This window comes from Sceloporus occidentalis, unplaced genomic scaffold, assembly GCF_023333645.1.
Source record: "Sceloporus occidentalis isolate IW3139 unplaced genomic scaffold, rSceOcc1.0.p SCAF_7, whole genome shotgun sequence".
Classification (NCBI taxonomy): domain Eukaryota; kingdom Metazoa; phylum Chordata; class Lepidosauria; order Squamata; family Phrynosomatidae; genus Sceloporus; species Sceloporus occidentalis.
The window spans coordinates 89935126-90443695 of NW_028316987.1; the positions used below are offsets into that span (position 1 = coordinate 89935126).

Genomic DNA, 508570 nt, shown 5'->3' on the forward strand with positions numbered 1-508570 from the left:
ATACACTAACAGAATCCCTAGACTGTCCCTAGCCTTTAGGGTCAGGTAAATACACTCGATATAGGTGGTCTGTCGGAGGTGGTTCCTGGTGAGGGACACGGTGTTCCTATGTACCAAGGCGACTCCCCCCCCCCGCCCACCTAACCTGCGCTGGTCCTTCACCGAGTACCCGGCAGGCAGGGCCTGAGCCCACACAGCATCCCCTTCAGGCCCCAGCCAGGTCTCGGTAATGCAAGCCAGGTCGCACTTAGAGTCCTCCAGGAGGTCCTGGATGATGTGGGTCTTGTTGTTAATGGACCTGGCATTGCACAGGAGCAGCGACAGGGTTTGTGGCACGGTTGGAGAGACCCTCAGGTCCTTCAGGTTGGGAGGGGGACAGGAAGGCGAGATAGATAAGATGCATCTATCCCGCCTTCCCCTGGAACGGAAGTCCCTTCTCCCACCGCCATACCTCCCCCTGCCCCACACAACCTCTATAGGGGCTCCGCCCACCAAGATGTTATCCCCGGCCCAGGCATCCCCCGCATCTCTATCCTCCCCCCACCCCTCTATGGCTTTATGGGGCCGCTCACACCGGCCCTACCCCCACCGAAAGCACCGCAGCGGCAGCGAGAAAGGATCCTCGTAAGCCGCTGCCCAGATGTCAAGGGCGGGCGGGCGGCGACTTCGAGGGGGAGGGGTGGCCGGGAGCTGGCTTTAAGGGGCCGCTCTCTCCGGCCACGCCCTCGCTAAGAGCAGGACATGTACCCAGCCAACCCTAATAAAAAGGAGTAACTCAGCCCCTCTCTATCTCCCTCCCTCCAAACCGGTCCCCAACAGCGGAACCAGGGAGCAGTTCTTAATTCTCAGTCCTGGTGGTACAGGCTGTGAGCAAAGTCCCTTGGCCGCTCCTGCCCAGGTGGAAAGAGGCGGCGGCAGCGTCCTCTTCGGAGGGGAGCCGGCGAGCCGGCTTTGTAGGGGCCGCTCCCACCGGCCCCGCTCCCCAGAGAAACGCCGCGGCGGCGGCGGGGAAGTCCCTTGGGCCGCTCTTGCCCAGGTGAAGGAGGGCAAACGGCAGCGTCCTCTTCGGGGAGAGCCGGTGGGCCGGCTTTTGTAGGGGCCGCTCCCACCGGCCCCACCCCCTGGAGAAACGCCGCGGCGGCGGCGGCAAAGTCCCTTGGGCCGCTCCTGCCCAGGTGGAGGAGGGCAAAACGGCAGCGTCCTCCTGGCCGCAGTTAGCCCGGTGGTGCTGGGCAGGGCGACGCTCCTGGAGGGGAGGCCGGCAAGCCGGTGTTTTAAAGAGCCCGCTGCCACCAGGCTCCCCCCCCTCCTTAAAAGCGCCGCTTTCAAGCAGCCAGAGTCCTCCAAGCCGCTGGAAAAGGCCCGGTGGTGCTGGGCAGGCGGCGAGGGTCCTCCTGACGAGCCCAGTGGTGCTGGCAGGTGGCAAGTGTCCTCCTGGCCGCAGTTAGCCCGGTGGTGCTGGGCAGGGCGACGCTCCTGGAGGGGAGGCCGGCAAGCCGGTGTTTTAAAGAGCCCGCTGCCACCAGGCTCCCCCCCCCCTCCTTAAAAGCGCCGCTTTCAAGCAGCCAGAGTCCTCCAAGCCGCTGGAAAAGGCCCGGTGGTGCTGGGCAGGCGGCGAGGGTCCTCCTGACGAGCCCAGTGGTGCTGGCAGGTGGCAAGTGTCCTCCTGGCCGCAGTTAGCCCGGTGGTGCTGGGCAGGGCGACGCTCCTGGAGGGGAGGCCGGCAAGCCGGTGTTTTAAAGAGCCCGCTGCCACCAGGCTCCCCCCCCTCCTTAAAAGCGCCGCTTCCAAGCAGCCAGAGTCCTCCAAGCCGCTGGAAAAGGCCCGGTGGTGCTGGGCAGGCGGCGAGGGTCCTCCTGACGAGCCCAGTGGTGCTGGCAGGTGGCAAGTGTCCTCCTGGCCGCAGTTAGCCCGGTGGTGCTGGGCAGGGCGACGCTCCGATACTTTACCATCCTTTGAAAAGTAGGTCAGGAGTCTGGATCAGGTACACAATGTGGATGAGTTGGGCAAAAAGACATGCAATAAGATCCATTTTCACCCATTCAAGCCTGTGCCTAGCCTGTGCCTGGATTGGGTGAAAATAGATGTGGGATAATCTCCTTACTTTAGTCTAATTTAACTTATTTCGTTGTATTCCACTCACTCTGCTCTTTTGTATTTTACAATGTCTGATGCCAACTGCTTTTGTCAAATGTTTTTGAAGAGTCTGTGACTGCATATTATTATTATTATTATTATTATTATTATTGTCAAATGATTAATCAGTACATTTTAACTAACTAACTAACCAACCAACCAACCAATCAACTAACATTCCTCTTGCTGTATCACACTGGGACTTGGAGCTGACAGCACCAGTCTTTCCAGTGATGATGGAGTCTGGTTGGCTTCTGCTTCCATATTCTGAAAATATCCAATTGGCTCACGTTTTAAGAGCACATTTCCTTTCCCCTCTTCCCTTCCAATGCACCAAGTTTAGTTAGTTTTGCAATGCTGCCAAAGCTGGATGCACATTCAAACATCTTCATGGGAAAGAACACAGAAGGCCTATGACGTGGTAGTGTCAGAAGGAGCATTTTAATTAATGCACATTGCCGAGTCTTGCCTGAATCATCCCCACAATTTGGCGTAGGGCTCTTATCATGGAGAAAGAATTTCTACTTGTACTCAGAGCTGGTTCATTCAACCCATGCCTGCCAAGAGTTGTTCTTACTCTTTTGTGTGGAAGGTGGAAGTGTGTGAAAATCTGTGCATTATCTGCATTCATCTCAGACCTCAGAAAGGTTCCTTTTGTGAACTACAGCTCCCCCCATCCTTAATGTAAGATGACCACCGGCCATTCTGTTTAGGCTTTTTTGAAAGCTGGTGTTGTTGATGATGTTGTTATCATTTGTATGCCACCTTTCTCCCAGAAGGGACCCAAGGGAGCTCACAGGTAAAAAAACATTTCAAGAAACATTACAATAAAAACATAAAATATTTAAAACCGTCGAAAAACCTCATAAAACCACATAAAAATACACAAAAGCTAAAAGGCATGACCAAAACACACACCCCACACAAAAGCCACCCTAGCATGATTATATATTAAAATGCCTGCTTAAATCAGCAAGCACCAGGCAGATGGTGGCAAACCTCTTTCCTGGAGATGTGGCTGCTGCTCTTCTGATTGGCAGTCGTAAAAAGTATTATTTCTAAGCACATCATTATAAAACAGGGGTGGACAACTGTGGAAGGCTAGGGGGGCACATTAACCTCCCCAGCAGAACCTGTGCTGCTGCTATACTGCAGAATTAATGCAGTTTGAAAGTGTTTTAACAGTAATGGCTCCATCCTATGGAATCCTGGGGTTTGTAATTGGTTGTGGCACCAGAGCTCTCTGACAGAGAAGGCTAAATATGTCACAAAAATTACTAATCCCAGAATTCCATAGAATTGAGCCATGGCAGTCTCCAACTGCATTAATTCTGCAGTGTAGACGCAGCCTTAGAGGGGCTGCCCCCCAAAAATCCCCCACAATTTTTTGCCCCTAAATCCACTTCTGGGGGCAGGAGGGCATTTCTGGCATGTTTTAAGGTCACCCTCAGCCAGTATGGCTTAGTGGTTTGAGTGTTGGACTATGACTCTGGAGTCTAGGGTTCAATTCCCAGCATGGCCATGAAACCCACTGGGTGACCTTGGGCAAGTCACACACTCTCAGCCCCAGGGAAAGGCAATGTTAAACTTCCTCTGAAGAAATCTTGCCAAGAAAACCCTATGGTGGTTGTAGCTTTGCCATAAGTCAGAAACAACTTGAAGGTGCACAACAACAACAACAACAACAACAACAACAGCTATTCTAGGTCCAGAAGAAGCCCCTTTTGCACAGAGTTTAATTTCTGGTTCACTTCTTATTTCAAAAAAGGTGGTGACCAGTTACATTATTTCTGCAGTGCAAATGTAGCCTAACTGAGAGAAGTTGGTATCATAAGTGCTCATAGACTTCAGCAGATGCATGGAGTGAAGTGCCTAGGCAGACTAGGAGAATACAATTATAGGGTTCTACCATGATGGGTTCCATGTCACTGGGACAATAAATCCCCTCCAGAATTTTGTCTGCACATATTTTGGACATAGGGTTCACTCTCCTGGATAGCTCTTTTAACCTTCAAACTAAAAACCAGAGTGGATATGCCACTCTACTGGCATGGAAGATACCTCAGGTAGCAAAATTTCTTGGGCTGGCCCTTTTGGAGTTCAAAACAACATATGGCAGAGCTAACCAAGCATTGGCCTCAGAGGAAAGTACCCCCCCCCCCCCCAAACACAAAGAAATAACCTAAGTCGGTAAAACTCTTTCCCTGATCTCGATGAGCTGCGACTGTGACACTTGATTAAAGCTTACAGGCTCTGAAAAAACATTAAGTCACATTAAGTAGCCTTTGATGCTGCTACAGAAATCCATAAAGCGTCTGTAAACTGCTATGGGCTTACGGGATTCATACAAGAAATTAAGTTCAGGTAAGTATTGTTTAAAATAGATTAGAAAGAACTGTACTTTCTTGATGGGCAAAGTGTACTGTAGGGAAATGGCCACCCAGCAGGATCAATACATCGAAGGTAATAACCCAAGCAGAGTGCCTACTGACAACAACTGTCCTGATGAAAGGAAAAGCGAGACCGCCATCCCCACCCCCAGATCCACTTTATTCTGTGTCTAGATTTACAAAAATGCTTCCAACCAAGTTTTTGAAACTTGGATTGGTTTGTATACCCTTTCTGAACTATCTCCTGGAAGACATAGATGAGGGGACGCTAATCTCCTTGCCACTGGGTAGGGTTGCCAGACTGAAAACTAGAAATTGCTTCTGTACCTTTAATGCTTTTGTAAAAGAAGGAATTTCAGCATGTTTTGGTTGTCACACAAGCGGGTAAAAAGAGACACCTGCTGAAATTCCCTCTTCTATACAACCATTAAAGATACAGGAGCCATCTCCAGTTTTCATTCTGGCAACCCTATTTTGGGAATGAATCCAATCTAGAGATGGGAACAATATTTGGAAATATTTGAATCCCAGGCAAAACAGGAGATCCTGATGAACAGAATCCTGGTCTTTGCAATTCTGCACACACACAGAAAATGCATAGAAAATGGCATTTTATGCACAGAAATGGTGTGTTATTCTGCAAATAGAATATTTCTGGAACAAAAGCATGATTTACTGCATAAAAACCACTTCTGAACAGAAAATGTTTTCTGTGCAAAAAACCAACACAACACAAAACAAAACATGTGGATTGTAAATAGAATTGTAAACCCTGAATTGCAAATAGTCCTTGAAAACTATGCACTGGGGAGAAAAGTTGTTAGGTTATTCAATCTTGCCCATGAGTACGGAAATTTACAAAATCTAATCCTCTCCATCTTTTATTCCAAAATTTCCCATTTTAGGTATTTTTAAAGTTCACATTAAAACCCAACATGGATTCACTACTGACACTGACACTGAAGCCATTGGCTGCCACATGCCTGAGCTCTCTAAGAGACTCTAAACCTGGCGAAGCTCAATCCAGCCTGGCTTGAACTATTACTTTTACAAAGGCAAGACAATAACTCCATTTACATGATCAATTTGTGTCTGCTGAAAATGTAGAGGAGGGCATTTGCTGATGGCAACAAGCCCTTAGCCCCATACCTATGTGCTTTCAGTGGACTATCAGAATGGATTGTGAACATGTCCAATTTTGATGTAATGGCATCTAGACACAGCTTTAGTTTTGATACAATGGTAAATTTGAAACAGTAGGCTCTTATCACAATAGTTCTCATAGGATGTCACCTCAGGTTTTTACATTTTTTTTCTTTTAAAAACATCACAGCTTACCAAATTTTCGCTTTCGCTACATGAAAATATCCAAAAGTAAAAACATTTCTGCTCTGCTTATGATGCTGTAATTTAAAGATAGAACTTTACTTTTGCTAATTGTTTATGTCACGAGTAGGTCACTTCACATACACAGGAGGAAGACAGCTGGAGGAATGTCACACAGAGAAGTAGGCCAAGAAGGGATTGTTCGGGGAGCTTGCAGCTAGAGAATCGATTCGAAGCTCTTTCCCTTATCAAGGAGGATGAAGAAGAGCAGCATGGACAGACTTCAGGGACAGAGCAGGCAAGCCTGAGCGTCCCACCCAAGGGAACAGCTGCTGCTAAATCTCGTAGGAGGCGTGTGGTCGTAGTGGGGGGCTCCTTGCTGAGGGGTACAGAAGCAGTGATTTGTAGGCCTGACAAGATGTCTCGAGAGGTGTGTTGTCTCCCAGGGGCAAAGATCCGTGATGTGACAGAGAGGCTGACAAGACTGGTCAAGCCTACTGACCAATACCCCTTCCTCTTGGTCCACGTGGGAACCAATGATACTGCTAGACACAGCCTGCAGAACATCAAAAGGGATTACGAGGTGCTTGGTAGGAAGCTGAAAGGAATGGATGTACAGGTTGTCATCTCATCTCTTCTGCCAGTTGAAGGGCACGGTCCAGGAAGGGAGAGGAAAATAGCGGATGTGAACAACTGGCTTCGCAGATGGTGCCGCCGAGAAGGATTTGGATTCTTTGATCATGGGCTGCGGTTCCATGAGGAGGGACTTCTTGCAACAGACGGGTTGCATCTCATGCCAGTTGGAAGAAATGTTTTTGCCAACAGTCTCAAGAACTTGATCAGGAGGGTTTTAAACTGAGTTCCGTGGGGAAGGGAGACAATATTAAGGAAGGCGAAAGGGCTGGAGAAAATAGTCAAACTGACATAGAGGAAACAAGAAAAAAAGTGCAAGGATCCAACAGTGGGAGGCAAATAAACTTGCACAAGCAAAAAGTAAATGGGACTCGTGGTCTGCGATGCCTCTACACTAATGCACAGAGCATGGGAAATAAGCAAGATGAACTCGAACTCCTAGTACAGCAAAGCAAATATGATATAATAGGCATCACTGAAACCTGGTGGGATGAGTCTCATGATTGGAATGTGGAAATAGAGGGGTATAACCTTTTTAAGAGAAATAGGCCAAACAGGAAAGGAGGAGGAATAGCACTATATGTCAGAGATATTTACACCAGTGAAGAGATCCAGGACATCAATCATGGAAGCCAGGTGGAGAGCATCTGGATAAGAATCAAAGGGGAGGGAAACAACAAGGATGTTATGGTGGGAGTCTTCTACAGACCCCCAAGTCAGACGGAGGAATTGGATGATGCCTTTCTAGAACAGATGACCACACAGTCAGAAAAGAGAGATGTAGTAGTGATGGGCGACTTCAACTACCCTGATATTTGTTGGAAGTCAAACTCAGCCAGATCCTCAAGGTCTAGCAAATTCCTCACTTGCCTGGAAGACTATTTCATGGTCCAAAAGGTGGAAGAGGCAACAAGGGGGTCAGCTATTTTGGATCTGATCCTAACCAACAAGGATGACTTGGTTAATGGGGTGCAAGTGGTGGGATCATTGGGTGGAAGTGACCATGTTCTCCTGGAGTTTGTTATACAATGGAGAGGAGAAGCCAGGCAGAGTCAAACACACATTCTAGATTTTAGGAGAGCGGATTTCAGTAAACTTAGAGAAGTATTGAGGGTGATCCCATGGTCAGAAATACTAAAAGAGAAGGGAGTTCAGACTGGATGGGAGTTTCTCAAAAGAGAGATACTGAAGGCACAATTTCAAACAGTTCCAGTGAAAAAGAAAAATGGGAGGTGTCTCAAGAAACCAGGATGGATGACTAAGGAACTTTCAACCGAGCTAAGTTTGAAACGGAATATGTATAAGAAATGGAAAATGGGGGAAATCACGAAAAAGGAATTCAAAGAAATAGCAGGCATGTGTAGGGGTAAAGTCAGGAAAGCTAAAGCGCAGAATGAACTCAGACTTGCTAGAGAGGTTAAAGACAACAAAAAGGGCTTTTTTGGATATGTCCGCAGCAAGACGAAGAAGAAGGAAACAGTAGGGCCACTGCGTGGAGAAGATGGCAAAATGCTAACAGGAGACAGAGAAAAGGCAGAATTACTCAACACCTTCTTTGCCTCAGTCTTCTCAGAAAAGGCAAAGGGTGCTCAACCTGAAGATAATGGAGCAGAGGACAGAACAGGGGAATTTCAGCACAGAATAAGTAAAGAGATAGTAGAGGAACACCTTATTAATCTAAATGAATTTAAGTCTCCGGGACCAGATGAACTCCATCCAAGGGTATTAAAAGAACTGGTAAATGTAATATCGGAGCCATTGGCAATAATCTTTGAAAACTCCTGGAAAACAGGAGAGATCCCAGCAGACTGGAGGAGGGCAAACGTTGTTCCCATCTTCAAAAAGGGGAAAAAAGAGGATCCCAACAATTATCGTCCAGTCAGTCTGACATCAATACCAGGAAGGATTCTAGAGCAGATCATTAAATAGAGAGTCTGTGAACATCTAGAAAGCAATGCCATAATCACAAAAAGTCAACATGGGTTTCAGAGAAACAAGTCATGCCAGACAAATCTGATCTCTTTCTTTGATAAAATTACCAGCTTGGTAGATGAAGGGAATGCTGTGGATATAGTCTATCTTGATTTCAGCAAGGCCTTTGACAAGGTTTCCCATGGCATTCTTGCAAACAAGCTTGTAAAATGTGGACTAGACAAGGTAACTGTTACATGGATTTGTAACTGGTTGACCGGCCGAATCCAAAGGGTGCTCAACAATGGCTCCTTTTCATCCTGGAGAGAAGTGACCAGTGGGGTCCCACAGGGCTCTGTCCTGAGCCCAGTGTTGTTCAACATCTTTATCAATGACCTGGATGACAGAATTGGGAGCACACTTATCAAATTTGCAGATGACACCAAATTAGGAGGAATAGTTAATACTCCAGAAGACAGGACCAACATTCAAAATGATCTGAATAGACTAGAAAGCTCGGCCAAGCTAACAAAATGAAATTCAACACAGAGAAATGTAAGGGCAGAAAAATGAAATGCACAGATATAGGATGGGAGACACATTGCTGAATGAAAGTACATGTGAAAGAGATCTTGGAGTCCAAGTAGACCATAAGTTGAACATGAGTGAACAGTGTGATGCGGCAGCTAAAAAGGCCAATGCAATTCTAGGCTGCATCAATAAAAGTATAGTGTCTAGATCAAGAGAAGTAATAGTGCCACTGTATTCTGCATTGGTCAGGCCCCACCTGGAATATTGTGTCCAGTTCTGGGCACCACAGTTCAAAAAGGACATTGAGAAACTGGAGCGTGTCCAGAGGAGGGCGACTAAAATGGTGAAAGGTCTGGAAACCTTGCCCTATGAGGAACGACTCAGGGAGCTGGGGATGTTTAGCCTGGAGAAGAGAAGGTTAAGAGGTGATATGATAGCCCTGTTTAAATATTTGAAAGGATGTCACATTGAGGAGGGAGCAAGCTTGTTTTCTGCTGCTCCAGAGAACAGGACCCGGAACAATGGATGCAAGCTACAGGAGAAGAGATTCCACCTCAACATTAGGAAGAACCTCCTGACAGTAAGGGCTGTTCGACAGTGGAACACACTCCCTCGGAGTGTAGTGGAGTCTCCTTCCTTGGAGGTCTTTAAGCAGAGGCTGGATGGCCATCTGTTGGGGATGCTTTGATTTGGATTTCCTGCATGGCAGGGGGTTGGACTAGATGGCCCTTGTGCTCTCTTCCAACTCTATGATTCTATGAACTATTGCCATGACATTCAACGATATCTAGGAACTGCTATTCATAAGTAACATCAGTACAAAAAATATTACTAAGGATTCTGTGCGGTGTGGTATAGGAAGAGATCAATGGAGGGGTGTCACTGTGACACACACACACACACACACACACACACACACACACACACACCACAGTGACACCCCTCCATTGATCTCCTCCTATATTTGTTTATTTATTTCATTTATATCCCATCTTTCTCCCTGGAGTGACCCAAGGCAGCTCACAGATAAAACTTTTAAAATTGCAATAAAATTTAAAAGAATTAAAACATCTATATCCAATATAAAATCATATAAAATATACCGTATATACTCAACTATAAGTCAACCTCATGTATAAGTCAAGATCAGGTTTTGGGAGCAAAATTATGTATTTTCCCATCACCTGTGGATAGGTTGAGGGTAAAACTTCAAAGCTCCTTCAGTGTGTGTATGTGTGCATACGGCAAGAGAGACAGACTCTCACTAATACTTTTTGCTCCATTGTTTCAGCTTTCATTTCAGTCAGATACACAGGTGGAAGATGGACTCTTAAAGAAACAGCAATATCCATCAATCACCCAGGACTCTTTCTTCTTGGCTTCAGAGAGAAATAAACTCCTCTTAACAGCACATGGGGAAATCTGAAAGAGCTGCTATCACATTTCCATAGTGACCTGTAAATAAGTTGATTTTTGTCCTTGGATTTTGGGGACAATTTTTGGGCATAAATTTTTAGATGTATAGGCGAGTATATATGGTTAAAAAAGAAACTAAAAACCCACCTGCTTCATAAAGCCACCCTGCTATGCATTATATACAGAAAGCCTGCCAGCATAGAAATGTTTTTACTAGTTGGCAAAAGCCTAGCAGGGAGGGGGCCACCTTGTCTCCCGAAGAAAGGCATTCAAGAGGATGGGAGCAGCCACCAAGAAGGCTCTTTCTCATGTCCTCACCAGATGAGCCTGTGATCTTGGAGGGACCGAGAGAAAGCCTTCTCCTGCAGATCCTAGAGTTCTTGCGGGTCGTATGGGGAGATATCACACTGAGTGATGCTAATCCTAGTGATGCCACTGCTCATAGCCATCCCTTGACAGTCAAAACGTACAGTCCATTGTGCTGATCCATATCAATATGTATCGGTCTTTCCATAACATTCACACCAGTTGCAAGACTCTGCAGAATATTAATGGGTCTATCTGAGTTTTCCATCACACATCAGTTTGAGGTTGTTAAGCAGGATTGGAACTAAGTTTAGAGGGTGCAAGTCATTCTTCAAGTGAGTCACTCTTCCCACCAATGAAAGAGTCATGGTGCTTTAACCCTGTGAGGTTCACTACTACTACCACTACTACTACTGTAGGTTTTGCACAAGCAGTCACTCCATCTTTGTAGACCTATGGACACACACTTTGTATTTTTGTTGGATTTCTTTTGACAATCTATTGAACCTTTCCTAGGTTGCTGCTTCTACAATCCACACAGAGAGAAATCCTACTGATTTTATGTCTGCTCTAGTTGGGACTAAGAAATAGGAATTGGGCCAGTATTTTATTTTAATTTTGGACAGATTTGCTTTGGCTATTATTATCAAATGATCAAGAAAGCTCACCTAGTTCTGTTTCATTTTATTCTTTACCAGTAAACACATCATTAGAAATTACAGTCGGCCCTTCTTATACACGGATTTTTTTATACATGGATTTAAGCATACACGGTTTGAAAATGTTCCAAAAAAGTATAAATTTACCATGATGTTCCATTTTTTATTAGGGACACCATTTTGCTATGTCATTATACTTAATGGGACTTGAGCATACACGGATTTTGTTATACATGGGGGATCTTGGAACCAAACCCCAGCGTATAACAAGGATCCACTGTACTGCCAGTCAGTAGTATTCAATAGCAGTTGCATATTTACAAAGCAAGAAGAATCTGCTTGGATACACCACATAGTATGATTGCATGTTCCTGGGCTCTGCCAAAGAAAGAAGAAGAAGAAGACACATTTGCCTGCCTTTCCATACCATTCCCCCCAGCTCTGCAGAATATTAATGTGTCTATCTGAGTTTTCCATCACACACATCAGTTTTAGGTTGTTAACACCCTATCCAGTCTGTCTCACACATAACAAGGCATTCCAGGCACTCAGCATGTACACTCAGAATGTCAGCATTTTAATCTCGATCCTTCCTTCTTCATTCTTTGCTTGCTGAAAAAAAGAAGACTTACACAATTCAAGATCCAAAGACTGAAATAACGGAAGACAATCCAATGCAACAGAAAATACTAGACAAGTGTACTTTTCCACAACCGCTTCTGTTCCTTGCTGATACACAGGAAAACAACAAAATGGCTGTTGGGCAACCCAAGATGGGGGAATCATCCCTTTCAAAGTTACGACACAAGTATTTATATTAAGCATACTTTTTCTTTTCACCAAGAGTATTTTAGGTGTTCTGAGGACAAATGGAAGATGACAAGGAAGGATCTTCTCTGAGCTGCTTTATCATCTTAACAGTGGTACTGTAGCAAAAAGGTTCTGAGATTTAAGGACTTGACAAGAAGTAGACAGATGGAGCCGTTTTGCAAATGTCCCACGATGCTCAGAAGGTTTTTCCTTCACCCCTCCTCCAATAATATGCCTTGCAGCCACATCCCACAAATGAAGTGCATGCCCTCAATTAAACAGAATGGTACTTACCATAACTTGGAAAGTTACTATAGAAAAAAATAATTCATCCCTGTCATTTGCCATAATGCTTAAAAAGTAACCTCTTGTTTGTTATAATGTTTAAAAAGTAACACGGGCCTAGTACAGACCGCCAGTTTGCAGCGGCTTAGGGTCAATTCTAGGGTTCCAGAGTGTGCAGCATCCGCACTCTCCAGAACCCTAGCAAGTATGGGTGGTGCCATTGTTACACAGCACTGTCTACATGGCGTGCGTGTCAATGACATCGTGCATGTGCCACATCTAAATGGCACAGCATGTGTGTGACGTCATCACATTGCCCCAAGGCACTTAGGGTGGCTTGGCAGCATCACTGGAAGGAGTTCCTTTTCAGAGCTCCTTTTTGGGCCGGATCATTGTCGCAGCCATGCTGTTGCTACAGCAATGATCCAGAGAATCTGTACCGGGCCTTGGTCACCATAAGTCAGAAATGACTTGGCGGCATTCAGCAACACCAACAACACCAACACTGCTAGAGCACTTCACGCTTTGGCTGTAATTTCTGAATAATACTAAAGAAGACAGCAGAATTTGGCAAAAATCAATTTCTGAATCTAGATGTGTCTAGATATGTCTGAGTCTAGATGTGGCACATGCTCAGCTGGAAGGGGAGAAGGAAGAACACAAGGAGGATGAATGAGGGAAACCAAGGTATTTCAAGAAAGAGTTTGGATGCAAACCTGGGAATATGCAGGTAAAATCAAAACAAAAAGAAGTGGCAACTCTTGATACTTCCAGAGACTTTTGTCCTTCTGGATGAGGCCATAATTAAGTAATGAAATGAGAGACTTGCAACATCTCGATTGTTCCCACCCGTTCTTTCTCCACTGCCAACATTTTCCCATGATGTGTCAGGCATTGTTGCCATTTTAACACCTGATACAGTACAAGCTTCATTGCTCTCCTCTTTGACCGTTGGGCCAATGTAACAGTGTGTTTTGCATTCCTTAATTTTCCCTGTGGCTCTCGAGGATAGACTCCCTGACATCTGTGTTACCTGGCAGAAATGCTTGCAATGAGAAGACAACTATAATGCACAGCCTCTTACTCCACAGAGCCACCATCTGATATTTAGGAGTTCAATGAAGATTAAATCATCACCGGCAATTTTATTTTTTTAAAGGAACAAAAAGCCCACATGTATTGCTTACTTGTGGAGGTGGAAATGAAGGCAGCTGCTCTGGTATTTCATATGCTAAAAGGGTGGAAACACCAATGGTGAAGTGGGGAGACATCATTGTAGCCTCTTGTCTGCAGGACGAATTGGCCTCTGTTGCTGGCAATAAACAGATACAGAAGAGAGAACAAACAAACCATGCTACATATAGAACAAATTATCTTCACACTCCCACATGGTGTTGTGGTTTGGGTGGTGGACTATGACTTTTGAGACCAGGGTTGAAATCCTCATTCAGCCATGGAAACCCACTGGGTTACCTTGGGCATGATGTTGGCTTCCAAAGGGTATGCATATTAACTTCAAAGCAGTCATTGCTTTCCTATTCAGAACACACACTTTTTACATGTACACATCATCATGTTAGCACTTAAAAAAATAATAATTCACAGTGCCTCTCGTTCCCTAAATGCTGAAATATTTAGTTCTCTTATATATATAAAAAATTATTGAGAGACAAAACAAGTGAGTTTGCTATGAGCCAGTACCGTGAAGCCAGTATTGAATGTCAGTATTTTCCAAAACAGGAAAAACAGGAAAAAAGGACTGGCTTTTTGATACAATTGGATCAAATGAATGGTATTTAAAGCTGCACAGTAGAAAGATATGTTCTCCTCTCTCTCATTCTCTCTCTCAGACACCCATACACATTTATTGGTCAGAATCTGATTGGTGCAATATGCAAGTAATTGTTCTTTCTCTTGGCTTGTGTACCAGTGGTAAGCAAAGAGAGACGAAGGGCCCTTTCACACTACACAATTATAGTGCTATGATTCCACTTAAACTGCCATGGCAAGATCCTATGTAATCCTGGCATCTGTAGTTGGGTGGTGGGACATGGGAGGAACACTAGAGCTCAGTAGCAGCAAAGTTTAAGTACCTCTCTCCAAATCACAGGATTCCTTAGGACATTACCATGGCAGTCAAAGTGAAATGATACCACCATAACTGTGTAGTGTGAAAGGGCCCACAAATCTGCTGGTTTGGAGCAGCCTGTGCCTCCACCAGGGCCTTCCCTTCTTCGCAGCCAATGTGTCCCTGGACTTTCTTTTCCTGTTGCCTCCACCCATGCCAACATAATTATACCCACAAAACTCACTAGCACGTTCCGGGCTATCATTGTCATGGGAGATCCCTATCCTTTCTAAAACGAACAACTGTTATTAATCCTCAACTGTAAAATGAGACACTTCTAATTCATCTAAACGATTTTAAATGTCTTTCCCCCCTCCCTTTCTCTCTTAGTTTCTTGTGTCTATATTTGTTGTCTGTTGATTGCTCTTACTCTAAAGACATTGAGGCTTTGCTGGGACAGGAGTTGGAAAGCAGTACCCTGAAAGACCATCCATCTCACATAGAAGCTCCTGTCTGGGTTTTCTTCCACAGTGGCACCAACTTAAGGGAAATTTTGTGTTCCAGAATCCCATAATTTCCAAGAGATTGTGAAGTTTTATCAGGAAGAAGTGTAGCTATGGGATGAGGACCAAATGAAGGTTTGCTCCTTCCCAATAAGATTCTGTATCCTCCCAAATGAAATTTCCTTTCAGTCCCCAAATCTCTAACACTGCTATAATGTAAACCTTCACTTGAAAGTTTTAGACATACCATTTAGGTTTCATAAGGAAAAGGGCATGCAAAGTTACCAAGGGAATGCATGCACAGCGAATATATGTATCAACTCGGAGGGCTTTTTCTCTTTCAGCCCCACAGCTCTAGAACTCCCTCCCCAATGAGCTCCGTACTTCCTCCTCCCTTGATATTTTTAAGAAGGATCTAAAGACCTTCTTGTTCCGCCAGGCTTTTCCCCCATGAGCCTTGTCTGTCATTCTTTCCCCTTGGCAGTGTTATGTTGTATTCCATTCTACACAGCCATTTGTATGGGGAGCTGTTTGGTTGTCTATTGTTGTTATTGTTAATTGTTGTTATTTGCTGGGGGTACTGGGGTTTGTGATGTTTTTAACTGTTTTTTATCTCTTGCTGTGCACCGCTGTGATCCTTGGAATAGCGGTATATAAATAAAATTTTTATTATTATTATTATTATTATTATTAATATAAGAGTTCTAGATATAAATTATTTTTTATGTCTCTCTCTCTCTGGATTGCTCGACATTTGGGGAATGAAGGAAAATTTCATTGCGGGACAAAGTTCCTATGTGGGGAGGCAATGCCTTCATTTTGACTCCTGCTTGTAGCTATGCCCCAACTGCCCTCCCTTCTAGAGGCTTTTCTTTGCAGCTGGGTCGGTGCCAACTTAAGATAAGTGAGGAATCTGTTCCGTGCCTTTTGTTCCCAAAGAGGAGCCTTCTTCAGACTGGTTAAAAGATATGCTGCTATAAAATTACTGCATTTGACCCGGCTTCAATATGCCTGGCTATAAAGGGAAGGAGATGGGATGGGAGGGAAAGGTCTGCTAAACCTGAAAAATCCCATGCCCACCCTTCACCAGCTCAGCAAGTTAAATAATATCCCAACAACTGTCCCAGACTGCATGAAGATGGCCCCCTCCATAAATAGTACACTTTGGCCAAGAGTTTGGAGCCAGCTCTACCATTAGGCAGAATGGGGCAGCCATCTCAGACTTTGGGATGCCATGAAAAGTTGTCACATTTTAAGCGATTTCACACATCACTATTGCTATTGCTATTGCTATAGCTCATTGCTATTGCTTTAGTGGTGATTTTTTTTTAACTTTTTCATGCCTCCTGTGCTGACCTAGCATAGATAAATGTATGAGGCTCTCCCTCAGGCATCAAAATGTCTTGAGTTAGCTGTCTAGTGGGGGCACCATGGGGCAGAGTCTTGGGGGTTAGCCATGGTGGCCTTAAAGTTGCTTGGGGCACCACTCTGCATAAAGCTGAAGGATCTATTCTGTTGTTCCATGTTTTTGGGGAGAGACAGGCTTGGGACAAGATGGATCCCCCTTTCTGATGAAGGTTCTCACTTCTTCAGTGTTTTCCCTGTTGCTATTGCTCATTCACTCACCTTAGTTTACACCACTTTGCATTATCCCAGTGTCTGAGAAAAGACACTGGATGTCTAGTAATCAAAGCCAATAATCATCTTATCACTATTTAATTTCAAAAAGACAAATAAGGGTTTCCAATTCCATGTGGAATATTTTGCCTCAGAAAATTATGGAATCTCCTTCTTTGGAGGTTTTTATACAGAGACTGGGGTGCTTTAACTGTGTATTTCTGCATCACAGAGGGTTGGACTGGATGGTCCTTGGGATCTTTTCCAACGCTGTGATTCAATGATTCTATGAAAAAGAACATCATTGTCTTTCCCCTAATCAAAGTAGACAATTTATCCATCTCAGCAGAGAATTCTGACTTCCATGACAACCACAATAATGGTTGGAATCCTTGATCATGGCAACTTTACATTTACAATCAGCCCTCTGTGTCCACAGATTTTTAAATCTATGGATGCAAGCATTCACAGATAGAAAATATTTTAAAAATATATAAATCCCCCAAAGCAAACCTTGATTTTGCCATCTTACATAAGGGGAACCATGGGGGAACCTGGAACCAAACCCCAGCAGATAGTGAGGGCTCACTGAACTTAGCTATATAGCAGAGGCTCTTAAGAAATACAATTAATGAACTGCAAAGATGCATAACAGGACACCAGCAAGAGCGTCCTGATGCACATACTGTAGGGCCTTACCAATGTGCATTGGCACTCCCTATGGTCCACTGTGGGACCAATGCACAACAGGACTAATGCAAATTGGGACTGATGCACATTAGACCCATTGCGGATTGGTCACTTTGCTGGCTACCCTACATAGTACCATAGCAGTAGCCCTTTACTGGATATGGATCTTACAAAACTGCCCAATTCTAATTCCCGCAAACATAAACTCACTTATGAAGATGTAAGTCCCCAACAAGATTCTGGCCAATGATTTATGCAGGTCTAAGCTGGCGCATAAGTCAATGACAGGATGCCAGCCAGCATCTATATATCTATGCCAGCCTAGAAAGGACTAGCAGATGTTACCAGATATGTGTTGAAAACACATGTATGATACTTCTAATATTCTGAATGTACACACTTGTATGGGATCTTTTATTCTTGACAGCAATACAACTCAGGTTGCATCTGAACTGAAGAAATAGTGCAGTTTAACACAGCCTAAACTGCCATGGCTCAGTGTGATGGGAGTCTGGGATTTGTAGTTTTGTGAGACACATAGCCTTCTCTGTCAGAGCTCAGGTGCCACAACAAACTGCAGATCCAAGGATTCCATAGCATTGATGGCAATTAAAGCAATGTCAGATTGCCTGATTTCTGCAGTGCAGATGCAGCCCCAGACAGATCAGTATCAGGAATCCACAACCACACAAAGTTATCTAACAAGGGCAGGTTTATTGAACACTCGGGAAACAAATTGTACACAATAACTGTATTAGGCAGCAGCGAATCTATGGTAAACCTTCACAAATGGGGAACCATAAATAGATCCCACAGCTAACTAGCTAATGAAACCCGGTTGCTTCAAAATAGGGGAAATCTTAACCCAAAGAAGCAGACTCACAAAGCTGAGAGGGTTTTAAGACCCAGGTAGTTCTATTTTTGAAGAAGGACCTGACAAAACCACCACTGAGTATTTCTTGCATAAGAAAACCTCATGAAATTAATGGGGTTGCCAAAAGTCAATAAGCGACAACCTACATGCGCAGGTGGGAGGGGGGAGGGAATGGGATGACATAGTCTTTGGTCTTTGGGGTGTGGGTTGGGAGCAGGGAGTAAATTCTTAATAGATTTCACAGGAATATGCAACCTGGAAAAAAAATCAGCTCATCTCTCGATTATAAACCAGAAGTTGGAAGAAGAGGAGTCATTCACACCTTGTTATTTTTAGCACTCTGCAAATAATCTCACTCACGGAATCACCCGCATCTATGCATATTTCTGCGAGTTCAGTTGCTCATACATGTAAGTGCCCAAATAAAGATGGATTCAATGATGCAAATGTATTCATAGCACATTCAAGGAACACAGGGTTTTATCCTGGGTCTGTTTGTATCAGTTATTCACACAGCCAAGAATGCCAATCTTTTAGAAAAATTCAGAACCCCCCCCAATCCCGACATCGATTATCCCGGGTTAAGTGGTGTTTTGGCAGCCATCCCCAAACTTAATAGGATGCATTCAGGGAGCACTGGTGGCACAATATTTAAATGCCAGTACTGCAGCCACAAGGTTGTGAGTTTGATTCCAGAGGGTTCCAGGCTGACTCAGCCTTCCATCCTTTCATAGGTTGGTAACATGAGCAACTCTATGATTCTATTATTCTAATTGGCTTACAGATTGTAAACTGCTTATTGAGTGCTGAGTTCACTATGAAACGGTATAAAAATGTAAATGGTGTTGCTAATGCTATTGCATTTGGAATGCATGTGAATACCAAAGATTCGACCTAGATTCTACATGGATTATTTTCACCATCTGAATAATCCCAGAATATATCGATTTGGAGTATAATTCTCACAACCCACTGAACAAGATAGGCTGCCGGAGGTATTTTTGGTGTTGTGGTCCTTCCTTCAAAATGTTGTTATCATTCATTCATTCAATCAATCAATCAATCATTTCCTGCCTTCCTCCCAGTATAGGGATTCAGGCAGTATGAAATTCTGCTATAGACATTTGCTGGTTTGTCACGCCACTGATTTCCTCCGTCCCCACCCATGACAGGTTTGAAATGAATAATTTTTACCCAAAATCTTCACTTTCCTCAAGCTTGGAGGGCACACGGCTCAGCATCTGTCCATTGCAAAATCTGCATTCTGTGGCTGTCACAGTAGCTCTTGTTCACTGGAGCACTGAGAACCGTCCTGGTGATAACAAGGACTAATGAGTTTATAGCTGGTCTTTCCTCTGTGATAGCAGCTGCCGCTGTGGGCAGGTCTCCATGACACTCCTGAGCTTTGCTGTGAGTTGGCAGAAAGAAAGAAAGAAAGAAAGGGAAGGAAGGAAGGAAGGAAGGAAGGAAGGAAGGAAGGAAGGAAGGAAGAACAAAAATCGAAATCCTAATCCCCATGCTTTAGCCATTGGGAGTGGAAGCAGCCATAGAAGAGAAACATGCCTCTTTGAAGATCACACTCAGGAGGGAATCTCTTCTCTCTAAGACAGGGGTAGGCAACCCTTTTGAGCCGGGGGCCGGGTAGCTGTCCCTCAGACAACTGGGGGGCCGAAGCCAAAAAATCAACAATTAAATAATTTTTAAAAAATTAAATAAATAAATAAACCGGGACAAATGTAGGACAAAATTTTCAAATGGAGGGCACTTTTTAAATAAAAAATGGAGGACACGTGAAAAAATTTGCTGATTTTTAAAAAAATGTTAAGATAAATGCATGTTTCTGAGGCTTCTATAGACAATTGCCCCCCCAAAGGCCCCGGCGGCAATCGGCAGCAGGACTGGGCTGGGGCCGGTCCCAAGGCCTTGCCGGGCCGCATCCGGCCCGCGGGCCGCAGGTTGCCTACCCCTGCTCTAAGATAAAAGCACACCGATATACAATCCTTGGGATTCACTTACACACGAGGCTTTCTTGGTAGAATTCAGAAATGTAGCCATGTTAGTCTGGAATATCAGTATGCAAAGGGATTTTATAGCCTCTTTGATACTAACTACAAAAGAAGTTATAGCATAAGCTTTCATAGATAAGGGGTTTGCTTCCACACCTTTGCTGGCTCTAAAAGAAATGGCAAAATGCTGTTCCTTTTAGAGCTGGCAAAAAGGTGCTCGTGCCACAGTGGTGGTACTTTTCAGTGCTCCTTTTGGCATGCATCATGTAAACACCACGCCAAAGGAGCACTGTGAAGCTGCCCGCTGGGGCATGCATCATCCAAATGCCATGCCCCCATGCTGCCTCCACGCTGGTGCTTCAATCTTGTCTGTACAGCCCCTTGGTTGAAGGGAACCACTTTTTGTTTCTTGAAATGCCACTTTCCCTCCCACTTCCTTGTTTATTTAACAAGGCAAGCTTCTAGCCCTCATGGCTGTGAAGATAGACTGGACAACATATGTGCAATGCCTAGTAAATCACAGACACTGGTGTGTATGTGCAATGTGGTGGATTTCCAACTTATGGTGACCCTAGGGGAACCTATCATGGGATTTTCTTGGCAAGTTTTTTCAAAGAGGCTTTGCCATTGCCATCCTCTGAGGCCGAGAGAATATGACATGCCCAAGGTCATCCAGTTGGTTTCCATGGCTGAGCTGGGATTCAAACCCTGGTCTCCAGAGTCACAGACCAACACTCAAACAACTACACCATGCTGGCTTGAATGACATGGTAATATATACCTTTGTAGCCCAATAAACAAACCATATGATTCAGATCACTAACCCTAACCCTAATCCTCCTCCCACATCATCTTGGTGAGATTAAAGATTTCTTCTTTTACCTGATCTATTCATTAGTCAATGTTAGGATCTAGGCTTCGCTATGCATATGTAGATTCAAGCCATTAGTAAACCTTTTATTGATTGCAAGCTACTTGTGGTTTGTTGTTTTTGAGTCAGATTCAGTTCTCAGGGAAGCAGTAGCAGAGGAAGACATTTACTTTGCAGATTTAAAGCTAAACTCTAGTATGATTACCTTTGATATTTTTGCTATTTAAATGTTTTGTTTCCCAGACAAAGGCTGAAGACTTAAAACTTGATTTGCCCCACAAGATTAAGCATCAACCACTGTTGCTCAGAATAGATGATTTAAAAAACAAGCCTAAAAAGGAAGGCTACACACACTCACTTTTTTCAAGGCAGTGCTCTCACCCTGAGACTCCTCCCAAGGACCAGAAAAAAGGATCCAGGCCCTGAGATCTAGAAGATCAAAGTGTGATAGAGAGCCCTATCTTTAAATGTCAGTCCAGCTTCCTTTGGAACAGGGATTGGCAGAAGGTGCCATCTTGCCTGTTATCTGAAGCCAGCCCTGTGCAACAGAGCAATATGGCTTTAACTTTAATTCAAATAAACAATGTGCTACAGGTATTGGAAGGCTGAAAAACATGGATCGAGGTTTTATTTTAATCCAAGCCTGTCGATTTGAAGTCTCCTGTGCATTTCATGTCTCAGTGACAGCTCTGTTAATTAAAGCAAGCTTTACTGTGGTATGGTTGGTTTAATTCATACCTGAAGTGACCATTTAATGGAGACCAGCTTGCTACAAAGATCTCAGCCATGGGTTTCATCTAATTAAGTGCCTAATAGAGGTGTCACTTTGCCTTAGGTTGGCATTTCTAACAAGAAAAATGTCCCTTGCTGGAATGTAGGCCTTTCCCTCCCTTTCTATTGTGCAAATCCAGTTCCAGGAGGAAAGGAAATAGGTGCAGAAAAAGACTCCTCTATAGCATTCAAGGCTGTTTCAGAATCGGGTCCCAAGGGGTTAACAGAAGGTGGCGCATGCTGCAACTCATGGTGCTTGATAGCTTTTAATTAAAAAAATTTAAAGGATTTATACTGGGATTAAATGGGATAATTATTGACTGATCCCTGCCTTGCAAATTGAAGAGCATTTGAATTAATCACTTTTTAAGTAGGAAATCACTCTCTGCTCTCTGGACAAGGGATCTGCTCACTCAGACCTCTTGGCCATTTTGTTTTCATTTCAGCTCCTGCTCTGTTGAAAACGGCATCCCCGCAACAGCAGAGAACAAAGAAAGGTTCTGGAGACCAGTATTCTTTTGCAGTGGTCTTCCAGTATTTGCAAATAAATTACCCTATGCTCTAGCTTGGTACGTTTTTCCTGAGATAGATCCTGTTTGCTGGTGCCTGTCTGGTAAAGCACAATCTGCCTTTTGCCCACAGTTTGTCTTTTAGAATGATACACTGATGTTGCCCATTGATTAATTGTTTACTGCAACATCCCTTCCCTAAAACAACACTAAAATTCAATTTTGGTTCTTTCTGGCTTGTTTATTTGTTTCACATTTTTCCAATCTTTAAATTCTGTGTGTGCCAAGCACTGAGAATCTGTCCAGCCCAAAATTTGGTTCATTCTGAATTTTTAGACTTTTTAAAAAACAAAGTTGGAAACGTCTTGATGTCATACACTTTTTCAGTGCAACAGATGCATTCAGTTCATGGTTGCATGAGTGCAGTTCTGTATATATAATCATTGCACATGCAGCTGAGCATTCTTGGATGGAGCATCACTGTTTGTCAGGGCCTTCATTGTATGCCATTGCAGAGTGTAACAATAGGTAGATTCATTGGCAGATGTGCAGTTGGTTGCACAGTGTTAGTATTCTGTACCCAGATGACTGTAGATTTACATGAGACAAGCACAATGTAGGATCTTGGCTCAAATTTGCATGAAGATATGAGGCCTATTTTTATCTCTAGCTTGGAACATCTTCTGAACCATGAAGATTTTATCAGGACTGCAAAGGCTCTTCCCATTCAAGTTGGCCATTCAATTGCATGTTTGTCATAGGGCTGACTTTGCTGCATGCCAGGGATGGGCAACTGTGGAGGGGCCCAACATTTCCCTCCTGTGCCCAACTGGCAGGCCTACATTTTTAATATTTTTGAGCTGATGCCTGGTTACTTTGGGGGGCTTCAGGACTACACTTAGAAGTCCCTAGGACCACATTTTGACTTGCCTTGCCTTGCCTTATACTAACCAAACATTTTCTGACTCACTGCCTGTACCCTGCTTGGCTTCCTGTCTCCTTGGCTTATACTCCATGCCTATGACCACTGACTATATGTCTGATTCCTAATTCCTTCTTTATAGTGATGACTCAACATGGATACGCATCTTACGCAAAGCATGTGCGGAAGCTGAACTCAGCTGAACTTCAGGTTACAGTAATGTAACCTCATGTACAACTGGAAAGTTTTGGGGTGAAGGGAGGGTAGAATCAGGTCAGAGGTGGAGCCGAAAGAGAAACTGCCAGAGCTTGGCAGAATCGGGAGTTTTGAAATGGGCTGCTTGCCAAGGAACTCTGTTTTCCTGGTTGGACCAATAAAACAGAGGTTGGCCAGCATCCCAAAGAGAGAGAGAGGTGCAGTGACCAGCTCATTCTGCAAACATCCTCCTTGGCAGGTCTTCTTTGAAACCTCAGGCTAGGAATTAGAAGGCTGCGTCTGACTCAGCATAACTCATCATTGTGTGAGCATACACAGACACATGCTCGCATGCCATCCCTTGCAACATGACTGCCATCGATCTGTAAATAAGGTGCTGGGGCCTTCTCGCATGACTGCAGCTGTCCTTGCCTGCAAAGGCGAGAGGCATCCAAGAAATGTTTGCATCCCACTTGGCAAGGATTCTCAAATGACACCTTAGGCTAAAAGTGATCCCTCAGCTGGGGACAAGAGGTCCAGGGCCCAGCGACCTTTGTCCCAAAGTGTTACTCCATGAATATACAGTATTTCATTTGGAGGGCTCATAAGAAATGGCCAGTCTTATAGCCCTACACAGCTTGGGTCCAGGTTATTTTTTAGGACCATAGCCTACGAAGCACTGTGCTGTGCCACTGATATACTATGTTACACCAACTGTGAAACTCATACCATACTACTGTGTACTTTCATTGCACAATAGTTGTGCACATCACAGAGTTGGAACAATAACTAAAGAGGGTCAAAGATGAAAGTGCAAAGGTAGGCTTAATGCTGAACATAAAGAAAACAAAAAATAATGACCATGGAAGAAATACATAAATTCCACCTAGAGGATGAGAAAATTGAAATAGTAAAAGAATTCCCATAGAATGGATCAAATGTTGATCAGAATGGATCCTGCAGTCAGGAAGTCAGAAGAACAATAGGAATGAGAAGGGCAGCTATGAAAGAACTAGACAAGATCCTAAAGTGTAAAGATACACAACTGAGCACTAAAGCTAGAATTGTCTAAGCCATTGTATTTCTATCACCATGTACAGATGTGAGAGTTGGATAGTGAAGAAAGCAGATAGGAAGAGTATCAACTCATCTGAGATGTGGTGCTGGAAAGGAATGCCGAGGATATCATAGATAGCCAAAAGGACAAACAAGTGGGTCCTTGATCAAGCCTGAACTCCCCCTGGAAGCTAAAATGATCAAATTGAGGCAACAATGCTAGGAAAGGTACAGGGCAGTAGAAAGAGAGGAAGACCACACGCCAGATGGATAGATTCAACCAGGGAGGTCGCGGGCATGGACTTGCAGGAACCAAGCAGAGCAGTGGAGGATTCAAATCAAGAAAGGATATTCTGAGTAAATGTTAGGAAGAACTTCCAGATGTTAAGAGATGTTCCACAGTGGAACAGACAAAGAAGATGGTGGATTCTTCTTTTCAGAAGGCTTTAAACAGAAGTTGGATGGCTACACATCAGATGTTGTAGCTATGTATTCTAGCAGTGGTAGGGGGCAAACTAGATGGATCTTGACATCCCTTTCAACTATGATGCTATAATTTCTACTTCCTGCCCAAACCTGAAAACATTTCTTTCTAACCCTTCTAGCCTTCTGGGATTGCCTCTTGAAGAGGCAGAATAGGAGTGTCCTCATTTTTCGTATCCCATGTTGGAGAAGTGGCTTTCTCTACTCCTGTAGACTGAAGCCGCATTTTTCTAAATTAGGTGCAAGGCCTGGATGAGTGCAGCTCTCTCTTCAATCCAAGCAGTCTGCCCTCAAACCACCCAAGGTAGGTCAGGCTGATTCCATTTCTACCCAATTCTATGCAGCCAGTGCAACTGTACTGTTTCACTGAGGCTTTGATGGATTTCCATATTGCTCAGGCTTGTTTTAAACTATGTTTTATTCTTGTTTTTAATCCATTGCAATTTTATTTACTGGATCATTATTTTATTTTGTAAGATTTTCTGTCTGGAAGGGGCAGGGAGTCAGGAAGTCACTTTAATACCATTTTAAATAAATAAATAATGACTACTGAATGTGAATAGGGCTGAAGAAACATTCATCAAGGACAAGCTGGAGAAGGCTGCTTAGTCCAGAAGCCTAAGAAACTTCTAAGAAAGAGTTTTTGTGGGTTTTTCGGGCTATGTGGGCATGTTCTAGAAGAGTTTCTTCCTGACGTTTTGCCAGCATCTGTGGCTGGCATCTTCAGAGAATGTTTGCCTGGAAAGGACTTGGGCAAACATTCTCTGAAGATGCCAGCCACAGATGCTGGCAAAATGACAGGAAGAAACTCTTTTAGAACATGCCTACATTGCCCGAAAAACCCACAAAAAACTATGGATGCTGGCCATGAAAGCCTTCAACTTCACATTCTAAGAAAGAATTTGGATTTAGGGTTACTAAGTCAGGGCAGTAGCTGAAGTTTCAGGGAATTGCTATGCTTCTCTTGGTTTCCAGTTGGGGAGACAAATCTCAGGGCAAACAATGCTGGAGGAGGAGGAGAGAATTTTGTACGTTGTAGCTTTAAAGCCTAAGCATTCCCCTTCACCCACTTCCAGCTTGTGACAGGAATGGCTGACTCAGCTTGAAGGTGCTTATCGGTGTGTGTTGCGTTTGTACAATATAATGCATCCAATAGCCAGAAACAAGGGTAGGGAACTGGGTAGAGAGTGAGTGCATGCACTTGGGTCCTTCATGCCATTTGGAACTAGGCAGGTGGTAGAGGGCCAAGGTTGCAGAATGGCCTGGAAAAAACTTTGCATGGGTTGGCAATGACCTTCCCACAAACCAGTGGCATCATCAGGAAGGCGCAAGGAGTTTGAGCCACACTTGGTGACACCATCAGAAGGGTAATATTAAGCAGGCGCAAGTCATGCCAAAGCCCTTCCTAGAAAGAAAGGGGTACTCTCCTTGGTATGCTGTTCTCCTTTGGGGGGTATAGGTAGGGGGTGAGGCTGCCGATCTTTCTCTCCGCTCCCCTCCCTGCAGCCTCCCTCTCCTAATCTGTCTGACTCCTTTTTGCAGGATGGGCTATCTGCTGTGTCTTCCTCTTTCCCTGAGGATAGAGATTAAATAAAAAGCTGTTCTTGTTCAGAGGACCTAACCCTAACCCTAACCCTAACCCAACCCTAGTCCTAACCCTAACTCTAGCCCTAAACTTAACCTAACCCAAACTCCAAAGTCTTTGCTGTCTCAGGCGGGAGGAGGGATGGTGGTAGCAGGATGCTGTGTTCCCCAGGGTGAGACCCTCCTTTCCATCTGCACCCCAATCCCAGGAGGTCCATGGGGTGACACTATGGGTTACTACACTGGGTAATGCCAACCCTAGTGATGTTATTGCCACAAACTCCAACAGTAACCAAGGAAAGCCTTAAAAACTGCCCAAGTTTCATACGAGAAAGGTCATGCAGGATGCAGGGAATGATAAACATCCCCTTCAGTTTCTGGATGCCTTTGGCCACCTGCATGGCTGCCAAAAACACCTCTCCTCTGGCTCTGTATTGCCCTGTTACCTGATGTAGGGTTTGACCCAGGGCCATTGCCACAGTCATCTCACCCAGATGCAGTTCCCTCCCTTTCTCAAACCTTGCCCATGACATTGCTGTAACATCCCAAGGAAACCCGTCCAGGCCTCCACCCATCTCAGGTTTTGTTCTGAAATCTCAGGGAATGGGTTGCTGCTGACCTGGCAACTCTGGTTCACACAAAATTTAGAAGATGCATGCTCTATGCATTCTATAGTTTCCTTCCTGTCCATGGCCACAAGCCCATTGTCTTTGCTGGGGTAGATTATCAATATACAACACAGCCCTACAAACTTAGCCTGGATCACAGAATAGATCTGCCCTGAATATGACAGAGCTTTCAAACTCATCATCGCTTTTTCTATCATGCTTAATCATGATAGAGAGGCTCTGGTAGAGGGATGATTCATAGCTGAATGGGGCAGCAATGAAACTACAATGAAGACCATCCCTCTTTGCTGAAACATAATAGGTATAAATACCAAGTTGTCCAAATTATATCTCTGTCTCTCTCTCTATCATCTAAAAAGATGCCTGCATGATGATGGTTTGAGTCTTGGATGGCTCTGAAGTAAAGGATTAAAATCCCCATTCAGCCAAGGAAATGACCTTGGGGAAGTCACACTCTCTCAGCATCAGAGGAAAGCAAAGACAAACCCCCTCTGAATAAATCTTGTCAAGAAATCTTGTCATGTAATAGGTTCATGTTAGGACCACCATATGGAGGAAATCACATGAAAACAGAGAACTACAATGTGTGTGCGTGTGTTTCTGTGTATGTGTGCACAAATACATCAATAATTTCCAGGAACTGTCATTGGTATTAAAACAGGCTGGTTTCCATGTTGCATAATAATAATATAATAATATCCAGGAAAGGTGTCTCTTTTTCCTTTTGTCCTTTTTAACAGTTAACTATTTTTAACTGCACATTAAATGTTGGGACATTTTTTGTCCTTTGTATTCTGTGCCTTTTGTTTTAAATGTTAAATGTTTTATGCTTTTTGATAAGCTCATTTTGTCATGGCCTTCGGCGAGTACAGTAAATGTTAACTTGAACTTGAATAATAATAATAATAATAATAATAATTATTATTATTATTAATATCCTGCTCTTCATCCAAAAGGCTATCAGAGCAACTTACAAATTGTTAATTAGACATTTCCCTGTCCTCAGGTTTACAATCTAAAGAGACAAGACACAAAAGGAGAAGGGAATGGCAGTGGGGAAGGGGAAAAGTCCAGCAGATCTTCTCTCCCTCTGAGGCCTGAACCATGGCAGATGGCCCTTCTTCTTACTCTGATTAGGTCTGATGGAGCTGGCCTGTCCTTCTCTCCTTCTGGATGATAGTGGATGGAGGGAGGGCCTTCTTCTTTTCAGGCAAGGCCTGATGGAGCTGGCTTGCCTTTCTCTCCCTCTGGATGATGGTGGATGCAGGGGAGACCAAAGAGACATCTTCTGGAGCTGCAGATTTATATTCCTCAAAACATCAGGCCAAAGCATGGGAAATTACTTTTTTGAATTAAAATTCCCAGATGGCCACTGGATTTTTTGAGTTGTCCAGTTTGTCCCCCGCTCTCCCTCCTCATGTATCAGGTTCTCATCTGCATTAGAAACCATTTTTACAATATGAGAGAATTTGGTGGTAGGGGGAGAAAACTTCTCATCAAATGGCTACCCACTGGAATGCACTTTGAATCCTTTTAAAATCTTTATCCATGCAGCTGATAGCCACAAGATGAGATCATGAGCAGAAGAATCATGGGGTTCAATGGACGCTAGATCTCTCTAGTGGCCTGTGGCCTGAATTAGAGATTTAAAAAATGCTCCATCTCCCCATACCTGTTTCTCAGTCCACACCATCTCCTCAGCCTGACCATAAACATTATCCTCATATTCCTATAAGTAGCTTAACTATATCCAGTCAAACATAAAACCAGACAAAAGGGATTAAAATATTATCCTAAAGCAAGGGGAAAATTGAAGGCATTTACCTGAAATCCATACTGAGCTAGCATCTGTGTTGTGCTGATGGGGCAGCCTTTTTCTCTCTGGCACCCGCCTCTCTGCGGGGCCTTGCTCAAGTAGGTCCCACGGGTATTAAGAACAAAAATAACTGCCCTGCATTGTGGTACCTGCCATCCAGTAACAGCAAGGCCTCTGCTCCTTTGCTAATGCAACTCCAGGATCGTACCAGCTTATGTTCCTTTTCTTTCTGCACTGAGGTGGGTTTTATGTATTGCAACACCTGGCAGAGAAATGGATGCATTTCACATTTCATGGCACATTTTTCATCCCCAAGCAGGGAATTTATTTGTGTTTCCCTGTGGAGGTGGCATGAATGTTTCCTGCATATTCAATGTCCTTGGGGCCATGAATCTGATCTGTCCAAACTTTACTGTCCAAACTTTAAAAGAGGTATCCAGTGCATGGATAGGGGATAAGGTTCAGTATGGATAACTCCTTTGAGGCTATACCTGCACTGCCAAAATAATGCAGTTTGACACCACTTTAACTGACATGGCTCAATCCTATGGAAATCTGGGATTTGTCTAATTATGGGGCAAGAATAAATTATTCTATTTCTGGAGCAAGGATAAATTATTCTAAGGTACCTCTGTTAGTAACCCGCTTTAATTCCTTCCGGAAAGGGCAGGATATAAATAAATATTATTGTTATTATTATTAAAATGCAGTGTACTTTGGGTTGCCTTGCTCTTGAATGGCCACTTATGAGAAACGAGATCTACAAACAATCTGCAAAAATTGCATCACAGTGAGTAGGGAAGAGATTTAGCCTGGTCAAAGAGCTCTGGTGCCACAACAAACTACAAATCCCAGAATTCCATAGCACTGATTCAAGGCTGTTGAAGTGATGTCAAACGGCATTATTTACAGTGCTGATGCATCCTCAAATCTGCTTGGAAAAGTGGGATATAAATAAATTTTATTATTTTTATTATTGTTGTCCTGAAAGTCAGACACCAAGAGCAGATTCATTGCCATGGATGCCTTCTGTTGCTACTGTTATTTTTGAACAAGGTAATAGGATGAGTGTCTGCCAATCTACCGGTGGATTGTCACAGTGTGCAATGGGCAGCACAATGTGGCTGTTTCTGTGATCCCAGTGAAGAAAAGTGGTGGGTTGAAAGCACCAAGAAATAATTGTATACCATTGAAGAATGCATAACCCCATGGCTGGAATGCTATTGGTTACTCCTAGTTAGAGTAAACTCTTGAACCTGCTGCTCAGTGATGATAGGCAAATCCAATGGATTCAATGAGTCTCCTCTGATAGGAGCTAATAATAGGATTTAGGTCCATATGAAATGGTCACAGTTGTGGAACTCTGCTTACATGGCCATGAACTCAATTGCACAGTGGCCAAAAAAAGTACAACTATATAGGTAAGAGGACTGATGTATTATCCAGAGTATGATTCCAGCGAGGTTCTGGTCTTGCTTTGATTTGATAGACCAGTTTATTGTAATATTTTGTACATAAAGCCTTCCTCTAGGGAACATCAAAAAGAAGACAGTGGAAAGCTGGGGTAATGGCAAACAAATATTATTTGATAACTACCTTTCCTTTGCAGATGTTAGGGTAGTCTCCCATCTAGCATTTACCACATCTGGACCCTGTCTGGTTTGGCTTTGCTATAGGATATTTAATATCAATTGCTTCTTTAATGCACAAACAGACCAAGATATTTCACAGCTACACTGAATGTGAGCACTCCTATTTAGGTACGATCCATTGATCTGGGCCAACAGGGGGTGGCATTAGATTTGGTTGTTCCAGATACATGGTTTCAGTAACAGAGGATCTGCTGCATACAAATGGAGTGTGAACATTCCCTCCTGACACTTGTTCATTCTTAAGACACCTGCCTAGCTTTGCTCTGAAATGCACCACAAAACAACAGCTGATTCTATGACAGCTGCACAGGAAAAGGTCGTGTGGGGTGCTCCTGATCTGACACTCCCTAGATTTGAACTGGAATTGCCCAGCAAGAATAAATTGTTCTATGGTATCTGTGTTATTAAAATGCATTGTGTTTTGGGGTGACTTGGTCTTGAATGTCCATTTAAGAGAAACCAGATTTACGAACAATCTGTAAAAATTGCATCACAGTGGGCAGGGAAGAGGAATCCAGACAGGTTCCTGCATTTTTTGATTTTCCATGGTGGGCATGTGACTATGGGGACTGATATGATAAGGGCCCATTGTGTGCCTCAAAATGCACCACTGTACTACTGTGCCTGGCAGGATTGCATATATGAAGGCAGGAACCATGAAAGATTAGTTGGAAAACAGTGGGGTATGTATAAATAAATAAATAAATAAATAAATAAATAAATAAATATTACAAGGATCTGTAGGCAGGATGTGGGTCAAGATATGGCATATGACTGGCATGCAGAGCAACTGTATCTACAGGGTATATCTACATGGCAGAATTATAGCATTTTGATGTAGAGTGGACCCTTCACATTCGCTGGATGACAAAGCTGTCTGGCTCCAAAAGGCAGAAGGACACTTGATACAGCAGGCATGCCGCCGTCAGCAAAGGAAGAGCCCTTCAGAAATATTCAGTCTTCAGCAGCCACGCGACCACATCAGCCGTGCCCAGGGTGGCTGATGAGACATACCCGGACTGGACAACTGTGACAGTCGATCCGCTTTCCGATAAAATCCCACAGGACCCTCCCAGTCCCACCTGCTTATACATTCCAGTGAGTTGAGCTGGGAGAATTCTTGTTAAGCAGCCCAGTAGCCCATTATTCCATCTGTGGGCAAGGAATGAAGCAAAGAAGTAAGAGTCTGCACTGGAGGCTTGAAGAGAGACAGAGCTCTCTGGGGTTCAGTGCCAGAAATGGTCTTCAGTTCACAGTCTCAGCTGTGAAGTTGTAAGAAAGGGGTGTCTCTCTGTGCATGTGCAGATGGCATTTCCCAGTGTGGGTAACCAAAGCTGGATAAGCCATTCACTCCCACTTCTTCTGCATGCATCAGAGATTATTGATGTGAGGTTTCCAGACCAGATAATGTGGCTTCAAGGCAGATTTCATTCTCACTGCTGCATGCCTTTTCCTGTCTTGCATTTTTGGAAAAAGTGTCTGCCTAAGGAGGTTCAAGTATACATCTCAAGAGGTCAAGATGTACAGAATATTTGTACATTCATTCTTGATGAGAACAAGCATCTCAGCACACTGGTGCAACCCAATAATAATAATAATAATAATAATAGCCATCCATTGCAAGATTTTTCACCTCCTGCATGAGAGTAAAAAGGGGGATGATTTCATCCCTTCCTGATTTTGGTCTCTGCAATTTTCACAAGAAGCTTAGGCACAAAATTAATCTCTTTCCCTCTTGATAAGCAAAGTCCATGCACACAACAAGCACAGAAGGACAGGAGTGTTGATAAAAAAAAAAGACACAGACAACCTATCAAATACTTCTGCTCTTAAAAATGCCCTGCAATAAGGTGGTAGCCATAGCATTTTTGTACCCCCCCAAAAAAAAACCCCCCGACTGTAGCTTATGCAAAAATAAGTTGGTGCAACTTGCACAAAAGGTTTCATAAATGTGAAGATACCTCCCCAAATGTAAAAATCTCATTTCACCCAGTCATGAGAGCCATAACTGAGAGTTTTCATTTTCATGTATGAATGTGAAATAAGCAAAGATCTACATGCCTATAAAAATGCTGAGTCCCAGTGTGGTGCATAGGTCTGAGTGTTGGACTAGGACACTGGGAAACCAGGGTTCAAATCCCTGCTCAGCCATAGAAACCCGCTGGGTGAGCTTGGGCACATTGCACTCTCTCAGCCTCAGAGGAAAGCAAGGGCAAACCCACTCTGAATGAACTCTGCCAGGAAACCCCTATGATAGGGTCATCATGAGTCAAAAATTACTTAAAGGCACACAGCAACAATACAAATGCCAGGTGGGAATGGTATAAATGAGTTTGAATAAATATAAATGCATGTTCTTTTTAAAACCATGCTTTATTTTTGAGAGGCTGAGTATGGGTTTGAAGCACTAGAATGGACAAAACCAAACCAAGCCAAGATGACTAAACTCAGACTGTCATATTTTGGATGCACCATGAGAAGATGTGACTCACTGGGGAAAAAAGATAGCAGGCAAAGTGGAGGGCAATAGGAAAAGGATCAGACCACATGACAAGTGGATTCATTCAATCCAGGAAGCCACACACCTACATTTGCAAGATCTGAACAAGGCAGTTGATAACCAAGTCTCTCAGAGGTCTCTCATGCACAGGGTCACCACAAGTCAAAGTCGACTTGAGGGCAAAGAACAACAACATAAGCAAAATGGATTTGTCCTGTTCACTGCTCTCACCCAGTCTTTCAGCATACAAACCTTAGTGGAGCATCTAGCATCTCATCATGTTTCCATTTTTAAAATGAGACTTGGAACAAGGTTTGTTTTGTTTGTTTGTTTGACAAATGCTTGTAGATTAACTCGGAGACAATCATGTAAAGTACCAGCTTGCCAAACTCAATGATTTCTTCTAATGCCTCCTGCTGTGTTTTTATAAACAAATATCAGCTCCAAGAATGCGGTTTGAGGAAGTGTGTGTGTGTGTGTGTGTGCGCGCGCGCGTGTGCCCCCCCCTCTCTCTTGCCTCTGCAAATTATTTCAGAGATATTAATCCCTGCTCTTGGATGTTTTGATCTCATCAGATTGAAAACGTTTTAACACCAGTGTACAATATGACGGCAGTGTGTTTCTGTGGAAGAGCCATCGTTGCCATCTCTCTAAATGTCCAGAGACTGTCAAAAGCAGGCAATTCAGAGGTTATATTCTTCCTCCCTCCCTTGCATTCTCTCCCTCCCTCACCTTATATTTGTGTGTGTCTGCTTCCCCAGCTTTGGCAGGAGAGTTTGCATTTGTCCAGCAGCTTCCATTAGCTTTGCATTCCAGTTATAATCTCCCATCCCTAACATGGTAGCATCTGTTTTGGAGCCAGTATTATATAACCACAATTGGCTTGCACCAGGATGTGATAAAATCATGGGTGGGGGAAAGGATAGACAGGACACCTACCCCTACATGTGTACATACATATACACAAAATTGCCCAGAATAGAGATTCTCATATTGCTATCTAAGCTGGATTTTATCTTTGCCACTCATTTTTTTGTTCTTGTTCAGGATTGATTTTGGGGCACAGATATGTTCCTCCCCCAACTTTGCCTTGCTTGCATTACAAAGGCCCCTTCCAAGTAATCTCAGTCTTATTTGGGTGCTAGCCCTTAGCTAGACAGTTCGGAAGTGATCCTAAGAAAAGCACGTTATAAGAGAAGATGGAAATATATGACCATATTTTTATATATTTGAAGGCAAATAATTTTCCAGCAGTGAGACGATGGGATTATTTGTAAAATAAGTCCTATGTGTCAGATGGGTCAAGAGACTAAAAATATCTCTTGTTTTCCTTTTTTTCTCCCCCCACCTCCCCTTTTCAAAGTGACTGGCAAATAGCATTAAATTGAGACAGATGGAAGCAAATAGAAGGATTATGGAGCAGCTCATTTAGGACCGTGTTCATTCCAGGAGCTGTTTATCACAAGCGGCGAGGAAGGCTCTCAGATTTGGTGACAATTTAAGGTGGCCAGTTGGCCAGTTTTAAAAAAAATGGTATAGTCAGTTCTTGTGTTTTTCAACAGCAGACAGCATTTATTTATTTTTGATAACTTTGTTTTTATCCTGTTTTTCTTCCATTCAGCTCAATCTGTTGTGGATGGTTCTCACCTCTCCCAGTTTACCATCGCAAGAACCCTGTGAGGCAGGCTAGACTGAAAGAGATTTGGAGAGAGAGGTCACACAGTAGGTTTCATAATGCAATGGAGACTCAAATCACAACTAAACAAAGCTGTAAAGCAACACTAAACAGAAATATTTTAATTACAATTTGAGCTCCAGCTCAATTAATTCGAAATTTTCTATGTAAGTGTGTGATTTCCAAAGATCATGAAGTGAAAGATCAGAATGAAACATTATGCAAGAATGCATCCATGGTGTGGTTGTGCTCTACTGCCTCTATAATGGGTTGTACCATTGCTCAATGGCTGATCACTCCTGTGAAGATGAAAGATTTCATGGCGGACATCCATGCCAGCATTCTCTGAAGATGCCAACCACAGCTGCTGGTGAAATGTCAGGAATAAACTCTTCTAGACATTGCCACATTGCCCAAAAAAACCCACATAATAAACTTCTCACTCCTGTTTAAATTTGTTAGGGGAGACATATATGCAATACCTTCAAAAGGAAAATGTTCAGGCAATTGTTATCCTAGCAGAATTCCACTTTTGTTGTTGTTGTGTGCCTTCAAGTTGTTTCTGTCTTATGACGACATTAAGGCAACCATATCTTATGGGTTTTTTGGCAATAATTATTCAGAGTTTGCCATTGCCTTCCTCTGAGGCTGAGAATGTGTGACTTGCCCAAGGTCACCCAGTGGGTTTCAAAGCTGAGCTGGGAATCAAATGCTGGGCTCCAGAGCCATAGTCCAACACTCAAGCAGGTATAATCCTTGTGCAATATCATAAAAACTACAACCTCTTGTGTAAGAGTATTTATAATAGGAGTATGTCACCAACAGGATTCTAGCTTCAGAATATCTATGTAGAGGTCTTTGAGAGTTCAGGTTGTAAGAACACAACTGCAATACCCTTTTTTTCTTCCACCTTTTAAAATACAAAATAAGCTAGGTGCCTTGCAGGTGGACCTGTCTGGTCCTGTTAGCAGGTAAGAGAGGACACAAATGGTTTGGAACATAAAACCTTAGCCAAAGTAAATACCAGCTGGGGGAAACCAGGTTGTCTGTACAAATAATCTACAAGTAAGTCACAGCAGCTTGAGCTGAGTCAGATATGCTGACAAGGTGTCTGTGACATGTGGCTTCTAAACATAAAGAGAGACAGAATGGTGGCACAGGTAGAAGAGTGGCCCAGGGAAAAGGATTGTGGAGCTTCCAGAATGGAAAATAGCATTTAATTTGAGTGTTGCCTGTTTGCAGTCACCATTCAGTACTAAAGATCATGCTCTGGGGCATGTTGGAAGTGACAATTGCTGCCCTAGAAGATGGAAAATCTCCCTGTCTCCTACATTTCTACCTGACACCTCACCCCCAAAACCTACTGTTTCACCCTGATAGCACCCCAACCAAAGTATTTTTGAGGTGCTAGGGATTGAGACACTGGAAAATTATGTCTGCAGTGCTCTCCCATTCTCAACATGCCTTGAGAAGATAGTACTATCAGACCTTTGGTCTGATCCAGCAGAACACTTCTTACATCTTGGGTCTTCTTATATCTTGGAAGCTCTTACTCTAAAATCTTTTGGAATGGCATGTACTGCCCCAGTTACATTGAAGCCACCACCTGCCTGGAGTTGTTTTGTTGCCTTTCATTGCCAAATTCAGCTGATCAAGGAAAGAGCATCCCTGTAGCACCTCAAAACAACACCAATGCCTTGCTCCATGCTAGTACTGCAGCACCTTTTCCAGACCCAGCAAGTGGAGAGTCAGAAAATTCCTTCACGATCTCAGCTAAGCGTGACCTAAAATTAATGCAAGTCTTTCTATAGATCGTGCCACACACTTCAGAGCAAGCCTTGAAAAGTGTAGCAATTAACCTCCTGATAAAAGGGTTACCTGAGCTGGATTCATTGATTTTGTCTTCTCTTAAGATGTGAGCTCCAAAGGGGCCTTCTCTTCGTTGCAGAGGAAGCTAGAAAGAAATTACTGCAACTGTCAGACAATTTGTCTCGAAGAGAACTTCCTTCCCAAAAGGTATTTATTTAGTAAAAGAAGATAATAAAGTTGCCCTTTCCCGACTCCTGCAACATCAATTTTTAACTTAGGCCCAGCCAAAGTAGAAGATCCACAGCTTCATGTGAAGTAATGAGGCTCCTCTGAATCCTTGGAAGTGGATTGCCAAATGAGCTAGGTTCATCCATGGTCATGGCGGTAAGCGAAAAGGAAGACATCTGTTGCCTAGGTAATGACAAAGTGCTTACCTTTCTTTTTGCCCTGTGCTGTGAATTGTAAAAGTGCACCTACACTACACCATTATACCCCAGCTTCTTGGCAAAATGCAGGCCTGTAACTAACCTTGTCATTTCTAAACACCTTTGCCTGATGAAGAAACCAGTGGAGCTTCAAAAGCTTGCAAAATATATTTTATGCATTTTGGTTGATCAGATAAAGGTATCACTATTTTGTGGATTTTGGATGTTACTGTAACGTCTTCCCTCCACATTTGCGGATTTGACTTTGCGGATTTGATTATTCATGCATTGTATTAGTATGTTCTCTCTCAGAATATCTAGCTCCTCCAGTGCAATTCTGTGATCAACTTTAACCAAAAATTGTACTGAAGGACCTAGAGATTCCTAGAAAGAACAATCCACTAGGCATTTGTTAATGTCTAGCAAATGTTGACGACAGAATTGCACTGGAGGACCTAGAAAATCCTAGAGAGGTGTTTTCTCAGGTAAAAGCAGTGTTTTTGTTATTTGGGGTTTTTCTATTTTCACAGGGTTTCTGTGCCCCTAACCCTAGCAAACGTAGAGGGACCACTGTACTTTGCTATATAGCCGACACAGCTACCCCTGGATATGTATCCCACTATAGCACTTTGATACCACTGTGGCTTCATCCTATGGAATCCTGGGATTGGTAGTTTGTTGAGGGACTTAAAAATTTCTCTACTAGACAACTCTAGGGCTATAGTTTAAGAAAGCTCATTGGAACATTAGCAAAAATTCTTCACACCACACTAGTCCCAGCTTTCTATAGGATCCATGGCAATTAAAGTGATATCAAACTGTTATAACAGTATCATATTACATGTCCAGGGATAGCTGTGTTATAAAATTCTGCCTCCATAGATATCCATAGATACCTCTGTAGACACCATCTTAACTGGGAACAAATATAACATCTTGATACTGATATTGCAGACTAACATGGCTCTGTCTCTGAATAGTCATATGTTCAACACTCCTATGCTTATCTTTGGTAAACTGGAGAATGCATATGTTGGGATTTCAGAATTAAATTCCCTTGGCCTCAGCTCAGTGGCCACAAGAAAGAGCCGCCCTCTCTTTTTCTAATTACTTACTCAGCTGCTGGAAAACCCAGACTATGGCCAGAAGCAACATACCTCTTATCTTTTGATGGCACAGAAAGGACAGACAAGGTGTCCTCTGGTTCCAGGAATGAGCACCAGAGTGCAGAAAAGGGGATGATGCTTCCTCTGTCCTTTGTTGCTTGCTACTTCTGATTGAGCTATTTAATGAAGAGGTTGACAATGTGCCTCCAGGGACATCTGTCCTGATTCTTACTCCATCTTCCCCTTCTGCACAAACGGAGGAGAGTGGCAGGTGAATAGACCATTCCTGGAAGTGCTGTCTATGTGTTTCACTTTTTCTCTCATTTCATCTCCAGCACCATCTCCCAAACTCCTCTGTAAAAGAGGAGAGGAAGGAGAGGAAGAGAAGGGAGACAGAGTAACAGAACAGTATAGTGGTTGGATCCAGGTCCAATGAGGCAGTGTTGAAGGCATCAACTCATGTAGCACCCTAGGCTATTCCTGCTAGGCTTCCCCATCTATTCCAACTTTCCACCTTCTGGAACAAAGATTTGTGTATGCCCCACAGGTCATCCTGGATTTTGTACAATAGTTTGCTGGTTCAGGTATGATGGAGGACACCATCCCATCACTGACGATAAAGCAAATTCAGTAGCCATGGAGAGGGAAGCATGTCCTTGTCCTCTGCCTCAGGTAGCAAAATATCTTGGACTATCCCTGGTTGGACCCAGATTTATGTGAGGGAAGCTAAGTTGGCAGACATGGTATTTCCCATCTCATTCTCCACATGGCAGCCTTCTAAAATGGAACACAAAGGATTGTGGAGACCTCATGAATGGATTCAAGGAAGAGGGAGGGTCTGTGAGTATTGGGTAGCATACCTTATTTCCAGTTTGATATCTATTTCTAAAAGGGATTTTATTCTCTTTTTAAAAAATGCTAGAAGACCTGTCAGGCACATTTTCCATGTGTACAAAATGGAGCGGAGAATAATATCTGGAAATCTAGAAAGGCACTCCTACATGCAAATGTAAAATTCAACCAGCTGTTTGCCTACAAAAACCTGAAATATTTTAGCCCCTTTCTTGTGATCATGTCCCTTTCATTTTACTGCAGCAAGTGCAATTACAATATTCCAAAGTGTCTTTCTTGTCTCCAACAGCTTATCTCCATCTTATCCGAATTTAATTTTTTCCCATTTCTCCCAGGCAGTTAAGAGCAGAAAAGGAAATCTTCCTGATCTCTAAATAGGGCTCCTATCAGCTCTGTGGCTTGTCTATAGGGAGAATGCAAACCTTCCACCCTACAATGGAGAGGGGTGGGATTTCAAAAGTGGCCGAAAAATAATCTATTTAGCTTCAGAAGGAGGAAAGGGAAGCTGTGTGGGAAAGCTTGGCCAAACTTTCCAGGCCCCCAATGACTTCTGGATATGGCCTGGCCCAGTAATGTCATCTGGCTAACAGAACTGTGAATGGATCATTCAACTTCCCATTTTACATCCCCCCTCCCATGACTATTAGCTTCATTCTCTCTGTGAATGTGTCTGATCTTTTAAACAGGTGTCTAAACTACTAGCCACCACCACATTTTGCGACAGCAAACTCGAGAACTGTATACTGCAGTCAGGTGAACTTGGCTGGTCTTAGACTGCACCTGCACTGCAGAAATAATGCAGTTTGACACTGCTTTTCCTGTTATGGCTGAGTGCTACGGGATTCTGGGATTGGTAGTTTGATGGGGCATCAGAGCTCTCTGACAGAGATGGCTAAATAGCTCACACAATGACAAATCTCCAAATGCCACAGCATTGAGCCTTGATGGTTAAAGTGGAGTCAAACGATGGATGGGATATAAATAAAATTACACACACACACACACACACACACACACAGCAGTGCAGATTAATCCTTGGAGGCACACAATGGGACAGGAAATATAAGTCATTTGGGTGTCTTATTTGTATTGGCTTGAATTTTGTTAGTTATGATGACCTATGTTAGATGTAACACATCAAAACTGCTCTGTATTCCCATTTGCGATGGTGGCACTATTGCCATAACCACAAATGACACTGAAACACACAGCCAGTATGCTGTCCAGAAAGATGGAGGTCTGTGCTGCTGGTGAAGGGGACTCTGCAGGATGATGTGACTAGCCCTCTTCCACCAGCAAGCAATGCTGTGGAAAGCATAAGGAGGGATCACTGTGGGGATATGTTACAATGTTTCATTGCAATGTTGCTCACTGGTGAGAGGGGACTAGTCATATCATCTTGCAGCACCCCACTTGCCAGCAGCGCAGACCTCCCTCACTGGCTGGTTTTTAAGGTTGGTTTCAGGGGATGGAGCATAGCTATGATATTATGGCTACACATTTGATACAGGCCATCATATCTGTCAGGGATGTGGATCATGAAGCCCTCTGGATGTCCCAGGGCTCCAAGGTTGACTCAACCTTCCATCCTTTTGTAGGTCAGTAAAATGAGTACCCAGATTGTTGGGGGCAACTGGCTTACATGTTGTAAACTGCTTAGAGCAGTGGTTCTCAACCTGTGGCTTGGGACCCCTTTGGGGGTCGAATGACCCTTTCATGGGGGTCGCCTAAGACCATTGGAAAACACCTATTTACTTACAGTTGTAAAGTAGCAACAAAAATAATTTAATGGGTTTGGGTCACCACAACATGAGGAACTGTATTAAAGGGTTGTGGTATTAGGAAGGTTGGGAACCACTGGCTAAAGCCCTGCTCAGTTCAATATGAAGTGGTATAGAAATGTAAATGCTATTGCTATATTAATATTGTTGGGCTGCAACTCCTAACAGCCTAAGCCAGCATAGCCAATTGTGAAGCATGCTGGGAACTGTAGTCCTACAACACCTAGAAGGACTGCATGATTGCCACCTGATTTATCCACGCCCAGATTCAAAATAGTCTTCTGTTCAGATGATCCTATGGCCAAGGCACAGGTCTTGCAACCAGGTGTTTCCCACTCTGACTTTGCCTAATCTCATTTCAGTGTTGGTACTTTCTTTACTTGGGGGAAATTCTGTGCCTCATTGTCGAGGAGCACTTCTTTATAATCTCCTCAAGCAATTCTCCTTGCATGCTGTCAATAGCAGTTCTTCCACCTCAGTTAACCAGTCTGGCCTCATCAAAATAACACCACTTATGCTTAGGAAGATGAAGTCAAAAGCTTGCTTAGCTTGAAAGAAAATCATTGCCAAAACCAGATCCAGGTAGCAGCTCCCCATCACTTCAGTAGCATTTGAGGTCATGGCGTTTGGGGGAATTAGTGTTCAAAAGCCAGGAGCTAATTCTAAAAGAACCTGGAGAAAATCACCTGCTGTACAGAAGCGAAGCAGATCCTTGAAACATAGTAAAAAAATAGTGCTTTTATTGGCAGGTTTACAAGCAGAATCCATTCGTGTCTAATATCCTGCGGGTAGAGAACAAAAATCAAAATCAAAATAAAATGCAACCCATGTCATGTTTAGCTGACATCACTTCCTTCTTTTAGTTTTCCCTGGGTTAAACTGCTGGCAAGCAGTTCCATGTTCCAAGTGAGAATTGCTCTGCTGTAATACACAGTCAGCATGTTGCCAACCTAACTTTTTGCCGTCAACAAGCGGTCCTTTGCTCTTGCTCTTTGGGAAACCGCCTCCCATTCCTGGTTCATCGCGCAGCATCCCCCATCTCCATGGAAAAGGAGACAATTATAGCTTTGTTTTAAGTAAAAAAATATCAAATATAATAAATTTATGAAAGACCATTCACAACATATACATTAAGTGTTACATTGTTGCTACAGCAGCTATGTGATCCTTCCCTCTTTCTCTCCCTCCCTCCCTCTCTCATCATCATCATCATCATCTTCTTCATCATCTTCTTTTTCCTTTTCATGTTATAGAATGCAAGGTCATACATTGCCGTTAAGTAAACGCACTAATATAAGTAAGACCTTAAAAATGAAAGGACACGGTCAGTTTTTTAATCTGTGGATAGATATAAAGTATTTACTGTGTTACAGTCTAGGGTTTCCGCCATCACATCGCTGCTATAACTGCTGTGACCTTGTGCCGGATCCTCTATCCCCCCCTTCCCGCTGCCTCTGTGCATATATAAATATAAACATTAAGCAAAGTTTGAAAAGAGCAGGGTCAAAGGTTATACATATGGATATAACACAGTGACGCACCCCTCTGTAAAGGGCTAACCTCCCTTCTTATTTCCTTTGCAACTAATGTTTTGTTTTGTTTTTTAAAAAAGGCTGCTTCAACTGTTGTGTAGTTACAGCATTACATTCTGTAAACAATATTTTTAAAGTGTCTGAAACAAAACCAACCAAAAAAATAATCTAAACGATCGACTCTTTGTCTCTGTCGGGTGATAACTGATCATCTAGATGCTCGTCACTTTTGCTCGAGTCTGTCAACCTCAGCTGGAAGTTGTCACTGGTGCCTCTGGTGACACTGTCATAGGAAGGTGGGAAAGAGGTGGAGGAGAGAGTTTCTGATTTATTTATGGGCCTCCCATAGTTTTCGCTCATCATGGAGGCAATGAGGCCTTCCTTTTCTGGTGCATCATCCCCAAGGGGACAAGCTTGTTGACGGTACAAGAAGGAAGCCTGCTTAAGGGAACGCTGAAAAAGGTGGCTCCTGTAGGCCCTTTGGATCACAATGGCAGACACCTCTTCCTGTTTTCGCCTGAGTGTGGTTGTGATTGGTTCATAAGAAATCTTTGAGGGGTTAGCAGCCATGAATTTCTCCTCCATCTGTATTTTCAGGGCATCCATCTCTCCCGATTCCCCCAGCACTCTTTTGGTAAAAGCAAACAGAATATCTAAGCAATGGATCCTATCTCCACTCACCATGGGGAGGTCCATAGCAATGAGCTTAATCTTGTTTGGTTTTGCAATGCGTAATGGTTCTGACAGAGCGTCGGCGAAATTGGAAAGTGCAGAGTACTCAATAAACTGAGTGGCTTCGGGGTCAAACTTCTCCCAGATTTCGTAAAACATATCAAAGTCATCCTCGCTCAGAGGCTCTGTACTCTCTTCAGTGGCGACACTGAAGTTCTCTAAAATAATGGCTATGTACATGTTTACAACAATGAGAAAGGATATAATGATATAAGTAACAAAGAACAGAATCCCCACCGCAGGGCTGCCACAGTTTCCCTTGGAGCCATTAGTGTTCAGATGGCCCGGGTCACAATATGGCGGCCCGGTGTTCAAAATGGGATTGAGGAGACCGTCCCAGCCAGCCGACGTGGTGATTTGGAAGAGGCAGAGCATGCTGTTGGCAAATGTCTGGAAGTTGAACATGTCGTCAATCCCATATTCATGCTTAACGTAGGCAAAGTTGGCCATGCCGAAAATAGCATAAATGAACATAACCAGGAAAAGGAGGAGCCCGATATTGAACAGTGCAGGAAGGGACATCATTAAGGCAAAGAGAAGAGTTCGGATTCCTTTGGCCCCTCTTATAAGTCTCAGGATCCGGCCAATCCGAGCCAGGCGGATGACTCTGAACAAGGTAGGGGAGAAGAAATATTTCTGGATGATGTCGGACAGCACAGAGCCTTGGGAGAAGAAGTGGAGGAGCCAGGAGAGAGAAGAGATAATCCAGTTAGCGAACTGACACACACCCCGAAGTCAACACAAGAACTGAAAGTTCCATTACATGATAAATGAACATAGGTTGAGTTCAGAGGGTTTATTCTATACCAATGCCAGTTTAGGGTGTGTGTGTGTGGCCAGGAACCTTGCATATACACACAGAGACAGAATAAACACCATCTGGATTAGGCCCTGCATATGCTTACTGGTAAGTAAACAATAAACCCTCACGGATCTGGACAATATGTACTTAATATATCATTTCTCTTAACCCTTGGATTTTCAAATTAAGGGCATGAACAATTTCTGAGCATGTGGGAAGGAACTGACAGACAACTCAGTGGACCTCTGTCCCCCCCTTCTTTCCTTGGGCTGAATCTGCACTGCAGAAATAATGCATCTTGACACCGCTTTAACTGCCATGGACCCATCCTATGGGGTTCTGGGATTTGTAGTTGGAACACCAGAGCTCTTGGACAGAGAATACGAAATATCTCAGAAAACTACAAATTCCAGAATTCCATAGCATTGAGCCATGGCAGTTAAAGTGGTGTCAAACTACATTATTTCTGGAGTGCGGAATCAGCCTAGCACGGTTCTAGCCCTGCTATGATAGAATGACAGTCGTGGCTGATGGTTTCCATGTCAGCAGGGTGCTGTCATGAACTTTTGTCTGAATTTTAAAGAATCTACCTAAGAAGTTGAACTTCATGGCCCAAATATGGTCAGCATCTTGGTAGCTCCATTAAAATTCAGACTCAAACATGTAGGGGCTTCCCCACCCCATCCATGTGGGAGCCATCACCTCCCACTAAAGAAGGACCAACTACTGGTCTTTGCATTTAGGAGGTGTCACCATATTTTTGCCTAAAACAAAATCAGGGGCATGTTTGGCCATTCTTTAAACATCTTAAGAAAGTTGAGGGAAGCAAAAAGAGTTTTGATAAGAACAGTCAATTTCTGAAAAGTGTTTCACTTTTATTTTATTTTTTGTCACAACATCCCTGGAAAGAACATGGCAGAAAAGGCTGCTAATATATATGTATCTGTTATGCAAACAGGAAGTAAAGTCACCACTATGAGCTGCCATGTTTTGGCAGGCTGAACATTTTGTTATACTCCTGAGTATAACATTATACTCCTGAGATGTGGTTTTTCTCTTTACTACCTCCCAGAAAATCTCCAAATTGTAGGTTGACCCAGGAAACAATGAACTATTATCTAGATATCTTTGAATCATAGAATCATAAGAGTTGGAAGAGACTTCAAGGACTATCCAGTCCAACCCCATTCTGACATGCAGGAAGACACAATCCAACCTCTGCTTAAAAACCTCCAAAGAAGAAGACATCACCACACTTTGAGGAAGTGTATTCTACTGTTGAACAGTTCTTAAAGTAAAGTTCTTTCTAATGTTTAGCTGGAATCTCTTTTCTTATAATTTGAATCCATCAGTCCATGTTCTAGTCTCTGGAGCAATAGAAAACAAGCTTTCTCCAAGAGACATGTTGTTATAGATACATCAATAAGCATGACCAGCATCCGAAAATGTGGCATGTTAGATCAGTGCCTCAATGAAATGCGTTGATCTGAGCAATTTAAAGAACCTTTTACCTCCACTATGATGGAGCTGCTCTCAAGCCATTTGGGGTCATATCAATCTGGATCAGTGATTCCCAAACTTTGGTCCTCTAGATGTTTTGGACTTCAGCCCACAGAATTCCTGACAGTTGGCCAAGCTGGCTGGGGCTTCCGGGAGATGAAGTCCAAAACACATGGAGAACCAAAGTTTGGGAGCTACTTATCTAGAAACATAACACTGTTTTTAAGTCTGTACTTATTGGGTTTGACTTACCTACAATAGATAAAATCACAACTACAAAATCAAATATGTTCCAGCCATTGGTGAAATAGTAGTGCCTCAATGCCACCAGTTTGAATGTACACTCTGCAGTGAAGATGGCAACAAAGACCATGTTGATTTTATAAAGAATGTTCACTTTTTCTGGGCTCTGGTCATCAGTTTCCACCATCATGGTGACCATGTTTAGGCAGATGAGGAGCATGATGCACACGTCGAAAGCTTGATTCAGGACAACATCAAACAGGAAGCCTTGACACTTGTTCTGTCAACATTATGGAGACAAAATTATTAGTAGAACAAAGTAGGCAGTCTGACAATACCATATCACTAGATCTATCTGGGCTCTGAAATGAAGGGGAGGCATTTTTAAGTTGCACAGAATTATTGCATGAGTTGCTTGGTCAAGAACATACTTAACTAAGTTGGACAAATCTAACACATAGTCCTGAATGCCCTGGTTAATCACAACTAGTGTAGACCAACTGAATCAGCTGGATTTACCTATATGTCAACTTCTCTCAGCTTTCCAAGTTGATGGAATGGGTTTACTCTAGTGCTGGTGATCATCTATAAAGTCTGAGAAAGCTTAGGTTCAGATTATTAGAGAGACCGTTATCTCCCTTTATGAACTTCTCAGCAAGTTAAAATATTTTAAGGCATCAGACTTGTAGAAACTCATCAGAATGAGCTTTTAATTGTCTATGATGCTGTTTTTATCATTTACCGCTTTAGCTGTCACGAGTCCATCCTATGGAATCCTGGGATTTGTAGTTTGTTGCACCACCAGAGCGCTCTGACAGAGAAGGCTACATACCTCACAAAACTACAAATTCTAAGGCAGTTAAAGCGATGTCAGACGGCATTGATTCTGCAGCTTAAATGCAGCTAAAATCACCATAAATTGGCATTGTCTTGAAGACACATAACAGTAACAGGTTAATAGCCTCACCAGTGGCCGTGGGATGGGTTTTTGAGGTTTCTTAGATCCCAGTTTTTTCATGGCATTGTAGTATTTTTTCTGCTCCTCTGTCATAAAGATGTCTTGTCCACCTAAGTAAAGGGAGAAAAATACTAATATTATTTTGGATGAAAAAAGGAAGAAAAAAACCCTGAGTTTTTTGTGGGGTTTTTTGGGCTATGTGGCCATGTTCTAGAAGAGTTTATTCCTGACGTTTCACCAGCATCTGTGGCTGACATCTTCAGAGAGTGCTGGCATGGAAGAGAATGGGGTATATATATCTACTGCGTGATGTTAGATAGGGAGAAGTGATTTCCATGTTAATCTGGGTATTTTTTTGTTGTTGAATGGCAACACACAAATTAACATGGAAATCACTCTTCCCTACCTAGGGTCACACAGTATATATATACCCCACTCTCTTCCATGCCAGCATTCTCTGTTGATGCCAGCCACAGATTCTGGTGAAACATTCAGGGATAAACTCTTCTAGAACATAGATGGCAGCATAGCCAAAAAAACCCCACAAAACCCTATGGATGCCAGCCATTAAAGCCCCTGACTTCACAAACAAGCCTGAGTTGAAGAAGGTATTTAATATGAAGGGAATTTGGCCTCTGCCAAGACTTTTTTCTATTTGCCAACATGAATTGTTCTCCCAGGCTTTCTTCATATGTTTCATTAAATTGTACTTGTAAGATTTTGGGTACAATTGTTTTTTTTTTTAAATCATGTTGGCTTTGCAGTTCCCTTTGTATTTTTATTGTATTGCAGTTGTTTTGTGCTTTTAGATTTTCATGTGTTATTTCATAGTATCATTGTTTTGCTTTAAGATTGTATGACACCTGAAAAATGTTTCATAGCCGTATTTTAACAAGTAAGGAAGGAGTAAATTACAGCTGGCATTCAGTACTGCTGTTACAGATTTGTAACCTAGAATTAAAAATGAATAGCTGCCCTGCACTCAGTATGAAAAAGGATCTTGTAGCAGTTTTGAGACTAATTGTGTGGAAGAAGTTGCAGTTGATCTACTGGAGAACATGTAGCTTTCCAGAAGTTATTAGACCACAACTCCCAGCATCCCTCACCATTATCTCTGCTGGTTATGGCTGATAGGATTACATTCTCATAACCTCCAACGATTCCAGTCCGCCGTTGTCCCATTTTTTCAGCTGCTTTTAAAATGTCCCAGTTTCTTTCTCCTGCTTTCACTTTTCCCTTTTGTCCTCCCCTTAGTTCAGTTACTGCAAACTGAGTTCAAAGTGTAAAAGCTGTTTGCATTCAATCGTGATCACAGTATAATGTTGCTCAATTGCATATGTCTTGGTTTTCATCTGTGAAATGTGGGACTATATGCTGTCCAAAAATACCTCAAGGGTACATAGTCCTCATTGCCGACTCAGTAGTGAATGGTGGGTCCCATGTCATGGTGCAGCAAATCCACCATTGGTTTTACATAGCTTTAAAGGAACTACTCAAGGTATTCAGGCTCTTTTGAGGACTTGGTTCCAAACCCTGGATATCTCCTTTAAATTCTGAACTAAAACCTGAAATGGATTTACTGACAAATTGGCATGGAAACCATGGGCTCCCAGGGCTTCTACTACTCTGTCCTTTCCAATGGAGATGCCAGGGATGAACCCAAGACCTTTTTGCAAGCCTAGGAGATGTTTTTCCCACTGGACACCAGCTCTACCCTGGTTGTTGGGAGCTGCATAGTAAATTAGATGCAACTTATCTTTTTCTTTTGCTGATTGAAATTATCAATGATCACCCCAATGAAAAGATTCAGAGTGAAGAAAGAGCCAAAGATGATGAAGATCACAAAGTAGAGGTACATGTACAAATTGTATTCCCATACAGGTTGCTCCTCACGCTGCAAAGGCAAAAGGGAAAAAGCAAGAAAAGATGTTCAACTTCCATTGGCATCCTAAGGCAAAACTTGTGTTAAATATTGGTTTTTTCAAAACAAGAAGACATGCCCTGCATCTGGTCAGGGGAACTTTTTGACTTACAAGGTTACAGCATGCTATGGCTCAGTCACAGCATATCCCACCAGGGATGGACATTATTGTGCCTTCAGATGTTGAACTGCAACTCTCAATGACCCTGGGCGGGAGGTGCAGTCCAACAGCCCCCAGAGGGAACTCATGATTCTTATAGCTGCCACACAACATTTGAAAAATTGCATTTGTTCTTAATTTTTTTCTGAGTCAGGAGTTAGATTGGTAAGAAGGCAGGGCACTCCTTTGTTTATGTCTCCAAAAAGAGGGTGGGCCAAGGTTAGGGGGCTAAATGTCACCTGCATCCACACAAACATGTTGATTGCAAATACATTTATTGCCTGACCTGAAGTTGCATGAGTAGAGCTTTAGTTTAGACCAAGCTCTATGTAGACTTATCTGGGAGTATATTCCACTGAAGTCAATAACTGGCTTCCAAGTAGACAGACAGACAGACAGACAGACAGAGCCATCCTAAAGTGGTGCAGATGAAAGATTACATGACAAAGAAACATCTGTTTGCCCTCTTACCAGTTTAGTCTTTCAAAATTTCCTCCCTCTATTGCCGATGGAAGAAGAAATAAGTAGCCAAGCTTCATGGCTGGCATTTTTTATCCATCCTCTCTGGCAATGGCAGCTGAGCTCTCCAATGCTGGTGGGGTGGTAAGTCTGTTCAAAGTTTTAACCTGGACTTAAATGGATTTATCTAATGTGCCAAGTCCTATGCCTAGAACAAATTCTGTACATTGTGGACACCCCTTTAAAATTCAGGCTACAACCCAGTGCAGACTCACCACCCCACTGGACTATTATCCAGGTTACGATAGTTTAATTCTATTTCAACCTTCACTTTTTGTCTTTTTAATTTTCTCATTCTTTTAAATGGTAAACTCTTCACATCCCAATTTTGAGAAAAAAGTGGGATACCACTGCTACTATTACTAACACCAGCACCAACAACAACAATGGTTGGGGGGCAGATCAGACTAGTCCTCTTCCTCCACACCTGCTGCCAAAATGGTAAAAAGAACAAGACACTAAACAACTGCATCTGATGTGAGCAGCCTACCTCTCGTGAATCCACTGCTGCATACATAATTTCCATCCAGCCTTTAAAAGTTGCCTGGGAAAAAAAGGAGAGAGAAAAAGCAATGCCTGTAATTAGGATAATTATAATAAGCATTTGTGTTAACAGTGACTTTATTGGGTTGTGCTTTATTTGCAATATGATGTGTGCAGGGGGAAAAATAATTTCTCACAGCTGTTAATCACCCCGTGAATTTGGGCTTTCATAAAAGTGCGGAGGGAGCTGTTGAGCTGGTTGCTTATTCCTGCTGGAAGTTCTTATTCCTGCTTTAAAACAAGATGATCTTAATTCAAGGAAATTTGCAGAAGAACATTTCCCACATTCTCTTCCCCTTGCTTCTGTGAACTTAAGCATCTTGGGATAGCGATCCAATTTTGGGAGATCCCCTCCTTTACCAACAGCTATGCGCTGTGTTCCCATCACACATTGTTAAGCCTTTCCTGGAGTTGCAAGGAGTCTCAGGAAGAGTAATGGAGATGTCATGAAGGCTGTTGCTATGCTGCAGAAATAATGCAATCTGATGCTGTCTCCATCCTATGGAATCCAGGGATTTGTAATTTGTGAGAGACCAGAGCTGCTTTGATAGAGAAGGCTAAACAGCTCAAAAAAGTACAAATCATGTACAAACCATATCATGAAGTCACAGCAGTTAAAGCAGCATCAAACTGCATTAATTCTGAAGTGTAGATGCAGCCTAAATTCACTTATTTATAGTAACCCAAGGATGGGATCCTTTTAGGTAATCCCAACTAGAGTAGACCTATTGAATCAACAGTGGAATGGTGAGTCAACACATTGGCAAATCCAGTTGATTCAATTACTCCCTTTCAGTTGGGCCTAACAATAGGAATTCAGACCATCCCTTTATTTTGAAAACTTGGAAGGAGTTGCACAAAGCAACATTTCAGCACAGAAAACACTGTATTTTTTGTACTGTACAATGTTCAGGGGAAAAAAATGCAATGTTTGTTACACAAAAAAGGTCCTGGAATGTGAAAAATCATCAAACATGTACAAGCCAAACCCGCTCTGTAAATAGCACTTCTGATCTGAGATGGGGCAATATTTCCTACATGCATGGCTTCTTATATGACTGTTCTTTTGGAAACTGATCCTTGGTAGAGGTGGACACCATAAAGAAGGTGTGGCAGAGGGATCCAAGGATAACCCACTGCTTCATGGAAAGAAATGACTATATTATCTTGTCTATTGATTATTTTGCAGATGGTTTCATAGCTGCTACTTAGAGTTTCTCTTATCCCAAGGATGGCCAACCCTGCCTGCAGTCCCTTTCTTCTTAACAGCTGATTCTCTTGCTGAAGAAGATTAGGAAGGGAAGAAAGAAGTTAAGAAGATAGGGAAAGAAGAAGAACGAAGTCTCAGTGTGTGGCATGCCCCCCCCCCCCAATTGCTGCAGTCTTCATATCTTCCTCCCATTGGTGGAGCAACCCTGCATCTTGCATAGCTTCTGACGATCCTGATTTGATGGGGACAATCCCAATTAATCCTCTGTCATCCCACTTTTCCAGCTGCTTCTAAAATGTCCCAATTTCTCTCTCCACCCTCCTTTCCCCTCCTACCCCAATTGCTGCAAACTGAGTTCAAAGTGCAGGAACTAGATCGCACTCTACTAACTCACCAGAAGGAAGAGGAGAGGAAGGAGCAGAATCTTGCCTTTCCCAAAGGGATCAGGCAAAAGCAGACTGCTGCAGCCTCTCCCAGTTTGTGTGTTTTCCCTCATTAATAGCTTTTGCCATCATGACCACACTCTGATGTGGCCACATACAGCTCATTTTTCATTTGTGAAATGTTGGAGGGTATGAGGTTGCCATGCCATTTTTATCCTGGGTAAAATTGTTGCTGTGCTAGATTCCAAGATGGAGTAAGAATGAAACATTTTGCGTAAAACACACAGTAATTTGAGGAATTCACAACTGTAGTTCATGAACTGATAGAAGAGGGATTATTTTGGAAGGCGTAGCTGTCTGTGCAAAGGCTTCTCCCACCCTGCCTGCCTATCCGTTCAATCCCTAAAGGGTCCCAGCACTGAGATAATCCAAAGCCCTGTTGTGCTTCTGGAATCCTTCGCTACACACTCAACAAAGAAGCAGCGATATCAGCAAGGGCAGGAAAGTGAGGCTGCAGGGGAAATTATCAGGAAATTAGTAGCCACTTACAGACCAGATCTGGAGGTGGCAAGATCTTCACACGAGTGTTGTATGATATTATCCTGGCTGTAAGAAAGTCAGCTAAAATACTGTCTACTGCTGAAGCCAATATATGTGAGTGACTGTGTTCTCTGTGTGTGCGTGTGGTATGGGTAGGGCGAATGAGATTAAAACTGATAAATCCATCTCAAGGCAAGTTTATGGCTGATGATGAAGCCTTTCCTTGCAAGGGTAGTGTGGCATATGCGCTTCAGGCTTTGAACAAGCAGACTGTGGCTAACTATGAGTCAAAAGAAAAGAAAAGGAAACCCAGTGAAGCAACAGAAGGAAGAAAGAACGATGCTGAGTTTGGGCTTGAAAGTGGAAAAGTGATGCTTTTGTGGAGAAGTGCCATGGGCCAGAAGAAATGGGAACAGGCAGATGCTGACTAAATCAGTACCGCAGGCAGTGAAGAACCTTCAACTGTCTGTAACTGGGGCAGAGAGTGAGATAGGATGTTTGGAACAATGAGAACTGGATGGGCATCTTACAAGCATATCTCCAATTTCGTCTATGAAATTTTGGATGGTATGCTAAGGTACTATACCCTCCCACTAAATAAACTGGGGTCTGGACTCAGAGAAGTTACCTTTTGGGCTACCCTTCCCAGATTCTTCTAACCAGCATGGCAGCAGGTCATACTGGCTGGGAGATTTTGGGAGCCGCAGTCCAAAAAGCAGTTTTCCCTTATCCTGATTGAGGCTTGGTTTCTTGACCCTATGCATTGACTTCTGGCCCTTCCTCTTGGGAAGGGAATGTTGCTCAGTGGCTTTGTGTGCTCAACCTCTTGAATTCATTCCCCAAATCTTCAGCAGAAGGATCCAGGGACACTCCTGGGTGAACAGCTGCCATGTTCCACAAAATGGAGCAAAATACCTCCCTCAACTTTCACCCCATTTTGCCTGTTGCAAACAGGACAAGCAAGGAGTGTGAACTTACACTCCAAGCAATTCTGCTCTGGAATCTTTTGATTCTACTTTAAATGTGATGGCTCCATGCTATGAAATCTGAGGCTTTCCAGTTCATGGAGGCATTAGAGTTCTTTGTTTCAGAATTCTGAGTACCCCATCTTAAAATGAAAATCCTAGGATCATATAGGATGGAATCACAACTATTCAAGGACTCATTCCCATTACCTTTTAAACTGGATCGCAAATCAATTTGAAATGGTTTAAATGACCATGGTTCGCACTTGAACCGAATTGCTGGAGCAATTCAGAGGGGGGGGGGGGGCATGCACTAGACCCATTTAACCCACATCTTTTTGACATTGATTTTTTTCTGTGTCTTTTTGGATAAATTAATTCCGCACAAGTGTGAACCAGAGTGTGCACATTGGAATTGATTTAAATTTGCCCTTTGACTGGCTGGAGTGGGTCCATTTTAATCAATTTATTCATCAATGTAAACCACAAGTGGGTTACTTTATTTTATTTTGCAGCAAGAAAATGCAATCGGGGCAAATGTCATGTGAACCATGCTCCACTGCTGAACCGATCCTTTGATTCAGATCACAAAGCGATTTATTAGTAAGTGGGAATGTGGCCCAAATAAAATCACAGCACTATAACTATCATCTGAAAGAGCCCCAAGTGGCTGGCAGAAGACGCCCTCCCATCTAGACCAGCTCCAGTAGACTCCAGAAGAAGGGCAGGAAGCATTGCTTTCACTCAGATTTGGCTTCATGAAAATACTACATGGTGTATTTTTTACACAGAAAATACAGTGGTGCTATTACTTCCCTTGATTTGGAAACTATGGTTCTGCTAATTCAGGCTAAACTATTATTTCCCTTTATTTACCTGATTCACTAGGATGGTGGAGACAGGCATGGCAGATTCCTCATTGCAGTAACCAATCACATTGGCAGGCACATGGTGCAATGAGTTGCACAACATCCGTAGATGTTCAACTGAAGGGTGAAGTAACCCAACCACTGCTTAAATATGTGTATACCAATTTACACTGTGCAAATGAAATGCAGGAACTAATGAGATTTGCTTCCTAATCAGACAACAAGAAGTTGGACTTGATGGCCTATGAGGTGCTTTCCAGCTTTATGATTCTCTGCGGCGCAGTACTGTCAACACTGACTGGCAGCAGCTCTCCAGCTCTCATCACAACTCTTGGACAATCTGGGGATGTATGCATGCCTTTGGTATGTATGCATGTAGGGGGCCATTCAGACTACCTTTTAATCTGAATCCCAGACCAGATTAAAAGTGGGAAGTTCCCACTGGCACCAGTTTTTACACACCAGGATTGGAGTTTTGCACACCAGATCTGGGGCAAATCCCCCTCAAAGTGGTTTTTCTGAAAGTGGTTCCCCCCCCCCCCCCGTTTCTTTTGAGAAAACCTGCTTCTTCCAGGGTGCCTGCAAATGTGAACTTGGCCCCAGTCATGATCGGGTGAGTTCAAGGGGAGGGATAAAGGTCAGAGGGTGGGCAGTGGGCAGAACATGCCTCCCCTCTTGCACTGGTTGCTTTGCAAGCGGCATATATTATTATTGTTGTTGTGACAGATTATGCGAATGCTTTGGGCTGTAAGGGAAGGGAAGAGGCTTGTATTCAGAGGGAAGGCAAGGGCTTTGGGGGTGGCATCGGGCTGGAAGGGAAGAGGCTGGCATTCAGGGGGAAGGCAAGGGCTTTGGGGGTGGCATTGGGCTGGAAGGGAAGGGACGGGAAGGGAAGAGATTCCAAAGAGGAGGGAATGCTGGGCTGGAAGCGAAGGGGAAGTTAGAGGCTGGCATTCAGAGGGAAGGCTGTTGAAATCCATGAGGTGTCCTTGGGAGAGTCATGCTCTCTCGGCTTCAGGGGAAAGGTAATTGCAAATCTCCTTGGAACCAATCTTGCCTAGAAAACCCTCAGGATGGGGTCATTTTAGGGTTGCCATAATCTGTAATGACCCAAATGTACACAACACACACACACCTGGAGGTTTTTAAATTAGACAAGTTAACAGAATATGCGAACGCTGTCGCCACTTTTTTTTTTAAAGGAGGGGGGAAGCACCCATTCCATTGGCCAATGGTTGTAGGATGTGTCACCTTTGACGAGCGGAAGTGAATTTGACTGACAACAAGGAGGATCCATTTTAAAGTGCTACTCTGCAAATGTGAACTTCAGCAGGGCAAATTGCATCAGGGAGCTACGATCAAGGTAGAGGTTAGTGGGAACTTCTTTCCGGGGAGATTTGGTACTGGCTCAACAAATCCAGATCGGATCTACCCAGGGCAAATGAGCTAGTGGGAATGGGGCCTAGGTCAAGCATATAGGTCCAGTATTCTGTGTTCTGTAGCAAAAAGGTACTATGGCCCCTACCTTTACACTCACTTCTAAGGAAGACATGAGCTGGTGATCCATCATGAGCTCTCCCCAGCAGGCTTGTGTGTTGAATTTTGCATTCTATTTCATTTTCAAGCTCTCCTTTCTATTTTAGCCCCCCCCTGTCTCAATATTACTAATTGCAAGTTGGAAAAACAAAGAGATAAAAACATAGGCTCTCAAATTGTGCAGTGTCTAGGGGAAAAAAACTCTGGTGCGTCATGACATCGATCTATGTAATGGCCTAGTAAATTTACAAGAAAGTTGGATTCTGCAATCTAGCAGAAAATGGTTCTTCTCTTCAAAAGAGACTGCTTTGTATCAAAAGAAAAGATATTTTCCAGCTTAGGTTTTAGGGTGGAAATGGGAAGTACTGGAGTATATTTCTAATATAATTCTTCTAATTTTAATTCTACTGAATTCCACTCCACTTACAAGAGTTTGCTTGCTGGGATTAGAAAGGGGTGATCCTTCCACATGTCAAGCCCAGAGCTTGGAAAGCTATTTTTAAAAAGTAACATGTTCCCATTACAGTATTTTAAAAGCTACTGCCCTTGTATTACAATATTTAAAAGTAATTTGTTGTGTGGTTTGTTACTTTTTACAAATTACAAATGTGCAAAACCCCAAATAAAATTCTTTTAAAAAAAGCTCTTTTAAAGTAACTAGAAAATGCTACTCGTTGCATTGGTAGGCTGGCTTTGTCCCTTTTTATTATGTTACTTTTTGCACTTGGCTGTTACCAGCTTCTATGCCAGGGAGGCAGTGGATCTGCACCAGGTTTTGTTTCAATGTTAGCAAAACTCATCCAAGTAAATTCAGGACTTTGGATAGTTCTTTTAAAGTTCAAACTAAATCACAGAATCATAGAGTTGGAAGAGACCTCAAGGGCCATCCAGTCTAACCCCCTGCCATGCAGGAACTCCCAATCAAAGCATCCCTGACAGATGGCCATCTCAAAAGAAGGAGACTCCACCACCCTCCAAGGCAGTGTCTTCCACTGTCCAACATCTCTTATTGTCAGGAAGTTCCTCCTAATGTTTAGGTGGCATCTTTTTTCCTGTACCTTCCTGTCATCTTTTAAAATTCTCTTCTCCAGGCTAAACATACCCAGCTACCTAAGCTGCTATTAATAGGGTTTGATGGTTTCCAGACCTTTCAGCATTTTGGTTGCCCTCCTATGACATGGTCCAGCTTGTCAGCATGTATGATCCAAGAGTGGATTCACCGCTCTAGTGACATGGGGGCCAAACCAGACAGGCACTGCTTTTGAAATGTAAATTCACAGGATCTTTGTTACCATAACCAAACATTGTAACAACAACAACAGGCAATGTGATACAGGTAACAGTGGCGGGTTATAAACCGCCGCTTTGCGGCGATCTGCCACCACCGCTGTTTGCTCCGTAAGGGAGCCACTGCAGCCAAACCGCGCAGCTCCGTTACGGAGCAAAAAAGAAGCTCCAAAATGGAGCTCCTTTAAGCGGCGCCTCTATGACGTCGCGAGGCGCCAGGGGCGGACTTGTGACGTCATAGATGCCGCAACATGTGCGGACGCACAGTGTCCGATACCTAAATATGGCGGCGGCCGTGTGGAATGGCCGCCGCCATATTGTACGTACAGAATACGTACTAGGGTTAGGGGGGTGCGGAAGCACCGCCCCTTCCTAACCCTAGTACGTATTCATTACGTACTAAATGGTGGTCTGTAACCCGCCTATGATACTTATACTGGGTTGCTTCAAAGTTCTGATCAGCTTCCCACACTGAAAGGAATGGTGTACCCACATATGTGTCAATTAGGGCAAAAGCATTCAGCAAGAGACCACCTCAACGTTCTTTAATGTTTTCTTTGCTAGCCATCTTAGAACAAAGTAACAAATCATATAATTAACTGACAGAGGATCTCTTTGATCAGGGGATAATCCTCAAAAGCACCTGAAGGAGTCTTCAACTTACCACTTGCAGCAAAGCCAGGTAGCCCGCACCAACGTTATCAAAGTTGACTCTGACTTTTGTCCAGTACAACTCTCCCGTTTCGTTCAAGCTTTGGCAATCACTCATGTTGTTGACAATTGTGTGGTTCAAAGGCTCATCACCTTCTGTCTTGTTAATGCACTTCCCAAACTTTCCAGCAAACAAGTTGACTCCCATGATGCTGAAGATGAGCCAAAAAATGAGGCAGACAAGCAGAACGTTCATGATAGAAGGTATGGCGCCTACCAAGGCATTGACCACCACCTTTGATGAATGAGAAGAAAGCAGGCAGTTATCACTAGGGGTTTACTGTAAGCCACAACTCCAAAGTGGCTACTCTACGCACTGTGCTAAGTCAGGGCCAGAGTCCTGAAAAAAAGTGGGCCAGCATTCTGCAGTGAGACTGAAAAACTAGTGGACAGTCCTTCCATTTTGTGTGATACCATGGGTATTAAACTGTGTGCATGGGCTGCTCTTCATGACTGACTGGAGATCAAGTTGCTAGCTCCTGCTGAAGACAGTAGCTAATCTGTTGCCTTTCAGTTGTTTTGGTCTCAGATTCCCAGCAACCAATGGCCAGTTCCGGAATTGTGGGAATAATGATCCAAAACATCTGGATAGCATCAGGCTGTTTTAACAGCTCCATGTCTATAATAAATTATTTGGACCTGAAGCTGGAGTGGTGGTGAAGTATGGAGGTATAATGACCATATTACACAGGTGAGATAAAAGCCACTTCACCCACTCTGTTCTTTGCTGAGCTGGAGATGTTAAAGTAGTTATTCTCAACATCTAGTCCTCCAGAAGTTTTCATCACCAATTTCCAGAATCCCTTACCAATGGTCATGCTGCCTGCAGCTTCTGGAAGGTGACCTCCAAAACATCTGGAGGACCAAAGAAGACCAGGAAAAACAAAGTTTAAGCAATAGTGCAGTCTCTGGATCAAGGGCTGATGTAGAACTTGATGACCTGATTCCTCATTTATTGATGTCATCAAAAGCGTGAACATTTTATATGTGGTTAAAATCTTCCAAGTATCCAGTTCAAAATTCTTTGGATGCACTTAGCTAAAAGTGTAATATTTATAGTGACCTATCTCCTGGTTAGTCGCATGTATACCATTGTTCCTCTGATGTCAAAGGTGTATTCTCAGAATAGCTATAGCTCCAAGGAACATGATGGACAGAACGAGAACGAGAAGCTTTTTTTTTCTGATTAACAAAATTATATTGTGAAACTCAGATTCAGTTTCCACACACAAAAATAAACCATTGTAGACAGAAGTGACCCCAACCCTGTTTGAACATACCCTCCTTTTTGGATCTATACAATGTGTGAAATGCATAGTCAAGGTATTGTAGCCAGTAGTTCCTGTTACTATAAGGGAGCTCAAGAAATCAAAAATCAGTGACATAATGGATGTTTTATAGGAATCTCCATAGGATATCTTTACCTAGTTTTGACAGTTATCCAGTCAATGATACAACTCATTTGGCAGAGGAAAAGGCAAGTGCCCCTCTCTACACCTGAACTTGGCAGAGCTACTTTTGGGGGGAGAAATCTCCCAGAATCCCCCAGCAGCATGTCTTTAATATTCCAGGAGCTGCATCTAAAAAGTAACTTTTTCAAAGTCTGAATTCTACTATTCATCTAGTAGTAAAATGTGAGATGGGTGGTCTGCATGGAGAAGCAACTGGCAGATGGTAAAGGACAGAGCTCTGTGTGCCATGCGACCACTTAGCCAGCCCACTGCTCTCAGATGGTGTGGAGGATGTTGTCTCCTTGCCATAGTTGAAATGACATTGCACGATGTATCAAGTGAGTTATTGTACAGGGAACACAGGGGATGACATCTTGTCCTTTATTTCTGGCTGTAAGATGTCCTGGGTCATCCCTGCACATGACAGCCTACTTTGTACAACTGTTCCTTCCTTTTGTGAGGTGGAAGAAATGGTTGCCATGCATATCATCTTCCACTTCACACATTACATGATATATGTGGAGGAGGTGATATTCTAGGTGATATTCTTCTATTCTTTCAGCTCTAGGTTTAGAGTTGGCTTAGATCACCTTAAAACTAGTGTGTAAATTCGAGCCTACCATTGATCCATGGATGGGGAACTTGAGGCCTTTCAGATGTTGCTTGCCCACAATTCCCATCAACTGTAGTAGCATATCAAATGGTGCAGGATCATGGGAACTGTAGTCTCACCATCTGGAGGGCCATATGTTCTTGTACCTGATCCTAATCCTAAAACACAGTCTTCTCACTTTGTATATATTCATCTGCAGAATTCTGCTTTCCCATGGATCCCAAGCTGGATCCAGTGAATGCTATAGCTAATTTAATTGGGCATGCAAAATAATACTGTACAACTTAGGATATGGTCATGTAAGATCTATTCAAGATTTGAATGATGCCAGTGTGAATGACTGACTTTAGAAAAGTTTAAGACCAAATAAAAAGAATATCAGTCACTATCATGGTAAGGACTCACATTTATGATATGGCTCTGAGGCAATGAAAATGGATTGTGTAGCAGGGCACACATCAACATCACTGGCATGAAATACTCACTAATATTAACATGCATTCCAGAGGAGAACATGACAACCAAATCACAGACACATCACATTTTAAACCACCAGATACAGTATGAAAGGTATGCATGCAGCACTTCACATTAAAACACACAAGCCACAACCCAGCAAATGATAGTCAGGATTAAGCAACGGGATGGTGCTTAGGTGCAATGAACTTGAATTGTATTGACTTTGGTTGTATTTAGTTCAGTTATGGCAACCTTTATCTGGATCGCTGTTTAAACATATTGAAGGCTTGGAAACTCTTCTATAAATCAAGCATTTTTACAGACTTTGACAACCCTGCCAACTGAATTGTTATTCTACTCTTTGTGGCTTTGGTCATCTGTGAAACTGAAATGGAGACAAAATGGTATTGATATTGGTGGACAAAATTATATTTTGATTCAAGTGAGAATGGGTTACAAAAAATGCCACTCGTCTAACAGGCCAATGTCCAACTTTCTGAAAAACCAATAAAATAACATTCATTTCACCATTATATTTTTGGTTTCTGTAAGGGAGAAGTGTGTGAGGGAGGCAAATCTCCAGATTTTATATAAAAAAGAGGTGATTTACTCTGGTACTTTAAAAACAACAACCACTTTTATGAGATTTACAAACACGGGCCATTCATTTGTAATTATTTGTTGAGTTTCTACAACTATCATTCTTTTATTGATTTAGAACAGCCTTCCTTCTATTGGATGCCCTCAAGATTTGTTGGACTACAACTCCCATCATTGCCATCTGTTGCTTTGCTATAAACCAATGCTCATGTTCCCAGTTTGAGGAAAGAGTTACATTCATGATCATCTGGAGAACATGCATAATAGGACAGTTTTGAAAACGAAGAACAACTTATCATAAGAAAAGGTTATGATAAACATGAGTGAAGAAATCTCTCATTCTGTTTGTGAATATGTGTGTACACATTTTCATGAAAAGCAGACTTTAGCTTATGCATCTAAGAGTCCAGTAAACCTTTCTGAGGACCCTGACTTCAATTATTTTGTATATGACATTTTTATTGACACAACAAACAGATGTATGGCATTTTTATTAACAGAATCCACAATCTTTATCCAGACTAAAACTGCAAAACAATCACCTTTCTAAAAAGTGGTCAAAATGAAACCTTTTTTGGGTGTGTTTGTGTGGGAAAGAGGCACCTACAATGCTTTGGCTCAACGTCCATCTGTGCCAGCCCAGAAGTACTGCAAATATGAGCGATTTAAAAATGAAAAGAGTGGATTTCTAAAAGCGAAGCACTGCGAAACAACAAGCATGCAGAGGATCAGGCCGAAACCATGCAAGTAAAAGGCAACGCACAGGAGGAACTAGGCCATGCGTGATCTCACTAACCCTCTCCTATTCCACACTGAGTTTAGAAAAACTCAAAACAGATAAATAGACAAGAGACAAATATATCAAGCTGTGCCTTTCCAGGTGAATCAAAAGAGGTCTAATGTTCCCCACATTTGTTGTGACCTGAATCCTGAATCCTATTAAGTCCTTTTGGTGCAAATCGATCTAAGTCTCACTGAAGGCAGGAGATGAAATTTAGAAAAATGCTAAGACTCTTCTTGTGAATCGTCAGTTGTGATTGGTCATAAAGATGTCTTACCAATTTAACAAAGCTAATTTCTTTAGAGTCCTGGAAGATTGTACACTGGGAGCTTGTTATCTGCTGGGGTTTGGTTCCAGGATCCCCCATGGATACCAAAATCTGTGGATGCTCAAGTCCCATTAAATATAATGGCAGAGCAAAATGGCGTCCCTTATGTAAAATGGCAAAATCAAGGTTGGCTGTTTGGAATTTATATTTTTTTTTGGAATATTTTCAAGTTGTGGATGCTTGAATCTGTGGATAAAAAAATCCATGGATAAGGAGGGCCGACTGTAAAGGGGATTTCCTTTCCTTTCTTTTGGTTTAGTCTGAAAGAATGTAAATTTTGAAATGCCCTGTCACCTTCAACCATACCTATGTCAAGGAAGGATGATCTGTTCTCTCAGGTTATGTTTTAGGTTTGGCCTATATATGATAAAGGATATTGAGTTCAGCTCTGAGGGACAAACCGGACATGGCTAACAGATATATATATATATATATATATATATATATATATATATATATATATATATATTTGAAGTAAATATTAGATTGGACTATGGCAGAAACAGGCTGCAAATCATTTTTCTGCCTAAGATAAAGGACAAGATGGAACTTTCATCTATGGACAAAATCCAACCAGACAGACTGTTGATTCTTACTTCAACAGTGGGGATCTGATGGTACTCTTGACTTCACCAGAACTATAGGGTGCTAAGGATAGGTCACAAATCAGGTTCAGTTTTGACTCTTTCCCAGTTTTCAACATCTGCTGTCTCATCTCACTTAATGGCAAGACCAACCCCTAGGGAACATGATTTAACATTTTGCACCTGTTTTAATTTTGATACCAAAGGGGCCTTCCTCTATCTGCTATATGCATCAAGAGGAGCTACCACCTCCCATGGCTGATCTCAGTCTAGATCAGGGATCTCCTGAGTTTCCTCTTTACCTTTTCTTAAAACAAACAAAGAAAGCAAAGCCACCCACAACAAAACACATTAAATGTCTTGGGTCCAAGATATCCGAAGGACCATATCTCCCTGTATGAGCCCATTAGGGTTTTAAGATCAGCTGGAGAGGCCCTGCTGTCTTTCCCACCACCTTGTCAGCTCATTTAGTAGGAACAAGGGAGGGCCTTCTTAGTAGCTGCTCCCACACTTTGGACTCCTTCCCCAGAGAGGCCAGGCTGGCCCTGTCCTTGCTGCCCTCCTGGTAACAGGTTAAAAATGCTCTCAGTCTTTACTGTTGAGGTTGGGCTCTTTATGTTATGTTGTGCTGGATTTGAAATATTTTAAGGGTCTGTATATATTTTTTAGTTTTTCCTTTTTATTTTTTAATGCATTTTAATATTTTAAATTATTCTAATATACGATTGCTTAATTGTCTATTTTATACTTTCATATAATTTTGTAAAGATTTCAACCTATATTGTTTAAAATGTTGCTAGCCACTTTGAGTCCCATTATTAGGAGAAAGGTGAGATATAAATGAAAATAATAATAATAATAATAATAATAATAATAACAACATGATTGCTAAAGCAATGATGACTGGTGGCTTTTGCTTCAGCAAGCTGAGAAATCTGCTCTGAGTTTTAGCTTGAACTGCAAAGGAACTATCTAAGATGCTGGATGACTTTTGACTATAGAGTTCAGTCCTTGAAAATTTTAGACAAAATTCCAGAGCACATTCACTGCAGTCCAGCAACTGCAACCATGCTAAAGTTTGACTGAAGTCACATCTTTCCCTAGTGTGACTCTTGCCTCAGGCTGCCTATCCTTCACGTTTGCTTCTGATGCTCAGTCAAGTCACTATCACAGGTCCACTGACTTCAAAGATGTTTAATGAGATCCATGAATTTGAAAAAGAGGCTATTGGTCTCATCTTGTGTCCCCTTCTCCCCCCCCCCCCCGATACACCCACTAGCTATTTTCATCCTTCCTAAAACCATATTCTCCAACATTTTACAGATGAAAACAGGAACACATATGTCCACGCATCACTGGAGTGTGGTCAAGATGGCAAAAGTTACTAATGCAGAATAATGCACAAGCTAGGAGAGGCTGCAGCAGTTTGCTTTTGCTTGAGCCTAATGGGAAGGGCACAATTCTGCCCTCTCCCCTTCCCCTCTCCTCTCCACTTTGCTGAGCTAACTGACTGCAAACTACTTTTGTGCAGTTTGCAATAACTGAAATAAACTAAGAGGAAAATGGGGAAAAGAGAAGAAAAATGGGATTGCACTCAAGAAACCAGAAGAAGACTAGGATTGGGAAGGAAAGCTATGAAAAAACTAGACAAGATCTTAAAATGCAAAAATATTAAACTGAATACCAAAGTTAAGATCATCCAAGCCCTCATATTTCCCATCACCGTATATAGCTGTCATAGCTGGGCAATGAAAAAAGCGGATAAAAAACCCCACCCCTGAGTTTGCAGGACCTGAGCAGAGCAGAGCAGCGCAGCTCAGGACAGAGGGGTTCGGAGGTGTCTCATTCACAGGGTCACCATTAGTTGAGGGCAGTTAACAACCACAATTTTGGGGAATTTGAGGAGGTGTTGCTTGTCACAGATCCATGTAACACGTGATATTTTGGTGAAATTCTTGTCTACATAACCATTAAAGGCACTAGAGCCCTTTCCAGACTTCCGGTGTGTGTGGGAGAGGCGTCAAGCTGCGTTTCAAGGGAGCTCCAAGAAATGCTGCTCTGCTGCAAAAGGGAATCCGTTTCCCTTGCCAGACAAAATCGACACCAAGGTATATATTCCTTTGGGAATGCAATTTTGCAAGCAAATGCACACACACACTTTACTGGGAAGTAAGCCCTCTCAGGTTAATGTGTTTTGACCACACTCTGATTTTGCTCTGTCAGTGTCCTGGTTTTCATTTGCAGAAAGTTGGAAGATATGTAAGCTATCTTTTATTTTCCGCATGAGAAAACTGCCATAATAATGGATTGGACTCAGATTTAAGTTAGTTTCAGAGCAGACTTAATGAAATCCATGGGACCTAAATCATTAATGACTGCAGTAGGTCTACTCAAAGTACAGCTACTTCTGGGTCTAATCCAATGGACTTGTGCTACCATGCCATTTTGTCTCCTGAGTGTTACTGAAATGAAGACAAGTAGGACACACTCTTGTAAATTGGGATATGCCTTCAGAGTCACAAGTGCATGGCTTCCCTTCCCCATGTGCAGTTCTTCATGCACAGACTGGAAAAGACTATGACCAGTTTTAAAATATTTAATAGCATTGAAATACGGTCATTGAAATGCACAATGGCTTACAAACAATAATAATGACTGTGAAATAATTTGGCTTTGCTAAATTACAGCATGTGCTTCTACAGTTATGAACAGATAACAATGTATGAGTGTACCTGTTTGCTATTAAAATACAGCCCATTTATTATTAGTCCACATCTTTTTTTTAAGATGGAAAGAGTATGGTTTTAACAGGAAAAATTATGAAGATATCATATACTTGAACCACCAAGTGATAATCCTATTTAAGGACTTACAGCCTGCTTTTCAATTCAAATGAGTTCTTGAAGTGGGCAACTTTTTAAAAATATTAAAGTGGGGGGGGGGGGAAACCCCTCCAAATGAATGAAATCACAGCAGCAGGGGAAGAATACTACAAATTAGGTCCATCACATTTGGAAGCTAATATCCTTCCTTAAAAGGGGAGGAAAGCCTTTATAGCCTCTGAACAGGCTGAATCCCCAAATCTGATGAATGTTAGTAATGATCCAGGGCAGCTGGTGACTCTCAGCTGAGTGAAGGGGAAGGTCAGAGGGTGACCATAAGGCCAATGTAAGATAGTGGCTTACTGAAAGAAATGTATCCTCAAACAAGGAACATTTAGCTGCCAAAGTATTAAGCGCTTAGAAATCTCAAGGAAAAGAAAATGGATCATTTATAGGGCACTCTGACGCTACCATTGATTAAGTGGGACTTCGTACTAATAAGAGGAACAATAAAAATTGTTGTTGTTGTGTGTCTTTAAGTCAGTTTGGATTCTGGCAACCCTATGATAGGATTTTCTTAGAAAGTATTGTTCGGGGAAGTGCCATTGCCTTCTTTGAAGGCTTAGAGAGTGCTCTTTGCCCAAGGCACCCAGTGGGTTTCCATGGCTGAGTGGGGATTTAAGCCCTGGTTTCCCAGAGTCCTGGGCCAATGCCTCAAGCACTGCAGCATGCTGGGCCTCAACTATAACAGCACTAATAACAATAACTGGAAATGTAAGTTAAAGAGTCACCATGAATAATTTTCACTTGGTGCCCACTTAGCAATTTGTCATTATGGTGTCATCACTGCTGTTGAACGATTGACTAATGTATATCCAGTATACTCCTATGATTTGCTATATGTTGTCAGATGCTATTGCTGGATAACCTTTCAAAAACTGGTATACATGTAGGCTTGTCTGTGCTTGCTTCAGAGCCAGATTGCACAGCTTAAATGCTGATGAGTTGCCAGGAATGTTCTTAAATAAACTGCTGTCTTCAATTCACTAATGCTTCAGTTTGTGAACCTTAAACAAGGCAGGTTTCCCCTATATGTTGTGCAGCCTGACTACAGTGAGTAGGAGGCTCCCTTCTGCTGCTCCATCTTTTTTTACTACAACTCCAAGTAAGCCTCTGCCTCTGGATCAGCATGGTCACTGGCCGGGGTGGCTCAGAAATTTGTGGAGTTGTGGTACAAAATGACATTTTCAAAGCTTTGAGGAAATGATATAGAGGGTCCCTAGAAGAGTCAGGAGAACCAGGAGAGAAAATGGACAAATTTGCAAAAGGTTGCAGAGGAGAGAAATACTCATGATCACTCCTCATTTTCAAAGAGACAGACACATCCTTGGCTGCAGACCTCCTGTTCTTAATGACAAGAGAGTTTTGAATTCTATATCTCCAGATTAGATCTAAACTGTTGTGTCTGAGGTATATAACACTCAAATTTGGGTACCCACTTTTAAGTAGTTCACACATAAATCTTGGCGTGTGTGTTTCTGCTTTCAAGTTGTTTGCCGCCTTATGGCGACCCCATGAATTTCATAGAGTTTTCTCAGGCAAGGAATACTCAGAGGTAGCTTTGCCTGTTCCTTCCTCTGAAATATAGCCTACAGTGCTGGTATTCATTGGTGGTTTCCTGTCCAGGGGGAAAGGGATGATGGCTCCTACCAAAGCACTCCTCAAGAAAGCCAACTCTTGATTTTGGTTTTACCATTACTCATACTGCAGCTGCTGAGTTGTTCTGGAGCTCTCTCAACCTCTGTTCGGATGGGAGAGTTCCAGTACAACTTGTAGGAGGAGTGGATGCAAAACCAAAAGTGGATTTGCCACTCCAACATGAAGGGATTCACTGTCTACCCCTATATTCTGGACATGCACAGTCTCACCTCTGCTCTTTACCATATCACATATAGACCTCATTCACACTATATAATAAACCAATTTTCAAACTGGTGTAAAGCGGTTTAAAGGGCCCTTGTTTGCATGTGCACCAAATTTCTGGTGTGGTTTGCCGGGGGTGGTGGTGTAGCACTAAACCTAGTTAAACCGGTTTTTCCAAATCCGCAGCATTTCCCACATCTTTTTAAATGTATCAAATTGGCGCAAGTGTGAATGCACTGTCAATTGGATTTAGTTCCCTGTAGCACAGTCACTCCTGTGATGCAACACCATTTTGTTTGATCCTATCCATGAATGTAAACGCAAAGTGGAGTAAATTGATATGGGCAGATTTGATCATGGTTTGAATAGTGTGAACATCTATTCGGCGCTAAATTGCATCATTGCTTTGACTCAAATTATTATGCAGTGTGAATGAGGCCTTACTATCTTTTTAGGTGATCTAAGGAAACCCTCTTGAAAGTATCTAAAAGTCAGGAGAAATAAGCCATGGACCTCTTTCTTGTATTAGTCTCTTTATTATGAGATTTTCTCCTCATACAGATATAGGGATCCTTCCATCCTCCAGATGGTTTGGTAGATAAATTTCATCACCCCCATGTACAGATATGTGGGATGCGTAATCTAAATCTCTGGAGGGCCAAAGGCTCTTCATTCCATGAAAGCCTACCAGACAACCTATTAGGAAATAATGGGGGGGAAGAATATGTCCTTTTAGAAGATTAACTAATTAGGCAGGCCTTGACCCAGCTAAAAGATACCTGTACTGAAGCATCACTAAAATAATTGGCATTTATGCAAAGTCTCAACTAGGTTGTACTCTGTTAGCCACCTCAGTTCCATCTGGAAAGACGACAACTCTATTTTAAAAAACCAGTCAGTGGGTTGTTCAGCTGTGTTCTGCCCCTAACAACAAATCCTGCTATTTTGATTTTTGTCCTGACAAGTAGGATTACATTTTTTTTACAAGCAAGGCTGGACCAAATGTACTACAACTAGACAGAAAAAAATTATGTGCAAATATGGCACAATCATGCATGAGGAAGGGAACACAAAATGCAGACTGAAATGCTCCAGCACAGGCAGATGCAAATGAATGTCATGTTCACAAACAAGGGAGTTTTGTAAATCAGTGTATTAATGAAAACATCTCCATTTGCAAAGCTAGCTCAGAGAAAAGCATGTTGTGGCTGCAAAATGCAAACTCCTCTAAACACTTGTGTGATTGTAATGAAACAGGAATGATCAAAGAAAATCTGCCACGACTCTGAGCATAATTTCAGGAAAGAATGTGTTGTGTATTTTCTTATTGGATTTTTTAAAAATCACCCCCTCCCACCTTAACAATGCATTTATTTACTGGAAATCTGCACTTTTGTTCTGAAAACATGAATTTCATGGAAATGTTTGCATCATCTCGATTTACATACATCTAGTCCCAAACTCTTGAAAACGTGGAACACTGAAAATACAGACACATAAGATGGGAAAGGCAAAAGCTTTGAAAAGTTGTTTGGGAGGAGCTATAACTATTCTGGGAGTTATAGTCCAAAAGGTTTCTTTCTCAAGTTCTGGGGAAGGGGGGGGGGGGGCAACAAGCCAGCAATTCAACTTCCCTAGCTACCTGCCAGCATTTTAGCACACTGGGAATTATCACAAGCATCTCCCTCACACGCATAACATGCCATAAGCAAGAAATAGGAATGAACAAGGTGCTAGTCATCAAGGGAACAGTAAAGGTAGTGCCGAATCTTTGTGAACTGCCTATGTGCAAAACACTCACAAGCTATGTATACAACAAGAAGCCACATGTGCAGTGAAATGTAAAATGGAGGAAAAGGAAAGCATTTGGAAATGATACAGCAGAGAGTTGGAAGGGTAGATATTTATGCAGTGATGGCTTCCATGTCAGAGGAGCTCTGAATCCATTCCATGTGTGTACATGCTTTCAAGTTACATGTTGACTTATGCCTATCCCATGAATTTCATAGGGTTTTTATAGGCAAAGAATACTCAGAGGTGGCGTTGTCAGTTCCTTCCTCTAAAATATAGCCTATAGTAGCTGGTCTTTATTGGTAGTCTCCCATCCAAGTACTAACCTGGGCTGAGCCTGCTTAACTTCCAAGATTACAATATTTGGGTATCATAACTCTTGGATTAAGACTGGAGATCTGCTGCTGATTCAGTCCATTTCAGCTCAGAATACTAGACCTCAGTAAATTATATCATGACTCTTGGACTAGGATAAAATGTATTGAGGTGTAATAGTCTGAGCATGGAACAGTAGTTTGAGTGTTGGACTACAACACTGGAGACTAAGGTTCAAATCTCAGTTTAGCCATGCAAATCCACTGGGAGACCTTGGGCAAGCCATACTCTTGCAACCTCAGAGGATGGCAATGACAAACCCTCACTTAAGAAACTTCCCAAGAAAACCCCATGATAGGCTGGGCTTTAGGGCCACCACAAGTTAGAAAAAACTTGAAGGCACACCACCACCACCACAACAAGTATTCTGAGCTGAATGGGACAGAATCATCAGCAGATCTCTAGGATTTTTGTAAGCAGAGAAAGCACTTGTGTTACCCTGGGTTGGAATCATCGGGATGCAAAAGAAACCAAAATATGAGGAGACAGAAATCTTAAGCTATCTGTGAACGTGTCTCCAATATATGTCATGTGTTGTCCAAGTATGGTTGCTTTTATGTCCTTCCCTGGTGGCTTTAGCACTGGCACAAAAATTGGCTCCAACCTAGCCTGGTTTATTTTTATGTTTATATATTGATAGGATAGCAAATGCTTGATGCAGCAGGGGTCAACAATAGTTGCTCCCATCTTCTTCCTAAATGTTCATAACTGTTGTAACCCAGAGCTGTATATGCCTCGTGTCTTGGCCTGGATCTCCCAAGCCAGTCTATTTTTTCCAGGTGTGGCAGAGAATAATATGTAGCTACCATAAAGTGAAAGGGTACTATTTTGTTAATCTCAGTCCAGTTGGATTCTGTGGGTGAAATGGAGAGAAGGTGCCATCTTGTTCTTTGCCTTAGGCAGCAAAATGACTTTGCCCCTTATCTTTCTGGATTAGCCCCTAAAGCAGGTAACAGTAAAGTGTAGAACAACACTTTCAGTTGAATCTTTGGTTGCAGCAGGCCAAAATAAACAAATTATCTCCCACTCTTATAAAATCTTTCAGAAGTCTTCCACAGACCTTCCAGAAATTTGTACAGTTTTGATTCTAAGTGGATATGTCTAGACCAGGGGTTCCCAACCTGTGTTCCAAGGAGCCCTTAGGGCTCCCCATGCACTTCCCTATAAAAAAAATTGAATGAAATTCAAAATAAAAATTGAATGAAATTAAAGAATAAGAATATATTCTTATATATACTCCTAAACACCATTAACTTGTAAGGCATAGGGTAGGCCTCTTAGGGGTTCGGACATAAAAATGAAAAAGGTTGGGAACCCCTGGTCTAGATTATAAGCAAAATATGATCATGATTTTTTTGTAATATAGCATTACATATTTATGTGTTTTTGTGGTTTTATATAGTGCCCTGAAGAAGGCCTTAAGAATATTCATAGGCCAAAATGTACCAGGTTTTCTAGGTAATAAATTATCATTTGAGATATGTCATCTTTTCATATGGATTATATTGCATGCAGCAGACCCTCCAAATGTCTTGATTTGGTAGGGAGTGTCCTGATTGATTCTCTCTCATCCCATTTTTTTCAACTGCTTTTAAAATGTCCCAGTTTCTCTCTCTTTCTCCTACTTCCCCCATTGTCTTCAACTTACTTCAGCTGCTGAAAACTGAAACAAGTGTAAAAGTAGTTTGAATTCAATTAATTTAGCAGGGGGCAGAGGAGACTTGAGGACAGAATCTTGCCCTTCCCTGTAGACTCCAATAAAAGCAAACTGCTGCTGCATCTCCTAGCTTCTACATTCTTCCTCATTTATAGCTTTTGCCCATTTTAAATAACCTGATGTTGCTTAGGCTGCTTCTGCACTGCAGAAATAATCCAGGTTGACACCACTTTAACTTGCTATGCAATTTTGGGAATTGTAGTTTTGTGAGTCATTTAGTGTTCTCTGTCAGAGCACTCTAGTGCTACAACAAATTATAGTACCCAGAATTCCATAGCATTGAGCCATGGCAGTTAAACTGGTGTCAAACTGGATTATTTCTGCAGTGTGGATGCAGCCTTGACCACACATGTCCTGGTTTTCATCTGTGAAATGTTGAAGGTTATAATACAGCCAGATATTATCTCAGCCTGAAATGGGCTTGTAAATAGATGCAAGAGAAGGCATGCAGCAGGATTAGCTCACAATGAACTCCTCCAAAGAAGGAATTGGTCAAAACTGAAGCTATGCCTACAAGCAAACAGAATGATTTTGTGGCAGAAAGAGGGAGCATTTTGCAACATATGCCATTCCTGATTGTTTCATTTACAGCATTGGATGAAAAAAACAAAAACACAAAGTCAAACAGAATGAATGAATGATGGTGGCCTGAAGACATGCAGCTGGATGTTGATGGACACATGGGCTTCAATGATGGATCTTGTTGGGGAGGGGTTAAATTGAATCTTACCCTCATCCCTTCAAATCGTGACAGTGCCCTTAAAGGTCTCAGAGCTCTGAGGGTCCTAAGGGATTTAATGGGACCCATTTCGGAGTATCCAAGTGTACTAGCTATGAGGCTTACTAAAGAGACCTGAATGGAGACACAAAACGGGGGAGGAAAGAAGTCCAAACGATTAGCACAAATCCTACCATTTAGCTTTCATTCTCTGGATGTTCACCTGAAAAGATAAAGCTGGTTAATCAACGGATGAAGAAAGCGCCTAAAGGGAGGAAAATACAACATTAACCCAGCAGAAGTAGAAAAATAAGAAGAGCCACAGATATCATAATCTTTTCCATGACTCATGATATAGAACCAATGCAAAATGGAACCATAAGACTTAGGAATTGTTGGAGGTTTTGTGTTGCCCTTGTTCTGGTTGGAATCCCATTCATAAATGTTGTCTGCTTTCACTAAAGTGGCCACATGGAGCTCTGACTGATGTCAAATTTTGTTTTAAAATTGTCCAGAAAAGGGACAAGAGAGTCTAATGTGGACAGTGGGGTTTTTGAAACATAAACTTTTAAAAATGGTTTTATAAGGTAACTAAACAGAAACAATAGTGATGTAGGTGCATCTCTCATGGTAAAATTATGTGCTGTCAAGAAAATGTGCTCATATGCTTTATAAGGCCTAAACATCAATTATTACTCCTTTTAAAAATGAATGTTGACAATGCCAATTAAATTGTCACTCAAATATTTGTTCATATATCTGCACAATATCAGATTTGAAAACAAAACCCAATGCTACTAGATCTCTGTTCACAGTGTTATGCCTTTTTAAAAAAGAATTATACACATTAAGGTGTATCTGCACTATGTAGCTATATCAGTTTCATACCACTTAAACAGCTGTGGCTCCATCCTTTAAAAAAACACTGAGATTTGTAGCTTGGTGAGCTACTCATAAGATACAAAGGTATCCTGAGAACAGCAGGATTGGGGATTAAATCAGCTTAGTCCTATAGTGCAGACGTGTATTCCAGTTATTTTGGGAACTGTAGTTCTGGGGAGTGGACTAAAGCTGCCAGAATTTCAAATCCTTCACCCAAATGACCCAGAGAATGGAATCACAACAACGGATATAACTGGGTAACATGCACACGTCTTGATTTTGCTCTTCATAAGTAGTAGACAAAACTACCATGTGCCACCTTAAAGAAAGAATTGACAGTGCATTACCTGTAAAAAGAGAAGAGAAGGCTTTAGTTATTTCAGACACTCCATAGACACTGAAAATGGGCATCCCTTACCCTTATGCTTTCAAATCGGGATAAGGCTCGGAGAGGCCTCAAGGCCCTCAGCGTCCTGAGAGATTTCATAGCAGCCAGGTGGTCATAACCGAGAATTGTTGCTATCTGGCAAACAACTGAAATCTGTGCAGATCGAATGGAATTTGGAAATTATTGGTCAAAATGAGAAACGAAAGGGAAGAAGGGGAAAACACACAAACACATACCCAGAGAGAGAGAAAACAGCACATTCAGGAGAGATTCCAACAACCAGGATAGATTCACTTGATTATTATTATTATTATTTTGAGGCAGTGTGGATGCAAAATGTGAATGAATGTTGGTTATGTTTCCATTGCTCCATCAGGTTGCAACATGCTGCACAGCCCACATCAGGGCTTGGAAATGTTTAGAGAAAGACTAAAGTTCCCAGAATCCCTTGGGCATCACAGTTAATGCTGGCTGGGTGATTCTGGGAGCTCCAGTCACAAGAAAAATCCTTTCAAAGCTCTGCTCCACATTTAGAAAGCTGCTAAAGCCGAACTGTGCCATAGAATTAAGGTGGAGCTGAACTTGGGACTTTTTTATTTGAAAACTGGGGTGAATGGCAGGAAACGCACTACAGTCAATACTCCAAATCTGCAGCACTGACTTTTGCAGATTTGCTTATTGAAGGATTTGAGTAATATGTTCTCTTTAGGAATCTCCAGGTCTCCCAGCATAACTCTGCTGGAGGTTAACCAGAGAGTTGTGACTGAAGACCTAGAGATTCATAGAGAAAAGATTTCTCTAGGCATTTGTAGATCCTCCAACATGGTTCTATGGTCAACTTCCAGTGGACGTTGACCACAGAGTTGCACTGAAGGACCAAGAGATTCTTAGGGAGGTGTTTTCTCAGATATAAAAATTATTTTTAAAAAAATTTGCCGGTTTTCTATTTTCATGGGGTTCCTGCACCCCTAACCCCAACAAATGTTCATGGCCCACTGTACTTTCCCCATTTTCTAATCTATCCAATCCAAAAGATCTATTTATCAGAGAAATACAAATTGCTTGTGGAGTGCATAGCTTGGTCCCATGTCACTGGGGTGGTGAATCCACTATGAGTTTTTGAACTAACTATAAAGGAACTTTCCATGGTGCTGAACCTATTTCAAGGGTATGGCTAGGAACCTTGGAAAGCTCCTTGATAGTTAGTTCTAAAATCCATGGTGGAGCTATCATCTCACTGACCTAGACGTCACTAGTGGTTCTTTGAGTCTTATCCCCAACTCTATCTCTGCAGAATATTTTCTTAAATTGTTAAACGTATGCCATAGGACCCGTCTTTTTTGCAAAAGATTCTCAGGCACATTATACAGTATGTTGCTCTTGGGCAATAGAGAATTTTTTAGGCCTCACTGCAAAATGGCCCCCTCTTCTACAATGAACAGAGTGCATGCTGTGAAACATACTGAAGAGTGCAGAGGAAAATAGATCATGGAAAGATGATCAAGCTGCCTGTCCAGGAAATTGTCTCCAAATTTTTGGCCTCATTGATAAACCTGAATTAATTTCACAAATTAGCAAGCCACTCAGAATGGACCCTGGGTTCAGTCCTTCTTTGAGACTAACAAGTCAGCCCTTCTCGGAACTGACTCAAAATTCACTGCAAATATGCAGCAGTACTCCTGATATAGATCTACATGACATTAGGTGTTACTTCTTAGGATTCAGCAGTGAAACCTGCAAAGGCTGAAAACTCTTTTTCCAGAAGAAGGAGAGCTCATAGGTGTGGACAAGATGTCTAAATACCTTGCTGTTGATTTTGGGAGTATTTTGTTTCTCCCTGTCAAATGTTATTTCTAAGAGGAGATGCAACAGTATAGGCTTGGTGTTGTGGACTTAATTAAATGTGACCTGGGAAGATATTTTTAAATAATCAAACAGCTTTCAAAATCTCTGCTGACTGCCCCACATTGCCCAGGCAAATAGGGAAGTCAGCACTTTTCCAAGAGAGAGCTTTACCGCCTCTTCCTTCAACCTCTGCCACTTCCCCGGTGCAAACTTGTTAAGACCTGATTCTTTCCAACACATCTGCTTGATCCTCTCTCTTTCTATGAATGTCACACCCATAATCCCATCTCGCAGGAATGTCACACAGCAGAGGTCTACATTTTAAAAACATTATGTGCTTTAAAATAATGTTTATGTTCTGTTCATATCTGAGAGATGCAAGTCTGCTGTCATTACTGAGTTGGCTTTATGCCTCTGCAAGTTCTTTCGGAGGGTAATTGTAGGAAGAGCACTGGCACAGGAGAAAATCAAAGTAAGATTTGAAAGATTACATAGCTTGGGTTGTCATCAAAACTCAGGCCTCTCTCCCACTGTAGCAGTTTTATATGTGTGAAATAGACAGACAGATAGATAGACAGACAGAAAGACATGCACACAATCATAGCAGCCTGTGTATCTACACTGCAGAAATAATGCATATTGACACCACTTTAAGAGCTGTAGCTCCGTCCTAGGGGTTTCTAGTTTTACATGGTCATTAATCTTCTCTGTCAAAGACTACTGGTGCTATACGAAACTACAAATCCCATGATTCATAGCCATTAAAGTGGTGCCAAATTGCATTATGTCTACAGCGTAGATTCATCCTGATACCACTTTAGCTACCAAGGCTGAATCCTATGGAATACTGGGATTTGTAGTTTGGTGAGGGACTAGAGCTCTGTGGTAGAGAATTTTAAACACCTCACAGAACTACAGGTCTCAGGAATACCTGAGGATGGAACCATGGTCGTTAAAGAGGTATCAAAGTGCTGTAATTATGTATAAGAAAGGAGACCTGAATTAAGTAAAGCAATCCAGAACACTGTTCCAGAATCCCACAAACCAACGTATCTCAGTCTTTCAGACCCAGAGTTCTTTGCCAACATAGAGCCCAGAGCTAGGAAAATTTACTTTCTGGGGCTGCAGTTCAGAGAATCTTCCAGGGAGCAAGTTCAATGAATGAGGGACTCTTCAAGCTGTGGCCCAAAAAACTAAATTTTTGAAGCTCTGTGACAGAGATGTTGTCAGAAAGCATTGGCCGCTTGGCATGCGAATAGTTCTAAGGAGCGGGTGGAGATTAGTGTTGTGGCTGATGATGATGTTGTGGCCTTTTGTTCATCACAGATGGGTCATTTGGGTGACACTGTTCCAAGTGATTCCAGTTGAACCAAAATAATTGCTACTTCTAGGAAATGCATAGGGGAGTATTAGCACTGCTTTAGGAAGCCATAATCTTCTATGTAACATTATGTAAATTGCCACCCACCTCTCAAAACTATTTAAACGTCTTGCAATAAATGGTCAGAGAACACCATTCTTAAGAGTCATGGAAACAGAGGTTCAAGAATGAGTTTGGACATACAGAATGGAGCAACAAGAAGAACTATCCACTCACCTGACCTCAACCCATTTTTATGGCTTCATTTCCATAGATATTTGGTGGGCATTTGTCTCATATACAGATATACTTCAAGTGATCATCCAGTGCAGGGCCAAAATGTAAGCTCTATCTAATGTTGGTATCACATCAAACTAGAGAAGTGACAAATATATGAGCAAGGGTTTTCATATAAGAGTGTAAATTTAGTTGCTGCTCCTAACAAGAGACCCATTCAACTAAACGCTGAATGGTAAGTCAACACGGGTCCAAAACACACTCCAGAAATAATCCAGTTTGAGAAGGCTTTAACTGCTCTGACTCAATGCTAGGGAGTTCGGGGATTTGTAGTTCTGTGAGACATTTAACCTTCTCTAGTGTCACAATAAACTGCAATCCCCAGGATTCCCTAGCACTGAGCCAGGGCAGTTAAAGTGATCTCAAACTGAATTATTTCTGCAGTGTGTTTTGGATCACAGACATAAATCTCATAAATTCAGTGGGCTACTCTAATTGGGAACTGGCAACTGGATTTAGGCCAAGAAATAGTGATTGTAGCCTGGCATGCTATGAAATATTTCCATTATGCCATACCCTCAAAAGTATCCATGCTGCAGTTTTGTTTTCTACTACTAAACATTTATGCAATATTTTGTAAATGCATAATATGTTCCAATGAATCAAACACTCCCATTTCAATTGTATATAGGTTGAGTATCCCTATGCAGAATTCTAAAATACTCCAAAATCCAAAATTCTTCACATGGGTGGTTGAGATAGTGACACCTTTTGCTTTGTGATGGTTCAGTATATACAAGCTTTGTTTCATGCACCAAATTATTTTTAAAATGTTATGTATGAATTATCTTTTGGCTATGAATGTAAAGGGTATATGAAACATAAGTGAATTTTATAAGTAGAGTTGTGTCTCATCTCCAAGATATCTCATTATGTATATGGAAATACAAATCTGAAAAAAACAACAACCCCAAACTCCAAAACACTTCTAATCCCAAGCTTTTTGGATAAAGGGAACTCAGCCTGTACATGGAACAAGTGAGTCTGAGTGCATGACTTGAAAAATCCATGCCATGAGTGGGTGGGACCTATGAGATTTGAATATACTTGTCCCAAAGCAAAGCTTATCTCACAGTTCACTAATACTAACAATTATTTTGTAGTTATTTACATCCAGCAACAACATGGCAAAAATAATATTTGGTTTTTTAAAAAGGGATGCAGCTTCACACCTAATTCCAACCATTACAGTGGGAAATCTCATCCCAAAATGATGGGGAGGCGCATTCCCTTGCTTGATCCATGAGATGGCTCTGAAGCATTACACCAGCTGGGTATCCCTTTAGCAATCTCTTCTCTACCATTGCAGGACCAGTTGTGAGAATAATTAGTGGAGGCAATACTTGTATAATTTTGAACAGCCGTGCAGATCAGATAAGGAATCAGTAAGCCCTATCCGCATTGTAGCTTCCAAGAGTTCGTTTAAGTACAGACCCATGGGAAAGTGCAACTCAGTCACCATTAAAGACTTCTTAGTATTTGTCCCACAGACACAACTGTAGAATGTGGCACATGTGTGGCAGGAAAGAGGGCATGCAAGGTGCCAAGGCTTCCTGAGAGGATCCAGCTCCCCTAAATATGCAGAATGTCTTTAGTCCCCTGGCTGTGCTTCTTTATACCACATTTGTCCATAATCCTTGGTGTTTGGATCATTTGGTCACACGTGTTTGACATTCTCCTTGTCTTGTAGATCTCTGAAAGCTTGTCACAGCTGGTGACTTAATTTTAAGCTATGGAGGGAGGGCCATCCACGGAAACAAAAACATAATACCTTTCGGCATTCAGAGAACCAGAGCACTTCCACTAGTCTGCTATCCAACAGCAGTGACTGGTCATCTCCTGCTCCTTCAGGTCTGTGTCTAAGAGAAGATGCAGCGGTTGGAGTGTTGTGCTTGGCTGTGTCATCCAACATGACAGCTCTGCTCCTAGGCCAGGAAAAACTTCTAATGGAACATATGAGAAGATAACCACTTCTCTGCCACCAGGCTCCTTTATCATCTTCTGCCTTTGTTTGGTAGAATTGTGGAAAATATCAAGGTCACTCTTCTTCTGTTTCTCAGAATCCCAACAGCTTTCTTATGCCATCTGGGCCCATACCGGACTGGGACATCATTTCTCCACTCTTTCTATTTGTACCTTTTTATGTAATTCTGGTTACAGGGAACACTGTACCTTTCTTATTGCAGCAACATCACTGCTTACCAGTGTGTTTCTGGGCAAAATTCAAAGTAAAACCCTACTTGGCTTAGATCTAGACCAGTGATTCCCAACCTCTTTTATGCCCCATACCCCTCAGAAATGTTTGGTTAATGTTCACACCCCTTACAAAACAAATATTGAATTTGAAGATGGAGGAGTCTAATTTCTAATTTAGAAACCACAATTTGAACCACATACAATACCGTGGGTGAACAAATTGAACTTTTAAAAAAGAAGCTTTTAGTGAGTGCATAAAATGCCACTCTAAGGCAGGATACAGACTGCCCAAAAAGGACGGTCTCCTGCCGCCCTGGTTTGCTCCACGGAGAAGCCATAGCCTCCAGACCGTGGGGCTTCCCCGCAGAGCAAAAAGAACCCTTAAAAAGTGGGTTCTTCTTGCGGCGCGTTTGTGACGCTGCAATGCACCAATGGCGCACTTACGGCATCAGAAACACGCCAGGATATGCAGATGCGAAGCATCCGTCATGTCAAAATGGCGGCGCCCATGTGTACAGGGCGGCACCATTTTGATGCCCCTGTCACGTGCTAGGGGTGAGGCCAGTATGGGCGGTGCGCCCTTGGCCAACCCCTAGCACGTGATGGGGGCACACTTTAGGCCCGTCTGTATTGGGCCTAAGGTGAGCAATTAGAGTCTAATTCAGAAAAAGTTGTAAACTATTATAAATGGCAAAATTATCTCCTTTTGAATAAATAGACAATGAGATTATTGTCTATGCAACACAACCACCTACTACCACTTCTCAAGGCATACAGGGAGCTGGCTAAGTGATGACTTGTGACTTGTCACTCAAGGACATAAACCGTTCATTGTCGCACCTCCTGAAAATACATCTTTCAACCCTGGGTTGAACGGGCACCCCGGTTTGGGAACCTCTAATCTAGACTGCAAGAAAAATCCTATCTCTCTATGTCTGGCTATGTTTTAAGTTTTAAGAGGAATTTCTTTCTGTTCTACCATATTAGGAAAAGGGTGGAATATACAGTAAATGAATAAAATGAAATATTTTCACATGGCACATTTTTCGAAAGCTACACCTTACTGCAGGGGTAGGCAACCTTTTTGAGCTGGGGGCCGGGTTGCTGTCCCTCAGACAACTGGGGGGCCGAAGCCGGGGGGTGTGTGTGTGGAGCTTCCACCCTCCGGGGGCGGAGCCGCACATGGGGGGTGGAGCTTCCACCCTCTGGGGCGGAGCCACATGCCAGGGCGGAGCTTCCACTATCTGGGGACGGAGCCACATGTCAGGGGCGGAGTTTCCACCCTCCGGGGGCAGAGCCGCATAATAATAATAATATTTGCAAGAAGCTACTAGGCAATGCCATAACACAGGAAAAATGCATGCACACTGTCTCAACCCAGAAAAGAGCAAGCAAGTCCATTTTGCAAAGATAATACCAAAGGATAACAACAACAATAATAGCAATATTTGCAAGAATGGAAGCGACTAGGCAAGGCCACAAAACAGCAAAAAATGCATTCCACTGTCTCAACCCAGAAAAGAGCAAGCAAGTTCATGTGGGGGGATTTTGCAAAGAGAATACCAAAGAATAACAACAACAATAATAATAGCAATATTTGCAAGAATGGAAGCGACTAGGCAAGGCCACAAAACAGCAAAAAACGCATGCCACTGTCTCAAACCACTTTCTTTCTCTCCCTTCCTCCCTCCCTCTCACTCCCACCCTCCCACCCTCTCTCTCTCTCTCTCTCTCTCTCTCTCTCTTTCTCTTCTCCCCTCCCTCCCTCCCTCTCTCTTCTCTCCCTCCCACCCTTTCTCTCTCTCTCTCTCTCCTCTCCCTCCCTCCCTCCATCCCTCCCTCTCCTCTCCCTCCCACCCTCCCACCCTCTCTCTCTCTCTCCTCCCCTCCCTCCCTCTTTCCTCTCCCTCCCACCCTTTCTCTCTCTCTCTCCTCCCCTCCCTCCCTCTCTTTCCTCTCCCTCCCACCCTTTCTCTCTCTCTCTCCTTCCCTCCCTCCCTTCCTCTCTCTCCTCTCCCTCCCACCCTTTCTCTCTCTCTCTCTCTCTCTCTCTACTCCTCTCCCTCCCTCTCTTTCCTCTCCCTCCCACCCTTTCTCTCTCTCTCCCCTCCCCTCCCTCCCTCTCTCTCTCTCTGCCTCCTCCTCCTCCCCCCCGCCCCTCCATTTATAGGAGGGAGGAGGGAGGGCAGAGCCAGGAGTGAGGTGGGCGGTGCCCATTGGAAGGCCCGGTGCGGCTGCTGGAGCCCCGATTCAGGGCTCCAGAGGTCACATCGGGCCTCCCAGAGGCCCGGTGCGGCTGCTGGAGCCCCAGTTCAGGCCTCCGGAGGCCGCATCGGGCCTCCTAATGGGCGCCGCCATTTTGAAGGGCAAAATGGCGGCCGGAGCAGCCGAAATCTGCGGCGATTTCGGCAGCAGGAGGAACCAGGAGCCGGCAGAAAGGCGCCCGCGGGCTGCATCCGGCCCACGGGCCGGAGGTTGCCGACCCCTGCCTTACTGTATGTATTTCAGTACACTTCTCTTGACAGACTAAAGGGTATTCATGCAAAATTTTCAGTTGTATACCATGATGAGTTTGTGTGCATTTCTAAAAACTTATGCACAGTTCTGTGTACACCTTTTCCCCTTGGAAATACGTTGTAAGCCTTGCAAATGTGTGGATTTGCAAGACAAGACACATTCCATTGCAGTTGAAGGATTTCTATTTTCTTTGGACATGAGACCTTCTCTTGTAGTCAGTAACTGGACTCAAATTATACCACAAATCTTCATCTGATGTATTGTTAAAATACTCCCACTTGTAGTCCTGAGCCAAAATGTTTTTCCTCTTCACTGTTTTGCCATTCCACATATAGCATTTTGGCTAAAAGCAAAATTTGGATTGATGCGACAGCCAGGAGTGCCTGTTATCAGCTTTGGCTGATACGCCAGTTGCTCTCCTACCTGGAGCAGCAGGACCTAGAAACGGTTGTACATCCTCTAGTAACCTCTCGCCTTGATTTCTGCAATGCGCTCTACATGGGGCAACCTTTGTGCCACGTCCGCAAGCTCCAATTCATACAAAACATGACAGCCAGACTGTTCGCCGGAAAATCCAAGTTCGACTATATTACACCTATTTTAAAATCACTACATTGGCTGCCTGTTAGCTTCCGGGCACAGTACAAGGTGTTGGTTATCACCTATAAAGCCCTACATGGCCTGGGTCCAGTCTACTTGAAGGAACGACTCCTACCATACAATCCTTCCTGTACACTCTGATCCTCCGGGAAAAACTCTTACAATCTAGAAAGACCAGACTGGCGGTGAAATTCTCTGTCACCCCTCCAAAAACTTGGAATGATCTGCCGGAAGAGATTCGCCAATTATCCTCACTCAAGGCTTTTAAAAAGCCTCTCTTCTGGCAGGCCTTCCCTGATCGATAATGTCCAGAACCACTTGAATCCCCCTCTTTTTATTATTTTTATTATTTGCGGTTTGTTTGTTTTTAATTTTGCTGTATTGTTATGTACTTTTTAACCATCTTTTACTGTTTAATTTTATAGTTGGGAGGGAGGGTTGGGCCGGGATCTTGTGTGGTTTGTTGTATATTGTATTAACTCTGCTGTTACTCGCCTCAATCCTCAAAGCGGAAGAGGCGGGATATAAATAATAATAATAATAATAATAATAATAATTGTTGTAGGTAGAGTAAATTGAATGACTACTCTTGAACTTCTTCCAAGGCTACCATTTTTTTTTCCTACCCAAATTTTAGGTCAATGCTATATGATGAAGTAGGAACTCTAACAGCAGTTGCTGGTGGGTGTGGATGGATGGGTGTGTACAATGGCAGCTAAGCCATTTGGCAGCTAAGCATTTGGGCATCTAAGTCATTGTACTAAGCACCACATCTATACTTAGAAACCACAGTCATAGTGATATTATATCATAATGAAGCATCCATTCAGGGGAGGGAGGGCAGTGAGAAGGTCCAGCCAAAAGCGGTGACTTTTAGAAGCCTGCTCTTAATTTCCCCCTCCCTTCTCATTGTTCCCAACCCAAGCAACAAGAACTGTAGTCAAAGGATGTACTAAAAGATCTGCATAATCTTTACCACCAATCTTTCCTTCCTCCAAACTGCTGAGAAAATGAAAAAAAAAAGGCCATGAAGAAGTCATCTGAGAAACCAGATCCACTGCGCTTTACTTCTCCTGCAACTATCATCCAACACCAGCAGCACTTGCACTAGGCTGAAGAACCTCATAACCTAAGGGCCCATGCCCAAGGTTTCATTTTGCTTGTTTTCCTTTTCTCTTCTCAACTCCTTATTATTATTTTGTGTGTGTTGCATGTCTTTTTAAAATTGTAATCCTGTGGGCTGAGACTGCTTTGTTGTTGTTTTTAATTAACATTTAAGCTGCTGTGACAGCCTGTCTAGATTTGGCACAGTGTGTAAATGTGATCCATCCATCCATCCACCCATCCATCCTTAGCTTATAGAGGCTCTGTCTCCAATAAAAGCTTATTACTAGCTATCAGATCATGCTTTGGGATCTCTGGTTCTTGTTCAGTGTTAATGTCCATACCAGCTTTGACAGCTCCACAGGTAAGGGGCATAAAAAGGGGCAAGTTTAGGATGCTGCTGGTACAAAGGGAAAAGACACAAACAGGAAAAGACCTCAGCTGGATGCATAGCTTTCCTTTCGCCTTCTCAATGATGTTGAAAAAGGTAGTAGTGGTAGTCAATCACTTTCCAATCACGATACAGACAGCAAATGAGCCACAGGCAATTGCATTCGGGGAAACCCTGTGATCGGTTATTCTAACCCTCACCAAAATGTTTCTCAGTTTGCTGAAAATGTGCCAAACAAGACTCATCAGCACATTAAAGCAAACAACAGCATTGCTAACCAGCTGTGACAAGCAACAGAGCTCAATATGTAAATGTTGAAACTTACTATTAAGCAACTTTCTCGAGTAACATCAGGTTTTGTTAAATCACCTGGTATTAATAAGTTCTTGGCAGGAAACACAATATTTCACGGAGGTTAATTAGTCAGTGATTCTTTAGTGTCACTGATTGTGAAGTTTGTTCTCTCTTTTTTTTTGGCGACACAGCCCTGCTGTTCTGAAGACTGATTCAGTGTCAGCATTTGCATTTCCACTCTTTTTACACTAAAGCCTAGGCAGCAACTATGAGCTCCCAAACTTAACAGGAGGTTTCAGCACACCTGGTAGGCCTTGACACATATTCTCTCTCACACAAAGACACCTCCTTGTGACTATGATCTATTTATACTTCGTGTGGACTTCTACTTATTCCATCACTGTAGGCTGACCATATTTCCCTGAGCTAAAACGGAACGGGGTTATGCAATATTCTGTATTCGTGAAAAAGTAAGACGATAACAAAAGTTTTATTACATGAACATATTGAGCGAACAATTATTCTTCAGTGGCAGAACTCGTACAAAAATTTAGGTAGACCTAGACGGGGACTGTATTTCACCATGATCATACCATAAATATTTCTCTGATGGAGTAATTGTATGAAGCAAATTTTGGTCTTTCAATACCTCCTATAAAACTTCTCACACTCCATGACACAATTTTTTTTTGACATCCATAATTTCAAATGGGGATCTTCAAACCATTTTAACAATATAACAAGCGATTTTTCTTGAAAATGGGACAAAATTGACATTTATATTAAAATAATGGGACGGTCTGGAAATATGAAAAAAAATGGTACCGTCCCATTTAAAATGGTATGTATGGTCAGCCTACCGCAATGCCACCAAATGTGAGGGTCTCCACTTGTCCCCATTGCTATGGCACTGTATCTAGTGACCGTCTATGGTCCAAAACACACTTCCGAAATAATCCGGTTTGAGATTGCTTTAACTGCTCTGACTCAGTGCTAGGGAATTCTGGGAACTGTAGTTTTGTGAGACATTTAGCCTTCTCTGTCAGGGAGCTCTGGTACCACAACAAACTACATTTCCCAGGATTTCCTAGCATGAGTCAGTGCAGTTAAAGCGGTCTCAAACTGGATTATTTCTGTTATGTGGTTTGGACCTATGTCTGCTTTCTCCACAGAAAGCTGCACACACTTTGTGAATATTTGTAGTTTTTAAAGACATCCTTGCATTTGACAACATCCCTGTAGTTAGTTAAAGTGGGTATGTAATGGACACAATTCACTGAATGTTAGTAGTCCTGTTATTTAACTTTCTGTTGAATCAAAGGGAATTTAATTGTTTGTTGACCCAACATTCAACAGTTGATTCAATAGTCTACTCTAGTTGACTATGGCCCTATATATTTAATCACATTCTCATGTTTTAAAGGCATTTAGGGGCAAAACAGATGGTCAGGAAAAAGCAGCCTGAAGCTGCCTTTTCCAAAGTCACACTGAAACCCCACCAACAACAAGGCAGCTGGAGTGCACATGTCATGACCACAGGGCACAGGTTCAAGCCACGCCACTGGGTACATTTTTTTCACTGTTCCCCCCACCATCCATGCACACCTTTGCAGAAGTGAACTGCCAGTGACTGCCATCTCATTGAATGGCCAACCCTGTAAACCTGCACATATTCGCATGTGCAGCGCTTCACCAAGAAAGAGCATTGGAGCAGACGTGTGCCCATGCAGATGCAGGCAAGGTACAGTCATGCCCCCCTTCATGCCCCCTTCACCCCATGCCCCCTCTTTGTCTGTTTTGTGTATTTTGTACTCGTCTCCATGAGAGGTATCACAGTTTCTCTTTTGGGCATTACACCCTCATCACTTGGGTATGGCAGCTCTGTCCCTTTTAAATGTGCTCCTGCGACAGGGTGTTTACCAGCACAATCAGGGTTAAGGTTTGGAAAGAGTTCCCCTTCAGAGCCTCCTTGGCATCGGTGCATTTATATGTACGTGCAAAGATGTGCACTTTCTGGGAAGAAGAGGAAAAATCCAGCTCCGTTTTAGTCCAGATTTTCTCCCTGTAGCATGGCTCGGGTGCACTTTCCAGCCAGCTTCAAGGCATGCATCATCTAAATGCCCCACCTCGAGACTAGCCGGAAACTTGCTTATTTTGACTGTCTGTTTGGCCCCTTAAATTGTTTTATATTAGCATGGGATTTAATGGGATAGTTTGTTTAATGTTTTTAAAACCTTTACAAAGGTGCGTTAAGACCGCCAAAAATGGGCAGTCTGCTGGCGCCATTTGCAGCATGGAGGAGCCCCAGCGTACAAACCATGTGGCTTCTCTGCGCTGCAAAAAGAAGCCCCAAAATGGCGCTTCTCTTTGCGGCATGGTTATGATGCCGTGAGGCGCCAATGGCGCACTCGCAGCGTCATTTGCGCCGCATGACGTGTGGACGCAATGCATCCACTACATCAAGATGGTGGCCCCGGTGTGGATGGGCACCGCCAGTTTGTACGGACTCGGTCTGTACTAGGGTTGAGGGGCGTCCGGAAGTGACGCCCCTTCTCAACCCTAATACGCCCCTTCCTAACCCTAATACGCCCCTTCGGTGCATCTGTAATGCGCCTAAGACTGGTCTTTTGGATTTTAAAGGCAGTTGTGAGCTGCCTTGGTTAGAATATTGGAGGAAAGTTGGGGTATTAAATAAATAAATAAATAAATAAGAATTTTAATTCATTGCTGGAAAAAAGTTCAGGTTAGAGTAACAAAGGGGCTTGTCAGACTGCTGAAAGTGGGTTCTTTTCATCTGCGCACCAGGCAACATTGTTGCGCCATTGGTGCACTCACACGCACCGATGATGTACACACGTTTGGATGCTGTGCCATGCCTGCGTCATCATGGAGGCCGACATGTGGACGGGGCCATGCCATGATGGCACCAGCAGTGCGCAGTAGGGCTCGGGAGCATGTGAACACTTTGCACTCCCGAGCTCTAATATCGGCCTCAGACTGATGCTTTCCAGCAGCCTGTACCAGGCCAAAATATTTGTTAATGTAATATTTCCTAGCTTTGGGCCCATGGATGGAAATGTTTTTTGTCAGAGATGAAATTCCAAGGTTAATATTCCATTTTACCCTTCCTAAATTTGAGATGCATCTACATCATAGAAATAATGCAGTTTAACATTGCTTTAAGTGCTGTAGCTCCATCCTATGGAATCCTGAGATCTGTAGTTTTAAAGGGCTTTAGTGCTGGTGCCTCACAAAACTACAAATCCTAAGATTCTGTAGGATGGAGCTAAAGCACTCAAAGTGGTATCGAACTGCATTATTTCTCGAATGAAGATACACCCTTGGTTCAAGACAAAGCTCACTCTGTCTTGGAAACTTGAACATTTTGAGGGGTTGTAGTTTGTTTCACAGAAGTAAAATTTTCAGAAAATCATGCATCGTGTAGGAATGGCTAAAAGGCATCCAGTGGAAGAAGAAGCACAAACATCCTTCAGTCAGCAGGGAAATATGCACAAAATTGCTTCCTTATGAAAAATGTGCATAGATTTTCATACGAGAAAAAAAAAAGTCTTGCAATTAGGGATGTGAATTTCAATAAATTCCATTCTCACAGGCAAGAATGAATAATTATACAATTTTTCTTCTCACTATGAAAAGTAATCAAAACCTGCATAGTTTTGGAAGAGTATTTGCAGTTCAGGAAATAGTCCCAAAGTGCATGTAGTTAATTTTTGAATGCAATACAACATTTTCTGCAGAGGAAACAAGTTTGAATCCTCAGTATCCTCTAGCGATGCCAGGCAGCGTTGGAATAAGTTTTCTGCAGAGAAAACGTTGCAGTTTGCTGTGCAGAAAATGTTGTTTTCTGCACACACAAAAATCACACACACATTTTTTAATTTTATTTTATTTTTGCACAGAATAAATGCTGAACTACAAAGAATCTCACCTGCCGAGGACTCTCTTCATCAGGGCTTCTTCACACTTTCAACCAATTTTTCAGTATTTTTGAATATACTTTCCATCCCTACTTGCAACTTTGGCCCTTTCACATTTTTAGAAAAATGCTGAGTTCCAGTTTTGGGGGAAAGGTGGGATATAAATGGAAACAACAACAACAACAATAATAATTTTACACAACACAAGTATAATGCCATGATCCCACTCTAACTGCCATGGCAATGTGCCATGGAATCCAGAGAGACAGAGCACTCCAGCGTCTCATTAAACTACAAGTCCCAGGTTTCCAACAACACAGCCATGGCAATTACAGCAGAATCATAGTGCTACAACTGTGTAATACTAAAGGGCCAGCATGGTGTGGTGATTTGAGCATTGGTCTATGACTCTGGAGACTAGGGTTCAAATCCTGGCTCAGCCATGTGACCCCATTGGGTGACCTTGGGCAAGTCACACTCTCTCAGCCTCAGGAGAACGCAATGGCAAACCCCCCTCTGCTGCAGCCTTTCCTAGCTTTGTCTGTTCTTCTTTGTGGATGGAAAATATTTGTCATATTAACTTTTGCCCTGTTTACCACACTCTGGTGGTGCTTGGTCCAAAAATCCACCTATGAAATGTGGGAAACTGAAAGTTTACAAGTGCAACTCTGCCAAAGCAGACACATTATTAATACTATTATTAACGCACTGCCATAGTTATCTTAGAACAATCTGCTTCTTTCCCACTTGCAACAACAATGTGCTGGCAGTTCAATACTTCTACGTAGGCATTAACAACAACAACAACAGCAACAAAAGCAATAGCTACAACAACATATGATCTGTGTCTGGTAGTAGCAACTGTTTGGGAACTAGTGATTACAGCAGATTGTACAATCATTTGCCAAAGCAATACAAGACTCCCTCTTGCTGGGAAAATAAAATCCAGAAAATAATTAAAGTCATTACAAGCCATCAATACATTTCCTCCATACAGCAACTTCTTTTTCCAGATGAATTGGCAGAAGGCTTCTTCTTCTGTCTGAGTCCTGAATAAGAGGCTGTTAGCCTGCCAGCCACCCAAGCACCGTATAAAAGATGCTTCTTCTTGGCTTCAACATGTGTGTGTTTTGTTACATTTGTGTAGCAGCCAAGCTTTCTGAATTTAATGCAGAGATCCTAGAATAGACAGAGCTTTCCAGTAAACAATTTGCAAGGTTGCTGAACATTCACCATCTCACAAGAAAAGAAGGTAAAAGCAGCTTTGCAGCTGTCTGAGAAATAAATACTTTGAGGACAGTCCCATTGAATCCCATCATTCCACTTTTTCAGCTGCTTTTACTTTCTCTCTCTTTCTGCTACTTAGTCCTCAGCTTACTTGAAATGACCTTGGAGGTCTTTAAACAGAGGCTGGATGGACATCTATCAGGGATGCTTTGATTTGGATTTCTTGCATGGCAGGGGGTTGGACTGGATGGCCCTTGCAGTCTCTTCCAACTCTAGTATTCTATGATTGTATGATTCTTTAAGTGCAAAAGTTGTTTGTACCCAGTTAGAAAGAGGAAGAGAAGAGATGAACAGGTGGAATCTCACCCTTCCCAGTAGGCTCAGGCAAAAGCAAATTGCTGCAGGCTCTCCTAGTTTGTGTGTTCTTCCTCATTAATAACTTTGGGCCCATACAGATGGCCATGAAGGGGCGGCTCTATGCTTTGAGTGCTCTATGATTTGAATACAACCACACACTCAACTTCACACCCTAATCTGACCGCACGCTGGCTCCTTTTTGAGCTGGCAAAAGGGCACTCTTTCTGCTGCTGCTGCTGCCAGTTTGAGCACTCCTGTGACGTGCGGCATAGAAATGCTGTACTTCCGGAGTGCCGCAATGCTGCTTGCGGTCTGGTCAGGGGGCAGTGTGACGCCAGCTTGGGGGTGGCTTCAGGGCATCCATCATCTAAATGCCACGCCCCCACGTTGCATTGGGGGCACCTGAAGGCTGATAGGATAGAAGGAACATTGCAGAATGCAAAAAAAGATATGAGAAGAATCAAATGAAGACAGTGATGCTATCACATTAGAGAGAAGAGAAGGAATAGAAAAAAACTTCATACATTTGGGAAATGGTGTATTTTGGGGCAAAGCTTTTTGTGAGGGTCTATTAGGATAATGGAGCTAATGGTCAGAATCCTGTTGGTGCACTACACCAGCAGTTGCCAAAGAATCAGGGCTAAAGTGCAGGAAAGAGGCAGCCCAAATTACTGGGGTCCAGTGGTCCAGAAGGAGGCCTAAATATACTGCTTATGTTGATAGAATCACACAGTTGGAAGAGACCCAAAGGGCCATCCAGTCCAACCCCATTCTGCCATGCAGGAAGACACAATCAAAGCACTCCTGATAGATGACCATCCGGCTTTTCTCGAAAGAAAAGACTCCATCACAATCCGAGGCACCATGTTCCACTGTCAAACAGCTCTTACTGTCAGGAAGTTCTTCCTAATGTTGAGCTGGAATCTCTTTTCCTGTAGTTGGAATCCATTGTCCCATGTCCTTATCTCTGGAGCAGCAGAAAACAAGCTTGCTCCATCCTCTATATGACACCGCTTCAAATATTTAAACATGGCTATCTCTCCTCATAAAGCATGGCTTCCAGATCTTTCACCATTTTGCTTATCCTTTTCTGGACATGCTCCAGCTTGTCAACATCCTTTTTAAATGGTGGTGTCCAAAACTGGACACAGTAATCCAAGTGAGGTCTCACCAAAGTGGAACAGAATGGCACCAGTTCTTCCCTCAACCTAGACACTATACTCCTAGTGATGTAGCCTAGAATCATGTCCCCCCCCCTACACATGTCCCCCACCTTCTGAGAAATCCAGGAGCAACTGAAGAGCCCCTATTAGCCCCTTCTGCACATGTACAGTATGTTTGTTTTTGGGGTGCTTCAGGAGTTGGTATTCCCTTTCTCTCTCCCCACAACACCCAAAGCCCATTTCCATGATTTACTGAATAGCTTCAGAAGCCCCCTTCATGGCAAGATTACAGAAGAGTCTCCACACAGCCAGATGCAAAATGATGACATCAGGGCTGAGATACACCCAGCCCTCCAGAGGTCTCAACACCACAGTTATCATTTTGTGCCTGGCATTGGAAACATTGCTGGATCCATCTATAATCCTTCCTCCTCCCCATAAAGAAAGGAATGGCCATGCATGGGGGCCTCATAGGAGGGGGGGGTATATGGCTCACATAGTGTTGGGCCACATACTGACTTACTACATTGCATGGAACCATACAGGATTGCAGCCAATATCTGCCAGTTACAGGAAGCCTACTTCTCCAGTGTCATATTTCCTTCATGACTGTTGCACCCATGCCTTTTTTCCTCTTGCCACTATGCTAGCATGGTGATATTGCCACAATGCAACAAAACCAATTGCAGCTACGGTCTAAAGTCACCTCCTGAAAAGCTACCACAAGGTAAGGGGACATTTTCTAATGCTGTAGCCCATCTGATTCTGATGGAAAATGCTGCTTGACAAAGCATTCTTTCTATACTCTTTCTCCTCTTTGCTATTAGAGCAATAATGGCATTAGCCAATATAGTAGACCCTTGGTATCCACTGACATTTGGTTCAAGTCCCATTATATACAAAGGCATAGCAATATGGTGTCCCTTATATAAAATGGCAAAATCAAGGTTTGCTTTTTTGGAATTTATATATTTTTGGGATATTTTCATGCTGTGGATAGTTGAACCTGTGAATAAAGAGCCTGTGGACATGGAGGGCCAACTATATAAGGGTTTCCTGCATGCCCCTATCCTTTATATACAACCCCTAGCAAACTCAGCAGAAGACTGACTCTTAATTGAACCTGTCTTCATCTATCCCTGAAAAGGGGCTAACACTTCAGGAATCCACCCCTCATCCAAGATTTAAGGAATATGAAATAAAAGTTGTTGGCAAAGACATGGCTTCAGGCAAATCAGCCAGTAGGAACCAAGGAAGTGTTGCTGTCAGACATTGCTCTGTTTCATTCTACATCATTTTTTTTGCTGGTTGCCCATTTTTCTGCTTTAGAGTGTCTGCTGCTTAGCAGATGATTTGTCATTACCACATTTTTTTTTGCAATCCTCCCCCCTTCTCTTCTTTGCTCCCCTCCCCTGCAAACCAGGCACATTTCTTTCAAATATATTGGAGCCCATTATCAGAGATCATCCTTCAAGGATTCTCTACTGGACAAAAATAGCCTTTAGTCAATGGATTATTGTAGAGACTCTGATGGCTGGCTTTGCAAGACAGATCTGCTTTGGTAATCCACAATTATGAAATGGTCTTTGCTGCACCATATAGACAAATCACTGTGTTAAAGCTGGGGTAAAGTAAGTAGCTGGGTAGGAAAAGGGCATGGACATTGACTTGAAAAATGAAGGGCCTTTTCTTTCCTTTTTACATTCTGGATTCTCCTCTCCTCTAGATTTTAGGATTAAAATACATGTGACAAGGGGACATTCATGAGAGCAGCAACTTATATATTTTTTTCTATTACAAAAACAGTTGTAGTGTGGCTGTAACAAAGCCAGGGGAGTAGGAATTATCCTTTGGACTACTCCTAGAATCCTCCAACAACCATGACCATTGGCCATGGCAAATGGAAATGGAGGATTCTGGCAATTGTAGTCCCTCAAAGCTTTACCTTCAATATACCTATTTCTTGGAGAAACAGCCTAGCTCTTCTCATACACTGATAGAAACACAGAATCTCAGAGTTGGAAGAAATCACAAAGACCTTATACTGTACTCGAATGCAAGAATTGTTGTTTTAGTTGTTGTTTCCCCTTAAGTCATTTCTAACTTATGGCTACCCTAAGGTGACCCTATCATGGGTTTTTCTTGGCAATTTTCTTCAAAGGGGGTATGACATTGTCATCCTCTGAGGCTGAGAGAGTGTGACTTGCCCAGGATCACCCAGTGAGTTTCATGGCAAGTGAGGATTTGAACCCTGTTTTCCAGAGTCATAGTCCAACATCAAACCACTACACCATGCCGAATACACAACTACAATACGCCTGAAAGATGAACAACTAACCTCTGCTGAAAGACTTCAAAAAATGGAGAGTCCACCATCTTTTGATTCTATTCCACTGTTGAACAGCTCTTACAGTAAAGACATTTAGCCTACTATTTAGATGGAATCTGTTTTCTTGTAATTTGAATCCATTAATAGTCTCCAGAGTATCAGAAAACAAATTTGCCCTGTCTTCTACATTACATCCCTTCAGATATTTAAAGATGGCTTTTTAAAATCACCTTTTAGTTTCCCCAAAACACACCCAACTCTCTAAATCATTCCTCACAAGACCTGGTTCCCAGACCTGTGATCATCTTGGTTGCTCTTCTCTGGACATGTTCCAACTTGTCAATATTTTTTTTGAACTGTGCTGCCCAGGACAGGATACAATATTCCCGGTGCTGTCTAAGTAAAGCAGAATTATGTCAATCTGTTGGGGGCAAAAACCCTACATACAGCTTGGGAAGTGAAAAGATCTAATAGAAGAGAACTAACCAAGAGTGGAAGACAAGAGCTCTTGCTAGAAGGAAAGGATATTTGTACAGACTACCTGCCCTCTGCATTTTCTTGAATTATGGCCCTCAGTGTGATTCACACACCTTCTACTTCCAAAACCTTTTGCCCTGATCATAGTCACTACAGTTTCAAAACTGGACACTGTGGAGAGGGAGGGCACAAAGCAGACATTGTCAAGGGAGATCTGTCGCTGGTGTATTATCTACACATCAAGCAACCATTCACATTACTATTGCATCTGAAGCAATCTCAGAGATCCCTTGTTCCAAAAGTCTGAAATAGGAGGAGGTGTCATTCTTCACCCCATTTCAATGCAGGTTCATCCAGTCTCTGTCCTTATCAGTGTCCCCCGTGGCCCTCATCTTCTCTGCTGAGATGATGCTCTTGGATGTTCCATTACAGCCTTGTGATTAGGACTGAAGCATTTCTCAATAGCCAACCTAACTTTTCATTCTCACATTCAAATCCATTGCTCTTTTTCTTCCTCCCATAGCTCTCTAGTATAGCACTGCACTCTTACCCTCTATATCCTCTGAATGGAAGGCTTTTATGCAGTGAAAAGTTCTTAGAGCCTTGGCCATGAAGAGAAGAGTGATTCATGATCCTTGCCATTTGATTTTGCCACAGACATTGAATGATTTCACAGGAGATTAATTTATGCAGTGAAGGGAATTATTATCACAAACCATCTCAGTCCCGCTTCCCATTTTCCAGCAGAGAGCTGAACTAAAGGGTCTCAACTCTGATGCAAAAGGCACATTGAAAGTTAACGTTTTGTTTGATCTGCCGTCTTAATTCTACAGTGAAAAGAATGGAAAACTCTATAGACTGCATTTTACAGTGGGTAAAAAACTCAAATGTCTTGAGAACATGTTAAAGCTGTCTCAAATGGAACCACACATCATTTAATCCATATTCAAATTATGAACATCATCCACATGGTTCAAAATTGCATTTAACCCAGTACAATCTGCTGTATAATCCAGCCTGAAGCAAAACATGATACTTACAGCTACAATGAGGAAATCAAGCCAACACCAGGCATTCGTGAAGTACTTCTTAAAGCCATAAGCCACCCATTTCAGGAGCATCTCCAGGACAAAGATGTAAGTGAAGATCTTGTCAGCATATTCCAACATGGTTTTAATGTTCTTTCGCTCTTCAAGATAAATGTCTTCAAATGCCTGAAAGCACAAAACATCCTATTAAGAGTGCTACCTACTACAGTCAAGACAAATTTCTGCTTTTATTTTAAATAGCTCTGAGGTTGTTCCTTTTTTAAAAAGAAAAACAGTTTAAAATGTTGAATAAATGAAACAGAATAAAGCAGAGATATACCCGTGTTAGCCTGTAATATCAATATGCAAAAGGATGTTGTAGAACCCTTGAGGCTAACTTGAGTGAAAGATGTTATAGCATAAGCTTTGGAAGACTTGGTCTACTTCCTCAAGACCAAATCTACTTCCTCAAGACCAAGTTTACAAAAGCTTATACTACATTGTAATAGTCACAACACTGTTTGCCCAGTTAGTCTCAAAGATTAGAATGACAAGATCCCTTTGCATAATAAAATGAAGTAGTCTGAATAAGTGACTTCCATGCAAGCAAACACTGCATGATAATTCTTGTCACATTGTAATACCAGATTTGACTAATAGAGCTACAAGATGTTAAAAAAAACATTTAAATGATTTCACAATTGAGACTTCTTGGATCCATTGCAAATGTACACGAGAGATGATGCTTTACAGTTCAGGCTTGAAGACAATGGCCAAGACCTTACTGGACAATGCAACTATGCCAGCATAGAAGCATAGGAGCTGGTGGGGTAGGAAAGGTTAATTGGCCATGGGCAGTGTGACAATAGAGGAATGAAAGAGAAAGCCATGTCTGATATGAAAGAAAAGCACTCTGCCAGCTCTCAAGTGGCACGGGAGCTAGCAGTTTTCTCTCCTGGCGACCGAGGTGGCTTTTGTTGCTGCCCCCCTGTCATTTCTACACACTGCTTGAAAAAGCCCCATACGCTAGCATTATGGACTGTTACCGTCAGTGTAATTTACCAACAGGATTCTGGCCCCGATTACGCTTGAATTGTCAAAATTGAAAGAATTTGTGGTTAGATCTACAGGCCACAAAAGGCCCTATTAGAATGTGAGGTCTGAACCTTGATGAATCAGAGCAAGGTCTGTCTAGCTATTTGCTCCTAGCAGCAGCTTTTCAGATGCTTAGGCAGAGAGAAAAGAGAGCTGATGGTTTTTCTCTGGTTTTATTATTATTATTATTATTATTATTATTCTGCCTAGCATCTGGTATTCAAAAGGTATTCAGAGCCTATGAACGTCCAAGGTTTCATTTTGCTATTATGGCTAATAGTTCTGAATGGAGCTCTTCCTCATAAATTCACTTACTCCTTCCTATGAGCATTTTTCTTATGTAGTAGCTGACACCAACTTATGTTAGTCATGCGTTGTGTGAAGAAACATATGAGGTCAATTGGTATGGCTGTAATGTGTTTTACAATTGTACTCCGCACCTCCTCCCTACTTTCTCCCTATACCCCCCTGGATTGTCCATTGTTCCATATTGCCCTCTCCAAAGAAGGCTAGGCTGAGCGATAATGACTCAATTGTGTAGAAGGATGTAATTCTTCACCAATTTTCTTGTTAAAGGAACCAGTGGGTAATTCTAGCAATTTTTTTTCCTGGAGTAAGAAAGTTTTTAAAAACTACACAGATTTTGAAGGCTGGTTGCAGTTCAGGACTTATTCTATGCAAATTTTGTGCACGGTTATTTTGCACAGAAAACAGCATTTTCTGCACAAAAATAATGCTCCCTGCACATGAAACAATTTATTTGGAGGCTAGAAGAGTTTGGTGAACCACTGGAAGAAGATCCAACAGGGGGAAAAAAACCAAGTACAGGTTCAATAATAACTACACTCTAAAATCAGTAATAATAACAGGCTCAATAATAAATAAGGACTAAAACCAGTTTGAGCGAGACAGTTAGCATGAGACTAGTACTTTGGTGAAGTGCTTAGAACTCTCTATTAGGGAGGGTTCAGGGGAGTGGACTAGAGTTCTCCAGCAGAGAATTCAAAGTACACCACCAAACTACAGATTCCAGCATTTTGCGGGATGGAATCATGACAGTTAAAGTGGAGTGAAACTGCTGTAATGGAGTTGTGTGGATATATTGCTAGGTCCATATTAATTCTGAATTTCTTTTCAAAATAATTATGAGCCCTTAAAACTTGTATACAATTTTGTAAATGGCAAACTTCTCTTCCTTCCATTCTCTGATTACAACCACACCTTTGTGTATTTGAGTGTGTGTGGGTGTGGGGGAGGGGGGGCAAAGACATACAGGAACAGACAGACACACATATATGTATATGAGAGGTGGGGAAACATAAGTTTAACTTTACCAGTGCTCCGCTGCTGAGGAGAATCATAAATATGATGAACGTTTCAAACCAGTTGTGCTCAACAATTTGGTAGCAGGTTTTCCTCAGCCTCCACCAAATCTTGCCAGGAAGTTTTGTGGTATCAACAGAGCAACAAGGAAAAATATGGACACAAGCTGAAACAACAAAGGAAGACCAGAAAGAAATGTTTAAAGCCAGAAACGACACCTTTCTGCAGCCTCCTTTACTTCTCATTCCTCTTCAAAAACTGCTCTCAACAACATTTATTCCCTTAAAAAGTTATCTGAGCTATGGATCATCTTTGTTTTTCTTTCACCCCATCTCTGGAAAAAATAATAATGAAGGGACATAATATGGGGAAAAAGTCTATCTCATAAGCAGTCTGATAGATTTCAAATACAGATCCCCTGGTCATTTCATTTTAAGTCAGGACAGGTGTGAGAATCAGGGTTCAACCCCCAGAGGGGAACTTTTTCCATATAGAAATTTTAGGTGGCAAGGGATTTCCTCCCTAAAAGTGGTAGGATAATCCAACTAGAGAGCATGATAAGCCGTTTTACATCCCAAGAAAAGATGGAATATATATAAACATAATAATAAGCACAATAGTCATAAAAGAACCAGCATGGTGCAGGGGTTGGAGTGTCGGACTAAGACTCCAGGAGATCAGGGTTCAAATCTCTGCTTAGCCATTTAAACCTACTGGGTGACTTTGGATAAGTCACACACTCTCAGCCTAAGTGGAAGGCAGTGTCAAATCTCAGAATAAATTTTCCCAAGGTAGACCTAGGAGACAGTAACCTTAACAGTCACTTTGAAGGCACATAACAACAAAGATTTCTTACAGTCATAGTTCAAAAAGGTAACTTTTCCAAGCTAGGGAAGGAAAAGGAAAGCATTGTTATTCAAAGGTAACTCTCTGACACATCCTGCTCAGTATAGTTACACCATCTTAACCCGCAATCTGATTTTCCCCAGATGCACTGTGGATGCTGGGAGTTACAATACAATTCCTCTCAGAGGGGCGACCTCTGTTGTTTTCAATGGGGCATGCACCCACGGTGTGCGCCCTGTGCACGCTTGCAGGCATGCACCCCATTCAAGCCTATGGGGCCTGGATATGCATGAGCCTCCGTTTTTGCAGGGAGGGACATCCAGAATGGATACCTGCAAAAACAGAGGGCCAACTGTATTAGCTGACTCTGGTTCTCAGGAGCTTCCATGTCTATAGAAATGATGCAGGAAGAATGGGGACCTTGTCTTCTATGAACTTCTCCTTGGATCTGAATCATTGTTTACTTTAGTTTTCAATTAATAGGTTTTTAGGGACAGAAATAGAAATATGTTTATCTACTTTCCTTCACACACAGATCTGTGATCAAATCAAATGCCAGAGAAGAAAGGACTTTAAAAACTTGACAAGACATCATGACAGACAAAATTAAAAGAGATGTATAATTAACAGACTCTGATTTTACAAAAAGCAGATAATCCATTCATTGAAGTACACTCTGACTATTTTTAATTAGGGCAGAAATTTACAGAGTTTGGAAACGTTACTGTGTCCAGGGAGATTCAGGGAGCTGCAGTTCAAACAACTAATTTTCCCATGCTTTTTTTAAAAATGGGTGCAGTCGCACTCCAAATAGACAGAACTGTACAAATATGAGTAGGTATGTATTCATGTATAAATTAATAAATGTATGATTATGAATTGGTGGTTGCGGTGGTGGTCATCATCATCTTCCTGCCTTTATCCCAGTCTGGGACTCAAGGCAGATTGCAAAAGTTGAAACTCGGCATATACCAAATGCAACAGCTAAAAATGTCATCCAACTATTGATAAAATTAAAACCAGTTTAAAAACATAGCTGTTAACAATTTTAAAAACAGAGAGACTATACAGCTTAGTTCTACAAAGCCTGCCCCCCTTAAGCAGTCCATCTTCCAAGTCTTACCAAAATACCCTATTTTGAGCTGTCTGTAGAAAGTTAATAAAGAGGGCGCTAGTTTAACCTTCCCAGGAAAAAAGTTTCAGTGCCCTGGGACAGCCATTGAGAAGGCTTTTCCTGTGTTCCTACCAGATGTAGCTGTGAGGATAGTGGGACAGAGAGAGGTCTGTCTCTTTCATGATTGCTGTTGTTATATGCCTTCAATTTCTTTCAAACTTATGGTGACCCTATTGTGTGGTTTTCTTGGTAAGATTTGTTCAGAGGGGATTTGCCTCCTGCTGAGGCCGAGACGGAGAGATTTGCCCAAGGTCACCCAGAAGGTTTCCATGGCTGAGCAGGGATTTGAACCTTGGTCTTCAAAGTTGTAGTCCAACACTCAGACTATCACACCATGTTCCTTTCATGATTATACTCAGAAAAGCAGTAATTTATAAGAGATGTTGGGAGAAGGCCGTAAATGGCTACACCAACAGCTTGTCTTTTTCATGTATTGGTTGCCAGCTGTGAGTAATGTCTTACTGGTTCCTGTTCTTCCTAGCAGAAATCTGCCTACATTTGGTGTGGTTCATTGACAAACAGGTATAACTTTGCCAAAGGTCATGTAGCTCTGCTGGGCGATCTCTGCTAGGAACAATGGTGCTGCTGTTAATGTCACTGAAAATGATGCACGCCATTCCCACTGAGTGTCTAACAACTCATTCCACCCCTCCCCACTTTCACTGCCACCTCACTAAAGGAAGCAGTGTGGTCTTTTCCCTGAAGCACAAGTCATTTTCTTTTCATAGTGGGCATATTTTTCCTCACTCAAGCTTTTCACGGCAAAATCCTAAATTACATCATGATAAAATCTGCAGCATGACAATGGCTTATTGTGCGTCTGCCTGTGTGTGAGAGAGTTGAGAATAAAACAGCAGGCTTTTACTACTAGGACAAGTGGGAGATAATGCTGGGTTGTCACAGCTCAGGCGTGCTCAATCTGAGAGAAATGTTTGGCAATGAACTGCAGAATGGAAATGGACAACTGACTGTACATTTTATACAAATATTCTAAAGCCTGGCATCCTCAAAATGTTCAGGAAGGCATCGCCACACAAACAATCCATAATCCCCTCTAGCCAATCTCCATCCTCTAGCCAGTGGATCTGGGCATTAAGATCATGCCCTTCAAATACATGTAACCCTGTGTATCTGGGAAGGTACATTTGATCACTGTTGTTCTTGTTAATTGCCCTTGAGTCAACCTCAACTCATGCTAACTCTGTGGATGAAACACCTCTGAGAGCCCCTGTCCTCCACCTGCAAACTCAGACTCATGAGCTCCCCAATGGAGTCTATCCATCTAGCATGGAGTCTTCCTCTTTCTTCAGCTCTCCACATTTCCTAGCATTATTGTTTTTTCCAATGAGTTGTGCCTTCTCTTGATGTGTCCGAAGTATGTAAGCCTCAGTTTTGTCATCTTGGCTTCCAAGGGAGATTTTAGGCTTTATCTGATCTTTGTTAACATGTCCAAAAGAACCCCAAATTCAAACATATATTTCCAAGGAAAGCGGTCCCCAGCCATCACTGAGTACAACTCCTTCATTCAGCTTATTGAGAAGCAACAACTCTATCTGCTGCTGGACAGTCCTCTTAACTATGTCATAGGAAATGGCTGAGGCCTTCCAAAGGCTCTCTTGAAGCAGACAGAAAAGAAGAGAGATGAGTCTTATTCATATATTGATGACTTCTAATCTCAAATGAGGGATGTATCTCTTCATCAAGTTTCTTCATGAAGGAGGGAAGGAGTAATTTTAGAAATTTTCTGCCTGCTGCAAGAAAGTCTTTGAAAACTACACAGTTTTTGGAACCTATGTGCAATTCAGGCATTATTCTGCGTGAAATTTGCATGTGGCTGTTATTCAGCATATTCACAGGAAACAGCATTTGATGGGCAGAAAATAATGGCCAGAATTCTGCAGTTGCACATTCAAAAATGAAGAATCTATTAAAAAAGAATGGGAACCTTTTTACAAATTTATAGAAAGAAAATGGAAAAATATTGTGGTCTTGAGATAACTATGTAATATGATACTCAGTAAGCGGCGAGATATAGTAACTTGATAGTTTCAGAAATCAGATTCCAACTTGAATTTAGGTGTCCAATTTATAAACGAATATAGAACAATGAAATTAAGTGTATGCTCTTTATAACTAAGTTGAAGTTCGCCTATACAGTTCTCCTTGTTTGAAGCAGTTTTATAAGGTAAAAATGGTTTAAAAATAATAAGACAGAAAATCCACTCTGGAAAAAAAAATGGATCAAATAATTTGTGTACCTTGTGAAGAAAACAATTAAGTACCAAATCGAGTGTATGCTCTTCACAGTTACTTGTAATATGTTCATATAGATTTACTCGCTTAAGGTAAATTACAGGGTAAAAGACTGTTCAAAAATAACATGATAAGAAACTCATGGTTGAAAATTGGATTGAACTAATTGTGCACTTTGTGAAGGAAACATTTGAGCTACAGGTAAGATAAAGACAATGAAAAATGGATACACTGTATAGAAATTCAGACAGTTGGAAGGTATAGTATATGTTAAGTGTGTTTTAATTAACGTTAAATGTCTAATGAGGAGGAAGAGTGAGGTATATATTGTCTAGGTAATGTATATTTTATGTGTTATTATTGTAAAATGTATTTGGTTTTTTGTTTTTGTTTCTTTTGTGTTTGTTAAAAACTTTGAAAATATCAATAAAAAAAATACTATGTGCTAACAAGCCTGACGCAGTTCCTGGTTTAGGGGCTGAGCAGGGACCTTGAAAGTCTCCCAAACCCCATTTACCAGTAAGCAGCCACTGGAATCAGTGGGAGTCTGTTCCCCTCTCGGTTGAGAAACAGCTGCCTGACATGAGCAATCTACAGCATGAGGGGGATCTGCAAAACAGGTGTCTTTTTGTGCCTGTCATGCCTGAGATCACTCATAAAAGAGGGAACACCAGGCTGCCACTTTTCAATTAATAGGGCTCCTATCAATCCCAGAGGCTGCTTAGTAAGAAGTGGGGCTTTGGGGCTGTCTGGCCAGAATCCACTTTACTTTTTATAACAGTGTCATGACCAACAACAAAAAAATATTTTTACCCAGAATAACAGAAACAAGTTAGTTTTTAAAAGTAACTTTCCAAGGCCTTTTCCAATGCTAGCAAAAAAGGGACATGCGGGAACCTAACCGGTGGAGTGGGGGACACCCCAGGAGACCCTGGGAAACAAGCGTTCAAACAACTGCATGCAGTGAAACGTTTCCGATGAAATCCCATGCCTTTTTGTGTCAACTGCATTTACGTTGGGTGACTGTCTTTAAGCAGAGCTGCCAAGGAAATGCCTGAGACTGAAGGAGATCTCCTTGCCCTGTGGGGCTCCCATTACCTCATTCAATCATCTTTCGCATGCTGTCATGCTGTTTTGCTGACTGTAGGGTTCCTTGCATTCCCTGGAGCCTATCCCCATCTGATCCGTTCTGAGCAGGCTTGCTTATGAGACTGTTTAGCTCACCTGACTTCCTCTTCTTCTTCCACTCCACCTCCTGTCCCACTAATATTCTGCCAAACAATCCTATCTTAATTCTACAGAACTGAAAATCAGTAATTTTACACAGTCGGGTGTGTTAGACAAAGGATTAAAGGATTTAATATTTTAAATTCATAGAATCATAGTGTTGGAAGGAGCCCCATAGGCCATTGAGTGCACTTCCCGTCTCATTGCAAGAATTTGGGTTGTAAAGGTTAAGGGGAGGCAGTCAAGAGTCTACTAAACTTGCACTGAGTGGGAAGTGTTTTAAGTCTAAAAAGTGGAAAGGTTCAAATCAGCCCAAGATTAAAAGGCCTCTGAGTTATCTGGAAGCAAACCAGATGAGAACCAGCGGTATTTAGCGGCACCCATCTCATTGAAGCAGTGAAATCTGTTCTGGGTGTTAATTTGATCTTCAAAGGAGCATTTTAGGGTCAGAGAAGCTGATCCATTATCTCCTTTGATGGAACCTTTAAAGTCTGGACCCAAACCTGAAATGGTTTCACACCCCACTGGCATGAGAAGTTTTACTCACTACTGGTGAGAATCAAGGGCAGAACTGAAACTGTTACAAAAGGCAGACTGGCAGAGGCAGAAATAACATGGAAATAGTGTGTGTGTGTGTGTGTGTGTGTGTGTGTGTGTGTGTGTGTGTAGGGGGGGCTATATATAAAGAGAACAGTTCAACATCTGCAAAATTTTTATCCAAAATTAATATGGAATTGTTTTGGAAAAGGCCTTCAAGTGGTCTCTAGAAGATTCAACTAAATGTTTTTGTTTACTTCTGCAAGACTTACCTGACCTGGTTATTTCATCTCACTTGTGAATATTGTGATTTTTGGATAAAAAGTTTGCTACATGTTGAATTGCTTTCCTTTGTGTGTGTGTATGGTGCAGGATCCTACCCCTTTTCTTTTCATGTTTCATGTCTCTGGTACCACATTTTCTGTTAAATAAGTAACATCCAGGAGCTCACCTATTTCACATTAACTGAAGTCTCCCCGTATATAATCTAGCCAACATGCTTCTAGCCAAAAAGTAAAAACAGAGGAGAGCAGAGTGTGAACCCCGGTGCCATAACAGGTGGGAGAAAAGGAGGGAGCAAAATAAGTACATACATAACCTCATGGAGACCTTTTAAAAGTTGCTGCAACCATCAATTAAACCTTGCAGATATTGTAGGAAGCTGCTTCTCTACTAGGTGAGCTAGAGCTTTGCACCCAGCCATTTCCTTTTGCCTGGAGAGGAGCCCCACAAAACTAGAGAATTTGCCCCCTTGACTCCTACCTGGAGATGACCTATGAAAACTAGAAACTCAGGGTCAAGCCCTGAGATCTGACAACCTCCACAGTGAAATGGCTAAGGAATAATATTAGGAACAAAGAGATGTCGGTGCCAAAGCCCTTAACCTTGAACCATGAAGCTAACAGCACAATAATAATATATAATAATATTTATTTACTTATACCCCGCACTTCAGCCAAGGCTATCAGAGCATGACCTTGAGGCAGTCCCTCTCTGTCTTGTGAAAACAACGCAGCTGCTGAATGCGCAGGCAGAATACAACTGGCCAACCATGTTTTATCTTGACTGTAGCTTTAGCTTGTTCCTGCCCCTGGCACTACCTGGTCCAGTGTGGTGATGGTTGGGCATTCTTTCACCCACTTGCCACTGTGCCATGAAGACACCAGCTCTCTCTGTGAAGGCCTCTGCCACAGCCCATTAGGAAGAAAATGGGACACATGGCCTCACCCATGTGGCAAGGAGCCCCCTTCCAACATCACAGGCCATGGCTGGGGCCTTCATGGAGAATAGCGATGGCAGCAGCAGGTAAGAAGCATGTGCCATGTGCACTGCCAACTGTTGCTGTGGAGTTTCTCGGAAACTCTTCAACAAATAGCTGGATTTTTTTTAGAGCTAGCTAAGTCCCAGTTGGGCTAGGGTTGGGGTTGGATCCTCCAGAATGGCATCTGGTCTTGGTCTGGGGCTGTTGGCCTGCATCATCTAAACAGGATGATGACAGGCTGGGAGATGGGGGGAATGGGCCTTTTTGGACTGTGTGTTCAGTCCTACAATTTTGAGCTCCTTGTTTATCAAGTAGGAAAAACAAGGGATCCATAATTTAAAAAAATCTCTATGGATTGGCAGTTGGGAGAATATAATTGTCTAGATAACCTGAGCCCAAGTCAATTAGAGCTTCATAGGTCAGAGGGATGCATCTCATGTTCTTGCAAGATTACACTTTGCTTTTCATTGCCTTTGCCCCTGGCAGCTACTGAGTGAGACTGTAAACTGCTGAGTGCTGTGAAACCTCGCTTAAGGCAAGATGAAACAACAACAACAACAAGAAAACCAAAAATACAGAAAAGGAAATGGGTGCACAACAAGGGGTTTTCCCTTTAGTGGCTACCTTGTTTTTTATTTTATTTTTATTTTTTGTAATCTGTAGTTCTGTCCTATTAATGGTATTGATCAAGGTTTGGAAACAACAAGACCCAGGGAGAGAGACACCAGTAAAGAAGGACGTTGAAAGCTCTGTTCTGTTTGAGATTTGCAGATCTGAGAGCCTCTCAGTTTCAGGAAAAGACAAAGTAGGATGTTGTAAGTAGGAGTGCACATCCCTTGTATGGAAGGGAGTTGGTCTGGATGGCCCTTGTGGTCTCTTCCAGATCTATGATTCTACAATTTTATGAACCAGTGGAAGAAAATAAAATGCCCATCAAAAGTGGATTATCTTTTTAATGTTTATTTTCCCTCGACTTTATATAAAATGTAAATATTTACCTGAAAAATAAGACTGTGAATTTAGAAATGTAGACACATAATCCTGCTCTCTATGAGAACAACTGTATTATTGATCTAGTAGTTTGGTAATACATATATTCAATCTATATTTCTTAAAATCTGTGTTTCCTAAGGGCACACTGGGTGAATCTATCAGAGATGATCTATCCATTTATTTGAAAGCCTTTTAGTGCTAGAGGTTAGAAGGTGAGGCATAATTAAAATTAATTTGCAATGTTCTAATGCGCTGTTCTAATTTTGTTTTACTGCTTTAATCTGTTATACGTTTTATAAAAGCAGGTTATGCACATGTCTAGGGATTAGTAACTGTCTAGGAAGGCAATCAACAGAATTATGAAGGGTAAGCATTCTATTTTTAATCACTAGCAGTAAAAATTATACAATCAGGCAAATTCCTTGCTATAGTGAATCACTTTGTCAAATGGATGGACAATAGCTGTTTCGCCTTCTATAATGGTTGTATCTACACTGCAGAAATAATGCAGTTTGACACCACTTTAACTGCCATGGCTCAATGCTATAGAAGCCTGGGATTTGTAGTTTGTTGTAGCACCAGCACTTTCTGATAGAGAAGGCTAAATATCTCACAAAACTACAAATCCCAGAATGCCATAGCATTGAGCCATGGCATTTAATGCAATGTCAAAATGCATTACTTCTGCAGTGCAGATGCAGTCAATGTTCACTTTCGGTTTTTCAAGCCCAGATTTCTTCCGTCCTGTTTCCAAGGACTGAAGAAAGTACTCAAGGACCTATTGAACAAAAGTTTAAAGGTCTTTTTTCTCATTCTCTCCCACTTTTACAGAACCCATTGTGACTGTTTGTGGTTCTCACATTCCATGTCAATTCAAAATCTGCAGTATTTTCAAAATTTGAACTTGAAATTCCCATTGTGGATTTTGAAATGTATGGGTCCATGAACTATTCTGAACACGAAAGTAAACATGGTGAGCAAATCTTAAATGAAGCTGACTTGTTTGAGTCAGTGATCCCTTCTCCACCCAGTAGAGATGTTAATCCTGGTTTGCCTCAATCTCAGACCATGTTTTCTCCATGTCTGTCAGATGGCAAGATATCTGCTGCCCTTTTGACTATCAGTACTCATGTTTACTCAAACTGTGCAAAAATATGAGTTGTGACAGTTAACAGTACAGAGAATGCACAACTTATCCATCAATCTTTTCCAGGCCTTATAGATCACACGTCTCGGTTCTCTGGAGCATGTCCAGAGGAGGGTGACCAAAATAGTAAAAGGTCTGGAAACTATGCCCTATGAGGAGCAACTTATGTAGTGGGATATGTTTAGCCTGGGGAAGAGAAGGTTAAGGGGGTGACATGATAGCCATGGTAAAATATTTGAAAGGGTGTCATTGAGCCAGTGTGGCATAATGTTGAATGCTGGACTGCAACTTTGGAGACCAATGTTCGATTCCCAGCTCTAACATGAAACCTACTGGGTGACTTTCTCAGCTTGGTGCTATAAGACTGGTAAAATATCAGTCTATCTACTACATGACTCAGCGTGGCCTAGTGGTTTGAGTGTTGGACCATGACTCTGGAGACCAGGGTTCGATTCCCAGCTTGACTATGAAAACCACTGGGTGACCTTGGACAAGTCATATGCTCTCAGCCTCAGGGGAAAGCAATGGCAAACCTCCTCTGAACAACCCTTGCCAAGAAAACCCCATGACTGGTCCCCCTTAGGGTTGCCATAAATCAGGAAAGACTTGAAAGTGCACAACAACAACAACAACAACGTATTGAGGATAGAGAAAGCTTGTTTCCTGCTGCTCCAAAGAATAGCACCTGGAGCAATGGATTCAAACTATAGGAAAAGAGATTCCACCCAAACATTAAGAAACATTTCCTGATAGTATGAACTGCTTGACAGTGAAATACACTCCCTCAGAATATGGTGGAATCTCCTTCTTTGGTTGGAAGTCCATCTGTTGCAGGACTTTCATTGTGTCTTCCTGCAGGGACTGGACTGGATGTCCCTTGATGTCTCTTCCAACTCTATGATTCTGTCAGTCATCCATTTGTCTGTACATGCATGCTCTCCCCCCCCCCCCTGTGTACTTTGTTGCACAGATACTTTTTTTTCTGAGCAAATCATGGAAAGCTCATTGACTAACAAATGGCTCCTTGTATTGTTTTCAGGCCATAAAGAAAGGCAGCCACTTTGCATTTTGTAATCAAGTAAGAACACTCATGGAGACTGGTAATTTCGCATCAAGAATTGGGGGGGGGGGGGGAATCACATTCCTGATATCCTGTTTCTACAAGGGCACTTAGCAAACCTACAGGCCTGCCTATTCAGAAGTTTTGAATTCTGAACTTCATCACAGTTTAGAAAAACCAGCATATAGTACTATAAATTCATTTTGTATTGTATTTATTGTGTATAACAATATATTTTTAAAAATATATCTTTTATGTACATATAGTACTCCTGTGTAAATTAAATTGCTATTCTTTTTCTTAAAAAAGGCTTAAGTTCTACTGAGTTTAATGGAGGTCACTTCCTGGGAAAAGGTATGACTGGATGGTACACAACCACAAAATAAAGCAAGGGTAGTATTGCAAACTTATCCTATTCATCCATCATTCAGTTCCAATTGTAATATGATTTAGTCATGCCTTGGTTACTGGATAAAGAGATTAATTACAAGAAACTAGAATTATACAGAGAGGGCCAGCATGTGGTTTGAGCATTTGGGAGACCAGGGTTCAAATCCTCACTTGGCCCACTGGATAACCTTGGGCAAGTCACACTCTCTCAGCCTCAGAGGAAGGCTAAGAAAAGAAGCTGGGCAAACCTATCCTGAACAAATCTTGCTAAGAAAACCCCACAATAGGGTCACCATAACTTGGAAATGACTTGAAGGCACTACAAGAATCAAAGAATTGAAAGTTACTTTGAGGACTATCTAGTCCCATCTTCTACCACTCATGAATCCCCTGAGATTCCCCCAAACCACACCTTCCAACTGTCCAGTTTGGCAGGGATATTCCCATGTTAATTCTCTCCTGTCCCACTTTCTCAGCTGCTTTCACAATGTCCTGGTTTCTCTCTTCTCCTGCCACTTTCCTCTTTCAACCTCAACCTACTTCAGTTGTTGCAAACTGAGCTGAAGATACACAAGTAGTTTGGAGTCAGTTAACTCAATGGGAGGGAGAGGAAAGGAGTGGGCCTGAGTCTTGCCCTTCCCAGTAGGCTCCTTTGGGTATTTTGTTCAAGGTTTCCTAAACTTGATATATAAGTCCCAAGTTTTTTTCTACTTAATGTAGTAGCTTTTCATGTTTTCTCCATTAATAATTTTGCTCTTTTCTTGCCTAGCCACACCTTTTTGATCACATTCTGATGTTTCCTCATTTTCATCTGTGAAACATTGGTAGGTATGCCATCCAAGAGAGCCAACATGGTGTAGTATTTTGAACACTGGAATATGACCCTGGAAAACAGGTTTGATTCCCTGCTCAGCCATGGAAACCTACTGGGTGACCTTTGGCAAGTCACACTCTCTCAGTCTCAGAAGAAGGTGAAGGTAAAAACCTCTCTGACTTGGCATACCACCACCACCACAACAACAACAACTGACTTCTGCTTAAAAATTTCAAATGAAGGAGAGTCCACCACCACCTCATACTGTCAAGTAATTTTTACTATGAGGATGTTCTCTCCTATGGTTAGTCAGAAGATCTTTTCTTGTAGTTTCAGTCCATTGTCTACCTATTTCCTAGCTCTGGGAACGTGACAGCCCAGTAAAGGCTGAGTCTGATCATGACTGGTCTGATCCTTGGCTGTGGGACACATGGCAGAGGTTCCTGAACTGTTTCAGTTAAGAAAAGAAACTGGACAAGCTCATCCTTACGTTCCGGGAAACAGTCTTCAGGTTCCATCATCTCTTCTGTCAGTTCAGGCATCTGTTCCAGAAGATCCGAGGGGATTGCCAAATCCACTGTGCTTCCTTCCGACAAACTGATTTCGTCAAATTTCTATGGGAGAGAGACAGTGGCAAAGATGAGAAGAAAATTACTCAGGCTCCTCTGAACGGAAGTCTTGCTGTCCTCTTGAAAAAATAAAATTTAAAAATAAAGCCAGAAATGAATGATTCAGCCAGATGGGAAGTGGATGACAAGGATAGGAAATTTTTGTCATGCTTTTCACTTGACATCCAGAGATCGTTACAAAAGGACAGAGCATACTACAAATGATTTTTTTTAAAAAAAAAACCTTCAAATTATACAGAAAGGCATCATTTTGTACTTGTTTGCTTATGGATGGACAATGTACCAACACTTCACAATGGAAATATTTGGGGCAGGGGGAAGAGTATGGGTTGTAATCACTTCTTAGCCCCACTACATTAGACCCATTGAACCAACAGGTACCTAAAAACGTACGTAAATCCAGTTGAGCCGATAGGTCTATGACTGTCCAAAGGTCATCCAGAAACAGGTGGGATACCACAGGTTGGTTGGCGGTATCATGCCCATGTGATAACTCAAGGATTTTGTTTGCTTAGCATTTTTTTGGGTGAACCTTTTCTGATTTTCTGGATTCAATTATAGACCAAAAGTACATTAACCTTCATTTTTTGCTACGCATGTTGGCCAACCATGGGGAAAAGGTGGATTAACCCAATAAATAAATATGTTATCTTCAAAGCAGCTCTATGGGCAGCTGAGCAGAACAAAGACAAAAAAAACTGTCAAGATCTCCTGCCCAACATCAGCTTTAACTCAAGGCTCCTGCACACAGTTTTGGGAAAGCAGAAGCGGACTCTCCAACGGGAAAAGAAAACAGATTAGATTGATTCGGCAGGTAAACAGAGAATTACACAGGCTGCGGTGGGTGGAACAACCCACCCGGAGAACCAAACAGTGACAAAAGGAAAGATTATAATATTTGCAGAGATCAGCACAGGAGGAAAGCTGCAGGGAAGAATGTTAGAAAAAGCGAAGAATGAAGCTATTCCAATTAGAAACACACTGCAAGGGACAGGTTCCATGTAAAACCCGCCTGTATAAAAAGGTGTGTGTGTGTTGTGCACTAGCTGGGGAGTGAAAGGGGATGAAATTACCAGAAAATAGAACAGGGCAGTGATTCATCACGACTCAAAGCCATGGAGGAAGGTGGTAGGAACCTGAGGCCCTTTCCTTGGACTGCCAGCTGTCCTTAAAAACAAAATTAAGTCTCTAGCCGTTTTTGTTTTGGGATGATAAGGAGAAACATGAGTGCATATAATGTTTGAATCCAATGGCTGAGCAAGAAGCAACTTGCTTACAGATTTGAGTGTCCTTGGCTGATGAGGTTATAGATGACCAACAATACTTTTATATAACTGTATTTAATAAGAATGATAGCTTAAACTGGATCAGATATGGATCAGGTATAGGCTATATGAATTGTTTGTATTGTCCATTATGAGCCTTCCCATGTTCTGAGAACTTTTGGAGGGGGGGGCTCTTCTCTCTGTCCCACCAACCAACCTCACAGGTAAATCTACAAGGACATGAGACAGCGCTGTCTTGGGGGCTGTTCCTAGGCTCCGGAGAAAATAGACTGGTTCTAGGGGTTGAAAGAATATTCAAAAATATTTGGGAAATTGTGAAAAACATGTTTTTCAAGTTCTGAGAAACCCTAATGAGCATAATCCTGGGCCGACAAGAATCTTCACAGTTCGGAGTTTCCTCTGCATAAAATTTTCACCTGGTTTTGTGGAGAAACAAAACAAAGCACTTTCAATGTGGAAATATTAATTCCGGTGACAAAAATGCTGTTTTATGAGCAGAAAATGCTATAACTGGGATTTTTTTCCTGCATAAAATTTGCACATGGCTGATTTGCCTAGAAAACAGCATTTTCCATGCAGAAAACACTATTTCAAGCCAGAGAATGCTGTAACCGAGGATTTATTCCGTATAATAATTTGCATAGGAAACACCATTTTATGTACATGAATCGATATTTCTGCACTGAAATGTTACTTTCCATGCAGAAAAATGCTGTTTTCTGCACAAAACAACCACAAGCACAGTTTGCACAGAACAAGTCCCAAATTGCAAATAGCTTTCAAAACCTACACAGCTTTCAAATACATTTTTTGCAGTGAGAAGAAAATTACTGAAATTACTTATCACTACCTTTGAGAAAAAACTTAATGAAGATTGACTTCCTTAATTGGCGCCTCCCTACTATGCTTTCATAGGCAAGTGAAGACGTTTGGTTTGTTTCCACAGGCATCTGAGTGCCAACTGTCCGGGAGGGCTGGAAGGAGGGACATTTTGGAATATGCAGTATTCCTTACCCGTTGCTTTCTTTTTAATGGTCATGTTTTACCTGCTTTTAATTCTATTGTTAGTTTGATTATATTTTTAACTTCTGTATGATATGAATTTTAAAGCGGTTATCCGCATTAATCATTGTAAGCTGCCTTGAGTCCAGGAAGGGAAAGAAGGCAGGTTATAAATAAATGTAACAACAACAACAACAACAACAACAACAGCTAATATAAGCATTTGTTGTTTTGCACTGGCATAGAGTCCCTCCATCCTCAGCATATCATTATCTGAGCCTTAAATAAACTGAGTTTGGATTTTCTTGCTCACGACTGGACTGGCGGCAACAGAATAAAAACATTTCTTGTCTTGGAAGTCTTGAGTTAAGGTGAAGAACATGTGCTCAGACCATTTGAAAAAGAAACATGGCTAAAAACAAGAATGCTTGACAAGAAGTCCTTGGGTGGGCAACTAAGGTAGGTCTGGAAGCAATTTTCTGCCCATGGCACCATTCAAAAGCCAAACAGATTGCCAAAATTGATTTTAAAAAAATGGAGGGGAGGAAATAAAACCAGAAGCAGATAGAAATATACTTCTGGTTTTGAAAACTGTGTATTTTTTAATGTCAAACACTGATGTATTTACGTCAGTCCTATTTTAAATGTAACCTGCCATTCCTAGGGGTTGTTAGGAAAGACAACTAATTCTCTGGGAGGAGCACAAAAAGGTGTCAAGGGCCCCAAAATAGCTTTTGGAGCCATATGTGGCCCTAGGTTCACATTTGGCTCATCCTCGCTGTCAATGGTGAAAAAGTCTATAAACATTTATATGAATTTCTTTGTGAAGAAAGAAAAACTAGCCCTGAGATGACATACATCCACCAACTCTGACAGACTGCTAGTAGGTGACAAAAATGGGAGAAGCTAGAACTGGCTTGGACTGCTGGGTGAGGCTTAGCTTCAAAAATTAGATAGGATCTGGTGCCAGGTGGGCATTTAGGCAGGCAATATATGAAATAGTTCAGTAAAAAAATGTTTAATGCTGTGTAGCTGCATCTTCTTGAGATGATCACCAGGTAGACCAGGCAATTCTAGCATGTGTGTGTGTGTGTGCATGCATGTTTGCCGCACAGAGCCTGGTCATGACACAGTGGTATCCACTGCCCCACAGAGAGCAGAGTCTTCAAAAATAGCATCCTTTGGGCCTTGCTCTTTCATGTTGGCATTCATCACCTCATGTGAACTTCTGCCACATTTCCAGTGTTCCATGGAATGGTGCCATGGTCTTTGATCTCCTTTTGAACAGTCACAAATAGAATCTAATTGTCTTTTGGTCTCAGCTAAGATGGAATTTGTCTTCTGGGATGGATTCCTTTAGAGGTGGGGGAAGGCAAAGCATTTACTGTTGTTGCTGTTGCTGCTGCTGCTTCCTACCATCATGCCATTTTAATAATCATTGGAAAGTTAAGTTAATAGTAGCACTCTCTATGTCACAGCCATGGGTGCAAACCTGCTGTGTAGCCCAGTAGTAACTTGGAGAGCATCCAAATATTGCAAGAGGTGACAGCACTGGCCAGCTTTGACAAGCCAGCAAGAGATGTGGTGTATGGTCACCCAGATGGTGGTTATGCACTATCACAACTGAAATATTTTTTTAGACTAAAAGAGCTATTGTGAGCTTAGTCAACCAGATGCTATTCTGGGGGTTGGATGACCATGAGGGGACTGGAACAAGGAGCTAGATGGTCCCACTCCCCTGATTGTCCTCTCTCTATTCCTCATTCACTATGAACCTCATGGATAGCTACACTGTCCCAAGCCTCCATACTCATTTCACAGCCACTGTGACCTGGACTCATGGCCTTCATGACAATCTACAAGCAATGTGCAGCCTTTTGCCAAAAATTTGATTTAAAAGGAACTAACATTTAATCCATTTTTGTCTGGAAAATCAGGATATTTGCATGTGTGACCAATGCTCTGAGGCCATGTGACCAAATACTGCAAAGTATAGGACACATGATCATCATATACCTGTCCCTTTACATGGATGTGAGTTTGCCTAACCCAAATGTGTGCTGGGTTTCTCCAATCTTGCCACAGTGAGTATGGCATTAATGTGATTTCTGCAGATTAGGAAAATGTGCTGCGGTTATGAGGTGGGTGGAAATGTTCCCATCAGTGTAGACATGTCCCTTAATAACTGGTCCTTCATTGGCTGATGTTGCTGACACTCATTAGGGAGGATTTGTTTCCCATTAAAATGGTACAAGGCTGGAAAGCCAGAGCCTCTCAGTGGGGTGATCAACCATAGCAGAAACTCCAAACTCATGCAAGTTGCTTTTTCTAGGCTGGCTGTCATTGTGAATGTTTTCTATGTTCAACTGAACTGAAGACAGTTTCTCCAACAGGTTCCTTATTGGATTACAATTCTCAGAATCTCACAACTAGCATGACCACTAGCCATTCTGGGAGTTGCATCCAGCAACCTAAATTTTCTAAGATCTGGCTTACACTTAGATACCTAGGCCCAGGACAGACCGCCCTAAAAGGGTGGCCTGGTAGCATTCTGTTTCCCTCCAGAGAAATGCCACAGCCGCCAAACCATGCAGCGTCCCTCTGCAATAAAAAGAACCTGGAAAAAATGGGTTCTTTTTCCGTCGCAGGGTGGATGCCAAGAATGTGCCAATGGCACACTTGTGAAGTAAGCATCACACAGCTACGTGTCTATGCTGCATGTCGCTTACATCAAAATGGCGGTGCCTGTATGGACGGGACGCTGCCATTAGTCTGCCGCTGTGCCGTGCTAGGGTTAGGGACTGTGTGGTTGGTGTGCAGTTCCTAACCCTAGTATCGGCGGCAGCACAGCGCTTCAGGGCCTTCTGTCCCGCACCTTAGATGCAAACAGCTATGTCACCACATATTTGCATGAAGTTGAAAACAGGAGTTTCTCCTCTTCCAGTGTTGGTGAAATGTTCCATTCTTCATTTTTCCAAAGCCTCCAGGGCCCTGTCTGCATGGGCCAAATAAATGGTCCTCCCCTCGCCCTCCCACCAGGGAGAATGGATGATGCGCAGCCCAAACCTTGGTTCTGGAGCAAACAGTCTAGATGACATCTGGCCTGTTCAGCACAAGTATATAATCCTCTTAAATGCATTTTTAAAAAACCCCTTACCTTTTGGTCTGGATCACCCTGGAAGATCTGGAGCCCTCCATTCCAATGCCAGGCTGCAGTTCAAAACATGTCACATTGAACCATCTGGCATGTCCCCCAGTGCCCTAGTCGCTTGCTCTGAAGTCAGAATGAGGTGCCCGGCTATGTGATTGTCACTGGGCACCTTATTCTGACCTCACAGCAAAGAGACCAGAGGCAGTGGCAAACACATTGGATGGCTCAGCAGGACACACATACAAATAGCCACCCTGTATCAGAATGGAGGGCCAAGGTAACGGTGGAGGGTTGAATCAATTCTGAGGCCATAATACTCTTGGCTGCCTTTGAAGTATTTTGGTCATTCCCCAGGTCTTACACATAAGCTTGACATTCAGTAATATAAATGTTTTCCACAAAATGTTAAATCTTAGAATTCTATTCTTGAATGTTGTACAAATTCCCTGTAATTTTCTCAACATTTTTTCTTAATTTCAGTACATCTTACAGTTACAGCAACTAGACCTCACTGTTAATTTTCAGCACTGGCAAGATTCATTGTAAATAAAATGATACACATGCAGCACCCCATGCAGCACCCCATTTCTACTGCATGCACTACTGAGCTCAGGCAACAGACAGCATGCAAAATGCAGGCAGCTGACACTATGAGCTGCGCTGTTACCTCTTGCTGCCCTATGGATGGGAGTGGAGGGTCAGATTTCGACTGTTTGTCTGTGTTCAACTCACTTAACTCTTCGCAAATCTCAGAGGCCTGGCTCCGAACGGCTGGGCTTTTGTAGCGCTGCCCCTTCAGTGGCTGCTGTTTGTCCTGGTGGAAATAATCCCATATGTATATCTCTTTTTCTTTTATAGTTCATTCATTTTGTAAGAATACTACATGAATACACACATACAAGTTGGTGAGAAAAATCTGGCTCTGATACACTCATCAGAAGTCATACCTTTTAGGGCAGGGCAATAAAAGATGGTGAACAAGATTGCAGGTGCTTATTGTTGGAGCATTTTTATAATAATCCTCATGGCATTTTTTCAGGATCTTTATATTCTGTCAGATTCAAATTTTACCTCTATGAGCAATTCTTTAGAAAACTTCTGGTTTCCTTCAGACCAAGCTATTTACTATGTCTTCAGGGGCACATGCACTGCAAAAATAATACAGTTTGACACTGCTTTAACTGTCATGGCTCCATTCTATGGAATTCTAGGAGTTATAGTTTGTTGAGGAACCAGAGCTCTCTTACATAGAAGCCTAAATACTGTATCTCACAAAATTACAAATTCCAGAATTCTATAGCTGAGCCATGGCAATTAAAGTGATATCAAACTGCGTTATTTCTGCAGTGCTGGGACACTGCTTTGGAAAATTACTCTTCTGGAGTACAACTCATGCAACCCTCCAACAAGGATCCTGCCTCCCAGCATTTGTAGCAGAAAAGTTCATTTTTTGGATCACAGCTCCCACAACCTACCCTTAGCCAGCCTAGCCCAGTCACACTAGGTCAGCCATTCTCAACCTTTTTACCCTGGAGGAACCCTGGGAATAATTTTCAGATCTCAGGGAACCTTTGCGTAAAAATTATTGTATCTACAGCTTAAAAAAAAGTTTATTGTTTTGTTCCATTCATTATCTCTTAAGGGACTCCAAGCAACCTCTTGTGGAAACCTAGGGCACCAAGGAACCGAGGCTGAGAAGCCCTGCTCTAAGTAGAAAAGATGCTTTATTTCACATTTTCCCCCTTTCCACTCCATGCCTTTCCAACTAACCTTACTCACCCCATTTGTTCTGCTCCCCTCTATTTCATCCTTTCTTCCTACAGTTTTTACCCTCATTTTCTTCTGCAACAGTCCTGATCTGCCACCCCTATAACCTGTTCCAGCTGCCATGGATGTGTCTGCATCTGGTGATAGTGGCTGCACTGTGAAGAACCTGCTTCCCAACATCTGTCCTCTCTTCTCCCACATAAAGAGGAGCAAATCTGACCCACTAGTCATCCTTTGCAAGGGACCTCAGAACCTGTTTATGGTCTCTGCTTGCGCAGGTCTTGGTGTGCTTCCCTCTGGGAACTACTAAGCCATAAAGCTGTCTTAACTTCCCCTTGGTACTAAAACATTAATAAAGCTTTGTCTGGTTTTTAAAGATTTGCTAAGGCGAAGACTTTCCTGCTGTTTAAAAAGCAATTACAAGCAAAATGGGCTTTTAAAACAATTATTATTTTCATCTCTTTATATTTCCCCCTCCTTATATTTTATTACAGAGACATAATATTATTGATGTTTTTAAAAATATGGACACCCCCCGTATGCCTTCCACATCACAGTTTATTAGCCCACCTGCCTTGACTGTGCAGTTATCTCACCGCAGGAAACAGCAAAAGGAAAACAGAGAAATATGTCTCATTTCAAACTGAACTAACACCAAAGACAAAGGAAAACTCCCCACCTTGCCTAAATAACTGGGTGTGTGTGGTATAAATGGTCTCAGTTTGTCAGGTTCCCATTAACCACCACCTTTCAAATGCCGCCTTGATTTCACAGTAAATTAATTTGAAATTAAATTACTGATTTCCTGCTGCAGAGGGCACGGGACCCGATGTATATTTTAACATCTAATAAATTGAATTTTTCATACCCAAGACTGTACCCTGTGCTTAAGAAAGTGTGCCACGTAATTGCTGGGCATGATTGTGCATCTGTTTTCTGCAGGCCAAAAGATCACGTTATAATCAGGGGTTTTTAGAATTTTGTCTCCAGCAGCAACATATATAATATGGAAGGAAGACTGGTAATTCAATGTTAATTTTTAAAAAATCAGCTAGACAAATGTCTTTTCTTTTAAAATTAATATTCCTGCTCCACAAAGGGACTGTAATCATGATACAAACAATTTTATCCATACAGTTCTTTTGTACTAATTGGGGGTTTAGATGAAATAAAACAGAATGCTCACTTGAGGTGCTTTTATATAATATAATGAAATGTAACATGACACAAAATCTATTTGTAAAAGGGAGTGGGTGGGAATAGATTCGTTATGTCTCAGGATTTGTTCTTGTGTCTCAGAATCTGTGAATTTTTAGACACTGTCTCAGAAACATCAAGAGAAAGAGTTATATACTTGAGTATAGAAGGAAGAAGGTAACTCCCTCTATACTCATAGGGGATTGCCCTGGACCTCACTGTTGGCACTTAGACACAGCAAGAAGAGAAGAAATGCATCTCTCTCTTGCACACACAATAGAGAACAAAAGGCCATACAAAACCCCTTGTGCAGATATATATATATATATATATATATATATATGCAGAACCAGTGGGGTCCCACGGGATTCTGTCCTGGGCCCAGTGCTATTCAACATCTTTATCAATGATTTGGATGACAGAATTGGGGGCATACTTATCAAATTTGCAGATGACACCAAATTAGGAGGAGTAGCAAATACCCCAGAGGACAGGATCAACATTCAAAATGACCTGAATAGATTAGAAAGCTGGGCCAAAGCTAACAAAATGAAATTCAACACGGAGAAATGTAAAGTACTGCACTTAGGGCGGAAAAATGAAATGCAGAGATATAGGATGGGGGACACCTGACTGAATAAAATTACACGTGAAAGGGATCTGGAAGTCCAAGTAGACCACAAATTGAACATGAGTCAGTGCAATGCGGCAGTTAAAAAGGCCAATGCAATTTTAGGCTACATCAATAGAAGTATAGTGTCTAGATCAAGAGAAGTAATAGTGCCACTCTATTTTGCTTTGGTCAGGCCCCACCTGGAATATTGTGTCCAGTTCTGGGCACCACAGTTCCAAAAGGACATTGAGAAACTGGAGCGTGTCCAAAGGAGGGCAACTAAAATGGTGAAGGGTCTGGAAACCATGTCCTATGAGGAACGACTTAGGGAGCTGGGGATGTTAAGCCTGGAGAAAAGAAGGTTAAGAGGTGATATGATAGTCCTATTTCAATATTTGAAGGGGTGTCATATAGAGGAGGGAGCAAGCTTGTTTTCTGCTGCTCCAGAGACTAGGACCCGGATCAGTGGATGCAAGCTCCAGGAAAAGAGATTCCACCTCAACATTAGGAGGAACTTCCTGACAATAAGGGCTGTTCGACAGTGGAACAAACTCCCACGGAGTCTCCTTTCTTAGAGGTCCTTAAACAGAGGCTGGATGGCCATCTGTCAGGGATGCTTTGATTGAGATTTCCTGCATGGCAGAATGGGGTTGGACTGGATGGCCCTTGGGATCTCTTCCAACTCTATAATTCTATGATTCTACGATTCTAGTTCATCTGAACACAGTGGGGGAGACTGAGACCAGGGGATCTATGTGCATGCTTAGTCTCCTATACAGCTCCTAATAGAGGATGGTCAATGACCAGGTCTCTGCTCTCCCTTCATTTGGTTTCTGAATCTTTATCCTGACAGTCTTCCATACAGAGAACTCCTTCACAAGGTGAACTGCCTCCTGTAAAGTATGATGTAAAGCAGGGGTCGGCAACCTACAGCCCGCCGAGGCCTAGGGACCGGCCCCAGCCCGGCCCTGCCACAGATTGTCGCTGGGGCCTTTGGCCTCCAGCGCAAGCGCACAGGGCCTTTGCGCACGGGCAAGGGGGGCAAGGAGGAGCAAGTGGGGGCAAGTGGCGGGCAAGGGGGGCAAGGAGGAACAAGTGGGGGCAAGCGGCGGGCAAAGGGGAGCAAGGGGGGCAATTGTTTATAGAAGCCTCAGAAACATGCATTTATATTAACGTTTTTTTAAAAATCAGCTTTTTTTTTGCGTGTCCTCCATTTTTTTAATTTAAAAGTGTCCTCCATTTGAAATTTTTGTCCTCCATTTGTCCCGGTTTATTTATTTAATTAAATTTTTTAAAAAAATATTTAATTTTTTTTTTTTTGCTTCGGCCCCCCGAGTTGTCTGAGGGACAGCAACCCGGCCCCCGGGTCAAAAAGGTTGCCTACCCCTGATGTAAAGCCACCTCACATGGACCTCATCCCAGACCTTCCCTTTGGACAACTGTGATTTTCCATTTGTTTTTGGGCTGCAGCTCTCATAATTTGTCACCATTAGCTTTGGTGCTAGAGTTGATAGGAATCATAGACAAACAACAACAACGACAACAACAAAACCCCTCACAATCACATCTGGAAGGTCCTACTTTGCCTACCACTGTTCTATCCTGTTCAGGAGGGGGAGCCTCTCCCCTCTAGTTAAGAAAGGGTTAATGAGGTGTTGGATTTAAAGTTATATTCATTGGGGATTAGTATCACAAGGAGTTACCAGTCATGAGAAGCATTTGCCTAGTGAGATGACCTGTTGAACTGGAATGGGAGAAGCTTCAAGAGCCTCAGGTGACCATGAAGTTTGGTATCCAACAAAGTGGTCCTCAAATGTAGACACTTGTGTATGTTAATTGTATTGGTATTTTTCTATGTGCATTCCAATCAAATGCAACACATTTTTAGGTGCATCTTTGTTAGAACAAAATACAGCATACACTCTTACCCTAGAAAAGCACACTGGGTGTACAATTGTGTAAAAGTCTTTTTTGTGATTAGCTGATTTTAGTGCCTTATTTTGTGTCCATACATCATCATTTGGAAGACATTATTATGGCTGAGGGCCTTAAAAGCTAAAAGAGTCCCAAGGATCAATGGACCTCTGAGAGAGGGGCTGAATTCCTTTTATGGTTAATGCTACCATAATAGCATTAGAAATATAGAAAATGAAATTCCAACATATTCTATCTTCTTTTTCAAATCATACTGTTCTTCTCCTTCTGTTGAAGACTAAGGATGAGAGGCATAATACAGTCACCCTTTCGTATCTGTGGGGATCCGTTCCAGACAACCCTGCAGATACAAAAAAGTGTTGCCTCATGTCCCATTGCCCCTAATAGTGGTATGATATACATGTGGCTTCTAGTGTGGCCACATACACATGCCTCCATTGGGGATGACAGGGCTTGCTATCCACAGATGCTCAAATCCACAGATGGCAAGCCAGCGGATGGCGAGACATCAATGTGCAAAGATTCTGAAAACATATGGGGAAAATGGGGAAAATTCTGCACTGGAAAACAGTAAGAAGAAAAAGATTGTGGAGAAGGTGATCTGGCAGTTCATATGGCTTGGGCTTGGCAAATCTATTGTGTGCAGTTTTGGGCATTTCTAGCCTTGCTCCTGTATTGTGTGTCTCTTTAGCCATACCCTGGCCTCAACATCCATGCACTGAGACTGACTACTGAAAAGGAGCACCTACATGCACTCAACAAACATCGATGCTCCATGTGGTTTGGATTCTGTGGTTAAACAGCCATCCTGAAACACATAACACATATAGGCAGAAGAGTTGTGGTAAATTTTGAAATGCAATTACTGGTCTTGGTTGTTATTGGTGAGGAATTCAACTTCTATCTGTAATTGAAGTTGGAGTTGAAGAACCAAAGAACATGTGCTTGTGGGCAAGGGATATGTGTGTCTGCAGAGGTGTATGTAATGTGTATGTGTTTCTCTATTACTTTTCTTGGAACTCTAAACAATTTATGTTTGCTGCAACAATAGTTGTTTTACTGATAACAAAGATTCCTGCTGTGGGAGGCTTATGTAATCAGTCAGTAATTGTTTTATGTCAAGCGCAGTGTAGCTAAGGCAGTATTCATTATAGTAATATTTATTGAATCAGTGGGTTTCCTAATTCATAAAGTAGAAAACATGAAGCGAGGCAATCATTTTATGCATATACACACAGAGGATGGCTCTGCTATCAGTGTGGTTTGCCATCAGGCATTTTCCCGAGACAGAAGCTTAACAGTCCAATCCTAAGGGTGAGACTTTCATTTGATTTGTTTTTGATAAGGACTTGGTAGAATTCACAAATTTGTGTTTAAATGGGTGGTTGGAACTTTCTTTAATTTTTTAATAGAATGAAAACAAGACTAACAGTTTTGTCCACTCATGCAGAGGGTTTTGAATACACAGATGGTCTGAAATCCCCGTCTATTCAAGCTTTTCTGCAATTCTGAGAATTACCACCTTTCTGCCCCACACCTTGGTGGCTCCTCATCTTTAGCAGATGCATAACAAATAGGTAGAACATGGGACTCTCCATAATGGGAACAGCTTTATCAGTTGAAGTTGGCCAATGAAGATGGAGGAAATTTCATTTGGTTCATAATTGTCTGTGGGTTTTTCGGGCTATGTGGCCATGATCTGGAAGAATTTATTCCTGACGTTTCACCTGTATCTGTGGCTGGCATCTTCAGCGAACGGTGGCATGGAGGTGTGTGGGGTATATATACTGTGTGAACCTTGGTTGAGAGGAAGTGATTTACATATTACTCTGTGTGTTGGTAAATGGCAAGGCCTCAGGGTGGGAGGATATATGAGGAGGATTTGTGTCTATTTAATTGGTGATCCCTTGTCTGCTGGGAAACCCTCGGACCCTGGGTGATGTTCATCTGCATGTGCCGAGTCTTGATTTTGGTGTTTTTCAGGACTGGTAGCCAAACTTACTTTACTTTTAGGGCTTCTTCTTTTCTGTTGTCCAGAGGAAAGAAGAAACCCCGAAAGTATACAAAGCTTGGCTACCAATCCTGAAAAACACCAAAATCAAGACTCAGCACATAGAACTAGAGCTTGGGGAAAATGGCTTTTTGGACTGCAACTCCTATCCATTATGCCCTTTGACCATTCCTCTGGGAATTGCAGTTTAAAAATAAAGCAATGTTTCCATGTCATGTTCTTCATTGTGTCTTTCAAGATGAAAATGATGTTTTATTTGTCCATTCCATGGATCATTCAATCTTCTTACAAACTGGTGTCTCTTGTAGAAGATGCTTATTTGCAAGAAGGCAGGTGCAGTTTTCTAACACAAATCCAAATTAATGTTGCATGCCACACTTGCTGTTTGCCACTCTTATTCTTGAAAGTGCACATTCTTCATTAGGATAGCTATCATACTAAGGAACATAATACTGAGCTAGATTATTGGTGTGGATTGCCATGTGTTTCATCACACAACAGACTGTACTCTTGCGTGTCACTTTTTTCTGCAGTTCCAATGGTAATGTCCTCAAAGCTTCTTATTTGGGACATTCATCTGCCACAGTGAAGCTTTACAGCAGGGGTGAGAAACTGGATATTTATGGCATCCTAGTAAAGCTGAGTTTGTGCCCTTCCTGAAAAGGCCTTCCTTCTCATCATATGGGGTAAGGTAGAGTAGCAACCAGATTTACCACGTTAACGCTGAAAGAAAACACATTCTTTGCTATCCTGATACTCCCTTGTCTAGCTATCCTATGTTCCAAGGTCTATCTGCTATGCTATGGAATGGAAAAACAGTAAGTGCCTTCTGGTTGTTGCTGTTAACTGCCCTCAAATCAACTTTGACTTCTGGTGACCTTGCGAATGAGGTATCTTCAATACTCCCTATCTTCAATGACCCTGTTCAGATCCTGCAGACCTAGGGCCATGTCCTCTTTGGTTGAGTCTATCCATCTGGTGTGTGGTCTTTTTCTCTTTCTTCTGCTTTTTATCCTTCCGAGCATTATTGTTTTTACTGGTGATCCATGTCTTCTTATGATCTGACCAAAGTATAATAGCCTCAATATAGTCATTTTGGCTTCTAGGAAAAGTTCAGATCTGATTTGCTCTTATACTCAGGATATAAGATTGTGTTTGTTCTCCCCCAATTTTCACACATTGCCATGCTCCAAATATGGTTGGTTACACAGGTCTGTAATGGTCTGTGATGTAATTGTGTTTGCCATATGTTTCTTGATCGGTTGGGCCAGAATTTAGACTGCATCTTCTAGAATGCCCCAGCCCACATGGCCAGTGACTGAGAAATTCTGGGGGGTATGATGGGCCCTTGGTACCGCTGGGATTTGGTTCCAGAACTTCCCATGGATACCAAAATTTGTGGATGCTCAAGTCCCATTATATACAATGGCACATAAAATGATGTCCCATATATCAAATGGAAAAACAAGATTTCCTTTTTGTAATATTTTAAAAATATTTTCAAGCCATGGATAGTTGAATCCATGGATAAGGAAGGCTGACCAAATAATCCCCCAAAAAACTTCCAAACTATAAATGGGAAAAATGTGGGAAACAATCAGGGATGGGAAACAAGACTTGCAACAAATCAACAACCAATAAGAAAACAAGATCCTGTTAAAGAATACCAAAACCAGTGTTTTTGGGGATGTGCAATCCATCCCAGAAGCACTTTCATTTCAAAACATGGTTAAAGTTTGGTGCACCTCCAAATCCTATACTCACACCCATGTCTTGCCAAATATGATTTCCCCTGCAGAGTAATAAAATATACACAGCTTCATTTCCCCAAGGGCTCTGTTTTTAAAATTAGTCTCAAGTGGGAGAGCTTGGCAGAGGACAGGCTTGGCAATGCTAATTTCTCCGGTTATCAGTTCAAAAGGCATAAAAGTGTTTCATAAGTGTTCATTGTGCTGAATCCAAGCCACTACCTTTTGCTAAAATTGTTCATCAATGACATTTTAATCAGCGCATACTTTATTTTCCTCTTGGTAATTGGACTCTCTTCACAATGTAGTAGAAAGAATCAATGAATTCAGTTGACAAACACAGTCTCTGTTTCCGTTTGAATGTTTGCTACAGAACACCATATGCCAACTAGAATAATCACAGAAGATGTTTTTCAGTCAATTAAGACTTTCACATTTTTGCCATGATTGTAACATCACATTTATGTCCCACAAAACCATCAGAAATGACCTTACACTAAAGCTGAGCCTGTTTTCCAAATCCCTATTTTATTTGGAGCAGTTACTTGAAGGGATCTGCCTGATGACCTTTTCATCTCCATCTTCCCTCTCTCAAAATCTCTCCAAACTGCAGCTTGTAACAGAGCTCAGCAGGAAAGAAATGCCAAAATGGGAAAATACTAAAGTATTGCATCATCCAAAATCCACAAAACTATGGGCCTGAACCGACAGGCCAAAATAAAGCTGCTTTGGGTCACTTTGGAGGTATACTGTTTAAATGATGCATGCATTATAAGAGGATGCTCCAGTCCTGATGACTGTTTTATTGAACCCTTTCCAGTATTGTTATGTATTATTTATATGTATTATGCTATTATTTCTTAGATTGTACACCATGGGCAAGTTTACTCTTATCTATTTTATTGTTTGTATGGACAGCGCTGTGCAAATCTACATCGCTATATAAATAAAGCATAATAATAATAATAATAATAATAATAATAATAATAATAGAGCACAACTTTGGCACAGCTTCTGGCCTCTTAAGATGCATGTGTCATTTAAACAGCATACCTTCAAAGTGACTTGAAGCAGCTTTATTTTGGCCTGTCTGTTTGGGCCCTTTGGCGCGTTACAAACGCGTGCATAGTACGCGCTCCGCGTGTACTAGGGTTAGGAAGAGCCGTCTCTTCCTCACGGCCCCCAATCCCAGTACGCGCAGAGCGCGTAAGAGATGGTGCCGCCCATCCACATGGGGGCTGCCATCTTTACGTAGCAGACGCTCTGCATCCGCACGTCGCGCCCCAGATATGATGCAGTGAGTGTGTGACTAGCGCCTCGCGGAGTCACATCCGGGACCCAGGAAGGAGCGCGATTTTCATGCTCCTTCTTTGCTGTGTCCAGGAACCGCGCTGTTTGGCTGCTGCGGTTCCCGGACACAGCAACTGCTGGCGGCAGCAGACCGCCGCAATCCAGCTGTCTGTAACGCGCCTTTGATACCTTTTTATTGGGCCAACTAAAATGCACATTATACATGGTGCAAGCTGTCAAAGTTCCACTGGCTTCTTTATCCGACAAGGTGTTAAAAACGATACAGAAGAAGAAAAAGGTGTCAGTCATAGTCCTGCATTTTGTTGTTCACTTTCCTTCTGGCCATGTGGGTGCTCTGAGATTCAGTCCAGGAAATAATTTTTAAATTCCATTTGCAAGATAAAAGGCTACTGCCTTTGAGATCCAGTTTGTCTCATAACCTTTGCAATGCCACAAAGGATTTGAGGCAAACTGGATCTGAAAGGTAGTAGCTTTTTACCTTGCAATTTTTAATTCCCCCCCCCCCCCCATATGTTTTTTAACATCTTGCCTGATGAAGAAGCCACTGGAGCTTCAAAAGTTTACAACATGCATAATGTGCAATTTGCTATATGGCCCACACAGCTACCTCTATTGGCTACCATTTTGTTTTCCATATTTGTTGGCATATACTAGTTAGCACTAGAGTTGATTCTCTCTTGTGCATTGTAGTAGTTCAGTTGGAGTATCTTCTATTCCTGGTGATTTATTTTCCCCAGTTTCTCTAACTGTAGCTTCCACCTCACTTTTTAGAATTTGGGGTTCATCTTTGTATGGTTCTTTGCCCCATGTGTCATTCATTTTTTCTTCTCTTTTATATAACTCTTCTGTGTATTGCATCCAACGTATTTTTATTTCTTCTTGATCTTGTAGTATGTTCTTTCTTGATGTAGAGCATTAATAGCAATGTTGTTTCATAGTGTTTTTCTTAACTTGTGTAATATAACATTTATCTAACTTCTATTTCATATTATTCTATGCCACCTTGGGTCCCATGGTGGGATAGGGATGGGGTATAAATTGAAAAAAACAAAACAAGATAAGATAAAATCGCTCCATGTTTCTAGATGATGATTATTAACATGGCAAGAGTTAACATATGACCAGTTTATTAATTCTGTGTTTGCTGTTTTATTATCATCTCCCTCAACACACTCTCTCACACACATACCACTTTCCAAGTAGCAGTGCGCCTTTCCCAAAGGCCAAAAATGTGTGAAACATTCATGTCTAAGCAGAGTTTTGCTTTGGGAGGAAATGAGGATCCTGGCAATCCAACCCAGCAGACCGTGACTGACATATAGACTGTGGTCTGGGCATTTGTCCAAATGCATGTTGTCAGTGTGATGTCTGGGATCACTCCTTGAAGTGCCATGCCTTTTTATGACCATTAGTTTTGTTACTTTTTGCCTTCTGGTGTTTCGCAGACCTCAGGCACTTGTACTATGGCATTTTGTCCCAAATAAGCCTCCAGAAATCTTTGTGGGTCCTATGTACAGCTTTCCTCCCACTGGTGGAAACATGTGAGAGCACGGAAAAGGGGGAAGAATAACACTTACATTAAAGAATGGCATTCAAAGAATTACATGGTGAAAGGATATGATTAAGTTGCAATGCTTACACATTCGGTGTGTTGCACATTTTTAATGCAAGTAAAGCACTGGATACTTCTAACAGATTATGGTACAGTGAACAGCCCACTGCCAATTTTCAAAAATGTTTCTAGTCCCTAGGATGTTGAATATGGAATTGTGTGTTAGGTGAAGAATTCAGAGACAACTTAAGAGGGGGAACATCCAATTTATTCCCCTGAGCTGCAGCAGAGAGAATTCCAAGCTTCACCCCAAACTACAGATTCCAGGATTCCCTGGGATGGAGCCATGACAGTTAAAGTGGAATCAAACTGATATAACTGCATAGTGTGGATACACAATTAAACATTTTTTTATGGACTACCACTGCCAGAATCCCTTAGCCAACATAGAACATAGCAACACTGGATGCAGGATTCTGAGATCTGTAATCCAGACAGAGGGATTTTTCCCCCCTGTCTGTCTTGGCTCTGCAAAATGACAGCAACCTGAAGCAGACACAGAACAGAACGAGGCTTTTCAAAAAGCAACAAACAAACAAAAATAGGAAAATAGAAAAGTCACACACACACCAAGGGTTAAGTCTATGTGAGTGCATGCATGCATGTCCAAATTAGAAATTATATTTGTCTGCTTTAGAAAAGTGCCAGGGCTTCCCTCACAGCAGTCAACAACTCACTCGTGTCCATATGACCCAATTAATCAGCCCATCATAACAAATTTAGAAAGGCAACTTCCAAAGATGAGTGAGCAAATGCTGCTGCTTTAGCAAAGCCTCTCAATATTGTGTTCCAAAGAATGCCACGCAAAGGCTGCCTTGTTATTCAAAGCTGGCAACAAGAGGAAAAAATAACTATAACAGTAAAGACACCACGTGTACAGAAATCTCTGCCCTTCTGGACATTTTTTGAGTGATATCGTCTATGTTTCCGAACCGCCTTTAACGGCAGCAACACCAACAGAATATCTAATGGCACTTTCATGAGTTTTATTTGGGATACGTTGTTGTAGTCTGCAGCCTGCAAATACTTACATATACCAAACATTGGTCAAAAACACATTGCAGGAATAATCCAGTTTGACACTGCTTCAACTGCCATGGTTCGGTCCTAGGCAATCCTGGGAATTGTAGTTTGTTGTGACACCAGAGCTCTCTGACATAGAAGGCTAAAACTACAGCTTCCAATATCCCCAACACTGAGGCAGGACAATTCAAGCTTCAACAGGATTCTCTGTTGTTTTGATGTTCATGACTGCAATTTAATAAAATTTTAACAACAAAAAAGTTCACACAATTGTCTGCAATACTTTAAATCTACAGATAAAAATAATCCCTACTAAACAGGAAGAAAACCCAATTAATACAAATGTTTCATCTGATTTACAAATGGTGAGAATTGTCAAGTAATGTAAAAAGAATACAAGCTTTTTCATCTACCCAGGAAATGTGTTGTGGGAAGAACACAGAAATGGGGAAACCTCTCAACTAAGGGTCACAGAGTATATATACCCCACTCACTTCCATGCCAGCATTCTCTGAAGATGTCAGAAACAAACTCTTCCAGAAACGGCCACATAGCCCGAAAAACCCACAAAAAAACAATTATAACAAAAATAAAATACAGTCGCCCCTCCTTTCTCGCATACTTGAGATCCATGTTCTTGATTATACACAGAGGGGTGACCTCTGTTATCCTCAATAGGGCGCCCCCCCATGGCATGCGCTCTTCATGCGCTCATAGGAGCGCACCCCATTCAAGCCTATTTTTGTGTGTGAGGGATGTTCCTCAATGGATCCCCTGTGAAAACGGAGGGCTGACTATAATGGTATTTTCAGTGAGGAGGCCAAAACATAAGTGGCAAATCAACAACACAATTGAACAGGAGGTGGGATCTCTTTTCCTGTAGCTTGCATCCACTGTTCTGGGTTCTATTCTCTGCAGCAGCAGAAAACATTAATAATAAGAGCCCTGCTGTTACTGACTGAGCCAGTGGGAGGAATGGGGATCCCTTGCTTGCTTGCTCACTCATTCTCCTCCTCTTCCCTCTCTCTTTCACTCTCCACCTTTTAGTGTGGGGTTGAGCTAGACGGGCCTTGAAGGGGCAAAAGAAGGAGAGTTGGCCCTTAGGGACCTGCTGTAAGGACACTGAGGGGTTATGTGGGCTACAAGTTAAGAACCACTGGTCTAAGTCACCTTTTGGGGGCAGTCTCTGGTCCAAAACACATTGCAGAAATAATTCCATTTGAGGCCGCTTGAACTGCCCTGGCTCAGTGCTAGGGAATCCTGAGAACTATAGTTTATTGTGGCCCAAGAGCTCTGTGACAGAGAAGGCTAAATGTCTCACACAACTACAGTTTCCAGAATTCCCCGGCATTAAGCCAGGACAGTTCAAATGGTTTCAAATGGGATTATTTCTGCAGTGTGTTGGGGAGCTCTGTTTATGGGCAACAAGATTGAGGGAGTGGTCCACTATGGAGCCTGCTTCTGAATTACAATAATACTACAAATGTTTTAATTAAAAAAGGCCAACCACTTCATTGCTACTCCCAATTAGAGCATACCTACTGCCTCAATGAAAGTTAAATTAAGTGTCGGCTTAGCATGGAGCAGTTGATTCAATAGGCATGCTCTAGACAGAACTAGCAATTGGATTTAGACCTCTTTTTAAGTGTTGTACTCAGCCAGGAAGTCAAAGGACACAGAGAAAGCTGGGTTCAAATCAATGTTTCATACCCTCCAACTGCCCAGTTTGGTAGGGACAGTCCTGATTAGTCTTCTGTCATCCCGCTCTCACATCCAATTTTCAAATGTCCCAATTTCTCTTCTCCTAGTTACATTTTCCCTCTTTGTCTCCAGCGTGCTTCAGCTGCAAACTAGGTTGAAAATGCAAAAATAGTTTGCATTCTGTTATCTCAGTGAGAGGGCAGGAGAAAGTGGGGTGAAAGCTTGCCCTTTACCAGAAGACTGCTGCAACTTCTCCTAGCTTGTTGCTACTCCTCATTAACAGCTTTTGCCATCTTAATCAAACTCTGATGTTGCTTTGCCATATGTGCCCCAGTTTTCACCTGTGAAATGGTGGTGGCTATGTTGTTGTACAACATAAATAACTAAAGACTTAATTAGATATTATATAAAGAAGTTGCCTTATATTGTGTCACACATTTGTCCCATATAGCTCAGTATTGTTGATATAAATTCTTGAGATAAATAAAAATAAATAAAATATAGATTGGCAACAATTCTCCTGAGTTTCTTTCTTGGACTTCTTTGCAAATGTTGGAAGTCAACCCAGGGCTACTGGCTTACATGTCAGGTTCCCTACCACTAAGCTAAGTTCTCAAAGAGAAAAACAACAAGAGCAATAAAACCATCACTGTTTTGCTCTGGCCTGGCAATTTTTGCAATGAGTATTCAAAAATCCAGAGCTTGGAAACATTACTTTTTTTGGGGGGGGGGGGGACTACTACAATTCCCAGTGGCCCTGAAAGTAACTTTTCTCAAGTGCTAAGAAAATTGCCCCAAATGCTTTTATGATTCTTTGTTTGCATTGTCTGAAAACATTCAATGAAAAGATATGAATACTTTTTGCTAGCCCTAGGAAATGTGTCTCTTTCCATTTTCTTTACACATGGGATCTTCATAGAGGTGTGCTGCATTAGGACAAAGCTCAGACTGGCACTTGTTTGGAAAAGGGTGGCGGGTGCCACACCATTTGACAGGATAATAGAAATGTCTGTGGAAATTAAAATTCTTCTCAGTTAAACTCCACACCTGTCAGGAGCAGCAGCAATGTTATCTCTCCATCTGAACTTTCAGATTGCTGTGCTCAACAGCATTATGAGCATAGCTTTCTGGAAAGTCCTAAGGGTTTCTTTCAAACTCAATGCCTAGCCTTTTGGTTAAGAGTGTTATCTGATGCTCTTCACTGGAGTGGGAGCTCAGCTGGACTAGTAGTACATGAGGGAAAAGGAAAAATGACTGCGGTTCCTAATCTTGCAGCAACACAGAACTGTGGAAGAACACAGCATGATGAGAAGCCATTGAATGCAACCTTCTTCAACTCTGCAGGGGTGCTGAAGATGGTGCACCACTGATCCACCAAACTGGCAAAAAGATGAAGAATAAGAAATAGAAACACATGATGGAGTATCAGGTGTAAGATGCAGCTGACGCGAAAGCTCAGCTCTATTTGCACAGTAGCCACAGTTGTGGAATAAGGCAAGATTATCTGGACAAATGTGCCCAGTTCACATAATATATACAGACAACAGAATTTCATTTATTGGTAAGAAGCTCGGATTATTTCAGCATTGGGTTCACCCAGGCATTGCATGTCAAAACATTACTAAATAACTAGAGTAGAACTCTGCTTTGATCCAGGGATCAGTTTAACCAGGGCTGTGCATATTCTGGACTGTAGAAAAACTTCAAGGGCTAGGATGGGTTGCGGCAAAGGCTAAAATGTTCCCTGAACAAAACCCCCACATTATATCTGTTTTCACTATTATTTCTATACAGCTGCTTTAGTGTTATCTCCCCCCTCCCTGCAGTCATCCTTCCCAACCTATCAGGGATCAGTCATATAGAGATAGGAAAATTAGTAGGAAAAGGTTAATGTATTTAATCATTAATGAGTTAAAAAATCTAATTGTATTGATTTTACATTAGAAAGAGAAAAACTTCATTACATTTTTATATTAAATTTCTTTTAAAGTTAAATAGCCAGCACCAAAATAATTAAGAGTCAGCATGGTATAGTGGTTTGAGTGTTGGACTAGGACCCAGGAGACCAGGGTTTGATTCCCATCTTGGACATGAAACCCACTGGGTGGACTTGTAAACCCCAGACCAGAAGGCAACCCCTTTCCACCAAGACACTGGGTGAGATCCCCCTTGAGGGGTCACCCAGTGTGGCCCACACCCCTTTGCCTCCCAGTAATGCCCCTGCCTGACAACACACTATTTACAACAATTTCTAGATCTTAGAATTGTTTGTCTGTCTGCCAAAAGTATTATGAATCTCAACCACAGGTTGAGATTCATAATACTTTTGGCAGCTATGTTGGGCCACCCGCACAAAGACCCATTGACTAAAAAGGACCAGGCATATATCTCCCAGACATGACACTCCTCTAGCTGATCCTTCAAGTAGGTTGGATGAGGGCTGCTAAGAATCTATTGTATCACATGTCCTTCTTGCATATGGAATGAACCAGATGTTCAGACCTTGCCCTTCTGGTTTTCCAAAGAACAGTATATCACAAATCAAAGAAATACAGCTCATGTGGACTGTACACATTAAATTTCTGTCCCACAAATCCTTTCTGCAGTTATGTGATTGGTGTTTGTCTTGCATATAGTGTAATTTTCTTGATGGAAACCAAGCAACAATCCATAAGACATTTCCTGCACTTACACTGTGGTAAATGTAAAGTAGGACTGTTCAGAACAAGAAAGGTGAACTTGGATAAATAAGCATATCTAAAGCTTGCTTGCAAAACCCTGCAAACTTGCTGACTGCAGCCCATTAGTGTCAGAGTGGGCAGGAAACTTGAAAACTGTCAATAGTTATACCTGGAGACATGGAAGTGTAGTAGCCTTGTCTTAGAGAAAGTCTGACAAGAAGAAAGAGAGAAATAAAATGTGATGAATTTAAAAAAAGAGAGAAAAGAATCTATTGCATAATTTGTTGTTGCTGTTGTTGTGTGCCTTCAAATCATTTCTGACTTATAGGCTTGGTACAGACAGGCAGAAAGCGCTGTCCTCGGGCCAAAATTAGGGTTTGGGAGCATGCAGCAACCGCATGCTCCTGAACCCTAATATGGAACGGCGGCACCATCATGGCAGGCTCCTGTCCACACAGGGGCCGCCATGATGATGCACGCACCGTGCAGCGTCCAGATGTCACTGGCAGGAAATGGCAGCATGGTGGCGCCTTTTCCTGTTTGCGGCACCACAAAAAAGAATCGCCTCTAGGCAGCTTCTTTTTGGCAGTGCGTTGGTGCTGCAGTGTGCGGCTGCTGCAGCACCAACTCGGGGCAAAGATGGGTGGCGTGGAGCTGCGTGTCTGTCAAGCCCCATAGAGACCCTAAGGCGAATCTGTTATGGGGTTTTTCTTGGGAAGTTTCTCCAGATGGAGTTTGCCATTGCCATTATCTGAGGATGAGATTGTGTGATTTGCCAAAGGTCACCCAGCGGGTTTACATGCCCAAACTGGGATTTGACGCCTGGTCTCTAGAGTCCTAGTCCAATACTCAAACCACTATGTCATGCTGCCCCCCCCCCCCCCCCGACAAAGCTAAATTATGCTTTCACAGAGTGCTCCCCTCTTAACTTTGGTATTGGATCCATTATGTTAACCATGCTTTGGGGAAATGCAGAAACAAGTGTGTCAACATTCTAAGCTCCTCCGGTATAATAGGTTAATCACATTGGCAAGCAGTCTTGTTATAAGATGGATTCCTTTGTGTGTTGAGGGAATAGCTCCTACGCTCTGGACTCTCCATCACAAGGTACCTGAATTTCTTTTCCCTGCTCTGATTTATATCAGCAGTGACTCTCAAGAGAAATCTATTTTGTTACAGGAGTCTCCCTGGAATGAATAGGGAGGGGAGGAAATGCTGGGTTTCCCTCTGATAGATGAGACAGGAATATTAATTAAAGAACAGTGATCCAGCTACTGCCTTTGTCCCCCCCCCCCCCCCTTAGGTGAATGACAGCAAATTCTATCTGTGGAAGGATGAAGTACAGAGATCTAGAGCTCTCTTACTGCAAAAACTTTGGCAGCTACAGCACTGCAGAATTAATGCCATTTCGCTTAATGCCATTTTAACTGTCATGGCTTCATCCATTGGATTCGTAGTTTGTTGTAGTACCAGAATTCTCTGGCCGAGAGGGGTTTGGGTTCAAACTGCTATCTCACACTGGCCCTCTCATATAGGATCTTAAGCGACTATGATGATAATGGTTGTGGTGAAGATTTACAGCCGTACTCCAGGATTAGTGGTTCATTTTTTAAATAGCTCACGTCTCCTCAACCCTCTGTTCAGGTTTTTGGATTTTTTGAAAAAATGTTTTCAAAATCAGTTTTGGACTCCCAAACACTTCTTCTCTCCCAGTTTGGGAAGTCTGGGTTGGAAAGAATATTTTAAAAATTCCAAAAAAATTGGTCAAAAACATATTTGACACTGGGCAGAAGAATTCTGGACTGATTAGAATATTTGCAGTTTCAAGAATCCCATTGTGGGGAAAAGGCAGATTATAAATCCTTGAAAATAAATAAAAATACATTTGGGCAGCTCTCCAGAGGGTCATAGGCCCCCAAACTGCTCACAGTTGCCCACTCTCTTCTGGATCATTGAAAGATAAGTGAGATCTTTGAGCCGCTCCAAGGATTCTGCTCAGTCAGTATTATCTGCTACAAAGAAGAAGAATACCATCATGGCAAAACCACTACATTCCTCTTAACAATGGCTCTCTTGCAGAGGATGTAGCTATTCAAGGGGGAGTGGGTGGAAAGACAATGACTAATATTTCAAAGAGAACAATCCCTCATAACTAGGAGGGATTCTTTCATGGCCCAACATTTAGGGTTGCTTTAGGTATGTTTACTGAGTTAGCTTCTTCCCCACCACCGCCACCAAAGCAAGGGAGGCTGCAGAGAGAAGTCGTGTGAGGTGAAGCAACACACCTGCTGCTTTGAGAAATTATTGCAAAGTGCACAATGGGGAAAACCATGTATTTTTCACACCATCTTTTAGATTCCCATTTCCAGGCTTCTTTCTGGAAAGAAACAGATTTTCACACCCATCTGTGTATCTATCAATAATATTAATACTGATCTAGTATGTGGTTATGATGTAGATAACCTATGATATGTACCAGTAATCTATAATATCTGCAAATGTAAATATAGATATCTAGATATGAAAACCAGCAGCAGGCAGGTAGCTCACCACGTATCAGATGATCTATCTATCTATCTATCTATCTATCTATCTATCTATCTATCATCTAGTATGTTTGTATATGTATACATACAGTTGGACCTTGGTATCTGAAGGGGATCTGTTCTGGACCACCACCACCCCGTGTGCAGAAACCAAAAAACACAGGACCTCCAGTCCCATTCTCCCTAATGGTGGTGCAACATGCATGCCCACTAGTGCAACCACATGCATGTACCACCTATTCGGGACAATGGGTGCTTGCCATCCATGGATACTTAAATCTATGGATGGCAAGTCTGCAGATAAGGAGCCCCATTGTAAATGTATATGTATGGTGTAGTGGTTTGAGCATTGGACTAGGACTCCAGAAGATCAAGGTTCAAATCCTTGGTCACCCATTAGGTGACTTTCGGCAAGTCATACTCTCACAGCCTCATGGCAAACCCTCTTTGAATAAATCGTACCAATAAAACTCCATGATAGTTTTGCCTTAGAGTTGTGTTATACAACTCTAAGCGAAAAGGCAGCATCAGAGGCAAAATGCAAGTGATAACATTCAGCTGCATCCTGGAGGAGGATTCAAACTGGGAAAGGTAAGTCGGATTTTTTAACTGTGTGAAAGACTCCTATGTCTCTAAGCAGCAGAAAACAGCTTTCTGCATCCTCAAAGTGACATCCCTTCAAATATTTAAACAGCTCCCTGCCCTGAGTGCCATTCTATTTTACAGAAATCTGGCATACAATTTTTTTTAAAAAAAATAATGAATAACTACACCAGAACCATAACACTTTGTGGAATACTATTAGTGATAAAAGCCTGGCACCAGAGGGCGAGAATGCTGAGCATTTTCCAGGATCCTCAAACTAGCAGAGGATCTAGTATTCTAACAAGACTACCATTTCTGCTTTGCGCAGAATACTTGGAAAGAGAATCCTCCATTTATATGTCATGTTTTTCATGATGGACACAGAAAATGGTGTACCCAAACAGCCCTGAAATTCAAGAGCCAGCATTGTGAATCCACCTTTTTTCTCCTGCTCCTTCATATGCTGATATCTAGCTGTTTCTCAGACACTCAGTTACAAATGCCCACATAAACACCAACACAGCCTTTTCCAATATAAGAAATAGGAATCCTGTAAACACCCATTTCACTGTACAAGATAAGCCTCTAGCCAGCTTTTCCAAAGATGCTGAAAGCACATGAAGATGTCAAAAATGAAGGTGAGATTAGAAACTCATTTGCCGCTTTCTTTCTTAGGAAAAAAAAAGCTTTCCTGAGCCTACCCTTTGTTGTGCATCATCCTCAAATAACATGATTTCTAGTCCTTGTACATGGAGGTTTTCCTGCATCTATGACTTACATACATATAGACATTTTTCACAGCAATTGCTCTCTAACAAGAGGCATTCCCAAGATATACTAACACTCAATAAGACAGCACATGCCCAGCCATAAAAGATTCCCAAACAGTGAAGAAAGTTCAATTTCTCCTTTTCCAAAGCCTTCATGGCAACCAGAGTAATGATGCTGAATATAATATAGTTCTACTGTGATTTTCTGACTGTAAATTACTCCCGTTTGTCTGTCACAGTTTCACAAAAGGAAGTCCTAGGAATTGTTTTATGGAGCAGGGATTGAGAATTCTCTGCTTAGGGACCCTGGTTTCTCTACAGAGGCTGAATCTGCACTGCAGAAATACTGCACTGGGCTTGACACCACTTCAACTACCATGGCTCCATCCTATGGAATCTTGGGATTTGTAGTTTGTTTGAAACCAGAGCTCTCTGGCAGAGAAAGCTAAATTTCTCACAAAACTACAAATCCCAGAATTTCATAGCACTGAGCCATGGCAGTTAAAGTGGTGTCAAACTCCATTATTTCTGCAGTGCGGATTCAACCAGAACTACAATTCCCAAGGTTCGTTGTGCAGAGGAAATGACCCATCAATCAAGGCAGTAGTATAGACAGATCCTTACATGCCACAATGACGAGAAACCAAAACAAATAAAACCACTCCTTAAGGAAAAGTTTGGTAGTATACACAGACAGGTTGATCTTGAAATGATATTCAAATTCAAAAGCAAAGTCTTCAAATATAGTAAGATATTGAGCAGTGAGCAATGCTATTAGTTAAGTTAGATGGCCAGCAGTGTTGCCAATTTCCAGGGAATTCCCCAGTTTCCAGGTAATAAAAAGCCTTTCCGGGTAATTTCTGAGTATAAAAAATTATGGGGAATTTCCAGGGAATTAAACCTTCCCATTGGGTAATTAAAAGCCTTTCCGTTTATGGGGAATTATTTCACTTCCTTCCCAAAAAATGGCTGAAAATGCCTTTCCCACCCCCCAAAATGGCCGACCCGGAAGTCCCCACCGTTCCCCCCCCCCCCAAATAGCTGACCCGGAATTCCCTGCCCCTGCTCCTGACCCAGATGCCCTGGAAAATTTTGGGGCATTTCAGGGATTTTCGGGGGGATTTCCTTCGAGGGTGATTGGCAACACTGACGGCCACACCTTCACCACTAGTTGGGAGTGTTTATCCTGAAGTGTAGCAAACTTTTATAGCATGGGAAGTATGAGTCTGTGATTGTCCTGAACTTACAAGTAGCTAATTCATGGTCCCATTTCTACACTACAGACTCTTCCACCAGTAATGTACTTTTGCCTATTCCATGGCTCAATAGTCTAGAGAACTTCATAGCACTTGGAATGGTATATGCACTATAGCATATAGTGGAGCCATAGATTTGGCCTTTGGGGTGCCAAGTGGAGCATGCCAAGTGGAACCATAGATGTAGGCCTTTGAGGTAGAAGGCCAGAGCTATACTCAGCCAAAGAAGCAGGCAGGCCTTCAAATGTGGGCTTGCTAACATACCATACTTTGGACTAAGTGATAAAACACATTACTTTCTAAAGAAGGTCAACTGTAAGATCATGAAATCTAGAGTCTAAAATTACCTAACTGCACCACTGCTTCTACCTTGGACCTGATTTGTAATCTTGCCCCAAAAGTCAGCCACCCCATCTTTGAGAAGGAGCCTACCTGGTCAGTTTCTGTAAAGGTGCTCTGCTCATCATCTTCAATATCAGACTCGCCCACAGCAATGGGGACACAGATGGAAAGATTGGGGTTGGTCATAAAGTCATCATCGTGGTCGTTGGTCACCTGCTGCTTCTTCACCCTGTTCCTTTCAACCCCATCATCCCCAATGTGGTTCTCCTGGTGGGTATCCTCTTCTTTGCCAAACTCCATAGCAGTGTGGTTATTGATGCAGTTGTGGACAACGGCTGGGTTCTGGGCTGCGAGCTTCATCATGGCTTTCTTCTCAGCAGTTGCTTTGGGCTGCCTAAGGACGTTGCAACAGAAATCCCACATTGCACGCTTGGCATAGTTCAGCCCCCTGTTGATGCGGGCAAAGGCAAGCTGCAGGTTGTTCATCTCCCCATCCTCGTCTGGTGCAGAAAGGTTATCAGCACTAAATGAGCTCAATAGTAAGGCAAGAAACAGGTTCAGCACCTGAAATGTAATGCAACTGTGTTAATCACCCTGGGAGTTCATATTAGGAATTCATATATTCTGAATAGTTTCATTCCAAAGTAAGGCAGCCCAAGTTAATAATGATCTGGTGTGAACCCCTCAAAAAGTACTTATTCACACAGTTTAACTGACTAGGGAAATGCTATCTAAAAGCATAAGTAATACCCTGCAATGAAAGGTTGTAGTCTAATAGAGTGCTTCTATTCAGGGCCCCAGCCACTATGTGGTCTCCCATCCCCTCCACGTTTCAATCAGTCCATGTTCTATGGCACTGAACATGTTCTGTCCTCACTGGCATCTTCCCCCATCCATGCCTTCATGTGTGTGGACACAGTTTTGCCCAATCCAGTTCTATGTATTTGTTTTCTTTATTGATATTTATAGGCAGCTTCAATGCTTGGAAATTTTACTTTGTGGACTACAACTTCCAGAGTCCCCCAGCCAGCAGGTCTGCCAGGCCACCCCTATTCTAGTATATCTCAAAGTCACAGCAGCTCTCTCTTCTAGTTCTTGGAGCATTTTGAAATTCTTTCTAAGAGTGAAGCAGAACACGATCTGTCCAGATAACAAGATTGTCCTTTCTGCTCTTTCACTGACATCTGTGTGATTTCTTCTCCCTCTTCCCTTTCCAGACATTGCATTATATCCCCTACCTGCATGCAGAGATGTTTTGCAGCAGCTTTGAGACTAACTGTAAGAAAGAAGTTGGTAGCATGAGCTTTCATAGATATGAGCCTACTTCCTCAGATGCATGAGGAAGTACACTCAAGTCTATGAAAGCTCATGCTACCAGCTTATTTTTTTCAATTAATTTCAAAAGTCTTACAAGATCCCTTTGCATGCTGATTTTCCAGACTAACAAGCTATGCCTTTGAATTCCCTAGCTGTTTATTGGTTGGTTGGTTGGTTTTTGTCTCTCATTCACTCAACAGTCCACTACATGTTATTATTACCTGTTTTACCGCCCCCTCCTACCTCCATCTCCAGGGTATATGTGTATGTTTAAATACTTGTTTACCTTAGGGTAACCCCCAAGTCTCCTGGTACCTTGATCTTGGTGAATGGTGCCATTTTGCCACCAACTGCAGAAATCAGGAAGACCTCAGCCATAAAGAGAAAAGATTGAGTGGTTTGACTTTCCAGATGTTTTGGACTCATGGAGATCCTGGGAGCTGAAGCCCTAAATATCTAGAGATCCAAAGACCTACAGCTCTCAGTTATGACAGCTAAATACATGCAGAGGACTGACAAATGCTGAAGGCAGATATTCAAATTTTGGTGACCTCCTTATGAATGACCTGGGGAGTTAGGAGGAAGAGCTGAATGCCCAGCTGCAAACAGAAAGATGGACTAAATGGACCTCAGTGTGATTCAGCCATGTAGTTCTTATGTTTCATAAAGTGACCAAGTTTTCCAGATCCCAGTGACACCTTGTTGTCATAGTTCATTTATACCAAAAGTCTTGCTTTAAAAATATTCAAAGGGACAAAGCTTCTTCAGCTCACTCTCCAGACTGTCTTGTTTTTATTGAGCTGTAAACTCCTTTAGCATGAAAAGCATGGTATAAATGCTTTAAATAAATAAGTAAATACCCATAAGATGAATTTCTTTTGTCATGGTGCCTGGAAGACAGTATGACCCCCCATATCCACAGGACTGGAACTCACATTTTCACTCACCCACATCTGAAAAAATGTGTTCTCTCTAGATTCACATATCTCCCACAGATATGGGGGTTGTACTCTATAATGTTATCCAAGGCATTCTACTCAGTAGCATATCCCAAGCATGATGTAGACTCTTGACTTAGGATATTATAACATTTTGCCATCTCTATATGAACCTAACATATACAGTATACACACAATTTGCAACACACACACTATTTTCTCACTCAGTGTTCTTTTATTGGAGAGAAGGAGACAAACAATTTCTTGTGATTTACACAATCCCCTGCACATTCATTCCTTCACTGCCCTCCTTTTTCCACTACTTGGGAAACAGACAACCTACCTCAGGGCAACCATGGCACATGGCAAGGGAACGCCTTTAACCATTGCAATCATAGTCCTGCTTTTAAATGGAGACACATGCATTCTTGCAAAGCAGAGAAAATGAAAAGGTTTCCAAGATTAGATGCTTTTAAAAAGAGTGAGAAAGAAAGAAAGAATGTTTACTCTACTGCTATATTTGTATTTCATAACATATCCAAGGATAAGTGTGGATGCTTATTTTGAAGTGACAAAAATATATCAGCTCTAATGCAAAGGTTATAGTCAAAGTGAATTCATCATGGAAGGAACTCTTGCCTTCCCCCAGAATGCTCTTGGACTCAGGTCAGAAGAAAAACATCTTAGGGCATCCAACCTTTCTATGGTAGGTTGCAGCTGGGAAGAGCTTTTTATGTCAGCAGGCATTTAGCAACTAATTGTTTTAATAAAATAATAATAAATAGTTTATTTATATTTTCTGCCTCTCCCTGCGGATCAAGGTGGGATTACATCAGTAAAAATATAGTACAATACATATATACAATCAATAAAATACTAAAATTACTATTAATTCAATAAAATAACAAATCATCTATAAAATAACAAAATAACAATTCTGTCATCAATGACCTGGATGACAGAATTGGGAGAATACTTATCAAATTTGCAGATGGCACCAAATCAGGAGGAGTAGCTAATACTCCAGAGGACAGGATCAACATTCAAAATGATCTGAATAGACTAGAAAGCTGGGCCAAAGCTAACAAAATGAAATTCAACACAAAGAAATGTAAGGTACTGCACTTAGGGCAGAAAAATGAAATGCACAGATATAGGATGGGAGACACATTGCTGAATGAAAGTACATGTGAAAGGGATCTAGGAGTCCAAGTAGACCATAAGTTGAACATGAGTCAACAGTGTGATGCGGCAGCTAAAAAGGCCAATGCAATTCTAGGCTGCATCAATAAAAGTATAGTGTCTAGATCAAGAGAAGTAATAGCGCCACTGTATTCTGCTCTGGTCAGGCCCCACCTGGAATATTGTGTCCAGTTCTGGGCACCACAATTCAAAAAGGACATTGAGAAACTGGAGCGTGTCCAGAGGAGGGTGACTAAAATGGTGAAAGGTCTGGAAACCTTGCCCTATGAGGAACGACTGAGGGAGCTGGGGATGTTTAGCCTGGAGAAAAGAAGGTTAAGAGGTGATATGATAGCCCTGTTTAAATATTTGAAAGGATGTCATATTGAGGAGGGAGCAAGCTTGTTTTCTGCTGCTCCAAGGCAGGCATCCAGAGGAGAGATGCCATCCTTAGTCACTGTAGCAGTCAGAGACATAGAGAAGTAAATTTGGGTGTCATCGGCATACTGATAACACTGTGCCCCATGTCTCCAGATGATCTCACCCAGCGGCTTCATGGGGGACAGAATGGCGCCTTGAGAGATGCCAGATGTCAGCTCTCTTTTAGAAGAGCAGCTGTCCCCCAACAGCACCATCTGGAATCTACCTGAGAGGTAAGAACAGAGCCACCGCAAAGCAAAGCTTGCAATTCCCAACTCCCTCAGGCATTCCAGAAGGATACCATGGTCAATGGTATCGAAGGCTGCTGAGATGTCCAAGAGCAGCAACAGGGTCACACTTTCCCTGTTGATTCCCAGATGGAGATCATTGACTAAGGTGAACATGGCTGTCTCAACTCCGTATCCCACTCTGAAGACAGTTTGAAATGGGTCCAGATAATCGGCTTCATCCAAGACTACCTGGAGCTTTGAAAGAAAAGAGTTGCATTGTTTTAAAGTGCTGTCCAACCTGTATCCTTTGCTTTTAAATTAATGCTTTAAATGGTTTTAATTTATTGACAGTTTAATACTTTGTTGTTGTCGTGTACCTTCAAGTCATTTCTGATTTATGGTGATCCTAAGGCAAAACTATCATGGGATTTTCTTGGCAAGATTGGTTCAAAGGAGATTTGCCATTGCCTTCCCCTGAGGCTGAGAGCATATCACTTGCCCAAGGTCACCCAATGGGTTTCATGGGCAAGTGGGGAATTGAACCCTGGTCTTCAGAGGTGTAGTCCAAACACTCAAACCAATACATCATGCTGGCTCTTTATTTTAATCATAACTTTTTGTATATTTGAGCTACCCATGTTTTATTTATAATTATCTCTATTTGCTGCCTTGAGACCCAGCTTTGATGAAAAGTTGAGGCATAAACAAAATAATGGATCGATGGATGAACATCTTCATGCCATAACACTATCAGTTCCAGAGGAAACTTTTGTCCATTTGTAACTGTATTCAAAAGCCCACTCTGCTTCCTTCTATTTAAACCAATGGTTCTCAAACTCTGGTGCTCCAACACATCTGGAAGAACAGAATTTGGGAACTACTGATTTAAATGAATGCCTCCCATGGGCTGAAGTAGGGCATGGTGGAAGCAAGCTGATTGACTTTGCTCTGCCCACCTTCCAAAGTCTTCAGCCTTTGTTATGACTCTTTCCACTTTCTAAACTTCTGAACATGCACCCCTCATTGGCTTGAAGAAAGGAGGATATCCCCTTAGACCTAAAGACTTGCCACAGACTCAGTTCAGCCTTCCAGCTAACCAGCAGAAGCATAATCAGACGTTCAAACACATGTTAGTCTGGAAAGTCAGTCTGCAAAGGAATCTTGTAGCACCTTTGAGACTCACTGAAAGACGGAAGTTGGTAGCATGAGCTTTTGTAAATTTCAGCCTATTTCCTCAGATGTTGTATACCACCTTGACAGCCCTGTTGGGCCAAGAGGTTCTAGAAAGTGCTTTAAATCAATAAAATGGGCAAGAGTGATAGATTCATAATTGCTAGCCAGTTGCCAGCAGCCTTCCTCAATATGGCACCCTCCAGATGTTAAGACTGCAATGTTTATAACCCCCTGCCATATCTTTCCAGATTGGCCGTCCAACACTTCTCTGTCTATGAACGCAGAGATCTCAAGGTGTCCAAATACTGGATTCTAGATGGTACTGTATATGATGTATGCAGAACAGAACATTGCTGTTTCCCATGATTTCTTGGTCTTGTTCAGCTTAATTACTAAAATCTGCACTGAAGAACTCCTGCAAGCCAGCATGACCTTAATTACACTGCTGCCACTTGATCTGAAGTATCCTATCATTATTAATCCATCAGGCACTCACTGTAATCACTGTGATTAGCATGAATGCATTTGGCCATCAATGTCACATCTCTCCATTGTCTAGTGAGGATAACTTCATTTTCAGAGTGGAAGAGATAGTTACTTGAATCCATTAGATGAGTCCAACATATGTGCGAACAAGTGAATGGCACAATAGTAAAAAGACCTTTTCAATCTCTTTGGATCAAGGGTGGGGAACTTTGGCAGACCCAGGGGATAGTTTTCTTGCAGGGGCCATAGAGTTTGTCCAAAATTATACAAAAGAACATCACCCGGAAGCAGCCTGGAACTCTACATCTGATTTTGAAAAACAGATTAGTAGTGTTAACCAGTACATGTTGTTTCCCCTAGAAGCAACACAGAGCTGTGTGTAAAATAAGCCAACAGACAACTTGCTAGAGTATTTTCAGCTACAACTGGGAGAGGAGGGTTGAACATTGTGAACTGACTTTATGTTGTTGCTCATATCCACTGAAACTGACTGCTATTTGGCCTCAAACATTTGATTAGTTATGTCCTGTGCTAAGTGGAAGATGAAATGACACACCAATGGCAATACTGAGATCCAGCGAAGTGTAGTGGTTAGAGGAGGATGTACATCCCATAGGCCTTTTTTTAAATTTCCAAGTCCCCAAATGTCTACAGAGCTTAATTATCACTGTTTTCCAAAGCCCCTGTGAACTCACCAGGGATTGCCATCTGTGACACTACAAGGAGCTATCCCTAGGTCTCATTTTTTTGCTCTGAAATTTAAGAGTCTGGGATCATACTAACCTGGCAAACCTACCAGTGAGCCATGAAATTTGTTATGGGACATTGCACCAATCTTGCACTCAAACCCTCTGAGTGACTTTGGGCAAACCACACTCTTTCAGCCTCACAGAGAGGCAATGGCAAAATCCCCTCTGAACAAATTCTGTCAAGAAGACCCTGTGACAGGGTCACCTTAAAGTCACCATAAGTCGGAAACAGCTTGAAGGTAAACAACAAATTCTGTATTGACTACTTAATACTTAACTAAGTAACTTCACCTGGTCTGACACCCCATACCAAATCTGATGGAAACATCACCTGTACTACAGCAGATTGGACCTGCTTCTCCCCATGTAGCTGAGGCCCAGTAAAGTAGGGCCGGGGGGAGTTATGTTTGTGACAATAGTGTCACAACTGTGACCAAGGAGCAATCATGGATGAGTAAATCTGGATAAGGGATACTCATCCTGTATTACACAGCTACTAGATTTGACAAAGCCCAAATGACAGCCACCCTGGTCTACAGATGCCACACCCTCCTGTGCCTCTTTAAAGGAGTAAAGCTGTCAGGCACATGGAACAGAAATCATTATGTGGGCAGACATCCTTTTTTCCAGCAAGGTACAATGGTTCAGGATTCCCACCGATTTAAAGCAGATGAACCCTTCAATTATGTACCCATTTAAGTTAATGTCCCATTTTGAATAATTTCCTTCTTTCAATTTTTGAAGTGCTCCCCTTTTCCCAGCTGTGTAACTTTATCTCAGCACACCTGTTCTTTTATACATAGCAGTTTTTCATTTTAGCTTATCAGTTATCATAAGCTATTTGTTCTCTGTTTTTGCAACATACATGCACACAATTCTACATGCACACACATACACAACACACACACTGCTCACTTAGGAGTCCATGCTGCTGACCAAAATAAGCTCAACCTCAGGCATCATTGCTTCCTATTATTGTTGAGCAGACTGCTTTGGAGACATACAGTCTAGGGAGGAGACAGATCAAACCATTTTCTGCACAAAGCCCATTTGCTTGCTATCACTTCACTTAAATCATTCCATCTGTTGCTCTTGCTGTGAATGATTTCTAACAATACTCAGAGTGCATTTGTGTATGCATTTCCAATGCAAAAATGAAGCTATGATGAATTAGTGACTGTAGCCCAGGTTCTGCACTAACTTTGCCACTGTTCACATTATTCTTCTTATCAGAGCTTGGAAATACGAGGTAGAATTAGGCACACTTTATCACCTTTGGTGGTCCTGCAAATGGGCTAAGAAATGTTGAAAACAGATCCATAACAGAACTCCAAAAAGTTTGAAATCTAAAGAGAGTTTGGACCCAAAATGTATCTGCTAGGTATGATTACAAATGAAAATTTAGAAAGTAAATATGGCAAATTCACATTTTACATGGTGACAAGTGCTTTGGGAGGAACTCATGTCACTTGCTCAATAGAGGAAAAGCATTGCAATTGGGAGGCATTGATGGGCTTTGTCCATCAATGAAAAAGAGTCTTCCAGAAACAGATGGACTACAGATCAGCTACTGGATAGAAACAGTGTCCTGTGAGGAATGCGGCTGCCCGACTCAGTGGGCCGGCCGTGTTGCTGCTGGGGACAGGCGCTGCTCCCCCTGCTCTCATGGGGCCGTCCCGTGGCCCAGCATGCATTGCTGGGGCAGGCGGGCCCACAATTGGCTGGCTTGGAGGAGGAGGAGGGACTTCACCTCCTGCTGGGACTGCAACTCCCAGCATGCCACTGGAGGCAGAGGTCCTTTACTATTGGCTGGCCGGGTTGCCCGGACAGCCCTTGGCCAACTGGGCTTTGTAGGCGGGGTGCCCCCCCTTCCAGGCCTCTCATTGGTAGAGGGGCTTTTATAAGGATGTTTTAATTATACTGTTGGAATCTGCTTTGATTCCTTTGGGAAAAAGCAGAATACAAATAATAATAATAATAATAATAATAATAATAATAATTATTATTATTATTAATTATTTTCAAACCTTGTGTGATAAACTCCTTAGAAGCTGTGTAATACTATTCTGGGACCTGGCTTGCACCCCAAAATCATCCCTTTTACTGGCGGTTGTCACTGTGTGTTAAAAGTAACAATATTACTTCCAATAATAATAATAATAAACACAATCTCTTCTGGATTTAATACATTAATTTCACTGATATTTGCTGGAGATACAAAATTATCCAGCTCCAAATGAAGTTGTAATGCTGTCTTGGGCTGCTGGGAATTGCAATGTAGTACTTGATATAGGATGATAGATCTCAGTGTATGATCTGGAGGCACATTATGCAGCCACCCTGAGGTACGGAATTGATCAGCATTTGAGTAACAGGGTACTTCGGGTCCCTTAAGACTTGTAGTACAGGAAAAAATGTGCAAAAGAATTGTAAAAAAAAATAAATAGGGGAAAATAACTAGCATCTAAACCAAGTGCCAGGATCTTCATTAGATGAGTCCAACATATGTGCGAACAAGTGAATGGCACAATAGTAAAAAGACCTTTTCAATCTCTTTGGATCAAGGGCAGGGAACTTTGGCAGACCCAGGGGATAGTTTTCTTGCAGGGGCCATAGAGTCTCAAGTCAGATGATGCTGATAATATGCACTAATGTACACAGGGCAGTCCTCCATTTGAAGTTCTCATGAATTTCAAGAGTGGGAATCATGCATCCTTGCAACTCCAAACATCCCTAGCCAACAATAACCAATGGTGAGGAATTCTGAGTATTGCAATCCAAAAATATACAAAGAGCCACACAGTTCCTACTGGTGCTTTATTTGAAGGATAGTCTGTGCAGGCCAAGTCAAGTTAAAGACACAGACCTATAGAAGAACGTGCATCAGCTGAAATTGTCCATCAAGATTTAACATTTAGGTAGTAGGGAGAGCAGACTCACAGATCATTTAGCCATTGTCACACTTTTCCCCACTAAAATGAAATTTGTTGTTGTCCTCCCATTCTCCTCTTCCTCTTCAGCTTTATTTAGACCCAATTTGCACCTCTCTATATATTGTAATAAGTAAATTCCATGCAATTCTTTTTCTGCTGTGCTTATCTTTGATTTCATTCTTCTGTTATGTTTTTGTGAATTGTTTTAAAATTATGTAAGCTACCCCAGGCATAGCTTCCATCATGGAAGGGTGCAATATAAATATTTGTATAAATAAATCAAATAAATAGCAACCTGTCAAGATGAGCAGAGACTCGCACAAAAACTAAAGCTGGCACAAAGTCAACAGAATGCAGGTTTGAATGCTGACAATGTTTAAAATGTAGGATGCCAGGTTATAAGATCCTTGGAGAGTGAGCACTATTGCTTATGTTACATCCCCCTTTTCTTATCTCTGTTTGTGATCTGTATGATCCTCTTCCATGTATGACTTTTTCTTGATATACAGAAAAGAAAACCTGTCACTTTCTTTGTGTACCTTTCTGTGGACATTTTTCCTACACCACATGCATTGTTTACATCCATCCATCACTGCACAAAGTGAGTTTGTGCTGTTCATAATATGCACACTTTTCAAATATGCACACTGCAAAGGGTTGCATGCAGTGTTGCCAGATTTCAGGGCCTCCTGATCCTGTATCTCCAATTTTCATGGGTCATCCCCAGGTGAGTGATGAGGGTGCAGGCTCTCCAGTTTTGGTGGGTTCAACTCTGGGTCAGAGGAAAGGGCTCTGTTCACATCTCCAGCTCAGCTAGTAGAGCAGCAGCCTGCTATAATTTAAAAGGCTTGATTGATTGGTTGCTGCAGCTTGCAAAGATTTTCCAGAGGATGGATGTATTTACTTAATTAGCTTCCCCGTTTGCTTCCAGGGCTCATCCCCCACTTTGCTCTACATCCAGTTTCTGGTTAGAAGCAGCTATGCTTAATGTTCCTCATCCTGCAAGAGCCTTGGTGGTGCAGTGGTTAAATGCGGGTTCTGCAGCCACAGCATTGTGAGTTTGATCCCAGAGGGCTCTAGGTTGAGTCAGCCTTCCATCCTTTTGTAGGCTGGTAAAATGAGTACCCAGCTTGTTGGGGACAATTAGCTTACACCAGGAGCCCTGGTGGCGCAGTGGTTAAATGCCTGTACTGCAGTCATTCACTCGAAACCACAAGGTTGCGAGTTCAAGACCAGCAAAAGGGCCCAAGCTCGACTCAGGCTTGCATCCTTCCGAGGTCGCTAAAATGAGTACCCAGACTATTGGGGGCAAATTAGCTTACTTGCTAATTAGCTTACTTGCTGTTCACCGCTATGATCTTTGGAATAGCAGTATATAAATAAAAGAAATTATTATTATTACAGATTGTAAACTGCTTAGAGAGTGCTGAGTTCACTATGAAGCAGTATAGAAATGTAAACGCTATTGCTATTGCTGTCTCTCTAACAGCAACAATCACCTTATTTCACCTTGATCTTGGATCAGCCCATTTAGCTGAGATTTTTTCCTTACTTTCAAATTAGGAAAATATGTTCTCTTTCTCTCTCTTTGTATCTGTTTGAGTATTTGAATTTATTTGTATTTATTTATTTATTGGATTTATATCCTGCCATCCTCCCAAGATGGGATTCAAGGTGGCTTACAATAATTTTAAGAGACCAAGCTTAAATATTAATTTACAAAGGTTTTAAAAGAATTAAACAACCAGGAATGACAAGGTGAGAATCATCAGGGACTATCCCTAGGTCTCACGTTTTTGGAACAATTATCTGTGATATTAGATCTGTGCCAGCTAGTCAGCCAATACCATTTTAACCAGTCCAAAGAGCCTTTGCTTTCATAAAATAAAGAGCAGTAAATTTTACAGTTGAGCGGCCATTTCTTAGAAGAAATATTTCTAACTACATTTCTGAAAATCTGCCTTCCCTCCCCAAAATAGCAAAGTCTCTAAATTTTGCAGCAGAATCTCTAGATCTTCTTTACTCTTTCTTTGTGTTGGCCTCCACTTTCCACCTTGAGTAAGAGTATCTCTAGCACTGTGCAAGGTTCAAAATGGCTGCCAGGGTACTCATGTAGTGCCAGTTTAGGAAAAGAAACAAAGACATCATGTTCAGTAGTTATAAAAGAACAGAAAACAGGTATTAAATGAGCTACTGCAGTCTGCTCCACTTGTTTTTTAAAAAAATCCATTGGAGAGTTTCTGCCCTCCCAAGAGTATGCTTAAAAGAAGAGCTTCTCTCCAAATTTCCACAAGTAGTGTGGAAAATATTAGGAGACCACTCTTGCCTTGCCCTGTTCAAATCCTGTCCTTGTTTCCCTTCCTATTCCTTTGATTCTTCAGTATCTCCAAGGTAGAAATCCATAAATAAGAAGCATCCACCATTGTTACCTATTCCTAGCTATCAATATCTGCTCAGAGAACAATACATTGTTTCCTTCCACTTACGATCAGAACCCAACATGGTTCACAACCTGAGTTTGCAATAGAGGCGAGGGAGACTCTTTTGCGCAAATTACACCACAGAATTGGAGCAGATGTAGCCTCTCTGTTGCTGTGGTTACTGTCCTCCTCTGACCTACCATATATTTCAGATACCAAGCTACTCACCTTTCCATTGTCATTAATGGATCCATTTTTTGCTTTCTTTACCCTTATTATAACTTGACAACCACATGAAAAATATAAATCTACATTTAACCAAAAATGTGCTTTTTTCCATTTCAAAATTAAACAAGAAACCCATTCCCAGATCATGTACCCATATTGCACAGAGGCTGCCATTCCTCCAAAATCATAAAGGTTGTCCTGAGTGCCAACAGTATTCACTTAACACCTCGCTTGAGGTCATGGAGAGCAGAAAATTGTCTCGCAGGTTTGAATGGCATGGTGTTGCCCAACAAGATAGATTTTCCTGGGACAGTAAGGACATACTCCTATATGGAGGTTTTGGTGCCTGATGCAGAAAAGCAAAGAACATATCACACCCACCATGTCAAAGTGCACAATGCTAGCCAAGTTATATGGCACATCCCACAGAAAAATCCCACAAGTGCCTCTGTCCCTCCACAACAATTTGAGGTTGTTGTTGTTATTGCTGTTATTGTGTGCTTTCAAGTCGGTTCTGACTTATGGAGACCTTCATGGGCTTTTGTTGGCAAACTTTGTTCAGAGGAGGTTTGTCATTGCTTTCCGCTGAGGCCGAGAGTGTGTCACTCAAGGTCACCCAGTGGGTTTCATGAAGCAAACCATGGTGTTGAGATTCATATTCCAACAATCAAACCACTACACCACACCGGCTCTTAGATTAGTGTAAAAAATGGTGAATAGCTATTTTTTCATGGCACATAAGAACTGGTGACTTATGCTGAAGAAACCAGGGGTTAAGGCTGTGTAAATACCCTTTCAGTCATCTAATACCTCCTTGTGCACCATGCTGCAGATCAGGAAGGATGAAGGAGTCTCCTTTTTCTCCTGGGTGAACAATAGCAGCCAGCTGCCTCACAGTCAGGTCTGGGCAAAGTATGGGGATTTACGTAGATAGTCTCTAAGGTACTTTTCATGGCCCTCAACCCATCCATAATCCCTGGACCACTGCTTTTTTGTCCCACCCAAACTCCAGAGGGTGAATTACCACTCCTGGGACAATTTCGGGGTAGGAAACTGGCCATTAGACCTGTCACCATGGCCGGCCTCTCCTTTAAACTCTGTTTGAATTCCAGCACTTGACTACTAAAAACCATACAAGAATATTTATGGAAGTCTTGTATTCTGTGCAAACTTGGGTGGGGGGTTGCACAGAAATGCCATTTTACATGAAATAAAATATCCAGAAGTTTCCCCCTCATAAACTAAGCCCTGAACTGCAAACAGTTTTTCTCAAAATGAGGAGAAAAATGGTAAAATTACTCATTCTTACCTGTGAGACTGAACATTTTCAGGATTTACGTCCCTATCTCCTAAGAACCTTAGTTGGAAGGGACCACAAGAGCCACCTAGTCCAACTATGCAAGAATAGACAATTACACTACTGAAAGATGCTGATCCAGCCTCTGTTTAAAGACCTCCCAAGATGGAGAGACCACCACTTTTGGAGGCAGACTATTACACTACTGAACAGCTCTTACAGTAAAATAAATAAATAAATCTAAATATATAGGTGGAAATTCTTTTCTTGTAATTTGAACCCATTAGTTTGTGTTCTAGTGTCTGGAGCATCACATGCACACACAAAAGCTTGCTCCTTCTTCTACATGACATCCCATCAATCAGATATTTAAAGATAGCCATCATGTTACTTCTCAGTCTTCTCTTCTCCAAGCTAAACATACCCATCCCTCATAAAGCTTGGAATCAAAATGGAGAATAGATTTGCTTAAGGATTTAATTTGATCACAACAGTGGCTGGCTTCAAGTCTACCCAAGGACTGGATGGAGAGGCAGGGAAAGTGTAGGTATTAAAATACACAGCACAATGATAGCAAAAAATATTCACAATGGCATTATGGCTATTAATCACAGAATCACCCTCCCGCAGAACTTGATTGCATTCTGATGTAAGAATTCACACCATTCCTGCAAAATATACAATGTAAAATACTTGGGAGAAAACTATCTTGCCATTGTGGTTTCTAGAAACTGAAAACACTGAATCAATTCATTCCAAAAAGACTGGGACCAAAGAGCCTGCAAACAGAGATAGGACACAAAAGCAATTTCACTGAATCGGCAATGTGAGAGCTCTGAGAGAAAAGTCAGACACCCCACTATCTGATCCATCTCCTCCTTGCCAACAGAGAATGGTTCCCCATACATTTTCTAGCCCTTTTGTATATCACCAAACCAGAGTAAAGTTTATAAAAGCAGGCACTCCTTCCAAAAGCAATTTACATGACCAGTTATCTGCTATATTGTTCCCTTTTGGGTTATTTCAGCTATTTGCGCTGGGCTAAGAGGCTTATTCCTTCTCTCCCAGCCCACTTTCTCCTTTATCCGGCATTGAAGTCATAATCCTGTGCTTTTGACATCCTATGCTGTTGAATTTGGAATGGCTGCGAGTTCACAGATTCAGCAGCCGGTGATGGATCTCCCACCCAGGTAGAAAGAAAAACGAAGACACAGAAGGAAAAGAGATTTGTGGGTAGGGCATGTGATAATGCTAATGCTAACAGTAATAATAGTAAGAGGAGAAAGAGGTAGAACAGTCCCTTGGTTTATGTAGCTTCAAGTACATAATATGAAGTGAAGGATTCAAGGTGCCTGGTGATGGGCACCACCTTATATAAAATCATAGAATTGGAAGCAATCCTAAACATTATTTAGTCCACCGACTCCTATCAGTGCTTGGATCTACTGATAAAGCACCCCTGAACAGTGACTGTATAACCCCTGCTGAAAAATTTCCAGTGAAGGAGAATCCACAACCTTCTTAGGTTGTGTATTCTACTCTTGAATAGCAATTAACATCACAAAGTTCACTCTAATGTTTCGACAGAATCTCCTTTGTTATAAATCTGAATCCATTGGTTCAGGTCCTAGCAGCAGCAGAAAACAAGTATGCTCCATCTTCTGCATGAAAGATATTTTAAGACTGTTGTCAGGTCATCCCTCAATTTTCTTTTCCCCTCCAGCTGAATATCCTCAGCTTCTTCAACCAGTCTCCATAGAATTTCATTTCCTGCTGTTTTCCACATCTTAGTTGCCTTCATCTGGAGATGTTCAAGCTTGCTAATGTCCTTCCTAAACCCTTCTGATGGCCAGAACTGAACTTAAACTGTGGGCCCCAGAACATTGCGGAGATCCACCAACACAGGCCGTATATTGTTGTTGTGTGGTTTCAAGTCATTTCTGACTTATGGTGACCATCATTTGGTTTTTTGGAACAGCAAGTGTGTGACTTCCCAAGGTCACTCACTGGGTTTCCATGGCTGAGTGGGGAATCAAACCCTGATCTCCAGAGTCTTAGTCCAAAAGTCAAACCACACCACCACACTGGCTCTCTGGCTTGACATACTAGCCCATCACTATGCAGTTGCCACCAGATGCTTCCCTCCCACAGTCCACCATTATGCACAGACTGGAAATCACTTCTCTTGTGGGGAAAAAGCTCTATTTCAGCCAAATACAGATCAGCAGGGGACGAACATGGAGAATTTGTTTCACGGCCCTTAGTGAGCATGGGGACATTCCCCCAGATTTAGTGGGTGTGAGGAGGATCCACTGAGCCCCAGGGAGGAAGCCTGGGCATCCATGGCTGAGTGGGGATTCAGACCCTGATCTCCAGAGTTGAGTCCTGGCAAGTTGATTTTGGTGCACCTGGCTACCCACCTACATTGGGTTTGTGTGAGCCATGTTTTATGTAAGCCTGGATAACATGTACTGAATGCCCATTTGCTTTGAGGGTTATATGACTGTTTAGAAAATAGATGGAGAAACTGTGATACTTCAGATGCTGATGGGTTCCACTTTCTATCAGCCTCAGCTAGCATGGCTAATGGTCAGTGATTATGGGGCCAATAGTCCCCACCCCATAAAAAGGATCAACTGGTCTGGAATACCAAATGATTTAAGCTGTGTAACCCAAGATCTCTACCATGAACATGGCTTGACATATTAGCCCATTATTACACAGTTGCCACCAACTGCCCTCCCTTAGTCCTTCATGTTGATATCTCTATAGCAGATTCTTGAGTGGACAACCTGCAAAGCAGAAAATATTCTCACTAAAGTCAGAACCACTCCTGAATCTGCAATGACACACTCATCCCTCCTCAATGTGTCTATATAATCCACGGCAGTTCTCATCTGGCACATGCACTTTGTAGACCCAATAAGCCCCTTCCAGTCCATATATAACCTAAATTAGAAGGGTCAAAATATAACTGAAAAGAAAGGATAACTGGCGACCTTTTTCTCTCACCCAAAATGAAAAGAGTACTTGAATTATCAGGACAAAAAAGCGCAAAGAATGAAATGTGCAAGTAGGCCTATTGTGCTGTCAGTTTTAAAGATGTACTGTGTCTACTACTTATCAGCATGTGTTCCTAGCTATTTCCTTAGTTAACAACTCAAGGCCTTAACTGTGCAGGCACCCACCTCTTTCTAGCCTGTTTTTCTGCATACATACACTTGGGTTCTACAATGAGTGTTTGTGTGTGCAAACCCCCAAGCGCAAATGTTCCAGATCGACACTTCCTATCAGAACATGGTCGTTTCTTTTGGACACAACCCTTTATGGGATTTTCCCTGTTTTATCTGGGGGTTAGTATACCATAACTACTTTTTCTGATATTGCACAAGGTGGCATCCAATACCTTCATATACAGTGGATTGGCCAGGATCTGCAATGGTATCAAATGGTGCCTTGAAAGCAGCTTCCAGCTCAACCTAAACCGCAACTTCTTGGCTTCAGGGCATTGCTGGTGACTTCCTAATACCACTGTCAAGCCAGCTGCTTTTGTCCTCCCTCTCTGGCACCTTCCATATATGTGTGCTAGCAGAACTGTATGCTGGGCCAGCTTCAAATAAGAACTTGGACAAAGATGGCTGGAGACAGAGGATAGCTGTGTGTCCCATCTTAGCCATATTTACCTTATTCATTACAAAGCTGCTTTCATTGACCTTTAAGAATTTGCAAAAGGCTTACTTGTAATAGCCAGGAAGCTTCCTGTGTGCATACCAGGAGTCAGGCGGAGAGCATCTTAGCCTTAAAAACTATTCCTTGGCTTTAGTTTGACTTCTAAAGAGCTGTTTTCTGTTTCTCCCTCTGTCACCCCTCCCTCCCTCCCTCTCTCTCTCACATGCATACACCTGCCTCCAAAATACATGCAACTTCATGTTTTGCTATGGACACAACAAAACCTACAGATGGAACTGCATTGTTTTTTGTCTTGTCTTCCTCATCCTTTGAGGCAAAAGTTCAAATGGAACAGCTTTGAGACAAACTGTGCAAAAGAAGCTGTAGCATAAGCTTTTGTAGACTTGATCTATATAGACCAAGTCTATGAAAGCTTATGCTATAACTTCTTTTGGACAGTTAGTCTCAAAGGTACTACAGAATCCCTTTGCATACTAAATTCTTCTAGATTAGGGGCACAGCCTCTTGCATTACACATAATCCTTTCTAGTGTCTTGAATTTCATTGAATTTCTGACCTCCAGAGTTGTACTCTATCAACCCGGGGCTATTAGCACAAACCAGACTGAACGGTGAATGCCAATCTAATTCACCAAGACAGTGTTTCTGCTTCATGAATTTTGTGCACGCACTGAATTGGACATGGTCATGATCATTCCCTGGCAGACTGTAGACTAGAGCATTGTTATACCAATGTCTTAATTGTTTTACATAAATAGATATATTTTTCCAAACAGCACATATGCTACTGTCACTTGAAGATGGTGCTCAGCTAGGGATGCACAGTAGGGTAGCCACTCTTGAAAGAGGAAACTGGTTTATTTCTCATTGTTAAATATATCTAAACTTTGCTTTAGGGGATGTGTAACATTAAGCCCTATCAAGTCACGGTTCTTTAGTTCATGCTATGTTACCTCTGGAACACAGTGTCTCCTTTCTTATTATACTATTTGAACATCAATAACAAATTCCTTCTCTGTGTAAACATTTTACAAGTGTAGAAAAGTGTGGCCCAGAGCCATCTTCTGTCCCAATAAGGAGACGGTTCTCTGTGCCACCCAATTCACAGGACTTCTGGATGCCAGAGCAAGGGTTTTTATGCCTATTTTGGGCATTATGGACATGAGATTAGGATACGAAACTTGATGGAAGAAAGAAAAGGAATTTAAATTAGCATAATGGAAATGCAACTTTTAAGAGTTCAATCCAAAAATATGGGATACAGATATGAGCTCATTCATCAGGAAGTGTGATCAAACAGGGTAATGTTCAATATGAACCCGAGTGAGATTTTGAAGTACACGAGCAAGTCAACATAAATATATAAATCTCTAAATAAAATACATGAGCATATAAGAAAGAAGATCCATATCTGGCCCAGATCTTATTCTAATGAAGCTGAAGGATGATTTATATGTGTTTAGTAACAGAATAAAGTTTTTCCTAGATTGCACCATTTCAGGTTGGAAGAAGAGGGTCATATGTTTTTAAAAAGCAACCACAATTGCCTGCACACAGAAACTCCAGGGAGCCTAGTCTTCTGACTGCGGGCTCACCCAAACTTGCCAAAATCCTTGGGATCTGTTGAGCTACTTGCATTTCTGGGTAGTGTACTTTGAAGGTGATTTTCCTACCCCCACATGCAGATACCCTAAATGTACCAAGGCTTCAACCTTTGTTTTTTGTCTCACATGAAGTGCGGTCAGATGGGGTTTCCTTTTCTCCCTGGACATGTACTGCGGGAATAAAAAGTCAGAGGAGAACCTTCATAGGAAAAAACACAATGCTGTTCCTTGCATCATGAAAGGGACAGCCCAGATGTCTAAAGATGAACTGAGACAATGGAAATGGATGTGGAAATTAAATGCTGCTTATTTTAGCATTTCCTAGTAGTCAGGGGAAAAAAACCCATCTCCTGCTGTTGGTTTTAAAAGTTATAGCTAGTTGCAGGAATTTGCCCACAATAGAAACCAAGGCCTCATTCCCACTTACAAAAAAAGTGGTTTGCGATCTGAATCAATGGACCGATTTGACAGTGGAGCGTGGTTCCCGCTACATTTGCCCTGATCACATTCCCCCCCTGTAAAATAACCCACATGTGGTTCACATGCACAAATGAATTGATTCAAAATGGACCTGCTCCAGCCGGCCGAAGGACAAATTTAAATCAATTCTGATCCACATCTGGTTCACACTTGCGCAGAATCGACTTATCCAAAAAGACGCAGAAAACATCAGCATCAAAAAGACACAGGTTAAATAGGTCTAGCACATGGCTCCCCTCTCAATTGCTTCAGTGAATTGATTCAAGTGGGAACCAGGGTCATTTGAACCGGTTCAAACTGATTTGCGATCCGGTTTAAAAGGTAGTGTGAATCAGGCCCAAAAAACTTCAATCAATATAAGTACAATTCCTGCCAAATCCCAAGACTTTTGGCTTGCCCCGATTTGCTATCAGGGATCACACCTCCTGAATGACAAGCTAATTTTATAGGTACACAGAGATTTAAGGAATGATCTTCCTGCACTGCAGAATACCTGCTGTATAAATGTTTCCTGGTGTTTTAAATAACAGAACAACGGTAGCAACTGTGTTATTGGCAGATGGGATCATTAACTCCTTGTACCCAAAATACTGCTCCTTAGTAGTTGAGGTACAGGACTAAGAGTGAGGACATCGAGCTTCAAACTGACTGCTTGGTCATGTAATCAATTAATCAGTTCATTAATCAGTCAGTCTATTCTCATAAGTATCTGCTCACTGCTTTTTTCTATTTCTTTACTTCATTGTTTTGGAAGAAAAGTACAAGTCAGGTTTTACATTATGCCCCGAGGTCCAATTTTCAATAGTAAGCATGAAAACAAACAGTTAAAGGGATGATGGAAACTCTAAAATCCTTGGGGCAGGCAATAAGAGATTACAGATCTGTATTTTAGCAAATGAATTGGTTTTAGCAGAAGTCAGCACTGGTGGAGTGGATAATGAAATCATCTTTCCATTAGAAGATGCCTTTCCTGAATTTTGTGATAGACAATTGGCCTTATTCATTCACACAGTGAAAGAAGGAGAGCCATGTTTCTCAAAATGCATCCACGTGTTCCTTGTTCTGTTTTGGACACAAAGGTCAATCACTGGTTTGATGTGTAGGTGTGACTAGGTGCATTCCCACATATTTTAGAAGAACACGTAATTCATAGTCCTTTCCACATAATTCCACCTAAACATTAGATTCCACTTCAACATTAGGAAGAACCTCCTGACAGTAACTAAAGAACCCTGGTGTCACAGTGGTTAAATACCAGTACTGCAGCCACAAGGTTGTGAGTTTGATCCCAGGGCTCCAAAGTTGACTCAACTTTCCATCCTTTCGCAGAATGGTAAAATGAACACCCAGCTTGTTGGGGGCAATTAGCTTATGGATTGTAAACTGCTTAGGCCAGGAGTGCTCAGTGCACTGATAACTGATATACAAATGTAAATGTTATTGCTATTGCTAAGAGCTGTTCAACACTGGAATATACTACTTTGGAGTAACCAGAGGGTAGACGACCATCTGTCAGGATTGTGCATTCCTACATGGCAGGGAATTGGATGGCCCTTGGGGTCTCTTCCAACTCTATGATTTTTCATTCTTTCACTCCCCTTTGATATTTTCAGGCTGCAAACTGATATAGGCTAACTTGGGAGTAAGTCCCCATGCATTCATTGGGGTTTCTTTCTGGATAGACACAAATAGAATAACAATGGGCCCAAATAGACAGGTCAAAATAAAGCTACTTCGGGTCACTTTGGAGGTATGCTGTTTAAATGATGCATGTGTCCTAAGAGTTTAGAACTGGAGCATGGCTTTGGCGTGGCTTCCAGACTCTTATGGGGCCACTGTTAGTGTTTTAATGGAGTTATTCTGTCTCTTCTTATAGTATCATAAAACTTGAAGAGATGCCTGGAGGCATTAAGTCCGCCTTCTGTCAGTGTGAGAATCTACAGCTAAAGCACCGCACGATGCTAAAAGCCTTGGATGAGAGAGAGTCCACCCTTTCTGAGGTATTCTATTCAATGGTCAAGCACTTGTTGAACAGCTACTCTATTCCACTGTCAGACAGCTCTTATCATCAGTACTACTTTTTATCTAGCAGTGCTTAATTTCTCAGCTTTTCCAGCTTTTGTTGTATACATACTATGTTTTTGTACTTTCAACTTTCCAAACAAATAAAGAAAAAATAATAATACTGAAAATAGAGACTTCCATTCCAAGAGAAGAAAGAGCATATTGCTGTTGAAAGTGAGAAGATCAATTCCCAGCAAGTGAGATGAATGCAATGCAAGGTGTTACGAGTGTCAATGTTCAGACACCTATTAAGGACCAATTCAAAACATCTCCAAAGTGAGAGAATGCAGTGTGTCATGCATTGTAAGCTTAAAGCAAAACAAGAATAGAGAAATGCTTGCTTCATCTAGATCCACCCATCTATCCATCCATCTAGCTATCTATCTATGGCCTAAATCCAATTGATAGACCCAAGCAAGATAAACCTGTTGGATCAATGCAATTTGCCTATGTGTTGATTCAGTGGCTCTAATCTAGTTTGGAGTGTTGTTTGTTGTGTGATTTCAAGTCATTTCTGACTTATAGCAACTCTAGGGTGAACCTATCATAGGGTTTTCTTGGCAAGATTTGAGCAGAGTGAGTTTGCCTTTCCCTTCCTCTGAAGCTGAGAGCATATGACTTCTCCAAAGTCACTCAGTGGATTTCCATGTCTGAATGGGGATTTGAACCCTGGTCCCAAGAGTTGTAGTCCAATGCTCAAACCACTCTGTTGGGGCTAGCAACTGGATTGGGCTGGGAATCACATTGTTCTTCCAGATATTGTTGAACTGCAACTCCCAGCATTGTTCACCATACGTCATGCTAGCTACAGCTGTTGCAGTTCCACAGCAGCTGGAGGGCCGTAGATATTTCATCTTTTATTTCAGCCCAGGAGCACAGGATGTGTTCCTCTATCTTTCATTATGCTTTGGTTCTGGCTTGCTCCTTAAACCTTCAACCTACTTCCAACTTATCATTTGACTCTACCTGTTGGCCTACACTGAGGCAGGAGGGAAGGCTGGGAGGGCATTTTAAAGGCTCTTCAACCCACAGGTGCCCTGGGAGCTGCCTTTGCTGCTGGGCTGCTGTTGTTGCTGCGGGGTCTCCGCCACTGCCGCCAAGGTCCACCTACACTGTGATTCCTCATTTCTGGCTCCTGGATCCTTGTGCTTTAGCTGAGCCTTGACTGTCAGGCAATGCAATCTTAATCAGGTTATCCCCAGCCTTAAAATCTCAGACAAGATTTTAGTTTTAATGTCTAAACCAAGAGTGGAGCACATCTTATCATATTTTAGGTTCAAAGTCCTACATAGAGTAATGAAGACTTGGGAGAAGCTTTTCAATGTTTTAGAAGGGGAGGCAACCTGCACTGAAACTGGGAAACCACAAAACAGTGCTCCAGAAGGCAGTGAGATGCCAAGAAAACCAGATTTAGCCCAGAGCCTGAGATTCCCCAGCATTTTTCTACACAGTAACTGAGCTCCCTTGTTTACAATGTGGCAGAAGTGCACTATGTACAGAAAGAAAAGAAACCCATTCAAAAGTTTCAACTGATGCCCACATTGGTTGTACTGCAAATAGCCAGGGCTTCTGGGATAGGAAGGAAGCTAAACAGCCTCTCAAAATGTGTGTGTGTTTATGTGTATGTGCCTTGAAGTCACCTGCTAACATATAGTGATCTCATAAATTTCATAGGGTTTTCTTAGGAAAGGAATAGTCAGAGGTGGTTTTGCCAATCCCTTCCTCTGAAATATAGCCTACAGCACCTGGTTTTCATTGGCAGCCTCCCATCCACGTACTAACTAGGGCTGACCCTGCTTAGTTTCTATGATCAGACAGAATCTGGTGCCTTTAGGGTATTTAGGCCAACCTGCAAAATCATCATGACTCCACATATCTTCCACATGAGGAACCCTGCAAAGAATATCTCCCTTTCCGTAGCTGCCCTCACCTTTCTCAGAGAAAGTGCAGCCTAGCAGTTAGATGTGAGTGTGAAGGTTTTTAGTTCAGTCCCTCCTAAAAGAAAAAAAATAACTGCGGTCTTCCAGATGTTGCTGGACTCTAGCTCAGATTAGTCATAGCCAGCACAACCAGTGATAGAAGTTGTAGCCCAAAATTATTTGAAAAGGCACAGCATCCCATCATTGTTGTTTACTGAGGCAAACCATTTTCCCCACATTCACACACACATAACTACTTGAGACTTTAAGAATGAGAAGGGAGGAAGATTCAAAACATCTCATATTTATTTGGTATTTGTCTAATTTTTGAAAATTTCCCCAGCACTTTCTATCACTTGGGGTTTACAGATGTTCTAATTTTCTACCATTTCTACTGTCTAGTAAGAGATCAGGTTTATGCAGTATCTCATGCCTTGATTCTGTGGAAAGAAAGGTAGACGTATAAGGCCTTGGCTGACAATTTTCTTTGCTAAGATATAGGAGGTATGTGATACAGTTCTCTGGCAGGTCTGAGGTGCCTTCAAATATATGCTGGGAGTCACTTGATGAAAAGATACCCCATATTATAGATCTTGCATGCAGAAACAAGGTGTGCAAAATTACAGAGTGGATATTTTAAAATAAGAAATCCTTGCATGCACTCTGAGACAACCATATATCTGTATAAGTTTTAATGAATTTTCTAATACAAGAGCAAGCCACTATCTCTCAGCTTCAAGTCCTCATATAATACCAGCTGATAATACAGGCAACCATACTATAAGGCCATTTATGACTTCTTTTACACCACTGACAACCAGCATGGCGTAGAGGTTTGAGTGTTGAACTACAACTCTGAACACCAGGGTTTGATTCCCTGCTTGGCCATGAACAAATCTTGCCAAGAAAACCCCATGATAGGTTCTTAGGGTCACCATAAGTTGGAAACTACCTGAAAGCACACAGTAACAATGCCAAAAGTATGAGCTAAGGAATGTTTTTAGACCAGTGTCTGCAATTTCAAAAGGGCTAGAGCAGCCTTTTCTAATAGTAATGCATCCCTTCCTGCTCCTGAATTACTTAACTAAATCCATGGGCTGTACAGATTGGCAAGAAATGCCGGCATAGGGATGGAGTGGGGGTGTGGTGACCACATGCCACCCACCCCGACTCTGCCCTGTTGCCAGCATCACAGTGACCACACAGTGGATGGCATCACCCCCCCTTCTTCGGTGCAACATTTAGAGGTACTGCGCCAAAGAATCAGCAAAAAGCAGCCACCTCTGCAGCAAGGGTGGCTTTTCACTGATATAAGAAACAGCAGCATTTTGCCAGCACTTTTGGGGGCAGCAAAGTGCAGGATTGGGCCTGTGGTATGAGGCTGCTGCAGACCTGATCCAGTGCTCCCAGCAACAGCATGGAACTGCTTTATCAGGGCAGTCTGTACAGCCCCTCAGTCAAGGAAGGTACCATCAGAAAACTAAGGGCAGCAGTTTGGGAACTTGCCTTCCTTCACTGTGGGCAAGGACTCACTCCCTCTTGTTGAAATGGCAGCCAGAAATTTGTTCTTTCAACAGAGAGTTAAAGGGAAGTGTGACATTAATAGCCAATGGGCCACTCTAGTTGTAGCTTTTTAAAGATTCAAAATGTAGAGGGATGTACAGGACAGGGCAGTGGGGGGAAGGAAGGGCAAGACAGGTACCATTGCCATGAACATAACGTATGGACACAACATCATGGTCACATCTCTGAAGCAGAGTATCAGCCACATATTTCAACCAATTTTGAAATATTTTCAAATCATCTTTCTATCCCTAGCACCAGAAGAGACTTGGGGTGCATTATCGAAATAATGCAGTTTGACACCACTTTAAATGCCATGGCTGCGTTCTACAGAATCCTGAAATTTGTAGTTTTCTGAAGCACCAGCACACTTTGGCAAAGAAGGTTAAAGGCCTTGTAAAATTATAAATTCCAGGATTCCACAGGATGGAGATATAGCACTTAAAGTGGCATTAAATTCCATTATTTCTACAGTGTAGATGCACCCTTGGTACCTTTCCCCTTTCCATCCTTCTCAGCCCACGGTGTAGTGGAGCCAGTGCTCACAGTGTTAAACACCAGGACTTCCTGACTGGCAGAAATAGTGTAATGAGTTGCTTGCCTCCTCCTCACTGCCTTCTGAATTTAGCTGCAATCTTCACAGTCACTTGTCTATGGAGAGGAGAGATGAATTATCCCAGCAGCAATGAAATGTGTTTGAATTATCCCTGTGGTAATCCAATGTGTTTTGGGGTGGCTTGGGCTTGAATGGTCAATTAGGTAAAATCCATTAGCTTCACAACAGACCGGCTCCTCACAAAGGGGAAACCTGCTAGAACCAATTCATTGAGATGGCTTTAGCAACAGAGCTGCCTCACTTTTTGGACTCCTTGGAAAATTTCATATCAGAATTGAACCTCCATTCCATTGCTTTCAATCCATTAAAAGCAGAGGTGGCCAACTTGGGGGAGTCAGTCTAATTTTGTAATAGTGACAGGGAGAGGGAAAGGGGTTGGCAGAAATAGGGAGCAGGACTGGTGGAAAAGGAAAGACAGAAAGGGAAAGCTTGACAGAGAGATGAAGAAAGTAGAAAGCACACTACCTATATTTTTTGCTCTTGACCTGATCATGGACTGCCTGCAACTCTGACCAACTTCTGCAGGAGGAATGCAGCCTTTGAGGAGGGATGTTCAGAGATGAGTAGTTAGTTTCTGCAGAATTATTTGTATGACTGTTTTATCACCTCTCATATTTCCACTCACAGGGCAGGGCACAGAATCCACTTTCTGCTTCATAAGACTCTTGCAAGGTAGATAATAGTGAGAGACAACAAATAGCTTAAAGTCATCCAATAAAGTTTTAAAACAGGGTGGGGATTTGGACATAAATTTAATCCAAGTCTGGCATGCTTGTGAACTATGGCAGCATATAGACTTCTTCTATGCAACCTTTTTTAAGAAGCTAGAAGGAACCAAAAGGAAAAAAAATATTAGAGAGTTTTAAGGGCAGATTTTAACATAGCACCAAACTAGTATCCTCCCAAGCAGAACGGAAGCAAATAGGATTATAAATGTGATGACAATTGTCTCTTGCTTGTGTCCCCAAATGTGCTTATTCATCTGCTAGAGCTTCCTCTCCTTGGCTAAGCAGGATGTGTCTGGAGATGAATTCACTCTGCTTAATGAGGTGTCCAAGGTGATGTAATAGACTCCGACTCTTCTCTCCTTATCTCAGACACTGCCTCGGGCTTTCTGGATGCTTCCCAGCTCTTTTTCTAAACTGCATTTCTACAACCACACCAGGACATGGAAACATTGGGATTGGTTACAGAATTCAGCATGAGGAGAATCCGTGCCTGTCCTTCCAGTTTTTTAAACAAACAGAAAAACCATGCAAGACTTTAGTCCTTACGGCCATGTTTGATGATAAGTTTGTAGTTTAGAACACTTGGCCTGAGAACCAGCATGGTGCTTACATAGTGATTGTGCTACATTACCCTTCTGCTGAATACTCACACTATGCAACCAATTGTGTGCCCATGGGCCTGCATCTTGTCCAATTGTGCAGCACAGAATACACACTGGTTGTTCCTGTAATCCCAGTTTAAAAAACAACAACAGTGCACTGAAGGCACTGAGAAACAGTTACATACAATCCAAGAATGTGCTAGTTTATCATATCTCTTTTCCAGTTCCCAGCCAGCACACACCATATCCCCCCAAAAAAACACATTCATGTGGTCATTGGCCCATGCTGGCCTTAGGCAACATCTTTCCTTCTGCTTTTGTCTCTCAACAACCACAGTTAAAACTGAACTTGCCTCCTCCTCATCCCACCCACAAGTTTTGCATTTATTGCTATTCATACAGTCGGATTATAAAGGTCCTTCCTGGGCACCAGATCACTCCATGCATCTAAGGAAGCAGACCAAGTCTACAAAATTTTATGGTACACCTTATTTCACTCAGTTACTCTCAAATGTGCTACATGCTTCTTTTGTATATTAATATTGCAGACTAACATGACTATGTGTCTAAATTCTGCTTGCATGTCTCTTATACAGCCATGAACCAAATGTACCCATTGCACAGTGGCCAAAATCATACAGCTGCAACTGTAAAGGAGCGTCCACTTGCCAACAACACAATTCTGGCCTTGGTATTCCACTTGGTGAAAGAATGTACACATAGAGCTGATGAGACTAGAACTTCAGCTCCAAACAGATCCGGCATGTGTTTAGAGTGGAGAATAGACTCTGGGAACAAACAGATAGGCAAGGCTACCTCTGAGCATCCAGACCATCAGCCTGTCCCCTGTTGGAAACAGTGTACTGGGCTGGATGAATACTTGGCCAAGTCAGCCAAGGAAATCATCTTCTTTTTCTGCAGGTATGCAGTACATCAGACACTCTCAACCTAGTATACCCTGGGTTTTTAGGCTATAGCTTCTGTTTGGTGGGGTTGATAGATATTGTAGTTTAAGATGCCTTAACAGAGCCAGGTTGGAGAAGGTTAAATTGTGTGTTAAGATGAATCCATGCTTTCTTGTTAGCCTTCTGATTGTGAAACAGGTCCTCTGCTGCTATGAACCTCCTTCCACCCCAAGAATGATCAGGAATTTTGGGGGCTAACATTCCCAGTCTTCTTTGTTTGGCTGCCCCTTCTTATGGGAGAATATGTTTGGAAAAGAAGGGTAATCCTTCATTTGCCAAGTCCACCATATTTCTAATTGTCCAATATGGGATTTCACTCAGGGGTGGAGTGAGGATGAGCTTCAGATCATTGGTGAAAAGTGATCATTTCTGCACAAGTCAAATCTGGGCAAAGCTTCTTTCCTAGGAAATGGTTAATGTTTTTTTTTTAAAGAAAGCAAGTGAGCAATCACACTCTTCTGAAAGTAAAATGGGAAGTAGGCAGGGTGCTTTCTGCTCTTCATTATAATGTGGGTCAGAATGACCCAGGTAGCAACCTAATACATCCAAAAGGAAAGGGAGGAGGGCTAGATATAGTGCCTAAATAATCTATTCCTTTGTGCTTCTCAATTACAGACAGAAATGCACATGCTCAGCTTCAGAAAGCAAAAGAATATTTCTTGGAGTTAAGATAGTAACTAGTGAGAGCTGGTGACTCCCATATCAGAGGAGTGGGAAATACTTTACTTTGAACATTGAAGGAGATATCTGCTCAGCCCTGTCCCCAAATGCATTCAGCTCTTTGGGGAGTTTATTTAACATTTGCATTAAAACCCAGAATGGATTCACTGTCCCTTCAACATGGGACCCACCAGCTGGCACGACTAGCAACATTTAAATGAGAAGTGAAGACATAGACATTTGCAAGCCCTTTGGGGAGCTCCTGGCATTTTCATGGGATGTGTAGAGCATGCTTAGGACCAGTAAAGCCTAGACCTTCCAGAAACCCAGGTCCTTCAACTGCTGAACCTTCTGAGAATTCAGCATCTCTCATTTTACACCTCATAGAATCATGGGCGGGATACAAACCGCCATATAGTACGTATAGGATACGTACTAGGGTTAGGAAGGGGCGGTGCTTCCGCACCCCCCTAACCCTAGTACGTATCCTATACGTACAAGATGGCGGCGCCCCTTCCACATGGGCGCCGCCATCTTTACGTACTGGACGCATAGCGTCCAGACGTGTCGCGTCCTTTGTGACGTAGTGAGTGCGCCCCTGGCGCCTCGCTACGTCGCAAACGCGACTCCAAAAGAAGCTCCATTTTGGAGCTTCTTTTTTGCTCCGCGCGGGAGCCGTGCGGTTTGGCTGCTGCAGCTCCCGCGCGGAGCAAATGGCGGCGGCGGCGGGGAAGCGCCGCAAAGCGGCGGTTTGTATCCCGCCATAGAATCATAGAGTTGGAAGAGACCACTAGGGCCATCCAGTCCAACCCCCTGCCATGCAGGAAATCCAAATCAAAGCATCCCTGACAGATGGCCATCCAGTCTCTGTTTAAAGACCTCCAAGAAAGGAGACTCTATCACCCTCTGAGGGAGTGCATTCCACTGTCGAACAGCCCTTACTGTCAGGAAGTTCCTCCTAATGTTCAGGTGGAATCTCTTTTCCTGTAGCTTGCATCCATTGTTCTGGGTCCTGTTCTCTGGAGCAGCAGAAAACAAGCTTGCTCCCTCTTCAACATGACATCCTTTCAAATATTTAAACAGGGCTATCATATCACCTCTTAACCTTCTTTTCTCCAGGCTAAACATCCCCAGCTCCCTAAGTCGTTCCTCATAGGGCATGGTTTCCAGACCCTTCACCATTTTTGTCGCCCTCCTTTGGACATGCTCAATGTCCAGTTTCTCAATGTCCTTTCTGAATTGTGGTGCCCAGAACTGGACACAATATTCCAGGTGGGGCCTGACCAAAGCAGAATACAGTGGCACTATTACTTCTCTTGATTTAGACACTATACTTCTATTGATGCAGCCTAAAATTGCATTGTCCTTTTTAGCTGCCACATCACACTGTTCACTCATGTTCAACTTATGGTCTACTTGGACTCCTAGATCCCTTTCACACGTAGTTTCATTCAGCCAGGTGTCACCTACCCTATATCTGTGCATTTTATTTTTCCTCCCTAAGTGCAATACCTTACATTTCTCCGTGTTGAATTTCATTTTGTTAGCTTTGGCCCAGCTTTCTAGTCTATTCAGGTCATTTTGAATCTTGATCCTGTCCTCTGGGGTATTAGCTATTCCTCCTAATTTGGTGTCATCTGCAAATTTGATAAGTATGCTCCCAATTCTGTCATCCAGGTCATTGATAAAGATGTTGAATAGCACTGGGCCCAGGACAGAGCCCTGTGGGACCCCACTGGTCACTTCTCTCCAGGATAAAAAGGAGCCATTGTTGAGCACCCTTTGGCTTCGGCCGGTCAACCAATTACAGATCCATTTAACAGTTACTTTGTCTAGTCCACATTTTACAAGCTTGTTTGCAAGAATGCCATGGGAAACCTTGTCAAAGGCCTTAGTGAAATCAAGATATACTATATCCACAGCATTCCCTTCATCTACCAAGCTGGTAATTTTATCAAAGAAAGAGATTAGATTTGTCTGGCATGACTTGTTTCTCTGAAACCCATGTTGACTTTTTATGATTATGGAATTGCCATCTAGATGTTCACAGACTCTTTGTTTAATGATCTTCTCTAGAATCTTTCCTTGTATTGATGTCAGACTAACTGGATGGTAATTGTTGGGATCCTCTTTTTTCCCCTTTTTGAAGATGGGGACAACGTTTGCCCTCCTCCATTCTGCTGGGATCTCTCCTGTTTTCCAGGAGTTTTCAAAGATTATTGCCAATGGCTCCGATATTACATTTGCCAGTTCTTTTAATACCCTTGGATGGAGTTCATCTGGTCCTGGAGACTTAAATTCATTTAGATTAATAAGGTGTTCCTCTACTATCTCTTTACTTATTCTGTGCTGAAATTCCCCTATTCTGTCCTCTGCTCCATTATCTTCAGGTTGAGCACCCTTTTCTGAGAAGACTGAGGCAAAGAAGGTGTTGAGTAATTCTGCCTTTTCTCTGTCCCCTGTTAACATTTTGCCATCCTCTCGACGCAGTGGCCCTACCATTTCCTTCTTCTTACTTTTGCTGCGGACATATCCAAAAAAGCCCTTTTTGTTGTCTTTAACCTCTCTAGCAAGTCTGAGTTCATTCTGCGCTTTAGCTTTTCTGACTTTACCCCTACACATGCCTGCTATTTCTTTGAATTCCTTTTTCGTGATTTCCCCCATTTTCCATTTCTTATACATATTCCGTTTCAAACTTAGCTCAGTTGAAAGTTCCTTAGTCATCCATCCTGGTTTCATGAGACACCTCCCATTTTTCTTTTTCACTGGAACTGTTTGAAATTGTGCCTTCAGTATCTCCCTTTTGAGAAAGTCCCATCCGTCCTGAACTCCTTTATCTTTTAGTATTTCTGACCATGGAATCGCCCTCAATACTTCTCTAAGTTTACTGAAATCCGCTCTCCTAAAATCTAGAATGTGTGTCTGACTCTGCCTGGCTTCTCCTTTCCACTGTATTACAAACTCCAGGAGAACATGGTCACTTCCACCTAATGATCCCACCACTTGCACCCCATTAACCAAGTCATCCTTGTTGGTTAGGATCAGATCCAAAATAGCTGACCCTCTTGTTGCCTCTTCCACCTTTTGGACCATGAAATAGTCTTTCAGGCAAGTGAGGAATTTGCTAGACCTTGTGGATTTCGTTGAGTTTGACTTCCAGCAAATATCAGGGTAGTTGAAGTCGCCCATCACTACTACATCTCTCTTTTCTGACTGTGTGGTCATCTGTTCTAGAAAGGCATCATCCAACTCCTCCGTCTGACTTGGGGGTCTGTAGTAGACTCCCACCATAACATCCTTGTTGTTTCCCTCCCCTTTGATTCTTATCCAGGTGCTCTCCACCTGGCTTCCATGATTGATGTCCAGGACCTCTTCACTGGTGTAAATATCTCTGACATATAGTGCTATTCCTCCTCCTTTCCTGTTTGGCCTATTTCTCTTAAAAAGGTTATACCCCTCTATTTCCACATTCCAATCATGAGACTCATCCCACCAGGTTTCAGTGATGCCTATTATATCATATTTGCTTTGTTGTACTAGGAGTTCGAGTTCATCTTGCTTATTTCCCATGCTCTGTGCATTAGTGTAGAGACATCGCAGACCACGGGTCCCATTTACTTTTTGCTTGTGCAAGTTTTTTTGCCTCCCACTGTTGGGTCCTTGCACTTTTTTCTTGTTTCCTCTATGTCAGTTTGACTATTTTCGCCATCCCTTTCGCCTTCCTTAATATTGTCTCCCTTCCCCACGGAACTCAGTTTAAAGCCCTCCTGATCAAGCTCTTGAGACTGTTGGCAAAAACATTTCTTCCAACTGGCGTGAGATGCAACCCATCCATTGCAAGAAGTCCCTCCTCATGGAACCGCAGCCCATGATCGAAGAATCCAAATCCTTCTCAGCGGCACCATCTGCAGAGCCAGTTGTTCACATCTGCTATTTTCCTCTCCCTTCCTGGACCATGCCCTTCAACTGGCAGAAGAGACGAGATGACAACCTGTACATCCATTCCTTTCAGCTTCCTACCAAGTGCCTCGTAATCCCTTTTGATGTCCTGAAGGCTGTGTCTTGCAGTATCATTAGTTCCCACATGGACCAAAAGGAAGGGGTATTTGTCAGTAGGCTTGACCAGTCTTGTCAGTCTCTCTGTCACATCACGGATCTTTGCACCTGGAAGACAACACACCTCTCGAGACATCTTGTCAGGCCTACAAATCACTGCTTCTGTACCCCTCAGCAAGGAGTCCCCCACTACGACCACACGCCTCCTCCTAGCAGCGACTGTTCCCTCGGGTGGGACTCTCAGGCTCCCCTGCTGTGTCCCTGAAGTCTGTCCATGCTGCTCTTCTTCATCCTCCTTGATAAGGGAAAGAGCTTCGAATCGATTCTCTAGCTGCAAGCTCCCAGAACAATCCCTTCTTGGCTTACTTCTCTTTTGTGACATTCTTCCAGCTGTCTGCCTCCTGTGTATGGCAAGTGACCTCTTCCACCCTAGCATCTTCCTCTGCGTGTTACTCATCCAAGATCGTTAGTTCTGTTGTGTCCAGGAAATCCTCTTGTTCCTTAATATGCTGAAGTGTAGCTACTCTGGACTCCAGCTGCTGCACTTTCTCCTCCAAGAGTGCTACCAACTTGCACTTGGTGCATGTGAAGTTCTCCACCTCTGTAGGCAAGACGAGAAACATCCCACAAGAGTTGCAGGTGACTGCAGCAGATCCCTCATTGTCCATACTGCAAAGTCTTTAGTAATGACTATAACAGTCAATCTACTGGGAATACTACTTTAAAGGAATGTCCTGGCTGCTATCTTACACTTAAAGGCAAGGTTCTGTTTCAATATCTGATTCTAGCCCGATGCCACTTAAGTAGAATTGTTGAGTTAAAGAAAATTAAAATTCAGCAACAAGCACACGGTCTCAATATGGCTGCCCAGCTGCTCCTCTCCTTCTCCTCTCTCTGGCCGGACTGTTCTGGAAGGCTCTAGAAGGTGGTATATAAAGCTAGTCTGCAACTCCGCCCCCTTGTGACTCACAGATGTGACCCACAGAAGCTCCGCCCCTTCAGCAACAAGCACACGGTCTCAATATGGCTGCCCAGCTGCTCCTCTCCTTCTCCTCTCTCTGGCCGGACTCATGGATCTTTCAAGGATCTAGCCAAATTAGAAGCTGCTGCTTTGCACCACAACTCAGTTAATCTTGGTTCAAGCAACTTTTCCCTTCATGCAGGGCTGGATTAACCATGAAGTAAAATAAGCACATGCTTAAGTCATCAAGAGAAGGGAGACACCACAGAAGTTTTCCACTGCTGGAGTTATCATGGATTTTATTTACCATGGACTGTATGGTGCAAAAGTGCAAATGATGCAAATCCCAAAATAAAACTATGCAAGGCAGGTTTACCTCTAATACATCTAGAAGCAAATGCAGTGTCTAAGATTAGCTTTAGGGATCTAGTCAAAGACTTTGCAGTTAGAAAACGTAGGAGAAAATTTTTCAAATATGAATAAAGTGGAAGTATACCAAAATAAACATTATTTTCCATCTTACTAACGGTTACTAAAGGTTTTGTACTGTTTATTATTGTTTGTATTTTGAATTAGGTAATATACAGGCACTAAAATCTTCTAAGTACTTAGGGCCTGTAAAGGTCTTAATCTCATGACATCCATATAACTGAGTGCTGGACCATCTTTGTGCATCACATTATGTTCTACTGAACAAGAGCTACTTCAACCCATCTAGCCTGAGCTTGGGAAAGTTACATTTTTGGACTTGAACTGACAGTACCCCTGTCCTACCTGGTGTGACCACTGGCCATCATTTCCATCACTATCTACATATGGAGTATGACTTTCTGAAGGGGGGAGCATCTCCTGTGCATGGAGACTCTCTACTGCAATTCTCAGGAGTGATTTTCTGGCATTCTGAGTTGCATAGAGAGACTCCATAAATAATGAGGGGGTTCTCTTCCTGAGAAAATCATTCTCCATGTGAGAATGAGAGAAATACACAAGGAGGGATACTGAGCCCACATGCTGCACCTCCTTGTGTGAGTGTATGTGTTGGCCTAAATTCCAGAACATCTCAGTGCAACTAATGTCTAGCATATATTTGCCATCATAGGGACTAGAAACATCCATTTTTAAATAAATTAAAGTTGTGATTCCCTCCAGCTCTCCCTCTCTCTCTCTCTCTCTCTCTCTTTCTTTTCCTACACTCATCTGCAATCTTGCTAGACTGCAAAGCCCTGCTCACATTCTCATACTTGGCATCATTTCCTGCATTTTAACATTTCCTGCATTTTAACACTGTTCAGGAGCTGTATTTATCCAAGAGCTGAAGAAATGCCTGCCTTCGGCAGCTAATCCTGCTCATAGTTAACTATGCTAGATTTTTTTCCCCAGAAAAGGCTCTTGATCTCTTGAATAAATACACTCAAACTACTTTGTATCTGTTAAATATTTAGAAGTCAGGGGATATTGTTGATAAAAAGAGTACCATCCACTTTGAGGCATCAGGCATCAGAAATAAAAGTGCACATAAAAATTGCAGTCTTTGCCTCACCCCCTGCCTCCAAATTAAGAAGACACTATTATTTCAAAAATGTTATCTTTGTTCTTGTGAGTGGAGACATTTGCTTCCTGGAGGGGGAAATATATATTTGAATGTAAACATTGTCTCAGATGATAACTGCATTGCCAGATACAGGAAACCTGACCTACATACTTAGAAGAGATATAAAACAGACATATAGTATCAAAATTCAATCGAAGCATTTCAACTTTTCCCAAATCTTATTGCCAGCCATAATGTCTCCTCTTCTCCCCATCACCTCTGCCATAACCCCCTAACATTTTTACTTCAATGCAGAAAATAATGTATCATCTTTCAACATTTAATATACAGTAGGGTGCATGACTGAGATTCATTTCCAAAATCAGAACAAGTCAGAATTCTTTCTGAAGGGTAACCTGGGCCTCACTCTGGTTCCTTGGATATGAATTCACAGACTGCGGATCAGTCCAATGCTCCCTGTAGGGATAACTGGCTTTCCTTCACTGGGCTCATTTACTGGCAGGTCCAGATCTATTATGCGAGCTTGTTCCTTCATTTCTTGTGCCCAGCTCCATCAAATTCAAGAGCTGAAAACCAATTTTGGTCAGAGTCACAGAAGCTTAGAGTTGCGCTTCTGTGATTGTGAACAAGAATGGCATGCATTTGTCCCAGACTAAGAGCATGATGCTTCTGTTTGAAACCTGGGGATGCTGGGTGAGGTGAGGCAAAAAGTTGTCTATCTGGAAGGTTACAGAGGGTATCTAAAACCTCTAGCCTGAGTGCCTGGCTCTTTGCTTGAATGAGATATTACTTAGACCAGTGGTTCTCAACCTGTGCGTCGCAATCCCTTTGGGAGTTGAACGATCCTTTCACAGGGATCATCTAAGATCATTGGAAAACACACATTTATGAACACTTATTTATAACTTTGTGTCAGTTATGAAGTAGCAACAAAAATAATTTTCTGGTTGGGGGTAACTGCAACATGAGGAACTGTATTAAAGGACCACAGCATTAGGAAGGTTGAGAACCACTGGCTTAGACCAAAGAACCAGGTCAAAACCAGCCTCATTATATGGGCAACTCTGGCCCTTCAGATGTTTTTGGCCTACAACACCCATCAGTCCTAGCCAGGATAGCCAACTATGAGGAATTGTGGGAGCTGCAGGGCAAAAACCTCTAGAAGCCTGCCCTTTGTCCAGCTCTGGTTCACTGGGTCCACACAAACAACCCTTGTTGAGGTGGTAGCAGCAATTACATCCTCTGGTTATCAACGGTGATGATACTGAAACACAGTGTATAACAGTTGGCTACTGTCCTGCTAAGCTATAATAGCAGTGCAATATTTTGCTGAGTGGTGCCACTGAAAATCTCAGGTTCTCCATTATGCTAAAGGAATTCAGTGTCTGCTACCTTGCTCAGAAATAAAATAAGCAGAATGCAGTCACACAGATTGGATCTCGGGATTAACAACTTCAGCACTGAGGCTTAGAGGTCACCATTCCAAAGGTCCCCTCTTTGTCTTCCAGTAGCTAGGCTTGTTCTGCTGAGCAAGGCTGCTAAACATTTTCAAAATCACACCACAAAACTCTCCTTGGAGAGACAGGTGGTATGGCACAACTCCTTGGTGTCAGTATATATGATGCAGAGTGGGGTACAATTACATTTTGTTGGCAACCATCAGGATGGCTGATAAAGTGCTGTTAACGAGGCTCTCCATCGTTTCTTAATAACTTGCCAGCCCGTGGTTTGCTGTATTAACCCTCGTGACCTTGATTTCCATCTGAAACCTGCTGAGCCATTTTGCAAAATCTTACTGTAAACATCATTATACAGCCTGGATAGTCCTGAAGTCATTTTGCTGTAATGCGTGGGAGATGCATTCCATCCATTCCCTGATTTCATCAGACCCTTGACAGCATGCATCGATGATACTCAGACTGCACTGTGATTACGGCGGTGCATTATAATGGTGCTAAAGAGAGCTACGCAGACCCTAATTTGGTGGCTGTGGTCAAGATATTCAAGACTACTGGAATGATTAACATCATCTGACTGGAAATTGGCAGCCTTGCCTTAATGCTGTGATGTGCCAGCACGCATTTCAGGAAGCATGAGTTTACGCCAAAGGCTTAGGAATTGCTGACATGCTTTCCCAGCCACAAATGTTAACACCTAGATGATCACACATATCATAAATTCAGGCTCAGATAAGTTACCCTATACTGAACATACCGCACTGATATCAGGAAAGCTTTGCAGAAGCTTAATCAGCTGATTGGTGTCAACAGATCCTGAAGGCTTGATCAGATCCAGGACTCTTGAGACACTCATGATGCTGCTGAACAATGATAACTGTTATCCCTGACCACTGGACATGCTGGATAGGGATGACGAGAGTGTGGCAATGTCTGGAGTGCTACATGTTTCCACTTCTAGACTAGATTAATATAGTGGATTGTGAGAACGTCACATGCAGCCATATGGCAGACACTTCAGATTGAAGCTGCCACACATGGCCATGGTGTGTGTGCATGTTTATGAATTTTGCAACATTGTGGATGGGTCCAACTGAGTACCAAAGAGCTATGTTGACCTTCTCCAGTGTAGTGCCCTCAGGACACGTTAATAATAATAATAATAATAATAATAATAATAATAATAGTAGTAGGTTGGATTAAAGATCCATCATCCTCATGAAATGAATGGTCATATTGGCTGGAAATAATGCGCCTAACACATCTGGAGGACACCAAGGTGGGGAAGGCTGTTTTATGCAATCAACCCAGCTTACATGATTATACAACAAACAAGGAACCCACACAAGGTAACACTATGTGGATAAACCTATCTTGTGCAGATCTAAAACCCATCTAATGTGCTCTAGGTGTGAAAAATGGCACAAGAAATCTAGAATCTCAGAGTAGGATATACATTACATGTGCACAAAAGAAAATAACCTACTTTGGATATTCAACAATGACATATTCAAGAGCAGAAGCTCAGAACCATGATCTCTGGAAGGAAACCCAAGAAACCCAACTCCTTGCTATGCCATCAAGTGAAAGGCAAGGAAACTGAGACATCACAACATTCTGAATCCGGAATATAACTGCCAGCTTTGTTGAGCTAAATATAGTCTCTGTGATTATCCATGTTGCTTTCAACAGTATGACTTTTGCTTTCCCCTGTTTAAGATTAGTTCCCTGGATGAAAGGTGATTTGAAAACCCAACCAAACAGATTACTGACTCATCTGTTCAGAGCACTCAACACTTATCCTGATCCTACTCTCTCCATTGATTTCTTCTTATGGCCCTAAAGCCCTTCATACTGCTTCCCAGCTTCAAGACCACTGATGCATAGCTAAGACAAGCACCTGAGCTCACTCTGCTAGATCCCAGCCTCAATGCCAGGACGTTCTTGGTTCAAGCTATAGAGCCAATGAAATCTGGCACCCACAGTAAGAAAGCAGAAGAAGAATGCTTTTTTAAAAATATGTACGTTTTATAGTACTTACCACCAAATTCCCGATCACCATGACCAGCAGGAAGACCAGGAGACACAAAGGTTGTCCATCCACTCTCATACAGTCCCACATAGTTTCAATCCATTCTCCACAGAGAATGCGGAAGATGATGAGGAAGGAATGGAAGAAGTCCTTCATATGCCAGCGTGGCAGCTGTCCTGTGGTGCTGATCTTGTTGACGTTCCTATAATACACTTCTCCAAACAGCTGCATTCCAACCACAGCAAAAATGAAGACAATGATGGCTAGAACGACGGTGAGGTTTCCCAGAGCACCCACAGAGTTCCCAATGATCTTGATGAGAGTATTTAATGTGGGCCAAGACTTGGCAAGCTTGAAGACCCTTAGCTGTAAGACAAGCCACAGGAACACAATTAAACATCTACAAAATCCTGGCACTGGGCAAAATCAAACTGAAAAGGTTTATTCAGAGAGAATGATGTACCTAGTTTCTTAATACAGCCCAACTGAGGATGCTGTTAACTCCAGTTTCAGGCAATAAAGACCCTACCTATTGTAGACAGGCACACCCAGCTATAGGAGGATAGGCTAGAGCAGAATCCCATTCTTTCCTAGCACAAACTTTATTTTATTGTTTATTGCAGACATGCTGCTGCATTTCTCCAGACCAAGGTGACCAGATGTCATAAACTCAAAGGAGGACAAGGCACAGCAAAATGTAGGACATTTCAAGAAAAATTGAGGACATTGCAAAATAAAAACTAAAACCATTCATATAAATATAAATTCATGCTTCTTAGTCATGCTCAAAATGGAGAACATTATGGAATTATTCCTGGACAGAAGTCTAAAATGTAGGATATGTCCTGGAAATGGAGGACACCTGGTCACCATGCTCCAGCCTTCTTTCACCAACCTCTCAATGCTGATGCTGCTAAAAAGTCTTCCAATTTGACAGAGGATGGGGAAAAGTCATAACAGACTTTTTAAAAAGAAGTTTATTTGCTTTGGCAACTGAGGTATGCCTACATAAATTAAACAAAGAAACAAACCTCTAGCACTTTATTAATCTTTAAGATTTTTGCTGAATTGTGTTGCTCCCTGAAAAACTATGTAAGTACACTAAGACCAAATATAATTTTTAAGGCTGCTTATATTATTATTGCTATTTCTTTATGGAAAGAAACTTTATTTGATCTTTCATGACCTGTATTTTTGATTTCTACTTGTCTTCATCTTTTTCCTGTTTAGTTTGAAGTTGGTAGCCTAGGTCAGGTTTATTTATATTTTATGCAAGGGTGTATTGCTTGATATTTTCTTAGCCATTTATTTATTGACACTATGGTTATCTGTTAATTGCCATTGTTCTTTTCATATGAAATGACTGAACAAACAGAAACGCAAGATATATATTTTTTTATGAAAGGTAATATTTTATGAAACATGGTATGAATCACTTTGCATACAAGCTTGTGGGAAAACTGCATAAAAATAAATAGACGAAGGTGATGTGATGATAGGAACCAAAAGAAATTTCATCAAGGATCTTCCATATTTCTTTTTTAAAGCTTAAGTGTCATGATAGATATGGTCAAATCTTCAATGGCACAATTTATGTGACTAGATCGTAGCACTTTGGCCCTGAAGTAAGGGCTCACAAGGCTTGATGTAAAATAATAGCATTTGGGGGGAAATAGTTCTGGCCCAGGCTTTTATCTGTCATATGCTTTTTCCTTGCAGAGGGGCATATTAATTATTAAAAGCCCCCAAGTTACAATTTAAAATATTAAGATACAATGACTCTAGCTCCATGGTAATATTATGTTCCCTGTCTGCGGATGGTCTCAAGTTCAATCCTTGTAATCTCCAATTTGGGGTGCATCTACACTGTAGAAATAATGCAGTTTGACACCATTTTAAGTATGGTAACTCCATCCTATGGGATTCTGGGATTTACAAGGTCTTGAGCATTCTCTGCCAAAGAGTGCTGGTGACCCCAGAGTGACGCCATGTGACATGGCAACAAATGCACCATGTGGCACAGTGGGACATGCATGTGAATAGCTGCCCAGTGTCAGAACAGAGGGCTCTAAGGTAACAACAGAAAGGCAGAGCAGCTCCAGTGCCAGGATACTCCAGGCTGACCCTTAGACAAAAGCAAACTGCTTCAGCTTCTTCTAGCTAGTGAAGTCTCCCTCATTTTGTCATCTTAACCACACTCTGATGTTGATGGGTCATATGTGCCCTGGTTTAGTTGGAGGGTATCTTGTGTGTGTGTTGTGTGTCTTCAAGTCGTTTCTGACTTATGACAACTCTAAAGTGAACCTATCATGGGGTTTTCTTGGAAAGATTTGTTCAGAGGAGATTTGCCATTGCCCCCCCTCCTGAGGCTGAGAGAGTGTGATGTGCCTAAGGTCACACATTGGATTTCATGGCCAAGCAGGAATTGAACTCTGGTCTCCAGAGGTATAGTCCAACACTCAAACCACTATGTCTGATTAATTTTGATGCACTGGTGGTTTGATTTTGTTCCCTAAAGAAAGTGTTTAGAAGTGGTGTGGACAAATTGTGGTTTGTCAGATGATGCTGGGCAACAGCTCCCATCAGCCCTAGCCAACCTGGCCAATGGTGAAGTATGCTGGCTGTTACAATCTAACAATATCCAGAGAGCTACATGTTGCTCAGCCTTGACTTAGAAGATGGAAGAAAATGTGAGAAATTTCACACAAATACCAGGTAGCCCCAAATTGTCCTCTATATATCAGACACAGAGAAGGAGAGACCAAGCGGCACAAACTAACAAGGCCCCATAATCTTAATTAGATAGTTAACTCTCTACATTTTTCACCATACTCTGTCACTGATGACTCTAGAATATTTAAAACATGCAATCAATCAAATCAATATATCAATGCATATTTTTGGTGCTTTAAGGATAACATATTGGATATAGCCAAGCAAATTTTTCTGTGTGCATTTGTGTACACCTGCACATACACTCTCTCACACACACTTTTCCAAAGGTTCACATTTGTTGGATGCTTTTGCTCCATGGCAGCTTCTGCATTCCAGCACCATTTTCCCTCTTCTTCAATGTAGGGTGGGATTTTTAGGGCTTAGAAATCCAAAATATCTAAAGGGTCAAAGGTACCTCAGTCCTTGTTTATGAGCATCTATGAGAGACGTGAGAATCATATGGCCCTGTGGGGAGACCATGTAGGCTTTGATGGACCCCAGCAACTTTTAAAAAATGGGAGGGGGGGAAGAACCTCTGCTGGGCATGGTTTTAGCCCTAAACACTGTTTGGGTTCCATCTTCACTGTAAAAGGGAGGGACAGTCGGGAAAAAACAGTTCAAAAATGACGAGAAATAACTTTCAATTGCCTAGACTTCTGGTCACATCAGGAGAGAAGCTTCTGCCCATCAAATGATCAGTGAGGCCAAAATTGACCAATTGACCATCAGTGCCTATTCATGATATCATCATCATCATCACCACCACCATCATTATCATCATGATGTCACCAACAAACGTCCTCACAGCTGATTCAATGAAATATCGAATGAGGTCAGGGGAACAATAAATGTACGAAAAGTGGAAGAGATATTGCCAAAAAGAACAGCATCAAAACAATATTAATGTGGTTATAAAAAATGTCAAAAATAGCCTAAACTTGGAAGGAGCAGCAGGATATGTGCAAAAAGAAACACCATAATACAATATTTCAGCTTCACCCTAGCTGGTAACCTTTTCATTTTCAAATATGTGAGCTGCATGTTCTTCATATATGGAAGAGAAATGTATAATGAAGCAGTGAGTTTGCAATGCAGATGATGTTGATGAAATTCATGGAACAGAAGGCTATTGATATTTACTAGTCATAATAATTATATATTCCCTCCAGGACCAGAGGTCCTATGCTTTTATATATGAGCTGCTGGGGAGCATAGATAGGAGGTTCCTACTGCACTCATGTGTTGTCAACACTGGGAACAGAATGCTTAACTGCACCTTAGAAATAATGCAGGATGGCACCGCTTTAAATGCTGTAGCTCCATCTTATGGGATCCTGAAATGTGTAGGTTTATAAGGTCTTTAGCCTTCTCTGCCAAAGTGTGATGGTGCTTCACAAAAGTACAAATTCCAGGATTCTGTAGGATGGAGCTATGGCAGTTAGGGTAGTGCCAAACTGTAGTATTTCTACAGTGTAGATGCACCCTTAGGTGTGCCTTTGGTCTGGTCTAGCAATCCTTAATTTCTTATGATGGAAATGTAAGTAACATGAGAATGACATCTGAAAGTGTCTAAGTCATCTCTTGGGATTGAAAAACTGGTGGTGTTTTTTTGGTAAGGCCCTTTCACATATGTGCAAGATCTCCTTATCTTGTCATCTTCAACAGGTTAACACACACATGCTAACCAGCTGAAGACAGCAGCGCTGACTGATGCTACACATGTGTTAAAGGCCCTCACCAATCACACTCTAACATGGTGCAAAGGTGTGATGGTTTCTATGTCTCAGACAGACCGACCAAAATAATAAATAGGTTACCAGTCTGAAGGAGCGTAACACGGATACATTCCCCATACTTGAAAGGCTTAGTTCCATCAGGCTTAGAGTAACAATTATACTGTCAAAAATATTCCATCCTTGCTGGAAATAGTAATAGGGATCCAGAGCGATGAGTTTGAAGACCATTTCAGTTGTAAAAATCCCAGTGAAGATCTGTAAAAGGGCACAGGGTGGTAAACTGTTAGTGGGATCATGGGTGGTTTCCTGCAGTTATAAGAACACCATTTGTACCATTCTCTGCAAAGTCAGGGCTGGCTGCACATTCTTGGTGACACTGCACACTCAGGCATGAAGCTGTTGCATCATGTGTGACCCTAGAGAACAGAAGTGAGCACATCCCTTTTGGCTTCATCTTGGTTGGGCTCAGGAGACAGTTGAACTATTCCCCTCCCACCAAAAGAAGTTTAACAGCTCATCTTATTTTGAATTCAGATTTAATCTACCTTTACACATGGGAGCAATAGGTTCCTTGCCATCAATGCAGCCTCCTCCCATAACATACCTCCTCAGCTCCCCCTTATCTTTTAAGTCCTATTTCTCAGACCTAGGAGAGGTTATCCTTTCATACTACAGAATGCCCTGGCCAGCACAGAATCATAAAGACAAGGGGATTCTGGGAGTTGTACTCCAAAAATCACTTGCCATACTCTGGTCCCTCCCTGTTCCATAAGGGAGCATTCAAAAAGCCCTATAGTTTGAAGTGGTACAGCCTGCTCTGCCATCAGAAGATTGTACTTCTTTTCTGCTGCAAAGTAAACCAAATCCAAAAACATCCGACTTCCATCAAGTGAATTATTTTTCTCTCCTGCTTAAATGCACTCCATGTCACAAAGAGTTCCCTTACCAGATTACCAATATTCAGCACATCCTCAAATTCTTTCGTCATCTTGTAATGGTCCATGGCCATGAAGAGAGTATTCATCACGATGCAAAGGGTGATTGTCAGGTCGCTGAATGGATCCATGATGATATACTTGACTTTTTCCTTGATCAATAGCCACATCGGGCAGCAGTCCCAAATGAGGAACCTCACAGCAAAATGATTCCAGCAGGGAGGACACTTCTGTTGGGATTCCTCAAGCTCTAAGAAATAATAATAATATAATAATAATAATAATAATAGTTTATTTTTACCCCGCTTTTCCAATGTGATCAAAGCAGCATACAGAATATCAATAAAATACATTACAATCCATAAAACCAATACACAGGATTAAAAAGAACAATACTCAGCCAGCTGAGTGGGGGAATCCAGAAACATTACAGAGTCGTGCCAGGTGGAGGGCAAAAACCATATGATCAACAGTCATGGAGGGAAAGCCTGGAAAAAGAAGAAGGTCTTAAGATTCTTCTTAAAAAGATCCAAAGAAGTGGTGGAGCGGAGCTCATCAGGGAGATTGTTCCATATTCTTGGGGCCAAGATGGAGAAGGTCCGTTGTGAGGTCCTCACATAACGTGCATTTGGGACCTCCGGCAAATTTTTCCCTGCCGACCTGTGTGCGGGGCGGATTATATGGGGAGAGGTGGTCCTCCAAGTACCCTGGGCCCAAGCCATTTAGGGCTTTATAGGTAATAACCAACACCTTGTATTGAGCCCGGAAGCAAACAGGCAGCCAATGAAGATCTTTCAAGATAGGTGTTATATGGTCTGACCTGGAACCTCCAGCGACCAATCTAGCTGCCATATTTTGCACTAATTGAAACGTCCAGGTTTGGTACAAGGGTTGCCCCATGTAGAGCACATTGCAGAAGTCCAATCGAGAGGTTACCAGAGCATGTACTACAGTTTCAAGGTCCCTCCGGTCCAGATAGGGGCGCAGTTGGCGTATCAGCCGAAGCTGATAACAAGCGCTCCTGACCGTCGCATCCACCTGAGATGACAGGTGGAGCGACGAGTCCAGGAGCACACCCAAACTGCGAACTGAGTCCTTCAAGGGGAGCGTGACCCCATTCAGGACAGGGTGGCAAATCTCACTACCCGGACCCAGGGAACCTATCACCAGTACTTCCGTTTTCTCTGGATTCAGACTGAGTTCGTTTTCCCTCATCCAGCCCATTACCGACTCCAAGCAGGCATTTAGAGGAGAGATGCCATCCCTAGTCACTGCATCAGTCGGAGACACAGAGAAGCAGATCTGTGTGTCATCAGCGTACTGATAACACCACGCCCCGTGTCTCCGGAGCAAAGCATACATGACATGCAGGTCAGTAGCTGCCAAAGGCAAATAAAAATGAAATCATCAATTCATTGCACCTTTAGTTATTTTTCATCAGAAGGAAGAATGTGTCTTCAGATGTGTTTCTGCCCTTTGATCAGCTACTGCTGTTGTAGCAACTGTGGAATTACACAGTGGTGACCGATTGCTGGCTGATAATAATAACAACAACAACAATACATAGTTTCATATAAAAATAACCACCCTGTGCTTCTAGAAACACCTGGGAAGAAAAAAACATTATATGAAAAATCAATTTATTCCCCATGGAAAACACCATTTTCCCAAAAAAAGCCCCTCATGCATCCTCTTATTTCATGTTTTGTTGTTTTGTGCTCAAAACCAATGATTTTGAATATATACTGGTATCTATATCTATCTATATCTATATGTATCTAGATAGATATAAATATATAGATATTTATTTTTAAAAACCTGGTACCTGAAAACAGTGGAGTTTGGTGTAAAAGGATGGAGTTTTGTACCAAAAACTATTATTCTCACATATGCATTTTTGTGCTGTTTCCCTGAAACTATCTGGTGTGGGCAAAAAATGTATATTTTATTCTGTTTTATTGTTTTTATATTGTATATTGTATATGTTATTATGATGTGCACCGCCCTGATTGGAAGAAGGGCGGTATACAAATAAAGCATTTTTTATTATTATTATTATTATTATTATTATTATTATTATTATTATTATAGCAGACAAGAAATGCACCAAAATATTTGTTTACCTGCTAGCAGGGAGAAAGCTAGGTAAATTATTTGTCTTCTCATGTGAAAGCAAAATACTCAGATATATGTCTTTATATATAAATGCCTTCACATTGCCTGTTGACTTATTGTAACCCCATGGAATATTCAGAAGTGGTTTTGCCAGCTCTTTCCTGTGAAATATAGCCTATAGCACCTGATATTCATAGGCAGCCCTCCATCCAAGTACTAACTCGATCTGATCCTACTTAAGTTTCCAAGAGCAAGTGGGATCTGGTGCTTTTAAAGTATTAGGCACCATGGTCAAATATTTACATTCCTAAAAATGGTAATGGGAATAAGCAAGAAAATCCCGATATAAGGGCATATGCTCTGGCCATTAGATCTGTTAGCCAAATCGGAAGGCAAAAAACAAGCTAGCCTTGGTCTAAATCAGGGGTTGGAATCATGTGGCCATCCAGATGTTGTTGAACTACATCTCCCAGCATTCCTCACTACTAGTATGTTGGCTTAGACTACCTAGGGTTGTGGAACAACCTCTGAGGGCATCACAATTTCCAGTCCTAGCCCAAACCCAATACCCTCCAACTGTCCCAATTTTGTAGGAACAGTTGCAATTAAGCCTCTGCCATCCCTCTTTTTTTCAGCTACTTTTAAAATGGCCCAGTTTCTCTCTCCTCCGCTTCCCACTTTCTCCCTTTGTCCTCATATTACTTCCATGGCTGCAAGCTGAATTCAAAATGTGAAAATAGTTTACACCCCATTAACTTAGCAGAAGAGTAAGGAAAAGAGCGGGCAGAATGTTGCCCTTCACTATAGCATATGGCAAAAGTAAACTGCAGTGGCCTCATCTAGTTTGTGTGTTCATCCTTGCTCCTCACCTTTTTGTCATCTGAACCACAATCTGATGTTGCTTGGCCACACCTGACCCAGTTTTCATTTATGAAATCTTGGAGGGTATGAAATCCTATTCAATAGTTACAATTAGAGTATGTATGTACACACACACACCAATATAGGCTCAGTACAGATGGGCCTTTTAGCATATAAGGAATACGTGCTAGGGTTGCCTCGGGGCATCGCTTACAGATGCTCCACAACCCTAGCACATATTCCGTACATCAAAATGGCAGCATCCTGTACAGATGGGCACCGCCATTTTGACACGATGGACGCTTAGCATCCGCACATTGCAGCACACTTGTGACATTGCGAGTGCGCCATTGGCGCACTCGGGTGTCACAAGTCTGCCAGGAAAAGAACCCACTTTTGTGGGGGGGGGGGTTCTGTGTGAGGAAGCCGCACGGTTTGTCCGCTGCAGCTTTCTCACACAGCAAAACATGGCGCAGGCAGACCGCCCTTTTCAGGGGGTCTGTATCCCACCATATATAAAAATAATAATAACTTTATTACAGCCATTTGGCCAGCACAATATATACCAATATATATATCCAAGTCCTTTCGAGGCAAGAATTCTCTGAAGATGCCAGCCACAGATGGTGGCGAAATGTCAGGAAGAAACTCTTCTAGAACATGGCCACATAGCCTGAAAAACCCACAAAAAGCTATGTTCAGAGAATGTTTGCCACTGCCTTCCTCTGAGGTTGAGAGGATATGACTCACCCAGGGTCATCTAGTGGGCTTCATGGCTAAGCAGGGAATTGAACCCTGGCCTCCAGAGTCATAGTCCAGTGATCAAACACTATGCTGGCTCTCACTAGACTAACTGAAACAATTGCTAATTGGTTAGCCAGCACATGTGTAAATCCCACTCATTCCATGGGTCTATTTTAGGTCTGCCTAACAATAGGATTCAAGACTTTATTCCTGTGATGGGTTCTTTCAAGTAAAAGTAGAATCCAGATTTATCCAAATGACCTTGTTTCCTGCCGCTTGGCCAACTCTAACACCAGTGTAACATGGCAAATAACTGCATCAGCTATATGTCTCTTTCTTGCAAGCTTCCCTTTCTGAAACCCATGGCAATCATGACAGTCACGGTTAAAGGTGACCCATGCAGAAACATTTGGGCCACTGCCATCTTTTGCTTCTTCATGAAGCAACACAGAATTAAACATGGGCTGTCTTTTCTCTCCCCCCGACCCCCCATCTAAGTCTTTGAGCAGAGCAAGGTCAGCTTTGTTTACAGCGGATCATTTCAGAGTTTGAAAAAGTAACATTTCTGAATTACAGCTTCCAGAATCTTCCAGCCAACATGATCAGTGACAGGAGGATTATGAGAGTTGTAGAGCAAAATAATAATAATAATAATAATAATAATAATAATAATAATAAAATTTATTTGTATCCCGTCCCTCTGAGAACAATCGGGGCGGCTAACAAAGTTAAAAATACAAAACATAATAATAATAATAATAATAATAGTTATTTTTATTTTTACAAGCTCTCAATCATTTATATATAATCTTGCAATGCAAAACCATTGGTATAAAACAGGAGCAGGATTTGTCATGCCCTTCAGATATTGAAGGCATACCTAGGATCTGTCAAGGAAAGATCTGATTAATCCTCTGCCATCCCACTTTTTCAGCTGCTTTTAAAATATCCCATTTTCTCCCTCCTCCTCCCATTTCCTCCCTTAGTCCTTGGCTTGTTTCAATTGCTGCAAACTGAGCTGAAAAGGCAAAAGTAGTTTGCACTGTTTTAACTACAGCGGAGGGGAGGAGGTAGCAGAGATATGCTCTTTCCAACATGGTGTGTGTATGTGCCTTCAAGTCACCTATGGATTTATAGTGACTCCACGAATTTCATAGGATTTTCGTAGGCAAGGAATGCTCAGGGGTGGTTCTGCAGTTTCTTCCTCTGCGTGTGTGTATATCTGTGCCTTCAAGTCACCTGTCAACTTGTGGCGACCCATGAATTTAATAGGATTTACTTAGGAAAGGAATACTGAGAAGTAGACATTTTTTTGTTCTTCCTCATTAATAACGTTTGCCATCTTAACCACTTTCTGATGTTGCTTGGCCACACATGTCCCAGTTTTCTTCTGTGAAATGATGGACAGTATCCAAAGATATTTTTGAAATCATTTCTAGATTTTATGAAGAAAAAAAACCCCAATGTCTTCATTTTCTCCCCAGTGTCCTCACTTTCCATTTGCACTTTGTTTTTATGTGGGGTAAAATTCAGACACGTTATTCTCCCACTTGTCCTTTGAAATGGTACACTCCATTCTAACCACCTCAACCTCCTGCACACATATATGCAACCTCAAATGTGAACTGTCAAGTTAAAGAAGAAATTTCAGCGCTTTTACCAGACTCCATTCTGTAGATATTTTATTGTTGCGAAGCTGCTTCTATTTATAAATATCCTGAATACTTAGAAACATTTGAATTGAAAGCATTATTCATCTATCAGATCACTTTAAACAAAAGAAACCTTGAGGAAGAATTCCATAGGCAAATCTTGTGCTGGAAAGAATGGAAGACAGAAACATAAACAGAAATAGGTTTTTTTTTGGGGGGGGGATCTATGAGGCCATGTCCTAGAAGAGTTTATTCCTGATGTTTCGCAAGCAGCTGTGGCATCTTCAGAGAATGCTGGCATGGAAGAGAGTGGGGTATATATGGCAAGGCCTAGAGGGACTTCGTTTACTTAATGATTCATTGTCTGCTGGGAATCCCCCTCACCCTGGGTGGTTTTCATTTGAATTTACTGGGTCTTGATTTTGGTGTTATTCAGGACCAATAGCCAAACTTTGTTTACTTTAAGGGTTTCTTCTTTCCTGTTGAAATTGTCTGGGTGTTTATGGACTTCAATGGCTTCCCTGTGCATTCTGACCTGATAGTTGCTGGCATGGTCCAGACTTTCAGGGTTTTCAAATAACATTTTATGCTCAGGATGGTTTAAAACATGTTCTGCTACTGCTGATTTTTCTGGCTGACCCAGTCTGCAGTGTCTCTTGTGTTCCTTGATTCATGTTTGACCACTGCATTTGATAATCCCTACATAGACTTGTCTGCAGCTGCACTGCATGCTGTAAACTCCTGCGGCTGTGAGAGCGAGCCTCCTGTCTTTGGCTACCAGTCTTGAAAAACAGAAATATCAATATCCAACAAATGCAAATGAAAACCACCCGGGGTGAGCAGGATTCCTAGCATACAATCGATCATTAAGTAAATGGAGTCCCTCTAAGCCTTGCCATTCAGCAACAGAACAATACACAGATTAACATGCAAATCACCTCCTCTCAACCAAGAGTATATATACCCCACTCTCTTCCATGCCAGCATTCTCTGAAGATGCCAGTCACAGCTGCTGGTGAAATGTCAGTAATAACTAGGACATGGCCTCATAGCCTGAAAACCCCACAAAACTACGGATGCTGGCCATGAAAGCCTTCAACTTGGGGGTTGGACTGGACGGCCCTTGTGGTCACTTCCAAATCTATGATTCTATGACCTCACATAAACAGAAATAAAATCAATATTTAAATAGGGAAGAACTAAAGGAGAATATTCTGGCACATCTCTTCAAGCTGGCAACATGTGGAAGGCTGCAAATTTCCCACCTTTGATTCCTCCACATTGTGTCTTTCAGCAGACAGGTGCGGTGGGTGGCTGAGAACATGGCAACATGCCTTTTAGATTACAACTCCCAGAGGCCCCTCGTGAAAAAGGGCAGCATGGGGAATTCTGGGATCTGTTGTTTGAAAGTAAGTGTTACCATGGCCTACCATCTTGCTACAGCTCTTTGGCTATACTTTGAGAATGTCCTTCACCTTTCAACTTACCAAGACATGTCTTACCTTCCATGGCACTGGTGATGATACTGACAGCACTCACAGCTCGCTGCCTTTGAAAATGTTCCTCAGGCTGATCTACTGAAAGGCGCTGGGGTGACAAAAACTGTTTCTTGATGAGGTCTTCAGATGGAGATGTCTGCTTGAACAAACACATCCAATGAATAACACACACACACACACCTGATGACCTTAAATCAACCCTCCCTCAACCCAGCATCCTCCCTTTTGAATGCCTCTCCTGTTATCTGCAGCCAAGATGGCCACACATCTGGAAGGGAGGAGATTGGGAAAATATACCCTGAATCTCTGTTTTGCATAAGGAACTTGGTGTAAAACAAGATTTCAGGACTGTAGGTGTCACCAGTTATTTTTGTTGGTTGGTTTCATTAAAATCAAAAGCAAAAGCATCAATTTCAACCCAGACAAATGGTGGGTAATATTCCTAGCAGTCTATTAATCAGACCTAGAGGTCCCAAGGGACAGTTCTATCACCCCTCCGTATAACAACGTGTTCAAGGAAACAGCAACAGGGCCAATCAAGGGCATTTTTCTGCTTTAGGCAAAGGACAACGTATTGGCCTCCTCCTCTTCTCAATTAGATGTACAGAAACAGATTGGAGAAGTAAATGAAACTTATCCAATGCTGGCAATAGGAGGGAGTCCTTCACTAGACCTGAAGGCAGCAGTTTAGTTTGGGCAGTGACTAGAAAGATACAGCCCTTGAGATGTAGTCCAATTACACTTCCTGCACACCTTGCCTGTGCTAGCTTTGAGCTGCTAAGAGTTGCACTTCAACAGCATTAGGAAAGCTGAATGATTCCCACCTGGGTTTCAGGCAAAGATGGGAAACCTTTTCGGTCCAAGGGCTAATTGCAGCTCTGTACTTGAGGGCCAGTTTCATATACATGTCAATTTCTGATAAGTTTGTTTCAGATGTATGCCTGCCCAAGAATTGAAATCAATTGGAGGGGCCCTAATCTGTATCCCACCAGCAGGGGAAATACATTGTGGGGGGATGTGGAAGAAGGACGACCTTCTCAACAGTGGCATCCTAGCTGTGGAATTCCCTCCCATTGGAGGCCTGGTTGGTGCCAACTTTGGGATCATTTTGGTGCCATGTCAAAACTTGGCTTTTTATCAAAGCTTTCAGGCCCAACCGATTTTCTCCAAGCTGAGCGTGTCTCATGGTTGCATTATTCAAAATTGTTTAAACCAGTTTTAAATTGTCTGTTTTTTAAATGATGGACTAATTAGTGCATTTTAATCTTTTAAATTATTGCTATTATTTACTCTTCGGAACTCATTTTATTGTAAGTTACCTTTCGGATATAAGGTGAGATATAAAGTCTCAAATAAATAACTATCTTTGGCGCGTTACAGACTGCTGAAAAGCGGCGGCCTGCACCCGCCCCTTTCCCCGCCAGATTGGGGCCTCAGCGGCCAGAGCAGCAGCCGCTGAGGCCCCGATCCGCCACTTTCCAGGCCACGGCAAAAGGCCACTTCCCCGAGGCCTGGAAAGGGGTGTCCTTGGGGCTTCAAGCCCCAAGGACACCCCACAGCGGCGGGGAGGAGGAGGAGGAGAAAGGGGCCGCTTGGCCCCTTTCTCCCTTGCGTCGCTGGGCGCAGCCATCTAAAGGCTGCACCCAGTGACGCAAGACCAGGAAGGAGCTCCGTTTCGGAGCTCCTTCCTGCTCCAACGAAAGGGTGCACTAAGCGCCCTCGCATGGCGCGACGGCGTCACGTCCGCGCCGCCTCGTTTGGAGGCGGCGCGTTCGTGACGCCATCATGTCGGCCCCCATGTAGATGGGGCACCACCATCTTGTACATCCTCAGGACGTATTAGGCTTGGGGGCGTCAAGAAGTGACACCTCTTTTTAAACCTAGGACATCCTGAGGACGTCCCTTATGGCGGTTTGTAATGCGCCTTTGTTTCTGTTAAGACAATTCCTGGTATGTTCTTTGGAAGCAGGGATGAAAGAAAAAGGCTGGAACCACAGATACCAAAATATTTTAGGTTAACCGCCCTGGCTGGGGGGCATAGGCTGCCACTGCTGTCCCTCAGTATTTTCCACCTGAAGCAGCAGCCTTACTCTGCCTAGTGGTAGGTTGGCATTCTCTACCAAATCTAGACAGGTAAGAAAGATGCTAAGAAACTGGGAAGGAAGAAGAAGAATACACCCAAGAGTGGTGTTGGTGGATCACATCTATTTCTTCCTCAGTCTGGGCTGATTGCAAATGTTTCCCACTCGAATTGGCCCAATTCCATGGCGACAAATATATTGTGCTACAATTTACATGTAAATGAAGATCTATAGAGCTATCAAATACATCTGTCTTTTGAGAGTTGTGGTTTTAAAACTACTGCTATGGGAAGGTATGCTGCATTTTAAAAGCTTATTTGGCAAAATTTGCAACTTAGAGATGGTAGAACATTTCAGAGGTGGGAGTCACTTCAGGCCCAGCTCATAATGGCAATCAGCCAGGTAGTCTTCTCCCTAAGCCAAAGTACTCTTGAAGGGTAGAGGAGAGATTTTGTCATCATTTGCTATTGGGGTGCTTGGCCAGTTCAAATCATTGGAAGAAGCAGGCAACTACAACTCACATACACTCTAGCAGGAAAAAGGACACTCCTGAGCATGCAGGGTAGCATCAAATGATGAGGATGAGGACAACACATGGCTCTAGTAGGGCCCTTTCCTTGGAGCAGTGACTGCTGGAGGCTTCCATGTGATCCACTCTGAGATATAGGGGCTCAACAGACCACCCCTAAGGGGCGGCTCTGTGCCACCCCTTTCCTTGCTGGATCAGGGCTGCAGCAACTGCATGCCATGGCCGCGATCTGACCTTTCCACAGTGCAAAAAGAAGCCACAAAAAGCAGCATCTTTTTGCACCATGGAAAGGGTGCCCTAGCCACTGCCACCACTGTCGCAGCTTTTCAGTGTTCCTTTGGCACAGCGCATTTAAACACCGCACCAATGGAGCATGTGATGCCCCACCATGTGGTTGAGTGTATGATGTGATGCCAGCATGAGGGTGGCATGAGGGTGGGTGGCATGTGTACGCCACATCTCTACGCTGGCGTATAATGCCAGTCTGTACAGGCTCTATGTACAAATGATAGGAAACTATCCAAGGTGCTGAATGCTACCCCAAAATAGCTTTAGCACCTTGGATTACACCTTTAAATTTCAGTCTGAAAGCCAGAGTGGGTTCAGTACTCCGCTAACATTGGAGCCCTCAGATACTAGTGCCCTCTCCTCAGTGCTACCCCTCATCCATTGGCGTTGGGGTTGCCAGCAGACATAAGAGATGGGACCCCTGACTCTTTAATGGTTATGTGGCCAGAGGGACTTCCAGCAAGGTTTGCCCCTTTTCTACACAACCATTAAAGGAGGTGTAGGCAAATATGGAGCACCCTTTAAGGGGCATGGGGAGCATTTTTGCTATAATACCCTTCTGGGCCATTTTATGCACTAGACAGGGCTTTGCTAACAGGAAATGAATAGAAGGCACATACTGTTTTTTAAGAAGGTCCGTCCTGGGTCTAAATTGGCCCAGAGGGGACAAAATGTGGCAGATTGCTCCTCATATCCCTTAGAGTGCATCGGGGAGCTTTTTTTTTTTTTTAACTCCAGGAGGGTCACTGAAATGGCCCTGAGGGACTAAGGCACCATTTGCCCTCCCCTAAATTAAAGGGACATGGTCAAGTCCCTTCTTTTACCTGGCAACCTCAATGGGGGCAGAGAGTGCTGAGGCCAAGCCTCCGTTCATTTGCTTTTGGGATATGGAATTTACCATTAATGTATTAATAGTTGCTAGTGACTTTGGGTAAGTCACATGCTCTCAGCCTCAGAGGATGACAATAGAAAACCTCTTCTAAACAAATCTCACCAAGAAAACCCTGTGATAGGATCTCTGTAAGTCAAGAATGACTTGAAGGCACACAATACAGAGTTTTTAAAGAGTTGTTTTGGGAAAAGTATGGTTTTTTCTTCATTATCTGACTGGTTGCTTAACATATGGGTTATTGCAATCATTTAAAAAATGGACATATTATATAAGATCAAGGAAGAATTTGAGATTTGAAAATCAATTCATGAAGGCATGGGGAACTCGTGTTACTTTTTAACACAACAAAGCAATAGAAAACATCTGCCTCCTCCATTACCTTCACTAATTTAAATCTGCCTCTTTTAATGTACCACTGAATTTCATACAAAGAACATTGGCCCGTCTACATTTTTATGTACGCTGTGTACTTCTCAATACAAATATGCTGGTAATCAAATAAAGTTGAATGAAAAAGCTCAGAAAAGACCCATACTTTTTCTGAGAATTCTCTGAGAAAGTTCAAAAAAACCAAACTCATTATTAGCCGAGCCAGGTACTAAAGTCAAAGCTTCATCAACAATGATGCTTTAATTTGCCATGTAAATTGAGAAGCTTTTAAGGCATTAATAGTGGCTTAAGCAGACCACAATGTAAATGACAGACTGCATTAACACAAGCTCTTCTTTATGTATGATGAACTACTGGCTTCAGGTGGACAGAATTACACTGCAGTAAAATGAAATGAGTTAAAGATTTCCTATACTGTGGATCAAACACTGATCAGAATGGAGACTGTGGTCAAAACATCAGAAAAAGACTATGAATGAAAAGGGTAGACAAGAACTAGACAAATTCCTAAAGAGTAAAGATATACAACTAAGCACAAAAATTAGAATAATCGAATCCATTGTATTCCCCATCACCTTGTATGCATGTGAGATTTGGACAGTGAAGGAAGCAGATAAGAAGAAAATAAACTCATTTAAGATGTGCTGGAGGAGAGTGCTGAGAATACAGTGGATGGCCAAAAAGACAAAGAAATGGTTGTGAGTTCAGGCTTGACTCAGGCTTGTATTCTTTCGAGGGTACAAAAATGAGTACCCAGCTTGTTGGAGGCAATTAGCTTACAGTTGTAAACCACTTAAGGATTGCTTAGTGAGGTATGAAGCAGAATAGATATGAAGCTGCTATTGCTATTGTATGGTTGCAGTCGTGGATCCTCTCCCACAGTGCATGTTGAACATCTTCATCTGCCAGTTTTGGCAAGCCTGAGATCTTTGCTTTCCACTCTTGGTCTCTGTTAATGTTTTTTTTTTAAAAAATTATTATTATTATTATTAACCTTTATTTATGAAGCGCTGTAAATTTACACAGCGCTATACATGCAATCTTTTTAGTCAGACGGATCCCTGCCCTCGGGCTTACAATCTAAAAAGACATGACACAGAAGGAGAAGGGAGTGGTGGAGGGAAAGGGTAAGAGGTCCAGCAGTTTCTCTCTACCTCCGAGGCCTGGACCAAGGGAGAGGGACTGGAGGGAGGGCTTGGTTTCATAATGGATGGTTAATCTTCCAGGGAAAATACATACTCTCAAGTAGAATAATGCATATACAGTACATAGCAATACAGGAAATGGTTTGATAAACAGGCACCAAAAGAACATCAAATAGTAAGCGACAATTATGCAATGCCTGGGAGGGCTTCTCTGAACAGGATGGTTTTCAACTCCGTTTTGAAGCTGGTTAAAAAAGTGATGGCTCTTGCTTGTGGGGGAAGAAGGTTCCAGGAGTGAGGGGCAGCAAGTGAAAAGGGGCGAATCCGGGATGGGGTAGAGGAAATCCTGGGCTGGGACAGCAGACCTTGACTACCAGAACGGAGGGCCTGAGTGGGAAGGTGAGGGGAAATAAGGTCTGATAAGTAAAGAGGGGCCAGGCCATGGAGGGCTTTAAATGTCGACAGCAGGAGCTTATATTGAATGTGGAAAGGGAGGGGGAGCCAGTGAAGGGATGCCAACACAGGAGAGATGTGGTCAGAGTGGTGGGCGGATGTGATAATGAGTGCAGCTGAATGCTGGACAGAATTAAAGGACGGAGGTGAGAAAGAGGAAGCCCAGCCAGGAGGACGTTACAGTAATCAAGTCGTGAGATCACTAGGGCATGGACCAGGATCTTGGCAGTAGAGGCAGAGAGATATGGTCGGATTTTGGCAATATTGTACAAAAAGAATCTACAAGCCTTGGCTGTGGTCTGGATCTGAGGGATACACGACAGAGAAGAATCAAAGATAAAACCAAGACTGTGGGCTTGCTGGACTGGTTGAATAGAAATGTTGTCCACAGAGACAGAAAAGGAGAGTTGAAGGGTGGGCTTAGGAGGAAAGACAAGAAGCTCCGTCTTGGACATGTTGAGCTTCAAACGCCGATGGCGCATCCACTGCGAGACAGCTGTGAGGCAAGACGAAACTTGCTGTTCAAGCCTTGGAGAAATGTCAGGGGCGGAAAGATACAGCTGGGTGTCATCAGTATACAGATGGTAGGAAAAGCCAAAAGAGCTAATGAGTTTTCCTAAGGAAAGTGTGTAGAGAGAAAACAGAAGGGGACCCAGAACAGAGCCCTGGGGAACTCCAACAGATAAGGGAACAGGAGAAGAAGTCTGACCACCTGTGGCCACTGCAAAAGATCTGCCAGACAAGTAAGCTCTAAACCAGTCAAGAACAGAGTCTGAGAACCCAAGGTCAGAAAGTATATTAACTAGAAGAGAGTGATCAACGGTGTCAAAGGCTGCAGACAGATCAAGAAGGATGAGAACAGAGTAAAGGCCATTTGCCTTGGCCTGTGAAAGGTCATTCGAAATCTTAGTGAGAGCTGTCTCAGTAGAATGCCTTGGGCGGAAACCAGACTGAAAGGGATCGAGGATGGAGTTGGCTTCAAGAAACTCAAGACAGCAAGAATAAACAACCCGTTCCAAAAACGTAGAAAGAAAAGGAAGAAGAGAAATCAGATGATAGCTAGACAAAGAGGAGGGGTCGAGAGAAGTTTTTTTCAGAATTGGGGAAATGAGAGCATGTTTGAAGTCTGAAGGGAAGGATCCTGTAGAGAGAGCGAGATTGAAGATATGAAGAAGCGAGGGCAGAAAGGAGGGAGCTATAGAGATTAGAAGACGAGTAGGAATTGGATCAAGAGAACAGGTTGCAGGTTTGGAAGAGTTCAGAAGTGTAGAGAGTTCATCCAAAGAGGCAGGAGGAAACACAGAAAATTTGTTAGGCGAGGGCGATAAAAGATTAAGAGCAGAAGAAGAATCGGGGGGGGACTATCTCAGAGCGAATAGTGGAAATCTTAGAGATGAAATAATTAGCAAAGTCATTAAGAGAGAATGATGAAGAGACAGGAGGAGAGGGAGGTTTAAGCAAAGTGTTGAAGGTGGAGAACAAACGCTGTGGGCACCTCTCATTGGTGGAGATCAATGATTTGTAATAATTCTGTTTTGCCATAGAGAGGGCGCGTGAAAAGGAAGAAAGAACAAATTTGAAATGGATAAAATCAGCCCACTCTTTGGACTTTCTCCAAAGACGTTCGGCCGCTCTAGAGCGACCCGGAGCTGTAGACCCGGAGCTGTAGAGGAAAAAAGAGTCTAATAGGATGAAACTCAAAAGAAGAGAAATGATAGCTGGGGGGAAAAGATAGAACTTGAAACTGGCAGGAGTTAGATAGCAAGATACCAACCCCTCCTCCTCGACCCTCAGGGCGGCTTGTGTGGGTGAAGGAGAGACCACCAAAAGAAAGGGCAGCGGAGGTTGTAATATCATGGGCTGGGAGCCAGGTTTCGGTGAGAGCGAGGAGGTTAAAGGATTTAGAGAGAAAAAGGTCGTGGACGCCAAAATACCAACAGGTGTGACAAAGACAGGAACACATAAGGAATGGACAAATGTTGATTTCCTATAGAGGAGGAGGTTCCTGGCACATTAGGCATTCTTCCCAATGTTAACTAAGAACGGCTGACCTTCGTTCTAACTTGGTCATGGCTTAAAAGGAAGTGATTTCCACAATAAACAGGCTGAACAGCTTGGGTGTAGGCACAGTGCCACCCAAACATATGTATATGTAGACAGGAAATATGAAGATCTACCACACTAGCTCTATCAGCAGGCAAGGAACAAAAGAAAAAGGACACAGAACAAGTCTACCATGACTTGTTCCAGGATTTTGTCAAAAAATGGTTCCCTGGTCTTTTATTTTTTTATATTTTTTTTTCATTTTTTTAAAAATCAGTCCATGTTGGTTCATCTTAACAAATTTCACATAACCAGAAAAATCATGTCTCTCTTAACAGAACCAACAAATGCTCTGAATTTAGAACACGTTTACAAGGGATGGTTCAAAGACGCTGGACACATGGGCAGGATACCATGGGCCAACTCCATGATATCCTACCTGCAGACCTGCTCTGTTCCCATTCCTGGCACCTAACTGGGCCAGTGTGGCTATGAGGGGGCACCACAGTCCATAAGGGCAAAACAAGGTGCCAGGCTTCACCATGTGGCCAAGTTCCCCCTTCTATCATAACAACCTGTGACTGGGGTCTTCACAGGTAAGTGGATGCGTAATAGTAATAATAATAACAATAATAATAAACGACTTTGTTTTGACCCCGCCACTCTGTCAAAAAGACAATCATAGTGGTCTGCTCTACTGAATTTCTGGGAAACTCAGCTGCAAATATCTTTATTTTTTAGACCAGGAATAGGGAACAGTCTTTCAAAACTTTACAGTATTCAAAAATTTCTCAGGCTGGGAAGAAAATTGCAGAAATTACCCCTTGCTTCCCTCAAGAATGAAATTAACAAAACTAACCAAAAACAATTAACAATAACATCCCTATTGTAGAATGGAAGAAGTCACACATCCTTTGCAAGGAGGGAAAATATCCCTGGAAACTTTTGTCTGGCCTGACTTCTCTTTCTTTCAAGGCCTGTGATGCTCCTCTTCACCTAGAGATGGAAAATGGCTCTCACTAGAGCATGTACTGAAACAAAATACCTCTTCACTTCCATTGCTGGTAAAGCACAGAAGATTATGCAGTGGCGCTGGTAGCATTGTTTTGCTTGAGGCAACAACAGTGTTAAGGCCGGCCCTGTGGAAATAGGCACCAACTGGAAAATGTCTTTTTCTTACATTCTTGTGCAATTGCCCAATAGTTTGCTCTTTCCATTTGTATCTGAAGCAGATCTTGTTCTGACAATTTAACAGACTCACAGAACATACCCTCCAAAGCTTCCCTTACCAAAATGTTGTTTTCCATTACAAAATAAAAAACCAAACCCAAAAAAAAAAAAAAAAATCTAAGTCCTTAGTGTACCAATGCCCCATGAACTACTACAACAGATATAGCCCTGCCCCAGGACTCCCTAGCAGCTTTATTTTGGGAGATGTTGGGGGAATGCAAAATTCTTAACTCACAACCAGAGATTTCAAATGTTAATTTTGGGGACTACAACATGTAAGCTTGCCTCATGACACACTGGCTAGGCAAATCTTAGACTTGTAGCCCTACAAAGTAAGCTTTCAAACTCTGCTTCCACTACACTACTGTTTCCTGGGAATCTTCAAAACGAGCCAAGATGTTTTCGTGGCATATAAATGATGTGTGAACTAAACAGCATAGACACATCCTTTAAAAATAAATCAGCACTAAACACCATTCATGGGTGAATATAACACAACCGTTTAGCATGATTACTTGCATCTTTGTTCTAAAAGGGGATTTGCATCTATCAGGCCTCCAGGCTTGCAGCCAATTAGTTTTAGCTCATTTTGCATGGGCTTCCATTGATGAAATTCCAAACCTAGTCTGCAGAAGTGAGAGCATCCTTCCCTCTGCATCACCAAAGTGAGCATCTGTTGCTTAGCACCTTGGTGAGATTTCCTAGACAACCACAGAGGTGCCAAGAGTGCTTCCCACCGGCTGCCCATTGCAGTTAATTTTCAAGAGACATTTGAAGATTTTAACAAAAAAAAGGCTGGAAGGTAGCATCAGAGGAGAAGTCCGTGTGATGGTTTCAGGACCCAAAATGGACAGTCTAGTAGTAGTAGGAAGATCCCTGTTAGCTACCATGGGATTCAGACCAATTTACCTCTTTGTTAAAGCTGAGTGTTCTCATCTCCTGCTGACTGAAGTGGGAGATGAATGAACAACTCGCGAGGCAGAGGAACAACAGGAGTAAATGAGCAAAATGAAGAACTCTTGTTGCCATCGCTAGGTGTTTTTTGGATATAGGGCACAGACCACACTAATGAATAAGGAAATTAAAGGCAGCTCATAAGAAACACATGAGCGAGAGTGGCATAGTGGTTTGAGTGTTGGACTGTGACGCAAGAGTCCAGGGTTTGATTCCTAGCTCATCAACAAAATCCACTGGGTGACCTTGGGGGAGCCACATGCTCTCAGCCTCAGGGGAGGGCAATGGCAAACTGTCTCTGAAAAACTCTTGCCAAGAAAACCTCATGATAGGGTCACCATAAAGCAGAAATGACTTGAAGACACACAACAACACAACAACAAGAAACGAACTTCACAAGAAAATATGTATGGTTCTAGAACAGGGTCATAGAGCATGTGGTTTTCCAGATGGTGTTGATTCGCAGCTGCCATCAACACTAAACAGCACAGGTTGTGGTGATAAATTGTGAGAGATGCAGTCCAATAATTCGGGAGGGGGACATATATGTGGTAGGCATAGGGGGAACCTGTGATAGGGGACAGCCATATTGGCTGGGAGATCCTGGACATGTAATCCTAAAAAAGTAATCTTTTAAAAGCTCTGCTCCTACCTGTAACCCATTTAAGCATAACCTGTAGTATGTTGCAATATCTATGCCGAAATCCAACTGCTAGTCCCAACAATGGTAAATATATTGACTCAATAGGAACTGACCAATTCAGCATTTAAGTATGTTCCATTGATTCAGTAGGTCTACTCTAATTGTCTTTCACAATTATATTTAACATCCCAAGGGATCTTGTAGCATCTCTGAGACAAACCGAGAGCGAAAAAAGCTTGTATTTAGGAAAAAAAAGTTTAGATTTAGGTTTCACACTCCGGGCAGATGCAGTGTTTTAATCTTTAAATCAGCAGTGATGTTGGACGGAGGCAGAGTTCGAACACTTCTATTTTGCTGCACCTCAAAATAAGTTTAAGTACATTTACAAAGGGTTTATTTTAGTTTCAATCTTGGGGGAAATGATTCACAGTCTACTTCTTTCATAACACAGCAATAGGTTCCCTTCTCGTGTGAACGTTACTAAATCATAATGAAGCCAACGTTGAGATTTTTTTTTTTTTAAAAAAAGAACATTTTTCTGCACATCATTTGATTATTTCCATGGGATTAAAATACAGCAATTTTGGGGAAACATATACATACATATGTAGCTTATGAGAATACTAGTATCCATGTGTGCACAGTAGCTTCATGTCTACTTTTATCTTGCGTACTCTCTAAGGGCTTTTCTTTCACAATAACATAACAACCATTTTCCCACTGTCACCTCCACCTTTTCAAAAATCACAATGAACAAAGGAACTGTGAAATTGTGCTAGACCAGGGAATTTCCTCTGAACACCTAACTGGCAGGAGCTGAAGTACAAACAGGAGCTTAGAACTGGACCCAGAGAAACCAGTCTCGGCAGGGGAAGGAATGACACCAGGTGTTGGCCAGCAGGTAAGAGAGATAGCAGTGAAGCATAGCTACTTTCTGTGCATTGCTCTATATCTCTCCTGCCCCCAGGAAAGTGTCCTACAGCCATTAAAAGGCCAGAGAGAGAGAGAGAATATACAGAGATAGGGAAGTGACTTTGCAGTGGGCCCTGCCTCTCGTACCCACCACAGTTTGCTATACAGAGAGGGAACAGAATGACAACCTTGTCTCTGTAACAATTTGCAATGGGAATGAGAGCTGAGTCCTCTCTGCTTGCTCACCTGCCTCTTACCCTCCTGATCTGGCAGGGACAGTTCCAATTTATCCTCTCTTTTCCCACTTTTTCAGCTGTTTTTAAAATGCTCCACTTTTGCTCTCCTACTGCCACTTCCCACCTCTGTCCTCAACTTACTTCAATTGCTGCAAATTAAGTGCAAAGTGGAAAGGTAGTCCTCACTCCATTAATTCAGAAGAAGGAGAAGAAAAACAGAATCTTGCCCTTCCCTATAAGCTCAGGCAAAAGCAAACTGCTGCAGCCTCTCCTAGCTTGTGTGTTTCTCCTCATTAATAACTTTTGCTGTCTTGACCACACTCTGATATTGCTTGATGTTGTGTCCTGGTTTTTATCTGTGGAATATTGGAGGTTACGTTGTCTTCTGTTTCCATTACCATATTAGCAGACCCATCATTTCTCTCTCAGTTGGTCTCAAAAGAAGACCCCTTTGGATGTTAAATCTAATGTTAGACACAATTAAAATAGACTTATTGAATCCATGGAACTTACTTAAATGTTGAATTGCTCAGTTCCCATTCATTCAATGTAATTACCACAGTTGGGACTAGCAGTTGGATTTTGGAATAGATATTGCAACACACTGCAGTGACTGTAGTGGTCAAATAAGCTACAGGCAACAGCAGAGCTTTTTAAAAAGTTACTTTTTAGGATTACATGTCCAGGATCTCCCAGCCAATATTGCTGAATAACCCAGTGGGTTTCACAGCCAAGCTGGGAATCGAACCCTGATCTCTAGAGTCAGAGTCATAGTCCAACACTCAAATCACTACCCCACACTGGCTCTTGTGTTTCTCGTGGGCCATCTTTAATTTTTTTATTCATTATTGTGGTCTCTGTACCACATCCAAAAATACTTAGCCCCATTATAGTTTCAGGCAGGGGGCAAGATGCTGGAGAATTGCCCCTTGAGCCCTGTTCACAACAGGACATTTGCTGCTGTTGCTGTGTGCCTTCAAGTCACTTATGACTTTTGGCAATCCTAAGTTGAACCTATCACAGGGTTATCTTGGCACATTTCTTCAGAGGGGGCTTGCCATTGCCATCCTCTGAGGCTGAGAGAGTGTGACTTGTCCAAGATCACCCAGTGGGTTTATATGGCTGAGCCGGAATTCAAATCCTGGTCTCCAGAGTCATAGTCCAGTGCTCAAACCACTACACCACATTGGCTCATAAAAGAGGACACGCACATGCATAAAACACACCTGTCTATTATTTATGTCACTAACAGCTTCCCAATAATAATAATAATAATAATAATAAATTTTATTTATATACCACTTTTCCAAAAGATCAAAACACAGAATTAAAACCAGTTACAAACACATCATAAAAATAGATAAAAACCAGTAACACAATATGCACTATACAAATTATGTTATAGAACTCTGTAGGTCATTCTGTACAGAACTAGACAGGGCTTTCCTAGTACATATAAGATGAGAGATAGGGAATTGGACCTTGGCTACAGCAGCTAAAGCATGGAAGACGACTCAACAGCAGGAGCAAAGCACAGGCTGGAATGCCAGGCAAGACAAGCAGAAAATATACCTGGAGCAAATAATGCCGACATACTGGTGACTGAAACTTTGGGTAAAACATCACACCTGGGAGCATTTGAAAGTCTTACTCATAATTAATTCTCTACCTATTATTCTTGTCATGTTCATTGCTATTTTTAAGGGCCAGAGTTTTTCTTAAAGCAATAGGGATGTGTGGTGGGCATCTTTGAGGGTACTGGACCACCAGCCTCTGTAACTGTAGCAACACATTGTTTATGAATTCCTGTCAGTCATATACAACTTGTGAAACATCAAGCCTGACTCAACCTAGAAGCAAGAGATGATGTCCCACCAAAGGCACCAACTTCCTTTGTTAGCTGTTTGCCAGTCCATCACTGTTATTCCAACCAGAGTTTGGAAATCTTTTTTTTGTGTGTGTGTGTACTACAATTCCCAGAATCCCAGGATTTGGGCAAGAGCATTTTTCTAAACTCTAGTGTTGCATGAAGAGCTTGTGGAAGCCAAATACATGGCTTGATGGGGGCCTCTGTCTGATTTGGTGGATAATAAATCCTGTTGGTGAGCCTGAACTAGAGGAGACACAATGAAGTAACTGCTGACTTGTGAATCAGCAAATATCTAAATCCAATTGATTCAGTGGGTCTACACTGTTTGGGACTAATCATTCGATTCAAGCCACAGAGAATCTGAATGGATTGTAAAAATAAAAGCAAACCTACCGTGTCATCAGTTCCAGGTTTGTCTGTAACAACTGGTGGTAACAACACATCAGTTGGAGTCGTTGGGTCTGGGCTCCCTCCACCTCCAATCAGTGAAACCACACCATTGCAATCCACCGAGCTGTTTCTCTTGCCACTGAGTGTGTAGTTTGGAGAGCTATGGCTTGCTTGGCTTTGCACACTCAGCCGCCTTCCACTCCTTGGAACCAGCAAGGACCCATGTTGGCTCTCACTCTCCCCAACAGTGCTAATGTCATCATCAGCAAAATCTGCTTCTGAGCCAATGTCCCTGCTACGCAACCGGAAGCTGAAGACACTTCCATGGCTGGCCTTGCGCTTCATTGAATTCTCCACTGAGCCAGAAGTAAAACCCAGGACAGTCTTGAAAGATACAAAGAGGTTGAGGAAAGAAAGTTGGGGGTGAGGGAGAAAGGAAGTAGATTTTACAAATGACTTACTAACTTTTAGGATTTACTCTACCATCACATTTGGCTATTACAATAATTATGGTTATTCTCTTTTGAACCCAGCTTTTGCCTTGTGAGGTTACTGCCACACTAGGCAGTTTATCACCACTTAACTGTTATGACTCCATCCTATGGAATCCTGGGATTCGTAGTTTGTTGTGGCACTGGAGCTCTCTTATAGATAAGGGTAAATATCTCACAAAATTACAAATCCTGGCATACCATAGCGTTGAGCTACAGCAATTAAACCAGTGACAAACTGCATTAATTCTGTAGTGTAAATGCAGCCTCAACTTTAGACATATCATGAGAAGACATGACTCACAGAAAAGACAGCAACACTTGGGAGGGTAGAAGGCAGTAGGAAAATAGGAAGACTGCATTTCAGGTGGACAGATACAATCAAGAAAGTCATGGCCCTGAGTGTGCAAGACCTTAGCAGGGCTGGGGATAACATAGTGGCTTGTAGGTTTCTCATTCATAAATTTACCATAAGTCAGAGTTGACATGATGGTAGTTAATGGCAAGAAGAACAAGAAAAACATTGCCTTAATATTCAAAGATATAGCCATGTTAGTCTGTAGAATCAGTACGTAAAGAGATCTTGTAGCACCTTTGAGACTAACTGAAAAAAAGAAGTTAGCAGCATGAGCTTTTCTAGACTTCAGCCTACTTCCTCAAATGCATTTTAGACTGAAGTCTATGAAAACTCATGCTGCCAATTTCTTTGTTTCAGTTAGTCTCAAAGGTGCTACAAGATCTCTCTACATAACAATTGCCTTAATATGTTATTGATTCATCCTGCCTCAACTCATACCCCTAAGTGAGGTGTATCACAGCTTTACCAGTACTGTACTAGGTAGTAGAGATCTCCCACAAGATCGCTTAGGAGGAAAGAGTGGCACTGAGGAACCTCTGGCTATCCCTCTGAAATTGTTACAAAGACACTGTACACGGAGGTATAGTATACGTTCTTGCACAAACTCTTCAAATGTACTTAGGCTGGTGTAATGCCACTAAAAACTACCTAAAGCAGGGATTCCCAGCCTGGAGTGCCCACATCCCCAGGTGGTGTGAAATGTAATTTGGGGGGAGCAGGGGGGGGGGAAGATGCTTGTACTAATCTTTTTTTATGTTAATGAAAGCCAAACCCTAGGAATCTCCTGAATCCACATCCAGACCTGCAGAATGCAGTCAGCAAGGAAGTTTCACGTATTGACAAAATCTTGACTGAGAAGCAGAAGCAAGGAAGTCATTTAATTTTATGTTCACAATTGGGATTAATTTTACTATTTACAATTTTTCCCCCTGAATAAATTAAAATCTAATTGCTCAACTGAGATTTGCATTTTATGCACTGACTTAAAAGCTTATTATTTAAAGTTCAATTTGTTCACCCGCAGTATTGTACGTAATTCAATTTGTGGTTCAAATTAGACTTCTTCATCTCTAAATATGATATTATTTTTGTAGGGGTGCAAACATTAATCAAACGTTTCCCAGGGGCATGGGGCATAGTTGGAAACCACAGGCCTAGAGCACTCTGGCCAGAAATGACAAAGGACAAGAGGCAAATGTTTCTAATTATTAATGGGCAAACAATCTGTTTTCTGTGAACTAGTAATTGAAGTTGACTTCTCTTGTTAGTATAATTAGGGGAGCAGAGGGTTGGAATTTATCTGCACAAAGACAACATTCACTTCACTCCTTTCAAAAGGCACTGAGCACCCTTTTGCAAAGAAGATGTATGGTATGCCCAGCCCTTCCTGCCATGTTCTTTGTACATGACAAATGCATCAATGCAAGATGAAAAGGTAACTCACCCACTGAAGGAACAGATAAAGAAATGTGTTGCTTCACTCTGCATTCATCCCAACACTTTCTATTTAGCGTGCCAAAATCGATTCAGACCACAGCAGCTCACTCTGCTGTTTTGGCATGAACAATCTTGTAATTAGCAAGGCAACACACTCAATTAAACAAGAAGAGGGAACTCTCTCTCTCTCTCTCTCTCTCTCTCTCTCTCTCTCAAACACACACACACACACTGAAACCCAGAAAGAAACTACAAAACAGATCCATTCATTTGTCACCCCTACAGAAGAATCATTCTGAGCATATAGTTGTTTATGTGACTTTTGTCATTTATAGATCACATTTGTGCCTCTCCTTTACAGACTTTGATGTGCCAGCTCTGATTGGCACTAACAATTATGGGCACTGGGGTTCAACATAGATTGCCTTTGTTAAACTGACAGTTTTGGGAAGCTGTGGGTTAGCACTTCCAGGGAAAGGAGTGGGTAATGTGGAACAAGGGGATAACTGCAGCTCTTTGCTGTATTATTTTTCTGAAGCTGAATAAACATTCATGAATTTGTAGCAGTCTATCCTTCTCTTGTTTGTGTCACACCAGATTGCACAGGTTCATCCTGTGGGATTATGGACAGGCAGTCCTTATACTGAGTCAGACCTCTAACTGACAGGGGCACTCCAAGGCTGCAAGGTAAATGATTTTTTTTCCATTCTCAAAATGTGAGATCTACCTCTGGAGGCCAAGGTCTGAACTATGGAGCTTCCCCATGCAAAGCAGATACTACGCTACTAAGTAATAGATGGATGGGTGGTCCTCATAATGTACACATGATAGATTTGTTGACATTGCCTTTAGGAAGAGTGGATGCAAAGCTTTGAATAAGGTAAGGATCATCACTCGTTTTTCTGTACAGGAGGGAATGAAAGGGAGGAAATAAATGAAATGGCTGCAGAAAATGTACTACACAAAAGAAAGTCCATGCGTCTGTCTCATCAGAGGCAGCTGGTGTTATCTCATGTCAGTTGGGGCAGTGAATGTACTCCGCATTTTATTCTGGATTTTGAAAGGGATATTTGGGAGATTGGGCTCAGCACTTTGGAAATATAGTCTAAAGTATGACTAAATCCCAGGTACAGAAACCATCTGCTGTTTACTGTGCCTGTTGTAGATGGCTACAAACAGCTACAGTACAGTCAATGGCTTCCCTATAGAAACCATCAGCTGCTACTGCCTGTGAATGTATGTAGGGCTCCTCTTGTAGGGGGAGGTAACTCAACAAAAAGGAATGAAAATCATTAATAGAAGTATCCCTTTGTCTGCAGTCAGTTATCTGGATTAGACAATCGAATTTATATATTTAAGGAGTAACACAGAAATGTTCGTAGCACGAGTACACGCTAATAAATCCCTGATTTTTGTCACTGGAGACCGTCCGTTTGCTCACTTCTCATCAACAAAACCACAGAGTTGGAAAGTGACCAGTGACTAGTATGGTATGAATAAGAATTCAAAGATATAGCCATGTTAGTCTGCAGGATCAGTATGTAGAGAGATCTTATAGCACCTTTGAAACTAACTGAAAGAAAAAAGTTGGCAGCATGAGCTTTCATAGACTAAAGTCTACTTGCTCAGATGCATATGGGACAGAAGAGATGTATTTGAATTAGGTATGTGCAGACCAAAAGTTCCAGAGGATTCAGAAAATGTAGACATTGGAGTGATTAGTTTCTAAATTAACTTGACCCAATTCATCCAAGCTAGGCTAGAGACCGTTCTTCGTGCAGAAGGACAACTACTTTTGATGGAACTTGCAAATGAGTTTTTACTTCATTTTAGGCAAAGACTCACCATCCTTCGTTGGCCATCCTCTGATTCAGATTTTGGACCCTTTTGGTCTTCCCCGTCATCTTCTGCCCCAGAGGACTTTTTCTTCCTTCTTCTGCTCCTCCGTTCTTTGGAGTTTTTTGATGCCAAAGGTGACATTTCAAATGAGCTGAGTGACATTGAATCGATTCCTCGAGCTAATGCCTGGAAAAAAAGAAGGGAAATGAAGCAGAACTATGTTACTATTTTTAATGGTGTGCTTGATGGCCATGTATCTAGAACTTCAACTATGCCAACTACTCTTGCTTATTCTCGTTTCATCCAAAGTTCTAAACAAATGGGTGATTCCTCCCCAGGCCAAACATGTGTAGAATTTCAAGAATGCCAAATGAATTACAATCTGCCAGGAAATTTACAGGGTGAAGTGGGGCGGCTGTCTCTGCATCCTTACTCATTTACATCCATTCACATTCTTTGCATTAATTTGCATTCTTTGAAGCAGCATTCTTCAAATAGACAACCTAGTATAAGTGGGAGCTGAAATTTCCTGAAAGAAATTTTCCATTTCAAATTGGAAGGTGGAGATGGAGGTGCTTTATTTATTTATTTTTTACCACTATCATAAATTTTTAATTATGGCACCTTCCATTTCTGGTTGTGTTCCAGCGTGGTGTAGTGGTTTGAGCACTGCACTTCGAACCCGGAGTCTGACTTTGGAGACCAGGGTTCAAATTCCAGTTCGGCCATGAAAACTCACGACGTGATCTTGAGCTAGTCACATGCTCCCAGCCTCAGAGGATCTCAATGGTAGCCCCCCTCTGAAGAAACATCAGAGCCGGGATTCAAACTCCAGGTTCATAGTCCAATGCTCAAACCACTACACCATGCTGGAAACCACATTCTCTGACTAGCTTCTTCTAAATTCCAAAATATTTTGATTCCTCCCCTTTTCTCCAGCCCCTTCCTTTCCAACAATCTTGAGGGCCATGATAAGCTGATCTCTGGAGGGAGTGTGGACACAACTACTTTGTCCATCATACATGTGACTCTCCACATGTTAGTGGACTGCAAACTCATCTTAGCCTTAACCAGCAAGCTGGGGGTTGATGTGGTCTGCAGTCTAACAACATCTGAAGAGCCAATTGTTCACCATGCCTGTTCTAGCTACACAAGTTAAGAGCCCTTAACTTGTGGGGCTGTGTCCTACACAGTGACTTCTTGCTCAGAAATAACTTCATGCCAATGTGTGTGTATGGAGCTTGGAGGATACCCTTGTGTATGAAAACAGCACACACATTTGTTGGGGTTGCTTCACCATCCCATAGTGTATATGCATCAGTATTCATGCACTGCCCATGCCTTTTCTTTCACGACTTATGTGTAGAAAACTCATACAAGTCAAGCTACCCTCAACATCCCACTCTATTGTCATGTGTTAATTGGTGGTGAGCATGCAGACAGCTTGTTACACGTAGATAGTTGGCTTTTTATTATTATTATTATCATCATCTTCAAAGATAGCCCCATGCTTAGGAGGAGGAGGAGGAAATTAATGGCTTTTCATTCAATATTTGCAGCCCACACCATTAGTTCGAGTTAATTAGCATTCTTTTCAGATTTGCTTTATTGATCTTCCAACTTCAAACAGCTGTTAGCATCCCATTATTCAACAAGTGGAACAATAGTTGTGAGGGGCAGGGGGTCAGCTGTTTAAACACTGCCAGTGTTGCTCTTGTGCAAATAAAACAACTCATTGGCCATAAGCCAGGCACACCAGGGCAGAGATGTAATACAATAGCTCTGATTAGCATGAAAGAAGCTCCTTTCAAATGGAGTGGAATCTTTGGCCCATAATAACCATCACTGTCAATGGTTGGCTACCTCCAACCCCGGTATTAAAATCTCTTCACTGGCTGCCCATTAGCTTCCGGGCCCAATACAAAGTGTCGGTTATTACCTATAAAGCCCTACATGGCTTGGGCCCGAGCTACTTGAAGGAGCGCCTTCTCCCACATAATCCGCCCCGCACTCTCAGAACATCAGGGAAATTCTTATTAGCATGTCCGAGAGTGAGGTTGTCAACAACTCACAAGAAGTCATATACACCGACAGCACCTACTCTCTGGAATAATCTTCCTGATGAAATCCGAGCCTGCTCCACTTTGGATGCCTTTAAAAAGGCTCTGAAGACACATTTATTCCGACTGGCATATCCGTCTGACTCTTGATTATTAGTCATTACTCTTGATAGACTTGCACATCATTGACTGAAAAGACTCTTGGCTGTGTGTTTTTATGTATATTGAGATTTGTGGATTTTATATTTTTAATCTGTATGTACCTATATTCTTGTTGTACACCGCTTTGATAATTGGAAAAGCAGTATATAAATAAAGTTGTTGTTGTTGTTGTTGTTGTTATTATTATTATTATTATTATTATTATTATTATTATTATTGGACTGCATTCCCAGAATCCCCCAGTAAGCATGGCCATAACTATTTTGATTTGGGAATTATGGGATCTGCAATCCAAACAGTAACATTTCCAAGTGCTGGCTAGCTCTCTGGAAGAGGCAAGAGTTTGACTATAGTCCAGATCCTATCTTCTGAAGGTACAAATGTTCCAAGAACCAATGTACTCCCCTGTATTTGATTATATGCTGCAGCCCAGCTGGGATTATACCACTTCAGATTGCTGGTGGTCAATTGCCATCTCTTCCAGCTTGATTTGTCTCACAGTGTTGTTTCAAAGATTAACTGGGGGAAAGGGGGGGACCTTGTACCTCACACTGAGCTCCTAGGAGGAAGGAGGAAGGTTTGCAATTTAATCAAGAAATGAAAATATGATCTCTTTGGTAGCAAAGTGACATAGTCCAGAACTGCATGGCTTTAAGTCTGCTAGTTGGAGTATGACTCTGGAGAACCGGGTTCGAATCCCTGCTCAGCCATGGAAACCCATTTGGTGACCATGGGTAGCCACACTCTCTCAGCCTCAGAGGATGGCAATGCCAAACCTCCTTCTGAAGGAACTTGCGAAGAAAACCCTGTGATAGGACTGTCTTAGGGTCACGATAAGGCACACAGCAACAACAATAAAACTTGATTGTAGATGCTGTCCAGATTGATGTGAAAAATACCAATTAAAAGAAGTTTTCCTCTGCCCTAATAGGATCTTTTTTAAAAATCCATTTTAGCTAACAGGTTCTTTCTACATGTTCACCGCTGGGGGTTTTTCCTCCCATTTCCAGATTCTGCTTCAATATTATGATTATTTTCTTCTCTGCCCAATGCATGCCCTGAATTTGGCTTCAGATCCATTTCTAGCACCTCTTTGTGTTATCAGAGTTTTCCTGCAGTGATTCCTCCAGATAGCTGATGCAGAGAGCATGCGGTCCAGGCATGTGGAGGAGAAAAGTCCATCTTATCTGTGTATTATATATGTGGGCTGTTGTTGTTTAAGCCCACAATTTGTGTTTATCACTCTGGATCCCTGGTCACAGCAGGTTCTGTCACTTTGTGGGATAAGATTTTGCTTGTCAAAAAAAAATCTGTATCAGCAGAAATAGCACAGGCTGTTACTTCTGCTTTCCTGGGAAAGGCAGAGATTACACAGAAAGCACAACATGATGGTAGGGTACTTTGCCTCTGCCCCAATGTTTTGGGAAATTATTGGCATTGGTATGTGACCCTTGACCATGTAGATGATGGTTACCTAACATCTAAGAACCATGGAAACAGAGTGGGGTAGGGTAGACCAACAACAAGGTACTTTATATCCTCCAACTGTTCTGAACTAGCATGGACAGTCCTGATTTATCCTCGGTCATATGATTTTTTTCAGCTGCTTTGACAATGTCCCAGTTTCTCTGTCCTCCTTTCATTTAGAATCATAGAATTGTAGAATCGTAGAGTTGGAAGAGACCACAAGGGCCATCCAGTCCAACGCCCTGCCATGCAGGAAATCCCAGTCAAAGCATAACTGACAGATGGCCATCCAGCCTCTGTTTAAAGATCTCCAAAGAAGGAGACTCCACTACACTCCAAGGGCGTGTGTTCCACTGTTTTCCAGACCCTTCACCATTTTAGTCGCCCTCCTTTGGACACGCTCCAGTTTCTCAATGTCCTTTTTGAATTGTGGTGCCCAGAACGAGACACAATATTCCAGGTGGGGCCCGACCAAAGCAGAATAGAGTGGCACTATTACTTCTCTTGATCTAGACACTATACTTTTATTGATGCAGCCTAAAATTGCATTGGCCTTTTTAGCTGCCTCATCACACTGTTGACTCATGTTCAACTTGTGGTCTACTTGGACTCCCAGATCCCTTTCACATGTACTTTCATTCAGCCAGGTGTCACCCATCCTATATCTGTGCATTTCATTTTTCTGCCCTAAGTGCAGTACCTTACATTTCTCCGTGTTGAATTTCATTTTGTTAGCTTTGGCCCAGCTTTCTAGTCTATTCAGGTCATTTTGAATCTTGATCCTGTCCTCTGGAGTATTAGCTATTCCTCCTAATTTGGTGTCATCTGTAAATTTGATAAGTATGCCCCCAATTCTATCATCCAAGTCATTGATGCCGATGTTGAATAACACTGGGCCCAGGACAGAGCCCTGTGGGACCCCACTGGTCACTTCTCTCCAGGCTGAAAAATAGCCATTGTTGAGCACCCTTTGGCTTCGGCCGGTCAACCAATTACAAATCCATGTAACAGTTACCTTGTTTAGCCCTCATTTTACAAGTTTGTTTGCAAGAATGTCATGGGGAACTTTGTCAAAGGCCTTACTGAAATCAAGATATACTATATCCACAGCATTCCCTTCATCTACCAAGCTGGTAATTTTATCAAAGAAAGAGATAAGGTTTGTCTGGCATGACTTCTTTCTCTGAAACCTATGTTGACTTTTTGTGATTATGGCATGGCCTTCTAGATGTTCACAGACTCTCTGTTTAATGATCTGCTCCAGAATCTTTCCTGGTATTGAGGTAAGACTAACTGGATGATAATTGTTGGGATAATTTCCCCCCACTGTCCTCCACTTACTTCTACTTCTGCAAACTGAGTTAAAAATGCAAACGGTTTTGCATTCCATTATCTCAGGGGTTAGGAGTGTGGAGAAGAGGAAGGAAATCTTGCCCTTCCCAGTAAGTTCAGGCAAAATCAATGCTGTTTGGCCACCCGTGTCTCAGTTTTCTTATGCAAAATGTTGGAGGGTATTCACTTTCTGAGCGTGCTGGAATCCCAGAGAAAATACTCTGCACGGGAAAACATTTGGGGGAGGGTGTGTGTGTGCAAAAAAAACCCAACCATTTTTTGCACAGAATACCAGTTTCCTTTGGAAAATTCCTTGTATTCAATGCAAAAAGACTGGTTCCTGGATAAAAACCAGTTTTGGCTTAGAAAACTGGATTTTCCCACAAAAATCCACATTTTTCAACACAAAGTAATTTCTTCCTTCACATTTTGGGCCACTTGAATTTAGGGACATTATTGTGGAGGATTTTTTTTTTCTTGCAGTCAAGAGAAAACTACTTTAATTATTCATCCTCACATGAGAGGATTAAGAAGTTGAGGTTTTCAACCTTAACTTGGAATTCAGTCACCACCACTTCAACAAACATGCTGGCTGGATGATGGGCATTGTAGTCTAACACATCAGTAGTTGGAGACGTTTGCTGTTGTCACATCACTACGTTACCTGATTTAGAATGGGCTGATGTTCCAGTTTGCAATGGGTACCATGGTCCTCTCTTTTCTACTTTGCACATACGTTCAGGTATTCATAGCACCAGCTTGGTGTAATGATTTTTAGTGTTGGACTAGGAGCCTGGGACACTATCACACTAGGGCTAGGTTTATCACACTAGGACACAGTTTATCACACTAGGGCTAATTTCAGCATTAAAGAGAGATAAAGCACATTTAAAGCATCCTGCAAATAAACTAAAAATGGCGAGTAATTGAGCAATTGGTTATCACATGCAATTGCACAAATAAAGTGATATCGGAAATGCATTGTCACTGAAATCCCAAAAGTAAAAAGATGCATGTTAATGCTTCTTTGTGATCACTTTAATGGCAGGTTTTCTGTGACATTGTGTGAAATCATTTCATGTGATTACGTAATTTATCTGGGATATTCATGGGATAAATTCCCGATCTCCTAGGTTTCAAATCTCCATCCATCTGGGGAAAACCAATTGTGTGGCCCTAGGTAAGTCCTGCTCTTTGAGCCTCAGAGGAAGACAATGGCCCCCCTCCCCTGAATAAATCGTGCCAACGAAATCCTGTGTTAGGTTTGCTTTAGGTTGCCATAATTTGGAAATGACTTGAAGGCATGTGGCAACAATTCATTGGACACACCATATACCAGTGTGTGTGTTTCTATCGATTTGTAGAAACTCATTTCCCTTTTGGAGGAAAGGAGGAAAGAATGCTGCACTTCAGGCTACTCTGTATATGTATTTCAGCACAGAGAACCTGATTTCAATGTGCCATAATCTGCATGGTGACAACAGGGATGCACATTTCTGCCCCACAAAGCCAACTCAGTCACTGACACAATTCATATGTTTCCCTTCCCCATGAGTTTTAGGGGCTCATTGAGACCAGGATTTAAATCCTGGCTCAGCCATAGAATCCCACTCAGCCATAGAATCAAGTCATATTCTCTCAACCTCAGAGGATGACAATGGCAAACCCCTCTGAAGAATCGTGCTAAGAAAACTCTAAGACAGGTTCACCTTAGGATTGTCATAAGTCGGAAATGACTTGAAGGCACACAACAACAACAACAACAACAACAATCTTCTACTACCTGAAAACCTGCTATGCAGAAGATAGCACAGATGTGTTCTCTGTTGTTCCAGAGAGCAGGACCCAGGACCCATGGATGGAAATGGAAGAGAAGCAGATTTTGGCTCCACATTAGGATAACTGACTTGGCAGTACAACAGTCTGCCTTGAGAAGCAGAAGCCATTCCTTTACTGGAAGTATTTAAATCAAATCTTCAAGGCTATCTGTCAGGGGTGTTGGAGCTGTAAAGATTTCCGCACTGGGCAGAGCACTGGTGCCCTTCAGTTCTAAAATTCAGTCATACTGTGAAGGTAATTCAAGTCCTCTTGTGATCCCAGCCCTTATATATAGCAAGGGGCTGTGAGTGCACAATTGCTTATAAAGATTGGTCATGTTCACTTGCAGAACAAAGATACTGAACTGGATTGGCAGGAAAAAGGGAAGAAGATAACACAAAAAGGCTGAGAAGCACTGGGTTACTACAAAAAAAAAAAGAAGGCCAACAATACAGATGTTACAAAAGATATCTATCTCTGTTTTCCCTAGAGTGGGGAAAATCCTGCAGGCATCTAAGAAGACAAAGATCTGTCTGGATCAGCAAAAGATTTGCAACCGTTCCTTAAGACATCTTCAAAATACAGCCACAAAATAGAAATTTGTAGCACAGAAATGGGTTCTTTTAAGAGCTGATCCACATGATCAGAAAAATCACAATTCAGTGGTTGCTGAATGTACTCAGCTCCTCCTTAACTGTACCTATGATTTGGGCTCTTCTTGCACTAGGATTATAACCAGAACTTTTGCAATCCAGCGCTAAAGGGGTAAGGAAAATGGTTGCAAAACAGCCAGATCATAAATGTAGATAGCTGGAAATGCTTAGAATATAACTGTATTAAATATTAATAAAATACAATTGAATTTTATAGGGCTTTTCGATTATCCCATGGATTATGTATTCATTGGCAAGAATACTGAAAAATGGGAGCGAGTTTACTTTTTCAAGTCAAATATTGCTTGCAGGTTTTCTTTACATCCAAGTGAGGAACTGGGCTAGAAACTAAAACATACTTCATCAAATAAAAGCTGAACATTCCAGGTAAGAGCTGAGATTATCCTTAGGGAACAGGCTCCCTAAAGGTTTTGCACTCAGAGAACTTGAATATTGGGGCAAGGCTAGACTCCATTATCTGATATGCTTTTCTTTCTTTTCAATTAATTTTTAATATCATAATCAGGCACTGTTATCAATTACCCATGTATAATTACAAACTCAGTTCAAATAAGCTTAGCTGTAAGTAACAAGATATGGTTACAATGTGTTGGTCCAAAATGATATATATTTCAATGGAGTTCTATGGCCAAAGTTCATTTCTGAAGCAAACATGATAAAATAATACCATGTCATTTCAAAATTATCCTCTATAATCTCTCCTCTTGCCTTACGGGTTCTACGGGTTCTCTGTTTTTAATATCAAGGCCAGCTTCCAAACTCTATCTAGCCATCTGCTGCTTTGCTATATGCAAGGTTTTTTTTTTTAAAGTAGCCACAAGAAAGCATTCAAATTTTTGAATTCTCTGTTCTCCTCTGTAGTAGAGTTCATTGTAAAGTTAAGGGTGCCCTCTACAAGCTCACAATGGTGGTCTTCTATGGTCTGTGGGTAATAATCTGTGGCAGTTAGATTGTGGCCACAATCTTTGTTTCCAACAATCTTCAGGAAACTGAGTTAGTCCAGGACACTGTGAAGGTGTGTCACCACCTACTTTTGGGATAGCAGACAATTTCTCCCCTAAATGCCTGGGAATGAGTCATGTCTGAGCATATCTGGAACTGTTAGAAACAAAGGTGATGGCCATAAGTCAATTACCATTGCTAAGGGACATTCTTTAGGTTATGAAGCCTATTAGCTTCTGGGCCCGGTACAAGGTGTTGGTTATTACCTTTAAAGCCCTAAATGGCTTGGTCCAAGCTATCTCAGGGACCGCCTCCTCCCGTACAATCCTCCCCGCACTCTCCGGTCCTCTGGGAAGAACTTACTGCAGCCTCTAAAATCTAGGCTTGCAGCGACCTCCCAGAGGGCGTTCTCTGCTGTCGCCCCCAAACTCTGGAACGACCTGCCAGATGAGATCCGTCAGTTGATATCATTAGACGGCTTTAAAAAAGCTGTCAAGACGGATCTCTTCCGGCAGGCCTTTCCAGATTAACCATCCCGGCCCGGGCTCCCTGATCCCCTCTTTCCTCTCGTGGCCCCATCTTTAGTGATGGTTGAGGATCTCGAGAGGGACACCAGGGTTTTTAGTTTGTTTTAATTATGTTTTATGCTTTGACATTGTATTTTTAATCTGTCATATTTTTTAATACCTTCTTAAGGAGGGGAGGGATTATAATGTTTTTAATTTTATATCTTACTCTTGTTATATTTACTGTTGTCAACCGCCCGGATTGGTTCGCCACAGGGCGGTATACAAATAATAATAATAATAATAATAATAATAATAATAATTATTATTATGAAGTTTTTGCAAAGACCTAGGACAGCAATCTATAATGGATTTAGCTGGGACATTATTCTGTAACTGCCTGAGGATGCCACTCACTCATGCCATATCTGGTTTAACTGGCATAGTTTTGCAAGCTTGGAACCATGCGACTTTGTGATTATGCAGCTCAGGTCTCGGGGGGGGGGGGGAATCAAAGGAAGCACAACAAACACTGGTTACATGAAGACCATTGACTAGAAAGTCATACCTCTTGCTCTTTCTTCAGTGCCTCCATGGCTTCGCGAAACTTCCTCTCCTTTGCCTCCATTTCAGCAATGGTGGCTTGGTTCTGCTCTTCATATGCCATGGCCACCACAGCCAAGATCAAGTTGACCAGATAAAAGGAGCCCAAAAAGATGACCAGCATGAAAAACAACATGTAGATCTTGCCAGCAGATCTAAGGGTCTGGACAAACAAAATGAGAAAGAGATATGTTTCACATTAAAAAAAATACTAGATTTAACAGTGTTATCAGTGTGATGCATGGCAACCCTGGATCAATGCCTGCATCTTGTAGATACAGGCAACTAGTGGCTTCTATCTCACTGGGGGCAAACTTTAAAGGAGCTATCAAGGATGCTGAACTCATCTCCAAAATGAGTTCAGATCCTGGGTAGCTTAAAGTTCAGCCTCACTCAGAGTGGATCCATCACCCCACTGACATGGGATACTATCAGCTACCAATGGGTAAGCCCTATTAGCAGGATGGAGAAGATGCGGTCACTTAGCAACTTAAGGTATGCCATTTTTCCAGGGTTGTACAGTAGAGGTGGAAAGGCAGGCAAAAGTCTTTCAGTTCTATGTAGCTCATTTTTCTGTTGCCTTACCGTCCTCATTACCACTGCAGCCATGGCCTTTTTCCTCCATCTTCTGCTGCATGCCTACACTGGCATAGTTACACTGATACAATACACCAACAGATTCTAGCCAAAAGCAGACACATTTATTTCCTGCTCTTACAATAGAACAGTGGATCATGTTTGTATGAGGATTTCCTACTGGAATATCCCCACCCACCCCCCAAAAATGGGATAATATCTGAAAACTCTATATATAGAGAATAAATCCACAAGTTCACTTGATTTATGTATTTGGTTGTTTGTTGTTAACTTACGATAATGGGGATGACAACTGGAACCTGTGTAAAGGGCATTTGGATGATGCTCATTTTAGAGAGATTCCTTCCCCATGATGCAGCACCAAATGCAGAGGGTGAAATGTGAGGGGATTGATTGCAAAGACCTTCCCCAGCCAGTTGGCACCCATAATCCTCGACTTCTGCCAAAATGACTGGCTCTACTCATCTGATGTACCACAGTCCTGTTACTCCATGTGAAAGAAGTGAGGCTTGAAACATTGGCTAGCATCTTCTTATTGAATTACAGTGATGTACACTGGATTTGCGCCATTGCAGCCACTTTTATAATGGTTATACAGGTCAGAATTCTCTTCTGACCCCAATGACTGAAATCCTCCCAAAGCTCACCTTGTAAGAAATGCAGTCCCCACTCCTAGTCATTGCTGTGTTGTCTGAGAGTAGGGAGTGCTTCCAGCTATTTTCTTGTCGCTGGAAACACTGAAGGGGTGTCATCCGAAAAGAACTCACAAGGACCTCTGGAAGTCTCTGCAGATGCCTGTCATGGTGTGTCCAGCTACAAGAAAATAGCTGGATATGTCCCTCCTCATTCCCATGCTGTCTCACAAAAGGGAAATTATTGTGTTGGGAAGACAGATCTGTGCTTCTTACAAGGTGAGTTTTTGAGAGGTAGCATCAGGAAACATCGCTACAGAGACGTAGCTACGTGATATATGTACATCCCCAAAATGCAGGAAATTGGCCATTATTTTTGGATGACACTGCTCATAATCTCCTAGTCAATGTGGCCTTGTGCTTTGCTGCCTTGGGGATTTTGGGAACTAACTATTCTAAATGTTAGAGGGAAACTATAATGGCAACCAACTCAGGACTCTTAAGTACACTGTTTCACCATTTTCTTCCTATAAAGTATAAACAGATTGTAAAGAGTTTCAGTTGAGATTAAATGAGTCATCTACCTGTTGGTAAAGGCGCTCCCAGTAATCCTGTGTCATGAGGCGAAACAAGGAGAGAAAGGCCCAGCCAAAAGTATCAAAGCTTGTGTAGCCATGGTCAGGATTTTCACCTGCTCTGAGACACCGATACCCTTTTGGACAGGAACTGCAGAGAAACAAAACAAAACAAAACAAAACAAAATGAGGAAGAATAAAGGCTAGGACTGGCTACACTACTGGTCCTGAAATCACCAGCATCATTGGCAAATATTGAAAGAAGGCAGGCCTGACCCATAATGTCCTGCTGCCTAAAGCAAAGCATCAAAATGTGTGTTTAAAATGCTAGTGGCAAGCTTTTTTTAAAAAGTAATTTTTGTAGAGTACAGTTCCCAGAATGTCCCAGCCAGCAAAATCAACTGGAGATTCTGAGAATTATAAGCCAGAAAAGCAAAGTTGCCAAGCTCTGCAGCATTAATAATTCTTGCTGTATCATTCAAAACATCTGCCTCCATCTCTCCCCCAAATCTTGCTGCCTGAAGTTTTCTTTCCTTTGCGGCATGCCGCAAAACACACACACACACACACACACACACACACACACACCAGAGAAAAGTACCAGTCTGAACACACCCAATCTTGTTTGAGTTTGGAAGCTATGCAACCTGAGGCCTGGTTAATATTTGGAATTAACCATCAAGGAGTTCTAGAGATCCCCAGGTAAGAACCCTGGCTAAAACTCCGGGGAGCTGCTGTCAGTCAGATATGACAATACTAGGTTAGATGGTCCAATGGTTGCAGTCTGTATATATACATATACAGTAGTTTTGAATTGATTTGTAACATTGGCTATATCTTTGATGCTCTACTATACCAGGAGATGTAGTGTAAAGTTCAACCCAAGTAGAACTGCAATACATCTCCCGTACCTTCCTTCTTCAGCCCCCCTCCACAGCCATTGAGTGACCAGTGGAGAGTGTGGGGTGGTAGGGAAGAATTTGGCTTATCACCTATAACCAGCAACTTAACAATGTCATTGTCCAGAAGCTCTGGCAGTCTAGGAGGAGGTCTGCAAGGTTTGGGAAGAGGAGGTCTGGGGGATAACCGTCGTTCTGCATCTGGCTTTGGCAAGCATGGGTGAGTGTAGCCGTCAAAAGACAAACGACAAAAAATGTTTTTTAAAGCTTCCCACCCCATTCCCCCATCTAGGGCATTTACACCACTTTTGGAGAGGTATGCAGTCCACTGCAGGATTCATGGTACACTTCTATGGGACTCCATGATTCCTTGGACTACATCTGGAAAGACTTTGAAAGAAACCTACAGGCTTTGATTTAAGTCTTCATCATTCAAGTTTCTAGCAAGTTTCATTCTGGAAAGCATACAATTCTCAGGCGGAAGAATAAAGCTTGTCAAATGATCAATTTATCTATTTATCTACAAGATCTGGAAATGCCAGCATATTCCATTAGCATAAAACATCTTTCCAAAGGAACAGACACCACACAATTAAACACAACAAAAAACACAGTTTGATTGATAAAGGACAGTTAAGAGCATCAATCTACCCATCTATCCGGCTATTTGGCCCCTCCTCAATAACAGAGGCAAGCACATATATAGGACACTTAAAAGGTCTCTTTACCTAATCAAAAACAGAAATAGACATCCCTGATATTAACAGCTATGGGTAAACATGATGAGCTGAGAAAGCTTTGTATGGGAAGGAGTCAGGTAACTCAGGAGACCAGGGTTCAGTTCCTTGAATCCCACTGTGGGAGAAAGTCAGGATATAGATCGTGGAATAAAATAACATAAATTCCCTGCTTGGCCATGAAACCCACTGAGTGACCTTGGTCAAGTCACATACTCTCAGCCTCAGGGGAAGGCAATGGCAAACTTCCTCTGAGTAAATCTTGCCAAGAACACCCCATGATAGGTTTGTCTTAGGGTCACCATAAGGTGGAAATGACTTGAAGGCACACAGCAATGACAAACCCATAGGAAGAGCAACCAGATTTATCAATCATCATAAGTCATACAGAAGAGTATTGTGGAAACTTCCCAGTGTTCAGCAGTGCACCTCTGAACAGACCAACAATGGAGAAGATACATTGCCATGCTTGTGAACTTCTTAGAGGCACCTGGCAGAAACAAGATAATAAACTATAGAAGCTTAGGGAAGTTTACTTTTTGGGGACTACAGTTCCCAGAAGCTCATGGGGTTTCTACGCTGGCTGATGGTTTCTAGAATTCATAATCCAAAACAGTAACTCCCCCAAACTCTGTATTAGCTAGGTTCCTGATGGTTCTCAAAGGTGAGGAAAGTGTGGACTACAGGCTGCATGTGGCTCCTGAATTGCCCTCAGACCCCCCAAGTCCACACACACACACACACACACACACACACACACGTGATTATTCACTTAAAAACCATGCCCAAAGACACCCCTCAAACATGAAATGATATATGCAAAAGTATGTAAAAATGCATTTCCACACCTCCCTGAATCCGCCCCCCAGAATTCCCAACCAATACATATGCTCAATACTTTCCAGCCACACACCAGTCAAAATGGCAACCAGAAGTGTTGTTATGTCACTTCTGATAACCATTTTGGCTTTATACAGCCAAGCATGGAGGCATCTGAGAGCACCCAAGGAGGGACGGGGAAAACTGACCCCAATACCTGCATAGTTGTCCACTCCTGATCTAGTAGAATGCTAACTGCTTTCCTTGACACTGCAGAAATAATGCAGTTTGAAACCTCTCAAACTGCCACAGCTGAATAATGCTGTGCTAATGCAACCTTATATAATTAAAAGAAAATGTGAAGGCTAAAATGTTGAACCTGGGCCAGCCAACCAACCAACTCTGCCATGTGATCCACCCTTCAGTCCACTCCTCAATAGGGTTTGGCAGGGAGATTCTGGGAGTTGCCATTCTAAAATCTAACTTCCCAAGCTCTGTCCCTGGGCACCAGAACATTTACAGCGTTAAAGATGATTGCACTAATACAAAATTATCTCTTTGGGATCAAACACAGAATCCTATAATAAGCTTTAGCAATCAAATATGAAATATTTTGCATACAAAAATGTTTAAAAATAGTGTCTAACAGGTACCTGGTTTTTTAAAATGTGCTTACAGGGATTTTCTAATGAAACACTCCAGCAGCAACCACAAGAATAGTATCCGTAAAGAGGTTTTAAAAATAGCTGTGAGATTTACAGGAGAACTTTCTACGGCCTTGTTCTCTATCTAAATTACTGGTATTTAGAGAGCGTGGCAAAACAATACACTGGCAAACCCCGCAAAGTACGATGCATCACCCTACTATAGAACATTAAAAAAATCACTTTGGCCTCTGTCTATAAATGAAAATTTGGGTCTGAGTAATTAAGGTTTCTATAGCAACTATCACTAGGATGTATTTGACAAAGGTGCTTTCCTGTGATGTCTTCTACGTTGTCCCACTGCCTTAATTTCTTCCCTCGATGTTTGCCAAAGCAGCTTTGTTGATAATTTCAATACTTGCAAAAGGCCAATGTTTTTCAAACCTAGCAGAAAGGTAGTGTAAGATTGTCTTTTCAACCTCCTCCATCCACTGGTCCAGAGGCGAGGTTCCTAAACCTTTAACCAGTGGCAGGTTCTGGACCCTATATCAGCAGGGCAGTGAATCCACTCCAGGATTTAGACTGCATCTGCACTTCAGAAAGAATGCAGTTTGAATACCACTTTAACTGTCATGGCTCAGTGTTATGGAATTTTGGGAACTGTAGTTTTGCAAAATATTTAGCCTTCTCTGTCAGAGAGCTCTGCTGCCACAACAAACTACAACTCTCAGGATTCCACAACATTAGGCCAAGGCAGTTAAAGTTGTTTCAAACTGTATTATTGCTGCAGTGCGAATGCATCCCAAGAGAAGAGCAACAGCATTAGCAAGTACAGTTCTGTACTGCTTATCAGTGAACTAGCACTCTTTAAGCAGTTTACAATGTGTAAGCCAATTGTCCCCAACAAGCTGGATACTCATTTTACTGAACTATGAAAGGATGGAAGGCCGATTGGACCCTGTAGCCCTGCCTGGGATTAGACTCACAAGCTTGAGGCTGTGAATGCCAACAATACCGGTATTTTACTACTGCACCACCAGGATACCAACTGGACCCTCTGTCTGTTCTAAAAGTGGCCTCTTCTAACTTTATAAGACCTTATAATAATGAGAGCACAGTTTTACAAATTCAGTGACCAAGTCACATCTCAGAAGTTGTTTCTTCATCATTAAATCCCCCGGAAATAGGGAGACATACAGTGCCAAACAACCAAGCCATGTTATTCCCCATCACTGTGTATGGATGTGAGAGCAGGACCATGAAAAAAGAAGATTAAAAATAAAATCAACTAATTTGAGATGTGCTGCTGGAGAACAGTGTTAACTGCTGAAGATACTGTGGACAGCCAGAAAGACAAACAAATGGGTCCTTCAAGAGATCAAGCATGAATTCTCATTGAAAACATGATTAAACTTAGGCTGTTATACTATGGCCACATTAGAAAAGGCAATAATGCTAGGAAAGGTGGCAATCTAGATGGATAGACTCAATCAGAGAGGCCAGAGGCCTGGATTTACTGAATCTAAGTAAAGCAATGGAAGACTGTGGGTCTTGGAGATGTCTCATTGACAGGGTCACCATGAGTCAAGGCCAGTGTGAGGCCAGTTAACAACAACAACAACAACAACAACAACAACAACAACAACAACAACAGTGCCTTCTTCATGTTCTCCTGTCCACCTTTCAGGGATGCAAATCAGCATAAGGATTTGAAACGTTTTCACTTGGTTGGGCAAGATTACAAGCATTTTGTACACTTTTCAAAGTCCCTCCCCCCCCCCCCCCCTTTTTGGTAAGTTTAATGAAAACCTCATTTGCACAAAACATTTTCTTTCTGTCTTTCTTTCTTTGCACAACCAAAATTTTCATGAAAAAAGTCCCAGAAGCTGAAAAATTTCATGGTGGTTGGACAGTTTTCAATGAGATGTCTTGATGTGGCAGAACATTTCCCCTACAACCCTATGCTCATTCTGTCACATACTCCTTTTCATGTGTACTTGCAGCCCCATAAAGCTACAGTCATTAGGACTTATGTAAGTAATGACTAACAAGTCCCTGTCATTACAATGAATCTACTCTCTTTGGGCCCAATACTGGATTTATCCTATTTCCATAATCAGAAATTCTGTCTTTGCAGGCCTCCTGACACGTAGGCAGAAGAACTAAGTGTCTATGGCATGCCAAAGACCAAGCATGGCACAGTGATGGAGTGTGTCCCCACAATGCTTAACATGCACAGATACACGGAAAAATGCATAAGAACTGACAAACATCTGAAGATGGCAGCTGTCAGTCTACTTTGTAACAATCCTATTTGGATCTCAATAATTAGATGTCATTGAAGCATGTTCCAAAGGACTTTAAAAACATGGCGCTGTTATTCCATCTCCCAGGGCAGAATGCTAGAATTAATCATCATTCAAGTTCTCCCTTGTATTTCTGATGCCTCACTTGTATTTCCATCTTCTTTCCTTTGTTTTTTTAAAAAGCACTAATCCATAACACCAAACACATTATCAAGTTTCTAGTGGGAGAGAAAAAAAATTAATAGATTGAGAAAGAACTGGTAATAAGACTCCAAAAGAATGTGGCTTTGAACAAGCAGGACACATCATCCTGTCTCCCCCACTGTTTGGAAAATTGTATTATCGTGCCTGGAAAGTTTCATCATTGTCGCTGCTTCTATTATTACTGACCCTCAGAAGGGGAAATCCCCATCTTCCTGCAGCTAAGACAGAACTGAACTAATAATGATGCATTAACGTATATACTTGACTATAAGTCGACCTCATATATAAGTTGAGGGCAAGTTTTGGGGCCAGAATTATGGATTTTGATATGAACCGTGGATAAGTCAAGGGTAAAATTTAGGCGCGTGTAATGAGGGATGTAAAGGACGAAGTAAAGGAAAACAATGCCAAAGAACTTACAAAATTCCAGCAGGCATAACTATTTGTGCTCATACTAAAGGCTAGATGGCTCAGAGAGTAGAAAGGGGTCAGTGCTTCCAGGGCAGATTAAACTTTTGCCTTTCACCATATATGTGTGTTTGTCTTAAAATACAGTGTACCCGTGTCATACGGGGCTTCCAGCATACGCTGGAAGCCGTGCCGGAAAGACTTCTCCCGCGCCCTGGAAGAAGCAATGGGGTGTGTGCCATGGGAACGAGCCCCATTATTTCTAATGGGAGTTGAGTTTACGTATTTTTTCCCTTACACAGCGGGGTCCAGAACAGATCCCCCACGTAAGGGAAGGGCCAACTGTACAGTACTTATATTGACCCATGGATAAATTGACTCATGTTTTTTGGGTCAATTTTTAAATCTGAATTTCTAGACTTATACATGATCATATACAGTAGATCCAAACTAAATCAGCTGAACTATGGTTGAAATATTAGGAAATATTAGGAATTACTGAACTTGTAGAGGTTTACTTCTGAGTAAGCATGAATAAGATTCTGTAAGAGATACTGGAGAATTTTGTTTGGTCCACATTTTTAAATGGAGCTTGAGAAAGTTACTTTTTTAGACTACGGTTCCCAGAATCCCCTAGCCAGTATAACCACTGACTTTTCAAGCTTTGTTTTTGTTGTGTGTCTTCAAATCGTCTCCATCTTACAGATAGCCTAAGATGACCCTATCATGAGGTTTTCTTGGAAAGTTCCTTCACAGGGGGGTTTGCCATTGCTAACCTCTGAGGCTGTGAGATTGTGACTTGTTTCCATGGCTGAATGGCAATTCAAACCCTGGTTTCTAGCATTCTAGTCGAATGCTTCAACCACACCACCATGTTGGCTCACTGGTTTTAAAAGTAAATCAAGCGAATTCACATTTCCTCAATGAATATGCAGAATGCATTTGTCTTTCAGATTCTGTAGTTTTCTGAATTTTGTGATCCTGGCTCAAAAATTATGTACCAAAATGTGTAATAGGGAAAGGCATAAACTGGGAAAAGGTCCATGCAAAAATCTTGTTATTAGCTAAAGCTGCATTTAAATCATAAGTATGGGCATATTAAAATAAATGTGGGTCTTTGCATATTTTCAAAATGACAAAACAATTTGGAAATCAGACAGAACAGACATAGAAATGAATAAGTTCCAAAAAGACATAGACCAGATATTGACTGATTCATAGATCCCTAGGTTGTGTTGCCCATTTCTGCTGAAACCAATGTAACAATTTAGTTGCGACAACTCAGCTGGCGGCCCCTCACTTTCATGGGACCCTGTTTCAACTAACTGAGTCTGGATCTAACCCATCTGTGAAGGCAGGGTGATCGTTTTCACATGAACAGGAATATGTGACAGAATGGACATAGGGTTGTGGGGAAGATGTTCTACCATATCTCCCTTGCTCCACCATACTTCTTTTCCCCACCCATCCCCTCCTCAATAGAATAAGAAAAAAATTCAAAGATCCCTGAATTCTAGGTATCATGAAAGCAGTAGGAAAATATATCACATACATTAATTCATACAAAAAAGCTGTTCTACTGGTTCAAAAATGACATTAACATCAGCAGTGCTACCACTATCAATGTGTAACCTGTGAATTCTTATGAATACAAGATCTGTTATGACAGTTTTACTAATACTTCTTCTTTCAGCTACCACTAAGCAATACTTACCCAGCATCCGAGCTGTTCCCACACAATAGCGGATCTGTTGTGCCCTCTTTAATGTAGTGGTTCACTGTAATTTAAAAAACAACGACACTATTGTCAGTTTCCAAAATTTTAGCAAAAGCTCTGAAAAAACATGCCAAGAAAATCCTATGACAAGGTCACCTTAGGATCACCATGAGTCAGAAATGACTTGGACACACACAACAATAATACTATATATACTTAACTATAAATCCATCTCATGTATGTCAAGGGAAGGTTTTGGAGCCAAAACTATGGGTTTTGATATGACTCTCTAAATGCCTTTTTTTCTGGACAAAAATGGCATCCAGAAGTGACTTGATGTCATTTCCAGTGTGGGGGAAAACTAGCCCCCGACACCTAACACTTATGTCCACCTCTGGTGTAGCCCAACACATCTGGAGGGCACCAGTTCAGAGAAAGACAGACTATATTCAGATCTCTGAACTTTACTTGGGGAAATTGGTACATGTGTGTGCACCTTCAAGTCACCTGTCAACTTATGGCAACCTTGGGAATTTCATTGCGTTTTCTTATGGGATACTCAGAAGAGGTTTCCCTTTGACTTCCTCTAACTGTAGCCTCCAGCGCCTGGTATTCCTTGGTGATCCCCTTCCAAGCATTAACCACACCTGGACCTGCTTAGCTTCCAAGAGTAGATAGGATCTGGTGTCTTCAGAATATTTAGGCAGTCACTTTGAGGATCATAGTACACCTTCCAGAATCTACCGGCTGCCATCCTGGCTGGGGGATTCTGGAAGATCTGGTCCAAAAAGGACCATTCCCATCATGTGACACCAATTTAGAGACTAGCAGAATGAGAGAAATACTTCTTGCCCCTTTACTTCTCAGCCAGCTGGATTAAAGTGAGATGAGGAATTGAAGCCATAAGAAGCAAAATGCTGGGAAAACACTTTAGCCACTGGACATACAAAACCTGCAATTGTCTTGGTTTGGCAGGTACAGTCCCAGTTAATCCTCTATCCTCCCATTTTGTCAGCTGCTTTTGAAACATCCCAGTTTCTCATTCCTCTCTCCACTGTCCCTCTTTGTCCTCAGCTTACTTCAATTGCTGAAAACAAGCTCAAAGCGCAAAAATAGTTTGCACTCGCTTAACTCTGCAGGGAGAAGAAAAGAGGAGAATGAGGAATCTTGTCCTTCCCAGTAGGCTCAGACAGAAGCAAACTGCTGCACCCTTTCTATCTCTTGTGTTCTTCCTCACTAATAATTGTTGCTTTCTTGACTTCACTCGGTTGTTCTTGGCCACACGTGTCCACCTTTTCATGTGTGAAACGTTGCAGGGTACACTATTGCTAGAGCCATGAAAAGAGCTTGAGAGGAAATTTAGGACACTTTTGCAGCCCAAACTGCCTCCGCCTTCATTCCGAGCCACAATCCAGGCTCTTTAAAAAAAACCATCTAATCCTTAGTTAATACAAAAGGACCCAAAGAGAACCTTATTTCCAGAGGAGTTGCATTATTTTAGAATCGATAAAGAGCAGCTATTTGCTCAAGTATTCTTCTTGTTGGCTTTTTTCTCTCCTCACCACACTGGAGAGATGCTGGGTGTGATGGTGCTGAGTGGAACTTAGCTGTCTTGGGATGTGACAAGGCGCCTATAAAGCAAAACAGCATGACCGCAGCAGGAAGGAATGCACAGTGAACAGCCTCGTGCCAGTTACAGGACAGATAAAAGATAAAAGGGCCATGCATGCTTTCCTCCCTTCCAAACCTGGAGCAGTTCCATTCAAGGGGAAATTGCTCTGGGGTAACATAAATGCAGGGACTGTTATTTGGGGACATTTGGCTTATTTATATCTATCTGCCGAACACGGGACAAGGCGACATGCACAGTGGAACGAGGTTATGCAGCCCTGCGGTGGTAAAGGGGAACTGTAGCACTTCAGCTTGCAAAAGGTGATGCCAGCCCAAATTTCCATGTTCTTTTATATTGAAATACGAACAACAGCAATAACAACTCTCCCTGAAGGCAGAAAGCTAGCACAGAAGGGTACAGATTTCACTGTTATCTCCCTAAGATTCCAGTTCTCAACTCACAAAATTTTAACAGGGAGAGCATAAAAAGAGCAACTCCTCACCTGGCAACTGATTTTCCCCCTTAGGAAAAAGTTCCCAAATCACCTTTTAAAAGGCAAAAGAGAGGCCATGATTTACCAGGAACCAGGGTGGGAGAGAGAGGATCCATAAAGTGGAAATATGTTCTTGTTTGCCTTCAAGTCATTTCTGACATGGTGCCCCTAAAGCTACTCTATCATAGATTTTCTTGGGCAAGAATTTTCAGAGGGGGTTTGCCATTGCCCTCCCCTGAGACTGGGAGAGTGTGACTGGCCCAAGGTTTCATGGCTGAGTGGGGAATCAAATCCTAGTCTCCAGAGTCACAGTCCAACATTCAAACGACTACGCCATGCATACAAGTACATTATCCCATAGTTGCAGGTCACACTAGTCTCATTCTTAAGAAAATGCTCTTTGGCATCTGATTCTTAAGGAGATATTCTTTGGCTTTGGTTTGCTTCCCCATCTCCTTGGCCTTTGAAAAGCCGCCACCTTTCCTGACAGATTAGCAGAAACAGGTTTCCCAGAGATCTGAAAACATTCCTTCCCTCTGGCAGGTAACTCATCCTCCTCTCAAGCAGAGGTGCAGAATCTGCCAGTACAACTTTCCAGCCACATGAATAATTGGGTTCGAAAGCCAGCCTTTTGAATGACAAAGGAGCCTGAGTCACAGCAGCATGAGTGCCTCGTGCAATGCAGAGAAGAGACGATGCCAGAGAGGAAATCATGTAGGTGAGAGACCAGACGGCCTTTGAGCTGGCAAAGGAACACCCATTGCCAAGACGAGGAGGGTCGAAAATGTCAGTCAACTGGCAATGGAGTACATCCCATCATCAACTCTATGATTCTATGATTCACCAGGGTCACCCCTAACACCCTGTGAAAAGTCACCTCAGGCCGTGAAGTCCACAGAGAGGCAAAGGTACCATCCCCCCTCAATCCAGGAGGACTGGTTCTGCTTTAGAAAGCAGCCACTATAAGCAGCTCTTCAGAATCGACCCTTTGAATGCTTGACTTTTAGGGTCCTCAGAGACAAGGCATTATGGGAGGGATGAGCTGGGATATCTAGTGGTGTCACTAGCTTTGGTGTCACCTGGTGCAAGGGAGCTGCTGGTGGGGCATGGTCTGCCACATCCACTCCCACTGCCTCACTCGCCAGCCCCCCCCCCAGTTGCCTGACGGTCCATCACCTGCACAGTGGCAGCAGTGGTTTCCCCTACCTCTTCTCCCTTCCCGCTGCCTCACTCACTCTATCATTTGCCACCAAGGATGGCTGAAGAGGAAGTCAAGCAACAGAGGAAGAGGAAGGGTGAACACTCACCCCTGTCGCTGCTCCACTATCTGGCTTTCACCCTGTGAAGTTCACCCCTCCTACTCCTCTGTTGCTCATCTTCCTTCTCAGGGAGAGAGTCAAGCAGCAGAGAAGGGGCATGTTCCAGGCACAACAGCACTAACCCATACACACATCCCCCTGCAGCAGAAGGAAGGCCTGACCAGGTGTCACTCCTCATCTAAGAAATCATCCCTTGCACCAGGTGACACCAAAGCTACACTCCCCACACTCCCCACACTCCCCCAATGATGCCAGTGAGTATATCATCTCTACATAACTTTTCCAAGCATTCATCTGCACTCCCTGTTTTCTGCAGCTATACCAGGGACCTCCAGTGTAGATGTACTCCTTTTGAAAGGGATTCCATAAGCACAGTTGGCCCTCAGCTTCTATGGATTCTGCATCCACGGATTCAACAAACTATGATTCAAAAATATTCACACAATTTAAAAAAATCAAAAAAAGAAGGAAACGGGGAAAAAAATCAAAGCTTGAATTTGCCATTTTATATAAGCAATGCCATTTTAATATACAGTGCGTCCTCGCCTTACGCGGGGGATGCGTTCCGGATCCCTCCGCGTAAGGCGAATTCCGCCTATGCTCAAGCCCCATTGGAAACAATGGGGCTCGTGCGCGGCGGCGCGGGTGTGCGCGGGTTGCAACAGGCGCACACGCCCATTCAGTTGAATGGGACGCGCCACCCCTTCCGCCCCGCGCACATGCCGAGGCTTGAACGCGTACGCTCAAGTCCGCGTATGGTGCGCCTGCGTATGGCGTGGGCGCACTGTACTATTGTATATAACGAGACATGAGTAGCCATGAACTTTGGTATCCATGGAAGGTCCTGGTACCAAATCTCAGTGGATACTGCCATCTTGACCACATTTTGAAGTTCTTCATCACACATGTCCCAGTTTTCATCTGAGACATGTTGGATGGTATGCATTTGGTTAAATATGAAAGGGTCTTAACTCAGGAATAAAGCGTATACAGTGACACTTCCACATTTACTGGGGATAGGGCTGAAGGAACCCTATGAATGTGGAAAAAATACAAATAAAAAACAATATTGTTTTGTGAAGTCGAAGGCTTTCATGGCTGGCATCCATAGTTTTTTGTGGATTTTTGGGCTATGTGCCATGCTCTAGAAGAGTTTATTCCTGACATTTCACCAGCATCTATGGCTGGCATCTTCAGAGTACAAAGAATTTCTCTGAAGATGCCAACCACAGATGCTGGCGAAACATCAGGAAGAAGCTCTTCTAGAACATGGCCACATAGCCCGAAAAATCCACAAAAAACTATTCTTTTTACCTAAGAGAACATCTCTGTAGGAATCTCCAGGTCCTCCAGTGCAACTCTATGGTCAACATCTGCCAGACATTGATCACAGAATCATCCTAAAGGACCTACAAATGCCTAGAGAAGTGTTTCTAGGTTCTCCAGCACAACTCTATGGTTAAGAGTTGAGCTGGAGGACTTAGGGATTCCCAGAGAGAACATAGTCATCAAAACTGCAAATAATCAAATCCACAAAATTCAAAGTGGCAAATGTGGAAGGCCAACTGTACTTTGCCAGCAAAAGGTCACAGGTTCAATCCCTGGAGTGTCCAAGTAGAGTTAGGGAAGATCATTCCTGTATAGTACTCAGGAAATGTGAGCCACTGTCAAACAATTTAAACAATACTGGGCTATATGGGCTAATGATCTGAATTGGTTTAATGTTCCAAGACATAACCATGGGCTTCTTTCTTGAGGGAAGATGAAATCTGTCAATTCAGTTTGGTATCTCAATCAAAACAGAAACAATGACCATTTACATAGGAGGTTGAGAGGCTCACTGCACAGAAAATAAGGCTGCATTTGCACCGCAGAAATAATGCAGTTTGGCAATGATTTAGCTGCCATGACACAATGCTATGGAATTATGGGATTTGTAGTTTTGTGAGACATTTAGCCTTTACCTGTCAGAGAGCTCTGGTGCAACAACAAATTACAAATGCCAGGATTCCATAGCATTGAGCCATGGCAATTAAAGTGTTGTCAAACTGCATTATTTTTCCATGTATATGCAGCCTGTGCTATGTCTTATGGGTCATGCATCTAGTGTCAACCTCAAAAGAATTGTTCACTTTGAGGGACCCACATTTTTTTAAAAAAACCCAGCCACTGGGGGGGGGGGGGGATAGGTTGTATGTTCCTGATGTGTGCATCTATTGTCTTTGTCTTCCCTCCTAAGCAGACAGTGTATTTGCTTACCGCTATTTACATCTCATAAATCTAGGCTGAGTCATAACTCTTAAACTGCACTTTATTACTAAGTGTACCCTTAATATCTCCATCAAAACATATTTTTCAATGCCACATTGGCAGGCCTGAAATCTTAAGCTTCTTTCCTAGAAACTGTAATGTCCACCCACACATTAAAAATAACCATATATAGTAGTGGTTACTTTTTTTCTGATGAGCACAATGTTCTTCAAATATTATCTATTTTCTGAAAGGGCATGTACATGCGCAAGTGCATATTCTTCATCAGTCCCAAGGTGCCTCAGGGTGTATACAGAGGATTGGTTGACTGACCGAGACCGAACATACTGTTACACCCCCCCCCCCCCCCAAATTTGCTGCATGGGACGGCTCCCTCATCCCACCCAATGATAGGACCAGTCTGCTTGGGGAACCTACATTCTCTTACTCCTACATCACATCATTTCCCCTGTGTGTTTATCAATAACAAGCTGACACTTATTTCCTAAGATAGGATAACACTCCATCCGGGCATGTGCAATTGTCTGGCTGGAATCCTGTTGCTTAGTCCCAAATAAAGTAGAAATGGAAATAATATTTCAGAAAATTTGAAAATTAAGATATATATATTTTAAAAATGTGTTTGTTAAGTATGCAGGAAGCCCTGGTGAGAAGTTTGGGGCTTATTCTGATAATGCTGGTTTCTGTGCTTAAAAATAACTGCACGTGAATTTTGCACAAAATAAATCCTATAGTGCAAATTCTTCCAAAACTGTGCAGTTTTTGAAAACTTTGTCAGAGCGGAAAGAAAACTATTAAAACTGCTCATTGCTTCCTTTGAGAACTAATTTAGTGAATAATTACATCCTAAAATATAATACATTCATTGCATCAAGACATAGGTAAATGCAGCTGATTCAATGGCTTCACTAATTGGAACAAATAGGATTTAAGCCTGTGTGAAATTGTTCCTCTTGTGCAACTCTGCTTAAGCACTCATGAACTGAATACATCTGATACACAACAGCCAAACAAAGTACAATTGTATGTAGAAGGGAACTTTTACAGGTGCCAACAAGATTCCAACTCATATATTTGAGCACTCTCCAGACGCTGTTTCAGTATAAAAAGTAGGTAGGAGTCTTGTAACACTTTAATGACTAACTCATTTATTTTAGCACAACTGTTCATGGGTTGCAGCCCACATCCTTAGATGTGCTGAAGTAAATTTGTTAAACTTTAAATGCTGTAAGACTCTTTCTTCACGTATTTGTCTTCAAGTCATTTCTAACTTATGGCGATCCTAAGGAGGGTCTTTTTTTTTTTTTTTTGCAAGACTTGTTCAGAGGGGGTTTGTCATTCCCTTCCTCTGAGGCTAAGACAGTGCCCAAGATCACCTAGTAGTTTTCTCTGGTTGTCCTGGCCCAACATTCAAACCACTCCACCACACTGGCTCTGTTATATATTTGAGCACTCTTATTATAGGTTGATTGTCTCCATGCTTTTCCCCATGTAGGTCTCAGTTCCTGTTGTACCACATCATACTTTTTGGTTAAACTAAGTCATGCCAGTCAGAGTTACAGGTTTGTATTGACAAAGACACTCGGATGTGCTGACCACACTGATACGTCTGAATTGTGCAATATTGACTTCTCAAGGACAAAGCAGAATTCTAGCACTTGCAGTGGGAGAAACTGAACAAACCACAGATCTCTTGGATTTAGGCTCTATACATACCAGCACTTTGTGCCAGCCTGTGGGTGCATGCCTTGACCCCGCCCACAGGGCATCATGATGCTGCGTGCCCTTCCAGATGGCAGGCACCATCATGATGCCCCTCCAGTGCTGCATCCACATGATGCAGCACCGAAGGAGTGTCATGAAGCCACACTGCCACAACTATGGTGCCCTTTAGAGGGCACAAAAAGGAGTGCTTTTTGCAGCTCTTTTTTGCGCTCTCTGGAGGCCAGATCGAGGCTGCAGCATGAGGTTGCTGTGGCCCCGATCTGGCCATGAAAGGGGTGGCTGCATGTCGCCCGTTTGTACAGCTTGTTTATTGTGACGCTGAAACAAGCAAAGATTAATAATCCATGTTGGTTTATTTCTGTCTTATTTGGGCAGAGAGACAGGCCAGATTGTTACATTCAGACATCATGACATGCTAGCCACAGTCAAAATTCTGGCTTGCCATTTCAGACAAACCTGCTACAAACTTAAACTGACCCAAATGTTCATGTTTTATTAAAAAAATAATTTCAGTGACAGGCAAACTCCCCCTCCCCCTTTACAAAACAGTAAAGCAAACAATCGTTTCCAAACTGAAAAATTACACCCAGTTTTTCAAACCTGACTGCAATCCTATTATGGATGTTTTCTTGTCCTGGGGATATCCCTTGGGTGAGTGTGAAAAGTCTGTTCCCTTTTGTATATTGGCAGCTGGTGACTTCCATGTTAGTGGAGCAGCAAATCTGTTCTTAGTTTTACTTTGAAGCTTAAAGGACTTACTCGACTGCTGAGAACTACCACTCAAACAGGTTCAGCACCTTAGATAATGCATGAACATCCAGAGTCTTTCAGCTGCTCAGAGTGTCTGCCTACCTTTACCCAGTTCTGTTGAGCTTACCTTTGCAGCTGCACCAGCAATAGTGACAGGAGAAAAAAAGCAAAACATCTCTCCTAACTCTGATGTGTGGCACCCTGGAGTGTTCATGGGAATGGGATAGACCAGGCCACTTTCCAGAGGACCCCAGAACCCCTGGGGTCCCTTTAAGAGGGCTGTACCACATGAACATTTGGGAGGAAGTTAAGCCAGCATGACACAGTGGTTTGAGCATTCGACTATGACTCTGGAGACCTGGGCTCCATTCTCACTTGGCCATGAAACCTACTGGGTGACCGTGGGCAAGTCACATGCTCTCAGCTTCAAGGGAAGGCAATGGCAAACCTCTTCTGAACAAATCTTGCCAAGAAAACCCCATGTTAAGGTTGCCTTAGGATCACCATAAGTCAGAAATTACTTGAAGGCATGCAACATGCAGTTGGATTCTCTGAATAGCTTGCGATCTCCAAAGCAAACTGGCTGTCCTGGATTCTAGCTGAGGCACCACTTCCTAATGAACAATGACAGGCTTTTACTTAATCTAGTCCTTGTTTTATCGAATTCAGCATCCCTAATCCTCGCTTTGTCTGCACTTGCAACATCAATCTTCCAGCAATTGAAATGTGAAATCTTATTATATAGTGTGATCAATAGCCCTCAAATGATGTTAAGTCATTCATCGCCGCATAATACTTACAAAGTGATTGATTTACCAGCACTATTGTTCCTCTCTGGACTCAAAAGTTCTTTGGTTTTTTTTAAAAGCACAACATTACAAACACATGACAAGAAAAAAGTCATAAACATCTGGGAAATGAACTGAAGGCCTACAGCCCAAGATTTTTCCCTTTCTTTTATGGAACACCTCATAAATCTGGAAATATTTGGATTTCTGATTACAAATGACATCTATCAGGCCTAAATTCTTTTGTCAGACACATATTAAAGTAGAACCACTGAATCATTTGGATCTGCCTATGTGTTTACACCATACCCATCCACCCCCAAATCTCCCAATTTGGCAGGGACACTCCCAATTACTCCTTTGCAATCCCAGTTTTTCAGCTGCTTTTAACATGTCCCACCTTCTCTCTCTTCCCCTACCACTATTCCTCTTTGTCATCAAATCATTTCAACTGCTGCAAAATGAGTTCAAAATGCAAAAGGATGCAATATGCACTAAGTTAAGTCAGCTGGGGAAGGAGAGGAGGGAGAAGGGAGCAGAATCTTGCCCTTCCCAGTAGGTGCAAGCTCAAGCAAACTGCTGCAGCCTCTCCTAGCTTCTGTGTTCTTCCTCACAATGCTACTTGGACACCCTCCCTAGCTTTCATATGTGAATTGTTGGAGGGTATGTTACTCACTATTCATCAGTTGATTCAGTGGGTCCACTCTGGTTAGAACTAATTGACTGCCAGGGACTTTCTTTTAAGTGGCAACATTGCTAAACAGTGTGCCAAAGAGATAGAAATGAGGGACAAACTGGCAAAAACCACCACATTGTTGAAATCCAGTTCCCAATTTATTTATGCTGAGTTTCCTCTTCCCGTTGCTCTGCAGTTCCTCACTCCTTCCTGCCCAGGCTGGTTTGTGGCAGAGGTTTGTAAATTTTCATCTATTAATGTGATTTCTTTCCCCTTCCACAATATACCAGCCCAGACATGCACTTCTCCTTACATCCCCCCCCCCTCTCTTTTCCCAGTCTGTGCTTGTTTGCTTCACTGTTCTGATAAAATTGAGACCGATCCAGACATGCGTCTGGAATTGCGTATTGTGCTACAGGCCACAAATTTTCCATATAGAAAGGAAAATCCCATATGCACTGCAGATCAGGATGCTGGGAAATGATGTTCGCAGTGCTCTCCTGGTCATGGAGAGAACAAGCAGCTGGAAAGACTCCTCAGGTTCCTGTCCAAACTGCTTATCTCAAGGAGCCCCACAAAGGGGAGAATGGTGTAGATGTCACTTGCTAACATCTGATCAGAACCATCTTGGTAACTGTTCATCTGGGATACTGCCAGGCTGAAAATGCAGGTTTGGAAGGTCACATTTGGTTATTAACAACTGTAAGTGTAAATTCCCAGTAGTTATGAGATAATAAATTCAAGTTACAATCTCATAGCTATTGAACAGAATGCTTGCCAATAATACCATAATACACAGAATCCCCAGATCAATAAGGCATTCTGGGGGTTGTTGCCCAAAACTTTCCCAAGCTCTGCTCTAGAAGTACACGATCCTCAGAGCTGTGTCCTGCTAGGACTGTTGAGCCTTCATTCCAGGATATCTTTCCTTTTGTTTCTCTCGCAAATTTCCAAAAGATTTCAGGCATACTCATCCTGATATTTTAAAGCTTCTGTCCTACCAGCAAGCCTAGAAGCAGACTCTCATGACAACTAAAAGATACGATAATAGTCGCATAAAGTATCCAAAAGCCGACAAAACCAAGCAGTCGATACCACACAGCAGCTGACAATGGATTTATGACAAGGCTGCTGTGTGGTTGGAGGTGAACAGATACTCCACCACAGGAAGCAGGTCTTTCTAACCTTTGGCTGGGAAGCTGCCAAGCAGTCAAACAGAGAGATGGTGAAGGCAATCAACAAGTCAGTAGGGACAAACAGAAGCGTTCTGCAAAACTGCTCAGGCTGAAATGTCAAATCAGAATCCAAAGCTTTAAATGGTCTCTCCTAAACTGCACCGCCAAATGTGTGGAACTACACTCTCATCATTTCTGGACCCTGTTTGTGTGGGTGAGTGGGTGGCAGAACTTGTAGCCCTGTCAATAACAGCAGGCAGCTAGGCCGGGGGGAGTGACTTTATAAAATGAAGTTTGTAACATGATCCCTGCTAAGGTGGCATCCCTCTTAATGACCTCTTAATGCGGGCATGGACAACTTTGGCCAGTCAGGAGATCAATTTTTACTCTACGGGGGTCCACTCAGGGCTGCATCAGTTCCAGAAATGTACCTTTTCACACTTTTCCAAAGTGTAGAAGTACCAGATGTTCATTTCCAGGGGAAGGGAGACGATATCTCTCACACAGAGAGAAGTGCACACATACAAGCAAAACCCTGCAACTTGTTTTGCTGCAAAAGTGCTTCTCCTGGGGTGGCCAACTGTGGGAGGCTATGGGGGCATATTCACCCTTGGAGATACCTTGAAGAGTTTCAGCCTCCCCCACTGCACCCCACTGCAAAGAAATAAAAAAAATATTTTGTCCCCAAACACCTTTATGGAGAGCATTTTCACCATGTAAGGCATTTCAGTTCCAGAAGAATCCCTTTTTTAACAACGGAAAGTGAGGAGAAGTTACTTCTTGTTCACTATCTGTTTTTTTTAAAGACTCTAAAATGGCCCTGGGATGCCAAAAATGTGGCAAAAATGCCCCCATATCCCCAGAGGGCTTTTGGTGACACAAATGTGAACCCTGGTCATCAGCATGACACTGTTCACATTTTGCCAAACCCTGTTCTAGAGGTTTACAGGAGCAGCAAATCGTTTTTTTGAAGGACAGGGGACTGGAGGCCACTAAAATGCACCTGAGGGCCATATATGACCCATGGGAATAATAATTCTCACCACTGTCTGAAAACCTTGGGGCCCATAGATGAGGGATATTGCCACAATGGGCTCTTTAGCATTGTATAATTTTGCACAGAAAATTCTGAGTTTCTTCATGGTGTCAAATTTGAACATCAGATTGGGGCCCATAGAAGATGAGGAACCTCTGCAGGTATGACTGGTTATTTAAGTATACCAAGTTTCTTCATGGTGTCAGATCTGAACATCACATTAAATTTATTCACATATTCAGGCACAGCCTGGAAACAAGAAATCTATCACACTTAAGAAACAGCAGTAAAGAGGGTAGTTTACCTGGATCGTCTAGGAAGGCATCCAAAGTTGGCCATGTCTTCTGGTCTGAAGCGAAGGTGCCATTAGTTGAATTAAATTCCTCATAATTTCGGACACACTTGTGCCTTAGATTACCCATGAAGAGTTGGAGCCCTATGAGGGCAAAAACACTCAAGCAAAAAACAGTCAGGATCATCACGTCTGCGAGTTTCTTAACTGACTGGATAAGGGCACCTACGATGGTCTTCAGACCTAAGGAGACAACGGTGATGAAGTTTACAGACTGAAATATAACCACATATTCTCAACTGAGAATGTTTACTCAAGCTAGAAGTGTCAGTATTTACAATTCACCCATCCCAAATGTTTCCCAGTTACAAATGCATGGCAGAGGTAGAATTCCCAATGAATTTCACCTATGGCAAAATTCAAGGCAAATTGGGAAGGTCCAGCTCAGGCAAAACATTGCTTGGGATTCTGAGAGAAATGAAAAAAATTGCCAAGGAGTGACGTTTCCAGAGTTCCTACACTTTTCTAAGCAAAGTAAAAAGTATCTGACCTTTAAATTTAAATTTCTCAATTTCTTCCTATCTAAGATTCTTATCTCCCTTACTAATATGATTCAGCTCTACTGATTTCGATGAGATTTGCCATTGATTCTATGGAGTTTGTATTATTGTTATTATTATTATTATTATTATTATTATTACCCTCCTGTAATATAAGTGAGATGTAACAATGACTCATTTTATATTTATAACAGATATCTGATGTATAGTGATAGAATTTATTTGGTGTTCTACAGAACTTTTTAATACAGAAAAATAGCTGTGACCTTTTCTCCACCCCGTTAGATATGAAGAATATGTATATTGGATAAAAACAACCTTTTATTGATGGCAGCTACAAGAAATCATGCTTTGGTAAATATAGTCAGCTTATTTTAATGTATAAACCTAGTTCACATCCATGTCATATGTGTTTTGCTTTTCTTGTTCCGTCTTTTGCCCCTGGCCCCTTCTTTGCATTTATATATTTAAAATTCAATTTAAAAATATTTTTTCAAAATTTCAGTTGGTTAACTTTATGAGGCTCAGCATTTCAGAATTTGACATAGGGTGAATCTGGATAATTTCTCAAAATGTGGATGCTCATAAACTATTTGTTTTAATGCTAATGAGTCTGTGATTTGTCGGAAGAGACATCTGGATCTTAACATTTGGTGGGATCAAGTTTTACTTTGCATGAGCCAAGTGTTTATTGTGGAAGAGGTAAGCGGATTGCTAAAAAGAAGAAGAAGAAACTCATTCCCACAATGTGCAGTAGGCAGCAGTTCCTTAAAAGAAAGGAGGTATTCCATAGAGAACTGATTCGGCTGATTGTGTTAGTCATGGTTTTGTGGCCAAACAAATCCTCACAAAGGCAGTGCTGTTCAGAGGTATTCTTCTGCAGGGAACTACAATGGCCTTTTCGACATTTATTCCAGAGGAGGTGTTCCTAAATGGGAAGATCAGCTGAAATCGTGTACCAAGTACTTCGCTTATTTCATATTTCCATGCAAGAATGAAAATGTTCAAATGTTTTATCCTCACTGAACAATATTTTGAGATTTTTTTTTGCGGGTTTTTGATAAGGTCATTTTGCATTTCTTTTATTATAGAAACTCAGTATACTTAACTGCTTACTTAACTAGAATATTTAACCAAGATCCAAAACACACTGCAGAAATAACCCAGTTTGAGAGTGCTTTAACTACCCTGGCACAATGCTAAGAAAATCTGGGAATTGTAGTTTTGTGAGACATTTAGCCTTCTCTGTGCGAGAGCTCAGATGCCACAATAAACTACAATTCCCAGGGTTCTCCAGCACTGAACCAAGGCAGTTAATGCAGTGTCAAACTGGATTATTTCTGCAGTGTGTTTTGAACCAAAATATAAGGATACTTAACCAAGTAACCTTTTTTTAGCTTGACTGTCTCAAACCTGAAGGAAATGTCATTCATCCATACTTCAATTGATAGTAGAATGGACCTCCTTCTCCTCATGCAACTGATGCCTGATACAGTAGCATTATGATCATTGCAATAGTGTTAAAATAATCACTAAGTAGTGACTGTGAATACAAAACAATTACAGGTGAGTGAATCTAGGTAACTGTTTCATAGTCACGATCACTACTTAGTCATGATTGTGACATAGTGCCACAATCATAACTCTGCTCCAAACCTGCTTTAAATTAGATATGTTGTTTAATAACTTTTTAAGGGGGGAGGGAAATATATTGTTTTTATGCTGTATGTTATTTTAATGTTGTAAACCGCCCAGATCGGTTCGCCACAGGGCAGTATATAAATAAATAATAATAATAATAATAATAATAATAATAATAATAATTATTATTATTATTATTATTATTATTATTATTATATGCTTTACTAGGCATCAGCAGCATGAAAAGGAGATCCATTCTGTCAGTGATCACAGCATGATAGAATGACACTTCATCAGGTTTGGGAGGAGCTGGGCCAGAAGAGGTTACTTAGGGCCTGAACAGACAGGCCAAAATAAAGCTGCTTCTGGTCACTTTGGAGGTGTGCTGTTTAAATGACACATGCACGTTAAGAGGCCAGAAGCTGCACCAAAGCTGCACTCCAGTCCTTAGGACTGGAGCATGGCTTTGGTGCAGCTTCCAGCCTTTTAGGACACATACATCACTTAACTAGCATACCTCCAAAGTGATCTGAAGCAGCTTTATTTTGGCCTGTCTGTTCGGGAAAGTGTTTAGGAAAGTTTCTCTTTGGACTTCACCCCTTGAATCCCATGCCTAGTCAGTGATGGAGGGTATCTGGGGGTGTTAGTGCCTAAAATGTAACTTTTCCAAGTCCAAGCTCTGGTAATGACAAGCAAGCTTTGCTGAAAGAAATCTGGCCCGCCTGCCACCCAAGTGACCACAGAAAGTGGCGTCAAAGAATGTCTCCAGCTATCCTAGTATTGTCTGCTCTGACTGGCAGCACTCTCCTATCACTAGCAACCTCCATTCCCATTCAGCTGGAGACTAGGACTGTAAATCTTTGCTTATTTCACTTTTCTATGCAAGAATGAAAACATTCAAGTTTTATCCTTACTGACCAATACTGTGAGATTTCTTTTTTGCAGGTTTTTGATAGGGTTATTTTGCATTTCTTTTATTACAAAATATGTGAATGTTTTTTTTTTATTTTGTTGTTTTGTTTTTTGTTTGTTTTGCACCAAAAATGAGATTTGAAAAATGGAGCTTCTTTGGAGAGGGTTGGGATTGTTGTTGTTTTTGGCACAAAAAACATATTGCTAAGCTATTGCTGATAATGATGAGGAAAGTCCCTGTCCCTTTACTCTCTCACTTTGGTTAAAAATTCCCTCCAAAACTGGCAATTTTTAATGCAGTGTCTCTACTTGTTGAGACTCCCTTTTTTGCTGAGAATGAGAGAATCTGTGAATATTCTTTGCCCTCCTGGATGTAGAGGTATAAGAAAAACAGGTTCTTCTGCATGCAAAGAATGAGCCCTCTGAGCACCCTTTTCTGCTGAAGAGGCAGCTCAAGAGCCTTGACTTGAAATGAATCTGGTGCACACCTTAAAACTTTCCCCAGATTCCTCTACAACTGAAAAGCGTTCTGTGCCAAAAGCACACCGTTTTCTTCAAAACCTGGGAAACCAACTTTTTCAAGCTCTGAATTTCTCAGCAAGGAAATAACATGGGGAAAATGTGATGAAGGCTGAAGGTTTGAAAACCAGGATCTTTCGGGATTGTTCTCATGGACTGCATCTGCATCCAGTTCGACACCACTTTAACTGCCATGGCTCAAGGCCATGGAATTCTGGGAATTTCAATTTGTTGTGGCACCAGAACAGAGCCATTCCCAGAATTTCACAGCCTTGAGCCATGGCAGCTAAAGTGGGGTAAAACCAGATTATTTCTGCAGTGCAGATGCAGATTTAGAAGATCATAGCCACAAAGCCTGGGTAATTGACTGGCAGATGAAATGAATTCATTTTAGCAATGTAGGAACAGAACCATCTAATGAGGCAGGCAGGCAGTCCACCAGTTAGAAACCCACTTGGATATAGTTTCTAAAGGTGCATCCAGAGCAGGGATTTTCTTGCTGCAGTCTGTTAACTGTCAGCTTGATTGTGTCATTTATTGTTCCAGGATTAGGCTTTCTTTTTTCTCCTTTTAGCACTGTGGGCTCAGGATTACCCCAACCATAACAGCAAACAAGCACAAATGTAGCTGTGTCACCTTTTCCCACATCAGCAACTAATGCATTAAGTCTCTCCTATGCACTGTCAATTAGCTGAGGTTTTTTGTTGTTGTTCATTTGTTTATTGAATCCCAGGTGGCTCAGTTGGGGCAAGAACAAAAGAAAAATGTTTTTCTTCTTCATCATCAAATACACAATTGTGTGTATACAGTTTTTTTTTTTAAAAAAAAAAACCACTAAAATCACCTTTTCTATTGAAAACATATCTTCAAGGGCACCATCTCATTCTGAAGGGGCTTCAGACATGGAAAAGTAAGAAGACTTCCAATACAAGGGAACATCTGGAAAAACTTGGTCTTTTGGGTGTTTGAAGGTGCATCTACACTGTAGAAATAATGTAGTCTGACACTACTTTAACTGCCATGCCTCCATTCGACAGAATTTGTAGTTTTGTGAAGTGCCACCACTCTCTGGCAGAGAAGGCTAAACACCTTGTAAAACTAGAAACCACAGGATTCCATAGGATGGAGCTACAGCACAAAGTGATGTCAAACTGCATTACTTCTACAGCGTAGATGCACTCTTGAGTCTGCAGTTCCCAGAACCCTTTGCCATTGACCATGCTGACTGCGGCTACTGGAAGATGAAATCCAAAATATCAGGCTGACCAGATTCCTTGTTGTTGTTGTGTACCTGCAAGTCATTTCCGAATTACAGTGACCCTCAGGTGACCCTATCATAGGGTTTTCACGGCAAGATTTGTTCAGAGGGGGGTTATCTTTGCCTTCCTCTGAGGTGGGGAGAGAGTGTGACTTGCCTAAGGTCACCCAGTAGGTTTCCTTTGCTCAACAGGCATTTGAACCCTTGTCTTCAGAGTCATAGTCCAACATTCCCTTGCAAGGATATAATGGATAGAATAATAAGGGGACCTTACAGGTTGCTGTCCAACTTACAAAAAGCTGAGTGTTTAATGAAATACTAGTTACCATGTAAAGGAACACAGAAATGTCCAGGGGTCCTTATACACTACAAAGTTATAATGTTCTGATCCCACTTTAATTGCTTTGGTTCCACCCAATGGAACCCTGGGAACTGCAGTTTGGAGAAGGATGTTTAGAATTCTCATCCAGAAACCTCTAATACCAAACTAGAAACTCCAAGATTCCACATGGCATGGCCAAGACAGTTAAAGTGGAAACAAGGCCATAATTTTGTAGTGTGAAAGGTGCCCAGGAAAAGAAACTCAGTAGAAGTTAAGAAGGTTGGATCTGTTTGTTGCGGTTTTGCTAAATTCCTCCTTTTTCCAATGTAATTTCGCTTCATTCCAACTTTCAGCCAGCTTGTAGTCTTTGTGGAAATCTACAAAGATATTTATTTATTTGGAATATTTGTACCCTGCTCTTCAGCAAGAAAAACTCCAGAGCACATTACAAATGGTTAATTTGACAGTTCCATGCCCTCAGGTTTACAATCCTCTCCACACATTTCTCCTAATTTACATTCTTCGGTATGCATTTTTCCCTATTCTATACATTTTGCAAGATTTTTCTCCAATTGTATCAATAATAGACATATTTTGTATACACTTTTCCCTAAGCTGTGCATTTTTGCATGCATTGTTTTGGTTGGACAATGGTGTCCTGTGCCAGTTGGGCAGTTCCAGGAGTTGTAAAAAGGGAACTTTTCCAAACTCTAGTGTAAACTGCACACAGTAAAGTCATACATAGACAAAGCTACTCCACATAGTGACATTTGTTGGACTCCATCACAAGATTATGAAAACATTCATGGCCTGCCCTCTGCAAAAACTGTTGGATTTAAACTACCATCATCCCTACCCAGCTTAGCCAGTGATTGAGTATGATGGGAACTGTAGTTTTAGCAGCATATGGACTCTCCATCCCTATTCCTTGCAGCCAAGGTGGGCAATTGTAGAGGACTAGGGGTCTCAATCAGTATGCCCAAGACACCTTGGAGGCCAAGCCCCACGGCAAAATACATATATTTTTGTCCACAAACATCCTCTAAGGATAAAAGGAGCATTTTCACCTTGTCTTAAGGCCCTCAGGGGTTATTAAGACCCAGGACAAATTCTGTTTATAATAACAGAACACAGAAGTCAACTTCTATTTAGTTCCTGGTTATGAAAAACTTCTCCTGGGACTAAACTGACCCAGGGAGAGACAGCAGAAAATGAACCCATGCCCTCTAGGCAGCAAATGGGAGTGTTTGGGACCAAGTTGTTTTCTGGTTTTTTAATATATATATTTTTAATAATTGAAATCATAATCCACTGAGAAAGGTTTAAAATTCATGAATACAATATATATTGTGGAGCAAATGGGTCAAATCAGAAAACTACATCATTCCTTAAGTTCAGATGTTGAGATAGTGGCAGAGGATGGTTTTCCAAAGAATTAACAAAAGTCAAAAAGTTTGAGGAGAACTGGTTACCCTGTTTGGGGCCAATTTTTGACCCCTGAGATGGCTAGGGGGCCACAAAAATGACACTGTGGGCCCCACCGTGCCTACTTTGCCCACCCATGATCTACAGAGCCAGTGTGGTATAGTGGTTTAAGTCCCAGAGACCTAGCTTCAATCTTGTTCTTGTGTACCTTCAACTTGTTTCCAGCTTATGACAACCCCAAGGTGATCCTATCATGGGGTTTTCCTGGCAAGATTAGTTTAGAGGTTTGCCATTGTGTTCCCCTAAGACTGAGAGAATGTGACTCATCAAAGGTCACCCAATGAGGTTTGATGACTGAGCTGGGAATTGTAGTCCAACATTCAAACCACTAGGCATGCTGGTTCTCCTAGCTTCAATCTATCCAGCAATAAAGCTCATTCAGTGACCTCTGGGCAAACACCTGGTGCCAATCTAGCCTACCATGTATATATAGTACTTCACAGGGCTGTTGCTGTGAGGAGGTAGGGGAAACCATGTAATGTCCTGAGCTCCCACAAAGAAAAGGTAGAAAAACATTTTAAAATGTGTGTATAACCCTTTGTTAAAAAAAAAATTTGTTTTGCTTGCTTACTTTCATATCTACTGGATGACAGGAGGGGAGACGGCTAAACCATAACTATTCCCTTTCCCTAGTCAATAAGTGACATGAGAGGGAGCTGTCGGATGCTATCAAGAAGTCAGGCGGTGCGGCAACCCCTGTATGACTTTTATCCTAGTATTAATATGCCAGATCTCTTATCAGAGGTTGCATTCCATCCTTGCAGTGCTGTTCAGTGTATACAAGGCAGCATTTTGATCATCTGAGGATTAAAGAATCATCTGCAGCCTTATGGAATTAAATAAAGAAAAAAAATTACAGGAATCTAGTAAATGGATAGTCGTCTTTTTTTTTAAGTCCCTAAATGGTTGCTCACCTGGGCTAGGTTTTTGGGATCTGAATGGACCCAATATTGCTAATTTTTCAGGTCAGTTTCCAGAGTGTGTTTGATTCATCCAGTTATGGTTTTAAATAGAAAGATAATCTCCTCCGTGTTGGGTATATTTTTTTTTGTCATATTTAATCTTCTCAGGCATCAGAACATTTCATTTTGATACTTACTCTCCCTCCTTCCCTGCTCTCTCTCTCTCTCTTTTCACCCTCCCCAGTATACTGCCTGTGGTTTTGTATCTACAGACAGGGATTGACATTTTGTGGGCCACTGAACCACAGTCGACAAACCATGTACAGCAGATGGCCCAAAGTGGACTTAACAAACCTATGGTGGCCACCTGCCCAGAATGACAAGGGGAAAATGAGGTGTCCACAATATGGGACACCACAACGCCTATGTGGCAGGTTGCTTTTGCATCTGGTAAGGAACACACCATCCAAGACCCCAAACAGAGTTTGGAAAAGTTGCTTTGGGGAAACTGCAGGTTTGTCTACATGGTCTAAATGAAAAGGTTTTCTCCTGCCCTTGCTGCAACCTGTCTTCATGATGCAAGGCCAAAGTCCTTATTTGACTACAGACTATCTTCATGACGAGACCAGTTCTGCATTGAATCTGGGGCACTCCAGCCTTAAACCACATTAAAAAGATTTACTTTTTGCTCTGGAAAATTATACAACATCTGGTTTTGCTGCCAGCAGGAGTCACTCACTCTGAAGTCACAACAAGGTGCCTGGCCATGTGATCAATGCTGGGCACCTCATTTTCAACATACACCAATGACAATGGTGCCAGGAAGCACAGAAAGATGCTCTGTACATAGCCACCTGGCATCACTCCAGAATGCAAAGGTAATGGGGAGAATTCAGAGGGAGGTCCAGGGCCACAATACTCCAGGAGCAGTCTGGATATTCTGGCTGGTGTTGACCCACCCTTCAAGTCACAAAATTACCTCAGTCAGCCTGTCTAGTGGTCAGACTGCAATCAAGTCTTGCATTGGCATAAAACATTTTGGATAATGCATATGTGTCAAATTCATTGTGCAATCTGTTATATTATTCGTGTGTGTGTGTGTGCTCGTGTGTGTACATATAGACTTAAATTGTGATTGTCTTTGTGATATTCAATTATAGTTGGCCACGTACAACCCCGAAAGATGTACATAGCAGCAGGGCTAGCGAAAATGAAAACAGGTGACCCCTAGGTTGCCTGTTACAAGGGAAATCTCAGGTGTTGAGGATGAACGATGGGGATGAGTGAGAAAGGCAAGCATGCAAAACATTGCCAAAGGGGCTTTCCACTCCCCAGAGTGAGCTGCCATGCTTTGAAAAGTAATTGTTAAGATCTATTCGAATTTCAGCCAGGATCCAATCTACAGGGAGAAATAATCCATCACGCTGATATGATACCATTGGAGGGCAAGAGCCTTACAGCTTAACAGGATGGACTGTTTACCGAGCTGCAAAGGCATCGGTTTAACTCCTGCTATCCAAGCATTAAATTGAACAACATGGAAGCAAGCATTCTTATTAGGCTGGAGGGAAAAGACCTTTCGGAGCCAGTGGAGGTGGCTTTCCCTGAACTTCTACGGCATTTCTCAGTTGCCCTTTACAATATGGTTTGTGTAGAAATTCTTCTACCCTCCTACCAGACCTTATCCTGGTGTTTTCTTGGCAAGATTTGTTCAGAGAGGGTTTGTCATTGCCGTTTTCTGAGGCTGAGAGTGTGGGACTTGCCCAAGGTCACCCAGTGGGTTTCTACGGCCAAATCAGGATTCGAAACTTGATCTCCCAGTATCCTAGTTCAACTTCCAAACCATTATATCACACTGGCCCTCTTTTCTTAGATTTACTTTATGTTACATAAATAGGGAAGAGATGTAGTACTTTATCTAATCCCATAACACTGTTCTTTCATTTGGGGGTAGGAAAATCGGGGAAGGATCACTTTTAGTGTGAAAGTAACATTTTAGAGGTATATTGGCAGCAGCAAAGAGTGTATCTGCACTGCACAGTAATAGTACTTTGATACTACTTCATTGTCTTGGCTGCATTCTACATGATACTCACTAGGGTTTGTACTGGGTGAGATAGGATTCTTACCATTACCCTGAACTACAAGCAGCAGAATTTGGCTTAGAGTTCTAAGCACTTTCCTAAACTACAAATCCAAGCATTCTGCAGGACAGAGGTATGACAGTTAATGTGGTAACAAACTACTATAATGATGGAACATAGAACATAGCTTGGAAACATTTTCTACTCCTCAACCAGTTTGGGGGATTGGCCATGCCAGCTAGAAGATTCTGGGATTTGTAGTCCAAAAAAAGGCGCTTAGCTCAAGTAGATTAAAAAAACAAACCAGCTTTTATTCCTACTCACATGGCTAGCAGTGGCCATTTTTGAACAGAAACCCCTGGGAATTATAGCATCTTATTCCTAAAGGGTTTTTGTTTTGGTTTGTTTTACAGAAAACAGTAGTTGCTGCTACCAGAAAACACTGGAGAATGAGCGAAGGCACAAATAAATAAATACATATTTTCAGAGAAGTATTGTCTGAAAATGTTTGGGTCAAAACTTTTGTTGACATCAGAGAAATGAGGGTCATGCATATGCTAAGGAAGGCTGACTCTAAAGAGAAGAACTTTTCACAAGTATGATGTCCTCAATAAAAGGACAAGAATGGGATGGGAGACTAAGGTGGTTAGGAGTGAAAATTATCCACAATCAAGTTTATGTGAAGTTGAAGGCTTTCATGACCAGCATCTATAGTTCTTTTGTGGCCATGTTCTAGAAGAGTTTATTCCTGATGTTTCGCCTGCATCTGTGGCTGGCATGTTCAGATTTGGGAGAACTGTCACTTAAGCAACTTCACCTAGAGATCTGGCATTGTGCCGATTCTCACTAGTAAAGAAGGAGCGAGCAAAACAGGAATGGTATCCCCTACATACCACTTAAATATGCATGTGTGTGGTGTCTTTTTTGGCAAAATACTATCACTTCTGGAAGGCTTTGAAAAGCCTTTCAGGAACACTGTACATGAAACGCTGGACTTATCTTCCATTAAAAGGAGAGCCAGACTGTGGCTCTCATACTTTGGGGCAATGGATTCATGCTGGCTGGAGGATTCTGAAGTTATTAAGCCAAAATAATTTTTTCAAGCTTTGTTTTTGCCATGCAATAAAAACAGAGGGAAGCCTGACCAACGTAGGGATTGTTAAGGACAGAAGAGGAAAGTTGGCTCTTCCTTTTCCAGATGGCATCAGCAAAATTTTGCTTTCTCAATCATAGATTCAGTCATCATGGTGCTGGAGAAAGCCTTATGGCTCATCTAATCCAACCTTCTATGGGATGCATAACCTCCAAAAATTACAATGCCTTCAGCTGAGGTCTGTCCAGCCTTTTCTGGAAAACCTTTCATGAAGAAAAATTCACCATCTATAGAGATAATCAATTTCACTGTGAAATCACTCCCATAGTCTCTAGTGTTCAACTTAAATCTACCTTCCTCTAGTTTAAATCCATTAGATCTCATATTATTAACCTGTGGGTGCCCAGAGAGGTTTCTCTTGAAAATCAAAGAGCAGTTTTGGAGAGGTGATTTAAAAAAAAAAATCAGAATCATAGCAAGAAGATGATCAAACTCCCATTTTATACAGGAGAAGATATGCTTATGAATGAATTTGAATTTGAACAAGCCCCCAAATGTGAAGATTCATGTAAATCTGGGATTCTTCACAACAGGGTTACCAATTCTCGAGAAATACATTTATTTATTTCCAATATTTTCTAATATTCTTCCATCTCTAGTCTGGGATCCTACCAGAAATAAGAAGCCAGGGGGCGGGGGAGAAGTAAAACATTAATAATAGCAAACAACACCAAGCTTTGGAAATCCAAGAGCATCCCTCCATCCTATTTACCCATCCCCATCCCCAAAGTCTCCTGGGAAAATCAAAATGCATTATTTGTGTTATTGCTCTTAATGGCATCCGTACCAGATGTTGGCAATCAGCAACAATACACATCAAACACCTTTCTTGAAAGGACAAGAGAATTTGTGATTAGCACTTCTGGTTATTAGCTCCTTGTGTCTTATCTTCTCCTTTATGGAATGCCTCCTTGACTATGCCTTTTTGAAAATAAATAGCATGGTCAACACATGGCAAGGGAGTTCCATAATTCAGTGAGTACCTCCATGCGATAATGTCCCATTTTCACTATAGATCCAATAGTTGGGCTGAGAAACATTGCTCTTTGCAAAGCTATGCATGTTTACTTGGAAGTCAGTCCCACTAAGGTGCATCTACACTGCAGAATTAATTTAGTTTGACACCACTTCAACTGCCATGCCTCCTTTCTATAGACTCCTGGGATGGGTAGTCTGGTGAAGCACCAGCACTCTTTGTCAGAGAAGGCTAAAGATTTTGTAAAACTACAAATCCCAGGATTCCCTGGGATGGAGCTACTGCACTTAAAAGTGGTGCCAAACTGCATTATTTCTACATTGTAGATGCACCTTCAGTTCAGTATGTGCAATGGGGCCTCTTCTCCACATGAGGATCTTTGTTTATTTCATTCTTCTAGATGAAAATAAGAAACAAAATTCAAAGATGTTCTACTTGCTAGATGAAATTTTGGGGTGCAGGAGGAGGAGGAAGAGGAGGAAAAATTATAGCACAGTTAACTCCCCCCCCCCCCCCCCGGAATATCTCAACATGGCATGATACTCCAGTTCATCAAGGATGAGCAGAATTATGGGTTTTACATCCTAAACAAAACCAGAAATTAAATGGGTTTCTAGATGCAGAACCTGGCATGCCCAATGTTTTGCAAAAATGTATCCTCTTTTGTCCTCATGTTTGTGATAATGCATACGTGATAATGCATAAGAGTGGGTAAAAATGGCCCTCAGAGCCATTGGGGCCCCCCACAAATTTGTGGATTTTTGTATACAAATGCCTCACTCCCTAGGGTTGATTTCTAGTTTATTTCTTTACTGAAAAAAAATTCTTCTAGACCTAAAACTCTGCAAAAGTATCCCGCATACCCTCTATGAGGAATGAAAGGGATTTTGATTTTTTTTTTCCAAAGAAAGAAGTTCCTATTTAAAAATTATATCAAAGGTTGGGTTTACAGCAAAGGAGGCAGCCCTCTCAAGAGCCACAGGGGATCAGTATCACCTGCCAACCCATAGTAGTTGCACACCTCTTACTTGTTGTGCACTAGCCTGGTCCTACTAGCCTGGTCTTTCTCCTACACAGCGTCCACAGCAACACTGGATTTTACACAATGCCTGGGATGGCTAGCCCTGGACTGCACTTGGTTCAAAATGAAGACAAGATGGAAGCTGAAATACATGCCCCGAGGTAAGTCAGGACTTTCTGCTTAGTATTCAAGTCAAAGGCAATTGGGACACAGGACGTTTATTTTGGTTCTTGCCTTGTATGCTCTTTTCTGAGCATAGGAGGAATGGTGCTCAGCACCTGGATAAATCATGCCAGGTCTTTCCCATGCAAAAACCGTTTTCCCGGGGGAGGCATACAACTTCTTATGCAATTATCATTGTCAGAACTTCCAACAGAACATTTTCCCACAGGGCTGTATGCCTCATCCTTACTTCCTCACTGAAAAGGGCATTTTATTAGGCTGACATGCTTATCCAGGTGATGAAATAAGCTGCACAGCAGAGAGACAGTGCTTGGGAAAGTTACCTTTTTCGACTATAGTTTGGAGGATAGAACTGAAGTGCACAAATGGGCAGTGGGGTTTAGGGGCTACTCAAGCAGGCAAGGAAGCCTCTACATGATAGATTCCACATGCATATCAGAACTTCCATGAGCATCTGATATCCTGCATTGGAAGATGTATCGTAAAGTTTTGCACAGATGGAATTATAAAAGGTCTCCCAGCTCACCAATATCAGTGTTCCTGGCTGCTGTAGCTTCTGCTCCATGGCCATTTAGTAGCCACTTGATAGTGGAGGGCATCAGGGAAGAAGTGTCTGACTATGTCCCTAAAATTAAATGCAGAATGCTGACCATCATTCTTGGACAACCAAAATGGTGAAGATCTGAAAACATGCCTTATGAGGGAGCTGGGGAAGCCTGGGGAAGTGAAGGTTAAGAGGTGACATGAAAGCCCTGCTTAAATATTTGAAGGGATGTCATGTTGAAGATGCAGAATCTTGTTTTCTGTTGCTCCACAGACTAGGACAGGGAACAACAGATCCAAAGTAGAAGAGATTCCACCTAAACATGAGGAAGAACTTCCTGACAGTAAGAGCTGTTTGACAGTGGAACACACTCCCTCGGAGGGTGGTGGAGCCTCCCTCTGTGGAAATTTTTAAACAGAGGCTGGATGGCTATCAGTCAGGAGTGCTTTGACTGTGTCTTCCTGTATGGCAAAAGGGGCTTGGACTGGATGACCTTTGGGGTCTTTTCCAACTCTGTGATCCTATGATCTACCAGGACCAACAGCAGTGTTTCAAAAGTTCTGGCAGATTATGGCCCTATACAGATTGACACTTTGGGCTGGCATGGGGAAGGAGTCAAGAAATACTGTCCTCATGATGCACACCCTGACTCCACCCCCAGGGTGCTGTGATGCCATGCACTGCTCCACATGGCACACAGTGTCACTGTGCTCCTCTGGCTCTGTATCCATACAATGCAGCGCCAAAGGAGCACCACATAGCTGCGCCCTTTCCAGAGCGCAAAAAGGAATCTCTTCTTGTGGCTCCTTTTTGCACCCTGGAAAGGCCAGATCGGGGCCACAGCATGAGGTTACCATGGCCCCAATCTGGATAGGAAAGGGGCGACTTCAGGCTGCCCTTTCGGGGCTGTATGTACACCTCCTATGTCTTCTTTTTTTTGTCTGATTATAAAGACATAGCCAGATGCTTGCCATCATTCTCCATTGGCCACACTCCATGGAGTGGAGACTGCAGCAGCTAAAAGGTGAGTTCTGGGGAATTTTGGTTGGGTGAGGTTGTTAGAGAATTGTTGTTTTCTGCCGTCAAGGTGTTTCCAACTTATGGTGATCCTAAGATGAACCTATCATTGCGTTTTCTTAGCATTATTTGTTCAGAGATGGATTTGCCTTTACCTTCCTCTGAGAAAGTGTGACTTGTCTAGGATCACCCAGAAGGTTTCCATAGCCGAATAGGAATTCGAACCCTGGTCTCCAGATTCATAATACAACACTCAAACCACTACATTAAGCTGGCTCTTGAGAAGAACAAGAGAACTCCACAACAACAAGCCAAAAAACGGGGGGACCTAAGTTGCACTTACAATGGTATCAGTATAATATAAGTCATCATAAACCACTATTTAGATAGCAGTCAAGACTCTGGACTGGAGAGTTCCTTAAAATTTCACCTCAAGCAAAATATGGAGTGAACATGAGGATTCCCACTCCCAGGGGAAATATATGAGCTGTACTGCTGTTGGGAACAGTTCTATTTTGGATTTCAACACCCAGAATCCAAGCCATTTTAGCCATGCAAGTGATGGATATGGGGAAATGTAGTTTAAAAAAACCTTTCCTAGATGACTTAAGACTAGCAATAGTTCACCTTTGTGTGACTGTGCATGAGAGTTCTGTGCATTTGGGGCTAAAGAGTATGGAGAGAAAGTTTTGTTTAAACCCAGCTTGCCACTGTGTTTTGTTACTGAGGAAAACTCAAAATTAATTTGCTGGTTCCCCCTTGGATGATACATTTGAATATAGGGTGCAGTGGACTGGAAAATGTGATGGGGAGAGACAACACCATTGGGAAAGCTGCCCTCTTTTTTAAAAAAAAATGGGGAGAGAAGATAACTCCCCAGCAGACTATTTGTTGTATCAATATATATATATATAAATAGATTTCTGCCTTAAGTCTCAAGAGGTACAATCTAATAGTCCATTTCAAAACTTGACCACCACTTTAACATGTTGAGCTGAGCCCAAAATGTTTTAATGTGAATCTATACATCTCTCCATTTCTGTTCGTGCCCAAAGTCCACAGAGTGAGTGAGTAGGAGGATATCTAGCTCCATTAAAGATGATTAGATTTTTGCCACTGACTTCAATGAGCACAATCCATTGTACCAATTACCGTCTGAAAATTATCACTGCAGTAACCATAGCATTTGTACCTTAAATGCAATGTAGCTGGAGGAATAATGTGTGCTGTCGCTCTGGTGTTTTGCTTCAATGGTAAGTTTCACAGTGTTAACGTTTGCTATCTAATGGACTGAAAGGTTCTTCCCAGCTCATAAATGGATGTTGATTCTTTTTTCCCTCCCTCCTTTCCTCCCTTTTTATTTATTTATTTTTAAAGCGGTCTCTTTAGACTATTTTTGACCTGTAATTGCCAACATCTGTTCAGGATAATCATCTACAGGAACCATCATGCACAGGGTTGTTTTGCCATCTCCTCTACCTTGCCATGCAGGTCAAATATGTTAAACACGAAGGCAGAATGGGACCTGTCCATAGATACGCCAAGGGCATGTTTATTTTCCCCATCAATTTGCTTTCAGAGAAAACTCCTTTGTCAATTTGAGTAGAAAAAGAGAGAAAGAGAGAAAGAATAGCATCCATAACTAAATATCTTTAGCACTGAGAAAGACAACAGGAGATGCATTCGAATTCTACTAAAAGGAGGAAATGGGAGAAGGTGGGGAAAGGATATGACCCCCAGGATACTCTTCTTTACAACCTCCAAGGAGCTACTTGTCACTCAGTTGTAGTGATGGGGCTTGTGTTGAATACTTTTCTAGTGGATTGAGCTCATATTCAACACAAACCTGCACTGCTGATTTGGACCAAAATTATATCAGATCGAATGATAATGATGAAGGAGGACAAGATGAATCCTTCCCAGTTCCTTACTTGCTTTTCTCCCAGCCATAAATGGTATTCAATTTGAGTTTAGCTTACAGATTGACCAGATAAGTACTGCCAAATTTACTTGAGTAACTATTATTATTATTATTGGGGGGGGGGGGGGCCTTGAAATTGTGTGTTATTCTTGTTTTATGTTTTTATACACTGTAATTTACCCCAAGCAGTTCTCATACTGGAGATCGCTTTTAAAAACATCTAAATTTAGTCTTCCAACTACCCACATTTGAAATGTCTGACTTATTCCCAGGATGTATGAAAATGGGGATGAGAGGATGGACACATTAGAAGCCCACAACAAAAGAAAGCTAGGAGGGTTCGGGGGAAACATATGAAAAAGTATTCTATTGACAGGTCCCCATTCCTTACACTCATCCATTCCCAAGTTAGGAGCCGATCATAGTTAAAGCCACGTTCTACTGACAGCCATTTTGCTACAGGGAATGGTGTGGAAGCTTTGCTGAGTGCAGTGGCCCAAGTGTTTAACCTGGTATTGTTCTTTTCACCTGAAACGACTGAGATTGTTTTCAGCGCCCGGAGAACTCTGAACGTTCGTAAGGCTGATACATTGCCCAGGTCCACAAATTCAGTTATGTATCTGCAAACAAGGGAAAGTCACAGACAAGAAGAAGACCGTGACAAGAACGTCAGCAAAGTAATGACAACAGAAGAGAGAAAAACAAGTGAAAGAAGGGAGTGGGGGTGAGGAGGTTGGGGACAGGAAAAAAAGTCACTTGTAGCTGAGAACAGATATGCAAGAGTCCGGGATTCTCTTACCTGGAATGTACGCAATTGTTTTTAAATCTCTCCATACCCTGAAATTCCAAAGTATGGAGATTTTACCTAGTTTTGTAAATCCTCCTACAAACCTGTTGGATTAAACCACAGTTATTTGGAAATACAAATCATGGAAAACACACATACCACTGGAGACTGCATGAACATTGGGTTGTCTGATTCAACTCAGGGTGGTGGGCTTGTACCTCCTACCTTCACAAAATGCCTTCCAAAGAGCCTCTCTAGCATGTCATTAACCCAAAGTTTTGTGCATGGTATATCTTTCTGGGTCATGTTCTTGGGCTTGTGGTCAAGCCATGCACAGCACACCAGCCTGGTCTATTAGCCATCACAATGTAGCATTATTCATTTTTAAATTCCATTTATATTCCAGTTTTTCTTCCACAGTGCAAATCATTATAGAAAAGGTTTTCAAGGTGTCCTCCCATCCAGATATAAATTTGTCCTAAACCTATTTAGCTTAAGCCTTTGAATATATTGACAACCCCTGTTGAAATCAGAGGACATCGTGGGAAATCACCAGTATTCTGCGCCACCTATGGAAGAATTATGAGGCAGTCTTTGTTTGACTAGCTTTTCATGTACCAGCGGAAACAAATTGTGCTCCAATCCTATCCCTTAGTGTATACTGTGCATATAAGGATACATCTGCACTGTAGATATAATGCAGTTTGATACCACTTTTACAGTTTTCACTCCATCCTGCTGAATCCTGGGATTTGTAGTTTGACGAGGCCCAGTGGTTTTTTACAGAGAGGGTTAAAGACCTTGTAAAACTACAAATCCCAGAAAGCCATATGATAGAGATATAGCACTTAAAGTGGTGTCAAACTGCATTATTCCTACAGTGTAGATGAGCTACGCTTAAGTGCCTTCTGCTAGTGATGTAAAGCTTTCCTTATTTCATTCTTGCATGAAATGAGCAAACTAGTTTCAGAAGTTTTCTCCTCACTGATTCAAATAATCAAGTTTCTGTGCATTTATTCTATTTTTTTAATTTGCACTTTTTTTTGCAAAACGAATCTTTTATGCAAAACCCCTCCACAGTCAACAACCTTATTTTGCTACCAAAAAATGTCCATTTTGCACAAAATATACTGTTTTTTTAGAGAAAATGTTGGGGATTTTGTACAACATTGTTGTTATTTATTTGCACAAGTGATTTTTCTGCAAAGAAAAGGTTCTCCAAAATCTTGAAAATTACGCAATAGTTGACAGTTTCCTTGACAGCATCTCTTTATATATCAAAATTTCCTTTCTTGTCAAGGGCAAGAGATTTTGCAAGTATCCTTTAAGTCCCTGTCCTCCAGATATCAAAGGCCAAGTTACATTAATTGCATTATGTTTGTTACATCTAAGCATGGTGCCTGCCCTGTAAACTCCAGTCTTCAACTGTGCAAGAGATCTTAGTCCTGTGAAAGATAGTCAACATGACAGCAAAACCTTCAGCTATCCCCACTACAAAGCTATTGAGGTTAGGGTGGCCACTTGCTTTCAGAGAGTGCATTGATTGAAAAAGCGCAGAAAGTTCTCTTCCATATCCGAGAACATGCTAGAGAGCTACAAGTGCTACTACCTGCTCTGAGTTCACTGTGTTCCCCAATGAGTATCCCAGGTTCACAGAGTGCTTGGACTTGTTCCCAGCAAGAGTCACAAGACACTGATGAAGACACATTGACCAAGTATTGAGAGACTTCTAAGGTGGCAGGCTGAGCATCCTTCTTGGTGGTAATATTGCATCCTTTTAAGACTGTGCTACATTAACTGCCAAAGCTCATTCTTTTAGAGGAAGCCCCTTCCGAATCTATGTATCTGCTGAAAGGGGGTGCAGAAAAAGAAGGGGAGATACAGGCCTTGCTCTTTAGGGCCAAACCTGTGGAGTAGTATGACGTTAAGGGCTTTGCTAAGAATTCCACAACTGTGGTGACGTCAGGCATTGTGGCATCTCAAAGGCCTAACTCCATACAAACAAATGTGGGCTCATAGAATCAGCCGAAGGTGCATAAAGGTTGAATCACCAACCTCCCCTTGAATGAGTGGGTCTACTTTAGTTGGAACCAGTGGGGTCACTAGAATTGGTGTCAGCCAGTGTGCACAGGAAAAGTTCCTTACCCTCTCCCTCTGGCCTGGCAATTGGCATATTTCTTGCCTTTCCTTGTGTATCAGCTTCAAGGTCCTGTCTGCATTAACCAGGATACTCCAGGGTCAACCTGGAGTATTCTGGCCCTGGAGTTGCCCCGACCCTCCCAGTTACAAAAAGCCCCCTGTTTGATGCTGGGCGACTGTTCTCATGTGGTTCTTATTGTGCCACCTGGTGCACCGGTGCATACCCAGGAACATATCAACTTTGTTAACTGAGGTAAACCTGCATGATTCTCCTTCTCCCCACTTTTATCCTTACAGCAAGCATGTGAGATAGATCAGGTTAAGAGAGATGGAAGAGCTCAAAGTCACCCAATGAGTTCAATGCCTTAGGGGGCACTAGAGCTTGGATAGCCAAAGTCCATTTCTCCAACCTAACAGTTATAGCACACAGGGCCTGACATTAAGCAACTCATTCAGCAGGAGTTCACAAACCCTATCCATCTGAGGTGACTCTCATAGAAAGTTAAGGTTAAGCTGAGTCAATCAGGGAGCTGATCTAAGCTGGCCAGAATACTTCAGGCTGCTCTCAGAGTGTTCTGGTCCTGGAGTTGCCCCAAATTCCCCCCATACCTTCACTCTCTGGAGTAATGCCAGCTAGCGGTCTACACATGTGTGCTGCTGGGCCACCTAGCGCCACCACTGATGGGACACGTTATTCCCTCTGAGGTCAGAAATGAGATGCTCAGCATCCATCACATGGCTGGATGCCTTGTTGTGGCTTTAGATGAACTGACGTGTGCCAATAGTGGCAGCACCGGGTGGCACAGCAGGATATGTGTGTTACAGTCACCTGGCATAGTTCCAGAGTGCTCTGGATTTTCCTTCAAAATACAGAGCAAGAGGTGAGATTTTTCATTTGGATTTAGGCAGGGATAGGCAAATTTGATGAGGAACTGGCCTTCCCTTATGAAGACAGCCTGCAGTTGAATTGGGGCTTTGTCCCCACGTCGTGTACACAGGTCGTGGTGGGAGTGTAATTGGCCTGTGTAGATATGCCCTAAGTTTCATTTTATGCACAATTACCTGGGAGCAAGTCCCATTAAATGCTATGAGACTTTGTTCTAAGTAAACAAGCTGAAGTTCTGCAGTGTAAATGTTATAGACAGTTGCAAAAAGGTGCACCAAATCCTACCCTGAGCTTTGGGGAACTCATCAGTGCAAAGGGTTGCAAGTTGCTTCTAATGAAAACAAACAAGGCACATTGGTGGCACAGACAGTTTTGACTGTCAGATAAAAGAAAATCCTTGAAAGTGTAACCATAGTAGGTTAAGAAATCCAATGGGAAGAGAAAGTGTTAGATTTCATTGGCATTTAGCCATACACTTGATAGGCCTAGAGGATATCCTAACATTTGGAGTCGGCAACCCTTCATGTGGCCTGATTAACACAGTAGGTTTCAACTGCCACTGTAGCGAAGTTAATGAGACCTTGCCATTAATTCCTGATGGAACCAGCATTTAGCTTAACAAATGTACTGCCTGATAATGGCCCAATTAATCCAAGCAACTGTTATGTGGGATGGGATATGCAGATCTAAAGGTTTTATAATAATCTATGAGCATTTCTTGACTTTCAGACTTAGTGTACATGCAAGCCTGTAGCTGAGGGTGGAACATCACTGGATAAAATAGAGATCCCATGTTGAATACCTCTTCCATCTCAAGGGATGCACCTACACTGTAGAAATAATGCAGTTTGACACCATTTTAAATGTCATGGCTCCATCCTACAGAGTTCTGGGGTCTGTAGTTTTTCAAGGCACCAGTATGCTTTGGCAGAGAAGACCAAAGACCTTGTAAAACTACAAATCCCAGGATTCCATAGGATGGTGCTACAGTCAAACTGCATTATTTCTACAGTGTAGATGCAGCCTAGGACAGGCCAACCTCTCCCATGTCCTGGCATCATTATGGTTCCCAATGGCTGCTGTTAGTCAGGAGCTGGTGAAGCAACCCATTACAACTGAAATAGCGGGGAGCTGGATAAGGGGACATCATTTTTAGCAGTTGTTGTTTGCCTTCAAGTCATTTCTGACATTTGCCAACCCTAAGGTGAACCTATCATGGGGGTTTCTTGGAAAGATTTGTTCAGAGGAGGTTTGCATTGCCTTCCTCTGAGGCTGAGAGAGTGTGACTTGCCCAAGGTCACTCGGAGAGTGGGAACTGAACCCTGGTCTCCAGAGTTGTAGTCCAACATTCAAACCACTATGCCATGCTGGCTCTCATTTTAGCAGTAGCTCTGTGTCTTTAGCAATGTGCTCTAGTGTTACGCCACTTTCTACCATTTCCTATTTCTTGTTATGATTTTGTGTGTGTGTACACACACACACACACACACACACACACATGGTATTTTAACTGGAGTTCTGTAGACTATACAAGGACTGCTAAGGAAATCAAGCAAGTGGTTTTATTTGACAGTCTCCTAAATCAGTGGCAGTTTAAGCCTGTTGCTGGTATTGTTGGGTAATGGGGCATGTTCAAATTAGTGTCCCTATTTGCAGTGTGTGCTATTGTGATCCTACCTACAGCAATAGATAGCACAGTTTCATAAAGGGAGCCGACTTGCCACTTTCTTCTTACTGCTGTTGCTGTTATCACTGGTAGATAGCACTGCAACTACTGTTATTCTCCTTGCTACAAGGAGAAGGATTTTGATTAGTAAATAGAGGATTTCCCCACACCTTTTTTTTTGATATGCATATAAAACATGAAATTTAAAACTTCCTTATGACAAGACTATTCAAATGGAGGAGTTCTTCGTGGGAATCTTGTGCCTTTTTGGTCAATAATTGCGTGTCCTTTCATGCTTAATGTGAATGTGTGCTGAGCTACAGAAAGGGAAAAGACACTTATTCTGTACAGAGACTTTTTGCATCAATTATGGAAATTATAGTACAGGTTAAAGTGCTCAGCACCTTCCTATTGCATTGGAAGTAAGAGCTCTCACAGAGGCTGGGGAATCTTTGGTGCACTGCTGTGTTGGAACAACCTGTTTCAACAGAAATTGAGATAATGGCAAGATCCCTTCCCCCTGCCAACCCTGTTTGGTTCTGACTTGTTCTTTGAACCTAGTTCCTAGACTCATGGGGTTAGAGTATGAAGCCAATTTACAAATCTTAAGGAAAGAAGGGATGTTTAGCCTGGAGAAGAGAAGGTTAAGAGGTGATGATAGCCCTGTTTAAATATTTGAAGGGATGTCATACTGAGGAGGGAGCAAGCTTGTTTTCTGCTGTTCCAGAGAACAGGACCCAGAAAAATGGATGCAAGCTACAGGAACAGAGATTCCACCTCAACATTAGGAGGAACTTCCTAATTGTAAGGGCTGTTCAACAGCGGAACACTCTTCCTCGGAGTGTGGTGGAGTGTCCCTCCTTGGAGGTCTTTAAGCAGAGGCTGGATGGTCATCTGTCGGGGATGCTTTAATTGAGAGTTCCTGCATGGCAGAATGGAGTTGGACTGGATGGCCCTTGTGGGCTCTTCCAAATCTACGATTCTATGATTCTATGTCCTCCCTGCATACTTAGGGTTGCCAGATGAAAAAAGGGACAAGCTCCTCTACGTTGTGTAGTAGTTGGTTGAAGATGGAATTTCAGCAGGCGTTTCACATAACCATTAAAGGAGGTGGCAACCTTGTCCTTCCTTTCATCTGGCAACCCTACCCCCACCAGAAGCAAGATCTAGTATCACTCATAACCAGTGAGGTGGACTTGAGTCGATTGGCACAGACTTGACGCGGAGTCAAGCCTCTTCAATGACTCGACCTGGACTCAACTCAGCAATAAATGAGGCACTGACTCAACTCAACTTGAGATTTGTATATTTTTAGCAACCTGGAGTAAAAGACTGGAGACATGGAGCAAAAGACTGGAATGCATCACTGCTCATAACATCCCCCCCACCCAAAAAAAAGATTAATATTCTTAGTCTACATGTTTAAGATATGCCTCGTTCCAGTCAAACAGGTGTGATCCAGTCACACATGATTCACAGGAGTTCAGGATTTTTGTGAAGGGTGCAAAAAGCTCCTTAAACTCTGCAGAAAAAGGTGTATGGTTTTTACTGAATTATCTGCTGAAATCCACAGAAATGTGCATTCCACATGAGGCCATCCCCCTGCTTCGCATGCATTCAGATGGCTGCGCATTTTCAGCAGAGAGAATGTGATTAGATGCAAACAGATGCAGAGTTCCAAGGAAAGTGGAGACAATTAACCATCAATGTATATAATATGTGCATAATATCACATATCCTAGGTCTCCAGGCTCTCAGTAGCCTGGTTAAAACCAGGTTTTAATCTCCATGGCCAAAACAATGAAGTTTGATGCCACTTTAACTGTTATGGCTCAATGCTATGGAATTCTAGGATATGGAATTTTGTAAAATATTTATCTGCCTCTGACAAAGAACTCTGGTGCCACAACAAATGACACATCCCAGAACTCCACAGAATGGCACCATGACAATTAAAGCGGTGTCAAACTGCATTATTTCTGCAGTGCAGAACTGACCCAGGGCTCCTAACATTCACTTTAAAGATGCTAGGTGACCTGGGAAAACTCAGTGCTCTAAGGTCCCTTACACCTAGGATCTTCCTCTAGCAGAAGGTCATCTGTTAAAGACATAGGAAAGGGCACAGCCTCCAAACTTTGTAAGAAAGTGCACTTAATTTTAAAAATAGCGTGTGGGGTTTGCTTTTTTCCTTTATGCACGTACCCGCTCACAACACTCACTGTGAAAACTGCGTCCAGGCTATAAAAGCTCATTTTGTCCTTTTGAAGACGGTGGGCATTAAAGCTTATGGCACCCTTACTTAAGTGGTTGCCAGAACCACTGCCAAGAAGTATTTAAAAGAGAATTGACAGGACTTTTTTTAAAAAAAAGCCAAGGCAAATGGCCTGGTTGTCGTGGCAATGCCCTTTCCCATACCGTTTCTTTCCCTTTTCTTTCTAAATGTCTTTTCAGTACAATTACTTTCCTTTCTTTCACCTACTGACCACCACCCCCTCTTTTGCTAGAGCTTTCTTTGACTTTCTTAGGTTGCGGTGTCTTTTGCTCTTTGCTTTGGATGCTCCTATTTCAGTTCCCGTTGGCCGGCCAAGTCAGCAGCTGTCCTGAATAGAGTGCCTTTGTTTTATTTACTGGAGGGGATGGGCAGGCTTTGAGCTGGATAATTAAGAATTTGCTTTGAACCGAAGCTCTGAGGTTGCAAGCGAGCCTGCTGCCAGCGAGGCAACCATCTTGCCAAAGGACCAAGCAGGCAGTCCACCTAATAGGCAAGTCGGAGCATTGCCAGAAGCCACCGACAGACAGGGAGAGGGGGAAAAAATGACCCAACTCTGCTGTGAGACATCCAGGCCGGTGGCACATTCTGAGTCTAATTGGGACAGGAGCCACATGGGCCTCCCTTGTCTCGTGCTGGGCTAGCCCTTGCTATGATGGTGCCAAACTTCTGCAAAAGGCATACAGCCGCATGATGTCTCTGTGTGGTTTTGATCAAGTGCTCCACAGCTTCAAAAGCATTAAGACGGGAGCAGAATGCTAGAGCTTAGAACCTATCTACCATGCACTGGTGGCCTATGGTCTGAGCAGAGGGTCCTCCTCACCAGGCTATTTTGGGCTGAGATACACCCTACATCCCTGGCTTTGCTATCCTTAATTTTCTAGGATTGCCAGACTGAAAACAGGAAAAAGGTCTTCTTTAACTGTGTCTGAAATGTGTGTACCTTCAATCTGCCTGTCGACTTATGGCAATCCTATTAATTTTACCGGGTTTTCTTAGGAAAGAAAACCTCAGAATTGGTATTGTCAGGACCTTCCTCTGAAATCTAGTGTATAGTGCCTTGTAGCACTTAGCAAGCAATGGCACTCAACATTTCTATACCGCTTCATAGTTAAATAAGAACTCTCTAAGTAGTTTACAGGGTATTAGCTGATTGCCTCCAACAAGCTAGGTACTCATTTTACAGACCTGTGAAAAGATGGAAGGCTGAGACAACCTGCAGGTTCAAACTCACAACACTGTGGCTGCAGTATCAGCATTCAACCACTGCACCAACAGGGCTCCCTTGTATTGCTTGGCAGTCTCCCATTCAAGTGCTAATCTGGTGCCTTCAGGGTATCTGGACCCTAACAAAGGCCCTATACCCTTTACAATTATGTAGATGATGGAATTCCAGCAGGTGTTGCTTGTCACACAACCAAGTAATAAGTAATACTTGCTGAAATTCCCTCTTCTACACAGCTATTAATGGCATGTGTGTTTTTACATGGGCAAGACAGTGAAAGAGGAGTGTGTGATCTTCCACAGGTTGTCAGACTGCAGCTCCCAATATTTGTCATCATTAGCTGAACAGGCTGGGACTGATGGGAGTTTTAGTCCAAAATCACCTGAAAGGTTGCACCCTCCCCCATTCCTGCAGTAGTGGGACGATCTAGATTGGAAAAGTGACTTTTTTGAACTACAACTCCTGAAATATCACACACAGCATAGCCATTGGCCATGCTGTCTGTGGTGTTCTGAGAGCTCAAATCCAAAAAAAAAAAGTCACTCTTCCCAAGATCTGGAGGTAGCTAACACATAAAGCTCTCATCACTGAAATCCACAGAGAGATGGGTGCCTCTGTTCTGCTCTCTCTTCCTAGGTCATCATGGTAGGACCATAATAGCACTAGTCAAGATCTAATAGGCTATCAGGATACCAGATAAAGTGTAGGCAATGGTGTTGCATTCGCTGAAAGTATGTACCGTGGCCACAGGCATGGTAATGGAAAAGGGACAGCAGAGAAAACTGTCTCCACCAGGAGATAAAGCTGACCTGCTGCCACTATGCCCTGCTCAAAAAAACTGACTCAAATGAGAATAATGGGCCCCTGTGTTGACCTAAGTTACCAACAGGATTCCAGCTTCTTAATCTCTTACCAGTGGCATACCTAGTATATTTCACACATACCTCCTCCTCTCTTCAACAACCTTTTCTGGGTCTGGCAAAGTCACTGGTCAGATGGGGAAGAAGGCAACTCTCTTATCCGCTTTGAGGGTATGATCCAGATGTTGCTGGTCTGCAATTCCCAGCTGCCCTAACCAGCATAGCTAATAGTAAGGAATGCTAGGACCTGCAGTCCAACAATGGCTGGAAGAATACCTGATGTGCACCCCTGCTTTACAGTGTCACCTAATATAATTCTTGGCTGGTCTTTCAAATAATTTAGACAGATGCAGACTAAAATGGCTATTTTCCAATCATATTAAGCAGTTAGGGGATTCCATTTCAACAAAGATTGTTTGCAAAACTGAATGAAATCCAACCTATATACTTGAAAGAATTTCACCCCAGTCTCCTTGGTTCTGTATTAAAGCACAGGAGAGTCAGGGGAAGGCAATAGTAACAGAAAATATCAACACAAGAAGAAGAAAAAGCAGTACTTACGCCATGACAATAACACAAAAATCCAGCCAGTTCCATGGATCCCGAAGGAAGGTGAACTCTGTCATACAAAACCCTCTCGCCAAGATTTTTATCATTGATTCAAATGTGTAAATGCCAGTGAAAGTGTATCTGCAAGGGGTTAAAAGGTCCAAGAATAAATAAGAGTATTAGTAGCCGGCGGAGAATAAGAGAGGTCTTTGGGTTTGTAGCTATCATTTCAGCAACAAGTGAATACTTTGCATGTGTGAAATGGCCACCAGAGCTCAAATGAATCCAGGATTTCATTTAAATCACCCAAAGGCTGCATGCAGCCCTCCAGTTTACTTTTTCTTACAGTCCCCAGACTTGGCCCAGACTACCCCAAAGCCTGCGTAAACTCCCCACTTGGATCATAGGCCTTGTCTGCATGGCCTGTTTCACACCCATTCTGGCACTGTTCTGTTTGGACAGCACACAGCCAAAGCTCTGGGTCTGATGCAGGCAGTCTGTCTGCATGTCTTGCACCAGATCACGGCAAAACAACGTTAAAACATGTTTTTTAAACTTACCTGTTGCTCAAGATCTGAGGACTTTGTGCTCTCTGTTTCTGTGGCACAGTGGCCATCTGCACAGATGTACCACTGGGCTACTTTACACGTCTGCCACCACTGTGGGTCATTCGTTTTGAGGTCAAAATGAGGTGCCCAGCATATGACTGTCACTGGGTGTCATGTTCTAGCCTCAGATACAAGTGACCCAAGGTGGCAGCAGATGCAGTGGACAGTCCAGCAGGACAGCTGTGCAAAAAGTTGCCACATTGTGGATCAGGTAAAGGGGAGGAAATGGGGCAACTGCAGGGCCAGGATATTCCTGGTTTCCTCTGGATTATCCTAGCCAGTGCAGACAAGGCCATATTCAATTTAAAACCAGTGAATCACTCCTATTAAAGGCCCAACTTTTTCCTCCCCATCCCATCCAAAATCTCTGGACAAACTAGGAGGCTACAGCAAAAACGTAGCCAAGTTTTCACCACAAAATGGCACAAGAATGGACTTTTGGACTTTTTGAATATGCTCACCCCAATTTAAATCTCCGGACCTTGCCTCGAAATACAGCACTTTCCAATAGACATAGTTCACACATGCTCCTACAAGCTGGATGTATATGCATGCGTGGAATAGGTTTCAAATACCACTTCTGGGCTTGGATCCATTCACCAGGGAAAGGAACATGCATTACATCCTGCTCATTCTTGCAAACCAAATGATATGCACACCTCAATCACTAGGTTTATTCTGAAGCTGCCCTTTGTATCTAAACACATGTACATAATGTAAGAGGTGGATGTCTAACAGCTGTGAGATGGGGGGATAGTGAAGACGAGAGAGAACACTGACATCCAGAGGAAGGCTATCACACCCATATGGAGGCAACCCACAGATTTTAGATTGTACTTTCAGTGCCTGGTTACCTGACAACTTCCCATTCAAACTACTCCATGTATTCGGTCCAGACAACCATGCCACAGAAATTAAAAAACAAACAAACAAACTGAGGGTTACTACTGGTCCACTTGAGCAGAAATAAAACGCCATGAGACAAGATATCTCTGTAATGATTTCCCATCTGTGGAACTCTCTCCCAAGAGACAGCAGACTGGATTGATTTCTACTGAGCTTTGAACTGGCAGCCAAGACTATACTGCCTTCCACAGCCTATAGTCATTAAACCCAGGGTGGATTTTCTGATCATTTTGATTATTGTTACTGTTTCTAAAAATCTGTTTCAGTCTGTTCTGAGGGATGTTCTCACTTTTTTTTCCTGTTCTTATTTACTGTGCATTGCCTTGGGAGCTCTTACTAGTTCAGTGGTGATAAGCAAATACATTTGCTGGGATTGGGGCACAGGACCATCATGAAAGTGGAAACACTGCAAAAATAAAAAAAAAACCTACTTTTATTTTTTACCTGTGTGAAAACCTCTCTATGAATTTACTGGGTCCTCCAATGCAACTCTGTGGTCAACATCGACTAGAAGTTGAACGTAGAATCGTGCTGGAGGATGTACATCTCAGGCATGATTTTATGGGTTGATCCATTCCCCAGGAAGTAGATACAGAAGTGATACTTCAACTAGCCAAGAACTCCTTCATAGCAGCTTTTGTTCCACTTCTCTGCTATAATCAAGTCAACATTACACAAATTTTCACAGCCCTGTAACATAATGTCATCCTAGGCCAGGTATTAATCCAAAGTACCACCCTAGAACAGTCTCCCTAAACACGATGTCCTCTAGATGCTTTGCACCACAATCTTATCAGTCCCAACAACCACGACCATTGGTCAGGAGGTGTGGTAGTTGCTGTCCAAAATGTTTGGAGTACACCAAGGCTGGGGAGAGATGTCCTAGAGCAGTGATTCCTAGATTTTGGTTCTCCAAGTGTTTTGGAGATCAACTCCCAGAAGCCCTAGCTGACTTGGCCAACAGCCAGCTGAAGTCTAAAACGTCTGGAGGACCAAATTTTGGGAATCATTGTTCTAGACTCAGAGCAATAGCTCTCAGCCTTTGGTCTTCCAGGTTTTTTAAACTTCATCTTCTCAAATCTGTGACCGTTGTGATGCTGCAGCTTTTGGGCGATGAAATCTGAAATTTCTTGGGTTGGGAGCAAAAATTCAAAAGCACAGCCCTGGAAGTTCAAGACTGGGATCCACCATGAATTTGTAAATGTCTTCATCATCATCATCCAAGAAGAACCCTGCCAGACTTCCTCTACAGTTCCACTTTCTTGACTACTCTAGATGACCTTTTGGACAAAGGGAGTTGCATCTTGGAGGCTGGCAGAGTTACTTTGTAAGGAATCCTAAAATGCAAAACCACAACAAGGCAGGACTGACATTCACTGGCTGTATCTTCAATTCATAGAATCAGACAACTGGAAGGGCTGTCAAAAGGACCACTGCATCCTTTTCCCTGAGGACACAGCTTGATGTCCCAGAGAAAAAGTAAAATAAGAGAAAAAGAGAGTGATCTTAAAACTCCAACATCGTACATTTACAGGGGAAGAACCAAAAGGTCCCTTCCTTAACTTCAAACTGGGTAAAATAAAGGCCTCATAAAACAAATTGCACAAACCATTCTTCATAAATTTTCTCAAGATTTCTCCAAGTCAGGGATCCTAACAGAAAAATTATGCTATTAATCAGGTTAACATTTTGGAGTGGTGGAGAGGAGGGGATTGAGAAGTATGCCATCCTTCCAGTCACATTTTCACCCCTCCTGGAAGTTGCGGCCTGTATGTTCTACAGGATCCTGACTCAAAGAAGGGCATTTTGTCATCTTTCCCTCCGGCGCCAGCCACCAGGAGCAGATGGCTGTGTTTATCATCTGTCAGTCAAAAATAAAAAGTGTGTTCTGGTTGGCTCAATGAGCCACGTTAATTGTTTAATGCACTGCACTTAGATTAAGCTTTTGCATCTGGGATCCATTTCCATGAGGAAGAGCTTGCAGAAGTGCAAGCTTTGCTGTACTTAATTTTGAAAAGAGAGAGAGCATGAACACTTTTTTTAAAAGGATGTTTCTTTTTAATAGAAGAGGTCATTGAAAATTTCAAATATATTCTAACGATGTGTTCGAAGAAGTTTCAGAAGCATAAATATATTAAAAGTCACTCCTCCCAAGTTCCATCATGTTTGCCTTGCTTGCTAATGTAGGGGTGAGACCTTTTCCTGATTTGAAAATCTTTTTGCATGCCATCAGTTGTGTGTCCCTCCCATGGAAGCCCTCTGGATGGGATGGAAGTGGAAGGAAGGAAAAAAGGATTAGCTTTGCCTACTTTTCCTCTGGCTCCACCCACCAGAAGTTTTGGTCCTGCCCACATCGGGAATCGAATCCACCACTGATTATCTCCTAGGGCAGAGATAGGGAATGTTCAACCCTGTGGGTGTTTTAGCCTACAACTCTCCCTTGCCTGGCATGGTGAACGGAAAGAGATGGTAGAAATGGTAATCCAAAAGGGTGGGTGAAGAGAAGATCCTCTATGAACATTCCCATTGCTCTGCCTTTTCTACTACAGTTTTGAGTCTCCTTTACCCAAGCTCCTGAAATCCAAAATATTCCAGAATCCAAAATTGACCACATAGGCAGCAGAGATAGTGACACCTTTGCTTTCTGATGGTTCTATGTAGACAAACTTTGTTTCAGACACAAAATTATTATTTTTTAATGTTGCGTATAAGGTGTATATGAAACAAAGGAATTTCATGTTTAGACTTGGGTCGATTTCCAAGAGATCTCCTTATGTACATGCAAATAATCCAAAATCCAAAAAAACAAACAAAAAAACCCCCTCCAAAATCCCAAACATTTCTGGTCCCTAGCATTTCGGATAAGGGAGACTCAACCTGTAGCAAGATTGGGAGGAAGCAACCCACATGAAATTACCAGGAAATTGGCTGGAGAAGAAAGTTGGCAGAAGTCCAGGGTACAAATAACTCCATGGAGTTGTCCTGAAGGATTTACAGAAATGCATGTGGTCCTCTGAACTATCAGTTACACATGTCTAACCTGTCGAGCTATGTATGGCTAACTTGTGTGACGTAGTAGTCTTTGCCACAGCCTGAACCATGTGTTCAGAATCAATGCAGTTCTTAATAGCTTTTCCTATCATCATCATCATCATCATCATCATCATCATCTTATATCCCGCCTTTCTCCCAATATAGGGACTTTTCCTAGCTTCTATGAGAGAAAAACAAATTGATCACAATGAGCAACACTGGTCAAAACAGAGATAGGAGAAATTTGTTTGGTTCACATTTTAATATGAGCCAAACTAATTTGGACTAGAGATATAAATCTTTTAAAGTATTTGTTATCATGGACAAGAAGAAATAATATACCCATTTTTCTCCATGCTACAAGAACTATTCATGGTTTATTATTGCTTCTGTGAAATAACACATGTGAATTTTTATACAGAAAATGCCATTTTCTTTGCAGAAATGTTGTTTTCTGTGTACCAATAACCCACATTCATCTTTTGTGCTGCATATGTCCTGAATTATGATGATTCTGATACAACAAAGGTTCTTCTCATTCACATTCCCTGACATTCAGGCAACTCGCTTTTTTAAAAGTCTTGGATTCAAGTATTTTATGGTATTTTTTTCCTAGCTCTAGGTTGGATTTCCTGAATTAATACACAAACATGGACAAAATTCTGTTTTGGTTTTGCATTTCTCTGAATTTGGCAACAGGGTTCTCCGATTGAAAAAAAGTGTATAAAATATAGAAATTAGAGAGAATCGATAAAAATGCATACATCTGGAAAAAGAGTGACTCAAAAGGAATATTTTAGGGAAGCAAAAAACAGTGCATAAATGAAAAGAAATGCATACAAAAATCTGTGCAAATTTTCATGCAGATTTCTTCAAAGGCAAACTTGATGGAGACTTGGGATGGAGTCAAATAAATTTGTGCTTGCAAAAATGCAGAGATTATGGAAAGCAAATCAGACAAGTTCCTACATCCCTAGCTCAATGAGTATAAAAACTCTCACCCCAAAGAAATTGGTAAAATTGGGATGAAATGTAGGAGTGAAGGTATTTTCCCATCCACTCTCTGGCCCTTAGTCCACTCTTTTCAAATTCTGGTGCAGCTAGGAGAAAATTTTATAGTAATTCTAGAATTAGAACATGCACAGTTTCCCAAAGCTCATCCATCTTTCCATTACTGATGCATGTTGAACACTGATGGAACACTTTAAAAGGCAACCGTGATGCGACTGTGCATTGTGATATGAAAAATGTGTTTTCATGGTGTTCTTTCAATGTGCAAGAACTCTTGCATACATCAGTAAAAACACACAAAAACGTTCTTGACCCAAAGCAATATGTAACCTCATCAAGATGACTCCCCTTCTCTTTCCAATGAATTATCAAATGTACACTTATTACTCTCTATAAAATGTTTGGATTTGGACCAAACAATACAAAATCCATAACACAAAGGCAGGTAGCTTAGCATGCTCTAGACCATTTGGAATACAAATCCCATACTCCCTGGCCAAAAGCAATACTAGTTGGAGATTATGGGAACTGTGCTTCAAAACATCAGAAGAACACAAGTTTATTATCTGTCTCCTAATGTTGGAAGTAATGGTTTATATATTCACTTAATTTGTTTTTGCACTTGAGAATGAAACAAATTCAAAACCTTGTGCCTTCTGGGCAAGATTTATTTATTTATTTCATATTTTGAGGCCTTTTTGCAAAACTTTGCTTTTGCCAAAAATGTGTTTTTTGTTTTGTTTTGAAAAAGTGAAATTTTATTGACTGATTTTTTGGCTTTTCTCCTAGGTGATGCTACATGTAGCTTCACCATATGGGAAGGAGTTACAACCAAGCCCGCATGAGCCCTACCTAAACTTCCTTCAGCTTGACTGGTGGTGAAGCATGATGGGAATGGCAGTTTTTCAGAACCTGGAGGGCCAAAGGTTCCCCACCCCTGCATTAGAGGATCTCCAAGAGATCTCTTCAGGATACCCTTTTCATTCTAGATCTGGCTATAGGAACATAGCTATATTAGTATCAAATGTGCTACCTTTGTATACAGATATTCTAGACTAACATGGCTATGTCTCTGAATAGGTATATTGTACAGTTGCCCAAGTCCAAGGACTTGAAATCGGTGGACTTGACGATCCGCAGAGGGGCGACCCGCCAGTGAGGTGAATGGGGCGCGCTTCCATGGTGCGTGCCCTATGCTCGGGCACAGGAGTGCACCCCATTCATTTCAATGGGGCTTGATTATCTGTGAGTCTCCTAATTCATGGGGTGGGGGGATCCGGAACGGATCCCCGTCAGTTAAGAGGGGTGACTGTATTTGCTTTAATGTGGAAACTGCATTTGGCAAAAGGTAGGGTATAGATGATGATGATAATGATGGGTTTCTCCAATGCTTCCTACTCTCCACTGGCCACTGAATGGCTGTGGGAGTGTGGGCACCAAAGGAGGAAGGGAGTTTTCATTGTTGCGTCAGGCAGGCATTGAATTCCTCCAACTTCAACAATAAAAAAAAATTAAATATGCAAGCCTACCTTTGAGTTACATCATTAACAAGATTCAAGCAACTGTATGAGAAATGCATACAAAATCCCATTTTAAAAAAAATCACAGAAACTGGGAAGGAATGACTGAAGACATGCAAAGCCAACATGGATCAGAAATCAATTGATCTGACCATTCTTGGCATCAAATGGAGTGTTCATTGCAAATGGCATCATTCTCAGGCAGCACAGCAGACAAGGCAGAATATGAGCCAGGCAGAATCAGAGTTATTAACTTACTGTCTATGGGCTTGGGTTCACACAGGTGAGAAACAACAACCTGGCAAAACATTAGCCAAGGGCAGACATGGCACCCAAGTCAGTATTTGGAAGCAAACACAAGGTCAGAGAAGACAAAAATGAAACCCAAGGGCTGTCTGGATGATAGCAGTCCACATCTCTGGATTACTATCAGAGCATGCAACCACCATGATGCACAAAATATATTCCTGGGAAAGGAAAATGCTTTTTCAACAAGAATGGCCCCATGTTGAAAGGAGAAACTGATGCTGAGGGTCACACACACACACACACACACACACACACACACACACACACACAGCTGCTCTAGCCATGTAATAATCCCTGCTAAATCCCATTGAGACAATCATTAAATACAAGGAAACAAATGAAAAGTTTATGTACAGTTTATGTACAGTGCGCCATTAACGTGTGTCAAGACTAGATGCCAACGCACATTTGCCCATTGTGGATCACCACAGAGACTGTGGTCTGCATTGCGGAAGGAGAAATGAAACAGAATCAGCTCAGAGTCTCAATGAGTGGCCAATGAAGACAGATACACAAAGAGGGGAGGAAACACTGTAGAGCAAGGAAATATAAAACCACAAAACAAAGGTAACTCAGCAAGAATGAGAGTATGAAAAATAAATTGCAAAAAGGAAACAAACCAGATGTCAATCTGCCCAAAAGGGGTAGGAAAGATATAACATTGATATTCCAAAAAGTCTAAAATGTAACCCCTTCAGTAGAATGGAAGAAAAACTGTCTGAAAAAACAAGAAGGAGACATGTTGGTAGCAGAATTAACCTTACTATAAACAGTAAAGTATTGCTACAGACGTAGTCCTCAAGCTTGTCATGATCTGAATGGTTGTCAAGTTGTCGAGAAGCTGCCATGCATCTTATCTCAAGAGAAAGGTGGAAAAAGAGAGAGAGGACAGGGGACAGAGCGAGGGAGGGGGAAATGAAAAAGAAATGTGGCAATACCTTTAACTAGCTTTTAGTTTTGTATGAGCTTCCATGGATATAAGTCCACTTCTTCAGATACACTACAGTGTAATAATAAATGCTCAAGCATAAAGCACATTTACATAGTTGTGGAAATGCAATGGAATGTAATAGGGTCTAGAAAGATGCAAATCATGAGCCTTGCCCTAAACTTTTAAAGGCCTGCGTAATATGATAAGGTCCCTGAGATCTTTATCGTGATCAGTTACTGTTGATGTGAGAAAGCAACAAACAAACAAACAAACAAAGCACTCGCATACAGAGAGAAAGGTAGAAGGTGGAGATGAGGCTAGGCAAGATCTCTTTCCTCTTTTATACTACTTTTCTACATGCAAGCAAGATCCCTGGTTCCACAAGAGAAACTCTGAACTGTACTATCACACCTTTGCAGTTTAATATGTTACAAACGTGGAGTGAGAGACACAATGGAGACCCACATTAGCTACTTCTGTACTTTAGAATATCCACATCCCAAAAGTCAACATATTTCACAGCAATAATGTTCCACCCATGTTCTTCAGATGCATGAATACAAACCTGCAACCATGCCTACCATTTTGGTATATGCCCTACTCTTAACACTCCTCTTAATCTTCTGATTTTCATGTTATCCATACATTTATGATTAAAACACACACACAACACTGTTATGAATGCTTATCGGGGAGACAGCATGCATGTCAATAAGTGTCTTTATCCTCATTAAATAAGTCCCAATTAGGCAGACTCTAATATCACACAAAAACTCAAAGAAATACAGAGAGAAAGAGTAGCAAAGATACTTACTCGATGTACTTATTCCAAGGAGGAAGTTCTGACCATGCCATGAACACACAGTTGGTTAAAATAGTGCACATAATAAACATACTGAATAATGTTGAAATTATGCGTTAAGGAAAGAACTTCAAAAGAATCCTTTTCATAAAGAAATCATCCTGTAAAAATATACTTCTTTGTACTGTAACAACATCATGCAGCCTTTTCTTGTTTTGAATTCTCAGTTAACCATCACTATGTGAAAAGCAAGAGAGCTCATGCGTCACTTCTACATTTATAGAAACTGGGGAAATCCTAAGGTTAGCAAAATGGAAAAGAAGTCCGTAGTAAAGTCATTAAGCCAGAATTCTACATCCAGGACAGAATAATAAATGACCACATAGTACAGAAAGCCAGCATAGTGTAGTGGTTTGAGCACTGGACTACTACTCTGGAGACCAGGGTTTGAATACTTGCTCAACCGTGGAAATACACTGAATGAGCTTGTTACACTGTCTCAGCCTCAGAGGAAGGCAAAGGCAAAACTCCTGAAAGATCTTTTAAAATAGCTCTTTAAAATAAAATCTGAACTCCTCCAGGTCCACAGGTTCACTTCTGTACCAGATTTTTCAACTGAACATGTTCAAATGTATGTATTTCATAAAAGGAGCCAGCATGGTGCAGTGGTATGAGTGTTGAATGATGACAGTGGAGACCAGGGTTCAAATCCCCACTCAGCTATGGAAACCCACTGGGGACCTTGGGCAAGTCACACTCTTCCAGCCTCAGGCAAAGGCAAACACCCTCTGAACAGATCTTGCCCAGAAAACCCTGTGATACATTCACAATAGGGTCACCGTAAGTCAGAAATGATGGGAAGGAAGCTTCTCTTCAGCACTCTTCTCCAAGTGTTATTAATGCCTTACCAAGTATTATTTTCTTTTCTAGGGAGTCATGTCTTTTCATTATATGGCCAAAATATAAGATTCGGGAGATTATCGCATTGCTTTTAAAGTGCCTTATCCCCAACAGGCAAAATCTAATTTTTGAAAAGCTAGCTGGATAAGCATGGCTGGGATCTGGGCTGCATATGGGTTGCATTTGCCTGGCCGCTGGCGAGTGCAATAATACCCGGTTTTAAAATTAAATGCGCCTTTATACTTTGGGGGATAAGGTGCTTTAAAAGCAATGCAATACTCTTCATAGTTTACTCATCTTGGCTTCCAGGCAGAGTTCAGGCTTGATGAACAATAACTCACAGGAATGGACTGAATAACCAACAGGTAAAACTGTTCAGTTTCATGAAAAGCAGTTGTCCCTCCATATCCACAGCTTCTGCATCAATGGATTCAACCATCCATAGCCTGAAAATATCCAACAGCAAAAATTTCCAAGATATAAACCTTGATTTTCTATTTTATATCACCATTATAATAATGAGACTTCACCATCTATAAATGCTGGTATCCATGGGGGGTCTTGAAACCAAAACCCAGCAGATACCAAGGGCTCACTGTATGTACATTACATTGTGGTGGTAACTTCTTAAAGAATAACTGCCACCCCTCTAGTGTAATGGTACTCTTTTAGTTACTTTTATAGGTAGTGGGGTGCAGCGACCTTAAAGGGTGAAGGAGAAATATCACCTGGTATTTCTTGATGCTGTCTTGAGCTGTGCCTTCTACTGTGTTTTGAGTGCTGAAGCAACATTGAGACAGAAAGAACTGTATGTTTTCTATCAGATTTTAAGGGATTAAAAAGTAGCCTTTAAAAAAAGCTAAGGTACTTTGGTTACATTTGAGAAACAGGGACGAATAGTTAATTTTAAGAAATCTACAGCAGTGACTGACAACTTTGGGAGGCCTAGAAAGTATAACTAAAACCACTTAGTTTTTGGTGAGTTTTTTGGGCTATGTTCTGGAATAATTTATTCCTGACGTTTCGCCTGCATCTGTGGCTGGCGTCTTCAGAGAATGGTGGCATGGAGGTGTGTGGGATATATATATAACCACTTAGCTTTAAAAGAAGCATTCTAAGCTCAGTCACAGCCACTATATGCTGTAATGGTCTGAGTGTTGGACTGGGGACCAGGGTTCAAATCCTGGCTAGGCCATGGAAACCCACTGGGGAAGTCATACTCTCAGCCTCAGAGGAAGGCAAAAGCAAAGCCCCTCTGAAACAAATCTTGCCAGGAAAATCCAAACAAAGTTCAGTAGTTCTTCTTTCTTAAAATAACAGTGCCTGAAGAAAATTGCATCCATGTGTGTACACCCAGCTAAATTAGATGCAACATCTTGAAGGAAGTTCACATAAAACAGAGGAAGAGAGGGAGCCCAAGGAAAGAACATTGTAAAGTAGCCAACTTTAGCTCCTTTTAAAAGAAATTTTGAAAAAGATCCACACTGAATGAGAGCACAGGTGCAATGGCGCAAATTCAGCAAAAAAGTTTAAAAGGGGGGGGGGGGAGAGAAAGAAGTTGGTTAAAGAGAATGGGTGGAAAGACAGACTGCACCAAGCAAGAAATCAAAGCCCATGAAGGTTTGTTTAGAGAGCACAAGATTTTCTTGCATAAAATTGGAGCATTAAACAACAGTGCCATCAGTGTATATAGGGCTTAATGTAAGTAAAAATGACAGCATCCTGCCCCAGAGTTTACAATCTAAATTTGGTGGAACAGGGAGAGGACAACAGTGTAAAAGAGAAGCAAGACAGGAAATGTTGAAGATGCATGTGTGTTATCTGTTCATTTGTCTGTGCATGCATGCATCTCTCTGTCTATCCATCCATCCAGACCGCCCCCTCTGTGAAAAGCAAATAGTGCATATGCTCGAGCCCCATTGAACATAATGAGGCTCATGCATGCGGTGCGGTGTGGTGCGCACGCCACAGGCGCCATTCTATTTCCATAGTGCAGGCTTTCAGCATAAGGTCAAAGCCACATAAAAGGCACCCATGTATGACACAGGCGCACTGTACTGATTTACACCAGAACTTGGAAAATTTCATATTGCACTTTATCCAGAATCCTCCACCCAGCTCAACCATTGGCCACTCGGAGTCCAAAAAAGTAAAATTTGAAAACTCTGGACGGACTGTGCTCTGCTTAATTATGATCAGCCAGTGTGGCATAGTGGTTTGAGTGTTGGACTATGACTCTGGAGACCAGGGTTCAATTCCTCACTTGGCACTGGGTGGCCTTCACAATGTCACACACTCTCAGCCTCAGGGGAAGGCAATGGCAAACCACCTCTGAACAAATCTTGCCAAGAAACCCCAGGATAGGGTTGCCATAAGTTGGAAATGACTTGAAGGAACACAACAGCAAGGGAGCAACATTTTGATTTTTTTCCCCTTTAAACGTCCCTTTGAACATTGAAATTTGCCCACAGAAGAGTAATCCAAGCTACATCTGAGAAGCATCCCTTTCTGCCTAGTCATCAAAATGGCTCAAATGTGATGGATTGCTGTTTCTATTGTGGGGGGGAGGGGGGGAGAGAGAAGCAGAATCGTTTTATTGCCTGCCCCATATGCACCATCAAAAGTCAGTGCGGTTGCAAACTAGCCTAGTTATTCCCATGTGAAAACTTAAGAAACTAATAATTGGACTCCAGAGGACAAATCTGAAGACTTATTCAAAAATATTTTCCACTACTGAGACTTTTTCCTCCCAATGAATGGATACAGAGCATACAAGTACTGAGCCTCATGTTCTGCTGTTATTTGATGAATATAAATCTCTATAATGGTGCCAAGCAATTACAGTGTAGATCCAACTTCTTTTGAGTTTCCTCAAGCCGCTTGCAAAACTCTGGGTTTCAGCGATGTCCCTCACATGAACACCTTTGCCATACATGAGCCAAAGCATAATGGATTCATCCAGACTATGCAATTATAGCGCTATGATTCCATTAACTTCCATAGTCCACTCCTATGGAATCATGGGATTTGGAGTTAGGGAGAAATATTTACAATCCTCAGCCAGGGAGCTGTACAACCTCACTAAATTACAAATCACAGGATTCCATAGGATGTTGCCATGACAATTAACATGGAATCATAACATTATAAACATGTAGTGTGAATAAAGCTACTTCAAACACTAGGAATACCTGCAAATCTGTTAGAGCAGAGATGGGAACTATGCAGTCTTCCAGATCATATGGGACTGCATTTGCCAGCATTCCTCTCCACTAGCTGTGCTGGCAAGAGCTGCTCGGAGCAGCAATTTGGAGAGTTGCATGCTTCTTCTTTCTTTGTGGCAGTTTGGCCTCTGATGGTCTCCTCTGGCAAGAAGGGCTTGAGATAATGAGATGTTTAAAGGAAAAATTGCAATTGCGGTTCACACAATGGATGGAATGGGCAGTTTGAGCCTTTTGGGTCCATTTTGAAAGACTGAACTAGTCATGATGCCTGTGGGACAGAAAGGGTTACTGAGCCATGAAAGAATGAATGAGTCTTTCCCTTGACTTATTGGAGTATATCAGTGGGAGGATCACTTGGTCAAACTGAAAGATGGCTCACTCTTAAGAAAATGAAAATCTACAAAAAACAGTGATGCCTTCATTGGCCAACCAAAATGCACAAAATACATGCTTTCAGAGTTCTTTTGAAAGCTTGCAACATGTATTTGGTGCACTTTGGTTGGCCAATAAAGGCATCACTGTTTTGTGATTTTGGATGTTATTGTACTTTGCTACATGGCAAAGATAGCTACTTCTGGATACATTTTTTGAAGACATGTATTCTGATTAGGACTCTACAGAGCAAGTGCGGTGTAATGGTTTGATTACTGGATTAGGAGTCCAGGTGACCCAGGTTCAAACCTCAGAAAACCCTAGAGGTTTGCAAGTCAACATGAAGGTACATCACATTAGCATCAGCAACACCAGTTGTGATAGGCTTGCTTTAGGATCTTTATGTGCTGGTAACTATTATTTACTACTACAGTGGACAGTGAGAGAAAACTGGAGAGCTTTCCCATGAAAGTGGGCAGTTTGCCCAGAAGCTGTACAGCTTGAGAACTGCACAAACTTCCTTGAAAACTGCATATGTTTTGGTGTGAAAAGGACTGTTTTCAGTCAGCCAAGATTGCCTGAAAACATTCAGGAAACCCGGATGAGGGGAACCCTGGACTGATGAGAAGTTTCACATTTTGGGACTTGTTCTGTGCAAAATTCAAACTTTCTCTCCACAGACAATATTTTGTGCATGGGAAACACACTTTTCTGTGCAGAAAATAATATTTCTGTGCAGAATTAGGGTGTGTTTTTTCCCAGACTGTGTTGTTACCTGTGCAACAAAATGCTGTTTTCTGTACACAATACATGTTCAAATTTTGCACAGAGTAAGTCTCAAACCACAAATTGTCTTCGCAAATGGCACAGTTTTCAAAGACTTTCTCTAATAGGAAGGAAATTGCTAAAATTACTCATTAGTTGATTTTTGATTTATTTTATTATTATTATTTTTAGGATGAAATTAGTAAGAATTACATCCTTGGTATATACTGTACCAGCTTGCATGGTGGTGGTTTCCATGTCTGCGGGCTGGTGACTCCACAAGTTTTATTTTGGACATTAAAAATGGATATCCAATATAATGATACTATCCTCAAATAGTTCATGCATCTTGCATAGCTTTCTAAGAGTATGAATTAAAATCCAAAATGGATTTGCTGCCCTGCTGACATGGAAGCTACCAGATACCACTGTAGGCAAACAGGGAAAAACAGTACAACCTGAAATTCTCTCTTCTCCTCACAGCAATGCTACTACGCCTGTATATGCAAGCTGAGTCTTCCTTATCCAAAATGCTTGTGTTTATACACACACACACACACACACACACACACACACACACACACATGATTTGGGAATACATCATGTTGGGAATCTTGGATATAGGTACCAAGTCTAAGCATAAAATTCATTTATGGTTCATATACACTTTATACACAAGATAATTTTATACACTGTATTTTTTAATAATTCGGAGGATGAAACAAAGTTTGTGTATAAAGAACCATCAGAAAGCAAAGGTGTCACTGTCTCAGCCATCCATGTGGACCAACTTTATATATTTTAGTTTTTGAATATCCAGAGAAAGGACACTCAAACTGTATTACATTACTACTGTGATAATTTCATGAACAAACCTTTGGAAATCTTTACAAAAGTCCTGAAAGGCAGCCCAGTCCCATTATTGGTGTGCTACAGGAGGAAGAAGGGCAACCTGAAGTCCAGAGCAGGTGGCTTGCAAACTTGATAGAAACAAGATTTGAAACTGGGACTTCCCATTGCTCAACACTTGTAATGATTCTACTATATCCATTGTCAACATAGCTAGGAATGGCAAAGGAGCTCTAACTCTTTTGCATCTTCCTCCCTGAAATGCATGCCAGTCATCACCCATGAACTGCAGCCAATCTGTGTACACTGGCTCAGGGGGCAAAACCTCATAAATCTTAGTGCCTCCATCCCACTGGACATAACATCTGAGGGCAGCTGGTGGTTTTAGTGTCACTGGGGTGATGAATCTCATCCGGGCTTTAGTCCATACATCCAAGGAACCATCCAAGATGTTGAAACTTGTTCCCAACAAGATACCTCAATTAGAACTCAGGCCAAAAACCAGAGTCCATTCACTGCCCCACTGACATTGGGATCATCAGTATCCACTGTGCAAAGAACAACCGGTTGGAATGTTCCCTCCAGAGAAATCAAATGCTAAACCTGATCCACAGCCAACTATTTAAAATACTGTCATTGCAAAATTTCATTTTAATGTAGGCCCTCCACACAAAAAAGTGGCTGCAATCCCACCCAAACACAGAAGAGAAGACCTTTGGAAACACTTTGTCATTGTAGTTGCAACTGATACTGCTGCTCCCAAACCTACATTTGCAGTCTGGTAGTACCATGACTAAAGTGTTTCAAACCACTGAAAACTGGGGACTTGGGAAATAATGTTCTCAGCACTTTCCTGTCTGTGGGGTACCTTAAGAATAGGCAGCTGGAGAGATGCCCTCAAGATCCTGCCAGATTTGCTTGATCCAAGGCACCCTATGAAAGAAAGCATGTTGAGGACATCATTTCCCCTAATCCCAACCTCCAGAGCCTCATGAACATAAACATCAGGGTGCTGCTAGGCTGGGAAGGTAGGTTTTGGGATCACTTTTGGCTATTTGTGGCCATTAATGTGAATCAACAGAACCAAGTGGGTAAGTTACTGTTATTGTTGTGTGCCTTCAAGTCGTTTCTGATTTATGGCAACCCTAAGGTGAACCTATCATGGGGTTTTCTTGGCAAGATTTGTTCCGAGGAGGTTTGTTATTGCCATCTCCTGAGGCTGAGAGCATCTGACTTGCCCAGGTCACCCAGTGAGTTTCCATGGCCAAGTGAGGAATCTAACTCTGGTCTCCAATACTAAAATCACAATGCCACATTGACTCTCTAAGTGGGTGGGACCAGGAGCAAAATAAATATAGCATACTTTGTACAGTAGACATATTGGAGACGGTTTGCTTATTACAATTGTTCTTTTCATTGTTTCGTTGAGTTCGTTAATATTGATGTGCATTATCATTGTTCTGAACCATTTGTATACTTGTACTTAAAACTATCCATGTTATAGTGTTGCATATGCCATTTCACATTACTTACTTTATTATTTATACCATATAAAATTGTTCTTTGTATACATATTTTTACATCATTATATAGCATTACCTTTCCATTACATGTTTCACATATATTTTGTACCTAGTCCCATCCACTTAATTCTGTGGTTTGCTGGAGGTAAGTGCTGTTGTGTTTTTTTCCATAAAGGTGAATTTCCAGCAAATACGATATCATTAAATCCATTGTATAGTACTGTAATTGCTGTACAGGATGCCTTTCTTTCTTTCTTTCTTTCTTTCTTTTGTTTATTTTCCATCCTTTCCCCAGTTTGGGACTCATGTACCTTTGTACATTTGCAACAAACATAACTAAAAATCCACAGCAAAACAAAAGTTAAACATGCAAATAAACTACCAATTAAATAAACCCAGTTAAAAACATAATTCATTAAAAAGAAAACAACAACTAGACAACCCAGCATGTTACACATGCCCTGTTCCTGCTAACCAATCTGTCCTCAAAACCTTCCAAAACAAAAAGGTTTAAAAGCATGTGAGAAACAGACTACTTCAAAAGCCAGGGAATTAATAGGATGAGTTTATGTTGTTGTTGGAAACCATGGTTTATATCCACTATGTGTGCAGTATTTGTAGAAAACAGAAATATACACACTCCGCTTTAGTAAAATTGCCAATAAGCCTTCCAAAATCCTCACGACCACCAGAAATATGCTAAATCAGTGATTATCCCTGCAATTCCCATCGGCCCGGCTCAACATGAATAACAAGCTTGCAGACATTAATTCTTTGGATTAAGACTCCCAGAATCCCCAGCCAGCATGGCCATTGGCAATACCAGCTGGAAAATTCTGGCAGCTGTGGTCCAAAAGAGTAACTTCTCCAAGTTCTGGGTAAGGGATAATGGGTGTTTTAGTCTGACAATAAGTGCCACACTTTTTTCATGCTCGTGGTAAATACTAAAAAAAAAAAAAAAACAGGGCTAAACAAAGCCCTGGTGGTTCAATCTGTAATTTAAACAAGCTGTATAATTTGGGTTAGTTTGTGACTTGCTGTTGTTATTTTAAATAGGGCACATGACACAAAAGCCAGCTCCAGGCTCCCAATTTCTACGTTTCTGGAAACACAAGGCTGATTCATTAAATGCACATTTATCCTTCATACGCTCCCTCCTTTGCTAAAGCATCAAAGGCAACAGAAGCGCAACGCATGCTTTGCTGAGTCATGAGTGACATGCATTTTAATAATCTGTTTAAAAGCAAGCCATAATGCAAGCACTTTGCTGAATTAGAGCCATCGGGCCTGTGCTTTTGCATACAGATACATGCATATATATTACCGTTAGGGTTGTATGAGGAGTTAGGTAGCTAAGCTCCTCTTGGACAAATATATGTTCCTCTAAGTACTTGAGTTTTCCAGCTGAACACAGCAGCTACATTCAAAGCCTGGCTAAAACCAATCTTCACTTTTGAAACGCACAAAGTCAGTCTCTACACACACACTCCAGAATATAGTCAGGAGGAAGGAGAGATCGCAAAGGGAAGGCCTCCACATTGGGATAAAGAATGACATTTGTCTTGCGTGATTGCATTGACAGCATCCATCCAGCCAAAAGCAAGAGCCTCCAGGACTCACAGGAAATGTCACGAGGTGTGTTTGTCTTGTGGCCCATGAATCTAGTTGGGAGCAAGAAAACTGACCCTCAGCTCAGCACTGCAGAGCAAACAGCAAAATAAATATATAAACCAGACAGCTACATTTCCTTTTAGCTAAGGCTGAAGTAGTAGGCTCCCAAGTTTTGATCTCCAGTGCTGAGACTAGCACAGGAAAAGTATCCTGGATTCACCTTCTGTCCTATTAAGTTGGATGGTTCTGTGGTGTCTACATCCATAGGGTGGTATATCTGCCAAGTGCCCATGCTAGCTGCAAGGTTTTGGAAACTGTAGCCCAAAACTTAGAGCCAGTGTGGTGTCATGGTTTGAGCACCGGACTAGGACTTTAGCAATCAGGGTTAAAATCATTGCTTGGCCATGGAAACCCATTGGGTAATCTTGGGCAAATCACACACTCTCTGAACAACTCATGCCAAGAAAACCCCACAATAGGTTCTCCTGAGGGTCACTGTAAGTCAGAAATGACTTGCAGGCTCACAATAGCAATAGAAATAGCTTGTGCATTTTTATACCACTTATCAGTAAACTCAGCACTCCTTAAGCAGTTTACAATCTGTAAGCCAATTGCCCCCAACAAGCTAGGTACTCATTTTACCGAACTACGAAAGGATGGAAGTCTGAGTCAACCTCTGCAGCAACTCACAACCTTGTGGCTGCAGTTCCAGCATTCAACCTCTGCACCAACAAAGTTCAAAATTTGCCCACCTCTGGGCAAACAACAACTTGATCTCTCCACTGTAAAGGCAAAATTGACAAGAGGTCTTTCGCCCCCAGATCCAGTTTAACATTTCACCTTTATAGTCTGGATCCCCTGTTGGAGGGGAAACCTCCCAGTTTCACTGCTGGTCTCTGCAGCCTTTGCACCACATTGTGTCTGTTTAAGCAGATGTTGCATATTATGTAACCATTCCCAACCCAAACAGCTAAAGAAAAAGAGGGGGGAACAATGAAAATAACAGGACTGAATTCTTGCTTCTCCAGACACCTGGTTCAGTAAGAGAAAATGTTTCAATTTCTCTGCATCTCTTTGCACAGAGAAAGGTAAATTGGCACCAGAAGTCACAGCCAAATATTGTATGAAGCAGAGGGCATGGGACAAAGCCAGCAGGTTTCTAAACCTTAATATAAATATATATATAATTGTATATAAAAATTGGCTTGGAACAGTGGCAGCTCATGACACCACTATTTAATCTGAACTTTAAAGGAACTGAACCCTGTCCCCAAAGTAGGCATAGCGTAAATATATGTAGCACCTTGGATTGTTGTTTCTGACTTACAATGACCCTAAAGTGAACCTGTCACAGAGTTCTCTTGGAAATATATTTATATTTTTATATCTTTAGTATATTTGATTATTTTTGCTGACTACTTTGTAAGTTACAAATATTCTACTCTGTAAATGTTTGTAAAGCACCATGTACAAGGATGGTGCTATATAAATAAACGATGATAATAATAATAATAATAATAATAATAATAATAATATGATTTGTTCAGAGGAAATCTGCCTTTGCCTTCCCAAAAACTGAGATAGTGTGACTTGTCCAAGTTCACCAAATGGGTTTCCACAGCTGACCAGGGATTAGAGCCCTGGCTTCAAGAGTTCTAGTCCAATGCTCAAACCACTACACACACCTGCTAGATGGGAACCATGGGGTTTGTAATCCAACAAAAGCTGGAACAATGGATGCAAGCTCCAGGAAAAGAGATTCCGCCTCAACATTAGGAGGATCTTCCTGACAGTAAGGGCTGTTCGACAGTGGAACACACTCCTTCCTTGGAGTGTAGTGGAGTCTCTTTCTTTGGAGGTCTTTAAGCAGAGGCTGGATGGCCATCTGTCGGGATGCTTTGATTGAGATTTCCTGCATGGCAGAATGGGGTTGGACTGGATGGCCCTTGTGGTCTCTTCCAACTCTACGATTCTATGATTCTATGATATCTAAAGGACATCAGATATGGAAAGTAAATGCTAGTTTTTGCCTCTCCTTTTAGGAAGACATATTCTCTCTGTTCATCTTTACCCCAGGATACTCCTTGCAGAGGACCCTCCAAACCAAGGAGAGTTTGACATTCCTCTAATTGGAAGGAGGGCTGCTGAAGGTAAAATAAAGTGACTCGAAAAAGCTTCACCTCCATCAACAAACTGCCTGCCCAGGAGCTGAAGAGCCTTTAGCCAGATCTTCAAGTGAACTTCATGCAGGGAAGACAGGGAAGGAAGGAGCTGACAGACAGGATCACCCAGAGGTCAAGAAGAACTTAGTCAGCCCTAAAATAAACTGTGGTGATACAATCATGCAGCTCAAATCCTACAGCAGAGCTGGAGAGGAAACAGATAGGGATCTGCTGGGAAAAGCTCCCAGGGGTATTTGCAGTAGATCACCAAAGATTTGTGACTATGTTTTCTAATAACAGCAATAATTCCAAAGGTTTTTCCCATCCCACAAAAGAATTGCCTGCCTGTCTGAGCCTTTCTTTTGCATGCTGCTGTTTAGGGAAATAATGAAGGAGAAATAAAGTAAGTTCTGAGAGCCAGCATGGCATAGTGGTTGAGTATTGGACTAAGACTCTGGAAACCAGGGTTTAAATCCCTGTTCAGCTGAGCAAATCCACTGGGTGACCTTGGGCATGTCACACTCTCTCAGCTTCAGAAGGTGGAAATGGCAACCCCCCTCTGAAGAAACTTGCCAAGAAAACTCCATGATAGGTTTTTAGGTTTATGGTGTTAGGGTTGCCATAAGTCAGAAATGTCTTGAAGGCACATAACTACTACTATTACTACTACTACTACAAAATGGAAGTCCCACAAAGAGGATGTCACTATTTGCAGAAACATAAAAAGATGTTACAAATGATAGATTGCAGCTCCTCAAGAATCCTAGTGCCTATCTGCTGTTGTTAAAATGGGAAACACATTTCTAGCTCTTATGCTTGACCATTTATGACAATGTCTGCTGACTTCTCAAAACTAAGAAAAATAGATGACAAGATATAACTGTGTAGCATCTTAAAAACTGACATGAATGCTCCAAAACACTTTGGTCTTCGTGATGCAGCCAGTGATGTGGTGAAGCCACGGCTTGCAAGACTGAAGCCCTTAGAGTTTTTGTTTAGCAGGGACTATGGTATTAGCTGCACTCTTCCTGAGCTTCCCTGTTCCCTCTGGTTTTAGCTGAAATCCCCACAGTAGCAGTGGGGGAAATGGATTTTCCCAGGAGCCCTGTATGGTCATGACTTCAAAATGTTTAGGGGTGGGGGGTGGCTGAACTTGAATGTGCAAAGAAGACCCATTAGCTATACAAAAGACCTGCTCCTGCAGCAAAGGAACACTGCTTGAAATGTTTTGATTAAACAAATATATAGGTCAGCATATCCACCTGCATTTTCAAACTCTCCTTCTTGGTCTGGCTATGGGGATTGTCATGATGGGGCCCAGAGATGGAAAAATGTTCAAAAATATTTGACAGGTGGTTGAAAAAGTGTGATTTTTGAATGTTTTGAATGTTTATACCTTGGCAAGGAGACTCCTGAACTGACAAGAATATTTGCAGTTCAGGACTTTTTCTGCACAATTTTCATCATGTGGTTTCTTTGTACAGAAAACAGCATTCTTCGGGGGTGGGTGGGAATGCAGTTTTTCAAGACCATTTCACAGCAAGAAAAAAATGTTTTAAAAAATGATTTCTTGCTTTCTGCAAGAATGAAATTTGCAGAGAATTACACCTATGATGGGAGCCTGCATTTCAAGAGTTACTACTGCACTGCTGCCAGCAACAGATGAGTAGAGCTGCTCATCATGATAACTGACATTTCCACCGGTAAGAGGCAGGACTTTATTTTCATGTATATAACTCTTTGTCATAGTCAGCAAATATGCAAGGTAATTCAATCGGTATCATTTGTACAGACTACTGAATTCAGCTTATGACTTTACTTCATTTCCCCCCTTAGGAATATTACCACTCCCCTACATGCAGACACACAATTTAATTGTGAATTTCAATACACGGTAACCCCGAACACAGTTTGAAGAACAGGAGCTTTGCCACAGAGCACACTCACACCACCGCCCATGTCATTTCGCATCACGCGGATGTGGCTGGCGATGGAGAAAATCCAAGTTAAAGGATATGAATGTACCAAAATTTTAATTGCTGCTCTTCTGATTCGATGAAAAGGACTAAGTATATACAAGGCAGGAGTGGCACTAAATCGAAAGATTGTCTTCCCTTTGTTCAGTACTATAAATGTCTGGAAAACAAAAGAGAAGGTGAAAGAAACATTCAAGGTCTGTGTTAAAAACTCACATTGTAAGATCTTTCAAAAACCACAGGTCAGTTTATTGCCCTCTGACCTGTTCTCCTTAGAAATCTGGGGGACTGGACATCATACACTTTGCAAAAAAAGAGAAGAGTAGGAAAGGGTACCTAGACAAAAGAATACGTTCAATAGCCCAGATTTTACCTTTCTTTTTGGGGGGAAGAGGAATGCTGCATAATAGCTAGGGTCAGTATTTTCAGACATAAATAAAAATGCACCTCCTTAAGAACAAAAGAAGAGGGCAAGGTTGAAATCCAGATCTGGTATAGTACAATGGTATAGCACAGTGCTTCTCTGGTGTAATTCCAGGGGAAGGTGGAGAAACCACTGGTGTAATTCTGTGGGAAACCAAACCAAAAGGAAGCAAGTAGATCTGGGTGTAGTGTGTATCATTCTGCAAGTGCTGTGGACTTTCACACCAAACAAGGAACACTTGCAGAAGGGGATCTCAGGTCCCTCCTTACACAAGCTGGTAAACTGTGTGCAAACATAAGACCCCAACTGGGTTGTGATCAGAGGCTACAATGCCATAAGGATCCCTGTTCCATAAGTTCCATGGATTGTGCATTCTTCCCCCTTCCAATGGTGCACTGTGCTCGTTTCTCCCTTCCAAAGGAACAAACTGACCAAATTTTTTAAGTTTTACAAAATCCACAACTGTGAACTCCTATTCTTGCTGCAGGAGCAAAGGCAAAAAAAAAAAAAAAAAAAAGGGGGGGGGGGAGGGGAAAAGGAAGAAGAGTTTTGCAGTAGCCTACTTTCCCTGTGTCTTTTAAAGGAACAAAGGACCTTTTAGCATTTGGACCAGGAACCCTCCTCCCACCCACCTCAAAATAACTCTGTTTTCCAGGACTTCTCTGTCTTGAAAAGTTGACTGACAAGCAGAAGCTGAGCAGGTTAAGCGCTTCTCCATCATAACTTCTACAAGGCATGGTGGGGGTGGGTTGACCTACTGAATCTCTGCTTTTTGCTCAGCTTTGGAAGAAAAGGAAAGGCACTGAAGCACAGCCAGCAAGAAAACCCAGGCAACTTTGCTAATGCCAAAGTGCCAAAGTGCAAAGATCACACAGTAGAACTTAGCTGAAGTTGCCCTCTAGCAGGGTCTTTCCTCTTCAAACATGAATCACCTGGATATAATTCCACATAGCCTACTGTAGCCCTTTCCCCAATCTAATACCCTCCAGATGTCTTGGATTACAAACTTGCATTATTCCCAGCCAGCACAATGTGGGTCATCTCATTTGGGGATGATGCGAGTTATAGTCCAAAACATCTGTACAGTGCCAGGCTGAGGAAAGGACAGACTTTTGCTTATCCTGCAGCAAATGCTTTATTTACAGAATCTTGTTTTTAAAAATGATTGCTCATCAACAATGATTATTTATTTGCTTCAAGGAATCTCTCTAGCTTTTGTCAATTATCATTTTGAAAAAAATATGCACATAAATTTATAATAATGTCTTAACAAAGAAAAACGTTCTTATGGACTGTAACAAAGGAAAGGCACCGTCATTTTTTCCATAAGCAACAAGAACATATTGTCACATGCAAGGAAGCATCTATATTGTGGGAGAGATGGATTAAATGGGTCCTCCTTGTGAGCTATTCATCAAGCCAGAGTGTATACACAGTATACAATTATAGCAATTTGATATCACTTTAGCTGCCATGGCTTCATCACATGGAATCCTGGGATTTGTATTTTGATGAGGTACTTAGAATTGTCTCTGCTGCAGACTCTTCTCCTCTGAATCACAGCTGTCTGGTGAAGAATTCCAAGTACATTACAAAATTACAAATCCCTGTGTTCCAAATGATGGAGCCATGGCAGTTGAAGTGGTATCAAGGCCCTACACTTATGTAGTCAGGATGCCACCCAGATGCTGAGTGGAAGCCTAGTTTTTTACCAAACCTCTAAACATGAAGGACAATGAGGGCATGATCTGGAGCTGAGCCTGGAAATGTTGTCATTTTCTACTAAAAACCCCAAACTAGTGCTGAGATCCCATACAGTTCCATGTCTGCCCCTAAGTATGTCACTTTTTTGGACAGGGACAAGCAAAAAGGCAATTCAGATGCTAACGATGGATGCAGAAACAATCCAGTTTGTGGGGCCACAACAATTCCCAGAATTCCATAACACTGACCCAGGGCAGTAAAAGTGATGTCAAACCGGATTATTTCTGCAATGTGGATGTAGCCCGGATGGCTTGTCAGATGAAAGAAATGGAAGTGCACTCACTATCAACAGAGTGCACCCTGGAATCTCTTACCCTGGCAGCTACATTGGTTGAATTGCCTCCTGACTGCTAAGCAGCAGCAATAACACCCTCCCAGGGCTAGATAGCTATGTGGGGTGGAGGTTTCAGATGATACACAAAGGGCTATAAAATAGCACCTTGCACTTTGTCCAAAAAGAGACAAGTGTGTGCAAGCAAGGTCACTTCTCTAGTCTGAAAAGAAACTTTTCCAAGTTCTCACTTAAAGCAGAGTTCCATTCAGCCCTCAACTATTTTCCCCCAGCTCCTTTTTTCCCATCTCTGGAAAACTGCTACCTGAAACAGCTGGTTAAGGTGGAAAATAGAGGGTGAAGAAGGTTTAAACATCTTCTACAACCTGCCACTTCTAAAACACAGCAACCCCTCCATCCCCAATTTGCTTTTAGATATTTAACTGAGGGTGTATCCACACTGGAGACTTAAAACAGTCTGATACCACTTTAACTGCTATAACTCTATCCTACAGAAACCTGGAATTTGTAGTTTGGTGAGGCACCAGAACTCTCTGAGGCTGCATATCTGGTCCAAGATAGTAAAAGTTATTAAAGAAGAAGAACACACCAACTAGGAGAGGCTGCAGTTGTTTGCTTTTGCCTGAGTCTAATGGGATGAATAAGATTATGCTTCTTCCTCTCCTCTCCCTCTGACTAATGGAGTTAATTGAGTAAAAATTACTTTAGCATTTTAAACTCAATTTGCAGTGACTGAAGTAAGCCAAGGACAAAGGAAGAAATGGTGAAGAGAGAGGAACCGGTCAAAAGCATCTGAAAGGATGGGACAACAGAGGGTTAATGGGACAGTCCTTGCCAAAGTGGGCCAGTTGGAAGGTATGAACATCATCATTTTAAAAGCACAACCATCTCCCCCACCTCGACCCAAGTCATCCAGTTTCAAAACACTGAGCACCAGGAGTTTGACCCCATGCTAGTTCTCAGATCTTTAAACCAAGGATTATTTGAACTTTAAAAACAGTGAGGAAGGGATGGAGGACCACCATCCTCCCTTCTTTAAGAACAAGTGCAGAGCTGATGGATTTGACCTTGTGATCACTGTAGAAAGGATCAATGTCCTCCAAAGGTTCCCCAATGAGCTCCGATGGAGGAGACCCGTAGAGATCAGGTAACTTCTTGCAGGCCTGTAAGTCAAACTGGGGCCGCAGTTTTTCTTCTTCACCCAACTGTTCCCTATACTCTTGCTTGGCATTCCTGGCAATCTTCTCCGCGATTCGCTTCTCGATCGCAGCCAAGGATTCGGGTGTGAATCGGTGGAAGCTGTTGGAACCCAGTGGTAACAGGAAGTTGGCCATCTTTTCATCCTGATTCTTCTTTGTACTGGCCTTTACTCCTAATAGTAAAAAAATAACTGGAAGAGAAAGAAAACCTGGTTTAGTAAACAGGAAGATCAACCAAGGTACAACAAAGTCAATGGAAGCTGACGGTTTCTATGTCATTAGAGGAGTTGGCGCATCCATGCTTGGCTTTAGTCCAAACTTTAAAGCAGCTTTCCAGGTTCTCAAACTCTATCCCTCAAAAAGAAATAAGCACATTGGTTCCCAAACTATGGTCCTCCAGATGTTTTGGACTTCAGGTCCCAGAATTCCATTGTCCAAGCCAGCTGGGGTTTCTGGGAGGTGAAGTCCAAAACACCTGGAGGACCAAAGTTTGGGAATCACTGATTTAGCACCTTGGACAGATTTAAAGTTCAGATTAAAACTTTGCAGGGAGTGGATTCAGCAACTCTGTAAATATGAAAGTGTCAAGATGCCATGCAGAAAATGGAACAATTCTGTCTTTTGCTCTTCCAGAGACTAGGAATGGGAACCAATGGATACAAATTACAAGAAAAGTGACCCACCTAAACCTTAGGAAGAACTTTTTTTTAACTGTGAGAGTTGTTAGACTGCCTCAGAGAGTGGTGGACTCTCCTCCTGGGGAGGTATTAACAAAAGTTGGAGGGGCATCTTCCAGGGATGCTTTAGTTATGTATTCCTGCATGGCCCCTTGACTACATGGTATTTGTGGCCCCTTCCAAGTTAATATTCTTTGGTTCTATAAGCTATCATTTAGGTATGTATTTAACAATGCTTAACAGTAAAAATCTACAAAGGGTTTAAGAAGTCACATGGCAAATGGCTGTGAATTAAATTGGAATAACATTGATGGGGGGAGATGGTGATGAAGTTGGTTGCATGAGTCAATTAAGTAGTAGAAATCCATTTAGAATTGAACATCCCATCTAGTAAGCCAGCATTTGATAGTGGTTAGAGTGTGGGACTGGGACTTGGGAGATCGAGGGTCAAGTTTCCAATGAGCCATAAAATTAACTGAGTGATTTTGGACCAGCTGGCCAGTCAATCAATCATTCATCCTCTTCCTCCCAACCTGATCTACCTCATAGGATTATTGTGAAAATAAAGCAGGAAGAAGGAAATAAGTGATGTACAGTCAGCCCTCCACATCCACAGAATTTTTCATCCACAGATTCAAGCATTGCCAGCTTGAAAGTATTTTAAAAATATATGAATTCTACAAAGCAAAGCCTGATTTTGCCATTTTATAGGGATGACATTTTACTATGCCATTGTATTTAATGGGACTTGAGCATCCATGGATTTTAGTATTCCAGTAGATACCAAAGGCCCACTGTCGTCGTCGTCATCATCATCATCATCCCCCATTTTATATAATCAGACTCAAGCATTTACAGATTTTGGTATCCATGAGGGAACCAAATTCCAGCAAATACCAAGGGTCCACTGCATATCTCATTTTTATCTTATAATAGGACCCAAAAGGGCTTACATTATATGTTAAAACAAAACAGCTAAAACAATCTATCATTAAACCTATTTTGAAAGCATTTAGCAATAATCTACAGTGCGCCCGCGTTACAGGCGGGCTCGCTTTACGCAGACTTGAGCATACGCGCTCAAGTCGCAGGGAGAGCACACGGTGCAAGGGGCAGCGAGTCCTATTCCAGTGAATGGGGCATGCTCCCATGGCACCCCGTGCGCCCCCATGCCACTGCGCATGAGCCCCATTCAAATGAATGGGGCTCCAGCATAGGCGAAATTCGCCTTACGCGGGGGAGGAGGGTTCCGGAATGGATCCCCTGCGTAAGGCAAGGGCCCACTGTACTTAAAACCATTAATTTAGAACAGTTAAAACTTCATTAAAGAATATGACATACTAAAAAAAACCCAGAACAACCATTGCACTACCCCAATTAGTGAAATGCTGAAGCTCTGTTTACATATGAAGGTCTTAGCCTGCTGGCAAAATGAAAGCAGAGTGGGGGGCAAATGAGTCTCTCTTGGAAGAGAATTCCACAGCCTGGGAGCAGCCACTGAGAAGGCTCTTTCCTGACATACCAGACATATCTATGAAGGTGGTGGGACTGAGAGAAAGCCCTCCTCTAAGACCGTAAAAGTACTCGCCATGACCTATAAAGCCCTATACTGCTTAGACGTCATGACGAGTGCTTTGAATTCTGCCTGGACCAGTACCAATAGCCAAGGAGCACTCTTTGAGTGAAGGAGTTATATATTCATTATAACATTAATGGAGTAATGGGTTAATGGATCTATTTGAGATGCTGGGCCTGTTTGGTGGATAGTTTCCAACATCCTGAAGCACCGCTATCAACTGACATGGATATCATCAGATGCCACTGAAAACAAAACTTGAAGACTTCACACCTATGGTAGGACTGTACAGTTCTTATGACAACCTCGATCTAAGGATTGCCTTTTCCCACAGCACTGGTCCCTCTGTATATGCAGAGGAATGTAACACCTGATCCAAACAACATATGAGTTGATGCTAAGGGATTATGATGCCCTATAAAAACATTTGAGACAAATTTTTTCCCTTCCCACTTCTGGAAGCTAATGCTTCCCTGGCCTGGTGATCCCTCTTCTCCAACCTAGTGGTGACATTTCCCTGTAAACAATGGCTCATATAAACAAATACCCTGAGATGCTCAACTATCTATGATAACTGACCGATTGTGTCTCCCTATTGTAGCAGTCTCTGCTGTGATCAGTTCAAGATAATTCCTGCCATTATTCTCTGCAACACCCACAAGTTAGCAAACAAAGATTTAAGTGATCCCAGCATGACGAAGGGAGTATTTATTGACTCAATTTATGTGAATGAAGCAGTGCTTCACATTGCCAATTCTCCCCATTCCAATTTTGTTTTACGATGGACTCATTACCTTATTATTGATCGCAGGCGCATCAATAACAAAACAACTTCCATAATCCTTTCTTTTTTTAATCGCACTTTGCCACAGCACCTACTTTGACACACTGAAAAATGCAATGAATGACTCACAGGTGTGGACTTAAATGAAATGCCATCCTTCTCTTCAGACCTTGCCTTTATTTGTCCTGGATGGCTAACCCTTTTCTTCAGGAGAAACAAGGAAATTACACCACTTTTTATCAGAAGGAAAACCACTCACATCAAAGTCTGCACAAGCCATAGAAAGTGGTTTGCATTGGATTGTGTTGCATGGACCAAAGTCCCCAAAGACAGTATGTGACAGCTATCATCAAATAGCTGAATCTCTACAACACAGGAGAACAAAGTCATGCCAGAAGTAGATCTCAGATAAACATTAGAAGAAACATCCTAGCAGTACAAGCTATTTGACAGAACAGACTGCCAGTGACGGTAGATTTTTCTTTGTTGATGCTTATTTAAGCTACAGGGATGGCCATCTTCCAAGGATACAAATTAACTGTTAAATGGATCTGTAATTGGTTGACCGGCCGAACCCAAAGGGTGCTCAACAGTGGCTCCTTTTCATCCTGGAGGGAAGTGACCAGTGGGGTCCCACAGGGCTCTGTCCTGGGCCCAGTGTTATTCAACATCTTTATCAATGACCTGGATGACAGAATTGGGAGCATACTTATCAAATTTTCCTCAGAGTGTAGTGGAGTCTCCCTCCTTGGAGGTCTTCAAACGGAGGCTGGATGGCCATCTGTCGGGGATGCTTTGATTTGGATTTCCTGCATGGCAGGGGGTTGGACTAGATGGCCCTTGTGGTCTCTTCCAACTCTATGATTCTATGCAGATGACACCAAATTAGGAGGAATAGCTAATACTCCATAGGACAGGATCAACATTCAAAATGATCTGAATAGACTAGAAAGCTGGGCCAAAGCTAACAAAATGAAATTCAACACAGAGAAATGTAAGGTACTGCACTTAGGGCAGAAAAATGAAATACACAGATATAGGATGGGGGACACCTGGCTGAATGAAACTACATGTGAAAGGGATCTGGGAGTCCAAGTAGACCACAAGTTGAACATGAGTCAACAGTGTGATGAGGCAGCTAAAAAGGCCAATGCAATGTTAAGCTGCATCAATAAAAGTATAGTGTCTAGATCAAGAGAAGTAATAGTGCCACTGTATTCTGCTCTGGTCAGGCCCCACCTGGAAAATTGTGTCCAGTTCTGTGCACCACAATTCAAAAAGGACATTGAGGCGGGTTATAGACCGCCTGTTTGGGGTCTGCACCCGCCCCTTTCCGGTGTATTGGGGCCTCAGTGGCTAGACCGGCAGCCGCTGAGGCCCCGATCCGCCGCTTTCCAGGCTGCGGGGAAGTGGCAAAAGGCCACTTCTCTGCAGCCTGAAAAGGGATGTCCCTGGGGCTTCAAGCCCCAAGGACACCCCGCGATGGCGGGGAGGAGGAGAAAGGGGCCACTTGGCCCCTTTCTCCTTTGGTCCACTGGGCGCAGCCATGTGAAGGTTGCGCCCAGTGGACCAAACCAGGAAGGAGCTCCGAAAGGGAGCTCCTTCCTGCTCCGTGCTAAGGGCGCACTAAGTGCCCTGGCACGGAGCGAGGACGTCACGTCCGCGCCACCCCGTATAGAGGCGGAAGTACCGCCCCTTTCTAACCATAGTACGCACTCTGCGCGTATTTTCCTGCCCGTTTGTAACGGACCTGAAAAACTGGAGCATGTCCAGAGGAGGGTGACTAAAATGGTCAAGGGTCTGGAAACCTTGCCCTATGAGGAACGACTCAAGGAGCTGGGGATGTTTAGCCTGGAGAAGAGAAGGTTAAGAGGTGATATGATAGCCCTGTTTAAATATTTGAAAGGATGTCATATTGAGGAGGGAGCAAGCTTGTTTTCTGCTGCTCCAGAGAACAGGACCCGGAACAATGGATGCAAGCTACAGGAAAAGAGATTCCACCTCAACATTAGGAAGAACTTCCTGACAGTAAGGGCTGTTCGACAGTGGAACACACTCCCTCGGAGTGTAGTGGAGTCTCCTTCCTTGGAGGTCTTTAAGCAGAGGCTAGATGGCCATCTGATGGGGATGCTTTGATCTGGATTTCCTGCATGGCAGGGGGTTGGACTGGATGGCCCGTGCGGTCTCTTCCAACTCTATGATTCTATCATACTGCAGATAAGGACTGGGGTAACTGTGGCTCTCCACAGCATCAGAGCACCTAGTCAGCCTAGCCAATGGAAAAACATGATGGGATTAGCAGTCGATCAGCACCTTAAGAGGCAAAGGCTCCCTATCCCTGCTATCATTGCATCCTACTTTGAAGATCCTTGGAGAGAGAGAAGAGGAGGCAAGAACAGCTCCATCATAACTAGGTACAGAGACAGGTGAAATGCCCTCTTTCCATCTCAATTGCCACTGCCTGGCCTCAGAAGGAAAGAAGAAGAGGCAAGAACAACTCTGCATAGGCCCAGAAGCAGATAAAAGTCCTTCTCCCATCCCAACTGCCATTGCCCTGGTCACAGGGGGAAAGAAGAAGAGGCAGTCAAGACTCCATCATGCATAGGCCCAGAAGCAGATGAAAGGCCCTTCCTCCATCCCAATTGCCACTGCCTTGGTCTTGGAGGGAGAGAAGAAGAGGCAGACACAGTCCCATCATGCTTAGCCCCAGAAGCAGATGGAAGACCCTTGTGCCATCCTAATTGCTACTGCTCTGGCCTCAGAGGGGGAAATGAAGAGGCAGGCATGATTCCACCATGCCTAAACCCAGAAGCAGATTAATGGCTCTCACTTCATCCCAACTGCCATTGCCCTGGCCATGGAGGGAGAGAAGAAGAGGAATGCACAGCTCCATCATACCTAGGCTCAGAAGCAGGTGAAAGGCCCTCCCCTCCATCTCAACTGCCTTGGCCTTGGAGCAAGAGAAGAAGAGGCAGTAGCTGCTGGATTTAATCCCCTTGTCCATTGCCATACCTTTTCCTTTTGTGCCTTTAGATTGTAAGCTTGAGGGCACGGAACTGTTTTTCTTGTAAAAGAACCATATACAGTGATGGTGCAATATAAATCAACAATGGTGATAAAGATAAGATCCTGCTGTACAATGTCCTGCCCTCAGTCCTGTATGGTTCAGTGTAGCATAGTAGTTCTGTATGTAAAACTGCACTATAGCTCACCATTCACTGACACCCCCCTCCCAAACCTGCCATATCCTCCACACTAACCATACAGTGCCTGGTGATAGTAATGAGGGTTCAGAGAAGCATCTGTCTGTGGCTGAGCACAGTTATGCACAGATTTCTATAAGGGGAGAAAAGAACTCTTGCAATCCAACTCTGTGCTGACTGAATATGAAAGAAAAATATACACGGGGAAATCAATCAGACTAACAAATTCACACAATCTTAGAGATGCCTTAGGATATTTGTTCAAGTGTAGATTTGCATTCACTGTATTCATACATCACGCACAACTGCTTCGCTCCCTCTGCCATACACGTAAATGGATCAGGACCTTTTGTCTTTCAGTATCGTTGCTCTTTGAACTGGCCATCATTTTACACAAGTGGTATTTTATATCCTATAAATTACATTTGATTAATCCACTTGCTGCCTTTCAACAACAAAACTGCCTTAAATGCCCACAGGAAGGGATGCTGCTAAAACCAGATGGTTTACCAACTCCTTTGATGCAATGCAGATTGCCTAAGAGAACACCAAACTCTTCGATAATAGCAGACCAAAACTGTGGAACATGAAGGCTTGAGCATCCTACACTGTTTTGCCAAGAACAAGAAAGAAATCAAAGTGAAATCTTTGAAGCATTCAGCTCAAGACAAAAAATGAAAAGGATGAGAAGGGTAGACCTAAACATTAATAAGAAAGCACAATTTCTCAGAGGGACAGCCCCAGCAAGTCCAGGGGCAAAAGAACATTTCTGGCCCTCAAATAATAGATTCATAGAATTGGAAGGGACCACAAGGGTCATCTAATCCAACCCCATGCCATGCAGGAATATACAACTAAAGCACTTCTGAAAGATGCCCATCCAGTCTCTGCTTAAAGACCTCCAAAGATGAAAAGTCCACCTTCCAAGGCAATCTATTCCACTGTTGAAGAGCTTTTACAGTAAAAAAAAGTTTTTCCTAACATTTAGGTGGAATTTCTTTTCTTGTTACTTGAATCCTTTGCTTCAGGTTCTAGTTCCTGGGGCAGCAGAAACCAAGCTGACTCCATCTTCTACATGACATTCCCTTCAGATATTTAAAGCTAGCTATTGTTTCACCTCTTAGTCTTCTCTTCTCCAAGCTAAACATACCCATTTCCCTAAGTCCTTCCTCATAAGGATTGATTTCCAGACCCTTGATCATCTTGGTTCCTCTTCTCTGGACATGTTCCAGCTTGATAATATTCTTCTTGAACTGTGATACTCAGAACTAGACACAGTATTCCAGATGAGGTCTGACCAGAGAAAAATACTGTGGCACTAATACTTCCCTTGATCTGGTTACTATACTCCTGTTCATGCAGACCAGAATTGCATTGGGGTTTGAGGCTGCTGCATCACACTGTTGACTCATGTATAGCTTGTCATCAACTCAGGAAGAGATATGCCTTAGAATAAGGGGCAACTGGAATGATCACGCCCCCATCTCTAAATTAAGTAACATACATTACCACCACTCTCCATCCTGCTGGGATAGTAATAATTATTTTGTTATATATTGTTTGCTTGTTTTCAATGTCCAGGGCATCAGAAACCAAGTCATCAGGGTTTTCATGGCATTTTCTGTGCAAATAAAGACACCAACATGTGATTTTTTGCACAGATTAAGTCCTGCCCAGCAAAGAGTCTTTGCAAACCATGTATTTTTTCCAGACCTTTTCACTGCAGGAAGAACATTGCTAAAATTACTCATTGCGCCCTTCAACAAAACCATCATACTGAACAATCCCAAAAGCAGGGCATCAAAAACAAAAAGGAGCATGAGGATGAGGCACAACCAGCATCTATAATCCACATTCAGTTCTGTACATCTACATTTCATAAGTCTTTCACCAGTCAATGGGTATTTCTCTGAGTGAAGGCATTAATGCACCCAGCAACCATTCTGCCTGGCAGATGTTCATTGGTAATGTAAAATTTCGATCCAACACAGCAAGGTCTATATTTCTACACTAATGAATAAAGACAACTGATGCTAATGCCTGCTACGTCTGGCAAGTGTTTGCAATCCCATCAATAGTTTTTTAAGAACTCTTTCCTTGTTTTTCCTACCCTGTTAAGTTTCCATTCCCATCCCAAGAAAACCCAGGACTGAAAAATATTGTCAGATAAGAGATTTGTTTCTGCTTTTCTTTTAGTAGCCAGCACTGAATCTAGGGTTTACTCTTCACCCAAAGCTTGAATGACCTTTTGGAGTACAGGTGTCAGAATCCTCTGCCTCTGGGGATTCTGGAAGCTGTAGTCCCAAAAGTACCATATTCAAACTGTGATTTGAACTGATATAAGGAAGATTTATACTATTATTGTTAATTGCTGGCAACTTCAACTTATGGTTATGAATAGGAGACTTCCAAGTCTCCTTGTTCTCAACAGCCCTGCTCAAGTCCTGCAAAGTTATAGTTACAGCTCACTTTTAAAAATGAATTCTATATTTTTATGGTATGTCCATAGTATGACAAACTAGTGGCATCACTAAGGTTGGTGTCACCCAGTGCAGTAACTCACGGTGTCACCTATCCCCATTGACCTCCTCCCATACCACACCCTACAGAATCCTTAGCAATGTTTTTGTACTAATGTTACCCAGAAATTGTAATTCCCCAATATCACAGAATGTAATGGCAATAGTTGTGACACATGCAACAAGCAAGTTTGAAATTATACCTTTCAATTACACTACCATATGCACAGCCTAAATATAGCTACAGGTACATAGCTTAATGTGGTTGGAGTGACAAATTGGTAAAATGGGATGTTTTAAAAGAAACATTAAAAAGCATTTTAAAGAATATTTTTAAAAAACATTAAATTTTATTTTAAAAAAAAAACCCTGAGGCCTCTCCTTTCTCTTCCCACTGAGCCTTGCCCTATTCACACCATCTCTTCAGCATTTTAATGGGACACAGGCAAACGCCACAGCCCTTTTCTGCCCAAAGGCAGATGTTTCGGGAGCAGTGGTGTCATTCTCCTTTAGGGTGTCACTGGTGCAGTCCACAGTCCCAGCATGTCCTTAGTGACAATGCTGTGAAAGCCTCAGTTTAATCATCTTGGCTTCTAGGGAACATTCAGGTTTGATTTGCTCTAGGACCCATTTATTTGTCTGCTTGGTAGTTCATGGTATCTGCAGAACTCTTCTCCAGCATCACATCTCAAATGAGTTGATTCTCTTATCAGCTTTCATCACTGTCCAACTTTCACAGCCATGCCTAGAAATTAGAAATATTATGGGAATGTAGGGCTCGTTAAAAATCTGTCCTTTTAATTCCCAGCCTATTTCCACTTTTCCACCGCTGCCTGATTTGGGACATGTTATCAGCATAAGTGGAGGTGTGATCCCCACCCTGCCTGCTGAAGCTGATCACAAGAATCTTGTGTATCATTTTGCTACTGTTCTCCACAATTGCACATCATGTTCCCCATTCAAACACACACTGGTAGAAGCACATTATATGAATCATTGCTGCCAGTTGCTCAGTGGAACATGCTCCCCCATAGATAGTGCAGACAACCCTCAAAAATGAAGCCTGAGTCACTGTTAAGCCAAATGCTGGCAATCCAGCTCAAACTGTGAAACAAGTGGCATAATTAAGCCACTGAACATTTTTTTTTTCTTTTTTGAGGATCCAGCAACAATAAATACAAACAATGGATAGGGTATTTATCCTCCATATTAAATACGAAACCTCCTTCATCCTGAGGGCCAAATTTAATTTCAGAGTAGTCCTTGAAGGCCACATTCTAGTGGAGATGGAACAAATGCCACCACATTCTGTCTGAAAGCTCTTACTTTCCATATCTAAACCTTTGTTATTGTGTGCCTTCAAATCATTTTCAATTTATGGCAACCCTAATGTAAACCCATCATGGAGTTGTCTTGTTCACATTTCACATTTTTAAGCAAAGAGTGAAAAAGTTCCTGGTCTCATATGCATATCACAGCAGAGTTATTGTTTCGATCACACATTTCTCCAGCTTTTTCACTGGCGTTCAGAGCTCAAAAACTGCATATATTATGGCAAAGTGGACAAGAGTACTGCCTCTAAAGAAGTAGATTACTGTATATCCATGAGAGCAATAGCCAAAATGAAAATCGGTTTAGTCTTAAATGTGCTGCCACATTCCTTTTTTTCCCCTTCCCCTCCTTCCTTTTCATGTTGCAAAAGAATGACATGGCTACTTCTTTGAATAGATGAATGGGTTTCAAGGGCAGAAGTATAATCAAAAAGAAACAATGTAAGGTATATTGCCTGAACAAGCAATCCCCAAATAATCTGCAAATCGATACATAGATGGAGAAATTGTGGCTGCAACTCCCATCAGCCCTAACAGCACAGCCAATGGTGAGGAATGCTGGGGGCTGCAATCCAAAAACATATGAAAGGCTTGCACTTGTTTACCCCTGATTTAAAAATATACATGTGCGAAATTAAATAGAGACTTTATTTAAGGCCCGCTAGAAACATAATCCAAAACTTTTGTTTGTGTGGTCAATATGCAGCACATGTCTGCTTAGGGCAAATTGCAGTCTGACTGCTTTGTGTGTCAACATGCAAAGGCATGCAAAGATCAGATGGTGACCTAAAGGCTTGAAAATCTACAACTAACCAGGAGTGAGGCTGGTAATTTACTAAGCTAAACAACATTTCTCCTTCAGACAGAAAGTAAAAGCAAATGTCCATGCAATTTGGAAAGCATCGTAAGATGCATTAGTAAATTGAAAGAAGAGGATGAAGAGACATTAGGGAGAGAGAAGGGAATGCCATCTCCTAGTCACTAAGGCCCATGCTGAGTGGATAATTTCTGAGCTTGGTGGGAAGCACACAATAAAAATACTACACGTGACATGCAATGCAACCCTATAAATGCACTTTATTGATTCAGACGTAAACAGTGGGACTTTCCCCTAAATAAGCATGTATAGCAAGGGTGCATTTCCTTCATGAAATTATACCAAGTGCGGATCTAGGGCCATCAGTTGTCCCCTACCCTGGTGTAATAGAAGAGCAGCTCTAGTTTTGCATCTACACACTGCATCTTTTTTAATCTCAAAAACTAGAAAATTCCTTGCTTGCTACACTTAAACACACACAGAGAAATGTAACCTTGACCTCCAACTTTCTGAGAGATGACTGAGAGTCAGTTTTAAGTCTAGTTTGCTCACTTGCATCACCTTTGCACTGTCTTTCAAACCATCTAATTTGTTTATTTTTAATGTGACACCACTACTAAAAAAAAATTCCCCAAAGAATTCTCAGATTTAATTTTTTGGGGGAAAACTATTTAAAGTAACCGCTCAGGTGCTACATAGAGATTTGGTTGCTATGTTCCAAGGCCAAATGCGCAGATTCAAAAGGAGTGAGAGAATGCAGACAACAAAAGATGATGAAGGCTTTAGAAAGGTCAAAAGTATTAGCCATCTTCAAGATTGGGGGGGGGGGAGATGATGGGGGACATGAAAATAGCCATCAAGCATGGCAGAACAGACCTGCCAATAGACCTCATAATTCTTTACCATCAAAGACAGAGATAATGGCACATGAAGCCATTTGAAGGGAGTCATGTTAGCTGTCTTTTTCAAAAAATGCAGAGAAAATGTGGCAGCTTTTCTAGCTCATCAAGAAATAAAACCCATTATTGGAAGAAGTGAGGCTACAGGTTTTGACCAATCTGAATATGGTAAACTTCATCAAGTAGATGGTTAAACTGGCTGAACCCAGTTTCAACTGATAACCAAAATTAAATCAACACTCCCTCCCAGCCCCATTTGCCCACTCATCCACCTGCCTGCCTCAGACTGCTAGGCAAGTACTGTAAGTAGGGAACAGAAGGGGCAGACTTGCCCTGCCACTGCCACTGCCACCTCAGCTCCCTCTTTGGAGAGAGAGCCATGGTATGAATGAAGCCACAAGGGGCACACTTGACCCTCTGCTGCCCACTACCACCTTGACTCCCTCCTCAGGGAGAGAGCCAGGGCAGAAGTGAAGCCACAAGTCATGCACTCACTCTGGCAAAGCTGCCTCCACTCCCTTCTTGGAGAGAAACCCAGGGCAGCCGAAAAGCCACAATGAGGGCATACACACCCCTTCCCTCCTGCTTCTTCTCTCACCTTCCCAGGATCTCCTTCTCACCCACTCGCCTTCTACCCAGATAAGGAAAGGGCTGCCAAACAGCAGCCTACCATGCCCTCCCTTCCCTCTTGCTCCCTCCCTCGATTGTGCAACCACCCATCCTAGGCTTCTTCGGGGGTTGGCTGGGCAAATGAAGGAGATGGAGTGGTGGAAGGTGTATGTGCTGCCCCTCTTCCTCCAATGCACCCCACAGTGAGAGGGCCCGGCTGGGTCTCACCCCTCCTCTGAAGTGTCACCTGGTGTGGTCAACACCCCTTGCACCCACCTAATGATGCTGCTGCTCCCAGACAGATACCGGGGGGTGGGGTTGGAAACAAGAGGCCAACTATGACTGCAACAGGACACTGGATCTGATACTTGGGCTCCACTCCTAAAAATATGCATTAGGCTTGTGACTACCAGCTGTTTTACAAGGCAATCGAACATTTCAACAGAGCACTAAAACTTGAATAGGCATTTGCATGTTTTGTTGGTACGGAAACAAACCTCAGCGAATATCAAGGGCTAAATGTACTCCATTTTTGAAGGGCTTTCTTGACCCAAGTCTGAACTCTTAGCCAGCTCCCCAGCATTCAAACACAACTAGACCTATAAGGTAGGTATTTTATGACATTTTCATATGAGTAGGAGAGTTGTAAACTAATGCATTGTAAACAATGATCTGCATCCTCTTGGTTAATCCTAACTACAGTAGACTCACTACTGTTGAATGATGTGTCAACATGTCAGTAATGATTCAATGGGTCTACTCTGGTCAGGCCTAACAACAGAATTTAGGCCAATGTCTAATATTCAGCCACCTGCCTTGTACAGTTTTGTTTTGTTATCCAAGTTAACAAAAAGGAAGGTGGACAGTTATGCAAAGCAATCATGTGGACACCTGCTTCTTGGCTCTATGGGTACTCTGGAATACCCTTGATTTTTCAGCCAAGGACAGGCACCATAGTTATACCCTGTAATGCATTGGAATTTCCTCTGTGGTCAGAAAATACTCCCAATAAAAGCACTGAGTGGATTGTTGAGGGTTAAAGATAAAGAACCATAAGGAAAAAAGGACAGCAAGGGTACTGAAGCTGGCTGGCAGACTGTATATCATGGTTTTTCCTAGCAGATTGAAGTGCATTGTATTTCTGTGGAGATGGTAGTAATTATTTCTAAATTTTGCATCTACCGCTCCATAAATGTTATGCAAATCTGTGTCCTCCTTTTTGGTGAAGCAGACTACATATGCTAATTGCACTCCAAAAAGCATCTCCACATCCTGGCAAATGATTGCCGTAATCTTGCATATGACACACACAGGTCACATTTCAGTGGAGAGGTTTCACTACACACTACCTATCTACTGGGTTCCACTGTTATACCGCTGATAGGACAACTCATATCATGCTGATGTGCACTCCAGTTGTGCAACAATCAATATGCTCCCTGTACAGATGGTAAGAACATTTGCTGCTATTCATTTCCCAGGTGAACAGTGGGGTTCCCACCACTCAGGAAGAATAACACAGAAAAGAAAGCTTTGGGCAGTTGTCAGCTGGTTTCCACATCTCTGGCGAGAATCCTGTTGGGGCCTTACAACTGCAGGATTTAGGATTAGGTAGTTCCATAATGTCCATATCCAGTGAGGGAGTGCTGTTACATTACTACACCAGGGAGCCAGCTAAGTGAACAATGCACAATGGGACCAACACACATCAATGCTATTATGCATCAGGATACAAGCCAGGGAGTACCTATGTACATAGAGAGAGAGATGGACACACTCATCCGTGTCCTGTTACGTATCTTCAGAACCCACTAACAACTAGGGCTCCCATAGTCTACACACAAGTGTACTATGCAAATTGGTGTGCATTTTTGCACATTCGCATTGCCAGGTAATTGTCTTTACTCTCCTGCACAAATTCACATCTATTTGAATCTATTCACCCTCCATCTGCCAAAAATCTTCAATCATCTTATTGCGTGCTAAGCACATGGACAACCACTTATGCAATAAAGTGCATTCCTGTGGATTTCAGTAGATAATCCAGTAAAAAATGCAATACCTTTTCCCACTGAGTTTAAGGAATTTTCAGCCCCCACCAAAATCCCAGACTCCTGTGAATCATGTATGACCAGGTCACATTCTAGTTGAGCAGAATGGGAAGCATTTTGAGCATGTAGACTATCCTTCTGCATACATGAAGGTTGTCATTGCTGTCATGTCCCTTCAAGTCGTTTCCAGCTTACAGTGACCCTAATCTAAGGTGATCCTAGCATGGAGTTTTCTTAGCTAGTTTCTTCAAGTAATTTCCAACCTATGGCAACCCTAAGGTGAATCTATCATGGCATTTTCTTGGCAAAGTTTGTTCAGAGAAGGTTTGCCCTTGCTTTCCTCTGAGGCTGAGAGAATGTGACTTGCCCAAGGTCACCCAATGGGTATCCATAGCTGAGCTGGAAATCATACCCCTGGTCTCTAGAATCTTAGTCCAACACCCAAATCACTATGCCATGCTGGTACATAACAAAAATTGTGATAGACAATTCCTCCCCCCTCTGAAATTGGAAGAGAGCAGCCGTACCTCAGGAGGTATGAGGTTCAATTCCTGGCATCTCTAGGAAGAGTTTTGGGAGTGGGGAGAACTTGCTTTAAATCTCAGAGAGATGCTGCCAGTCAAAGTTGATAGGATAACAGTAGAAGGTTGGACTCTGTTAAAGGCAGCTTGATATGTTCATATGAGATTGAAAGGGCATAAAGCAATGGGAAGCAATGGCTTGACAAATAAAGTAGGACCAGACATATAAAAGACAAGCTGGAAACTAATGAGAGATCAGGAACAACAGATAGTCGAGTGAGAAAGCTGACAGTTCCAAAACCAGGTAATCAGGACCACTTAAAACAAGTGGGAAAGTATGGGCTTTTAAAGACAATCTCTGACAGGAGACAGGTAGAAAGCACAGAGTTCAATTCTTCAAAGATTTGGTAAGTTCTGAAGCAAAAGAAGAGTTTGGGCATCACAAAAAATCCAGACTTAATTACTGCATGCAAAGCCCCATGGTCATTTTAAAAAGCAGTACCCCAACACTAGCACACACACAGGTTTGTGAGGAAAAGGCCACACACTTTTTGCAGGGGGCTTTCTTCGTATGGCAAACTCTGATAAGCTTTAACACAAATTAAAACTAAGAAAGGAAGAAAGGAGATATTGCAATGGTCTAGGTGGTCATGTCAAAACATAAAGCACTGAGTACAATGAATAAATTATGTTGCTATCTAGCGAGAGAGAGGTGGTGTGGGTGATATGAGTCCAACTGTTGGATTTAAGAAGTCCTCATGTTCCTCTGGGAAAATGAGCTTTTCCTGAACACACTCACACAGCCCCTCTGCCTTTATCAAACTTTTATCATCCAAATTCCAGCAAGGGTTTGAAGTAATGCTTACAAAACTTACAGAAACCCAGACTTAGAGGCAAATTGTGATGTATTCATCACAAGAATCCCCATAGCAGCCAAACAATAAAAAAGATATTTTTTCCATCTCCACCACGATCTGGTCTTTTGTAACTTTAATGGGTTTTAATTGCCTATTCATTACCACCCCATCCCCACAGATACACATCCAAAATATTTTAATATAATATACAGTTGCCCTCCACCTTTGCAGCTTTGAATTTTTCAGATTTGATTTATTCACGAATTTGATTAATATGTTCTCTATAGGAATCTTTGTCCTGTGTGATTCTATACTCAATGCCCACCAGAAATGGGAAGAACTAAAGATCTTGCAAGAAAAGGTATTTTCTAGGCTTTTGTAGGTCTTCCAGTGCAGTTCTACAGTCAATGTCCAGTGGATATTAATCATAAAGTTAGAATCATAGAGTTGGAAGAAACCACAAGGGCCATCCAGTCCAACCCCCTGCTATGCTTCCTCAGCTTTAAAAAAATAATGTGTTTTTTTTCCAATTTGCATTTTTCCCTACTTTCATGGGGTCCTATGCCCCTAACACAGGGAATGTAAATGGCCCACTGTATCTTTATTTGGAAAATCCATGCTCCCCTCTCCCCCTACTTACAATCCTCAGGTACTCGAAGAATCCCAACTAAGCATGATAAAGTCAGTTGGGGAGAGTGAGGTAGAAGACAATAGACATCACCTTTGCTAATTAAAAAGTCCCAGGGCTTCAATCCTGCAAACCCAGGCTCTATTGCAACCCTGTTTACAGGCCTAGTCCTCACAAAGGTCAGAAGAAATGAAAAATCACTTCTGGGACTCTCTGGTTTTAGACTTTGGGCAGGGATATCATAGAATCATAGAGTTGGAAAAGACAGCAAGGGCCATCCAGTCCAACCCAAATCTGCCATGCAGGAAATCTCAATCAAAGCATCCCCAACAGATGGCCATCCAGCCTCTGCTTGAAGACCTCCAAGGAAGGAGACTCCACTACACTTCGAGGGAGTTTGTTCCTCTGTCGAACAGCCCTTACTGTCAGGAAGTTCCTCCTAATGTTGAGGTGGAATCTCTTTTCCTGGAGCTTGCATCCATTGCTCCAGGTCCTAGTCTATGCAGCAGCAGAAAACAAGCGTGCTCCCTCTTCAATATGACATCCCTTCAAATATTTAAACAGGGCTATCATGTCACCTCTTAACCAGGCTAAACATCCCCAGCTCCCTAAATTGTTCCTCGTAGGGCATGGCTTCCAGACTCTTCACCATTTTAGTTGCTCTCCTTTGGACACACTCCAGTTTCTCCACATCCTTTTTGAATTTTGGTGCCCAGAACTGGACACAATATGTGGATCAATACTAGAGGTGTCTGATCCTAATTGTTGGTTACCCTTGCGACAACCCCCAAAATTATCTCCTCCCCTTCCCCATTCTAATCTGCTCAGTGTATTCCTGCATGGCAGGAGGTTGGAGTGGACGGCCCTTGAGATCCCGTCCAACTCTATAATTTTATATGATTCTTGGCAACTGGAATGTGGAATGGTGAAGACACTGCTCTGCATTGATTTTGCATCTTCCATCTCACCCCAATCCTTCTAACTATTCACAACTTCAGCCAACAGCCAGTTAAAAATGTGGGGCTTTCAGATCCCATCAGCAGAAAGCTTTTCCCTTCCATGGCCAAGTCCCATTGTCCAGATAAATAAGCAGCAAGAATTATGCATGGGGTTTTAAAGGTTGGCAGGAAGGCTCACTTATACATTTTGTGGTGAGGGCTTTGGGAAGGATAAAACATTCATGAAATAGGGAAGGCAGGGAAAATCCTTCTTACCCCTTTGCCAAGATGGAATGTGCAATAAAGCTATCCTGGGTGGAAAGAGACCAAATGCTGAGCTTTTGGCATATTTCAGATTTTGAAACAGGAATATCAAAGGCCACAGGAGAGGTTCGTGGCTCCTGCATGCTCCTTCAATTCACATCACATGTTTTGTGGATGCTTATATGCACACACTTTCATTTCTGGGGGCAGCCATCTCAACAAGAAATCTCACATTAGCAGAATGCCGCCTTGTAGGAAGGAGGGCATGCAATGGTGTGGGCAGATTTGCAGGTGATCTGAAGCACAGGGACCAGCAAGGACCATTCATTCATTCATTCATTCATGGATGGTATTTATACCCCGCCCTTCAGCCCTAATGGCTATCAGAGCGGCTTACAATTATTATTTTTAATTAGACGGTTCCCTGCCCTCAGGCTTACAATCTAAAAGACACGAAACAAAAGGAGAAGGGAATGGTGGAGGGAAAGGGGATGAGGTCCACTGGTTATTCTCTCCCTCTGAGGCCTGGACCAAGGCAGATGGACTGGAGGGAGGGCTCTCTTTCTTCAGGCTAGCCATGATGGAGCTGGGCCTAGGATGACAGTTATCATGGACCTAGGCTGCATTCTACAGTTTGCAGAATTCCATAGCAGTGAGCCATGGCAGTTAACCAGACTATTTCTACAGTGCAGAAGCAGCCCTAGGCTCCCAATCAGAACGTGGAAAGATATATTGTTGATTATTGCTGGTGTTACTGTTTTCACATCTTTGTCCGAGTGTCATTCAGTTTCCTACCCTTGGCTTCAAACGTCTGGCTGGTCCAAGGGGGTCAAATTTTGCCTTCAATAGAAAAACCCTAGACTGGGGACTGGTGAAGCCCAGGTTACAGGGCAGTAATTCCATTCTTGTGGTGTGGTGGTTTGAGCATTGGACGATGACTCTGGAGACCAGGATTTGAACTCCTGCTCAGTCATGGACACTCACTGGGTGACCCTGGATAAGTCACACTATCTCAGCCTCAAGTGGATGGCAATGGCAACCTGCCCTCTGAAGAAACTTGCCAAAAAAAGCCTATGATAGGTTCACCCTAGGGTCACCATAAGTCAAAATTGACATGGAAGCATGCAACAACAATTCCATTCTAGGCTATAGTCCAAACCAGTCTAAACTAGGCTATAGTCTAGCTGCCTTGAGTCCCTGTACCAGGAGGAAGGCAGAATGTAAATAAAATAATAAAATAATAATAATAATCATCATCATCATCATCATCATCATCATCATCATCAGCGGTTTCTAAACTTTGGCCTTTTAGGCTTCAACCCCCAGAAGCCTCAGAGAGGTTGGGCAACAGTCAGGAATTTGGGGAAGTAAAGTCCAAATGTGAAGAACTAAAGTCTGGTCAAAAAAAAATTATTTATTGTATTTATGTGCTGCCTTTCTCTCAAACTGGGCCCAGAGTGGCTCACAAAAGATGCTTCAAAACAACAAAAAGTACATTTAAAAAAACACAATTAAAACAGTATATTCATCTAAAATGTTTTTAAAAACTGTAAAATCCTTAAAAATACTAAAAAAATAAATAAAAATTATTAAAAACCTAGAAAAGCAACACCCAGTAAATAAACCTGTTGTTGTTGTGTGCCTCCAAGTCAGCCGGTGACCCTAAGGCAAACCTAAAATTGGGTTTTCTTCGTAAATTTCTTCAGAGGGAGTTTCCCATTGTCATCCTCTGAGGCTGAGAGAGTGTGACTTGCCCAAGGTCACCCAGTGCATTTTTATGCTCAAGTGCCTGCTTTTCTCCACTGGCTACTCTTTTAGTTTCAAAAATCTGCTGGAGCATAAAATCCTAGTTAATAATATTTGAAAAATTAGTATTGTTTTAAAATTAATCAGAAGTGGTATTTGTTGTTTTTTTGCTTGTTTAGTTTGGAGGCCCTTTCTTCATGTGACTTACCCATGAATTTATTTGGAGTTGGTGGTTTCCAGGTCAGTGGGCCTATGAAGCTTTGCTACATTTGGATGCAAACTTTCACAGATCAGTTTTGGATGCTGAGCTCCGTTTCACCCTTCTCCCAAATAGGCTCAGCACCTTGGACAGTTCCTTTGAAATACAGATTAAACCCTAAACTAGATTCTGTGCAGGAGGAAGAGCCAACATGAGTGTTGGACTAACACTGTGGAGACCAGGGTTCAATTCCCCACTTGGCCATGAAACCCATTGGGTGACCTGGGGCAAGTCACACTCTCTCAGCCTCGGGGAAGGCAATGGCAAACGTTCTCTGAACAAATCTTGCCAAGAAAACCCCATGATATGGGGTTACCGTAAGTCGGAAATGACTTGAAGGCACACAACAACATCAACAAGATTCTCTGCCCTTACTAACATGTAGGCTACCAGTTTCTACTGCACTTTCTTCTATAAAAGATGCCAAAGACCCCAGCAGACTCCCTCTCAATCCGTCACTTCAGCCTTCCCTCTGTTCTTTATCGCCTCTGGCCTTTTTTGCAGCCTGGGTGCCACTCATTTTCCATGTAAAGAATGTCTGTGAAAGCACTCAGGTTCTCCCATAATGAAGGAAGGCAGGCTGAAAGATAGTGAATCTTGAGTGCTAATGCAAGAAGAGCAAAAAGATCTGATAAAAAAATCCTTTTGAAAGCACCTGGTTTCCAATAAACACTGGCAAGGATTTCTGGTGTTCGAAATTGCATCCAACCCCTTCTTTTCAGAAAAGAAAAGGGAAAAGGAAGAGAAATTAGGGTTAAAACAATAGTCTATGCTAAGATTTTGGGGTACAATGGCGAAAAAACACACCTCTGGTGATGCTTCCTCCTCTTCCTTCTGCTGAGCAAACTGGGACCTCCAGAGTGCACCGATATAACCTTTGTTGTTGTTATGTGCCTTTAAGTCATTTAAAGGCAACCCTAAAGCAAACCTATTGTGGATTTTTTTTGGCGAAATTTGTTCAGAGGAGGGTTGCTATTGCCTCCCCCTGACATTGATTGCAAGTGACTTGCCCAAGATCACCCACTGGGTTTTATGGCCAAGCTGGGAATTGAACCATGGTCTCCATCATACCACACTGGCTCCCTTACCTATATGAATGCCACTACCCATTGATTTCAATTCCCGTTGTACAGTAATACAATGGTACATTGCTGTGATTCTTCTGAACTGAACTTCCCACCTCTGATGCTGCAGACACTTTCCTCCCCCATCCCCAACCCTGGTGAAAAGACAAAACCAAGCAAAGAGAAGAAGGAGAAGAAGTACTTCTAAAGAAAAGGCTTTATTCTAAGCAGGAAATCTTCATTAGCAAAAGGTATCTCTCTTCATCAAGGTCCACCTTTCTTTCAAGTACACATGGGTACAGATTATTCTAGATCATCTTCAGCCAACTCAGTAAAATGATCAATGGCCCTGGTACAGACTGGTTTGAAAGGCTAGCCTGAGGGCAGACTCAGGGCGTCACATCCAGATGATGCACACCCTGGCTCTGCCACATGCCACTCTACACAATGTGCAGCATCATGGTGCTCCTCCGGTGCTGCATCCAAATGATACGACATGAAGGAGCATCATATAGCCGTATCGCCATGGCTATGGCACCCTTTTGAGGGTGCAAAAAGGAGCCACTTTTTGCAGCTCCTTTTTGTGCCCTTGACAGGCCAGATAGAGGCCACAGCATGAGGTTGCCACAGCCCCAATCCAGCTAGGAAAGGGGCTGCATCCCACTGCTACTTAGGGGCAGTCTGTTGAGCCTCAAAATTCCCTGATGCAACTAGCTAATACTTTCTCCTGTTTTACTCACAGATACTGGGAATCATGAGTCCTGGATATTGATGAGGGTAGCTAGGAGTCTGGAGTTCCCTGTGAGGTGGAACAGAAACTACTTTAGTGCTTTGTACTCAGTAAACAGTGTGGTGTGTTGGCTTGAGTGTTTGACTACAACTCTGGAGACCAGTGTTCCATTCTCAGCTCAGCCATGAAACCCACTGGGTGACTTTGGGCAAATCACATGCTCTCAGTGTCAGGGAAAAGCAATGGCAAACCTTCTCTGAACAGATCTTGCCTAGAAAACCTCATGATAGGTTCACCATAAGTCAGAAACTGCTTGGAGACATACAACACACACACACACACACACACACGCAGACAGCAGCTGCAGTAAGCAGAGTACAAAGGGGAGGTGTTTAATCTGCTCACATTTGATATTTGTGACTTAATGTTGTTACGTGGTGGTATGTCAACTGATTTATATGGAGACCCTAGTTCCCATTCTCCAAGCTCTCTCATTGTGAGCCACACAGATGTAGTATCCTTACCCATGTCTGCAGGGTGTGTTATGATTGCAAGGACTTCAGTTACATTTTTTTTTCATAATTCTGGAGAAGAGGATTTATTTCCAAAGAAACTTGGTGGAGATGAGCAGGTGGTTTCTCGGCCCACAATTTCAATTCATGGTAATAAGCTTGCTCAATTGATTCTGGTGTTCAGGGCAAATTTTGCTCTTTTTGAGACTTCTTCCCATCCATTATGTTTTGCAGGTAGGATCTCAAACAGTCTAATCTTAGTAAGATGTCATTCTGAGCTTCTAGGGGCAAGACACTGAAAGAATGCAACAAATCTTTTTCGGTTTCATCAAAAAGATCTTTTCTCAAAATCTTTGGCCTGTTACAGACTGCCAAAATAAAGCTGCTTCGGGTCTCTTTGGAGGTATGCTATTTAAATGATGCATGGGTCCTAAGAGTCTGGAGGTCGCGCCAAAGCAACATGCCATTCCTAAGCACTGGAGTGCAGCTTTGGTGCAGCTTCCGGACTCTTAGGGTGCATGCATCATTTAAACAGCATACCCCCAAAGAGACCCAAAGCAGCTTTATTTTGGCAGTCTGTATGGGGCCTTTGAGTGCAGGGGTTTAAAAACCCCAAGGCTATGATGATCCTTGGTATACACTTTGTCTGTAGCTATAGATTTGGCATTGGTAACACCAGTCTCAATCAGCTGATGACAAACCTTAATTTGTGGGATTTTTGAGATGAGTGCAACACGTGGCAGCAGTGGTATTGGTCAAAACTGAGATATTTTTAAAGCAGCTGAAAAAAGTGGGATGGCAAGAGGAGTAATTGGGACTGTCCCAATTTACCCTGGCAAATTGAGACAATTGGAGGGTATGGGTGCCACCCCCAAATCAGTACTTGTTGCCAAGGTTTGGTAGCCACCAATGATTCCTGTCTCTATTCCAGGCACCATGGAAATTCAGAAACAACTAGAACTATCTGACTATAGTGGAAGAGGGAGGCAGAACATCTCCCTATGAAAAGAGTCAAACTATTGAACCCTGCAAATTGACAGAATAAACTGGCTCCTTCCTTTCTGAAAAAGAAGAAAGAAAATGCACAGTTTCCCCATATTGCCAGATTTCAATCACATACTTGTTTCAGCAGGAGTGGTGGCAATTTTGACATGGGCAAGTAGAGGAAGGGGAGATTGTAAAATAGTTGCAGCTTGAAAGCCTCTCCCAGCCATTTAAGGAAGATATATTGGTATGGAAAAAAATCTGGAAATGTGCCTGCCACAGTCACGAGGAAGAGGAGGAAGAAGCCTGGAGAATGCATGACTATCACATACTCCCATTGGTATCAGTGCTTCACTGTGTGACTTGCTTTATACTCTGGGAAGGGAGCCCAGAACATGCATTCCTCAAATATCAGGCCCATGTCAGTAGGGTGGCAAACCTGTCCCAGGATTTAGCTCAAACTTTAAAGGAACTGTCCATGAGGCCAAACCCTATCTCCTCCATACTGATCTGGCACTCTGGATAGCTCACTGTAAAGTCTAAAGCCCAAAGCAATTCACCACCCTGTCAATATCAGTGCCACTAGCTGTCACTACTCTTCCTGACCGTAGAGCAGAATGACCATTTCAAACAGCAGTAAGCATCAGTTCAAGAGCTTCCCCTTCTGATCTCTGCGGTCTGTCTTGCTTCTCCTGCATCCATTAACAGAAAAGTGGGCACATAATTTATGAAAAGTGAAGGCATTTTGATTTTTAGTTATCAATATGTCTGTGGCCTCCAGGCTAAATGTGATTATCAAGATATCCAGCTGGCTGGAAAAAGCAGGTGAAATGAGACCGCCAGCTCAGCATTAATCAAGGCTTCCCGGTCTCTGAGGTTCCAAACATCATCCTCAGGCATTTGGATTATTCTAAGACTCCAGTGGTCCTGAGGCATTGTGTGCCAGCCTATGCTGGCACTGATTTATTAAGGTGGTCACATAGACAGGTACCTTCCAACTGCGAGATTGCAAGGATAATGTTCAAGACTGACAGGAACCATAATCATCTTTAGGAGCACTGGGCAGAAGCCAAGAGACTCATATTGGATGCCTTGTGTCAGATTGGGAGAAGAGATGTGCATTAATAAGCCAGCTGGGGAATAGCAGGTGTGCCACCTCTCAGAAAACAAAGCCACTGTGGGTATGGTGGATTTCTGGAAGGAGAGGAATCCATAGGATTCAGAGAGTTCAAAGTGCTTAGAGTCCAGTACAGATAACACAGTTTTTACATGTCTCTTGATTGATGCTTATTCATAGCTTGTCCTTTCGTGAACATTAATGTGCCAGACTGCCAACAAATAAATACACAAGAGAATTATAAAAGAAATAATAGCTCATCAAATGCAAACATTTCCCAGAAAAAACAATCCAATTCAGCTCATCAATAAGAAGAGGGGGAAATTAATATGCATCAAGTGAAAGTCTGCTTCAGCAGCACATCAGCCAGGAAATTTTACTTTTTTGGACTACAGCTCCCAGAATCCTCCAGCCAGCTTTGCCAGTGACAATACTGGGCAGGAGATTCTGTGTGATGTAGTCCAAAAATAAGTTTACCAATCTCTGGTTTAGAATCCCTAAAGTGAGTTTGTATAAGCATTTTCTTTGCCTGAGAAACAAAGCAGATGAAGCTTGGGAGTTCTTAGGAGGGAGTTCTGTAGCTTGGTAGCTACCACAAAGGAGGGCCTCCTTTGTGCAATTTGTATGTAACCAGAAGGTATTGAGAAAGAAAATATAGAGACTGAATCTGCACCTCGAGGAGAAGGGACTGTGTATGTGTGTGAGCACATGAGCACATATGCATATGAGAGAGGAGGGGGATGTAAATCTTTGATTCCTTCATTTTCACAACACAAAAATGACTAATTTCAGAAAGTACACAGAGCAGTGGATTCAAGCTACAGGAAGAGATATTCTACCTAAACCTTAGGAAGAACTTCCTGATGGTAAGAACTGTTTGACAGTGGAATATTCTGCCTTGGAGAGTGGCGGAGTCTCCTTCTTTGGAGGTTCTTTGGTGGTGCTTTGATGGTGTCTTCCTTCCTGGCAGAGGGTTTGACTGAATGGGCCTTGTAGTCTCTTCCAACACTATATGATTCTATGGAGATGGTAGGGATTGAACTCAGGACTTCTGCTTGCAATGTGTGGGTCGTGTCACTGCCCTATGGCCCCGCACATTAAAGAAATTTTATTCTAACTGGTTGGCTATCCTACTTTTAACTCCCCCACCCCACCCTTCAATCTCATCTGGATTTTAACAACAAGAAGACAATCAGCTTCTAGTTTAGAAAGAAGGCATTTAAAAATGTTAAAGTGCATGATATAAATATACTCTTTAAAGCAAAGGAGCTATTCTTTGGTAGCTTCCTTTCCCCAGGGGAAAGGTGGCAGCCCTATGAATGAGCAGATGCTGCCTGTTTGTTAAGCACTTTTTTGTTCACGCTCTGATTACGCAGCCCAGCCCCGTTACTTGTTTCCAGGTGTTTGGCAGCTGTGATCTTTGTGTGTCACTGCTTTGGAATTCACTCCTTTTCCTGGGACTACCACCAATCATGGCTAGGTTTTGATGTGGCAGAGGGCAAGGGAAGAAACAGACTCTGGGCTGCTGGAGGCTTGTGCTGCTGTGAAAAAGTCATTGTGTCACTCTTTTTCGCCTCGCCCCTGACACTGTCTAGCTGTTACCTGGCCAAAGGGCAGTTCAGGAAAGCTTTGTTTTTTTGTTTTTTTTGGGGGGGGGGGCATTTCACATCTCACCTCTGCTAGAGAACACATGCATTGGCCTTTGGCAAACTGCAATCTCTCTCTCCTTCATATCTCCCCATTCTCAATCTGCAGCATGATGATAGCATCCGACCTACCTTAAAAAACCCTATCTTGTATAAGGGACACTCAAGTAAAGCACCCTAAATGCCTGCTTCACATTTTAATGATTGTCATTGTCATCACCACCATTATCTCTAGCACATAAGATCACACACATACATGGTTATCTATGAGTAGCCCCCTTAATGTTGGGCTTACGTCTGAATAAAGAACTACAGACCTGAATCCTGTTGTGTCATATACCTGTAGACATTCCCTTATGAATGTGGTTGTATATTTTTTTGACATTGTGCAATTGTTCAGCTGTATAAGTGGAGTTCCACAACAGCAATTAGTTTGAATGTCCATAAATTAGTCCAACTAGAGGAGAGCCATCAAATCAACTGAGATTACTTATGTGCAGACTCACTATTCAATAAAAGACTGAATGGATGTACTATAGTTAGGGCTAACTAACAGGATTCTAGAAATGCAGTTGCACAGTCTTAGGTGGTGCACAATTATTCATCAGTGTTCTTCTAGAACCCATGTTCTAGCCACATAGCCCGAAAAACCCACAAAAAACTATTCATCAATGTCTTTGCTGTACTGCTTTTGTCATTGGGGTTGCAGAAGCAACCATTCCCCATTGCACAGTGAGTTGCAAATGTCAGTATTCAGCAAAAGGGTGATGTAGTGAAACCACTGTGTAGTTATATAAGTGTAGATTTCCACTATGCAAGCACAAAAACAATTAAAATAATCACATTTAAAACAGAATAAAAATTTAAAAGGATACAAACATTTTTTTTTAAATAAACAGACACACCACAATAAGAAGCCTCTTGACAGTGGATACATATTAAAAGCTTGCTTAAACAAAATGCCGGCTGGCAAAAGTAAAACAGAATTAGCCTAGGATGGTTACTTTCAAATTTCATAGGCAAAGAACTGCAGTTACACTTGCCACTTTGTTTGTAGCAAACCTAAGAAACCTAAGGAACCAGCTAATGCCATTTTAGCTGGCATTAGCTGGTTCCTTCCATGCCACTGGGGTCATGAATCCACTCCAGGATTTCGTGCATATAGTACTTTCTAAGATGCTGAAACCCAAAATCAGTCCAGCACTATGGACAGCTCTTTTAAAGTTCAGCTCTTTTAAACCCAGAACAGATTCATCAATCGCATGGCATGAAAGCCATCAGGCACCACTAATTTCAGTTTGCTTCTCAGCAGGAATTCACCAAAATCCACAAAACCCAAACATAAAAGAAAAGGAACATGATGATGATGATGATGATGATGATGATGATGATGATGATGATAAATAATAATTGTATTTCTTTCCTGCCTCTCCTCAAGACTAGAGGCGGGGTACACCATATTAAAATACAAAACACAATTCATAGAATCATAGAAGAGTTAGGAAAAACACCAAGGGCCATCCAGTCCAGCCCCAAGCCATGCAAGAACTCACAATCAAAGCATCCCTGACAGATGGCCATCCATCCTCTGTTTATAAACCTCCAAAGAAGGAGACTCCACCACACTCCAGGGGAGTATGTTCCACTATTGAACAGCTCTTACTGTCAGGAAGTCTGACTAAATCTCCAATTGTTGTTGTTGTTGTTTTCTCCTGTTTGATTTGTAACCTCTTGCCTGATGAAGAAGCCCATGGAGCTTTGAAAGCTTGCAACAAGTATATTGTGCATTTCAGTTGGCCAATAAAGGTATCACTGATGGATTTTTGTTTGCATTTGTTAAATGGCCAACACTGCATGTTTTCTGTCAGGAAGTTAAAAACACCTAAATCCACAGTTAAAATACAACATGATAAAATCATTAAAATACATTCAGAGTGCATATGCAAAATTTGCCCATCTTGAAACACATGAGAGTTGCATGTCTGCTCAGTTCGAAGAGACTTAAATTAGGCAAATAGATGCTTTAAGCTTTTCTTAAAAATGAATTAACACAAATGCAGTGGTTTGCCTGTTTAGGTACAAAGCCACACCTTGTATGCCTGGGAACACTCTCCTCTCTCTGGCTGCTCTTTTGTGTTGTCCTCCCAACCTTTTGCACTTCACCTCCTTCTCGTAACTGCCTCTGGCTCTCCCTCCTGCAACATCCTCCCAGATAAAAGCCTCGGCTAATGGTAACCCTCTTGTAATGATGCTTTTTTAGAACAGTGGGACATTTGTTAATAGCACTTGAACACAGGGGCATACGGTTATTATTGACAGAAGTCAAAGTCCCATCGAGTTGAAGAGGCAGGAGGACTGAGCGTGGGATGGCACAGAAACTTTTTTTCCAGACAACACCTTCCAAGGTTGAAGCAGGCTGGCTCCCTGTGTTGTTGGGCTTCTTTTTTTGAAAGCCGAAATGATAAAATTCCCTAGCAACAAAACAGCACCTGCAGAGAAAGCTGTCTGTTTAATGTGTTTGGAAGAGTGGTGGTGAGTCAAGATCGCTCTTGAGAGCAACTTGAAAGATGCCCCCATGTCCAGAAGAAAAGGATGGCACTGCTCTGAGGCTGAGCGTGCCCAGCTTCTTTATATTTATCTTGTTTATTTATTTCATTTGTATGCCACTTCCCCCCCCCCCCCCAGAGTGGGACCAAAGGCAGCTCCCAGAGAGTCAATTTTTTTTAAAAAAGTAAAAAAACAATTAAGGTCACTTTATAAAATAATATAAAAGACATACAAGGTTTTAAAAGAAAAATAAAACATCCTAATAAGAAGCTCCCTTACTTACATATCAAAAACTTGCTTAAACATAAAGGTCTTTGCCTGCTGACAAAAGGAAAACAGGGATGGAGCCAGCCTAACCTCCTGCAGAAGGGAGTTCCAGATGCCACTGAGAAGACTATATGTCATGTCCTCACCAAGCAAGCCTGTGATGGTGCCAAGACCAAGAGGAAAACTTTCCCCTAAAGATCTTATGCGTCTGACTGGTTCATATGGGAAGACAGAGTATTTCAGATTGTCTGGACCTAAGCTCCAGACCACTTGCGGTGGCTCAAGTGGTTAAGACGCTGATTCTGTCAATTGCAAGATCAGCAGGCTAGCAGTTTGAGGCTCATGTGCTGCATGATAGGGTGAGCTCCCATCACTAGTCCCAGCTTCTGCCAACCTAGCAGTTCGAAAGCATGCAAATGCAAGTAGATAAATAGGTACCACTCTGGTGGGAAGGTAAACAGCGTTCTGTGCAATCATGCTGGTCACATGAACATAGAGTAGTGTGTTCTAAGCTCTTTGGTTAAGTAAATCTTTGGTTGGACACAACCTTGTCAATGGGGAACAATGTTTAAGCTGTCTATAGGTCATGATCAGCACTTTGAATTGTGCCCAAAAAAGAAGCGGGTAGCCCATGAAGCTGTTTTAACAAGGGAGTTGCCTGAATCCTGCCTTGCATCCCATTTTGAGAGAAAAGTAGGATATACATCTAATAAATAAATAAATGCTCCCTATAACTGGCCCTGGTCAGCATTCTGGCTTTTGGACTCACTAAAGTCTCCAAACAGTTTCCAAAAGCAGGCCCACATTGAGTGCATGACAGTTGTCCAAATGGGATGCAATTAAGACATGTGACACCACTGCCAGATCTGACATCTCAAGGAATGGGTGCAGCTGGCACACTTGTTTTAACTGTGTAAATGCACTGCTGGCCACTGCTGAAACCTGGGCATACAGTCTCAAATCTGAGTCCAGGAGAACACCCAAACTGTAAGCCTGAGATTTCAAGGTGAGTGTAACCCTGTCCAGAACAGGCGAAGTCCCTATTTCCTTATTTTCTTTTTGACAAGTCAGGAGAACCCTCGTCTTGTCTGGCTTATGTTTAAGTTTGTTAGTGACCACAGACATTGGTTCAGGAGCATGACAGCTTCCTTGGAATTAGAAGGGAAGGAAAGGAAAGGTAGAGTTGGGAGTCATCAGCATATTGGTGACACTGCATCCCAAAACTCCAAATTACCTCTCTCAGCAGTTTTACGTAGATGCTAAACAGCACAGGGGACAAGGCAGAACCATGAGGGACCCCACAGGCCAACAACCAGGGCACTGAACAGAAGTCCCCCAGCACCACCTTCTGGGTTCTCCCCTCCAAAGAAAACCAAAACCACTGCATCACAGTGCCCTCAAGTCCCATCCCAGTGAGTTGGACCAGGACAATGCCATGGCCAATGGTACCAAAAACCACTGAGAGGTCCAGCAGAACCAGCAGTGATACACATGTCCTGTCCCATTCCTGCGTAAGTCATCCATCAAGGTGACTAAAGCTATCTCTATCCATGCTTCTGGGATTTATGGGACTTGTAGGACAAAATATCAGGGGATGGGGGAATTCCCCCAATCCATTTGCAAGCCTTGTTTCCACTGATCTCTGGTGACAAGTAATGCAAGCTTCTTATCTCAGCAAGCTCTAGTGCTCCATTATGAGCACAAGCTATTCCAAAGCCTCCCAAATGTATTCTCCCACTTATGGTTAAAAATACATCCCATGACTTTATATTTCAGTGTATTAAAAAACTCATTATGTATTTGATTCAGGACTAAACATATCTGTGGTCTCCTGAAAAACAAGACATCTTTCTGGGCAATACAGTCCTCCTTCAAAATGATCCATCAAACATCCCTTAGAAGAGGGGGAGCCTGCTTGAAACTGACATTTGTACAAGAGCTGGACTATATGTGGACATTTGCTATTTTTCAATACAACAATATTTCTCTTTGATCCTTCTCTCTCATTAGCTGACACTTTGGATATATTGATCTTCTTAATACCATATTATTTTCCATTTCCTTTTGCTTTAATCAAAATAGCTTTGCCAAAAATATCCTTCCCAGGTCCATTGCATCTGAATATATTCATCCATGGAATGTACATTTCTAAGGGTGCATCTGCACTGTAAAAATCATGCAGTTTGACATCACTTTAAGTGTTGTAGCTCCATCCTATGGAACCCTGAGATTGGTAGTTTTACAAGGTCTTTAGCTGTCTCTGCCAAAGAGTGCTGGTGCCTCATAAAACTACAAATCCCAAGATTCTGTACGATGGTGGCAGAGCAGTTAAAGTGGTGTCAAACTGCATTATTTCTACATTGCAGATGCACCCTTAGTCATACTCTTATTACCATATCTAGGTCTGAAAGCATAGCCTGGAAAAGTTACTTCTGGGCTACTACCATTCCCAGAACCCTTTATCAATATGGCCATGACCAGGCTGGATGGGGGATTCTGGGATTAAGATCCCACATGGGGGTTAAATAATATAAAATTCTCCACAAGCAGTTACATGCTGATTGTCCTACCCAGGCAATGTTGGACTGAATAGAAATGTTGTGCAACACAATGACAAAATGGACACGGAACCAAATGACCAGTCAGATCTAGAGGTACAAGACTGGTGCTGGCCTTCCAACCTTACCAGAAGATGAGAAAAACAAAGATGGCATTGACCAACATGACAAATACCACACTTTCTGAAGGCTACAATGGATGGAGATGTGTGTGTTTAAGAAAAAGAAAACATTAGTAATTCGACATCAGAGGAAGAGAAACTGTTCATGAAACTGCCCTGGCAGACCACCTGATGAACAGCTGGGATCAGAACTCTATCCCTGCTAAACGTGCAAGGACTCTGCCTAGCAAAGAAAAAAGACTTACCAGATGTCCCTGACATTGCCTGATACCCTGCATAGACTATGAAACCTCCTAGCTCAGACCCTAACCTCAGGCATGTTTTTTCCTGGTGTGCTTCATCCCTTAAGAAAACAATTTCCACTTTCAGATGTAACTAAGAGATCAGAAACAGTCAAAGGTAGCCAACAGGTAGCCCAAGGGGCGAAGCCAACTCCAGTCCTACATGAAAAGGCTTTGCTTTGCAGCTTCTTGGTCCTGATGCCATTCCTTCCAACTATAACTGCTAGTTCATCTCTCCCATTTCAGCAAAAAAGAGTTAGAAGATGGATCCCTTCAAAACAGTTGTGAAGATTGGGTCCAGGAGGAGATAACAGTGGTTAGAGGGACAAGGAGAAAGCAGATCCAATCAGTTAACTATTTCTCCCTAGAATCCCCTTTATTGTGGAGCAAGCACAATGAACGTAAGGAAGAACCTGCTTTGTTAAATGTGAGTTTCTTCTGCATACAGCATGCTCACAGAGGTAGTCCTAGGAAAACGGGAGGGCATGTTGTCAAGGGATGCATGTGACAAGGCTAGAGAACCATCTAAATCTTGCTATATCTATCTTGACTTCTGTATGCAGCATTTCCCATGTGTAGGATGACAACTCCCATCATCCTCAGCCCACAATACCAATAGCTTGAAGGATGGTGGAAGCCATACCCCATCACACCTCAAATGAAAATATAATTTCCAGAACCCCTCAGCCAACATGGCCACTGGTTATGATGGCTGAAAATACTGAGAACAGCAGCCCAGAAAAACATCTTCCCCAAACTCTGATCCCTAGACTAAATTCTGGAGAACAGAGTCCCCACCTTACTTTATTGGCAGTAGATTTAGACGAGTCTCAAAAATGTACTTTCCACAAAACAAGCAGCTGATGAGATTTGCTGCCCAAAGATGCAGTAGGCCTGATACAGACAGCCAAAATAAAGCTGCTTCGAGTCACTTTGGAGGTATAGTGTTTCAATGATACATGTGTCCTAAGAGTCCAGAAGCTGCACCAAAGCCACACTCCTGTCCTAAGGACTGGAGTGCAGCTTTGGTGCAGCTTTCAGACTCTTAGGACGCATGCATCATTGAAACACCATACCTCCAAAGTGACTTGAAGCAGCTTTATTTTGGCTGTCTGTATAGGGCCTAAGATTGGAGAGGCAGCTTGAAAATCAAATTAAAGAAGGTCAGAAATCCATATCTATGGCCTGTCATGTCTATATTTACCCTCACGATCCAGATGACCGGTCACTGGGGGAATCATATGGACCTTTGGTCTGATCCAGAAGGGCTCTTTAGTACTTTCTCAGTAAAGTAAAAGTTGGACATCCATGGCCATGTCAAGCCCAAAATCTGTTGTATGGCAGAAATCAAAAATGGCTCCTACACAAAAGAGTGCTTTGGACACACATACCCCTTTTGTGCACAATAAGCAGTGAAAAATCACAGAACACCAAGATCATATGAACACAAGCTGCCGCCTTCCATGGAAACAAACCAGTGGTCCATCTAGTTCAAAAAACTCAATAGCTCTCTAATACTGCTGCCACACTACAGAATTAACACAGTTTGACACCACTTTAACTGTCATGGCTCCATCCTATGAAATCCTCAGACTTGTAGTTTGTTGTGGCACCAAAGCTCTCTGACAGACAGCTAAATATCTCACAAAACTACTGATCCCAGAATTTCATAGCATAGAACCATGGCATTTAAAGTGGTGTCAAACTGCATTATTTCTGTAATGTAGATGCAGCCCAGGATATCAGACAGTTTCCCCCAACTCTGTCTGGAGATCACTGGAATCGGTCAGCATCTAGAAGACCCAGAGGCTGGTTTCCAAATCATGTGCCATGCCCAGAGGCTGGGAAAGTTCCTTTTGGGGGCTTACAAGTGCCCAGTTCTGCCAACCAGCATGTAAGTCCCCCCCAAAAGGATCTTTCTCGACCTCCAGCTGCACCTTGGGTGATGTCTGCTCAGAATTAACTGTAAGCTGTTCCATTTCTTTTGCACGTTGCTTCACTTCCCAGAGTTGAACACCCTCGCCCCATCCCACAAGTGCTACACACCGTCAGCTTGAATGTCCTTCCATTTCTCATGCTGCAGAGATTACTGGTATTTTAAATTTACCTACAGATGGGTACCGAGAAGACAAATAAAAAATTGATGCAATGCTCCAGAGAGTGATTGTTTGATTGTTTCATAGGCTATACAGTTTCATAGGCAGTATGTGATGGCATCAAATGCCAAGGATAACCCAAGCTGCTGCGGCAGTACATAGCACACCTAACCTCCAGTGTGGGAGGCAGTCACTGTAAAAACAAGGCAAGGAAGGGCAACTGGGGACAGGTCTGGCCAAGCCATCCTTGCCAGGAAGCAAAGGAGACAGATGATGTCTTGATCCCCATGATGCAGCTGACGGGTCCATGTTTGCCTATAGAGAAAATGCCTAGGGCAACCTTTCCTAACCCAGCACTCATCAGATTTGTTAGGCAACAACTCCCATCATCCCCAAGACAAAGCCATATGAGGGTGATGGGGAATATTTATTTTATTTTATTAACACATTTCTATCCTGGTCTTTATCACAAAATCTCTGGGAAGCCTACAATGTAAACAAATTTAAAACATTTCCAGGTTGAAAGCATAAGTAATATATTATATTATTTATTTCCATTTTCATATATTAAACATAATAACTGTTAATTTGGCCAAGGTAAAAGCGTACTGAGAACCAGTCTGGCATAGTGGCTTGAGCACTGGACTATGACTCTGGAGGACCAGGGGCCATGAGACCCACTGGGTGACCCTTGATCAAGTCACACTCTCTCAGCCTCAGGGGAGGGCAATGGCAAACCTCCTCTGAACAAATCTTGCCAAGAAAACCCCATGATATGTCTGCCTTAGGGTCACCATAAGTAAGAAATGACTTGAAGGCACACAGCAGCAACAAACACCTTTTGTTGTTGTGTGCCTTCAAGTCTGACTTATGGCAAATAAGATAGACTTATCATAGAGTTTTCCTGGTAAGATTTTTTTTTTCCAAAGCAGATTTGTCTTTGCTATAATCTAAGGCTGAAAGAGTGTGATTTTACCAAGGTCACCCAGTGGGTTTTCATGGCTGAGCAGGCAGTGAAATCCTGGTCTCACAAAGTCCAAGTTTAACACTCAAACCACTGTACTGGCTCTCATATATTAAACACAATGGCTGTGAAAAACACTTTAAAAACAACAGTTAAAACCACTTGACAAACTTGAATTTTAAATCACGTACAGTGTTCCCTCCATATTCACTGAGGTTAGGGATGAAGGATCCCTGTGAATGTGGGGGGGAAACACAAATAAAAAACCACTATCATTTTACCTGAGAGAACACCTCTCCAGGGATGTCCAGGTCCTCCTTTATGGTAAACATCTGCCTGAAGTTGATCACAGAATCGTGCTGTAGGAACATCTAGGTTCTCCAGCAAAACTCTATGGGCAACTTCTGGCTGAGAGAACATATTAATCAAAAACGCAAATAATCAAACCCACAAAAGTCAAAGCCGCAAATGTGGAGGGCCAACTGTACATATAGACTTGAAATACAGTCCTCCACAAAGGCTTTAATAGAAAGCCGTGTTTTGGATTGGTATCAGAAAGAAATCAACACTGGCACCAGTTGGTGGCATTCTGCAATTTGGGTGCTACTCACAAGAAGACCCTCTCCCGTGTCTTCCCACTTTATATCGCCCGCAGTACAGACTTTGGTTCTCTGGCAGATGCCTCCTTGGTGGTTCAAGCTAAAGCCCACAGCAGATCCCAATTGACTGAAGAACTAAGCCAAGCTAACAAGGTAAGAACACAGGACATATATAGCATAAAATGTTCCCAGCAGCTAAGGCACAAAAGGTGGATTCAATACACCATGCAAAAACCAAAGCAAGGAAAACGTTTTTTTAAGCAGCTTGGCAAACCATTGTTGCTTTCACAAGACTGACAGTGACCAATCTATGGGATTTTGGCTGGATCCATCCTCAAACTAAAAGTCTGAGAATAGTGACCAAAGTCTGGGGTCTTACATCAGCAGAAGTGTCCAAAAATTGCCTACTTGGTTGATTTTCAAGGGTCCTTAGGAAGATTAAAAACATTCTCCTGCTCTGGTTAGGTTCCCGTTATTTTATTTTTATTTTGCACTGGTGTCCATCTCACCCGTGTGTTTACAGAGCGATGGACTGAAACTTGGGAGAACCACCCGCCAATCTGCAATGACCAAAAGGATATTGAGGACTGGGGTTTATTCACTTCCTAGGACTAAATAAAGAGTTGAGGGTTTTTTCCTTGTAATTTTACATACTCCCAAAGTTCCTTTTCTGCTGTCAGGCTGCTTTGCTACATTATAAAAGTACAATGCTCTCCCTTCTACTTTGTTGCCAAGTGCAGGTTTTAGAGACACAGTATTCTGAACGAAATCCTCGGGTCCCACTTTTTGAGAGAAAGATGGGATAAAAATAAATTGATTGATTGATGTATGGATTGATTGAAATCCCTGCAGATTGGTTTTCAAATTGCTTTGTAAGGACATCGAAAATTCTGTTTTATATTTATATGACTCCATCTGCTTTACTGCAATATTTCTTATAGATTTATTTTTAATCTGTAAGTTAATATGAGGCATATATGCACATACCGTAAAAAGATATTTCCCAGCTAAAATGTCTTTGGTTGCTTCTTAGAATAAGACCTTTCGTCATACCTCCAACAACTCTGCCTCCCCTTCTCAAGTTTAAATTCCCACTGAGCCAGGAAACTTACAAGGTAGCCTTGGGCCTGTCATTCTCTCTCGGCCTGACCCAACCTCACAAGGCTGTTGTGAAGAAACAGTAGGGGTGAAAGTAGAGTGTCGTGTATGCCACCTTGAGTCATGTAGCTACATGTGCCACTTTGAGCTCACATTTGCCTTATGGCTTAGATCAGCTTTCTCCTTATGCTGCCTTGAGGGTTATGGGAGATGTAGTTCAAGACATATGAAGACTACCAAGTGCACAGAGAGAGGAACGCTAATTGATACCAAATCAAACTATCTGGATCATCTAGCTCACTAGTGTCAAAATTGATTAAGAAGCTGTTTTGTCAGGTCTTGTTCATGTTGTTGTGTCTTTAAGTCATTTCCAATTTATGGCGACCCTAAGGACAATCTATCATGGGATCTTCTTGACAAGTTTCTTCAGAGGGGTTTGCCATTGCCATTCTCTCAGGCTGAGAGAGTGTGACTTACCCAAGGTCACACATTGGGTTTACACAGCCAAGCTGGGATTGAACCCTGGTCCTCCAACACTCAAACCACTACACCATGCTGGCTCCCATTTTTTCAGCACTTAGCCAGAGGTATTTCTCCCCCAACACTGCTCAACAGGGATAATGAGGAATGATCATAAGACTTTCTACCTGTTCTCCATTTGTAAAATCCAAAACTATAGATAGGAAATTCCCAGCATCGCACGCCATCTGGCACCTACAGATTCAGCTTCTTATCAAAAGTGCAAGCTAAGGTTGTTATGATTCTAGCAGAGAAAATGGCAAACGCTCTGCACTGAACAAACAAAAGCCCGATTGTGAAACAGAACAGCATGTTGTTGAGAAACCAAGCATTATTCAGCATTAGTGCATACAATTCAGGCAGAAAAATAAGATCGAATCTTGTTTTTGCTGCTGTTATGTATCTTCAAGTCATTTCTGACTTATGGAGACCCTAAGGCCATCAAGGGGTTTTCTTGGCACAATTTGTTTAGAATGGCTTTTGCCTCTGCCTTCCTCCAAGGTTGAGAGAGTGTGACTTTTCCAAGGTCACCCAAGGATATGAACTGTGGTCTCCAGAGTTGTAGTCCAATACTTAAACCACTGCACCATGCTGCCTCTATGATAGACTCTAGGGCCTGTTCCAGACTGCCAAAATAAAGCTGCTTTGGGTCTCTTTGGAGGTATGCTGTTTAAATGATGCATGGGTCCTAAGAGTCCAGAGGTCGTGCCAAAGCCACACTCCATTCCTAAGCACTGGAGTGCAGCTTTGGTGCAGCTTCCGGATTCTTAGGATGCATGCATCATTTAAACAGCATGCCTCCAAAGAGACCCAAAGCAGCTTTATTTTGGCAGTCTGGAACAGGCCTAGGCATGGTTAATTGTATTGTGCGTTTAAACAAATTTTGCTATTAACAAAGAAGAATGATAATGTAAGCCTTTTGACCAGCTTCTGAGGAACGCTGGATTATTTTTGTCCACACTTCAAAGCAAACCAACCTAATTCTCGCACCCTGGATGAATATTTAGTCATCCTTTAGATATCCTTCAGATGCCACACATCTTCAAATATAGTGCTGCTGCTCACTTCTGCATACAGAAACAATACATTTCAGGGAAAGTCGCGCAGAAACATTAGGACACTGAGGATAAGTGTACACAAAAAAGAAATGTGGATTTTTACGTTATAAGTTTTAGGGGGCTTTTTAAAAGCAATACAGAATGATGAGAAATGAGACTGGAAAAACCTAGTTCAGATATAAATAGATTCTGTATTTACTGTATTATATCTGTGGGATGCCTGAAATATTTTCTTTTAAGGCACCCAAAAAATAGTAAAAAGATTAATTAATAAATCATATGTCCCTATTCTCTTTTAAAAAGGAACTTTAAGTCGGCTGCTATGTCTATTGCTATATAAAAAATCAGACCCTTAACTCTAATCTCTACACCAGGGATGAGCAATCTGCAGCCTTTCAGACGCTGGACTACAACTGCCATTATGGGGGGCTTGGAGGAACTGTATACCAGTATTTGGAGGGCTACAGGTTCCCCACTCCTGCCCAAAGACAGTCATGTATAGTGAGCCCTCTGTATCCAAGGATCCTGTAGCCACAGGTTCCACCATCCATGGCTTGAAAATATTCCACACAGAAATAAAATAAAAATAATCTGAAAAGCAAACCTTGATTTTGCCATGTTATATAAAAGACACCATTTTATAATGCCATTGTATATAATGGGACTTGAACATCCATGGATTTTGGTATTTATGGGTGCTCCTGGAACCAAACTCCAGCAGATACCAAGGGCCCACTATATGCATTTTTTTAGTATTTTAAGGATCAGTACAAACTCTCCTCTTGGCCATGGAAACCCACTTGACAGCCCTGGCTGAGTCACACTCTCTCAGCCTCAGAAGATAGCAAAGTCAACCCTATTCTGAAGAAACTTGCCAAGAAAACCTCATGATGGGTTCTGAGAGTCTCCCTAAGTCAGAAACAGCCAGCGAGGTGTAGTGGTTTGAGCACTAGACTATGACTCTGGAGAGCAGGATTCGAATCTTGGCTCAGCCATTTAAACCCACTGGGTGACGTTGGACAAGTCACACTCTCTCAGCCTCAGAGGCATACAATGGAAAACCCTCTCTGAAGAAAGTTGCCAAGAAGCCCCACCATAATAGGCTCACCTTAGAGTGGCCATAAGTCAGAAACAACTTGAAAGCACACAACATCCACAGAAATCCCCCACTTCAGCTAATGCGTTTCTCATTTAGCAGTGCTAAAAGGAAAGGCACCATTACCTTTTGAAATTAATATCCTTATCTTTTTATTCATTTGTAACCCATCTTTCCCCCAATACTGGAACTCAAGGTGGTTTGCAAGATATTTAAACAAATACAGATTGAATGACAAATAAAAGCCTCTCTGAAATAGAAAAAAATTTTAAAATGCAATTATACAATCTATAGATTTAAAACCATTTAAAATCCATTAAACCAGAAGATAAACATCAACAAGACAAGACACACTTAAAAGCCTATTGCAATGAGTTCCTGGAATAAAAAAAGTGTGCACTTGCCAGCCAAGTGAAAGTCCCTTGGGCTTCCCTAGGATGTGAATTCCAAAGCCAGGGAGAAGCCACCAAGAAGGCCCTTTCCTTTTGCCCCACCAAATGTGCCTGGGAAGGTGGGATAGAAAGAAGACCCATACATATTCTTTTAGGGTTTCTAGGGGAAATAAGAGACAGGACTCATGTAGAAGAGGAAATTTCAACAGGTATTTCTTGTTACCTGGTTTCACAACAAGCAACACCTGCTGAAATTCCTTCTTCTGCACAACCATTAAAGGGACAAGAGACCTGTTCCTTGTTTCACTTGGCAACTCTACCTCCCTAGAGAGGCCAGACTGACTCTATCCCTGCTTCCTTTTTGGCAGCAGATAAGAACATTTTTTATGCCACCAGGCTTTCTCACACTGGCATGGGAGTTGCATAAGGTTGTATAAGAATTTTATGTAAAAGTCGAAGGCTTTCATGGCTGGCATCCATCGTTTTTTGTGTGGGGGGGGGCGGGTTGGGCTAAGCAGCCATGTTCTGAAATAATTTATTCCTGATGTTTCACCTGCATCTGTGGTTGACACATGCAGGCAAAACGTCAGGAATAAATTCTTCTAGAACGTGCCCACATATAGTTTTATATGGCGTTTTTAAATTTTAATATGTAATGTTTTTAACTTTTAGAAAGTGTTTGCTTTTTAAACTTTATATTTTTAATGCTTTGTATTGTTTTAAGTTGGACTGTTTGAAAATTTGTTAGCCGCCTTGAGTCCCTATACTGGGAGGAAGATGGAATATTAATAATAATGAATGAATGAATGAATGAATGAAAAAATGTACAACATTAACTGATTGCATGCAAGGCAGCAGCAGGACAGATGTGGCATCATGCAATAAGGACCAGTCAAAAAAGTTTTTCTTCTGCAAAAATTCTGTTTTTTATCCTCATGTGATAATCTCCTTAGACTGTGCTGCAGATATATTCAGTATAGTCCCATCACAATGTGGCTGTTGTCAGTGAGCTAGCATACAATGTATTTGTTTCATTCCCACCTATTCTATTAGGGTTGCCAGAGTGAAAAGTAGACAAGGCTCCTATACTTTTAATGCTGGGTAGAAGAAGGAATGGCAGCAGCTGATGCTTGCCACACAGATAAGTGAGAAGCAACACCTGCTGAAATTCCCCCTTCTGCACAACCATTAAAGGGACAAAGTCCTTTCCAGTTTCTCATATGACAACCTTAATTATGACTGCCTTATTTTTCAGTATAATGAAACTGAGTTTGAGAAAAACCTTCTCCATTTCTCCAATGGCCCCTTTTCATCCCTCCTCTCTCACTATTCTTTAAAGTGGTTGTTTTAAGTATCACATACTTATGTGTTTTGAAGAAGAAAAGAGCAGAGTCCTTAGAAACATGTGTTCCATTACAGAGAGGGTTGCCATGTCCCGCCCCCTGGTGGGACAATCCCGCTTTTTTACCAGGAGGGGCCCCCTGTCCCGGTTTCTTCCTGGACCCGGGATTGCCCTGGGTCCACTGCCTATGCTGGCGGCAGCAGCAGCAGCTGCGCTGACCATTACACGCAGCTGCTCCTGCGGCCTTTGTGCTGCATTGTATGCAGCGCAGCTGCTCCTGCGGCCTTTGTGCTGCATTGTATGCAGCACACCAAGGCCACCACCTGTTGCCCTGCGCGTGCTTTCTGGGCCATGCACAGGGCTAAATAGGAGGAGTTTCTCCTCCTGGGGCTGGCTGGCCAATGGCTGCTGGCAGGGGGCGGGCTGTTAGAGCTCCAGTCTGCCCCCATTGGCCAGCCAGCCACAAGAGGAGCAGCTCCTCCTCTGGTCCCCACGTGGGCCGGCCCAGAGCCAGCGAGGCAGCAGTGACCAGCAGAGGATGAGGAGGAATATTTCCATTCCATTTGTACATGTCTGCTTTGTTTTAACAGTGATAGTGGTGATGATGATGATGAAGATATCAGTCAGTTTCTGAGGCATGCACTCACTTTTTCTGAAGGTGAGACAGTGTGACTTTCCAAAGTGCATTTCTGTGTATTTTCAGTGCTTTTAATGCTAAAAGGTCTGCTTTAACAATGATGATGATGATAATGATGATGGTGATATTGATATCAGCCAGCTTCTGAGGCATGGCCAATGTAAGTTGCTCTGATTTTTACAAACTCATGCGCAGTAAAGGAAAACCAAAGTACCTTGACCAAGTACACACTTCTGAGAAGTATAGTTGGTGCAAGACACCTGAAACCAAGGGCAAATCCACTTCTTGTTAAACCACCTTGACATGTTCAATATGCATAGCCATGTGAACCCATGTTCAGTGTGAAACCCAAAGTGTTTGGTTATGCAATAAGCCTCTGAAATATGCAAGAGGCAATGTTAAAATAAAGCCATGTTCAATGCCCAAATGTGCTGTTTGGAATGGGGGGAAAGGGAGGTTGGCCAGAAAGGGAAGTACATTTCTGCCATCTGTGTAGGAATAAAGCCAAAATGTCCTCCATTTTGATCATGCCTAATAAACATGCATTTATATTAACATTTTTTAAAAATCGTCAATTTTTTCGTGTGTCCTCCATTTAAAAAATGTGTCCTACATTTGAAAATGTTGTCCTACATTTGTCCTGGTTTGGAGGTCCTAACTTATGGCAACCCTAAATACAGAGCACCTCTTTGGCCTCATTTGAACTGCGGAAATTACTTATTTATATTTATTTTGTTGTTGTTGTGTGCCTTCAAGTCGTTCCCAACTTATGGGGACCCTAAGGCGAACCTATCATGGGTTTTCCTTGGCAAGATTGGTTCAAAAGAGAGGCGGTCTGCCATTGCCTTATCCTGAGGCTGAGGGTGTGACTTGTCTCTCAGTAAAGTATTTACCCAGTAAAGTAAAGTATTTATTTACCGTATGCTGTCTTTCTCCCAGGCCGGGACCCAAGGTGGCTTCCATAACAACAAATTAAAAATGTTTCCAACTGATTTAAAAACATCACATTAAAACACTATAAAACTGATCGAAAATCATGCAAAATTTAAAAACAGAGGAAATGTACATCTATATTAAGAATCTGCCTGCTTAAGTGTTAAAAGCTTGTTTGAATAAAAAAGTTTTTGCTTGCCAGTGAAAGGAAAGCTAGGAGGGGTTTAGCTTAGCCTGCTGCAGAACAGACCTCCAGAGGTTGGAAGCAACCACCAAGAAAGTTCTCTCTCATGTCCTCACCTGCAAGCCAGTGATGGTGGCCAGACCAAGAGCAAGCTTTCTTCTGGTGATCTTAAAGCTCTGGCAGGTTCATATGGGGAGATACGGCCTTTTAAATAGCCTGGACCTACAAACAGTCTGGAAATAATGCAAATTGACACTGCTTTAACTACCATGGCTCCATACTATGGCATTCTAGGATTTGTAGTTTTGTGAGTTATCCCATCCCATAGGATGTAAAGCAGTGTCAAATTGCATTAATTTTTGCAGTATGTTAGCAGCTTTGGTCACCTTTCTCTGGATATGTTCCAAGCTGTCAATAACCGTCCTTAACTGTGTTTCCTAGGACTGGATTCAGTATTCCAGGTGAGGTTTGAGCAAAGCAGAACAGAATGGAACTATGATTGTTTTGAGAAATCTACTCCTGTTGATGCCGCCTAGATCTGCATTGGCTTTTGGACTACTAGTTCATACAGTGGATGCATGTTTCAGTCATTCCCAAACTTCACTCTTCCAGATATTCTCCCGATATCTTGGACTTCAACTCCCAGAAGTCCCTGTCAGCTTGGCCAATAGTCAGGAATTCTGGGAGATGGAGTCTAAAAATCTGGAGGACCAAAGTTTGGGCAACACTGAGCCTAGATCCTGTTCACATGTACCATTTTCAAGCCACATGTTGCCTACACATGGGTATGATGATCTGAGAAGACTACTCCTGTTGATGCAGCCTAGATTTGCACTGGCTTTTGGGCTGCTTGTTCACACTGTGGGGACACATGTTTGACTTGTAGTGGTTTAAGTGTTGGATTACGATTCTAGAAACCAGGGTTCAATTCCCCACTCAGCAATGAAACCCACTTGGGCAAGTCACACTCTCTCAGCCTCAGGGGAAGGCAATGGCAAATCTCCTCTGGACAAATCCTGCCAAGAAAACCCATGATAGGGTTGTCCTAGGGTCATCATATGTCAGAAATAACTTGAAGGCACACAGAGCCATGTATATGTATATAATATATATACATATGTATATGTAGGTTTGTATGCATTTATCTGAGCCAGTGTGATGTAATGGTTTGAGTGTTAGACTACACTCTGGAGACCAGAGTTCAATTCTGCGCTCAGCCATGAAACCAACTGGGTGACCCTGGGCAAGTCACACTCTCTCAGCCTCAGGCAAATGCAACAGCAAACCTCCTCTGAACCAATATTGCCAAGAAAACCCTATTATAGGGTCGCCATAAGTCGGAAATGACTTGAATGCACACAACAATAACAACCCCTAGATCCTTTTCACACATACTGCTTTCAAGCCAAATTTTGCACACACTATATTCACACATTTCAGAATGTGGAGACCTGCCTGACTCCTTTCTTGGCATCATTTTTTCCTCCCTCATGGCATTGGAAGCTTTATCATATGAGTTTAGAAAGCCCCAGACTTTACCCTGTGCCCAGACAGTGGCTGTGCCAAGCCCTTTGGTACCAGCCTACTTTTTTAGCACTAATGCAACAAACAGCCTCAGGAGGGGATACAATATCCATTATGACAAGCCAAAAAAGACCTTGTGCTTCCAGTGTGTGCGATATATGTGTGGTGTATGTGTGTTTTGAGGGGAGGGGAGTTGCTACTAGGATGCTCAACCCAGGCTTTCAGTTGAACAAGCACACCGCTCTGCTTTTGTTTTACTCTTCTCTCAGTGTTTCCTCTCTTGACCCTGTCATATTTCTCCTTTGGCGAGTTTCACTGATTTCCTTAGATTCTGTCAAGAGGATTTTCCTACCCTAAGAGAAACTTCAAGAAGAGGAAATCCCAACATTACTGCACACAAAAAAATAAAATAAAATGAATGAGAACTTCTGTTTCTTTAGGCACATCTCCAAAGATGAAAGACAAGATATGAATTCAATTTTGCAAACTATCAACCAATATTAATATCTTTCTTCCTAATAATGTACCTGGAGCAGATGCAAAAATATTCCCCATCCTGTCCATAGAAAGGAGGGAAGAAGGGATATTATTTCCACCCAAAAACGAGGGCAAAACATATGCTGCTATATGATCAGAGATCTTCTTGGAACCATTGAGTTGGAAGGCACCCAAAGGGTCATCCAGGCCAACTCTCTTCCGGAGCAGGAATCAGCAGCTCTGGAATTCTGTGTGTGTGTATTAGTCATTTTGGTGATTCGTGGACCACTTTAAAGTGCTATTGCTACTGTGGTCTTCCTCCAATGAACACACAGAAACTTGAGCTGCTATTTAAAAAACAACTTACTACTCTCCAAATATGATGTAGTGATTTGAGTGTTGGACTGTGACTGTGGAGACCAAGGTTCAATTCCCTATTTGGCCATATAACCCACTGGGTGGCCTTGGGCAGCCCTCCAGATATGCTAGATTACATCTCCCATCATCCACAATCATCATGGCCAGTGGAGGATGCCAGGTTGGAGAAACATACAGAAATATTCAAAGACAAAGTGGTGTCTTGTTCCCCATCCTGCCACAGCCACCTTTTCGCATAAAGATGACAATTGGCCTAATAGTTGAATCTGAACTCAGCACAACTGACAAACTATACCTTGGATCAGCAGGCTAGTTTTCAAGTCAGAGTGTATGCCAGGTAATGGACCACCACAGCCAGAGGGCACAGATACATTGTCATGGATACAGTGAATCTGCTCTGGGCTTCCATCCTCCTCCCACTTTTCCCCTTTGCCCTCAGCTTAGCTCAGTTGCTGCAAATGAGTTCAAAGCAAAAAAGTAGTTTGCATTCAACTTAGCAAGGGAGAGGAGAGGAGGAATCTTGTCCTTTCCAGTAGACTCAGGCAAAGGCAAACTGCTGCAGCCCCTCCTAGCTTGTCTGTTTTTCCTCATTAATAACCTTGGGCAACCTGACCACACTGCTGTTTCTTGGTGACATGTGTCCCAATTTTCCTCTGCAAAAATTGGGCAGATATATAACCAACAGAGTAAATTTTCCTGTTACCAGCCTACTTCTACAGTTCTTATAGCTTTTAGTATGGAAGATAGGTCATCATGGTCAGTTCAGCTTCCTTTGTTTGCGTCTGCCCTATATAACCCCAGGGAACCATCTTCCAGATGCCTTTCCCAAAGGAAAGTGTACCCCAGTCCAGGGAACTTACTAACCAGGAATAAGGGTTAGGAGTGTTGGTCATAGGACAGTCAGGATAGAATTTGTGTTGAGGGGCATGGTATGTTTATCTGGTTGGAAGAGTAAGGATTTCCAGGAGCTACCTTATTTACATCATGGGATACTGCAAATCATATGGTGTCCAAACCTATGATTATGGTTATTGTGCATCCAAACAATCCAGGGACAACAAACCAGGTTTATAACAAACCATATTTATAAAACCCTACTGTATTTGGGTATACTGAACTATAATCTCAGGTTTCTGTATCACATGGAGCTCTCTCCTGTCTGGCCTGCATGTTTATTTGTGTGGAGGGAGAAATTAGGCTATATCCATTACTATGCCACTTGTTCTTATCATGGTTTATTAAGCCAGGATTCCAGTGGCTTCTTATTATGTGCAGATGGCAGCATAGAATTCATGGAAACATGACCTTTGAAGACACACAGGCAATTGATACAAATCACATACAAAGTGGATCAGAGATTGGAAAAACCTTCATTTTTAAAATGAAAGCCCCAGAATCCTTTGACGACCATGAAAGCTTCTTTCATAAAAATCTTGTCTGCAAACATACATTGGCTGCATTCTTAAATTCTTAAGCAATGTAGTGTGTGACATGGATGCTAGTTTTGCCAATACAAATGGAGTTTTGAAATTCTTCTGGTGGGATATGTTGATAAAATGGTTGTGACTTGAATATTTTTCAGTCTTTGCAGTTTTACAAGAACATCACAGACCCAATTTATTTTTCCTTTCCTTTTTTTTAAAGAGCAGCATTACAAATTGCACGCTGGCATCTGCTTTTCTGAAAAAGTAATGCAGGCGTATTGATCATCTTTCTATGCTTTGGTTACTAAACAGCCTGCCAAATATAGAAACCTATCATCATGATCAATGCCCCATTGATTTCCATTTGTGGTGTCCAGTTAGAAAACAGGAAGAGTGCTTTTTGGATCGCCACCAACGGTCAGTGGCTTTAGAAAACCACCAAGAGTAAATGGGTTTCTCTGGCAGCCTTAGAGGGGATGTGTTAATTTAGGATTTCTGCAACAATTTCGATACTTAAATGTCAAGAATAAAGTTCAAGTGTTCTGTCGGAAGGAGGCTTGGCAGCACTGCTGGCGATGTTCCTGTAGAAAAATGTTGCCTGTTGGATGAGTCTTGAGAATTGTGGTATCTCCAGCCAGAATGGGGAATAAAAATGCCAAAGGCCTCCAAGAGAGAATTTAAGTGATGGACTCAACAAATTGCAGAAGAATTTAATGTCTTGCTGTTGGTTGTTGTGCATCATCTCATTACAGATGGACAGCAGGGATTTTGTTAGCATTGGACTGAGAAGGGGATTTCCCATGGTTCTCAAAGAAATGGGAGACTACTACTGATACCTGCTCTGTCCCCAGTCTCTGCTCAAGGCAGATCAAGGTGGCATACATGCTTGGAGAGGGCATTTATACTTTTTGCCCCAGGGCCCTGAGCAAGGACTCTGATGGTCTGTAGAATTCAGTGACATAGGACTTTATCACACGGGGCTAATTTTGGCATTAAAGAGAGATTAAAGCACATTTAAAGCATCCTGCAAATAAAGTGATAATGGCGAGTAATTGCGCAAATGATTATCACACACAATTGCACAAATAAAGTAATATCAGAAATGCATTGTCACTGAAATCTTGAAAGTAAAAAGATGAGCATTAATGCTTTTTTGGTGACCACTTTTATGGCAGGTTTCGTGCGACGTTGTGTGAAATTGTTTTTAGTAATTATGTAATTTTTCTGAGATAGTCACAGGATAAACTCCCAATCTCCTTCATATGATAAATTCCATAGTGATCTTAGCCTGGAATATCAGTATGCAAAGAAAAAAGTTGTTAGTTCATCCACAAGTGAACTATAAAGGAGATTAAAGTTACTGGTCCAGGGGGTGCAGGACCAGGGGTCACTTTTCTTCCAGTAGGACCCTCCAAGTGCCAAATGAAAGACCAAGAATTAGAAAAAACTACCCAGAAATGAGCCAAATATCACTTCTGAATTTGAGGAAACACAAGTATTTTTAAATGCTAAACAGGGGGATCTTGTAATCTATTAAAAAGGTGCATCCCCATTCCTTCTACAAAAGGTAACTCACTCCTTTGGGAGCCATAAAAATGGGAGTTTGGGGAGTCCAAAGTGACCTGGATCTGCACAAGAAGCCTTGGGTAGCACAGGGATTCATGTTGTCAACCCCTCTACGATTCTATGATTCTAAGATTCTATGGCGAAAAGCAATACACACACACACACAGAGAGAGAGAGAGAGAGAGAGAGAGAGAGAGAGAGAGAGTCCACTTTGGCATTTTCCTGCTTTTGTCATACTGATGTCATTTCAGCCAGGACCAAAATATACCCAGAAAAGCTGTCACAGCTGAAAACAATAACAAAAAAGATTGCAACTCTTGCAGGGATGCCCGATCTTATGCAATCTCTGTTATGATTTCTAGGCCAAAAGAGGCATATGAATATCAGATGCTTACATGAACTGATTGGTCCCTACGTCTTTTTCTTTTTCTTTTTTTAACTCTCCTGCTGCTCTCTTCGTTTTTCCCCTTATTTATTCCACTCTGCAATTTAGCAGCAGTCTTCTTTTTTTTTTTCAAAAAGATAGCATCATTCTGATTGTCAGGGTGAAAATCAAATAGAGATCTCAGAACTAAACTCTCCTTTTGTGACCAACAACGCTTCTGTATGGAAATGACTGGTAATCACAAGTTACAATCTGTGTTTGATTAAAGAGAATGCCACCTCATCCCTCTGCATTCGTAAATAGGTTGAGATGGATGCTCAAGTTTCTAAGAAGTAAAAACTCAGAGTAAAGGTGGGAATTCCCACCTCTTCTGGAATGCATGAGAAAGTTTAAGAAAACCATCCATGAAGGCTGGGTCAATGGGGCAAGAAATCCACTCCAGGTTTCAGTCCAATCTGTCCAAGGCGTTGAATATATTTGAGTTGATGTGAAAGCACTTAACGTCACCATCAGGAAAACCACACAACAGGGTAGCCATATGTCTGAGTCAATTTGAAGGCATATAACAACCATCACTACCATTCAATCTTTCTGAGAGCCAATGTGGTGTCATGGTTTAGGTGCCGGACTGAGGGTTCAAATCCCTGCTTGGCCTTGGGAATCTTATGCGCGACCTTGGAGAAGTCACACTTGGGTGCATTCACACTGTAGAAATAATCCAGTTTGACACCCACTTTAAGGAATCCTGGGGCTTGCAGTTTTGTGAGGCATCAGCACTCTTTGGCAGAGAAGGCTAAAGACCTTGTAAAACCACAAATCCCACAATCCCATAGGATAGAGCTACAGCATTTAAAGCGGTGTCAAACAGTATTCTTTCTCCAGTGCTGATGCACCCCATCTCAGCTTCAGAGGAGGGCAAGGGCAACCCTCCTCAGATTAAATCTTCTAAGAAAATGCCATGATCAGCTTGCTTTAGGACTGCTATCAGTCAGAAATGATTTGAAGGCACACAGCAGCAACCACAACATAATCTGAGACCAAAGCTTTGGTATAATTGGCTGGTGCATTCATACAGTTCCTCCTTTAACAATATGGCACCAAGGAACTCACCGAGTAGTGTACTATTTTCTATACTATTTTGCAATGATATTGTACTATTTTCCATTTATCCAGGGCACATTCTGGAACAGACCCACCTTTCGGGGTCAAAAGAAACAGAAGAATGGCAGTTACAAATAGACTGTAGTAATAGCAACAACAGACTTCAGCTACAACCCCACAACCACACCTTGTACTGTGGGATGAAATCCTGGCTCACTATAGCTTTTGACAGCTGCCCTCCCAAGTCCGATCCTCCAGGAGACTGTCTGGATCACTTGTCCCTAAATCCATTTGTCTGCAAGAGCAGCTATGCAGCCATCCAGGCAACAGCTGAAGGAAACAGCACAAACAGTTCATCTTCATTTGTAAAGCTGGCAACACAGATGGATATTGCCAGCATTGAATTTACTTGCAGGAAAAAAATCAGTCTCCACTCCACTGGTAGTTATACACCTTCAAGTCAACTCAGATTTATGGCAACCCTATCACATGGTCCCCTTGGCAAGAGGAAATTTGCCATTGCCTTTCTCTGAGGCTGAGAGAATGTGCTTGCCCAAAGTCACCCAGTGGCTGAGTGGGGATTTGAACCCTGGTCTCCTTGACTGCTATTCTGGTGCCCAAACCACTACACCATGTGGCTTTTAAGGTGCATCTACATGGTTGAAATAATGCAGTTTGATACCACTTTAAGTGCTGCAGCTTAGGGAGTCCTGGGATTTGTAGTTTTACAAGGTCTTTAGCCTTCTCTGCTCAAGAGTGCCTCACAAGATTCTGTAGGATGGAGCCGTGGCAGTTAAAGTGGTGCCAAACCTATTTTTTCTGCAGTGTAAACACACACTTAGATTATGAGATCAGAGCCACATGGGCAAAGTCACTTTATAGGGAAAAAAGAAATGGTACGAGCAAATCGTGCATCACGAAAGGGACATATAAGCTACACGTGTATTTTAAAACATAAGGTGTTCAAATATTGACTAATAAAGAGGGATGCCCACAGTATTCCTTATTTTTCAGTGGCATTTAGTCCAAGAGTCTCAAGTCCAGCTTTATGATCATGCACCAGATAGGGCTGTACACATCCAAGCCCTTTGCTGCAAACATGAAACCTAGAATCTTAACAGTGATAGCAAAAAAATGTCAAGATGTTGAATTTTCTGTTGGATACCGGAATCAAAATTTGCTCACTGAAACTGCAGATTAACACAAACAGGATTGCATTAGACAATACTACTCCTTCTTTTCCAGCTCTTGACTGAAACATGTTACAAATAATGACATTAGCCATAACCCAGTGCTTGGGAGGGAATTGTGTGGCTTTTACAAAGTGTCACAGCAATCTGTAATGTCATTAATTTGGGGGTGCAACAACTGACGTTTAATTGTTATTTCAGAAATATTGTTCTCCAGGGGTAATTGGTAGTGACGGGGGGCATATTTTGAGCATATTTCTGTGCTTTAAAATGCATGAAGTTGACAATAATGTTCTCTGTCTTCAAGGCTGAATCTGAACTACAGAAATAATGCAGTTTGACACCCCTTTAACTGCCATGGCTCAATGCTATGAAATTCTGGGATTTGTAGTTTTGTGAGAGATTTAGCCACCAGACTGTTCTGGTGCCACAACAAACTACAAATCCCAGGATTCCATAGGATGGAGCCATGGCAGTTAAAGCAGTGTCAAACTGCATTATTTCTGCAATGCAGTTCAGTGCAAATCAACTCCGCTTGCAACCTTATCCTAGGGTTTTCTTGACAAGACAGGGTTTGCCAATACATTTCTCTGAGGCTGAAAAGGTGGTACTTGGCAAAGGTCACCAAGTGGGTTCTGTGGATGAGCAGGGATTCAAACCCTGAGTGGGGAACTGAGCCCTGGTCTCCTATAGTCCAAAACTCAAACCACTGCACAACATTGGCTGTCTTTAAAAAACACAAGGATCATGTTAATAATATAAAAAAGAGGAAGGAACAAAGGAGAGGAAAAAGGTATTATTATCATTATTATTATTATCATCTTATATACCGCCTTTCTCCCAATATAGGGAATCAAGGCGGCGAATGTGACATCTTTAAGCCTAACTGGTTTTTATTTTAGCATGAGCTTTTGTGCCTATAAACCCACTTCTTCAGATGCAGTAGTGAGCAAAGAATCTGAAAATTGTGCATCTGAAGAAATGGGTTTATATCCTTGAAAGTTCATGCTAAAATAAAAACCAGTTAGTCTTAAAGGTGCTGCTACTTTCCTTTTTTCCCATCCTCTTCCCTCCCTGCTTTTTAATGCTGCAAGAGATTAACAAGACTGCTTATTTAGCAGTATATTACTCATCAGCATCTACACTGCAGAATTAATGCGTTTTGATACTGCTGTGACTGTCAGAGCTCCATCCTATTGAATCCTGGGATCTGTAATGGTAATGCCAGCCTTGGGTGGGGAAGTAACATGTTCTTTTTTGCTCAGTGAGTATTATCTTAGGCTGCATCTGCACTGCCGAAATAATGCAGTTTGACACTGCTTTAATTGTCCTTGCTCCATCCTATGGAATCCTGGGATTTGTAGTTTGTGGCACCAGAATTCTCTGACAGGTAAGGCTAAATATCTCACAAAAGTACAAATCCCAGGATTCTGTTCAATGAAACCATGGCAATTAAAGTGGTGCCAAACTGCATTATTTCTGCAGTGCACATGCAGCCTAAGATAATACTTAAAGCATGTTACTTTCCCCCCAAAAAAGGCTGCCATTAATGTATTACCTTTTAAAAAAAAACATAACAGTCTGAGCTCTGCTCATTTCTTGAGGTGGGTAAAGCAATGACTGCTTCACAGTCATTTGCGATTAGGATCCAGCACTATATGCAAGGGGATAGGGAGGGGCAGAAAAATGAGCGAGAACGATGCCGGTGCGTCATAACATCTTCCCTAACTTAGGACTTGCCCATCGAGATGGAAAAATGTTCTGAGGGGGAACTATCACAGTCAACTGGCCTAATGCTGAACCTAGGATAAAGATAACATTAGGGGGGGAAATTCTTCCTGATCCTGATAAACAAGTCAGACCCTCCATGGGAACAGCTGCAATAGAGATAAAGCTTCTAAGCTGAGCAATTCACAGCAAACCAAGGGCAACCAGCTTGGCTTTTTAAAAGCATTATCATCAGCAGCATGCATGCAACAATCCATTCCATAGCTGCCACAGTGTAAAAGCAAAAGCGCTCAGGCCTCTGGGTTCAGACCTCAGCCCAGTTACTCATTTTCCATGCTATTGTGTGCCTTCAAGCCACTTCTTGGCAAGACTGTTCAGACGAGGTTTGCCTTTGCCTTCCTCTGAGGCTGAGAGAGTGCGACTTGCCCAAGGTCACCCAGTGGGTTTCCATGGCTGATCAGGGATTCAAACCTTGGTCTCCAGAGTCACAGTCCAACACTCAAACCACTACACCATGCTGCCTCCAAGACAGAATGTAGCCATAGTTAATTATAGCATGCATAATTTTTATTGTTATTATTTGCTATTAACAAAGAAAAAATAAAATGTAAGTCTTTTGACCGTCTTCTTAGGAATGCTGGATTATTTTTGGCCACGCTTCAAAGCAAACTAACCTAATTCTCACACCCTGGATGAATATTTAGTCATTCTTTAGATATCCTTCAGATGCTGCACATGTTCAGATATTGTACTGATAACCCTAAGGCGAATTTATCACAGGGGTTTCTTGGCAAGATTGTTCAGAGGGGGTTTGTTTTTGCCTTCCTCGGAGGCTCAGAGAGCATGACTTGTCCAAGGTCACCCAGTAGGTTTCCATGAATTCAATTTATGGTCTCCAGAGTCGTAGTCCAACACTCAAGCCACTATACCATGATGCCTCTACAAATAAACATACTCTACCACTAGATACATCAGTTGAAGCATCATGCATTGGAGCCTTGGAAAGCTCTCTATCCTTTATCCTAGGGATGGAAGTAGGTTGGCCAAAGAAGGCTTGTGCCTTCTTCTATGGTCCTCAGGGAGAAGGGGAGAAATCTAAGGGTTAGAATATGGCTTTGAAAAGTACATTTGTAGATTCCAAAGATATAATAATAATAATAATAATAATAATAATACGTTTTATTTATATTTTCCCGCTTCTCCTGATGGATCGAAGTGGGATTACAGTCAAAAATATATAATACCACAGTACAAATACAAATGCAATTACAAATACAAATACAATTATAAAGAATTCCAATATGAGTGTTAAAAGCAGGATATAAAAACAATCTTTTATCTAAAAACATGTGATATGCCGATCCTAATTAACATCTTGAGGTAGACTTCTGTTAGGGAATGATATTCTTTATAAGGAGTCAGGAGGGTATGCTAGTCGGAAGAGGTGAGTTTTCAACGCCTTCTTGAAGGCATCCAGAGTAGAAATAAGTCAGATCCCTTCCGGAAGATTGTTCCAGTGCGTAGGGACCATCGCCGTAAATGCTCTTTGGTGAGTAGTTATTAATCTCACCTTGGGATGCTCGAGTAAATACTTCCCTGTTGTTCTGAGAGTGCAGGGCGGATTATATAGGGAGAGACGTTCCCTCAAGTAACTCGGGCCCAAGCCATGTAGAGCTTTAAAGGTAATAACCAACACTTTGTATTGGGCCCAGAAGCTAATTGGCAGCCAGTGAAGAGATTTTAATACAGGTGTTATGTGGTCTGACCTTGAAGTTCCAGCGACCAATCTGGCTACAGCGTTTTGAACTAACTGAAGCTTCTGAACTTGGTACAAAGGTAGCCCCAAGTTGAGCGCATTACAGAAATCTAAGCGAGAGGTTACCGGTGCGTGTACTACTGTTTCAAGGTCCTTTCGGTCCAGGCAGGGACGCAGTTTGCATATCAGCCGAAGCTGATACCAAGCACTCCTGGCCATCACGTCCACTTGAGATGTTAGCTGTAGGCATGAGTCCAGGAGTACTCCCAAGCTGCAAACTTTGTCCTTTAGGGGAAGTGTGACCCTGTCCAGGACTGGATGACAAATTTCCCTTTCTGGACTTGGGGCACCTATCACGAGTACTTCTGTTTTCTCTGGATTCAGCTTGAGTTTGTTTTCCCTCATCCAACCCATTACTGACCCCAGGCAGGCGTCCAGAGGAGAGATGCCTTCCTTAGTCACTGTATCAGTCGGAGACATGGAGAGATAGATCTGGGTGTCATCAGCGTACTGATAACACCGTGCTCCATGTTTCCGGATGATCTGTCCCAGCGGCTTCATGTAAATATTAAACAGCATGGGGGACAGAATGGCACCCTGGGGGATGCCAGATGTCAGCTCTCTTTTACAAGAGCAGCTGTTCCCCAGCCTCACCATCTGGAATCTTCCTGAGAGATAGGATCGGAGCCACTGGAGCGCAGTGCTCCCAATACCCAACTCTCTCAGGTGTTCCAGAAGGATACCATGGTCAATGGTATCGAAGGCCGCTGAGATGTCCAAGAGCACTAACAGGGTCACACTTCCCCTGTCAATGCCCAAACAATGCCCATCTCTGAAGATGCCAGCCACAGTTGCTGGCGAAACGTGAGGAAGAAAATCTTCTAGAACATGGCCACATAGCCCATAAAACTGACAAAAAACTATGTTCAGAGGAGGTTTGCCATTGCCTTTCCCTGAGGCTGAGAGCATGTGGCTTGCCCAAAGTCATGCAGTAGGTTTGATGTCGAACTGGGAATCAAACCGTGGTCTTCAGAGTCATAGTTCAACACTCAAACTACTGTGTCATGCTAGCTCTCCTATTAGTATTAGTATTTTATTCACTTACATTCTACCTTTTCCCCAATAATGGGACTGGCATGATTTGTTTGGAAGATGTTTCCATTGCTTTCCTCTGATGCTGAGAGTGTGTGGCTTGCCCAGGGTCACCCAGTCGGTTTCTATGGTTGAATAGGGATTTGAACCCTGGTCTAGAGATGTAGCCAAATGCGGTCTATTCCAACTTTATGATTCTATGATTCTATGCTCAGACCATTACACCATGCTGGCTTACCAAGAAGGCTTACAAACATCTTAAAAACATCCTTAAAACAATCCAACCTAAAAATTATGCAAAAATATCAAAATAAGTATGAATATAAAAGTGATTTTAAAAAGCAATTAAACAATCTGTGAAGTTAAAATCTGTTGTTGTTGCTGTTGTTGTGTGCCTTCAAGTTGTTCCTGACTTATGGTGACCCTAAAGAGAACCTACCATGGGGTTTTCTTGGCAAGTTTCTTCAGAGGGGGTTTGCCATTGCCATTCTTACAATCTCTTAAAAGACTATGTACAAAACAACAAAACAACACAACAGCAAACCATTAAATGCTCATCACAGTCTATTTCTAAAAGCCTGATGGAATATGGCCAGTGGAAGGACAGCAAAGGGGAAGCCATCCTCCCAAAGTATGGGAGTAATAATAATAATAAATTTTATTTGTATACCGCTTTTCCGTAGATCAAAGCAGTTTACAATTAAACCGCTAGTAGCCACCAAGAAGGATATGACCATGTTCCCACCAGCATGTCTGGAAAGATGCAGAGAAAGCGTCTTTCCTGAAGATCTTAGCCTTCCAATGGACTCCTATAGGGAGATAAGGTCCTTCAAATAGCCTGGACCCAACCCATAAAGTGAAAGTCATTCTAGAGAGGGTTCAGGCTTACTTTGCTCTCAGAGAGCCATTTATTGATCCGTTTTTGTCATCCTCAAGCTCCACATTTCCAATGAACTGTTCATCTTCCTGACAGTTTTCTTCCCTGTTCAGCTTCCATAACCATCTGAACAAACGCTCCAAAATGAAGTGTCATTCCTCTTCTATGGAGGACAGGCCTGTTCTTACTCACAAGTCAATGTGGGAATGGTGGCCAACAAAAAAACACAACTCAGGACACATCCCATGGCCACAATCTCACTCTACTTCATGCACTGAGCACATGGACAGAAGGGTGAAAGAGGGTAAATACAGGCCTTGATATCAGAATGGGAAGACATTACTTTTTTGGACCACAGTTCCCAGAGGACCCTACCATTATCTCCCCTGGGAGTTGCAGTCCAGGGAGAAAAATGGTTTCCCAGACACTGATCTGTATCAGAGTAAATCTTAGGGTTTGTACAATTCGTTCTCACTGCCTGGCTCACGTTCCCCTCCTTTCTCCCTTTGCACTTTAATAAACAATTTAACTTCTCTTTTAATACTTTAACAAACAAATACTTAAATATTTAAAAGGTTCCCCACTCATGCTTGCAAGCCAAATGCAACCTGAAAGTCATTGTGCCGGCTGAGACTGAAATGCATAGGCTTCGCCCTGAACCCTCCCTAGCTTTCTACTTTTTTTCTTGCTTGCTAAAGCAAGGAGGATTCTCATTTCAGTGCATGCATTTTAAAAACTCTGCCATCAGCACAACTGCCTTTTCAGACTGTGTTTGGTTTGCAAGCTAGAGCGAGAAAAACTTCCCCCACCCTTCCCTATCCTCCAGTGTCTACAGGCACCTTTTTAAAGGATTACTGTGATTTTAATCTGGATTAAACAATCCCAAATGAACAACCACCCTCTGGTTTTGTTCTTACAGATCACTGATGCAAATCATAATTGCCACTCAGCACTTTAGGGCGCATTCGTAATCGTATGACACTTGAGTTCATCGAAACCAAAAGAGCCCAGAAAGGCATACCAAGCCTCAAATACATGCAGCATAATCTCTACATCTTTCATTTCTGCAGACAACATTATTAGGGTGCATGCTGTGCTAAATTAAGTGCCCAAGAGAGCCGTAAACAGAAGAGCGCATAAACCTTGTTCTAAGCACCACCCAATAATATCATTAAGAAAGCAAAGACAACGAGTGCTTCCATATCATTGGGGAGATGAATCAGTTCTCAGGTTTAGTCCAAACTTTAAAGGATATACTAAAAGGGCCAAACCCTATGCCCCAAATAAATCCAGCATCTTGGGTATCTCATTAAAGTTCAGGCTAATAACTGTAGCGGATTAATTGCACCATCGGCAAGGAAGCCACCAGTCACTAATGTGAGACAACGGATTGTAAATGGCATTAGAGCTTCAAAAAAGTTGCCTCTGGGAACTTTGATTTACAGGCACTTCCAACCAGCATGGCCATAAACTGAGGATTGTGGCTGAGGATTCTGGGAATTGAAGTCCAAAGAAATAACTTTGCCAAACTGAGAGGGAGCTGCTTCATTAATTAACCTCAGCAAATTGTTTTACAGACCAACCTGATCTATGTCTCTCAGCCTAACACATGCCTTGGAATTTAGCTATGCAAGAAATTTTTGCATATGAACACTGCAGAGCAGCTCTCAGAAATGTAAGCATGCCCAAATTTGCATTGACATACATATTTCAAGAGAGGGGGGGAGGGAAAAGGAGAAAAATATGCATTTAAATACATTTTAAGATGCATATTTAAATACTGAGATGAATTTGCTTTAAAAAAGAAAAAAAGAAACAGGATCGTGCTAAAATGGAAGAGAACCGAGATGGATAAATGCAAGCAAAGCATCACAGATCTTTATTAGACGGATTAATCTATCCTTATGTGTTATGCACTTAAAATGCTTGTGCGCTGCTGAGAATGTGTTGCCTGATTACAGGCTCCAAACAGGTGTTTATAATTTCACATGTTTACCAGCAGGATATAGATATGCCTCCCTTTCAGAGCTCCTACTAATATCCAGCAGCAGGGTTTCCCCTGGACTTGGGGAAAGGCAGACGTGTGAGAGTCCACAGTAGATTTCTGCCTGTGAACCACTTTGTTCTTATTCACTGTCCTCGAGTTGGCCCCAGCTCATGGTGACTCTGTGGATAACACATCTCCAAGATCCCCTATCCTCTTGATAGGCAATGGGTGTTTCTTGGACCTCTGAAGGAATCAGGATGGAAGGATCCCACTGCATTTCCCATGAAGGTGAAGCAGAATTACATTTGTTAAACACATAGAGACTGAGGACTTGCTGTTCAACAACAAGGGCCATTGGTTCCACACCCCTACTATATCCAGAGAGAGGGAGGGACTGAGAGAATGAAAACCTTCATGTAAGCAGCCAGCATTATAAAGTGGTTTGAGAGTTGGGCTAGAATTTCAAGAGACCAGGGTTTGAATCCCCACTCAGCCATGGAAACTCACCAAGTGACCTTGGGCAAACCATACTCTCAGCCTTCAAGGATAGCAAGGATACATTTCCTCTGAAGAAATCTTGCCAAGAAAACCTTAATGAAGGGTTTGCATAAGCCAGGCACATAGCAACTATATGTGGCCACCATGGTTTGCTGTAATCTGACAGAACTGAGAAAAGTTGCTGTCTGGACTACAATTCCCAGAGGCCCCCCCCCCCCCAAAAGCATGTGGCTACTTCCTAAGAATTGTAATCTGAAAAAATGACTTCTCCAGTCTCTAACTTCTGCTGAGGTATCTACCGTAAGCCAAGGGCAGTCAACCAATGCAGCACTGGGAGCCAACCTAAAAGCAGATAATGACCCTAAGAGTAGTGACTTATTTTCATATTTAATATCCCTATGTTAAAATCATTTTGCAACATCGGTACAGTTGGTAACTGGTTGCCAGCGCACATCAACACATCCAAACACACACCTCTTAAAAACAAAGCACTCTTTGGTGAGACGCATGCAACATCACTGTGATTTATGACATTGTGATGTGGATGATTTCCATAAAATAAACACAGGCATGCAATTCAACCATAGTCAGTGGCAACGTGGGGCTGGGGTATTTCCCATAAGCTATCCACAATCACAGACACAGACACATGTGTAAGCATCACTACATAACATCCAGCCAGCAGTGGAAACTCCAAGATATCTAGATGATAAGATGGCTAGATGGATTTTTGTTGCTATTTTTACAATGATGCATGTGTGTTTAGACAGATGGGTAGATGGGAAGATAGGCAGATTCTTGTTTTTATCAATATTGTTGAACCAGCTACGATGGGAAGGACATTCTGTTGTAAAACTGAAAGGCAGAGTACAAATCTTTTAATAAGTAAAAGAGATTTGGTGCTGTTTGCTAAATATTAAGGTGTATTGTCAATCTGATCCAGGCTGGAGATGCTGAGTAGAGTGGCTCATTCATGCACATAAAAAGGAGAAACCACAACATTTTCCCCCATGACAGTTAAACAGTCTGCTTGTTTGTTCCCTTGTTTTTGCACTGGAAGTGAGAAATTTCAGGGGCTAACAAATTCTCAACTGGTTTTCTCAGAGGTGCTGCACCAGTCTGTCTCATTGTGTGAGATTTCTTCATTTTTGTAAGCCACACCTTGAGCCTCATTTAATGACACAAAATAGTAGGGAATAATAATAATAATAGCTTTTTGTGGGTTTTTTGGCCTATGTGGCCATGTTCTAGAAGAGTTTATTCCTGACGTTTCTGAAGATGCCAGCCACAGATGCTGGCAAAGCATCAGGAATAAACTCTTCTAGAACATGGCCACATAGTCTGAAAAACCCACAAAAAACTATGGATGCTGGCCATGAAAGTCTTCGACTTCATAATAATAATAATAATAATAATAATAATAATAATAATAATACAAACAATAATTCTGAATTGTAAAGAGCTTGGAAAAATTACTTTAGGGGCAACAGTTCCCTCAACCATAGCAAATGGCTGGTGGCCATGCTGTCTGGGAGATTCCGGGAACTGTAGTCCAAGAAAAGTAACTTTTCAAAATTTTGATGATGGGGAGACCAATAAGAAAGAGGAAACTAGCAGAAAGGGAAGCCAGGCTCACAGCAGGAAAAGAAGGATGAGGTAGAAAGATGGAAGCAGCAGGGAACTAGATTGTTTCAAGTGCTCTGAACCAAAAAGGGAAACTCTTCACAGGCTTGGAAAGATCCTTTTCCATTATATTTGGGGAATTTATTTTGGCAGCAAACTGAGCACAAGACAACCCAATCGCCTCGCCTGACAGTGTCCAAGTAGAGTGCTGCCCTCATCTCAGAAAGATTTCAAATCAGCTTGTCAGTCGCGCACAGGGAATGCCATAGAAGTCTCAAAGCTCAGACACTGGGAAAGGGAAGAGGGAGAGAAACATGTGCGTCATTTGCAAAAAGATGTTCCCTGCTTACATGGGAAGTTGCTTTATCCAACACTCTCGGGTGATTCTTACAGCAGGTTTCTCTTTTTTTAAAAAAATTGTCCATGGTTGCAATTTAGGGACATAATACAGGCAATGGTGACTGATGGATTCCATGGGAAGAGGGAGCAGGTTCACTCCATGGTTTAGTCTCAAGGTTATAGGAGCTATCCAGCATGCTGAACCTATTTGGAGGATAGGATCTAGCACCTTGAATACCTCCTTTAAAATGTAGTAGGCTCTCCATGTTCATTGGTGATAGGGGTGCAGGACTCCCATTAAGAAAGAAAAACTACAAATAAAAAATCATTTTTCTCTAGGAATCTCTAGGTCTTTCAGCGCACCTCTACGGTCAACATCAGTCAGAACTCAACCGTTGAATCATGCGGGAGGACCTAAAAATGCCCAGAGAAGTGTTTTGTCTAAGATTCTCCTCCAGCGTGACTCTATGGTCAACTTCCAACAGTGTCACATTGGAGGACCAAGAGATTCTTAGAGAGAACCTATCAATTAAATCCACAAATAATCAAAGTCACAAAAGTCAAAGCCGCAAATGTGGAGAGGTGGATGTACACTGTAAAACCTGGAGTGGCTCCTCCTCCCCACTGACATGGAAGCAATCAGCTGGCACTGGCTACAGTCCTGCACAGAGTCTGATCCAGTATCTGCACCATGTTCTGAAGCATCTGGCCTTTGAAACCACTGTACTGCTGATGTTGGACCCTCTTCTTCTCATATCCGGAGTGGTTGGTCCCAGGGAAGGCTGGAAATGGTGTAAGATCAAAATCAGTTGACTGGAGACAGCTGGTGGCTTCTCTGTCAGTGGGTTGGTGAATTTATTCTTGGATCTAGTCCAAACTTAAAGGAATCTATCTGGGGTGCTGAATCCAAGGCTCAAAACAGGTTGTGAAGCTTGGAGAGATCCTTTAAAATTCAGCCTAAAACCTGGATCAGATTCACCATCACTCTGACCTGGAAGCCACAAGCTTCCACTATCCGTGACTCTGCCAAATATTACCAGACTCATAGAAATACCAAGTGATTTATTCATGACATTGGTCAGCATTCTACATCAGTAAACCTAAGTATACAGTGGGTCCTCCACATTCTCTGTGTTTAGGTTCATGAAGCCAGCTGCCACCCAAAGGCCCTTTTAGTGGACTCCACTACACGATTTAGCATCAAAGATATTTCCAACCCACTTCTGGAACCCTTCCAGAGGGCTCCAGGGACAGGCAATTTACCCCTGAATCTGCCAAAGTTAGCCACCCCAGATCTGAGTGCAGTCATATATATAACTGACATAAATTTGCAAATTATATTCAAATCATTGGAAACCAGATAGCAAGAATAAGAATGAAAGAAGAAACATGCTGGATCAGACAAAACATTTAACATATACAACATGCTGTTCTCACCATGGCCAAGAAGATCCCTATGAAAAGCCAACACTCATGCTCCCTAGCCTACCGCCTCCGATACATGAGGTAATATACCACCCCCACAAATATGGTTGACAGGTTAGTACCACCCCAGGTCCTGAGGTTTCCAGGCCAAAATCTGAAACCAAGGGACAGCCCCTCATGATGTTATAAATCAGGTACTTTGAAGACATTAAGCACAGTTTATTAAGCCTCAACATGTTACAAGCCAAGGGCACAAAATGCTTTCCTTTAAATTAAAGAAAAGAAGTCTTCTGATCTGTCACTATAATAACCAATCAAAATACCTAAAGGCCCTGGATCCCATCTGATCTTTGAAGCTAAGCAGGGTCAACTCTAGTTAGTTCTTGAATAGGAGACCACCAATGAATATCTGGTGTTATAGGCTACATTTCGGAGAAAGGAACTGATAGAATCATTTCTGAGTATTCCTAGCCTAAGAAATTCATGGGGTCAGCATAAGTCTACACACATAGAGGGACATAATTCTTCACTGATGGAAGGAAGCAACAACTAGTTTAGCCATTTTCTTTTCTCTGTAAGGAAGTTTTGAATATGGCACATTTCTGAAAGACTATTCATAAGTCAGGACTTATTCTGTGCATAATTTGCATGTGCTTGTTCTGTGCTCAGAAGATCATTTTATGGGCAGGAAACAGAACTCACAGGATCTGACTGATAAAGATAAAACATGCAAGCAGTCATATCTGTACTCTGTAATGGCTAAGTCCCAGTGAGATTCCCTCGTCCCTTGGCCCACTTCAGCTGCTACTATTAAACTAACTAAATAAAGGGAGCCAGACATGGATCTCCAGATGTCACACAGAGTGGTGACCCAATTACGAGGTTTTCAAAAGTAACTACAGCAAGTATGCTAAAAGTCAGTCTTGCAAATAAATCCATGCAATTGACTGCCAGGGGCATTTGCAGGAAGCAAGTGGCTATTTAGGAAGGTGCGCTAAAATGCACCTGCTTTGGGAGGTTGCTTTTTTTGCTTTTGTTTTTCAAGGGAACCTTGAATGGCAAACTTGAGAAACTGAGCTTTTTGGATTACCTCTCTCATAATATCCCCAACCAGCTGGGAAGATGCTGGGAGGTAGATCCCCAAAGACTAAATCTTCCAAGCTCTGACCATATCAACATATATCTTTAAAAAGCATGCTTTGGATCTTCTTCTTTTTCCCCCCACAGAGACTCAAAATGGTCCCCGTGGGAAACTCCAGCAAAGAGAGACAAAAATGGATCAGCTTTGTTGGGCTTCTCATCTTTCCCCTGAACTGTTTCCATCTGGCCATTTTAAGTAGCAGTAGCCATTGGTGGCCATTGGTGGTGGGATGGTCACCAGATATGAACCCAAAAGATCAGCAGAGTTGGACACAACTCCATCCAGTTTGTTACCCAACCTCCTCTGTTGCAGGCATACCTTTTATTCTCTTACAAGAGGGAAATTGGGGCTTAGGTGGTGATGCTCCATCTGTCCAAACAGTAAGAGAAATGCACTTATTTATTTATTTATTTACTGGATTTATGTCCCCTTTTTCCCAAAATGGTAGACACTTTAGTTTTCAGAACTGGGTTCTTGCTTCTTTCCTCTACCCTCCCCAGAACTCTTTCCCCCTTTTTTCCATGCATTTCATGATTATAAACTTCCAGACAGGGGCTTATTTCTTTTCACTGATGTTACACAAGGCACTTCGAAACCTTCAGTTGAAAAACAGAAATTATACAAATATATAAACATTCAGTCCCTGGAAAACTCACCCTCTCTGGAGGCAATGTCCCCTTTCATAATAAAAACCCATCTCATATTTTAATCTAAATTTTAATGTGAACCTAATATTCAGATTATAATATCTCTATTAAAGATTTAACCACAATCTGATAGTTTCATTGCATGTGAAGGACTGGGCTTCAGTCCATGAAAATTTAAAGGAATTGTTTAGTAAATAGGTTTGTCTTAAGGGTGCCACAAGATTCTTTATTTTCCTTCCCCTTTTCCCCCAGTTTTTTTAATTCTCCATTTCTTGGGAAAGCAAACATGCTTATATGTCTGGCAGCCTCAACCAGGACTACTCGCCGATGCACTTTAAATCAAAACACATGCACATTTATCTTTTCAAAAGAAACTGGGATGAGTAGTTAGAGTTTGCAATCCCACTCCACCCTCAGAAAGATTGTCTCTGTGGTTTGGCTAGCTGGGCTTTACATAACAGCTTCTGACGCGGCAGAGCTCAGCTCCTAATTCCAAATATTACCAGATGACCAGCCGTGCAGCCATTTTCTAGTGACGACTCTCACAATCTAAAAAAACTGGTCCATCTTACAGCTTGTTTTAATGCCCCATAATAGCTGTTACTACTAGAACTCAACTGCATCAAAAGAGGGTCGCTGGATTATATCATGGAAAGCCCTACATCCTTCAGTGCTTGCAAGACAAAAATGCCTAAGCTGGATTTGAAAGAGGGAAAAAATACAGTGGGAAAGTTCACTTGATCAGAGGTGGGTTCATCACTCAGCAAGCAACGTCGTGCAAGCGTTCCTCAAAATAGCTCCCTAATACAATCATGCTCCAAATTTCCAGACGATGTATTACTAGCTAAATTGTCAGATCTCTTCCCCCACAATAGTTTCTGCAACTGTGAGGCCCTTTTCTCCATCTGAAAACCATTCCCAACTCTACTCAAGATTAGAACAGAGCTAAAGTGTTGACATTTCAGGTTGTGTCTTTTTCATGGAGAATGCAAAACAGACACCCAACTGCACACAGCTTCTTGTGGAATAACTTGGGGGCTCCTCAGTTCTTCAGAGGTGGGTTCTTGTAGACCAAGATTAAATCTATGCTTGATTTGTTCCATTTCTTCCATTTCAATCTACTAGAAGTTATAGGCATAAGACTCGGACCATGAATAATCTTTCCAAGAATCTAGGAATCAATGAATTATCTGATCATGTACCATGTCCCAAGCAGTACTGCTTGCTGTTAGTATTGTTATTGTCGTGGTTGCTGCTGTTATTGGCTGAGATTCTTGATCAGCTACTTAGTTAAGCATTTCTTGTCTTGTTGTTGTTGTGTACCTTCAAGTCATTTCTGACTTATGGTGAACCTAAGGCAAGCCCATTATGGGGTCATCTTGGCAAGATTTGTTCAGAGGGAGGTTGCCTTTGCCTTCCTCTGAGGCTGAGAGAGCATGACTTGCCCAAGGTCATCCAGTGGGTTTCAATGCTCAAGCAAGGATTCAAACCCTGGTCTCTGGAGTCTAGTATTTAAATCAGTACACCATGCTGGTACACCACACTCAAACCATTACACATTACATGGTCTCAGTTTTCACCAGGTATATAAAGGGGCTGTAGCCCATAGATCAATTTATTGCATAGTAGATGAACACATGCAGCAGAATTATACAGCCTGATGCCCTACCATTTCAATACGCAAGCAAGGAAGTCATGTTTATAATACTGCTGTCTGCGTATCTAAGTGTATGTGTATGTGTGTAACTCACTTGAAAGCCAAAATCTACAACAAATGACCCAATTCTTTGCTCACTGGAAGAACAGTCCCAAAATGTAATTTATTTATTTGCAATGTTATATATTGCCTAATAACCAAGGATCTCCGGACAGCGATCCCTAAATACAGCCTTTATGCAGTCCCATTCATTCTCTGCATATCTGACAGTGACAACTCTGCACAATTCCAATCACAACAAGTGCTAAAATGATATATATAACTCATAAAAGCAAGCTAAGCCACATGGAAGGGCAGCTGAGGAGGTTAAGAGGCATCACTCAGAACAACGTTGGGTCACCCTCAACAAACTTTATTTACCCATAGGAGAAAACAGAAGCTTAAAAATGGGTACAATTCAGTGTTTCTCTCATGTGAACCACATACCACTTTTCCTGCAGAAATGACAGATCCCCAAATTGACTGGCATATTCAGAGTTTAAAAGAAAGGAACTTCAAGAAGCAAATGTTTGTCAAGCTTCAGCTGTATTAAGTGACTGATGATGGCTACTAGCAGGTTTAAGAAGAAACTTCTTTAATGGGTAACTTGCTGTATGAATCAGAAGCCTACAGCAGAGGTATTTGACTTTGGATGTAATTCTTCACTAATTTTTTTCCTGAAGGCAGCAACAAGTAATTTCAGTAATTTTCTTCCTGCTGTAGGGAGGTCTTTGAAAATCATGCAGTTTTCAGTGGCTATCCACATGTCTGTACTTATTCTATGCAAACATTTGTGCACAGAAAACAGCATTTTCTGTGTGGAAAATAATATTTTGATGCAGAAATATTAATTCCTAGGCAGAAAATGCCCCTTTTTATGCAAATCAACCATGTGTGAATTTTTAATGGAATAAATCCCCGATTAGAGTATTTTCTGGAATTAATATTTCTGCATTGAAATATTATTTCCCATACAGAAAATGTTTCCTGTACAGAAAATGTTTTCTATGAAAAACAATCAGATGAGAATGTTGCGCAGAATAAATCCTGAGCTGCTAAGGAGAGCATCAGCCCAGTATTCTTCTCATCAGGGTTTTTCAGCACACACAAAAACAGATTTTTCAACCATTTTCAAAATATCTCCAAATATTCTTTCCATCCCTATTTTCAACCCAGAGACAGAACACAGGGCTTAGTCAGTACAAGGAATTAACTGCAGCTGTAAAGGCTAGCAAAGTCCCATCTTCCATGTGGACTAGCACTTTAACATTTAACAAGGCAGTCCAGACACGGAGATCTTTCTCTGCCTCGAACATCTCAATTTGCAGAGCTTAGGAAAGTCCCCCAGAGAATTAAACTGTGCAAAGAACATGATTATAAATGTGAGAGAGGCCATACCTTTGGTTAAGCAGATGACTGACTAAAAGCTCACAGTGGCTAGGAAATCACCAGAAGGATTTCTTGGAAGACAGTGAATGGGGAAAGCCACCAAAAGGGACATGCACCTCTCCAGCTAAAGGGATGGGGCAGGTGGTGTGTGGTGTGTGTGTGCGCGCACATAGGAATAATAAAACCAGGCGAGGTTTGAGGGGGCAGAAAGATCTTACTCCTTACCTCTGTGGTGGCATCAGGGCAGTGGGTACTCCTTTCAAGGGGGCCAGATGTAGGACAAGTGGATTTACTTACTTGAAATAAGTCTCCCCTATGTTAAAAAAGCATCAGCAAGCTCTCCTCTAAAAGGAAGCCCAGCTCACATAATGTAGCTCATGGAAATTTTCATTCCTTGGGGACACAGAGAGCATGTAAGGTTATGATCCAGAGCTTGAAAAAAAAATCACATTTTTGACCTATGCAATTTCCAATTTGCATCATGCAGTTTCGAATTTACATCCTCTTCCAGCCAACAAGATGATTGGGATGCTTGAAGCTGCAGCCCAAAAAATGCTGGTATGTCAAAGGATGCATTTACACCATAGACATAATGCAGTTTGATGCTCCTTTAAGTGCTGTAGCTCCATTCTATGGAATCAGGGGAGTTGTAGTTTGACCAGGTCTTTCGCCTTCTCTGGGAAAGGGTGCTGGGCATCACAACACTACAAATCCCCAAATTCTGTATAATGGACCCTTGGTGTCAAATTATACTATTTCTACAGTGTAGGTACACCCTGTCAGCCTTCCTTAACCTGATGCCTTCAGCTAAAACTCCTAAAATCCTCTTGTACATTGCCTTGAGTTTCTCAACTGGGAAGGCCGAATAAAAAGAACCAGAAGAAAAAAGTGAAATAACAGAGGGAGCACCCACTGACTCCAACCTCTAGCAAAAAGAAGGAGAAAGAGGAGGAGAAAGAGCAATCGTTAAAGCAACCCAGCTCAAACAATGTGATAGTCTTGCTATGGCTAAATGTATCATATATGTTCTTGGTTTAGGTCCAACATAAGGAGAGCCCTGATGGATCAGACCAAAGGCCTATTTAATCCAGAATCTGGTCTCCCACAGCAGCCACCCAGATGCCTCTGGGAAACGCACAAGCAGGCGATGAGGGCAAAAGCATCTCTCCTGTTCCCCAGCAACTGGTCCTCAGAGGCATCCCTTTCCCCACCTTGCAGCTACCATGCAGCATGAAACAGGAAACCCAGTGTGAGTGTTGGACATCAACCCGGGCAAAGTTTTTTAAAGTTTTAATGTATTACTTTTCTATGTTTTTAATTGTATTATTTTATAAACGTTGTGAAGCCGCTCTGAGTCCCAGTTCTGGGAAAAGAATGGGATATAAATAAATACGATGATGATGACGATGATGATACCATCATAGGTTCAAAGCTACAACCCAAAATTGTATTTAGCAAGTGTTATAGCTGCTGTTATTTTTTTTAAAAAAAGTAGCTGTACACTCTTTCATGCTCCCCCAAAGTCACCAAAGTAGATACATTTTGTCACTTGAAAGAATGCACACATTAGAAGACTACAATAATAATAATAATAATAATAATTGCTGTTGTTGTTGTTGTTATTCCCCTTCCTCGCTGCCATTCCCTTCTCCTCTTGTGTCATGTCTTTTTAGATTATAAGCCTGAGCGCAGGGAAATGTCTAATTGACTAATTCATCTCTGTAAAGTGCCATGTACATTTATGGCGCTATATAAATAAACAGCAAAAACAACAACAACAACAATAGTAACAATAATAATAATAATACAGCAAGTGCAATCTGGTTGCCCTCTTGGAAGAGAAACTGCATTAGTCTGTGATCCATGTATTTATGCTTCAACTAATCCAGAGTGGATGAAGCTTTTTCAAACAGAGCATGTCCAGAGGAGGGCAATTTAAAATAGAGAAAGGTCTGGAAATCATGCCCTATGAGGAGGAGCCTGGGGAAGAGCAGGTTAAGGGGTGACATGGTATCCACATTTAAATATTTGGAGGGATGTCGTATTGAGGATAAAGCAAGATTGTTTTCTGCTCCTCCAGCGACTAGGACATGGAGCAATGGGTTCAAACTACAGGAAAGGAGATTCTACCTAAACATTAGGAAGCACCTCCTGATGGTAAGAGGCTGTTCAACAGAGCAAGAGTCTGCCTTGAGGGGTGGTGGAGTGTCCTTCTTTGGAGGCTTTCAAAGAGAGACTGGATGAACATTTGGATTGTGTCTTCCTGCATGACAGGAAAGAGCTGAACTGGATGGCCCTGGTGGTCTCTTCCAACTCTAGGATCCTATGATTCTATATATTTTGCCTCCCTTCTCAATAGCTACACCATTGTAAATATCTGAAAGGCTGACACGTGAAAGACTGTACAAGTTTTCGGCTATTCCAGAAGCCAGGATGGAAACCAATGGATTCAAAAATACAAGAAAGGAGATTCTGATGAAACTTTTGAAAGAACATCCTGATAGTAACAGCTGTACAACTGTGGCAAAGACTCCCTTAGAGTCTCCTTCACTGTAGGTTTTCAAATAGCAGTAAGATGGTCATCTCTCAGGTTTGCTTTAGTAGTGGATTCTTGCATAGGATTCTATACCTCTCTCTGCCCTCTCACTAGACTTCACAGAAGCATCTTGTTCACAGAGAGGAATATTTGGGGGGACTACAACTCCCAGAATCCACCAGCCAATATGGTATGCATTCATGTTGGCTAGGGGATTCTGGTTGTTGTGATCAAATTTTCCTCAAGCTCTGCTTTGGTTGGCCAGTGTGGGAAGCAGGATACTAAATTTGTTGGTCAATAGTGCATCCTATCTATTTTAGGAGGTAAGAAGAGATATTTTCTTATTCCATCTTCCATTCTATTCCTCCCCAGACCTGTCTTTCCATTGCTACACACACAGAAACTGCAAAGTGTCAGCCGTGGCTACTGAGCATGCTCAACTTTTATCAGCATATTTTGAAAATTTCCCATTGTCTTCACACATAAGGAACATTTTCTAAAGCTTTCCTTTTGTATTTTTGCAAGCCATGGAGGTCCTGTAGCAAGCTGATCATTCTTTACCATTTCAGCTTTGGAAGGAACGGCCCTTACAGAGTGAACATCAACAAACAGAGGGAATAATAAGAGGGTTCAGGGAGGGAAGTTGTGTCCTGCCTCCATCCTTTACAAATGCTGGAGTCAGACCTTTTTTCAACCAGCCTGAAAAAGGTAGAACCAGCTCTACCTGCTAATACTTTTGCCCGGGTCATCTTGGCGTCTCACATTCAAATCCAGCCTGGGAGATGGAACTAAGTTATATTTTCAGTGTGAGCAAATCTCCCTATTTGTCCCCTCCCCCTCCCCCCCCCCCTTATTAGTAACTCTAATTACTTTGAAAGAAGTGAAATGAGATAAATCCTATAAGAGCAGGGAATGTGGCCTGATTTCTAGCCTGATTTAGAAACAGTCGCTCGGCAAGATAAGCCTGAAGAGACACTTTCGGCTCCGAGTCAGTCCCTAGCTTGGATTTCAGTACAAATTAAAATACAGACGCCAAGATCAGTGGAGAATATGATCCGTGTTATTCGGAGGTTAAAGTCTGGTGGAAATGGGCTGTTGTTGTTGTTTTAACCAGCGCCTTTTGCACTCACAAGTGCCCTCGACAGGGCAGGATTCAACATGAAAACAAATCGGTCTCGGCTATGAATGCAAAGATGACAGTGCTTCCAGGCTAGCTGCATTTCCACTGGGATCGCCAGTTGAAATGAAAGAGCAGGAAGGTTTGCCCCTGGCTTGGACCTCAGATCTGCTTGAGCTGCAGTTCTCTTGGGAATAAGGACATATGAAGACAAGCAAGTGGTGCAGGTCCTGAGGGCATTTCCTCTGTGGAAGCAAACCCAGATTCATTACCAAATTTATACTCATCCTTTCCCTGCCCGCTTACAAACTCACCTATAGCAATGTTTGAAAGCATTTATGTATTATGTGTAAATATATAAATTCAACCTAGACAACAAGGATATCGAAATAGTTAAAAGAATTCCCCTACCTTGGATCAAACATTGATCAGAATGGTCAGTGTGGTCAGGAAATCAGAACAAGGCTAAGCATGCGGAAGACGGCTATGAAGGAACTAGACAAGATCCTAAAGAGTAAAGATATACATCTGCACACTAAAGGCTGAATCATCTAAGCCATCGCATTCACCATCACCATGTACAGATGTTAGAGCTGGATAATAAAGAAAGCCGACAGAGAGAAAATCAAGTCATTTGAGATGTGGTGCTGGAGAAGAGTGTTGAGGATACCGTGGACAGCCAAAAAGACAAACAAATGGGTCCTTGAACAGATCAACCCTGAAATCTCCTTGGAAGCCAAAATGATCAAGTCGAAGTCGTCGTACTTTGGCCACATCGTGAGAAAGCATGGATCACTGGAAAAGATAATAATACTGGGAAAGGTAAAGTGTAGTAGAAAGAGAGGAAGACCACACATCAGATGGATAGACTCTACCAGGGACATGAAATTGCAGGACCTAAGCAGAGCAGCTGAGGAGAGAGGATCTTGGAGCTGTTTCATCCAAAGGGTCAACATGATTCGGAGTCAACTTGATGGCACTTAACAACAACAAATATATTTATTAAAACAAACCTTCCAACATATCACAGATAGAATCTGGGACATGGGTGGCCAAGCACCATCAGTGTGTGGCCAAGGAGACAAAAGTCATTAATGAGGAAGAACACATGAACTAAGGCCTCATTCCCACTACATTATAAAACGAATTGTCAGTTGGATTATACGGCCGTCGTTCCCATTTGAATTTGACCCCGATCCGTATTTGATCAAATCCTCTTCTGAAAACCTGAAGCAGAGGGAGAAACCCCAGGTTATCCTGACACTGCTTTTCCAGCGGTTCTTTTCCCAGTTACCGTTTCCGATCTGGGTTAAGTAAGTGGGAATGAAAGCAGGAGAACGAAACAAATCTTTTGGGGGGAGGAGGATCTTATCGTAAGTTACCCGGCCATTCCCTTCTTGCATTCCATGTGCTATTTTTGCAGGTTGCGCAGATCGTTATGATGCCCATTGTGGTGGCCATGTATATTCCTTACAGTGTCCATAGGTAAGGGGGCAGAGCCAAGACCTTTAAAAAAAATTAATCAATCGGTTGCAAAGGACAGAGGTCCAAAGGGAAGCAATCTACCCCTGTAGACCTCCACAAGTCTCTTTCTTTTTGCTGGCATAACTCTTTTGTACTGTGACTGCCATCTGTGGAAGGGGAATGAGTGCCATTGCCAATTTGATGCAATTTTTAAATTATTGTTTATTTTTTACTTAACACTGAGGCGCTTTTTTGTATTTTTGACTAAGAGCTTAGATGCCTCTTTGTTCATGCTTTTTTCTTCATTAAGCGCTTAGGCGCTTGATAGATTTTTGCATTTAAAGTCAAGTCGGTGGATGGCCAATAGTACACATAGCTTTGGGGGCATAAGCAGAAGGGGGATTGGGGGGCATTTTCTTCAGCCATGTGGTCATCTCTGGCAGTGAATCTACCAGAAGAGAGGGTGGTGCTACCTTGTGCATGAAGGTGAATGGGCAAGGTGAGTGGGCATAGATAGGTGTGGGCCATGCTTTTCCCGCTCCCCTTTTTTTGCCCTTTTGTGTCCCTTGTGCCCACCCACCATTCTGCCCTCCCCCAAAGCCCTGTCTGAGCGCCATTTTTTAGAAGCTTTAAAAAGCATTCTCCGCGGGAAGGGAAGCTGCAGCATTTTGTTTTTTCCAGAGGCTTCTGGGAAGGGCAAGTCACCTCTCCCTCTTTTCCTCTTACCCTAATGACTTAACTGAATGAAAACTACTTTTGCACTACGAACACAGTCTGAACCAGCTGAAGGGGAAAGTGGGAAGAGGAGGGAGAAAGTGGAACATTTTTAAAGCAGTGGATTAACTGGGAGTGTTCTTACTAAATGGGGTCAGTTGGAGGGTGCCTTAAAATGTATCCCATCCCATATAAGATTAGCTCAGGGTGGTGCACAAATAAAATCCATTTAAATTGTTTCAAACAGCTTCAAAATTTGAGGTAGTTCGGGATACCTTGAAGTTGAGGTTTTTGTACTTTGGCCACATCATGAGAAGGCTTGATTCATTGGAAAAGACAATAATGCTAGGAAATGTGGAGGGATGCATAAAAACCTATAAATCTAGCATTCAAAGACATAGCTGTGTTAGTCTGGAAGATCAGTAGGCAAAGGTATCATGCAGCATCTTGGAAACTCACTGAAAGAGGTTGGTAGCATAGGCTTGCATAGACCTGAGCCTGCTTGCTCAGATAAATTTTAGCAAGAGTTAAAACAGTTTAAAATCATGTATCATGTACACATTTGGGAAGAATAGTTAGACTCAAAGGCTTTAATGAAAAGCCATATTTTAACATTATACCAAAATGAGGCTAGACAACCAGACTTCTAACGAAAGAATATTCCACAACTGGGGGGCTCCCACATCCTCATATAATGTATTGCCCCCAGTGGTACCTTCTCAGTTTCATATCAGAGCTTAGAAAAATTACTGGAAAGAGGTTCATGAGACTATCCAACAGATATTTAAGATAAAATTTGCATTGAACCCTAAATTGCATCTGCTTAACATGACTTCAATTTTGAATACACAGGAAGAAAAAAGTGTTGGAGGATATTATATTAAGATTCAAAATTCTAATATGTATTAACTAAATGATCGAGTATAATTCTTGTTTGATGGGATGTTAAGACAAAGAGGAGAATATTTTCTTATTGAATATATGTTTCTCAGAGAATAGAGTTTTTTTCTCTCGTTCTTGTATATGATGTTTAATACATAGCAATATAGTCGGGTTTTTTTGCTGGCTTAAAATTTAAAGCACTCTTCTTTTTCAAATCTGATGAATTAAGGAAGTCGGAACACAACCTACAATTGCTAGAGAACAAAATGTATATTTTTTTCTTTGTAAACTTTATTGTGGTTTTTAAGGTATTCTATTTGTAAAATAAAGACAATATGGGTAGAAAAATTACTGTTATTATTGGGACCCCAGCTATGCTGGCAGGAGCATTCTGGCCACTTTAGTGCAGAAGTGTAAATTTTTCCAAGCTGTATTTGTACTCCGAGAACACACTTAGAACATCTGGTATGTTGTGAAATCTTCCAGTTGGCCTGCCTTTAAATATGTGTATTTTTTCTCCCCACCAAAAAAAAAAAGATCCTTGCAACTTCAATGTTGATTTTATGGCCACACAGTGTTTTGCATTTAGGCCAAAACTTTCAGACTCCTGGGTCAATTGTTTAAAAAAGGAATGTTCTGATTCAGATAAAGCCCCATGTATGTGCTTTAGTTTCATGCGTCATGAGAAAAATTCAGCCTTGTCCCTGTCAAGCAGGCATCCTCGTACTTTGTTGACCCAGGGCCCTTCATGCATGCATGAAAAGTGTGCTCTGTTTAAATAGAGGATCCCAGATATTCAAAAGGGATTTGGGGTTGTTGGATTTCAAATCCTCCCTGCTTAAATGTGCTCATTTTTAAAGGGACAAGGAAGGAAGGAATGGAGGGGAAAAGAAAAAGAAAAAGGGAAGGGGAAGGAAGGAAGGAAGGAAGGAAGGAAGGAAGGAAGGAAGGAAGGGCAGACAACGAAAAAGGAGGGAAAGGGGAAGGGGAAGGGAGGGAGGGAGGGAGGGCAGTTCGAACTGACTCCTTATCAAGGGATTCTTAAACTGGAAGCTTTAAAAAATTGGAGAGTACGTAGATCACAATTTAACTAGGTTGTTTGGAAAATATACCCTTGCTCTAAGAATCTTGACCGGAAACTGTGGTGAGATGTTTGAGGGTGTGGGATTATTTAAGAGCTTGAGAAAATTACTTTATTGGACTAGTTCCCAAAATCCCAGCACAGCCAGTAACCATGAAGTTCACTGCATGTTCTTGGGTCACTAGCTATGTGTCAGCCTAAGCTACCTAGCAGGGCTGTTATGAAGGATCAATAGGGGCAACATTTATACTGCTCCTTGGGGGAAGGGTAGCACAAAGTGTCCTAAATATATAAATAACATCAACAAAATATATTAATGTAACAAACAATATATTAGTTGAACACATTGGACCTACAAAATATTGACCAAAATTACCTACAAGTTACCTACAAGATCATAGAAGTTGTTGCATACAGCAGCCTTCCCCAGTTTAGTTCTCTCCAAGCTGTGTGCTGTCAGACCCAGAAAACCTAGCAGTGGTCAGGTATTATGGAAGTTGTAGTGACCTGAATGTTAGAATCAAAGCTTGTGCCAAAAGGACCACATTTATATTTAATCCGTTTATATTCTGGAAAATATAGATTTGTTCTTTCAGGGAGAACACCAGACTCATTGGACCAAAATCTCTGTATTATTTTGATGCAAAGTTCATGCTCTTATTCCTCATTCAGTTTATTATCACTGCCAGACCCAGCCATATGGGTTGAAGCTCATTGTTAGTGTGGATGTTTTGTATGAAGGTGATCCCAAACTGAACTCACAGTGTCCTCTGGAACAGAACTTGGCAGAGTTATTTTTTGGATTCCATCTCTCAAAAGCACCTTAGCCTGAATCCTAGAGCACTGTTCCCAGTGAGTGTAGACAATGCAGAACTAGATGGGTAAAGAATCTGACCTTGCACAAGGCAGTTTCAGCAGCCTCCCTGCTAAGTAGGCACAGGATGTCTGGGATACATCAGCATGGACCCCCAGCCTGGTCAAGTGCCGCAGAAAGGCACCACAGACAAGGACACCACCAAGCGGTGCAGGAAAATGCCACATTCCAAAGCCTATCTCCCAGCAAAAGGTCATCACACATCAGGTGACCAAGGCATCCGCTGTCCCAAAGCCAGGTCTGATGCTTCTATGACTTGCCCTCTTGTTTTGTCCAAAGATGGCAAACTTTGATGTTGGTCTACAAAGACGGGGATTCCTCAGCCATGATTTCATTAGCTGTGACTCCCTGACAAGGACTGACAGTTCCATTGTTGTTGTTGTAGTTGTTAACTGCCTTCAAGTTCATCCTGACTCATAGCGACCCTGTGAATGAAACATCTCCAAGACTCCCTATCCTCCACTACTCTGCTTAGGTCCTGCAAACCCCATACTTGTGACCTCCTTAATAAGAGTCCATCCATCTAGCATGTGGTCTTCCTCTCTTTCTGCCTCCTTCTATCTTTTGTAGCATTATTGTCTTTTCCAGTGAGTCATGACGTGGCCAAAGAGGTTTATCATCCTGGCCTCCAGGGAGATTTTAGGCTTGATTTGTTCTAGGACCCATTTGTTTGTTATTTAGCTGTCCATCGTATCCTCAGCACTCTTCTTCAGCACCACATTTCAAATGAATTGATTTTCCTCTTATCTGCTCTCCTCACTGTCCAGCTCTCACATCCATATATGCTAATAGGGAAGACAATGGCTTGTACGATTCTAACTTTCATGAAGGGATCATTATTAATGTGATGGAACTGGCCAATATCTTCTGGAAAGGCATAGACAACCCAGCAGGTCAATGTGAATGGTTGAAGTATGGCAGAATATTTCATCTACTGGGACATCCTAGGGCTACAACAGCTTAGATTTATCCAAGCAACTCGGTTGCAAGGAGATAATAGACTCTTTGAGGACAGAACTAACCAAGGGCACTTTCGCACTACACAGGTATAGTGCTATGACTCCACTTTAATTGCCATGGTTCCTTCCTATGGAATTCTGGGATCTACAGTTTATAGAAGGCTATTTAAAATTCTCAGCTAGAGAGCTTGAGTGCCTTACCAAACTACAAACCCCAGGATTTCACAGGATGCAGCCATGGCAGCTAAAGTGGAATCATAGTGCTATAATTGTGCCGTGTGAAAGGGCCCCAAGAGTCCAACTTTGAATGCATACAATGCATGTAATTCACGAAGTGCAAAGGAATCACAGCAGGCTTTTGACTACAAAACCTCAGTTGTAGCATGTCACCTCCAAAGCAGCCCTTACATCCATCTCCTTACTGACAAAATCTAGCTGGCAGGGGAGGGAGAGTGCTTGGACCTTTTTGGAGTCCTTCAATTGGCTTATTTTTGGCATGGGACTAGGACAGGAGAAAGCCACATTCACATCGCTACTCAGCCTTGATGCTTGCTTTCTCAGTCTAACCTACCTCACAGGGTTGCTATGTATATAAAGAAAAATGGAATAGGGGGAATCACGTGATTCACCTCGGGAATCCTTGGATGGCATGATGTAAAGTGTAAAAAACATATTGATTTTATTGTTTTTCTTGATTATAAAGGCTTCATCTAAAAGATTCTAGGCTACCTTGAAAGTTCTATGAAAAAATCAAATAAAGGAATGAGTTAATTAAAAAAACAAAAAACAAATCAGCTTTAGAGCCTTGCAGAAAACTAGGGCCACAGAAAAGCTTTCCAGGTTCCTGTCCACATAAGCTTGTGGTAGAACATCTTCAAACTACTACATCACACTGGCTCTCATTCCATTCCTAGTTCATGCTATTTTCCCTCTATGGACTTCAGAGGAAATCCTCACAACAATCCTGCGCAGTATACTAGGCTAAGAATGCCGAACTAACCCAAGATCATTTACTGAGCATCCTCGGTCCAAAACACACTGCAAAAATAATCCAGTTTGAGCCCTCTTTAACTGCCCTGGCTCAGTGCTAGGGAAGCCTGGGAAGCCTAGTTCATTGTGGCACTAGAGCACTCTGAAAGACAAGGCTAACTGTCTCACAAAACTACAGTTCCCAGAATTCCCTAACATTGAGCCAGGGCAGCTAAAGCAGTCTCAAGATGGATTATTTCTGCCATGTGTTTTGGACCATGGTCTCCCCAGTCTCAATCTGACCATTTGTGCAAGTTGTTTAGAGTTACTCAGTGAGTTGTACTGTAGTGAGCACATTGGGGCCTGAATTTGGATTGCACTACATTGACTCCAACGCTGTAAAGAGAATATTGCATTGGCTCAGTTTTGATCCCAGTTTCCAAAGAGTAGCACCTCACAGCCTCAAAAACCACTGGCAAAATTCCAAGAGTGTTTGGAGGTGACAACAAATACAAAGCCTAGGTATGTGGGCCTTTTTAAAGAAAAAAAATCAGATAAACCCATCTCCCCACCCTCTCTTTTTGGGAATCCTATGTAAAGTTTGGGAAAGTTACCTATGTGGGCAACAAGTCTCAGAATCCCCCAACCAACATGATCACACTCAACCATGGGAGCTATAGCCCAACAAAGTAACTTGTCCTGAGTCTACCTTCAAGTCAACTTCCGCTGCCTGTGCCCCTTATGCTCCTTGAAATTCAGTACGAGATTAATCTATTTTTCTCCCATCCAGCCCCTAGTTCCTTATTTCTGTTTTAATGTGCATTTGTTAAAGTGCAAGTACTGCTCCAGAAAGGAGTTGCTTTTTAAAGGGAAAGGAATGCTGAAACTCCACTGTGTGCACAGATGCACATGTATTGAGCAAGCAGATGCCAAAGAGGAGAGAGTTTGGTATTTTGTAATAGTCATATAATGCAGAAAAGGAAAGTGTAGCAGGTGCAGTCAATTCTGTCTCTCTTCCTCCTTCTACACAACCCTCACAAGTACCAGAACTGCTCACCAGACACAACCACACACAAGTATCTCAGCTCATCTTGTTATCCCTACCATGTTTCCTTTTTAAAACTCTGTATATGGTTGTGTGTGTTCATCTCCCTCGTCCTCTGTTGTTGTTGCGTGCTTTCAAGTCATTCTGCACTTGTGGACCCTAAGGCAAACCTATCATAAGGTTTTCTTGGCAAGTTTCTTCAAAGGAGGTTTGCCATTGCCATCCTCTGAGGCTGAGAGAGTGTGACTTGCCCAAGGTTTCCATGGCTGAGCCTAGTCTCCAGAGTCATAGTCCAGCACTCAAACCACTATCCCGTGCTGGCTCTACTCACTCTCTCTCTCTATCTATCTATCTATCTATATGCATGTGTGTGCAAATATATATATATATATATATATATATATATGCATGTGTGTGAGTGAGTTTGTGTGTACACACACAGACACACACACACATACTGATTCTGCAGTACTGAAAATAGATTTTAGGAGCGCTGAGCAAGATCTGAAATCAGCTTGGTGAGACAGATTATTGAAATATGAAAGAATAATAACTAAGTAAAAAAGAATAACAATGGTGTGAAACATATAGAGGCTTTCTCAACAAGCATATGTATAATGAACTATGACTAAATACACCACTAAAAGCTGAAATCTAAGTGATCTGACCTTAATAAGAAAGATGTTTCCATGAGATACTGTGTGCATGTTCCAAAAACCACTCCAACACACAGAATCAAGCATATGCAATATTAAGCTCAAATGGCACATTAGCCATGATCTGGGCAACAAAATGGTTCTACCAGACAGGTTCCTTTTACACAGGAACAAGGGATAGAAGACGCTTCAGGAATGCAGCTTCTTGGAAGATGGTTTGTCCTTGCAGAACCACTGTCCCTTCAGATGTTTTGGCACTGGAGTCCCAGAAGCTCCAAAGCCTCTATTAAGGGATGTTGGAAGGTACCGTCCCCAAACATCCGGAAAGCCAAAAGTCACTGACTCTCATGCAGACATTTTTCATAGTCCAGATTTTGAATTGGAGTATGTAATTCAAACAGAGTCCACAAAACAAGGAGCAATCTTTGCCCTTGAAATCTCCTTGTGCTAGAAAGATAAAGTTTTAGGATAATATACCAACTGCAACCCTGTTCAGAGAAACAGCGAGTTTGCCAAAAAAAATTGGACCAGGGTCTTGAGAGACATGCCATGGTCTGTGCTGTCTCCTTAGTCTTAGTGATACTTGTTATTGCCTTCTGCTGAAAGAAACAGATGCTGAATTTGCATGAAACCCTTCAAAACCATGTTGCATTTGGCAGGCAGCTTTGGTTTCCTTGTTTGAATCATCTCATCAAAGGACTCTGGGGTGTTCCCTCCATTGGCGCATTTGGATGGCTCTTTCTCTTGCCAATGAAATTGTCGTGCTGGTAGTCTTTTCTCCAAAAGCACACATAATCCTTGAACTGGTGCTGAGCATTATGGGTATGCATACAGAGATGATCGAAAGGAGATCAAAACTGGCCAGCACACACAAGGCAACTAGAGCACAGATAAGTTAGATTTTTACATTGCTACTTCCAGAATCACACTGCCTTCATATATGCTATCTCTACACTGTGAACTTATAGTGGACCAATGCAGAGATATGGCACAAACAATGGACGTTTCATATAGAATCCTAGAATCATGGGCCTAGAAGAGACCACAAAAGCTGTCCAATCCTGCCATGCAAAAAGACACAATCAAAGCACCCCTGACAGATGGTCATCCTCTCTTTCTTTTAGAACTTCTGCAGAAGGAGAGTCCTCTACACTCACATATTCCTGTCAAACAGCACTTGGTGTCAAGAAATTCTTCCTAATGTTGAGGTGGAATCTCTTTTCCTGTAGTTTGAATCCATTGTTCCATGTTCTAGTCTCTGGAGCAGCAGAAAACAAATTTCCTCCATCTTCAATCTGACATCCTTTCAAATATTTAAACATGACTATCATGGCACCCCTTACCCTTCTCTTCCCTAGGCTAAGCATACTCAGCTCTGTAAGACACTCCTCATAGGGTATGGTTTCCAGACCTTTCAGCACTTTGAGGATGCATCACATCAAAACACAATTTCCCATGGAGTCAGTTCACACATTCAGTACTCAAATGTGGAAGAATGCATGGATGCACATGACAAAAGAGAAAAGACCTCGGTATCTCCCCAGCCATCCACACCCAGTCCTAGAGAGAAAGACTGAATTGGAAGTGCATGAACGATTGTGAGGAGCTGTGTAAAGCTACAGGATTCTCCAGTTATTATTGATTTATGCCAACCCCCATTAAGCAGACATCAGGTTGTTTTAATGTCTCTTTCCTTTAGTTTCCTGTGCTGTACAAAGTGCATTTAAAGCTCCTTGCCAAAAACAAAACAAAACAACCATCTTACAAGCCAGACCAGGCAGCCATGTCCATTAGCCACTGGTTGCCTCAAAGATAATACTGAAGGCCCGAACATCCATCTGGAGGAGATTCCTGCACCCCACAGGCAAGCAGCAAGTCTCAAAACAAAGACTACATGGGCCCAGATTCAATTTCTTGCTCAGCCGTGGAGCACACTGGGGTGACATTGGGCCCATCATGATTTCTTAGCCACATGAGGCAGTTATGAGGATTAGCAATGGTCAGGAGAGCCATGACCACCACTTTGAAGGACATGTAGGGTACAAATAAGAAAAGTAAATATATATGTGCAAGTTGTTGTTGTTGTTGTTGCATGTCTTCAAGTCCTTTCCTACTTATGGTGATACTAAGGCAAGCCTAACACATGGTTTTCTTGGCAAGATTTGTTTGGAGCAGTTTTTGCCAGTGCCTCTCTCTGAGGCTGAAAGAGTATGGCTTGCCTAAGTTTCTCCAGTGGGTTTCCATGGCCAAGCGGGGATTCAGACCCTGATCTCCAGAGTTGTAGTCTAATGCTCAAACCACTACAGCACACTGGCTCTATGTGTACATAGATCTGGTGTATTCTTTACTAAATGTTTTCCTCCAAACTGTTGTTATGTTATCCAAACCCTTTGGAAAGACCAAGATATAGACTGGAATAAATTCCAGTGCCATCAAGAGGATATTGCATATGGCATTGTAGTTTGAGTGTTGGACTATGACTCAGGAGATGAGGGTTCGAATTCCAGCTTGGCCATGAAACCCATTGGGTGACCTTGAGCAAGTCACATGCTCTCAGCCTCAGGGGAGGGCAATGGCAAACCTCCTCTGAAACAATCTTGCCAAGAAAACCCCATGATAGGGTCACCTTAGGTTCGCCATAAGTCAGAAATTACTTGAAGGCATACAACAACAACAAATGTGTTTTTTTCAAGTTTTCATCCCACCTTTCCTCCAAAGCACTTTGATCTACAGAGGCATTTGGCTCATTTTGTCATGTAAGCAGATGAGGATGAGAGTATATTTGGCCCAAACCCAGCCAAAGAGCTTCAGAGCCCCAATGAGGATTTTGTCCCAGGCCTAAGTAGCAGGAGGGGGAAAACAACAACACACTAACCATTCCATCATATTGCCTCTCTTTTGCTCACGATATTTAGAAACAGTAGAAGAAACAGAGTAAATCTGTGCAAATCGACTCAGCACACTGACACTCTGCATGTTGCCTTCGGTAGTTCTCACTGTGAGTTTGTCAAGCTTGTTCCCTGGGGTCCCTGAAATGCTTGTTGGATCCTCAGGGGGTTGACACTACATGTCTTCATCCTTTGCTAACTATCAAAAAATCAAAGTGGGGGAAGAGAAGAGCGAAAGAAAGACAAGAAAAGGGACCCAACACATGCACATGCACACAGAGATAATCTTTCAGGTTCCGTGTCATGTGTATAAATATTATTCTGGGCATTAACTTGGACCGGTCACGTTGAACGAATTATGTAAACCCAACCTCATAACGCAGAAACCTTTTGATGTGTAAATCTAAAAATACCACAACTTTGTCCCACAGACCAGAAGCTTAAATTTGTTTCTAGTCAATCCCAGTTGTCTAAAGTAATGGAGCTAGTTGACGGTCGAAGAGATAAAATAATAACGGAAATTCTCTAACAATGCAAAGGCCTTTCCTCACTTGAAAGAGATGAACTTTCCCCAGCTGCTCATCTCAACCCAAGGACTCTCTGGCTCAACATCCCAAGGAACATCTCCCTATTTCTTTTTGAGATCATCAGAATTTGAGGCTTTCCTCCCTAAATTCATCAAAATTTGAGGTTTCCTCCCCTAAATAGATTGTCCTCTTGCAACAAAAGGGTTCATTCCTGGCTTCCCCCACTGGGCTGACCTTTTTCATTCCCAAAAGCTTATAGGATCTGCTTCTTCCATCTGTGACTCCACCTGCCCTGGTTTCCTAGGCCAAAAGCAAGGATCAGCTATACGTGTTTGAAAACACATTCCCTGTTTCTCCCCCCTCTGCCACCCTTCCCATGCCATCATGCCACCTTGGCAAGCAAGCCAGGAGAATGGTGAAGCCCTGATCCACAGAAACACATCCTGGAGCCCATCCACACTGCAGAAGTAATCCAAGAAGTGCCACAACCAACTCCAATGCCCAGAATTCCATCACATTGAGCCCCGGCAGTTAAAGTGGTATCAAACTGGATTACTTCTGCAGTGTGGATGCAGCCTTGGAAAGCTTCAAGCTGGAAGGAGGGGGAAAAGAAAGTGTCCACCAATGCTCAACTTCAGCACGCTGGACAGAGCTCATGCAAAGCAGAAAATAAAACAAAATGACAAAGCCTCTCAACACACCCCTGCTCTTCATTCTTCAAATATTGTTGAACCTGGACATGTGCCTGTTGAAGACATCTGTTTATTTTTAGTATTGACAAATCCTCTTTGGATCTGGGAGCGTTTATTCCTCTAGATGCCCTGCCTTTGAAGAGAAGTCCTCTTCCCCATCCACAAAACCTATCCAGGCAGCAAAGTACCAGACCACCCAAAATCCACCAAACAGGGAGATCTTTATAGAGACCAATGCACAAAATACATGTGGCAAGCTTTCAAAGCTCCACTGGCTTCTTCATCAGCCTAAAGGGTTAAAAATCAGACAGGAGGAGGAAAAAAATAGTCAAATTGGGCTCCCCTTGCGTGTGTTTAGTCCAACACAGAAGGGGGATGAGGGGTTATAGAGTGCCTTAAAAGTTCCACCAAGAAATGTCTGTGATTCCTCCACAACAGTTAAATATATTTTCTTTGGAGGGGGCAGGGTGACCAAACATTGCCCCAACCGCAAAGGAGGACAAAGCACCACCAAATGTAGGACATTTAAGAAATCATATAGGACATTTCCAAACTAAAAAGCTAAAAACACTTAATACAGATGTACATTCATGCTTCTTAGTCATGTACAAAATGGAGGACCTTTGGGAACTCCTCCTGGGCTGCAGGTTGAAATGGAGGACCTGTCCTGAAAAAGGAGGACTATGTCTGGTCCCCTTCTTCAGGGAGGGTCACAATGTCCAGACCCTCCTCTCCCAATGCGAAACCTACCCTTCTCTATCTTTCCATTTAAACTAAAATAATTCCAATCTCTTGGTTCCCAGAACTCTTTTAAATACACAATACAGACATGTGTATTTAAAACACACTGTTTTAAATACATAATGCATAGATACATGATGGTTTTGAGGCATAATTCTCTTTTAAATACGTCAACATCTATTGACTACCAGCACTCTTTTAAATGCACAGTACAGACATGTGTATCTAAAAGGCAATATTTTAAATATGTAATACGTTACGTAGATGCATAATGATTTGAAGACATAATATTCTTTTAAATACGTAAATAAATACCTAAAATACATGCCCTTCCACTACTATCCTACTGCTAGAAAGTTACTCTTACTCTGCTCAACCCCCTCCATGTATCCCAGCTCCAAGACTATAATCCCCAAGATAATACGTAATCATAATTTCTATTATTACATAAGAACTGAGATTCCATGTTTTTTAAAATAGAAAAAAAAATCAGACTTCAACAGAATAAAGAACAAAGTGCCCAACTTTGGGGGCTTTAGATTTTAAGAAAGAAAATGGAGCTTGGCCAGAAAGGAAGGAGGGAAGGAATAAAAGAAAAAGAAAGAAGAGAAAGAAAGAAAGAAAGAAAGAAAGAAAGAAACCTAATTCTGTCCATGAAGGCGATTTATAATCCAGCATCACATCCAACATAGAAGCCAGGAGAGAGGAAGAAAGTCCCTAAAAAGCAAACTTCAGAAGCCACAGAAAAGGATCTGGGATCCACCGCCTTCTTGTATTCCCTTCTCAAATCCATTGCCAGGAATTGGAGCCTCCAATCCACCCAGACAGGAGAATCCCCCATCATGGGAAACACACACACACACACACACACACACACAGACACTGTAATATTATATCTAAATAAGCCAAAGAGAGGAAGAATGAAACTTACTGCGGATGTACTACTGTGTGTGTGTGTTACATATTTATATGAATAAACCACAAAGAGGAAGAAGAAAGAAACTTACTGTGGAGGCAATACTTTTTGTATGTATGTGTGTGTTTGTGTGTGTGTGTGTGTATATATACATATATTAGATATATAAGTAAATCAAAGAGAGGAGGAGGAATGAAGAAACAATGGATGCAATACTTTGTGTGTGTGTTAATTACATATTTAAATACACCAAAGAGAGGAAGAGGAAGAAAGAAACAGATTGTGGATGTAATACTTATACTAATAATTATTATATAATATTACGTAATATTGTTATGTATAATACATATTATTACATCCACAGCCGTTTCTTTCTTCCTCTATATAAATAAACCAAAAAAGGGGAAGAGGCAGAAAGAAACTTACTGTAGATGGAATATTTTTTTTGTATATCTATATTATATCTACATTACATATATAAATAAATAAACCAAAAAGAGGGAGAGGGAGAAAGAAACTGAATGAATATATATATTTATTTATATATCATACACACACACACACACACACAGAGTATTACATCCACAATAACTTTCTTTCTTCCTTGCTTTGGTTTATTCTCTCATATATATATATCTCATATATATATATATGAGAGAATAAACCAAAGCAAGGAAGAAAGAAAGTTATTGTGGATGTAATACTCTGTGTGTGTGTGTGTGTGTGTATGATATATAAATAAATCAAAGAGAGGAAGACGGAAACATACTATGGATGTAATGCTTTATAAAGAAACCAAAGCGAGGAAGAGGAAGACAGAAAGTTACTACGGCTGTAATACTTTTTGTAGATAGATAGATAGATAGATAGATAGATAGATAGATAGATAGATCTTGTCTATCCAGAAAGAAAGCCAAGCAAGGAAGAGGAAGGCATAAACTTACTGTGCCTGTAATACTTTGTTGGTGGTGTATGTATGTATGTATAGATAGATAGATATATAAATAAACCAAAGAGAGGAAGAAAGAAAGTTCCTATAGGTGTAATGCTTTATAAAGGAACCAAAGCAAGGAGGAAGAAGACAGAAACTTACTGGGGCTGTAATACTTTTGGTATATGTCTATGTATATAGCTATCTCTATATAAAGTCTACCTGGAAAGCAAGGCAAGGGAGGAAGAGGAGGAGAGGGACTTACTGTGTCCGCCTGGCAGCCCTTCTTCCCGGTGGGTGCCTAGTCTGCCCCTCGTGAGCCCAGGGCCAGCTCCAGGGTCAGGGCATGGTCTTAAGATCCCAGGTTCCTAGCAACTCCCAAAGGGCCAAAGAGCCGGGTCTGCCTTGCTGGGCATCGGGGCTCCCGGGGCCACCCCTGGCCATCCTCGACGGAGGAGCATGCTGGAAGGGCAGCCTTGGGATGCCCAAGCCAGCGCCTGGCAGGCTGGGCTGGGTGGGTGGTTGGCTGCCTGCCCGCCTGCCCTCCCGGTCCCAGCAAGGCAAAGGGGAGGGGATGGGCAGAGAGCCTGGCACACGCGCCGCCTCCTGCGAGCGCTGCTGGCTCTGCTGGCTCTGCCTTCTCCTTCGCCCGGCTGCCAGTCCGCGCGCCTGGCATTAGCAGCCCCAGGGCGGCAGGGGAGCCGGCAGCGGCGCCTGCTGGACACACCAGGAACTGCGCCCCGAAAGAACCAAAGCAGGAAAGGGAAGGTTGCCTCCCCCAAAGGAAGAAAGGGAAAGTCACATTTCGGGGAGGTTTTTTGTGGGGGTGGAAAGGTTAGAGGGTGCATTAGAGTCATTAGAGTTGGCATCACCCAATGTGGTAAATCATGGTGTCACACACACACACACACACACACACTGATTCCTTTCTATACCACAACCTACAAAATCCTGACAGACCCAAAGGAGAAATGGGAAAGTCAGTTTTCTAGGATTTGGGGTGTGTGTGAAAAGTTTGGGAGAGGGGTTCAGTGGTGTCATTAGGGTTGGCATCACCCAGTGCGGTAACTCATGGCGTCTCTCTCACACACAAACACTCGACTGACTCCCTCCTGAAGGCCCCAAAGGAGGAAAGGGAAAGTCAAATTTCTGGGATTTTGATGATGGTGGTGCAAGGTTTTGGGGCCAGTGGTGTCATTAGGGTTGGCATCACCCGGTGTGGTAACTCATGGTATCACACACACACACCCTGTTGTCTTCCTCTTGCACACACACCCCAGGATTTCATAGGATTTCATTGCAATGAAAGTGGAATCATAGCTCTATAATCACATAATGAGAAAGGGTTCCAAGCAGTTCCCATAAGCCTTTAGCATTGCCTATATGGAAGATGTAGTTCAACCACACATTTCTCACCCTTACTGGAAGACAAATAGAATGAGATAAATAGATCTGATTAGGCTCAAAGGAAATGAAAACTAGACGCCACATCCTCAGAAGTACTAATGAAAGTTAAATTTGTCCAGTTTTCTTTTGTTAAGCCACATTTACATCTTATGAGATTTCATTTTTGCTTATTTGTTTTGCACTCCTTTGATTACATTTCTTTTTTACTGATTGCTCCGTTGCTCTTAATAGCGTTATTATTTTTGTTGAGTATCTTATTTAGTAGAGTCTATGGTACGCCAATCGGAATATACTTCATGTCCTTTTTTAAAAAAGCAGGGTCTGTTTGCTCTTTTAAAGGAATAAAATAATAAAGATTGATGAAAGAGATCCAGATGACTTCCATCCTTTCAATTTAGGAAAGGCTGCTTCCTCTTGTAAGAAGTAGGATGCAAGAAACCCCATTCTTCCTTCAAAGCACCTTTGTTGAATTTTTGATACATTTACTTAAGCATGATTCAATTAAATAAAAATGCAGAGCATCAATCCCTAGACTCATCACAAGACTCCAGAGTATTGGTCTCCTTGTGTCTTCACAGCTGACAAGTGAATATGTGTATGACACTCTCAGCACATGTATTAATGCTTTACATTAATGAATGAAACTGTCACACGCTCACTATCTGAGTCTTGTCAAGATCAGGTCCCAGAGGCTGAAAAGGATATCAATAGCAACAGCATTTACATTTCTATACCACTTATCAGTGAACTCAGCATTCTATAAGCAGTTTACAATCTGTAAGCCAATTGCTTCCATCAAGCTGAGTACTCATTTTATTGACCTACGAAAGGATGGAAGGCTGAGTCAACGTTGGAGCCCTGGGATCGAACTCACAACCTTGTGGCTGGACTTCCGGCATTTAACCACTGTGCTACCAGGGCTCCACACAGTTGATACAGTTGATTTGGATAAAGCCAGCTTCTGATCCAAATGGAGGAGTGAAGGTATATTGTTAACTGCCCTCAAGTCATCCCCAATTGATGGTGACCCATGAGACATCTCCAAGACTCCCTGTCCTCCACTGCTCTGTTTAGGTCCTGTAATTTCAGGCCCATTACTTCCTTTAGTCTATCCATCTATCATGCAGTCTTCCTCTCTTTCTACTACCTTCTAGCTTTCCCAGTATTATTGTCTTTTCTAATTCCTTCTCAGGATGTGGCCAAAGTATGGCAGCTTCAGTTGCATCATCTTGACCTCTAGAGAGCATTCAGGCTTGATCTGTTCAAAGACCCATTTGTTTGTCTTTTTGGCTGCCCACTGTATCCTCAGCAATCTTCCCCAGCACCAGATCTCAAATGGGTTGATTTTCTTTCTGTCGGATTTCTTCACTGTCCAGCTCTTGCATCCGTACATAGCGATGGGGAATATAACGTCTTGTATGATTCTAATTTTTGTGCTCAGTTGGATATACACCTAAACAAATCAGGGAACAGGCCAAGAAGAGAATATAGGAAACAATCCTAGTGAAGGAAGCTAAATGAAAGGTAGGCATGGAGAGGGTACAATTTCACCATTTATCCTGAAACGGCATTTGTCCTCACACCCTTAAGGATTTAAGGATTTAAATAAATTTAAATGAAATTGTATTTAAATGAAATCCTGTGAAAGGGTTGCCTTAGGGTCACCATGAGTCAGAATGACTTGAAGGCACACAGCAACAAAGTAAGGTCCTTGCTCTCTTACTAATTTCCTTTGGAAGCCCCTTAGTCTCCCAAACCAGGTTTTTGTTCTGAAGTCAGTCATAACCTGGCACAGATCCAGGCTGCTCACACAAAAGAGCCATCCGCTACCTTAGCTTTCTTATTAGTATCTTAGATTGCAGTTGGATTCAAGGACTGTCAGAGCCAGTGCGGCGTAATGGTTTGAGCATTGGACTATGACTCTGGAGACCAGGCTTTGAATCCCTGCTTGGACATAGAAACCCACTGGGTGATCTTGGTCAAGTCAGACTCTCTCAGACTCCAAGGAAGGTTTTACATGGCCAAGCATGGTTTCGAATCCTGGTCTCCCAGAATCTGAGTCCAACACTCAAACCACTACTAGTTCTTGCACCTTAGATAGTCTGTTCCACTGATATAGAGGTCAGCAGACACCTCTGCTCTTCTTATTCTAGAGGAGCAAAATCAAAAGGTGAAGTCTGTGGCTGCAAGATTAAAAAAGAACAAGAGTGCAAAGGAGGGAGGGGGGTAGGAGAGAAGGGATTCTTTGGCCTGAGCACTGTGTAGAGCCAAAATGAATATCTGACTCTCCAGTCAGCTGTCTTCAGCGCACAGCTACAGTACCAGGTCCACATGGCTCCTTACTGAGTTGCCATGGACAGAAACTCATCCTCAGGTGTTGACTATGGAGGAGCAGAGCTCCCTTGAAATTATCTTTGAACGAGGAGCCACAACCCATAAAGCAGCCCAACTTTTAGCTGGCCCCTGTAACTATGCTTTTACACCATCTTTCCATTCCAGCTACATTTCTCTGGCCTCAGAGGGAGAGAAGAGCAGTTCTCTCATGCCTTGGGCCAGTGGCTGGTGAGAAGCCCTCCTTCCATGGTCCACCTGTCATTCCTCTGGACTCTGAGGGAGAGAAGAGCAACCAGGTCCATCTTCCTAGAGCCTTGGCCCATCAGCTGGTGAGAGACCTTCCCTTCACATTCAAACCGCCATTGCTATGGCCTCTGAGGGAGAGAAGAGCAGCAGGCATCCTTGCCCCAGCTACCATTTCTTTCTTTTTATGTGTCACGTCTTATTTCAGTTGAAAGCCTCAGGGCAGGGAAATGTCAAATAACTGATTTGTAAGCTGCTCTGGGGAGCCAGTGTGGCTTAATGGTTTAAGTACTGGACTATGACTCTGAGGACTAGGGTTTGATTCCCTGCTCAGCCCAAGAAACCCACCGGGTGACTTTGGGCAAGGCACATACTCTCAGCCTCAGGGGAAGTCAAATGGCAAACCTCCTCTGAACATATCTTGCCAAGAAAACCCCATGATAGGTTCGCCTTAGGGTCGCCAAAAGTTGGAAACAATTTGAAGGCACATGACAACAACCAAGCTGCTCTGGCTGAAGGGGTATAAATACTATAAATAGATAAATAAAATTAACAGTGCAGTTGACCCTTTGAATCCACAGATTCAACCATCCATGGCTTGAAATAGTCACTATATATATATTCCAAAAAGCAAACCTTGATTTTGCCATTTTATATAAGAGACACCATTTTACTGCCCCATTGTATATAATGGGATCTGAGTATCCAATCCCCAGTGGATACCAAGAGCCTACTGAAGTTAGGCATCAAGTATGTGTAGATATTCCCAGCACAGTGCGAAATGTTGATCACAGCTGCCTGGGAAGCTGGTGTGTTAAGTGCGGAGCTCAGATTCACAAAGTTCTCATCCTTTACGGCTCAGTCCCTTGAAGCCCCACCTTTGCTCGGCTGCATTCTCTGGTGGCACAGTTTTGCTAACAGCAATCTTCAGCCCAGATTTGGATTTGCTTAGGTGTGTCAGTATTAGGTAACAGGAAGGCCCTGCTGGCTGGGTTCAGGAGGTTGCACTACAGAACCCACCAGGGGTCCTGTGATTGGACGTTGCTCACCAAATCCTGAAACTGCTGAACTTTCAAATAACCTTGCAGGTATTTGCTGAGCAGGGAGGACGAGATTATTGCATAACCTTCACCGTTTAGGCAACACCCCCCTCTGCTGGCCAAAGGGACTATGGCACCTTTTGACAGGCGGATGGTGAACGCGGAGTCTCAATACAAACAAAAATCCATCAGTGATACCTTTATTGGCCAACCGAAATGCACAGTATACTTATTGCAAGCTTTCGAAGCTCCATGGGCTTCTTCATCAGGCAAGATGTTACAAACCAAACAGGAGGGAAAAACAACTGGAGATGTTATTCAGATGCCTGCATGCTGTTTCAGCCCTTAGTAAAGATAGTATGATGGGAAGGATATATTTTGTGCAGGCAGGCTCCTCTTCCTTCTGGCCCTGTGGCAATAGGGAGATGCTCAAAGTCCACAAAATTTAAAGTCCATTTGCAGCTCAACAGGGACTCCTCTGTTGCAATCCAATATGTCTTTATTCCAGTGAGGCTACTGGCGTCTTTGTAGGCAGAGAACAATGGATTCCTCCATGTTTTTGCATCAGGAACATTTTGGTGATGTAGAGGTAAAACATGCAAATTCAGTCCAAATTTAAAAAGAAAAAAATTGTTTTACCTTGGCTGAAGTCCCAGTCCACAGGCTACTCTTCGTGGTTCCTCCGTTGCAGCTACAATGCGGTATCTCACAATACAGAAAACATGCTGGGGTAGCTGTGTTGGCCATTTAACAAACGCAAACAAAAATCCATCAGTGATACCTTTATTGGCCAACAGACATGCACAATATGAATCTGTGCAGGTTTATCATTTGGTGCTTTGGGAAACAATAAAATATTATAGCTCCTTCATCTGAGAGGCCTCCTTTTTATTTCCTTTGCTCTGCTTCTCATTTTGCTTATACCATTCCTAGATGGTAGGGACTGTGTCTTCCTTATTTATCTATATATTATTATTATTATTTTAAAAAACTGAGTGGGATGTGTTTTTGTCTTTGTTGTGTACCTTCAAGTTGCTTCTGACTTATGGCGCCCACAAGGCAAATCTATCATGGGCTTTTCTTGGCAAGTTTCATCAGTGGGCTTGCCACTGCCATCCTCTGAGGCTGAGAGTGTGTGATTTGCCCAAGGTCACCCAGTGGGTTTACATGGTCGAGACGGGAGTTGACCCCTGGCCTCCAGAGTCCTAATCCAATGCTTAAACCACTTCACCACGCTGGCTTTCTAGTAGGATGTGTGCAAGTTAATAAATATATTTGTGTCATAACATCTTCTTTAGTTTGCATTGTTCTCTCTCTAACCGATTTTTGTCATTACAATACATTGGGGGTAGTTTAGACTAAGCTTTGGTAACTGGTCACCCAGTGACTTTTGACACTGACTGATTATGGGAACCTAAGGTTTCCCAAGACTACATCTGACACTAACCTAACTTCCCCAGATGCACCCAGATATGTTGGTCGCTGCCCAGATGTGCTGAATAGTTCTGGCCACTGTGCTGGAAGGACATGTGATCCAACTCATCTGAAAGGGAGGCAGGTTGGGAAAGATTGCTGTAACTACCATATCACACTGTTTCCTAGAGTTTATGCTCTCCTCTTTTGTAATACGTGACCTCTCATCTCCTTCATTGTGACTTTCCAGATATGTTTTTCATTAATGTAATGAAAGGAGAGGAATGAAGCAACACCATATCTTCAGGCTCCCAGTGCTCCTTGTACCTGCATGCATTTGGGAACTATGGGTGGAAAGCAGAAGTACCATGAATGTAGAGAACTGTTTACCAGGTCAGAGTCTTACAGATGCTTTGACAATAATGTGGCTGGTGGTCAGAATGATGGAAGTTAGAATCATAGAGTGGGAAGAGATGCCAAGGGCCATCCAGTTCAACCCCCTGCTAGGCAGGAATACTCAATCAAAGCACTCCAAACAGATGGTATGTTTTTAACTTCTGTATGTTTTTATGTTAATTTATACTGTTTTAGCAAGATGGTTTTAATTGTTGTTTTAAAAATTATTGTAAAGTTTTTTTAAATGTTTTTTATCTTTTGAGCCACTTTGGATCCCTTGCTGGGAGAAAGGTGGCATAAAAAATTAAATGAAATGGCCATCCAGCCTCATTTTAGGAGACTTCACCACATTCTGAGGCAGCTTATTCCACTGTTGAACACTCTGCCTTGGAGTGTGGTGGCGTCTCCTTCTTTGGAAGTTGAAATCCAAAGGATCAGGAGGGAGTCAGATTGTAAAAGGCTGACATACAGTGTGTAAATCCTTGTATGAACTCCGGATTCAGTATGGCAACGACTGGGAAAAACAATCTTGTGTGCAATTTTCAAAAGATTGCTAGTTAAAAATGGGAATTGAATCTGCTCAAGGAGAATTCGCAATATTAAAAAAAGAAAAGAAAACTAAGGAGGAAATAAGAACTGTCTCAAGTATAAATTGAAACCATTTGCTGCTGCTAATTCAAAGCGGTGATCAGCTGTTTCAAGCACAAAGCCTCATCAGATTGAAGGAGCGCAGTCCAACAGTGCCTCCTTGAGAAGAAGCAGTTTCCAGTGAAAACAGCCAAAACCACCTGCATTTATTCCAGAGTCGTCCTATTAAATTCCACAGTCCAAGTGATTTGGGGAAAGCATCTTCAGCATTCTTTCCCCAAGGGTCTGCTAAAGCAATGGGTCGCCTGTATATTAGCAACTGATATATTTGATACACAATCAGATAAGGCTTGGTGAAGAGAAATGTCTCCAGTAGCTTCTGGAAATCATATCCAGAAAACTTGACCAGTATCCAGAAATACTCAGAAGAGAAATGTTGCTTTCAACTTTCATGGCTTGCTTCAAGGTTTTTCCTGATGCCTAAAAAATTATTGCAATTAAGACCGAGGGCGATTTCACACGTTGTATTACATCCAATTACATTTCTCAGAAATATATCCTCAGCCAGGTGCTGGAGCCAATCTTGGCTCTCCAACAAGTTATTGTCGTTTGCCTTCCTTTCTGACATATGTGACTACCCAAAGGAGAATTTATCGTGGGGTTTTCTTGGCAAGATTTGTTCAGGCTTTGCCTTTGTTTTCCTCTAAGGCCCAGAGAGTGTGACTTGCCCAACGTCAGCAGGGGGGTTTCTATGGCTGAGCGAGGATTCAAACCCTGGTCTCCAGAGTCATAGTCCAACGCTCAAATCACTACACCATAATGGTTCTCACACTACAAATTAATTTCTGTTAACGCAACAAACCTTTGGTAGGACGATTCATGCAGTTCCCTAATGTCCCAAGTGTTCTTAGATTATATTTTTCAAACATGTTTGTCGCATCCACACATGCATCACATTTTTATGTGTACATTTTTTAAAAAGTCTTAGGTGCACATCTAAAATACACCATGTGAAAAGAGGGCCTTGATTTGTAAAACCTTACACATAAAAGACCTTTTCAACAAGGGAGAACTGCGCATTGGTGGAGAGAAGCTTGAAAACAACACAGAAATCTATTCTAAAGGGTCAAAAAGAAGAAGGCCAGAGATAACAAAGAAAAATAGTTATCTGACATCTCAAAGGCTTTCTAGTTCAGTTCTTAATGGATGGACTGGTTGAGCTGGCATAAGAAATGTGAGTTTAAATAACTTCTATGCTGAGAATTCAGCTTCCCAACCATAAAACATGAGGTATAAAATATTTTTTTCTCCTGTTATGAGAGTTCACTGAAACTAACTGGTTCAAAATGACAAAAAGAAAGTACTGGTACCTCTTTATATACATGAGTCAAGATAGGAAAGTTTACACTGTATTGTGTTTACACTAAAAAAAGCTTTTTAAAGTTGTGTGTTAATGCTGAAAAGGGGATGCTTATTGCACCAACTTTAATTCTAAGTAGGCATTTAAATTTATGCGGCCTCATGGGAATGAAGGTGACAAAAATCCATCCATGACATTGTTCTTCTTGTCCCCTATCCCTATTTTGGAACTGGAAGAGAAGGAAAGAAATGTGTCTATTTTTGAAAACCCCATTTCTCACCAAACCACTATCTGAAAGGGAATGAGTAAGATTACAAAAAAGTACACAGAGAGAGAAAAGGTGCAGGAAAAAAGTTTCTTCCGTGGTATGATAGCAGAAAAAGAGGTATCATAGAAACACAGAATCATAGAGTTGGAAAAGACGTCAAGGAGCATCCAAACCCCTGCCATGCAGGAATACACAATCAAAGCACTCCTGACAGATGTCCATCCCTCCTCTGTTTAAAAACCTCCAAAGAAGGAGACTTTACCACTCTCCCAGGTAGTATGTTCCACTTTGGAACAGCTCTTATTGTCAGAAAGTTCTTCCTAATGTTGAGTTGAATTGCTTTTCCTGTAGTTTGACTCCATTGCTCCAGATGCTGTTCTCTGGAGCTGTACAAAACAAATTTGTTCCATCTTCTGTGTGACTTCCTTTCAGATATTTAAACAAGGCTATCATGTCACTCCTTCACCTTCTCTTCCCTTGGCTAAACATACCCAGCTCCCTTAGTCGCTCCTCATAGGGCATGGTTTCCAGACCTTGCACTATTTGATCACCCTCTTCTGGACATGCTCCAGCTTATCCTGGTAGGAGCAAGACAGCACAATTGACAGAGATGGTGGGCTAAATACCAGCACTCCTGCTACCAATGAATATAAATCCAATAACAAAGAAATATAGGTCCAAGCTCTCAATTAACCTGCAAAAAGATTCCTATAACTCTTGAAGAACAAGAAGCACCCTCAAACACAATGTACATACTGTACCAATATAGTATGTACAGAACCTGGAAAATGCGGGATAATATGTAGCTAAATATGGCATGACTAAGTGGGCAAACAAAAGGTAGGTGTGTGTGTGTGTGCGCGCACACACGCGTGCTTTCAAGTCCCTGTCGACTTATGGCAACCCCATGAATCTCATAGGGTTTTCTTAGGCATGGTGGTTTTGCCAGTTCCTTTCCCTGAAATAGAGCCTAACAGCACTTGATCTTTGTTGGTATCTTCTATCCAAGTACTAACCAGAGCTGACTTTCAGGGGTAGCTGTGTTGGTCATTTAACAAATTAAAAAAAATCCATCAGTGATACCGTTATTGGCCAACCAAAATGCACAATATACTATGGAGCTTCAAAAGCTTGCAACAAGTATACTGTACATTTTGATTGGCCAGTAAAGGTATCACTGATGGGTTTGTTTGTTTGTTTGTTTGTTTGTTTTGTCAGAGCTGACCTTGCTTAGCTTCCAAGATCAGATAGGAACTAGAGCCTTCGGAGTATTTAGGTATCAGCAAAACTGAAGCATGGAAATCAGGATAAAGACAAGAGGGTTAACCTTCTCTTCTTCGATCAATCTGCAGCCACTTGTCTATAAACACACATGCAAATGGGGCTTTAAAAAACCCAAAATGCAAGGGAGGTTGGGCAGAATGGTGTGAAAAAAGCCAAGTGAAAAATCCCCATCCTCTTTTCTCTGTTCTTCTCTACCACTACACACACACACACACACACACACACACACACCACTGCAGGAATTCCTTTCATGTTGATGCCTCTGTACCATAAGGTATAGGTATGGTCCTCCCTCCCTCCATGATGTTCGTGTAGTTGTCTTGTTGTGTTTCATGCCTTTGATTGAGAGTTCCTGCATAGCAGAATGGGGTTGGACTGGATGGCCCTTGTGGTCAAACTCTACGATTCTATTATTCTATGATTCTATGCCACTCACAGCCATTGCCCAGTTTGGAAGCAAAAAAACTTCCATGAGGATAGCAACAGAGGCGGCAAAGTGGAAGAGACGACGTAGTAAATTAAAACACTGTCCATCATAATGTTTCCAGAAAATTGGTCTCAAACCATGTTCATTTTTTCATGCAGAAAAGGTATTGTTATTTTTTAAAACCCAGTAATTTCATATAATATGAATGAATGCCTTGGTTTCACTCACTGCAATGGTAATTTGTGCAACCGGCTACCACCTGACACAATGGTGGCCACTAGCTTAGATGTGTCTTGGGTGGCTTTTTTTTTTTTAAGTATTAGCTAAATTTATAGAGGAGGTCGGTCAGAGATTCCTGTCCATAAGGTCACTCAGTGGGTCAGGCTGCAAAGTCTTCAAAGACCTGCTGTGGCTAATTTGTGTTACATTATGCTCCAGTCTGGATATCAATAGATGCAGCCAGAATAGCCTCTGATGAGATAATTATGGATGATTTTCAGCTTGTGCAGATACTGGCAAGTTACTCAAAGAATTTAGCACCTGTTCTTTGAATCCTTGCCCTCCTTGTCTAGTGAAACGTAGCCTTGTAAAATGAGCCTCTTTGAGCAACGTCGTTCCTGCTGTCCTGAAAGAAGGAGTAGTGTAACGGTTATTGAGATCCCAAGTTTGGATCCTTTGGTTCTGGATAATATTTGCCCACTCTCAAATCTACATTCATTGAGCAATGTCTTCAAGCCTGTGCCTTGGTAGCTCAAAGAAGTCTTGGAAGACCCTATTTAAAAAAATGACAGTCTTGGGATGCGAAAAATTTTCCTGACTACTAAGGCCAGCCCCCATTTTAAAAATAAAAAGTCTGTATTTTTTAGGGAAAAAAATCAGATTTATTTTTTTTATTTAACATGGTGTTTCTGGATTACTACTGGTGACAGTCCTTAGTTAAGCAATAAAGATCTGGATTACTAGTTGGCCTGTTTATTATTTAAAGCAATGGCAAGTAACATGGCCACAGTCACATACAGACATCATGGTGATTCGGAGTATGCTTACCATATTAAGTCATGTCTAGTAGAAAGTGCCATATCAGCAAACCATGCAATGGCTACATTGTAAGCTCCTCGGATCACTGATCACTAATTTTTGTTTTTGTTCTATCCTGTATGCATGTTAATTATATAATAATAATTCACACTGGTGATGATGATGTAGACAGCTTTCTGCTTTTCTATAGCCTTCCAGATTAGTTAAAGCTATAACTTTCTGTATCTATATTGCATATAAGAAAGTGATAAAGAAGCTGGTTTCCGTGCTACCTCAGGAATGCCCCTACATCAAAAGCATGTTAATCTAGGATTAATTAGAATTGTGTCTAAATAAACTCATTTAAACTCAGACTAATTCTGAGCTAAGAAATCATTAGGAACATGTTAGGGCCTAGCAGAAGGATTGCCTGTAGGATCCAACTTGACAGATCTGGATTACTGACATAGACTAACAATGTCTTCTCTAAACAGTCCCCCTGCCATGTTTTCTAGGTTGGTCCAGTGACCGAGCCTCTTATTTACTAACCAGAAGGAGCTGTATTCTTGTTCCATGGAGACTAACAAATTATCATCTATGTGCCCTCAAGAAGAAAATTGCTCCATCATCATATTGAAGGTATCAGGATCTTAAAAAATTATCCTCATACAAAGTTACAATGCCCTTTCACTGATCTGTCTTACTCATCCAGGCCAAAAATGAGCAATATTAATGGCAGTATGGTTTTTTTAAAAAGTGATAAATGTTTATAATCTATGGATTTTCTGAATTTGAGGATACCACATTTTAATTGCATCATCAGAATCCTAAAAACCAAGGGACTGTCTGGAGTTTACACTTTTTCACCTCCAACAAATGTAAAACTTTTTTTAAACTGGGATTGTATTTGGTGTGTTTTACCTAAACAGCTTCTAAAAGTTTAACAGATGCAGCGCAGAGAGACTTCTTGAGAAATTCAGTGTTCTCTGACAAAGAAAGGGGTGGATAGCCTCGTACAGGACAAAGACAATGTGGATCTCAGTGGCGGTTTCTTTTTGTGTTTCTAATGGACTTTACATTTTATTTCCTGGAGTTTACCACTCTTTGTCTCCCAGAGCCTCCATGGCCAAGGATGGCCTCTGCCTACATGGATAACCCTCCATACCATCTTAACTCAGAATAACAACAACATCTCAACAAAACACCTTTGCCTGATGTAGAAGCCAGTGGGGCTTTGAAAGCTTGCATCATGTATTTTGTGCATTTTGGCTGGTCAATAAAGGTATCACTGTTTTGTGGATTTGGGATGTTATTGTACATAATCTAAGGGGTACGGTCTACTCAGATTCCTTTGCAGTATGTATATTTAATAAGATAGTGGTTGCTTAGTGTCTCTGTTTAATCTTATTTTAAGGCGTCCTTGACAAAAATCTACACATTAGATTTCTTATCTTTCCCTGGAGACAATTGTCCATGCTTAGATTTTTCACTTGTAGGAGCCCGGGCTGTTTCTCCCTCAAAACCACCACCAAGTGCTCCAGTAACACTATGGTAGGATGGAGGGATAGATTCTAAGGATGGTGTTCGGGTTTTATCAGGGCTTCTGGTATAGTTTTCGTGCATGAGAAGGGCAATGAGGCCTTCTTTTTCTGGAGCATCTTCATCAAGGATATCCCCATCACAGGTTTTGTGACGGTGTAAGAAAGAAGCCTGCTTCATGGAACGTTGGAGCAAATGACTCCGAAAGGCCCTCTGAATAGTAACAGCAGCCATTTCCTCATGCTTCCGCCTGAGTGTGGTGTTGATTGGTTCATAAGACGCCTTGGATGGATTGGCTGCCATGAATTTTTCCTCCATTTGCACCTTAAGGGCATCCATCTCTCCAGAGTCCCCAAGCACCCTTTTGGTGAAAGCAAAGAGGATATCCAAGCAGTGGATCCTGTCTCCACTCACCATGGGAAGATCCATTGCTATGAGTTCAAGTTTGTTGGGTTTAGGTATTCGCAATGGTGCTGCCAACGTATTTGCAAAGTCAGAAAGATTAGAATATTGAATGAACTGAGTTGCTAGAGGGTCAAACTTTTCCCACACTTCATAAAACATTTCAAAGTCATCGTCCCCTAAAGGTTCAGTGCTCTCTTCTGTGGCAACATTGAAATTCTCCAGAATAACTGCAATGTACATGTTCACAACTATGAGAAAGGATATAATGATATATGTAACAAAGAATATGATGCCTAGCACAGGGTTCCCACAGTCTCCCTTTGAGAAAGTTGAAGGAGCACTGAGATTTGGGTCACAGAACGGAGGTCCAGTGTTTAAAATTGGGCTGAGAAGTCCATCCCAGCCAGCCGATGTAGTGATTTGGAAAAGGCAGAGCATGCTATTCCCAAAGGTCTTGAAGTTGAACATGTCATCAATCCCAGCTTCCATTTTCACATAGGCAAAGTTGGCCATGCCAAAAATGGCATAGATGAACATAACTAGGAAAAGCAAAAGGCCAATGTTGAACAGAGCAGGGAGGGACATCATCAAAGCAAAAAGGAGTGTGCGGATTCCTCTAGCAGATCGGATGAGCCTGAGTATTCGTCCTATCCTCACCAAGCGGATCACCCGGAAAAGTGTAGGTGAGAAAGAAACCACAATACCAGAAAGCACATTACCTAAAGAGAAGAAAACAGTAATGAAAATCTAGATTTTTACATGAAAACAGATAATTTTTCAACAGATTTTGTCTCAGGTGAACACTTCATTGTTAAAATTAAGTTTTATCTTCTATTGCAGTGTCATGTTGTTGCTAGCATTTATGTTGTTAGAGATTGCTGCTGCCTATATTTTTCTGGTGACATCTGAGCCAGAAGGTGGAACTTTCCCTCTAAAAGGTTTTGCTAAAGGCATCTGAGAGGATATATCCTTCATCTAGGCACAGCACCCAGACACCATGAGTCCCATCCTCCACTTTTCTATGCACAAAGACTAGAGATGTTCCACGCTGTTGGCTGTTCTTCCATCCAATCCCTAGAGTCTCAGAGCCTTATCACATTACAAAAGTAAGCCAAGGGGCAGTGAGAGAAAATCAGGTTTCTGCTTGCTTTTCTGCTTGTCCTTAAAGCACATCCATTCTCTTCCCAAGGGAGACAGTTCTAAAAACATACCTTTTGTCTCACTGGAAAAATCAGTTTGGCAAAAGGCATGCTTTTATGACCATCTCACTCTGGAAGGAGAACAGCAGTGCTTCGAGGGCATGTGGAGAAGTAAGCAGAAAGCTGCATCTGTGTTGCTGCATCTCAGCTTACTTTTGTAATGCAATAAGACTGTCAATCCCTTTGACATATGCTTGGGTCACTCATCTTCTTACAACGGTATCTCTTTGAGCAATGAAGGCTCTCGCACTTCAGGCACTCTTGTCAAACCAGGTTTAATTCTGAGGTTGTCAAATATTAGACAAAAGGACATTGTCATGTGGTTACTTACCAACAATTGACATGATCACAACAACCAGGTCAAAAATGTTCCACCCATTAGTGAAATAGTAGTATCTCAGAGCCACCAATTTCAAGACACACTCTGCTGTGAACAGGATGATAAAGAGGATATTGATTTTGCTAAGAACATATGTCTTCTCTGGAGATTGACCCTCTGTCTCCACCATCATAGTGACCATATTAAGGCAGATGAGGACCATGACGGCGACATCAAATGCTTGGTTGGTTACAATATCAAAAATGAATCCTTGGTATCTGTTCTGGAGAAGGAAGAGTTGGAAGGGTTGGAAGAAATGGTGTTTAGGACTGGATGTGAAACTACTAAATTTCAATAATAAGTTACATTACATTACAGTGTTCTTCCATGTTCAATCAAGACAATAAGTTATATTTTAGAATCACAGAGTTGGAAGAGATCTAAGGGCCATTCAGTCAAACCTCTGCAACACAGGAACTCACAATCAAAGCATCCCCAACGAATGGCCATCCAGCCTCTAAGGAAGGAGACCCCACCACACTCCGAGGAAGGAGTGTGTTCCACTCTTGAACAGCCTTTACTGTCAGAAAGTCCTTTCTAACATAGGGGCGAAATCTCTTTTCCTGTAGTTTCAATCCATTGCTCTGGGTCCTAGTCTCTGGAGCAGCAGAAACAAGCTTGCTCCATCCTCAATAAGGCATCCCTTCAAATATTTAAACAAGACTATCATATAACCTCCTAATCTTCTCTTCTCCAGGCTGAACATACCCAGCTCCCACGGTCTCTTCTCATAGGGCATGGTTTCCAGACCCTTCATTTGGTCACCCTCTTCTGGACATGCTCCAGTTTCTCACCATCCTTTTTGAATTGTGGTGCCGAGAACTGGACACAAGATTCCAGGTGAGGCCTGATCAAGGCAGAGTAGAGTGGTACTGTTACTTGCCTTGGTCTAGACCAGGGTGGGGAACCTCCATCCCTCCAGGTTCTGACAAACTACCATTGCCATCATGCCTCACCACCAGTCAATCTGAAGGACGTTTTAGCCAGGCTAAATGGCAAATCTAGCAGTGATGTGGGTTCCAGAGGTCCAATTTGATCTTCTATATCCCCTCTAGATTCACCGTCTTTTGGCTTTCACATTCAATTCCCATGAAGACCTAGTCACTATGTGACCTTAATTCACACACAACAACTCCTGCTTACCTTCCCCCTCTCATACTCAAGCTCCCAGGATGGCTACAGAGGGGTGACTGACAAAAGCTTTTCTCAGTACATCCATTTTAAGTGACAGTAGGAAAAAGCCAAGCTGTAGCATGACCCAATAAACTCTTAAAGTACTATTAAGTGTACCCCTAGCAGTCCTGTGAGGTTTAAAATTAGAAATGGCACTATCATGTAGAAAAGAAGTATCAGGTTTTACAAGGAGTGTAAGGACCCATTCCCACTGGTGGAATAGCCCGCGTTCCAATTCGGCTCTGCCTCGCTATAGAAATCGATTCCAAAAGATTCCTCATTCTTACTATGAACAGGGATCCTTTTGGAATCGACTTTTATCCGTTGGAACCCTTGTCGTTCCCACTGGGGCCGGGGGAGGCGGAGCAGCCCTTTAAATGGTCACCCCCCAACCTCTTTGCACCAGCTAGCTTTGCCAGGGCCCTGCATCTCGGGCCGCGGTGGCCAGCCTTCCCCCTGGGCCCCCTCAGGTGCACTGGACCTGACAGGCCTGGATAGCGGGATGGGGGAAGGACGCAGGTGACTTGCAGACTGAGGGGCGGCCCTCTGATGCGCCCTCTCCATCCACAGGCGGGGAACAGTGGAGTGGTGCACCCCGGAGAGTTTCCAACACCTGAGGAGTGTGTGTGTGTTGTGAGTGCCTTCCCTGGGGCCTCGGGGGTGGCAGCAGAGCAGGCAAGGAAGAGGAGGGAGCACAGAGGCCGGGGAAGGTAGCAGAGAGGAGGAGGTAGAAGTGGAGAAAGAGGTGGTGGACCAGGAGGAGGATGAGACTGGAGGAGATGAAGGCAAGGCCAGGGGACCCAGGAGGAGGAGGAAGTGGATGGACCCCCCTTTCTTTTTTTAAAAAAAAACCTCTTATCCAAAAATCGCTGGATTGCTAAAGCGACCACTTTGCAAATGGCTGCTTCAGCAATATAGTGATTTTGCAATGACATTTTCTTAAACAAAACAACAACAAAAAACAGCACCAGGGGTGTTTCTGGGGAGGGATGGTGACAGTTTTCTGCCACTTGTCCCTCCCGCAGAAACAGAATCGATTCTGATGGCATTCCCACCTGTTGGAATTGCATCAGAATCGATTCCTTGGGGAATAAACTTTGTCTTCACTAATTAAGTTTGTTTCACCTCCATCCACTCATCTGTTCACTGTTTCTGATGGACATTTTTATCCCTAGTCATTTTTACAGTGTTTTTTTCTGTTGCACACTTTTCACATGGAGCAACTGCTGAGGAGTACTTCTCACCAGTGGTCTTGGGATGGGTTTTTGAGGTTTCTTGGATCCCAGTTTTTTCATGGCATTATAGTATTTTTTCTGTTCCTCTGTCATGAAGATGTCTTCTCCACCAAAGTATAAGAAGATAACACAATTATTATTATTGGAGACAGGTTATATATGGTTTCCACAGAGAGAAAATAATCTCATTTTTAAAAATTAGTAATGCTTGGGATTTGGGATCTCTTGGGCTTTAAGTAATTTTTGTTTTGCTTCATTACATCTAGCACAGACCTAGCTAGGAATACCAAAGTTCCATATTATCTTAGAAAGGCAAAATTGGTGTTAGATTGGAGAGATGTAGATTGTTAGACTGGTATTCACTTGTTAGACTGGCCAGATGTAAGACACATAGACACATAGAACAATTTGGAAATTGTAAGACCCATAGAACTACTTGGCGCAAGTCAATGTACTTCAGCTGCAGCCCCCCAATCTATAAAATAAGCTTTAGACTGCTTTTAGAATCAATGTACACATTCTGTGTCTCTCCCATGTCATCATCTCTATCTATACTTTACATGACTGAAAACTAATGTCAGTACTCTTGTAGAGTTCTCATGTCCACTTCTCTGTAAAGTATAGATGTTCATATTCCTAGCAAAAGAGTCTGGAAGCCATATTGGCCAACAGCAATCAATAACATGCAGTTTTAAGCCTTGGCATGCATCAATATGAAAGCATTTGTCTGTATGATATTCATCAGTTTTTTATTCATTATCTTATTTTTATTTATACACCTTGCTTGTATCTATACACTCCACTTTTTAAAAAATGCATAAAACTATTCTTGCCCACATGGTCCTTTAGATCAAACCCCTTTGTAAGAGCGTCATTAAAATCCATCATACTGCTATGTCCCAACCCATGTGTACTCCATTTGTCAATTCCATGCATTTTCCAAAGTAGGAAATAACAATGAAATGGCTCTCTATTTTAACAACCAGACAAAAACAAACTGTGGGGAGAAGTGAACAAGGTTGTTGCTTTTTCCTTTTAAGCAGCCTTTTAATATGCCAATTTCTGCTAGTAGAAGTAATGGCCTCCACAAAATGAAGGGTTCTGGGTACCTCAAAAACATTCATATTATTTTGGCAATAAAGGCTTGTCCAATAGAAGACACTGCTCTACCTATTTTGATTCTCCATGTGTTTACATTCAGTGGAAGCAAAAAGAAAAACTTTCTGGATACTTATCTTTTTCTTTTGTTGATTAAAATTATCTATGATGACACCAACAAAAAGGTTCAGAGTGAAGAAAGATCCAAAGATAATAAAAATCACAAAATAGAGGTACATATATTTGTTGTATTCCCATTTGGGTTGCAATTCTATCTGCAGAAATGAAAAGCACATAAAAAATGAATGAAAAACAAATGGAAGGAGCAGGGGAAAACATATCGGGGAGAGGAACAAATAATAATAATAATAATAATAATAATAATAATAATTTTTATTATTTATATCCCACGTCTTCTCGTAGGATCGAGGTGGCTTACAATCACCATAAAATACAATACAATAATACAACAATAAAATCCAATACACAAATAAATACATATATAACAAAATTTCTAAATATAACAGTGGGGCCTTCCAGCCTACGCCTTTGGGGCAAGCTGGAGGTGCCCATTTTCCCCTCTTCTTGGCATGCATGGATCTTCTTGGCATGCGCGGATGCCGTCATCAGTGCACCATTGGGGCACTGTGACACGTCCATGATGGAAGCGCGGCACCATGAGGTGCAGACGCGGTGCTGCACTTACATCATGCACGCTCACCCCATATGGACAGTGCCACAAAGATGGCGCTGCACATACATACTAGGGTTCTGGAGCGTGAGGATGCTGCATGCTCCAGAACCCTAGAATTGGCCCCAGGCTGCCGCAAACCAGTGGTCTATACTGGGCCAGTAATAAAATATAAAATAAATCATTAAAACCATTAGTTAAAAGTTGTGTAGGACAATAGAGACTTCTTAGTACAGTGTCATTTTGAACCCTGTACACATGTTCACATTTTCCCCATTGGTTGCTGTACTAAGAGATCATTGTTAACTTTGCCTCAAGGTAGCTACAAAGCTAGCTCCAAACATATATTGAGAAATATTTTCATTTTGGAAGCAGAAATTTATCAAAGGATAAATGTCTTTCAGCTCCTTTGCAATTCAGTGTCCATTGCTACAGCAGATGCCATGGGGCTATTTATGCCTTATTCTCCTTCTAAGAGGGCCAGGACAATTCATATAAGCAGAGACTGAGAGTTTACCTGAACACCCAGTTCAGGGTACATATGGGGCTGAGCCTGCTACCATTTGGTACGTGAGGGAAAGCAGAGTTTGGAAAGGTTGCTTTTTAATATAATTTCCAGAATTGCCCCAAGCCATAGGGACTTGAAAATTCTGGGAATGGTAGTCCTAAAAGGATAACTTTTTCAAGCTGTAGGGAAAGGAATGTGTAATCCATTATTGTTGTTGTTGTTATTTTATTTGTTCATATTCCACCTTTCCCTCAAAAGTGGAAATAATGTTTATCTGTGAACACATATGTTTCCCTTACATGCTGATTCTGTGAAGAGAAAAGCTTTTTTTCCTACAAAGGGAGTTGGAAGGGACTTCAAGTGCCATTTCATCCAAAACCCAGCCATGCAGGAATACACAATCAAAGCACTCCCAACAGATGGCCATCCAGACCTTGCTTAAAAACCTCCAAAGAAGGAGACTCCACCACCCTCCGAGGGTGTGTCCCACTATCAAAACAGCTCTTACTGTCAGCAAGTTCCTCCTAATGTTGAGGTGGAATCTCTTTTCCTGTAGTTTGCATCCACTGCTGTCTGTCCTAATCTCTGGAGCAGCAGAAAACAGGCTTGCTCCATCCTCAGTATGACATTGCTTCAAATGTTTAAACAGGGCTATCGTGACTGTATTTTGATATCAGTAAAAGTTACGGGGAGAAACATGACACAAAGCTGTCATTTTCAGCAAGATCCACATTAGTCTAACATTATCTTTGACTCTGAATGGACTCTTGTAGTTTTATGTTGTTGTTAACTGCCTTTGACTCATCCCGGACTTATGGTGACCCTGTGGATGAGACATCTCCAAGCTCTGCTATGGACCACTGCTCTGCTTAAGGTCTTGTAGATTCATGCCTGTGACCTCCCTAATTGACCCCTATAGTACTACTGTACAATTGCAAACATATACAATTATATTTATTAGAATCAACCTGAAGAGAAAAATGAAACCATGACATACATCTACTGAGTCTACTGCAGCATACATGATGTCCATCCAACCTTTGAAAGTTGCCTAGAAGAAAAAGACAGCAAGATAAATTTGTTAATGGTATGCCCATAAGAGTACAGAATTAATGCAAGGAAATATTAGAGAAGATAGTTGAATTCTTTTCATTCACTCAGAATACATCAGACAGATAATCACGCCCAAAACATTCTCTCTAAATGTATAGGCCAGTGTCTTAGAGTATACTGGCAATAGAAATCAGAAGCTTGCAGATTTGCATCCTGCTTGATTCAAGCCATTAGATACAACATTGGGAAGGGGGCAATATTAAGCAGCAGAGTGCATGTTTTGCATACAGACAGTTCAAGCTTTAATACATGGCAGGCTTTGTTAATCTTAAACAGCAAAACTTTGAAAGGCACACATATATACACATGACTGCAAATCACTGTAGTTGGTGTTGGCCTGAAAGTGGGACCTCTGAACAGATGTGTGAAAGCAGTTTCTTAATGTATGAGAGTAAACAAACATTCATTTAATCAGATGGTGGTTGGAATAATGTCTTTTGATCCACTGTCTTTAAAACTGTAATTGCAACCTGCTTTGGGAAAACTGTTTATTTTGAAAAACTGCATAAAATCATCTTAAATAACTAGCAGAACAATAATCTGAATCAGCATAAGGCAGGTTGTTATGTCCAAGTGTTTTAAAAAGGTAATGTCTTAAGAGCTAATCAACAAAATAACAAGGCATCAGGGCCAAATAATGTTCTGGGAATTTTGGGGGGACTTCTTTGGCCATTTCAACATATGATAGCAGGAGGGAGAGAGAAAGCAGAGCTACAACATTAATACCTTTGGCATTGTGAGCATGTTGGTGCAGGAGAACTGCACAGAAATATACATGGGCATTTTGTATGAAAATTGCAGGGCTTGTGTAGAAACATATTTTACACACATATGCATACACAGAGAGACACTTTCTAGAATGCAAAAATGGGTTGGGTGTGGTCTTTACGCTAGATAGCTGTTTTTAGCTATCTGGAAACAGTGCGGGGTGTTTATTATTATAATTATTTCAAACAATCATGTATATTTCTGCAAAAAGTAGTTCCCTGAAACAAAACACTTTAGGATGTAGAAATACCAGCAAAATCTGCACAAAATTCTTATTCTGCCCAACCCAGTTTCTTGAGTGTCGAGACATCCATTTTTCAACAGGGAAATGAATAACAGTAAATATGACCTCCATCCATATCTTGAAACTTCACTGAGGTCCATGCCTGAAACATCACCAACAGACACCACTTGGCCTCAGGATCTGGCCCTCAACTGTCAGAGTCTGGGATGATCTTGACCAAACAACCCTATCAAGAATTGATCCATATACATTAGGAAAATGAAATATTTTTCAGCCCAAAGAAATGCCTTTTGGAGGTCATTGCACCAGCAGCAGGCTGACTAGAACTTGTTTTTTATCCACTGCTGTCAGATGGACGCAACAGTGACAATAGCCATGAAAGGGAGAAAGGGGGTCACAGAATGGAAAGAAAAAGGTGTGTTATCTTTTAAAACCTACCACTTGTAGAAGAGCCAGATAACCAGAGCCAACGTTGTCAAAATTCACTTTAACTGTCGTCCAGTATAATCTAGTATTATTGTGCGTTTTGCAGTCTGACATATTATTAATTTTTGTTTCATTAATCGTAGAATTGGCTTCAGTCATGTTAATGCATTTTCCAAACTTTCCTGCAAACAGGCTGACACCCACAATGCTGAAGATGAGCCAGAAAATAAGGCAGACCAGAAGAACATTCATAATGGAAGGGATGGCTCCAACCAAGGCATTGACCACCACCTTTGGGAGATGGGAAAGTGTGGGACAAATATAGGGGTGGGACAGAAAGGGAATGTAATGTAATAGGAGGAAGAAAGGAAACAGCAAACAAAGAATGGGGAAAAAACATAGTTACAAGAGCTGTCAACCAATTCAATAACTATAATTGATTAATCATCTGCAGTCCAAGGGATTGAAAATCTAAATATATCTGTATATTATGAAAACCTCAAGGCACTTGATATCTTTAAAAATTAATATTAAATGTCATGTTATTAAAATGAGTCATAGTACATTATTTTGTACTGTATAACAATCAACGTTTATAGTATAATGGTATAGCCATGTCAGTCCTTATTTTTATAGAATTAGGGGCTGAATCCAATGTTAGGTCCAGCTAGAACAAGCCCATTGAATTCTGTTAGATGTATGTAGGACTTGACTAAGATGTCGCATTTATGTTTATGGTCGGCTCCAATTGAGTTTAGCACACAGGATTTAGAGTAGCACATACATATATAGCCAAACCTCTTCAGTTGTTCTGATGTTCAGTAACTTTGCATGAGTCACACAACCCATTTCTTCAAACTCTAAATGTGGTACAGGAGGATTTGAAACTAAAAGGACCAACAGCTCTGCAACTTTTTTTTTACTTGATTTATATTCTTCTTTCTCTCAAAATTCAAAACTCTCTTTATTTGATTTATATTCCTTCTTTCTCTCAAAGGGCAATAATATTAACAGGTATAGTAAAAGGATGGTAAGTTATAAAGGAACTAGAAGTCTCTATAATACGTACAGAAAGGATTTTAAAAATGGTTTAGATGCATGTATTTTACCTTTTGATGTTGTATTTTTAAAGGTGCCATGTATCTCCCACAAACCCCTTTGCTGATAGTCACATAGCCCAAAGTTGCCTAGCACCTACAGACAATAGTCAGAAACAGGAGTGGGAGCCCAAATCTAACTGTCAGTGGACCCATTGGTAGCCAGGGAGTAGAGAACTTTCACCGACAAACAAGCCCTTCTCCAAACGTCCCAATTTGGCAAGGACAGTCCTGAATAACCCTATATCATCCTACTTTTTTCAGGTTCTTTTAAAAACATTCCAGTTTCTCTTACTGCCTTCCACTTTCCTTTTTGTCTCAGCTTATTGGATTCAAACTGGAAGAAAGTTTGTGCTCAGTTAACTCAGCCAGAGGGAGAGGAAGGAAAGGAATCCTGCCCTTCCCAGTAAGCTAAGGCAAAATCACACTGCTGCAGTACTTCTTCTTCATTAATCATTTTTGCCATTTTGACCACACTGTGATGTTGCTTGGCCACATCTGGCTTTCATCTGCACATTTTGGGAGAGCATCTCCCCACAGTTACAGAAAGAAACCATTACCAAAACCGCTTCGAAAAGAAACAAACTACTTGATCAGTTTTAATCCCATCAATTATGACCCGCTCTCCCATGTTAAGTTTTGCCTCACACTATGATTCTTCAGTTAAAGCAGTTTAAAAGAGAAGCCTGATGTGACCAAACTTTCTGCCATGATTTCAAGGCAAGGAAAAGCACAGCCCTGGGTATTACTTTTAAAAAATTAATTTGTGAAAGTTATAGTTCCAAGTTTGCCCAAAGTAATTTGTTACGGTTATGGCTGCAATTTTTAAAAAATGTAATCTTATCTTCACGTTTCTTTAAATGTAACTGTAGTTAGTGAAGCTATTGCTTTTAGTTACCAAAAAAAATCTGAATGCAGCTGCAAGAGTTGCAATGTGGAACAGCTCCTGAACTATATAATATTCCTCCATAATTCTGTAAGGCCACACAACATTAACTAGAGAAGTAAAGGGGACCACCCGACTCACGGGCTGGTCCTGTTGCTGAGGGGGTGGGTGTCCGCGATGGTCACCCTCCGGGGCGGCAGGGAGGCGCAGGGCCCCGCCATGACGGCGGCGCCTTTGTCCTGCCCTCGTGGGGCAGGGACTACCGCTCCCAGACTCCTCTGGGAGTGGAAAGGAGGTGCCGTGCGCCCGGGCTGCTTCCGCGGCCGGGAACTACAGTTCCCGGCCTCCATTGCGGCCGGAAGCGGCCCTGATTGGGCAATGGCTCCGAGCGCCCGGGGCCTGATTGGCCAGGAGGCGGGTCCAACCCGGTTCCTGGTCAATCATTGGCTGAGGCGCCTATTAAGGCCCCAGCCGCCCGGGCCTCGGCGCCATTTTGATCGGGCTCCCCACCCACCTCTCCCTCCTTCTGTCACAACTTCCAGTTGGAGGCGGTAGCATAGTTCTTGGATCTGAAAGGGCGTGGTTTCCGGGGCTGCGGAGCATGGAATCGGGAGTCCATCGGGGACCGGGGGGTGCTGAGGGCTAGCGATGTCGCCAGTGCGGGGGCAGCATCGATTCTGCGCTCCCGGTGACATGGGGCAAGGATGCGCCCAGGCGCATAGCTGGCAGCGAACAAGTGGTGAGCTTAGTTGGGCCGGTTCCCCCTCTGTCATCCCGAATGCCTGGGCCAGGCCAGGCAAGTAGGTCATCGACCAACACGGGTTGGTGGATGTCAGATCCAGACCTCATGCTTTCGGGCCAACCCTCATGTGAGGTTCTTGTATGCAAATAAAGTTGTGGCCTTTTTTATTGCCAAACATGTGTCTGTCCTTTTGTCCACCCTACAACACCCTTCCTCTGCAACTTTACATTATACAGTTAAACTACAAAATGAGTGCTGTTAATCCTTGTTCAGCTATGCTTGTAATGTAACATGTTTATACATCTTGTCATTGGGAAAGCAATCAATCAGCCTCCGTATTTGTGGCTTTGACTTTTGAGGATTTGATTATTCACTGATTTAATTAATATGTTGTCGCTACAAATCTCAAGTTCCTCCAATATAACTCTATGGTCAACATCATCCAGAAGTCATGCTGGAGGACATAGTGATTCCTAGAGAGAGCATTTCTCTAGGCATATGTAAACCCTCCAGCTCAATTCTATGATCAACCTTTAGAGAATGTTGACCATAGAGTTATGCTGGAGGACCTAGAGATTCCTAGAGAGGGGTTCTTTCAGGTTAAAAAAAAAGAGCATTTTTGTTATTTGTGTCTTTTCCACTTTCACAGGAATCCTGTGCTCCTAAACCCAGCAAATGTGGAGGGCCCACTGTCACTCATTTTGGTAACTACATACTTCCAGCCTTTGAAAACCAATATAGCATGTCTACTCTCCTGAATATACATAGCCATAGGTGCTATATAAGCCTTGGCAAGGAGCAGGGTGTCCATCAAAACCCATTTCTCACTTCTCTTTTTACCACTGTCAATAAGCAGCCATAAAAGCTCTTTTCTCAGCTCTTATTAGCATGTCCCAACTGTTGTAGTTTTCTAGGTCTGCTAATAAAACTCCTTCCCAGTATTCAGGATAGATGAAGAGAAGGTGATTTTCATTCTCTAGCTTGTGACTGTTAAAACTAAAGCACCCAAACTCCTAGGTTCTTCACAACAAGCCAAGCCAATCCTTTTGTCATCTAGTTTTTAGGATTTGTCTTTTTGCAAGTCACTATGGCTACTCTCTTGAAGTTACCGTTAGTGAGGTTACATCTTGCACCGACTTGTCCCCCATTTGATACAGAATTGTGCAGCAAACTGAGGCATTTTCTAAAATAGTTTGGGTTGTTATCATCCCAATTCCAAGCCCAGTTTGAAAGATCCCATCATCCCCCAAAAGCATAGCAACAAGAGCCTAGATTAGAATATAGGTATCTGTCATTCATACAATGACCTGACATTGTGTGTTGTTGGATATCTATATTTCCCAGGTTCTCTGACACCTAAAATGCAGCCATAGCAGATTTTCAGCAAGTGTCAGGGAGAAAGAAGCCATTCAGCAATACCTCCTTGCCATCACTGTCACCAGAGAGAAAGAGAAGAAGAATAGGCTCTTCTCCAGTTAGAATAAAAACCCAAGCTGGAAAAAAACATCATCCTAAACTAAATGAAAGCATCATAAAACTAAAGAGTATTCTAAACTAGCCAATTAAAAATTTCAGCAACATCTCAATATCACCTCTTTAAATACTTTTTTAGAAGAGTCTTCTCCTCATTTAGCTGATCTCAAGCCATCCTCTTTAAACAAGATCATCTTGAAAAGGTCTAATTTTCTGGCCCGCTTTGAAAATAATTGACATGAAGATTGCAATCATTTGGCTGCAGCAGTTATACCAGCTGCTCTTGCAAACCTTGATGGTCTCTATCACACCTTTAATTCTTTACTCTGTTCAGTCATAAATTGCTTCAGCTGAGGTGATATCCTATACCTGGGTCTATTCTGCAGTCTACTGAACCACAATCTTTAAATGCAGACCTTATAGATTACTTATGAAATAGTGATGGCTTTGACATTTAGTTTGAAAAACAAGGCAAGAAATACAGTAAACACAAATCAGCTATTACAGTTGGGTGATATAGCTTGATTAGCACAATGGGGTTTTCCAGCATTATTGTCTTCACAGAGAGAAGACACGATGCTAGGGCAACAAAATGTGAGTTGAATCATATCCCTTTTGAATATAAATTGTGTGTTCGCTTTGCAAACTGAATGACTGCTCAAATGACTCTTCACCCAAAAACTTTTCCAGATGAGTAGAATTAATTCTATCTAAAAAACAAAACAAAACATGTGCAGTGTGGATGGTACACCTGTGATAAGCTTAACAGTCTTTGTGTTTGCTATCTTGATTTGGTCCAGGCATGATAAAGCTCAACAAGATGATGTTATTCAGTCCTGATATTATGACAGGGCTTATGGAGGGAGGAGTGAAGGCTTAGGTATGTTAGAACCAAACTGTTACATGCTTTAGCCATAAAAACAGCACCTTGTACACAGGAAGACAGGGGAAAGCAAAAAATAAAAGCATAATTCTGGTGCAATTTCATGGAGAAAAACTGGAGCAATCTGAATGCATCTGCTGGCTTCAATGGCTTCTGCATTGCATTAGCTTGCGCTTAACTATTCTACTGCTGAGCTGATATAACTGGCTTCCAAACCTTTTTGAAGAAGATGTTTTGTATATTAAATCCTGAGATCCAAATCTAACAGGCCCCATATGACTCATGATTCTATAACTTTTAATGGAGAATGACTATGATATCTCTGAGTAACAAGAGGTTTCTAAATATCTTGTACCTTTCCACAAGCTTTCCCTGACTTGTATATAGGTTCTGATTTACCTTCTGGGAATCACCGCTCCAGTCTTCAAACACCCCACAAGCCCACATCAGAGTAGCTTTCAAAAGCAGCAACTTACACATCAATATCCTTTTATAGGGCTAAAGTTCAATGGTAGCTTTCATTCATCTTACCCTCATCCCTTCAAATCGTGACAAGGCTCTTAATGGCCTCAAAGCTCTCAAGGTCCGGAGGGATTTCATAGGACCCATTTCAGATTTTCCAACCAGAGTTGCTATGAGAGTTATTAAGGAGACCTGAAGAAAAGGAGAATATGAGATATAAAAATTAAAGTAATTAATTCATTATAAATGACTTCCCTCCATGCCATACAATACACCACGGGTTTCCAGTGGCTCTAATATCAGTAGGGCAATTAATCTGTTCTGGGTATTAGTCTAAATGTTGAAAGCGTCATCTAGGGTGTTTAACCTATTTTGGACAGGGCTCAACACCTTGGATATTTCCTGGACTAAAACCCAGGACAGATCACAGCCCCACATGCATCTGAAATATAAAAGAGAGATGTAGGCCCAAAACACATGGGCTAAATGAAGCAGCTTGTGGCCACTTTGGGAGCATGGCCCTTATGATCCTTTGGATTGGAGCAAAAAGGAGTTGGTTTCAACCAACTCCTGGCGCACGACTGCTTCTTCTGAAACATTTGGTTCACCCCTTAGTCACAAGACTTATGAAAAGGTTTTATTTCTCAAATGAGCACAGCCTGTTTTGGCCAAGAAATATTGACATGGACAATACCTATGCATAAACTGAAGAAATGCAACCATCTATATACAGACATATCCTTCAGTGCCAAATATCCTAAAGACTCTGCCTCTCTTCATTGGATGTTTCCAGCTCGTTCCACTTTTGTTCCACTATTTCTTGAGCCATCACCCATCACAGGAAACATACATTCAATAAGTATCAAACATCACTTCAGACAAGTTTGTTATAAAGATTCATGTAATCACTTAGAACACACATTTATTATAGTGACTAGTGAAACAGAAGTAGCAAAACATTTTGGCTTCCATCTTCCTCAGCTGTTCTGAATCAAAATATGCTCAAAGTATGCATACTTTGATTTAACTAAAGAAGGGAGAAGCCAAAACATTTTTCTGGGATACTTTAATATTTTTGTTTTGCTACTCATTCTAAAAAGTGTGTGTGTGTGTGTGTGTGTGTGTGTGTGTATACACATACATACACACAAGCACATGCATGTGTGCATTACTGCAATGCCTGATGTTCCCTTTCTTGGGGACTGGGATGTATATTTACTGTTCCCAATGCCTGGTCTTCCCTTTCTTGAGGACTGGAATGTCTATTCAGCATTTTCAATCTGTGGGCCATTCTTTTGTTTTCCATATTTGTTGACAGATATTAGTTAGAAGTTAAATGGCTTATGTCTCTAGAGCTTGAAGCAGCTCTATTGGTAGGCCATTTGTTCTTGGTGATTTATTTCTCCCAAGTGCTCTGAGTGTAACCTTCACTTCACTAAAATTGTGGTTTCGTCTTCAAATGGTTCTTCCTTGAATGAATCTGTCATCCTTTCACCTTGTTGATATAGTTCTTCAGCCTATTGTTTCCATCATCTTTTTATTTCTTTTTGATCATGCAGAGTGTTCCCCTGCTGGCTGTATAGCATCCCCACTCTTGGTTTAACTTTCCCCTTGAATTCTCAGATCTTGTCCAACAGTGGCACTACATTTGTGTGATGGTGGGATTGTGTGTTCCTGTGAGGCAAGAAGCTACACTAACAGCAAAAGGCTACTGGGCAGCAACATTATTGGAGGTGACACTGGTGGAGGATCTCTCATAAACAGCAGTGGCACCATAGTTAACACAGAAGAAGGCAATGGTAAACCACTCCTCTAAAACCGTCTACCTTGAAAGCCTTATGATGAGATAATCCATAATCTCATCCAAGGATTAAATAAACAAAGATGTACATCCCTAGTGAACATGCAATGAAACATTCACATGCACCTGAACGTATTTCCACCTTAAGAACTGTTGTCCTTAGCATTAGCCATGAAAGAAAGTTAATTAGGAATTCAAGCCCTCCTACACCACAATGTTCAGTAAATACATTTAGTTTTAAGTCTGGATTGGGGACAGAAAACACATAAAGGTTTAGCAAGATGTAATGAAGAAGACTGACCCAAATAGAGATGCTACTTTCCAAATAAAAGTATACTTTGTCAGCAGGATTGTGGATATAATTCATAACAATTCACAAGAGGTACAGCATGAGTAAGAGGTTTAGCATTTGGAATGTTTTGTACATGCACCTGCAGAGAAACTGGCTTCGGACACCTGGTCTGCTAAATGCTGATTACGCATGTACAGAATCATATTTTACGTTTCAAGGCAGAACTAACTTTTGGAGAAATATTGCCTTGTTTAGTAAGCATTTTGTTGGTGGTGTTATTGTTGTTTGTTATTGTTCTTTGTCTGCAATCCATTTCTGACTCATGACAATCCTAAGGTGAGAGCTGAAAGTGTGACTTGCCCACGGTCACCCAGTGGGTTTCCATGGCCAAGTGGCGAATTGAACCCTGGTCTCTAGAGCTCTAGTCCAACATTCAAACTGCTACAGCATACTTGCTCTCTTAGTAAAAGCACTACAACCTGGAAAACAAAATCTTATTTCAAACCAAGAAAATTACAAATCCTGATATCAGTAGTCTTGAGGTACCTTCTTGGAAGACCTTGTAGCAACTATGAAGCTGCTTTATATACAGAACTTTCAAAATAACTATCTACAAGAATAAATATAATAATACACTGAGGCGATTCATAACTGAATAGTAGCGGCATGAAGCTCTGGTACCCAGAACATTTTCCCACCTTTGTTCAGTTATGGATGGCTCCAGCATGACATGACGTTCATTCCTCTTAAAAGTAACTTTCTAAGCTCTGCTTTTTGCAGTCAGGAACACTGGTCTATCTAGCCTATTGCAGCCAACTTGGAGTGGCAATGTCTTGCAATAGCCCAGAGAGGGGGATTTTACTATTACCTTAGGCATTTTTATTTAATAATGGCAAGACTGGGCTTTTAGGTAATTGGGATCCTGTGTGTTGTTAGCACATGCTGAATTGTTGATATACAGCCTCTGCCCAAGTTTTCTAACCAAAGCAGCCTCATTCTTCTGTATAGGAATGAAGGTTGTAAGACTGTTCAGTCATGCTGAAGTCCATGAAATCAATTGCACAGAATTCATCAAAGGTAATACTTACATCTACAATTAGGAAATCAAGCCAGCACCAGGCATTGGTGAAATATTTGTGGAACCCATAAGCCACCCATTTCAGCAGCATCTCCAGGATAAAGATATAGGTGAAGATTTTGTCAGCATATTCCAGCATAGTTTTAACATTCGGTTTTTCATACATGTAAATGTCTTCAAATGCCTTAAAAAGAAGGTATACTTTGGGTAACTATTAATTTGCAGAAACTTCTCCAGTCTTTATTAAATTACTTATTTATTTTGTCCCCTTACTGTTTTATTCCAGATTATTTTGTCCTGGTTGAGGAATGGCACTGAACTGTTAGCAGAAATTTATCCTTCTTCTTTACTGATTTACAGGCTCTTTCCAGAGTATAGTGAATGTGAAATCTGCTGTGGCTTCTGTTCATTCTGATTACTAATCCCCCCAAACACACACATATTAACCAGTGTCCACAAGTATTTGTGCATGTTGATGAAACAGTACAGAAAAAAAATTTGGTATAATTGCATGTACCATGCTGATGAAAGAGAGATTCGACCTGAATCTAATAACACAAAAGAGGTTAATTTGGGGGTACTCAAACTAAAACTTTGATCCTGGAGCCCAATCAGATTCCAATTAATAATACTGTAAATCCATGGTTTTGATAGTATGTAAGAAGTAGGGATGAATAAAACTCTCTATTCCATTGTCTCCAAATCTTTCATTCTTCCAGTCTTACCAATCAATTAGTCAATCAATCAGTTGCTTCATAATATACCCTACCTTTCCCCCAAGATTGTGACTAAGGGCAGTTTATGGATAAGGGTGGGATAGAAGTAAAACTACAAGTAGCTAAAACTTTATGAAAATTAAGATTAAATAGGTCTACTGCATCTTGTTTCTATATCAGTTCACATTCCCCCCAAATCTGTACTAAAATGTATATTCATTTTTGTTACCTTTTCTCCTAATATGCACACTTTTGTACCTTTTTCCTTATATATAGATTTTTGTGCTATTTTTGTATATTGCATTCAAATAGTGTATATCTTTTGCTCTATTTGTCTCCCTAATATGCATTTTTTGGATCAGAGAACTCCATTGTAAAATTTAGACTATGGCTTGCATGTTGGTTTGGGAAATACAAATTACATCACTTTATATTAAAATATGAATTCAACAAATTTATCCCAGTCCACGAACAGTTTTCTTCCCAGTGAAATATGTTCCCTCTGTTTGCCCACATTTTTCATTACCAAAATGGGGTGACCAAAAATATATTTTGTTGTTGTTGTTTTCCAGCTGTGTTGTGTGTGTATGTAAGCATCATAATTGTGATGTTTATGAATCACAACATACCAGAGCTCCACTACTCAGCAGAATCATGAATACAATGAAGCTTTCAAACCAATTGTGCTCTACAATTTGGTAACATGTTTTTCTTAGATTCCAACACAGTCTGCCTGGAAACTTTGTGGTATTCACTGAACACCAGCGATAACAGCATGTAAATCCTAGAAGAAACACAGAAAAAATAATGCACAAATGAATACTAATATGTATAGGTGAAAAACTGGAAAGTTTAGACTACATCCCATATCGGATTATATTTCACAATTAGAAAGCAGAACTATACTTTTGAAGAAACACAGGGTGGCCCTTTTTAGTGGCTGCCCCCTGTTCCCAAAATAATATTGTCCTGCCAAGACTAAATAGAATATGGCCTTACTTTCAGGAAAACAATTATCTGGCTCCTTTGAATCTTCAGATAGTTCAGTGACGTTCTTCAGTAATTCATCATGATCAGGTATGTCTATAGTGCTGCCTTCTGAACAGCTGGCAATGTCAACCTTCGAAAAAACAAGCAAACCAAAAAATACTATTGCATTTTCCTTCAGGCACTAAGTCTGGACATCACCTGTCTAAATGCATATAATAGCATCCAAATGTCAAAACATTTATAGTGTTATAGATTACCAAAACTTATCTCAGAAAAGAGAGATAGCATGGTGTAGTGGTTTGAGTGTTGGACTAGGACACCAGGGTTTGAATCCCCGCTTGGTCATGGAAACCTACTGGGTGACCTTGGGCAGTTCACAGGGTCACATTCACACTACGGAAATAACCTGGTGTGAAACCGGGTTATTTCCATGACATTCACATTGGCCCTGAATACACCTGACACCATTTGTGGGAGCAGGCACAGAGAAACCCACTTAACCTGGTGTATTTGACAGTAGGTCCCTTACTGCGTCAATCCAGTTCTTTGGTAGTGTGAATACTCTACTGAATCAATCCGGATTGCACGGGATTATTTCTGGAAATGGTGGTGCCTCCATTTTGAACTGATCCGATGCATGTGTGAATGTCGATAAGGGTTTAAATGCCATGGAGAGATTTGGGCACATAAACCATAGTGGGAAATTGATTTGGTATTGTGCCACAGTGGAGATCTGGATCTCCTCGGAACAAAAACATAAGTGTGAATGCTCCCTCTGGTCTCAGAGGAAAGCAAAGACAAAATCCCTCTGAGCAAATCTTGGCAAGAAAACCCTGTGATCAGTTGACCTTGGGCTCGCCATAAGCTGGAATCAACATGAAGGTACACAACAACAACAACAATAACAACATATACCCCTGCACCCAAAGTCAGATGTACACAGCCAATCTGCTTGGGTTTGACTATCTGAACAATCTGTTTAAAGTTTGGGTGAAGGTACCAGTGGCCCACAGTCAATTCTAATGCGGGGGGGGGGGGGGATTACTTATCCCTACAAATGACTCCCTCTGTTCAGATCATGGGCTGCATATAGATGATTTTTGTTATTGCTTGCTTGAGCTCTGCTCCTACTGCTTTGCAATTTAGTTTGTTGAGTGCACCTTCACAAGACCAAAAACAAAAAACGTTTTCCCCCCCTATACAAACCAATTTTATTTTGAAAATCCACAGATTTTTTTTTTCATTCCAACGTATTTCCTGGGAGCGTGAGAGTTACCAAGGAATTTTTACTCCCACCTCCCAGGTCAGTTTGAATTAATTCTGTGATCAGAACATACTGAACATGCTGAATTCTGTGAACAGAATGTTCTTTTCTTGAACCAATGGGTGACTTTTACCTCTTTTAATTTTGGTGATGAGGATCCAGCTTTCCACTGTATACTTAATTCCCCAGAAGAGCTGATTTCAGAGGTTCGACTCCAGGCATCAGAGGTCTTCGTTCGCTCTCCTCTCTGTCGCAACTGGTTTTCCTGCTAAGGATAAGTCATATCAGTTTGCACTCAATAACACTTTTTTTAATGAAACCTTTTTTGCCACTGAGATTTAAAGCTCTGCAAGCTAAAGAGACGTGAAGTGGGGAGAGAAAATGTACAGTCAGCCCTCGACATTTGGAGTTTTGACTTTTGCAGATTTGATTATTCATGAATTTGATTAACATGTTCTTTCTAGGAATCTAATTCCTCCAGAACAACTCTGTGGTCAGTGTCCATCAGAAGTCATACTGGAGGACCTAGAAATTCCTAGGGAGAACACTTCTCCACGCATTTGTAACTACTCAAGCACAACTCTATGGTCAACATCTGCCACAAATTAACCATAGAGCTGTGCTGGAGGACCTAGAGATTTTTAGAGAGGTGTTCTCTCTCATCATTTTGTAAGGTCACACTCCATTAACTAGAAACATAACTTTACATTTTGCAATAACACTACAAAAAGGAGTGCTGCTATCCCTTGTTCAGTTATGTTTCTAATATAACATGTTTATACATTTTGTCATTGGAAAAGCAATCAATTAAAAGTACAGTCAGCCCTCCACATTTGATGCTTTGATTTTTGCAGCTTTGATTATTCATGGATTTGATTAATATGTTCTTTCTAGGAATCTCAAGTTCCTCCAATATGACTCTGGCCAGCATCAGCCAGAAGTCATGCTGGAGGACCTAGAGATTCCTAGAGAGGGCACTTCTCTAGGCAGTTGCAGACCCTCCAGCTCAATTCTATGGTCAACTTTTAGCGAGTGCTAACCATAGAGTTGTGCTGGAGGGTCTAGAGATTCCTAGAGAGGTGGTCTCACAAGTAATAAAAATAGTATTTTTGTTATTTGTGGTTTTTCAACTTTCATGGTGGTCCTGCACACCAAACCCCAGTGAATGTGACTGTAACCTTTTATTACCTTTAATCTATGATTTTAGGTATTCCCATTTTAGACCTGTATAATCATGTTAATTAGTTGTTTTTTAAGGGAGATGCTCCATTCTCTTACACTACATCCCAGTCAGAATCTCCATATTTTCAAATCTCCAGGTCTTCTAGCATAACATATACTTTGGGACTTAGGCGTGGGGCAAAAAGGAGTTCTACTGAGCTGCTAATGGATCACAAATAATATATAGGTGATGGATTGTGATGATAGTTCGCACATACAGATCTAAGCGATAGCTTACCTCTAAGTGGAAAAACTGCCCTCTGTGTGTATGTGTGTGTGTCAGGCATTTCAAAATCCACACCAGGAATTTGGGAAGATAATCAAAGGAAAATATGTAATTATTACTTGCTCCATGTGTGTGTGTGTTTGTCTTCAGGTCACCTATCAACTTATGGTGACCCCATGAATTTCATAGGGTTTTCTTTGAGAATTCCTTCCTCTGAAATATAGCCTATGGCACTTCTAATTTGTTGGCAGTCTCCCATGCAAGTATTAACCAGGGTTGAACCTGCTTAGCTCCCAAAATCAGACAGGATCTGATGTCTTCAGGAAGGTTTGAGAGGGTTTGGGATACAATGATGATTAGTTGTTACTATCTGGAGAAGTAGGATAAAAATAAATTTTATTATTTATTAATTAATTTATTTAGGCCCTGGAATAGCTCCTACAGCTTGAGAAAATTCTCACTGGCTATTGCTTCTTCTCACTGCCATTTTCCTTTTGTTTTATCCCCATTGTCATCAGCTTCATTTGCCTATGCTGCCTTTTAAAATGATTAGTAATGCATCCCATGTGGTTTTGTTTACAAGTGTTCACTCATTAGATGTAGCACCATAGAGGATTAAAGAGCAGTGCTGGGAAATAAGACTCATTACGGAGAGCACAAAATGCATAAAATGGCACTGTGCACTAAAACAACCACTCAGCTTTTTGGGAGGAGGAGAAGAGATGTATTCAGGGTGGAATCTTTCTGTTCCTGTCACCTTCCATCTCTGGTTCTGTTGTATGACAATGGACAATATCACACTGCACTGTTATAGCACTATTACCCCACTTTAATCGCAATGGCTGGCCCTTATGGGATCCTGGGATTTGCAGCTTAAGGAGGGGTATTTAAAATTCTCAGCCAGGGAGCTTTTAGGCCTTAGAATCATAGAATCATAGAGTTGGAAGAGACCACAAGGGCCATCCAGTCCAACCTCATTCTGCCATGCAGGAAATCTCAATCAAAGCATCCCCGACAGATGGCCATCTAGCCTCTGCTTAAAGACCTCCAAGGAAGGAGACACCACTACATTCTGAGGGAATTTGTTCCACTGTTGAACAGCCCTTACTGTCAGGAAGTTCCTTCTGAAGTGGAATCTCTTTTCTTGTAGCTTGCATCCATTGTTCCAGGCCCTGGTCTCTGGAGCAGCAGAAAACAAGCTTGCTCTCTCCTCAATATGACATCCCTTCAAATATTTAAACACAGCTATCATATCACCTCTTAACCTTCTCTTCTCCAGGCTAAACATCCCCAGCTCCCTAAATCTTTCCTCATATGACATAGTTTCCAGACCCTTCACCATTTTAGTCGCCCTCCTTTGGACACACTCCAGTTTCAGCGTTGCTAAACTACAAACCCCAGATTCTGCAGGAGACAGGCATAGTTGTTAAAGTGGAATAAATGCACTACAGCAGTGTAGTGTGATCTGTGATAAACAGTTTGCAGGAACGGGATGGAATATTAAGAACTGATTTTGGTGTTATTGCTTCCTATTGTGATACATTACATTTTCTAGTCTCTCTCTAGACATGAAAACATGATCTCAGGGTGTTTCCTTACCTGTTTGGTATGATCTGTCTCCATGACTGGACCTTCCTTCTCACCAGCATCTTCAGAACCTTCACTATCTGACTCAGCATGGGCAATAGGAACACAGACAAACACACTGGGATTGGCAATAAAATCATCCAGGAGATTAAACGAGTGCCTTTCTCCAATTTTCTCACTCTTTCCATGACCATAATTCTCTTTGAAATTTTGCCCATCTTTTGCAAGCTCCAGACCATTTTTCTCAGTGTCACATTTTATTTTATTCTGGGCTGCTTTTTTCTTGTAACCACACGCTTTGAAACAAAAAGCCAACATCATCTGTTTGGCTTCATGGAGCCCTCTGTGGATTCGTGCACAGGCAATCTTAAGGTTGTTCGTTTCTCTGTCATCTTCAGGGAGCTGGAGGAGGTTGTCAGCACTGAAGGAGTTCAGGAGTAGCGCAATGAACAAATTGAGAACCTCAAAGCAATGGAAGAGCAAATGTTTAATTTTTAAAAATTAGGACTAGTATCATATTATTAGTAGTATTAGTATTAGTATTCCTGAAAAGAGAAATATTCAGTACTACTTGTGTGTGGCAGAGAGAAAGCCAGTCAACTGAACAGGCATGTCTTTTCGTCATACGCCATTCAGTAAATCTGGCTTGGATCTGGTAGACTGCTACCTTTGAAACAGGGATTGTCACTATATGAGCTGTAGCCTAAATCTGGAAGTAAAGAAGACAGGTGAGCAAACAAACAAAATAATGTCCCTATTTGTTAGGCCCATTTGTGGAGCTTCACTGCTACAAAGTGCAAATGGCTTTATGTTTCCCACCTGACTCACTTTATTGTTTCCCAAGGATTTCCCTGCTCACCTAGCCATAAACAGGGAGGGCATTCAAACATTGCTCCTTTTTGCACTGCTGTAAACAGCAGGCGGTGGCATAAGCATGTCGCTGCTGTGCGGTTCCATCTGGATGCCGCACAGCAGTGATGTCATAGCTGTGCGCGCCATCTGGATTGTGCCGCACAGCTATGGCATCATGGCGACGTGCTAGGGTTGTGGAGCATGTGCACTCACCGCCCTGAGGCAACCCTATCACGTTGCCATGATGCCGCAAAGGGCCCATCTGTACAGGGTCATAGCTAGAGAATTGCATATATTGGTCCAATAGCATGTTCTGAAAGTGAACTAACTTTGGTCCACAACACACTGCAGAAATAATCCAGTTTGGGGCTAAACAGACCATCCCTTTGGAGCAACCTGCTACCACCTCTTTCAGCACCAGATCAGGGCTGTGGTAACTACAGGCCGTGGCCCTGATCTGGCATTTCTGAGGCGGTACCTTCTGGTGATTCTTTTGGCGCTGCATCAAAAGAGTACTGTGACACCTGGCGGGCGGGTGCATGGGGTGTGTGTCATGTGGACATCACATCCCTATTCTGCCCTGAGGCTGGCATATAACGCCAGTCGGTACAGCCTCTTTGAGACCATTTTAACTGCCCTGGCTGAATGCTAGGGAAATCTAGGAACTGTAGTTTTGTGAGATGTTGGAGATTATCACACAGGTTAAGGAGGGATCGTTCCTGTCCTTACCCCATCCTTATTGCATCTGTACTTATCCCGTCCTTGTCCCTTCAATGGTTCCGTCATTGTATTAACAGGGGTTTCCGTTAATACACAATGATGGAGCCATTCTCTTCCAACTCTATGATTCTATGAGTTGCCCTTTCCCTGGGAAGCAGGTCCATAACATGTGAGTACTTCTGGAACCATCTTTGTCACTGGATGCCCAGGTGGACTCTATGGAGCAGAGTGTTTAGGGCCAGCATTGAGTGGCCTACAGCTACAGAACCTCCTAGGCAAGGAAAACCATAGCGTATTTTCAAAAACACTTCTGCATTATATTAACAGTACAGTTGGCCCTCTGTATCCATGGATTCCTTATCCATGGATTCAACCATCCACAAGTTGAAAGAAATTTTAAAAATATATAAATTCCAAAAAGCAAACCTTGATTTTGCCATTTCATATAACGGACACCATTTCACTACTCCATCGTATTTAATGGGACTTGAGCATCCATGGATTTGAGTTTCCATGGGGGGTCCTGGAACCAAACCCCAGCAGATACCAAGGGCCCCCTGTAAAATCAGATGCAAAATCTTGAAGATGGGGAAAACACTAAAATGTATCTGAAAACTCACCACTAAATTTCCAATCACCATGACTAGCAGGAAGACAAGCAGGCACAATGATGGTTCAGCAACCACCATGCAACCCCACATGGTCTCAATCCATTCTCCACACAGAATCCGGAAAATAACAAGAAAGGAGTGGAAAAAATCTTCCATATGCCATCGTGGTTTGCAAGTTGAAGTTATATTACAAGGTTTCGCCTTATAGCTGCTGCCAAAGAGTTGCATTCCAAACACAGCAAAAATGAAGACAATAAGGGCCAAAACAAGGGTAAGGTTGCCCAGAGCACCGACTGAATTCAAAATGATTTTAATAAGCGTATTTAAGGTTGGCCAAGACTTTGCAAGCTTGAAGACACGCAGCTGTTCGGAAACAAAGTATTATGCTCTTAGATAACAGAAATTCTCAGGTTGTACACTTAAAAGAAGGATCAGTACAAATTGCCGGTTTATGTATTTATGATCATATATTCTAAAAGGATAAATAGATATAAATCCCAGAAACAAATAAATATAAATAAATAAATCAGGTTGAATAGTGTCGATTGTCGTGTGATGTGATTTTATTCTGGCTGTTTTTAAGTATGTTTTAAATATATTTTGAACTGTTTTTCACTGTCTGTCTTTAATAGTATTGTTTAATTTTTAAAGATTGATAGTGTACTTTATAACCAATTTCTGTTTTAAAATTTTGTAAGCTGCCTTGGGTCCCTGGGTAGGAGAAAGGCAGACTATCAATTGAACGAACGAACGAACGAACGAACAGGAAGCTGTTTCCTTCACACTCTCACACACTTAATGCCAAGTCCCTACACTGATTTCCATTCAGAACCTCATAGGAAACTTTCAGCTCCCCTTTTCAAATAGGTTATTGGTAGGGAACTGGCAAGTTGTGCCAATGAGGAAAGGAAAATGCCAAGACTATATCAGCTTTTCCTACCTGAATCCAAAGTACATGTTTTGCAACACAAGTTCCATAACCACTGTCAATGGTCACTAGGGCTGATAGAGGAAATTTAGGATGGGTCAGATGAGACTAGGGCTGCATCTAATGCAGTGTGACACCACTTTAACTCCCATGGCTCAATGCTATGGAATTGTGGGATTTATAGTATTGTGAGAAATGTAGCCTTCTCTGTCAGATAGTGCCGGTTCCACAACAAATTACACATCCCAAAGTTTCATAGGACGGAGCCATGGTATCAATTCTGCAGTGCAGCAGCAGCCCAGATTGACATTTACTCTGGTTCAACAGCGGTGTTCTCGTGTTTTAGCTTCACAGGCGCACCACATAAAGTACCTATAATTTTGTGCAGGGAATTTAACAGATGAGAATAAAGCAATGTCTCAAATGGCATTTTACAGCATGGCACTGCAGGAACTTGGCACTGGAAAGAAGCAATGTAGTGTAGGGTGAAAGTGTGAAGGAAATCTCTTCCTCCTTCAAAATTCCTTATCTGTGAAATAAGCTGGAGAAGGGCACAGAAAACAAGGTTCTAGATGCTAGTTAAGGGCAATAGGTTAGAAGTCGCTGGCTTAAAGTTTGGATTTTAAAAAAAATTAAAGTGCCAAACACACCTCTGACTACAATAAACATGGATGCTGACCTGTCCTTGACAATCACTTTAGAGCAGAGATATTCAATTTCACTACATCAGGAGCCTTCTTTTCTGCTTCTCTTCCCAAAATAGGTGCCACACCAAAATCCACTGGCTACTGCCAGAGATCTAGCATATTTGCCAAAATTCAATGGCTCTATAAAAGTGTGGACAATAATCCTCCTCCTCATGAGTAAGGAGTTTATCACATGTGGGGAAATCAGGGGAAAATAGGGGGTTTAAAGAGTCATTATACCAGGAAAGTTGCACAATCACGGTGAAGATTTTCACACACATCACAATTAATGAGGACTTATCCAGGGAATAACCAGCAACAAATAATTCATTGGATTTTCCCATGAATGATTTGTTGCTGGTTATTCCCAGGATAAATCCTTTTTAATCGCTACATCGTGTGAAAATCTTCACCGTGATTGCGCCACTTTCCCAGGACAATGACTCTATAAACCTCCAATTTTCCCCGTGTGATAAAGTCCCATTTCTATTCCATAAATGTTTCCATTACTAAATCAAATAGGACACAAAGAGTTAATCTATTACCAGTCTCAACGTTCGTAAAACTGTAAAGCTGCCCTTCTTGCTGCCCTTTTTCTCCTTGCCACTTTTTTGGGAGTCATCAGGTATGCTCAGTTCAATGATGCTTATAAAAACAACAATACTGTCAAAGATATTTGAACGTTGCTGAAAATAGTAATAGGGGTCCATTGCAATGATTTTCAGGATCACTTCTGCAATAAAAATTGCTGTGAAAATCTATAAAATAGAAATAGCACAGTCAAATTCACAACACCACACACTATTCTCAACCATAAGTCGAAACTAGGCTCAGTTTATCTGACAAATTGACATGCTGAGAACATAAGTTGTGAAGACACAAGCTGATTTCAGTCATGGCACTGCTAAGAACAAAAAGTTATTTTTTGGAGTATGACTATCAGCATTCACCAGAGCCTTTTCCCAAGTGCTGAACTTCATCATGCAATCAACATTGGCTACATTTATCATGGCACCTTCACCCACCACTGGTAAATTTGCAATTAAGCTGCATGCTCAAGTCAAGGCAGGATTAGGCAGGAGGGCTGCATCAGTACATTCATCTATGTCCTGTACTGTGGACTTAGTATATACAGAAAAAATTTATACAATCCATACACACACACACACACACACACACACACACACACACACAGTATATCATATTGTTGTGTGCCTTCAAGTCATTTCCGATTTATGGTGACCCTATCATGGGGTTTTCTTGGCATGATTTGTTCAGAGGAGGTTTGCCATTGCCCTCCCCTGAGGCTGAGAGGGTGTGACCTGCCCAGGGTCACCAGGTGGGTTTCATGGCCAAGCTGGAATTCGAACCCTCATCTCCAGAGTCATAGTCCAACACTCAAACCACTATGCCATGTAGGCTCTCATGTAAAGCATAGTCAGCACTGAGTCTTTTCTCAATAATGAACTGAAACATCTGATGTGGCACAGAACAGAAAACAGTTCTGCTTATTATTGTGACGTCCCTTTTTTCCTAATAACAATTAAGTAAACGTTGCTGTCAATGTGAAGGAACTGCTCAGCTAAGCTGACTGAAACAAACAATTTTTAAATAAAATTAGTATTTTTCTCTTTCTATTTTAAACATTATATAAGCATTGTAAGGCCTATTCATTTATGCTACCCCATTAGATTCAGGGTTAAGTTAGCAAACCCTCTGAATTTCAAAAACAGTTCAATGAGATTTTAATGTTTTTATAGATTAAATAAGTAGGTGCACATACATATCCGTGCACATATCTTTAAGACCTGCCTTCAGATTTTGGGACTGAATGAGTGTAATCCCTTCCTAGGTGCCACATGCATACAGAAGAATGATTATAGTATCCAATGAACCCTTTGGTCATTCACACATTGTTTTTTTTAGCGTGACAATGCGAATCATTTCGCTCATGAATTCTGGGTTTGTTATTCACACTGTGGAACCAGGTCGATCCATGTCGATGCACATCTGTGCAAGTTCAGTTGTCGGACATGCAAGCATTCGAATAAAGATTGAGTCAATGGTGTGAATGCATTTGGAATCCCTTTTTGGGTATGCAGCGTTTTATCTTGGGTCTATTTGCATCAGTTATTCACACTCCCAGTGATGCAAATCGTTTTTAAAAACTCAGGGAAAAACCCAATAACGATTATCCTGGATTAAGTGGATTTTTGGCAGCCCCCCCCCAAACTTATTTGCATGCATTTGGGATGTGTGTGAACATCAATTTAACCTGGATTCTCTTGGATTATTTTCACAGTGTGAACAACCCCTAAGTGGAGAAACAAGGAGCACAATAGTCCTCTGTTGGGTAATGAACAGTGGAGTGCTGCAGGCAACTAGGGATGTAAATCCTCATAAAATTCATTCTTGGGGGCAAGAAAAAAGAATTTTACCTCGTTGTAGAACAGTTTTTAAAAACTATCATAGTTCAGGACTTATTCTGTGCAAATAATAATGATAATAATAATAATTTGTTTTCTGCACAAGGAAATCTGCATCTATTTTTTTGTATAGAATATTACCAAACTGCAAAGATTATCACTTGTGTAGAATTCAACTGCTAAAACTCAATATTTGACCATTTTTCAAATATTTTGAAGTAGTTTTCCCATCCTTAAACACAACACAGCCCAGCTTAATTTTGTAAGCAAAAGTCTGTCTAGATATCTTAAAATAAAATTAAATAAACAAAAGTGAAATGTTTTGTTTGCCAGAATTTACTTACCATGTTACCTATGGATAGCATGAAGTCAAATTCAGGGGTCATCTTATAGTGCTCTAAAGCCATAAACAGAGTGTTAACCACAATGCAAAGTGTGATTGTGAGGTCAGTAAATGGATCCATAACAAAAATGCTCACTTTCTTCTTTATTTTTACCCATACTGGGCAACATTCCCAGACAAGAAATCTGGAGGCCCACTTTTTCAAAAATGGGGGGCATCTCCGGTTTGATTCTTCATATTCTAAAAAAGAAACAAAATGCAGTAAGATATCCAGGCTCCAAAATTAAAGAAAACAAGGTCCTATGGAAATAAAGGACCAGTCCATTTCAAGCATTTTCAGCTGAAATTGTTTTCAAAGGGGAAATTTCAGCACCCACTGAACTCTTCCACTTGAATCAGGGTTAAGCAACATGTGTCTCTCATGATGCTGTTGAATTGCGACTGTCACAAACTAACACCAACACCCATGTTCCTCATCATTAGTTATATTAGCTATGGCACAAGAGAGCTGAAGACTGACATTTGGAGATCCACATTTTTCCATCCCTTAAACAATGCAACATTAAAAGTACTTAATATCAAAGGATCATAGTGGATTTTGTAAACCATCTCACTGTCCATTTCATAGTTATTGTGTTGTATTCTATACTCTAGAGCATTTGTTCCCAAAGTTTAGTCCTCCAGGTGTTTTAGGCTTCAACTACCAGAAGCCCAGCTGGCTTGGCCAACAGTGTGGAATTCTAGGAGCCAAAGTCCAAACTGGAGGACCAAAGTCTGGGAACCACTGCTCTAGAGGTAGTTTTGCTGTTAATACTACCTGAAACCAGGGAATAGCAGTCCAAGGAACAAAATTATATGGGGTTTTCTCCCCTGCCAGAGGAAAGTTCTTTCTTATGAGCATAAAGTGGACAGGTCCTTTTTTCAGGGGGCTTTCAGGATGCATCACTGTAATGGGACTCCCTAGAGTGTCTCAGAAGTTGTGGTTTTACCCAGATGTAGCGGACACAATATTTCTTCCTCTGACAGCCACATAACATTGCATGAATAATTTAGTGTACTCAACAAAGGGCTAGTCCAGCTTGGGCAAAGCTGGCTACTTTGGCTAGAAAGTAATTGCCTATCCCTTACTGGTTGAGTAAAAATCTGCATTTTCTGAGAACTGATTTCTGCCTCTTCAGCTTTGGTTTCCATACCATTAGAGAAATATTCACTTGTGTACAGCCTGAATAGTAAAAGTCTTGAATCCAGTCGCTATGCCCAAAGCATAATCACCAGTAAATACACAGGGAGAAATTCTACTCGCATCTGTTGATACCGCAACAGATTTTTTTAAATGTGTGATCAAAAACTACGATAATTTGTACTTCAAGGGCCAGTTAGTTATAGAAACCTAGAGAGCTGCCACATATTGACTGAGACCATTGATGCATTTAGTTCAGTGATGTCTACACTGACTGGCAGTAGCAGGAGTCTTTTGAAGCCTCACCTGGAAACTGAAACTCAGACCTTCTTTAATGCTACTAAGCTACAGCCATTCCCATCAAGTGAGTCCCTTGTTATCCCAGCTTCTTGGCTTCCAGTCTGTTTCAGAGACTTAAACAGGTTTGAACCAAGGTACTTGAAGGACCATCTCCAATTACCTGGCATTATCCATCCACTCAACTAATCCGAGAGGACCTTCTTCTACAGTTTATCATCATCCGATGGTGAGTGCATAGGAACACGCATTATCAAGTGGTGCCTAGACACTACAGCTCACTACCACCAGAGATCTGTCTAGACTCCTCTTTGATGCTGTTTTGTCTCCAGGAAAAAATATTTTATATCAATGACCTTAGAGTCTGGCCTTATTTTGGAATTGTTGATACTGCAGCATTTAAACTGGTTTGCTTGTATGAGTTTTTAAAAAGCTATTTTTATTGTAAGCTTTATTGCAATTGAAAGGTAAGTTATAAGTATTTTTAACAAGCACTAGGCAGAAAACAGCAGATTTGGCAGTCCTTAATTCAGTAGTTGCTACATTTTACTGTTTGAATGTTAACATGTATTAATATGTATTATATTGAATTATTATTATTATTATTATTATTATCATTATTATTATTATTATTCCGCTTAATCTCAGGGAATCCAAGCAGATTACAACAGTAAAAATCCTACAGTTAAAAAGAGATGCACTAAAATTCCAAGATCCCCAATCCTCCCCCCAAACATAAAAACATGATCAAACTCTAAAAAATGATTAAACCAAAGAAAGTTAAAAGCATTAATATATATACACACTAAAATGAGATCAAAAATTCCAAGCAGAGTCTGGGGTACGGTAAAATGAGGTTGGAGGATAAGGAAGAAAGGGAGAGAGGGGGAGGCAGGTCAGTGGGGTGTTCTAGTCTGGAAAGGCCTGCCAGAAGAGATCCATCTTAATGGCTTTCTTAAAGGTTTCCAAGGTGGTAATATGTCAGATCTCGTCCAGCAGATCATTCCAGAGTCCAGGATTTTAAAACTGGTGTAATATGTGGAGTTCTGGATGTACCAGTAACCAACCTGGCTGCCATATTCTGTACCAGTTGAAGTTTCCGAACTTGACATAAGGGTAGCCCCATGTAGAGTGCATTACAAAAGTCGAGCTGAGAGGTTACCAGCGCATGTACCACTATTTCAAGGTCTCCCGGTTCCAGGAAGGGGCGCAGGTGGTGTATCAGCCGAAGTTGATGACAAGTGCTCCTGACCATCGCATCCAACTGAGCTGTCAGATGGAGAGACGAGTCTAGGAGCACCCCCAAACTGCAGACAGAGTCCTTCAGGGGAAGTGTGACCCCATCCAGAACTGGCTGGCATAACTCCCTTCCCAAATTGGCAGTTCCTATAGCAAGTACCTCCGTCTTACCTGGATTCAGCTTGATTATTTAATTATTTCATAGAATGTATGCCATAGGCAGGTTTATTTTATCTATTTTAGATGTAAAGGCCATTAAGACGGATCTCTTCCGACAGGCCTTCCCGGAATAAAATGCTCAGCCACAAATAAGACTTCTTGCCTAGTGAACTCTGCCCATGATGATTTTATTTAGCTTAGCCGGTTTTAATATGTAGTTTTAATCTTACACTGTTTAATCTTGTTTTAAGGAGGGGCATTATGTATATATGGATGTATTTTAACCTGTTGTAAGCTGCTTTGATTGCCTGGCGAAAAGCGGGATAGAAATAAAATTTTATTATTTTTTTATTTTATTATTTATTATGTGCAGCGCTGTGTAAATTTACAGCACTATATAAATAAAGCTGAAGAAGAAGAAGGAGGAGGAGGAGGAGGAGGAGGAGGAGGAGGAGGAGGAGGAGGAGGAGGAGTTCCCAATTTTTCAGTGTCCACACCCCTAGGAAATGCTTGAAATCAATATCACATTTGAAGATGAAGAAGTCTAATTTCTAATTTTTGAACCACAAATTGAACTACATCCAATACTGCGGGTGAACAAATTGAACTTTAAAAAATAGCTTTCCGCTCAGTGCATAAAATGTAAATCTACATTGAGCAATTAGATTCTAATTTATTCAGAAAAAATGAGTGGAGACTTGTGTCTTGTCACTCAAGGAAACAAGGCACTCTTTGTCGCACTCCCTGAAATTCCATCTTGCACCCCTTGGGGATATGGTCATCCCAGTTTGGGAAACCCTGAGCTAATTGTTCTTTCTATTATGAAAAAGGAATGTAAAAGCCCTATTCATAAATTGATCTACTGGTGCAGAACCCCAAGCAGTGCAGAACTGGACCTCTTCTTTTCCCCACCAGCCCTAGCATATTTCTCTCATTTCTCATCTGCCATCTATCCATTAGAGGCCACACTGGAATAGGGCTTACAGTCAATTCATTTTGATGTATTCCTTGGGATCATTAACCCTCTTGGATTGGATGTATACTTGTTAAATGTATATATGTAAGCTCTGTTTCTAGACGATATCCAATACAGAGATTAAAAGCAGACCCAAGGGACTAAAACTACATCTCTATGGTAATTGCAGTATATTATTGACCTTAGTAAACAACTAGCATGCTGGTAAACAACCAGAATACAAAAAGAAAAGTTCTACCTTCAAGCACACTGGTAATGATGCTGACAGCGCTGGCTGCCCTCTGTCTTTGAAGTGGATGGTTATAATGATCCACAGACAGACGATGGGTTTGGAGCATCTTCTTGGCTTCATCATATGAAGGAGTCTGTTTAGAGATGTAAACAGAAACAGGTTATGAAATGCTTTCATACTGTGCTCTCAGACAGAGATAGAGGTGGAATAAATGTTAACATTGTTAGGCAAGTCAAACAAGGATTCTCACAGCTTCCCTAAACTGAAAAGCTTCCAGCTTATGTTTTTCGCTTCACCTTGTAACCACCGTGTTCTTCCTCTCTGATACCCCTTTGGCACCGTTCTTGGTAGGAAGGCTTCAGCCAAATTCATGTGGTTCTGGGGGCCTGATCTGGCCCATCAGCAACCAAATTATTATTATTGTTGTTGTTGTTGTTGTTGTTTATATAGTGCTGTAGTCATTCTGGTCATTCACAAGACATATGTGTGTGTCTGTCTGTCTGTCTGTCTGTGTTTTAGACATGATGCAAGGATATACAGTCGTTCCCCATTTGCGGACTTCCCGTGCGTGGTTTTGAGTTTCTGCAGACAGCAAGCCAGGAGCGACAAAATGGCTTGTGTGCCCGTGGCACATGTGCAGGGCCATGCGCAGGAGCAAGCTGCCATTTTGCTCAATGAGACATGAATATCCCCTTTTTTTCTATTTTGGGGGGATGTTCCAGAACGGATCCCCCATGAACAGGGAGGGATGACTGTACATATCTCTGATTTGAATGTGGCGATTTCTAGAAAGTGCCTTACTTCAGCTGAACCTTTTTATATTAGCTGGCACAGCATACACATTTTATTGAAGAAATTCCAGAAAGTTTATGAGATGGAACTAAGACTAAAAGTTGTAATTGATTTAACAAGCAAAATGAAGGGGCAATTCAGTGAATCAGTGAGACAGATGATTAAATGATAGAACTGGTGTGTTAATTCTGGGGTGGGAGATAGGCATGTTACTCTGTGGCAGCAAAACAACAAATATCCCTGTAGTGCCTTAATTATTAACAAACTTAATGCTGTTTTCAAAGAAATAGCTGTGTTAGTCTGGGTTGTCATGGCAAGATTTCTTCAGAAGAGGTTTGCCTTTGCCTTTCTCTGACGCTGGAGCATGACTTGCCCAAGGTAACCCAATGGATTTCCAAGGATTAGTAGATTCAAACCCCAGTCTCCAGAATCATCGCCGAACACTCAAACCACTACATCACACTGGCTCATGAGGAGACATTAGGAGAATCATTTCACTACTAGCTACAGCAGGGATATATAAGCTGTGTCCTAGGGGTGCATGCAAGCCATTACAAATCTTAGGTCCAGCTCCTTGAACATCTGTGGGCTCACTCTGCTGCTGTTCCAATTAAGGCATTTTGTTGTGTTCGCCTGTGTCTAGTGTTGAACTTTGGTGGCAGGGAGAAGTTGTGCACCCATGACAATTTGCAAATATGGCAGAAACTGACATCTGGCTGTTTATGTATTCTACTTACCAGCTCGCCCTTGTCAGGATTTTCCATAACTGGGGGGAGCAATGTTCCTTCCCCTGAAATGGGTTCCATGAGTGGCCTTATTCCACTGCCTCCCATCATGGAGACCATCCCATTACACTCGTCTCCAGGGTTCCATCTGCCAGGCAGCATGTAGTTTGGAGTACCTGGGCGAGAGCTGTAACTGACTTGGCTTTGGTTGCTTGGCCGCCTTCCCATCCGTGTTGCCAGCAGTGACCCACGCTGGATCTCCATCTCCCCGGCACTGCTAGTGTCATCCTCCCCAAATTCAGCCCTTGCACCAACATCTTGACTTGACACATGGAAACTGAATACACTGCCATGACTAGGTCGACGTTTTGTTGGGTTTGAACTCGGACCATAACTGTGGATAAAGACAGCCTAAGGGGATCAAACAAGAAAAAAAGACAGCAGAAATAATATTGAACCCAATGCTCTCTGTTGGTCATTGGAGTTCATATTTAAATTAAATATATTAATACTTGAATAAAGCAGAGACTTACTAAAACCTACCAATTGTAGAGAAACAAGGGCCCTACACAGACAGGCCAAAATAAAGCTGCTTTGAGTCACTTTGGAGGTATGGTGTTTCAATGATGCATACATCCTAAGAGTCTGGAAACTGCACCAAAGCTGCACTCCAGTCCTTAGGACTGGCGCATGGCTTTGCTGTGACTTCTGGACTCTTAGGATGCATGTATCATTTAAACAGCATACCTCCAAAGTGACTCAAAGCAGCTTTATTTTGGCCTGTCTGTATCAGGCCATTATTTCCTTCTTTTTGTCCTTCCTTCCTTTCTGTTACTGTTTCAAAGAATTATGTGGTTTCATGGATGGCAGCTTTTTAGAGATAATATGCAATTTTTCATTAACTCATAATTTTTGCCATTCTAAAACATGCCCTACCAATATTACCACTCCATAAGTTCACTACCATACCAATATTTGTGGCCTAAATTAGGGGAAGGACAGACCAAAATGCTTCACATTTCACAGTTGCTACAGACTACCTTGTGACTAGTCCCAGTCCTGGGAAAAGAGCGGGAAATAAATAAATAAATAAATAAATAAATAAATAAATAAAATATTTATAAGCTTGCACACTTAAAAGATTATTTTTATATGTGCATCCTTACAACTGTATGTTTTTCTTTGTCCTCTAAGACCAACAGGGGAGAACAAGGGTTTTATAATACCATTATTTGGATAGTTGGACTGTTATGCCACTGACTTATTGCATTGTTAATTTATGGCCGCCGTCTTGTTAATGACAATGTGTGCATACATTGCCCTACATTTATGAGGCAAATTGTTTGCTACATCACAATGGATGTCTTCTGCTGAGTGCAGTGGAAGCAAAGTGGTACATTCTGCAAAAATGCACATTTAGCATTATTGGATTAATTATAAAATCCTGACATTCCAAGATGTGATCAGAAAAGTGGGGTATATGTGTTCTAAATAAAACAAAACTAATTAGAACATATTAGGCTGTATTTGGGGGGTTCACTTTGCAGTGCTGGCAAAAAACATTTAAATCTGGAACTACTTTTTTAAAAATGCTGTTTCTAAAAAAATGGATACAGATATTTTCAGGAAGTAAGTTATGTTTAAAACCAAGTACCTTGGTTAAAAGTTTTGGTTTCCCTTATGCATGCACCTTCTCCATTTAAACACCTCTGTTTATGCAAGCAAAAGTTGGAATGCAACCAAAGACTTAAAGAAGTAATGATTTGTATAAACAGAGCCTTAATTAAACACTGAATTACCGATTTCGGATGGTTGTCACTAGACTGTGATTTAGGGATTTTTAGCTCCTCTCCATAATCTTCTGTCCCTAAAGACAATTTCTTCAGTCTGTTGCTTCGTTCTTTGACCTCTTTGGGTGCTACAGGTGACACTTCAAATGAACTATGTGATATGCTGTCATTTTCTTTGGCAGCTAATTCCTAGAATGTAGAAGTACAAAACTGGAATTATACAATTAAAACTCTTAAAGAGATCAAAACAGACTATTGGGCGATGTGACAACTTTACAGGTACAGATATCTCTTTGCATTTGTGATTCAAATGACTCACAAGGACTTTCTTTCAGCTGTCATAATCCAAAAGACATAGCCGTATTAGTCTGGATCAGTATGCAAAAGGATCTTATAGCACCTTTGAGAATGACAGAAGAAAGTTGGTAGCATAAGCTTTCCTAGACTAGTCTATTTCCAACGCATGGAGTGTTCACTCAGTTCATCTGAGGAAGTAGTCTTAAGTCTACAAAAGCTTATGCTACCAACTTCCTTCTCTCCATCTCAAAGGTGTTATAAGATCCCTTTGCATGCTAAAAAAAATAAGTAAGGGAGGGTAAGCACTATAACAACTCTTTTCAAAGGTGCTCAGTCTATAAGTTTCAGTGTAAATCAATTTTCCAGCCCCGTCTCCTTTAAGGGAAGGTTTTAAGATGCTGTAAAATTGTTTGACCCTAGGATGGCTGATCAGAATGAACAAGTCTGGAACAAGGAATCAAGTGGAACACAATGGGCTGACTCTTCTGCAGGTGAGCAAGAAATAGGGTGTTTTGTTTTGTTTTGAAGTATTTCTCATGTTGTATCAATACGCCCTAGCATATCCTTTACTACTTGTTGGTAAAAGGGAAACTTTGTGGAACATGGAGTTAGTTTTAGATTAAGAAAAGAATGATATATAGACCTCCTGATCTTTCTTTAGCATCTCCATGGCTTCACGAAATTTCCTTTCTTTCGCCTCTGTTTCAGCAATAGTGGCTTTGCTCTGTTCCTCGTATGCCATCGTGACCACAGCTAAGATCAAGTTGACCAGATAGAATGATCCCAGAAAGATGACCAGCATGAAAAACAGCATATAGATCTTCCCTGAAGCTCTGAGAGTCTAAAGCCAGAAAAATAAAGTACTTAGTCTTTGGTTATGCATTTAATTATATGTGGGATTTTTCCTTATTTGCAAAGCAGGTAAGCCATTGAACCATTTTAACAAAATAGGAACCATTGGATAAAAACAAACTTTTAAAAAACCCATGAATTAATTATCTAAAATGACATAGAAACAATAGTTTTTAAAAAGCAAGAAAGGCAATAATGATATTTCACATTCACCTCCCAGTTCTCCCCCCGCCCCTCTTTTCCTTAGTTTTTCTCCCAGCATCAGGCATGAACCATTTCCATTTTAAAAAGAAACAGTCCTTTACTTTATTTCTGATTCTTTTAATGTCCTTCCTAGCTTAGAATAAAAGTGCATGGTCAAAGCTAATGTAATTTTTTCTGAACTGCAACGCGGGGGGGGGGGGGTTGCTGTTTGCGTTTTATTTTCAGAATGTGCAAGTAGTTTTCTATTTTGGAACATTATCATTTGATTTGGTGATGACTCTGGGAATTCTCTTTTTTTGAAAGACTATCCTCTAATTTGCCCAGGTAAAATTGAAGCTGGGAGTATGTGTGTGTCTGAGAGAGAGAGAGTTAACAAAAACATCATCTTCCTTTTCCATATTTGTTTCTTTTGAGTTATTAAAACTGGAGAACCTCAGAAAGCCAACAGGGTTTTGTTTGGTAAGAATAAACAAAACACGGGAGAGAAAAAATGTTATTTGGTAAATTATATTTTCCTTTGGCAAAGAGGTTGGTGAAAAGCCTGCATAAATCCTACTGAAAGCTAAAGGTGGTTACATTCAGTACCCCTTCTAAGGGAGATTCATTCAGCACTACTAGACCACTAAGTGCATGACAGTATGACCACTTTTTAGTGTTCAAAACCAGTGGTAAGAGAAGCTCTCCAAGAATGGGAGACTCTACAAGCTGACTTCCTATGCTTTTTGGATAATATCCCCAGATCACTGAGAAAATGCAGAAACAAAAACATGCTGCAATGTTCTCTTTGTGTATTTATTTTATTTTATTTTATTTGGATATCCCCCACCATCCTATCACTGCTTGATTCAAACATACTAAGCCACTGCAGGGATCTTCTTTTCACTCCACACTTGTAGCATGGGAGCCATGTAGTGTGGCTGATTTCTGAACTACTTGAGTAATGTGAGAAGCCATCACTTTCTATAGGTTCTCTCCATGCCCATGTTTCCATGAGAGATCATTCTGGTGTGCATGATCAGCCGCATAGAGTTTTATCAAATGCCGAGAAAACCCCATGATAGGTTTAACCTTAGAGTCACCATAAGACGTAAACAACTTGAAGGCACATCAGCAACAAGAAATAGCTTCTCACGTTACTCAAGCAATGTGGGAAACAGCCAGGCCAAAATGGGTGCCATGCATCGTATATCATGCAAGATGTGATACAAGATGCAGGATGAGATGAGAATGACATTGTAGACTCCTAAAGCAGCAGAAGGGACCATTTCATGTTAGATAGCGGGTCAAATTATTTTTAGCCCCTTTGGAACCAAAAGGCTGTACATAAACATTTTATGGAATAAAAAGCACAGAGGAAAACTTCTGAAAGCAGAAAATTAGTAGCACAGGACCTGGGATGTGGTAGTTTTGAAAATGCACAGTACAGTGTTTGGAAAACACTCTTTCCTGACAACACCATCCATTCTTTCACCTCATGTGGCCCCCAGAAGGAGCCCCCAAAGGCCTGCAGAGCATTAACCTAAAAGCAAAACTTTCATGATATATTTGACTTAAAAGAAATACATGTTACCTGTTGATAAAGGCGTTCCCAGTAATCCTGTGTCATAAGACGGAATAAGGAGAGAAAGGCCCAGCCAAAAGTATCAAAGCTTGTGAAGTTAAAGTCAGGATTATCTCCAACCTTTAGGCATACGTACTTCAGTGGACAGGAGCTACAAATTATAATTTGGTTGTAAAAAATGAAAAAGAAAAGTCTGCAGTATTTAAGTATAAAAGAAACCACACTAATACAGAGAAATATTTGCAACAGAAAAAATAATTGCAAATATTTCTCTGTTTCCAGCATAGTTTTGGCATCTTTGACCATTTTAGCTTTGATCTATTGTGCAGTAATCTTTATTTGCAATCAATAGATCATAACATCCTCAGATTAAAAGACACACCTGATAGAAAAATGTTCAATGCACAATAAAATGGTTGTTATATCTGGAAATTACCGTCGTTGTAAATGTTAGATCTCACCACAAGGAGGTACCACTTGCCAACAGTAACTACATAAAAATGATGAGCAAGTGAGTGTAACAGTGACTTTATGCAATAGATAGACAGACAAATTTGAGAGTCTGAACAATGGGGAGAGCAGAATTAAAATGGGTGCGGAAGACTGAAACCAGATTTGGTAAAGAAGATCTTTCCACTCTTTATGGTTCTAAGAATTTCCATTCATGTTACATTGTACTCAGTTTTTATACTCTAAGTTTCCCTGAATGTCCAAAATAAGCATGAATACCCTAAACATAGAAAATGAACGATAATTTAGTACACTTACCCACCATCTGAACTATTGGAACACAATAAATAATCTTCAGTGCCGTTCTTAAAGATGTAATTCTCTGCCAAAAAAAGAGCAATCTAGATAAATATGGGTAAAACCTCCAAACATTCAGTTGTCATATAACTTCCTCTTTTTTAGAGGTAGCGGTCAGTATTCTAGTCTGAAAAATATCCAGTTAGCTTCTGAGCTGTCAATATATTTTTTTCATCACTGAACATGAATATTCATCCAATCTTTCCTCCATTTCTCTCAAGCATACTATTTTCTTCCTTGGCTCCATCCTAGAGAGTCTGTCTTTTTTAAAATCAAAACTCAACCACATAACTTTGCTTAAGTGTCTAGATAAAATGAAGATCTTACCTTATATTAATCTATACCCAGAGCTTGGGAAATATTTGACTTCAGTTCCCAGTGACCAACCTGCTGGAGCATTCTGGGAAGCCCAGCCTCCAAAAGCAACTTCTCCAGTCTCTGTTTATACATACAACACCCAACACTCATGCATATAACACCTCAGTGTTATGCCCCGTTAGGACCAAAAACTCCAGTGTGTTTTTTTAAAAAATGAAAGTTGCATTATAATTAATTATTATAATATAAAATATTTATTATTTATACTATAGGGTTACAGCTATGCTCAGGATATCTTGGGGGTGTAATGCAAATTACCAGTGCCTCACTGTTACACTTTGCTCTAATTTCAATACCTCCTGAAGCTGTAAATGAAAAGCTGGACCATCACTGAATTGGAGAACACCACTTTATCTTCTACATCAACATACAATATCTATTGTAGTATTAAATTAATCTTTTAACCATGGTAAGACCGTTTAGATTTCCAATACATTCGGTGTGGTGTGTTTTATCTTCCCTGCTCACATTTAATGACTTCCAAATTTTTAGAAAACCAGCTATGCTTTGACTGACACAATACAGAATGGGCCCTCACTTTATTGTAAGACAATACATGGAATGAATTTGAACCAATATTGCAGAAGGATGGAAACAATTTTGTATTTCATGAGCTTGCAAATATCAGGGAGTAAATTAAAAAGCTCCATAAGATTAGATAGATAGATAGATAGATAGATAGATAGATAGATAGATAGATAGTATTTATTTTGAAACCTGTGAGATTCCTGGCATTTACTCTTAAAGCTATTACTAATATACTGCAGAGCAAAACTGACAGGGTACATGTTTAGATGTGGTTCTTCCCAGTAAGACGAAATTGCTCCTGGGAGTGATATTGCTAATGTGTTAATATTTGGTTTCACTTACAATGATATCATTTCTGGAAGTACACTCGTGAGTTTGAAAACAAAATTCCATTAATGCGTCAGAGTAAACCGGGCATAGCACTCATCCAACAGATGCAATTCTGTTGCGGAACAGTAAGACACTGGAAAATTGCATGCTTTCCTGGCTTGGGCCTTCTTCAAAACCAGAAACAAAGGTGTAAAAGATCCTTCATTTTTTCCAGGAGTTGAGAAAAGTATATATACCTTGATTTCTGATGAAATCCTGATAGGAAAGCAAAGTCTGTTCATCAAGAATAGATGTCCCATTGGGATGCTGTAGCCCTTTGCTCTGGTTGACAAACTCTGTGTAGTTCTTGACACACTTATGTTTCAGATGCCCCTTAAAGAGTTGGAGGCCAATAAGGGCAAAGACACTCAGGCAGAAAACAGTCAGGATCATAACATCTGCGAGTTTCTTGACAGACTGGATAAGGGCACCTACAATGACCTTCAGCCCTGCAGTGGGGAATGAATGGCATAACATTTTCCAAATCAAAATACAGTAGCTGCAAAAACCATTGAGAGCCTTGATACTTATGAGGGTTTGCTGCTTATTCATGGGCATGACGATGCGCTATTGGTATTTTGACAGCTCTGACTACAATAGGTAGAAAGAAAGCCAAGAATGGATAGGAAAAGGGACAATTGTCTGAAAACTTGTTTATACATTGATATTCATAAATATTTTAGATTAATTACATTTAATACACAAATAGAGTAGTGTGAGTCACACCAACTCTGGATGCTCATTTTATTTTCTGTAAGTGAATACAGATATACTTCCATTAATGAAGCTGATGAGTTCCTGGACATTACTTTTTTTTAACAGAAAATTTGGTACCGGAGGCAGAAATAAGATGGAAAGAATAGGGATTGGATACTAAGCCACTGAAAAGAGGGGGGGGGATTAAAATTAGAAACAACAATATCCATATGTGAAATGAGACAAGCAGGTCAGGTAAGCCTTGCCTAAGAAAACAAAAGGCACTGTGAACCTTATAGAGACCAGTTGAAGATTTCTTCCAAAATGCCAGGGACGACCTTTTCTTTCATCAAACTCATTGTTCTTATAATTTCCATTTTGGTGGTGGTAGATCTATGCCTCTTTTTTTACATACTGATAAGATGCTGAGGCAGGCTTATCTGCTCTCCCATTTTCTCTGTTTTGTTGTTCCTACATGCTCAGTAAGGGATTCTGGAGGCAGATGCTGTTTACCTTGCCTGCTGTAGACAGGTACACATAGCTACAATAGGATCAGGTACTGAGTAAACCAGCTCTTTCTAAGCTCAAGCTTTACTGCATGGATTACTGTAGACATGCTGCTGCAACCAAACACCAAAGGTCTGTTTTTCACCAGCCCTCCTTCACAACCCTCTCAATGTTGATGCTGCTAGAAAAAATCCAGCTAGACAGAGGACAGGGAAGAAGGGGGATTTGGCAGGTGTAAAAACTCTGTGTAAAAAGGATCTTCACTGTCAGAGGTTTTGTTAATGGAGGTAATACCTGTACAGTTAACTTCAAGCATTAAGGATATCATTTGTTTTCCCACTTTTAAATATAATACACATATACAGTTGCCCTCCATATCCACAGATTTTTGATCCACATATTCAAGCATCCATGGATTAAAAATATTCCAAAATATATAAATTCCAAAAAAGCAAACCTTGATTTTGCCATTTCATATAAGGGACACCATTTTACTATCCATTGTATTTAATGGGACTTTAGCATCCATGGATCTTGGTATCCATGGAGGGTCCTTTAAAAAGCATTTACATCCTAGGAGACACCAGGGGCCCATTATATACTAAAAGGAAGGCATAGCATACTTGCCTCTATCTAGAATAATAATAATAATAATAATTCTAAAGATGTCTGAGAAGAGACCCAAACCTAGCAAATGACATTTGTAACATATACTAAGATTTTTTTGAAAAATAAGGTACCCCATCTAGCATAGCAATAGCATTTACATTTCTATATCACTTAGTAGTCAACTCAGCACTCTCTAAGTGGTTTATAATCTGTAAGCCAATTGCCCCCAACAAGCTGGGTACTCATTTTACGGACCTACAAAAGGATGGAAGGCATATATGCTTCCAAAAGGAAAAACAGGACAGGTGTAATATGATTATATCTGATAAACTTGGACCACTGCATCTAGTATGTATGCCCATAACCCATGGAGCTGAATTAGAGCAAATACAGTTGGTAGAAGTGATTCAAAAATGTTCATACCTGGGATGATCGAAATGGTTTTTAAAGCTCTCAGCACCCGAAACATCCGAAGCACTGAAACATTACCCAGTTCAATAAACTCTCCCACATATCTGTAAAATCAAAGTATGACAACGACATAATTCCTAAAAAGAGACCATTTTTAAAAAGCATTTACATCTCATAGGATGAGGATAACACTCATCCATGGTGTTAAATTGTATATACACACTTTTTTTCAGGTTTACTGACAGACTAGTATGAAGCACTCACTCAAAAGCATATATGTGTGTTGTTGTTGTTGTTGTTGTGTGGTTTATGGCGACCTTGTCATGAGGTTTTCTTGACAAGTTTCTTCAGAGAGGGTTTGACCTATTTTGGGGGATTTGTGAGTTGGCCTATGACTCTGGAAAGCAGGGTTCAAAACCCAACTCAACCATGTAAATGAACTGGGCAACCTTGGGCAAGTCACACTCTCTCAGCCTCAGAAGATAGCAATGGCAAACCCTCTCTGAAGAAATGTGCCTAGAAAACCCTGTGATAGGGTTGCCTTAGGGTCGCCACCACGGGTCAAAAATGACTTGCAGTCTAACAACAACAAGAAATGGAGTTTATTGCCCACAAGATGAGAAGCCATGCTGAGAAAAGTTTCCAGATTTTGAATTTCTGCTCACTGAAGTGTCTGTTTTTAAGGGCTCAGGAATCATTTCAATAGACTGAGACAACCACTCCAGCCACTCCAGCCAAATCTTTCAGAGGAAAAAATAGCGATTCATTCATTTGGGGACTATGAAGAAAAGCAAAGTTGGAGACTTACGCCATCACAATCACACTGAAATCCAGCCAGTTCCATGGATCTCGAAGAAAAGTGAACTCATTCAAGCAGAATCCTCTTGCCAATATCTTGATTAGACATTCAAAGGTGTAAATACCAGTGAAAGTATACCTACATAACACGAATGTCCAGAGAAGCAAAGTTGACATAGAAAACAAGATTACACGCATAAAGTATATTTATATTAATTAAAAACCTAAAGCATGTTTTGAAAAAAGAAAGCTATTGAAGTTATTTCCTATTCAGTACAAAGAACCAGGCAGCTTCTTTCAAGTGAGAAGGAACGGCAAAATATTTTCTGTTAGCACTGTGGGATATTTTCATGTTTATTTTATTGTTAATCTGGTTAATCACAAGCATTCCTCAAGTTAATTCCAAAAAGGTGAAATATAACACACAGTATAAGGTATGTAATGAAAAGGAACGGCACGGGGAAAATATCAATCACAAAAATCTAAAAACTCTACCTGCAAGACAGTGATGGATACAAAATTTAAAATATTCAATCACAAAATTGCGCTAGGAGTTTCTTGGAATATTATTTTAAAATGCAATAGTGTTCATCTTTACTTTTTAGTTACAGTTGGCCCTCTGAACATGGGGGGGAAATCAATCCAGCAATCTCATCCCATCTTTAGGCACACAGAGATCAGCCTGCCTGGCTGGGCAGGAAAGAAAGGTGAAAAAGAACAGACTGCTGAAAGTGGTGTAGAGCTATCTCTTAAAAATAAAAGGAAAGGAAAGGAAAACAAACTGCTTGGGAATTGAATGGGGGAGAGGAGCAGAATCATGCCCGCTCATATGATCAGATGAGAAGCGGAACTGCAGCAGAACGAACCTATCGCACAAAGGCAGTAATGGAATAGCTGTGAAACTGAGAGCCTATTGATGGATTTGCTCATCAGTGAAAAAGTGCACTACAGTAACAAATGGAATACAAGGCAGGTTCTTCTAATCTACTAGTACATGCTGATATGCTATAGTAGATGAATATGGTAGAGTTAGAAAATAAGAAAGTATAAGCAGAATCACCAAAGCTACTTACTCAACATATTTGCTCGAGGAAGTCTCATTGGGGCTCCCTTGCGATGATTCCGAAAGAGCCATGAAGACACAGTTTGTGAAAATAGTGACCATGATAAACATAGTGAACAATGTAAGTAGTGAGAGTTAAGGAAAGTAACATTTTCAAAACATGACAGTAAAATGCACTTTGGTTTCATAGTTTCAACAGTTGGTGTTGTTTCCTCATTTTGATTTAGTGTTGACTGCAAATGCTACCCATATAAAAGGATCACAGTTGTACAAATTCCAGTTACTATGCAGTGTAATAAACAAATGACACAGACAATCCTGCACACCTTCAGTAAGGAGTTAGAACAGGGGGGGAAATTATGTGGACTTCTAAAGGTTGTCTGATTGCAATTACTAGCCTTTCTCTCCATTGTCTATGCTTTTGGAAATTACAGACCAACAACTACAACAGCTGAGAGTTGTGATCCAACAACATCTGGCGGGCTGCATCATTCTCACCTTTGAATTAGCCATTCTCCAAAAGCCCCAATGCCTCATGCATCACTTCTTGATGGCAGGAGCTGTCTCAATGACAAATATTTAAAGGAAGTCTGAAGGCAAAATAAGTTCTTCTTAAGGTGAAGGATATGAATGTACCAAAATTTTGATTGTCATACGTCTGACTGGATGAAAAGGGCTAAAGATCCATAGAGCACGGGTGGCTGTAAATCGGAAGATGGCTTTCCCTTTGTTCAGTACCATGAAAGTCTGGGGGCAAAGAGACAACAACAACAACAACAATAAATATTTATTTATAGCTTGCCTCTCCTCGAAGGATTGAGGCGGATAACATTCATAAAATACAACATTAACAACTATAAATAACATAATAAAATAACATGATCCCCTTACTTCCCGCTTAAAACTAACACAACATCATAAAATACATTCAATTGGGTAAAATTAACTAGTTAAACATAATTAAAATGAGACTAACAAAGGCAACCTAAATTAAATCATGGGATGAACAAAGGCAACTTACATCAGTATCATGGAATGATCAGGGAAAGCCTGCCGGAAGAGATCGGTCTTGACAGCCTTCTTAAAAGCGTCATGAGCCGTAATGTGACGGATCTCCTCCGGCAGATCATTCCATAGTTTAGGAATGGCCAATGAAAAGTGGCCTAGTCTTTCTTGGCTGCAATAGGTTACTCCCAGAGGACCTGAGTGTGTGGGGTGGATTATATGGAAGAAGGCACTCCCGTAAGTAAGCTGGACCTAAACCATGAAAGGCTTTAAAGGTTATTGCCAACACCTTGTACTGTGCCCGGAAACTAATTGGCAGCCAATGGAGAGATTTTAAAGTTGGTGTGATGTGATTGCCTCTAGATTTTCTGGCGACCAATCTGGCTGCCATATTTTGAATCAATTGCAGTTTCCAAACTAGGTACAAGGGTAGCCCCATGTAGAGTGTGTTATGAAAGTCCAGGTGAGATGTTACCAGTGCATGTACCACTGTTTCTAGGTCTCCCGGCTCCAGGTAGGGTTGTAGTTGGCGTATGAGCTGGTTGATAGCAAGCGCTCCTGGTCGTCGCATCTATCTGAGCTGACAACTGAAGCGACGAATACTCAACATTAGGAAGAACTTCCTGACAGTAAGGGCTGTCCGATAGTGGAACACACTCCCTTGGAGTGTAGTGGAATCTCCCTCCTTGGAGGTCTTTAAACAGAGGCTGGATGGCCATCTGTCAGGGATGCTTTGATTGAGAGTTCCTGCATGGCAGAATGGGGTTGGATAGGATGGCCCTTGCAGTGTCTTCCAACTCTACTATTCTATGATTCTATGATTCTAAAAATCCAGGAGCACTCCCAAACTGCAAACACAGTCCTTTAGGGGAAGTGTGACCCCATCCAGGACTGGTTAACATATCTCCATACCTGGATTAGGGGTCCCTACAGCAAGTACCTTTGCCTTATCTGGATTCAGTTTTAACTGGAAACTTTATTATATGATAATTGGTGCCAATGGTCTCTGTTTCCTAAATGCATAATTTATCTACCAGGGTAATCTCCATTCTCTTATAGTAGTTCTTATGGAACCAAAACTCACAAGACTGAGGTATTAGCAAGCTAGGGGTATCCCTGAGGTTTGAAGAAGTGCAAATATTGTGTATTTTTTTAAAAAAAAAACCTAAGGACAAGTAATAGAAACCCCAAGTAAGACTAATAAAGGCTATGTATGCCCAGTGGTCAAAGAATGCCTCAAAATGAAGCATCTGGCATTCTGCTAGTAGTGTGTGGGTGAATGAATTCCTGAACAGATTTTCATTCATAAACATTTTGTTGCAGGTACCACTTGTTTAATAAAGGTCATTAATTGAGTGTTTGAGAGGGGAGATTCAGACTCCTCTCTCAATGCTGGTGGCAAGGAAATAGGAATACTCGTGAGTGTCCTCATGCGAGTGCTCCTGAGTACAGCAACAGAACCAAATAAGTTCAATTTAAATGCCACTGAATGTCAGTCATTGTTTACCGTTTCCCTTCTTTTATGGCCCTATCCTTCCCAGCTGAAGATAACATGGAATGGATTCTATTTCACCTTAGAACTGCAGCATTATTATGGTATTAGAAATGTGTTAGATGCCACAAGGAACACTGGCTTGTTCCAAATTTAATCATATCCAGAACTAACTTGATTTGCATGGATGTGTCCAAACTGTGTCTGAATCAAGAACCAACCTTTTGTTTTGGCTGCAACAGATTATTTATCACAGGGCAGCTGGATTGTTTTGCCTGATATGAATGAATCCAATGAGCTGCAAGAAATTTACTTCACCTTGTGATCATTATAGTAAGGATCAAGGTCCTCAAGGGGTTCTGCAATGAGATGCGGTGGAGGGTTTCCGTAGAGAGCGGGCAGCTTCTGAAATGCCTGTAAGTCAAGCTGAGGGCGAGGTTTGTCCATAAGGGGTATGTCTTTGCATTCTTTCTTGGCTGCAATGTGTTTCTGAATAGCAACCAAAGACTCAGGAGTGAAGCGACGGAAGTTGTTAGCACCCAGCAATGTCAGGTCATCCATTTTTGCGTCCTTATTTCTTCCTCTGAGTTGAAGTAAACTGCTTGCTGGAAACTTCGCTATGGAAGTATGTTCAAGAAGGGGACTGCAAGATGCTTTTTGAACAGCTTGACAGGAAAAGCAAAGCAAGAAATCACTGGAGAAGAAAAACAATGGAAAGCATAAATATATGAAATGCAGTTAAGGTTGCAAACCTATATCCAGTTTCAACTCCAAATAAGACCCAGTGAACTCGGATCACATTGACTTACTGTTTAATAAAACAAGTACATCTTCTAATTATCAGATGGAAGCATCCCCTAAATATTCTAATTTATAATGTCTGGATATTGAACATTTCCCATTACAGTCCAAGACAATATGCCTTCACAATGAACAAGTTCAGCTACTAGCAGTTGTTTCTGAAGATTCAAATAGACCGCAACCAACTTCGGTTCAGTAATATTTTTAATGACCCGGGAGCAAATGTGGTTGCCTTTAGTTAGTCATGAAGGAGTAGCTGGGAGAAGCCATGGCAGCACAATGGTGGGCATCTTGTTCATCATTTATACCACATCCTGTCAAACCCTTTAGAGCAAACCTGGTTCATCAGTCCAAAAATATGCTTAAATGACAAGATTCCCCCTCCCTGACTGCCTCACTTGGGCCATGACTCCTGCCTTTGTGAGCCCAAGTTGAACCCAAGCTGGATTCCGTCTTACAGCTGGACTGAGGTCGGACACATAGGAGTGAATGCAAAAGGCAAGGAGGAGGAATCTGGAAGGAGAAATGTACATGTGTGTGGCTCTGTCTTCAGGAATCTCACCCCACTCCATGCATGAAAATAGTGCATTAAAATGCATCAAATGGGATTATAAGATATATAAGTGTGATAAGAACTTAATTGCTTTCCTTTATTTGTTCTCAGCTTTGTTAATGCACTCTGGAATACTGTGAAAGAAAGTATAAAGATATAAAACGGGGGGGGGGGGGGAATAAAACAAAAGAGAAAAGCAGGATTTAGAGATAACCATTACGGGTTGAGATTGTTTCTATTGTTTTGATTAGAAAGAGAGTTGCCAATTGTATGGAGAGAAATACAGCTGAGAGACAATACAAGAAATGCCCTATGCATGAATTTCTCAATAATGAACTAAGGAAGGCACATAATAAGCTAAAATATAACAAAAAGACATCGAGGGAAATGTAAACATTGGAAAGTAACTTTTAGTTATGGGTATATGTTGACTGGGAGAATGTTTGCTATAAATGAAGAAGAGCGAGATTTATGGATGTATGTGTATATAGATAAGTTATGTGGTTGTATATGTTTATATATGTTTTAATGTAAATTGCAATAAAATGTGAATAAAGAAAATAATAATAATAATAATAATAATAATAATAATGAAAACGGTGCATGAAGCAGAGGAATGAGAAGCAAGCTTAACATTTCCCCATCTCATGCATTCACATATGCTTACATCGGAAGCAAAATCCCAATTCATTGCATCACTTGACACTACTACTGACGCACATACATTGGTGGAGATACATCAGAGATGTTGCAGGTGGTCAAAAAGCACAAGGGAAGGAGATCTAGTCAGCTCAACTTGTGGGATTTTTTAAAAAGTCCTTCATTGCACATCCCACAACTTTAAATAAACATTTAACAACTTTAAATATTTGATGCCCTTCAGGTTTTTAAATCTTGAGTTAGGTCTTGGGGGTCCTCAGCAACAAAAGATATTTAAAGGGGGTCCATGGTAAAGAAAAGGTTAAGAATTGCTGCTCTATTACACTTCTATTTTGTCTTTCTTCCAAGGAATCAGCTAGTATATACAGTCCTGTCTGCACCCCATCCACATTTTATCCTTTTAATAAGGGTCTTTTGTGGGTTTGGGAGGCTATATGGCCATGTTCGAGACTTCTTCTAGAACATGGCCACATGGCCCGAAAAACCCACAAAAAACTATGGATGCTGGCCATGAAAGCCTTCGACGTCACATACTGGTTAAGTTTGGGAATGGCGAGAAATAGTGACTGACCAAAGATAGCCCATGAGTTTCATGGCTGAATGGGAATTTAAACACAGGTCTCATCAGTCCTAATCCAAAACTATGACCAGTATATGATAAAGGTCATCTTCTATAGTCTTCTCCATTTTCTTATGATAATATTGCTCCAGATATGTTTGAGTTGTGGAAACTAGCTTGTAATTACACACATCTTCTAAGGGGCACATATGACTGACCTAAGTGAAAGTGGATGTTGTTTGTAAATCATAGAATCATAGAGTTGGAAGAGACCGCCAGGGCCATCCAGTCCAACCCCATTCTGCCATGCAGGAACTCTCAATCAAAGCATCCCAAACAGATGGCCATCCAGCCTCTGTTTGAAGACCTCTAAAGATGGAGACTCCATTACACTCCAAGGAAGGAGAGTGTTCCACTGTCAAACAGCCCTTACTGTCAGAAGTTCCTCCTAATGTTGAGGTGGAATCTCTTTTCCTGGAGCTTGCATCCATTGCTTCAGGTCCTAGTCTCTGGAGCAGCAGAAAACAAGCTGGCTTCCTATACAATACTTTCAGCAGCAACAAAATGTCTACCTTAGCCTTCATTTTGTAACAGAAACTTCAGGAAACTTAAAGTTCTAGGCCTGACAGAGCAAAAGAATTGGCAAGAGGACCTAGTAATCGAAAATCCATAAGTTTATTTCCAATTGTCGACAAAGGAAAACATTGAACTCAGTGGAATTCAAGTTCTAAAAGCTGAGGCCCCGAACAAGACAAAATGGCTCTTTTTATATTATTGAAGACAAAGAAGCTTCTTCAATACACCTGATTGGCTAATTACAATTTAAACATACAGAATTCTTACAATCAGAACAGAAATACATGCATACATTAAAACTGCATCATCACTCCTTACCCCCTCCTGTAGCCTTCCTTCTAACCTTGCTTCTGAATGTCAACTATGTATCCTTATCTCAGTAGTTTATGTTATGTCTTTTTACTGGTGCCAGCTTCCATCCAGGTCAAGATGCACTCATTATTCCTTTGCTCTAGTTTTTTTCTAAACTCCAAGCCTTTATTTAAAAAACCATCTCTCTGGCTGACAAAGGTGACTCCATCTTTCTATAGCTTTTTATTTCAACAAGGAATTTCCACCACAATTTATCTTTTGGTGACTGTTTCAGAATAGGCTGAAAGTTTTCATACATTCAGACTGAAGGTGCTGCTGACACAGGAAACAATGCTCTCGCTCCCAATTTGCTTTGTGACACTGTCACAGAGACAATGCCAACAGTGACATCTTCACTATGTGATTTCTCAATAGATATTATTTCCAGTACCCAGGGACTAGATGCATTTTCCCTAAAAATATCACCAAAGCACTTGTAGATCAAGGACCAAAAAGGACTTGAACAGAAGTGGTTTAGGAAAATATTTCCCCCTTTGCGTCCAAAAGTGATTTCCTAATGAGCCAGGTTGCAGGATTTTGTTTCTCTAGTGGCTGAATTTGAGTTTCCTTGACACTTTTTTTTTCAGGCGCAGGGGACAAAGCTCTGGAAATGTCCTTTTGAGATTTACTGCCATTGTTATTGTTCAGGATAAATGAGATGGGCTGGGGATAAGCAAGAAAGCGAGTTTTGAATTATGTATGGATTGATATCACTCCTGCACAGGGCACAGAGGGAATACTGTAATTGCTCCTCTGCACTCTTTGCCAGTCTTTGCAGACACTTGCCCGTTTGCAGCCATGGTGCTTCCATCAAAACATATTGAGCATAAAAGGTTTGTAATGCTGTTTTGAAAACTCAACCAGTCATACACCCACACAATTTTCATGTGAGCATCCATACAGTAGTTGTGCAAGTGTGGAAATTAAATACTCAATGCAGAATCCAGCAACTTGAGAATTTTAGCATGCTCTTTAAAAAGAATGATCTGAATATTTTTTAAACCGTGATAGCATGATCCATCATTGGCACCCTTGACCAAAGACCACACACTAGCCTAGACACTGGTCATCATCTCAGCTACTTGTGCAAGAGGACCCAAGGAGAGGGACATCTCTGTATCCATTGCAATCTCAATAATTTTAAGAACAAGACTAGCTGCCTCTGCATTGCAATGATCATGAAGCCCACTTGATTTCTTATTAGAAAAAACAACTAAGTGGATAGTAATGAAAAATTATAAAGATATTCATGGGGTGAAGAAAGGGATAATACTGGAACTCAGGGCTGTCCAATGAAACTCATTGTCAGACATTCAGAATAGATAAAATGATGCAATGTTTCACATAAGATACAATTAATTTAAGGAATTTACTGCAGTAAGATATGATGATGCACACTAAAAGGGGATAGGAAAAGTCCACTAGCAATGGCTGCTAGTCCTTATGACAATGTAAAATGATCCTTTCATGTCACTGCACCCTTAGATAACATCTGTTGATAGTCATCAGATTTTAGAAGGTGCTTTAAGAGTCACCTAGTCCAGCCTCCTTTTCAGTGCAAGATTGATAATGCAAAATGCAACAACAGTGGACCATTGGTATACGTGGGGGATCCGTTCCGGACCCACCCACCCCATATTTGGAAAAAACATGGGACCTCAAGTCCCGTTGTTTGCCATGGCCGTGTGTGCCGTGGTCGCACATGTCATTTTAACGCCTGGGGCTTGCTGTCCATAAGAGCTTGAGTCCATGTATGGCAAGCCTGCATATGGGGCGGATGCACTGTACTACATACACAAAAGGTAACCATCCACTCTCTGATTAAATACCCTAGCAAAAGAGAATCTAGCACTTCCCAAGATGTGTGTTTCAATATCGAGTTCTAAATATTTTGAGTTTTTTCCTAACTTTTAACCAGCTTTCTGGCAATTTCCATTTACTGGCCACAGTGTTACTTTCTAGCACAAGAGTGGGCAAGTCAGCTCCATCTTCTGCAATGCAGCCTTTGTAGTTATTTGAAGGGAGATGCCATTACACTTCTGTTCTCTAGATGTATGCACCCACTGCTTCCAATCTTTACATAAGACTTGGTTTCCAGACCTGTCACCTTCCTGGTTGCTCTCCCCTGGACACAAACTGTAATATATTAATCATAATCTTAAAATAAGGAGCCCACAGAGAAAAGAGTGTTATTTTAATTTCACTATAATTTGTTTTCACTATAGGTGTCTGCTTGGCCACTGAAGCTCTTGGCTTAGAATACATTTTGGTCAGATTCAGTTTCCTATAGCATTATATTCCTACAAGCTCAGTTCACCCTCCCTCCCCTTCTGAATATTTGGATGGGGAGTAGTTACATTCAGTGCAAAATCCATTGACCATGACTTTTGTGCTAACATGAATTTGGTCTCAAAATCTATCCTCTATCAAATATACTCCCGAAAACCTGTGGGTAACTGAATCTCCCAGAAAACCAATATCTGCATTGGATGTTCTATTCTGTTTGATACTAGCATTTGGATTTCCAATCATAATTAAGAGCTGTTATGTAACCCTTCTTCATATTTAGTATGCAGTGGTACTGGACATGTGATAACATTAGATAACTGATATTCTAAAAATATGGTGTTCTCATTGTCTGTGAAAAGTTAAAAAATGTGATACCTTATTATTATTATTTTTCATTCATTTACAGCAATAGCAAGTACCTTTCTATACCGCTTATCAGTGAACTAGTACTCCTAAGCAGTTTACAGTGTGTAAGCCAGTTGTCCCCAACAAGCTGGATACCCATTTTACCAACTTATGAAAGGATGGAAGGCTGAATCAACCTTGGAGCCCTCCAGGATCGAACTTACAATGTTGCAGGACCAGCATTTAACTACTGCGCCACTGAGGCTCCCTAGTATATACATTTATATCCCACCTTTCTTCCAATAATGGGACTCAAGGCGGCTAACAACATTTTAAACAATACCTCCACTGAGATACCATTCTAGCCTTGAGGCAACACTAGAAAAGGCCTCACTTTGCATACTCAGGATGTAGATTTTGAGCAAAGCCCTACCGCAGATTTGATGCTGTAGAGAAAAGTAAGATTAATCCAACAAAATTCATTTTCTAGTGCCTCTTGAAGAAGGAATTGAATACAAATGTGATAGATAATTCTGTGTCTATTCACCATTATGATATTAGCTTGTCATCTCCCAGGGCAACCTTTGCTGCATACTTTTTCCTGAAATCTGATGCTAAATTACAAGGCAATCATTTCATCCCACCAGCAGCCTTTCTCTTCTAAGAGCTTTTACTCTGAGAACCCATCATAATACAAGCATCTGTCATCCTGTAAGATGAGCATTAAAGACAAAAATCTGAACTCACAGGACTTGCTGTAATTTTTGTATCAGTGGAAGAGGGAGTTAAAACAAAGAACAGAACAACGGTTAATGCTGTAGGATAGGGGAGGGCAGAAGGAAGATTGGGATCTAGTGGATCTGGATTATTTGGTGGAGCAATAAAGATTTCTACCTTCCGTTTTCCCCCAAGAACAAGAACAAAAAGGCACATATATCCTATATGTTGTACAGTCGGCCCTTCTTCTACACGGATTTTTTATACACAGATTCAAGCATCCACAGCTTGAAAATGTTCCAAAAAAGTATAAATTTCAAATATCAAACCTTGATTTTCCATTTTTTATAAGGGACACAATTTTGCTATGTCATTATATTTAGCATATTGAGCATCCACGGATTTTGTTATCCATGGGGGATCTTGGAACCAAACCCCAGCGGATAACAAGGGTCCACTGTACTGCTGAACTCAGAAAAAAGTTCCCAGTAACTAAGAGTGAATCTTTTGTTTGGAAAGACTATGAATTCTGTTCTCTGCTGCTATTCAGGACAAATTCCAGGACAAAGAATGCTTTTGTCTTTTCCTCTAAAGTCTAGTTGGTGGATTCTGGGCTTCTGACTTTTTTGGGAAAAGACGTCCTGCAGAGCCGAAGTCTTCCTAGATCTATTATATCACAGAAGAGACTTTCAGCACCGTGGACAGTGCCTTCCAAAATTGAAAACAGTTATTCTACAAATCATCTTCAAGACGTAAAGAGATCTTGTAGCACCTTTGAGACTAACAGACTAACTTGGTTAGTCTTAAAGACTAACCAAGTTAGTTTGTTAGTCTCAAAAGTGCTACAAGATCTCTTTACATTTTGAAGATGATTTGTAGAACAAATCATACTGGTTTTACATACAGACAGATTAAAACAGCCATATCTTTGAATCATCTTCAGGTTATTCTATTTTCACCAACTGAAATTTCTCAATTTCTTCATACACCATACATGTTGCAAACTTGATATTATCTTGCCTAGCATCTAGATTGCTGATGAAAGACGTTATGAGAAGGAAGCTATGACTGATGGGGCCAAGAATCCAAAATCTGCATTCTTCTAGAGAGGTGCTGACAATATTTTATGTTCCAAAATAGAGGCTACATTCTCCACTTAAAAGTCCCTGTTCTTCTCTTGCTCCCTGCAAACGGTCAAGAAGGAGGGAATATCTAATTTGTCAAGTATTGGGCTGGATACCATCAGGAAATACTAGCTACTGACTCCTGAAAATTTAAAAATGGTTCAATGTTGATAAATCCCATTAGATTTTCCTCCAGCTCCCATCAGCCTGAGCCAGCATAGCCAATGGCTAAATATGCTGGATGCTGCAAGTCCAGCAACAACTGGAGTGTGGTAGGATCACCTGCCCTTGCATGATGTAAACTAGGCATGAACTCTAATGGTTTTCTCTTATTTTCACTCTAGCAAAAAGAAATGACCTTTTCTCACACCGTGTTCATCTGAATGTAAAAATGCTTTATCAAACTCATATTTCTCATCCAAATTTTCACTTGTAGAAGTTTCAGTAAAACTCAGGGAGTACAACCAAATTTCATAGTAAGTTCTCCATGGTCCCAAACTTGTGACAGATGGAAACATAATGTTCTCTGAAACAAGGCCAGAAGGGCTTCTGCAGACATCCAAACTGCTTTACTGATGTTTTCAAGATTCATGGATGCTCAAAAATAAATCATGTTTTTGCTTTTCAAACATTTTTGGCAAACACAAACACACACACACACTTCTTAAGAAAATGTGACAGACATCATATAAGAAGTCTTTGAAGCACAAGGTGGGATCAAATGGATGCTTTTACAATGGAGGAAAGCTAGATATAGTGCTATAAAACTTATTTCTAAATAGTTTGAAGCCAAGAATTCACTCAAGAATTAGCCAAGTTCTCAACAACATTAGATTATTCAGTGTGATGAAATCCAAAACACATTTTAAAAAGCTGCTAAGTACAATAGAACAGCAAAATGATTCTTCGCAAGAAACCGAAAAATGTGCACTCTAGAACAAAATATCTTAAGTTCATATGTACATTGATCTGGTCTGGGCCAGCTAAAACCATCAAGGGAAAAGATCTGGCACTTACTCATAATACTGTTTAATATGCAATACAAAGAATAAAGTCATTATTAAGAACTTTTGCAAAAGCCAGTGAAATAGCAGCAGCCAACATAATCCATTCTGTAAATTGAGGCTGTGTGGAGTACCTTAATATATATTTGTACTATGATACCCCCCTCCCCCCAAAAAAACACCTTTGGAAGTATCAGGGAATACTCATCCTCTTCTCAGCTCTAGATTGGAGGAAGGGGAGGTCATCTAATAAAACTGAACCCAGTTATAAGTGTACATTCTTAATGCATTCTTAAAATTAAAATTCTTAAAATTAAACTGAATGGCCTGACTAACTTTTTCCCGATTTGGTTACTCTCAGATTTTATAATTCTAACCATCAAACAAATTCTCTTCTACACTTGAGGTGGTCACTTATTGTCCCAAGACTTTGTTCATTTCTCAATATCTAGAAATCAAAGTCACAAACTAACAAACTATCTTCCTTTCTCATTATTAACTCCTTAGCACAGGCACACAGAGACATGCCACAAAAGAGAAATATTGTCTTCTCTCCTTTTTTGAGTAACAGAAAGTTCTTTAGAAGATTCTTCCACTTCTAGATATTTTTTTAAAATATTGTACTTGACTCCAAGACATTAGATTCGATTCCTTTGTGGGAACAACAACAACAAGATGCCAAAAGTGCACTGCAACAAAAAATCACCACTCTCTTTTGGGAGAAGTGAAGGCAGGGAGAGGGGGAAGTATAAATCACAGAAGAAACTTACATGCTTTTGCTGACTTCCTAAATGAAGTATCTAGGCTTTACTTCATTAAGTCCAGTGAGAGGTTGAGAAGAAAGACCCATTTTGTCCAAGAGTGTCCCCCACCAATTAGGAGGGAAAAACCACGCTCATTGTTGTATTCCTCTCTCCATTTCTCCTCTGAGCAATTTCTTCTCGACTCTGGCGAAGTTCAATATGCAAAGCAGCGTGTGTTGAGAAAGGGCAGGGTGGCTGGGGAGAGTGAGAGGAGGCAGGGTGTGTGTTTGTTTAGATGGTAAAAGTGGCTAATGCGGTTTCAAACAACCTCTTGGGGAAAAACTGTAACCTGAGTAAGCAGTGTTAGGAAGGCTCCACTTTGGCTCTTCCTTTGAAACATTATTCTACACCCGCAGAAAGGAGCAAGAGTCTCTTTTTGGTGGCACAGTACATCATGGCCTCGTGCGGGACGCCAAATCAATTGAAAAAGTCACAAAAAAACAATTCTGCCATCTGTTGCAGAATTCTGCAGCAACCAGAATTCAAGAAACAAACATCCAGGACTGGGGGGCTTCTGCTTTCCCCAGTTGTGCCGTTCAATGATGCATTGCCAGATAGCACCAATAGCCTCCAAACCAGGGTCAGAAGACAACAGCATCAAGAGTTATACTTGTATCTGAGAATCTCTTTTTTGTTCCCAATGGTACTGTCAAGTAAATTTAACAAATTAAGTGCACACACAGATCTTGTTTCATGGATGAACTAGGATGCAAGGAGAAGAATGGAGAGTGGAAGATATCAAAATGAAAATAAAACAAGAATCAGATCTCAGAAAGATGATACTGGGCTTTTTATTGGAGAAAGCATTTCAAGAACTTTATTCTGGCCAATGTGTTTTGGTGATTATTTGTTAAAATGTATTTTATTTTTACTCCACCTTCCTCCAAGGATCACCCTCACCTCCATTATCATCATAACAAACTTATGAAGTAGGTTAAGCAGAGAGGTATTGACTGAGGGACATTGTCCCTCCTTAATCTGAGTCAATCTTTATTTTGCATTGTTTATATGAGGACTTTGATCCTGAGGAATGTAGGGTGGTCAATGCAGATCTAATACTGACAATCCAAAACTCTAAAGTCATTCTTGCAAATGCTTGCCTTCTCTCATCACCCCTTCCTCTCATCTCCGGAGGAAGTTCCTTTATCCTGCCCCCACCATAGTTGGTAGCACTGGCCTTGTCCTGCGGTCATAATTAGAGTTACGGCTAAACTGGGATCTGGAATAGTAGTTTCCCACAAGAATTGTTAACATAGGTTTGAATCCAGTTGTTAAACCCAACTAGAATTAGCCAATTAATGAGAACTGAAGCCATGGGTGGCTTTTCAGCAATATAATAAGTCCAAATGGATGTCTCTAAACTTTTCTCTGAATTTTGCTCATGACATAGAAATGTCTCCCTTTCTTCCTCTCAAAAAAAAAAAAAATCTGAAATTGGTACCCTTGTAAGAGAAACAGAAAAACCCACCAAGCAAGCAATTTCTTTGGTTTTGATTCCTTCTTTTTGACACACCTATACTTTATTTTCCTGACCCAACTTTCCAGCCGAGGAGTTGGGTGGAAGAAGCAATGTGATCCCAGCAGTTTCCTGTGACCCTTTATTTACAGAAATTTAGGCGCCTTACAGACCGCCCCTTTGGGGTGGCCTGTAGGTGCACCTTTCCCCGCCGGATCAGGGCCTCAGTGGCCAGAGCGGCAGCCGCTGAGGCCCCGATCCGCCGCTTTCCGGGCTGCGGGGAAGCGGCAAAAGGTCCCTTCCCCGCAGCCTGGAAAGGGGTGTCCTTGGGGCTTCAAGCCCCAAGGACACCCCGCGGCAGTGGGGAGGAGGAGAAAGGGGCCGCTTGGCCCCTTTCTCCTTTGGTCCGCTGGGCGCAGCCGTCTGAAGGCTGCGCCCAGTGGACCAAACCAGAAAGGAGCTCCGAAACGGAGCTCCTTCCGGGGTCGTGGAAAAGGCCGCCCTAGGCGCCCTGCCGCAACCCCAATACGTCACAACCGCGCCGCCTCGTTTGGAGGCAGCGCGGTTGTGATGTATTGGTGGCGGCGGCCGTGCAGAACGGCCGCTGCTATTTTGTGCGCGCACAGCGCGCGCTAGGGTTAGGGCGGTGCAGAAGCACCGCCCTGCCTTAACCGTAGTACGCGCTGCGCGCGTACTTTCATGCCCGTCTGTAACGGGCCTTACTGTCCAAGTCCAGCAATTGGGTCACTTGACCAATGCCTCTGTAGGAATAAGAAGACATATTGCTGCAGAAAAAATAGACTGAAACCAAGAAAGTTTTGGAAAAGCTTCAACCAGACTGTCAAATTAACTCCACATACAAAGAGGGAGATTTACTTAGCTGTTTGGCATTGTTTCCTTTGCTTGTATTATTTTAAATTAAGAGTGCATAGAATAGACAGCATGTTCAAATCAATCAAAAGATGGGATGAATAAACTCCCTTTCAAGGCCTGTGCATAGTTCTGACTTCTCTGACTCAATATCATAGATAGAATCGTAGAGTTGGAAGAGACCTCAAGGGCCATCCAGTCCAACCCCATTCTGCCATGCAGGAAATCTAAATCAAAGAATCCCCAAAAAATGGCCATCCAGCCTCTGTTTAAAGACCTCTAAGGAAGGAGACTCCATTACACTCCGAGGAAGTTTGTTCCACTGTCGAACAGCCCTTACTACTGTCAGGAAGTTCCTCTTAATGTTGAGGTGGAATCTCTTCTCCTGGAGCTTGCATCCATTGTTCTGTGTTCTAGTTCTGGAGCAGCAAAAAACAAACTTGCTCCCTCCTCAATATGACATCCCTTCAAATATTTAAACAGAGCTATCATATCACCTCTTAACCTTCTCTTCTCCAGGCTAAAAATCCCCAGCTCCCTAAGTCGTTCCTCATAAGATATGGTTTCCAGACCTTTCACCATTTTGGTCACCCTCCTTTGGACACATGGCTCCAGTTTCTCAATGTCCTTTTTGAATTGTGGTGCCCAGAACTGGACACAATATTCCAGGTGGGGCCTGACCAAAGCAGAATAGAGTGGCACTATTACTTCTCTTGATCTAGACACTATACTTTTATTGATGCAGCCTAAAATCACATTGGCCTTTTTAGCTGCCACATCGTACTGTTGACTCATGTTCAACTTATGGTCTACTTGGACTCCTAGATCCCTTTCACACGTAGTTTCATTCAGCCAGGTGTCTCCCATCCTATATATGTGCATTTCATTTTTACGGCCTAAGTACAGTACCTTACATTTCTCCGTGTTGAATTTCATTTTGTTAGCTTTGGCCCAGCTTTTTAGTCTGTTCATGTCATTTTGAATATAGTTGTGACTCTAACAAAGCAAGCAAGTAGCTGCAAACAGATAAATTACTTCCTTATACCCTGAAAACATGTAGCATAAATATGCTTTTAGACAGCACTTGAAAGGCAACTGCCTGTACAATTGCATGGGGGACAACCACATCTCTGATAGAAGGGCTTCCCACAACCAGGAGATCACCACAGGGAAGGACCTGCCACTTGTTGTATTCCTATGAACTTACACTCATGTGGGGTACCACCAGCCAAGCCTCTCAGATTATTTAAAATCCTGAACAGGTCAGCAGGGGGAAAAGAGAGTACTAGGTCAGAGCTTTTTAGGGCTTTGTATATGGACACCTTGAACTGGGTCTGGCTGTTTACTGTCAACCGGTGAAATGATTTCTGAGCAGGTGTAATATACTCACCTCTTGCTGACCTGTCAGTAGCTGGGCAGCATCATTCTGCAAAAATTGTAAGGTGAAGACCATCTTCAAGTTATCACAGCCAGGATTACAGTGATCATCTTATCCTGGGCCAGGGATGATGGCAGCTGGAGGACCCATTCGAGTCAATCATGTGCACTACTCACCATCAAGAAGTGGTTTCTCTTTTTCAAATGAATCCTGGAATTTGTATTTCATAAGCCTCAGAGGGAGGCAAAGGCAAACCTCCTCTGAACAAATCATGTCAAGAAAAGCCATGATAGATCTGCCTTTGGGTCGGAAACAACTTGAAGATACCCATGTGCCTGGAGAGTAGAAAAATTCAAGATAAAATTCTGAAATGTTGAGAGACACTTCAGTTCCTGTGACTTCTAGCCCAGTGGAGTGCACTAGCACTCTCTAACAGAGAATTCTAAGTACCTCATAGTGCTACAAATTCCAGGATTTCTCAAGACACAGTCATAGCAGTTAAAGTGGTACGCAACTGGTGCAACTATATAAATCAAATACACCTTGTGTCCCTTTAAAGAATCCATGCTATGTATGAAATTTTCATATGCTATCTTTCTGTTGTCAAACATCTCCAAGGAGACTAGCAATGGTTAACAGGCTTCAAGCTGCAGTTTATGTGGATTTGGAAAAGTGTAAGTAAACCCTAAGAAAACTCTATGAAATTCATGGCATCACCATAAATTGACAGTTGACTTGAAGGCACATAAACAAAAGTAAACCTCACTAATCTCAGTATGACTTAGATCTGAGTAGATACATATAGGAGTGCACTGTTAAAAAAAAAATCATTTTGGGGGGAAGGACTTTAACCTCGAGGTAGAGTCCATGAGTATCCAGACTGCAATGTGGAATCCAGGAGCATTTCAGATATGTAAAATCTGCTTTTTAAATATGCAATTCAACCCCACCCAAAACAAGTGGTAAATCTAATCTCAAACCAACTGGTCCCCAAACTGTTTCAGTTTGTTCATCTCATCCGGTCCTTCACTGATCTCAGACACTTTAGTAATGTAGGGAATTGATGTCCCATCAGGAAATATAGAATTGTGTTTCTGCAAGCTTTCCTCCAAAGATAGGAATCTGCAATTATTAGTGATTGTTAATATTTAATCATTGGAGAGGTGACAATTGAGATGCTCACCTCCCCCACCCCCAACCCCCAAAACATTTCTTCTGCAATGAACAAGAATTCTTTTGGATGGAGTTTGCAAAATGCAAAAACAAAGAAATGGCACTAAAAGGCTGAAAAATCCACTGGGGAATAAATATAGCATAAAGATCAGCTGAAACAAAATGGACAAAGTGAATGCCGAATAGATTATAATGGACATTTGGTAGAGGAATGAGTTCTTAAAGATGGGAAGCCTTTCAGGATTGCATATATGCTTACTGCTTGCAAAGAAGAGCACTCATTAAAACTCATTGTAAAGCTATTTACAACAAAAGGTGGATGAAGGGAAACAATAATGTTTTATCGCAGTCAAAGCTCTTCCAGGTGGTTTTAGAAGCCACTCTTGGACTCTGATACACAACATCCCAAGAACAACCAGAAGAGATTTAAGAACATGAGAAGAGTCCATCTAGATCAGACCAAGAGTCTATCTTGGACAGCATTCTTTTTCAAAAAGTTGCTAGTTGAGTTTTCATGGGGACCACAGATGCAGAATATAAAGTCTTAGATCAGGAAAAGGATATGGCTGGGTGAAGCACAGAGCAATATTGCTGCTCTGATCTAATTTTGAGACTCTGCCAGTTCTACCATTAAACATCTTAATGCAGCCACTTCAGGCGACAGACATTGGGGGCAAGGTGGCAGCTCCAATGCTGTAATGTAGTCTTCTGCCTTCCAGTGTGGTGGAAGAATTGGAGCTGCCAGTTTAGTTGTGTTCTGTAAATCAAATGGGAGTGTGCCATTTTGATCATTGCTCTAGGCATCCAAAGGTCTTAGGCCAAACCTGTCTGGAGAGCATTATAGCTACTTTACAATAAAAATAACTAAAACACTGGGGTATCTAAATCTGCAGATCTCCTGAATATGTGCAATGTGATAGCTCTGGAAAATATGCCCAACATCCTAGGTTCAAAACCTGAATCCCACACAAAGGAGATTAGATTGTAAATGATAAAGAAAACTCTTTTTGAGATCATGGAGAGATATTTTTCTTTTCTGCAACACATGGCATTGTCAGGCATTAAGAAAAGTGAAGCATCACTCTTACCCTGCTGCCTTTTCCTTAAGTAAGTTACCTCGCATTATTTTAGCATGCATTAAGCCATTAAAGAGCTGATGAACATCCCTTTGTAACCAAAAGATATTTCACTGTGCATTTATTTTTGCCATTTCCTGTTAATCTTCAAAGCAAATTCCTGTTAATCTCTACCTTCAGTGTTGCATTTTCAAGGACTGGCAGAGGAAGGAGAGACTGGACTGTCTGCTTTTACAAGCCAAACCACACATGCCTAAATTTTGATCCAGTTCAATTTACTTTTTTCCCTCTTCAACTGCCTTTTGGAGCATTCCAATAACTTCATATACTTTCATAATCATTCCTAAAATTTTAGGCCTCTAATAGAAAATTTAACATATCAATTGCTGTAAAGATTACTATTTTTTTTGGTCCAAACAAAACAAAAGGAAGTGTTTTTTTTAATAAAAAAAAGGAGGGGGGAGATTAGGATTCAAAATGGAGAATGTTGTAAAGAGCATCACTGAAACATATGACTTTAATGTCATTAAATCATTAGTCTGAGAATAATAAAGAAAGATGCTGATCAGAATAAAGAAGTTATGATTATATTAGAGGATTTTAGAGAATTGTTTAATGAGCAGACAATCATTGGAACAAGTCGCTCCATGTTATCCTGCATAGTCAATCATTTATCTCCATCGTGTGTAGATTTCATTTTTGTACAATTGCTGGCTTTCTCTTTCTCTTCCTTTTCTTCCGCTGCAATCGCAATGGCCACCATCTCTTCCATTCTCTGATTAGAGAAAAATGGCTTTCTCATTTGTCAGTTCTTAACTGAGCAAAGATGCTACTTCAAATTATATGCCAGTCCCTCCATAGGACTCCCAGGAGACGACTCATTACAGGCCGCAAAGCATTAGGGAAGATCAGATGTGCAACAAAAACCGGTTCAAAAGAAAACTATAGATGCTGGAAATCTTATTTGATTTCTGGTGTTTTTACAGAGCCCTATGCTGTCAGTAACATTTATTGTTGCTGTTCTTGTTTTTTTGTAGCTTCACTCCTAATTGAGTATGGAATCGCCTGTATTGATTCAGAAGAGTTTTGAAAATTAGCAGGGCCATCCTGTTTGCACTAATAGCTAAACTGCTAATATGAGGCAGCGTTATTTTCCGAGGCTCCAACATGCAGGATCACAGAAGATTATGGGTCTCACACAAGTTGTGTGGCAGATCAACTTGGGATATCAACTTGTCTTTTCATTAGCTCTGCCTATTGCCTGGCGCACCAAGAAAAGGGGATCAGATGGGATAATAATAATAATAATAATAATAATGTGTTTTATTTATATACCGCTATTCCAAAGATCATAGCGGTGAACAGCAAGTAAGCTAATTAGCAAGTAAGCTAATTTGCCCCCAACAGTCTGGGTACTCATTTTAGCTCCCTCCTCGGAAGGATGCAAGCCTGAGTCGAGCTTGGGCCCTTTTGCTGGTCTTGAACTCGCAACCTTGTGGTTTTGAGTGAATGGCTGCAGTACAGGCATTTAACCACTGCGCCACCAGGGCTCCCAGTAAAGCAGAGAATGTTGTTGTTGATGTTGAAACACAAAGCAGACAAGGAAAGAAGCAAAATGAATAAGCAAATATGCAACACAGTATAAATACATAATATAGAAAAATTGACATATTGCATAATCCAACCAAAAAGTATTCCATCATAATCAACATGTTGAGAATAACTAAAGAGAACAGAATCAATTAATATATTCCCATTCCAAAAAGAAGTTTCCAGCTTTCCTGAAAGCACTGAACAGCATTTGATTGGCCATTCCATAATAATGTAAAGACCATGATTATATACATGAGTATATATCCAGGATGGGATTTCCCAGCTGAAGGATACTTCTTCAAGGAAAGCACCACCCTGCAAACTAGTCACTTTCAAGCTGCAGCCTCACAAAGAAATGATAAATCCCTTATTCATGCTGACAGAATATTTGCAAGATTTATTTTCCAAACTGAAACCTACATAACTCCAGAAGGACTGAACAGCTTGTGGCTTTGGTAAACAACATGGACTGATGTCACAATTTAGGACAGTTGGCCCTCCTTATCCATGAATTCAGCCATCCACGGCTTGAAGATATTATATATGTTTTATTATATATTATATAATATATTCTATATTATAAATCTATGAATGATCAAACCTGCAAAATCCACAGCCACAAATGTGGACAGCCAACTGTACATGTAACAGCTCTGATGAATAAACACAGCTTATTCTTGAGGCAGTAGATGTTGGATTAGAACCCAAGGTAATGAGACTCCTTTGTATATCTTGAAGGAGGGCACAGAGTAAATGGCTGACAGTTTTAGAAGTATGCTGGGGATCGGGGAGGGAGGGCAGCAGACATCAATAGCAAACCTCCATCTTCAGCTAATGCACTTAACTGTGGTAGGTTAGCAGCCTTTACAGTGACTAACTCCACTCATCAAAGTTAGTACTGTATATAAGTAATAAGTAGACTTCCTTGTATATTTTATTAACTGTGTGCTGCAGATTTCATTAGCTCTTTAAAAGCTTACAGCTACACATCCTTTGATCAAGACAGGCATAAGTAACTAACGTGTCATCATAATATAAAGTACTTGATGGCATTGCCTTGATAGCCATTATAAAAGCTAAATGGCTTTTGAATACAGAGTGCCGCCTCCCTTGCTTGAATCTTGCTTCTCTCAACACATCTTTGAAGAGTTAAATTATTTACAGCAAGGCTCTTGGCTCACCCTCTTGTTCCGAAGGATGGTGCCTCACAATCCAAGGAGAGGAACCAAAGTTGCTGCGCCAGGAAGGAAATGTGCATAATTTGCACCAAGCTTGCTCATAAAGTTTGTTTATTTGTTACTAGAAAGGCTGATGTCCTCAGCTGAAAACAGTATATAAAATCTTATATAGTGTATAACATCTTGGCTCCCCCTCATACTTTCTCCATAATAGGAAGGAAAGTAACGTGAGGTGAGAAGATTGTGGTGCAGATCGTTGGCATGACTTATGTGATGATGTGTCGGTGTTCCAATACTGTTATGGGCCTATGAAAACAGCATCCAATAAACTATTTTGAGCAGCTGAGAGAAATTAGGAGCAGAGAAAAGAAGTACTTAAACCTTTCTTCATCTACTGTTTTCCTGCTCCACATCATCCACAAACATCTGTCTCAGCACCATGAGCTGTCATTCTGTACATTTTATGTAATTTGCAGCTTGAGATACATGTTGTCCCAACTGGAGATAGTAGGTTATCTAACTCCATTGTGGAGCTGGATGTGTATCTGGAAGGCCAAGAGATGATTAATAGGCATGCTTTTGTCAGTTTTAGCTTCCATGCCAACTACAGCTTTTCATGGTGAATCCAGACTTGGGTTTAGTCTACTGTAAAACACTTTCTCTGGACTTGCCCTTGAAGACAATCCAGATTCTACAGGCAGCTCAAAACTTTGATTGATTGATTGATTGATTGATTGATTGATATCCCACCTTTGTCCCAAAATAAGACCAAATGCAGATTACAGAATTTTGACTAGAGCCAGTCAACCAGGTGATATACTGTACTACTTTTCAGTTTGTTTCTGGGTTCAGTTAGATGTGATGCTTTTGGTCTTTAAAATGCTAAATGGCCTAGGATCAACATATTTCAACAATTATCTTTTTGTGGGGTTCATAATTTGGATCAATTGATAGGTTCAGATCAAGAATTCTTGCTATTTTCCATACTATAGTTCACTGATCAGCTACCCATAGGTGTACTATGGCATATTTCCAATTGCAACAGCTTTTGGCATCTGTATATGGATCTTTAACACTGAGTGCTTTCAGTGCAGGAACGCCACTCCCGTTGTGCTGGAGAAATTAATTTTAACCTCAGAGATACTACAACTAACATGTCCAGTTGATAAATGTTTGTTCGAAAGTACTACATTTCATGTTAATGACATTTGAATGAAATGGAGTGCAGGGTTAGATCATTCTGTACAAACCCATTAAAAACCTGCCACTGCCTCGATGTCTAAGATTTCTTTAGATGTAAAACTTTGTTTGGTTCAGCAAAAAAAAAACAAACGTATTTAGAATAAGTTCATTCATATCTTATGTATTTCCCTTTTTTTCTTTCTGCTTTATTTGCTTTCTTTGTAATCTTATGAGGGAGAGCTGTATTTCTGAAGCTGATCCTATGAAACTGCTTTATTCTTCAGAGGCCCTGCTTTGGTTTTTCTCCGCTACCACTGCTTTGTAACATGAGTGCATGTGATAGAATCTTTTCATGAGTAAAACACAGTATTTGGAATAGTCTCCCAAGACGGGAGGACAATATACCTTCCACATGGAGGCGTGATGAGAAAGAAGGCATAGAATCATAGAATGTAAGGTGAATGGCCCTTCCTCCATTTCTTTGAACCAAGTCAGTTTCTCTCCCTGCTGCCTTCAAGCTCCAAAAATATTCTGATGGACCTCCTGTGTTACATGTACCTGGGATCTGGCAGTGAGCTAGAAACTAGAAATACCCCAGCACCAAACCTCTATGACTCATTAACTGAACCCATTTTATATGTTATGTCTTCGTAGCCAGGATGACAAACAGTGCATTTTATCCTCCTCATCAAATTCTCAGGATTTGCAGAGAGAAACATTTAAGATTAAGTATGTATAGTTTCAACATCATTTTTGTAGTATAGCCTGTCCTCTACATGACTCCTTGGGCAACGAACCAACTCCAGTTGTTAGCTCCAACTGATGCAAATCCAATGCAACATCCAAGGGGTGACATACCAATTCCCCACTGATTCATTGTGACTATGCTAAGTGTCAGTGACAACTGGATTGAAATCAAAGCCAACAAGATAAGAGATTTTAGGCTGCTGGCTGGGCCATCTCCCTGTTAGTTAACAAATGAATCTGAAGACTCTTTCTTTCTTAGGAGTGGGAGAGTGATAATCTTCATAGAGCTTTAGAGACTCTATCATTTTTGCATTAGGGAAATCACAGAGTATGATGGACAGTGGACATAGCACTGGAATGTGTCAAAGCCTTTAGAATTACAAAATGTTAGAAGCTGCTGCCCCCTAATGGAGTTAGGCTGTTATACAGGTGTCCGTTTTTAAGACATCCACCATGCTCACTAGCTACTTCTTTTATTTCAATAGATGCACTTTAGATCTAGTCTAGTCTTCCTGCCCATCTCCTCCATCTAACGTGTAATGTACAAGAACGTCAGGTTCACAAGCTCTTGTGTTGTTGGATAAAGAACGCCCAGCAGGAGCAGAGAGTTCTCCAATGCAAGCGTACATTCGGAGGAGTCACCAAAGGGTCTTCGGCATGGTTCCCAAGAAACCTTATTTAAGTTATACAGACACTTTCCTCCCCAGACATAGAGAAAGATAAGTTGAAATGATCCATGGTTAGCCACTTGAATAGAAGTTCCAAGTTCCCCACTCATTTCTAGTGAAAAGACCAAACAAGCATTCAAATCTCCAAATCCATTTTTATTGAAGTATTATAATTTCTGAAATACTATTCATATTACATAGACAAAGCGGGTACATTTGTTAGCTTGCTTAAGCATTATGAATATGTATATTACAGTGATGCAAGCAAATGGTGGAGAAATGTGTCTCTCTAGACAACACTGTACTGTAATCCATAGCATTTTTCACCATGCTTGGACTGATGGGAGTTCCAGTCTAGCGACATCTGGAAGTCCACACAATCTCCATCACTGATTTAAGAAATCCAGTTCTTATATTAAAATGTTACATGAATCTATGCAGCCAAACTCCAGGAAAATGCAACGGCTGCATTTTTTATAGGCGTTATACTTATCCTCACTACCTGTGTTGTATAAAGACATTAGGAAATGGTTACTTTGATTAGTAGACATTTACAAAATCCATATAATGGAAGAAGCAAAACCCAATTTGGCTAAAGGGAAGGCATTTCTGTATTACAATTGCCTCACCATATGGTACTGATGTTCCTTTGGGGAAAAAAGACTCTGTGCCAAAATATTATCTTGAACTGACAGCAGATCCTGAGCTGGTGATTTGATGGAAAACTACAGAGGGGAGCAGCCTGTGCATCACCACCGAGATATGGCAAAAGAAAGGGACAAGCAAGAATCATAGAATCGTAGAGTTGGAAGAGACCACAAGGGCCATCCAGTCCAACCCTTGCCATGCAGGAAATCACAATCAAAGCATCCCTGACAGATGGCCATGAGACCAACCAAAAATCAGAAAGCAGGTCAGGTATACTCTTTGACTGCTACAATCACATTAACAGCAAGTGGCTACCTACTGTATATACTCATGTATAAGTCTAGAAATGTTAGTCAAAAATTGACTCCAAAAAACTCAGTCGACTTATCCACAGATTAATGTAAGTACTACTATTTTACTCTTATTAAAAAATGAAATATTTCCTGATGAAAGGCAAGAGTGAAATCTGTCCTGGAAGCATTGCTCCTCTTCTACTCTCTCGTTCAGGCTTTAGTGTGAGAAAAAACAGTTAAGCCAGCTGAAATCTTATAAATTCTTTGGCATTGTTTTCCTTACTTTATTACATGTCCCTAAGTTTTACCCTCGACTTATCCACAGGTCATGTCAAAATCCATAATTTTGGGCCCAAAACCTGCCCTCGACTTATAGATGAGATTGACTTATAGTTGAGTATACACAGTAGTTTTAGCAATAAGGAGGCCAACTTTTGCAGAGATGCACCAGTAAGTCTGGCTGTTCTGGCAGCCTGGCTCTCTTTCCAAGTCCAGACTCCAGAAGATATTTTTGAATGAGCAGAACATTGCCCAGACAGCACTGAGAAATAAAGAGATGATGGGATATATTTTGGAATGCAGAAAGTCCTCATCAGCCAATCTTAGCATCCATTTATGCCTCTCTAGCCCCAGATTTATTGGAATATGCAATGCTTAAAGTACAGTAATAGGTTAACAAAACACCTATCAGTTTAAAATACTGAGTAGAAAAAGTGCAAATTATTTCCCTTTAACTATTATTTATGACCCCCAGTTACATTTTTTTAGTTCTTCTGACAACTTCTCAATGGAAACACTGCAGAGTTAACTGTGTGTCATAAAATCTCATAGACAGACAGTTAGCTTTAATTAAGCTGACTACAGAGACAGAAATATAATTGAACATTGCATTTTCTAGAAAATCAGGTTGTAGCAAGAAAACAGCAAACTGTAATTCACTTGGTGTCATCATTGCTACAGTCTTTGATCTTCACCTGAGGAATATCACCAGCAGTGGCATTACTATAAGATGGTGGAATCAATACACAGGCTGGACTTTGGGAATCATCTGACCCACTGTCTTCTTCGCTTTCATTTATCATGTAAACAGAGCCATCTTCCTCTTCAGGTATGTTTTTAAAGAGGCTTCCCACACTGGCTTCTTGGCATGATTTCTTTATTGCAAGGTGAAGGAGATGTTTTCTGAAAGCCCTCTGGATAATGACAGCACTCTCCTCCTGTTTCCGCTTGGGAGTTGTTACTATGGGTTCATAAGCAATCTTCTCTGGATATTTTTCCTCTATCTTTGTCTCCAGCACGTCCATTTCTCCAGCTTCTCCCAGTACCCTTTTGGTAAAAGCAAACAAAATGTCCAAGCAGTGGATTTTATTTCCATTCACCATTGGGAGGCCCATTGCCATCAGCTGTTGTCCGTTTGGTTTGGGTACACGTAATGGTTCCACCAGAGCATCTGCAAAGTCTGAAAGTGCTGAATAAGAAATAAATTGGGTTGCTTCTGGATCAAATCTTGCCCAAACTTCATAAAAAATTTCAAAATCATCATCACCCAAAGGCTCTGTGCTTTCTTCAGTGGCCACATTCAAGTTCTCTATGATGACAGCAATGTACATATTAACAACAATAAGGAATGATATAATGATGTAGCTAACAAAATAGGAAATTGCCACGCCTCTGTTAACACAAGGGCCCTTTTTCTGTGAGGGGCCAGAACAAATACTATTACTACTACTGTCAAGCATTGGGTTGAGAAGGCTATGCCAACCAGCAGACGTTGTGATTTCAAAGAGGCAAAGCATGCTGCCGCCAAAAGTCTGGAAGTTGAAAATGTTGTCAATGCCTCCTTTCAAACTGGCACAGGCAAAGTTGCCCATGCCAAAAATAGCATAAATGAACATGATCAGAAAAAGCAGGAGCCCAATATTGGTAAGAGCAGGAAGGGACATCAGCAGTGCAAAAAGGAGGGTCCGTAGCCCCCGGGCCCCTCGAATGACCCTCAGGAGTCGGCTCACCCGGGCCACTCGAATGATTCTCAGGATGGTGGGTGGGAAATTGAACCTTGTACCAAGTTGGGTAGATGCAGAACCTGTTTTTTAAACAACAACAACACATTTCTTACAATTACCTGCAATTATCATCTCACTCCACAATCTACTACATGATACTGACTGAGGTTTTGGACAAGTTAGGAATCAGAGATTTAACATTGGGTAATGCAAGCATGTTCCAAGCAGTGTCAGTTTTTGTAGTTATGCTCTTGTGATCCAGTCTATGGCAACTTCATTCACATGTTCCATAAGTCTGTTTGCAATCACTCCCTATCACATCTGGAACTACAGTTGTTCTCTTTTCCCAGAGGTACTGCATCTCAATTTGTAATGATTTAACAGTAACAATAAATTAATCATTTTCAATATCATTTTTGTTCTTATAAGTATAATTAAACTATCAATAGAGTTAAAGCTATTTAAAAGATACATTTAAATTTAAATACTTGAAGGGGTGAAATATTGAGGAGGGAGCTAACTTGTTTTCTGCTGCTCCAGAGACTAGGACCCGGAACAATGGATGCAAGCTATAGGAAAAGAGATTCCACCTCAAATTAAGAAGAACTTCCTGACAGTAAGGGCTGTTCGACAGTGGAACACACTCCTTCCTCGGAGTGTGATGGAGTCTCCTTCCTTAGAGGTCTTTAAACAGAGGCTGGATGGCCATCTGTTGGGGATGCTTGGATTTCCTGCATGGCAGGGGGTTGGACTGGATGGGCCTTGCGGTCTCTTCCAACTCTATGATTCTATATCCATTATCGAGCAATAAAGGCAGACAGTGCCACACATTATTAAAAGCCCTTTCCCTATAAACAGTCAGCCCCCTGAAACCTCTGAAAGGAGCTACAGAGGAGGCCAATGGAATGTAGTTTCCATTTTATGCTAAACAAATTTCCATATTTAACTCTATCATGTTATCAACTGCAGTAATTAATGTTTGAATTCCCATGCAGGATTCCTGCCAGAAATCAGTTGATCATAAGTCTTATTATATTATATTGATTACTATAATGGGAGAAATGAGAGCATAGAGGAAAGATGTACTAAGGCCTTTTCCCCATGCTTCTTGCATTGGTTTGTTCCATTTTTATTGTGTTCTACTTCCTCATCCAGAAACCCAGTAGTGAAGGACAGAACTGAATACAAAACCATGGCCTAGAAAACAATGTTGGTAATCCTGTCAGGACTTAAATCATTAATCAAAAAGTTGATGTTACCAATCCTTCTTAGAGCAAAGAATTGCCGTTGCCTTCAGCATTGTTGGTGAGACTATTAAGAAAACTATTCTGCTTTAGCATTAGGCATAGTGAGATCCAATCTATCATGTGATCACTGATGACATAGCGGTACAATGTCAGTTAAGCATAATATCACATACCCTTTTTATAGCACTGCCTTGATTAGAAGGTATATGATCACTGGGACAGGTGAGCAAATCAAGCATACAGTTTTTGTAAGAACATAGTGCAAGGTGACCCTCCTCTTCCTGTAGCTAGAAAGTCTTCCCTAATACCGGAAAGCCCAATTTTATCCTCTTTCGCCAAGTGTTAAGCAGAAACTCTGCACCATATTTTCAGGTTTTTCTCTTGAAGCATGATAACTTGAAATATGGTACTTTATTAAAAGAATGTGCATGTTTATATGGTGTTACAATAGGTTTGAAAGTTTTGTTCCTGATCCAAACTTGGGGTGGGGTGGGGTGGGGGTTTGTCCAGCTGCTACCTAGGAAACAGATTTGGCAGTGATCTGCATTGCCACTACTAGTTACTGGTTCAGGGTAAGTGGATTCAGGCACTTTATTCCATTGTCCACTTCACTGATCAGTGATGAGCTTCTTCTGATGAACTTTTAAGGGCACTGGGATCTGATCCAAAAGAGATAATCTCACATTTTGGAGTATTCTTTTACATAGGTCAGGTGCAGAAAGGAGACCAATGAACAGAAGCCTATCTCCATAACAGATTGCCTTTGCTGGATTAGAATAGCTCATCAAGCTATATTCTGTATTCTATTACATTCTTGCAACCCCACTGATTTCTAAGTCCCTAGAATGTAAGAGAGGAGAATGAAACTTCTTTAAAATGCAAGAGTCAGTCTCACTTTGCATCTACCTAGTGTTGACAAAATACAGTTCAAGATGAGAGGTTTTTACTTACTAAGTATAGAAAGAATCACCACCACAAAATCAAATATGTTCCAGTTGTCCCTGAAGAAATATGCCCTCAAAGCCAGCATTTTCATGATGCATTCTCCAGTAAAGAGAGCAACAAAGACAAGATTTATGGTTTCAAGGAGTTTTTTGACTTCTGGGTTTTGGTCTTCATGTTCCACTGCCATGATCACCACATTTAAGAAAATGAGACTTATAATGAAAATATCAAATCCTTGCTTGTTTACAATGTCATAAAGGATTCCTTGGCAAGTGTTCTGTGGTGGAAAAAAAGTTCTGACATTACTGGAGGATTCCAAAACAATGCAGAAGTGATAGCCAATTCTTCAGATTCACTAATAAATTTTCTTTCTTTCAGGCAACATGAATGACTGGGCATGAAAAAATAGTGTACTTGGTTAAGGCAATCTTTTATTTATGAACTAGATGGTTATACTGTGTGGAGCTCAGGTTTCTGGTTTATCATAATACTTAGAACTGGGGAGCAGTTTTCCTGAAACTGAACGCAGACTTGTAGGCTGATGTATGCAGTACACAGTATGGCACACTTCCTTGAGAGATCTGCAGGTCTATCATACTGCACTGCTATAGCACTATATTCCATTTTAACTACCATGACAACATCATGGGGAATTGAGGTTTGCAGTTTACTGAGGGGCATTTAGAATTCTTAGCCAGAGAAGTTTGGGGCCTCACTAAACTACAAACTCCAAAATTCGATAGAATGTTGTCATGGCAGTTAAAGTGGAATATAGCACTCTAACAATGTAGTGAGGTAAATTAGTTAGCTTTTTAAAAATGCACCTGCATTTTGTTTACTTTTTCTTCTTATGACTCTCACAATCAAGATGGCATTGGTGAATACAAAGAAGAGCTGCTTTGACATGGGAACATAGGCTGTGCATGCTGGTACTAATAGTCTGAGGGTGCATCTGCACAGTAGAAATAATGCACTTTGACACCACTTTAACTGCCACGGTTCCATCCTACAGAATCCTGGGATTTGTTTTATGACAGAGAAGGATAAAGACCTTGTAAAACTACAGATCTGGAGTAGACCAAGACTCCAAAAGCTTATGCTACAACTTCTTTTGAACAGTTAGCCTCAAAGGTACTACAAGATCTATTTGCATACAAAATAGGATTGTATGTCATAAAATGGATCGACAGCACTTAAAGTGGTGTCAAACTGCACTATATTTCCAGTATAATTCACCTAGATTTAACTCTAGAGTCGGAATGGGCAACTTATACCCTTCAAGGTGTAGTTAGATTCCAAAGCCTATCATCCCTGCCCACTGACTATGCTGCCTGGGGATGGTACATGGAGTCTACCAATATTTGAAGTCCCACAAGTTGTCCACTAATACTCTAAAACCAACTTTCAATTCTAAAGTGACACAGAAGATCATCATAAGCGTGTGAAACGTTCACTTTTTCACCAAATACCTTAATGGCAGTTCATGCCAAGGCAAATAAACTAAGAAACAAAGTCTCTTGCCAGATGTTTGGGCTTCCAGGATGATTGGAGTCTGTCAGAATGGTCAGACCAAGAAGTAGCAGGTACCTTGGATTCAGGCAGCTTTCAATTTCAGTTCAAAGTTATCTAGATTCAGGAAATCAGCAAGCCATTCACTGATCTAAGGATAACATTACGTTTTTGGATTAAACCTATAATCTTTCAGCCAGCACAATATTGGCCATGCTGGCTAGGAGATTCTGGAAGCCATAATCCAAAAAAGCAACATTTCTAAGCTCTGATCTGTAGCATTAGATTATCCTTCTATTATAGTTTGATTTATCCGGATAGGTAAATCACACACTTTTATGACAAATTCCTGACTAGATTGGCCTGATTTATCCCTCCTCTGGCCAGCAACCCTAACAGTGCAAGAAACCAGTGCCTGGCCCACAATGGATCTGGTCTGTGTCATCCAGTAAATGACAGTCCAAGATTCTTTCAAAAGGAAGTAAGCACTGGCTCCCTTCTGGTCCAACAAAGTGCAGTGCAGATCTTTGACAAATTAAACATGCAATCTCAGAATCAACCTGTATTCCTAATTATTGGGGGGAGGGTTGTTGTGGAACATTGAGCTCACTGATTTCTCTGTTCTTTCTGGAAAAATATATTCAGAAATTATATAACAATTGGCTATAATCTAATTCATAATAATAATAATAATAATAATAATATAAGTAATAATTGATGTTAATGACTATTAGCAGTTGTGTACTATATATACTCGTGTACAGTCGACCTCGTTGTAAGTTGAGGACAGGTTCTGGGAGACAAAATTATGGACCGTAATTTTGGATTTTGATATGACCCAAGGATAAGTCGAGAATAAAATGTAGAGTTGCTAGCTAAGGATGTAAAGGATGAAGCAAAGGAAAAATATGCCAAAGAATTTACAGAGTTTTTTGGGTCAATTTTTTTTTACTAAAATTTCTAGACTTATACATGAGTATATACAGTATGTTTGCCTGCTGCAATATAAATTTATGCTGTAATAAATTTCTTTATACAATGCCTCAGGAGCCCTTGTTGGTTCTGTGGGATTAAGTAACCAATTTGACTATGCAAGCAAAGCTCAGAATTAATTTATATTAAACTGATTATATTACTATGATATTTCAAATATTTTTCTGTAAGTCAGATGTTAACAAAGCATTGCATTTCTGTCTGCTGCTTTCTTACCAGTGGCCGTGGAACAGGTTTAAGGGGTTTCTTGGTACCAAGTTTTTTCAGTGCATTATAATATTTCTTCTGATCTTCTGACAAAAATATGAGTTCTCCACCTAAGTAAATGATAATAACACTTTTATTAAATTTAAAATATCTCTTGTGGCCTCCACAAATATACTGGCTGGTTTCCTTTCCACTGGCAGAAGCCAACACAGGGACACCACTACACAATCCTAACACTGCTGGTTTTAGAACTGTACTCTTATTTAAGTGACTAAAACCAGGGCTTGACTACCAAGGTGCCAAGGATCACTTTTCCTCAGCCTTAGCTTTCCATGGGAACATTCTCATCTGTAAATTAGTAAAGCAATATATTGTACACATATTCAATGTGATCCCAACCCACATGCCAGATATACTTTGTGATGTTGAAAGATTTTGTAATGAAGTTAAGTCCGCCCTGACTAGATACATATCTTTTTCCTTTGTTGGTTAAAATTGTCAATAACAACTCCAATGAATAGATTCAACATGAAGAATGATCCAAATACGATAAAGACCACAAAATAGATGTATGCGAATTGATTGTTTTCAAAACACGGCAGTTCCTTATCCTGAAATAAAACAGAAAGGAAAGACATGCATAATTAAACAGGAACCAATAACTTATCATGCCCATTCTTAATTTGTTGTTGTTGTTGTTGTTGTTGTTAATCGGTTTTTAGTTGATTTCAACTCATGTAGACCCTGTGGAGGAGATATCTCCAACACTCCCTATCCTCCACTGGTCCTGAAAATTCATACCCAAGAGCTCCTTAGTAGAGTCCATCCATCTACCATGTGGCCTTCCTCTCTTTCTTGATCCCTCCACCTTTCCTAGAATTATTGTCTTTTCCAATTATTTGTGCGTTCTCATGATGTGGACTAATATGACAATCTCAACTTTATCATCTTGGCTTCTAGGGATCTGTTCAGGGACCCATTTGTTTGCCTTTTTAGCTGTCTATGGTGGGTTACAGACCGCCGCTTTGCGGTGGTCTGCCGCCGCCGTTTGCTCCGTGTGGGAGCCGCAGCAGCCACACCGCGCGGCTCCTGCACGGACCGAAAAAGAAGCTCCGAAATGGAGCTTCTTTAAGCGGCGCCTCTATGACGTCGCGAGGCGCCAGGGGTGGACTCGCGACGTCATAGACGCCACGATACGTGCGGACGCACAGCGTCCGATACGTAAACATGGCGGCCCCCATGTGGAAGGGGTGCCACCATGTTGTACTGATGGAATATGTACTAGGGTTAGGGGGGTGCGGAAGCACCGCCCCTTCCTAACCCTAATACGTATTCCATACGTATTTTTTGGCGGTTTGTAACCCGCCCAAGGTATCCTCAGCACTCTTCTCCAGCACCATATTCCAAATGAATTGATTATCATGATCTCTGGAGTTTATCAGACGAGGGAAATTGGAAGTATAATCCAATGGCAATCCGAACGCAATCATGAGGTTTAACATTATTGCGTGATAAACTGCCACACGCAATTTCAGGCAATGGCAAGCTATTTTCGGGCAATGGGAAGTCAGTTTGAATGCAATTCGAATTCACATAAATTCGCTGAACTAGCGAATTCACATGAATGCGTTCTGGCCCCACTTTCTTTTCATTCAAAATTAAGAGAAATTCCTCCCGTGTGATAAACTCCTCAGTTTCCAGCTCCCAGTTCTTGAAGGAGAGGGAGGCTGTGCATTCAGAGGGAGGCTTGCATTCAGAAGGAGGATCTGAGAGTGGGAAGGAATTGTCCTTAGAACTAGACCCAGACATCTCCAGTGTCCTGGAAACTTCAGCACAAGAAAAACATATTTGTCCTGCATCTGAACATGAAACTCCTTTGTTAAAAAAAATTCACTACCCAGTGGTTTGTTTCTGGGACAATTTGAAGTGCTCACCATGACCCGTCCTATACAGTCCTATGGGGCTCAGGTCCAGATGATCTGAAAAGACTATATCTCCCCAAATGCTTGACCAAGGGTTGAATGTGAAAAGGTCATTAATGGAGTGCATGTTTTTACTGTTATTACCCTGGTCTTAAATGATTTTATGTTATTTTAAAGTATTGATGTTTTAGTATGACAGCTTATAAAAAATGTTTTTACCTTTTTTATAACATCATGCACCTTGCTTTGATACATGTTTGAGTTATGGAGGGTTCCGTTTGGGGGAAAGCCAGTAAATTAGTTAATAAATTCTAATTTAAGATCAGGTTGTTATGGTAACCTACTAAAATTTAGTTTCAGAAACAACATAAAGTTGGTACAAAACACAAAGTGAAACCAATTATGTCAGTCAGAGACCACCAAGAACCACACTGTTTTATCTAAATAACATATTAGTGAAATTCTTCAATAAAACACGCAACAAAAGAAATTCTGTAACAACATTTCATGACTTACATTAGAGGGTGCGTCTACTGCAGCATACATAATCTCCATCCAGCCTTTAAATGTTGCCTTGATAAAGATGCATAGAAATAAAACAAGTTATTAAAGCATTTTGTTAGCGATTTTGCCTAATTTGTCTTTGCAGAAACAAATGTCAAGATGGAGGAGTGGAATTATATTCCTGCATCATTCGCTTCTTCCTCTCTAAAAATGTTCTGTGTTCCCAGAGTGAATTTAGTTTACTATCTATTCCCCATTTGTCTGCTAAGATCCACAGTAGACCTGATGGGGCAAGGATATTAGGGTTTTCCCCCCACTTCTGCCCCATATGTATATAAAAACAGAGATGGGGCTGCCTTCCATATCTCTCATATATAGATTTTTCAAAAGCAGGAGGTTCAATTGACATGGAGTTATAAATTTAATCCTGTCAATTCACACTTTGCAAGTGTACAGCAGCAAATAATGGTTATATTTCAGTCATGCTATCTATCTATCTATCTATCTATCTATCTATCTATCTATCATCTAGTTTATTTAAACTATCCAATATTGGAACAGCATGGAAAAAATATTTTTAATGCAAAAACTAATATATAAAAATCCTTTAGAAATCAGAATAGAGAAAATCCCCCCCCTTTCTTTTTTTTTTTGCTACATGTATCTGTTTTGCTTTACAGCTATAGAATATATCCCTGACTGAACATACCACTTGAAGGAGAGCCAAATATCCTTTCATAACATTGTCAAAGTTGACCGGTGCATTGATCTGGACGCAGTCATTCCTGTTTACAACTGGAACAGAGGAGTTGCAGCTCCAAAATTTTCCTCTGAACAGCTGTACTCCTAGAATGTTAAATGGGAGCCAGAGGACAATGCAGACAAGTAGCACATTCCCAATGGAAGGAATAGCTCCCGCAAGGGCATTCACTACAACCTTAAACAGAAAAATGAAAGATACACAATCTGTAATTCACTGTACACAGCTGTGAGAACAAGAAATTTCACAGCCAAGCAATATGACAAACATGAGCATTTACATGGTTCCCTGGTTTGCAAATGAGCCCTGGTGATTTACTGGATGTGGTATGGATTTTGTTGTAGGAACCTGGCTTTAAAGTTCAGCTCAAAAGGTGGATTTGGCCAACAACCATCTCAGTTTCCATGAAACCAGAATACGGAGGTTGCCTTATTCTAGTACAAAAGATAAAAGAAATAAGGCAAGATGACTGTCAGTCATCTCAATCAGATTTGCTGTAGGGAATTCTGATTGTTTTAATTTGATGTTGGTGGAGGGTTGAGGATTGTATAGTTTTGATTATGCTTTGTATTTTATTTCCTTCTCTTTTTTTTTTTTTGGTAACCCATTTCGATCCGTAGGGAGAGGAGGGATAATTATTATTATTTCCTGAAATTGTGTGCATGCTTCCTTAAACTAAAAATAAATAAACCAGATAATATTTTATGAGTTCCTCATTTTTTTCCAGATGTTCAAAAAGCTGAGGGCTTTTTTTTTCTTGAAGGAGATATCACTGGAAACTTACAGAATCTTCTAATGTTTGATTTATATATAAGCAGAGGCAAGCAGCATACATGCTCCAACCATGTGGCAGATCCTTAGAGACATAGCTGCTTCCAATCACCTTATTCCTTTGCTCTCTTGCTTTCTTTGTCTCAGTTCAAAATACTGCCATGTCCCCTTCCTGGGGCAGATCACTGTTTAATGCACTAGCTAATATTGAAAAGCTCTCCAAATGCCGCCTAGATAGAGTGGTTTCCACTAAACAACCAGTGATAACACATCTACCTTCTGTGAAAGAGACGTTTTGGGACTGAGACAGGCATTTCTTTGTAAACAAGTGTATTTTCTTATGAGTATGTAAAGTAGCATGACACTGTACTTAATGTTATTTCAATCGCTCTTCTTTGTTCCTTTTCAAATTTTCTCCTCCTCACATTTTCTCTTCCCACTGAATTTTCTTTTTTTCTTTTACATACTTCTAAAAATGTTGATACTGACACTTAAAATGCTAGGCAGCTCAGGATCAGACTATTAAAAATGGGACTTTATCACATGGGGAAAATTAACTGAGTGAGAATCCGGGGTTATCCAATGTATTGCATGTAATTTCACAAAAGACTTTCACATGACATCGCACGCAAATGGGTTGCATCCTAAATAGAAATGTGTGAGATCCCAGGAATAGCTTGTTTCTCAGGAAGCTCTTGTATTGAAACGGAAGTGCAAAATCTTCCTCACTCACCGCACGTGCAAACATGCTAATTCAAAATCACAAACTTGATGAGTACGTACTCATGTGATAATTAAATTTGCATTCATGCTACTTTCTCCCTCGGATACACAGTGTGTTGCTTGTGCGTGTGATAAGCAATCACACAACTTTAAGCATTTCCACAAGACCCTGCCATGATTTTTAAAAGCCTGCCTGAACAAAAATGTTTTTACTTGCTGGCGAAAGGCCAGCAGAGAGGTGGGCAGCCTTGCTTCTCCCAGAAGGGAGTTCCAAAGGGTGGGAGCAGCCGCTGAGAAGGCTGTCTCTCTTGTGTCCTCACCAAGCAGGCCTGGGATATTGATGAGATTGAGAGAAAGCCTTCTCCTGAAGATCTTGGGGTTCTAGCAGGTTCGTATAGGGAGATATGGTTTCTCAAAGAGTCTGGACCTATGTTGCATTGCACTTTATAGGTTATGACCAGCACTTTGAATTGTGATCAGAAATGAACTGGTAGCCAGTGAAGCTGTTTGAACAATATACTCCCTGTAACTGGCCAGGTCAGGATTCTGGCTGTTGCATTTTGAACCCAATGAAGTTTCCGAACAGTTTCCAAAGGCAGCTCCACATAGAGTGTATTACAGTAGTCCAAACGGGATGTAACCAAGGCATGTGTCACTGTAGCTAAATATGACATGTCAAGGAATGGGCACAGCTGGTGCACTAGTTTTAACTGTGCAAAAATGCAGTTTGACACTGCTTTAACTGCCATGGCTCCATGCTATGGAATTCTTGGATTTGTTGTTTTGCGAGACATTTAGCCTTCTCTGTCACACAGCTCTGGTGCCCCAACAAATTACAAATCCTAGCATTCCATGGGATGGAGCCACGGCAGTTAAAATGATGCCAAACTGCATCCTTTCTGTAGTGCAGATTTAGCCTCAGAAACAGTTTTCCCAGCAGAAATTATTTCTCACAGCTAAGGCATTATTAGTAACTTTCCATTATTATGCTTTCTGCCGAAGGGTCAGGACCCATGTGTACCTATGCCGAGCCATCTACTCTGCTTATGCCAGATATATAAAATATAACTAAGCTGGAAAAGGGAGCATAAAAGGGCGGGAGGGGGGAGAGAAGAGGAGTGGAACCAAGAAGGTACTGTCATAGATGTCTTATAAGGCAATGCATTATAGAAGATTCCTTGAATAAATGACCAAAAAAAAGGAAACTAAATAGAAAGGGAGCTTCATGTTAATATTAAAAACATGCAGGTGTAGAAAAACAGTACCTTTATCCCTTTAAATCTGGACAATGCTCGAAGTGGTCTCAAGGCCCTCAAAGTTCTCAGAGATTTTGTAGAGATACTGTTGTCACACAGATGCTTTTGCTTTCGTAGAACTGTTTGCACAGGAAAGGAAAACTGCAGACATTGGAGAAAGATATTGACCGTTTACAGCTGGAGTCCAGGTTTTCAAACATTGTAAAGGAAACTCTTTCTATGCTGACTTGCTTACCAAGAAATCCCTATCATATGCTACAAATCTCATGAATACTAGAGAAAAAAAAATTCTGTACTCTCCACTCCATATTACTGCCTCCCTATGTCACTAATACTTGTGTGGGTCAAACATTTTTATTATTTGTATTTTTGACTAGAAAATCACTGAAAAAATCAATATGCAGCACAGCATCGCACACAATACTTACACATACAATAAAGAAATCAAGACAACACCAGCCATTGGTAAAATATGACCTGAAGCCATAAGCCATCCATTTCAGAAGCATCTCCAGGAAAAAGATGTAGAAAAAAAATATATCTGCATACTCCAGTATAGTTTTTATATGTTTTCTCTTGTCAAGATAAATGTCTTCAAAGATCTGGAATGTAAAAATGAAATTTAGAACTCTGAAGTGGAATACTTTAGCTTTGCACCAGGTGGTTAACTGTACCTTTGGCTTGTACAGGGGACTTCTTCTAAGGGATTGCAAATTTCTGATGCAATCATTACAACATTTGAAGTTCCATTTATGAGGCTGTCTCCTGTGATGAGCTAGCATGGTGTGGTGCTTTGATTATGGCTCTGGAGACCAGGATTTGAATCCCTGCTCAGTCTTGGAAACCCACTGGGTGACCTTGGCCAAGCCACACTCTCCCAGCCCCAGAGGAAGGTAAGGGCAAACCTCACCTGAACAGAACTTGCCAAGAAAACCCCATGATAGGTTTGCCTTAGGGTTGCCATAAGTCAGAATGGGAGCAGGTAAAAACATTTTTGTGCAGTCAGATTTTCTAAACTGATGAGGATTGGGCTTTTAAATGCTATGAAATTCAGATCAAGGTTTGTATGTAGTTCTTAATACATTTTAATGTTTTTAATGTACAGTTGTTTTAAAATTTTTAAATCATTTGTTTTGGAACTTGATATCTATACTTTTTAATGCTTTTATATTGTTTTTAAATTGTACCCTTTTAAATTTAGCTGCCTTGAGTCCCTACATTGGTAAAATGGCAGAAAATGTAAATAATAATAATAGTAGTAGTAGTAGTTGTTGTTGTTGTTGTTGTTGTTTTAAGTGTACTCCCACCCATGACTTCCATCTTAGTTGACTTCTGGGTTTTAATTCAATCTGTTCTGGGGTTTAGTCCAAACTTTCAAGAAGCTATCTATGGTGCTGAAGCCTGTTCAATACATTGGCAAGCTCATTTAGCTAGCTAGCCAAATGGCTAGCTAGTTCCAGACTAAACCCTAGAATAGATTTTCATCCCACAGATATGGAAGCCATGGCCCACAGCTAGATGAACCCATAGACATAGGCATGTTCAATGAGATTTCTGAAATCCCCTTCAGTTTCAAAAGTGGTTTGCAATGTAACATAAGGAGTTGCCATTCAATACACACAAACCATACACTTTTGAGCACATGGAAGGTACTTTCTTTGGAGTTTTACCACTGTTATTGCAAAAATATTTGTAGCAATTATCTGTCCCTGACATGGAATATGCTCAAAGTATAATAAAATAATGTTGTGGGTAGGATGAAGCAGCACTTGGAGACCAACTGGTTTATTTTACCATTTATTTTATCAACAATGCATCTCAAGAAGTGGGATGATATACACATATTAGTTAGCCTCAAAGGTGCTGCTTGATCTCTTCATTTCTTTGCTTTTCCATTTTATACTGAAACCAACAAGTATGCCTATCTCTTTGAAAACTAAATAACATCAGGAAATAGAAAAATGCAAGTATCTTATCAAAGGAACTTCAGCAAAAACAGAAGCAAAAGTAAAAGAGAGCAAATCACAAGAGCACAAGCAGTTATAATATTCACATTTAAGGAGGCTATTAGAACAAACTTACCAGAGCACCACTGCTCAGTAATATCATGAATATGCTAAAAGATTCAAACCAACTGTGTTTTACAATTCTGTAGCAGGTTTTTCTAAAATTCCACCAAGTGTTGCATGGAAATTTATTGGTGTTCACTCTGCAACATGGGAAGAATTTGGTCAAAGCTGAAATAAAGAGAAATTGGATGTAAAATATGATCTGTATGCTGAAAATAGGTAGGAAATCAGGGATATATTTGTCCCAACCAATGCCTTCGCAGAAGAGCAGCAAACTATTCCTCTTGTCTTCCTATACCTGGCACATTATGCTTCCTGTTCCTGCAGATGTGCAACTTGTATCTGTAAGACTATAGAAGAAGTGTTATTTGTATGAATAAAGCACTCTGGGTGGTTACTCATTAGAGTAAGCTAATCAGTTTCCATTAGTTGGTGGTCAAGCAGAAGCCGAAAAAAGAAAGCCTAAGAGCAGAACAAGAGAATATATTTTTCTCTCAGTTTTGCTCTACAATCCACCTATCATATCACATGTGTAATAGGCCAGCCCAGGAGAAGTTATACAGGTTGAGGTATGATTGTGCTCAACCTATATACTGTACTTGTAAATCTGTGCAAATATGAGAAAAGGTGATACACCTCTGCAAATTCCTTGTTCCATTGGACCTGGGTTGAACCTGGGTAGTCATGGCAAGGGAGAGCCAGTGTGATCTTGTGGTTTGACCACTGCACTACAGCCCTGGAGATCAGAGTTTGACTTCCCAGTCAGCCATGAAAACCGACTGGGTAACTCTTAGGGGCTTGACAGACTATCCTTTTGGAGCAGTGTCCCACTGCCCCTTTCCTTGCCAGATTGGGGCTGCAGCCCCTGCACACTGCAGCCCCAATCCAGCACTTAGCCAGCACTAAAAAGAACAGCAAAATGCCTCTCCTTTTAGCATCGACAAAAAGGTGTCCCTGCCACTGCGGCGGCAGCTTTTTGCTGCTCCTTTGGCTTAGCATGCCTAAACACTGATCCAACGGAGCACCGTGATGCCGCCTGCCATGTGGTTGGGCGTGTGGTGCGATGCCGGTGTCAGGCCGCCCAGCATCAAAACGCCATGCCCCACCCTGCCCTGATGCCAGCATTTAACACAGGTCTGTTTAGTCCCAAGAAACCCTGTGATAGGTTCACCTCATATCATCTAAATGAGGATTTTCATATCGTAAGCAGCTATATATTAATAAATAATATGTATTAATATACTACGAAATTAATCAATTAATTTTTACAAAATGAAATTCTAGGCAAATAAAACCAGCATTTTACCTTGTGGGAAGCAGTCCTTAGGCTCCTTCTTCTTTACAGGCAGAAGAAAAACAGGAGATCTGTTATCTACTGTGCTCGCCTCTGAACAACTGCTGTCATGATCCAACCTCTGGACATGAAAACAGAACAAGAAAAATCAGTGTTGTCTTCAGGATATGGATTCTTTTGGGTCACTGTCTGTGTGATGACCATTTTTGTTTGCTTTACCTTAGTAATATCTAAAGAACAAACACTTGTTCTTTCAGAATACTGAGAAGAAAGTCTTTGCCTTGACCTGTTGAATATCTCTCTCCTGTTTCGCAGCTGGTACTCCTACAGAAAGATGTGCAACAACACATTTTAAACAGTCAAAGTTTTTATCTTCCATTTTCGATCTAGGTAAAATTCAAAGATATAGCCTTGTTAGTCTGTAAAATCAGTCTGTGATGTTGTAGCACCTTTGAGACTAACTGAAAGAATGAAATTGGCAGCATGAGCTTTCATAGACTAAAGTCTACTTTCTCAGATGCTTTGAGATCTGAAGAAGTAGACTCAAGTCTATGGAAGCTCATGCTGCCAACTTCTTTCTTTCAGTTAGTCTGAAAGGTGCTACAAGATTTTCTATCTAGATCACACAAGAAATACTGTAGAGATATCTATTTTCAAGTTTGTTTTAGAAAGAGAAGTATAGGGCTTGTTTACACCATTAAAATACTCCTCATTCTGTGCTATTACAATACGATCTGGCCACACAAAATTCACAGGAGTCCAGGGCTTTTGTGGTGGGGGGAGGGAGGCAAAAAACTGCTTAAACTGGTAAAAATGGCTTTGCAGTTTTTATCAGAGCTTCTGCAAAGATGCACATAATCAAATATATGTCTGTCCATTTGCTTTGTATTGGTTTGGATGGCTGTGAATTTTCAGCAGAGGTAGGGAGAACAGATGTAAATATGTGCAGAAAAGTGAAGACAATTAAATGTAGATGTGAATGTGCAAAAATCTGTAGCAACTTGCATAATACACTTACATAATTCAGTTTAACAGACAATAAATGCAAAAACAAATCCAAGAGAATAGTACTATTGAAGGCATGTTATAATTGGCAAATTGCTCGTACACTGTATTTCAGTGGGCCCTTCACTTATGCTCCGGATCTCCCATGTAAGGAGAATTCCAAGTATGCTCGCGCCCCATTGTTTCCAATGGGGTGCGTGCTTGTGGCATGGTACGTGCGCCATAGGCACATGTGCCATTTGCTCAATTACTGTGCAGCTTCAGCGTAAGCTTGAAGCCACATGTGTTGTGCCTGCGTATAGCATGGGCGAACTGTACTTCTTTTTTAAAACTGAATTTTAATTATCAGTTACAGTAGTAATTTCCAAAGCGGGTAGTACACCTCACCTCCTGGGGCAGTGGAAAGTTCCAACGGGATGGTAAGGAGAACAAAAGGCAGCAGAGGAGGCAATAAGATAACTAATAAGGGAACAATCTGTATTTATGTTTTTTAGTAATTGCAGTAAGATTACTTAGTTGGATCTGTAATGAGAATAATATATTTTTTTTCTTTTGTATTTTTTCTTTTCATTACAGCCAGGACTGAGGGGTCAGAGCCCTGTTGTGTATTGGTTATATGTCTTTTCCCCCCTTTTCTCTTTTTGTCTCTTTATTTTCTGAATATAAATTAGATTGCTAGATTGTTAGTGTTAATAGTTAATTGATAGCAGTAATAGTTATTATTATTATAAGTTATTATAAAAGAAAGAATATTCCCTCTGATCAGATGTTATATATGAAAGATTCCAGATGCTTTTTCTCATTCATGGAAATTTCCAGAAATTCCAGATGGGTGCCTTTCATTTGCAGTGTTGCTGTGTTGCCTCTGTTCCTTCTCTCTTTTATCTTACTCAAGACTTGTTTAAAAAAAAAAAAAAGACAAATAACTGCACAATGTCTTTTAATTGTGAGTAGCAAATTCCCCTCTCTTTAGAAGCACTCCTTATCAGCAGTATATTAGATTTAAACAGTCCCAGTTAGCCTCATACCTGTTTACTGTAGTCACTTTCCATGATTACACACTCTTCCTCCTCACTTAAAGTCTCTGTTTCCGCAAGGGGGATGCAAACAAATGCATCAGAATATGTCCAGACGTCTTCCTGTTTTCCATCCAGTGGTGGTTGCTTGCCAATTCTGAAAGTTTCATTGGTAACACAATTCTCTTGGATTCTTTCTTCTGCCTCAGTAACAATGGACTTTTGAATAGCAATGGTCCCTTTCTTATTTTTTGTGCTTACTCTCTTCAGCTTTTGCATGAGTACATTACAACATTTACTCCACAGGAAATCTTTGACAGCTTGCAACCCCTTGTGAATAAGAGCCAGGGCCTCCTGTGGTTTAGGCTCCTTTTCATTGGTATCATTTTCTGAATCACTGCTACTGAAGGAGCTCAGCAACAAAGCAATGAAAAGGTTGAGAACCTGTGAAAAATAATCCATTATAATATGAAGGAAGGTAGAGAAGAATGTATTGGAATGCAAGGCATTGCCTTCCTGCTTTAGGTTCAAGAATGGAGGCATTGGTGAACTGAAGAGTAGTTTAATTAATGACATGCCGGTCCAGATGTCAATATAGAAACTGAGCAACCTGGCACTGAAACAAACAGACTTTACTACGTGTAACAGTTTGGAAAATCCAACCAGCAACAGCAGCAACAAAAAAAAGCCTTCTTGATGGCTGCTCCCAGGTTGTGGAATTCCTTCCCATGGGAGGTTTGGTTGGTGCCCTCTCTGCGCTTTCTCCACTGGCTGGCAAAGAAGTTTTTATTTAAGAACGACTTTGGCGTGTGGCACAACAGAATTTTATTATGTGTGCTGTGTTCGTGTATTTTAAAATTATGTTTTATAATAATCAGAATTATTTTATTATACACACACACACACACACACACACACAGTGGACCTTCACCTTACATGGGGATCTGTTCCAGCCCCCCTGCATATGGCGAATTCCGCCTATGCACCGCCTATGCGGTGCAGCAGCACAGCAGTGGGCACACGCCATGGGCGTGCGCCCCTTTCATCTAAATGGGATGCACCGCCCCGCGCACCCCACATGCTCCTGCATGGCTTGCCCACGTATGTTCAAAGCTGCGTATAATGCAGGCACACTGTGTGTGCGTGCATGTGTGTATGTATATATATAGTACTAATAGTCTTTAGCTTTGCTGTTGTTGTTGTGTGCCTTCAAGTCGTTTCCGATTTATGGTGACCCTAAGGCAAACCTATCATGTGGTTTTCCTTGGCAATATTTGTTCAAAGGAGGTTTGCCATTGCCTTCCTCTGAGGCTGAGAGTATGTGACTTGCTCAAGGCCACCCAGTGGGTTTCATGGCTGAGCAGGGTATCAAACTCTGGTCTCCAGGGTTGTAGTCTCACTTCTTCTTATTAAAAAGGCTTTTATTGGGCCCAAAATGGCTCGAGGCCCCAAAACACTGTGAAAATACCCCCATGTCCCCTAAGAGACATTTGGGACCAAAACTATACTATACTATACAGTGGACCCTTGTTATACGCTGAGGTTTGGTTCCAAGAGCCCCGTGTATAACAAAATCCATGTATGTTCAAGTCCCATTAAATATAATGAAATAGCAAAATGGTGTCCCTTATAAAAATGGAAAATCAAGGTTTGATATTTGAAATTTATACATTTTTTAACATTTTCAAACCGTGTATGCTTGAATCCGTGTATAAAAAGTCCGTGTATAAAAAGGGCTGACTGTACTATTGCAGGAATGGATTCAGTCAAGGGTGCAGCATTCCCAAGCTTTCCAGGGATAATGGAATTAATGCTTGTAGGCTTCCACAGTTGCCTGCCCCTGATTTAAAAGAACGCACTTGCCTAAGACTAACTGACTGTGAACCAGACAAACTCAAGATCAAAACCAGGATCACTATCAGGAAGACTGTATAAATCTATATCCAGAAAGAAAAAAAAGCTTCATAGGATGACTGATTAAACTTTTCAAACTTTTAAGGACAGATGAGAAGCAAATGTAAAAGGTAACAAAAAAGGCTCAGAATCCTGAATGCAACTGTTCAGCAACTTCTACATGAGGATAAAGGGAACTATTATATTCATCAGAGAAAAGAGACAGGTGTCAACAAAAATATCGCTTAAAATATAGGGTTACTTACCACTAGATTTCCAAAAACAAGGACCATCATGAACAGAATAATGCACCCTCCTTCCCCTGCAACTTTCATACAGCCCCACATGGTTTCAATCCATTCTCTGCATAGGATTCGGAATATAATAAGGAATGAATGGAAGAAGTCTTCCATATGCCATCGTAATTTACAAACTTTTTGGTTAGTTGTGTTACAATTTTGTAGTTTGTCATCAATACAGATGAGGCAGTTAGGTATTGCTCCAGATGCCACATTTTTGTAATAGCTCCCAAAGGCCTGTTTGCCAACCACAGCAAAGATGAATATGGTGAAAATCAGAACAAGTGTGAGGTTACCCAGTGGGCCCACGGATTTCAAGATTATTTTCATAAGTTTATTTAAAGCTGGCCAAAACTTTGACAACTTGAAGATTCTCAGCTGTAGGAGTAGGAATAGAGAGAGAAAATAGTATCAGATAACAGAAGTTAGAGTCTGGTTTCCCAATACTGGGTTATAAGGGAGGTGGGGGGAGAGAGAAAGAGAGACAAACAGACAAAGATACTAGTCTATAGATAAAACATACAGTTTGCCTTCCCCATATACAGGGGATCCAACCATTCCGGACCCCCTGTGTGTGGGGAAAAGAGCGTATGCTCCATCCCCATAGAAAACAATGGGGTGCGTGCTCATGGTGGCGCAGATACAGGCCCCATTACTTCTGCTGGGGCCATGTAAGCTCAAAACCACTTAAGGCAAGCATGCCTATGGGGAGGATTGACTGTATATATTCTAGTCCAACACTATTTGTGCATAGGTATGCATAAGCATTTTCAACACAAGGAAGATTCAGGCTGCATCCACACTGCAGAACTAATCCAGTGTGACACCACTTTAACTGTAATGGCTCTATGTGATGGAATTCTGGGAATGGTAGTTTGTTGTGGCACCAGAGTTCTTAGGAGATGGCAGAGCTCTGGTGCCACAACAAACTGCCATTTTCAGAATCCAACCCCCAAACTCTAGATGTCGTCTCCCAGTGGCTTCAGGTAGGTAAATGGTAAAGCATAAAGGACAGCACTGACCCTTGTGGAATCCCAGTTTAATGGCCTAAAGGCTGAAGAACAGTCCCCCAGCACACTATCCTTTGAGAATGTTCAGCCAAGAAAAACCAGAATCACTGCAAGACAAGTCTCTAAGTTCCATATCAGCCAAACAACCCAGAAGGATATCATGGTTGATGGTATCAAATGTCACTGAAACACCACTAGAGGTTCATTCCCCTTACCAACTCCCAGTGTAGGTCATCCATCAAGGTGACCAAGGCTGTTTTTGTCCCATAACTAGGCCTGAATCCAGATTGGAATGGGTCCAGGTAATCCATTTCTCCAAAGAAGCCTGGAGTTGTGTTGCCATTACTCGCTCTAAGACCTTTCTTAGAAAGGGGAGATTAGAGGCTGCCCAATAGTTACCTAGAGACATTGGGCACAATGAAGGTATTTTTTTTAAATAAGAGTCTTACAATTGCTTCTTTCAGAGAGGTTGGAACATAATGCCAAAGAAGCATTTACAACCTCCATCAACTGGCCAGTCTTCCTCTGGCAGCTTTAATTAGCCAGGATGGACATGGGTCTAACAGGTAAATGGTTGGCCTCATCTCTCAAAGCAACTTGTCCACATCATCATATTGAACAATCTGAAACTCATCCATCAAAACCTTGAACCTGTGAACCTTCAGTTTCACAACATCATTTACCATTTTGTTCCATAGTAAGCAGGTAAAAGAGTTTTATTTTTTAAACTTCTCAAAAATTTAGCAGCCTTAACAATGTTAAGCATGTTCTTAATTTTGTTATTATCTAATAATAATTACACTTCTCCTTCTCCATTTGCGGACTTGAGATCTACGGTTTTGCCCTTCATGGATGGCAAGCAAGGAGGGGCAAAATGTAACCAATGGGGCTTGAATATCTGCAATATTTTCGATTTGTGGTAGGGTCCGGAACAGATCCCCCATGAATCGGGAGAGACAAGTGTATAACTTTTCCATTTACTTTTGACACATGCCCTTACCTTCATTTTTAAAATTACTTCACAGACATATGCTCAACATTTTATAAACCTACGTGAAAGATTTACACCGACTTATAATAGAAAAAGACACATCATTACCATTCTGACAATTGACAGATGTTTTTTAAGTATCAGGTTTACTATGCCTATAACAACCACTACTGAGTCAAAAATATTCCAAGTGTCTTGAAAATAGTAGTATGGATCGAGGGCAATGATTTTAAGCACCATTTCTGCTGTAAAAATGCCAGTAAAAACCTGCAAGAAGGGGAACAAATGAGGTATCATAACAGTAAATACAGAACTTTAATCATCATCATCATCATCATCATCATCATCATCATCATCATCATCATCATCATTTATCTGCCTCTCCCCATGGGTCAATATGGGGAACAGCAACAAATCAAGAATTAGTAACATGAGTTAATCCACATTAATTAAAACATGCAAGAGTTTAAAAGGACAGGACATACACATTTTAAAACAGTCTACATTTAAAATTCAATATCTTAATTCACAATTTAAAATTATTTGGCTATACTTGCCGGAAGAGACTGGTCTTCAGTGCTGTTTTAACTTTGGACAGTGTATTCAACTGTTGAATCTCTTCCAGCAGCTTGTTCCACAGTGTAGGGTTTTAATTTTTTTTTCCATCCATTTGATGTTCCTGTAATCACTGGCATGAACATCAAATGGATGGGGAAAAAATTAATGCTGAAAAACTGAAAAGGCCAGGCTGTCTCAACTGTAGCTTAGATATTATCACCAGCAACAGTCTTACTGATGGAAGAACAAGTGGGCATCCCACACATCTTTTTTCTTTCAACAGCAATAAACTATGCAACTGTCTGATTTCACAAAAAAATGGCAGCGGAGGAAGTTAATGATTTCTAGCCACATTTGGTTCAAGGTACGCAAGCAATGCCAGAAAAATTCCTCCATAGGGTAACAGTAAAAATGTAATTCCTGGTATCCCGCTAAATAAAGATCTGACCACTTACATTGTTTCCTTGTTCAACCACTTTGTGTGGGAAAGGCATGTCTTCTAGTGCCATTAATAGAGTGTTCACTGTAATGCACAGTGAAATAAATAGTTCCATAAAAGGATTGATCATAACTTTCTTCATAATTTCCTTTATTTGCAACCAGAAGGGGCAGCATTGCCAAATGAGGTACTTTTGTGCAGTTTTTTTCATGCCGGGAGGGAATTCTAGTTTTGGTTCTTCCCATTCTAAACAAGGGGAAAACAATTGCAAGTATACCAAGTTATGAAGCATGAGAACAACTTTACTTAAAATTTACAGTTAAATATTTTCATATACCCATGTATCTGATTCAAAAAGCACTGACTAAGACCAGATAAATCCTACATAAGCCATTCCTATCCACCATTCGTATGGTGATTTTTGTTTAATAACTGAAGAAGGTAACTTACTGATCTGAGTGGGGGAAACATGTCTATCTGGAGCAAAATCAGTGTACTGCATGACCACATGTGTTTTGCACTCCTACACTGAAATCAAATGTAACTATATGTAAATCCCATCATTCTCTAAAATGTGCAGATTCAGAGTTTAATCTCTACATTTATCATATTGCCATTCCTCATTTCACAAATCTGTTTGAATTGTTCATACCATTGCTCTGATTATTTTTCTTAGAAATTCCTGTTCACCAGAGTTTTTCAACATAATTTTAAATAAATACTATATAATGTTTAAAAAAATGTCCATCTGGATTATTCTTATTTTATACATAACACTTAAACAAATGTATACATGATGCTTTGCAAATTATGTTTAATTTTAACTTACCCATAGTTTTGCTGATGACATTGGCAGCACTGGTTAATTTTTGTCTTTGAAATGGGTCTTGAAGAGTGTCAGATGGCAGTTGATAGGACATTAACAGCTCTTTCTTTGGTTGGATAAAATAAAAGACCATTTAATATTTAAAGACACTACCAAAAATCACAGCTGAGGAAGACTGATTCCTTACAAGAAATAAACACAAAGATAGTGTTGACTGACAGAGCTTTCAGCTTCAAAAGCTTCCTTGCCAACTTGATGACAACCATGAGAGCAAACATAAAGGACAGGAGATGCCAGGGGGACCAAACATTTGAAGTAAGTTTGATGAGGGTTTCTGGTTTTAAAATAGAAAAAAGGGTGAAATAGGTGGGTTTTATTATACAAGAATAGCATACTTTTTCAGAAGAATTCAGAAGATTTGGAATGAAATCAAACAAAACTTACCAAGATGGGAGAAACTTACGTTTTCATTGTTAGGTAGAATTTCAGTGATAAAAATGAATGTTTTACCAAAGATGCTATACTTATTCCAGACTAGTTGTGACAAACAATGTCCTCTCTAAGCAATGGATCTGTCAAGGTTTATGTGGCAGGGGGAAAAACGAGTATTAAATATAAAGTTCTTAAAGATGCTAGACAAAGAGCTGGATTAGGATTAATACATTTGAAGTTAAATGTCTCGCCTTGTATTTTAGTGTGGTTGAAAGAGCGGATTGTGTTGCAAAATAGAAGAATGCTGCAACCTGGCATTCAGCTGGCATGTTTATCTATGGTATAATAATGAAAAGATAAATGCTGATTTTAATCACTATTATGTGAGACACAGTACCAAGGATTTGGCACAGATATAGACCTAGGTTATATTTCAAAATACCTCTATGGATCTCAACCAAAGAAGCTTTTTATTGAAAGCAAATTATGTTCTTAATAAAAATATTATATCAAAGAATTCATTATTATGTGTTTCACTTGAATATAAAAAAAATAGAAAAAAGGTTTTTTGGGTCTATAAGTATTAAAGTTGATGTCCCACCACACACTTTATACATTCAGCTTGATCCTTAGGTAATGCTCTTTAGTGAATAACACTGAAGATTTGTATACTCATACAAATTCAGTGTTGATGCCGTTAAAACTTACAAGGTCCTTTTGACTTTTATCAGGTGTAGAATAGAACATGGTTTCATCTTCCCCATAAGTTTTGGACTTTTTGCCTTTGCATTTCTTCTTCCTCCTTTTCTTCTCTTTTTTCTTTTTGGTCTCTACACCTAGCATTTCAGCATCTTCATCCATGGATGCAGAATGTTGTTGGGCAATCCGTTCCTGGAACAGACGTTGTTTAAGGAAGCACACTATATGAACATGAGATACAGAAATACCAGTCATCTAGAAAGAAGAGTAGCTACTAGATGAGAGGCCATTTCTATGACTGAAAAGATAAGGACCAAAATCCAGTAGTAAACAAACTTCTGCCTCTGATTTAGAACAATAGTTGAGGTGGTAAGGTATATATTTTTCCACATTGCATAACATGTATTTCTTTATGTGGGAATCATCAGTTTCAACTTGTGGTATTTTGGAACTCTGTTTGTCTGTCAACTTTTTGCTTTGTTTTTATCCCACCTTTCTTTCATGAATGGGATTCAAGACAGCAGCAATTATGTCAGCTACAACGTATAGATCTATAAATTTATACTACCTCAGACCATAATCCAAATCCTATGAATGTGTAACATGTTTTATGCACTACAGAATTTATTGATCCTTAATGGTGGAGATGGGAATGTGAGATTAGGCATCTTTCATTTTTCCTTACTATTCATACTTAATACAATAGAAGTAGCCTTGATCTACTGATTTTGATAATGTTATCTGTGTTGCTGGGAAGAATTGCATGCCAACAGCAGCCCTGATCTTTTTACTTTGATACTGTTAACCACTTCTACATTTCCTTGAGTACATTCATCTCCAAGATAAGTTGCCCATGTTCCCATTCAGTGGACCTACCGTTTGGATTTAGACCCAGATGAGGGCAGAAATCAACATATATACTAAAACTGATCTAAGCTTCATTCATCTATAGCCTACCTTTATTCTGGAAAACTCAAGTCAGTTAAGAAAAGAACAGAGCAAATCAGCAGAGTCAGGATAACTCTGAAGTATGCAGATATGTCTTTAAAAAAGCCTCTGGGAAAGAACTTTACTAGAACAATGAGGGAACATGTGAAGTCGAATGCTTTCAAGGCCAGCATCCATAGTTTTTTTGTGGGTTTTTCGGGCTATGTAGCCATGTTTTAGAAGAGATTCTTCCTGACGTTTCGCCAGCATCTGTGGCTGGCATCCTCAGAGAATGCTTGCCTGGAAAGGACTTGGGTATATATATTGTGTGACCTGGAAAGGCAGCAGTGATTTGCATGTGTATTGCAGACAATGAGCACTATCAAGCAGACACTCATCCTCTTTTGCAGATCCTCCCACCCTGAGGTCTGCCATTAGCAACAAAACAAGACACATGTAAATCACTCCTGATGACTTGCATGGGTTGTCAGAAGCACACTTATTGGATCTTTGAGTGATGTTTCCATGTGTATGCTTACTGGTTTTGACCACCAAACCAAGAATGTTCAAATTTCCAGAGTTTGCCAAAGGGGAAAGTGTTTGGGGAAAATTTTAGCAAAGGAGTGGCTCATTAGCAATGTGAAAAAGACAGTTTTCTGTGCTTTGTCAATCTATTTTAATTAATACTCTCTTGAAGGAGTCTGTTTCTTAGTCAATGGTGGAAAATCAACAGATAGAGAAGTCTGGTTTTACTTAGAGTGTAAACAACTTTTTACACTGATATCCATGAGCCACCCTTGAGTATATAAACATTTAAGAACTTTCTGCTGAAAAGTAGCATATGTATGCTTTACATAAATACATACTATGGGCTGTGTGAGTGTATCACAGCACAGATTTTACATTCAAAAACCACAGTCAAGAGCATCCAAAGATCTCATTGTACAGTAGATACTGCCAGCACCACCAAAAACATTACTCTATATAATTTTATTCATATGATAATATTTGCATATATATCTTTTCTACTGTAGAAATGTATTAAATATTCTGTCTCCATTTTAAACAGAATAACTACATATCTTAATCCATTACTAACAACAAAAAGAAAATATAATAAGTTGGGCTTAGTATTTGCAGTAATAGCACTTTTACAAACCTTTTCTTTTTTTAATACTTCTTTGGCTTTCTGAAGCAAAATCTCTCTTGCCTTTGTGTGTGCAAGTGTTGCTTTGTGTTGCTCATCGTATGCCATTGTTACAACAGCCAGGATTAAATTGAAAAGATAAAATGAGCACAGAAAGATGACTATCACAAAAAATATGACATATGTTTTCCCAGATGTTCTTAAAACCTGTGAGGACAAGATTACATAATTTTATATCCTTTCAGAATACCCAAAATATATAGCAGTATTAATATAGGACTGGGTTAAATGCATGTATGTATTATTTTCCTCTTCTCCCTTCTCTTTCAGTCCAAAAAACAAAGAACTAGTTTTAACTTCACAGTCTGATTCCACCAATAGCTAGGTGGGTAGTGTTTGCAGACTATCATTTTAGCTGCAATTGCACTGAGTTGTCTTGACTGTTGTGGGTGACAAAGGGAGGAGACTGGGCTGTAAATAGGGCACAGAATTGCCATTAATATATTTCAAAAATTGGCAGCAAACAAGATGCCTCTTGAAGACCTCTATTATTCACCTGTGGCATTACTGGCTGGAATTTTGTTTGTGCAGGTACACTATTCCAGTGGGGGGGGGGGGGGGACATCAAAAAATCTGCCAGCTCCAAACAGCCTATTTTTCCGTCTCTTTACTTCCTTCTAGATTACTACACTTACAGCCTTTTTCCTTCTACTGCCATCATCTACGTCAGGATAGTTATACTTAGCATAGAGCAATGATTCCAGAAATGGTATGATTAATGTACTAATGTGATCAGTGTGTGTTAATGCATTGTTTATGCTGATTAGTCCTTTTGTCTATAAGAAAAGCAATTTGATCCACTGAAGATCAAATCAGCGAGGCTTAAAAACATATCCACAAGAGATTAAACATATACAGGTTGAGTCTCCCTTGTCCAAAATGCCTGGGAGGAGAGGAGATTTGGATTATTTATTTATTTATTTATTTATTTATGGATTTCAGAATACCTGTATTTGCATCTACGTACAATATGGGATATCTTGGAGATGAGCTCCAAATCTAAACATTAATTTATGTTTAATATTCACCTTATACAGATAGCCTGAATGTAATATTCACTTTATACAGATAGCCTGAATGTAATTTGTGTGCACTGAATAGTCAGAAAGCAGTGTTGGCACTATCTCAGCCACCAATGAAAAAAGTTTTAGTTTTTGGAATATTTTGGATTTTGGAATTGTGGATAAGAGAGATTCAACCTGTATAGAAGAAAAAATAAATATCATTTGAACTTGTAAAAAAAGAAAGAAAATGGTAATAATTACTGAATTAGTATATATTGTCAGAGTTAACAATGCATTTCATATTGCTCTTGTTAAACTCAGGAAGACAGGAAATATAACATTAAAGAATTAATACAACGTATAGAATACTTATCCAAGCTTTTAAAAAGCAATATGTTTATACACAGCCCAGACACTATTCAGTTACATAATGTCTTACCTGTTGATAGAGTATTTCCCAGCTATCCTGTGTCATCAGTCGGAACATGGAGAGGAAAGCCCATCCAAAGTGATCAAAACTTGTGTATCCATAGTCAGGATTATCTCCATGTTTCACACAAAAATAGTTTGTTCTGCATTCACTTCTATTAATAACAGATATTATGTTACTAATCAATTTCAAGTAAAAGATAAATTACTTCACCATCAAAAATTCAGTGAACCTTGATGCTCATATTGTTCTAAGCCTGCAATCCCATTTCTTAAAGTGGTGAAAATTCTAATTAATGAGGTTACAGTGGAGCCTTGCCTTATGTGGGGATCTGTTCTAGACCCCCCCCCCCGGGGAAGGCAAATACCGCGCAGCACGCATGCACGCACGCCATGTAAAGTGGAAGCCACGTATGGCGCATCCATGTATGGAGCGGGTGTGCTGTAGAGATTTCTGGGGTTTTGCCATAGATTACTTTATTTACACATCTAAACAGAATGTATATAAATGTCCTCAGCATTAACTCCCGAAAATTCTGAAAGTAAAAAGCGGCCAATTTTGTCCACTTTCTCTGTGGGTTAATGTCTACTTAATGCTCAGTGTCCCCGACATTGAAAACAATCCTGCTTTTGCAGAACATGTCTACTTTCTGTGCGGGATGCCCCTGACATCGTCTGAAAAATATCCTGCTTTTGTGGGATTTTCCCGATTTAAATCCCATTTTTGCATGGGATAAACTCTGTGTGATAAACTCCTTAGATTGACTCCCCCTCAGAAAATAACCTGTCATTTCTCTTATAGCAAGAGGCTTCTTTTCTATATTTTTGTTCACTGAAGGAAAAAAGACAAGCCAGTTTGGAGCCAAACACACATTAACTCCACTTCTGTATGTCCCAGGCCTGTCTTGGGTTATTTTCAGAGCTGGGGAAGCTCTGACTTGTGAGCAATTAGGAAATGGAAGAAGGAATGAATTTCCTCTGGGGAACTATAATAAGTTTCACCTTCGAGAGTGAACATAGAGACACAGCACACCCTGGACATGCTCCTAGCAACAAAGGTCAGCAGCTGGGGGACTAACTTTCATAGGGAATATGGCATAAAGAGAAAGAATTAATCCATGATAAGATTCTGGTCCTAAGCCTAACCCCTACCCCACAACTGCTGTCTAAACTTTAAAAGTATATTAATTACTTATTAGGATTTGAGGTGTATCCACACAAGAGTGGAGAAGAAGAGTCATCCATTTTCTGGTAGATTGAGTAATTTTCTGGAAACAAAAGTAATAAAAATTATTTAAACATCTTCCCACATTGAAGGACAATAACCATATTATTATTATATTTATCACCTGTGTATAAGTTGGTGAATGGGTCTCTTGAAAGATGTCTTTTATTCATAGGGTTGCCATAAGGCTAATTTAGCATAAGCACTCTGCTGAAGCACTCTTATGTATCAGAGGAGGTTTGTCATTGACTTTGCCTGAGGCTGAGAGCATGTGACTTGCCCAAGGTGGGTTTCATGGCTGAGCAAGGAATACATCCCTGGTCTCCAGAGGCACAGTCCAACACTCAAATCACTATGCCACAGTGGCTCTAGTCAGTCTCTTAGGACAAAGGCTACAATACTAGCATTGCTTTTTTTTTAAGTACTTGCTTATCAAGGAATTAAATACAATAATGGTTCTTCAGCTTTCATTCTTCTCATGTTTTGGACTTCAAACCCCAGAAGCCCTGACCATTGGCTATGCTGGCAGGACTTCTGGGAGTTGAAGATCAATGCATTTAAGGGACCAAAGTTTGATAACCACTGGTTTAAAATGTTTGTGTTCATAAGGAAAGGAATATAATTTACCTGGATCTTTTAACAAACACAAGCTACTGTTCTTGCTCAAGCTTTTATTGATGACATCTTGATGGACGCATTTATATTTCAAGTTGCCCATAAAAAGCTGGAGGCCAGTGAGGGCAAAGACAGCCAAGGAGAAAACTGTGAGCAGCATCACATTTGCAAGTTTCTTCACTGACTGAAGAAGTGAGGCTATAATTACTTTCAACCCTATGAAAAGAAAAGAAAATAACACAATACAGCAACAAACACTTGAAGAAAAAAATGCAACTACATTGACAATACTTCTCAGCTGCTGTGTTTAGGTGCTGTGTCATACTGAGTATCCTCCATCTCAATAGTTGGTCTGGGGCTTTGGGGAATTGCATTTCAAGATATATGGAGGGAATCAGTTTGGGGAAGTAGTGGCAATGTATAGGATGTAACAGCCTCTGCGAAGTAGTAATAGTAGTATATTACTCCCACAAATGTAATTAGTGCTTAGGATTGCTATGCTTAGGGGTCAAACAGACCGGCTGCTTGATGGACACATTTATATGTCAAGTTGCCCATGAAAAGCTGAAGCTGCTTCAGCCCCGATCGAGCCCTGAGCAGCATGGGACAACAGCAACTGGATGCTCCAATCCTGAGGCTAGCTGTTATCACAGTCCAGAACACAACAGATTTTCGTCGCTCCTTTTGCGGCCGGCTTTGGACCACATTAATTGGCCTTGGTGCAGCTTCTAGCCAATTCAGGGGTATGTGTTATCTCTATGCCACACTTTTGGATCAGCCCAAAGATGGTGGTTTTTGCTCATCTGCTTCAGGTCTTAGTTAGCCTGACACTTCTGTTTGATATACTTTCTCTTGCTTTATAGATCTGATGTTTATAGCTCTTGTGTGTTGTTTTATTGCTGTTGTGTGTTGGGTAAGATTTTGTGTTTCTTGGATGTTACTTTTTAGATACCTGGACAGGCAAAAAGACAAACAAATGGGTCCAGGAACAGACTCAGTCTGAACTCTCCATGCAAGTCAAGATGACAAAACTCAGGCTGTTCCACATACTGAGAAGGCATGACTCATTGGAAGAGACAACAATGCTAGGGATGTCAGGGAGGTTGTGGGCCTGGATTGAAAGTCCTTAGCAGAGCAGCAGAGGATAGGTGATCTTTGTATGTCTCATCTACAGGGTCACCATGAATTAGGGTCGACCCAAAAGCATTTAACAATAAAACTTAATTGTTTTATTGTTTTTTCTCAATGGATTGCTTTTAAACTGTTTTGTTGTTATTTTGCTTTATTTTTCTGTAAACACCTTGTAAACTAAACTGCATTAGAATTAAAGACTGTGTACAAATTTAGTAAACAAGCAAAAGTACTCACACACACAAAACACAGACTTTCTCACCTGGGATTACAGAAACAGCTTTCAACGTTCTTAGCACCCTGAAACTTCGAAGAGCTGAAATGCTACCAAAAGGCAGACAAAGAGATGCATATCTGAAAATTACAAACAGATTTAAATCAAAATTGGCCAACAGATACTTTTGTGAGTTTATTAGAAACTAGTTTCCATTTTCCACAGATAGATATGTTCATGTCTTCTGTAGGAAACCACAACTTGTCATCTACATTGATAGTTAAACTGTGTGTCATATGGGCCACAACGAAAATGTAGGACACACTATTTGCATTTCAAACATTCCAAATTCCATTCCAAGCATCTAGGCAGTAGAGCCTAGAAAGATTCTGTGCAGCTTCTATTAGTAAACAGATTAAATGGGTCCGTGTTCTGATTCTGAAAAAGGAAGCTTCATATGCACACTTTCTTTTCTGGCAGGGCCATAACTCATTGGTGGAGGTTCAATTCCCAGCATTTCAAATGAGGGCGAGGAAAGAGAACCATTCTGTGAATACCTGGAGAGACTCTGCCAGTCAGTGTAGATAGAACTGAGCTAGAGGAACCAATGGCACTTTCTATATAGTTTCTATGCAGTATAGGGTTTTTGTGCCTCCGTTTATTGCAAATGCAGCTTCTTCCACACTGTCATTTCAAACTCATTCTCTTACACCAAAAATCACTAAAGTAAATAATAATAATAATAATAATAATAATAATAATTTTATTTCTTACCTGCTTCTCCTCACGGCTTGAGGCAGGTTACAACACAGTTAAAACACAATCATTATACAAAATACACATATTAAGCTGCATCTCTACACAATATTTATATTATAATACATACAAAAAATGTTTAAAATTCATGATTAAAAACTGCCTGAATAGGCCTGCCGGAAGAGATGGGTCTTCAAATGTTTCTGACAGCTGATTTAGCTGTCTGATCTCTTCTGGTTGACGCTGAAAGAGTATGAAGCTGAACACATATTATTCTGCCATTTGCATTTATTCTGGAATTTTAAAACATATAAAAATTGTTGTAGTATGCCTTCAAGTCATTTCCAACTTAATGGCACACTTAGACAGCCCTATGGGGTTTTCTTGGTGAGATTTGTTCAGAGGGGGGTTGCCTTTGTCTTCCACTGAAACTGAGAGAGCATAAATCCCCCAAGGTCATCCAGTGGGTATCCATGGTTGAGCAAGGATCCAAACCCTGGTGTCTAGAGTAATAGTCCAATGTTCAAACCACTACACCATGCTGGCTCTCTCTTCAATAGGTGAAGATGCTTTGTGCAGTGGTTCCCAAACTTTGGTCCTCCAGATGTTATGGACTTCAGCTTCCAGAATTCCTGACTGTTGGCCAAGCTGGCTAGGACTTCTAGGAGTTGAAGTCCAAAACACCTGGAGGACCAAAGTTTAGGAATCACTGTAGCTTTTGCATAATCACATAGAAACAGCATCCATAAAGTCACAGCTTTTTAGTTTTCACTTGAATCACATAGAAACGGCATCCATAAATGTGAAGATGAAGGCTTTCATGGCCAGCATCCATAGTTTTTGTGGGTTTTTCGGGCTTTGTGGCCATGTTCTAGAAGAGTTTATTCCTGACGTTTTGCCAGCATCTGTGGCTGGCATATTCAGGTGAAACGTCAAGAATAAACTCTACTAGAACCTAGACACATAGCCCGAAAAACCCACAAAAAACTAAGCATCCATAAAGTTAGAGTCTACACCAGGAATAGGAGTCAAGTGGTCTTCCAGATACTGTTAGACTGCAAGTCCCGACAGCCAATCTATTAGAAAAATTCTAACCTAGCCCTCCACCTCTGGAACTGTTGACCTGCAACAAAGGAGAGAGCAGAACTTACGTCATAATCAAAGTAAAAAGATCCAGGACATTCCAGAGATCTCGAAGATAGGTAAACTCATTCAAAACAAATCCTCTTGCTACAACTTTTATTGCAAATTCAACTGTGTAAACTACTGTGAAAGAAATCCTGAAAAACAAAGCAGCAAAGAAAGCAAAATAATTGGAAGTGTGGAGGGATCCATCTCACTTCATATTCTTTCTGCTACCTCCCAAAAGAAACCAATGAAAAAGAAAACATATCCAGGGGCCGCTCTATAGCATTATGAAAGCATTACAGTGAAAAGATGCTGGAGCAAGCTAGGTTTCTGGAGCCCTTGTTAACATCCCAGCCAAGTGCTGACAGCTGAACTGTGATGTGAAAGAGTTTACTTCCAGACATTGTTGGATACAATTTACATTTGCTTGGCAGTTGCAGGCTAGGAAAAGATATAAAGGTGGGAATGGTCTAGGAGAACAATTTTTTTCTCAGCTGCTGACCTGCTTATACTGTTCTCATAGCTGTTGTTGGGAGATGGGCCATGCTTACATACTTTGATTTTATTTGTCTGATTCTTCACTATATAACCCTTGGCATCCATCCTCTATGGGACTCATCTGCAAGGAGCGCACCTCAGCCTAAATGGGGATTTAATTTGATTGCCAGCCAAATGATAAATCTGGGTAGAATTTGTAATTCTCCCACTGGTTGTGATGGGTGCTAAGCCCTATCAGTGAAAAGGCTAGAATGCATAAAGCTTATACTATGGCAGTAATATCAATATTCGGCATCAAAGAACCCTTGGGGAAAGAACCCTTGGCAAGGCCTGTGACTACACCCAGTTCCAGAACAAGACACATGCAGTTATATTTTATTATATCATTAAATCTTAGCTTATTTCCACCTCTGAGCTTGTTTCTAGATTATGCTTGCACAATAAACAATAAGAGCAGGGTCTAACCGGCCGAACAGACAGGCCACAATAAAGCTGATTCGGGTCAATTTGGAGGTATGCTGTTTAAATGACACATGCATCTTAAAAGGCCAGAAGCTGCACCAAAGCTGCGCTCCAGTCCTTAGAACACGGCTTTGGCATGGCTTTCAGCCTCTTAGGACACATGTGTCATTTAAACAGCACACTTCCAAAGTGGCCCAAAACAACTTTATTTTGGCCTATCTGTTTGGGCCCTGAGTATCTTTTTTTCATTAAAAAAAAATTAAAGACAGGAGATATGGTCAGCTGTCTAACACTGCATCTCTGTCCATCTCCAAACACAAGATCAAAAAAAAAAGCCATTGTGCTACATAAAGCTCATAACTCCCACATGCCACACTTTACTGTCTTTTACCATTGTTTGTCTCATCTTTCTTACTAATTCAGTCCGCTAGAACGGTTATTGCTATTTGAAGAAAGTACATTAAAGTGTTCAGTGATACTTACTCAGCGATGTTATAGTCATTTGGTGGTTCGTTTAAGGTCATAAATACGCAGTTGCAGAGAACAACACATGTTATAAATGTAATGAACAAAGTAAATAATGAGTTATGGAAATAGCATTTTTCTTGAAAGGAGAAAGAATTACTGATAAGTTCACCATATTTTTATGGGGTAAAATATGAATAACCTAAAGAAATATGAATAATACTGCTTCTTCCTATTGTGCTTTTAAGGAAGCATTTCTAAAATTCTCATAATTTTAAATCTAATAATTTCTTGTTTGGCATGAATAATTATTGTTATGAAATCCAGATTTTAGTCAGAACCAGCACAGGTGCAAGCAGGTTTTACAGACTCTCATTTCACATTCTCTGAACAGAAAGCAATTTCCTGAATAACATCATGCCTAACACAAATTTAGAGTCCTCAAAGGTTTAACAGAAGTCAGGGGCTGATTGTTCCATAAAGTATATTCAACACTACTCAATTCAAGGCCTAAAAATGTGTAAAGTCCTACAAATTAAATGAAGTTTCTTTCTTCCATGCATTCAGTATGATGCTATTGACCATCCGAACAGGATTTATATGTAATCCAAAAATTAAAGTAAGAAATGGGTATAGAGAAGAAAGTTTTACAGTCAAACCAAAGTAAAGCACAATTTCTATGGCAGCATATTTTCTTTACCTTAGCTCTGATAACAAATCAAGAATTTTACTGTATATAGCTATTAATATATGTGGCTCCTTCTCCTGAGCCTACATTGCAGCCAGTTCTGAGTAACCAAATGGCATATTTCCTCATGGAGCATCTTTACCAGCTAATTCTCACTTGAAAAGTCACTGAAAATATTGTGGATTGTACTTCATCCCATCTATTGTCACTGTTACAATTGCTTTTAAATGAGACATTTGGTCCACAATATTACAAGCTTTGGCTATAAAAATTGATTCTCCATAAAATCCACCTACAAAACTCTGACTACCATCCCAAAGGTAACTGCTGAACACAGGGTTTTAATAAAACAAATATGTGTGTTCAGCCAAATGTTTCAAAGTTAACCTCTGTGCCCAAAAAACCCACAAAAAACTATTAACCTCTGTGGTCAATAATCATTCTAACTAGAAGAAAATTCACTTCCATATGAAGTAATCAGTTGTAGCTGAAACATGAAGAAAACCCACCCAGTAAGTCTTCACATAATTTTTTACTGGAATACACCTCTTTATCCATTCTCCTCGCTGGCTGTGGCAATCCTAGGGAATTACTACTGGTAGCTATATATTATTATTAATAGCAATTTCCAGTTAAAGTAGTGAGAGAATTAGAGTGATACAACAAGTTTTGCATTTCTATGGCTATTCACATCTGATCATCTGATTATAAAGGCCCATCATGGGCATCAGTTCACTCCATGGATCTGAGGTAGTAGACCAAAACTACAAAAGCTAATGCTACAACTTTTTTTCATGGTTATTCTCAAAGGTGCTACAAGATTCCTTTGCATACTATTATGGAAGGATATGTATGTATCAAAATTTTGATAGCTAGTCTTCTCAGTGGATGAAAAGGACTAAATAAAAATAATGCTTTGGTGGCAGTAAATCGGAAGATTCTTCTCCTGGCTGATAACGCCATGCAGGTCTGTGAAATAAATGTGCATGCTTATTAAATTATTTATAACATATTTTAATAAGATGAAATAATGTTGTGTGCTTACATATAATAACTAACTCTGACAGATATAAACCAAATGCAACCTCAGAAATATTAACTTGAGGGGAACAGTAAAACAGTCTGCACTGCAGTTGCCAGCATCCAGAGCAGTTAAGCTCATTCTTTTTGTGAAGAACTGTAGTAAAAACATCATCATAGTGACAAAAAAGAGGCAAATAAAACAGGGACTCCTCTTGCTCTCCCATGAGAATCAAACCAGCCAGGATGGGAAAAGATCAGTGACTAAAACTCCCATGTTATGTACATGTGTGTGTGTGTGTGGGGGGGTTAATTTCACAAGCAAAAAAGGACCTCTGAGAGGAAGAATTATCAATATTCTCATTCTTTTCCTCTCCAGTAAGTCATAGTTTGTGAGTCTGTGCCATGCCGACGGGCTTTATGGCAGCGGTAAGAAGAAAGAGCTTGTAGGGATCTTGCAGGAAAGCAAATTGGGAAGCCAACTGAGTCGGGGATACATACACAGAAATAGGTCTGCATGACACTACTTTGGCCTCATTCCCACTACCTTTTAAACCAGATTGCAAATTGGTTTGAACCAGCTAAATGACCATGCTTCGCACTTGAACCGAATCGCTGAAGCAATTTGGAGAGGGGGGAACATGTGCTAGACCATGTGCTGCGCCTTTTTGATGCTGATTTTTTCTGCGTCTTTTTGGATAAATTGATTCCGCACAAGTGTAAACCAGATGCAGATCAGAATCCCCACCACACTTAAGATTGCTTTATGGGCCAAAATCCAGCTGCTAGAAAAGTGACATTATCACTGTCTGTCAAAAATGATATCAGAGTTAGAAGCAAAGAGGGCAAATTACTCTGCATCCCTTCTTTTTTTAAAAAAATAATAATCAAGCACCCCACCATACCCCCACTCTCTATATAATACAGGCAGAACTAGTTTTGAAGTTTGCTTCATCAGGTCTGCCACCACTGCCTGAGGCTTACCTCAGAAATTTTGATTTTGTGCATCTTGAACAACATCAATGATTTATCGCTACAGCAAATACTGCTATATATAAAATTAGCTGGAATTGCCTTTTCTTAGAGGTGGTGAACGTACTCAACTGGGTCTTGGCCATAAGATCTAACCTATAGTTCAGTTTGAATGTGCACAAGTTGCTAGACATTAAGTAATGTTTCCAATCTGGTTCTGAAATATATGGCATGAGATCTGGATCTTTTGTATATTACACTCTGGCTGCTTCAGTAAGAATCTCTAGCACCTTCATTTTTTTTCTTATGGAAATAACTTATACAAAAACATGTCTTTTAAAAAAAGGTATAACCTCATGATCCTTGTAATAGGGATCAACATCCTCCAGTGGTTCTGCGATGAGCCAGGGAGGGGGTTTTCCATAAATGTGAGGCAGCTTTTTTAAAACCTTCAGATCAAGCTGTGGCTGAAGGTTTTCTTCTTGCTGTTCACCCTTGCCCTCCTCCAAGGCTTTGGCCCTCTTCAGTTTCTTCTCAGCAATTCTTTTTCTAATTTCATCCAAGGACTCAGGAGTGAAACGGAGGAAATTATTAGCCGCCGAAAATGAAAAATTTGGCATGTTTTTGCACTGCTATGGTAGAGAAGAACAATAAATATTCTGATTACAAATCATAGAACAGTAATTCAAGTCATTTTGGGGAGACTACCAACACCATAATACATGTGGCAAACAGCACTTTTGGAGGTCTCTCATTCACAGAAGTACCATAAGTCAAAATCAACTGCATAGGACATAATAAGAACAAACTAGAAATCAGAGCTGCGCATATTATTTAACGTATTTATATACTGCTTTTCAACACAGGATTCCCAAAAAGTTGCCGTATCGCATAGTTTAAAATAAGAACAAATGGTCTGCCTTCATAACTTTAGCTTGAAATTCTAGACCAAAATTGACTCAGAATGGATTTGTGACATGAGAATACAACTATGGATGACATATTTTCTTTCCTGAAAGCTTGCCTATCATTATTGTTCTTCTCATTCGGGAGCTCTTGGATTTCCCAGAGCACTATTTCAAAACCATGGACATACAGTATGTGAAAGGCAGTATATGAAATAGTGTATGAATTCTAAACTACTTCAACTGTTTAAGGATCAGACTAGATATGGTGGTTTAATTATGTTTTTATCTTGTTCCTATATAGAACATTTCTGATTCTGTTTCTGACATTCTGGGGGAGGGTTCCACAAAATTCTGAAACACAAAATTTTCCACTGTTCTAGACTGATGATTTGATTTAGGATGCTGATTTTACTAAACTGAAAATACTTGTTTGGGTGAAGGGTTAGTCACTGAAATTTGCTTAACATAAATGTCCTTTTGAAAGGGCCTGCTGCATCGGCAGGCCAGCAATCCATAGATTCAACCACCTGCAGATTGCTATGGCCCATATTATTCAATCATGGGGCATATACGTGGAATAAAAGTCTTGGATTTCACAGGCTGTTAATACTTGCCTGCATAGATCACAAAAAGCAATGAAATGCTCCTAAAGAAATTGGAGTGTCAATTACATTTGATAGGCCTGATGAGGAATCTGTACTTAGGACACAAGGCTACTGTTAGAAAAGAATATGGAGAAGCACAATGGTTCCCAATTGGAAAGTGGGTCACGCAAAGCTGCATATTGTCAACCTATCTGTTCAACTTGTATGCAGAAAATATTATACGTAGCAAGATTAGACTCAGGAGAAATAGGAGGAAGGAAGATCAACAATCTAAGATATGCAGATGATACCATACTATAAGCAGAAATTAGCAGAGATTTGGAATAATTATTAGGAAAGTTGAAGACGAAGGTGCAAAGGCAGGCCTACTGCTGAACATAAAGAAAACAAAAAACAGAGGATCCACATAAATTCAATCTAGAAAATTAGGAAACTGAAGTAGTCAAAGATTTACCATATCTGGAATCTAATACTGATCAGAACAGAGACTGCACTCAAGATATCAGAAGATGAAGACTAGTAATGGGAGGGACAGCTATGAAAAAAACTAGACAAGATTCTAAAGTGTAAAGATAATAATAATAATAATAATAATAATAATAATAATAATAAATAAAACTTTTATTTATACCCCGCTTATTTGTAAGAAACAATCAAAGCGGCTTCCAACAATTACAACTGAACACTGAAGTAAAAATGATCAAAGCCATTGCCTTTGGCCCAGCTTTCTAATTTATTCAGGTCATTTTGAATCTTGATCCCGTCCTCTGGGGGGTTAGCTATTCCTCCTAGTTTGGTGTCATCTGCAAATTTGATAAGTATGCTCCCAATTCTGTCATCCAAGTCACTGATAAAGATGTTGAATAGCACTGGACCCAGGACAGAGCCCTGTGGGACCCCACTGGTCACTTCCCTCCAGGATGAAAAGGAGCCATTGTTGAGCACCCTTTGGGTTCGGCCGGTCAACCAGTTACAAATCCATGTAACAGCTGAATGGTCTAACCCACATTTTACAAGCTTACTGAAATCAAGATATACTATATCCACAGCATTCCCTTCATCTACCAAGTCTAAAAGAATGGGGAGCTTTCAAACAAAGGATGTTCATCTGGAAGATACTGCCTAGTATTTTTCAAAGATGTGGAATGATATGGCTTAGTGGTTAAGATGCCAGTTTTGATGACTGGAGGATCAAAAGGTTGACAGTTTGAGGTCTGAATGCTGCATGATGGGGCGAGCTACTGTAACTGGTCCCAGCTTCTGCTAACCTAGCAGTTTGAAAGCATGCAAATACAAATAGATAGGTAGGAGCCACTTTGGTGGGAAGGTAATAGTGCTCGGTGCGGCCATGCTGGCCACATGACCACATCCTGAGAGAAAAGGTCTGCAGGTATTCAGTATTTTAGTTATTTAATCAGAATTCTTGACACTTGTGAGGTGCCATTAATGGAATCACATTATTTCCCAAATGGGTGCTATATGAAAGACATTACCAGGAAATGCTTTCCATCTAAACTTTCGGTGTTTAGCCAGCCAGAGGTTTCATTTTAGATATACATACATGTCTCCACAGAGGTGTTTTGCAATTATGGCCATCTTAATCTACATTCATCATGTTTTCATATTAATTCTTTTTAAAAGTAACTACAGATATAAAATTAAACACAATGAAAGGCTCCTACACATACTGTACTTAGTGAGGCAGGTGGATATGCTATAACTAGACAGTGAACACATACAAGAAATTAGAGTAAAATTAAGAATGAGAAAATGTGCAGTGAATTAGAAAAAGATGGCACAGAGATTCATTGGTGACTACACTGATGAAAAGGATCTGGCTTTAAACCTCAAGTGTATAATCTCAGGTGAAATTTGGAAAGGGAAATCCAACAGTGGAATGAGCACAATTGGTGGAACAGAATCCCCATCCCTCTTGTTACCCCTTGTATGCCCTACATATCTGCTCCAAGAGGTTAGGAGGCACTGTGGAGGGAGAAGGCACAGGGGAGTCCTGTTGTGAGAGAAGTCTGCTTGCTCAACAATGGCTTCCAGTAAGCACTGTACTCAAACCGGGATGCTACACAAAACATATAGAAAAATAAAGAACAAGACAAGAACAACAATAAAGACAATGTAACAGAAAAGTATCAATGTACAACATTACCCCCCAAAGAAAACAAGACTGTGTTTTCCTAAAATAATGCTGTGAAACTATTAAATCTACAGGTTAGTAAAATCCTAAATTCAAATTTGAAACCAAAACAATCAGCAATTTTTAGCTCACAAACATTTATTGTCTTGCTTGCAAAGCCTGTGCATATCACTCTTGGCAGTTGCAAACATATTAATAACATAATACTTCTTTCTTAGGATTCTGTATCAAATATCATATTTGAAGGAATGATTTCTAAGCTCCTCACTCCTAAACTGATATAATGCAATATGCATATTTATAAATCTTATTGTGGCTTAAAATCACATTCACCAGATTATGAAAAAAAAATGTCCCTGCTGTTTCACAGGTTTGCCCCATAATTCGCAGAAAGCATTTTTTGACATTGTGACAACTTACATTTTTCTGTCTTGCGACATCCAGGTTCTCAGAGTCTCAATGAAATATAGCAGAGTTCTCCCCAGTTAATCTCTTCCAAAGCAGCAAATACTTAATTATTCTTTATCAGATTCCATATTATTCTGAAGAAATGTTTTTGTTGCTGACCGATGTTGAAAATGCAGTTTGTGTGGACTTGTTGTGGAATGGGGATGCAAAGAAGGGGTGGAGTATGTTTTTCACTCGAAATAAATAAATGGGATTTCAGCAGCTATTACAGGAAACAAAATAATGTGAGGAAGCAAATGGATGGTGATAATTCTACATTATCAACTTTTCAATAGGGGTGAGTTATTTCACCACTGTAGAAACATTGTGAAGCTAATAACATAAAAAGGTTTTGCTCATCAGAAACAAGGGAAATGGGCAATTAGACAATAGTCTGTCTCGAAGCCTACTAAATATGTACTCAGTGAGCCAGCACTGCCTTTTATGTAACATTTGGTTTCAGTTCCATTTCAACTACTTTGATATTGATTGAATATGTGTTTTCTCCTTTTTAAATACTCCTTCACTGTATATGAATAATATATTTTTTGTTGTATGCCTTCAACCAGGGACGTAGACAAGGGGGGGGGGGTTCTTGGGGTCCGGACCCCCCTTCCATTAGAAAAATAAATGGTGCGTGGCACTTAGTCTGGACCACTCCCTTCCTAAAATCCTGGCTACATCCCTGCTTCAACTCATTTTCAACTTATGGCAACCCTAATAGGGTTTTCTGGGACAGAGAGTGTGCAATTCACCCAAAGTCACTCAGTGAGTTTCCATGTAAAGGCAATTAGACTGAATGCATATAGATGAGCAGGTTAAATACTATAGAAAAAAATATATCATAATTAGATTTAAGAGTGCCAGTGTGGTGTAGTAGTTTGAGTGTTGGACTATGACTCTGGAGGCCAGAGTTCGAGTCCTTGCTCAGCCATGTAAACCCACTAGGTGACCATAGGCAAGTCACACTCGCCCAGCCTCGGGGAAGGCCATGGAAAACCTCCTCTGAACAAATCTTGCCAAGAAAACTGCATTATTGGGTTGCCTTAGGGTCGCCATAAGCTGGAAACGATTTGAAGGCACACAACAATAAAACAATTAGGGCCTCATTCCCACTTACAAATAAATCACTTTGCGATCCAAGTCGATGGATCGGTTCAGCAGTGGAGCGTGGTTTACACTACAAATGCCCTGATAGCATTTTCTTGCTGTAAAATAAAATAAAATAACCCACTTCTGGTTGACATTGACGAATGAATTGATTCAATTTAAACCATTTCCTGCGGGAGTCTCTCAAAATAACCTGCTTGTAGTTCATAATGGCAAATGATTTGGTTCAATTTGAAGTGTTTTCAGTGAGATTTTTTCTCTCTCTGTCCGTCACCGCAATCACAATTACACACTTCTGTATGAGGGTTGAAGGGTGGGTGGACACAGGTCAATTTCTGCTTCCCCACCTGGTGACCCCTTATCATGTCATAATAAATCAATTCTGATCCGCATCTCATTCACAGACACTGAATCGATTCATGAATTCGATTCTTCAGATCATTCTTGAAATTGATTCTGATACGCATCTGGTTCACACTTGAGTGGAATCAATTTATCCAAAAAGACACAGGAAAAAAAATCAGTATTAAAAAATGCAGGTTAAATGGATCTAGTGCATGGCCCCCCTCTCTGAATCATTTCAGTGATTCAGTTCAAGTGTGACCAAGGGTCATTTAAACTGCTCCAAACCAATTTGCAAACTGGTTTAAAACATAGTAGGAAAGAGGCCTAGATTTAAAATACAAGACCACAATCTGTCCCCTTTCATGACTGCAGTTTAAGTGTTTGATAGGGAATACCCATTACAGTTTACACAGCCTTTCCTTCCGCTCCTGGTTTGGAGTTAGGCATGCAGTGAGCCAGCAGGACATAAAACAGTGCATCTGGTCATTACCAGCAATGCCCAAACTAAATTATACTGTTAGACTCATTCGAGAAAAATAATATTCTGTGTGTTAATTTTGAAATCTAAACAAGATTGGGCATATTCAGAGTAGTACAATTGCTTCTTGCCCTAACTAAGTCACAAGTATGTGTGTAGTGGGATTTTTTTTTATAGTTATATAAACTCACTTAGCTTTTTTGCTTATAGTTGTAAGGTTGTCAGTTTCTGAACTGGGTCTCTGCTCATTAGTGGTAAAACTAAATAGCCAGATAATGTCTACTTCCATGATATGGTGAAGCATCACCTGCTAATTCTGTACATCAAACTGTTAGGATGCAATTGTATACCGTAAGTATGCAGCTGGCAGGAATCCCCTTTGAACTCAACAGGAATTGGCAGGCATACGGAGATGTAAACCATTTAATCGTCAAAGGGAAAAAATCGAATTAAATGAGAAGGATCATATTAATAAAACTGCCTGTATTAGTACACTATTATGACAGCATGGCCCTATCCACAGATTTCTTATCCACGATTCAAGCATCCACCCCTTGAAAATATTGGAAAAAATATATAAATTCCTAAAGCAAACCTTGATTTTACCATTTTATACACAGGACACCATTTTACTCTGCCATTGTATTTAATGGGACTTGAGCATCCATGGATTTTGGTATCCACAAAGGGTCTGGGAACTAAATCCCAGCGGATAACAAAGGCTCACTATACTACGGGTGGAACCAGGTTTCTTGTGCTATTTGACAAGGAGGAATGCCATCCTCCCTGAGCTGCCAGTTGTTGTTGTGTGCTTTGAAGTTGTTTCTGACTCATGGTGACCCTAAGGCAAACCTACCACGGGATTTTCTTGGCATGTTTCTTGAGCGTGGTTTGCCATTGCCATCCTCTGTGACTGAGAGTGTGGTCCCAGTGGGTTTACATGGCCAAGCTGGGATTTGAAACTTGGTTTCAGTGTCATAGTCCAACACTCAAACCACTACATCATGCTGGTGTACAACATGCATCATATTTGTGCCAACTAGCTACAATAGCTTCTCCCTTTTCTTGAAACTCTTTTGGGGCCAGCAGCGGTCCATGGAGCACTACTTTGAGTAGCACTGTTCTATACCACAACCATGGACAAGAGACTAGTTAAGGGGCCCCAGGCAAGCTGTGTGGCAATTACAAATCTGGTTCATTGTTCCGGGTCCTATTCTCTGGAGCAGCAGAAAACAAGTTTGCTCCATCCTCAATATTGACATCCCTTCAAATGTTTAAACAAGGCTATCATATCACCTCTTAACCTTCTCTTCTCCAGGCTAAACTTCCCCAGCTCCCTAGATCTCCTCATAGGGCATGGTTTCCAGACTCATCACCATTTTGGTGGCCCTCCTCTGGACACAATCCAATTTATCAACATCCTTTCTGAATTGCAGTGCCCAGAACTGGACACAGGATTCCAGGTGAGGCTTGACCAAAGCAGAACAGAGTGGCACTATTACGTCCAGTCCAACAGTCAAACCACTAGACTACACTGGCTCTCACTTTGGGCTCTCTAAGGACCAATTCTTGTTTCTAATGGCGCTGGCTGAAGTGTCCCAATTTTCCATCCCCGAAGTTAACACCGTCCTATTTTGTTTCCCCTGGGTCCAAAACACACTGCAGAAATAATCCAGTTTGAGACCACTTTAACTGCCCCGGCTCAATGTTAGGGAATTCTGGGAACTGTAGTTTTGTGAGACATTTGGCCTTCTCTTTCAGAGAGCCCTGTGGCCAAAATACGATTCTCAGGATTGCCTAGCACTGAACCAGGGCAGTTAAAGCGGTTTCAAACTGGATTATTTCTGCAGCATGTTTCGGACCTCTGTCGCCCAAGAGAGTAAATCGGACAGGAGTTTGGGGGGAATGACTAACAAGGGGTCAACCATTCCCTGGCTGCTTCTTCTAACTAATCATAAGGGGAAACCTAAATAAATATTAATACCCTTAAAGATGAGCTATGATCCAGCATTTTGTGGGTGATCATCAAATTGAACTCACAGTAACTAATTTCTGAATAAATATGACATCCAACTGTACCCAAAGTATGGGTTTCAATTTGCTCCTAATTTTTAAAACTACCAAGATTATTTTTTTTAAAAAACACAGTCAAGAATGTTTTAAAGCATACTTTCAAAAAGCTGTCAATACAATTATTATCAGACATTTGACAGAATTAAAGACTTAATAACCTGTTTTGGAACAATCAGAGTAGAACAATATAAACTCCTGCTTTCTGCACTAGAAAGCAATAAAAAGAATGCCATTGTTTGGTTCTCCAGAGCTATTTTTCTCAAAAGCTATTAGCACTTGCTTTTGCCTAGAAGAGCTTGAGACTTTCTGCCCAATATTTCTGATATTATTCCTTAAAAAAAAAAAAGAAATGCTGTGCTTCATAATTAAGTTATTAGTAGGTTGTTTAGGACATTTTGTCCAGAACAGTACTTATTTTTCTTTTTATATAAAAACAATGTTGCACTAGGTAAGGAAAAACATTGGTTGAAACACACTGAATAAATAAGAGCTGGAGAAAGTCCATGAAGTCAAATCACTCCATCCATATACACATCCTGTAGTTCCAGGAGGATAACCTCCAGGTCTTTCAAATTGCAGAAATAAAGCAGTTTTGACACCATTTTAACTATCATGGCCCCATCCTGTGAAAACCTGGGACTTGTCGTTTGGCAAGGTATTCAGCCTGGTGCTGCACAAAATTACAACGCCCAGGATTGTCTATGATAGTCATGGCAGTTAAAGTGGCATCAAACTGCTTTGTTTCTGAAGTGCAAATACTGTACACCCCTACTGTCATATATTCCTTTGAATACAGTGGGTCCTTGTTATCCAGAACCTCCCCGTGGAATAATAATAATAATAATAATAATAATAACAACAAAATCCATGGATGCTTGAGTCTCATTAAATACAATGCCATAGCAAAATGGTGTCTCCTATATAAAATGGAAAATCAAGGTTTGCTATTGGGAATTTATACTTCTTCTGAATAAAAGGAAGGCCAATTGTATTAATAAATATGTGTCGCAGGTTTCTCAGCTACAGGAATGATCTCTCCTGGGCCTTGTTACATGAAAAATTACTAAAATGTGGGCATCCAAGAGGGAAAAAATTCCCCTGGAATAGTGGTAACTTTAGGGATGGAGAACTGGGACACTTTGGCGCCGTTAGGAACAAGAACTGGTCCTCAGAGAGCCCAAAACAAGAGCCAGTGTGGTCTAGTGCTTTGAGTGTCGGACTGGAAGTAATAGTGCCAGTCTATTCTGCCTCGGCCAAGTCTCCCTCAGCTAGAGGAATCCTCCTGTGCCCAGTTCCTCCCTGCTGGGCCTGGCTGGCCATTCGACAACAAGCAAAGGCATTTTTGTTCAAGCAAGCTTTTTAAAATCATCCAGGCCTGGTTCTCTTTTGGGATGGGGTTGCTTTAGATTATTTTTAACCTTATATGTTTTAAATTTTGTATGTTGTTTTAAAAAAAACCTTTTTACTCTTTTAATTGGATTATTTTGTTATTAAAATGCTGTTTTAATGTTTTATATATATACACACACACACATATATATATATGTTGCATTTAAAAAGTTTTACTCTTTTAATTATTATTATTATTATTATTATTAACCTTTATTTATAAAGCGCTGTAAATTTACAGAGCGCTGTACATACAATCTTTTTAATTGGAGGGTCCCCTGCCCTCAGGTTTACAATCTAAAAAGACTCAACACAAAAGGAGAAGGGAGTGGTG

At 41.5% G+C, this 508570-nt stretch overlaps 4 protein-coding genes across 11 annotated transcripts; all 4 read right to left on the reverse strand.

Moving 5' to 3' along the window:
- Nucleotides 1–41539: 41539 nt before the first annotated feature.
- SCN5A (sodium voltage-gated channel alpha subunit 5) lies at nucleotides 41540–376305 on the reverse strand. 4 transcript variants are annotated; one of them, XM_089533641.1, is made up of 28 exons: nucleotides 376033–376305; nucleotides 289976–290298; nucleotides 286470–286588; nucleotides 273059–273148; nucleotides 263939–264067; nucleotides 254074–254165; nucleotides 237060–237290; nucleotides 224908–224971; nucleotides 217186–217327; nucleotides 215338–215535; nucleotides 205815–205994; nucleotides 201687–202067; nucleotides 187631–187763; nucleotides 180768–181006; nucleotides 179903–180076; nucleotides 175380–175736; nucleotides 137140–137613; nucleotides 114619–114765; nucleotides 108374–108497; nucleotides 96193–96347; nucleotides 93776–93949; nucleotides 71383–71505; nucleotides 57162–57443; nucleotides 49655–49708; nucleotides 48321–48458; nucleotides 46574–46678; nucleotides 45616–45886; nucleotides 41540–43723 (listed from the first exon to the last, which is right to left on the reverse strand). In XM_089533641.1, the coding sequence occupies exons 2-28, from the start codon at nucleotides 290240–290242 to the stop codon at nucleotides 42498–42500; spliced, it is 6069 nt and encodes a 2022-aa protein (XP_089389767.1). In that variant the 5' UTR covers nucleotides 290243–290298; nucleotides 376033–376305; the 3' UTR covers nucleotides 41540–42497. The 4 variants fall into 4 exon arrangements, with proteins under 4 accessions (XP_089389767.1, XP_089389764.1, XP_089389766.1 ...); XM_089533638.1 differs by lacking the exons at nucleotides 286470–286588; nucleotides 289976–290298; nucleotides 376033–376305 and having other exon boundaries at nucleotides 273059–273140; XM_089533640.1 differs by lacking the exons at nucleotides 114619–114765; nucleotides 286470–286588; nucleotides 289976–290298; nucleotides 376033–376305 and having other exon boundaries at nucleotides 273059–273140.
- Nucleotides 376306–388975: 12670 nt separating this feature from the next.
- Nucleotides 388976–432400, reverse strand: LOC149310077 (sodium channel protein type 5 subunit alpha-like). The gene is made up of 22 exons (XM_089531461.1): nucleotides 432190–432400; nucleotides 430679–430742; nucleotides 429920–430061; nucleotides 427937–428134; nucleotides 427006–427185; nucleotides 425219–425617; nucleotides 423696–423822; nucleotides 419608–419846; nucleotides 417383–417595; nucleotides 415233–415586; nucleotides 413053–413502; nucleotides 410140–410274; nucleotides 408752–408872; nucleotides 408382–408536; nucleotides 407047–407220; nucleotides 403935–404057; nucleotides 398335–398613; nucleotides 396769–396822; nucleotides 394710–394847; nucleotides 393484–393588; nucleotides 391019–391289; nucleotides 388976–390207 (listed from the first exon to the last, which is right to left on the reverse strand). The coding sequence occupies exons 1-22, from the start codon at nucleotides 432383–432385 to the stop codon at nucleotides 388976–388978; spliced, it is 5349 nt and encodes a 1782-aa protein (XP_089387587.1). The 5' UTR covers nucleotides 432386–432400.
- A 2619-nt stretch (nucleotides 432401–435019) lies between these two features.
- LOC149310078 (sodium channel protein type 5 subunit alpha-like) lies at nucleotides 435020–439134 on the reverse strand. The gene is made up of 4 exons (XM_089534023.1): nucleotides 438892–439134; nucleotides 436705–436823; nucleotides 436087–436197; nucleotides 435020–435152 (listed from the first exon to the last, which is right to left on the reverse strand). Exons 1-4 carry the CDS (start codon nucleotides 439132–439134, stop codon nucleotides 435020–435022), a joined length of 606 nt encoding a protein of 201 aa, XP_089390149.1.
- A 20755-nt stretch (nucleotides 439135–459889) lies between these two features.
- Nucleotides 459890–504977, reverse strand: LOC149310079 (sodium channel protein type 5 subunit alpha-like). 5 transcript variants are annotated; one of them, XM_089533646.1, is made up of 27 exons: nucleotides 502815–504977; nucleotides 499083–499361; nucleotides 497588–497706; nucleotides 496068–496157; nucleotides 494648–494776; nucleotides 492789–492880; nucleotides 491408–491611; nucleotides 490748–490823; nucleotides 489566–489710; nucleotides 488075–488269; nucleotides 485998–486180; nucleotides 484861–484963; nucleotides 484048–484277; nucleotides 483143–483301; nucleotides 481001–481411; nucleotides 478854–479285; nucleotides 477040–477144; nucleotides 476833–476941; nucleotides 475540–475694; nucleotides 473886–474059; nucleotides 473467–473598; nucleotides 470657–470884; nucleotides 469960–470016; nucleotides 467995–468132; nucleotides 467531–467635; nucleotides 464819–465089; nucleotides 459890–460178 (listed from the first exon to the last, which is right to left on the reverse strand). In XM_089533646.1, the coding sequence occupies exons 2-27, from the start codon at nucleotides 499347–499349 to the stop codon at nucleotides 460087–460089; spliced, it is 4401 nt and encodes a 1466-aa protein (XP_089389772.1). In that variant the 5' UTR covers nucleotides 499350–499361; nucleotides 502815–504977; the 3' UTR covers nucleotides 459890–460086. The 5 variants fall into 5 exon arrangements, with proteins under 5 accessions (XP_089389772.1, XP_089389768.1, XP_089389771.1 ...); XM_089533642.1 differs by having other exon boundaries at nucleotides 460097–462700; XM_089533645.1 differs by lacking the exon at nucleotides 488075–488269 and having other exon boundaries at nucleotides 460097–462700.
- Nucleotides 504978–508570: the final 3593 nt, after the last annotated feature.

Bases quoted from the DNA above. Each gene is read 5' to 3' on its own strand.
- LOC149310079 (XM_089533642.1), bottom strand. From the start codon at position 499,349: ATGCCAAATTTTTCATTTTCGGCGGCTAATAATTTCCTCCGTTTCACT. The intron at 488,270-489,565 runs GTAAGACATTAT...TTGTCCTCACAG, and splicing joins GGGAAATACTCTATCAACAG to GTTTTAAGAACATCTGGGAA. The intron at 483,302-484,047 runs GTAAGTGGTCAG...CCCTTCTTGCAG, and splicing joins TGGTTGAACAAGGAAACAAT to GTTTTTACTGGCATTTTTAC.
- LOC149310078 (XM_089534023.1), bottom strand. From the start codon at position 439,134: ATGGATGACCTGACATTGCTGGGTGCTAACAACTTCCGTCGCTTCACT. The intron at 436,824-438,891 runs GTGAAGTAAATT...CTTTGCCCCCAG, and splicing joins CTTACTATAATGATCACAAG to ACTTTCATGGTACTGAACAA. The intron at 436,198-436,704 runs ATATCCTTCACC...CTCACTACTTAC, and splicing joins ATCAAAATTTTGGTACATTC to ATTGTTCACTATGTTTATCA.
- LOC149310077 (XM_089531461.1), bottom strand. From the start codon at position 432,385: ATGATCCTGACTGTTTTCTGCCTGAGTGTCTTTGCCCTTATTGGCCTC. The intron at 415,587-417,382 runs GTAATAGATTAA...GTTTCCGAACAG, and splicing joins TTTTACGAACGTTGAGACTG to CTGCGTGTCTTCAAGCTTGC. The intron at 413,503-415,232 runs GTGAGTTTTCAG...CATTGCTTTGAG, and splicing joins TGGTGATTGGAAATTTAGTG to GTTCTCAATTTGTTCATTGC.
- SCN5A (XM_089533641.1), bottom strand. From the start codon at position 290,242: ATGGCCAACTTCCTGTTACCACTGGGTTCCAACAGCTTCCACCGATTC. The intron at 180,077-180,767 runs GTAAGGGAACTC...GCCCTTTTACAG, and splicing joins TGCTGAATATTGGTAATCTG to ATCTTCACTGGGATTTTTAC. The intron at 96,348-108,373 runs GTAAGGATGAGC...TTGTTGTTTCAG, and splicing joins TGAAGACTGTTTCCCGGAAC to CTTGTGTCCATATTTTTCCT.